Source organism: Bubalus kerabau, chromosome X (assembly GCF_029407905.1).
Source record: "Bubalus kerabau isolate K-KA32 ecotype Philippines breed swamp buffalo chromosome X, PCC_UOA_SB_1v2, whole genome shotgun sequence".
In the NCBI taxonomy this organism is placed as follows: Eukaryota; Metazoa; Chordata; class Mammalia; order Artiodactyla; family Bovidae; genus Bubalus; species Bubalus kerabau.
In genome coordinates this window covers 151,170,716-151,747,431 of record NC_073647.1, presented here as the reverse complement: position 1 = coordinate 151,747,431, position 576,716 = coordinate 151,170,716, and the positions used below count along the sequence as shown (strand labels likewise).

The 576,716-nt window shown below is 42.2% G+C and overlaps 8 protein-coding genes, 2 long non-coding RNA genes and 1 other non-coding gene across 35 annotated transcripts in view; 5 read left to right on the top strand and 6 right to left on the bottom strand.

Annotated features, from left to right (window-relative positions):
• Positions 1-137,069: 137,069 nt before the first annotated feature.
• Positions 137,070-139,160, bottom strand: LOC129639870 (uncharacterized). Its single transcript, XR_008708640.1, has 2 exons — positions 139,056-139,160; positions 137,070-137,554 (listed from the first exon to the last, which is right to left on the bottom strand). It is a non-coding gene; the product is annotated as an uncharacterized LOC129639870 (long non-coding RNA).
• A 28,404-nt stretch (positions 139,161-167,564) lies between these two features.
• Positions 167,565-186,083, top strand: GEMIN8 (gem nuclear organelle associated protein 8). Of its 5 annotated transcripts, none has more exons than XM_055563670.1 (7): positions 167,565-167,751; positions 174,494-174,539; positions 175,422-175,567; positions 175,658-175,854; positions 184,541-184,769; positions 185,338-185,357; positions 185,512-186,083. In XM_055563670.1, exons 2-7 carry the CDS (start codon positions 174,528-174,530, stop codon positions 185,589-185,591), a joined length of 684 nt encoding a protein of 227 aa, XP_055419645.1. In that variant the 5' UTR covers positions 167,565-167,751; positions 174,494-174,527; the 3' UTR covers positions 185,592-186,083. The 5 variants fall into 5 exon arrangements, with proteins under 5 accessions (XP_055419645.1, XP_055419641.1, XP_055419642.1 ...); XM_055563671.1 differs by having other exon boundaries at positions 167,568-167,751; positions 175,422-175,474; XM_055563666.1 differs by having other exon boundaries at positions 175,422-175,854.
• Positions 186,084-193,338: 7,255 nt separating this feature from the next.
• Positions 193,339-207,248, top strand: LOC129639213 (uncharacterized). 3 transcript variants are annotated; one of them, XR_008708265.1, is made up of 3 exons: positions 193,339-193,721; positions 194,501-195,392; positions 207,234-207,248. It is a non-coding gene; the product is annotated as an uncharacterized LOC129639213 (long non-coding RNA). The 3 variants fall into 3 exon arrangements; XR_008708264.1 differs by lacking the exon at positions 207,234-207,248 and adding an exon at positions 202,283-203,200; XR_008708263.1 differs by lacking the exon at positions 207,234-207,248 and adding an exon at positions 197,762-199,330.
• Positions 207,249-244,942: 37,694 nt separating this feature from the next.
• On the top strand, positions 244,943-403,619 carry GPM6B (glycoprotein M6B). Of its 5 annotated transcripts, none has more exons than XM_055565661.1 (8): positions 356,770-356,830; positions 365,460-365,579; positions 391,669-391,855; positions 393,522-393,678; positions 394,742-394,913; positions 397,533-397,606; positions 398,468-398,533; positions 401,113-403,619. In XM_055565661.1, exons 1-8 carry the CDS (start codon positions 356,770-356,772, stop codon positions 401,260-401,262), a joined length of 987 nt encoding a protein of 328 aa, XP_055421636.1. In that variant the 3' UTR covers positions 401,263-403,619. The 5 variants fall into 5 exon arrangements, with proteins under 5 accessions (XP_055421635.1, XP_055421633.1, XP_055421634.1 ...); XM_055565662.1 differs by having other exon boundaries at positions 399,545-401,254; XM_055565660.1 differs by lacking the exons at positions 356,770-356,830; positions 365,460-365,579 and adding an exon at positions 244,943-245,093 and having other exon boundaries at positions 401,113-403,618.
• Positions 403,620-411,169: 7,550 nt separating this feature from the next.
• OFD1 (OFD1 centriole and centriolar satellite protein) lies at positions 411,170-470,625 on the bottom strand. 12 transcript variants are annotated; one of them, XM_055565724.1, is made up of 26 exons: positions 470,494-470,625; positions 470,105-470,230; positions 460,792-460,992; positions 457,702-457,809; positions 457,389-457,457; positions 457,270-457,300; positions 456,595-456,723; positions 449,798-449,905; positions 448,137-448,273; positions 447,650-447,823; positions 441,511-441,617; positions 439,594-439,713; positions 437,857-437,930; positions 436,528-436,619; positions 436,246-436,344; positions 435,330-435,519; positions 432,527-432,657; positions 431,885-431,996; positions 422,446-423,048; positions 421,862-421,979; positions 420,304-420,404; positions 415,274-415,393; positions 412,835-412,992; positions 412,191-412,349; positions 411,586-411,656; positions 411,170-411,312 (listed from the first exon to the last, which is right to left on the bottom strand). In XM_055565724.1, exons 2-26 carry the CDS (start codon positions 470,195-470,197, stop codon positions 411,270-411,272), a joined length of 3,348 nt encoding a protein of 1,115 aa, XP_055421699.1. In that variant the 5' UTR covers positions 470,198-470,230; positions 470,494-470,625; the 3' UTR covers positions 411,170-411,269. The 12 variants fall into 12 exon arrangements, with proteins under 12 accessions (XP_055421699.1, XP_055421697.1, XP_055421701.1 ...); XM_055565722.1 differs by having other exon boundaries at positions 470,429-470,560; XM_055565726.1 differs by having other exon boundaries at positions 456,595-456,651; positions 470,429-470,560.
• On the top strand, positions 444,196-444,302 carry LOC129640454 (U6 spliceosomal RNA). The gene has a single exon (XR_008708824.1). It is a non-coding gene; the product is annotated as a U6 spliceosomal RNA (small nuclear RNA).
• A 121-nt stretch (positions 470,626-470,746) lies between the features above and the next one.
• On the top strand, positions 470,747-483,787 carry TRAPPC2 (trafficking protein particle complex subunit 2). The gene is made up of 5 exons (XM_055565736.1): positions 470,747-470,884; positions 477,984-478,093; positions 480,502-480,650; positions 481,343-481,424; positions 482,662-483,787. The coding sequence occupies exons 2-5, from the start codon at positions 478,001-478,003 to the stop codon at positions 482,758-482,760; spliced, it is 423 nt and encodes a 140-aa protein (XP_055421711.1). The 5' UTR covers positions 470,747-470,884; positions 477,984-478,000; the 3' UTR covers positions 482,761-483,787.
• Positions 483,788-487,444: 3,657 nt separating this feature from the next.
• Positions 487,445-507,345, bottom strand: RAB9A (RAB9A, member RAS oncogene family). Of its 2 annotated transcripts, XM_055563745.1 has the most exons (4): positions 507,154-507,344; positions 492,957-493,047; positions 492,096-492,126; positions 487,445-488,527 (listed from the first exon to the last, which is right to left on the bottom strand). In XM_055563745.1, the coding sequence occupies exon 4, from the start codon at positions 488,494-488,496 to the stop codon at positions 487,885-487,887; it is 612 nt and encodes a 203-aa protein (XP_055419720.1). In that variant the 5' UTR covers positions 488,497-488,527; positions 492,096-492,126; positions 492,957-493,047; positions 507,154-507,344; the 3' UTR covers positions 487,445-487,884. The 2 variants fall into 2 exon arrangements, with proteins under 2 accessions (XP_055419720.1, XP_055419721.1); XM_055563746.1 differs by lacking the exon at positions 492,957-493,047 and having other exon boundaries at positions 507,154-507,345.
• Positions 507,346-530,207: 22,862 nt separating this feature from the next.
• Positions 530,208-541,402, bottom strand: TCEANC (transcription elongation factor A N-terminal and central domain containing). 3 transcript variants are annotated; one of them, XM_055563753.1, is made up of 4 exons: positions 541,272-541,338; positions 539,696-539,917; positions 538,263-538,368; positions 530,208-531,414 (listed from the first exon to the last, which is right to left on the bottom strand). In XM_055563753.1, exons 3-4 carry the CDS (start codon positions 538,285-538,287, stop codon positions 530,255-530,257), a joined length of 1,185 nt encoding a protein of 394 aa, XP_055419728.1. In that variant the 5' UTR covers positions 538,288-538,368; positions 539,696-539,917; positions 541,272-541,338; the 3' UTR covers positions 530,208-530,254. The 3 variants fall into 3 exon arrangements, with proteins under 3 accessions (XP_055419728.1, XP_055419727.1, XP_055419729.1); XM_055563752.1 differs by lacking the exon at positions 539,696-539,917 and having other exon boundaries at positions 541,272-541,402; XM_055563754.1 differs by lacking the exons at positions 539,696-539,917; positions 541,272-541,338 and adding an exon at positions 533,325-533,431 and having other exon boundaries at positions 538,263-538,349.
• Positions 541,403-553,064: 11,662 nt separating this feature from the next.
• EGFL6 (EGF like domain multiple 6) overlaps positions 553,065-576,716 on the bottom strand; it is a 393,771-nt gene continuing 370,119 nt past the window's right edge. The window contains exons 6-10 of the mRNA XM_055563751.1: positions 565,933-566,244; positions 563,892-563,972; positions 562,122-562,223; positions 559,311-559,576; positions 553,065-553,175 (exon numbers count right to left, since the gene is read on the bottom strand). Coding sequence (XP_055419726.1) covers positions 553,065-553,175; positions 559,311-559,576; positions 562,122-562,223; positions 563,892-563,972; positions 565,933-566,244 — 872 coding nt within the window. The remainder of the gene's footprint in view (positions 553,176-559,310; positions 559,577-562,121; positions 562,224-563,891; positions 563,973-565,932; positions 566,245-576,716) is intronic.
• The window catches only part of LOC129639459 (ADP-ribosylation factor-like protein 13A), a 293,826-nt gene continuing 287,992 nt past the window's right edge, over positions 570,883-576,716 (bottom strand). Inside the window, exon 8 of the mRNA XM_055564621.1 lies at positions 570,883-571,033. Within this exon, the coding sequence (XP_055420596.1) occupies positions 570,883-571,033 (151 nt within the window). The remainder of the gene's footprint in view (positions 571,034-576,716) is intronic.

Genomic DNA, 576,716 nt, shown 5'->3' with positions numbered 1-576,716 from the left:
TAAATAATGGGATAATGCCAACACCAAAGAAATATTTTGCTTTGTTTGATAATTATTTTTAACAGCTAGATTGGCCTTCAAATGCAAGTCCTGTTACCCACACCTTTCTAGAATTTATTTACTACAAGCTGCAATCTGACCTTTAATGAAACACTGAGCTGAGAAGCAAACCAGGTTTCACTTACTGAAATAGAAGGTCAAGAATTGTAGAACATTAAAAGGGAGTCTTCATTTATATCTTGCCTCTTATCTTCTGTTTGAGGAAAATAAAATCAAAAGCTGTCAATCTAGCCATTTTCAGTTGCAAAATAAAGGAAAAACTAGCCTACGATTTTTATCACAGTAAATAAAGCCATGAAAATTTCAAACTAGCTGACGCATCAGATACACTTTCCTTGTATTAGACATAAATGTAAACGTGAACCTTTATGTCATTATGATATCACAGTGCCTTTGTCAACATAGAAAGTATTTCAGTTCAGTTCAGTTCAGTCGCTCAGTCGTGTCCGACTCTGCGACCCCATGAATCGCAGCACACCAGGCCTCCCTGTCCATCACCATCTCCCAGAGTTCACCCACTCTCACTTCCATCGAATCAGTGATGCCATCCAGCCATCTCATCCTCTGTCGTCCCCTTCTCCTCCTGCCCTCAATCCCTCCCAGCATCAGAGTCTTTTCCAATGAGTCAACTCTTCGCATGAGGTGGCCAAAGTACTGGAGTTTCAGCTTTAGCATCATTCCTTCCAAAGAACACCCATCATTCAAAAAGTTATGCAAAATAATTGATTTGAGTTTGAGGCAAGTTTTTAAAAATTTTGATATAGGAAACCTTTAAGCATCGACAAAAAAGAAAAAAAATGTAATAAACTCTTATATGCTCGTCACTCACATTCAACAAAGAGTAAGTATCTTGCTATCTTTGTTTCATTTTTTCACACACACACTATTTTTTTTTCTTTCTTTGGATCAAGCAGCCTGTGGAATCTTAGTTCCCCAACACCCACCCCATGCAGTGGACCTCCAGAGAACTCCCTTTTTTCTTTTTGTTGGAACATCTTAAACCAAATGATAAATATCATGTCATTTCACTGTAAATATTTCAGTTTGGACTCTTCTTCATAAGGGCATTATTTGTAACCTAATCACCATGCCATTAACACACCTAACAAAATTAACAATTCCTTAATATCTCACAAGGCAATGCCAAAGACTGTTGAAACTACCACACAATTGCCCTCATCTCACACACTAGCAAGTAATGCTCAAAATTCTCCAAGCCAGGCCTCAACAGTATGTGAACCTTGAACTTCCAGATGTTGAAGCTGGATTTAGGAAAGACAGAAGAGCCTGACTTCAGACTATACTACAAAGCTACAGTCATCAAGACAGTATGAAATTGGCACAAAGACAGAAATATAGATCAACAGAACAACATAGAAAGCCCAGAGATAAATCCATGCACCTATGGACACCCTAATTTTTGGCAAAGGAGGCAAGAATATACAATGGAGAAAAGACAATCTCTTTAACAAGTGGTGCTGGGAAAACAGTTCAACCACTTGTAAAAGAATGAAACTAGAACACTTTCTAACACCATATACAAAAATAAACTCAAAATGGATTAAAGATCTAAATTTAAGACCAGAAACTATAAAACTCCTAGAGGAAAACACAGGTAAAACACTCTCTGACATAAATCACAGCAGGATCCTCACCTCCCAGAATATTGGAAATAAAATAAAAAATAAACAAATGGGACCTATAAACTTAAAAGCTTTTGCACAACGAAGGAAACTATAGGCAGGGTGAAAAGACAGACTTCAGAATGGGAGAAAATAATAGCAAATGAAGCAACAGACAAAGAATTAGTCTCAAAAATATACAAGCAGCTCATGCAGCTCAATTCCAGAAAAATAAATGACCCAATCAAAAAATGGGCCAAAGAACTAAACAGACATTTCTCCAAAGAACACATACAGATGGCTAACAAACACATGAAAAGATGCTCAACACCACTCATTATCAGAGAAATGCAAATCAAAACCACAATGAGGTACCATCTCAGGCTGGTCATAATGGCTGCTATCAAAAAGTCTACAAACAATAAATGCTGGAGAGGGTGCAGAGAAAAGGGAACCCTCTTACACTGTTGGTGGGAATGCAAACTAGTACAGCCACTATGGAGAACAGTGTGGAGATTCCTTTAAAAATTGGAAATAGAACTGCCTTCAGATCAGATCAGATCAGATCAGTTGCTCAGTCATGTCCGACTCTTTGAAACCCCATGAATCACAGCACGCCAGGCCTCTCTGTCCATCACCAACTCCCGGAGTTCACCCAGACTCACGTCCATCGAGTCAGTGATGCCATCCAGCCATCTCATCCTCTGTCGTCCCCTTCTCCTCCTGCCCCCAATCCCTCCCAGCATCAGAGTCTTTTCCAATGAGTCAACTCTTCGCAGGAGGTGGCCAAAGGACTGGAGTTTCAGCTTTAGCATCATTCCTTCCAAAGAAATCCCAGGGCTGATCTCCTTCAGAATGGACTGGTTGGATCTCCTTGCAGTCCAAGGGACTCTCAAGAGTCTTCTCCAACACCACAGTTCAAAAGCATCAATACTTCGGCACTCAGCCTTCTTCACAGTCCAACTCTCACATCCATACATGACCACAGGAAAAACCATAGCCTTGACTAGATGAACCTTTGTGGGCAAAGTAATGTCTCTGCTTTTCAATATGCTATCTAGGTTGGTCATAACTTTCCTTCCAAGGAGTAAGCGTCTTTTAATTTCATGGCTGCAGTCACCATCTGCAATGATTTTGGAGCCCACCAAAATAAAGTCTGACACTGTTTCCACTGTTTCCCCATCTATTTCCCATGAAGTGGTGGGACCAGATGCCATGATCTTCGTTTTCTGAATGTTGAGCTTTAAGCCAATTTTTTCACTCTCCTCTTTCACTTTCATCAAGAGGCTTTTGAGTTCCTCTTCACTTTCTGCCATAAGGGTGGTGTCATCTGCATATCTGAGGTTATCGATATTTCTCCCGGCAATCTTGATTCCAGTTTGTGTTTCTTCCAGTCCAGCGTTTCTCATGATGTACTCTGCATAGAAGTTAAATAAACAGGGTGACAATATACAGCCTTGACATACTCCTTTCTCTATTTGGAACCAGTCTGTCGTTCCATGTCCAGTTCTAACTGTTGCTTCCTGACCTGCATACAAATTTCTCAAGAGGCAGATCAGGTATTCTGGTATTCCCATCTCTTTCAGAATTTTCCACAGTTTATTGTGATCCACACAGTCAAAGGCTTTGGCATAGTCAATAAAGCAGAAATAGATGTTTTTCTGGAACTCTCTTGCGTTTTCCGTGATCCAGCGGATTTTGACAATTTGATCTCTGGTTCCTCTGCCTTTTCTAAAACCAGCTTGAACATCAGGAAGTTCACGGTTCACATATTGCTGAAGCCTGGCTTGGAGAATTTTGAGCATGACTTTACTAGCGTGTGAGATGAGTGCAATTGTGTGGTAGTTTGAGAACTACCTTATGACCCAGCAATCCCACTGCTGGGCATACACACCAAGAAAACCAGAATTGAAAGAGACATGTGTACCCCAATGTTCATCACAGCACTGTTTACAATAGCTTGGACATGGAAGCAACCTAGATCCATTCGGCAGACAAATGGATAAGAAAGCTGTGGTACATATACACAATGGACTATTACTCAGCTATTAAAAAGAATGCATTTGAATCAACTCTAATGAGGTAGATGAAACTGGAGCCTATTATACAGAGTGAAGTAAGTCAGAAAGAAAAACACCAATACAGTATATTAATGCATATATATGGAATTTAGAAAGATGGTAAAGATGACCCTATATGTGAGACAGCAGAAGAGACACAGATGTAAAGAACAGACTTTTTGACTCTGTGGGAGAAGGCAAGGGTGGGATGACTTGAGAGAACAGCATTGAAACATGGATATTACCATATGTGAAATAGATCGCCAGTCCAGGTTCAATGCATGAGACAGGGTGCTCAAGGCTGGTGCACTGGGATGACCCTGAGGGATGGGATGGGGAGGGAGGTGGGAGGGGGTTCAGGATGGGGAACACATGTACACCCATGGCTGATTCATGTCAATGTATGGCAAAAACCACTACAATATTGTAAAGTAATTAGCCTCCCATTAAAATAAATAAATTAATTTTAAAAAAGAAAAGGCAGAGGAGCCAGAGATCAAATTGCCAACATCCACTGGATCATCGAAAAAGCAAGAGTTCCAGAAAAACATCTACTTCTGCTTTATTGACTATGCCAAAGCCTTTGACTGAGTGGATCACAACAAACTGTGGAAAAATCTGAAAGAGATGGGAATACCAGACCACCTGACCTGCCTCCTGAGAAATCTGTATGCAGATCAAGAGGCAACAGTTAGAACTGGACATGCAGATCAAGAAGCAACAGTTAGAACCAGACATGGAACAACAGACTGGTTCCAAATAGAGAAAGGAGTATGTCAAGGCTGTATATTGTCACCCTGCTTATTTAACTTATATGCAGAGTACATCATGCGAAATGCCGGGCTGGATGAAGCACAAGCTTGGAATCAAGATTTCCGGGAGAAATATCAAGATCCTCAGGTATGCAGATGACACCACCCTTATGGCAGAAAGCAAAGAAGAACTAAATAGCCTCTTGATGAAAATGAAAGAGAGTGAAAAAGCTGGCTTGTACTCAGCATTCAGAAAACTAAGATCATGGCATCCGGTCCCATCACTTCATGGCAAATAGATGGAGAAACAGTGAAAACAGTGACAGACTTTATTTTTCTGGGCTCCAAAATCACTGCAGATGATGACTGCAGCCATGAAATTAAAAGACAGTTGCTCCTTGGAAGAAAAGCTATGACCAACCTAGACAGCATATCAAAAAGCAGAGACATTACTTCACCAACAAAGGTCTGTCTAGTCAAAGCTATGGTTTTTCCAGTAGTCATGTATGGATGTGAGAGTTGAACTATAAAGAAAGCTGATTGCTGAAGAATTGATGCTTTTGAACTGTGGTGTTGGAGAAGACTCTTGAGAGTCCCTTGGTCTGCAAGGAGATCCAACAAGTCCATCCTAAGGAAATCAGTCCTGAATATTCATTGGAAGGACTGATGCTGAAGCTGAAGCTCCAATACTTTGGCCACCTGATGTGGAGAACTGACTCATTGGAAAAGACCTTGATGCTGGGAAAGATTGAAGATTGGAGAAGAAGGGGGTGACAAGGGATGAGGTGGTTGGATGGCATCACTGACTCAATGGACATGAGTTTGAGCAAGCTTCAGGAGGTGGTAATGGACAGGGAAGCCTGGCATACTGCAATCCATGGTGTTGCAAAGAGTCGGACACAACTGAGTGACTGAACTGAACTGAATATTTCACAATTAGTCTATATACGGGCTTCTCTGGTGGCTCAGACAGTGAGGAATCTGCCAGCAACCCCTGGAAAAGGGAATAACTACAGTTTATATACAAATTTCTCCATTTGTCTCAAGATGACATTTTTTGAGTTAATTTGTTTGAATCAAAATTCACAAGATTCTCTCATTACATTTGATTACGGCTCTTAAGCCTATTAATTCTACTTCTGAGCTTTCTCCTTTTTTATTTTTAGTTCTCATGATACAAATTTGTTGGACAAACTTAATGATTTGTCTTAAAGAGTTCAGCATGGTTGCGATTTTTGTGATTACTTTCTCACTGTATCATTCAAGTAGTTCCTCTCTTCCCCAATATTTTCCATAAACTGGTAGATAGACCTTGCAGCTCAATTCATTTCAGGTTCAGCTGTTTTCAGTGGAAATAATTCAAAGTTCTGTGAACATCCTCTTGTATCTCAAGATAAGGGAACCATTGTCTGATTGTTCCATTTTTAATAATATGAGAATAATCATTGGGTTTTGGGGCTCTCGGTCCAATCCATCCATTATGAAGTTATCAACTTTGCACCCAGTGGTTTGGTATTTATTGAGGGTCGTTGGCTGCATTCATTATTTCTTTAATGGTTGCCAAAATAATCATTTTCTAATTTTGTTCTGTATTTATTGTCTGGAACTAGTCTATGTTCCCTTCATGGTTTAAAAATAAACTGAACAACAAGGTACATTCACAGAATTCTTCCTTTATCTCTCTCGTCTCCATCCTGTCTCCCCCTGTTGGTAACCATTTTAAAAACTTAATTTATTCTTCTTTTTAAAATGTAAGTGGATATGAATCTACAGGTTTGTGTCCCCACCTTTATTACATAAAAGTTAGAACCCTAGCATCCTCTTCTGCATCTTGCTTTTTTCACTTAAGACTTCAGCCTGAAGATCATTCTGTTCCAGTGTGTAGAGTGTGTCCTCATTTCTTATGCAGGAGTGTAATGTTCCATTGAGTGGACTTACCCTGGTGTATTCATTTGGTCTTCTGATAGTGGGTGCTGGCATTGTTTCTAGCCTTTTGCTTCTAAAATAATACTGCAATAATTAGCTACATGCATGTATCATTTTGGATTTTTGTATGAAAGTGAAAGTGTTAGTTGCTCAGTCGTGTCCAACTCTTTGCGGCCCCATGGACTATAGCCCACCAGGCTCCTCTGTCCATGGGATTTTCCAGGCAAGAACACTGGAGTAGGTTGCCATTCCCTTCTCCAGGAGTTTTTCCCAACACAGGAATCGAACCCAGGTCTCCCGCATTGCAGACAGATTCTTTGCCTTCTGAGACACCAGGGAAAGAGACCATTTAAATGGATGGATTAACCAACTTCAAGCCAATCTAATACATTATATATAAATATAAATATATATAAATATATATATATATATATAGTTGTTGTTGTTGTTAAGGTGACTCCTCATCCCCCTCAAAATAACTGCATAATTATGATGATGGTTGTGGCTCATCATAAAAAATCATAATCATGTTTGTTAATTTCACAATCACAAACGTGCACTCATGGAAGTAAATATACACAGAGCATTGTAATGATAGTGAGTATAAGTGGTCACTGAATGTTCCTCTTTCTTTAGCTCTAAAGCCAAAGGTTGGTGGCATGCCACCAACTGCCTTAATAGATTGAGTCTAAGCATGAGCTTCATAGCAACCCTATTTGGACAATTGTATAGAGCCAGCACTTGGTTTTTTTACCATGATGTCCCACATGACAGCAGAGGTGATCCCAGGGTATAAAACTGTTCATCAAAATGACAGTAATGTCCTCAGATGGCAGGCAAACCACCAGAAGCTGGGAAGAGACAAAGTATTCTTCCCTATAGTTTTCAGAGAAAGGATGACTGTACTTACATCTTGATTCAGGCTTCTAGCCTCTAGAAGTGTGATAAAATAAATGTCTGTTGTTCTAAGCAAAATAAATAAAGAAAGAAATGACAATAGTTTCCTTGACAGCTGAGGAAGATGAGGTTTGGTCATTGTACAGTGGAGACAGTGTTGTCCTGAGTTCATGAACCCAGGTTCAAATCTTGGCTCTACCACTTAGGAGCTCTTAAATCCTGGGTAGAAGAGAATGTGAAAGCCAAAGATATTCTTAGAAGGGTAATGTCTCAGACCTCCCTTGCCATGCCTCAGATCTACTACCACTGGAGCTCTTTGTATAATAAATAAAACCTTTGCATGTGGCCCAGCCTAGGTGGAATACCTGGACTTCCCCTAAGTATAGTGAAAGGGCATGTATGACAGATACATGGTGAGGAGGGAAGAGAAATTTGGTCCTTCCTGTTTTCAAATGTAGCAGCTCCTTTCTAGGAGCTGAAATTTTATCTGCTTCAAGGTAGACATAGATTAAAGTCTGGTCACTAAGAATCCAGATGTCCCCCCATCATCTGTGAACTTCCTGCTTCTCAGGGTAGATGATTTAAGATTTATATTCCTTGAGGAGATGCCACAATTACCCAGCGCTTTGAAAAAGTTCACAACATTTATTCACACAAATAACATCCTAGATATTATGCTATCGTTTTGCTACAAACCATAGGTATAATTACTTGGGTACTAGTAATTTTGGAAGAAAGACACAGAAGTTACTGGAGGACAAATGATCCAGAATCTAGATTCAGTTATTAGAGAAGAATGAGTTTATGTGATAAACAAGTTGCTTTGGCTTTTTTTTTTTTCCTTCTGTCAGCTGGATCAGATTGCACCATCTCAAAAACCAGTTGCCAAGCAACAGATAAAGTTTCCATTGGACCATGAAAGATCCAGCTTAATAAATCTTTCAGCTAAAACCTCTTTCTTTTGGAAATTATACTCCCCAACATTCCCCAGGTATATAACCTGTAAGGGAGAAGGTTTTTAGCTCCACATTTTCTTGTCTCAAGTACAAATTCCAATTGGACACTGATATGATGTTATGATTGACATTTCATTAGCCTTTAAAATGAACTCAAAGCAGAGACTCAGCAGGAAGGTGGGTGAACTGGTTTCCCGGGTGTTTTCCATGATCAGATTCTGTTGGAGGAGGAGACTTTAGTGGTAACTCTGAATCAAAAGTAGCCTATGTCTTTTGGTTGGGGCATTCAACCCATTTACATTTAAAGTAATTATTGATAAGTATGATCCCATTGCCATTTACTTGATTGTTTTGGGTTTGTGTTTATACACCCTTTCTGTGTTTCCTGTCTAGAGAAGATCCTTTAGCATTTGTTGGAGAGCTGGTTTGGTGGTGCTAAATTCTCTCAGCTTTTGCTTGTCTGTAAAGCTTTTGATTTCTCCTTCATATTTGAATGAGATCCTTGCTGGGTACAGTAATCTGGGCTGTAGGTTATTTTCTTTCATCACTTTAAGTATGTCCTGCCATTCCCTTCTGGCCTGAAGAGTTTCTATTGAAAGATCAGCTGTTATCCTTATGGGAATCCCCTTGTGGGTTATTTGTTGTTTTTTCCTTGCTGCTTTTAATATTTGTTCTTTGTGTTTGGTCTTGGTTGATTTGATTAATATGTGTCTTGGGGTGTTTTGCCTTGGGTTTATCCTGTTTGGGACTCTCTGGGTTTCTTGGACTTGGGTGATTATTTCCTTCCCCATTTTAGGGAAGTTTTCAACTATTATCTCCTCAAGTATTTTCTCATGGTCTTTCCAAAATTGAACCAGGAAGAAATAGAAAATTTTAAAAGACCCATCACAAGCATGGAAATTGAAACTGTAATCAGAAATCTTCCAGCAAACAAAAGCCCAGGAACAGACGGCTTCACAATTGAATTCCACCAAAAATTTAGAGAAGAACTAACACCTATCCTACTCAAACTCTTCCAGAAAATTGCAGAGGAAGGTAAACTTCCAAACTCATTCTATGAGGCCACCATCACTCTAATACCAAAACCTGACAAAAATGCCACACAAAAAGAAAACTACAGGCCAATATCACTGATGAACATAGATGCAAAAATCCTTAACAAAATTCTAACAAACAGAATTCAACAACATATTAAAAAGATCATACATCATGACCAAGTGGGCTTTATCCCAAGGATGCAAGGATTCTTCAATATCCACAAATCAATCAATGTAATACACCACATTAACAAATTGAAAAATAAAAACCATATGATTATCTTAATAGATGCAGAGAAAGCCTTTGACAAAATTCAACATCCCCATTTATGATAAAAACCCTCCAGAAAGCAAGAATAGAAGGAACATACCTCAACATAATAAAAGCCATATTCAACAAACCCACAGCAAACATTATCCTCAATGGTGAAGAATTGAAAGCATTTCCCCTAAAGTCAGGAACAAGACAAGGGTGCCCACTCCCACCACTCTTACACTGTTGGTGGGAATGCAAACTAGTACAGCCACTATGGAGAACAGTGTGGAGATTCCTTAAAAAACTGGAAATAGAATTGCCATATGACCCAGCAATCCCACTGCTGGGCATACACACCAAGGAAACCAGAATGGAAAGAGACACGTGTACCCCAGTGTTCATCGCAGCACTGTTTATAATAGCCAGGACACGGAAGCAACCTAGATGTCCATCAGCAGACAAATGGATAAGAAAGCTGTGGTACATATACACAATGGAGTATTACTCAGCCATTAAAAAGAATACATTTGAATCAGTTCTAATGAGGTGAATGAAACTGGAGCCTATTATACAGAGTGAAGTAAGCCAGAAAGAAAAACATCAATACAGTCTACCAATGCATATATATAGAATTTAGAAAGATGGTAATGATAACCCTGTTTGTGAGATAGCAAAAGAGACACAGATGTATAGAACAGTCTTTTGGACTCTGTGGGAGAGGGCGAGGGTGGGATGATTTGGGAGAATGGCATTGAAACATGTATAATATCATATGTGAAATGAATCACCAGTCCAGGTTCAATGCATGATACAGGATGCTTGGGGCTGGTGCACTGGGATGACCCAGAAGGATGGGATAGGGAGGGAAGAGGGAGGGGGGTTCAGGATGGGGAACACATGTACACTCATGGTGGATTCAAGTCAATGTATGACAAAACCAATACAATATTGTAAAGTAAAATTAATTAATTAAAAAAATAAAAATGGGGGAAAAAAAGTAGCCTATGTATTAGTGAAGACAAAGATAAGCAAATTGGAATCCCAGCTCAGTTACTGACCAGCTCTGGACCTTAAGCGAGACTTTTTAATCTATCTGAGTCTCAGATTTCTCATCTGCAAAATAGCAAAGGTAATAACAGAATGCGCCCTACAAGGTTATTGGAAGAATTAAATGATAAAATGCATATAAAGTGGTTAGCAGGATGCCCAGAATACAAATAACCCTCCACAGGTTCAGGTATTATTTTTATAGTCCAGGCACTTTCCTCTCTTCTTTATCCCAGTCTATTGCCCCTACCCTGTGAGCCTTCTCCTCCTAAACTCCCAAACACAGGTCATTGTGCATCTGCCTTTTCCCAAGGTTTGATCAACTGTTTCATGTAGAGGAAAGAGCAAACCGTTTGGAATCATGAGACCTGAGTTCAAATCTTAGCTTCACCTCATAGTCACCCTATGACCTTGGAAGAGGGATGGAGCTAAACACATGCAGATGTGGCACTAATAATGAAGGCTGTGAATGGACCACAGAAACCCATGTGGATCCCGAAGAGAGGATACAGGGAAGAATTATTGTGGCTCTGAACCTGTATAGTAACAGTCAGATGGGTCAGGTGTCTGGTATCAGCTCAGTTCCTTATCAGTGGTCATGAGCATCTCTGGATTAATGGCAGTCTTTCAGCTGCAGCCAGATCCATACCCTTGGTAGTAAGGCATGCATCTTCCCTGCTGCTAGTCTCTTTACATAGTTATACCTACTTCCTCTGCTCATAGTTGAAGAAGAGAAACTTGCTTATACTTACTGACTTAGGACATTTAGGACATTGACTTGACATTTAGGACAAAGTACTTCGTTCTTCATATCAGAACACAGTTTTACTTGCTCTATCTTTCAATTGTATCTGTTCTTGGGAAAGCTCTCTGGCTCTTAGTTTCCCCATCTTTCAAACAGGTATCTTCACATTACCCTATTGTTTCCTGAAGTTGTTACCTCCATAATACCCTAAAGTACTCTTGTTATACTTTCAGTTACCTGGTTAATAACCTTCAATCTGTGATTTGCTATGTGATGATCAATTGTAGTAGCACATAAAAGTCATTTGGTAGATTCTAAAGTATGCTACAAGTATTAGATGTTTTCTGCAACAACCCCTGATTGACTTCCTATATCTTTCACTGTGTATAACTTTGACTTTTGCTCCACCACCACCTGCAATGGGCCATGCCCCTGCTCATCCACTCGTGACCCCATAATTCACACCACAGGAAATTTCAGCTCATCTCTTTGTATATCCGAGTTCTCTAGAACCTGGTCCCATTCTTACCATCAAATCTTGTAACCCATTGAGATAGCACACTGAGAGAGACATCTAGAAAAGCTGCAAACCACCCATTGTTCTATCTAGTACAAGAGCAACTCAAGCTCTGCTTACAAGCTTTTGGCTGTTAAAAAAATGTAATAACTTTTTAGCAGACCTCAGTTTTCCCGAGAGTTCTACTATGAGGGCTGAGGTCGATTACCAAGGATAAACCTATTTCTTTTGAGGGTTGGAAAGCTGTCATTTTTATGCTTCAAATATCCCCTGAGACTCACTTTCTCATACTTTCATCCTTATCTTATAAAATGGAAAAAAACAAATTTGGATCCAATCCACCACTTCTCTTGCTTACCCTTACTAGAGTCTTCACCGACAGTTTTGATAAATTCAAAATGATGCAGAAGTAAAATAGTCCTTATAGCCTAAATGCTAGTTATGTTTACAGTGTCATGCTTCTCATCATAGATAGGAAATGTCACTTTCCTTAAAATATAAAATCTTGATTTAAGCAAGCTGGCTAAAAACCTTTATTACTCTGGAAAGGAGGTAGATCAAGAATTTGTTCACCTATCCATAAGCATAAAAGTTGGCTTTTAAGCTTCTCCAAAAAGGAACTGCAATATTGTTTAGTGGTGCTCATATCACACCCTCCTCCCCTCAGCAAGTTTTTTTTCCCATTCAAATCCTTCATTTCTATATTAAGTAGCATCATTTGTGGCATTGAACAAGGTTGAGGGCCTGACATATCATCAACAGAGAACAGTTGGCAAACTACAGCTCACTAGATTTGAGCACAGAGAAGCCATTGGTGACCTTGGCTGAAGAGCAGTGTCAATGAGGTGGAGAAACAGGTAGAACCAAGCATGGGAAGCCAGGGGCTTAGATACTACTGGGGAAGGAAGAGAAAGATAGTGCTGGGTCATATAGCTTTTCAAGGTCTCATTTTTTTCTCAACTGAAAATGAGGCTAACAGTAAATCTCACCCTACTAGGTTGATAGTTAATGCGATAACAAATGTAAATGTGATTAGCAGACCCTTAGTAAAATACTTAGTATGAGTGAGTGGGTGAGTGAAGTTGCTCAGTCATGTCCAAATCTTTGCGATCCCATGGACTATAGTCTACCAGGCTTCTCCGTCCATGGGATTTTCCAGGCAAGAGTACTGGAGGGGGTTGCCATTTCCTTCTCCAGAGGGTCTTCCTGACCCAGGGATCGAACCCCGGTCTCCTGTATTGTAGGCAGATTCTTTACCATCTGAGCCTATGCCTTCAATTATTCCTCCTCTACCATTACCTCTCTCGTTCTGTCTGGAACTCTATTAGACATATGTTGGAACTTTTCTTCTTATATATGGGCCTTGATCTTTTCAAGATTTTTAGCTCTTTTTTAAAAATACATTTTTTAATGAGTGTACTAATGACTGCAATGGCCACACATACCCCCTTTTTTAAAAAGATTTAGTTTGTTAGTTAGACTGTGGTGTATCTTTGTTGCTGCATGTAGACTTTCTCTAGTTGCAGCGAGCAGAGGCTCCTCTCGAGTTGTGGTATTCAGGGTTTTCATTGCAGTGGCTTCTCTTATTGTGGAGCACAGGCTCTAGGCACGCAGGCTTCAGTAGTTGCAGCACGTGGGCTCAATAGTTCCCTGGTTCTAGAATGCAGGCTAGGTAGTTGTGGTGCATGGGCTTAGTTGTTCCATAGCATGTGGGATCTTCCTGGACCAGGGACGGACTCAGAGTCCCTTGCATTGCAAGGTGGATTCTTAACCACTGGACCACCAGTAGTCCTTAAGTTTTTTAATAGATTTTTTCTAATCTGTCTTTCAATTCACTAATTTCTTCTTCATTTGGGCCAAATTGACTGTTTAAAACCTTCAATGATTTTTTTAAAATTCAGTGATAGCTACTTATTTCTTAACATTCCATTTCATTCTTGTTCAAGGGTGTAAGCTTTTTTTTTTAATCTTATTCTTCTGAGCTTAGTTTTTATTCCTCTTTTTCCCTCTAAATTATTTTTAAATATGCTTTTTAAAAATAGGCTCTTCAGTTTGAGTCTTTATCTCAAGTTCTACTTGCAAATCCTTCGGTGCTTTGTGTTTTTTGACTGTTCCTCAGAGTGAATCATTTCTTCATGTGGTTTATGAAATTTTACTGTGAGGTCATCTTCAGGATTTTCGCCACTCTGATAAGTATTAAGGCCACCTTAAATTTTGGAAGAGTCTGTAAGTTGAGCTCAGCTGGGCAAGTTTTCTACTCCATGAGGTTATCAGGTGAGCTCCAGTCATCTGAGGGATTTCCTGAAGATGAAAACACTCAGGTTGGCTCACAAAGCACAAAACAGAAAGCTCACAATGCAAAGTACCTGGATTCCAAGAGGAGAAGGTAGAAGCTGTAGATCTCCTCAGTCATGGCTTTGAATATTACATAGCATTGTTTTGTATCATTTTATTGGTCAAAGCAATTAATAGGCCAGTGTAGGTACAATTGGAATTTTTTCTTCTTGATAAAAAGAGTGGTAAAGAATCTGTGACCGTCTTTAATCCACTTCTGACTCCATTCCACTAGGGCGTATATCTGATCCATTTCCTTCAAACCCCTCTGATTACCCACTCATAAAATACCATGTGAATTTACATTCCTTATTTGTTTTTGGCAACTGATGATTAGTATTGTTTTTCCTTCTGAACTCAACTGAATACTTAATTTTTTTTTTTTTTCATTTTAATTTAGTCCTCATTTCTGAATTTGTAGTTGGAGGGTAGTCTTGTCAGCTATCTGGCTAGAACTTCATATATCTTTTGTGTATTCTAACATTTAGGACACTAAGATATGTTTGTTAAACAAAGCCAACCTGCAGTTATTATTTTTCATAAAGCAACAAGATTTTTCTGCCATGCCAATTAGGAATTTCTGCCACAGAGAAAGGATATATAACATTTGTTCATGTGCCCTGTAGCACCATAGGCATACAGCTTGCTTGATCTCTCTCTCTTTTCTATCTAGGAAACATTGCTCCTAAGTTGTTCATTGTCTGCTAAGCAATAGAAAAGCTCTATTCAACAATGGTGCAGCAATTTGTCTCTCATTATTAGAGTTAATTATTAGAATTAGGTCAAAAAGCAGCTCATTTGAGCCCTGTGGTTGTGCAGAATCAGAAATCACCAGAGAAAGCCAACACAGTGAGTTTGGCCTTATAGCTGATGAGTGATAAAGCAATGAAATGGAACCAAGAATTCATCCCATTTCTGTTGCCATCCAAACTCTCATATTTCTTTTAACTGCTCAGACTTCTAAAAAAGATGCCTTTGGATCTGGAGTACTGCTTTAGCCCTTCTTTTAATTCCGGGGTTGTACCTATGTCCATTTAGTGTGGTTCGTTTCATTTCCAAATGAAATGAATTTGCATTTATATAGCCCCTAACATACCACATGGGATACTTTTAAAAAGCCCTTGTAGGAGAAACAGTTCACAAGCGTACAACTGAAGCTCTTATAGCAGACAGATCCATCTTCAAAGTCTTAGACCACCTAATGCTACCTGCTGTGAGTGCTTAATGGGTTAGGAATAAGGAGGCAGGGATACAAAGTTTTATTTCCTTTTTACCAGCTTTATTAAGATATAGTTGACATATAACATATGTAAGTTTAAGGCATACAACATGATGGTTCAATGCACATATATACTGCAAAATGATTTCAATAAGGTTAATTAACATCTCCATGTGTGCGTGGTAAGTCACTTAAGTTGTGTCTGACCCTGCGACCCTATCGACTGTAGCCTACCAGGCTCCTCTGTCCATGGGCTTCTCCAGGCAAGAGTATTGAAATGGGTTGCCATGCCCTCCTCCAGGGGATCTTCCCAACCCAGGGATCGAACCCGTGTCTCTTATGTCTCCTGCATTGGCAGGCAGGTTTTTTTTTACCACTAGCTCCTGTGGTCATGTATGGATGTGAGAGTTGGACTGTGAAGAAGGCTGAGCGCCGAAGAATTGATGCTTTTGAACTCTGGTGTTGGAGAAGACTCTTGAGAGTCCCTTGGACTGCAAGGAGATCCAACCAGTCCATTCTGAAGGAGATCAGCCCTGGGATTTCTTTGGAAGGAATGATGCTAAAGCTGAAACTCCAGTACTTTGGCCACCTCCTGCGAAGAGTTGACTCATTGGAAAAGACTCTGATGCTGGGAGGGATTGGGGGCAAGAGGAGAAGGGGACGACAGAAGTTGAGATGGCTGGATGGCATCACTGACTCGATGGACATGAGTCTCAGTGAACTCTGGGAGTTGATGATGGACAGGGAGGCCTGGCGTGCTGCGATTCATGGGGTCGCAAAGAGTCGGACATGACTGAGCGACTGATCTGATCTGATCTGATCTGAGCGCCACCTGAAAACCCAGTTAACATCTCCATCATCACTAAATTATCATTTTTACTGTGAAAACATTTAACATCTACTCTTAGTAACTTTGGACAGCATATTAAAAAGCAGAGACATTACTTAGCTGACAAAGGTCCATCTACTCAAAGCTATGGTTTTCCCAGTAGTCATGTATGAATGTGAGAGTTGAACTATAAAGAAAGCTGAGTGCGAAGAATTGATGCTATTGAACTGTGGTGTTGGAGAAGACTCTTGAGAGTCCCTTGGACTGCAAGGAGATGAAACCAGTCCATCCTAAAGGAAATCAGTCCTGAATATTCATTGGAAGGACTGATGCTGAAGCTGAAACTCCAATATTTTGGCCACCTGAGGTGAAGAACTGACTCATTGGAAAAGACCCTGATGCTGGGAAAGATTGAAGGCAGGAGGAGAAGGGGACACAGAGGATGAGATGGTTGGATGGTATCACCGACTCAACGGACATGAGTTTGAGCAAGCTTCAGGAGTTGGTGATGGACAGGGAAGCCTGGCATGCCAACTACATGGGGTCACAAAGAGTTGGACACAACTGAGCGACTGAACTGACTGACTGACTTAGTGACTTTCAAGTATATAACACAGAATATCTATAGTTACCATGCTATACATTAAACAGACTGCCCTGGTGGCTCAACTGGTAAAGAATCCACCTGTAATGCAGGAGGCCTGGGTTCGATCCCTGGGTTGGGAAGACCCCCTGGAGAAGGGAAAGGCTACCCACTCCAATATTCTGGACTGGAGAATTCCATAGACTGTATAGTCCATTGGGTCGTCAAGAGTCAGGCACAACTGAGAGACTTTCACTTTTTCACTCACATTAGACTCCCAAAACTTATTCATCTTATACCTGAAAGGTGTTCCACAAATATATAGAATCTTAAAAAGTCAAAATTATAAAAACAAAGAGTAGATTGTTGGTTATCAGGGGCTAGAGGAGTGGGAAAAAATGAGGAGATATTGGCCAAAGGATATAAGCTTCCATTTTATATATATTATATAATATTTTATTACCAAATTGCCCAAATGTTTTAGAAAGAATGACATGATGATAAGAAATTGGCTTCCCTAGATGTTAATAGTAAATGACACAATGTGTGTAGAAGGGCATTAATAATAGTAAAAAGATACACATATATATGTTTAATTATTAGTGTTGGTGGCAGATTCAGAGTTAGAATCAAGGTCTCCTGATTTAATCTGGTGCTTTTTCACTTTGCCTCACTATCTCTGTTTTGCATATTGATGATATTTACCAACAAGAAGATGAAACCATTTAAAGAATGGATCCCTCGGTGTAGCTGCTCCATTTAACTGACAGGTTGTTGGATTGATCTGGGTGACCTAAGAAAATGGTCATTCCATTAGGTTTATATACATACTCTGAAGTGCTCCCATAGCTTGACAATAATAGTTTGTCTTCAGTTACATTAAAATAAGACTGACAGTGATGCTTACTTCAGCTACCAGAATACATGGTTAATGTAGTTCTCAAATGTTGAACAGCACCTTTCAGACTCCAGCATGTAATTTACCACATAAAATCTGATCTTAGATTTTACTTATATGGGCTGCTGCTGCTGCTGCTGCTGCTAGAGTTGGACACAACTGAGCAACTTCACTTTTCACTTTCATGCACTGGAGAAGGAAATGGCAACCCACTCCAGTGTTCTTGCCTGGAGAATCCCAGGGACGGGGGAGCCTGGTGGGCTGCCGTCTATGGGGTCGCACAGGATCGGACATGACTGAAGCGACTTAGCAGCAGCAGCAGCCCATATAAGTAAAACCCTAAGATCAGATTTTATGTAAAGAATTGCTGCTGTATTTTTTTAATTCAGTTATTTGAATTTCCTAATTTTTGATAATAAATTGTATACACACACATATGTTACACATATACAGCCATACATATCCATACATAAATAAATTCTAGCACCATTCTACTTCCAGCATTTTGTCACCATTTCAACAACCACTTTCCATGCCCCCTGATCTGCTTTCTAACTATCTCTAGAGAAATTCCTAATTAACCTAAGAAGTTTTTTAAAACATGAATATTTGGGAATTGAAGCACCATATAACACAACTTTAAACCTGCCAAGTTATTGGGATGAAAAACAAAGAAACTTTTAAAATAGAGCTCAAGTGTGGTATATATGCAATGGAACACTACTCAACCATAAAAAGATGAAATATTGCTGTTTGCAACAAAGTGGATGGACCTTGAAGGTATTATGCTAAGTAAAATAAGTTGAGAAAAAAAAAATGTGAAGAAACCAAAACCAAAGAAAAGCAAACATGTAGATACAGAGAACAGAGTAGTGATTAACAGAGAGGAAGTGGGGGTGAAACAGGTAAAGGGGGTCAACTGTATGGCGGTGGGTGGAAACTGAAGTTTTTGGTGGTTAGCATGCTATATGTGTACAGAAGTAGAAATGTAATGTTGAACACATGAAACTTATATAATGTCATAAATCAGTGTTATCTTGTTTATTTTTTTTTTAAATAGAGCTTCGGTTCACCCAGAATTCAAGGACTTTTTAAACAATGAGATTAAGAAATGCAATTTTTTAAAAATAGCAACATATTTGTGGAACAGAAATCAAATGAATTAGTAAGAATATATAAAGGGAGGAGAAAACATTTCTCTAGCAGCATTTCATCCTTTGTTAGAATCTGGTACAGTGGAACAGTCATTATGGACAAAAATTGCCAGTAAATGTCACAAAAGCCATAGTCTATTTCTAAATTGCCCCTAGCATTGGTTCTACCTAGCTAAGGAAGAAAATATCTATTTTTGTGTAGATGGTACCCCCCAAAAAAAACCCAAAATTAAAACGCGTGCATCTGGAAGACCCACTGTAATGACAATTAAAAAGAGATGATATGTGTCCTTTTAAGCCCCCTTCTTTTTTTTTTTTTTTTTTTTGTAAGCAAACTTTATGTTCTCTTATGGAAGACTTTCAGAGTTATTTTCTTTTAATTATGCTCTGGAGACCAAAAAGCAGTCACCAGGTTTCCCTTCCATATATTGGAATGAGTCAACAAGATGCTTTTGCACAGAGCTGACATATGGGACAGAAAAATTAAATGTTTCTAAGAGAAAATTGTTATCAAAGCAATAATAAAAGTGAAACAAGATCTGCCACCAAGTTTACAAGTAGAAAAAATAAGCTTTTTAAGAACTCTGAAACTTCCCTGTTGGCCCAGTGATTAAGACTCCACACTTCCAATGCAGGGAGTGCAGGTTAGATCCCTGATTGAGAACATAAGATCCCACATGCTTCAGCAGGGCCAAAAATAAAGAAAGAAATAAAGTTATCTTTTAAAAAGAACAAAAAACAAAACTCTGTAGTTTCTAACCTAGAAAACCTCTCTAAGACTGGCAAGGCATATATTCAATAGTTTGGTCACAGAATTACATTGGTTGGTCATTTTTTCCTTTATCCAGATGTAGCAAATAACCTCTTAGATAATGGAAAAAACTTGCAAGCAGTTGTGTGTGCATGCAGATAGAGAAATAAATACTGAAATGGAAGTAGAAATACATAGTTTTTCACTGTAACGCAATTAGTTTAGTTTAAACTCCATGAAGTTTGGAGGTATGTCTTGAGCATACTTATTTCTCTCCAAATTACACTTCTCCTCAGCCAGCACCTTACATGACTCTTTGCCACTCAATAGGCATTCAAAAGATATTTGCAGGATAAATTTCATCTTGGATTAACTTGAACTACTGCTAGAGAACTACTTGTCTAAGAGGACCTTGACACACTGCTCAAGAGAGACACTCAGAGAAGCAGAGATGAAGTATCCATTTAAACAAGTGTCTCAAGGGTTTGCTTAAAAGCCCCAGCCATAAAGATCCAGGAGATTCAGATAAGGCTGCAGGTGTCTGTAGGTTGACGTCCCATGGCTCCTCACATAAGAAGATCATTTCTCTTACAAAGTGACTCATCCCAAGGAAACAAAGCTGAGCCTGGTACTCAAGTTTCACCCAAGGACAAAGAAGTATGTGCTGCTCAAGTTGGTGTCCAAGTACTACAGCACAATTTTAAGAATTCAGAACTTTGGGTGTGATCTCGAACTTTGCAATAAGTGACTCTGTGACACTGAACACTCTCCTTAGCTTCTCTTAGCCTCGGTTTCTTTGGTTGTAAAATTGGGTCATCACTACCATGGAATTCCTTTGGGTGAAAATTACCTAAGGGTAGCTTCTGGTTTCTGACAAGCTGACAAACCTCTTCCAACAAAAGTAAGAGAAAACAATGAGCTGAAGAAGTAAAACTATGAAAACCTTAATATGCCCTGACAGGCTGAGGGCAAGTCTGTCATAAATGAGTGAAATAATGAGAAGGCAGTTTCCTGGGGTGGAAGGCAGCAGCTGCAGCAATGGACCAATAGACGGTCGGTTGAAGGACAACTTTAAAGTCCTCCCATTGTTTTTTATTTCTTCCCGTTACTTTGAGGCTACCATTGCTTGTCCTACCACTAGAGAAATCCAAGTTGCCAGGGGTCTGTGAGAGTGATACCAAGAGAGCCAAGAAGTACTTCTGTGGTTAACAGCTAATGAAAACAGATATAGGTTGGAAAGGGAAAAATAGTAACTCTATGGTGGAGATTCCTGGCAGACACATCTTCAATGAAATGAGCAAGGTTAATATCATCAGTAATAAGTCACAGTTATTATATCATGTATCCCTGCTATGACAGAGTGAGCATGGAAATTTAACTCTGAGGTATTTCCCCCAAAACCCATAACCTCATCTAATTATGAGAAAACATCAGATGCACACAAAATTAAGGGACACTCTACTAAATATATGACCAGCATCCTTCAAAACCACCAATCATGAAAAGCAGCACAAACCTGAGAAAGTCTCACAGATCAGAGGATGTGAAGTGTGACATCCTGGATTGGAAAGTAGAACAGGAAAAAATGACATTAGTGAATAAACTGGTAAAATGTGAATAAAGTCTGTAGTTGATAGTATTGAAACCAAAGTTAATTTCTTAGATTCAACGAATGTACCATTGCTGTGTTAGATGATAACATTAGGGGAAGATGGATGGAGGTATACATGAATTCTTTGTGCTATCTTTGTGCTTTTCTCTAAATTGGAAATTCTTTCAAATTTTTAAAAATTGAAATCAAGCAGGTACAGGTGACTCTGCTATCCTTAATAGTCCCTTCTCCATAACCATAATATACAAACCCCCAAGGCTGGAGGAGATTGCCTTCTTCTTTTGCTTCTGCTTTCTAAGAGATTACTATTGAATTCTCAGCCAGAGGAGTTGCCTGGTGGGGTTCATCAAAAGTGGTTTGTCAAGTTCTGTTTCTAGCAGTAATAGACTAGGTTGTTTTGGGCCTGTCCTCCCACAAAAGACAACTGACATACTGGACAAGTATTTAAATGTTTTCTTTAAATCATTGGAGAGCTACAAATGAAGTGGAATGACAAGTCCAAGGGTCAAGAGAGAAGAAAAATTCATGAGAAATGAGCTTGGAGTTTGGATTTTATTTCTACTTGGGCCAGTGTTACATTCAAAAAGTAATGGCTGAAAGGCTGTGAAACTGAGCAGATATTTTTGAAAATACCCTTGGATATTAGCTAAACAAAAGTTGGAGTTCAAGGCCTGCCAAAAAAAGGGAAGATTCTAATGAATACTACAGGTTTTGCAGTTGTGACAATAAAGGGCTACACTCTATGAGTAAAAATAAACCAGAATTAAATCAACCCTCCTAAAATTATAAGCCCAGGGAAATATCTCCAAAGAAGACGTACAAATTGCCACCACATATATGAAGAGATGCTCAACAGAACTAGTCAGGGAAATGCAAATGAAAACCACCAAAGACATGTCACCTCACACTCACATATTAAAATGGTTATTATGAAAAAGATAAGAAATAGCAAGTAATGATGAGAATGTAGGGAAAAGGGAGCCCTTGTTCACTATTGGTGGAAATGTGCATTGATGCAGCCAGTATGGAAATCAGTATATGCTCAGTGGCAAAGTCATGTCTGACTCCTTGCAACCCCATGGGCTGTAACCCGCCAGGCTCCTCTGTCCATGGGATTCTCCAGGCAAGAATACTGGAGTGGGTTGTCATTTCCTTCTCCAGGGGATCTTCCTGACCCAGGGATTGAACCCATGTCTCTTGCATCTCCTGCATTGGCAAGTGGGTTCTTTACCACTAGCACCACCTAGGAAGCCCCCAGAGATCAGTATGGAAGTTCCTCAAAAAATTAAAAACAGTGCTACCATATGATCTAACAACCTCTCTTCTGGGTATATATATCTAAAGAAAATTAAATCAGTATCTTGAAGAGATATCTGCACTCCCATGTTCATTGCAGCATCATTCACAATAGCTGAGATATGGAGACAACCTAAGTGTCTGTCAGCAGGTGAATGAATAAAGAAGTATGATTCCATTATATATGACACACACACACACCCCCCAAAAGGTGAAACTTTCAGTTATGAGTAAGTCCTAGAGATCTAATGTACAGGCTGGTGACTATGGCTAGTAATAATATATTGTATACTTGAAATTTGCCAAGAAAATAGATTTTAAGCGTTCTCACTGGGGGCAGGGCAGGGGGGAAGCAACTATGTGAGGTGATGGATATGAAAATTAACTTGATTGTGGTAATCATTTAGGATTTAGGTAATCATATAAGGATACCTTGATATAAGGTATCCTTATATCAAGATACCATATTATACACCTTAAATGTATATGATTTTTATTTGTCAGTCACACCTGAATAAAGCTGTGGGGACAGTGAGATCTCAGCAAGACCACTAATTAAAGATCAATTTAGAAAAATCAATGATATTTTCCTCTAGCAGAAATAACTAACTAGAGGATATATAATAAAAATATGTCATTCATAATGGCAATAAAATATAAAAATGAATATATAAGACCTCAGCAGAGAAATTATTGAACTATATTACATGACATGAAAGACCTGAATTTATAGAGAGACATTTCATGTTCTGGGCTGAGTCATCTTAATATTGTTGAAGAATTCAATTCTTCCCAAACAAATCTATAAACTCAATATAATTTCTCTCTAAATTACAGCTGAAATTTTTTAGGAACTTGATAAAATTATTTCAAAATTTATGTGGAAGAATAAAAATGAGGGATAACTATTCAGCATAGCTACAAATAGCTATTGGACCTTGAAAAACAAGAGCAAAGAGGAAGACTTGGTCTAGATAAGATTTAAGGTATCCATAAATTCCATAGTAATAAGTACAGTAAGACACTGGCAAAAAGTGATACAAAACAAAAAGCAAAAACAAGCAGATAGACCAATGGAACCAAATAGAAACTCTAGAGACAGATCCACGAATGTGTGAAACCTTCATATCCGAAAGTGTAACACAAATTAATGGAGGAAAGAAAGACTTTATAAGACCTCAAGAATAAACAGAGAAATATGATGCAGTATTTCCACTATACATCATATGCAAAAGGAGGCTTAAGCTTAATGAAATATCCAAGTGTGAAAAATTAAAATTATCAAATAATAGAAAATGATGTAAGATTCTTGATGGTATATCTAGATGACATAAGAAGAGCTTCTTAAAATGACAACATGAGCTCTAATGCAAAAAAAATTAATTTGATTAATTTGACTATGTCAAAAGTTCTGCTTAACAAAGAACACCATGACTAAATTTGAGATGAAAGATGACTACAAACTTTTAAAAGGATCCTCAAAGGAAAACATGAGTAGAACTAAATTTCTTAGTTCAGATATCTTAAACCAGAATGGATTTCTCTACAACGACCCCAACTCCATTTATATACAAAGCTTGGACTCTTGTTAAAGACTTAAAAATGGCATCTGGGCTAAAGTCTTAATGTGAAATTCACTGACATTACGAGGAGATCCAACCAGTCCATTCTGAAGGACATCAGCCCTGGGATTTCTTTGGAAGGAATGATGCTAAAGCTGAAACTCCAGTACTTTGGCCACCTCATGCAAAGAGTTGACTCATTGGAAAAGACTCTGATGCTGGGAGGGATTGGAGGGCAGGAGGAGAAGGGGACGACAGAGGATGAGATGGCTGGATGGCATCACCGACTCAATGGACATGAGTCTGAATGAACTCCGGGAGTTGGTGATGGACAGGGAGGCCTGGCGTGCTGAGATTCATGGGGTCATAAAGAGTCGGACACGACTGAGCGACTGAACTGAACTGAACTGATGATTGTTTCTCTTTAATAGATTTTAAGAAGATCATCAGTAATTGAAAGTGGAAGAGAGGGAACTTTAAGAATAGAACAGTCTTTTGGACTCTGTGGGAGAGGGAGAGGGTGGGATGATTTGGGAGAATGGCATTGAAATATGTATAATATCATATAGGAAACGAGTCGCCAGTCCAGGTTCGATGCACGATACTGGATGCTTGGGGCTGGTGCACTGGGATGACCCAGAGGGACAGGATGGGGAGGGAGGAGGGAGGAGGGTTCAGGATGGGGAACATATGTATACCTGTGGCAGATCCATTTTGATATATGGCAAAACCAATACAATATTGTAAAGTTAAAAAATAAAATTAAATTAAAAAAAAACCAAAACATCTAAACCTATCTTATCAATTGCCAAAGAAAAATCAGCCCAAAGCCATCACATGACTTCCATAAAGTCACAGTCACAATTTGTCTTCTGATAGGAATTGTGAATGCAAAGGCAAAATCTGAAAGTCTGCATGTTCAGATTTTCATGTTAAAAAAAAAAACATTCTGCACGGGATTTTGTAAATTAGCACAGCCACTTGGCAATCTTTAAGCAACTAAGGACCTTTTAACACACCTTCACAATAAACAAGAAATAAAAAGAAAATGAGTTACCTCTTAATACCTCCCTGCACATTTTCCTCAATAAATAAACAAAATCATGTCTTACTTAAATTTTAAAAGCAGCAGAGATGAATACAACAATTACTGTAATCACACAGACCCGGGGCAAAAAGAGAATAGCAAACTGCATAGCACACCTTAGGTGAGCCTGAGGAGGCACTTTTTCTGTAAATTCAGTGCTATTTCTCCCTCCCAAGGGAGAATATTGCCTAAGAGACAACTTTTATAACACTGAGAGCCACTCTGCTGAAAGCCAAAAAAAATTGTTGAAATCCATTTCCAATCCTCAATAAATTTTCATCCAAATTTTGTATCTCAATTTCAGTGAGAATACTATTAATACTCCAGTGCTCACAGAAGAGAGAACCCTCTTAAGCTACATGCCCCCCAACTCCCTCACAATCACCACCATTTACAGACTGAGCTTAACCCCTAAAGACTCCATTTGAAGGTACCACTTGGGTCTTACTGTGAAATTATAGACCCAATGGATCTGTAATTGGTATCTGCCATCACATAAGCTGCCCTCTTATATAGCTTGTACTTTTCCACATGTGGTGGGTTGAACATGACAGAAATTCAACTATATGATCAACTCTAGACATAAATATTGCTCTAAAAGTAAAATTGCCTTATTATCTGACACCAGAAAAAAATGTTTTCTGGTAGTATTTTTTTTAATAAAAAGCATTTTTACTCTTCAAGAGAAAGTTTTAGAAATTAATGTGTGAAAGAATAGGAAAAGCTGTGAGATGGCAGTTGTGGCAGTGATATCATTTCAGAATGTTTTCAAATTCTCACATAAAAATGGCAATAATTAGAAAAATTTTTTAAACTCATAGACAATATTTTCAAACAAACTAGCAGATAAGGCATCCCTAGGAAGCCAAAAATACAAGTGAGTGGGGGAAAATAACTCTGGGATCTACATAATATCAGCTTATGGGAGAAAGTAGGAAGGGGGATTAGGGTCTGAAGGACTAAAGAATGTCAAAGTAGCCAAGGTGTTCCCCTGAGATAAGGACAGATGGAGTTGAGAACATCAGCTGAAACTTCAATAGGAAATGTCCTCAACAGGAAATGAGGAGAAGGACCACTGGTAATAACACAAAAAAGTCTAGAGAAGCTGAGACCCTATGGACTCTCAAACTTGAAATACCAGAGCTCTTTTCCAGGACAAGTTTCCACAATTTAGAAAAACTGCTAGGAATGAAATCAACATTGAACAGGATGGGGACCACAAAGATTCAGGAAAGACAGGGTCCAAATTAAAGGGGAGAGAGAAACAGAACCAAGAAATTGCATAAACCAACCTACCACACTCTTGAACACTTTGTGGAACCAGTACACAAGGGAGGTCTGTGACACTACAAAAGCTATACTGAACTCCACCTTCTCCTAAAAAGTTCAAGACAATTTTACATAAAAATAAGCAATCAAAAATTTTCAAAGCCACATGCTGTGGAAAAATAAATACCATGACAAATTAAGAAAACAAATAAGAAGCCTACAGAATAACATGCCTACAGAAAAAGTAATCATGGCAGAAAGACATCCCTACAGAACAGGCTAAAATTTTGAATTTTCTAATTCAAAAATGACATAAAAGACATTAAGGAAAAAGATAAAACACAGGAAAAGAACAGAAATAGAAAAACACAGAAATAATGTTACAATTAAACAGTCAACTAGTGCAATGGCACCCAATCGTAGTTGTGAAATATTTCCCAAAAAAGAAAACAGGGCAATCCGGAGACGTGGATGATTCTAGGTCTGGGGCTGGAAATGTGCAGAAGGATTTGGAAATATTTTATTAAACCAGATACTGAGATAGCTATCAAAGACTATAAGGATCAAGTCAAAAAAAAAAAACTTAGGAGCTATCTTGAGAGGCTCCCACAGTCAAAGATGGGGCAATTTGAGTTATAGAATCATAATTGCAACTAATTGAAACCCATCAGATATCTTTAAATCCATGACCATATAATATTTTAAATGTAATCTGTCTCCTCTTAATGATGAAGATGATAACCAGTTCATTGCCTTGAAATTGTGTATGTAAGGCACAAAAGAATATTTATCCTATGCTACCTATATGAACTTTACCACTATATAACCAAAGAGTGAGGCTTCCTAGTAAAGAGTCTGCCGGCAATACAGGAGATGCAGGAGACACCAGTTTGATACATGGGTCAGAAAGATTCCTTGGAGAAGAGCGGGCAACCCACTCCAGTATTCTTGCCTGGAGAATCCCATGGACAGAGGAGCCTGGTGGGCTATAGTCCACAGGGTCACAAAGAGTCGAACACGACTAAGCAAATCAGCACACATACACAAAGAGTAGATGATAATTATCTCTTTGTAAAAAATTCAGATTAATAAATGAAAGATAAATAACACATTAAAATAGCACCATTTTGCAACCTCACTGAAATTAATGGATCTAGCCATTGAGAAACAGTAGCTTTTCATATCATGAAAATGCATAAAGCCATGCATTCCTGAAGAAAAGATCACACCATCCTCTTTGTGTTTGTCAAAGAATTCAGCCTGAATTTGATCAAACAGCTGGATTCATATGCCAGTTTGTAGGAGATATAATGGACAGAAAAACATATTGATCCATACCAAAAGCATGCTATCAGCAAAACCCAAAATGTGTGAAATTCTATACGTCCAAAGAAGCAAATTGTAGGAAAAGAGGAAGAGGATTGAGGGGGGACCTGTAAAATAAAAGAGACCTTTAAATATATTATTTTAAATTTTTACTGAAGCATAGTTGATTTGGGTCAGTAAAGAACCTGCCTGCCAATGCAGGAGACATAAGAGGGACATTTGATCCCAGGGTCGGGCAGATCCCCTGGAAGAGGACATGGCAACCCACTCCAGTATTCTTGCCTGAAAAATCCCATGGAAAGAGGAACCTGGTGGGCTACAGTCCATGGGGTCACAAAGAGTTGGACACGACTGAAGTGACTTAGCGTGCAGCACATATAGTTGATTTACAGTATTAGTTTCAGGTGTACAGTGTAGTGATTCAACATTTTTACAGATTACACTCCATTTAGTTATTTTAAAATATTGGCTATATTCCTTGTGCTGTAAATATATCCTTATAGCTTATTTATTTTATACATAGTGGTTTGTACCTCGTATTCCCCTACCCCAATATTGCCCCTCCCCCTTCCCTCTCACCACTGGTAACCACTAGCTTGATCTCTATATATGAGTATGTTTCTTTTTTGTTATATTAATTTATTTGCTTTATTTTTAGATTCTACATATACATGATGACATACAGTATTTGTATTTCTCTATCTGACTTATTTCACTAAGCATAATACCCTCCAGGTCCATCTAGATTTTTGCAAATAGCAAAATTTCATTCCTTTTTTGTCTGACTAATATTCCTTTTAGTCATATACCATACCACATTTTCTGTTGATGGACATTAAGGTTGCTTCCATATTTTGGCTGTTGTAAATACTACTGCTCTGAATATTGGGGTGCATATATATTTTTGAATTAGTGTTTTTGTTTTCTTACGCTATATACCCAGGAGTAGAATTGCCAGATCATCTAATAGTTCTGGACTTCCCCAGTGGCTCAGCAGTAAAAAATTCACCTGTAATTGGGAGATGTGGCTTCGATCCCTGGGTCAGGAAGATCCCCTGGAGGAGGATACCCATTCGAGTATTCTTGCCTGGGAAATCCCATGGATGGAAGAGCCTGGCAGGCTGAAGTCCATAGGGTCGCAAAGAGTCAGACACGACTGAAGCAACTGAGCATGCACATGATGGTTCTATTTTTAGGTTATAGAGGGACCTACATACTGTTCTCCAGGGTGGCTGAACCAATTTACATTGCCACTAACAGTGTACTATGGCCCTGTTTTCTCCACATCCTTACCAACATTTGTTATTTGTAGACTTTTTGATAATAGCCATTCTGACAGGTATAAGGTGATATCTCACTGTGATTTTGATTTGCGTTTCCCTGATGATTACCAATGTTGAGCATCTTTTTATATGCCTGTTGTCCATCTGTATGATCTGTATGTCTTTGGAAGAATGCTTCTATACAGGTCTTCTGCCCATTTTATAATCAGGTTTTTGTTTGTTTGTTTGTTTGTTTTTGAGTTACATGAGTTGTTTATATATTTTGGATATTAACCCCTTATCAGTCATTTCATTGCCAAATTATTTTCTCCCACTCAGTAGGTTGTCTTTTTGTTTTGTCAATAGATCCCTTTGATGTGTAAAAGCTTTTCATTTTAATTAGGTCTTATTTATTTTTGCTTTTGTTTCCTTTGCCTAAGGAGACAGATTCAAAAAATATTGCTATAATTTATGTTAAAGAGTATTCTGCCTATATTCTTTTCTAGGAGTTTTATGCTTTCTGGTCTTACATTTAGATCTTTAATCCATTTGAGTTTATGTTCATATAAAGGTGTGAGAGGTGTGAGGTGTGAGAAAATGCATTAATTTCATTCTTTTATCCCAGTTGTTCAGTTTTCTCAACACCACTTATTGAAAAGACGGTCTTTTTTCCATTGTATATCCTCCTTTGTCACAGATTAATTGTCCATAAGTACATGGGTTTATTTCTGGGCTCTGTGTTCTTTCGTTGATTTATATGTCTGTTTTTGTGCCAATACCATACTGTTTTGATGACTGTAGCTTTATAGATAATCTGAAGCCAGGGAGTGTGATACCTCCGGCTTTGTTCTTTTTTAATCAAGATTGTTTTGGCTATTCAGGGTCTTTTGTGGCTCCATACACGTTTTAGGATTATTTGTTCTAGTTCTGTGAAAAATGTTAGGGTATTTTGATAGGGATTGCATTAAATCTTTAGACTGCTTTGGGTGGTATGGACATTTTAACAATATTAATTCTTCCAATGCATGGACACAAGATATCTTTCCATTTCTTTGTATAATCATCAACTTCCTTCATCAGTGTTTTATAGTTTCCAGAGTATAGGTCATTCTCCACCTTGATTAAGTTTACTCTCAGCTGTTTTATTCTTTTTGATGCAACCTTAAACAGGATTATCTTCTTACTTTCTGATAGTCCATTATTAGTACATAGAAAAGCAACAGATTTCTGTATATTAATCTTGTATCTTGAAACTTTACACATCAGTTTTTTTTTACATTTCTCAAGAGATAAATCTTGTAAAACATAAGTTTCCAATGTGGATGTGCACTTACTCATAAGATGGTGGCTCTATTGTTGTTTAGTTGCTAAACTGTATTTGACTCTTTTGCAACCCCATGCACTGTAGCCAGCCAGGCTCCTCTCTCCATGGGATTTCCCAGGCAAAAATACTGGAGTGGGTTGCCATTTCCTTGTCCATACACATCAACTTTTAATGGGAAATACTAAGCTGTTGTTTCTAGATACACCTAATTGTATAATAAAACCACATATACATGCAAAGAAGAATTATTATAAAAAGAAAAGGTGGTGGTTAATTTTAAGGGAAAAGAGAATGTTGAGGGAGAATTTCAGAGGATGACTGGCAAAGTTCTATATCTTAATCTGGTTAGTGATAGAATCATGTTTACCTTATAATAAGGCACCAAGATGCACATTTGGTTTTTTTGTGTGTGGTTTTCTGTATATGTATTTCATTTTGAAATAAAAAGATTTTAAAAGTAATATTTATACTCATATTGCTATCAATTTTGGCATACTTTCATTGTATTTCTTCTCACCTACCTCTACTCACCCCCGAACTTACATCTACATCACTCTGGGGGTCCAGTACCAACATAAAGAAAGTCCTTCTCAATTTCTGGATAGTAAAGTAGTTGAAACCTCAGGGTAGGATGTATAAGTCACTCTATATGAAATTTTTGTGGTGTTTATGGATCTAAAAGTTTGTTATAAACCATTTGCATCACAGAAATATAGGGACATTTTGAGAACAATGGCAGAAGGTTTCAGAATACTGGGAATTGGGAGGCATTACTTTGTGAACATTCTTGACAGGCTTTGGGTATCTAACACTGGTGCATATGACATGTTCCCTGGGTTCTTTTGAGACCAGATTACAGGAATTTTTTTTTCCCTTTTGCATTTGCCCCTACCTGGACTGAATCTGATTTTTCAGCTTTTGGTAAGAATAACAATAAAATCTGGAAAGCCTGTCTATGTTGAAGACAAGTCTAGACAAGTAATTAGGTTACATGCCCGAAACATTTCACAATAGTAATATAAGGTGACATGCTAGAGAGGCATAATGAATAATCCTATTATATTTACATGCAGATATTGCCCTTGGGGCTGGCCTAATTAGTCCCGTTAATCACTATGGCCCTTTCAGCGCTAAGCTGGTGAAAAGCTAAACCTAATTAATACTCTCTACGGCCAAGCAGAATTTCGGTTATAGTGGAGCCTAGGCTCACAGCTGTCAGAGAAATATTGCTGCATTATTTTTCCTTTCCTTCCCTCATCTTTGTGCAATTCTCCCCTTCCCAGGTTATGAGCATATAAGCAACTTGAAGGCAAAAACTGTCTCATCATCTTCATATTCTACCTACACTTAGCACCCTGAACTACACAAAGCAGAGACAAGGTGTTGTTACCCATTCAATTCCTTTGTTACAGAAAAAAAAATTATCTGCAAGGGAAGTAGGCAATTAAACTAGAATGGGCTTTAGCTTTGACTTTTGCTTCTTAATTTTCAACTTAGGTAGAATTTACATATGGTGAAATACATAGATTTTAGGACTATAGTTTGATGAATTGTAATAGGTGGATACAACTGTGTAACCCAAATACCTAGCACAATATAGAATATTAGCATGACCCCATAATATTGCCTTGTGCCCCTCCAGTCTGCACAGGCCCTCAGAAGCAACCTCGGTTGTAACATTGCCATAGATTATTTTGGCCAATTCTGGAACTTCAGATATGAATGGAATGATGCAACATGTTTTCTTTTGCATCTGGCTGTGTAACACAACATGACATTTTTTTTTATAGTCATCAGTGTTGTGTGTATAAGGAACTCATTCTTCTTTATGCTGAAGAAGCTGAAGTTGAACGGTTCTATGAAGACCATTCCCTGGTAGCTCAGAAGTTAAAGCGTCTTCCTGGAATGCAGGAGACCCAGGTTCAATCCCTGGGTCGGGAAGATTCCCTGGAGAAGGAAATGGCAACCCACTCCAGTACTCTTGCCTGGAGAATCCCATGGAGGGAGGAGCCTGGTAGGCTACAGTCCATGGGGTTGCAAAGAGTCGGACATGACTGAGCGACTTCACTTCACTTTATGAAGACCTACAAGACCTTTTAGAACTAACACCCCAAAAAGATGTCCTTTTCATTAAAGGGGAATGTAATGTAAAAGTAGGAAGTCAAGAAACACCTGGGGTAACAGGCAAATTTGGCCTTGGAATATGGAATGAAGCAGGGCAAAGTTTAATAGAGTTTTGCCAAGAGAACACACTGGTCATAGCAAACACCCTCTTCCAACGACACAAGAGAAGACTCTACACACAGACATCACCAGATGGTCAACATCAAAATCAGATTGATTATATTCTTTGCAGCCAAAGATGGAGAAGTTCCATACAGTCAGCAAAAATAAGACCCGGAGCTGACTGTGGCTCAGAACATGAACTCCTTATTGCCAAATTCAGACTTAAATTGAAGAAAGTAGGGAAAACCACTAGGCCATTCAGGTATGACCTAAATCAAATTCCTTATGATTATACAGTGGAAGTGAGAAGTAGATTTAAGGGACTAGATCTGATAGATAGAGTGCCTGATGAACTATGGACTGAGTTTCGTGACATTGTACAGGAGACAGGGATCAAGACCATCCCCATGGAAAAGAAATGCAAAAAAGCAAAATAGCTGTCTGGGGAGGCCTTACAAATAGCTGTGAAAAGAAGAGAAGCAAAAAGCAAAGGAGAAAAGGAAAGATATAAGCATCTGAATGCAGAGTTCCAAAGAATAGCAAGGAGAGATAAGAAAGCCTTCCTCAGCGATCAGTGCAAAGAAATAGAGGAAAACAACAGAATGGGAAAGACTAGAGATCTCTTCAAGAAAATTAGAGATGCCAAGGGGACATTTCATGCAAAGATGGGCTCGATAAAGGACAGAAATTGTATGGACCTAACAGAAGCAGAAGAGGTGGCAAGAATACACAGAAGAACTGTACAAAAAAGATCTTCACGGCCCAGATAATCATGATGATGTGATCACTCACCTATAGCCAGACATCCTGGAATGTGAAGTCAAGTGGGCCTTAGTAAGCATCAATACAAACAAAGCTAGTGGAGGTGATGGAATTCCAGTTGAGCTATTTCAAATCCTGAAAGATGATGCTGTGAAAGTGCTGCACTCAGTATGCCAGCAAATTTGGAAAACTCAACAGTGGCCACAGGACTGGAAAAGGTCAGTTTTCATTCCAATCCCAAAGAAAGGCAATGCCAAAGAATGCTCAAACTACCACACAATTGCACTCATCTCACACGCTAGTAAAGTCATGCTCAAAATTCTCCAAGCCAGGCTTCAGCAATACGTGAACTTCCAGATGTTCAAGCTGGTTGTAGAAAAGGCAGAGGAACCAGAGATCAAATTACCAACATCCGCTGGATCATGGAAAAAGCAAGAGAGTTCCAGAAAAACATCTATTTCTGCTTTATTGACTATGCCAAAGTCTTTGACTCTATGGATCACAATAAACTGAGGAAAATTCTGAAAGAGATGGGAATACCAGACCACCTGACCTGCCTCTTGAGAAACCTGTATGCAGGTCAGGAAGCAACAGTTAGAACTGGACATGGAACAACAGACTGGTTCCAAATAGGAAAAGAAGTACATCAAGGCTGTATATTGTCACCCTGCTTATTTAACTTCTATGCAGAGTACATCATAAGAAATGCTGGACTAGAAGAAGCACAAGCTGGAATCAAGATTTCTGGGAGAAATATCAATAACCTCAGATATGCAGATGACACCACCCTTATGGCAGAAAGTGAAGAGGAACTCAAAAGCCTCTTGATGAAAGTGAAAGAGGAGAGTGAAAAAGTTGGCTTAAAGCTCAACATTCAGAAAACTAAGATCATGGCATCTTGTCCCACCACTTCATGGGAAATAGATGGGGAAACAGTGGAAACAGTGTCAGACTTTATTTTGGGGGGCTCCAAAATCACTGCAGATGGTGATTGCAGCCATGAAATTAAAAGACGCTTACTCATGAACTGACAATTGTGTAAAGTTGTCATGTTCTTTTACTTTCCCACAAAACAATCTATGCAGCCTCAGTTACTCAGTGCCCTCTTTGAATGTTCATGAGTGTGCATAAAAGGAAAGTTATGACCAACCTAGATAGCATATTCAAAAGCAGAGACATTACTTTGCCAACAAAGGTCCATCTAGTCAAAGCTATGTTTTTTCCAGTGGTCATGTATGGATGTGAGAGTTGGACTGTGAAGAAAGCTGAGGACCAAAGAATTGGTGCTCTTGAACTGTGGTGTTGGAGAAGACTCTTGAGAGTCCCTTGGACTGCAAGGAGATCCAACCAGTCCATTCTAAAGGAGATCAGTCCTGGGCGTTCTTTGGAAGGACTGATGCTAAAGCTGAAACTCCAATACTTTGGCCACCTCCTGAGAAGAGTTGACTCATTGGAAAAGACTCTGATGCTGGGAGGGATTGGGGGCAGGAGGAGAAGGGGACGACAGAGGATGAGATGGCTGGATGGCATCACCGACTCGATGGACGTGAGTTTGAGTGAACTCCGGGAGTTGGTGATGGACAGGGAGGCCTGGCGTGCTGCAGTTCATGGGGTCGCAAAGAGTCAGACACAACTGAGCGACTGAACTGAACTGAACTGAGTAGTCTATTGTACAGATGTAAGACAATTTGTTTTATCCTTTCTTTTGTTGATGAACATTTGGCTGTTTTCAGTTTAAGGCTGTAATGAATAAACCTGCTATGAACATTCTTGAAAAAGTCATTCTGTGAATGTGTTTTCATTCCTCGAGTAGATACCTAGGAGTGGGATTACTGGGTCGTAGAGTAGGTGTAGGCAATGGCACCCCACTCCAGTACTCTTGCCTGGAAAAATCCCATGGACGGAGGAGCCTGCTAGACTGCAGTCCATGGGGTCGCTAAGAGTCAGACACGACTGAGAGACTTTCACTTTCACTTTTCGTTTTCATGCATTGGAGAAGGAGATGGCAACCCACTCCAGTGTTCTTGCCTGGAGAATCCCAGGGACGGGGGATCCTGGTGGGCTACCGTCTATGGGGTCGCACTGAGTCGGAAACGACTGAAGCGACTTAGCAGCAGCAGCAGCAGAGTAGGTGTATGTTTGACTTTGTAAAAAACTGCCAATTGTGTAAAGTTGTCATGTTCTTTTACTTTCCCACAAAACAGTCTATGCAGCCCCAGTTGCTCAATGCCCTCTTTGAATGTTCATGAGTGTGCAGTAGAATCTTAGCATGAATGTAATTTGTATTTTCCTCATAATGAAAGATGGTGATCAAGCTCTCATGTACATATTGGCCAACCGTATAGCCTCTTTTGTGAATTGTTTCATTTTTAAATTTATTTTTATTTCATTGTTTATTTTTGAGTTATGAGAGCTCATTCTAGATCTTGGATGTTAGTTTTCATCTGATATATATTTGCTAAATATGTCTTCCCCCTCTGTAGCTTGCCTATTCGTTTGCTAAATACTGTCTTTGAGAAGCAGCAGTTTTTACCTTTGATGAAGTTCCATTTATCAATTTTTTTTTCTTTTATGGTTAGTGTTGTCTGTGTCCTGTCTGAAAAATCTTTGTCTATCCCATCATCACAAAGACATTCTTCTATTTGTTCCTGTGTCTCTGTCATCTCCCACATTCCCAGCAGCTGTTCTCTGCTAGAGCTTGTAGTCTTGCCCTATGCCTGTGCAGCTTGTATTTGACTAAAGGGGTCACCTCTACAGATTTCTGCAACTCCTGCTCTGCTCAGGTCCCTCTATCCAGCAAAGTCCAGCCAATTTAGCAATTTTAATATCTGATCTCTGTTTCCTGAACCCCAACAAGACTGCTGTTCTCTGTCTGGGTTACTTCCCTGCTGTAGTTTGAAAAGTTTACTCAAGCAAAAAAGCAGAGCAAATATGAAGCTTACCTCATGCATCTCCTTCTCTCAAAGATCAAAACCCCCCTGTTTTGTCTACTGCTTCCAACCAGTTACTTCATGTATTTTGTGCCATGATCAAAACCAGTCTTTAATTTTTATGTTTTTATGTTGTTAAAGATTTCTTGGAGGATGCATGTAAAAGCCCTTGTGAATCAATTCTGATAGCTTTAATGTGGTTGCCCTCTGCCATGTATTTTGAGTCATACACACCTTTGAGAATCCAATGCAATATTTTTTTTCTTCTTTTTTTCCCAGTGCAATCTTAAGAAACTTTCTTCAGAAAAATACATGCATGGTCACATTTTACAGGCAGTTCCAGAGATTTCATTGATTCCCTGAAGCCCAGCTGTGAACGATTGCTATAAACAGACTGAGAATTAAGAATCTCTGTTCAATATTATTTCTATAGCTCACATGTGTGGTTGTTTTTGTTTTATTTCCAAAAATGAAAACAAGATGATAATAGCCAACATAGAAAGTTTGGATAAATTTTATAGGATGTAAATAGGTTTGGATATGGAGCAAATATATTTCTATGCACACCTCAACAGGTTTGTGATTCACTATCTGAGCTTAGGAAAAGGCTTAAAAGGCTTTTTCTAAGGGAACCTAAATTTTATACCCACCATACTATACCCTTTGCACTTGTGTCTGAAAAATGGATTCAATTGATTTTTGTACAGAAATCAATTGTTTTTATAGTTAAAATGATTGGTCATTATATAGTCAACCTATTCAGTTATGTGCTTATGAGTCTTCTTATGAATCATAAATGTAAATACAGCAATAAGATGCAATTCAAAACTGTACAACAGATTCCCACCCTTTTCACATCAGTTTCTCCAGAAGCCAATTCTGAGATAAGGCCTCAAATGCAAGAAGTATATTTGGGAGGTAATTTCAAGGACCATAGGGCTTCCCTGGTGGCTTAGATGATAAAAAATTCGCCTGCAGTGCAGGAGACGTGGGTTCAGTCCCTGGGTTGGGAGGATCCCCTGGAGAAGGGAATGGCTACCCATTCCACTATTCTTGCCTGAAGAATCCTATGGACAGAGGAACCTGGCGGGCTACAGTCCATGGGGTCACAAAGAGTCAGACACGGCTGAGTGGCTAACACTTTCACTTTCACTTCTTTCAAGGAACGTTGGAAGGAGAGAGGAAAGTAACATGGGATGGGGAGAAAGCCAAGAAAGGGATTATAGTGAAGCAAGTTACTGCTTTGGAAAGCTGGAGCTTAATCCCACTGGGGAGCTCTGGGAGCCAGTCTAAAACACACACCTCAGAAATAGCACATCTGAAGGGCAAGAGAGTTGGAATATCTATCTGCCAATTCCCATTAGATATTGGTTGAGGGCTGTACCCAGAGGATGTTAATTCTCCAGCATGCCTGGCCTACTGTATGTGGGTAGACAGAAGGGATTCGGTGGGCAGAGAGATCCATAAAAGATCACCAGTGCTGACAGTTGAAAGTCAAGCTGTCTTATACATCAGTGCCAAGGTGATGCAAGCAGGACTCTAAGAGCAGCTGCTATTTCCTTCAAGCCAAAACAATAGCCCTGGTGACACTTAGAGTAAATAGCAAGGTTTCCCCCCATTTTATAGTTTCATTTTGTTCTACAGGATGATGGATGCTTTTCCTGGAGTCCCCCAAATTTGATATCTGTCTAGTAACATGGGCTCCCTAATATGTTGTGCTTAGAAAATAGCATTCAAATTTGCTGATTTGCTTTGGTTTGTACATTACTTCCCTCAGGCTATGACAGCTAGAGCATCATCAGAATATGTTTTAATAATAAATGGAGTCTCTGCAAACATAATTAATTTTCTCTAATATAGTTTTTTTTTTCTTGTGTGATGTCAGCATAGGATTCTAAATGACAAAGATAAACATAATCTTGATGGAGACTGCTTTAGTTCATCCTCTAAATTGAAATCTAGAGTAACTTCAGGGGGAAAATGTTTGCCTAGAGTGCTTTGCTTCCTTTGAAATTGCTCTCTAATAATGGCGAATGTTCTTTGAGTGCCAGGCTCTGTTAGAAGCACTTTATGTGTATTAATTCATTTAAGATTCATACAGCCCAGGAGCTTTGTACTATCATCAGTCATATATTATAATTAAAGACAAAGAGGCAAATAAAAATTATTTTCCTTATATAGTAAAGCCACAGAAAAGATAAGTAGAAGTTTTATAATTGAATGCCTCCTAATAACCATAGCCCATTTTTTTCCATCTGCATGTCAACCAGCATGAGGTAACTATCATCCAGCAAAGTAAATCTAGAGATGACTTGCTCTTTCTTCTTAAACTTTTGCCAGACATAGATTCGAGCTGGGGTTTTTTTAATGAACTTCCAAAAAATCTTATAGATCATTTCAAAATCTTGATATACTTAATGATGGAGGCTGTTCCCACAGATATTTGGCAAACCAAAGTAATGTGCTCTAAACATAGGTCAACAAACTTTCTCTATAAAGGATCAGATCATAAATGTTTTCAACCTTACCAGCTCTATGTAGCCTGAAAATAATCATAGACCATACATAAACAAATTGGCATATCTGTGTGCCAATAAAGTTTTATTTACAAACACCAGCAGCACGCTGGATTTTGCCCACAGTCTAAGTTTGCCAACCCCTGCTCTAGAAACATAGAATACCAAGTGTATTCATCAATAACTGCCCATGAGTTCCACTTTCAGAACGCTTTGAATGTGTAAAACCATTATTACACAATTTGTAGGAAAGTTATGTGAAGTTAAAACTAGAGGGGACTTTGAGACTGAGACGTCCTAGTCCAATGAGGAAATTAATATGAAAGACATTCCCACTTGATTTTCTTTTCCTGTGTAAAAGCTTCTTTTAGTGCCCCTGAGCTTTGTTAATAAGTGTTAACTAGTAAAGGGAAGACTGTGAGACTTAGGAAGAGAATATTCAGGGGGAAATGAGTGCTTTCCTTGTTAAAATTAGGCATAACCTCAGAGTTCAATAAAGTTCTTCAGATTAATTAAATGGGAAAACCAATGATAAAGAATTAGGATCAAGTAAAGAATGTCAACCCTGAATACTCATTGGAAGGACTGATGCGGAAGCTGAAACTCCAGTATTTTGGTCATCTGATGTGAACAGCTGACTGTTTGGAAAAGTCCCTGATGCTGGGAAAGATTGAGGGCAGAAGGAGAAGAGGGTGTCAGAGGATAAGATGACTGGATGGCATCACCAATACAATGGACGTGAACTTGGGCAAACTTTGAGAGATGGTGAGGGATGGAGGCCTGGCATGCTGCAGTATATGGGGTCGCGGAGTCGGACACGACTGGTGACTGAACAACAACAAAGAATGCCAATAAAACAACCTTTACTTTCTTGTGCAGGAGAGAAAAGAAAAATCATACCATTTATAAATTTAACTTTTGTTCATTTTTCTTACAATAAAATCAGGTGAATATATTACTTTTTGGAGGTAACTAGATGACATATACGTCTACCTAATTTGAAAGATATTTTATTTTCTGGAAAAGAACTTAGATGTAAGAAAAATTGACTCAATTATATGTAAAAAGTTATAATGAAGGCATACTGAACTGAAAGAGACCCTAGACCTTAGTTATTGCAGTTATTAGTTATTTTACAAATGGAGACTTGAGGCTCAAGTTCACTGTGATGCCAAAGGTCAACCAGTTAGAATGAAGCTGGGATAGAAGGCGCATGCATTGGTGAGAGTCATGTTCCAATTTTAGAGCCAAGAGGGTTCAATCCCAGCTCTGCTACTTGTAACTTTCTAACTTTCAGGAAGTTACTTAAACTCTCTGAGTCTCCATTATATTATCTGCAAACTGGGGATGACTACTGAGCATTCAAGGTTTTGGAGTGATTAAATGAAATACCCAGTATAAAGTTCCAGGTCCCTAGTAGTGGCTTAATAAATGATAGCTATCATATTCCATTGGATAATTATGTATTGAGAAATAATATATGTAAGGTCTCCATCAAGGAATGGGGATGCAAAGATAAATAAGACAAAATCCTCATCCTAGACATGTTCATAGGAAACAGACCCATGAAGAGATGATTGGTAATATACGTAGTCTGTGATAAGGACTAAAACTGAGATATTCTTTAAGTGCTATGAGAATATAGGAGATGGAGCCTTTAGAACTATGCTATCCAATCCAATATCTATTAGCTGTATGTAGCTATTAAGTACTTGAAATGTGGCTAATTCAAACTGAGATGTGCTAGGAATGTAAAATACAGGATTTTGAAGACATAATACCCCCCATCCCCCACACACACAAAAAGCAAAATATCTGATAAATAACTTTCTAGGCAGAGTTCATGTTGAAATGAAATATTTAGATAATAAAGGCCAAATCCTGTCTCTCCACCATTCTAAGTCTGGTAAAGAAGACAGGCAAACAATTGATATAATGCAATATTAGAAGAGCAATAGGAGATGTATACACACGGGGGAAAGCTGTGGGCCTGTGTCACACATGATATGACATTTGAGCTAGCTCTGCAGGCTGCATAATTCCCCGGATAATTGAGGGAGGAAGAGCCCTCCAGCTAGCCAAACAGAAAAGGTGGGAGTGAAGACATGGAAAGAACAAGCAGTTGTTTCTTTTACCAGTTTTCTCAGATGTCCTTGAACCCACTGTGAAGAATGAAGTGCTGTTTGCAAGTCCCTTCCATAGTTTAGTTATTCAAGCAATATTTATTCAGCATCAAATAATATATTAGCTAGTATTTACTGAGATCTTATAATGTGCCAGACACAAAGTGCTTTTCATTTAATCCTCAAAGTAATTCAATGAGCTAGAAAACATCCCATTTATAGGTGAGGAAACTGAAGATTACAAAGATTAGTCACTTGCCCAAGATCATGCCATTAAAAAAGGCAGAGATGGAATTACAGTTCTGCCTGATACCAAATTCATGAGAATACAGCCTCCCTGCCTTGTCTATACCTCCCAGCAGGCCTTGAGCAGGAAAAAAGCAGAAAGGTCACAGTATAGCCAGAGGGGGAAACTCCAACTGTGGTCACCTGGGATGTGACAGCCAGTGTTCATCCTAAAAACAGCTCTATGTAAAGCACATTTTGAAAAAGCAGAGGACCCAACAGGGAATTTTCTGTGGAGATGCTTAGAGTTGCCAGAAATGGTCCTGGAGGGTAGAACTCTAGAGAGCAGCCAAGAGAAGCAGCTTGTGGCTGCCAGAGGGAAAGCTGCCCTTACCCAGAGCATCTCTGTTTCTGGAAGCTACTGTGAGCAGAGATGGCTGCTGAGGCTGCTACTAATAGAAGGGCAGGCTGGGGGGATATTGTAATCAAAGGTTTACTGACCTCTGCCATCTCGAGAGAAAACTGTCTTGACATCAATGTGAAAAACTGACTCCACTGATCTTTTAGTAGTCTGCTTCCTAAAGATATGAAACAAAGTTCCCTACCTGTAAGTCTGGTGAGATTGGTCCCCAGAACTTCTGAGTGGGGGTTTCTTAGACCAACAATATGGAAAAATAGAAGAGAATTGTGTCAGAGAAGGGGAGAGATGGACTATGAGCCAACTAGGAAAATACAGGGTTACATGTTTGTGGCATATAAGGGAATCATCTATCTATAGGCTTAACCCAAATAAATAGTTTTACTCCAATGACAGTTTTCACTTTTAAATATATATGACTTGTATATATATTCGATTAATATTTATACAAATATATGTGGAATTTGGGATTTCCCTGGTACCAGATAGTGACCAAAAAGATTTGAGTCACACTGGGAATAAGATTCTTTATTTTAAATTTTATGGAAGTATAGTTAATTAACAATGTTGTGGTAATTTTTACTCAACAGCAAAGTGATTCAGTTACACATATATCTACATTCTTGTTCATATTCTCTTTCATTATGATTTATCATAGGATATCAATTATAGTTCCCTGTGGTATACAGTAGAACCTTATCATTTATCCATTCAATATATAATAGTTTACATCTGCTAACACCAAACTCCCAATCCTTCCCTCTCCCATCCTCTTTCCCCTTTGGCAACCACAAGTCTGTTCCCTATGTCTATGAGTCTATTGCTGTTTCATAAAAGTTCCTTTGTGTCATATGTTAGATTCCACACATAAGTGATATCATATGGTATTTGTCTTTCTCTTTCTGACTCACTTCACTTAGTATGATAATCTCTAGGTCTATCCATGTTGTTGCAAATGGCATTATTTCATTCTTTTTTATGGCTGAATAGTATTCCTTTGTGTGTCTGTGTACGTGTGTGTATATATATATATACCAATCATCTATCAATGGACATTTAGGTTGTTTCCATGTTTTGGCTATTGTAAATAGTGCTGCTATAAACATTGGGGTGCATGTATCTTTTCAAATTATAGTTTTGTCCAATTATAAATATATGCCCAGGAGTGGGATTGCTGGATCATATGGAAATTCCGTTTTTAATTTTTTGAGATTGGGTCATTTATTTTTCTGGAGTTGAGCTGTAGGAGTTGCTTGTATATTCTCGAGATTAGTTGTTTGTCAGTTGCTTCATTTGCTATTATCTTCTCCCATTCTGAAGGCTGTCTTTTCACCTTGCTAATAGTTTCCTTTGATGTGCAGAAGCTTTTAAGGTTAATTCGGTCCCATTTGTTTATTTTTGCTTTTATTTCCAATATTCTGGGAGGTGGGTCATAGAGGATCCTGCTGTGATGTATGTCAGAGAGTGTTTTGCCTATGTTCTCCTCTAGGAGTTTTATAGTTTCTGGTCTTACGTTGAGATCTTTAATCCATTTTGAGTTTATTTTTGTGTATGGTGTTAGAAAGTGTTCTAGTTTCATTCTTTTACAAGTGGTTGACCAGAGTTCCCAGCACCACTTGTTAAAGAGATTGTCTTTAATCCATTGTATATTCTTGCCTCCTTTGTCAAAGATAAGGTGTCCATATGTGCGTGGATTTATCTCTGGGCTTTCTATTTTGTTCCATTGATCTATATTTCTGTCTTTGTGCCAGTACCATACTGTCTTGATAACTGTGGCTTTGTAGTAGAGCCTGAAGTCAGGTAGGTTGATTCCTCCAGTTCCATTCTTCTTTCTCAAGATCGCTTTTGCTATTCGAGGTTTTTTGTATTTCCATACAAATTGTGAAATTATTTGTTCTAGCTCTGTGAAGAATGCTGTTGGTAGCTTGATAGGGATCGCATTGAATCATAACCACCATACTGTTCTCCACTATGGCTGCACCGATTTACATTCCCACCAACAGTGTAGGAGGGTTCCCTTTTTCCCACACCCTCTCTAGCATTTATTATTTGTAGACTTTTTATAATTTAGTTTATTTATTTATTTTGGCTGTGCTGGGTCTTCATTGCTGTGCAGGCTTTTCTGCAGTTGCGATGAGCAGGGGGAGCTACTCTCTAGTTGCAGTGTGCGGGCTTCGCATTGTGGTGGCTTCTCTTGTTGTGGAGCACAGGTTCAAGGTGAGCAGGCTTCAGTAGTTGTGGCACATGGCCTCAGTAGTTGTGGCTGCCGGGGCCTAGAGCACAAACTCAATTCTTGTGGCCCACAGGCTCATTTGCTCCATGGTATGTGGAATCCTCCCAGATCAGGGATCAACCCCATGTCTCCTGCATTGGCAGGCAGACTCTTCACCACTGAGCCACAAGGGAAGCCCTATTTGTAGACTTTTTAATGATGGTGGGGGAATCAGATTCTTGAACAGAAGTTTACTACATTTGACTATACTTGTGCCAGGCTGTATAGAGAGTCTGAGAACCCAAGTCTCAAAGAAGACTGTCTGGCCTCAGTTCCAGGCTTTTCCATCCTATAGCCATTTGACCATTAATGATGACTCCTCACTTCACTGAGAGCAGAAATATTTGTCTGTTGTGTTCTCTATGGAATCTCCAATGCCCCGTATATGCCTAGCATGTTGTCATTACTCAATCAAAATCTGTTGAACTAAACTACACTGGAATAGTATCATCAGAATCATTCTTGTCAAATATTTATTAAGTATCCTGTATAGTATGGTGCACTTGATATTGGGAAATTCAGAATCAATGTAAAAGAATTCCAGAAGATGTTTATCCAGAACCTACAAATAACTCTTACAACTAAAGAATAAGACAATCCAATTAAAACATGGACAAAAGATTTGAATAGAAATTTTATCAAAGCAAATATACAGATACCAAACATATGAAAAAAAGCTCCCTATTATAAGTCATTAGGGAAATGCACGTTCAGCCCACAATGAAATACCATTTCCCACTTCTACAATGGCTAGAATGGTTGTATTCAATACAGCAGACACTAACAAGCGTGAAGAAACAGGAACTCTCATACACCGCTGGTAGGATGTAAAGTAACACTGCCATTTTGGAAAATAGTTTTGTAGTATCTTAAAAGGTTAAGCACAGGGCTTTCCTGGTGGTTCAGTGGTAAAGAAACCACCTGCCACTGCAGGAGACATGGGTTCGGTCCCCGATCTGGGAAGATCCCACATCCCGCAGAGCAGCTGAGCCCTATTGCGACAACTATTAATATTGAGCCTATGCTCTAGAGCTGGGAAACCACAACTACTGAAGCCAATTCGCCCAAGAGCCCATGCTCCACAATGAGAGAAGCCGCCTCAATGAGAACCCCGAGCACCACAACTATAGAAAAGTCCACACAGCAATGAAGACCCAGCACAGCCAAAAATACATCAATCAAATTATCTTTTGAAAAGGTTAGGCATAAATCTACCATATGCCCCAGCAGTTCTACTCCTAAGTATTTATCCAAAAGGAGTGAATATATATGTCCACACAAAGACTTGAATACTGTGAGGGTTGTAACATGAACCCCATGCATAGTTGAATCCACTGATGCTTCACTAAGTTCAGGAGTTTTTCCAAGGTCATAGAGTTAGTCAAGAGCAGAGCTAATGTTTTACCCTTGTCTGGTTCTTCTGTGGCTAAGTTGCTTCAGTCATGTCTGACTCTTTGCAACCCATGGACCATAGCCTTCCAGGCTCCTCTGTCCGTGGGATTCTCTAGGCAAGAATACTGGGGTGGGCTGCCATTTCCTCCTCCATGTCTGGTTTTAGGGAGTGTTTTTTCCCTCATTGTATCACACTGTTCCCCAGATATATACAGATTATTTTTAGATAAGCTATTCTTGGTGTTATTAAAAGCTAAACATTCAAAGCTAATGATAAGATGGACAAGAGATAAAATTCTATTTAAGTTTGTTCTTTTATTCCATAAAGTTCCGTAATAAGACAGTTTTGGTAACTTCTCAGTATTTCTTTCCATTTTCTTATCCACAAAATGGATATATTAATAGCAGCTAATTCCAAAATTATCTGAAGAATTAATGACAGAGGATGAGGTAGTTGGATGTCATCACCAACTCAATGGACGTGAGTTTGAGCAAACTCTGGGAGGTAGTAAAGGACAGGGAAGCCTGGCATGCTGCAGTCCGTGCAAGCATCCTAAGCCACTTCAGTCGTGTCCAACTCTTTGTGACCCTAGGTACCATAGCCCGCCAGGCTTCTCTGTCCATGGGATTCTCCAGGCATGAATACTGGAGTGAGTTGCCATGCCATCCTCCAGGAGATCTTCCCAAGCCCGGGATCGAACCCGCATTTCCTACATCTTCTGCATTGGTAGGTGGGTTCTTTACCCCTAGCGCCAGCTGCTGTGGTCCATAGGGTTGCAAAGAGTCAGACATGACTTAGCGACTGAACAACAAAGTGAATGAGGTAAAATAAGATTAAGTGCATAGCACAAAGCCTCACACATGGAAATGTTCAATAATGCTTATATGTCATTTTAAATGTTGTTTATAAGCCTTATTATTTTCAATTATTTTTCCATGGACATTGAGGAAAGGAAAACAAGTGTCAGCTAATATATGAGGAATCTTCTCAAGAAGATTTAGCTTTAGGAATTGTGGAAAAGTCATAACAGAGCCTTGATGATGTCATATTGGATAGAGGGTAACTGCAAACATGCTGAATATACTTGGGTTGAGAATGTACTCTTGAATAATTTGAGATTATGTCATATTTGTCAGTGTAATGGGGCCACAAAAATGATTTACTTTCCAGCCTTGCTAAAATTTGTCTTCTTAAACAAGATAAAGCAGTTAAGCAGCAGTAATTACCATCGTAGTTCTCTCAAGTGGATTTTACAGGAAGTGAACCAATAAGAAATAAGCTCTCAATTCTGATTGAAGAGTCATGGTGACAACCCAGCCCTGGGGGGAGGGTTGACAACCCAACCCTGTCCTCTGGACAGGACAAGGGGGCGGAGTTAGAAGAGGGGGACTGTTTACAGAGAGCTCAGCCCCTGTGGGAGGCTAAGACTGCTCTGAATATGACCTGTGGGCACACCTGAGTCCGGGCGGCCCAGATGATGGCCCAAAGAGTCATCCCCTTTATGTGCATCACCAGCTACATCCAGCCAGAAAGGGAAAGAACAAACCAGAATAGTACTGTACCTTGGGATCAGCACAGAGAGAAGGGAAGTATGCTAGTTCACTAGGGCTATCATAACAAAACTCCACAGACTCCATGGCTTCAGCTACAGGAATTTATTTTCACAGTTCTGGAGGCTGGAAATCCCATATCTAGGCGCTGTCAGAGTTGGTTTTTTCTGAGCCCTGTCTCCTTGGCCTGCAAGTGGCTGACCTCTTGCTGCCTCTTCACAGTGTCGTCCCTCTGGGGGGTGTGCATCCCTGCTGTGTCTCTCTGTGTGTCCTAATCTTTTTCTTCTTTTAAAGACATCGGTCAGATTGCATCAAGACCCACTTTAATAGCCCCATTTGAACTGAATCACTTCTCAAAAGGCCTTATCTCCAGCTACAATCACATTGGGAGGTGGTACTCCTGTGCCAAAATATCAAATGTATAAAATAATTTTGCATTCTTAATGAATTCAGTCAGGCATAGCCATTGGAAATTTGGTTTTTATGTTGAGAGGGAACCCAGAGGGATGGTGATTTCTGTCTGACCTGAAGATGACGCTGTACTCTCCATTTGGTAGAATAGGTGGTGGCCAAAGGGTTAATTCTCCCCTAGAGTCACATGAGAAATTTAAGAAAGATGTCATAAAATATATTTTCTGTGAATCAATATCATTTCTGAAGGAAATTACTTTAACAGAAATGTGTGGTATGTTCTCAGAGTCACCAGAGAAAAACAATTGATAGAGGGGGAACTATATATATATATATATATATATATATATATATATATATATATATATATATATATAAATCTTTAAACCTGAAATTGCCCCCAGCAGGACTGGAGGGAAGTGATGATATTTTAGGCCAAAGGCCCCAAGCCAACTGTGCTTAAATGATGCACTTGAGGCTTTTTTTTGAAAAGCTGAGTGCCATCATTGGTCATTCTCTAGTTGAATGGACAAGGTGCCCCAAGGCATCTCCCAGACACTTTTTCATTTATACTTTAAAGATAAAAGGCAGCAGCTTCCTCTAACACATTAGATCAAACAGAGAACAGAGGACAACAAGACTGCATTCATCTCCTTCTGTGCTAGGTGACTGGCTCCACTCACTCCATCAGCTCCCTGCTCCAGCAAAGCCTCCACCTCCCCTAGTAATAATAATAGTCATCATCATCATAAAAGAGCTAATGTTCCTTGGGAGCTTACTATGCATCAGGTATTGTTTTAGGCATCTTATGCATATTGTTGAATCATTGTGATAAACCTAGGTATCCAGATACCAGTAATAACAACATCATCCTGTTTTGCAGAGAGGAAAAAGGAGAACAAACAAGTGAAGTGCCTTGAACAAGATCATAAAACTTGTGACAGCTGGGAGCTAGACCCAGCCATCATGGCTGTGGGATCGGGTCATGTTCCTGCTGCTCTACACGGCCCTGTCAAAGCCTTTTGTTACCTACCAGGACATCAGGCCCAAGTTACAAATCTCAACCCCACCTCCTCCCACTTCTGCCCTCCTTCATAGCAAACAAATGATTCTCCAGGCAGCTTTCCTGTAGGTTTATTTTTAAAATAGTATATTTGGATGTTAGTCAGATCTGTTGAAAACATGAAAGTGGGCTACATCTTCCCTCGTTGTGATGCTTGTGTACTTGTCTTCCCCCAGTGGATTTTAAGAACATGGATCCATTTTAAGAATGTGGATCTATTCAACAAAGTCGGCAATTGTATATCGAAAGGAGCCTACTTGGACTGGCTTCTCTTTCTGGGTTTACACAACTCTAGTTGCCAGGCCCTGTGCTGGGCACTTAATGAAGAAGGATCCTTAAAGGGACAATTAAGCATACTGGTCTGCAAAGAGCCAACCTTCTCATCACAGTATTTTCTCAGCACTGGTTGCACATGCAAATCACTCGGGGGAGTTTCAGCATAAATATCAGTGCCCTTGCCCCACCCTAGACTTTTTGAATCAAAATCTCTGGGGGTGAGGCCAGGACAGTGGTAGTTTTTCTGGAGCTCACCAGGTGACCAAATAAGCAGCCCAAGTTTGCCTGTCCCTGCAGAGAGACACACATGTAAATGAGTAATTAGAAGACCCTGTGGTTAAGATAAGAGCAGAGTGTTATAAATAGCATGAAGACAGAGCCACTGCTTCTGACCAGAGACCCTGCCGAGAACTTTATAGAGGAGGAGATGCTGACCTGGTCTAATTGGATGAGAAAATGCTCACACGGTAGAAGGGAGTGGGGCCTGGATATTCCAGGCAGATTGAAGAGCAGGCATAAAGACAGAGTTATAGAAAAGGAAGATGCATTTTGAAAAGAAATAGGGTTCCCCCTGGCTAAACAGTAGGTGGGTGTCAATGGGGTAGAAGCCTAATCATTAATGGCCTTGGGTGCCCTGCTGGGTGCTGCACTTTAATCCTGCAAGTGAGGTTCCTGGCTGTTGTAACCCAAGTATGAACCGATACTCTACTTCCCTTAGGTCATGTGAAAGAGGACTCAATATTTTTCTATAGGAATTTTATTATAAAAATTTAGGGAGGAAAAAAACAGAAGTAAAACCAGAGAAAATCAAAAGCAGAAAGACTAAATAAATTTGCAATAATGGAACGCACCTTTGTCGTCTGTAAAGAATGCTCAAGTAGAAACCCTTATCAAACAACGATCATCTTCCCTTCTTTCCCATGAGTGTCTCTGAGTTCTTGTTACTTCCAGAAGCAAAAAGAAATGTCTTCATCTGCTTTAAATTCTCCTGTGAAGGAGGAGATAATGTCAGAGGCTCCTATTTGGAAAATATGGAATGTGCCTAAAACTCATATTTATCAAGGACAGAAGACAGCCAAAGCTTTCCATCTGGACATGGGACTCCCATTCTTCCCTGTACCCCAAGTGCTTTAATAAATCTCTTCATGGAAATGTGGGCCCTGCAAAATTGTAATTCTTAGATTTTAATAGTGTATTATTTTGTGCCAGCAGTAGTGGCAATAAGCTATAGTAAGGATGGCCGTTCACTGGTTGTATGACTTACTGCAAGCCATCTTCACCTCTCTGAGCCTCGTGTTTCTCAGTTGCATCTTGAGAGGTTATGCTTAGTTCTTACCAACTCTGAGATTCTGTGACTTCTATGGATTCTACATTTTTTCCAGCCTTAAGCGTGGTGATCAAAATCACTTCTGATGCTAACTCACTATGATTCCTCTGACAGCCCATGAAAACTATTTTACACCTTGGCGCCCCCCTCCCCAGAGAAATCAGCTTAAAATGTTTTTCTTTGACAAAAATGCGGGCTTAGTTCTTAAAAATGCTGTCAGGTTGCATGCAGTTTGATGGAGCTGCTTAAGAAATCTGTCAACAGCATCCTGGGTTAAATTGTTGAGCAAGCAAACCGATCCTGTACTAATGTAGTTGAATATTTTCTGACAGCCTGCGATAGCTTCTTTAGCTCTTTATGTTCTGTCAACTAGTGGAGATAGCTTCTTAAAGAGGGGTGAGTCTTTATGCATTAAAGAATGTCAAATGTAGTTCCATCACTTACATTTCAAGGGCATTCTATGCAAGGCTGTCCTAGGTCTCTGTTGTAATGCCCAGAAAAGTTCTGCTAGCCTCTGCTCCAAAGAAAACTATTTTGATTCTTCTTAGAAGATGAAGGTTCATTCTTGTCTGAGTATTTGAATTTCATCAAGAAGGTGAAAAGTCCTTGCTTTGGATACACAAAATTAAATCAAATTACTCAGTACTTTTTTGAGATGTCCTAGTCTCTTACCAAACAAACTGTGGAAAATTCCCAAAGAGATGGGAATACCAGACCATCTGACCTGCCTCCTGAGAAATCTGTATGCAGGTCAAGAAGCAACAGTTAGAACCACACATGGAACAACAGACTGGTTCCAAATAGGGAAAGGAGTATGTCAAGGCTGTATATTGTCACCCTGCTTATTTAACTTGTATGCAGATTACATCATGCAAAATGCCGGGCTGGATGAAGCACAAGCTGGAATCAAGATTGCCAGGAGAAATATCAATAACCTCAGATATGCAGATGACACCACCCTTATGGTAGAAAGCGAAGAAGAACTAAAGAGCCTCTTGATGAAAGTGAAAGAGGAGAGTGACAAAGTTGGCTTAAAACTTAACATTCAGAAAACTGATCATGGCATCTGGTCCCATCACTTCATGGCAAATAGATGGGGAAACAGTGGAAACAGTGAGAGACTTTGGGGGGAGCTCCAAAATCACTGCAGATGGTGACTGCAGCCATGAAATTAAAAGACACTTGCTCCTTGCAAGAAAAGCTATGACCAACCTAGACAGCATATTAAAAAGCAGAGACATTATTTTGCCAACAAAGGTCCATCTACTCAAAGTTATGGTTTTTCCAGTAGTCATGTATGGATGTGAGAGTTGAACTATAAAGAAAGCTGAGTGCTGAAGAATTGATGCTTTTTAACTGTGGTGTTGGAGAAGACTCTTGAGAGTCCCTTGAACAGCAAGAAGATCCAACCAGTCCATCCTAAGGGAGATCAGTCCTGAATATTCATTGGAAGGACTGATGCTGAAGCTGAAACTCCAATACTTTGGCCACCTGATGTGAAGAACTGACTCATTGGAAAAGGCCCTGATGCTGGCAAAGATTGAAGGTGGGAGGAGAAGGGGACAACAGAGGATGAGATGGTTGGAAGGCATCACTGACTCAATGGACACGAGTTTGAGTAAAATCTGGGAGTTGGTGATGGACAGGGAAGCCTGGCAGGCTGTAGTCCATGGGGTCGCAAAGAGTCGGACACAACTGAGCAACTCAACTGAACTGAACTGAACTGAGTCTCTTACCATTTCAGAGCTTCATAGCCTACCTCTTCCATTCCAAGAACCATTCCAACTGTTTCCATTACCAGTTTAGAATGGAGGCCCAAACACAGATAGCTACTGGTAATACTCTGTATGTATATGTATATTTTGTAGGTATGTATACTCTGCATGCATGTGTGCTAAGTTGCTTCAGTCATATCCGACTGTTTGTGACCCTATGGACTGTAGCCCACCTGGCTCCTCTGTCCATGGGATTCTCCAGGGAAGAATACTGGAGTGAGTTGCCATGCCCTCCTCCAGGGGATCGTCCCAACCCAGGGATTGAACCCACGTCTCTTGTCTCCTGCATTGGCAGATGGGTTCTTTACCACTAGCACCATCTGGGAAGCCCATATGTATACTTTACCCACACATTGTAAGTGTGAGACATACTGTTCAGCTGTTTCTGCTGCCAAAAAGTGGCATCATTACATTATTAAGTGTTATGATGACGATCATGTAAATGTTCCAGTTCCCTGTTGCTCAGAACACAGTTTGTGTACCAGCAATGTTAGCATCACCTGGAACCTTGTGAGAAATAATCTAAAGCCTCACCCTAGATGCACTAAATAAGGATCTGCATTTTAACAAGATATCCAGGTGATTTATAAGCCCATTAAAGTTTGAGAAGCACTGGCTTAGAGTATAGACTTTGGAGTCAGACTAGCTGTGTGACTAGGCAGTGAAAATAAAATGTGACATTTACTAAGGGCTTAGTGGCGCCATAACTGTGCCCAAGTCATCCTAATTAAATAACACCTCTGAGTCCCTGTTCTTTTTTCTATAGGAAAAAAACAAAGGTAAATATACTTAATTCATCCAGCAAATAGCACCACCAAACTGCTCCATCCTAAACCCCAGATGTCATCCTTGATCCCTCCTTTTCCCCTGCCTTCATCCAGTCCTAACTGCCCTGCTTGCAGTTGATTCCATCTACTTTTCCCTCTCTGCACAACCAACAGCTTAATTTTAATCATCATTTCCCTTGCCTGTACCACTGCAGTAGCCTCTTGATTGGTGTCCATCAACCATTCATCTCAACTCAATCCATTCCTCACATAACATTAAAATACATATAAAACTCAACCATAAAATGCCACAGAGACAACCTATGACAAAAGCTCATCTGTAAAGATGTAATAATTTCCATGGGTAAGCAAAGCAACCTGGGTGTGACCTCAGAGAGGCATATTTGATGTGGTTCTCATGGATTCTAGGGAAAGGAAGATCAAAATGGAAGAATATCGGTCTTCCTTTCCCTCCTCCCCCTTTCCATCCACCTCACCTCCTTTCTAAATCTATTATGCTATGAGAGTGGACATACATGCAGCAGTCTATCTTTGAGATCAAGCACTTGCCTCCCTCAGGCTGACTTTTTACTATCAAGTTTGCCTTCTGAGTATAATTTAAGTTCCCATGAAAATTCTCCTAAAGAAGAAAATGCACTGATAAGCATCTTGTCTACCTATCAGTCTTGCTTCTTAGCATGTTAATAAATTTGCATTGTCTTATTCATCTGTCCTTCACGTGAAAGTATTAGTCACTCAGTCGTGTCTGACTCTTTGTGACCTCATGGACTGGAGCCCACCAGGCTCCTGTGTCCATGGAATTCTCCAGGCAAGAATACTGGAGTGCGGAGCCATTCCCTTCTCCAGAGGATCTTTCTGACCCAGAGATCGAACCCAAGTCTCCCATGAGATCATGTGCCACCCAACCAACTAATTCTGAGTAGACTGACTAAATCACATTCTTGATACCTATATAGATTTGGTTGCAAAACAAACCATCCAAATACATAGTGGCTTTAGGCACAACTATTTATTGAGCTCGCGATTCTGTAGGTCAACAGTTTAGATTGGGCTAAACTGGCTGGTTCTGCTGATTTGAGCTCCCCTGGTTGACCTTGGTTGGGACTCACGCACATAGCTATAATCAGCTGCCAGCCTGACTGGAGGCTGGCTGACTGCCCATTCTCCTCCACATGGTGTCTAATCCTCCAGCAGGCTTTCCTAGGCTTGATGGCAAGATTTCAAGCACACCAAAAGGACAAGCCCCAATGTGCAGGCACTTTTCAGGTTTCTGCTCATGTTACATATGCTCTGGTCCCATTGGCCAAAGCAAGTCACAAGGCTAAGCCCAGAGTCAGTGTAGGAGGGAACTACTAAAGGATGTGGATATTGGAAGCCATGAACAAATTGAACCATCCTTGCAAGCAATTCACCAAGCATCTGAAGTGGATAGCCAGGACATAGTGAGGACATCAAGGAATCACCAATCATTAAACCCAGGCAGCTTCAGACATTATTAAGTCATTGTCTATTTTCAGTATATCCAATAACTGCAATATTTCATACCATTTTCTTAAAGCAAGGTCAACCTACATGTGTGAAATTAATTCAAACAAAAAAGCCCTTAATCCATGGGAGGCACTGCCACCACTCTCTTCTCTGTATTTGGGTGTCATCACTGTGAACACAAAGTGTTAACGTCGTGGCTCATATCCATGCTGTATTGTCAGGAATGGGAGCAGGCAATGAGAAGCCAATTCCCCCCCTTGACATATAAGGAATCACAAGTTTCAACATCCACAGCAGATGTCAGATTTCTCTGGCCTTGCATGTAATTTGACTTTCTATGTTATGCTCCTAGAACAAAAAGAGTGAAAAAAATGTGTTTCCAAATACAACTGGCGAAAAGAACTCCTCATAATAACAAAATTAAATTAAAAACTGTCTAAAGTGGTTAGGTCAGAACTCTAGGGCAGATTTCAAAAAGACAAACTCAATTAAACCTAGGTTATCTTCTGAAACATTCTGGAATATTCTATGGGTATTGTGTGCCTGTAGGGGTGCCTGGTGAGCTAGTTCCCCCAGAGTCCTAAATAGGAAGTAAGATATGAGCCCACTCTTTTTGGCATCACCCATCAAACTATGTGGAACTATTTTCCTAACGCATCTTCACCTCTTGAGATTTCAGCCATCAGCAGGGGATGAAGAAAGGACACTAATGTTTGATCTCTTAAACCTCTTTCTCTTTCCTTGGCTCTTTCTCCCAGAACCGTAAGAACTTCTTTTCCCAGTGGAATAGAAACATCTCTTCTTCATTTCCTCCTTCCTTGTGTATGATCTTTGATTTCTCCCGTTCACTTCCTAGTCATAAACCTTATGATTCACAAGATAGTGGAAAGGGAGTAACACCTAAAAGGAAATAAAAAAACATATTGAGTTACTATTTTCAAAATATCATCGCCATCTAATTGTTTTCAAAATTGTATTTTTGTTGCAGCAGAAGTAGAAACATTGTCCAAGTACAACATAAAAGAAATAGTGTCTATGTAATAGCAAGAATATCCCAAACCTTGGCATAAAGATAAGCCAGAAAGGGATTTGTGTTTGTTACAATAGCAGTCTTACATTTCTCTTGTCCTCTTTCCTTTTTGTCTATTAACCTCCCAGATATTAGGGGATGCAGAGCTGAATAGTGGCAAGAAGATGGTTGTGGTTAAGAAACATGGTTTAGAATCTTAGTTCTTCTACTTGGTAATTGTATGATCTGGACCAAATTCACCACATTTCCCTTGAGCCTCAGTTCAGTTCAGTTCAGTTGCTCAGTCGTGTCTGACTCTGCGACCCCATGGACTGCAGCACGCCAGGCCTCCCTGTCCATCACGAACTCCCAGAGTGTACTCAAACTTGTGTCCATTGAGTTGGTGATGCCATCCAGCCATCTCATCCTCTGTCGTCCCCTTCTCCTCCCGCCTTCAATCTTTCTCAGCATCAGGGACTTTTCCAATCAGTCAGTTCTTCACATCAGGTGGCCAAAGTATTGGAGTTTCAGCTTCAGCATCAGTCCTTCCAATGAATATTCAGGACTGATCTCCCTTAGGATGGACTGGTTGGATCTCCTTGCTGTCCAAGGGACTCTCAAGAGTCTTCTCCAACACCACAGTTCAAAAGCATCAACTCTTTGGCACTCAGCTTTCTTTATAGTCTAACTCTCACATCCACACATGACGACTGGAAAAACCATAACTTTGACTAGACAGACCTTTGTTGGCAAAGTAATGTGTCTGCTTTTTAATATGCTGTCTAGCTTGGGCATAGCTTTTCTACCAGGGAGCAACTGTCTTTTAATTTCATGGCTTCAGCCACCATCTGCAGTGATTTTGGAGCCCAAAAAAATAAAGTCTGTCACTGTTTCCACTGTTTCCTCATCTATTTGCCTTGAAGTTATGGGACCAGATGCCATGATCTTAGTTTTCTGAATGTTAAGTTTTAAGCCAACTTTTTCACTCTCCTCTTTCACTTTCATCAAGAGGCCCTTGAACCTCAGCTTCCCTTTTTGTGATATTGGGATAAAAATGCCTTTCCTCACAGCATTGTGATGAGAATCAAATAAGATATATAAGCAGACACCCAGTTCAGTACCTGACCTATAGTGGATGCTTGGTAAATGATAATATTATCATACCCTCAGTTAATAGATTTTTCTACTCAAAGCATTAACATCCAATATCCCAATCCATCTCATCCCATGACACACCCTCTAGCCTGCAGGTGTTACCAGCTTGTGTTATCAACTGCACACTTTTAATAGCTCAGCCTTTCTCTCTGCAAAGATTTCCCAGCAGATCTGCACTCAAATTCTCCCCAAGGCTGGGGCAGGTAGGAGGGGAGGAAAGGCGAATTCTCACCACCTGCCTGCAGTGTGGATGCCATTCTGTTTGCATAATCTCTTTATGCAATGCCTCAAGTCCAAATAGCTCATGAAGCACTTTATAAACTTCACTGACTCGACAAAGCATGTTACAAAGAGAAAAGTACTAGGCCCACCACTGGGATGATTCCCCTCCAGGGTACGGTGAAGATGTTGCAAAACCTGGCACAGTAGCTCTTCCCAGCAATTAGGAAGGCAAGTAAGGAGTAATGCTCTGACTTCACCTGAGGGCACAGGGGTGTTGGACTCTTAAGAGGAAATGACCCAAGCTGGAAGTGTAATAAGAAAAGAGAGATACCTGGCTTTCATAACCATGGGTAGCCAAGAAATTGGATTTGTGATGCATCTAGAGATTTAATTTGTTTTATTAAAGCCAGCATAATGCTCAGAAAATAATAGATCCAGGCTTCTCACAGCGTGGCTCGAGAGGACCACACTGGAATCATTTGAAGTGTGTTTAAATATGCAGGTTCGTGGGCTCACCCTGCCTCTCTGGCTGATCCAGGGGATCTAGACTGAGGCCTGGGAGTCTGTATTTTAAAAGCAACCTCCAAAAATAAATAAATAAATAAAAGCAACCTCCAGTGGTCATTTTTCCAGGAGGTTTGTCTCTTGTTTTATTTCCATCTCCTTATACTGCTCTCTGGGAAATGGTGGAGAAGCAGCAGAAGAACAAGAAAATCCCAGAGGGACCAAGTACCAATGCTAAGGCAATCAGCTTCCTGTGGGCCATGAAGATAAAGAAAACCTCTCCCTGCCCACCCTCCATCCTCAAGAGAAAGCGAATATTTAAAAGTACAGCCTTATGCCTTTTACAAGCAAAAGACTCCCATGAACTCCTACCATAGGTATCTCTGTTGGTCCCTTTCCAAATCTGTATTTTTAAGTCTCATAAACACTTAGTTTTTACTGAAATATCTTAGATTTACAATATTGTGTTGGTTTCAAGTGATTCAGTTCTATATATATATATGTATATATGTACACACACACACACACACACACACACACACACACATATTCTTGTCCAGATTCTTTTCCATCATAGATTATTACAAGATTCTGAGTATAGTTCCCTGTGCTATAAGTAGGTCCTTGTTGTTTATCTATTTTATATATAGTAGTATGTATATATTAATCCCAAACTCCTGATTTATCCCTTCCTTTATAAAGACTTCTTAACTCAGCTGATTATAACATAATTTCCTTTAAGGCAATGGTTCTTGATATTTTTTAAGTCCAAGACTGCTTGAGACTCGTGGGAACTATGAATCCTCTCCTCACAAAATATTTATCAGTTCAGTTCAGTTCAGTCGCTCAGCCATGTCCGACTCTTTGCGACCCCATGAATCATAGCAAGCCAGGCCTCCCTGTCTATCACCAACTCCCGGAGTTCACTCAGACTCACGTCCATTGAGTCAGTAATGCCATCCAGCCACCTCAGCCCCTGTCGTCCCCTTCTCCTCCTGCCCCCAAGCCCTCCCAGCATCAGAGTCTTTTCCAATGAGTCAACACTTCGCATGAGGTGGCCAAAGTATTGGAGTTTCAGCTTTAGCATCATTCCTTCCAAAGAAATCTCAGGGCTGATCTCCTTCAGAATGGGCTGGCTGGATCTCCTTGCAGTCCAAGGGACTCTCAAGAGTCTTCTCCAACACCACAGTTCAAAAGCATCAATCCTTTGGCACTCAGCCTTCTTCACAGTCCAACTCTCACATCCATACATGACCACAAGAAAAACCATAGCCTTGACTAGACGGACCTTTGTTGGCAAAGTAATGCATACACAATATTCAGGAGATAGCTCCAAGTCCTAGGACTTTAAGTGTGGTCCCCACACCAGTAGTATCAACCTCACCTAGGAGCTTGCTAGGAATGTAGATGCCGTGTGTGACAAAATGGATGAATCTTGAGGGTATTATGCTAAGTGAAATAAGGCAGACAGAAAAAGACAAATACTCCATGATCCCACTTATATGCGGAATCTAAAAAAAAAAAAAAAAAAACTCATAGAAACAGAACAGATTAGTGGTTGCCGGGGTGGGAGGTAGGGGTAAGGTAATGGGTAAAGGTAGTCAAAGGGTACAAACTTCCAGTTATAAGATTAATAAGTTCTGTAATAAGCAAAACATGATTTTATTGTTCAGTCTCTCAGTCATGTCCGACTGCTTGCAACCCCATGAACTGTAGAACGCCAGGCCTGCCTGTCCTTCACCATCTCCCAGAGTTTGCTCAAACTCATGTCCATTGAGTTGGTGATGCCATCCAACGATTTCATCCTCTGTCGCCCCCTTCTCCTGCCTTCAAAGCTTGGTGACTATAGTTAATAAAGCTGTGTTTTATATTTGAAAGTTGCTAAGAGAGTAGATTTTAAAAGTTTTCACCACACCCACACAAATTTGTAGCTATGAGGTGATGGATGTGTTAACTAATCTTATCGTGGTAACCATGTTGCAATGTACACAAATATAAAATCACTACTTGCACATCTTGGGCTTCCCTGGTAGCTTGGTCGGTAAAGAATCCACCTGCAATGCAGGAGACCCAGGTTCAGTCCCTGTGTTGGGAAGATCCTCTGGAGAAGGAAATAGCAACCCACTCCACTTTCTAGCCTGGGAAATCCCATTGACAGAGGAGCCTGGCAGGCTACAATCCATAAGGTCACAAGAGTCAGATACAACTTAGCGACTAAACTACCATGACCATTTGCACATCTTAAACCTACAAATATTACATGCCAATTATATCTCAATAAAGCCAGGGGGAAAAGGAATATAGATACTTGACAAAATTGAACATCCTTTCGCTGGTTAAAAACTTACAACAAATTGAATATAGAAGGAATGTACCTCAATGTAATAAAGGCCATATATGACAAACCCATATCTAACATCATACTCAAGGGGGAAAGGTTGAAAGCTTTCCACTAAGATCAAGAACAAGACGTGCCCACTCTTACAATTCCTATTCAACACAATTCAACAGAGTGTTTTAAAGTCCTAGCCAGAGCAACTAGGCAAGGCAAAGAAAAAAAAAAAAGATGTCCAAATAAGAAAAGAAGAAGATTGTCTCTGCAGATTTCATAATCACATACACGTATATAACACACACACATATTATACACACACACACATACACACACACACACATATATACATGCATATGTATATCTCCCTAAAGATTCCACCAAAAAACTGTTAAAACTAATAAACAAATTCAGTAAAGTCAGGATACAAAATCAACCTGTAAAAATCAGTTGCATATCTATACACTAGCAACAAACTATCTGAAAAAGAAAACAATCCAATTTAGAATAGCTTTAAAAAGATTAAAAAACTTAGGAATAAGTTTACCCAAAATGGGAAAGAGCTCTGCACTGAAAATTATAAAACATTGATGAAAGAAATTGAAGAAGACACAAATAAATGAAAAGATGTCTCATGTTCATGGATCAGAAGAATCAGTATAAGTAAAATGTCCATACTACCCAAAGCCATCTATAAATTCAGTGCAATCCCTATCAAATTTCCAATGGCACTTTTCACAAAAATAGGAAAAATGATCCTAAGTTTTGTATGGAATCATGTAAGACCCCTAACAGTCAAAGCAATCCTGAGAAAAGAACAAAGCTGGATGCATCACACTCCATAACTTCAAACTATATTACAAAGCTATGATAATCACAACATTATGTTATTGGCATAAAAACTGGCATGTAGACCGATAGAACCGAATCAACAGCCAAGAAGGAAACCCACACATACATGGTAAACTAATACTTGACAAGGAAGCCAAGAATACACAGTGGGGGAAACATAGTCTCTTCAATAAATGATGTTGGGAAAATTGGATATTCACATGCAAAGGAATGAAATTGGATCCCTATCTTACACCACTCAAAAACACTTAACTCAAAATGGATAAGACATAATAAACATAAGAATGAAACCTTAAAGTTCCTAGAAGGAAACACAGGATTTAAGAAGCTCCTTGACATTGGTCTTAGTAAAGATTTTTTGGATGTGGCAACAGAAGCTAAAATAAACAAATGAGACTATATCAAACTAAAAAGCTTCCACACAGCAAAAGAATCAGCAAAATGTAAAGGCATCCTGCTGCTGCTGCTGCTAAGTCGCTTCAGTCGTGTCCGACTCTGTGCCACCCCATAGACGGCAGCTCACCAGGCTCCCCCGGTCCTGGGATTCTCCAGGCAAGAACACTGGAGTGAGTTGCCATTTCCTTCTCCAAAATGCATGAAAGTGAAAAGTGAAAATGAAGTCGCTCAGTCGTGTCCAACTCTTAGCGACCCCATGGACTGCAGCCTACCAGGCTCCTCTGTCCATGGGATTTTCCAGGCAAGAGTACTGGAGTGGGGTGCCATTGCCTTCTCCAAAAGGCATCCTAGAGAATGGGAAAAATATTTGTAAACCACCGGTGTGATAAAGAGTTAATATCCAAAATATGTAAGGAACCCATACAATTCAACAGCAAAAATCAAATCATCCAACTAGAAAATAGGCAACGGACTTAAATAGACATTTCTCTAAAGACAACAAATGGCCAACAGGTACATGAAAAAATACTTAGCATCACTAATCATCAGGGAAATGCAAGTCAAAACCACAATGAGCCAAATGCCACACCTTTTAACTGTCTATTATCAAAAAGACAAGAGACAGCAAGTATATGCGAGGCTGTGGAGAAAAGGGAACCTTTGTGCACAATTGAATGGAAAACAGTATGGAGGTTCCTCAAAATTGTTTAAATACCACTACCATATGATCCTGAAATCCCACCTCTAGGTATATATCCAAAGGAAATGAAATTACAATCTCAGAGAAATATCTGCACCTTAATGTGCATTGTAGGATTATTTTACAATAGCCAAAGCGTGGAAATAATCTACGTTTCCATCAGTGGATGAATAGATAAAGAAAATGTATACAATGTAATATCATTTATCCATAAAGCAAGAAGGAAAGCATGCCTTTTGCAGCTACATTGATGGACTTTGAGGTCATTATGCTAAGTGAAATAAGTCAAGTAGAGAAAGACCTATATTGTATCTTTTCATTTATATGTGGAAGCTAAAAACAGCTGAACTTATAGAAACACAGAGTAGGATGGTGGCTACCATGGCCTAGGAGGTGGGGGAAAGAGGCAGATGTTGATCACAGAACACAAACTTTCAACTACAAGATGAGGAGCTAATGTATCTGGGGCTCTAGTATACAGCAGTATGGTAAATATAATTGATTGTAATGTATTCATACTTGAAAATTAAGAGAGTAAATTTTAAATATTACCACCACAGACAGAAAAGGTAATTATGGTAGGGGATAAAGGTTTCAACTAATCTTGTTGCTGAAGTGAAAGTGTTAGTTGCTCAGTCGTGTCTGACTCTTTGTGACCCCATGGACTGCAGCCCACTAGACTTGTTGTTAGTTAAATATATGTGTGTGGGTGTGTATTAGTTAAATATACATTTATAATGTATACATGTATCAAACATCACATCGTACACTTTAAACTTACATATATGTCAATAATATCTCTGTAAAGCTGGAGGAAAAAAGTAAATGTAGATGCTTGGTCCTCACCTCAGAACGACCAAGATAAGGACTTTCGTGGCAGTGCAGTGGTTATGATTTCACACTTACACTGCATGGGTCGTGGGTTCGATCCATGGTTGGTAAACTAAGATCTAAGATCCCACGTGCCATGTGGCCTAATGATAATAATAAAGTTTAGCTTAAAAAAAAAAGAACTACCAAGATATGATCTAAATTTTAACAAGAGTCCCAGGGAATCTGTATGCTCATTACATTTTGAAAAACTGTACTTAAGATACAGCTACGTATGCAGTACTCAACTTGGGGAAATGTACTGTTGAAAATGTCCCCCAGGTGATTCTAGCATACAATCAGTGTGGAGAGCTATAGCTTTAAACCAGTGCTTCTCAAACTTTAACAAGCTTGAAAAACCACCGATTGCAGGGCCATACTCCCAGAATGATTCAGTATGCCTGGGGTGGAGCCTGAGATTCTGTACTTCTAAAAAGTTTCTAGATCATGCTGCTGCTCTTGATAGGGAATGAAACCGTGAGACATTTTCTATCCCCACCATCCATGGCCCAAACTCCTAATTCAAAAACAAGTTGAAGAAGCAGAATGATTCTGAGCATAAAAAGAATCATTCTTCACAACTATTCCAGTTCTCCTCACCAATCTGTTTCCACAAGCTGAGGCCAAGGGTAAAGCACACTTGACTTGGAAATTAGGCAAGCTGGGATAATTTTATATTGAACAATTAGGATGCTGGGAATGCACCAGAAAACTTTACTTCCCCTCTTCCCAGCCAACACTGTGACTCTCCTCAAGACAGTTCTTTCCAGCTCCTTGAGTGAAATCTAGAACAGAACCCATAGGTCCTTATCATTCTTAGGTCTAAAAAAATCCTCTGGCAACTTTAGTTCTCCAAACAGTATGAGTTCAATCATTCATATGTCCAGCCTACTTTAATAAACAGAACTCCTATTTACAGCTTTGCTCTCCCACAACTACCAGCCTGCCTCCAGGTAAGAGGCTGAATTCACCCCTCTTGACTTTCCCACTTTCCCATCCCCAGTTCAGTGCTAGGTTTCCTTCTGGCTCCTCCAGATTTGGAGAAGTATAAGTAGATATTTTTATTTATTTATTTATTTATTGGCCCCACCCAGGGGCATGCAGGATCTTAATTCCCTGACCAGGGATCGAACCTGTGCCTACTGCATTGGAAGCGTAGAGTGTTAACCACTGGACCCCCAGAGAAGTCCCTGGAGAAGCATAGATAAAGATGAGGGTCAGGAAGGGTCTAACTTAATCCATACTGTCACTGGCAGACATTGAAAGGCTTTAGACTTGTCAGGCAACACTCCAGGTACCATTCCTATGGACTCCAGAGTGAATATCTGCCCCCACCCCTGGGAATTCTGGGCCTCTATTTCCCTGAGGCTGACTGTCTTCTCCAGATGACCTCTTGGGAAGCCTCCTTTGACTCTTGTCACCCCAGCTCCTATTCAATAACCTCTTACTACTGCTGCTGCTACTGCTAAGTCACTTCAGTCGTGTCCGACTCTATGCAACCCCATAGACGGCAGCTCACCAGGCTCCTCCGTCCCTGGGATTCTCCAGGCAAGAACAGTGGAGTGGGATGCCATTTCCTTCTCCAATGCATGAAAGTGAAAAGTGAAAGTGAAGTCGCTCAGTCATGTCCAACTCTTAGCGACCCCATGGACTGCAGCCTACCAGGCTCCTCTGTCCATGGGATTTTCCAGGCAAGAGTACTGGAGTGGGATGTCATTGCCTTCTCTGCCTCTTACTACTAGGAACCCTTAACCCTGGGAAGATGCCCTGTTGACCATTCTTTATAGGAAATGCCTGTCCTGTTCTCCATGTGAATTCTGACAATGCCAAGGGTTCTGGCCATACCATATGGTGGAATTGCGTTCTACTCCCATGGATGGCATAGCTCCCCACCTTCTCTTATGGGCATCTTGAGCCACCTGTATTTAATCTTCTTGATATGAATCAAAAACCTTGATATGAATCAAAAATTAAAAAATAATCAAAGAGTTTCTTTGCACCCTCATAATCCAGAGCATTTCATTATTGCTCCCCCTCTCAACATGGCTGCCGGTGTGGCATATAGAAGTATGGTTGGCTTCTCTCTTTTCTCTGTCAGTTCCCTACTCATCTCACTAATTTTGGACTTTGATCATCCTAGAAGGGAGAGCAGGGGCGAAGAGTGAAGTTAAGAGACAGGAAAGAACTTACTCTTTCTTTCATGAGGTGTTTCGAGGGAGACCTTGGAAATTCCCCACTGGGAAGCTACATGACCTTTCCCCTGTCTTGGACAATGCGTGTCTTCTGACTGATTGTTGACCCTCAACAGTTCTTACAGTGCTGATCCTCAGCCCCTGTGCTCCAGAAGTCCACATTTGAGCAGAGTTCTTTTTAAAACATTCCAGGCTGGTCAAGATCTGGTTCCCAGGAAACACTCATTTAATTTGTTCCCCTTTGGTGAAAATAACAATTTGTTTAAATGTATCTCTGTTCCTTTGCTTCCAAGAGCCATGTTATGGGTTAAATTGTGTCCCCCCCCAAAAAAAAGTCAAAGTCCTGTCTTAACCCCCAATACCTCAGAATGTGACCTAATTTGGAAATAGGATTATTAAAGATGTTATTAGTTAAGAGGAGGTCATACTGCAAGAGATGGGTCCTTAATCCAATATGTTTGGTGTCTCTATAAGACAATGTGAAGATAGAGACATGGAAGGAAAAGACAGAAGCAAAGATTGGGAATGAGCTGCCACAAGCCATGGAATGCCTGGGGACACCAAAAACTGGAAGAAGCAATGATGCTGCTAAACATCTTGATTCCTGACTTGTAGCCTCCATAACTGTGAAAGAATAGATTTCTAGTGTTTTATGCCACACAGTTCGGGGTACTTTGTTACAGCAGCCCTAGGAAACTAATAGTGGCTACTTCAGTCTTTCCCTTGCCAATTCCTTCTTTCATCATGAGTCTTGTACCAATCTCTGCATGCTCACTGAATCCAGAGGACACTTAGCTCTCTCTAAGAGGTGCCCATGAAGCTCCCCCTCGGTAACTTGAGGTGAGGGTGATGCAAAGACCTTCACATCCACCTCAGGATGAAGAAAGAGGAAATGTCACACAACTACAAAATCCCAGTACCCCCCCCCTTTCCTGGCCTCTCAAGCATCAATCTTCTTATATACTTCACTTGATGTTGAGCTCAGATTCCAAAATTCTGTGTGTGTTCATCACGTGCTTCTTGTTGGAACATTGGAATGTGAGAATATTTAACACTTTTTATTTTTTATTAACAACCTTTAAGACCTTAGCAAAAACTAAGACTGGTAGAATCCCATTTTAAACTCCTGATACACTGGAGGGCAAAACAGCTTAGTCTCCCATTACCTTGGAAACTTCTCTTATTTCATGAGAAACGTAAGGGAAACTATTATCTGATAAGCAGTTAAGGTCCTCTTGCTAATTGTCTAAGTCAAACAGAAAGGAAATGGCATTCTGAAAACATCAGAACTAGTGTTTCCTTGAGTCCCCATAAAAATCATTACAACCACTGAAATCGTAACTGTGTACTGTTTACAGAGTGATGCCCCCCCTTTTTTTCTTGGAAAATCCAAGGGATTAGGGGGAAAAAAAGAATTTTCCAGAATACGTACAGGTAGTTTCCAGATTTTGGATAGGTTTTGTTCCAAGAGTTTATTTATAAGGTCTTTGAAATTTAGAACATATTTGCTAACAAAATGGTGTCCAGGAAAGTAGGTTTTCTGATAACCCCCAAAACTTAGTGTAGTTTGATTTTGTTTAGGTTGGTGCAAGAGATCCTGAGACAACTTTGTGCTGGCACCGAGCAGGGTTGCAGTTCTAGCATCCACTGTTAACGCCCCGTCCCTGACACCCAACAGATGCTCAATAAATATTACTACACCAATGCATTAATGCATGAATAAATGAATCTTAGTTGAGGAGGGCATGGACTTGCAGTCTGACAGGCCTGGGTCCATCCTTTACTTGTCTTATGACACTGGGGAAATCACTTACTCTTCATGAGCCTCGTTTTCCTTATGTGTGATATGGAGATAATAAAATGCTGTAAGGACCAAATGAGATGTAGTATGTAGAGCAGCAGGTAGAATGCCTTGAACATGGGCATTTGATAATGTTAATATCATTATAATCCTCTTGAATGAATTAATAACCTGCCGAGTCAATATGTCAATCAAGAAGAGAACAGTCTCATCTCTCTAACTGCGAGTAACTGTGCCCTTCCCCCAAGGTTGCATTTGGCAGTATCTGGAGACATTTGGGGTCATCATAAATGGTGATGGAGGGATTGCTACGGGCTTCTATTGGGTAGGGGGCTTCCCTGGTGGCTCAAACGGTAAAGAGTCTGCCTGCAATGCAGGAGACCCGGATTTGATCCCTGGGTGAGGGAAGACCTCCTGGAGAAGGGAATGGCTACCCACTCCAGTATTCTTGCCTGGAGAATCTCATGGACAGAGCAGCCTGGCAGGGTCCATGGGGTCGCAAAGAATCAGACACAACTGAGTGACAACTTTCACTTTCTATTGGGTAGAGTCTAGTGATAATTGTTCAACTTCCTACAATACACAGCGCAGTCTCCCCAACAAAGACCCAAATGTCAGTTATGCGGAGATTAAGAAATCTTGCTACGTACTCACAGGACACACGGTTGGGTGATGTACTTTCTTCCTTCTGTCTGACTCCAGCTGTTCCCTTATTTTTCTCCACCTCCAGCATCTTTAGAGTTGAGGACTCCCAGCATTGAAAGAGACTATCTTACTTTGGTTTTCCTCAAAATCACACCCTGAGACAAGGTTCAAGTGAAAGATATTTGGGAGGTGAATGAAACAACATTGGGAGAGTGAAGAAGTGAGTCAGGGAGCAGAAGGCAGATAATAAAGGGTGCAGAGTCAGCTGCCACAGGGGGCACCTAAACCCAGGAGCCAGAGCCGAACTTTTCTCAAAGTTACCCCACTCCGGGACCGAGCTGGGGTATTTATCCGTGAACCCACAGCAATCCTTAGTCGAGGGCTGCTCCCAGGATGTTGATTGCCTGTCTTTGTTGGTCTTCCACATGAGTGGTGAAGGAGGATTCATAGGCCAAAGAGAAATGCAGCAAAATGCAGGTGCTGGGAGTTGGAAGTCAGGCCAGTGTGCCCTGGTGTAGTAAGAGTGATGGGCTATGAGCAGGGTAATGACAGCTTGTGTTGCATAGCTTTGTCCCCATGGCTTTGCTCTGGAGTCTCGGGGCTTGGATGGAAATTCTGGGTGCAACATTGACTTGCTCTGTGACCTTGAACAAGATACCAATCTAACCTTGGTCTCCTCCACTGTAGAGTACAGATGACAGTGGTGCCAACCTCATCAGGCTACTGCGAGGACGATACAAGAAAATGCAAGTGAAACAAGTCCCTCGCTCAGACAGCCTTAGCTATTATTGTGCTAAAGGTCATAATAATAGCTAAGCACAGTTGAGAATTGACTTCGTGCCAGGCACCCTTTTAAGTATGTGCTGTACACTGACTCATTTAATCTTCCCAATGCCTCTTGGAAGTAGAAGCCATCATTATCCCCGTGTTGTGGGTAAATACAAGGTACTGAGAGGTCAGCCACATCAAGTCGTGTGCCCTGAGACAAGATCTGAAGGTTAGAAGCATCCGTTATACAAAGGAGAAAAGGACATTCCAGAAGGAGGAATTATGCGATGTTCATGTATGCAAAATCAGAGTCCTCTTTAAACTCTTTCTCTCCTTGTGTGGTGACAAAGTCAGACACTGTGAAAAATGACCAAATATTTCCTGATGATCCAAGTGCCAGGTGCAATCACTCACCTGAATTGCATGGTGACATTTTGCCCAAGCCCTGTGCTCGCCAAACCAAGCGGTGGGCGGCTGCTCCGTCCTCAGGAATGCAGTCTTTCTCAGCAGAGCCTGCAATTACAATGAAACCTGACCTTTGCAGTTTCATCTTCAGGCTTTTGAAATGAAGATGTCGGGATTCAAAATTGGACAACGTTGTCAGCGGGGAGACGCCTGGAAGCAGAAGAATATTTATGGTAATAAAAAACTTGAGCTCTCAAAGGACCAGCTAAATTACAGTTGGCACAAGGCATATTAGAGCTTGTCCAGATTTACTGTCAGCCCTCTGAATTCATGGCCTTAAAAGGCAATAAATTGTGGGAGGAGTATACTGCTTAAGCAGATCAGAGGTAAAAACGAAAATGGAGAGCCTAGAAAATGTAAATTATTGAATTCCAAACTTTTCTCTTAAATTTTATCAAAATAGAAGGTTTCCTTACATGAACTGGAGTATTATTAAGGAAACTGAAATTCCTGTTGCCATCTTACTCCTCAATTCATTTTATTCCTGATTCTTCTCCCCCATAATGGTGAGCGAGGGCATCTCAGGATGTTTAAAGAAGAAAAAAGATCAAGCAAGAGCTAGCAAATGAGTTAATACCAGTTTGCTCATTTATTCTATTCTGTTTGCCCTCTTATGCTATAAAATTGTGAACACTAAATCTAGAAATTGAAAACATGTTAAAAGTGAAAACAAAGTTCACCATGAATATCCTGTAAGACTTTATGTATGGTATTAAGCATAGATGTTATTCCTTTCGTGACACACCCATCTATAATACAAATATCCTTAATTTACAAGTAAATCTAACACACTTATCAAGTTAGAAAGTACTATACCAGCTTTATGTGCAGTATAATAAAGGGATGATGATTAAACTTCATTCATACCATCCTTAATACACAAAATATTTCTCCCAAGAAAGCTGACAAGAAATTAAGCAAAAAAAAAAAAAAAAGTGTGAACACAAGAGAATGCAGAATGAGGTGTAATCGGTGGGGAAAATCTATACTTTAACCTTGTTTAATGAGATGACAACTTTGTGCTGCCTCTGCCCCGTATATCCACCTGGGTACCAGAATCAGCCAACCTGCCCTCTCTCACTCTCCCTATAACATACGCCATCTAGTTCTCCTAGTAATGATGTAAGCAACGATAAAAACCGCAAGATAAACAGGAAACACAAACAGTCTTTAAGTATGTTTCACCTAGAATAACCATGCCCACTAGAGTGAAAAGAGGAGAAATTCTATCCAACTTGCAAAATATAGCAATAAAATCCCTTCTTTCCTCAAACCAGCTCCTTAGAAATGAGATTCCACACCCCACCCTCCACCCCCATTATAACCCAGTTGAATTTTTAACAGGCAGGATCATGAAAAAGATCTTCCTTATGTCTAACTGAAATTCTTAATCCTGCACTTTAAAACACATTTCATTTTGATTGTCTTCACTCAATATAGGGAGACTTTCATTTACCTAATGTCTGTTTTCTTATTTCCTTTGATCTTCTCGGAATCATTCAATTTCACTGTCATTCTTACTTCCATACAATCTAGGAATTTTCTGAGCTATGCGTGAACTCTCTAAAGTTTTTTTTATTTTATTTTTGGCCATTCTGGGTCTTCGTTGCTGTGGGGGCTTTTCTTTAGTTGCAGCAAGCAGGGTCTGCTCTCTGGTTGCAGCATACAGGCTTCCCATTGTGGTGGCTTTTCTTGTTGTGGAGCATGGGTTCTAGGTCAGAGGCTTCAGTAGTTGCCACACGGGCTCAGTAGTTGCAGTTCCCGGGCTCTAGAGCACAGGCTCAATAGTTGTGGTGCACTGGCTTAGTTGCTCTGTGGCATGTGGGTTCTTCCCGGACCAGGGATCGAACCCATGTATCCTGCATTGGAAAGCAGATTCTTTACTACTGAGCCATCAGGGAAACCCTCTACGGTTCTTCTTCATGAGTTTTGTAATTCAGAATTACATAGTTTCTTTAAAAGAAGTGACAAAGACTATACATAAGCTATTTTATTTCAAAGTTATTTATTATAGATAAAAATACATTCCCTTTGTAAAAAAAATTAAACAGTATAAAAGCATGTGGATTAGAAAGTAAATGAAAGTCCTATTTAAATCCACTACCCTTTCTAAGAAAGTAACTACATTTAAAATTTTGATGTGTCCTCTTGGACTATTTATTGTCTTTACATTTGCAGACCTATGTATGTAAACATACTCAGTTGAACCTTGAACAATTTTGACTGCGTGGGTCATTAGGGGCATTGACCTCCCACCCCCATGTAGTCAAAAATTTCTGTACAACTTTTGCCTCCCCAAAACCTAACTATTAATGCCTACTGTGGACTGGAAGCCTTACTGATAACATAAACATCAAATTAACACATATTTTGTATGTTATAAGTATTAGATACTGTATTCTTATACTTTGTTGTTGTTCAGTCACTGAGTCATGTCTGACTCTTTGCGACCCCATGGACTGCAGCTCGCCAGGCTCCCCTGACCTTCACTATCTCCTGGATTTTGCACAGATTCACATCTGTTGAGTCAGTGATGCCATCCAACCATCTCATTCTCTGCTGCCCATGTCTCCTCTTGCCTTCAATCTTTTGCAGCATCAGGGTCTTTTTCAATGAGTCAGCTCTTTGCATCAGATGGCTGAAGTATTGAAGTTTCTGCATCAGTCCTTCCAATGGATATTCAGGACTGATTTCCTTTAGGATGGACTGGTTGGATCTCCTTATAGTCCAAGAAACTCTCAAGAGTCTTCTCCAGCACTACAATTAGAAAGCATCAATTGTTCACATCTCAACCTTCTTTATGGTCCAACTCTCCCATCCATACATGATTACTGGAAAAACCATAACTTTAATTATACAGACCTTTGTCAGCAAAGTGATGTCTCTGCTTTTCAATCCTCTGTCTAGGTTTGTCATAGCTTTCCATCCAAGGACTAAGCATCTTTTAATTTCATGGCTGCAGTCACCATCTGCAGTGATTTTGGAGCCCAAGAAAATTAAGTTTGTCACTGTTTCCATTGTTTCCCCATCTATTTGCCATGAAGTGATAGGACCAGATGCCATGATTTTAGTTTTCTGAATGCTGAGTTTTAAGCCAGCTTTTTCACCCTCCTTTTTCACTTTATTTAAAAAAAAATAATAATTTATTTATTTTAATTGGAGGCTAATTACTTTACAATATTGGAGTGGTTTTTGCCATACATTGACATGAATCAGCCATGGGTGTGCATGTGTTCCCCATCCTGAACCACCCTCCCACCTCCCTCCCCATCCCATCCCTCAGGTCCATCCCTGTGCACCGGCTGTGAGCACCCTCTCTCATGCATCAAACCTGGACTGGTGATCTGTTTCACATATGGTAATATACATGTTTCAATGCTATTCTCTCAAATCATCCCACCTTCGCCTTTTCCCACAGAGTCCAAGAGTCTGTTCTTTACATCTGTGTCTCTTTTGCTGTCTTGCATATAGGGTCATCATTACCATCTTTCTAAATTCCATATATATGTGTTAAAATACTGTATTGGTGTTTTTCTTTCTGACTTACTTCACTCTGTATAATAGGCTCCAGTTTCATCCACCTCATTAGAACTGATTTAAATGCATTCTTTTTAATAGCTGAGTAATATTCCATTGTGTATATGTACCACAGCTTTCTTATCCATTCGTCTGCTGATGGACATCTAGGTTGCTTCCATGTCCTGGCTATTATAAACAGTGCTGCAATGAACATTGGGGTACACGTGTCTCTTTCAATTCTGGTTTCCTCGGTGTGTATGCCCAGTGGGATTGCTGGGTCATATGGCAGTTCTATTTCCAGTTTTTTAAGAAATCTCCACACTGTTCTCCATAGTGGCTGTACTAGTTCACATTCCCACCAACAGTGTAAGAGGGTTCCCCTTTCTCCACACCCTCTCCAGCATTTATTGTTTGTAGATTTTTGGATAGCAGCCATCCTGACTGGCATGACGTGGTGCCTCATTGTGGTTTTGATTTGCATTTCTCTGATAATGAGTGATGTTGAGCATCTTTTCACGTGTTTGTTAGCCATTTGTATGTCTTCTTTGGAGAAACGTCTGTTTAGTTCCTTGGCCCATTTTTTGATTGAGTCACTTATTTTTCTGGAATTGAGTTCCATGAGCTATTTTTATATTTTTGAGATTAATTCTTTGTCAATTGCTTCATTTGCTATTATTTTCTCCCATTCTGAAAGCTGTCTTTTCACCATGCTTGTAGTTTCCTTCATTGTGCAAAAGCTTTTAATTTTAATTAGGTCCCATTTGTTTACTTTTGCTTTTATTTCCATTACTCCAGGAGGTGGGTCATAGAGGATCCTGCTGTGATTTATGTCAGAGAGTGTTTTGCATGTGTTTTCCTCTAGGAGTTTTATAGTTTCTGGTCTTATGTTTAGATCTTTAATCCATTTTGAGTTTATTTTTGTGTATGGTGTCAAAAAGTGTTCTAGTTTCCTTCTTCTGGGACCAGTTTTCTCAGCACCACTTGTTAAAGTGATTATCTTTTCTCCGTTGTATATTCTTGCCTCCTTTGTCAAAAATAAGGTGTCCATAGGTGTGTGGATTTATCTCTGGGCTTTCTATTTTGTTCCATTGATCTATATTTCTTCTTTGTGCCAGGACTATAATGTCTTGCTGACTGCAGCTTTGTAGTATAGTCTGAAGTCAGGCAGGTTGATCCCTCCAGTTCCATTCTTCTTTCTCAAGATTGCTTTGGCTACTCAAGGTTTTTGTATTTCCATACAAATTGTGAAATTATTTGTTCTAGTTTTCTGAAAAATACCGTTGTTAGCTTGATAGGGATTGCATTGAATCTATAAATTGCTTTGGGTAGTATACTCATTTTCACTATATTAATTCTTCTGATCCATGGACATGGTATATTTCTCCATCTATTTGTGTCATCTTTGATTTCTTTCATCAGTGTTTTATAGTTTTCTATATATAGGTCTTTTGTTTCTTTAGGTAGGTTTATTCCTAAGTATTTTATTCTTTTTATTGCAATGGTGAATAGAATCATTTCCTTAATTTCTTTCTGTTTTCTTATTGTTAGTGTATAGGAATGCAATGGATTTCTGTGTGTTAATTTTATATTCTGCAACTTTACTATATGCATTGATTAGCTCTAGTAATTTTCTGGTGGTGTCTTTAGGGTTTTCTATGTAGAGGATCATGACATCTGCAAACAGGAAGAGTTTTACTTCTTCTTTTCCAATCTGGATTCCTTTTATTTCTTTTTCTTCTCTGATTGCTGTGACTAAAACTTCCAAAACTATCTTGAATAGTAGTGGTGAGAGTGGGCACCCTTGTCTTGTTTCCGACTTTAGGGGAAATGCTTTTACTTTTTCACCACTGAGGATAATGTTTGCTGTGGGTTTATCATATATGGCTTTTATTATGTTGAGGTATGTTCCTTCTATGCCTACTTTCTGGAGGATTTTTATCATAAATGGATGTTGAATTTTGTCAAAGGCTTTCTCTGCATCTATGGAGATAATCCTAGGAGACTACTATGAGCAACTATATGCCAATAAAATGGACAACTTGGAAGAAATGGACAAATTCTTAGAAAAGTATAACCTTCCAAAACTGAACCAGGAAGAAATAGAAAATTTAACAGACCCATCACAAGCATGGAAACCGAAACTGTAATCAAAAATCTCCCAACAAACAAAAGCCCAGGACCAGATGGCTTCACAGGAGAATTCTACCAAAAATTTCGAGAAGAGCTAACACCTATCCTACTCAAACTCTTCCAGAAAATTGCAGAGGAAGGTAAACTTCCAAACTCATTCTATGAGGCCACCATTACCCTAATACCAAAACCAGACAAAGATGCCACAAAAAAAGAAAACTACAGGCCAATATCACTGATAAACATAGATGCAAAAATCCTTACCAAAATTCTAGCAAACAGAATCCAACAACATATTAAAAAGATCATACATCATAATCAAGTGGGCTTTATCTCAGGGATGCAAGGATTCTTCAATATTTGCAAATCAATCAATGTGATACACACATTAATGAATTGAAAGATAAAAACCATATGATTATCTCAATGGATGCAGAGAAAGCCTTAGACAAAACTCTTTCATCAAGAGGCTCTTTAGTTCTTCTTCGCTTTCTGCCATAAGGGTGGTGTCATCTGCATATCTGAGGTTCTTGATATTTCTCCTGGCAATCTTGACTCCAGCTTGTGCTTCATCCAGCCTGACATTTTGCATGATGTAATCTGCATATAAGTTAAATAATTAGGGTGACAACATACAGCCTTGACTGAATATACTCCTTTCCCGATTCGGAACCAGTCTGTTGTTCCATGTCCAGTTCTAATTATTGCTTCTTGACCTGCCTACAGATTTCTCAGGAGGCAGGTCAGGTGGTCTGGTATTCCCATCTCTTTCAGAATTTTCCACAGTTTGTTGTGATCCACACAGTCAAAGGCTTTAGCATAGTCAATGAAGCAGAGATAGATGTCTTTCTGGAACTCCCTTGCTTTCTCCATGATCCAACAATTGTTGGCAATTTGATCTTTGGTTCCTCTTCCTCTTTGAAACCCAGCTTGTCCGTCTGGAAGTTCTTGGTTCACATACTGCTGAAGCCTAGCTTGAAGGATTTTGAGTGTAACCTTGCTAGTATGTGAAATGAGCACAATTTTCTTTGGCATTCACTTACAGTAAAGTAAGTTAAAGAAAAAAAAGTATTAAGAAAATCATAAGGAACTATACTACAAAGCTAAAGTAATCAAAGCACTATGACACTCACACAAAAACAGATACTTAGATCTACGGACCAAGATACAGAACCCATAATAAACACATACAATGCAAGAGGCGCAAGAGATGTGGGTTGATCCCTGGGTCAGGAAGATCCCCAGGAGTAGGAAATGGGAAGTCACTCCAGTATTCATGCCTAGGGAATTCCATGGACTGAGAAGCCTAGCAGACTACAATCAATGGGGTTGCAAAGAGTTGGACACTAAACATGCACACATGTGCACATATGGTCAATTAATCTATGACAAAGGAGGCAACAGTATACAACGGAGAAAAGACAGTCACTTCAATGTGTACTGCTGTGAAAAGTGGACAGCTACAGGGAAAATTGAAATTAGGACATTCTCTAACATCATATACAAAAATAAACTCAAAATGGTTTAAAGGCATAAATATAAGACAGGAAATCATAAAACTCACAGAAGAAAACATAGTCAGAACACTCCTTAACATAAGTCCTGAGGATCTGTCTCTTCAGGTAAGAAAACAAAAGCAAAAATAAACAAATGGCAAATCTAATACAGTTATGTAAAGTTTAAAAAATAAAATAAAATAAAAAAAAATAAAAAAAAAAATAAACAAATGGGACCTAATTAAAATTAAAAGCTTTTGAACAGTACAGGAAACCATCAATAAAATGAGAAGACAACCACTGAATGGGAGAAGATATTTGCAAATGATATGTCTCATAAGGAGTTCAGATCCAAAATATAGAAAGAGCTCATAAAACTCAATATCAAAAAAAAAAAAAAAACAGACATACACAACCAGATTTTAAAATGGGCAGAATACCCGAATAGACATTTTTCCAAAGGAGACATACAGATGGCCAACAGGCACATGAAAAGATGCTCAACATCACTGATCATCAGGGAAATGCAAATTAAATAACTATCATAAAAAGATAACAAATGATAAATGTTGGCAAGAATGTAGAGAAAAAGGACCTCTAGTACACAACGGGTGGAAATAGCTTCCCTGGTGGCTCTGACAGTAAAGAATCTGCCTGCAATGCAGGAGACATGAGTTTGATCCTGGCTACCAACATTATACAGGAGGCAGTGATCAAGACCATCCTCAAGAAAAAGAAATGCAAACAGGCAAAATGGTTGTCTGAGGAGGCCTTAAAAATAGCTGAGAAAAGAAGTGAAAGGCAAAGGAGAAAAGGAACGATATACCCATTTCAATGCAGAGTACCAAAGAATAGCAACGAGAGATAAGAAAGCCTTCTTCAGTGATCAATGCAAAGAAATAGAGGAAAACAATAGAATGGGAAAGTCTAGAGGTCTCTTCAAGAAAATTAGAAATACCAAGGGAATACTTCATGCAAAGATGGGCACAATAAAGGACAGAAATGGTATGGACCTAACAGAAGCAGAAGATATTAAGAGGTGGCAAGAATACACAGAAGATCTGTAGAAAAAAGATCTTCATGACCCAGATAACCAAAATGGTGTGATCACTCACCAAAAGCCAGACATCCTGGAATGTGAAGTCAAGTGGGCCTTAGGAAGCATCACTATGAACAAAGACAGTGGAGGTGGTGGAATTCCAGTTGAGCTATTTCAGATCCTGAAAGATGATGCTGTGAAAGTGCTGCACTCAATATGCCAGCAAATTTGGAAAACTCAGCAGTGGCCACAGGACTGGAAAAGGTCAGTTTTCATTCCAATCCCAAAGAAAGGCAATGTCAAAGAATGTTCAAACTACTGCACACTTGCACTCATTTCACAAGCTAGCAAAGTAATGCTCAAAATTCTCCAAGCCAGGCTTCAACAGTATGTGAACTGTGAACTTCCAGATGTTCAAGCTGGGTTTAGAAAAGGCAGAGGAATCAGAGATCAAATTGCCAACATCTGTTGGATCATCAAAAAAGCATGAGAGTTCCAGAAAAACACCTACTCTGCTTTATTGACTTGCCAAAGCCTTAGACTGTTTGGATCACAACAAGCTGTGGAAAATTCTGAAAGAGATGGGAATACCAGACCACCTTACCTGCCTACTGAAAAATCTGTATGCAGGTCAAGAAGCAACAGTTAGAACCAGACATGGAACAACAGACTGGTTCCAAATAGGGAAAGGAGTACGTCAAGGCTGTATATTGTCACCCTGCTTATTTAACTTATATGCAGAGTACATCATGCAAAATGCCAGGCTGGATGAAGCACAAGCTGGAATCAAGATTGCCAGGAGAAATATCAAGAACCTCAGATATGCAGATAACACCACCCTTACGGCAGAAAGTGAAGAAGAACTAAAGAGCCTCTTGATGAAAGTGAAAGAGGAGAGTTAAAAAGTTGGCTTACCCAGCAATTCCACTGCTGGGCTTACACACCAAGGAAACCAGAATTGAAAGAGACACATGTACCCCAATGTTCATTGCAGCACTGTTTATAATAGCCAGGACATGGAAGCAACCTAGATGTCCATCAGCAGGCGAATGGATAAGAAAGCTGTGGTACATATACACAATGGAGTATTACTCAGACATTAAAAAGAATGCATTTGAATCAGTTCTAATGAGGTGGATGAAACTGGAGCCTATTATACAGAGTGAAGTAAGCCAGAAAGAAAAACACCAATACAGTATACTAACACATATATACAGAATTTAGAAAGATGGTAATGATAACCCTATATGCAAGACAGCAAAAGAGAGACAGATGTATAGAACAGTCTTTTGGACTCTGTGGGATGGTTTGGGAGAATGGCATTGAAACATGTATAATATCATATGTGAAATGAATTGCCAGTCCAGCTTTGATGCAGGATACAGGATGCTTGGGGCTGGTGCACTGGGATGACCCAGAGGGATGGTATGGGGAGGGAGGAGGGAGGAGGGTTCAGGATGGGGAACACATGTACACCCGTGGAGGATTCATGATGATATATGGCAAAACCAATACAATATTGTAAAGTAATTAGCCTCCAATTAAAATAAATAAATTTATATCAAAAAAAGAGAAAAAGTTGGCTTAAATCTCAACATTCAGAAAACTGATCATGTCATCTGGTCCCATCACTTCATGGCAAATAGATGGGGAAACAATGGAAACAGTGAGAGACTTTATTTTCTTGGGCTCCAAAATCACTGCAGATGGTGACTGAAACCATGAAATTAAAAGACACTTGCTCCTTGCAAGAAAAGCTATGACCAACCTAGACAGCATATTAAAAAGCAGAGACATTACTTTGCCAACAAAGGTCCGTCTAGTCAAAGCTATGATTTTTCCAGTAGTCATGTATGGATGTGAGAGTTGGACTATAAAGAAAGCTGAGTGCTGACGAATTGATGCTTTTGAGCTGTGGTGTTGGAGAAGACTCTTGAGAGTCCCTTGGACTGCAAGGAGATCAAACCAGTCCATCCTAAAGGAAATCAGTCCTGAATATTCATTGGAAGAACTGATGCTGAAGCTGAAACTCCAATACTTTGGTCACCTTATGTGAAGAACTGACTCATTGGAAAAGACCCTGATGCTGGGAAAGATTGAAGGCGGGAGGAGAAGGGGACGACAGAGGATTAGATGGGTGGATGTTATCACTGACTCGATGGACATGAGTTTGAACAAGCTCTGGGAGTTGGTGATGGACAGGGAAGCCTGGAGTGCTGCAGTCCATGGGGTCGAAAAGAGTCAGACCTGACTTAGTGACTTAACTGAACTGAACAGTCCCACAATTCCACTCCAGTAATTTCTACCCATAGAAAACAAAAACACGAAGTTGAAAAGACATATGTACTATAATACCTGGAAGGTACTATGCTTAGTGATGTAAGTCAAAAGGAGAAAGAAGAATACTGTATTCTGCTTAAATGCGAAATCTAAAAAATAAAACAAATGAATTAATATAACAAAACAGAAACCAACTCACAGATACAGAGAAGAAACTAGTGGTTATCAGTGGAGAGATTGGTGGGAGGAGAGACAAAATAAGGGAAGGGGATTAAGGAGTATAAACTCTTAGGTATAAAATAAATAAAATATAAGATAATGTACAGCACAGGAAATATAACCAATATTTGATAATAACTTTAAATGAAATATAATCTATGAAAAGGTGAAATCACTATCTTGTACACCTGAAACTAATATAATATTTGAAATAAACTATACTTCAATTTTTTAATTAAATTTTTAAAAAATCATATAGAAGATAAAATATATTTATAGTACATATATGCATTTATTGAAAACTAGCTGTGTATAAATGAAACCATGCAGTTCCAATTTGTATTGTTCAAGGGTCAACCTTAGTATGTTGAATTTTGTATAGGTTTTTTCTCTTTACATCATTTATTCTTATTTTTATATTTCTTGGAAATTTTACTATCCTGGTACATAACACATATCTGTTCAATACTAAAATTGATGTAACTACAATTAGGAACAGGCTAGAAATAACAATCACTTAAATTAGAAAACCATTCTCTCCGACCACAGCAGAAACTAGCTGGTTGTTCAAGCCATATTTCTTTTCCTCCTGGACACATGGTTAAACTACACTTTCCAGACTTCCTTATAGTTGGACACATCCATGTGGCTGTGGTTCACCAATGAGCTGAGTCCTTATAGCCTTGTGTGCCACTTCCAGGCTTGAGTGATGAAACCCTCCCACAGGTGATCGTCCACTCCCCATCTGAATGGACTGGACTCTAAGAGATACAGGATAGGGGAATCGCAAGCTGGAAGACCAGATCCCTATTTGCCACGTTGGAAGGATCTTCCCAGAGAGTCATTCAGCACAAACATCTAAGATGGATATTTTCATTTCCATGAATGAAAATGAACTTTCATTTTGTTAAGCCCCTAAAATTGAGGGTTGTTTGTTATAGCAATGAATCTACCCTGAACACCACATTTCCCAAAACTACATCTGAGTTGAGCAGTCCAGGCCTGGCAGGGTGGCTCAGCAGAATTAACAAAAATCTGAACTTTTATCTGCTGCTTCACCATCCTTAGCAAATATGATAGAGCTTGGTACCATCTTCTGTGCTTAGTCTCTGGATCTTGTGGGACACTGAATGTGTGAGTCTCCAGGCTATCATCCCTTCAGTGATTAAAATATATTACATGTCTGATGCCTAATCATTATTATGTAACCTGTGAACAATACATAGTAAGAGGACACTCATATCATAGTAAGAAAATGTAGCTAAGTCTTGTATAATGTCTTAAAAATGATACACAGTTCCCCAAAGCTCCAGAGCAATTTATTTGTTCACTACCTCATACACTAGGAGCCCCTCTTTTTTTTCTTTTTTATCTTGAAGTATAGTTGATTTAGAATGTTGTGTTAATTTCTGCTGTATAGCAAAATGATTCAGTTATACATATGTATATATATTCTTTTTCATATTATTTTCCATTATAGTTTACATCAGGATATTGAATATTTCACAACTTAAAATAGAGATAAAAATGTTACTTATCTCAGAGGTTAAATTAAATAACACATATAAAGTACTTAGAACAATGCCATGCACATGATGGCTCCTGGTTAAATGAACACTTTGTAACAAATACATTTACTGCTCTTTGAATATCCATGTACCCCTGCTCCATGTTTCTCAACCCCTTTAAAGTTAAACAAGACTGTGTACTTAGCTGTGTCCAATGACCTATGAGTGTGTGATGTGTGCCACTTCTGGGCCAAAGCCTTTAAGAACCAGTATAGGACTTTCTGGTCAGGGTTGCTAATGCAAGTTGGAGTTAAAGATGAAATGTTTCCACAACCCTTAATATCAATACATCCCCTTGCGTTTCCATACAAGAGAGGAGTTCCACACCTCTCCACCTGACTGTTCGGGTGACAACATCTCTCCCCAAAGGTTCCTCCCAACAGAAAGCATGAAAAACCCAACTGGTTAGAGTCGAGAGCTTTCATAAGGTGATACTTTTCTTAATCAGTAGTGTTACTGTGCCTTAATGACCACAGTCCAGTCGGCCCCCTTCTGTCTTTTCCCTTTGTAAGCTTAGGTGACATTTCAGGACAGAGTCCTCTACCTGCATATCTCACATCCGTGGGATGGGGCCTCCCGGACAGAGCTTCTCTAGGAAAAGGAAAATTTCTATTCCCTCTTTCTCAACATGTCTTACCAGCCACTCTGTATGTGAGGCAGGCCCGGCCCCGTGAAAGAGTATGGGTAGGTGGACATAAAGAGTGCCCTTCAGACTCCACTCTTCCAAGAGGCAGCACTCCAGAGAACTCTGAATTTGAGAGTTAACAGTCTCATCCTGCCATTAATAATGCGGACATCATTTGACTTTGGATACTTTATGTTCTCCATCACCCAAGGGCTTAGAAAGGAGGAAGAGGAAATGCAAAACTCACCTCAATCCCCAACACAAAGAAAGGCACAGTTTTCCTTGGAATGCTATGTGTTGCATGATTTCTGCATAAACTGCCTAGCTCCCTTCTTTAAAAAAAAAAAAAACAAACACATATATGCATTCTTTTTTATATTCTTTTCCATTATGATTTATCCCAGGATATTGAATATACCACGTGCTGTGCAGTAAGTAGGACCTCTTTGTTTATATATAGTCGTTCACATCTATTGTTGTTTGGTCAGTAAGTCATGTCTGATTCTTTGCGACACCATGGACTGTAGCCTGCCAGGCTCTTCTGTCCATGAGCTTTCCCAGGCAAGAATACTAGAGTGTGGTGACATTTCCTCCTCCAAGACTGAATTTGTCTCTACTGCATTGGCAGGTGGACTTTTTGCCTCTGAGCCACCAGGGAAGCCCAATAGTTGGTATCTGCTTACCCTAAACTCCCACTCTATCCCTTCCCCACCTCCCCACCTCTTGACAATCACAGGTCTGTTCTCTGTATCTGTGAGCCTGTTTTTGTTTTGTGGATAGGTTTGTTTCTGTCATATTCTAGGCTCCACATATGTGATATCATATGGTATTTGTCTTTCTCTTTCTGACTTCCTTCACTTAGTGTGGTAATCTCTAGTTGCATTCCTATCTCCCTTTCTTATCTTTTGTATATTTATAGGAGATATAACAAAAGACTCATCTGGAAATAAATTATGATAGCTACGTGGAAACATGATCTTTTTCCTAAGAATTGCTATAGCCCTTCATTCAGTCGTAGCTTGGGAAAGGGGGCCTCTTATGTAGTTCCATATTAAAGTACTGCATCACTTATAAAAGAAATAACATTGCTATATTATGATGCATTTCTTTTCTGCTCAATAGAACAAAATCTGTAAAATCTGATCTAGTCAGTGTGCACAAACCAAAACTGTTTGTTCCTGCTGGGTCTTATTATGAAAACAAGAAATGGGTGTTCATAAATTTCTGTTTATATTATGTACACAGAAAGATGTGTAAAGTATGAATAGATATGTGGAAAATATTTTAGTGAGCTAAAGCTTAAGATATCTAACGTCACAGAGTGAGCTAAAATGTTTGGATTTTTATAAATTACGCGGAGCTCACCTTCAAAGGAAATCATGATATGTAATTGTGGGATGAAGGCAGCTCAAGCCATGGCAGTCACAGAGATAGCCAACATATTTCAAGTGATTCGTTTTAAACCATAGCTCCATCATGCAAAAATACTGAACTCTGGCTCTCTAAAAGCTTCACTTTAAGGATAGTGTTGCTTCTGTATTTTCAGTCTCATGTTATATTAATAGAAGAAAAAGAAAACATACAAATACATATTTCATGAAAGTGACTTCATAAGCCTAATTAAGAAATTACAAGCTCTATGGTTTGTGTTCCATGCTCCAAACCTATGGGATTTGCTTTATAATGATGTAAATTGCTACCCTCTACAAATTTCTATTAAGATGATACATGTCAACTGATTCCTGCTCTTTCCCAAATATATCATTGATTGGGACAATTCACACACATCTTTTGATTTTGGGGTGTGGGGGGAAGGGCAGTTTCCATTTGTGACACACAACTTCATGTTACTTAATATTATGCTTTATCCAGTCAAATTTTTAAAACATGCTAGTTACTACTGATTGTGTTTATTGTATTATTATTATTGCATTGTGTTTATTGTATCTCACAATATTGAGATATTGTGTTATTGTATTGTACAATCCACTAACTTTAATTTCTTTGAAGAAAGGTTTTAAAATTGATTTTATTGATATATAAATTTACTATCTATAGTTGATTTACAATGTGTTAATTTCTGCTGTACAGCAAAGTGATTCAGTTATACACACGCACACACACACATACATTATTTTTCATATCCTTTTCTGCTATGGTTTAACACTGGATATTTAATGTAGTCCCCTGTGTTCTACAGTAAGACCTGGCTGTTTGTCCATTCTATATATGATAGTTTGCATCTGCTTGCCCCAAACTCCCACTCCATCCCTCCCTCCCCTCCCCCTTGGCAACAACTAGTCTGTTCTCTATGTCTATAAGTTCATTTGTGTCATAATTTAGAGTCTACATATAAATATTATATGGTATTTCTCTTTCTCTTTTTGACTTACTTTGCTTAGTATGATCATTGTATGTTTGCATTTCTCTAATTATTAATAATGTTGAGCATCTTTTCATGTGCCTATTGGCTATCTGTATCTCTTTGTTGGAGAAATGTCTATGTATGTTCTGCCCGTTTTTTTAGTAGGTTGTTTTTTTGATATTGAGCTGTATGAGCTGTTTGTACATATAGGAGATTAATTCATTGTCAGTCACATACTTTGCCAATATTTTCTCCCTGTCCAGAGGTTGTCTTTTTGTTTCGTTTATGGTTTCCCTTCCTGTGCAAAAGCTTATAAGTTTGATTAGGTCTTGTTTGTTTATTTTTCCTTTTATTTCTTTTGCTTTGGGAGACTGACCTAAGAGAACATTACTACGATTTATATCAGAGAATGTTTTGCCTATGTTCTCTTCTTGGAGTTTTATGGTATCGTGTCTTATATTTAACTCTTTAAGCCATTTTAAGCTTGTGTGTGACCTGTTGTTTAGTCAAAAAGTCATGTCTTTGCAACCCCATGGACTGTAACCCCCCACCTCCAGGCTCTTCTGTCCATGTGATTTTCCAGGCAAGAATACTAGAGTGGGTTATCATCTCCTCCTCCAATATGTGGTCTGTAATTTTCTTTATTTGGTAGTGTCTTTGGTTTGGGTATCAGGATGAAGGTGGCTTAGAATGACTTTGCAAGCTTTCCCCCCTTTATCCTACTTATTCTCTGTAACAGCAACTTCAAAACTTTCACACGGGGTGGTGTATAGCATCCTTTGAATGTGTCATATATTCAAGCTGGATTATACTGTCACCCTTTCTTCACAGTCCAACTTTCACATCCATACATGACCACTGGAAAAACCATAGCCTTGACTAGACAGACCTTTATTGGCAAAGTAATGTCTCTGCTTTTGAATATGCTATCTAGGTTGGTCATAACGTTCCTTCCAAGGAGTAAGCATCTTTTAATTTCATGGCTGCAATCACAATCTGCAGTGATTTTGGAGCCCAAAAAAATAAAGTCTAACACTGTTTCCCCATCTATTTCCCATGAAGTGATGGGACCAGATGCCATGATCTTAGTTTTTTGAATGTTGAGCTTTAAGCCAACTTTTTCACTCTCCACTTTCACTTTCATCAAGAGGCTTTTTAGTTCCTCTTCACTTTCTGCCATAAGGGTGGTGTCATCTGCATATCTGAGTATGGATGTGAAAGTTGGACTGTGAAGAAAGCTGAGCGCCGAAGAATTGATGCTTTTGAACTGTGGTGTTGGAGAAGACTCTTGAAAGTCCCTTGGACTGCAAGGAGATACAACCAGTCCATTTTAAAGGAGATCAGTCCTGGGTGTTCTTTGGAAGGACTGATGCTAAAGCTGAAACTCCAGTACTTTGGTCACCTCATACAAAGAGTTGACTCATTGGAAAAGACTCTGATGCTGGGAGGGATTGGGGGCAGGAGGAGAAGAGGACAACAGAGGATGAGATGGCTGGATGGCGTCACCGACTAGATGGACATGAATTTGAGTGAACTCCGGAAGTTGGTGATGGACAGGGAGGCCTGGAGTGCTGCAATTCATGGGGTTGCAAAGAGTCGGACACGACTGAGTGACTGAACTGACTGACCCTCAGCAAGGTGATTACCTCACTTGATTTAATTTTGCATTTCTTCAGCTTGTCAGATGTGTACATGTATTTTACCCAGATATATTCCTGCATTTTCCCTCTAACTAGAAAAACCTTTGAACTTGATTCTTCTCATGTAATTCTTGTCTCCCAAGCCCACATGACTCTTGCAGAAATTAAAAGCCCAACCAGATGATCTCTAATTTCTCTTGCGATTTTGTCTGACCATTTGATCGTAAACCTACAGAAACTGAATGACTGGAGACACCTGGCCAGCTGCTCTGCGCACATCTGTTGGGCTTCCCTGATGGGGGAGTATAGTGACCCGGGTCTTGAACATGGATTGATGAGGATTTCTAGACACACACTGCTGTAACTGCCCACACCCTGCCCTCTTCAAAGAAGGCATGAAAAAAGATTATGCTACTTGCCCAGAGCATTTCAGAAGGGCTTGCAGCTTTCCCTTAAATGGCCACACTTTCTTTGAGAGTCAGTTTTACAAAATGAGTTCACTTTCTCTGGCTAAGCAGCAGAATGAACACTGGCATCTGGGCGTGCAGGGAGTCATTTACTGAATGCTTCTCATGCACCCTTGATCTATGCTAAATGTGTTTTCCATGTATCACCTGAACTTCATGTTTATAATCACCCTATGGGGTGAAGACTGTTCCCCTTTTACAGATGAAGAAAACTGAGGCTAAAGAAGATGAGTCTGCTGATTCTCAGAATTGATGTCTGAAAATAAAACAGGTTTTATCTAAATAACACGTTTCTTTACATTGGGCAATTTTCAAGTTTGTCATTTTTCAAGTTGCCCTTTAAAAAAAGTGAACAAACTTTTCCTACAAGAGACCAAGCTGGTGAATATTTTTGGCTTTGTAGGCCATGAGTTTTCTATTGAAACCTACTGAACCCTGCTGCATTGTAGAGGGAAAGTGGCCCTAATAATACATGAATGAGTGTATGTGGCTGTGTTCCACTAAAACTTTATATATAAACTCAGATTGTAGTTTGCTGGTGATGGAAATGTTCTGCAATTGGATTGTTGGTTACCCAATTCTTTAAGTTTACTAAAAAGCATTGAATTGTACACCAAACATGAGTGGTATTATTGTATGTCAATTATACCTCAATAAAGCTATTAAAAACAAACAAAAAAAAAGAGTTGGCTTCTGGTTTTAGATAGCATGTATAGTCAAAGCTATGGTTTTTCCAATAGTCCTATACATCTGTGAGAGTTGGACCATAATGAAGGCTGAGCAGCAAAGAATCAGTGCTTTTGAACTGTTGGTGATGGACAGTGTTGGAGAAGACTCTTGGGAGACCCTTGAACAGCAAGGAGACCAAACCAGTCAATCCTAAAGGAAATCAACCCTGAATATTCATTGGAAGTACTGATGCTGAAGCTGAAGCTCCAGTACTTTGGCCACCTGATTTGAAAAAGAGCCAACTCATTGGAAAAGACCCTGATGCTGGGAAAGATTGAGGGCAGGAGGAGAAGGGGACAACAGAGGATGAGATGGTTGGATGGCATCACCAACTCAATGGATGTGAGTTTGAGCAAACTCCAGGAGATGATGAAGAATATTCACTAATCACAAACAGTTCTCACATAGAACAAATCACCTCTTGTCTTTTTTTTTTCTTTTCAAATTCCTCCTCAATTTTTATTTATGATATATTCCTCTCAGGATGATCAGGAAAAAACACCTGAAAACCCACTGATGGACTAGAAACTCTGCTCAAAAATGGATTGGCTCCATGGCTCCTTATTTGTATTTGCCTTCTTCTTAAATATACTTCTCCTCAGGCTGAACAGAGGCAGGCAGTGCTCTACTGTGAAACTGACAGTTCTGGAGAGTTCTTTATCAGCTCACATACAGGAGGGAAGATTCATGCTTCAGGTTTGATATCTATAACCTTAGCTCTAAATATCTGTTGCTCAAACACAGAGACACATTTGATCTTTCTGAAGCAGTTAAATATGCACTAATGCCTGTTTTCATTTATAAATGCCAACACATAATAACCAACTAAGAATCATGACATGGTGTTACTTTCTTTTTATTTTACCATCTCCTTAACTGTGTAACACATTTTTAAAAAGTATTTCAGGTACTTCTTTTATTTTCATAGAATTCTAAATGATACATAGAAAGGTTTTGGTCTCCTCAGGGTGTAGCTCAATTGGTGGCAATTAATGAGGACAGAACATCTTAGTGCTTCCTTCAAGGGTGTTACCAGCTGTGTGGAGTCATGTAAAAGCTCCTTGCAGTGTGAGTGCGGTTGGACCGTGGAAAATGCCAGAAGAAAAACATCAGGAAACCTCAAGAATATTTTAAGGCCCCTGGCCCCATCCTACAAGTTCACTCAGGATAAAGATGCAAAAGAAAAGGAACAGAGAAGCTCAAAAGTCATTGCTTGGTGGGTGGGGGAAAGCAGTGGTTTTCTGTCACATCAGATGCTGATGTGAGCCTTTATCAAAGCTGTCAAAACTAAATGAAAGAAAACAATCTCGTCTTCATAATTAATTTCCCTGTGTCTTTCCTTAATCTGCATTGCCCAGGCAATTAATCTTTGCTCAATATGCTTTTGTCACCCTACTTAATTATTAATAAAATCTCCTACGTGAGAAGGCAGAATGCTACATGCCAACTGGGAGAGTGAGCTTCAAGGCTGTGCGAGATGATAGAAAAGAGGACAGAAGGGCAAACAAGACATGGGAAGAGTTGGATGGACCTAGAAGGGATCATACTCAGTGAAGTAAGTCAGACAGTGAAAGACAAATATATGATATCACTTATATGTGGAATCTTTACAACTTATATAAATGAACTTACTTACAAAACAGAAATAAACTTATAGACTTAGAAAACAAACTTATGGTTACCAAAGGGGATAGTGAGAGGGTGGGAGAGGAATAAATCAGGAGTTTGAGATTGTTTGTTTGTTAATTACAGTACGGTTGATTTACAATATCCTGTTAGTTTCAGGTGTACAGCACATTGATTCTGTTATACATATATATTCTTTTTTTTTTTTACAATAATGGTGTCATTGATATACCTTTTTTTTTTCAGATTCTTTTCTCTTATGTGTTATTACAAAATACTTGAGTATTGTTCCCTTTGTTATATAGTAGATCCTGGTTGGTTATCTATTTTATATATAATAGTGTGTATCTGCTAACCCCAACCTCTTAATTTATACCTTCCCCCACCCTTGGGATTAAAATATACACACTACTATATATGAAATAGATAACTAACAAGGACCTACTGTATAGTACAGGGGACTGTATTCATTATCTTGTAATAACCTATAATGGAAAAGAATTTAGAAAATAATACACACACACACACACACACACACTGGAGGAGGGAATGGCAAACCACCCCAGTATACTTGCCGTGAGAACCTCATGAACTGTATAAAAGGAGAAAAAGATATGACACTGAAACATGAGTCCCCCAGGTCAGAAGGTGTCCAATATGCTCCTGGCGAAGAGCGGAGGACAACTACTAATACTAATAGCCCAGAAAGAACGAAGTAGCTGGGCCAAATGACACTCAGTTGTGGATGTGTCTTGTGATTAAAGTAAAATCTGATGCTGCAAAGAACAGTATTGTATAGGAACCTGGAATGTTAGGTCCACGAATCAAGGTAAATTGGACGTGGTCAAGCAGGAGATGGTAAGAATAAACATCAGAATCTTAGGAATCAGTGAACTAAAATGGATGGGAATGGGCAAACTTAATTCAGATGACCATTATATCTACTACTGTGGGCAAGAATCCCATAGAAGAATTGGAGTAGCCCTCATAATCAACAAAAGAGTCTGAAATGTAGTACTTGGGTGCAATCTCAAAAATGACTGAATGATCTCATTTTGTTTCCAAGGCAAGCCATTCAACATCACAGTAATCCAAGTCTATGCCCCTAACACCAGTGTTGAAGAAGGTGAAGATGATAGTTCTATGAAGACCTAGAAGACCTCCTAGAACTAATACCAAAAAAAAAAAAAGTTCTATTCATCATTGGGGACTGGAAAGTAAAAGTAGGAAGTTAAGAGATACCTGGAGTAACAGGCAAGTTTGGCCTTAGAGAACAAAATGAAGCAGAGCAAAGGCTAACTGAATTCTGCCAAGAGAATGCACTGGTCATAGCAAACACCCTTTTTCAACAACACAAGAGATGACTTTACACATGGACATCACCAAATGGTCGATACTGAAATGAAATTGATTACATCCTTTGTAGCTAAAGATGGAGAAGCCATATACAGTCAGCAAAAACAAGACCTGGATCTGACTGTGGCTCAGATCATCAACTTCTCATAGGAAAATTCAGGCTTAAAGAAAGTGGGGGTGGATATGCACTGGAGGTAACAAATAGATTCAAAGGGTTAGATCTAGTAAACAGTGTATCTGAAGATCTATGAATGGAGGTCTGTAATATTGTACAGGAGGCAGTGAAAAAAAATCCCAAAGAAAAAGAAAAGCAAGAAGGTAAAGTGGTTATCTGAGGGGGCTTTACAAATAGCTGAAGAGAGAAGAGAAGTGAAAAGCAAGAAAACAACAAAAGGGAAAAGACTAGAGATCTCTTCAGCAAAATTGGAAATTCCAAGAGAACATTTAGCCCAAGGATGGACGCAATAAAAGAAAGAAATGGTAGAGACCTAGTAGATGCTGAAGAGCTCAAGAAGAGATGGAAAGAATACATGGAAGAATACAAAAAAAGATCTTAATGAACAGGATTACTACAATGGTGTGGTCAGTCACCCAGAGCCAGATACTCTGGAGTGTGAAGTCAAGTGGGCCTTAGGAAGCACTGCTTTTAATAAAACTAGTGGATGTGATGGAATTCTAGTAGAGCGCTTCAAAACCCTAAAGGATGATGCCATCAAGGTGTTGCATTCAATATGTCAGTAAATCTGGAAAACTCAGCAGTGGCCACAGGACTGGAAAAGGGCAATCCTCATCCCAATTCCCAAGAAGGGTAGTACCAAAGAATGTTCTAACCATCAGACAGTTGCACTCATTTCCCATGCTAGTAAGGTCGTGCTTAAAATCTTGCATGCTAGGCTTCAGCATTATGCAAACCAAGAACTTCCAGATGTTCAAGCTGGGTTTAGAAAAGGCAGAGAATCCAGAGATCAAATTGCCAGCATTCATTGGATCTCAGAGAAAGCAAGAGAATTCCAGAAAAACATCTATCTCTGTTTCATTGATTATGCTACAACCTTTAACTGTGTGGATCATAACAAACTGTGGAATATTCTTAATGAGATGGGAATACCAGGCCACATTACCTGACTCCTGAGAAACCTGTTTGTGGGTCAGGAAACAACAGTTAGAACCCTGTATGGAACAATTGATTGGTTCAAGATTGAGATAGAAGTATGACAGGCATGTCTCCTCACATTCTGTTTGCTTAACCTGTATGCTGAGCACATCATGAGAAATGCTGGGCTGGATGAGTTACAAGCTGGAATCAAGATAGGTGGGAGAAACATCAACAACCTCAGATATGCAGATGATACAATTCTAATGGCAGAAAGTGAAGAGGAACTAAAGAGCCTCTTGATGAGGGTGAAGGAGGAGAGTGAAAGAGCCAGCTTAAAACTAAGTATTAAAAAAACTAAGATCATGGTATCTGGCGCCATTCCTTCATGGCAAATAGGAGGGGAAAAGGTGGAAGCAGTGACAGATTTCCTCTTCTTGGGCTCTAAAATCATTGCAGATGCTGACTGCAGCCATGAAATCAGAAGACGATTGCTTGTTGGCAGGAAAGTGATGACAAACCTAGACAGTGTGTTGAAAAGCAGAGACATTGCTCTGCCTACGAAGGTCCATATAGTCAAGGCTATGGTCTTCCCAATGGTCACGTATGGTTGTGAGAGCTGGACTATAAAGAAGTAGAGCACCAAAGAATTGATGCCTTCAAACTGTGGTGCTGGAGAAGACTCCTGAAAGTCCCTTAGCACGGAAATCAAACCAGTCAGTCTAAAGGAAAATCAACCCTGAATACTCGTTGGAAAGGACTGATGCTGAAGCTGAAGCTCCAGTATTTTGGTCACCTGATGTGAACAGCGGACTCATTGGTAAAGTCCCTGATGCTGGGAAAGACTGAGGGCAGACGGAGAAGAGGACATCAGAGGATGAGATGGCTGGATGGCATCCCTGATGCCATGGACATGAACTTGGGCAAACTTCGGGAGATGGTGAGGGACCCACAGGCCTGGTGTGTTGCAGCCCATGGGGTCACAAAGAGTTGGACACAACTGGGCGACTGAACAACAATAACACATATACAAACACACGTATATAACTTAATCACTATACCTGAAACTAACCCAACACTGTAAATCAGCTGTATTTCAATAAAAGTTAAAATGAAAAAGGGAAAGAGAGAAAAAGGGAAGGAAGGGATGATGAGGCTGAGTAAGGGAACAGAGTAAGGGAAGAAGAAAAGTTGGACTTTGAGAAAAGATAAAACATTCAAGTTCTCCCACAGCAATCATGTGTCTGAAGCCAACCCAGAAATTCTTTCTAGGAAAGCCTTGCCTGGCCTGTGGGTGACCCTGGGTAGGTCCACCTGCCACCATGTGGTATCTGAATGGATTTCTTTCCAGAAAAATATTCAAGTTCCATTCTGTAAGAATCAACCCTCCTGAGTTCCAAGCTTCTGGATCCAACTCTATTGACAGCATGGAATCTCAGCCTGCTGACTACTCGCCAAAGAAGAGAACCACCCACTTAGCAAAAGCTCAGTCCCAAGAAACAGTGTTTGTACATCATTGCCAGCCCACTCTGCTATCTTCTTGGTTCAACTGCACATACATTAAATGCTAACCTTGTACAGACCAGATCATCGGAGATGTGTGCTCTTTATCCATTTTATTTTGGCACTTCCTAGTCTTGCATTTACTGCCCTGAGCTTTGGTATTAGACCATCAGGCAATATAAGAGAGTTGATAAAAAGTAAGTCAAATTGCTTTCTTGGTGTTTGGGGGGGGGGGGGCGTTGTTTGGTTTTTAGCACAAAGCATATTGTTCTTTTTAGGATAAGCCAAAGAAGAAAATTCTTTCAAGACCCCAGGGCAGGGTCTATTACATATGCTCCTTCTGAACTACGAAGGGTCTTTAATTTGGCTCAAGTTGGGATATGGAGTGTCTCTGTCTCTCTAATAGAACTTATTTTTAAAGCACTTTTGCATTCTTAGAAATCTTGGCCTAAATTTTTTTCTAGTAGCTTTATCGTTATGCTTTTTTGCTCAGGTCAGCAATCCACTTTGAGAAAAGTTTGTGTAGGGTGTGAGGTTTGGGTTGAAGTTCATCTTTTTTTAAACGGATAGTCATTTGTTCCAGTGTCATCTGTTGAAAATACTTTTGTCACCATCAATGAAACTACATTAACACATTATAGTCACCCAGATTTCGTCGTTACATTAGGGTTCAATCTTTGTGTTCTACATTCTACATATAGAATAATTTCATTGCCCTAAAAATCCTCTGTGCTTCGTCTATTCATCCTTCCCTCCCTCCTAACCCCTGGCAACCACTGATCTTTTTATTTCTCTATATTTTTGCCTTTTTCAGGTGTGTTATATGGTTGCAATTATACAGTATACAGTCTTTTCAGATTGATTTCTCTTAGGAACATGCACTTACGTTTTCTCCGTGGCTTTTCATAGCTTGATAGCTCATTTCTTTTTAGCTCTGAATAATATTCTATTGTCTGGATGTACCACAGTGTATTTATCCATTCTCTTATTGAAGGACATCTTGGTTGCTTCCAAGGTTTGGCGATTATGAATCAAACTGCTACAACCATTCATATGCAGGTTTTTGTGTGGTCATGAATCTTCAGTTCATTTGAGTAAACACCAACAAGCATGCTTGCTGGATCATATGTTGATAGTATATTTAGTACTGTGAAATACTGCCAAACTGTCTTCTAAAGTGGCTATATAACATCATTCCTTACCAGCAATGAATGAGAGTTCCTGTTGCTCCACGTTGTCACCACCATTTGGTATTGTCGGTGTTTCTAATAGTGTGTAGCAATATCTCACTGTTGTTTTAATTTGCATTTCCCTGGTAGCTCAGATGGTAAGGAATCTGTGTGCAATGTGGGAGACCTGGGTTCAATCCCTGGGTTGGGAAGATCCCCTGGAGGAGGGCATGGCATCCCACTCCAATATTCTTGCCTGGAGAATCCTCATGGACAGAGGAGCCTGGCAGACTATAGCCTGTGGGATCGCAAAGAGTCAGACATGACTGAGTGAGTCAGACACGACTGAGCGACTAAGCATAATGACATATGATGTTGAGCATCTTGACATATGTTTACTTGCCATCTGTATATCTTCTTTGTGAAATACCTGTTTAGGTCTTTTGCCCATTTTTTAATTGGGTTGTTTGATTTCTTGTTTTTGAGCCATAAGAGTTCTTTGTGTATTTTGGACAGCAGTCCTTTATCAGATATGTCTTTTGCAAATATTGTCTCCCAGTCTGTGGCTCTTCTTCTCATTCTCTTGAGAGAACAGTACTTCTTAAATGCAAGGCTCATCTCTTTTAGTGTGCTGGATGTTGGGATATACACTTGATATATTAAATTTATCCTTACTTGCTTATCATTTTTCTACATTTAATTTCTTTGCCATATTTTTATGATTCTTAATGTTTAGTTTCTTGACACAAATGGAGTACATATGCACTATAGAAACTATAGAAAATAAAGAAACATTATCACCCTCCTTCTCTCTCCCTTCATTCCCCACCCCTCAATACTTTAGTTAATATTTTGAAGCAATTTTCTTTTTTAAATTTGTACAAATAGTTGAAGTTCTTTTATAACATGAAATTGTTTCATAATACTTTTCAGAAGCCACTTTTCAAACACTATTTCCTGTTATTAAGTATCTTCATGCAATGTTATGTTTAATAGTTGTACAGTATTTCATCATTTAATCAACCACATTTTGTCAGATATTAAAATTTTATTACCTTCCAAGTTTTCACAAAAGTTCAAGTGCAGACTCTAAAGGGATGAAAAATTTTAAAGATATTTATATTTATTGACAAAACATTTTCCAAAGGGGTTATACAAATTCATACATCTACAATCAGTATACAAAAATATCTCTTTCTTAGACTTTGGCCATTGTTGTTGTTCGGTCACTAAGTCATGTCTGACTCTTTGCGACCCCATGGACTGTAGCACACCAGGCTCCACTGTCCTCCACTATCTCCTGGAGTTTGCTCAAATTCATGTCCATTGAGTGATGTTATCTAACCATTTCATCCTCTGCCTCCCCCTTCTCCTTTTGCCTTCAATCCTTCCCAGCATCAGGGTCTTGTCCACTGAGTCATTTCTTGGCATCAGGTGGCCAAAATATTGGAGCTTCAGCATCAGCAACAGTCTTTATAATGAATATTCAGAGTTGAACTCTCACATCCCTACATGACTACTGGAAAAACCATAACTTTGACTATATGGACCTTGGTTGGCAAAGTGATATCTTTGCTTTTGAATACACTGTCTAGGTTTGTCATAGTTTTCCTTTCAAGGAGCAAGCATCATTTAATTTCATGGCTGCAGTCACTGTCATAATCAATCTGATTTCAGTATTGACCATCTAGTGATTTCCATGTGCAGAGTCATCTCTTGTATTGTTGGAAGAGAGTGTTTGCTACGACTAGCGTGTTCTCTTGATGAAACTCTGTTAGCCTTTGCCCTGCTTCATTTTGTACTCAAAAACCAAACTTGCCTGTTACTCTGGGTATCTCTTGACTACCTACTTTTGCATTCCAGTCTCCTATGATGAAAAGGACATCTTTTTTGCTGTTAACTTTAGAAGGTCTTGTAGGTCTTCATAGAACCCATCAACTTCAGCTTCTTTGTCATCAGTGGTTGGGGCATAGACTTGGATTACTGTGATGTTGAATGGCTTGCCTTGGAAACAAATGGAGATCATTCTGTTGTTTTTTAGATTGCACCCAAGTACTGCATTTCAGACTCTTTTGTTGACTATGAGGGCTACTCCATTTCTAAGGGATTCTTGCCCACAGTAGTAGATATAATGGTCATCTGAATTAAATTCACCCATCCCCATCCATTTTAGTTCACTGAATCATAAGATGTCAATGTTCATTCTTGCCATCTCCTGCTTGACCACATCCAATTTACCTTGATTCATGAACCCAACAGTCCAGGCTTCTATGCAATATTGTTCTTCACAGGATCAAACTTTACTTTTCCCACCAGACACATCCATACCTGACTGCTTTTTCCACTTTGGCCCAGCCACTTCATTCTTTCTGGAGCTCTTAGTAATTGCCTCTGCTCTTCCCCAGTAGCGTATTGGACACCTTCTAACCTGGGGGGCTTATTTTCCAGTGTCATAGCTTTTTGTCGTTTCATACTGTTCATGGGATTCTCCAGGCAAGAATACTGAAGTGGTTTGACATTTCCTTCTCCAGTGGATCACGTTTTGTCTGAACTCTGCACTATGACACGTCTGTCTTGGGAGGCCCTGCACGGAATGACTCATAGCTTCATAGAGTTATGCAAGCCACTTTGCCACTACAAGGCTGTGATCCATGAAACCTCTGGCCATACTAGATACTATTTTGGTTTAATCTTTGCTGTTGGTTAGACAAAAATGCATTTCAAATTTCATTTTTTATCTCTTTAGTGATTGGTAAGGTTGAATTATTTCTCATTTTCAATTTTATATTACAACCTCTTTATATTACTTGCCTGTTAGTATCTTTCATTTTATTTTTCTAATGGAAGGCTCCTCTTCTTTTAACTGGCTTGTAATAGCTTTTAGATGCTAAGAATCACAATCTTCATCTGGCATACACATCACAGATATTTTTTCAGTTCATCATTGTTAAAGTCAGGTTTTGACATATAGAACGTTAAAAACTTTTACTACAACCATTCATTATTTATTTTATTATTTTTTGCTTTTGCATGATGCTTATACAGTTGGAACTGGAGTAAGAGTTTTCCTTGTGGCTAGGAACTGGCACTAGAGCTAAAATGCTCCTTTTTTGTTGTTCTTTTTTTTTTTTTCAGTTGAAATATACTTGATTTACAGTGTGTGTTAATTTCTGCTGCACAGCAAAGTGACTCAGTCATACACATATACACATTCTTTTTATATTCTTCTCAATTATGGTTTATCCAAGGATATTGAATATAGTTCCCTGAGCTATACAATAGGACCTTGTTGTTTATCCATTCTAGATGTAATAGTTTGCATCTACTAATTGCAAACTCCCACTCCATCCCTCTCCCTCCCCCACTCCTTGGCAACAAGTCTGTTCTCTATGTCTGTGAGCCTATTTCTGTTTCATGGATAAGTTCATTTGTGTCATATTTTAGACTTCACATATAAGTGATGATATATGGTATTTGTCCTTTTCTTTTTTTTAATTTTAGTTAGTAGGATAATCTCTAGTTGCATCCCATGTTGGTGTAAATAGCATTATTTCATTCTTTTTATGCCTGAATAATATTCTATTAGGCTTCCCTGGTGGTTCAAAGGCTAAAGAATCCATCTGAAATGCCAGAGACCTGGGTTCGATCCCTGGGTTGGGAAGATCCCCTGGAGGAGGGCATGGCAACCCACTCCAGTATTCTTGCCTGGAGAATCCCCATGGACAGAGGAGCCCGGTGGGCTACAGTCCATGGGGTCACAAAGAGTCGGATGCATTGGGCTTCCCTGGCGGTTCAGATGGTAAAGAATCTGCCTGCAATGTGGGAGACCCGGGATGTGTGCCACATCTTCTTCATCCATTCATCTGTTGATGGGCATTTAGGTTGTCTCCATACCTCAGCTATTGTGAATAGCTGCTATGAACATAGAGGCGCATGTACCTTTTTGGATTATAGTTTTGTCCGGATATATACCCAGGAATGGGTTTGCTGGATCACATGGTAATGCTACTTTAGTTTTCTGAGGAATCTCCACACTGTTCTCCATAGTGGTTGTACCACCAGACATTCCCAACAGAGTAGGAGGGTCCTAAGGATGCCCTGTTTTAAAGAAAGTTATAAATACATGGGAACAAACACCTCCCCCCAGGGCTTCCTCGGAGGGAGGTGAACTTCAGTGACTGCCCTCTCCCACTTCTCCAGATGATGTTAGAAGACTGGGGCCAGAAGAGTCAATCAGTCAGGGGAGTCCAATGGCTTTTTCCTCACCTCCTCCATGAGCATCCTCACAATCCTGAATCCAAATGAGGGACAGGCACCAGAAGGACCACTAACTGCACGTGCCTGCAAGGAAGATGCTAGGAGAGACTGCTGTCTGGACACTGCTTGACATCTACTCTGGCAGAAGATGTGCTTCTCAGCCTCTGGGTTCTTTGAGCAAGGGAGAGGACAACAGGTGGGGGACGCCAGGCAGAAGGAGGAGAGGGACTGGCAAGCTTCCTCCATGCCCTTCCTTTTGGTGGTCAATGGCCATGAGCCATCTGACCGGCACCCAACCCAAGAAGGCTCCCATGAGAAGGGAGTCAGCCCTGCACTGCCGTGGAGAGCACCACCCATGGCAGTAGCTGAAGGGAAGACAGAGGAGACTGTGCTGGACTCAGATTGCAAAATCAGGGACATGCGTCATGAAGTAAACCTCGATCACACCCTTCTGGCACACCATGGACAGAGCCCACGATCGGGCTGCATGTCACAGAGATAACCCAGAAGATCAGCTAATATTACCAGAGAAACAGCAACACCGAGAGAAGGAACAAATGAGACCTGTTAGGGAAAGAGAGGTTTTTCTCTTTATCTCTCTATCATCATTGATGTAGCAGGGGGTCATGGAAAAGGGAGAGAAGGCATCCCACTGCAGAGAACCATCTTGACTTCACATCAACACCACTCTAAATACAAGGCATCCGTTATCTGGGAGGGACAGTTTTATTGATGGGCTGACTCATTAGAAAGGATTAATGTCTAGGTCATTGATACCTCATGGCACATTTTCTTGGGGACGGAGAGGATCCTGTGGAGATGGACACAAGCCAGGTGTGTTTTGATGAGGAAGAGAAATCCAACTCAGTCTGACAGCTTTCTGAAAAGAGGAGGCAGAGAGGAGCCTGAAGACAAATGTGGCCTGCCTCCCAATTCTGGCTACTGCCAACCCTGGCAAAAACTGTTCTCCACAGGATGCAAAAGTCAGGTTTGACTTGATGGGTTGTGAGACTGGACACCTGGTGCTTTTTGACCAAACTGATTATTCAGGGAATTTGCTTTAAAAGTAACCCGCAGAGCACCTGCAGTGGTCTGGGGTCTCTGTGTTAAGCTGGCTGACGATGTGTAACCCACGTCAGGAGGCAAAAGAGATGGTCCTTCAAACAAAACCAGATTTTAACAGAATGCAGTAAATTAAGGTGGACAGAAGTAGTGTTGATCTCCCCTGCAGAATCTGTTACCCCCAAGACAGCATAAGTGGTGAGATCCAAAGATAAAGCCACCGTATTCTGCCCCTTTCTGTAGCATCCCCAAGGGAACCTTCTCCCTACACCCCAACTCGTGCAAAGGGAAGACCACTGCCTGTCCCCCTAGAAGTTGTCATAGTACCTTCCTCATAGGCTGCTTCAGTTGGTTAAGTGAAATAAGGCATCTTAAACACTTGTTATAGCACTTGGGAAGATCTCCAGGAGGAGGGCATGGCAACCCACTCCAGTATTTCTTGCCTGGAGAATCCCATGGACAGAGAAGCCTGGTGGGCTACAGTCCATGGGGTTGCACAGAGTCAGACACGACCGAAGCAACTTAGCATGTCCATATAATACATGCTCAGTAAATATTACTATTACAGTATTATTCACTCTGCTCCTGTCCCTCTCAGAATGACTTCCCACCAGCGCAAACTCGAATAACTGATGACTCTCCAAGGCCTTCAAAAATAACACCCACCCTTGTTAGGAGGGCACGGTTAATGGTTCCTGACCTGATTCCATCCACATGTTGAACCTCATCTCTTGTCACTTCTTGTTTTGAACTCTAGTTCAACCCAGGTTGAATAACTTGTATTTTTAGTTCAATTTTTAATTTATATTGGAGTCTGGTTGATTTACAATGTTGTGTTAGTTTCAGGTGTGCAGCTACTCAATCAGTTAGCTGAATAACTAGAATTTAACTAAAGGGGCCCTGCCTCTGAGCACCAGTGAGTTGCCAGGTATTGTGCTCCCTCTGCACGCTCCACACGGGAACCCTTCCCTTTCCAAATTCCCATTCACTTGCCACCTCCCGGCCTCCCCGCTCACATTGCCTGCCGTCGGCAGCCAAGAGCCAGATGGTGTTCCAGTGCAAGCCCATAGCACTGTGTGATCACATCCACTCTGACACTTCACCTGTTGTCCTTGGCTTTTTAACTTGTCTGTGCTTTCTTACATTTTAATGGATATACAGATGACCTGGGCATCTGGTTGATGTGTGAGTCCTGATTTAGTCCATCTAGGTTGGTGCCCAGGATGTGACACTCCTGACAGGCTTCCAGGTGATGTGGGTGCAGCCATTCCTAGACCACACTTGAGGACCAAGATGTGAGACAGTGATCTCCTTAATATCAGGAAGCCTGTCTCCTTAAGTCTTCATATCCCCAGCACCCAGCCCATCTGTATACCTAACACTCAACCCATTCTTTGGGAAAGTTTTTTTTCCCTAAATGTTTGTTAAATGAATATATGATTGAATGAACAGATGGAGACACTCTGCCCCAAATTCTCACTTGTACAACAAGCTAACAGCATGTTTCCTGGTCAAGAAAAGTTTTCCCTCAACTTCCTGTTCTCTGTCCAGGAGGGTGTTATAAAACATTTACTCCTACTGCACAGCTCACTTCTCTTCTCTTTCTCCTGTTCCTACCTGTGTGTTTCCCCTTTGACAATTTCGATCAATGAGATGATGACAGAGTGTAAAGTGGTAAAGACAAGCCAAAGGATAATTCATAGAAAAAGATAAGAGGGGAAAAAAGGCAGAAAGGGGACATGTAGATAAAAGGAAAGGAATAGAGGACATCAGAGGAAGGACAAATGCCTAATTCTTCACCTCACATAATTTGAGTTCACACACCTATTATCCTTACATACCTGGACTTCCTCTCACATATTTCCCCCTTACAATGACCTTGATCTTCTTTATTTATTAATTTAACCATTCAACAAATCTACTTTGTGTCAGCCACTGAGCCAAGGATACATTCGTGAGTAAAAATGACCAGAAGCTTCGAGTTTATCATCCAGAGGGTGGGTAGAGAAAGAGATTAATTAATTAAGCACGCAGTGTAAACTTAACAACAATGCTAAGAGCAAAGACGTCTCTAGGAAATGAATGGTTGAGGGAACTGTGACCAGCAGTTAGCCAGGGGATAGAGGAGTGGAGGGTGTACAAGGCACTGTGGCTAGGGTGAGCATGGCACATTGGAGGAACCGAAGGGTCAGAGGTCCTGGCGCCCTGGAAAAGAGAGTTGGTGAAAGAAAGAGTGTGGTAACCAGCTCCGAGGTGGCCCCCTTGACCCCCGCCTCTTGCTGTTCGCACTTTTGTGTATTCCTCTCCCAGTGACACCAGGGTTTGTCTGTGTGACCAGTAGCACACAGCAGATTGAAGGGAGGGCATCTTCAAGATTAGGTTACAAAAGAGTGTGGCTTCTTTCTTGGGCACTTTCTTGTGGTCCTCTCTCCTGACTCACTCACTCTGAGGAAAGCAAGCTGCCATGTTTTGAGCAGCCCTATAGGAATGGCAAGCCACTCCAATATTCTTGCCTAGAGAATTCCATGGACAGAGGAGCCTGGCGAGTTACAGTCCATGGGGTCACAGAGAGTCATACATGACTGAGCAAATAACACACACACACACACACACACACACACACACAGAGTCATAAGTTCCCAACAGTCAGTAAGGAATTGCGACCTGGCAACAACCATACCCATAAGCACAGAAGCAGATTCTACAGCCCCAGTCAAACCCTGAGGTGAATGCAGCCCTGGCCAGCAGTTCAACTTCAATCTCATGAGAGATACTAAGCCAGATCCACTCAACTGAGCCACAACTGGATTCCTAACCTTCAGAAAGTATGTAAGCTAACACGTCTGCTGTTGGAAGCTGCTAACTTTCAGGGTACTCTGTTATGCAGCAATAGGGAACTAGTGTGAGCCTAGGTCAGACCACGCACTGTATCACTAGCACGTTAAGGTGTGTACGGCCTTGTAAACCCTCCCTAGTACCTTGAAGGAAAAAGATATGGTTTAACAGTATCACCTCAGAAAATAGAGGGATGCCCCTGAAAAGTTCGGGAATAGTGGCAAGCCTATCATGAACACAGAGCTAATAGCTGGGCTCCTCCATTTGTTCCCAGAGCTCATCGTAATCTGCTAATTCAGGTCAAGTCCAGGATACCATGAGCCCACATAAGTTAAAATGAAATACATCTTATAGAAGTTGAATATCTTTTCACTGGTATTTTATATTTTTCATAGTTAATCATAAGATCCTAAGTTAGAGTATTAAAACTGCAGCTAACAGAAGGGTAGCCTCTTACAGCTGTTCCACACTATGTAATGTATGGGACAGAGCTCCCATCTCGGAACAATGCCTGCGGGTCCCCCAAGGCAGAGAGAATACATCTATGACACCTGAAGGGAAGGTCTCCAGGGGACTCAGGAGAATTGCACCCCTCTCAGCTTACCAAGGATTGTCATCTGGGAAGCCTGGAGCTGAATGTCTGGATTCTAAGGACATCTTTAATAGCATGACATGATAGCTGCTGTGGATCCTTGAGGAATCTCCTTCTTACTGCAGTGATGTTGAGACCTTGAGGAGATAACTCACTTTCAAACTGAACCCTAAGGCATAAAGACAAGCCTGAGGTCCTGTGAGAAGACGTGGGCTGCTGAAGAACATTCTAGCATCTGATTTAATAAAAGGGGGGAAGTATGAATAGGAGAAAGCCAGCTAAAACTAAATCTGTCAGTAAATAAACCTGAATCAAGCTGTATCGTGTAGAAAGTAGACTCTCTCACATGTGACTAACCATAAAAATCCTTAATCACCAGTGAGCTTTAACAATATGCACCAGAATTTTGTAATAAGTGAAGAGTTTTCTATTAAATATTTCCTTATCTGTCTTGTTCTGGGGGAAAAAATTCCATTAGGGTCATAACCATCAAACTAAAAATTCCTTTCTTTTGGTTTAGAACTTGGAATCAAAGGACATCAAAAACAAATCTGCTTGGGAAAAAATTGTTTGAAGTTCTTTTCATCTTGGTAAAATTAGGATAGCATGCCATTTCGGCTTGGGTAGAGAGAAGAGGAATGTCTGTGTTTTTTTTTGTTTTTTTTTTTAAAACCACACTAAAACCTTGCTCTCCAGAGCATGGCAAGACATTGTAGCACCTCCATGAATTTTAAGAGTGGTTGGGCTTCTTTCACCTAGAACCTGGATCCTTTATAAAACTTCATGGCTATTTTTCCATAGGATCATTGCTTCAACATTCACCCACATGTGTTATTCAAATGCATCTTATTTGGGTGCATTAAAATGTCCATATGGGCTGAGTTCCTTCACTGTTCACCTGAAACTATCACAACATTAATAATGGACTATACAATGTATAGTCCTACAGCCTGCAATGTAGGAGACCTGGGTTCGAGCCCTGGCTCAGGGAGATCCCCTGGAGAAGGAAATGGCAACCCACTCCAGTTTTCTTGCCTGGAGAACTCCATGGAGAGAGGATCCTGGAGGGCTACAGTCCATGGGGTCACAAAGAGTCAGATATGACTGAGTGACTCACACACACACACACACACACATACACCAATACAAAATAAAAAGTTTAAAAAATAATAAAAAAATTAAATGTCCATATGATAATTTCCAGGTTCTACTAGAACCCAGAAATCTGCTTTCCAGATATTGGCACTTTCCTTGACACAGCACTCGGCTTATAGGAATGTTCCTTTCCCCAATGCTCGCAAATTTGTCAATAACAAAATTAATAAGAATTAAGAATTAAAATGTCAGTGACTGCAGTTAGATTCTGGATAAAGCCCACAACTTTCTCTGTACATGTTCACATTCCCACTGTGTTAGGATAAGGTGGGCAATGCTGCAGTACCCAAAAACAACCCCTGGAATTGTCAGTGACAATGCAGAAAGGTTTCTTTCTTAGTCATACTCAGTCCATCCTCCTCCATTTTGTAGCTATGCAAACTGGAACCCATGGCTACAGGTCAAAGGAGCAGGTGAAGAGGGAGCTGCAGGTGACACACAGACTCTTAATTGCCTTAGCTAGGATTGGCACGTGGCACTTCCAATCAGTTCCTTAGCCCCAAACAGTCACAGGTTCAAGCCTAGCTTCACGGGACTATGGGAAACGTAGGAGTGGACATGGTGATTTATTAAGATTACCATCTTCCAGACCCACAAAATAAAGTAAGCCTCTCTGAAAAATGGGCTTCCTTCATAGGTCGGTCGGTGAAGAATCTTCCTGCAATGCAGGAGACCTAGGTTCGATTCCTGGATCGGGAAGATTCCCCTGGAGAAGGAAATGGCAACCCACTCCAGTATTCTTCCCTGGAAAATCCCATGGACAGAGGAGCCTGGTAGGCTACAGTCCATGGGGTCGCAAGAGTCGGACACGACTGAGCGACTAAACCACCACCTCTGAAAAATAGAATTGCTTTTCAGTGGGGAGAAAGAACAGCATAGATGCACCCATACTCAGACTCACATGCTCCCCACCTTCCCCTGACCCTTGCACCTAAGGCTAGAACTCACATGGTCCGTGAAATGACAAGTTATGGGAGACGACTGCTGCTTCTAACACAGTGTCTCAGCAAGACCGGGCATCTTCTTGGCAGTCACGGCTTTGAGATGACAGGCAGCACATACCAGAACTGAGAATGAAAGAGAACCGGGCCAAACTCCTGCTTAAATGCTTGTGTTCCAACTCACCTTGTCATCAGAGGCACACGATTTTTAGTTTCTATAATTAAGCACAATGCTGACCTGCCCAGGGTGTGTAGTGTCGGCTGAGCGGGGTTCCCCACTGTCTTCGGTGGTACCTGCCTGCAGTCCTAACAAGACTGATGAAGCGAGGAGTCAACCGTATCCTACAGTGCCCCCTGATGGGCATTCGGGGTCATTGCACCTGCATTATTCGTGCGTACACAGAGCTTTCCCAAGGGAAGAAGCTTCCTGGGAAGATCTGGACCGCACAGGTGATCGAGTGTGAACTCCTCATTTTACAGAAGAGGAAAATCAAATTTTGCAGAATGGGGTGCTTGAGAGGCTAACGTTAAGCCTAAAATAACGTAGATCCCTCCAGCTCTTCAGGCGGCCAGTAGGTAGGCAGGTTCCTCCTTAGCAACTAACATATTTGCTGTAACCCTCATCACAGCCCTGCGAGGTGATTATTATTATTCCCCAAAGAAACTCATCCTAGGCCTCACAGCAAAGAGTAAGCATTCGTCTACCCTTTCCATCTCTTTTCCCTTTTTTCCTTTTATCTTCCCTCCATGCTTCCCAGGCATCCTAGAGGTTGTATGTGGGCTATGCCACCTCATCCAAGTGCCCAAAGATTGGAAAGTCATCATCACTGGGTTCTGCTTCCCTGTAATTAGACTTTTCTGACATGGCAGCACCAGACCCTCCTTCCACCACTTTAACCAGACCAGTGGAGAAGAGAACTTCTTTGTTGAATGATCGCCCAGAGTCCTGAACAGGCTCTCACGGGCCAGGCTTGGGCCATGGGTGACCACATCTGGACTCGCAGGGTGGGGTCAGCTCCATGTGGACCATGTGGTTCCATAATTATATACTAAGCAGGCCAAAAAAAAAAAAATTCCCTGCATCCTAAGAAGTAGAGAGGTGACTCCCATGCTCTGCTCCCCTGGGTATTTTTAGGTCAAGGTCCCTTTACCCTGTAGTTTAAAATTCCTTAGCTGTGGAGCTATACTGCCAGGGCAAATTTAGGGTGACACATAAGGGTGTGTGTGCCGTGTGCTGTCACTTGAGTCCTGTCTGACTCTTATGTGACCCTCTGGACTGTACCCTACCAGGCTCCTCTGTCCATGGGATTCTCCAGGCAAGAATACTGGAGTGGGTTGCCATGCCCTCCTCCAGAGGATCTTCCCCACCCAGGGATCAAACCCATGTCTCTTATATCTCCTGCATTGGCGGGCAGGTTCTTTACCACAAGCGCCACCTGGGAAGCCCCAAGATAAAGGATAGAAGGACCTATCTCTTCCTTGCCCCTAACTCAAAAGACTCATGTATTCCTTCTGTTCTGTGCTGTTCAGATAGTAGCACTGTGCACAGCTTTTGCTGAGAAAAGAAATACTTTCTAGACTTTGTATTGTCTGGAAGAGTCTATAACATTATTGAAAAGTATTTTGACCCATCAGTGTCTCCTCCATTCCACTATAGATGACATCATCTTGCAGAGGCTTGACTAAAATCTTTCTTTTATCAAGAAAAGGCTGCTTTGGCCAAAACACACAGCAGGAAGAATCACTGCTGTCTAATTCTTTCCTGCCCCCTACAGTTCAATTACACCAAGTTATCCATAGCTTCTAAAATTACATTTTAAAAAAGAGACTGACATTCGCATTTTTATCTAGTGGTTTCTTAAACAGTAAGTGGGCCATAAGAACTAGTTCTACGTTTTGAAACCCTAAAATGGGCAGATCAAGAACTCAAAGAACAAAAATCTTAAACAGTTTAGGCAACAAGGTCAAGAAAGCCAGGCAGTTATGTCAAGGAAGCTGTTTCTCTACCTGAAAAGCAGAGTGCACCCAAGCTCTCTGAAGCTAGGCTGAGCAATTTATCAAGTATCTTCACTTCATTTTAGAATAGGTGATAAATTATAAGCAGTCATCCTGAGGTCTTTGGAAAAGTCCATTTTTAAGGATGATAAATCATCTGATGATAATGGTTCTGTTGGAACCCACACTTCAGGGTCAGCAAGAAAACCACAGACTCTTCATGACTCCATTGGAAGATTTTTATAGTAAATTAGGCCAAGTATGGGATACGCTGACTTCATTCCCAACGCCTTCTACTTCTTGGGAAAAATAGATTCTAACACTTCACTCGGATGGGCAAGGAACTGGATGTGACAATTATACAATTTTGAAAAATAGGAGCTACTATAGGTAGCTTTTTAGACAGCCATTGAAACCACACCTAATTTGGGGGTCTCATTACTATTTTCAGCCTTTACTGGTCTCCTTTTCTTTTTTTTTTAATTTTATTGATGTATAGTTGATTTACAATGTTGTGGTAATTTCTGCTATACAAAGAGATTCGGTTATACATATATACATTGATATATATACTTTTTCATATTCTTTTCCATTATGGTTTATCACAGGATATTAATTATAGTTCCCTGTTCTCTACAGTAGGACCTTGTTGTTTATCCATCTAGTATATAATAGTTTGCATCTGCTAATCCCAAACTTCCAATCCTTCCCTCCCTCATCCCCACCCCCTTGGCAGCCCCAGTCTGTTCTCTATGTCTGTGCATCTGTTTCCGTTTCATAGGTAAGTTCATTTGTGTCATATTTTGCATTCCACATATGCTGCCGCTGCTGCTGCTAAGTCACTTCAGTCGTGTCCGACTCTGTGTGACCCCATAGTTGGCAGCCCACCAGGCTCCCCCGTCCCTGGGATTCTCCAGGCAAGAACACTGGAGTGGGTTGCCATTTCCTTCTCCAATGCATGAAAGTGAAAAGTGAAAGTGAAGTCGCTCAGTTGTGTCTGACTCTTCACGACCCCATGGACTGCAGCCTACCAGGCTCCTCCATCCATGGAATTTTCCAGGCAAGAGTACCAGAGTGGGGTGCCATTGCCTTCTCCGCATTCCACATATAAATGGTGTCATATGGTATTTGTCTTTCTCTTTCTTACTTAGTTCACTTAGTTTGATTCTCTGTAGGTACATCCATGTTACTGCAAATGGCATTCTTTAATTCTTTTTTGTGGCTGAGTAGTGTTCCATTGTATATATACCACATGTGTGTGTATATATATATATATATATATATCACGTCTTCTTCATTCATTCCTCTGTTGATGGACATTTAGTTTGTTTCCATGTTTTGGCTATTGTGAATAGTGCTGCTATGGACATAAAGGTGCATGTATGTTTTTTAATTATAGTTTTGTCTAGATACAGTGTAGGAGGGTTCCCTTTTCTCCACACCCTCTCCTGTTTATTGTTTGTAGACCTTTTAATGCTGGCCATTCTGACTGGCGTGAGGTGGTACCTCATTGTAGGTACCATTGATTTGCATTTCGCTAAGAATCAGCAGTCATACTTGTCTCCTTTTCAACTAAGAGTATGGGTTGAAGACATGGCTTGCATAGTTTGCTGGAAGCAAACTTGTAGTCTGTAAAGGAACCATGGAGGCCCATTCAGCCAGCATGCCTACCCACCAGCACCACCCCATCTTCTAAGGCATACTAGCTTTGGCTTTGAGCATTCCTGGAACCAGAAAGTTCTATGACACCCTGGAAAGCTCCAAGTCCACCAGGTATCTTGTTAACATTTGATTTCTCCATGTTTTGCTTTTTCATTGCTAAAAAAAATTTCATCTATGTTGTGATTAATTAACTATTTAGATTCATATTCCCACCTTTTAGGTCATCCTGAGTGCACTAAAAAACATCAGCAATTTATATTCCACAACACAGAGTTATAGTTTGTAAGAGTATTAACTACATATGAAGGGAAAATGTATCAGAACCATGGAGGGAACAAAATACTCATGAATGAAAACTTGTACTCCTGGCATCTGGGAGATACTCCTGTTATTCAATAACAGCTGAACAGATCATCTGTGGAAGAACTGAGAAGATAAAATGATGCAAGTGATATATGCACTTCCAGAAAATCCTACGCATTGAGTTTATTGGGTCATTACATTTGTCCTAAGATAATCAGCTTATAAAAACCAATTTTACAAGACCCATGGGCTATTTCACTATTTCAATTACATTCCAGTTTCATGGCTGAATTAATAATGAATGATGTTTATGGTTTGAGAAAGATTATAAATACTTGAAGTAATATTTTCAGGTGGTCACCAAATTTCTGCATAGGATTAGTCTCATATTTGCAGATGAAACGTGTTGTTTTTGTGTAGTCCCTAAGTCATGTCTGACTCTTTTGCAACCCCATAGACTGTGGTCTGCCAGGCCCCTCTGTCCATGGGATTTCCCAGACAAGAATACTGGAGGGTTGCCAATCCTGGGTTGCCATTTCCTTCTCCAAGGGATCTTCTCAACCACATGTCCTGCATTGACAGGCAGGTTCTTTACCACTGAGCCACCAGGGAAGCCAGATTAAACATGTGACCCACAAACTAGTAGCTCCAAATGAAAATAGTGTGCATGGAAAATAATTTTTTTTCACTTGAAAATGTGACCACCACTGTACTATTCAGTATATTCAGAAGTGGGCATCCCATGGGACATATCTTGGTCTCTGCCCAAAGGAATTTATTTCCACACAGATGATCTTCAAATGATCTTGTAAAAGAACATCTTATCTATAAATAGGTCCCTCAGAACACATAGCATCAATATATTAGCGTGGAACTTGAGTGGATTTTTTTAAAGCAGTGGTAACAATAAAACTTTCAGGGAGGTGAGCCTAAGAAAAAATAAGAGGATCTAACATGATATTTTTTCATTGGTTTGGAAAATTTTCCATCCATTTAAATGAACCTCTGATACACCAAGCACTGTCTAATAACTTTGTCATAAACTTTGGCCTTGTCAACTATCTCCATCTTCTGCTTATTCCCTAAAAATTATATACTTATTTCGCCTTGTCTTTTAGCATCATTTTCCTAACTTTATTGTTCTACTACATACCTCTTCCTTCCCTCCCACTATCTTCCACAAAGCCACCTCCACTACTCAAAGGTCTGTTTTGTAAATTAGTTCCCCCAGAGCTTCCCATTTTAACCCCAGTTGGTGTGACCAATGTCTTACTTCGAGGCCCTCTGAGAAATTCCTTTAATTTACATAATCTGACTTTACACTGGGTAAAATATTCTCTTCTCACAGAGGCCTCCCCTAACACCCATCAGTCTAATGACTGACTCTATCATAGCATTTTTATCATTTGCTTCGTTGTATGTTTCACAATTAATGGTTGTGTTTTTATGAACACAATATGCTTCTGTCTCATGAAGCTTGCAGTGTATACAATGTATACAAGAAAGAGAAGCGTGTTGTGTTCATCATTCTGTATCCAACACCTAACACGGTTCCTGCTATACAGTAGGTCCCTGAGAAAATGAATAAATGAAGCCATTGTCCCCAAATTTACTCCCTTTGTGGGTTTTTTGAATGCAAATTATTCAATCCCTAGTGTCTTCCTGAATGTTCTGTAAACCACTGCCCCCAATAACTATGTATAGGCAGTCATTCAAGAAACAATGAAGAAAACACCTATATTCAAACTATAGTAGAATTAACTGATACATGCCTATTCGGTACCAAGCAGAAAACCAGATGGTTAAAAACATTGTGTTTGAGGCTCTCCAAGTGGCATCTTAGGACCTCCACTGACATATTATTAAGGGTCTGCAAAGTCTGGAATGTTTTGTTCTTACTTTTATGTATTCATTTAAATAATAACCTAAAGTTTTAATATGCCACATTGTGGATCATCAGAGTGTCCTCTTTAAATCACAAACTGTCTTTTACTTTCAGATATGCCTCTTACTTTGTTTTTTTTTTACAATCACTTTGGCCTCCAAGCGATTTCCCGGAGTGACAGTGTTTAACTCACAATGTGTTGATAAGCATGTCTGGCTTCCTCTGGGTTGGCATTTCTTAATGTTCAAATGACAGCAATCAGCCCACATCTGCTTTTGAAGTCAGCCTGAATTCTTGTACTAGATACAAAGGGAAAACTTGATTTTTCAGTAATAATTTGTGTTTGAGAGACATGATCATAGAATAAGACTTCAGTTTCTAAAGTATTTTTCAGAAACCAAGACTTTCTTGAACATAATGAAAAATTCATGGTATAATGAAATGGAGTATTAGGTTAATTATCAAGGTTAATATGAAAACAGAAGAAAAAAAAAAAAGCCCAGATAGTTTTTTGTAGAAATTGAAAGCTAATTCTTAACTTCATATAGAAATGCAAAGGACTGCCCATGAGCTGCAACTACTGAGCTTATGTGCCACAACTACTGAGCCCGAGCGCCTAGAGCCTGTGCTCCACACCAGGAGAAGCCACCACAACGAGGAGCCCCTGCACAGAAACGAAGAGTAGACCCCTCTTGCCACAACTAAAGAAAGCCCGTACAGAGCAACAAAGACCCAGTGCAGCCTAGTTAATTAATTAAAAAAAAAAAAAAACTTCTACCAAAAAAAAGAAATGCAAGGAACTGAAATTCCTGAAAAAGAAAAACAAAACTAGAGGACTCACAGTCCTGCCTTCAAGACCTACTATAAAGTTACAGCAATCAGTACAGTGTGATATCAACATATGATCCCCATCTATGTCAACAAAGCACCATAGAGACAAGACAGATCCACAAACCTATGGCCAAATGATTGTACACAAAGATTCCACAACAGTTAAGTGAGGAAGGAAAGTATTTTCAACAGATGACACTGGAACAAATGACTATCCGTTTAAAAAAAGATGAACTTCAACCCAAACCTCACACCCTACACAAACTTTTCTCAAAGTGGATTGCCGACCTGAGCAAAAAAGCATAACGATAAAGCTACTAGAAAAAAATTTAGGCCAAGATTTCTAAGAATGCAGAAGTCTTTACCCTTAAAAAGTCTTTACCTTTACCTTTACCGGAGAAGGCAATGGCACCCCACTCCAGTACTCTTGCATGGAAAATCCCATGGACGGAGGAGCATGGTGGGCTGCAGTCCATGGGGTCGCTAAGAGTCAGACACGACTGAGAGACTTCTCTCTTTACCCTTAAAAGAAAAAAATTGAGAAATGGACTTCATAAAAATTTGAAACTTTTACTTATCAAAAGAGATCATTAAGAAAATAAAAATTCAAGCCACTGACTTGAGAAAAATTAAATATATATTTAATTAATATTATTTAATATATATTAAATACATATATATCCAACTTGTGTCCAAAATGCATAAAGAACTCCCACAAATCCATTACAAAAAGACAAACAATTAAATTAAAATTGGGTAATAGATTTGAACAGATATGTCAAAACAGTAGATATGTGAATGTCCTATGAAAGCATGAAACAATGCTTTGCACTGTTAGTTACCACATAAATGCAAATGGAAACAGTGAGATACCACTCCATATTCACTAGAATGGCTAAAATTTTAAATATGAAATTGTAATTTAAAAATTAAAAACTATCAATACTAAACAAATGTTGACAAGGATTTAGAGCAAAGGAAACTCTCATACATTGCTGGCAGGAATGTATATGCCAAATCCATATGGCAATTTGTTAATAAAGTTAAACATAAAACTACCTCATGATTCAGCAATTCCATTACCAGGGACTGTACAAAGAGAAAGAAAAACATGTTCTCAAAAACACTCTATCAAGTATATTCATCACTTTATTTACTATAACCCCAAACTACAAACACACATCAGTAGGAGAATGAAAACCAGATTGTGGTATATCTATCTATGAAATACAAATCAGCATTAAAGAAAAATTAATACTCATGCATGCAACAACATGGATGAATCTCAGAAGCACTAGTTTGGTTCTAAAAAACCAGACACCAAGAGTATATACCATACAATTCCAATTGTATGAAATTCCAGAACAGGCAAAACTAATCTATAGTGATAGAAATCAGAATACATGTTCCCTGGCGGAAAGGAGAATTAACAGGGAAAGTGTACAAAGGCTATTTCTCAAGTGATGGAAGATTCTATATCTTGATTGAAGTGTTGGTTACCTAAGTGTACATACTGTCAACACTCATCAAATTGCACACTAAAGATCAGAGCATTGTACTGTATGTAATTATACTTCACACGCACCCAAAGAGAAAACAGGGGGGTAGGCGGAACAGCTGGTGTAGCATTTTTTTATGACATTGTTCCATGTGTTTTTATTTTCCTTCAACTGCAGTAGCACTGTGAAATGCTATTTTTAGAATGTAAGTCATAGAGGTGGGAGCTACATCTGTTTAACTTGCTTAACATAATACCAATCCCATTGCCAGTTACTAGTGAGGTTGTTAGATGACGGAGGGTGAGGGAGGGGAGGGCAGGGGGTAGCTAATGTTTAAGTAACAAAAGCTTGCTTTTCGTGCAGAAAAAGAAATTAGCAGAAAGTGAAATAGTAAATATCTTAGCGCATTTCAATTTAAGGTGCATTACTTAGGAAGCAATCTGTGTCATCTGAGTGTGCAGGACATCAGTTAAATAGCTTCTAACTGTGCAAGTAGTTTGCATCCCATTTCTTCTCTACTTCTGTTGAGTTCAAACGGTACCATCTGTTACACGAGTTTAAAACAGGTGTCTTTACCACCACCAATGACTTACGTTCTCGATCAGGACAGAGGAAGGGAGCGTGGCAGGTAATATACTAGTGATATTTTGATGATGCTGGAGAAGTAATAAAACATGAGGTCCTATGACCCCTTTACCCTAAAAGCAAGGCTTGATTATATGGAAGTATCAGAGCTTCTAAATCATGACCAAGGAAGCTTAAGAATACAAAGTGTCTTGTCTGGGCTGGCTGAGATTGCTTAAAAAGAGGAGATAAAAACATGTCGTCTTATTAGATAGCCATGGTAGGAATTCTGTCTTGAGAGGGAGGACAAGAAGGTCAGAACCTATTTAATAAACCCCAAAGGTAGTGGAAAACAGTCAAGCAATGCACATCCATGACTCATGGGTATAGCTGAGTCATTTATAAGAGACAGAAAGAGCAGAGTAAGATACCTCAACCCTCATTCCCCCAGATGTAAATAGAGAAGAGAGGTGGCAGGGGGGAGGGGTGTCTTAAAGCCTACTGGTGTGTGTGAAATCTCCCTCTAAATACCCAAGAGAATCTACTGTACAGGGATACATCAAAAGCATGGGAAATGTGATTCATGGAAACATCAATGACCAGGGAAACAGAAGCCATAGTTCTCTCAGATTTCTACTAATAAGCTGTTGTAACTCAAAGAAGTGAAAACTGTTCCCTAAGTGATGTGTACGGAGATGGTAGCGAAGCAGCATAAAAAATTATGCATCAATCCATTATACTAAAAAAGAAAGTGAAGTCATCCAGTGGAGTAAGAGTATCAGATAGCTGCAAATTACTGCTATTATTTTCAATAATGCTGTCAAATTCTTCTTAAAAGATTCTTTCAGCTCTTAAGACATTTTGATATACATGTTTAAAATTTCTAGTTGTAATGAACAAGTGGTAATGTGTGCCCTTATGGTGGGGTAGCAGTAAAATGCAGGGAAAATCAGCGCTTGGCAAATTATTCTGTGATCTGCCTTCAGAAAGTTTGCCTACAGACAGAAAAAGATTACATTGAATCTGAATTCAAATATCTGATATAAAATATCATAGCTAAGACAGTGTGGAACAGGATTGACAAATATACCTATATAGTTTGTATAGTAATCAAGTATTATAAAACTATACCTATATAGTTTGTATAGTAATCATATATTAGAGAACGATTTTTTAAATTAATCAATGGAATAAAATAATAAGTATTAGCTGTTCATGCAGCAATAACCAACATAGCAGAAAACTGAAAATAACATACACCTACCCATGGCTCAGATGGTAAGAATTCACCTGCAATGCGGGAGTCCTGGGTTCAATCCCTAGGTCAGGAAGATCCCCTGGAGAAAGGAACAGCTACCCACTCCAGTATTCTGGCCTCAAAAAATCCATGGACAGAGGAGCCTGGCAGGCTACAGTCCATGGGGTTGCAAAGAGTTGGACATGACTGAGCGACTTTCATTGTCTTTCACACACCATTAGGGGAATAGTTAAGAAAATCATGATACTTTAATTAAATTAAATGCCATTCAGCCATGAAAAACTAAATACTTATAACCTGTAAGGGAAAAGAATCTTAAAAAGAATAGATATATATGTATGTGTAACTGAATCACTTTGCTGTACACTTGAAACTATAATATTGTAAACCAACCATACTTCAATTTTAAATAATTAATTTAAAGATAAATAAAGGCTATAAATCAGGCTAAAAAACTACTAAAAGTATACATATTACTGAAAATCATAAAATACCGTGGGAATTGCATAGTTAAGTCGCTAAAGCAAGATTCTAAACTATATGTATCTATGATGGCAATACATAAGATATAGATAGACACAGGGAGACAATTAGAAATGGACATAATCAATTTTTTCTCTTTTAAACAAATGGAAATTCTATTTTACATTGGTTTATAATTTTAAAAAAAGCATGTCTCACTCCATCTTTCACTATGTTGGTAAGTAAACACATGCATATGAGCAGTAGGGTCTATTTTTCTCTACTAAATTTACATCATACTCTATATTTTACCCTGAAGATTATTTCCCCACTCTTCCTTAGTAACATCACTGCACGTCACTAAGTCTCTCTCTCTCTCTCTCTCTCTCTCTCTCTCTCTCTCTCTCCCCCCCTATATATATATATATATATACATATATATATATAAAATTCATTTTTCTAGTATTCATTCATGGTAAGAATTTGCATGATTAATTCAACTGTTTTTCTACTGAGGAATATCAAAGTTTTTCCAGTTGCTGCACTACAAGAAAAAGCTGCCTGCATATTCCTGTATGGGCTTCCCTGTTGGCTTGGATGGTAAAGAATCTGCCTGCAATACGGGAGACCCAGGTTCAATCTCTGGGTTGGGAAGATCCCCTGGAGAAGGGAATGGCAATCCACTCCAGTATTCTTGCCTGGAGAATTCCATAGACAGAGGGGAGCCTGACAGGGTACAGTCCATGGGCTCACAAAGAGTCGGACATGACTGAGCGAGTACACTTTCATTTCATATTCCTGTAGTTCTACCTTATGTTATGGTGTGTTCAATCCTGTAGGACGGATTCCCATAGCTGGAGTTGCTGAGCCAAAGGCATATCCACTTTCTCATTTCTACAAATATTAAAAGATAGCTTTCCATAAGATTCTACATTCATCTTCCCACACCAATACACATATGTCTGTTTTCCCAAATTGCCATCAGTACTGAATGTTATCAACCTTTCCTTTTTGGCAATTGGACAGGGAAAAATTGTACATCAACTCTACAATCCTTTGAATGCTAACAAGATTAAATCTCCTTTTGTTTGTTTCTTCATTATTTGCATTTTAGTTTCTGTAAGTATGAACCTTCTTTTCTGTGTTGTTTTCCTAATCAATTTCTGGGAGTTCTTTGAAAATTGAAGGTATTGAGTTTTTGCCTGTCATATGTACTGTGTGTATTTGACTCAATCTAATTCTTGTCTTTTGGGGTTTTCATATACATTTTTTTCATTCAGAAATATTTTTTAAATGTGTATGACTTTTGACTATTTTCTTGATTGTCTCTGAGATTCCTTTCTTGATTCCTGCTGTCTGTTCACCCACAAGGTTATGGAAATATTTTCCTAAATTTTCTTCTAATATTCATAAAGATTTAATTTTACATTGAGATTTATTGATCCACTTGGCATATAATTTTATAAGTGGTATAAGGTCAGAATTTATAATAGTCTACCTCCAAATGGGTAGCAAAATAATACCAACATTGAATAATCTTCCTTTTTCTGCTGAATTGTAATGCCAGCTTTTCCAGTATTAACTTCTATATTCTTGCATATGTGTTGAGAGTCTTACTATTTTCCATTTTTCTGGTTAATATTTATCATGCCATTGACATTCTGTTTTGATTACTATAGATTTATTATGAGTTTTATATGGTAATACAAGACCCCTCCCCCCGATTATTCACCTGAAACATAAATTTTGTTAGCAAATCTCACTCATTTTTTCTTCCACCTAAGTTTTTAAAACAATTGTTTTAATTGGAATTTAAAATATCTTTCTTTTGGATTCTGATAGAAATTATTCTGCATTTGTTTATATGTTTGGGAAAAAATGACATTTGTATAATACTAAGCATTCTCAAACAGTGCATTGCATGTTTCTCCATTTATTCAGGTGTTGTTTCATGTCCTTCAATAAGATGTTAAGTTCCTTCTCCTTACTGATACAGACCTAGGTATTTTACAGCTTGAAGTAGCATTATAAATGAAATTTGTTATTCATTTCTTACAAGTTATAAACATGCTTTATACCTATCTTGTTGCCCGTTCCTACATATTTGTTCCTCCATGCAGAGGAAAGAGCAGGTCAGCGGGTGCACCACGCCAGTCATGTACAAGGGAGTACCTCTTCTGTCTCTGAGTTATATAATGTGCAGTTGGGTTACTGGGTGAAGAATACTACAAAATGCCAAGGCATGAACACAGACTCTGTGCATTAGGCCTGATGTCCCCAGACTGCCAGATCAGCCAGGTCTGAGTATTGTCCTGGATAGAGTTCTGTGCTACAAAAAAGGGAACGTTTTCCAGAAGCCCCTGAAATTTGGCTAACAAGCCCTAAACTGACTATGGCAAATGTTCACATTTGAAGAGTTTTTTCTCTGTTGGTTTTCAAAGCTATTAAGCGTGAGTGTGTGTGTGTGTGTGTTTCTAATATAAAGCCATTTTTTTTCCAGAATCTACCATAGGGAGAAAAAAGAGCAACCTGGTCAAAACTTGATTTAAAAAAGAACAGATGTATTCTTTTTAATGGCTGAGTAATACTCCATTGTGTATATGTACCACTGCTTTCTTATCCATTCATCTGCTGATGGACATCTAGGTTGCTTCCATGTCCTGGCTATTATGAACAGTGCTGCGATGAACATTGGGGTACACGTGTCTCTTTCAATTCTGGTTTCCTCAGTGTGTATGCCCAGCAGTGGGATTGCTGGATCATAAGGCAGTTCTATTTCCAGTTTTTTAAGGAATCTCCACACTGTTCTCCATAGTGGCTGTACTAGTTTGCATTCCCACCAACAGTGTAAGAGGGTTCCTTTTTCTCCACATCCTCTCCAGCATTTATTACTTGTAGACTTTTGGATCGCAGCCATTCTGACTGGCGTGAAATGGTACCTCATAGTGGTTTTGATTTGCATTTCTCTGATAATGAGTGATGCTGAGCATCTTTTCATGTGTTTGTTAGCCATCTGTATGTCTTCTTTGGAGAAATGTCTGTTTAGTTCTTTGGCCCATTTTTTGATTGGGTCATTTATTTTTCTGGAATTGAGCTGTAGGAGTTGCTTGCATATTTTTGAGATTACTTGTTTGTCAGTTGCTTCATTTGCTATTATTTTCTCCCATTCTGAAGGCTGTCTTTTCACCTTGCTTATAGTTTCCTTTGTTGTGCAGAAGCTTTTAAGTTTAATTAGGCCCCATTTGTTTATTTTTGCCTTTATTTCCAATATTCTGGGAGGTGGGTCATAGAGGATCCTGCTGTGATGTATGTCGGAGAGTGTTTTGCCTATGTTCTCCTCTAGGAGTTTTATAGTTTCTGGTCTTACGTTTAGATCTTTAATCCATTTTGAGTTTATTTTTGTGTATGGTGTTAGAAAGTGGTCTAGTTTCATTCTTTTACATGTGGTTGACCAGTTTTCCCAGCACCACTTGTTAAAGAGATTGTCTTTAATCCATTGTATATTCTTGCCTCCTTTGTCAAAGATACATTTGAATCAGTTCTAATGAGGTGGATGAAACTGGAGCCTATTATACAGAGTGAAGTAAGCCAGAAAGAAAAACATCAATACAGTATACTAACGCATATATATGGAATTTAGAAAGATGGTAACGATAACCCTGTATACGAGACAGCAAAAGAGACACTGATGTATAGAACAGTCTTTTGGACTCTGTAGGAGAGGGGGAGGGTGGGATGATTTGGGAGAATGGCATTGAAATATGTATAATATCATATATGAAATGAGTCGCCAGTCCAGACTCTATGCACGATACTGGATGCTTGGGGCTGGTGCACTGGGATGACCCAGAGGGATGGTATGGGGAGGGAGGAGGGAGGAGGGTTCAGGATGGGGAACACATGTATGCCTGTGACGGATTCATTTCGATATATGGCAGAACCAATACAATATTGTAAAGTTTAAAAATAAAATAAAATTTAAAAAAAAGGAAAGAACAGATGACCCAGAGGGATGGTACGGGGAGGGAGGAGGGAGGAGGGTTCAGGATGGGGAACACGTGTATACCTGTGGCGGATTCATGTTGATATATGGCAAAACCAATACAATATTTTAAAATTAAAAAATAAAATTAGATTAAAATAAAAAAAGAACAGACCAAAGGAATTTTACCTAAATATCTAAAAACATATAAATGTTTCTTAACATCTTTATGTTAAATATGCTATAGTGAGTGTATCCATATAGAGGCATCTGATACATCTATACAAAAGAATTTCACTCCGCCTATATAAAATATTTTTCTAAGAACATTTCCTGGACTTCCTTGGTGGCTCAGTGGTAAAGATTCTGCCTGCCAATGCAGGGGATGTAGGTTCAATCCCTGGGTCAGGAAGACCCCGTGGAGAAGGAAAGGGCAACCCACTGCAATATATATATTGCATATATACTAATATGTATAAAGGTCTCATAGTACTTTTATATGTGGAAAAGGATTATACTTCCTTTAAGATTAGGGCCCACTCTGTGACCTCACCTCAACTTGATCCCATCTGCAAAGACCTTATTTCCAAACAAGATCACATGCACAGATTTGGGGGCAAGGGGCAGTTAGGACTTGAGCATATCTTTAAGAGGGACACAATTAAACCATGACAGTCCACCCTCTGGCTCCCCAAAATTCATCTCCTTCCTACATGCAGAACACATTCACCCTGTCTTAACATCCCCGAAGTCTCCTTTCCCTTTCTCTCCCTGTCTCCCTCTCTTACATTCTTGTGGCTGATTCTATAAACTGAATGCAAGCATGACTGTGACACACCTCCAATGGACAACCAGTGCCTGTAAAACCAGACCTCTACGAGGCTAAAAGTAAAGGAGAATAGATCAATCCGAACCTCTGCTCCCAGACAAAACCAGCATTTCTGTCAGGGATATAAAGCCAGGGTGAAGTCCTCACTTGGTGAAGCCCTCATCTCTCTCAAAAACCACGAACAATTTTATCAAGTGCTTTCTGGGCCAATATATATAATGTAGATCAGCCTTCCAGGCCACTGAGCAGTATTTTGACTATTTGGCCACCAAACAGTGCTCCCTGATTTTAAAATCACGCTGCTTAGCCAAATGTTTCCCTGTCTGTAGAAAAATTAATATGTCCCCTTCAGGAGAGGAGTTATAATTCACAGTTCAGCCCTGACAACAGCATGAGCTAATTAACCAACCTTGGAAACAAAATAGAGCCATTTTTATTTTATTTTAAACCTGTTTAATAAAAATGATATGCGTAGCTACTCAGGCAGTAGCCACTGCCAGGAAATTATTATGAACATAAATTAGCAACATAGTTTGTCTAACTCAGAGGTAAGCAAGTTCTCTGATTGATTTGTTTTTTAAAACAGAAACCAAAGTCATCAAGGCAAAAATTGCATGCAAAAATGCTGAGACATTCATACAGAGGCAGAAAAGTAAAGTTTGGGGAAATTAAGGGAACAGACCGTGAGGTTGGGTTCAAGTCATAGGTCCCAAATTTGATGTAAATGAAGAGTAAATTCCACATTAGAAAACACTCAAACCTCCTCAGAGGCACCGATTCTATCTGCCCGTGTGTGTGAGCAAGGCAAGCACTCCCAGCAGGACTGCCTTCATCACTTCTGGGGCCCAGTACAAAGTGAAAATGCAGGGCCCCTGATTCATAACCTAAGACTTTCAAAACGGTTGCAACAGAGTATGAAACCAAACACAAGGCCCTTCTAAACACAAGACCCTGTGTGACCACATGGGTTTTACTGTCTCTAAGTTTCATTTTTTTTCATCAGTGAAATGGGAAAAAACAAAATGCCATTTGTCTTGCCTCCTTCATGGGCTGTTTGGGATGATGGATTGAGATATCTGTAAAAAAAAAAAATGCTTTGCAAATTTGAAAGAGGCCACAGAGAGTCTGGAAACACAAACAGGGGTTTCCTGGATACCTCCTGCCCTCTTCCAGGAATTTAATAAAGGATAGCCAAATACCTCACCTATATGGAGCGCTTTATAAATCACACAATTGAGATGGAGCCCGTTCTTTAAAAATTTCCACTGAATTCAAAGAAACCGGTTGACTAAATGCAGTGTGGTTTCTTGGATTGAATCCTGGAACAGAAAAGGAAGAGTAGTGGGGGAATTGGTGGAAACCCATAAAAGCTCTAGGGTTTAGTTACTAGTAGCATGCCACTGTTAATTTCTCCATTTTGACAAATGTGGGACGCTAACATTGGAGAAGGCAATGGCACCCCACTCCAGTACTCTTGCCTGGAAAATCCCATGGACGGAGGAGCCTGGTAGGCTGCAGTCCATGGGGTCGTGAAGAGTCAGAAACGACTGAGCGACTTCACTTTCACTTTTCACTTTCATGCATTGGAGAAGGAAATGGCAACCCACTCCAGTGTTCTTGCCTGGAGAATCCCAGGGACGGGGGAGCCTGGTGGGCTGCCATCTCTGGGGTCGCACAGAGTCGGACACGACTGAAGCGACTTAAAAAAAAAAAAAAAAACAACATTGGGGGAAGCTGGGTGAAGTCTGTGCAGGAACCCTCTGTGCTAGCTTTGCAACTCTTTTGTAAATCTAAAGTTATTCCAAACTAAGAAGTCTATGTAAAAAATGAAACTAGTCTAGTTTGACTGACTGGGAGGAAGTGATTCTTACATGAAGGCAAAAATAACAAAATTAGCTTCTGTATTAAAATGTGGAAACCTATCCTAAGTTCCCTAGACAATCATTTTAAGTTATATATACCTAAATAGATACATACATGTGTACATACATAGAAAGGAAAGGGGACAGGGGAGGAAAAAGACTGGAGAAATAAGAAAAACTTGAACATTTTGTGGCATGTACACAGTAGTCTACATATTTCTAGTTTATTCAGAGGTTCTACTTTCATACCAGAATCTTCTTCCTTGAGCAGACATTGCTCCATGTTCTTTTCATACTAACAATTTTTTTTTCTGGTTGCAAGATTAATTCATGCTTGCTCTAGAAAATACATAAAAATGCAACCCTCCCCTCCTAAAAAAAGTATCTATAATCCTATCACTGAGAGGTAAACATGATCAGTACTTTGCCTCATTTTTACCACTCTCTTGGTGTGTATGTGAACATAAGCTATATTTAGAATGATGGAAGCCATTGTATTTAAGCCAGCATTTCCAAGATTTTGTTCCAGGGAACATTGGGATCTATGAACAAAACACTGGGGAACACAGCAGACCACCTTCTCCCTCTGAGAGACCCACTCTGCAAAGTAGCATAGAGAAAGCTGTGAGGAGCCCTGCGTAACTTTGTAAACTCAGATTTCGCAATGTATGTATTCTATTATTAGCCCACAGAATACTCCTTGGGAAGCTCTGGTATAAATAGTTTGGTTCCAGGTTTTTTTCACTTAACAAGATGTTAGTATTTTCTCATGTTACTAAAAATTAATTGCAAATATTTAAGTTTTTAAATTTATTTTTATTGAAGTATAGTTGATTTACAACACTGTGTTAATTTCTGCTATACAGCAAAGTGATTCAGTTATACACATACATGTACATTCTTTTTTATATTCTTTCCCACTATGGGTTATCCCAGGATATCGAATATAGTTCCCTGTTATAGCTATTATATAGTAGGACCTTGCTGTTTATCCTTTCTATTAATAAATGTAATAGCTTGCTTCTACCAATCCCAAACCCCAAGTCCAACCCTCCCCCACCTCTTCCCCCTTGGTAACCACAAGTCTTTTCTCTATGTCTGTGAGTCTTTTTCTGTTTCATGCATGCTAAGTCGCTTCAGTCATGTCCAACTCTGTGCAACCCCATGGACTGTAGCCCACCAGGCTCCTCTGTCCATGGGATTCTCCAGGCAAGAATACTGGAGTGGGTTGCCATGCCCTCTTCCAGGGGATCTTCCCGACCCAGGGATCAAATCCATGTCTCTTATGTCCCCTGCATTGGCAGGTGGGTTCTTTACCACTAGCGCCACCTGGGAAGCCATAAGTTCATTTGTGTCATATTTTAGATTTCATATATAAGTGATATCATATGGTATTTGTCTTCTCTTTCTGGCTTACTTCACTTAGTACGATAATCTCTAGTTGCATCCAATAATTATCATTTTAACGGCTACAAATATTACATCATATGAGTGTATTATTGTTTATTATACCAGCAGTCATCAAAAAATTACCAAAAAAAGAACCAGATAGAAAATGTTTGAGACTTTGTAGGCCTTGCCAGCATCTGTCTGCTGATTCAAGTCTGCTACTAAAGCATGAAACCATCATAGACCCCACACAAACAGGTGGGCAGTGTTTCAATAAATCTTCCATATAATTTTCATATCACAAATATTATTCTTTGAATTTTTGTCAACCATTTAAAAATGGCAGACTCGTGGTTGCCAAAGGGAAGGGGGTGAAAAAGGGATGGATTAGGAGTTTGTGATTAGCAGATACAAGCTACTATATATAAAATAGATGGCAAGGTTCTACTGTATTGCACAGGGAACTATATTCAATATCCTGTAATAAACCATAATGGAAAATATGAACGAGAATATATATATATATATGTATAACTGAATGACTTTGCTGTACACCAGAAACTAACACAATATTGTTAATCAACTATATTTCAATTAAAAAGAATAAATTAAAAAGTCAAAAAATATTCTTAGCTCACAGACTGCACAAAAGCAGGTGATAGGCCATATTTTGCCCATAGCCCATAGTATGTCCACCCATGATTTTTCCCTAAAAATAAAAATACTATACTATGTATTTGGAGAAATAAATCACTGTCTGAACTTTTGATCAATTCCTTTGGATAGATTCCTAATAAATTCATAAACCTAAACAACTAAGCTGGGGAATATGAATATCAGGTTCCAAAACATTTTGCTAAGTTGTTCCATAGAAAAGAAGTACAGTGCTCAACAGCAGCGTTCAAAAGTGTTTTTGTCTCATCATAACCATGCTAGTTTTTACTATTATCATTTTTTACCTTCTGACAATTTGATAAATAAAAATTAGTATCATGTCTTATGATACATTTCTCTGATCACTAGTGAGGCTACACAATATTTCATGTTCACTGACCCTGTGTGTTTCCTCATTTGTGATGTATCTGCTGTGCATCCTTATCTCACTTGTTGCTTTGTATTCTTTGTCTATTGAGGTTGTTTGTTAAAGTCATAGGAATTCTTTATATTAACTTCTTATTCTTGGCAAATATTTTCCTAATTTATTGAGTTTTTGTTTTGATTTTGATGTTTTTGTTATAGAGATAATTTTACATTTTATAGATGAATTATAGATTGACTATAGATTGATATAGATTTATAACTCTGCTCATTTATCCACTTTGGTTTCTTTCTTTGCTTTTATGGATCAAAGTCATTTTCTACTTAGAGATCACTTGGAAATGAAATTTTCTTCTGAATTTTATTATACTTTCATGTCATATCATATCTTCATATCATATCATTCATAACTCTTCATGTAATCTGATACTTATTTTTAGTGTATAGTATGAGGTAAGGTCCTAAACTGTTTTCTTTCCAAAATTTTTTTTTCTGATTTGACCTTTCTACTATCATACCCACCCCTCTGTCATGTATTTGTGAATATTCTTTTCTCTTATATAAATACTGTGGTCTAAATAAGGTTAAAAATAAGATGTAATATGAGGTTAAATATAGGAGGTGGGGTGCATTTCTAAGCCATTCCTTTTATCTGGCTGTTCTTTCTTACACCAGCTCAACACTACCATGATTTTAGCAGACATTTGAGCATCTGTCACTATTAAAATGTATGATAAAATACCACTCCAAATTCTTTATTCTCAGAAGAAATTAAAGGGCATCTTGGGAGTATTTATATGAGGCAATATAAATATATGACTGAATAATCTCAGCAGAAACCACACACAGATACTTAACATCAAGTTTCAAAAAGATCCAAATGCAAACCAAAAAAAAAAAATTATATGAAAGTGAGAGTGACAGAAGCACGCTGTCTTGGAACAAATTGTCTTTCCATTTCCTTTGGGCCTATAGATAAGCTCAGCTAATTCTTAATTCTTCTGGTTGAATCTGCTACCAAAATGTGGCTAGAACTCATGGATCATCAATCTCTTATTAGCCATAATTTTAGCCTTGTGCCCAACCCCATGCATTAGCAGAATCTTAACAGAAAGTGTGCTTTGTGTAAACAGCATCTCTCACTTCCGTCTCTAGCCATCTTCCTTGGGTAAGTTGTTAACACTGAGATCCTCAGTGTGTCACAGAGGGAAGAAACACAGCAGCTACAGCTCAGATAACTTACCCAGAGTTAGACATCCTGGTGTGCGAAGTCAAGTGGGCCTTAGGAAGCATCACTACAAACAAAGCTAGTGGAGGTGATGGAATTCCAGTTGAGCTATTCCAAATTCTAAAAGATAATGCTGTGAAAGTGCTGCACTCAATATGCCAGCAAATTTGGAAAACTCAGCAGTGACCACAGGACTGGAAAAGGTCAGTTTTCATTCCAATCCCAAAGAAAGGCAATGCCAAAGAATGTTCAAACTACTGAACAATTGCACTCATCTCACACGTTAGCAAAATAATGCTCAAATTTCTCTAAGCTAGGCTTCTACAGTACATGAACTGAGAAATTCCAGATGTTCAAGCTGGATTTAGAAAAGGCAGAGGAACCAGAGATCAAATTGCCAACATCTGTTGGATCATCTAAAAAGCAAGAGAATTCCAGAAAAACATCTGCTTAATTGATTATGCCAAAGCCTTTGACTGTGTCGATCACAACAAACTGTGGAAAATTCTGAAGGAGATGGGAATACCAGAACTCCTTACCTGCCTCCTGAAAAATCTGTATGCAGGTTAAGAAGCAACAGTTAGAACCAGACATGGAGCAACAAACTGGTTCCAAGTTGGGATAGGAGTAGATCAAGGCTATATATTGTCACACTGCTTATTTAACTTATATGCAGAGTACATCATGCTAAATGCCAGGCTGGATGAAGCACAAGCTGGAATCAAGATTGCCAGGAGAAATATCATAACCTCAGATTTGCAGATGACACCACCCTTATGGCAGAAAGCAAAGAAGAACTAAAGAACCTCTTGATGAAGGAGAAAGAGGAGAGTGAAAAATCTGGCTTAAAACTCAACATTCAAAAAATGAAGATCATGGCATCCTGTCCCATCACTTCATGGCAAATAGATGGGGAAACAATGGAAACAGTGAAAGACTTTTCTTGGACTCCAAAATCACTGCAGATGGTGATTGCAGCCAGGAAATTAAAAGGCACTTGCTCCTTGGAAGAAAAGCTATGACCAACCTAGACAGCATATTAAAAAGCAGAGACATTACTTTGCTGACAATGGTCCATCTAGTCAAAGCTATGGTTTTTCCAGTAATCATGTATGGATGTGAGAGTTGGACCATAAAGAAGGCTGAGGCCGAAGAATTGATGCTTTGAATTGTGGAGAAGACTCTTCAGAGTCCCTTGCACTGCAAGGAGATCAAATCAGTCAATCCTGAGGGAAATCAATCCTGATTATTCATTGGAAGGACTGATGCTGAAGCTGAAGCTCCAATACTTTGGCCACCTGATGCAAAGAGCCAACTCCCTGGAAAAGACCCTGATGCTGGGAAAGATTGAAGGTGGGAGGAGAAGGGGTCAACAGAGGATGAGATGGTTGATGGCATCACTGAGTCGACGGACATGAGTTTGAGCAAGCTCTGGGAGTTGGTGATGGACAGGGAAGCCTGGAGTGCTGCCGTCCACGGGGTCACAAAGACTCAGACACGACTGAGCAACTGAACTGAACTGACTGAAAGTTCAGCTTAGCTGTATACAACCAAGGCCCACAGGCCAATCTAGCCCACAGCTTCTTTGTGTACATGTAAAGTTTTAAGAACCAAGCCCTGCTGGTTCTTTCTCTTACTGTCTATGCAATGGCAGAGTTAAACAGTGGCAACAGAGACTGTGTGGGCTACAAAGCTGAAAATATTCACTCTTGGTCCCTTTAGAGAAAAAGTTTGCTGATGGTGCTGTGGAACATCTACTTCAGTAGACAATTGCCTTGCTGATTGTCGAGACAGACTCTTATTTCTCTTTTACTTTCACCCCAGTAATTCCCATCTGCTTTTAATTAGAATCAAATCCAGACCTCAGCCATTCACATAGAAGACCAGAGGCTAATGCAGTCACAACTTTTAATTTCCCTCCACTAGGCTGCAGTCAGCAGTGAAATTCAGTCTGATTGTCAAGGTCTGAGACGTGTTCAAGCTAGGAGTAAGAAAAAAAAAATCAAGGTATGGAAATGGAGAAAAGGGCAAGGTGCCTCTTTCATTGTGCTATTTCTGATGTATAAGAGAAGCCTAGTCGAAGGTGAAAATAGCAGTGTGAAAATATCCAAGTTTCAGGATGTCTAAAATAGATGCATTATTTTTAAGTGCATTGCTTCTGTCAGTCTGAAACCTCTTTAGGTAAGAGCTGAGACATTTACAGGCCTTTGCCATCTGCAAGGTAATTTCTGGCTCTATCTAGCCCAAGAGGTTCATCCTGAGCCATAAATTGAGTGACACTTTGTACCAATAATCCTGTGTTTCCATAACAGTGAATGAGAAGAGCAAACCGAGTGGATGGTAATAATGTTCTGGGCTTACACCCTGTCTCAGACTTCCAAGTCCAAAGCATGCATATTGTTATTCAAATCATTTCCTACAAGCTCAGCCACAACCTTTGGTGAACAAAATATAGGAACACTTCATTTATTCTATTTTACCAGAAAATGAGGTGTTCCATATAGATAAAGTTTCCAAAGAAATAAATGTGGAGTTCAGAATTCTTTTAATTATAATCACTTTGGAAAATATTTTTTTTTCCAAAATGTACTACTTTACTTTGTACTAAATACAAAGCACTGGGTTTTTTGTGTGACCAAGGACCATCACTGGGAGTATTTATGGCTCTGTCAAGAACCATCCTTGCCCTTGGAGGAATTTATAGTCCAGGTGTCAGTAAATATTTTAGGCTTTGTGGGCCACATACAGTCTTTGTTGCACGTTCCTTTACTGTGAAGAAATTATAGTTCTAGCTGGGGACAGTATGCTTTTTGGAGGATCTGAGTTGACTCCTCAAAGGATGAGTGACACAGTTTGTTTTCAAAGGTAATTATGTATCCAGAATATATAAAGAACTCTTACAACACAACAGAAAGACTAACAACCCTAACTGAAAAGGGGACAAAGGTCTTAAACAGGTGTTTCTCTAAAGAAGATATACAAGCAGCCAACAAGCACCTGAAGAGATCCTCAATATCATTAGTCATCAGGGAAATATAAATTGTTTTGTTAGTGAGGTGACTTTTATACTACACCTAGGGACGAGGGCTGGTTTCCAGGAGAAACAGCCATGTGACTAGAGGGTTAGAACTTTCAAGTTCACCCCCTGACTTCCAGGGATGGGAGAGGGGCCGAGGATTGAGTTGAATCACCAACAGCCAGTGATTTAATCAAGCCTATCTAGATAATAAAGCCCCCACGAAAACCCAAAAGGTCAAGGTGCAGAGAGCTTCTGGGTTGTTGGTGAGCAGGTGGAGGTGCTGGGTGAGTGGGATGCTCAGAGAGATCATGGAAGCTTCAGGGCCTTTCCCCTTCCCTTGCCCTCTGCCTCTCATCCATCCGGCTGTTCTTGAGTTACAACCTTTTGTAATCAACCAGTAACCTAGTGAGTACAATGTTTCTCTGAGTTCTCAGAGCAGTTCTAGTACATTAACGGAACCCAAGGAGGGGTCATTGGAACCTCTGACATGTAGCCAGTCAGTCAGAAGCCGAGGTGACAGCTGGGTCTCAGGACTGGTATCTGAGAAAGAAGTGAGGGGGCGTTCCTGTGGGACTGAGCCTTAATTCGTGAGATCCAATACTGTCTTTAGGATCGAGAGAATCAGAATTGAGTTTAATTGTAGGTCACCCAACCGGTGTCTGAGAATTGCTTAGTGGTATTGGAAACCACCCACTGCCCCCCCCACAACACACACACATTGGAACTGGGTGTCAATTCATTTCCCTGTTTTTCTAGAAAGGTTTTGCTTTTCTTGTTTCCTAGTCCACCTGGAATTGATGTTTATGGGGAAAATTAGGGCTCTAATTTTAGAAATGAGGACAGCAGATAAGATTATCTCAGAATTTTGCATTTTGTTTGGTTAGTTGGTTAGTTTGGGTTTTGAAATTCAGTTTTCTTTTCAGGGGAGTGACTTTCGTTTTTTTAAAAAATTATTTTTTATTTATTTTAATTGAAGGATGATTGCTTTACAATATTGGTTTGATTTTTGCCATACTTTAACATGAATTACCCATAGATGTACATATGTCTCCCCCCCTTGAGAGTTCTTTGTTTTTTATTCTATATTTTTCAATTATCTTTGCACATATGTTGCTGTGGAAAATAGTTTTAACTGCAGATGCGCAACAGAATTGATTCGAGAGTAATGTTCAGAGCCTAACATTATGGCCCCTTTCCTTTCCATGGACATCTTTATGTTACCAGACTTGGTCCAATGGGGACTTGAACAAGAGTGTACAGCTAGTAAAAGTCACTCAGTCGTGTCCAACTCTTTGTGACCCCACAGACTATGCAGTCCACGAAATTCTCTAGACCAGGATACTGGAGTGGGTAGCCTTTCCCTTCTCCAGGGGATCTTCCCAACCCAGGGATCGAACCCAGGTCTCCCACACTGCAGTCAGATTCTTTACCAGCTGAGCCACAAGGGAAGCCCAAATAAAATGAAGCTCAAGTCAAAGAATAGGAAGGAAAAATGCCTGAGTGGTGACACCATGATGACATGAGCATTTATCAACATATCAACACTTATCAACAATCCAGATCTATGCCCACTTGACCAAGTCTCATAGAACTGAGATCTGGGACCAAGTTATTGGGGCCACCATAAAAATTGTTTTTGCATTATGGTGCATGTAGTGCAGATAAAATGTTGGATAACAAGTTCATCCTTGTCCATTGTGAGTCTTAATTCACAAGTTTCAACAAGGAGCAACGGAATGAGGGTGATGGATGCTCAGAGACCTCAGGAAGTACCCAAGTTCTTAGAGCTTTCAACTCCCTTGGACTACTTGCTGGAATCCCCATGTAGACTAGGAAGGTAAGGAAGGAGACAGAGAAACTGCCTGCAGTCCTTGCACACATCTGGCCTGGCAGGCTGACAGAGCCTTTGTGTCTCTCCTTTATCTCTTCAGCTTATGCCTCTTTATGTGAGATTTAGCTCCAGCCCACTTCATGCCCATCTTTTTTTTATTTTTTAATTTATTTTATTGAAATATAGTTGATTTACAATGTTATGTTGATTTCAGCTATACAGCAAGGTGATAGTTATATATATATAGGATTTCCTGATAGCTCATTTGGTTAAGAATCTGCCCGCAATGCAGGAGAGCCTGGTTCGATTCCTGGGTCAGGAAGATCCACTGGAGAAGGGATAGGCTACCCACTCCAGTATTCTTGGGCTTCCCTTGTGGCTCGGCTGGTAAAGAATCCGCCTGCAATGTGGGAGACCCCACATTGATCTCTGGCTTAGGAACATCCCCTGGAGAAGGGAAAGGCTACCCACTCCTGTATTCTGGCCTGGAGAATTCCATGGACTGTATAGTCCGTGGGGTTGCAAAGAGTTGGACATGACTGCATGACTTTCACTTTCATAATCACTCAGTTGTGTCCAACTCTTTGCGAGCCCATGGACTATAGCCCTCCAGGCTCCTCTGTCCATGGGATTCTCCAGGCAAGAATACCCAAATGGGTTGCCATTTCCTTTTCCAGGGGATCTTCCCAACCTAGGTATCAAACCCCGGTCTCCTGCATTGCAGGCAGATTCTTTACCATCTGAGCCACCAGGGAAGCCCATATATATGTATATATACATATATATATACACATTCTTTTTTATATATTCTTTTCCATTATGGCTTATCACAGGATATTAAATATAGTTTCCTGTGCTCTGTAGTAGGAGCTTGTTGTTTTATCTATTTCCTATCTAATAGTTTGCATCTGCTAACCCTAAACTCTCAATTCTTCCCTCCTCCACCTCCTTCCCACTTGGCAACCATAAATCTGTTCTCTATGTCTGTGAGTCCATTTCTGTCTCATAGATATGTTCATTTGTGTCATATTTTAGATTCCACATATAAGTGATATCACATGGTATTTGTTTTTCTCTTTCTGACTTATTTCACTTAGGATGACAAACTCGAGGTCCATCCATGTTGCTTCAAATAGCATAATATTGTTCTTTTTATGGCTGAGTAATATTCCATTGTGTGTGTGTGTGTGTGTGTGTGTGTACCACATCTTTTTTATCTGTTGATGGACATTTAGGTTGTTTCCATGTCTTGACTATTGTGAATAATGCTGCTATGAACATACGGGTGCATGTATCTTTTTGAATTATATTATGTCCAGGTATAGGCTTCCCTGATAGCTCAGTTGGTAAAGAATCCACCTGCAATGCAGGAGACCCTGGTCGGGTCTGGAAAAGACCCTAGACTTTCACTTTCACTTATGTCCAGGTATATGCTCAGGAGTAGCATTGCTGGATCATATGGTAATTCTGTTTTTACTTTTCTGAGGAAACTCCATACTGTTTTCCATAGTGGCTGTACCAACCTACCTATTCACCAACAGTGTAGGAGGGTTGCCTTTTCGCCATACCCTCTCCAGCATTTGTTATTTGTAGAATTTTTAATGATGGCCATTCTGACCTATGTGAGATGGTACTTCATTGTAGTTTTGACTTGCATTTCTCTAATAATTAGTGACATTGAGCATCTTTTTATGTGCCTGTCGACCATCTGTATGTCTTCTTTGGAGAAATGTCATTTAGGCCTTCCACCCATTTTTCAGTTGGGTTGCTTATTATACCCATCTTTATCCCACTGTCTTACTTTCTCTTCATTGAAGCACTTTTTGAAAATGTTACATTTTTTTACAAACAGATTTCCACATTGTTAGGGGTTGAATTGTGTCCCCTCAAAAGAAACATAGAAGTCTTAACCCCAGGTACCTGTGGATAGTACTGGAATGCAGTAGGCCCTAAATCCAACATGACTGGTGTCCTTGTAGGAAGAGGGAAATTTGGACACAGACACAGAGAAAGAACAGAGCTATGTGAAGACAGAGGCAGAGATTGGGGTTAAGCCACCCCACACCAGGAATACCTGAGGCTAAGAAACTTGGAAGAGTGAAGGAAGGATTCTTCACTAGAGCCTTGCTGCAGGCCATGGCCCTGCCTATGTGGTGATTTAGGACTTTTAGCCTCTGGAACTGTGAGGGATTGGATTTCTGCCATTTTAAGCCACCAAGTTTGTGGTATTTTGTTCCAGCAGTCACAGGAATTGAATCCACATGTTTACAGTCTATCTTCTACCAAGACCCTGGCTACATCCACCACAAACATGAAAACAAGGGCGAAGACAGGTCTTGTATGTCCGGCACTTAGAATAGCACCTAATGCATAGTTGGCTTTCATTTAATATTCCTTGGAAAGAGTGACAAAGAGTGCAACATGCTTTGCCAGCGCCCTCTTCCTCTACCTCTCTTCCCGTCCCTTGACTCTTGGCAAGTCTGACTCAAGACCCCACCGAGAAGCTTTCCCCAGTGACCTCTAACTGCTTATATGTAGCTTCAAGCTGTGCTGTCCAGTTCGGTGGTGCATTGGGTTGCCGAGCACTTGAAATACACCTTAAGCTCTGGAGGAACTGAATTTTCTATTTTCTATCACTCTAATTAATTTAAATTTAAATATAAAAAGAAATGCTTGATTCAGTTACTGGAAAATGTTTAAGTATGCTTGGAACATCTGGGGTATGTGGATCCACTTTTTTCAACTGTCATTTTCATGAAAACCACATGCTAAGTGGGGATGTCAGATAAAAATTTAGCATCCAAATTGAGATGTGCTTTGAGTGTAAAAGACACTGGATTTTGAAGATTTCAGATGAAAACAAGAATATGTGCTCTCATTGATAGTTTTATATTGATTGCATTTGGAAATGATAATATCTTGAATATATTGGGTTAAATTAAATAGATTATTAAAATTAGGCTCACTTGTTTATGTTTTAATGTGACTACTAGGATATTTAACATTATAGAAGTGGCTCACACTGTAATTCTGTTGGAGAGAGCTGGCTTAAGTTAACAGTTCTGCAATCAGATGGAGCCTGGTTGGAGCCTCCACTTACTAGGTCTGTGAACCGAGGCAACTATCACACTTTTCTGAGAGTGGCTTTTGTCATCTATGGCTTGCATGATCTTGTTACACTTAAAAGAGATAAATAAGGCAATTTGTACAATGAATGGCATAGAAGGACTAGATAAATGGCAATTCATTTTGAATTGTATTATAATTATTGCTTTTCCTGATGTGAGCATTACAATGTTTCCACCTGTTATGACCTGCAACAGGAACCTCCCTGTTAAAAATGATCTTAACTTGACCCTGGCTGGCTAGCTAATTTGCAGGACTCAGTACCAAATGAAGATGTGGGGGAAGAAAAAATAAAGTGCTCTTAAAGTCATTAACATATAGGAAGTTTTCTTTCCTTCACCAGTTTTCTCTCGGCCTGTGGCCGTGGTATTTGCTATTCCAAGCCTGGTTCCCCCCAGGGCATTCCACCAGCATCTGTGGGGTACTCGTGATTGAGTACAGACCCTCCCAGACAAGGGGGACCCTGGCCTTGTAAATTGGTGTGATCATGCACATTTGTGCACCACCCCTTGGCTGCCACGTTCCTGCTCCAGCCCTCCACTGGCCAATGTGACAGGCTAGGCCAGGAGGCGGGCAATCAGTCCATCTCCCCTTCCCAGGGGACTGTCACCACATCCACAGTGGCCAGGCATGCCCCCAAGGGTGAAAGGCTCCAAACAGGACACACTCAGAACCCGGATCGTGGAGTGTTGTGGGGAGTACCCTTCCTCCCGCACTCCTCTCCTTCCCTGGGTGATGACAGCCACCCACTCCCACCCCAAGATGGAGATGTCGTTTGGCGTGACTGGCTCCAAGGCTTCCTCCATCCTCCAGAGCTCGCAGGGATCAAGCCAATGCCGGGACTTTCTCATCCTGCACCCTCCCTTCCCACCTCTCCTGGGAGCACTTCTGTAGGAAATCACTTTCTCTCAGATTCTCACGTCAGGGTCTGCTTCTGGGGAACATGAGTTCTGACAGACCTTCCTTTTATGCTTTTAGATAATAATATCATTTTTGAGGACTGCCATGTACCAAGCATGGTGCAGGATGTTTTATCCTGTATCTCTCTTGGCATGGAACAGAGCAAGCAATGATGATTTGCTTGGAAAGAAAAGCACAAATGTGAAAGAGCAGTCATCATTTTGCAGAACAGAGCGCTTAGATTAAGGGAATAATGTGACACATCTTCAATTAGCAAGGCTGCCGAGCAGAATTGCCCCGTCATCAGCGTACAGTTTGCAGTGTTATTCAGGCAGTCAGATGGAGCTCCTTAGGATTTAAAGAAGCTGAAGACTTATTTGCTACCTTTAAGCCAAAATATTCTTAAGATAAACATACAGACTCACTTAGACATGACCATATGTGACACCAAGGAGCAGAATCGTTTATTTTACTCTAATGGAGTAAAGGAGAGAAATTCCACTGGAAAAAAATACACTACGTGTGAAGGCAGAGTGCAGTCTTTCTTTCTCTTAAAAGCCACATTTTATTCAGATGAATAGTACCAGTTATCCTAGGGAGAACAGAAGAGAAAAAAAATCCTCTCTTTTAAGTAGGCAATTGGATCATCAAAGAATTTCTTTGATCCCCGAGAGTCTACTTAAATTAGAGAATTATGTCTAATGCTCTTCTCCTGTCATCATCCAGAAAGTAATTTTTCTGCTTTAAAATGAAAGCACGATTTTTCCCTTTTCAATTTGAAAAGTGAGCAACTGTACCCAAAAGAAGGTGAAAATGCTGAACAAAATGTTTTTTTAAATTGGGCATAGGTATATTTTATGTAAATCCTGACAACTTACAAAAGTTCCATTATGTTCATTTAATAAGTCTATATTTTATAAAACTTGGAACATATAATCCTAAGCAAACAGTAGGATACAAGGTCAAGACAATTGAAAAGCCTATTTAATCCATAGCTAAGTAGAATATAATGTCATCATAATTTTTAACCAATTTCCATGTATTTTTATGGATGATTCATCCAGAATGTTTGTTTGATATGCCCAAAATCTGGCTTCTTTGCAATAGCATCCTGAAAAAGAAGGGCTATAAGGGGTGCATAAGATAGTCCAAGCAAAAAAATGTTTGTTCACTGTTTATATCTGCATAGGTATTACATAGATATTTTTAACTTTGTTTTTTGGATACATATTAAATTTTCAAGGTACAAAGTTCAAAGTCACAAAGGAATACACAGCAAAAAGTCACCATGTCCTCACCTACCCATTTCTTCCATGTTATTAGTTTCTTGTGTATCATCCAAAGGTTTTCTCTGCACACACAAGCAAATGGGAATCCATTCTTTCCTTCTCTTTTTATATCCATATCATACAGTGGAATGTCCCTTGCTTTTTTGCACTTAATAATAATAATGATCTTTTTAAGCAAAGGCTATTAATAAAGTCTTCAAGGGTTTCCCTGGTGGCTCAGTGGTAAAGAGTCCACTGGCCAATGCAGGAGACACAGGTTTGATCCCTGATCTGGGAAAATACCGCATGCCACAGAGCAACTAAGCCCATGCACCACGACTACTGAGCCTGTGCTCTAGAGCCCAAGAGCTGCAACTACTGAGCCCACGTGCTGCATCTGTTGAGCCCTCACGCCCTGGAGCCTGTGCTCCACAAGAGAAACCACCGCAATGAGAAGCCCACACACTGCAACTAGAGAGTAGCCCCCACCTGCTACAATTAGAGAAAAATCCTGCACAGCCACGAAGATCCAGCACAAGCAAAATAAGTAAATAAGTCTTTGAACCTCATATTTAATTCAGTACCATAACAGGAGATTCCCAAAGTGACAAGCCCTGGAGAACCAATATCTGAATCACCAAAAGCAGATGTCTCAGCCCAGCTTAGACCTAGAGACTCAGAAATGTGTGTGTGTGACCTGAAGTTATGAGCAAAAGAGCACTGGAGTCAAACAGATCTGAGTTAGATTCAAATCCAGTCTCTCTGAGTGTGCCTACCTCAGACAGGAGGGATAATGGTGTCTACCTCCGTGTTCCTGGAAGGGGTAGAGATAAGATGCATGTTCACAGTAGGACACTATATCAGAATCTGATGTGTCAGCCCATAGCATCCGGGGCTTCCCAGATAGCGCTAGTGGTAAGGAACCTGCCTGCCAATGCGAGAGACATAAGAGATGTGGATTTGATCCCTGAATCAGGAAGATCCCCTGGAGGAGGAAATGACAGCCCACTCCAGTATTCTTGCCTGCAGAATCCCATGAACAGAGGAGCCTGCAGGCTGCAGTCCATAAGGTTGCAAAGAGTTGGACATGACTGAAGCTATTTAGCACATGTAGGCACCCACACCAGCATCTTATAGCCGTCTCCCTGGAAGTTCTAGCAACTGCTCCCACCAGTCTCGCTTCTGGCCAAGCAGGGAGCTTCTTTGCTGTCCCTCCCTTTCTTGCCAACTTGTCACATTCCCTTGCTGCTGCTCAGTCACCCAGTCGTTTTCGACTCTGCAACCCATGGACTGTAGCCTGTCAGAGAATCCCTCTGTCCATGGGATTCTCCAGTCAAGAATACTGGGTGGGTTGCCATTTCCTACACACTCCCTTACCTTACCATTAACTGAAGAGATAGATCGTGAGTAAGAGGTTCATGGGTAGAATTCTTCCAGCACATTCATTCAGGGAGGTAACAGGCACAAACAAACAAAGTATATATTACTACACAAACTAAAAAGTAAACAAAGAAGATTTAAAGAAAGAGAACACTTGCAGGTGGTAGCTGAGAAAATCTCTGAGGAGTTGACATTTCAAGGTCACCAAAAAATTACCAGTTGATGTCAGACTAATGCTTGCGCTGAAAACAATTTTCAGTGTTGAACGTGGAACAGAAAACAACCATTTGAAGGCACCGCAGGGTATCTAAGACAAGCAGGGCTGGAAGCTTTGCGAAAAGAGGAGCCCTGGAAGTAAGTTCTACATTCACCTCAGCTTTTCCCTGAGAGCACTTCACACTCGTGGCCCCTGTGGACAGCAGCCATGTTTCTGAGCTGAGGAGATGGAGGTCACAGTCTGAAGCTGCCAGAATGACTGGAACTTGACAGGGGGAAAGTTTCAGAGAGACGTTGAGCCCCAAACTCTGCACAAAATTTCCCCTCAAGGGATTGGCTCTCTCTAGCCTGTCTATACGCAAGGTGAAACTCTAGGAAACCCATCAGCAAACAGGAACTGAGGGAATTCCCAGGATGCCCAGTGGTTAGGACTGAGTGTTTTCACTCCTAGGGCCCAGGTTCAGTCCCCAGTTGGGGACTAAGATCCCACAAGCCACGAGGTATAGTCAAAAAAAGAAAATAGCAACTGACAGGCTAATGAGGCAGGCAGGGGTAGCGGCAGCCACACAGTATTAGAAAGACAGAAGTTAAGTGGCAGCTGCAACTCTACCAAGGTAGAGGGGCCTTTAGAAATACCTCGCCCTGGTAAACACTCCTAGGCTATGAGCGAGCACATGCAAATATGCTCTAGGATTAAGGGAAAAACTCAAATAGACCATCCCTCACAAAACCTAAAAACTGAGACTTCATAAGACCTGAGTGAGCCACTAGCATTTTATTTGCCTGCCAACAGAAAAGTTCACCCTCTTTGGAAGAGGAGAATATCATTCAGAGCCTCTATAGTTTGTTGCCCACAATATCCAGCATCCACCAAAAAAATTACAGACCATGCTAAAAGTAAAAAAGCAGGAGCAATGACCAAAATCCAAGAGAAATAAAATAAGCAATTTAAACAGAATGGCGGGTGATTTATGATATTAAAATCTTAAAATAATTAAGATTAATAGAACCTTAAAATAATTAATATGAAGAAGATGAAGATTCAGCTGATGGGTTTAATATTAGTTTAGATACAATTGGACAGAGGATGACAAATGAGTTGTAGTTTTTTAGTCACTCAGTCATGTCCGACTCTTTGTGAGCCCATGGACTTCAGCCTGCCAGGCTTTCCTGTCCATCACCAACTCCTGGAGCTCACTCAAACTCATGTTCATTGAGTCAGTGATGCCATCCAACTATCTCATCCTCTGTTGTCCCCTTCTCCTCCTGCCTTCTATTTTTCCCAGCATCAGGGTCTTTTCCAATGAGTTGGCTCTTCGCATCGGGTGGCCAAAGTATTAGTTTCAGCTTCAGCCTCAGTCCTTCCAATGAATATTCAGGGTTGATTTCCTTTAGGATGGACTGGTTTAATCTCCTTGCTGTCCAAGGGACTCCCAAAAGTCTTCTCCAACACCACGGTTCAAAAGCATCAATTCTTCGGTGCTCAGCCTTCTTTATGATCCAACTCTCACATCCTTATATGACTACTGGAAAAACCATAGGTTTGACAATACAGACAAATGAGTAGACATATATAAATTGATGCACAGAATATAAAAAAATAGAAAACACAGAGAGAAGCTTAATAGCCATGTAGAACATAGAAAATAGGCCTACTGCAGGTGTAACTGTACTCCTAAAAAGAAAAGAAATAAAGAGAATGGAATACAACCAATGATCTAAGCAAAGTGGTAACAGCTAAGAATTTTTCCAATACTGATTAAACCAATGAAAGATGCCAACCCACAGAGTCAAGAAGCTCAGTGAACTCCAAACTGAACAAATACCAAAAACACATGTAGGCATATCTTAGTTTAACTGTTGAAATGGAGACTTCATGGTGTGTTTTCAATCTCTGGTTGGGACAAACATCTCCGTCAAGGGAAGAGGAGAGCTCATACAATGTTTGTGTATCAGATGAGAATATTTCCATAGAACAAGAAGATTAGTTTTACATGTGAGAGAGAAGTAGGGCAGGGGAAGGATGACTGAAGGAGTGAAGTGCTCCAAAAAGGTAGAAGAGGATGGGATCCAGAGCTCAAGCGCAAGGGTTGGAGGGAAGAGAACCATTGCAACCCAGCGGTAGGGCCTATGCATTTGTAAGTGTGTGTGTGTGTGTGTGTGGAGTGGGCTTGCAAAAAATGGAGTCATTCTGTACATCTTGTTTTGTATCCTACTTTTTTAACTTTATGCATTATCAAGGACTGTGTGAAGTGTTAGTTGCTCAGTTGTGTCTGACTTTTTGTGACCCCATGGACTACAGCCCACCAGGCTCCTCTGTCCATGGGATTCTCTAGGCAAGAATACTGGAGTGGGTTGCCACTCCCTTCTCCAGAGGATCTTCCTGACCCAGGAATCAAACCTAGGTCTCCTGCATTGTAGGTGGATTTTTTACCATCTGAGCCACCAGAGAAACCCACATAAATGCTATTAGGGCCTCTAGTCCTTAGCACTTCAATGCCTATAACCCAGCTTCCCGCATCATCTCCTGTATCTCCTTTCTCAGAAGGCTCTCTGTGGCATTGTAGTTGCTTTGACCACCCACTGGCAGACTAGAAATGCCAGGGAATTAATCCCTCCTGGGAGCAGCTCTCAACAAATGACTGAAGGGAGGTGGTAAGTAAAAATACCTCAGGTCCCTTGCCCCTGAGCTGAGGTAACTCTGAGATATGGTTTTACATTGGCTCCCCAAATCTCATCACTTCCCCATTCTTTACTACAGTTTCCTTCACCCCCCACCAAATAAACTACTTGCATCTGAATTCTTGTCTCAAGAGTCTTCTAAGGGAATCCAATGTAAGACATCTTTAGTGAATCCCCATAAATTGGAAAATTGCCAGATTGTAATTGGCGCTATATGTGTTTGCTATCATTATTACTATTATTATTGTTACTACTATCTCCATTTTTAATGGTTGGTAACCTCACCATTAATAGTCGTCCTAAAACGCCTCCTACCTTGTTCTGCTAAGAAATCGTTTTACTCACCAAGAAACTGAACTTGCCCCATCATTTCCATTTCCTAGGCTACAGCAGGCCTTCACCCGAGCAAAATTCCTAGAAATTGAATCGCCTGTACCTGAATTACATTTTTTTGTTGTTACAATCATTCTCCAAAGCCTTCACACTCTTCTCTCTCACTCACCTATAAGGCATGCATTATTAATTAAATGACAACGTTATTATAGCCAGTAATTGAATTACCCCATAGCTCCTGCCTGCAGTAATTAACATCTATCAAAATAAAAGAGGAGGAGTTGTGTTGCCCTTATTACAAATGGTTTGGCTTCATGGGGCTTTGACCAAATTAGATAGAATCAAACTAACAGGTGATTGAATTAAGTGAAAGGCATCATCCTTGCATTGCCCTTATTTGTTTCTAGACATGAACAAATATCAAAAGTCAGCTTTCAGATCAGATCAGATCAGTCACTCAGTCGTGTCCAACTCTTTGCGACCCCATGAATCGCAGCACGCCAGGCCTCCCTGTCCATCACCAACTCCCGGAGTTCACTCAGACTCACGTCCATCGAGTCAGTGATGCCATCCAGCCATCTCATCCTCTGTCGTCCCCTTCTCCTCCTGCCTCCAATCCCTCCCAGCATCAGAGTCTTTTCCAATGAGTCAACTCTTCGCAGGAGGTGGCCAAAGTACTGGAGTTTCAGCTTTAGCATCATTCCTTCCAAAGAAATCCCAGGGCTGATCTCCTTCAGAATGGACTGGTTGGATCTCCTTGCAGTCCAAGGGACCCTCAAGAGTCTTCTCCAACACCACAGTTCAAAAGCAACAATTCTTCGGCGCTCAGCCTTCTTCACAGTCCAACTCTCACATCCCTACATGATCACAGGAAAAACCATAGCCTTGACTAGACGGACCTTTGTTGGCAAAGTAATGTCTCTGCTTTTGAATATGCTATCTAGGTTGGTCATAACTTTCCTTCCAAAGAGTAAGTGTCTTTTAATTTCATGGCTGCAGTCACCATCTGCAGTGATTTTGGAGCCCAGAAAAATAAAGTCTGACACTGTTTCCACTGTTTCCCCATCTATTTCCCATGAAGTGATGGGACCAGATGCCATGATCTTCGTTTTCTGAATGTTGAGCTTTAAGCCAACTTTTTCACTCTCCACTTTCACTTTCATCAAGAGGCTTTTTAGTTCCTCTTCACTTTCTGCCATAAGGGTGGTGTCATCTGCATATCTGAGGTTATTGATATTTCTCCCAGCAATCTTGATTCCAGCTTATGTTTCTTCCAGTCCAGCGTTTCTCATGATGTACTCTGCATATAAATTAAATAAACAGGGTGACAATATACAGCCTTGACGAACTCCTTTTCCTATTTGGAACCAGTCTGTTGTTCCATGTCCAGTTCTAACTGTTGCTTCCTGGCCTGCATACAAATTTCTCAAGAGGCAGATCAGGTGGTCTGGTATTCCCATCTCTTCCAGAATTTTCCACAGTTTATTGTGATCCACACAGTCAAAGGCTTTGGCATAGTCAATAAAGCAGAAATAGATGTTTTTCTGGAACTCTCTTGCTTTTTCTATGATCCAGCGGATGTTGGCAATTTGATCTCTGGTTCCTCTGCATTTTCTAAAACCAGCTTGAACATCAGGAAGTTCACGGTTCACATATTGCTGAAGCCTGGCTTGGAGAATTTTGAGCATTACTTTACTAGTGTGTGAAATGAGTGCAATTGTGCAGTAGTTTGAGCATTCTTTGGCATTGCCTTTCTTTGGGATTGGAATGAAAACTGACCTTTTCCAGTCCTGTGGCCACTGCTGAGTTTTCCAAATTTGCTGGCATATTGAGTGCAGCACTTTCACAGCATCATCTTTCAGGATTTGGAATAGCTCCACTGGAATTCCATCACCTCCACTAGCTTTGTTCGTAGTGGTGCTTTCTAAGGCCCACTTGACTTCACATTCCAGGATGTCTGGCTCTAGGTCAGTGATCACACCATCGTGATTTTCTGGGTCGTGAAGATCTTTTTTGTACAGTTCTTCTGTGTATTCTTGCCATCTCTTCTTAATATCTTCTGCTTCTGTTAGGTCCATACCATTTCTGTCCTTTATCGAGCTCATCTTTGCATGTCAGCTTTAGAGTCCACTAATTTTTCCTTAAGAAACTTCTTCTGTCTAAGTGCAAACCCAGGAACAAGACTATGCTTTTAAACTGACAAATGGTGTTCTCATCAGACTATATTTAGGAGCTGTTCTACACCCAAGGAACTACTTAGAGATAAGTTAAGAATAACCAATTAAATCGAAAAACGATTCTGCAGCCACTGTACCGATTATGGGCATAACCAAGGAGCAGTTTGTATGCAAGAATACTTGTAATATCAGAATGGTGTCAGAGTCGGTCAATAGCTATCAATTTTGATTAGTGTAAAGCAAAACAGTAACACGAGGAAGTGCTGAGCAGGCCAAAAACTGAATCAAACGGAAGTTCTCTCATGAATAGGCAAACAGATGGTCTTCCAAACAGAGATGCTATTGTATAGAGAAAAATCAGTAAAAAAAAAAAAAAAATACAGACCACCCCCAAAATAAAAGAACTTTTCACCAAACCACTTCCCCGTCAGTATTCAGAGCCCCGTGAACCACAAAAATGTAATGAAATCTGTATTTGTAACAATATGCATGACAGCTGTAGACTTCAGCAGAAACAGACGACTTTCCTTCTCTACCTGAATTCACAATGACCAAACCTGCCTTAACTGGAACCTTCCTCTCTTTAGACACTGTTTCCTCACTCCAGTGCACAATCATGCACGCTGCTGTAGCCATCACTCACTGGTTAGCTAATGGCAGCTTAGCCGAACTTGTTCTAGCCTAGACTGCCTGGGATAGTTCAGGCTGTTGTGCTAGCTGAATGAGGACTAGTCCTATTTCCTCTCAAAAGTGTCCTGATTTGGAAGATAAATTAGGGGTCCTGTGGTGTCCACATCAAAGGATTCCAACATGTATTTTCATTCTCTTCTGATATGACATAATAAAGAGTTCCAAATCTCAGTTAGCATTCCTGAACATTTCCAAATTTCCTTTCAGATGTTCGCTCAGATGCTAGAGCATGGTAGGCTTATGGAATAGATTCAGGGGAGAAGAAATGAATTAGGGAATGAAAGAATATCTCCTGGTCCTCATACAAATTTGAGATAATTTATACAAGTTTCTTGATTAAGATATTCTTCTCTTAATATGTAAATAATGGTCTACTAGATTGAAGGCAGGGATAAGTAGTATGCCTTTATTCTGAACTCTCAGGTGGCTCAGTGGTAAAGAAGCCGCCTGCCAATGCAGGAGAAGTAAGAGATGCAGTTTGATCCGTGGATCAGGAAGATCGCCTGGAGGAGGGCATGGCAACCCACTCCAGTATTCTTGCCTGGAGAATCTCATGGACAGAGAAGCCTGACGGGCTTCAGTCCATGTAGTCACAAAGAGTCAGACACGACTGAAGCGACTTAGTATGCAAATGCAAAGCATTATCATGAAGCCAAGGTGCTTCCATGCTTAAAATTTCTTCAATAATAAAAGGGAGTTGTCCTTAAAGAAAAGTGAGTTTCACATGTACAAATAGCTCTTTAATTTCATCATAAATAATTTGAAAATCAAACTCTGTGACAACCTAGAGGGCTGGATGGGGTGGGGTGTGGGAGGGAGAGTCAAGAGGGAGAAAACATATGTGTCCTTATGGCTGATTCACTTTGTTGTATGGCAGAAACCAACACAAACTTGTAAAGCAATTATCCTCCAATTAAAATAAAAATAAAGCTGCATAAATATCAAATAAGATCAGGTAGATGTAAGAACATTCTAGAAGTCAATAACCTCACTTTTTCCTCAATGTAACAGTATTCTATCTGGCATTTACCTGTCTCAACAGGATCTTTTAAGCAATCATCCATCAAGATGATAAAGTATTGAAAGAGGCTGGCTACAAGAAGTAGTAGGCTCTTTGTACCTTGAGGCATACCAGAAGAAAATAAATAACCACCTCTCCTGAGTGCTATGGACATTCATCTTCTGAACCAGCTGATTTTTCAAGTTACTTTCCAGCCATACAAACTCTTTGATTTGTTGGAACTTTGAAATCTTCTGTAGGCAATAGGCTAACACAAATGATATAGCATTAAGTACATTCAAGGAAAATGCGACCTTGCATAGACATAAATTTGCAAATGCCCAAATTAGAAAAATTAAGCTCACGAGCTTAAACAATAAAACAATTTATTTCTAAAAAATAAATTATAGTTACTCACTGGAGAAAACTTGGAAGACACAGATATAGCAAATAAGAAAAATCACTCACTTTCAACATGGTTAACATTTTGGTTTATGTCTTATGTACAACTGGATGACTAATGTATATACCCATGTAACTTCCACCAGAATCCAGAAGTAGAATATTTGCACTTCCCCCCAAAAGCCCCTTTGTGGCTCCTTCCAATCAGTCCCACCCTCCATAGGCAAACACTGACCTGATTGCCATAACTGAAGAGTAGTTTTGCCGGCAAACTGCATAAAAATGGAATCCCACAACAAAATGCTCTTGAGATTCATTAACACTGCTGCATAGATAAGCAGTTAACTTTTTAAAAATTGCTTAGCCATTTCCCACCATATAAATATAATGGCATTCTGTTGTATACCCCATTTTGTTTCATCTATTTCATATTGATAGCCAAAGTGTAGACACGGTTGTAGAGGAGAGAACTGGAAAGTTCTCAAACCAGCCACAGAGATGAAAGCTATAGTCCTCACTCACTTTCCTCATAAAGGTTTTGGCAGGAAAGATCAACCAGACTTGCAAAGAAGCCGTTCCCAGAACTGATTATAAAATTCAAGGACATCCGAGTGGCACAAAGGATGATGCTCTGAGGCACCAGCAAGATTCCCTGTAAGGACTGAAGCACTCATTTCACCAACTGCCAGAAGTCCTAGTGGCTGATGACCCTCTTCTGAAGAATGCTTAGCTACCAAAGTTCTAGTCCCTCCCTGGGAGAAGCCAGCAGCCAGTGAGTGGTCAGAATGAGGTACCAAAGCCAGGCCTCCTTTACCTCAAGGCAGGGTAGTTCTAAAGGGCTCTCTCTCCATTGCAAGATTCCCTGACTGGTCGATTGAAGCAGCCCGTTGCAGCTCTTCAACTTTTCCCTCTGCTTATTCACACTTCTTTCACCACTCACGGGCCTTGTTCCTTTGAGCTCTCTCCCATCGAGCTTCTGCAAGCACATGTCACAGTCTCAGAACCACTTCCTTGTGGAATCTGAATCACAATGAGCAAGTTTTGAAGTGAGGTAAAGTCTTCCAATTTTGTTCTTCTTTTTCAAGATTGTTTTTATAATTCTAGGTCTGTTGCATTAACATGTAAATTTTAGAATGGGGTTATCTATTTCTACCAAAAAGTCTTCTGGCATTTGGATTGGAATGGTGTGGAGTCTGTGGATCAGTTTGGGGCTGAGGCTAATCTTTTTCCCATATGGATATCCAGCTGTTCCAGGAATTTTTTGAAAAGATTATCCTTGCCTTCATTGAATTACCTTGGCATGATCATGTCATCTGCAAATAAAAACAATACAATGTTAAATGCAAACTATTATATAGAGAATGGATAAACAACAAGGACCTACTGTATAGCACAGCAAACTATATCCAATACCCTGTGATAAACTATAGTGGAAAAAATATGAAAAAGAATGTGTGTATATATATGTGTGTGTGCACACGCATGTGTATAAGAGAGTCACTTTGCTGTATATCAGAAGTTAACACAATATTATAGATCAACTGTACTTCAGTAAAATAATTTTTAAAAAAATACAATGTGGAATAGAAGTTGTGAGAGCAGATATACTTGCCTTCTTTCCAGTTTTTGGAAGAAGCATTTGCTCTTTCATCAGTGAATATGTTAGCTGTAGGTTCCCCTACCATGACCACCAAGTTGAAATACCATTTTTATTAAATACCAAATTCCCCTATATTCATGGACCTGTTTCCAATTATCTGTCTTTTCCCACAATAGCATCACCATGTTTTCATCACTATAGTTTTATTGATCATTTTTATATCAGGTAGATCAAGTTTTTCTTTTTTTATTATTTTCTTGGTTATTCTCCACCTGTTTATTCTTCTAGATAACTTTTAGAATACTATTTATTTGTGCAATTTTTGTTGTTCCTGTTTTTGCTTTCTTGCTGTATGTGTTAGTCAAATGTTTTATTATTCCATTTTAATTCTTCTTTGACTTTTTATCTATAATTGTATTATTTTTATAGTTATTCTAAGCATTATTATATGCATCCTGAACTTATCAAAAACTATGTACATTTAACATTATACCACTACACATAAAATATAAGACATTGTAACACTTGAATTCTATTAACCCCCCATTGTTTTCATATATATTATTAATGCCACAGAAAAATATCACTTTTGCTTTAAAGAGTAAGTTGTATTTTAAAGAAATTAAAATTAAAAACAAAAAGAAAGAGTCTTTGCATTTATGCAAATATTGATCATTTCCAGTTTTATTTATTCTTTTGGATTTGAGGTAGCCTTTAATGACATTGACACTGAAAACTCAGCCTCTGTGCACTGGCCCCAAATCAAATCTTGAAGACAGAGTTTTGGGAGAAGTAGGGAAGAATAGCTTTATTGCTTTACCAGGAAAAGGGGGACACAGTGGACTCCTGCCCTGGAAAACTGTATGTCCCAACCCAGGAGGATTCGATGAAGAGCTTTTATAGTAATGGTTCAGCAATGCGATTGGTAAGATTAAGGTATGTGCAGGGCCTTCCTTAATCTGGTCTTCCATAATCTGGTGGGCTCTGGATAAGATTCTTTGGTTCCTTTTATCTGGCCTCACGTGGTCTTCTCTGAAATGAAGAATGCTACATCTTGCATTTGCTGGGGGTTTTTGGTCTGCAAGGGTTTCCCAGGTGCCCCTAGTGGTAAGGAACCTGCCTGCCAATGCAGAAGATGTAAGAGACGCAGGTTCGATCCTTGGGTCGGGAAGATCCCCTGGAGGAGGACATGGCAACCCACTCCAGTATTCTTGCCTGGAGAATCCCATGGACAGAGGAGCCTGGTGGGCTACAGTCCATGGGGTCGCAGAGTCGGACACGACTGAGCGACTGAGCACACAGCACTTTAGCTTTACAGAAGAGCTCAAAGATACCTTTCTGTGTATACCAGGACTCTGTCCCAAGGCTTCTTGGCTGCTCCTCCCTTGTCTCTGCATCCCTTCCCTTCCCTAATTAGCAACTGTTTGAGTCTGCCCTTTGGAACTTGGAGAAGGTCTTGGAGGCTGGAGTCTGTTCCTTACTAATAAGGAACAGGGCACCCACTCCAGTGTTCTTGCCTGGAGAATCCCAGGGACGGCAGAGCCTGGTGGGCTGCCGTCTATGGGGTCACACAGAGTCGGACACGACTGAAGCGACTTAGCAGCAGCAGCAGCAGTAGCAGCAGCAGCACACAGAAAGGCTTCTGTGCCCAGGAGCCCCACAAGGTCTTGCTCAGTTTCACCATTTCCCTTGGGCCTAAAGAAATTCCTTTTTCATTTCCTGCACTTCATTACTGCTTGGAACATATTCCTTCATCATTTGTTCTTCTCAAAATATATTTTTAATTTTTCCCTTTTATTTTTAAAAGACACTTTCTCTGGATATAGATTTGTGTTGGTTTTTTTTTTTTTCTGAATATAGAATTCTAGTTGAATTTTTTTTTTCTTTAGGCTCTTTAAAAATGTCATCCCACGGTCTCTGGGTAGCTCTTATATCTGATGAGAAATCAGACATAATTCATAGCTTTCTGATATGTCTCCCTCCCCCCAGGCTGCTTTTAGGATTTTCTCTTTACCTTTGGTTCTCCTCGTTTTGACTATAATGTGCCTAGATGTAGTTTTCTGTGTAGTTTTCCTTCTTAATGTCCACTGAGCCTTTTAGACCTATAAAGTAATGGTTTTCACCATTGGGAACTTTTCAGTCATTATTTCTTCAAGCATTTTTTTCCTGCTCCTTTCTCTCCAAACCTTCTCAGACACCAATTACACATATGTAAGATCATTTGATGTTGGCCCACCCGTCATTGAAGGCAGCTTATTTTTTTTCAATCTTCTTTTCATCTTATTCTTCAATTTGGATACTTTCTATTGATTTCTCTTTAAAATACATTTATCCTCTCTTCTGCCAATTCCAAGCTGCTGTTAAGCCCATCAGTGAATTTTTCATTTCTCTTATTGTATTTTACAGTTTTAGAATTTCATTTGGTTCTTTAGGTTTTATTTCTCTGCTTTAGTTTCCCAGCTGCTCAATCATCATAATAATTTTTTATTGAAATTCTTGGATGTGATTATAATAGCTCCTTCAAAGTTCCTGTCTGCAAATTTTCATCTGTTTCATTCACTGCTGCTTTTTCTGACCATAGGTCACACATTTCTGCTTTTTTTCATATCTTATAATTTTTATCATGTATTGGACATTGTAGATGACATGTGTTTGAGAATCTAGACTCTGTTATATCCTATGAAATATTGTTGATTTTTGTCTTACCAGGTAATTAAATTACTGACTGATAACCTCGAACTTCTGGAGGCTTGGTTTTACACTTTCATAGGAGTAGATCTGTTTTGATTTGTCCTTAGTCTTAGGATTAATTTCTTAGTCCTATGACAGTTTTAGCACCCTGGGCACGGCCTTTCTGGAGTTTCAGCAGAAATCCAATGTATTTGCCAAACCTATATAACTTGGCAGGACTCACACTCTAGACTGTCTCCCTGGTTATGAGCCAGAACTTAAATCTCTGACCACATTTTTGAGCTTTCCAGTTTTTGTTTTCCACCAGTATCCTTGGGTGCTCCCTCCTGATTCAGGAATCAGCCTAGGATGTCAGAGGAGGTTGTACGCACATTTGTATGAATATGAGAGATGAGGTTATAGGATTTAAGGAGAAATTACATGCAACCACCTCTGTGACTCCCTCCTTTCTAGAATTTTGCCACTCAAATTCCAGCCAGTCTTACATCTTCTAATTTGGTCTCCTGACAGCTCTAGCCAGTATGATGTCAGCTTTCTGTTTGAGTTTTAGCATAGACTAGAGATTGCCTTTTGAGGAAAATCTGTGTAAACTTGGATCTTACCCAGTGCAGTTCCCTTGTTTCAAGAGTCAAACCCAATTTCTATAGCCTTTTTGTCACTTCCTAGTATCCTCAAATAATTGCTTTGTTAATATTTTGTCAAACATTTGCAATTTATACATGTAGGAGGGTTAATCCAATCCAAGCTACTCTGTCATCAGTAAAACTGGAATGCCTCTAAATATACTGTTTGATAACTTGCTTTATTCACTTAACGATTTAGCTTGAACATTTTCATTTACAGTTAGAATTTTCTTCTACAATGTAGCTTTTCAGATTTTAGCATATTTTTTTTTCAAATGAACCTCACTGCATTTGTGTCTGAACCATGGAAACTGCTAAAATATATAACTTTAGTTTCCTCATAAGATTATGATGCCAGTCTGGTTTGAGGCATCATGGAGATGGTGAGAAAATATTAGTAATCTTTTGTGGAAATCCAGAAGTTCACAAGCTATTCTGCTGAGAGTTCAAATAACTGGTTGGTGATTTCTCTCTTCTGACTGATGAACCAACCTTAGGGATATTAAAAAACTGTGACTTGGGCTCTAAATGGAAACCTCCTCCAAAAAAAGTAAATGTTCCTTGCACCTCTCAGATATTTTCCATTTCTCATCATGTGCTCTCTTTCCCCACCAGTATTTTCCTCAGGGGAGCTCTAGGAAAAGGTGTAGGAAGAAAAAAATTGACACTAATGGCAACCCTTTACCACACATCATAGCCCATCGTTACTTTATATTTCAGACATGCTCCATGATTTACAAACACAGTAAAACAAGAGAGCTTGACAGGATGTACTGTCTGTGGGGAACTCTTCATACCTAATACTGACTTATAAAATCCTATCATTCAGAGACAAACTGGGGTGCTTCTCTTAATACAGTTTTGGCAGCTCTTAGCACTTAGAGTAGATAAAAGTTTCAAGTATTAGTTATCAGCTCTGACAAGATTTATTTTCAGGTTTTATTTTTTAAATTCCAAAGTTTTTAGGCAATTCCATCTCCTGAAAAAGAAAACATCTCTGTACAGTTTATGCCTGTGTTTATTATTCACCACGGAGAGTAAACTGCTGAAATGAACACTGCTTTTCCTGGATTATTATTCTGCTATTGGGCTTTTAGAAGTGGAGCTGTAGTGGTCTTTACTCAGGCCACCAGAGCCCTTGCCTTCAAAATCTAAGCATACCGGAAAAAAACAAGATTCCCCAGGCCTCAAATCATTAAATATTGAGCATCAGAATCTACAAGCATCCCGCTGTGGTTCTCTGTCTCTTGGATAGAAATACTGGTTAAAAATTCAGGTAATAAATTTGATGAATTATGCCATCCTACTTATACTAAGCTGTTCCTAAAAGATGTATATATTTTGAGGACAAAAGGCATGTTTGTCTTTATTTTGATCAACACACTTTCAGTTAGCCACATATGAGCGCGTGCATGCTAAGTCTCCCTGGACTATAGCCTGGAGAAAGCAGTGGCACCCCACTCCAGTACTCTTGCCTGGAAAATCCCATGGACGGAGGAGCCTGGTAGGCTGCAGTCCATGGGGTCGCGAAGAGTCAGACACGACTGAGCGACTTCCCTTTCACTTTTCACTTTCATGCATTGGAGAAGGCAATGGCAACCCACTCCAGTGTTCTTGCCTGGAGAATCCCAGGGACGGGGGAGCCTGGTGGGCTTCCGTCTATGGGGTTGCACAGAGTCAGACATGACTGAAGTGACTTAGCAGGAGCAGCAGGACTATAGCCTACCAGCCTCCTTTGTCCGTGGGATTCTCCAGGCAAGAATACTGGAGTGGGTTGCCATGCCCTCCTCCAGGGAATCTTCCCGACCCAGGGATCGAACCCACATCTCTTATGTCTCCTGCATTGGCCGGTGGGTTCTTTACCAGTAGCACCACCTGGGGAGCTGACGAGTGGCTTGGACCAAACGCATGACCACTTAGAGGTAAGACAGCTGAATCGAAGGTAAGGAGGTCATTTGTTTTGGTTTTGTTTATGGATGAATAAAACACTTTAATTTGAATCTTCAACTTTAAGTTACCCCTTTGCCCATGAGGAAAATCAGACATCTCTCTGCTGACCACTAAAGTGGCCTATACTCTATGAATTTTTCACCTGCATTTCTTTTCCAGACCCTCCTCTGAGGCCTATGTTTTCATACCCAAATGTTCCATCAGGGTATTTTCCCAAGTAAGGAGAGTTCTATCCCCAGGAGGAGTTCTGGCATCAGTTGACAAGAAATAGAGACAAGGGAACCAAGGCTCAAAGAAATTTAGAAATTTGCCCCAAGTTAAGCCACCACTTCATGGGAAATAGATGAGGAAACAGTGAAAACAGTGTCAGACTTTATTTTTCTGGGCTCCAAAATCACTGCAGATGGTGACTGCAGCCATGAAATTAAAAGACGCTTACTCCTTGGAAGGAAAGTTATGACCAACCTAGATAGCATATTCAAAAGCAGAGACATTACTTTGCCAACAAAGGTCCGTCTAGTCAAGGCTATGGTTTTTCCTGTGATCATGTATGGATGTGAGAGTTGGACTGTGAAGAAGGCTGAGCACTGAAGAATTGATGCTTTTGAACTGTGGTGTTGGAGAAGACTCTTGAGAGTCCATTGGACTGCAAGGAGATCCAACCAGTCCATTCTGAAGGAGATCAGCCCTGGGATTTCTTTGGAAGGAATGATGCCAAAGCTGAAACTCCAGTACTTTGGCCACCTCCTGCGAAGAGTTGACTCACTGGAAAAGACTCTGAGGCTGGGAGGGATTGGGGGCAGGAGGAGAAGGGGACGACAGAGGATGAGATGGCTGGATGGCATCACTGACTCGATGGACGTGAGTCTGAGTGAACTCCGGGAGTTGGTGATGGACAGGGAGGCCTGGTGTGCTGCGATTCATGGGGTCGCAAAGAGTTGGACACGACTGAGCGACTGATCTGATCTGAAGCAAGTAGTAAGTGACAGAATCAAGATTCATTCTCTAGGGGCTTCCCTGGTGGCTCAGTGGTAAAGAATCCACCTGCCAATGCAGGAGACACGGGTTCGATCCCTGGTCTTGGAAGATCCCACATGCCACTAAGCCTGTTTGCCACAACTACAACTGAGCCTATGCTCTAGAGCCTGGGAGCCACAACTGCTGAAGCCCAGGCACCCTAGAGCCTGTGCTCTGCAACAAAGAGAAGCCCACTCACTGCTATTAGAGAATAGCCCCCACTCACCACAACTGGAGAAAAGCCTGTGCAGCAACCAAGACCCAGCACAGCCAAAAATAAATAAGCAAATAAAACAAAATTAAAAAAAAAAAGATTCATTCTCTAGAGTTGCACTGTCCCGTACAGAAGCCACTAGCTTCATGTTGCTACTTCAATTTAAATGGCACTTAATTAAAATTAAATAGAATTACAATGTCAGTTCCTCACTCTCACTAGTCACATTTCAAGTACGCAAGAGCTCATGTGGCTGGTGGCTCTTGTACTGGACAGTCCAGATACAGCACAGTTCCATCATCCCAGGAAGTTCTCTGGGACAGTGCTTCCTCAGATGTTATATATACTTGCCAGACTCTGCCATCTCTTGCAGAGATGCCACCATTGGAGATGGTCTTGGATCCATCTTTTGATGTTGGACTGCCATCTGCTGTGCCATTTAGAAATGAGAAGAAGCACAGTGCAGAGTTACAAGTATGGAGTCTTTGGGAAAAAAATCAGCCTCGTTTCTCTGTTAAGTGTGTGTAAGGCATCTCTCACTCTGCACAGGTGCCCACCTTTAGGTGAGGAAATTGCCAGACCACACTCTCCAGTGTTTCTGCTGGCCCCTGGAAGACTGTTGAGACTGCCTGTCCCCCTTAAACAAAAGTTTCTGTTCATAATCAAGGCACTGGCCACTTTATGAACCTTACAGGTCTTTTGGACTCCCCAGGTGGCACTAGTGGTAAAGAACCTGCCTGCCAATGCAGGAGATGTCAGTTCAATCCCTGGGTCAGGAAGATCCCCTGGAGGAGGCCATATCAACCTACTCCGGTATTCTTGCCTGGAGAATCCCATGGACAGGGGAGCCTGGTGGGCTCCAATCCAGGGGGTTGCAAAGAGTCAGACACGACTAAAGCAACTTAGCATACACGTAGGTCCTTTAAGAGCAAATGTGTTTCCTGCTCCTGCTACCCCCTTAAAAGATCACGCAGAGCAGTCTGAGAGGAGGAGCTATGAATGGTGTCACATTGATTAAAATGTGCCTACTCCCTCCCTCTGTGACAGTCCACACTGAATTCTTTCTGCTTTCTCTCAACTCTTTTGAATTCTCTGATTGTTACTCAAACTGCCACCATTTCTCTCTTTGTGTGTGTGTCTTAATCAAGAGGGTGACATAATCAGATATGCTTTTTTAATTTTTTTTCACTTTTTTAAATGGCAATATACTTGATTTACAGTATCATGTTAGTTACAGGTGTCCAGCATAGTGATTCCATATTTTTATAGATATACCCCATCATACATGATGACAAAACAAGGGCTAGGATTCCCTGTGCTATACAATATATCCATGTTACTTATCTGTTTTGTATATAGTAGTTGATATCTCTTAATCTTCTACCCCTAACTTGCCCCTCCCTATCTCTTCATTTGAAGCTTTGAGAGCAGGAGGGATGATTCACTGGGATTGAATACCTTTAAACCAGTGGTTCTCAACTCCCCAGGGCAATCACCTGGGAGCTTGGAAAACCCCCGATGTGCAGGCCTTCTAAAAAGGGAAACTGGAATACAGCTGGCATCTAGAGAATCCTCAGAGAATCCCTATGCCAGTGAACACTATTCCATTCAGAATACAACTTTTCTGCCTCAAGGTCAGTCTTTCTCTCTAGCACCCAATCTGTTTTGTGATTGAGTCCATGGTCCCAGCATCTTGCCTTACACACAGGAGGTACTCAGTGAATGTTTGAATGTGAGTGACTAATATACAGAAGGATTCCTGTATTCATAACCTGACATGCAAAGATATTTTTAAAGGTCTACTTTTGACAGTCAAAAAAAGTCCCTTTTCTAACAATCAAATTAGTTCAATGCATATCTTTGCATTAAAAAAGTGGTAAAGTAGAACTTAGGGAAATTATTTAAGTTAGCAGAAGATGGACCCTGCAAGCTGTCTAATTAATGCTTTGGGAATTAATGTCATTCCAATTTTAAATAAATTCTCTGAAGTAAGTGCAAGAGCCCACTGAAACCACCTTCCACGTATTTGGATGAATTTTGCTCTCAAATGCGTATAAACTAACCAGAAAAGGAATGAAAATAGAAACAAATGTTACTTTTTTTTCAAGAGGATTTCCTTGAAGAACCCCTAGCAGTTTCAGAGTTCAGGTTGGGGAGGGGGATGGTCCCTGGCATTTATCAGAACTGCCTGTCAGTGGTTTTTCTCAAGCTTAACCATGGAAGTTTCAGGAACTCAGAACTGCTAATGATTCAAAGATGCTCATCCAGGGACCTTGTAGAAAGAGGCTATGGTTATTTCCATGGAGAGGGATCTTTCCTTCCTTCCCTTTGCTTATATTTCCTGTTTCTCATACAATAAAAATCTATTATTAGTTAATAATAAGTTTACATCTACCAGCTTAATAGTGAATGTTGGGCTTTCTGTTTTTATTCAAGTGTAAATAAGGACTTTTCATTTCTATTGGAAGATGGCTTAGGTGGTCAAACCAGTGCTCACTACTTGGTTGGAATCCATCTCTTTATCAGGAGCTTTCAGCAAGTTTAAACCTTTGATGATAAATATTAATCCATGATAGAATATTTTGTCCATCACACAAAATTTTCCAGTTGTGTATGCCTTTATTCATTCTTTGTAGATAAAGAAAGACTTCAAAATGGATCTTGAAAGTAGCTTAAGAAAATAATCCAAACATTGAAATTTGGTATGCCAGAAAATCTATCTGTAACGGTAAAAATTTGGAAACAAATGTTCCCAGATAGAAGATGGTCTAGCAAATTATACTGTAGCAATTAAAAGAATATTTTGAAGCCATTTTAAATATTGATTATGAAAGATAACAATCTGAAAAATGTAAATCAAATACCATTTTTAAAAAACAATATATCATCAACACCACACTGATATGCCACTTCATACCCACTAGAATGACTAAAATCAAAAAGACGTGTAATAACAAGTATTAAAGAGATGGGAATACCAGACCATCTGACCTGTCTCCTGAGAAATCTGTATGCCGGTCAAGAAGCAACAGTTAGAACTGGACATGGAAAACAGACTGGTTCCAAATCAGGAAAGGAGTACAACAAGGCTGTATATTGCCACCCTGCTTATTTAACTTATATGCAGAGTACATTATGCAAAATGCTGGACTGGATGAAGCACAAGCTGGAATCAAGATTGCCGGGAGAAATATCAATAACCTCAGATATGCTGATGACACCACACTTATGGCAGAAAGCGAAGAACTAAAGAGCCTCTTGATGAAAGTGAAAGAGGAGAGTGAAAATTTGGCTTAAAACTCAAGATTCAGAAACTAAGATCATGGCATCCGGACCCATGACTTCATGGCAACAATGGGGAAACAATGGAAACAGTGAGAGTCTTTATTTTGGGGGGCTCCAAAATCACTGCAGATGGTGACTGCAGCCATGAAATTAAAAGATGCTTGCTCCTTGGTAGAAAAGTTATGACCAACGTAGACAGCATATTAAAAAGCAGAGACATTACTGTGCCAAAAAAGGTCCATCTAGTCAAAGTTATGGTTTTTCCAGTAGTCATGTATGGATGTGAGAGTTGGACCATAAAGAAAGTTGATTGCTGAAGAATTGATGCTTTTGAAAGGTGGCGTTGGAGAAGACTCTTGAGAGTCCCTTGGACAGCAAAGAGATCCAATCAGTCTATCCTAGAGGAAATCAGTCCTGAATATTCATTGGAAAGACTGATGCTGAAGCTGAAGCTCCAATACTTTGGCCACCTGATGCAAAGAACTGACTCATTGGAGAAGACTCTGATACTGGGAAAGATTGAAGGATGGAGGAGAAGGCGATGACAGAGGATGAGATGGTTGGATGGCATCACCAACTCAATGGACATGAGTTTGAGTAAGCTCTGGGAGTTGGTGATGGACAGGGAAGCCTGGCGTACTGCAGTCCATGGAGTCGCAAAGAGTCAGATATGACTGAGTGACTGAACTGAACTGAACAAGTGTTGGTGAGAATGTGGAGAAATTTGAACACTCCTATATTGCTGATTACACAGCCACTTTGGAAAGCATTCTGGCACTTCCTCAAAAAGTGCCATATGACCCAGCAATTCCACTCCTAGATATATACCCAAAAGAATTGAAAACAAGTGTTCAAATACTTGTACACAAACATTCATAACAGCCCCATTCACAAGAGCCAAAAGGTGGGGAAAAAAACAAATCTCCATCATCTGATGAATGGATAAACAAAATGTGGTCTTTCCATACAATGTTAACTCCAATAGATATAGTAATAAATGTTATACAGCCATAAAAAGGATTGAAGTCCTGATACATGCTACAACCTTGAAAACTTTATGCTAAGTGAAAGAAGCCAGACACAAAAGACCACATATTGAATTAATCCATTTATATGAAATGCCCAGAATAGGCAGATCTAGAGAGACAGAAAATCTCTAGAGCAGGGAGGATTGAAGGGAAATAGGGAGTGACAGCTAATGGGTATAGGATGTCTTTTGGCGGTGATGAAAATGTTCTCAAATTGATTGTGGCAACAGTTACACAACTCTGTAGATAAACTAAAAACCACTGAACTGTATACTTTGAATGGGTGAACTGGATGCTAGGTGAGTTATATCTCAATAAGAAAGCTGTTATTAAAAACACACCTAGCTATATTTCACACTATGACTAGAGAAAAGTACATGTGTAGAGAAAAAAAAATTCAAATTTTAAAATGCTTTGTAATGTGATTATATAATTATAATGACAGAAGTTTTTAATGAACCCAATTAATGGAGAGCAATTAGCACAGGAATTTCCAAGTTAATTTTGTGAGCATTCCATATGGTCTTCAGTAAAGATTCATTTTATCAGTTTCAAGCCAGGCTTAGAACATCTGGAGATGGGGACTGAAGAAGTAGGAGACAACATTCCCTAAAAGTCAAATGTGGAAGACAGATTAGGAAGGTGACTGGCAAGCACACGGTAGGTCTGCATTCATATTAGCCAAGCAGAGATTTCTCGTGTTACATCTGAGCCCCTTCTCTCTTCTCCCGGGCAGTTTCATTCTCTCCTGTAACTTTGACTTCTTCTGAAGTCATGATCCCAAGGCTGTTTCCAGCATGAAGCTCTTTCCTGACTTTCAGACTCCTGTAGCCATCTGCTTCTTATAAATAATAAAGCTTATTAATAAACCGTGTTCATTGCTATTAACCCTCTTGTTTTAGAATCAGCACTACTAAGAATATCTTTGACCTTTTTTGGACCAAAGGCAAACTTATTTTTATTTGAACACTCCCCCTCAACACAGGGGCCATGCTAGTGGTAAGATGTGAGGGGAGTGTGAAAGGTGGGGGAAGGAATTTAAAGCAGTCTTCCATTTGGAATCCAAAACAGATACATTTCGAAGACAACCCCGCCCTGCAACCCCTTTCTCACTCCTGCCACCAAGTCACGAAATATTAACATTGAGGTTGTCCGCAAACAAATGCTGGAGAGGGTGTGGAGAGAAGAGAACCCTCCTATACTGTTAGTAGGAATGTAAACTGGTACAGCCACAATGGAAACAGTATGGATGTTCCTTAGAAAATGAAAAATAGAGTTACCATATGACCCTGCAATCCTGCTCCTGGGCATATATCTGGAGAAGAGCATGGTCTGAAAGGATACATGCACCCCATTGTTCATTGCGGCACTGTTTACAATAGCCAAGACATGGAAATAAACAATCTAAATGTTCATGGACAGATGAATGGATAAAAATGTGGTACATATATACAATGCAATATTACTCAGCCTTTAAAAAGAATGAAAAAATGCCATTTGTCTCAACATGGATGGACCTAGAGAGTGTCATACTGAGTGAAGTAAGTCAGACAGAGAAGGAGAAATATCGTATGACATCCCTTATATGCAAAATTTAGAAGACGTGATTCAAATGAACTTATTTACAAAAAAGAAATCGACTCACAGACTTAGAGAACAAACTTATGGTTACCAGGGGGGAAGGATGGGGGAAGAGATAGTTAGGAAGTTGGGGATGGACATGTACACACTGCTGTATTTAAGATGGATAACCAACAAGGACCTACTGTAGAGCACAGGGAACTCCACTCAATGTTATGTGGCAGCCTAGATGGGAGGGGGATTTGGGGAAGAATGGATACATGTATATGTATGATTGAGTCCCTTTGCTGTCCACCTGAAACTCACAACACTGTTAATCGGCTGTACTCCAATATAAAGTAAAAAATTTGAAAAAAAAAATTGAGATTGTCAAGGATAGGATCAAACAAATCATCTCACAGATACTGACAAGAAGCCACAAATGCCTCAAAATAGAAGGAGACATATTTTAGAGATAATTTGCCCCCTGCTTTGTGTTCATGTTCCACACGCATTAGCCCATTTAAACCTCACATCAACTGCAAAGCAGGTGCTAATAACATTCGTCTATTCAGATGGATCCAGGCTGGCATAGTAAGTTGCTCAAGATTACACAGCTAGGAAGTGAGAGAATGAGAATTCAGGTACAGACTCCACTACCTCACTCTGTAGATCAGAGTCCCTTCCCCTCTGCACGAGTGACATTTGGCGCCAGATAACACTGCGTCATGAAGGATGTCCTGTGTATTGTAGGGTGATTAGTTAGCAACACTGCTGGTCTCTACCCACTAGATGTCAAAACTCCAATGTTGTCAAATGTCTCCTGGGGGTAAAATTACCTCCAGTTGAGAACCACTGCTATAGCTGGGGAGAAAACAAACAAACCTAGCTTAGAGATTAAATAAAGTGCCAATCTGTCTTAACTAGTAAACAGCCCAACCTGTATTCAAATTTAGGATGACCTAATGGCATATGCTTGGAGAAGGCAATGGCACCCCACTCCAGTACTGTTGCCTGGAAAATCCCATGGATGGAGGAGCCTGGTAGGCTGTAGTCCATGGGATCGCACACAGTCGGACACGACTGAAGCGACTTAGCAGCAATGGCATATGCTATTATGCTACATTGATCAGTATGGCAGAAAAACCAAGAGCAGAGAAAAAGACAGGAGAGACAAAAGAAAATAAGAGTATTCTTTGGGAACGATTTGCTTTTATTTAAAGCAAAACAAACAGAGTGGTCCCTAAAGACTATTAAAGAAACAGACTGTTAAGAATTGTTCAAGAAGGAGCCCCTAACCTACTTAAGCTTAACTAAGAGTAAGCAGTGCTTCCTAAGCTCCGCTTTGTATTAAAATCACCTTGAGAGCTTTAAAAATACTGGTATCTGAGTCCCAGCCCCTAGAGATTGTTATTTAAACGTTCTGGAGTGTGGCCAGGGTTGGTGGTTTTTAAAAGCTCTCCACACTGCTAGTGTGAATCCAAAGCTAAGAACCACTGCTATAATAAATGATTCAGCTAGTACTTTATTCCTATGGGTCTTACCAGTTATGCATGTTAAATTGATTGCATTTGTTTAGCCTAAAAGAAAACCAAATGCTTACCTAATAAATTGAGTACATACATTATTCTCAACAATTATCGAGCTACTGATTGATCATCAAATTTGTAGATGTTCATAGCATCCTATAACCAGAAAGGAAAGTATTGTCTAGTTCCTAACCTTTTCTTGTCTCCTGTCACATTTCCAATAGAAAATGAGCCAAAAAAGATAGAAAGGATATCAATTATTTCATAAATTTTCACAACATTGTAAACATGTGATGGAAGAATTTTTTAATTATTGGGTAAAATGTAGTTTGGAATTGTTCAAGGGCCCTAAATAGTTTCTTTTGGATTATTCCAATATGTTTGGTGAAAATATTTTTAAAAAATTTAACCTTGTCCCTACCATCATGAACAATCCAGAATTCAATAGATGTTTCAGTTTCCAAAATGTGATTTATTCAGATAACAAAAGGACATCGTCATTTTCATTAATATAGCTTTCAAACTATGGAAAAAAGAACCATGTACTCAACTAACTTTCTATCAGACAGTATTTTCTAATCTAGACACAACACTGCTATTCACTCCAAATATATGGCCTTTCATTCCCTGGACAGTCTACACCGCCCAGAGTAAGCAGTAAAGCAGGATAGACCTTCCCATCATTTCTCCAGTACTAGCGATCATTTCTAACCATGGTGAACAAAAACTTATCTTTCAACCACAACTCTGAAGAATAAGGGGTGGGTTTGCTTTGTGTGTGTGTGTGTGGCTATTGACAATTTTTGTGTGTATTTTTTTTTAATAAAGAGAAAGTTTGGAAGTGTAATCAGTTTTCCCAGACCCTGAAAGTCCATAAATACCTTCAAGAGTGGGATGGAATTCAATAAATTATGATAGAAACTCTCTTCAGAAGGGTGTCTACACGCCCAATATGGCCACCATTGAGTTGAAGTCTTACTTTAGACACCAGAACTAAAAAAAAAAGTAGCACTGGCCCTGGGTAACAGAAATAACCAAATTTATGCAACACATATATTCGCTGAGAGTTAAGTGTTATTTAATTTAGTTGATTACATTTAATTCCATTTTAATTGAACAAATGGTCCACTCTGCTCCTACAGTTCTTTATTTTACAAAAAAAAAAAAAAAAAATTGGAGGGAGGAAGTATAAATGTGTAGTTCTTTTGAGTCTCCATGGCACCTAGCAAACTGCTTTGTATGTTAAAATATGCCTTATATGTTCAAAATCTATGCTATGTAGTAGTTGGCTGAGGGAAAAGATCCTTGAACCACATCATTTACTATTCTCTGATTTGTTTCGTGCAGTGTCTGCTTTGGACGCTTTCTTTTTCCGTTGTTCCTTTGTAAACTGGAGGTAAACTTGTACCAGGATGAAGCCTATGAATGGCAAGGATGAAGTGGTGCAGGGAAAGAATGGAGCAGATGCAAGCATGGGCTTTTCCTGACTATTGACTGAATGACTCTGCCTTCAGTTTCCATTGATCTGTTGGCACTGACTGGATTTACTACTACTGTGCTCTGTTTCTTTTTAAAAAAAAATTTTTTTTAGTGAAGTATAGTCGATATACAATGTTGTGTTAATTTCTGCTCTTACAACAGGGTGACTTGGTTATACACATATCTACCATGTTCTTTTTTCCATAGTTTGAAAGCCATGTTAATGAAAATGACAATGTCCTTTTGTTATCTGAATAAATCACATTTTGGAAACAGAAACATTTTAAAATATTCTTTTCCGTTATGTTTTATCCCAGGAGATTGGATATAGTTCCCTGTGCTCTGCAGTAGGACTGTGCTTGTTTCTGAGAGTCTATAGTTTATTTGCCCTGGAGCAGTATCTCCCTTGTGCATAGGTCATTTCCCTGAGACCTCCGTGTATCCAGGAAACAGCCGAGAGCTGAGAAGGAAGTCAAAATACTTCTGAGCAACTAAAATAGACGTGACTGTGTCTCCATTGCCCAAACATACAAAGCCAAAAGCTCTTTGGAGCTCTCTGTACATAATTCTAGCAAACCTGATTGTATGATTTTCTAACAGGGCATATTAGAAGCATCGAATTTGGTGGGAGATTAGGACAGAAAGGCTGCCAAAGACTGAGATGCTGGCAACCACAAAAATGACACCTGATGGGCGGCAAGAGAGAAAAAGACCACACAGCAAAAAAGAAAACCCGTCAAAATACATCAAGGAAATCAAAACTCAGCAGAGATTTGATCATTCCATGTAGAGGCAAATAACCCTATACTTCAACTATACACGAAAACATCATTGTATTCTAGCATGGGAAAGAAACTGACATTTATTACAGTTAGCATGAGATAGAAAGAAACGAATATGTTCAGGAAATTGTAGGAAATGGCAGGAGAGTATGCAATACGTTTTAGAAAGATTTCTAGCCAAAACGGTTTTGTTATTGTTTTTGTGTTAAGAGGAATAAGAATCAGTAAACAGAAAAAAATCAGATCCATAAGTCATTTACATATGCCACTTCTTCCCTAGCATACTGGATTCATTAGGCATTATTGTATTTTGAACAAAGCATGAAAATCTCTCTTAAAGTGTCAGGTTCTGCAAATATCACTATGACAGCAATAATGTGATTTAGGAAGGAGAGAGATACACACATAGACTGAGATACAGAAAGAAAGAGACTGCTAACTCTCTGCCATGGCAGAGGTTAGTACCATGCCGTTTCACAGCCACTATGCTGTCAATTTCAATTATGGCACATAACTCATTCTGCTTTTAAATAAAGTCATCATTATCACTCAACAGATCATCCACTTATGTAATATTCATAATGTTCATTCTGATGCCTGCCTAATATTCCATGTTCTTAAATTGCTTCCAATTTCACCAATTATCCATAAACAATACTGTAATAAACATCTACACATATATAGCTATTATGTCCTTTTATAGTTTTGAATTACTATCAAAAGAGAAAATTCCTCAAACTGGCATTCGAAATAGCTCTAAAATGAGAAACTTTCCTGGTGGTCCAACGGCTGAGACTCTGAGGGGGCCCTGGTTGGATCCCCGGTCAGGGAACTAGACCCCCACATGCCACAACTAAAGATTCTGCATGCCCCTTGAAGATCAAAGATCTCGAGGGCCGCACCTAAGACCTGGGGCAGCCAAATAGAGAAATCAAAAGAAAGGAAGAAAGAAACATTATCTGAAGAGTGACCTACTTTACAAGGTGGCAGTAAAAAAGAAAAGTCGTAGCACTATCAAAGCCCTCTTCCCAGATTAGCAGCGATCTGAACCTCTCACCTGGAGCCTGCTTCCTCCCACCGCCCTAAATTGTCCAAGAACCTGTGATTCATTCAGTCAACCGCTTCACAGATAGAAAACTGCAGGTTCTGGCTGCCATCTGGTGGACATTTCATGACAGTGCTGTTGAATTCAGATCCACGCATCTAAGGAGCTAATGGCTGTTACACATTAAGCACAGCCATAAAGAGGACCCGGTGGGCATCACTGTTCCTCTATTAACAGATGAAGACAGGCTCAAAGAAGCAGTGACTAGATCAAGGTCACACAAGTAATGGACAAAGTCAGATCTTCCATCCCCTAGAATAAGTCTTTGCCCATTTCATGAGCTGTTGTGTGTGAATACAATTATCCATGCCAAGCAAAATCTGAAAGGAGTGGGGGAAACATTATGAACCTGATTTTCTCTTAATCCATAAGAGGGATACTGCACAGTATCTGTAGGTAGGTGTGCTTTACTTCTGTGTCATGACCTGTAAGATATCTTGTGAGAACAGAAAAACACGCCATGTGTGAAATGAAGCTCTCAGAAACCCTGACACATTGTTGGGTACCAGTAATTTTAGCCGGGTGAAGTTAACAATATTATTTAGAGATTGTGTTGTTTAGTCGCTAAGTCTTATCAGGCTATTTGCAACCCCATGGACAGCAGCTTGCAAGGCTTCCTGTCCACAGTTTCCCAGAGTTTGTTCTGTTGAGTCAGTGATGTCATTCAACCATCTCTTCCTCTGTCGCCCCACTCTCCTTCTTTCCCAGCATCAGGGTCTCTTGCAATCAGTTGACTCTTTGCATCAGGTGGCCAAAGTATTGGAGCTTCAGCATCAGTCCTTCCATTGAATGTTCAGGGCTGATTTCCTTTAAGATTGACTGGTTTGATCTCCTTGCAGTCCAAGAGACTCTGAAGAGTCTTCTCCAGGACCACAGTTCGAAAGCATCATTTAGAGATGAACTTTTACCTAATCCTGAGGTTGTTGAAGATAAAATAACTTTAAAAAACAATGTGAAAGAAGAGAATTGGAAATTCACTTGGCAAAAAATATATTACGGAACTTTTGGTGTACAGTCACACTCATTTAAATGTGATGACATATGTCACTCTAGTGTTAGGGCTGTTAAGAATAAGGCACTTCCCTTTACATTTCTCCATCAATAACTGTGTACCATGTGCCCTCTGGTGGATGAAGATGGGTACTGTTTTGTGGATTTAATCCATAGACAAAACAATGCTTTATAATTATAGCTATTTAAACAAAATTTTTTATTACTTGAAACCAGGATAACCTTTCATAAATTAGTTGGTTCTATCCCACACCAATCCCCTAATCATCTTTTTAAATTACTGATAAAGAATTTCATCTACCAAAGATTCAAAACCATTAAAGATAAGCTCAGAAAAAAACTAAAGGAAGTTTCCCCCCTCAAAAAAAAAAGCTCAGAATGTTTGGTATGATCAGTTGACCAGGACCCTCGTTACTTCTCAAAAAAGTACTGATCGCTTAATATAATAATATAAACAGGGATTAATCTTTTGCCTGTTTTCCACATCTCAAGAAATTTCATAAGAAGCCCTTCATTATCCTATTTAAGTTTGCAGATATGCAAATAATCACAATTATTGTCCCATTTCATTTCTTTTTTAAAATTTTACTGAAGTATAGTTGATTTACACTGTTGTGTTAAATTTCTGCTGTACAGCAAAGTGAATCAATTACACATATATATATTCTTTTCCATTATCTTTTATCACAGGATATTGGGTATAGTTCTTTGTGCTATACAGTAAGACCTTATTGTTTATCCATTCTATATATTAATATAATAGTTTGCATCTCCTAATCCCAAATGCCCAATCCATCCCTCCCCAACCCTGTCCCATTTCATTTACCCTTGCACGTAACCAGTATTCATTCCTATGTAGTATGATGGGCTGTGATGACACAGAACCAAATGAGGCCAGGCCCCAGCTCTCAGGTGTTGTACCACTGAATGAAAGATGCTGAGAAGTAAATGTACAACTGTAGAATCACATGTGTCGCGAACACCACATGGCCCAATCTCCCTTTGATAAAGGACTTGTCCCAATGGCCGAGAGCCAACTCATCCAGTGCCATGCACCTTTCCGGGGGCTCAAGTCTACCGACTGTTCAGTGTGGGCAAATATAGGCCCGGCCATCTTGACCCTACTTCTGACCATTCAGAAGAATGCTGCTAAAAATCCTACAATGCCCAGGAGCCTCGGAGGTCAATCGCACCAAGGGTCAGAAACTCTGCTTTGATGAGTCCCTCCTCTTAAAAGACCCGTTAAAGCTTTGCTAAAATCCAGTTAAGGCTTTTTTATAATTTGAGTTTTAGGCCTGAGGCTAATGAAAGAAAATATCAGGCAAGAGGGTGACGAATGGTCGGATTTATTTCCACCAGATGGCGCCAAAGACAGGTTAAAAATATCAGGCACGAGGATGAGGAATTATAGGATTTTTTCCCACGAGATGGCGCCAAAAGACAAGTTAAAAATATCAGGCACTAGCTTGAGGACTGCTAGGATTTATTTCCACCAGATGGCGCCAAAATACAAGTTTTTAAAAAATCCAACCTTCAGAAGCCAGTTTCTCTGCAAGGTTAGATGTCTGGAGTAACAATGACCGTCTTTCCAAAACGGATTGTTACTTTTTAAGTGTTTAGTTGTCCTCACCATGGATATTTTCATGCATGTGAATGACAATGAATAATAATGAAAACTCTGCCTGGAAGATGATAAAAACAGGGCCACCTCCTCAGTCAGCTGTGGAATTTCCACTCCCTGTAGCAACCAGTGTGTAGGAGAATCAAGCTATCTTCTCACCTTCTTGATCTCACTTTTAGCTGGCTACCTGGCCAGCAGACAGTGCCAAGACTCCTTTACCCCTAGGATGGCTGAGTGATGACCTTCTGGCCATTAGTGGGATTGGAGCAGAAGTGTGGGAAACAGAGTAGTAGTTAAAGCAGTGATTCTCAACTGGGGAGACGCTGTCACTTTGCCCCGAGGGGACATTTGGCATGTCTGGGGACATTTTCTGTCAAAACTGGTGGGGTGGGAGGAGGTATGTACTGGCATCTAATGGGTAGAAGCCAGTGATGCTGTTAAACAAAGTACAACACACAAGAGAACTCTCAGAATACAGAATTGCTGCTGCTAAGTCGCTTCAGTCATGTCAGATCCTGTGAGACCCCATAGATGGCAGCCCACCAGGCTTCCCCGTCCCTGAGATTCTCCAGGCAAGAACACTGGAGTGGGTTGCCATTTCCTTCTCCACAAAATACAGAATTATCCAGCCTCAAATGTGAATTATGTTGAGGTGGGGAAAACATACCTTACCAGTGGTCCCCAACATTTTTAGTACCAGGGACTGGTTTTGTGAAAGACATTTTTGCCATGCACCTGGGCAGAGTGGGGATGGTTTGCGGATGGTTCAAGTATGTTACATTTATGGTGCACTTTATTTCTATTATTATTGCATCAGCTCCACCTCAGATCACCAGTCATTAGATCGAGGAGGTTGGGACCCTTGCCTCAGATGGAAGTGGCTTCACCTTTCTCCCTTCCCAATGGCTAGAAGAAAGATGCAATGGTGTACCATGTTGGACCACGTGTGCCAAGGTAGTAAACCAGGGAGTCTGAACCTACAAGGTAGGTGGAATTTGAGTCCCTGGCCTGGTGCGTCTCCCTTACAATTCTGAATACCTTACATCCAGACAGAGAGAATACATATGAGTGTGTATATACACATACTGACCGTACTACTGTATATAAGTCATAGAACTCCAGTAACTACACGACCTGAAACACATCCACTCCAGGTCTGCTTCGTTGTGCTTTTCCGATGTGGGCCCCCTGAGCTCCTTCTCCCTGGTACCTTCCCTTCTCTCTTTCCTTCCTCCCCTGATGTGGTTTCTTCCCTCCGGTAGAGATTCCTCCAGGACCCAATTGATTTATCAGACTCAATCCATACCTGGCTTTTCCCAGAAGACACCACATCCCTACTCTCCCCCCACCCTTCTATCCTTAGATATCTTAATTCCTCCCACATCCACCTTCTGGAGGACAAATCTTGTCTAAAATAACCACCCTCAATATAAACACACTTTCTGGCCCTTACCCAGCTAGATTTTCTGCACAGAACTTACCATTGTGTACAATGATGTTATTTATTGTCTGTGCTCTACTCAACAGAGTGTTCAAAATTTGAGGTAAAAAACTGTCTTGTTTACCACCATATATCCAGTAAATGGATTAACACTGTCCCATAGACATATGTAATATGCAATATGCATGCACTATGTCTTGCATGCCCCATATAGAATGCTGAATGTTCTGGTAGCCACCTTAATAGAGTAAAAAGATAAAGGTGAAATTAAATTTAGTCTTATTTAACCTAAATGGTCCTTCCCTAACATGTTGTCACTATTTCAAAGTGAGATATCTTCCATTCTTTTTCTCAAACGAATTCTGCAATAGCTACTGTGTGATTTACCCTTAAAGCCCACCTCAATACAGACTACATCTCAAGCTCTCAACAGCCACACAGGGTAAATGGCTGCAGTGGACTGTGCAGATATGGAATAATACCTGACCACAGTGGGCATCCATACAGATTTGTTACTTTTCTTCCACAGTATTTGATTCTTCTAGAGTATAAGAATAACATGGTAATAACGTTCACACCATTGATATAGCCTAATTGAACTAGCCATCCACTCTTATTAGGAATTTGTTTCCAATCTCCGGTTTTTGAAATAATTCTGCAGTGAGCATCCGGTTTATGTGTGTTTTTCTTTAGGATAAATTCTCAGAAGTGAACATTCTAGTACAAAAATATGCCCCCTCTCTGCTCTTGCTGCATTTTGCCAAATTACCCCGGGAAGGTACGCCACTTAGATTTCCAGTGATTTACGCTTGTTTATTATTGATCCTTTGCGACCCTAACAGCAGAGATATTGCTAATTATTGTGATGATAAAAATGCTAATTAATAGACACTAATTTTTGTCTGTTATCATATACCAGGCACTGTGCACTGGTATTAGTCACTTTTTCGGGACAAGAACCTGAGGCTTAGGGAGGCTAGACTCGGACTCAAACGCATCTCTGTATGACTATTTCAAAGTCGGGATGTTTCTTCCTGGGCCACAACCACGCTCTGTTTAAAAAAAAAAAAGGAAAAGGCTAACTAAACACAAGGGAACGAAGGTGAGAACGTTGAGAGAAGAGCGAAGAGTTAAACGCCAAGTGTTGTGGACACGGGAACCGCGCAGAGACGAGTACACTCCGCCCACTACCCGATCCCGCCCACTACCCGCTCCCACCCGAGTGCCGCGATCGGCTCACTATAACGGCCGTCCCCACGCTCCGCCTCAAGAGGAGGAGCCCCATTCCGCGCCACGCCCCTTGCGTGGTGCGGAACGTGGCGCTGATTTGACGTCACCGCGGGGAGGGCGGGAGTTCCGGCGCGTCGCAGCCACACGATCCGCGCCGGAAACCTTCTTCTAGTCAGCCCCGTAACGGTCGCCCACTAGTTTCAGCCAGTTTCCAAGCGGAAATAGGTCCCAGCTCGCCCACCGCCCAGGATTCGCAAGCTACGAGCCTTTGAGGTGACGCGTCCCCTCTGGGGACGGTTGGGTTTCATTTGGGGAGTGAAGGAAGAGCCTGGAGTCCCGTGAGCTTGACTTCCTCAGAGGCCAGGAGAGCTTAGAGCTTGGCTATCACATTGTCGTATTTATCACCATCCCGCGGCAAAAGATGGGCCAGAGGCCCATGAGACCCCCTAAATCACTGGTGGTGAATTGTGAGAGGGGACGGGTTCCAGAGCCTCTCAGCTCTGCCGTGCATTAGAATCACTGGGTGGCTTTAAAATGCCCGGGCCTCCATCCCAGACCAGTTAAGTTCAAATCTCTCGAAGTGGGGCCCAGGTATTGGTTATTTTTCTGAAAGCGCCCCCATGCGATTCTGATGTGCCAGGTAACACTTTAAGCTAGGTCTGAAAGGTGAACTCGCTTTACCCACCCAGCCCAGTATTGGAACAGAAGATAGCCTAGGTCAGCCTCGTTCTTAGAAGGATGTCTAGGATATTGGCCCGTCTACCCAAAAATTGGGATTTTCTCTTTTCCCTCGCATGTTGACCTCTATGGGAGATCTGAGGCTTTGATGGAAGTTATCTGGAGAATATTTGGCACCTACAGCCTTCTCTGCTCCTTACCTGAGGAGGTGGAGAAGGTCTTTTCCCTCTTTTCTTCCTCAGTAATTAAGTGAAGTCAAACCAGTGGCCAACGAAGTACCTTTTAGCTCTGAAATCTTGAGAGTTCCTTAGTATAGACCAGATGGTTCTGAAAAAAAAAATTTTTTTTCAGGAATGTTTTTCTTAAAAGTTGTTTCACAAGCTAGGTTCTGTATTCAGCTGTTTTTCACTTTAAGTCAGAACATTACTTGAAAGTCTAGAGTGAAGATTAATAACACAAATCACATTTCTGGCATTACTTTGAGAGTTCCCAGGCTCCTGTGTGGTGTGTCTGGCTGACCCGACTCGTGGTACCACCTCTGGTCTCTGGGCAACCCGAGGGTGGCCGGGCGAGGCGCCGTGGGTCTTCTACCCTGTGCGCTTCCCCGCTGCGGGCACACGGTGAAGGCTGTAACCTTTACAAGTACAGTTTATACTAATATAGTTTATAGGAGTAACAGTCCCTTTGGGATGGCATTGTGAACAAAAATACATTTTCAAAGACCATTAGCTAGTAGCTCTGGATTGGCATAACTGAAGGCAAGTTCACAGTAAGGCATACAGAACTCGGATTATTCATTGCTGTGCTAGGCAAGTATATAAACTAAAGCTCCAGAGAGAATTTTAATTCTAAAAGTGTTTTATAGATGGCAAAGGAGTATTTTGTTTTTTTAGGGTGCAACATTTAAGGATAGGGTGAGATGAGAAGGATAGGGAGAAAAATTGAACAAATAAGCATAGAGTAGAGGTTGGAGAATTCACAAAATAGATGCCGAACTCTTGGAACTTCATTCCAAGTAACTATTTCCAAGTGACTGGTTCCAAATAACTAGTCATGGTTAGACCTTTTTGGTTAATTTTCCATTGCCTGTTGTGTTCATCATTCAGGAGTTAGTTTTGTTTGGGGGTGTCCTTGTATTTCACACAGGGAATTGGTGAGTTAGTGACATGGGGATTGGTGAACTTGGGAATAAATACATTCACAAATCCCTCACCCTTGCTGACAAATGAAACAGTGCCATTCAGTGGGTGCAGTATGATTTGTATGAAACAGAAGAATTGTTAACTATCCTTTCAGCCTTTCTGCTTCCCCACCTGTGCCTTCTTTGTGATATAGCTTCTTTTAGCAACAACCAGAAGAGTAAACTGGGGTTTGGAATGGAGGGAATGAAGAGGAAATCAAACTCAGGTTTAGGGCTCCTTCACCCATCAGTTTGAACTGTTAGAGGCAGAGAGGGGCAGGCCTTCTGAACCCCAGCTCATGGGCTTGTAGGAGGCCTGTTCCTGGCAGAAATAGAGCTTGGCCTGCTGAGGGTGGGAAAAGGCCGTTCAGACTTGAGCCATCTCTGATGTCCAAATCACTGAGCAGGGACCATGCCAAGCCGCAGGAGGGAGCCTCTGAGGGCAGCAAGCCAGATGAATTTGCCAGCCTCAGATTGTAGCTAGGGGTGACAACAAGAAGCTCTGCTCCCCAAAAACCTCCTTTTCTCATTTATATTAGTTGAGGAAGTTGCTACCAGCATGTGTGTTATTGGGAGACATCTTTGATAGGGTTATTACCTCATATCCAGAGAGTCAGTAGAACCTCATGTGACTGTCTTTTGTAATTCACATTTCTGTACCATGCAGTCATTCATTTTGAGCAGTCTCCAGCAGACCCGGTTTTTTCAACCTTGAAACAATGTATACTGAAGGCCTAATTAGATCCCCCAAATTCTATGGTTGCCTCAAGAACCAAATTACTGAGAGCCTTATAGGAAACCTGCATAACTTATTTAATGACCAACACTAAATGTGTTTCTTTGCAAAACTCAAAGTAGAGGAGTCTTCATGTATTCAGTCTTCAGTATTCTAGTGGGAAAGCAGGATAGAGAGGAAAATCCAGTTATAGAATATCCATTATCATTTCAAAGGGAATTTGTGTTTCATCTATCTGGTTGCTATGAGGTGTCCTAGACCCTATATTTATAAGAATCTAAATAGGCAGTTAAAAGATTGTATACAGTGTGACTACCTCTCAACAAAGCCACATTGCTTATAGGTGGAAATTTTCAACTGCTTGGTGGAAATTTTTAAGGACTCAATGGAAATAGTCACGTTTTATTCATCAAAAACCACAAAGCTCTTGTCTGTTGTTGTTCGTGGATAGTTAGGCATTTTTAAATGTATCTCTCAGGATAAGCCGAGTCATTGAAGAATGAGTGCATTTTTTAAGAAGGGCTATATGGGAAAATGTATCATTCAAGACTCAGAGGCACTGTCTTTCGCCTGTGGGCCTCGGCAGTGTTTCGTGAATGACCTCAGTGCTGTTTTTTTCCTTCCTCCTCTGTTGGCTGAGGACAGACAATGAATTGGGCCTCTGTGCTCGCCTGGGCTCAGCTGGGCAGTGACTATTGTGCCATTGTCCTCCCTGGGGAGGGCTGCCCAGTTGGTAGGGCTGTGGGTCCCAGCCTCCCCTGACATCAACCCTCTCTCTTCTATCAGCTCCACCTCCCACTAGGAGAAGAGTGGCCACGAAGCCAGGCGCCATAAAAGAGTACGAGACGCTCCTGGGAAGGTGGGGAAGGGAAGATCGAATTAAAGACCACTGAAAGGGCATCTCCCATCTGCTGTTCCCATAAGCTTTCTTTTCTTTGAGATGGTAGTAATGTGTGAAAGTACTGTGGTAGTGTCAAGAATTCTTTTAATGTTGGCTTTTCAGAAGCCCCAGCAGTTTTATTAGGTCCTTAAGCTCTCTGTGTGGAAAGAGTACCCAGTTTAAAAAAGTTAACAGGGCCCATTCCTCAAGGAGGTTCTCACCTTCCTTTGGGTGCTGACAGATGCGGTCAGCTGGGGAGGATATGGGTTCCTTCTTCCAGGGAATAGACACTCGGAACTCTCTCCTGCTTCCTGTCCCTTGTTGAGTTCCTGCAAGGCCCGGGCAGCTTGTAGGATCTCCAGCAGAAATCAGGGCACTGCATGTGCTTTCTAAGCCCTGTTGATTGATCCTCTTTTCCAGGAGTTAGAATTTTGTTTTGTTTTGTTCTTAATTAAGTCTTTAAGGTCTGTGTAGCTTTAAGAAATAGTCCGATTTGCTTATTTAGTCACAGACAGGATTCTTTTGTCCCCAGTATTAGGAACTGGTCACCATGATTTCTATTGGTCATAATCAGTTTTCTTGTTTGCTCTGGTCTTATTCTGAGCCTGGTAACTTCTGAGCTGTGTGAGAATCTCAGTTCTTCCACTGATTTCTAAGTGCAAAGCGAGGAACATGTGGGATGCTTAGCGTACTGAGGGCAGGGTCTCTACAGCATCATAATGGATTAACATTAGGGAGAGGTGGGCAAGTGATGGCCCATGACTAAGAATGCTGTTTACATTGTTACTGGGTGGTCTTTTCAATTTAAAAAAAAAGAGAAAGGCTATGTAGCAGGATATGTGGCCCACAGGCCCAGAGTATTTGGCCCTTTAGAGAAAAAAATTTGCTGGTATAAAATACCAAGAGTAATACTGGAAATAGCCAGCTAACAGTAATTATAAAGGTCTCTGCAAGCTACTCTTTCTTTAGACATGTTTTTCTATACTTTATCGTATTTGATTTGAGAGAGAATTGATTAATTTGTCATTCATTCTCAGGAACTATTTTTTCAACCTAAAGAAAACTTTTTTACTTATTATTTTTATTGAAGTATAGTTGATTTACAGTGTTGTGTTACTTTCAGGTATACAGCAAAGTGATTCAGTCATATATTCTTTTTCAGATTCATTTCCTTTATAGGTTATTACAAAATATTGAGTAGAGTTCCCTGTGCTATACAGTATGTCCATGTTGGTTATCTGTTTTATATATAGTAATGTGTATATGTTAATCCCAAACTTGTAACTTATCCCCCCCCCCATTTCTCCTTTGATAACCATAAGCTTGTGTGGGTCTCTTTCTGTTTTGTATATAAGTTAATTTGTATTTTTTTTTTTAGATTCCACATATAATCAATACTCTTTTTAATTGAGTATCTATAGGATTTTAAGAACCTTAAAGATACTTAAGATGTAAAAGCATATGACACACATGTTTTGGAATATGAGGAGGGAAAATAATAAAGCCAAGGACAGAAGGAGCAGCATATTGAACGTAGAGCCTGAGGACTCTAAACATGTTGGAAGATGGCACTATAAGTGTCCCAGTGGCTAGACAATGAGGAAAGCATAATCAGTAAAATCGACAAAGTTGCCTGTATTCCATGATGGATGTAAATTCATCTTTCCTTCATGGCCTGGGTCTTAAAAGAGGCCAACCTCTTGGCAGTGAATTGATAATGCTTTATTGATAGTCGGCACCCAGGGCTGAATCTGAGTGACTTCTGATCCAAGTGCAGGAACTGGCTTTCTTCATCCCAGCCCCTTGTCCTGGCTGCTTTCTTGCCAAAGTGCTCAGAGCGCCTTTAGTGATTTCTGAGGCAGTGGAACATGGCAGTCCTTCTGTCAAATTATTTGTTGAATCAAATGCATACATAAGTAACCACTCCTCAAATTAGCACTCCCATCCCTTTTTAATCACAGCCATTGACATTTGAACTGCCTAGCAAACGTGATGAATTACACTCGAACCTCTAAACAGTTGTCTACTCTGTCACACGTGCCTGACTTCTCGCTCTGCAGAGGGGAGCCTTTCATAAGCCATTTTGTGTATTTGCAGAATATTGGTACTACTGCTTCTAAAGCCAGACTGGACTTTCCCAATTATAAGTAAAAACAGGGTTGTCTGGGATCTGCAGTAGTGTTCAATCACAGTAATATTTATTACATATTGGAAGCTGTCAGATCTCCCAGTTTGAGATAATTAATGTTTACATTGATCTGGTTCTAAGTATGGAGAAGGCGATGGCAACCCTCTCCAGTACCCTTGCCTGGCAAATCCCACGGATGGAGGAGCCTGGTAGGCTGCAGTATGTATTTTCTAAGGTGTAGAAGTCGGGATTCAAAACTCTTAATTTCCCCAAGATGCACAGATGTCTCCTAGGCTTTTCTAATTTAATTCCTATGCTAATTGTTAATTTCTGAAACAAATTTGATTAAGAATCACATGAAATTCACTTTAATGTCATTATGTGCTTCGGGCACTCAGAAAACTGTTCAGATTTCAGTGGTGGAGATAGAAAACCTGACTGGAGGGAATTAGCCACTTAAAGGCTACACCTTACCCTTTAGCACTCGAGTATTAATATACACTGATTTCTACTATAATTTCTCTTGTGTTCATTTTACCTCTATAGGTGGTTAGCTCCTTAATTGTATTGACTGTTTTTATATATATTTCTTCAGTAGCCTATAAAGCACATAGCAGTTAGCCACACTTTCAGATACTTGCTCATGTTTCAAGCCTTTATAGTTTCAAGCTAATGTGAACATTCATTTACACTTGTATTTTCACTGCATTTGTTCACTTTCCCCCAGTTTACATTTACTATGTGTGTGTGAATTTAGAACAGGTAACAAGAAGTGTGGGCTGTGTTTAAGATAAATTTACAGAAGACCATGTCAGTCCTCTTGGAAATACTCTATTTGAAAGCTGCTTATATTTAAAAAGAATGTGAATCATTCTCTTTAGTCTAAATCTTAAAAGATGTGGTCAATTTAACTTATCAGTTTTCCACATTAACCATAGCAAAACATCTGATGGAGGTTACAGAATAAGTCGAGTTTATTTCTTAAGGCTTGGAGGTTTTCAGATTCTACCCTATAATTAAGTGAAGTAGGAGAAATAGGATTCCTTCAGTATCTGATTTCCAGAGTTTCAAAACCCAAGTACCTGTTTGCTCAGCATCACGTTGTGTTAGGGGTTTCGTCTCATAGATGCTTAAATTCTCATGGGTTTTAGGCTATTGCTTTTGTTTAACTTTTTTCTTAGGTACCTTCTGGTACATGCTGGCACTTTGAGCATCTCTGAACCCTTGAACAGGAGGGGGAAATTTTAAGTCTGTTTTAAATAAGTTGTAAAAGATGCAGCTGCAAATTAAACTTTACCTTGAGATGTTTCCTGCCATATCAGTGAATCACAAGAGGTAGCTATTGGGGAAATGGCCACAAACCTCACACCACTGGACTGACCAGATGTCTGCCCTGGACTTGTTCTTTTCTAGTTTCAGGGCTCGGTTTGGACTTTCACAGTCAGAGATGGAGGCAAAGGTAAGATTTTTCATTTTAACTCATGAGAGAAAAAAAAAAGGTACATTTTCACTTTAAAAGTCTTAGTGTCTCATTGCATGATGGAGTAGAACAAAGGGATACATCAGAAAGCTATAAGTAAAGCACCATGGGATGCGTGGCTAGTCAGCTTCTGTCCCAGGCACTGAGGGCCCGCAGGTGTTTAGGGGCCAGAGAGGGAGGGACCAGAGAACATCATCCTCAGTAATCCCCATGCTTCTTGGCAGGCATTTCTAACTTGGAATTGGTCACTTCATTGCAGCAGGTTGAAAGGTCCAGGATGATAGGCAGTGGCTCCTCATTGCTCCCTGCATGTCATCTAAAAATGATTATTATTAGCCTCTGTCCCTAGTTTTATCAGGGAGAAGGAAATGGCAACCCACTCCAGTATTCTTGCCTGGAGAATCCTGTGGACAGAGGAGCCTGGTGGGCTGCTGTCCATGAGGTCATATAGAGTTGGACACGACTGAAGCGACTTAGCATGCATACATGCATTGGAGAAGGCAATGGCAACCCACTCCAGTATTCTTGCCTGGAGAATCCTGTGGACAGAGGAGCCTGGTGGGCTGCTGTCCATGGGGTCATATAGAGTCGGACGCGACTGAAGCGACTTAGCAGCAGCTAGTTTATCATGGGCTGCCACCTCAGTCATTGTTCAGTGCCTACGTCATGCGCAAGTACTTCAGAACAAGTGTGCACTCATGGGCGTGGACCTGTCTTATATCGTCTTTGGCCCCCAGGCATCCTAATGAGGAGGAGGTATTTAGTAGATACACAGTACAAAGGTAGTTGATTGACTGTTTGAAGGTTTCTTTTGAGGCTGAACCCATGTGGTGTCTAGCCTGCAGTCTCTGTGTTTTGCAGTCGGAATCCACACAGGCTCCCGAGTCTTGGTCCTCTCATCCAGTCTATGCAAGGTACTGGCAGCATTACCATCAAGCCATGGCATGGATGCGCAGCCACCAGAGTGCCTATCAGAAGGCGGTGGAATCAGTCGTCCCTTCCCCGTGGTACTACCCAGCCACTGATCTTGCCCAGAGTCCTGCCGCCAAGGGTGGCACAAGTCCTCAGTCCCATTCCAAGTCTCCTTCGGCTTCCAGGGATGCCTGCCGCAGGCGTTCACGTCCCGGCAAGCCGGGACCACAACGACGCAGCACAGAAAAGCCAGCCCGGTTCGCACAGGACAACGATAGCGAGTCCGATGACTGCGGCATAGTGTGCGACCTGAGCAACATGGTGATCACGGATGAGTTGCGCCAGTACTTCGCAGAGACCGAGCAGCACCAGGAGGAGCTCCGTAAGTACAGCCTGCCCCGCCTTGGGCCTGTCTTCCTGCCCTCATGTACAAACTTCTAACCCCTTACTTGGGTCCAGGTAATAGTCAAACCGAATCCTAAGCCTGGAAAAAGCACTTGTGATGTGGTACCTCACTTACATTAGTTTTCCAGAGTTGTTTCAATATAGGACTTTAAAAAAAAAAATCCTTGTTGTAGTGGTGGTGGTTGTTTAGTGGCTGGCTCAGTTGTGTCTGACTCGGCAAGCCCATGGACTGACTGTAGCCTGCCAGGCTCCTCTGTCCATGGGATTCTGCAGGCAAGAATACTGGAGTGGGTTGCCGTTCTCTTCTCCAGGGGATCTTCCCCACCCAGGGATCAAACCTGCATCTCCGGTGTCTTCTGGGTCAGCAGGCAGATTCTTTACCACTGACCCACTGGGGAAGCCCTTTTTAAATTCTAGAACAAAACTTATCCTAATAGCACCTCTATCACTGAATTTTAGGCAGTACACTGGGTGGAATATATTTGCATGCGTGTGTGTATGTATGCATTCCCTAACCTATACAACAGTCCTTCAGGGCTTTAAGCCCATTTCACACATGAGGAAACTGGACTTTTCTCACGTGTGAAACCTCAGTAGGTTTCTGGACTTGTTCTATGAGACCAACTAGTAATTTGCTATTAGGATTCAAACCAAGGTCTGTCCAATCTCTGCTTATTCATCTAGCACAAGCTTAGGAAGGAGATTTTGTCCCTGAGATCATTCGGTTCCTAAAGTACTGTTGCCAGCTCACTGGTACACAACTGAGAGACTGCCTTGGTGCTGCAAAGCCACCAAGTCTTAAATCTCAAGCTCCCTTCAGAATGGAGACCAGTGAGAACCTAAACAGAGCAACAAAATGCCTGGTACTTACCCTCTCTTGTTTGATCCTTCATTGTGGCTGTCTGTCCCTAGGGTTGGAGAATTGTGATAATGGTCTTATATCTTCAGTCAGAAAGTAGGAATTTTCTTTTTTTAATTCCTTAGTAACTTGCCACAAAAAACTAAAGTTGTTCTTTGTACTTTGCTTACTATTAAGAGTCACCGGCCCATTTGCATTTTAAGTGTCTCTAACAGATATACAAATGCTTTTCTCCCTATTACAACCTGTGTGTGTGCTTTGTTGCTTAGTTGTGTCAGACTCTCTCTGACCCCATGGACTGTAGCCTCCCAGGCACCTCTGTCCATGGGGATTCTCCAGGCAAGAACACTGGAGTGGGTTGCCGTGCCCTCCTCCAGGGGATCTTCCCAACCCAGGGATCGAACCCAGGTCTCCTGCATTGTATGCTGATACTTTACCATCTGAACCACCAGGGAAGCCCATTACAACCAGTTCAGTTCAGTTGAGTTCAGTCGCTCAGTCGTGTCCGACTCCTTGCGACCCCATGAATCTCAGCACGCCAGGCCTCCCTGTCCATCACCATCTCCCGGAGTTCACTCAAACTCATGTCCATCGAGTCGGTGATGCCATCCAGCCATCTCATCCTCTGTCATCCCCTTTTCCTCCTGCCCCCAATCCCTCCCAGCATCAGAGTCTTTTCCAATGAGTCAACTCTTCACATGAGGTGATCAAAGTACTGGAGTTTCAGCTTTAGTATCATTCCTTCCAAAGAACACCCAGGACTGATCTCCTTTAGAATGGACTGGTTGGATCTCCTTGCAGTCCAAGGGACTCTCAAGAGTCTTCTCCAACACCACAGTTCAAAAGCATCAATTCTTTGGTAGGCAGTCTCAATATTGTTTTTATTGCATTCTAATCATACATATTTTACTTAGAATTTTCTAGTAAACAGAGGCATAGAAACTGGGGGATGTGTGATTTCATTTACATCTTGATTGATCTGTATGTTCCTACTTATGGGTTGGTGAGCATTTATTGATGCCCCCTGAGTGCAAGGAGAGAAGGCAATGGCACCCCACTCCAATACTCTTGCCTGGAAAATCCCATGGATGGAGGAGCCTGGTGGGCTGCAGTCCATGGGGTCGCTAAGAGTCGGACACGACTGAGCAACTTCACTTTCACTTTTCACTTTCATTCACTGGAGAAGGAAATGGCAACCCACTCCGGTGTTCTTGCCTGGAGAATCCCAGGGACGGGGGAGCCTGGTGGGCTGCCGTTTATGGGGTCACACAGAGTCGGACACGACTGAAATGACTTAGCAGCAGCAGCAGAGTACAAGGAACTGAGCAGTGGGCTGTGTGTAAAGCCTCGTGGCCTTTAGTATCTACCTGTGGTTCTCACTACTCGTTCAGTTGTTCTACTTCCCTTCTTTTGATTAAACTGTTGGCTTCTTTTTTGCATATCAGAAAGTACATCCAAACAAGTCTTTTTAAAACTACTTTTTATTACACACAGAATACATGTCTTTCCATGATCTTCAGAAATAAATTTTACTTTTTTTCAAAATACATTGGGAATAACCATGGGTCTAATTTAAAAGTATATAAACGGATGAGGGAGGGTCGTCATTGGAGCATGTCCACTTGTGTTTGGAATGCTGTTACAAGCTTTTGGAAAATAAAATATGAGGAAGCCAGTGCTTATTTCTCTTGTCCTTACCCAAGGCAGAAGACCATGTTCTTCCTGCCAGAAAGAGCGCTACTTTTGCGACAGAAGTTGTAATTAAGGATGGGAGCAAACCCCAGCCATAAAAGGCCATTTTGAATGACCTGCTAATTTAAAATAAACCTGAAATATCATCTATACCCAAGTGAGGAGTTAGAAGTTTCTGAGTGAGTGTAGGAGACAAGGGCATCTGCCCTGGAAGCATTGTCAGGTTCCTGGGAGACATGAGAGTTGTCTGGCGAGGGTGAGAATAGGCTTTGGTGTCAGAATTGAATCTTCTCACTAAAGACATGGTCTCTCTGAGAAGCAGCTGCCGGGGCCTGATGCTGCCCCTCCAAAAATAACAGGCATGGCTTCACCAGCGCCAGGTTTTCCAGCAGCTCTTTCAGTGGTGTACAGGATCAATATGTGTTCCTCGGAGCAGTCATGAATGATGGCACTCAGATATAAGTAATTGGAATGCCCACAGTGCTTTCCAATCCATTACCTCTGCTAGAAATGCTCACGGAGGTTCGGCTACACACACAGCTGGGAGATGTTTGAATAAAGAAATGAGGGACCTGCATCGTGTGAATATTTGGTTGAAGTTGTTTTGCTCTTCGAGCCACTAGAAGCTATTTATTCAATCAGGGCAAACCCAGCCCATCACATGAATCATTTAGAGAACATAGATTGTATCAGATATTACTAGCAAGGGAAAACGTAGATAAACTTGAAAGATTTAGCTTTTTCCGGATTACTCACCTCCACAAGAACTTATACATTTTACAGTTTAGTGTCATCTGAGTCTTATTTAATGTTTTCTTGGGATAAAATCCTTTAGCGTGGACAGCGTGTTCTTGTTTGTGATTACTGTTCTAGAGAATCTCTAATTTCACATATTTCCATGATAAAATTTTTTTTTTAATTAACTATGATAAATAAAGAACTCCTCTTGTGCAGGGGTAACAGGCATGCTTTTGATGGTTCTATATCACATTTCCTTAATGGTTATTTCTGTTATTTAAAACTTCACTGGTAATATTACTTAAGGGAAATTAGATGGTTGTGAAGTTTTAAAAGGTTGACTGTGTTGTCAGGTATTTCTTAGGAAAAATAACTGTTAGGTTAATAAAGGCATCATTTTTAGTCATAAATAACAATGAACTGAGACTGTGAGGTCCTCATCCTAATACTTAAGAAGGAGGCCCCCTGAAACAAACACCACTGTTGTCTCACTGAGAACCAGTCCTATATTTTGGGGGTAGATGTCAGGTGCAAACAGGGACATTGTCTCAAAGAGCATAAACTGGTGTGGGAAGAGAAGACAAAAATCAGGTTTAAAAGGATACTAGAAGAGCTGTCTGGGGTGCAGGTCATGGGTAGCTTTGCAAGTGAGGGGAAGAGCCAGTGGGCTCAGCTGTCAGAGGAGTTCCACCAAGTGATTGTGGAGAAATGGAGTGTGCGCTCAGCTTTGAGGTACTGGATCTGTGTGCAATGAGAGGGAAAGGAAAGGGGTCAGTGCATGCCTGTGCAGCACTCAAAGCACTGTTCTTACTGAAGGGCCCAGATGTGGTTCGTGTGCGTGTGATGGGCGTGTCTGCTCCACTCTTTGGTACCCACACCCACTCCCCACCGCCTTCCCCGAGCAGGAAGGTGTAGACTCTAGGCTTCCTAGTGAGCTTTCAGTCAGTCTGCTGGAACCCCAGCCCATCCTCCCTGGAAAACCTGGAGGATATAGCAAAGTCTACGGCCCGGTGTCTAGTGAGCCATCCTGGTTTCGTCAGTGAGGTTCAAGTGTAGGAGCATGCTGGTGAAGCACAGTTCCACCGTGTGTGTGTCTCATCTAGTCCAGATGTTCAGATGGGCATCAACAAGTTTGTGAGAGGACACGTGTGAATGGCCCTAGAAAAATGGAAGGGAGGGCTGGAAATGCACTTTCATTCTAAAAGTAAGCTGCCCGGCTAGCTCAGTTGGTAGAGCGTGAGACTCTTATTCTAAAAGTAAACATGGAGATTGCCCATGGACTTGGGGACTACATTCGTCATGGAGTCAGGGATGCAGGCTGAGGAGAGGAGAAGACCCATCAGAAACGGCTCCAGCTCTTGGCAAGCACCTGTGTTCTGGGTGTGTTGCTGACGAGCCAGAAACAAGGCATTAGTGATATAAATCAAGTCTGTGCTTTCGCTCAGTTCTGCTGAGGTCATTAATCCTGGCAACACAGCAGAGAATATAACCAGACATGCTAATCCTAGAAAAATGGGGGGAAATCACATTCTTTAACACTCATTTGTCTTAATGCTTTGTCCTCCAAAATGTTCTGCCTTTGGGCTAATTATCTGTGGAATACTGAATAAATGTTTTCCTGCTATGTCAGGGTCTCTGAAGTCCAAGTCACTTCCCATGATAGTTTTTTTTTCCTTTATAGACTTGAAGTCTACATTGGTAGCATCATGTGAATGTGTAGATTGAGGTGAAAATATCAAGGTTATATAGCCTGAACCCAGCTGGAGTCGAGTAGAGTTTCTCCCTGATGGTCTAATGCTGTGTTTCCTATTTTAGCTCTATGTGCATGTTAACCCTGGAATTAGTTTCCTAGTACTGTTGTAACAAATTACACAAACTGTGTGATTTAAAACTACAGAAGTTTCTTCTCTCACAGTTCTGGAGGCCAGAAGGACAAAGGTAAGGTGTCACCAGCGCCACACCTTGAAAGGAGCTACGGCCTGCCTCCTCCAGCTCCTGGCAGCTCCTGGCTTTCAGTGGCTTGTGGCAACAAGGGCGCTGTCTCTGCTGCCATTTTCCTGTGGTTTCCCCCGTGTCTGTATATGCCCTGTTCTGTCTCACAGAAGGATACTCTCATTGGATTTGGGATGCACCCTAATCCAGAATCATCTCAATCTGTAGTTACATCCCCAAATTCCCTGAGCTTCTGAGGTTTTGGGTAGCTGGAAATTTGTAGGCGGTTTACCCCACTACAACCCTGTGTTAAAGGTGGAATCAACAAAGATACTCCGATTTGTTTTAAAGCAAGTTGCCTTGGGCAAATATCCTGTACGATAAAAGTGCTTAGTAACACTGAGTCCCACAGCTGTTTTCAGGAAAAATGACTGACGTCTGCGTGACAAGGGCCAGTTATATCTGAAGTGTGATGTTCAGCTCCTCTGCTTGTCAGCCATCTGGTTGGCTGAGCCCTCACCTTGTTTTGACAGAAAGAAAAATGGCCAGTGATTGACATTCCTTTCCTTCACTGGGACGGAGGAAGCAATAAATAGAACCCAAAATAAGTGGATGCCCTCAAATGAGTATTGATCTGAGGTTTTCTTGGATCCCTGGGTCAGTGTGCACTAAAGTACTTTCATGCGCCACCTGTAGCCTCCAGTCCAGCCAGTCTGAATGTGCTTGGTTTTAAGCTGACCAGGTTTCACGTCTGTATTAATAGTCTAATGTTAGAACTTGGGTGTGTGTATGTAAGTAAAGGTAAAGCAACTCAAATGTAAGGGAACAAAATCAGACTACAACTCAGTAGTGCCTCTCCCCAGGGAGATTCAGAGGCCCTCCGGGAGAGGCTCTGCCCAGTGCCTTTTGAGAGGTGAGCATCTGTTTCTCTATCACTGGGTTGTCATTTTTCTCCAACAGCATCTGGAAGGGACAGTTGTTTAAAAAGAATAATGTATGGCCTTTGCCCGAGCTTTCTGTTGACAACCACTTCTGACCACCTGCTTTGGGTCAGGCATTGCAGCCTCCCCAGGGCTGGGGAGATGGGGTGAGTAAAGGCCACAGTGCCCTCCCCAGGGTGGACTCCCACAGGTAGGCCGCTGGTGCCTGGGGCCCTGCTTCCTGTCTCTCTGATCTATGTTGGAGGGCAACTACCCGCTATGCAGGCTTCCTAGGTGACACTGGTGGTCAAGAATCCGCCTCCCAGTGCAGGAGACATAAGAGACGTGGGTTTGATCCCCGGGTCGGGAAGATCTCCCAGAGAAGGAAATGGCAACCCACTCCAGTATTCTTGCCTGGAGAATCCCATGGACAGAGGAGCCTGGTGGGTTACAGTTCCTAGGATCACAAAGAATCAGACATGAGTGAAGTGACTTAGCACGCACGATGTCCATGAGAGTCTTTGTCAGAAGGGCAGCAGAAAGAAGCATCATGATAATAGTCATGGTAAGTTACAAGGAAAACAAATAAAGATGCAGAAGTAAAAAGGTTAAATTCACATATTCTTACGGCAGAGAGCAACACTAAAGACAGAGAAGGTTCCAGTGTTTTTTAAAACTTGTAAACTCAGAGACTGATTTCAACAGGAAGTTCAACATCTGTTGCGTCACTAAACCTGTCAGTGAGAATGATGGTAGTCTTAGGACAGGCTTGAGAGTGAAAGGCCCACGGTCTGGGAACCACTGCCCTCCATGTGCACAGGCTCTGAGGGACCGTGTGAAACTGTTTCCTCAGGGCCTGAGGACTATCAACATGTCCTAGGCTGTCACAGGCAGCAGGGGGGCTCTGCTATCCCTGGCTTGGATGGAGATGCCAAGCCTTCAGAAGAGAAGTCCTTGGCCGTGGCGGTGGGGGTGGGGGGGCGGTTAGAATTGAAACACCCGTATACCCATATGAGAATTGAACATCTTAAATCCTGAAGTTTCAGATTTGCCAGAAAGACCAGAAATGAGAAACAAATGCTTGTTGACTTCCCATTCATTTGCATGTCAGGCCAATATTTTGGTTTAGTTCTGCCTTTTACACTAGGTCAATTCTGTCTTTTGTGTGGATAAGGTAACAGTTATATTGTATTTATTTTGCTTGACAGTCATTTGGATTATCCACATACTACCTCCTTATATAAAAAGAAGCTGCAGGTACGCTAAGACAGAAATGGCCACATGCATTTTTAATGTCTCCAAGCTTATAAAACTCCTCTCCAGCTCCACGATGTGATTTATAAGTGAATGAGATTTGTGAGTGTCTGTACCTAGCCACATCAATTAGCATAGGCACATAAATATCTTGCAGTTCACTTGTGCTCACTCTTGTGTTCCCTTGCATACTGAGCTTTCATTCTACTTTCTTTTTTTTAACCAAGGAAAAAATGATTTATATCATTGTTTTATTCCCTACAACCATCTTCAGTCCTTACTAAGTAGCATTTCTCTTGGTAGCAGCAGTGGCTACAAAGGTGTGCATTCTCTGTTCTTGACAGTCACTTACAAAAATCTGTAAGTTGGCTAAAATTTGACCTTAGGTTTTGTTGACATTTTTATGTTGTTTCTAGTTTACATAAGAATAAAAGTTATGCTACTAGGACTTATTACCGTAAAAACAGAGAGGGGAGGATAACCTGAGTAAATATGTGTTGCTTTGCAAGAATCCATTTAGGTGAGATGAGAGCATATAACCCACCATCACGAAGTTGAGCCTGAGCTGGCCTGGAGCGAAGGAAAAGCCCCATCCATCCAGAGGGAAGGCAGCCTGTGGGCTGCTGCAGGCAGCACAGAGGCCTTCCTGCAATCTGCAGAAGCATGCTTTCTCCGGCCTTTCCTACCTTTGGCCAGCCTTGAAACCCGTTCACCTTTCCTCACGTGTGATTTGTGTTGAGGAGGTGTGCGGGGATCGTTTCTCATCCTCAAGTTGTCTAGCTGCTAGCACTCACCCTTTTCCAGATGACCTCAAACCCATACCTCTTCCACAGAGGTGATTGTTTTTCCCCCACCAGCTCACCTGTGGTGGGAATTACTGCTACTTGCAGCCCTGGACTTGGCAGGAAGTGTTTCCTTTCCCAGCTGGCCAAGTCCAGTGTTTGAACCCACGGGAGTACCACTGGCTACGCCTCATGGGGCAGCTTGTGGGCAGCCGTGTGGATCCAGAGAAACCTGAGGGGCTGCATTATTCTCCTCTGTTTTTCAGGCCCATTGCTGAACGTGGATAGTTTGGGGTGCTGAGTGAGTGAGAGATGTGCTTCCTAAAGGAGATAGTGATCACGGCACATGGGTTACGCCTTCGAGTCTGAGAAGCTCCCAGCCAGCGGGTTAGGGCCAGGTGCCCTGACAGTTAGAAGGGGAAGGCAGAGGGAAGTGAGGGCCAGCTGAGATGACCTGGCTCACAGAGCATGTTGCTTGCTTCCCAGGGCGGCAGCATCAGCTGGATGCAGCACGCCTGAAAGACTACGTGAATGCTGACCACGGCCTGTACTGCGACAAGCGCGGCCGCTCCACACTGCCCCCAACCGAGCGGCCTGGAGAGCGGCGCCAGGCTGAGATGAAGCGCCTGTACGGGGCCAGCGCCGCCAAGATCCAGGCTATGGAGACGGCCATGCAGCTCAGCTTTGACAAGCACTGCGACCGCAAGCAGCCCAAGTACTGGCCCGTCATCCCACTCAAGTTCTGAGCCCCGCCCCCAGGGTCCCCCCGCCTGCCTCTGCCTCTGGTTGCCTTTCACGGTCGCCCTCTCCCCCTCTCCCATGGCTCTTCTCAGGGAAAGGGGGCTCGATGCCGACAACTTAGCATGTTCACCCAAGTCCCCTGGGGGTAGTGATAAGGCCAGCCACCTGGAAGTGGGCAGAACATGTCCTGTTGCAAGAGAGGTTTTCTTTCAATATAAAACGATAATTTCATATCCATCCTGTTGGTTTTGAATGTCAATAAGAGTGACCAGTTTATTCAAGTTCTTACTTGCAGATCCTGCCTAGTCGTTATGTTTCTCTTTTCTTCTTTCTTTAGCCCAGCTGAGCTAGGCAAAGGCTTTCAGGGGCTCAGATGTCCTCTCCCACCCCAAGTTCTCTAGCCCCGCTGCGGAGGATGCAAACCTGCTGGCCCAGCAGTACAGAGCTCACCAGAGTGCATGTGCTGTCAAGGGCCAGAGTTCCTAGTTCGGGCTTTCAGGCTGCATGGTCTGTGTCCCAACTCCTCATTTCTGCCCTTGCAGGAGGAAGACAGCCAGAGATGGTGAGTAAACGCCTGGGCATCGCCACATGCCAATAAAACTTTATTGATGAAAACAGGCCAGGTTTGGCCTGTGGGTGGTAGCTTGCCAGCTCCTGCTCTAAAGGAATGAGAATCCGTGTCTGATGTCCTTCTGGTTACCTGCTTTTCTCGACAGAGCTTGAAAGTCATCCAGAATTGAGAGCCGAGGACAGTGATTCCCAAACTTGCTCACCTCTGCAGTCTCCTTGGTGGTAGCAAAGGTGTCATTGAACTCTTACTACATATAGTGAATACTGTTTTGATAAGAGAATATATTTCAGGGAACAAAAACCTAAAAATGGATGTCTCAGTCCACTTATAAAAGCCAGCTGCCTTTTAAATAAGTTATTTTGGTGCGTTGCCAGGGTGAACCACGCTGACCTGCGAAGATTAGCACATCCATCAAAGGTTGGTGAAAAGATAAGAGTATTGACATGTTTCTCCCTTGAAACACTTAGCTGCGCATTTCAGCCCCTGCCCTGAGACAAATACATTACTTTTCCTCAGCCCCAGGTGCTTATTTTTCCAAGCTCGTGTTTTATTACTGGAGTACAGTTTGTGCTTGGGTATTGCAGACAAAAATCAGAATTAACTTCCCCTGTGGTGACACGTGACCAAAATTTCAAATCTTTAGTGGTTGTCTCTTTTTTTCTTTGAAACCTGTACGCCTAAATAGAAAATAAATGTGAGGCAGAAATACAAACTGAAGCCTCTAATTATGGCAGTTTTCTTGGCAATTTGAGAGTGAAGTGTTTATCCTCCCGAAAGAGACTGCTACCTTCCCCTAGAGAAACCCCCAGGTTGGCCCCACCCTTGCCGATGAGTGCCTTTCACCTCCCAGGCCTTGGTGTTCCTCACTCCTGACGTAGGACTTCATGATACCTTGAGGACCACCTGGAGTCAGTGCCTGGAAAACACACAGCGCTGGCCACGTGGTATATACACAATCAATGCTGATGCTTATCTATTGCCTATCTTTAAAAATTGCAAGAATGCCAACAGAAGTCCTGGCTGTGGAGCTTCTTCCAGATAAGGGGACATATCTCCCTGTCGGCATTTGGAACAGATGGACTGGCTCCTGACACCTCAGCCCCACCTGTCCTTCTACCCCGATGTCCTTTGTGTGATCACTTGTTCATTCATTCACACAGCAGATGTTTAGTCCTTTCCATCCCAATTAGCTGGACCATGGTCTTTTCCCTTGGGGACATGGTGGTGGGCACCGAGGGTGGGGGGCACTGCTGCAAGAGCTCGGGAGGGAGGTAAGGGCCGGGCTTCTTAATTAACCAAAGCGACGTCAACACTTGGAACTGGATCATTCTTTCTTCTAAAGAATCCATACCATGGACGCCTATTTATGAACTAAAACTGATTAACTTGGGAAATACTCACACACACCGGCTTCAGAATAAGAGTTTGGTTCTGGGCAGTGAGAGGATTGGAGTCCCCATCCAGGGGGGTTTCTCTGTCTCTCTGATGTTTCATTTCTTTATAACAAAAGTTATGGTAGAAGCCAGCTTTCCCCGTCCAGAGGGGTTTCTCTGTCTCTCTGATGTTTCATTTCTTTATAACAAAAGTTATTGTAGAACCCAGCTTTGATGGAAGCCCCCAAAATTCAGCAAACTTCTGACAAAATCATTTCTCTTTCAGTTCATTTCTAGGATTAACTATTACATGAAGTTTTTTATCAAACTCTTATATAGGGCTTTAAGTAATTGGTGGCTCAGACGGTTAAGCGTCTGTCTACAATGTGGGAGACCCAGGTTCGATCCCTGGGTCGGGAAGATCCCCTGGAGAAGGAAATGGCAATCCACTCCAGTACTATTGCCTGGAAAATCCCATGGACAGAGGAGCCTGGTAGACTACAGTCCATGGGGTTGCAAAGAGTCGGACATGACTTGACTTCATATAGGGCTTACCAGGGGCCACGTACTCTTCTAATCGCTCTACAAATACTGAATTTCTTGAGCAAGCAACCTATGACAAACCTGTGAAGTAGCTATTACAGGCATACAACCTGTTTTCCAAAACTCTTCAATCAGATGTGTTTCAGAATTCAGACATTGTGGTACTTTGGAAAAGTCAAATAGCATATTATGGAACTGGTCTCATTGGGCTGGGGCAGCAGCCTGTCATCAAAGTCAGTTGTTGCAGTAAAATGGAAGAATATTCTAAGCGGAATAACACCATAAATATTCCCAGTTCCATTCACCTCAGGTTTTGTCCTCATATCCTTATAAGTCAAGTTAGGTTTGGCTGCCAAACAAATTATTTGAAAACAATGAAATATGACTTCCAGTTTCCAGAGGTTCAGAGATTTCAGGAAAGTGGTGAAATATTATTTCCATTTTGCACATGAGGAAACCGAAGCACAGAAAATTAACCAGCTTAAGTTCATTCTCAGTTGGGGAAGAGAGGGTCAAACCTAAGTATTCTGACTCCTGAACTCCCTACTTTTAGGTGTTTCGCCCTGCTGAGTTCAGCCTCGACAGCTATATTCACAACCTGTGTAAAGCACAGTGTATCCAGAGCATGGTGAAGAATCTGGAGCTGATTACAATGCTCAGCAAGATTCCAGTATGTTCCATGCTGGAGCACAGTGTTAGACTCTAGTCCTGCTGGAGAATGTGTGACTCTGGATAATGCACTTGTTCTTTATCTGAATTTTAGAATTGAGCCTGTAACCTCGAGAAGAGGGGACACAGTTGAGCTATTAAGGAAACAGATGGTCTGTGGCTTGGCGATTTGGGGCAGGTGAGGAAAATTGTAGAATGGTTCAGGTTTCTGTCTTGGATGGTGGTTCTCATCACTGAGCTAAACAAAACATTGAGAAACAGATTTAGGAAGAAAGATAGTTAACTCCACTTGGGGTCACAGTGAGTTTGAAGAGCTCACAGGACATCCAGGGACATGGTGGCGGTCACCAGATACTTGGGCTTCAAACTCAGTGGAGAGAGTCGGCATCAAAAATACGAACTTCTGGGACTTCCCTGGTGGGGTCCAGTGGTTAAGAATCTGCCTTGCAATGCAGCAGACATGGGTTCAATCCCTGGTCCAGGAAGTAAGATCCCACATGCCACAGAGCAACTAAGCCTGTGTACCATAACTACTGAGCCCACACACCTAGAACCCATGCTCCGCAACAAGAGATGCCATGGCAATGAGAGGTCCTCACACCACAATGAAGAGTAGCCCCCACTCTCCACAACTAGAGGAAGCCCGTGTGCAGCAACGAAAGAAGCTGTGCACTGCAACAAGTGTAACCCCCAAATATAAATATTAAAATTAATTTAAACAAAACAGTAATATTCAAAAAAATACAGACTTCTGAGTCCTCAGCCTTAGGAATATGGAAAGGGAGACCACATATAGACTCTTAGGAATGGACCACTGACAGTGGGGCCCTGAAGACAATGACTTTAACCCACAGATACAGAAGAGTCTGAAGGGAACTGAGAGAAATGGCAAAGACAAAAAGGGAGAAAATCAGGAGCTAGAAGTGTCTCTAAAGAGAAAATTACAATTGGAAAAGCTGGACAATATGCCTTCTATTGTGATGCTTTAGGAAGTTGACTTCCCCACCAATGAAGTATTTTTAAAAATATATGTGTATATATATATAATTAAGATAAATATAGATAAATTGAGTTATGTATCAAACATACTGGAAATATTTTGCAAGTATGAAAACAATCTCATAAAGACTCTACATCTAATTTCCAATTTATAGGAAGTTCAAAGACTAGACTAACATAAGACTCTGTGAAGACAATGAACCAAATCCAGAATTGTGAAATTTAATAAGACAGAAAACCCAGTTTCTTCAGCAAATGGACTTTTATGAAGTGTGTGTTGGAGAAGGGGTCATGGTGCATAAGGAACTGTCAATAAAATATTTTTAAAGTTCTGATCTGTTGAAGACAAAACTCCACAGTTGAACTCATATGATGTCTGGGGTTTCCTTTAAAGAATGTGTCCCAATGGCAGAGCATGTGAGAGAGAACACAGTGGGCAAAATGCTGACAATTGTTGAAGTAGGGTGATGGATACATGGAAGTTCGTAATGCTTTTATCTGTAGCTTTATGTTTGAAAATTCCATAATAAATTTTTAGAAAATGAAATGGAATTTGGAGGAAAGAGATTAACAGTATTGTCACAGAAAGTTCTGGTAAATTAAGAATAGACTAGTAGAGTTTGGCTTAACAATCTAGAAACCACTGTAACCTAAAGGGCCTTAAAGCAATTTCAGTGGAAAGGTGGGGAAGAATACCAGTTTATATCAAAAGCTAAGATCTTGGGGTTGGGGGAAGACTGCAGCATGTCAAAGGGACGTGGGAGCCAATCTGAAAGATCTCCCAGTGGCCAAATGGAACAATTGAAGCAACAAAATCTATAACAGAGAATTGGATTATAACCCAAAGTATAAAAGAGATATATATGACTTCATACTGATAAGTGATTGTATAATAAAGGAGGAGAAGAGACAAATCTTCCAGAATTCTAAATAATGGCTGTAGATCCTGCCCCTTCTAGAGGTCTGACCTTACTCTTCCTCCCCTCCTCTTCCTGACCTTCTCCCTCCCCAAAGAACAGGGAAGAGAAAAGGGGAAATAACAACTTTCAGTGGAAAAGCTTCACCAACACCACATTATGCACATGCTCAAGGTCAGCATCGCTGGTGGTAAGTTCTTCGGGTACCGTGCTACCATGTGCTACTACCTGATGTCTCAGAACCTGTAACCCCAGTCTCACCATGAGAAAACATCAGATAAAGTGAAATTGGGGGACATTCTAGAAAATACCCAACTGGTCCTCTTCAAAACCCTCAAGGTCATGAAAAGCAAAGAAAGATGAAAACTGTCAGAGGAGACCAAAGAGACATGAAGACGAATTGCATCATGGGATTCTGGTTGGATCTTGGAGCAGAAAAGGGGCATTATGTGGGGAAGATGGTGAAATCCACATCAAGTATGCACCAGCGTTCATTTGACAAATGGCCCGTGGTTAACCCTAATTATGGAAGAAACTGGGTGAAAGTTTACAGGAACCATATTATCTTTACAACTTTTCTATAAATCTAAAATAATTCTGAAATAAAAAGGGGTTTAAAATAAAAATAGAAATTAAGTACAGGTTTTTCTAAAGAAAGAATTTACAAAGCCTCTTTCCTTACTTCTGAGTGCTGTAGAATCTGGCACTAGGACACCAGAATGACAAGGCCGAGGGCAAAGGTGAGGACCTGACCTTTTATTAGGTACCTGATGTATGTAGTGCTGGGCAATCTATACACATTACCTGCCTGTTTCTCCTAACAACCTGAAAAAGCAGCATCCCCAATTATCTAAAGAGCAAATTGATTCAAACTAAGAAGAAGTAACATGCCTAATGGCTGGGAGGTTGAATGGAAATGGTGAGGGGTGACTGCAAATGGGAGCAGGGTTTCCTTTTGAGGTGAGGGGACTATTTTGGAACTTGGAAGAGATGGTGATGATGCAATACTGCAAATGTACTAAATGCCACTGCATTGTTCACTTGAAAATGGTTACTTTTATGTGAATTTCAGCTCCGTGAAAAAAGGTGCAATACTTACTAAAAAGGTTGAGAAGCTGTGGTCTGGGGATGGTGAAAACACCTGGAGAGTGATGTGCAGAAATCACATGGTATGTAGTAGCTCTCAGTTTTCATTTTTTATTGCCAAAGAACACTCCCACAAATAAGTATTAGTATATGACTGAACACTACTAGTCCATAGAACAAACAGGGTTTGAGAAACACCTTTTCATTGAATGAGGCCTCATTTTAACAAAGAGAACAATGTTGGGGTCTTATTTGGCTACGAGTGCCATAGAAGCCACCCACGTGGCTTCAGGAAATAGAAGAGGACCCAAGACCTGTTTGAAGAGAAACTGTTTGGGGGCTCAGTCTATTCCTGGAATGGGTATATCAGACAGTATGTAAATGGAATGGCACACACTTCAGGTAGAGTAACCTACAGCAGCAAGAAGCAGAAAATTTGGCTGTGTATGGGACACAGAATGGAGATCAATCTGTCAGAGTCCTGAGGTTCTCAGACCTGGTGGTATACGGGGATCACTTGGATCCATTCCAGCCAGTTGAATCAGCATCACCAGCAGTGAGGCCCAGGCACTGCTGTTGGATTGAAAGCTCTCTCAGTGGTCCTGATGTGCAGCCAGGTTTGAGCCCTCTAGCCTAGATCAGCTGTTCCCAAATATGTCAGAACCTACTGATATTCAGTTTGCGGTGCGGTCTTATCCACTCTGTATCCAAGCTTAGCATGTGTAGGAATCACCTGGTGAGTTTGTTACAACCAATTTCTGGCTCCTGCCATCTGATTGTGATTTAGCGGTCTAGGGTGGGGCCCATGAACTTACATTGGTACTAAGTTCCCAAGTGACGCTGGTGCTGAGTGGCAGTGATGTAAGCACATCCATACACAATAAAGGCAAAGTCTGCAAACAGTTTGCTTTCTTCAAGGATATATAACAAAAGTAGATTCAAGTGTAAGGGGGACAGTGTGGTGGCTTAAGGGCAGCCACGCCAGGGATCGCAAGTATCCCACAGCTTTTCATCCTTCATAGTGTGTCCATCATGATGGTGAGGTCATGAATCCCTGGGTGAGAGTCAGGGGCTCATGAAGGTGAGTAATGACCCAGGGAAGAAGGGTCTTCCATGCTAGACTATGGACTCTGTAAACAACTGCAAGGTCTTTACAAAGGCCTGGACTTAACAAAGCCATTTCTCAAGAAGATGTTTGCAGTACCTGTTTGAAGGCAATTACAGTAATGGGAATGAATGGGGCTTGCCTAGAGAAGTGGCAGTGGTACTGGAGACAGAAGATGGATGCAAGAGACTGGCATAAATGGCAACTCCATCCTTCCAAGCACTCAAGTTACTTTTCTCTTTCGCTCCTCCAACCAATCCAGTAGCAATTCTGTTGGCATTGCCTACTTGTCACATTGCCCCTGGGGTCCAGGTCCCGCCACCACCATCTCTCACCTGGGTTCACTCAGTGGCTTTCTAATCACCCTTGCCCTCCTACAATCTGTGCTTAATACACTTCCTACAGAGATGCCTCTAAAATGTAAGCCAGGTCACAACACTTCCCTGCTCCCATCTCATTTACAATAACAATGCAAGTCCTCCCAGTGTACTCAAAGGCACGGCAAGATCTGGTCCCCGCTCATCTTTCTGAGGGCTTCCCTGGTAGCTCAGTTGGTAAAGAATCCGCCTGCAATGTAGGAGACCCCAGTTCGATTCCTGGGTCAGGAAGATCTGCTGGAGAACGGATAGGCTACCCACTCCAATATTCTTGGGCTTCCCTTGTGGCTCAGCTGGTAAAGAATCTGCCTGCAATGCATGAGACCTGGGTTCGATCCCTGGGTTGGAAAGATCCCCAGAGAAGGGAAAGGCTACCCACTCCAGTATTCTGGCCTGGAGAATTCCATGGACTGTATAGACCATGGGGTCACAAAGAGTCGGACACCACTTAGGGTCTTTCACTTCACTTCATCTTTCTGACTTGGGTTTGGTTTCCTTGCCCACCCTCTCATCTCCTAACTCTTTCTAGGACCTTGCAACTCAAACTGAGGTCTCTGGACCAGCAGCATCAGCATCATGTGGGAACTTAATAGAAATGCAGAGTTTCAGGTCCTGTCCAGACCTACTGAATCAAAATCTGCATTATAACAAGAGCCCTGGGGTATTCTACACATCACCATGGGAGGCAGGATCCAAATCAGCCTGACACACTGCTGTCCACAGGATTTTGCATTTGTCAGTCCTCTACCCAGATGGCTTACCCTGTAAGGATCAGTAAGCATCACAAGAGTCCTCCCCTCCCATTCATATGACACCCTCTCAATGTCCTATTTAAAGTTGCAACCGACTCCACCAGGAGGCACTTCTTAAGCCCTCTATGCTTTTTTTCCCCACCCCCAAGCACTTACCACCACCTGAAAGTTGTGGCCTCCAGGGAGTGGAATCAGGTGTGGCATGATGGGGGCTAGGTCTCTGACTTTCCTGAGTCTGTCTTGCAGAGTTCTTTGACGTTAAAACTCTGTGCGTATATACCTTTTGTTTGTGTGTTGAGGTTAAAAATTGCCAGAGAGTCTGATTCCACATGTAAGGAGGCTGGGAGTCAGGGCTCCATCTCAGGAACAAGTAAAAACTGAGCAGACTGAAAAATCAACTCCTGTTCTTGGGTCTTTAAGAGGGGAGGACACAGAGCAACTTCTGCCTGCAAGAATGGAGATAAGAGCAAATACAGGACTCACAGCTACCATGGCAGAGACTCGGAGCAGAAACCTTATGGGAACAAGTGTCGGGTAGGAAAACACAAACTGTAACTGACAAATTGGCGGAGGCTCAGTGTGGAAAAGTCTGAGGGTTAAGAACTCCAGGGGGTCCAGTGATAAGGGGGCCCCCCCACTACATGGTGGTATTTCTCTTCAGGAATTTGACCAGATTCCCACGGTAAATGCCGGAGAAAGGTCCCCTTGGGTTTTCAGCAGGGGGAAAAAAAACAGGTTTTTTTGGAAGATAATTGCCTTACAATGTTGTGTTAGTTTCTGCTGTACAACGAAGTGAATCAGCTGTATGTATACATACATCCCTTCTGTCTTGAACCTTCCACTCCATCCCATCCCTCTAGGTCACCACAGCCCACTGAGCTGAGCTCCCTATGCTATTCAGCAGCTAAAAGGAACCATTTTGAAATAAGCCAGGGCCCTTTTTTTTCTTTACGAGGCCTGCCCTGGGGAAAATTAGTTAACCAGAACTCCGGGAGTTGGTGATGGACAGGGAGGTCTGGCGTGCTGTGATTCATGGGGTCGCAAAGAGTCAGACACAACTGAGCGACTGAAATGAACCGAACCTATGGGGATATTATTATCAGGGCCTAACTGACCTGGGGATGGGAAATATCCAACTCCAGCCATCCTGTCCACCTAAGGGAGGGAAAAAAACTGAGAAGCATTTGTGAAGTTCACCATCCAGTGAGCTAGGGTTATGAAAAGGTCAAAACATAATCACCTGAGAATTCTTCCCCTCCCCCGACTTCTGACCACAGGACTGAAGGTCCACTTACAGCATTTCCTTTTACCAGGTATATCGTGTCCAACGATCAGGGAAAAATTACAGGGCACATCAAAAGGCAAAAAGCACAGTTTGAAGAGACAAAGCAACCATCAGAACCAGACGTAACAGGAACATAGGAATTATCAGCCCAGGAATTTAAAACAACTCTGATGCATATGCTAATAGCTCTAATGGATAAAATAGAAAACATTTAAGAACAGCTGGGCAATGGAAGCAGAGAGATGGTAATGCTAAAAAGAAATGCTAGAGATCAAAAAACACTGGAACAGAAATGAAGAATGCTTTGATGGGCTTATTAGTAGACTGGACACAACTGAGGAAAAACAACTCTGAGCAGGAGGAGAGATCAATAGAGTCCTCAAACACCAAAAAGCAAAGAGAAGACTGAAAAAAAGCAAGAACATAATATGCAAGGTCTGTGGGACAACTGAAAAAGGTGTACATGCATACTCAATCATGTCTGAGTCTTCACAATCCATGGACTGTAGCCCACCAGGCTTCTCTATCCATAGGTGTAACATACACGAAATTGGGAAAACTAAAACTTGGCATATCATCTTCAAATTACAGAAAATCAAAGATAAAATCCTGAAAGAAGCTAGAAGATAAAAACAGCTTTCCTATAAAGAAACAAAGAATTACATCCAAATTCTCTGCAGACACCATGCAAACAAGAAGAGAGTGAAATGAAATATTTAAAGGATTGAGAGAAACAAACTTACAGTTCCGTACCCAGAGAAATACATTCTCAGGCAAACAAAAATTGAGTGAAAAACCCTTGTTGCCAAGAGACCTGCCTTGCAAGAAATGTTAGAAGTTTTTTGGAGAGAAGGAAATACAGGTCAGAAACTCAGATCTACATGAAGAAAGGAAGAACATCAAAGAAGGAATAAATGATGGTAAGACAAAAACTTTTCTCTTTTATTTTTCCATTTGATAGTTGGGTTATTCTGATGCAATTTCATTGTTTAAGGAAGTATGGTTATACTAATTGGTTCATTTTCATCCTGAAGAAAACTAAGAGCCTCTATGTAACAGCCTCTGTCTTTTGTGATTTTGTCAAATTCAAACTTTGGCTGGTTAAAAAAAAAAAATATATATATATATACACACACACACACATATCTTGATAAGATTTTTTTCTGGAACATTTTTTAAGCCTTCAAGTAGTTTGAAAACATTTGCCTATTTGCATATTCTACTGGGGACAGCCTTTCAGAGCATTTACCCCACCTGTACTGAAAATCGCTTTTCTCCCAGCTGATGGTAGTGCAGCTTGATGGAGGTGATCAGGGAAAAATGAGGAGTGAGCAAGCTTTACAACCTACTTCTAATTCTCTTCATTAGTAGACTCTCAGCCACCCCAGCTCCTGCCTAGTCAGACCTGCAAATATGTGGCCAAAAAGCAGGTTTGTAACTAGTACCAAGTGTGTGTTAGTCGCTCAGTTGTGTCCTACTTTATGCGACACCATGGACTGTAGCCCACCAGGTTCCTCTGTCCATGTGATTTCCCAGGCAAGAATACTGGAGTGGGTTGCCATTTCCTTCCTCAGGAGATCTTTTCAACCCAGGGATCGAACCCACATCTCCTGCACCGCAGGAAGGTTCTTTACCGTCTGAGCCACCAGGGAAGCCCCAGCTAGTACCAAAATACATTATAAATAAAATAGAATGTCTGTCAGAAAGAGAATCAGGTTGTGCTTCCCATTCCCACTCTTGCTTAAAGATACCTGTATATTTAAGCTCACGGGGGACTTAGAAACCTGTTCTGCTTCAAGCAAAAATTCGGAATGTCTGAGTACATTCATTTTGCATGGTCACAGGGAAGTGTCTTTGGGAAATGGTGCAGCAAAATTAGCAATACAGTTGGTGTGTGAACAAGTAACGTGTGAAATGTGTAGGGCAGAGAGGATGAGCCTGATCATAGGCTAAAAAATAATTCTGAAATGTGATCACTGGAAAACTTGAACTAATTATAAAGGAGGAAACAAAACTCATTATTTAACAATGTCTTGTTAAGCCGGGCTTCCCTGGGGGCTCAGATGGTAAAGAATTTGCCTGCAATGCTGGTGACCTGGATTTCATCTCTGGGTGGGGAAGATTCCCCTGGAGAAGGAAATGGCAACCCACTCCAGTATTCTTGCCTGAAGAATCCCATGGACAGAGGAGCCTGGCAGGCTAGTAAAGAGTCAGACACAGCTGAGCAATGAACACTTTCACACTTGTTAAGCTATACAGGTGTCTCTTTTGGAAGCTGAATTCCAACATAGATCTAACTTAAAAGTTTCTTTTTACTTTTCATTTTACCTAAAATTTCTAAAAAATTTTAATTGTGATACAGTTGATGTATAACATTTGTTTCTGGCATCCAACATAATAATTTGATGTGGAAATGATGACCAGAATAAGTAGTTAACGTCCATCACCTCACAGTTACATTTTTATCTTCTGATAAAAATTTAAGACTGTCTTAGCAAATTTCAAATATACAATACAATATTATCAACATTAGAATTAATCAACTGTTAACTATAGTTACCATGCTGTACATTACATCCCCAGGACTTATTTATCTTACAACTGAAAAGTTTGCTCCTTTTGACCCCCTTCACCCATTTTGCCCAGCCTCCATTCCCTACTTCTGGCAATCACCAATCAGTACGTAACTATTTGTTCATGAGGTTTTTTAGATTCCACATGTAAGTGAGATCATATCTGTCTTTCTCTGTCTGACTTATTTCACTTAATACCCTCAAGGTCCACCCATGTTGTTGAAAGTGGCAGAATTTCCTTTTTTTTATGGCTGAATAATATCCCATTTTATATTTATACACTTTCTTATCCATTCATCTGTCATCACATAATTTGTTTCCACGTTTCAGCTATCATAAATAATGCTGCAGTGAACATTAGTGTACAGATGTCTACAAGATAATGATTTCCTTTGGATCTACCCCCCAAAGTAAGACTGAGCAACTGAACTGACTGAACTGACGGATGGTTAGTCATGTGGGGCACCTTTTCATGTTCCTGTTCGCCATTTGTAGGTCTTCTAATGAAAACAGCAATAGCAATGCAATATGCAAAATGAAATAGCAATCTACTGAAAGGGAGAAAATACTTGCAAATCACGTAAAAGGGGCTAATACCCAAAACATATTAGGAACTCATACAACTCAGAAAACAATCTGATTTAAAAATGGGCACAAGGGTTCCTTTTCTCCATCTCCTCATCAACACTTATTATTTCTTGTCTTTTTGATAACAGCCATCCTGACAAGTGTGAGGTGATCCCTCATTGTGGTTTTGATTTGCATTTCCCTGATGGTTTAAAGCTCAACATTCAGAAAACGAAGATCATGGCATCTGGTCCCATCACTTCATGGGAAATAGATGGGGAAACAGTGGAAACAGTGTCAGACTATTTTTTTGGGATCCAAAATCACTGCAGATGGTGATTGCAGCCATGAAATTAAAAGACGCTTACTCCTTGGAAGGAAAGTTATGACCAACCTAGATAGCATATTCAAAAGCAGAGACATTACTTTGCCAACAAAGGTCCGTCTAGTCAAGGCTATGGTTTTTCTTGTGGTCATGTATGGATGTGAGAGTTGGACTGTGAAGAAAGCTGAGCGCCAAAGAATTGATGCTTTTGAACTGTGGTGTTGGAGAAGACTCTTGAGAGTCCCTTGGACTGCAAGGAGATCCAACCAGTCCATTCTGAAGGAGATCAGCCCTGGGATTTCTTTGGAAGGAATGATGCTAAAGCTGAAACTCCAGTACTTTGGCCACCTCCTGCAAAGAGTTGACTCATTTGAAAAGACCCTGATGCTGGGAGGGATTGGGGGCAGGAGGAGAAGGGGACGACAGAGGATGAGATGGCAGGATGGCATCGCTGACTTGATGGACGTGAGCCTGAGTGAACTCCAGGAGTTGGCGATGGACAGGGAGGCCTGGCGTGCTGCGATTCATGGGGTTGCAAAGAGTCGGACACGACTGAGCAACTGAACTGACTGAACTGATGGATGGTTAGTCATGTGGGGCACCTTTTCATGTTCCTGTTCGCCATTTGTAGGTCTTCTCTGGAGAAAAGTCTATTCAGATCCTCTGCCCATTTTTAAATCAGATTGTTTTCTGAGTTGTATGAGTTCCTAATATGTTTTGGGTATTAGCCCCTTTTACGTGATTTGCAAGTATTTTCTCCCTTTCAGTAGATTGCTATTTCATTTTGCATATTGCATTGCTATTGCTGTTTTCATTAGTTTCCTTTGCTATACAGAAGCTTTCTAGGTGGATGTAGTCCCACTTGTTGATTGTTACTTTTGTTGTCTTTTCATCAAATCCAAAAAAAAAATCATTGCCAAGACCTCTGTCAGGAAGCTTGCCCCCTATGTTTTCTTCTACAAGTTTTATAGTTTCAGACTTTACATCCAAGTCTTTAATACATTTTCAGTTGATTTCTGTGTATGATGTAAGATTTTACCTTTTAGTTTATTTTTTACTTTTACTTTTTATTTTTCTTATTGCTAATTGATCTAACAGATAACAGTTCAAAATAATAGCACCTATCTATTTGATTGCATATAGGTATTTATATTGGAGAAGGCAATGGCACCCCACTCCAGTACTCTTGCCTGGAAAACCCCATGGATGGAGGAGCCTGGTGGGCTGCAGTCCATGGGGTCGTGAAGAGTCGGACACAACTGAGCGACTTCCCTTTCACTTTTCACTTTCCTGCATTGGAGAAGGAAATGGCAACCCACTCCAGTGTTCTTGCCTGGAGAACCCCAGGGATGGGGGAATCTGGTGGGCCTCTGTCTGTGGGGTCACACAGAGTTGGACGCGACTGAAGAGACTTAGCAGCAGCAGCAGCAGCAGCAGGTATTTATATATCTTGTGTGTGTGCCAAGATTGCTGGGGGAAATATCAATAACCTCAGATATGCAGATAACACCACCCTTATGGCAGAAAGTGAAGAACTAAAGAGCCTCTTGATGAAAGTGAAAGAGGAGAGTGAAAAAGTTGGCTTAAAGCTCAACATTCAGAAAACGAAGATCATGGCATCTGATCCCATCACTTCATGGCAAATAGAGGGGGAACAGTGGCTGACTTTATTTTTCTGGGCTCCAAAATCACTGCAGATGGTGACTGCAGCCATGAAATTAAAAGACACTTACACCTTGGAAGGAAAGTTATGACCAACCTAGACAGCATATTAAAAAACAGACATTACTTTGCCAACAAAGGTCCATCTAGTCAAGGCTATGGTTTTTCCTGTGGTCATGTATGGATGTGAGAGTTGGACTGTGAAGAAAGCTGAGCGCCAAAGAATTGATGCTTTTGAACTGTGGTGTTGGCGAAGTCTCTTGTGAGTCCCTTGGACTTCAAGGAGATCCAACCAGTCCATCCTAATGGAAATCAGTCCTGAATATTGATGGGAAGGACTGATACTGAAGCTGAAACTCCAATACTTTGGCCACCTGATGCAAAGAACTGACTCATTTGAAAAGACCTTGATGCTGGGAAAGATTGAGGGCAGGAGGAGAAGGGGAGGACAGAGGATGAGATGGCTGGATGGCATCACGGACTCAATGGACCTGAGTTTGGGTAAACTCCAGGAGTTGGTGATGGACAGGGATGCCTGGCGTGCTGAGGTTCATGGGGTCGTGAAGAGTTGGACACAACTGAGTGACTGAACTGAACTGTGTGTGTGCATGTGTATATGCTTACATATGCTCATGTATCAGTGAAATGAGTGAGAGCAATGATACAAGGGATGAAAGGGAGGAATTAGGATTATTTTGTTATTATAACGTCCTTACACTACCTGTAAAGTGGTATAGTGTTATTTTAAAATGGATTTGGAGTAGTTGTAAAGTATTATTATTATTGTAGACTCTAGGGAAACCACTAAAAAAGTAAAACACGAAAAGCGGTATAGCTGATATGATAGAGGAAACAAATTAGAATCCTAGAAAATGCTTCATTAAAATCACAAAAGACAGAAAAAGGGAGTAGAAGATAAAAATAGGAACAAAAACTCCAACCAGAAGAGAGGGGCACAAATTACTCGTATCAGTAACGAAAGAAGGCACAGCATTCTACCCACAAATATGATAATCTAGATAAAATGGACCAATTCCTTGAAAGACACAATCTTCCAAAAGTCTTATAAGAAGAAATAGGTGATCTGCATTGGCCTATGTCTCTTTAAAAATTGAATCAATAGTTAATAACCTTCCAAAATAGAAAGCACCACGCCCAGATGGGTTCACTGGTAAACTCTATCAAACATTTAAGGAAGAAATGACACCAAGTCTTTCAGTCTCTTTCAGAGGACAGAAGCACAGGGAATACTGGCTTCCCTCATAGCTGAGTTGGTAAAGAATCCACCCGCAATGTAGGAGACCTAGGTTCGATCGCTGGGTTGGGAAGATCCCCTGGAGAAGGGCAAAGCTACCCACTGCAGTATTCTGGCCTGGAGAATTCCATGGACTATTCAGACTAAACAGCAAAGAGTCGGACACAACTGAGTGACTTTCACTTTCATCCTGTGATTAGGCCAGCATTATCCTAAGGCCCAAACCAAAGACCCTACAAGAAAAGAGAAATACAGACCAATGTCTCTCATGAACATAGATGCCAAAATCCTCAACAGAGAAGATATACAGATGGTGAATAAGCATATGAAAAGATGCTCCACGTCATATGTCATCAGAGAAATATGCACATCAGAAAAATGCAAATTAGAATAGTAATGAGACACCACTCCACATCTGTTAGAGAATGGCCACTGACAAGACCACCTGCTAATGAGGATGCAGAGCAACAGGCACCCTCATTCATGGCTACTGGGGATGCAAAATCATCCAGCCACTTTGAAAACCAGTTTGGTAGTTTCTAACAAAACTCAATATACTCTTAGCATACATTTCAGCAATACACTGATATTTACCCAAAGGAGTTGAAAACTTACGTCCACACACACAAAAAAACTGCGTGTAGTTGTTTGTAGCAGCTTTATTAATAATTTCCCCAAATTGGAAGCAACCAATATGTCCTTCAGTAGGTGAATGGGTAAATAAACTTGGTACATCCAGAAAGTGGAATATCATTCAGCACTAAAAAGGAAATCAACTATCAAGCCATGAAAAGACACGGAGGAAATTCAAATGCATATTACTAAGTGAAAGAAGGCAATCTGAAAAGGCACATGCTGTGTGATTCCAATGATATGACATTTTGGAAAAGGCAAAACTATGGAGACAGTAGAAAGATCAGTGTTTGCTGCTGGAAGTGGTGGGGACGAGGGCTTGATAGAGCACAGAGAGGTTTTAGTGCAGTGAACATACTCTGTGATATTTCAGTGATGGATAGCTGTTATTATACATTTGTCCAAACTCACAGAATGCACAACACCAAGAGTGAACCCTGACATAAACTGTGGACTTTGGATGATGGTATGTGTCAATGTAGATTTATCCTTTGTAACAAGGTGCTTTTCTATTGTGGGCTGTTGATAATAGGGGAGGCCATGCATGTGTGCAGGCCGGGGCTGTGTGGGAAATCTCTGTACCTTCCTCTCACTTTTATTGCAAACCTAAAACTGCTCTAAAAAAGCTAAGTGCAAGTGACGTGAAAGTTGCTGAGTGGTGTCCAACTCTTTGCGACCCCATGGACTATACAGTTCATGGAATTCTTCAGGCCAGAATATGGGAGTGGGTAGCCTTTCCCTTCTCCAGAGGATCTTCCCAACCCGGGGATCAAACCCTGGTCTCTCACATTGCAGGTGGATTCTTTACCAGCTGAGCCACAAAGGAAGCCCCTAAAAAAGCTAAGTCTTTTGTAAAACTGCCAGAGAATGGACACCAAACTAAGGAGCCCTGGTTCCAGCAGAACCTGCAAAAGGGACAATTCCACCACTGTGACACTGCTCCAGCTATCATGAGCTCAGGCAGTGAGTGCCCTGGCAACAAGGAAGGAGAAACAGCCTGGAAGCTCAGTGAATATCAGTCTTCATGCTTACCAAGCTGAGATAAAGAGCTTTGCCGGCTGTGGGATGTCCATACCCATCGAACTGTAGACATGGAAGAAAGGAGTGGCCACAGTTGTTTGAATGTCTGAAGGAACGTGTGCCTCATGAGAGCTGTGTCCAGATATTTCCAACCCTCCTTCCAGCCAGCAGTAAGACAGCAAGGTCCCCAAGCCATGTGACTTGCTTTGGCCAATGAAATGCCAGCAGAAGCTTTTCAGCGCCTGCACACAGTGGTTCCTTTTTCCTGGGTGCCAGTGATGCCAACGCGTGGATGACATGAGGCCTTGGACAGTGAGCCCCATCAGTCCGCGGGAGTAAGGATGTGGTGGGCAGCCTCCAGCTGTCCACTTGGTAGTGCAGTCCCACAAGGGATATGCAGTGTGAGCAAGAAATAAACCATTGCTCTTTAAAGCCATGACACCTTTGAGTCATTCGCACAGCCCAAGCCCAAACTAACTTCTGACTGGTGTGGGAAGGGACCACTGAAGAGAAGGAGATGAAGCTTTCAAAAAGTTCAACAGAATAAGGCCCAGTAAACAGAGCAGTGCCATCTCCTCTACCCAGAAGTCGTAAGTCACATGTACAGGATGCACACTCTTGGTGAAGAGCTGCAAGTAGCCCACCAATATGCTTTGTTTGGCCATGATAGTATTAGTTTAAGGGTTTCAACCTGGAAGATTGGGTGTGAATGTGATTTATTTCCTTCTTAACTATAGTCCCCTGCTCCCTACTTACTCATGAACAGCAAACTCGCTTGACCTGGGTACTTGCCTACCTAGCCCCTGAAGGCACCAGATCCCTGGTGGTTTAGGCATCAACCCATTGAGAGAGGGTAGAGTAGGCATGACCAGGTTCACCTTGTTGTTGTTCAGTTGTTAAGTAGTGTCCGACTCTTTGCCACCCCATGAACTGCAGCACACCAGGCTTCCCTGTCCTTCACTGTTGCCCAGATTTTGCTCAAACGTATGTCCATTGTGTTGATGATGCCATCCAACCATCTCATCCTCTGTCGTCCCCTTCTCCTCCTGCCTTCAATCTTTCCCCGCATCAGGGTCTTTTCCAATGAGTCAGCTCTTTGCATCAGGTGGCCAAAGTATTGGAGCTTCAGCATCAGTCCTTCCAGTGAATATTCAGGATTGATTTCCCCAAGGATTGACTGGTTTGATCTCCTTGCTATTCAAGGGACTCTCAAAAGGGTGTTCTGCAGCACCACGGTTCAAAAGCATCAATTCTTTGGCACTCAGCCAGCTCTCATATCCATACATGACTACTGGAAAAACCATAGCTTTGACTACACGGGACCTTTGTCAGAAAAGAGATGTCTCTGCTTTTTAATATGCTGTCTAGGTTTGTCATAGCTTTTCTTCCAAGGATCAAGCATCTTTTAATTTCGTTGCTGCAGTCACCATCTGCAGTGATTTTGGAGCCCAAGAAAATAAAGTCTGTCACTTTCCACTTTCCCCCATCTATTTGCCATGCAGTGGCAAGTTCACCTAATAGATATGAAAACAGAGACTCTGAGAGGTCCGGAGGCTTCAGCGATGACACAGCAGAGCCTGAGCCTGGACCCTGGTGCCTCTGTGCAGGGCAGGCTGTGGATGCCCGAGCTGGAGACAGCTGTCTGCAGTCATCCCAGGAGGTTAATCCATTGATTGCATCCTCTATTGTCTCATCAGCCCACACACTGCCTGAGTTTATCACCAGGCAAATTCCCACTTGTTTTTAACAGGAAAATCATGCCATCCTGAAATGCCTTGAACCAAACTCTGCAGTCTCAACAAACAGCTTGCCTTCTAAATCCATAAGCTAAACACAAATCTCTCTGCATGGTTTCAGCCAAGCCATTACAGCTCTTTTTCTCTATAAGGCTGAACTTGTGCATGATGAAGAGAGCCAAGCAGAGGAAACTAAGGAAATGACTACAGTGAAATATCTCCAAGACATATTGTACTATTAAGTGCAAAAAGCAAAGTGCAGAAGAGTATGTATAGAATGGTCCCATTCATATAAATAAGACAAAATATTTACATACATTCTATGTATTTCTATTTACAGATGCAAAAAATGTCCTTAATGATATGTGTGAAATATTAGAGTTGTATCAGGAAAGCAGACAGGGGTCAGGAGTGGGAGGGGCAGGTAGTGTTCGTGCCCCAAAGTTCTGAGGCCTCACCAACTCCAACCACTGGCCTCTGTGACTTGGCCAGAAGGCTCCCTCTGGCTACAGAGCCCTCTGAGTCCACACTCGGGACAGCTGGAAGTGCTCAGGGATGAACACCCCTCAGTCAGTGACTGATGGGAACTGGTGGAGAAATACAGCTGTTTTACCTCTTGGGGCTTTGCAGGTGCCACAGTGGTAAAGAACCCACCTGCCAAGGCAGGAGCTGCAGGTTTAATCACCTGGAGAAGGGAATGGCTACCCACTCCAGTATTCTTGCCTGGAACATTCCTTGCACAGATGAGCCTGGTGGACTACAGTCCATGGAGTCACAAAGAGTTGGACACGAATGAGTGACTAAGCACCCATGCACTTTACCTCTTGAGCAGGGTGATTGTGAGAAAATTGGTGTGTGCTCCACACTGGCTTTCTTGGTGTTTCAGATGGTAAAGAATCCACCTGCAATGCAGGAGACCTGGGTTCAGTTCTTGGGTCAGGAAGATCCCCTGGAGAAGGGAATGTCAACCCACTCCAGTATTCTTGTCTGGAGAATCCCCTGGACAGAGGAGCCTGGTGGACACTCCATGGGGTCCCAAAGAGTCAGAGACCACTGAGCAACTAACACTTTCACACTTTGACTACGCTGACTCCCAGAGCGTGGACATGCTCTTTGCTGGCTGCCTTTTCCTCTCTAACTTCCTACTTCCCTGCTCTTCCAAATCAATGCTGAACCCTGTTTCAGTGCTGGTTTCTGAAGGAACGATGCCATCTAATAGAACTTTCTTGAATGGTGTGTGTCCGTTCAAGTGTTGGCCGTGTCCAGTCCAGCAGCCATAAGCCATGTGTGGCATCTAACTTTAAATTACTTAAACTTGAAAATGCAGCTCCTCGGTGGCACGAGCCCTAGCTCAGGTGCTCCACGGCCACGTGGACAGCACAGAATGGAACTCTTCCAGCATCACACGAGGTTCTGTTGAACAGTATTGGTTGGCAGTCGTTGTTGGAGGAAATGAGTGTAGATTTGTAACATATGCATGGAGAAGCAAACATGTTTTCAAAGGGGGCAAAGATGATTTCACCTCTGTGAGGCCGTCGATGTGTGGGGTCTTTTAGTGAAACCAGATTCTGACCCAAGCATTCTCCTGTGTACTGCCTAAACCTAAACCCTTTCCATTCTCAGCTAAGGGAAAGACTGCTGCCAGCCCATACGGCATCTTTGTGCCAATAAGACCAAAGCGCCCCTCCTTCCTGGTGGTTGCAGGCCCATGCCAGGGCATGCCAGACCTCAGCAGTGCCACTAAACAGGGCAGTGAACAGGGCACTCTGAAGGGTCTTCATGACTCTTCTTTCTGTGTTTCAAGCCTTCCCTTGGCAATAAGAACAGGTGGAATGACAGGGCTTGCATATACAAATGGGCAGGAAGGCCAAAGGATAAAATAAATACCAAGAACAGCAACTTTTAAAAAGCAACACTAATAATACTACAAGTAAAAAATATGATCTTGGGAAGTCCTTGGTGGTCCAGTGGTTAAGACTCTGTGCTTCCACTGCCAAGGGCCTGGGTTCAATCCCTGGTTGAGGAACTAAGATCCTACAAGCTGCATGGCACAGCCAAATAAGTAAATAAAAAATTTAAAAAATATATGATCTTCTTGTGTTACTATTAATTTTCAAATATTCTACTAAAGGAATTAATGGTTGTCCTGTTTTCATATATGCCTGGATCGTGTCCTGATTATGTGATCGTGCCCATTTAGTGACACATGTGGCTCTCTCTAGTCTGTTTAACTACTTAAGAGGATGAAGAAACTGATGACCACATACAGTATCTGACTGTTATATAATCCAGCTGTATGCAATGTCCAGAATAGGCAAGTCCATGGAGACAAAAAGTAGGCTGGTGTTTGCCAGGGATGGAGGAGATTGTGGGGAAAGGGAATGTTAGGAGTTTGGGTTTTTTTGGAGGGGTGATGAAAAAGTTCAAAAATTGATTGTGGGCACTGGTTACACAACTCTGAATATACTAAAATCCATTAAATGGTATATTTTAGATGACTGAATCCTACAGTATGTGAAGTATATCTCTATAAAGCTATTATAAAAATGCTTACAAATACAAAGAAGGTCTTATCTACAGAGGGAAACTTGACACTAAATCTCTATAACTCCAGTCTTTGAACATCTCAACATTTTTTCTAAGTTTCTACCAAATATATTCAACAGCTTCCTGATCCTCTGTGTTAAGAGCATGTTCTTAGTAAGTAAGCTTTACCTCTCAAGCTGCTCTTCACTCTAATGGTTAAGAGTCTAACTGTTAAGAGTCTAACTGCTGGCACAAATTCAAGGGGTTCTATAACCCAGTTCTGCCATCTTGCTGTTGGGCATCATAGCACTGGAGACGGTCCCTTTCATTTTGACCACTTTCTTTCCATGCCCTTCCTGTGAAACAGACATGACTTATTAATCCTGTAGTGACTCAAATAATACTCTGGTTATCTTGGCTTAAGCTGCACACTTCATCTTCCTGACCTAAATGTTCTCTTTCAGGAAAACCAGAAACTTCGAGAGACCTAAAAATGTCATCTCACTCAATTGGTGAATGCACAGGTTAGTATCCCCATGTATTGACGGATTTGACAGCTCCCTTTGCTGCCCCCGGGAGAGAGGTCCTTTATCCTTTTGGCCTGTATTGCTTGAGTGCTTACTGACTGCTGGGTACCACGGATACAAAGCCAGCTTCTGCCCCTAAGGAGCTGCAGGCCATCCTGGGGACATACATGAGTATGACGAGAGTATATTCTCCCCTGTCACCCTCTCTACCCAGAAATTCATTAGCTCAGGAAAGGGATGAAGACCAGAAATAGAGAAAATGAGCCACCTTTGGATTTTTGAGTTCTAAAAGCCTCACACTCAGAAGGGCTAAATGGAACTCACATGTGCAACTACCACTGATCCTGGAGTATGTGAGAGAAATTAAAGCAATGCTTTGTCACCCTCTCTCAGCCACTCCACCCCACTAGATAATTCCTGGGATGGAGGCACTTGTCAGAGGAGCAATTATATGTGCAGAGATCTGTTCTGGGTTTTACACCCCCTCCCCCTGAAGAGCCTGGAGCCAGAAAATGACAGATAGAAGCTGTGGCAGATGCCATCTTTTAATATTGTCCAGATATTAGGTGGCAAGGTGCTGAGGTCCAAGGAATGAATCAGGATGGTTCTAAACCAGTCAAGGTAATTCTTCTCTTTGCCAGTCAGTGGTTTCAGGGGTGCCCTGTGACCCGGTTGTGCCCAATGAGTTATTCAGCAACAGGGTCTAATGAGGTTTTGCCTCCTCAAGAGGAAGCAGAGGACTACTCCTTCCTGCTTTGGATGCAGGCATGGGAAAATGTGATAGTGCCGCAGCAAATGTTTGATGATGAGAAGAGGGAAGCCAAGAAATCTAGCCTGTCTACTTCCAGCCTTCTCCTCACGTGAGATGATTCAATCCATAATTTAGCCCCTTGACATACAGCCAATACTGACGCCATGCAGGGATCCTGGAGGAGGTGTGTGTCTTGCCTCCAGGGTAGGACCCTGTGGCAGGAACAAGACCCTAGAGAAAGTACAGCCCCCTGGTCTCTGTCTCAGGGGTCTCAGGCAGCCAGGCGTAGACCTGGGGAACAGGCTGTTCCCATATATCTGAGGGGGGCAGAAGTGGACAGAAGCGTCTCAGCGAGTTCCACAGAAGTTCCCATGGACAGTCCTTCTTTTAAAAAAAAAAAAAACTATTAAAAAATCACCACATTGAACAAATTTGTCTACAGTTCAACAGAGCCTAGTGAATAATTTGTTGTGGGTTGGCACTGGTTCTAAGAACGAGCATTTGGGAGCAACACATGGAGGACACGTTTCATTGATCAATTCCTGGCCCATTGTGGCAGAGACTGCCAGATGTGCCCCAATATCCAATGTCCTTTCTTCCATAGTAATAGAAACCCTGATTTTTAGCTGTATGCATGGGAAGACTACATTTCCCATCATCCCTTGTAGATGGGTGTGGCCATGTGACTCTGTCCTAGCTAATCAAGTCCCATGGTTGCTGACATGTATCTTCTTTAAAAGATAGCTGGCACATGTCATTGTGCAGTTTTCTTCTTTATCCCTTCACTCTCCTGCTGCCCAGAATTCTGATGTGATGGCTGGTGTGCTGAACTTCATCTTAGACCATGCGTGCTAAGTTGCTTCAGTCATGTGCAACTCTTTGCAACTCTATGGACCATAGACCACCAGGATCCTCTGTCCATGGGATTCTCCAGGCAAGAATACTGGAGTGAGTTGCCATGCCCTCCTCCAGGGGACCTTCCCGACCCCGGGGTTGAACTCACATCTCTTTTGTCTCCTGCATTGGCAGGCGGGTTCTTTACCACTATTGCCACCTGGGAAGCCCCAAGTGGAAGGTTACACCCTGGGGTTTGGGGAGCAATGAGATGAAAAGAGTCTGGCTCCTTGAGGACTTTGAGAAACATAACAGCCACACCAGCTCTGGACCATCCTGTCCTGACTTTTATGTAAGAAAAGTTCATTTCTATCTCCTTGAACTATTATGATTTAGAGTCTTTGCTACCTACAGTGAGACCCAATACTTACTGATACACGCACCCCACAGCCATACAATGAGAAAGCCCCATGTCTGGACAGTCAGAATCTGGGCTGTTCAAGATGGAGAGCAGCTATGGTGACTTCTTCCCCTCATCTGCTCATGTCCTCTGCCCACCTTAAGCATGGTTCTAATAACTTACTTTGTCTGACTTTTCTATTTCCTTACACATAGTTACTTTCCTTTCTATTTTCTTGTTACGACCATTTCGTGAGATGCTTCAAGCTGTTTTCTTTTTTTTAAGTACAGTAGAAATAGAAGTAGTTACCAAATAGAAACAGCACAAGTAGCAGAGAATCTCATTATAACCATGCATGAAGTGGAAAGCAAAGGCGTATAAAAATCAGGTTTCTAAAAAGAAACCAGAAAAGGCATTACTGTTCTCTCGTCTGTGCTTCCTTCTGCTTTCCCTGGGGTAAATGGCACTCCCTGTGCAAGTCTCTTTTGATGGTGAACGTGCACATCTGTTATTTCTGTTTTTGAATATGATATGTCTCTTTGGGTCACAAAAGGCCATTGTTGCCCAAGTGATGAAAAGAATATTAATCCACCATGAGTGTTTTCCAGCATATAGACCTTTCTGTCATCTTTCCAGCCAACTGTTTTGTGTACTAATTAGAAAAACAGATTTCTGATACACTATTCTATATTCTGTACTTAATCTTGTTTCATATAAGGAAACAAACGGCTGAACAAACATAGCCACAAGACACCCAAGACACCCATTCCACAAATTGGAGCATTGTTTGAGTCTTTCACAGTGATTTGTTAGGTTGTGTTAAGAACCTAAGGCAGTAAGTCAGTTCACAGAAATAATAATATCTGTGGTATTTAAGTGCCTGATCAATTGCAACCCTCTTTCCACCCAAGTTCAGAACCAGTTGAGACATAAATTTAGGAGTCCAGCCGATGTAGATGGAAATAACAACTGATGAGAAGATTGAAGCCTTAAATTCAGGGGCAAGTGGACTTCCCAGTATATTCCCACTGACTTGAACTGTGGGCTCCACTCTTTCTGGGGCAGCACCCACCCCATGATCTCCTCTCATAGTAGAAAACAGACCTACTCTCTAGACCTTCTATGGGCAAGCCAATCTGAAAGAGAAATAACTCAGGAAACCCTGAGCCAATCATGTTCCTCTTTTTCTTCCAAATGCACCACGTAGATGTGCCACTCCTCCTCCTCCGGGGAGAGGTGATGAGTGAGGCGGGGGCATGGAGAGAAGCTGGACCTGTCCACATGTCCTTGTACACCCTGCAGCAGGCCCTGCTCCTGCTCCTGCTCTGCCTCTAACCATCAGGATTTACCACCACTCAAGGCTGACTTCCCCGGAGAAGGCAATGGCACCCCACTCCAGTACTCTTGCCTGGAAAATCCCATGGACGGAGGAGCCTGGTAGGCTGCAGTCCATGGGGTCACTAGAGTTGGACACGACTGAGCGACTTCACTGTCACTCTTCACTTTCATGCATTGGAGAAGGAAATGGCAACCCACTCCAGTGTTCTTGCCTTGAGAATCCCAGGGATGGGGGAGCCTGATGGGCTGCCGTCTATGGGGTCGCACAGAGTCGGACACGACTGAAGCAACTTAGCAGCAAGGCTGACTTCCCACTGCCCGTATTGCTATCTTTTTGCCCAAGGGATTTCTCCAAAGCCAGGGAAGCAGCAGCCCATGGCGAATGACTGATGGAAGCTGATTACCCTTGCTCCCTTGCCCATCACATAGATAACTGAGGTACACGTTCTGTGCCGCTTCACGGAGCTTTCTGGTGGGATTAAACCCCAGTCATCCACAATGATAGCTGACCGACTCAATAACATACTCCATTTTTTAAGTTGAACTATAGGTGATTAACAATATTGTGTTAGTTTCAGGTGGACAGCAAAGTGATTCCTACATACGTGTGTGTGTGTGTGTATGTGAGAGAGAGAGAGAGAGAGAGAGAGAGATGGAGAACAGGGAACTATTTCCCTGTGCTATACAATAAATCCTTGTTTATCTGTATTAGATATAGTGGTATCTCTTAATCCCACACTCCTAATTTATCCCTCCCCACCCTTTCCCCTTTGGTAACCATAAATTAGTTTTCTATGAGTCTGTTTGTGTTCTATAAATAATTTCATTTGTATTATTTTTTAGATTCCACATAAAAATGGTATCATATGTTTGTCTTTATTGGTCTGAACTACTTCTCTTAGTCTGATAATGTCTAGGTCCATCCATGTTGCTGAAAATGTCAGTGTTTCATTTTTTATTATGGCTGAGTAATATTCCATTATGTATGTATATAAGCATTGATATATGCTTCTTTATCCATTAATCTATTGCTGGACACTTGGGTTGCATCCATGTCTTGGCTATTGTAAATAGTGCTGCTATGAACATTGGGGTGCATGTATCTTTTCAAATTGGAGTTTTTGTCTTTTCCGGATATATGCCCAGGAGTGGGATTGCTGGATCCTATGGTAGCAGTATTTTTAGTTTTTTAAGGAACCTCCATACTGTTTACCATATTGGCTATACCAGCTTATATTCCTACCAACAGTGTGCAGGGGTTCCTGTTTATCCACACTCTCTCCAACATTTATTATCTGTAGATTTTTTGATGATGGCCATTCTGACTGGTGTGAGGTGATACCTCTTTATAGTTGTGATTTACATTTTTCTAATAATTAGTGATGTGAAGCATCTTTGCATGTGTCTATTGACCAACCATCTATATGTCTTCTTTAAAGAAATGTCTATTAGGTCTTCTACCCATTTTTCAAAAAATTTGTTTTTATATTGAGTTGTATGGGATGTGTGTACATTTTGAAAATTAAGCCCTTGTTGGTTGCATAATTTGCAAATATTTTCTCCCAATCCATAGGTTGTCTTTTCATTTTCTTTATGGTTTTCTTTGCTGTGTAAAAACTTATGAGTTTGATTAGATCCCATTTGTTTATTTTTGCTTTTGCCCTAGGAGTCTGATCTAAGAAAACATTACTACAATTTATGTCAGAGAATGTTTTGCCTATGTTCGTTTCTAGGAGTTTTATGGGATCATGTCTTATATTTAAGTGTGTAAGCCAGTTTGAGTTTTGTTTTGTATATGGTGAGAAGGTGTCTTCTAACTTCATTGACTTACCTGTGGCTGTCCAGCTTTCCCCGTACCACTTGCTGAAGAGATTCTCTTCCCAATTATATAGTCTTGCCTCCTTTGTTAAAGATTAACATAATAGAGAACCTAGAGATAAACCCACACGACTCCTATATTCTGTTCCATGCAGCACATGCACACTGTAAGAAATGAAGACCAGAAAGGGGCTAGAAAATGAGAAACAAAGTTTTCCCTCCCACAACATAGACCCAAGTCCCACTACCAAGAAGTAACATTATGGATCTTTCCATAAAGTTTTTTATACACATGTAATAATATGTAAGGATATCCATTCTATCACAAATGGATACACTACACCATCATATCACTACACGTGTGTTTGCTTTTATTATATCTTATATCACATAATCACATATAAGGTCCCAAGTCATTTCTTAAAAGGCTAGTTGTTGTTCAGTTACTCAGTTGTGTCCAACTCTGTGACCCCATGGACTGCAGCACGCCAGGCTTCCTTGTCCTTCACCATAAACTCAGATCCATTGGGTTGGTGATGCCATCCAACCATCTCTAAATGGCTATGGAGTATTCCATTGTATGGCTGAAGAATATTTAATCAGTGTTATCAGTGTTTTCTTATTATTGGGCAATCAGATTTTATTTTTTAATGCCATCAGTGCTACAATGAATATCCTTGAATAGTCATCTTTTTTTTTTCTTGTCTCTATAATACAAATTCCTATATGTGAAAGTGCTGAGTCCAACAGTATGTTCAGCTTTAATTTTCACAGAAATTGCCAGAGTGCTCTACAAAGACAAGTTCACTTGAAATTACCCTCCCCAACAGTGGGTGAGAGTGCTGGTTTCTCTTCCTTGCCAGCAGGAACTATTAACAAATTGTTGGATCTTTGCCCATCTGATATTGTAAAAATATATTTTCTTGACATTTGAATTTGCATTTTTAAAGTTATAAATGAAAGTAATCATTTTGTCAGTATTTATTGGCCATTGGGATTTCTTGCTCTGAGAACTGCTGATTCATGTCCTGTCTCATTTTTATGTTAGCTTCTTTATCTTTTCTCATTGATTTATAAGAGCTTTTTGTAACTTTAGGAAATTACTCGTAAGTCATATAACATGCAAATTTTTCACTAGCATGTGTTGTCTTTTTACTCTGTTTATGGCAATTTTTCCTGCAGAGACTTTGTTATTTTTAGTGAAATACATTGATCCTTATTAATATATTTCATTATTAATTATATTATCTATTACATATATATTACTTATCTACTTAATTTTGTGTCCTGCATGGAAAGGCTGTCCCCATGATTAAAAATTAATTCCCCCAAATTTTAGTGTTGGATTTTTTTGTGATTTATTTTTTACATGTATATCTTTGGTCCATATGATGTTAGAGACATACAGATTTCATCTTATTTTCTCCAAGTGACCAGACAGGTACTTCAAAACCATTTTTTGAGTAGTCCATCTCTTTTCTCTTGTTTTGGTTGCATATGTGACTTTAATTATATTTTAAATTTTCATATGAATTTAGGTGTATTTCTGAACTCTGTTCTATTTTGCTCAATCTATTTTTCATCCAGAAACCAGACTGTTTTCATTATTGTTGCTTTATAATATGTTTTACTCTTTGGTAAAGCTAATAACCTTTTACTCATTAATCATTCCCCCCCACCAAAGTTCTAGCCACTCTCACATGTTTATTTAAACTAATAAATGTTGAATGAGTGTTTATTATGTGTCAGGTTGTGGTCTAAGCACTAGGGATGCAGTAGTGAGTAGAACAGGGAAAATCTCTGCCCACATGGTACTTCCATTCTAGTCATGTGAGAGACCAATTCTATTAGTCATTACAAACAGGATCAAAGGTTGGTAAATGGGATGGAGAAAGGCAAAACAAAGAAGTAAGATAGGAAGTGGGGAGAGTGTAAAACCAGGTGGTCAGGGATAAGTAGGAGTAACATGTACAAAGGCCCTGAAGTTGGAGGCCAGTACACCTGGAACAAAATGAATGAGAGAATGAGAAGGAGATGAGGCCAGAGGAGTAATAGGGAGCGCTCAAGGGGGGCCTTGAGGGCAAATGAAAAGATTTGGGTTGCTTCTCTGAGCAAGGTGGGGAGCCATCAGGGCAGATAGAGCAAAGTGGCATCATGAACTGCCTTCAAGTTCCAAAAATTGATTCTCTAGGTATTTTGGTTGGGCTCATTTTGAAATATTACATTAATTCATGGAGGACAATGTCTTTATAACCTGTATCCTCATATCCAAAAATAATGTATGTGGCAATATTATACGTGCACAGAGTGACAAATTGACGTGCTTCTGGGAATGTTATTCTACAGATTGCATACACAAAAGTTGCTATGTGCAAGCATGGTTTCCAATGGCAAAAGACTGGAAACAGTGCAGACATTCATCTATCTACCAGTATGGAACTGGCTAAGTACATTTTGATGCACGTACACAATGGAATAATATGCTACTCAGAAACGAATGGGAGAATTTTTGTGTACTGATTCAGAATGATCACCTAGATATATTGAGAATAATAGCAAGGTATGGAGTGATGTGTATAGTATGATACCATTTGGGTAAAAGGGGAAGTATATATTTTGTATGAATTTACTTTTCTAGTGATAAAATATCTTTACAAGAATACATAACAAACTGCTAGCAGTAGTTGTCACAAGGGAGGGCAGTAAATAATTGGGAGACAGGGATACAAATGAAATTTTTCTCTGTATCCCACTTTCTGTCTTTGGACTATTGAGCCACGTGAATATACTATTCTATTCAAAAAACAACTGTAAATTTTAATGAAACAAAATATATCTTTGTGTTAGGGCCATTTTGGTAATGTATTTGACACTGACAAACAGTTAGTAGGGACTGAAATCGTATACAATGATCTGTATGATGAACATACATGTCCAGTTGTAAAATATACAAATAGACAAATGTTAGGTCAGATACACAATGTAATCATTTCTCTTCTCCTATCCCCAAGTGTTTTGGAAGAAGAATAAAGCACAAAAGGCAATTTGCACATTATTGCAATACAGGTGAGCTAGAGAGTCCAATCTTCTGACCTGCCAATTACAGATTAAGGCCTGTGTTGAATCAGTGGGCTGTGTAGTGTGTTAAAAGATGATGTGTCCTTTTATTTTTAAAAATATTTATTTAGCTGTGCTGGACCATAGTTGTGGGATGTGGAATCTTAGTTGCACCATGTGGGATCTAGATCCCTGACCAGGGATTGAACCCGAGACCCCTGCATTGGGAGCACGGAGTCTTAGCCACTGGATCACCAGGGAAGTACCTGATTCTTTTTTAAAGAAAAACTAACATCTAGAAAGAGCGATCAGGAGTGTGGGGTAGATATCTGAGATGAGAATAGAGTGTACAGTTCTGAATTGGGTAGTTAGGAAGGCTCACTGAGAAGGTAACATTTAGGGCAAGATGTGAAGATGGGGAGGCAACTGGTGTCTGAGAGAAGAGCCTTCCAAGCAAAGAGAACAGCCAGTGCAAAGGCCTTGAGGCATGAGTTTTCCTGGCCTATTGAAAGTTCCGTGAGAGGGAGCCAGAGTGGCTGGAGTAGATAGACAGACGGAGCGTGGGAGGTGCAGAGGAGGCAGCAGCTGCCCCAGGGCATTGTGAGCTCTGCTAAAGACGGTGCCTTAAGGAGATGGGAAACCACTGGAGGATATAGAGTCAAGAAGTGAAATTTGCTCTTCGAATCTAAGAGCATCCCTCTGCCTGCTGGGTGGAGAACAGGCTGTAGAGAATCAAGAGCAGAAGCAGGAAGGCCAGGGCCAGAATGATTCTGTTACTTCTCATTTCACTCCCAGAAGCATTCTCAGAGCTGATATTCAAACCAGCTATTGGTGAAGAACTAACATTCAGCACAGAAACAGAGTTTGTAAAAGCTCATTTCTTTTACAAAGTCTGTAAAAGCTCAATTCTTATATGTAATATAAGAATTACATATACTCACTGCAGAATAGTTGAGAAAAACAGAAAAGTATATAAGGGAGAGAAAATTTACCAATGCTACCTCTCAGGTACAACTCCTATTGACATTTCGGGATGTTTCCCTCTCATCTTCGTGGTTTTATATAGTTAGTTGATAATATGCACGTGCATTGGTATTCCACCTGATCTCTTAACCTAATATAAGAAGCATTTTAACCACTAGAAGAATTATATATTCTAATGGAAGAATAGTATTCTATTTTATGGCCATCTAAAATTGAACTCAACCAGTCCAGTAAATAATGCATCAATGAAGATTTTTATGCAGAAATTTTTGTCTGCATTTTAGATTTGCTTTCCCTAAGACAGATTCAAGAGGCAGAACTAACAAGTCAAACAGAATGTGTTTTAGGTTTTTGATACTCATTATCAAACTGTTCTTCAAAAGGGTTATGTCTATATAAATTCCCATAGGTTTACTAAAGCCATAAAAAACCTTTAAGAAGAAAATCCTTCGTTAGCATCGACCTCTTAAAGAAAAATAAGTTTTAAAATGAGAAAGCGTCAGAATTTTACACATCATATGCATAGCAGAGAGGGTGAAAAATCAGATTCTGAGTATGAAATAATCATTAGTTTTTAGACCAAAGCCACAGTTAAATTATGATCCAGCTTGAGGAGTACATATGAAACCAAATGCATGTGGGGTGTGCTTTATAGGCAGAGAAGCAGTCATCACTAAATATATGTGGTTGCTAAGAGACTAAACTGGGAACTAGGAATTAAATTTAACACATTCTCCTCAAATTGAGTTATTCCAGGACAAGCCTTCTCTTCTTTCTAAATGGTATGACATGGAGATATTTGTGACAAATTGGTATTCAGCCAGAAGGAAAGAAATATGTAGAGATGAGATAGGGAGTCAGAAGATGTAGGTTCTAGAACAATTCAGTACTTCCTTACTCCAGATCCATCACTTGATCCTTTCAAGTGGGAATACTATGGCCTGTCTTGTCTACCTCACAAAGCTTTTATGTTAATAAATGGCAAAGTGACATACAACCATAGGGTGTTATTACCATGTTGAAGTCTCAGGCACTCTGCGTTGGAAACATATATAATGAGATGCTGTAAGTCCTCTTGCTGGATTTGTCTTATATTTCATTATAGCAGATTCGATGATCTCCTTTTGGGGGAAATCCATTCAAAAAGGAAGTATAGTAGTTCAGGTCATCATTCTGAGCTCCCAATGAAACTGAAATTTCCTGAAGGGCAAGGATTGTGTCTCATTCACTCTTGTGAATAAGTGCCCCAAACCCTGTGTGAGGAGGAAACATGATTATACATCCCTGTCTGAGCTCATTCTTAAAGGTATTAATAATATGTGAGAGATGAGGGCAAGATGGAGCCCACGGAGCACTTTCTTTCCTGCCTCTGATTCTACCCCACCTCCATCTCACTGTTCATTCTTCCCCCTCAGCTGCCAGATAAGCTATTGCTCAGCCCTCAAGTCTCAGGAAAGTCATCCTTCTAGTACTTTCTCTGATGCCATCATCTAATCCCAATCGTCCATTAGCACCCAGGACACTTCGTTACAACCCTGTCTCATTGGATGCCACTATGCCCTTCTCCTGCACTGCCTGGCCAGGCTCCTTGGGCTTTCCCTGCCAACTTATCTCCTGTGGATCTACTGAAGCACCCAGGATAGGCTCAACACAAGGTCTTTGAATAGTGGAAAGGATGAGTTTTCAAGGGCCCATGTCACAAAAGGAAGCAAATAGAAATGAAGAGAGAAATAAAGCCATTGTGTACTTTGGCTCCAGAAGCATAGTGATAAACCAATCTCTCTGCACAGATACATGACTATATACCATCTACTTAAAGGCATTCACGCATTCATAGGACCAGTATTCTCTTGGTAACACAAGAATGTTGAGAAGAGCAAGAAGTTGAGGTTGTTGAGCCTGATACTGATCATGCCAAGGTTTTAGAGCAGGGAGTCTTCCCTGGTGGCTCAGACAGTAAAGAATCCACCTGCAATGCAGAAGACCTGGGTTTGATCGCTGGGTCAGGAAGATTCCGTGGAGAAGGCCATGGCTACCCACTCTAGTATTTTTGCCTGGAGAATTCCATGGACAGAGGAGCCTGGCAGGCTGCAGTCCAGGGTTGCAAAGAGTCGGACACGACTGAGCAACTAACACACACACACACACACACACACACACACACATGCATGAGCACGTGCACACACACACACACACACACACACACACAGAAGAGCAGGGGCTTTTTCCATCTGGTCCGCCTAAATCCTCTACCAGAAATCGAAGTCGGTGGTTTTCAGTTGTCTGGTGATTCTGTAGCAGTGGGAAATCTAATAAATACTGCTTTCTGTGAAAACCAGCCTCAGAGATTCAGATTTCATTCCTCTGTGGTGGGACTTGGGCATCTGTACATTTTTAAAAAGCTCCCTGGGGGATTCTAATGTGCAGCCAGGCTGAGAACCGCTGCTCTGAAGTGTCTCTGGTTGAGATGACGGATCTGACTAATTAAACCTCAAGGCTGAACACACTGGGCTTCCTGGACATCTGCATAGAGTCTCTTGCTCTCTCCCACGCTCTCACTCTCTTGTTCCCTTGCTCTCTCGCTCTTTCTTCTATGTATGCAATAAATTGCTTTGGAGTGACTCTGCTGCTTTGCAGCCCGTCTGGTAAGAACTCAGATCCCAATGGTTCACATCGAAGCATCCTGGAATCTTTAAACCCAGGCTGTCGCGGGGTAAATCAGGGACTGTGAAAGAAGGACACAAGCCACTGGGTTCCCTTTCCTACTTCAGCTTGTGTTATACAAGTGTTCTCATTAATGGGAGGGGACAGAAGAAACCTAGAGAAGACATTTCCTTACCGGGATTTGCCAAACCTTCATACAGTTTCACTCTCAGAATGAGGTATGGACCCGGTACAATACCATCTGACGCCCAGATGCTGCAGAGCCGGTAAGCATCCTCAGATGCTCTGAACCAGGCAGTTCCTGCTTTTTTATTACAAGTCCCAGGAGCCTAAGGAGCCATGACTCTTGGACTGAGGTGTCTCAGTATCAGTGAGACAAAAGCACTTTCTACACAAGATCGTCCTTGCATGGGGTGAGTCAGCTGAGGTACTTCTTCAAAAGTCAACCTCTGTAAGTTCCCAGACACCTGTTTCTCAACCCTCACTGCCTCTCACAGAGGGATGGCCATCCAGCTGGTGCTCAGTGAGTACAGAAGACATGCCCTCCAGCTCCTCAATATTTCAGTAAACCACTGAAATCCCATGATTGCCTGATTGGCAGCATCAGAAATGGTTACTCTGAGACATACAAGCCCTGGGGTTTCTTCCACTGGCCCGCTTAGAGCTATAAGATATGAAGCACCAGGGACAGGAGTGAAATAACATGGATGCCTCCCTGGTGCCATGTTGCTCTGCTGGGGCATCTTGATGATCCAGGAGGTCACAGAAGACCTTGAACTGCTGGCCCCCAGTATCCCCACACCGATCATCTCCCTGACAACCAGCAGTGGCCACCTGACTCATGCATATTCGTTTGAAAGGTCTGAGCCCTACAATTTTCCCTGAGTTGCATTATCTTGGGAGCTGATTCAACTGGTACTCCACTCGACTTTGATTGCCACAATCAGGCCTCAACCATCATTAGGATGAAAAGAAGTAAAAAGCTGGTCACATCATGATACTTTTAGAAAATATCAAATAGAAAAATTCTGCCCAGCCTTTTATCTCCGTGTCTTGGGTCCATTTCCCTCCCCCACCCTGTATCATTGTGACATCACATAACCGAGATTTTTATGCTAAGGAAAAAAAAGTTCTAAGAGAATGCTCTTTCCACTCTATGAAAATGGAAGAAGCTAATCAGAAGGCTTTTTGCTGGAAGGAAGCCCTGTTTCTGTTTTCACTGGAAGATTCTCAAAGCAAGATAATGCGGATTTCTCAGGGCCATGATGTTCTTTCCCCAACTTGCCCTACCTAAAATCAACAAACTCTCACACAGATACATTTTGTGTAATTCCATGAAGTAGATACATTTGATGGAACCTTTTCCTATAGCATCATTTCCTGCTAATTTTGAGTTGTGCCATTGCCCTGCCAGGTAACACAGATAACACGACTGTTAATAACATTGGCCAGCCAGGACTCAGAGGTCTGTGGGCCAGGACTGAACCACAAGAGTGCCAATGGAGGAGGCTCTTGACGTCCACGCTCATTTCTGAATTTGATATCGTACTGGCATTATGGCTCCCAAATTCTGTTTTTGAGTTGATTTTGTTTTTCATCGTCTGCCAGAAATGAAGCCAGCATTTTTGCAGGTTAGGAGGCTGTAGAGTTTTAGGAAACTGCCCTGATAAGTTTTAGGAAAACTGTCAGAGCAGTGCCTTGGTTTCCTTCTGTCTGATACTGAATTTAATTCCAAGATTTTAGACTACTGAATCAGCCTAGATTAAATAGTGTGTGCACATGCTACGTTGCTTCAGTTGTGTCCAACTCTCTGCAACCCCATGGACTCTCTGCAACCCCATGGAGCTCACCAGGCTCCTCTGCCCATGGGATTCTCCTGGCAAGAATACTGGAGTGGGTTGCCATTTCCTTCTCCAGCAGATCTTCCCAATCCAGAGATCGAACCTACATCTCCTGCATTGGAAAACAGATTCTTTACCACTGAGCCACCAGGATTTGCAGATATTGCTAATTGTGATAATAATATTTCTTCGTTATGAACTAGGCACTCATATGCACAGAAATCCACCATCTACAGTTCTAAGTAGATACAAAATTTTCAGACCTCACTTGGCCAAATTTTACAAAATGAAAAAAGAAAAGACAAAAGTAAAGATGAAAAAGAACCAAATAAATAATCCGGGCCTTTTTCCCTTTTGCTAGTGTCTGAGTTCTGTGACTGTCACTTTTCTTTTCATCATTAAGTGGGAAGGATAGAAGATTAAAAAAAAAAAAAAAGACACAAATGGAAAGCAGAGGCGCAGGAAGGGAAGAGGCAGAAAGGAAGAGCCAAGTAGTGAGGCGACAGAAGCAGCGCCCCCGGGCCTGCTGTTCCCCTCGTTCGCCAGCAGCCCTGCCAAATGTGGCAACGTGCAGCCATATGAGATGCTGTAAGCTGACCCAGCAGCATTGCCCATCATCCAGGCCATAATGTAACTCACTCGAACAAACACAAACGCCCTTCTTTGTATATAAGGAACAACAGCCTCAGACCTTAGGAACTTTCTGGGAGATGGGGAAACAAGTGTTAACAGAGAAACAATCGGAGGAAGCAGAGAGTTAAGTGCAGTTGTGTGGGAGGCCAGGATGCTGTGGGGGCGGGAGGGTTAGGGGGAGAGTTAGAGCCAGGCGATGTGTGTGGGCTGATGGGGGTCTGGAGAGAATGCCTGAGAGTGGTGGGACTTGATCAGCCTTGAGGGTTGGGCAGCAGGGATGTGTGCAGACAGGGAAGAAGGGCAAACGCCTTCTAGATGCATCTTTCTCTTGACACTGCTCGGTTATGTGGCAGGGGCCTCTGGGGGACAGCATCTGCACTTTTCTTCAGGTGCTCAGCTATCATTTAAAATCAACCTGCTCACATGTGTCATTAGTGAAAGAATCAGCACTTTTTTTCAGAAAGGATTATTTGTCCAACACATGGAACATTCCTTTTTCCTGTCAATGTGCAGCTGATTTCCTGCCACATTTTATTCATTTATTTTTCCCATGAAGACTGTATTCTTTTTTTTTTTTTTAATTTTATTTTATTTTTAAACTTAACATAACTGTATTAGATTTGCCAAATATCAAAATGAATCCGCCACAGGTATACATGTGTTCCCCATCCTGAACCCTCCTCCCTCCTCCCTCCCCATTCCATCCCTCTGGGTCGTCCCAGTGCACCAGCCCCAAGCATCCAGTATCGTGCATCGAACCTGGACTGGCAACTCATTTCATACATGATATTTTACATGTTTCAATGCCATTCTCCCAAATCTTCCCACCCTCTCCCTCTCCCACAGAGTCCATAAGACTGTTCTATACATCAGTGTCTCTTTTGCTGTCTCGTACACAGGGTTATTGTTACCATCTTTCTAAATTCCATATATATGCGTTAGTATACTGTATTGGTGTTTTTCTTTCTGGCTTACTTCACTCTGTATAATAGGCTCCAGTTTCATCCACCTCATTAGAACTGAGTCAAATGTATTCTTTTTAATGGCTGAATAATACTCCATTGTGTATATGTACCACAGCTTTCTTATCCATTCATCTGCTGATGGACATCTAGGTTGCTTCCATGTCCTGGCTATTATAAACAGTGCTGCGATGAACATTGGGGTACTCGTGTCTCTTTCCCTTCTGGTTTTCTCAGTGTGTATGCCCAGCAGTGGGATTGCTGGATCATAAGGCATGTCTATTTCCAGTTTTTTAAGGAATCTCCACACTGTTCTCCATATTGGCTGTACTAGTTTGCATTCCCACCAACAGTGTAAGAGGGTTCCCTTTTCTCCACACCCTCTCCAGCATTTATTACTTGTAGACTTTTGGATTGCAGCCATTCTGACTGGTGTGAAATGGTACCTCATAGTGGTTTTGATTTGCATTTCTCTGATAATGAGTGATGTTGAGCATCTTTTTATGTGTTTGTTAGCCATCTGGATGTCTTCTTTGGAGAAATGTCTATTTAGTTCTTTGGCCCATTTTTTGATTGGGTCATTTATTTTTCTGGAGTTGAGCTGTAGGAGTTGCTTGTATATTCTCGAGATTAGTTGTTTGTCAGTTGCTTCATTTGCTATTATCTTCTCCCATTCTGAAGGCTGTCTTTTCACCTTGCTAATAGTTTCCTTTGATGTGCAGAAGCTTTTAAGGTTAATTAGGTCCCATTTGTTTATTTTTGCTTTTATTTCCAATATTCTGGGAGGTGGGTCATAGAGGATCCTGCTGTGATGTATGTCAGAGAGTGTTTTGCCTATGTTCTCCTCTAGGAGTTTTAGAGTTTCTGGTCTTACGTTGAGATCTTTAATCCATTTTGAGTTTATTTTTGTGTATGGTGTTAGAAAGTGTTCTAGTTTCATTCTTTTACAAGTGGTTGACCAGAGTTCCCAGCACCACTTGTTAAAGAGATTGTCTTTAATCCATTGTATATTCTTGCCTCCTTTGTCGAAGATAAGGTGTCCATATGTGCGTGGATTTATCTCTGGGCTTTCTATTTTGTTCCATTGATCTATATTTCTGTCTTTGTGCCAGTACCATACTGTGAAGACTGTATTCTGCAGTGGATTTCAGCAGCCTCCATTGATGGACTCATCCTCCCGTTTTGGGTGTTACATTGTTGTTTGCAAGGTGATCCTGCTAAAATGTGGACGGTTTATTACTTCTTTTTGCCACTCTTCCATCTCTGAGAGCTGTGGTTAAGTCAGAAGGCTAAGGGGGCACAAGAGAGAGAAAGTAAACTCCCATTTGTGATATTGGCTGCATTTCACTCACTATAAGAGTCAAACCTCCAAATCAGACAGGCATACAAATGGTCTGGGACTCCATTGTAAAATGCTGCTCAATGTCTGGATTTAACACACACATGCACAGACACACGCTCACACACACAGATGCACACACCAGAAATTTATGGTTGAAATAAAACCAAAAGCAGATGTCTAAATGCTATAGCTTTTTTTATGTGTAGACTAAAAAAGGTGTACCGGTGAAGACAACCCACAGAATAGGAGGAAGTATTTGCAAATAATTTATCTGATAAGAGACTTGGATCCAGGCTATATAGAACTCTCATAACTCAATAATAGAAAGATAAATAGCCCAACTAAAAAAATGGGCCAAGGATGTGAACAGACATTTCTTCAAAGAAGATAGACAAGTGGCTAATAAATAATGCAAGATGATTAGCACCATTAACCATGAGAGAAATGCAAATCAAAGCCACAGTCAGATGCCAGTTCATACCTGCTAGGATGGCTATAATATAAAAGATAGATAATAACAAGTGCTGGTAAAGTTGGGGAGACAATGGGACTCGCATACTTCCAGTGGGAATGGAAAATTTGTGCAGTTGCTTTGGAAAACAGTCTGGCAGTTCCTCAAAAAGATAACCAAAGAGTTACCATACCACCCAGCTGTTCTACTCCAAGGTATCTACCCAAGAGAAATGCAAACATATGTCTACACAGACATAGAAGCATTGCTCATAATAGCCAAAAACTGGAAACAGCCCAAATGCCCACCAACCACCTCATCCTCTGTCATTCCCTTCTCCTCCTGCCTTCAGCCTTTCCAAGCATCAGGGTCTTTTCCAGTGAGTCAGTTCTTCACATCAGGTGACCAAAGTATTGGAGCTTCAGCGTCAGTCCTTCCAATGAATATTCAGGGTTGATATCCTTTAGGATGGACTGGTTGGATCTCCTTGCAATCCAAGGGACTCTCAAGAGTCTTCTCCAACACCACAGTTCAAAGCGTCAATTCTTCGGCACTCAGCCTTCATTATGGTCCAACTTTCATATCCATACTACTGGAAAAACCATAGCTTTGAATATATGGACCTTTGTTGGCAAAGTGAGGGCTTCCCTGATAGCTCAGTTGGTAAAGAATCTGCCGGCAATGCAGGAGACCCCAGTTCGATTCCTGGGTCAGGAAGATCCACTAGAGAAGGGATAGGCTACCCACTCCAGTATTCTTGGGCTTCCCTTGTGGCTCAGTTGGTAAAGAATACGCCTGCAATATGGGAGACCTGGGTTTGATTCCTGGGTTGGGAAGATCCCCTGGAGAAGGGAAAGGCTACATACTCCAGTATTCTGGCCTGGAGAATACCATCGACTGTATAGTCCGGGGTTGCAAACAGTCAGACATGAATGAGGGACTTTGACTGTGTACACTATGTACTGGCAAAGCTTTTTCATCTGCTACCTAGATTTGTCATAGCTTTTCTTCCAAGGAGTGTCTTTTAATTTCATGGCTGCAGTCACCATCCACAGTGATTTTGGAGCCCAAGAAAATAAAATCTGTCACTGCTTCTACTTTTTCCTCTTCTATTTGCCATGAAGTGATGGGGTCATATGCCATGATCTTAGTTTTTTGAATGCTGAGTTTTAACCCAGCTATTTAACTCTTCTCTTTCACCTTTGCCAAGAGGCTCTTTAGTTCCTCTTCACTTTCTGCCATTTGAGTGGTATCATCTGCGTATCTGAGGTTGTTGATATTTCTCCCAGCAATCTTTATTCCAGCTTGTGCTTCATCCAGTCCAGCATTTCTCATGATGTACTCTTCATATAAGTTAAATAAGCAGGGTGACAATATACAGCCTTGATGTACTCTATTCCCAATTTTGAACCAGTCCGTTCCATGTCTGATTCTAACTGTTGCTTCTTGACCTGCATACAGGTTTCTCAGCAGGCAGGTAAGGAGCTCTGGTATTCCCATCTATTTAAGTATTTTCCACAGTTTGTTATGATCCACACAGTCAAAGGCTTTAGTGTAATCAATGAAGCAGAAGTAGACATTTTTCTGGAATTCCCTTGCATTTTCCATGATCAAATGAATGTTAACAGTTTGACCTCTGGTTTCTGTGCCTCTTCAAAACCCAACTTCTACATCTGGAAGTTCTTGGTTCACATATTACTTGAAGGATTTTGAGCAAAACCTTGGTAACATGTGAAATGAGCACAAATGTACACTAGCTCGAACATTTCTTGGCATTGACCTTATTTGGGATTGGAATGAAAACTGACCTTTTTCAGTCCTGTGGCCACTGCTGAGTTTTCCAAATTTGCTGACATGTTGAGTGTAGCACTTTAACAACATCACCTTCTAGGATTTGAAATAGCTCAGCTGGAATTCTGTCACCTCCACTAGCTTCATTTGTAGTAATGCTCCCTAAGGTGCACCTGACTTCACACTCCAGGATGTCCAGCTCTAGGTGAGTGGTCACACCATTGTGGTTGTCAACTATACTCCAATCGAAAGAACATGAAGGGACAAAAATCAAATGACTACTCAACCACTGTGATTTTCTAGTATCCATCAAAACAGTTTAAAATGGTGCCCATTTATTTCCACGAATCAGTCCTGTTGGCATAAACAATCAATGGGGTGAGCACACCTTATAATGCAGTTTGTTGGCTAATAATAATAATGCTGTCAGCGGAGGAAGCTGTCTTAGAAGATAAGAGTCCCAGGTTGGGAGCGAGTGGTGCCTCACTCAGTAAGAGCATCTCCTTGAGATAGAATCATTTTCATGGGTTGAAGCCAGTCTGAATTGTTCAAGAACAGAGATGAGACATCATCACTCTATCACATAGTCTAGATGACAAAGATTAGATTTCTGTGCTCCCCAAACAAGTTCACATTTTACACACACATATACACATCCTCCCTCTCAATGTACTACTGATTTCTTAAAATGCGCTTTTCTGAGTGTTTATTACCAAGGATCCAATAATTCCTCTTTTGAAAATCCATTCAGATGTTTATCACAGTATTCCTTAGATTGGTGAAAAATTGCCCCAAATTGGGGGATGGTGAAATAAATCATTCTACTCTCATAAAGCCATTGAAATGATGATGGTAAAATTGTGGTTTTCAGACTATGTTCAGTGAAAAAACCTTTTCCAAGGATGAAGAGTGTGATGTGGAGATTCAATGTCGGTGTGTGGAAATGTACACAAATAAAAATAGCAGTGACATTAAGGCATTGGGAGAGCAGGTGGTTTTTTTCCTTTCTTTTCCCCCATTTTTCCATAATGACTTTTTATTACTTTTAGGAGAAAACGATTCAAAAATTTTTAATCTTGTATCTTTACATATAAGATTTATATTATATTTAATATAAATCTTTAAATTTGTAAGAATTAAATGGCACTTTTTCCGTATAGAAAAGAATTATGACTGAACTTTTGCCTGTATCTTCTGGTTGCATGCAAATCACACGAGATCTTGTTTAAATATGGGATCTCAGCTAACAGGTCTGGGGTGGGCCTGAGACTCTGCATTTCTAACAAGGTCCCACATTATGCTGATGCAGCTGGTCCATGCACAACACTTTGTGTGGCAAAGGGTCTAAGAGTTTCTTGAGAGAAACTGGCTAAAAATCAAAACCTAAATCAGACAAAAACACTGATTGAAGACTATTAGGTTCAGGAAGTGGTTCCTATAAATTGGTACCATGGACAGCCAGGGAGCCAGACTTCCCCCTAGGGTTTTCTTTTACCCCAAAGATGCTTTTATTCAAGGACATAAGCTTGAGAATGTCAGTTTTCCATATCATTACATATTTCACCACATTTAAATTAAAAGAAAATTCTGGTGAGATTTGTTTGTGTTTCAGTTGCTCAGTCTTGTCTGACTCTTTGTGATGCCATGGACTGCAGCACACCAGGTTTCCCTGTCCGTTACCAAGCCCCAGAGCTGAGACTCTGCATTCCTAATCTGGTGAGATTACTTAGAGTGAATAGAAAAGTCATCGTTTTGTCCCTGTCAAGTGACTTGAGTTCAGTTCACATATCCCAGGAACCAATCCGTGATTCCTTCCCTTTCTACAAATTGTCACTTAGCTGTTGGTTTCCACAGAATGAAGCAATCAAGAGTCAGGAGCCCTTTTCTGTGAAATGTGCAATACTTTCTCCCTCTCTCCCAAGGGCAACAGCTCACCTGAGCTTTCTCTAGGCTGTCTCCAAAACTAAAATGTGGAGAAGCTTTTCTTCTCAGCTTCCCTCAGGTTGCTCACGGCCTTTGTATGCTGCCTGTGGAATTGCCACACTGTTCACATGGAATTTGTACTAGTTTTCTACCACTCCCATAGCAAAGTACCATAAATGCAGTGGCTTAAAAGTACACCAGTTTGTTCTCTTACAGTGTGGGGGCTGGAAGTCTGAAGTCAAGGCACTGTGTTCCTTCTGAAGGCTTCAGGGGAACATCGTCCCTCCCTGGTCTAGGAGCATCACTTGCACCTTTGTTTCTGTCCTCACATCTCCTTTGTCTGACTCCAACCCTCCTGTCAACATAGTCACAGGCTCTGGGAATGAGGTTGTGGACATCTTTGGGGGGAACATTATTCAGTTTATTACAGTGGTCTATGCACAGCCCATAGGAGAAGGCACTGGCACCCCACTCCAGTACTGTTGCCTGGAGAATCCCATGGACAGAGGAGCCTGGTAGGCTGCAGTCCATGAACTTGCAAAGAGTTGGACACGACTGAGTGACTTCACTTTCCCTTTTCACTTTCATGCATTGGACAAGGAAGTGGCAACCCACTCCAGTGTTCTTGCCTGGAGAATCCCAGGAACGGGGGAGCCTGGTGGGCTGCCGTCTATGGGGTCGCACAGAGTCGGACACGACTGAAGTGACTTAGCAGCAGCAGAAGCTGCAGCATGTTGTAATCAGCCTTCCAGGTGATTCTGATGTACACTACAATGTGAGAAGCACTGCTCTGATTGCAATTAAAAGGATTCATTGATGGATGACAGCAGAGTCATCCCCTGTGTGGCTTTAGTCAACATGGCTGCCTCTCATGTCTCTCCTCACATGCCAGCTGTGTGAGTATGGGCGAGTCACTAGTGTGCCCAGGGCCCTGGTTTCCTCATCTGACTGTGTAATGGGAATGATCTAACAACCCTTACAGCCCACAGGATTGCCTGGGGAATCAACAGGACAGTCTGTGGGAAGAGCCTAGAATAGTTCAGCGGGACCCTCAGTGAGTCCCCTCACTTTCCTTTGGAACTGTGTGGGTTAATAGGATGCATAAGCATGATGGAACCATAAACACTGGCCCACTGGCTTGCAGGTAACAGTTACACATTGACAAGGATCTTGTTAGATATTGCCTGTAGAAGGCTGAATAATACCCACCCCATATGTCCATGTCCTAATCCTTGGAAGCTATGAATGTTACCTTATATGGCAAAAGTGACTTTGCAGAAGCAATTAAATTAAAGGTCTTGAGCTGGGAAATTATCCTGGTAGGCAAGGAGGGCATGTAAACCCACTCCAGTATTCTTGCCTGGAGAATCCCATGGACAGAGGAACCTGATGGGCTACAGTCCATGGGGTCGCACAGAGTCGGACATGACTGAAGCAACTTAGCATGCACACATCCTGGTGGGCTCAGTGTAATCACAAGGGTTCTTATAAAAGGGAGTCAGGAAGGTGGGAGAGACTCACTGTCCTGAATCAGGTACCCCGAATGACTGTCAGATTGGTTGCTGGGACCACCAGGGCTTTGCCCACTGGCTCTGCAGATGAGATGCTCACAGAGCATGGACACATACCATCACCTGGACCCATCCCCCAGGAAAGCAGAAAGAGCTGGGAAGAATGCACCCGTGACAACTGCCACTGCCCGCTAGGCTGAGGGCTGCCCATCTCTGTCTACAGTGTCGGCCTGGTCGGCATAGAGGGAGCGGGGCAGGAGACGGGAAAACCTGCCAAGCAAAGGGTGTCATCAGCCTGAGACCCATGGGAATTAGAGGAGGAAATGGAAACAAGAAAAAAAAATTGAGGAGGTGGAGGAATAAGAAAAGGAAAATCAGAAAAGGACAGATTGAGAACAGTCAGTGATAATGAGTAAGATGTGGGAGCAGCAAAGCTGACAACTGCCGCGTGGTCTGAGCCAAGGACACGGTGGGCGCGGGGAGCCGGGGGCTTCTGTCAAAGCTCCTGGGCTGCGCCAGGGCACTCGGCCCCCACCTCTGATGCCCCTTTCTCCATGCAAGGACGTGCTTCCTCCCTTCCCCCACCATAAGCAGCTGGAAGCTGCTGGATGCCTTGACCTGGAAGAGAGACAAAGCTCTCCAGAAGAAAATTGAAATGAATGCTGGCTTTAGAACTTCACTCTAGAAATAAATCTCTGCTGCTTGGGATAAATAGCTTAAAGAAATGAGACAACCAAGAGAAACACCACCGGATGGTCATTCGGGTTACCTGATGCAGGACAGTGAGTCTCTCCCACCTTCTGGCCTCCCTTTTAGAAGAACACTTGTGATTACACAAAAGGGGAGCAAGGTTGATATATGTGTCAGTACATACACATGTACCCAGCCCTACGGCATCTCCATGGACACAGAGCAGAAGTGGGAAGGTGCCATCCAGCAGGATGGTGTTCTTGGGCCACACAAACACGCCCACACACACACACTAAAATGCACTAATAAACAAAGCCTTCGGAAGACCCCAGGCATGAGGAGTGATGAGGTAGGAGTCACCGGCACCCGGGTCCACCCAGGGCCACTCTGGCTGCTGTGGAAATGTAGACACTGTCTGTGGAGCCACTTAGCCAGAGCAAGCCTGTGTGCTGCACTCCGAGTGCGTTAAGTTACTGCCTCTTCACAACCCATCTTCTGGGAGAGGTATCATTCTGCAGAAGAGGAAAGCCACGCAAGGCCAGTCAAGTCACGCCTCTGCAGGCTCCGCAGCTTCTCTGAACTGGATTTGACTCTAAGTCTATTTGACTTCAAACCCACGCTGTTAGCTGAATCCCTGGCTCTCACCTCTCAGCTGTGCGGACTTTGCTGGGGCAGACAAAGTGCCACCCAGCAGTGCCCTTCGCCACTTGCCCTTCTTACTAGGCTGTGACACTTAACTTCTCCAAGGAGTGAGCCAGGTTTCCCTGAGCCAGTGGAGAGGTGAGACAACACAGCAGGCACCAGGGAGAGGTGGAGAGAGGCATCTCCAAGGACTGGCCCAGAGGACAGACCCAGGGGAGGCGAGGAGACCCTGTGCACAGCTGCTGCGAAGAGGAAAAGGAGCCTGGCTTTTTAAGACAGCCAATCTGCTCTCACCACCCACGCAAGAATCCTTAAGAGAGTGGAAACCAAACGCAGAGAGAGGATTAATGGTACCTCAACAGCCACACGCCTACATATTTTTTCCTGGCCCTTTGCTGTGGCACAAAGACATACACACTGAAAGGTCGATTAGCAAATTGGCTCCTAAATGGCATTTTCCTTGATAAGTTTAAATCACAAAACCACTGTTTTCAAATGCCAGCGTGGCAGGCAAACACAGGGAACTGTGAGGGGTAATGGGTGTGCTATTCAGTGGTGAAAAATAATGCAGTGTTTTATAATTGCTTCAGAATCAGTCGTTTGACTGTACAAAGAAAAAAATTAACTGAGATAAAATTCCCTTTCGGGGAGGTAATTATGATTATTCTAAAGCCATCATTATTCATTTTACATATTGGAAAATTGCTCCCCAAATATGACCTGTTTGGAGATAAAGAGAGATTTCAATGTAATTCTCTTAAAGGATTTTAATGCTTTATCTCCAATTCAATGGCATTTTAAGAAATCAAAAGAAATGTAACAGTTTTTAGAATTTGAATTAAGGTTTTTGATTGCCTTGTTTTAAAAAAAGGACATTATGTAGGTGGACTAATTCACTAATATTTTAGCCTGGTGTGTGCTGTGCTTTTATTTGTGACTCGCAAAGCTAAAAGGGTATTTTTCAACTCATGACTAGACAAAGAAGGGACAAAGCCTGGAGAGAAGTCTGGTTTGGGGCAGATCTGACTCAGAGTACCTACCTCCTAATTTGCTTCTGCCTTTAACAAAGAGAAAAAATTGAAAAGAAAGAATAAAATATAAAGCAGATACCATTATGGAAGGGGAAACTGAGGGTAAATTGAATGTGGAAAAGAGACAAATGCCAAGCAGCTGTTACTGAAATCCTCTTCCCAACCCTCCAAGGAGTGGATCGTCTTCAGTTTGCAGATTGAGAAACCGAGGGTCAGCTCATAAAGGCCCAAGGTGAGGTTTGATCTCAGGTCTGTCTGCTCTTTATATTCATTCATTCATTCATTCAGCAAACATCAGTGAAGGACTTAGGGCACAGAGGAGAAGAGGGGAAGAGTCCAGCTAGTCTTTAGAGCATCTCCTATTCCTTTATCATGAGTCTTGATTTCAAGCCTGTCAGTTTGCATCCCGGATCTCTTCAGGGCTTTGTAGACATGATCAGAGACCCTTTGGTGAAGATGCACCAGGAAACTGGATTGAAGCAGGGGTCTCCATCTTGAATAAAAGAAGTGAGAGAGAGATTGATTTGACCAATCATGACAAAAACAAGAAAAATATAAGCCTAGATAAAGCCAGGCTTTATCTTAAATCATGTGTTTTGAAATACTCTCTGATAAACCTCCTCAGGTTCCCACAAGGGCGCATGGGCCAATAGTATTCCTATCTGTTTCTCAAGCATGAGGAAGCAGGTTCAAAGGAGTGAGGTTACTCGTCCCAAAGAAACCAGCAGGTTGCTTAGTCACTGTGTCACATTTCTACCTGGATGTTGATAGTGGTGGGTAGGACAGGAAATTGACAAAGAGTCGTGGTGGGCTCTAGTCAACAAGTTCTAGTTCTCATCATCCATGAGTCTTAGAACCATGGCTGAGGCGCCCAAGCAGTCCCAGTCTCAATGACCTCTTCTGCAAAATTTTGATAGTGTTGACCCTATCTACCTCTGTGTCATGAATCCATTGGGGAGATACTTGGTGACATGGATGGAGCATCTACAAATGTAGAGTTGCACTTAATATGATAATGTCTAAGTCCATCCATGTCACTGCAAATGGCATTGTTTTGTTCTTTTTTATGGCTAAGTAATATTCCATTGTATATATGTATAACATCTTTATCCATTCCTTTGTCCATGAGTTGATGTACATTTAGGTTGCATCCATGTCTTAGTTATTGTAAATAATGCTGCAGTGAACGTTAAACTGCATGTATCTTTTCAAATTAGCATTTTATCTGGATATAGGCCCAGGAGTGGGATTGCTGGATCATATGGCAGCTCTATTTTTAGCTTGTTAAGGGACCTCCATACTGTTCTTCATAGTGGCTACACCAATTTACGTCATACCTACAGTGTAGGAGGCTTTCCTTTTCTCCATACCCTCTCCAGCATTTGTTGCTTATAGACCTTTTGGTAATGACTATTCTGACTGGTCAGAGAAGGCAGTGGCACCCCACTCCAGTACTCTTGCCTGGAAAATCCCAGGGACAGGGGAGCCTGGTGGGCTGCCATCTATGGGGTCACACAGAGTCGGACATGACTGAAGCGACTTAGCAGCAGCATTCTGACTGATGTGAGGTGATACGTCATTGTAGTTTTGATTTGCATTTCTCTAATAATGAGTGGTGTTGACCATCTTTTCATGTGCTTTTTGGCCATCTGTATGTCTTCTTTGGAGAAAAACATCTAGATCTCCCCATTTTTGGATCGGGTTGTTTGTTTTTTTGATATTGAACTGCATGAGCTATTTGTGTATTTTGAAGATTAATCTCTTGCCCATCACATCATTTGCAAATATTTTCTCTGATTTCTACAATTAGGATCCCTGATCATTTTTAAAAGAAAGAAATGGTCATAAGGAACCACCATATATTAAGGCACAACAGCTCCCCCCCCGCCCTTTCCCCTGCCACTTCCACCTTCATTGCTTTCCTGGATGAAGCTTCTAGATGAGAGAAGAGGGTCATGTTCCACACCGTCTCTGGATTTCAGCAAGAGCTGAAGCGGAGGGTTAGCCATTCCCAGGAGAGGAGAGAGGGGGAGCCCTGAAACCGTGCTGTATGGACTTGGGAAAGGAGCAGATATTGTTGCCCTGAAGTTGCTCCTTGACCTTGATTTCAGTGTGGCACAAGAGCTGGTTCCTTCCCCATGAGGCAGCTTCTGGGCCAAGAAATATGCAGGGGTTGCATAATTGCTACATCTGCTTCTCTTTCTGGGATTTAAATGGGCCTTGATTGCAGTTTGGAACTCACCCTATTAACAGGTGTCTGCCCCAGCTGAACAGCTGAATCAACCTCGAACTTTGTGTGTGCAAAACAGATGATGGCCTTTTTCCACAACAAAACTCATTTCCTTGTGGACAGGAACATTGAGCAATGTGTGCTGGGTGTCAGCACAACTGAGGATCACCCTACTGGCTGAAAACAATCACACCCAGAGAATGGTGATCAATGAGTCAAGGTCAACTTGAAGGAAGAAAGAATGTCAGAATCAATATTTTTATCCTCAGGATGGATGAAAATTGAGAAAGACTGTTGGGGTGGCTAATATGTTATATAGAAGAATCAAAACTCAGAACGAGTTTTGATGATGACCTAATTTTTTTATACAAACAAGAATTTTAAAGATCCTCAGGATCAAAATGATATGAGTTCCAATGGAGAAGATATTCATTTAATAAAGAGTTGAGTATCTGATACATTCTGTGCATGGAGGTTAAGTGGTGATCAAGATAAGCAAGGTTCCTGGCCACTTGGAGCATCCAGTCTACAGGGTGAAACTGACAATAAGAAATAAACATAGTCATGACAAGACAACTCTAAAGTAGTAGCACAGGAGACCAAAAAGTTGCATCTAGTGAAGGAGAAAGAAGACCAGAAATGTCTGGCTTCAGGAATGCTGAGATAAGAACATATTTCTAGAAGAATGGAGGCCTCCACTGCAAGAGCCCCATGTGGCCACATGGCAAGGATGATGGGCACACAAAGCTTATCAGAGCAGGCTTCAGACAGGGAGAAGTGACGAAGCACAGCAGGAGGGATGATGCTCTCAAGAGGTTTTGCTAAGAAGGGGAGCAAGGAAGTAACGCCATGGTAGAACACATGTGTGAGCCAGTGGGAATGATCCTGGTCAAAGGGAGATACCAATGATGCAGGAGAAATGTTGTTGGACTAGAGTCCTGGGAAGGAGGAGATGGGACATGAATTTGAAAACTTGACGTTCAAAAGATGTTCAGAATGAGGTAGCCACAAGTTCAAGTTCTCACAGGGTTCCTCAAAAAGTTTTTCATTGTTTAATCAGCAGTAAATTAATCAGAGTAAATTAATTTAATTTACTCCCACTGTAGTCATAGCCCAGCAGAGGAGAAAAATATATTCACATCATCTGAAGTAAATGGCCACTGTGGTAGGTCCTAGGAAGGGGAGCTGGATAGACCATGAGACTGTCAGTTGGGGCATTTGACCAGATCGGGAGATTGGAGGGCTTCCTTGAGGAAGTGATACTCAGGGTTTGAGGCGAATGATGAGTGGGCTGTAGCCAAGCAAAGAGGCAGTGGGAACTGCCTGTGCAAAGGCTGTACATATAGTGGGGGAGACCCTGTGAGTGCAGCCAGGCTGGAACACAGGGAATGGGGCTGCAGAGGCCATGGCAAGGAACTCTTAAAAATAGATTCCTTAGGATACCACTTCACTCCTATAGGACAGTTATAATGTTTTATAATTAAATTAAAAAATCTTTTTTAATGGAAAATAAATATTGGCAAGGAGGCAGAGAAATGGGAACCCTCAGATGCTGTTGTAGGGAATGCCAAATGATAACGGCCACTGTGGAAGACACTGTCACGGTTCCTCAGAAGTTAAACATAGAATTTCCACATGACCCAGAAATTTCATCGGTATATATACCCAGAAGGATTTAAAGCAAGGACTAGAACAGGTTCCTGTACACTGATGTGGATACATAGCCAAAAGGTGGAAGCAACTCCAGATGGATGAATGGATAAACAAATTGTGGTCCATCCAGATGATGGGTATTTTTGGATATTCCATTCTTGCAATGGACATCCTATCCATCCAATGGAAGATTAATCAGCTATTTAAAAAAGGAATGAAATACTGGTACATGCTATAGCCTCATGCTTAGTGAGAGAAGCCAAGATACAAAACCCACCGATTGTATGATTCCATTTATAATGAAATGCCCAGAATAGATAGATCCATAGAGACAGAAAGTAGGCGAATGGTTACCTAGGGGGATGAGGAGTGACTGCATAATGAGTGCACTTTTCCTTTGGGCTAGAGAAGGTATTTTAGAACTAGAGAGAGATGATATTTACAACATGTTGTCAGTGTACTAAATGCCATTGAGTTCTCCACTTAGAAAGATAAATATTGTATGATATTGCTTATATATGGAATCTAAAAAAGGGGTACAAGTGAACTTATCTACAAAACAGAAATAGAGTTACATATGAAGAAAACAAACTTATGGTTACCAGGGGTTAAGTAGGAGCAGTAGGAAAGGATAAAGTAGGAGATTGGGATTGACATATACACACTCCCATATATAAAATGAATAACTAATAAAGACCTACTGTGTAACACAGAAAATTCCACTCAATACCCTGTAATGAGCTGTGTGGGAAAAGAATATTTTAAAAAGTGTGGATATATGTATATATATTTGATTGATTCACTTTGCTGTACACCTGAAACTAACACAATATGGTAAATCAACTGCACATCAATAAAATTTTTTAGAAATAAAGAGATGCACAAAAAAAAAGGGTTAATTTGATGTCATGTGTATTTTACCGCAATAAAAACAAATAATACCTATTACTTAGAACATTTTCCACTCAAGAGAAGAGAGTTCCAAACAGCTAGACATTTTCATCTTACTCAGTGCTCACTCCTCAAAGAGGAACTTTGCAAAATTTGAGAATGTCACCCATAAGACAACCAGGATGCTGAGAGATTTTTTCAAACTTTCGTAATGAAGAACGGTCAAAGGAGCTGGACTCAGCTTGGAATGAAAGGCGCCTCCCTCAGGGACAGCTGATGGAGGCTGAGAGGCACACAGGAACTTGGAATGGAAAACACTGTAACAATTACGTTTGTTGAGAAGTAATAGTAGTGAGCTTCCTGTCCTGAGATGTAGTCAAATGTACTGAATGGTTGACAGCCATGGACAGGACATAAGGGATTCCTAAACCTGGAGGTCTAGGTTGATTGCCTTATAAATTTCCCTTTAACTCAGAGATTCTATGACACATTTATAAGAATCAGTCAGGAGGAGAGAGGAAAATTCTAGCCCAAAGCAGTATTATGTTTTCCAAGAGGCTACCCCAAATGGTGTTGCCAGGCAAGTGGGAAGTATGGGATGGTTAAGAGAAATTATTGTCAGCTAATGAAAGTGATGGGCTTGTTAAATAACTTTGAGCTGTGTACATGGTTGCATTTTCAATTTTGTCTGTGAAGGCAAGGACATGCCATCAGATTAGCTATATTCTTTGGTGTTCACTGATGCTCTGCTGTGAACTCAGCAGGGCATTCATATATGAGGGGATTCATATATGAGGGGAACTCAGCTACAGTGCAAAGGCAGAGTGTCCCATAAAAGACCGAAGCATCGGGGTGGACATAACCCAGGTTTATGGATTGAAACGCTCTGTATAAACCAAAGGAAAACCACTGGCCCTTCCCTGTGCTTTGTAAAGAGATAGGAGGAAGTGACCTGTGTTTTAAAGGCAGGGTCGACTTTCAGCCAGCTTTGAAATCCAGGGCCCCCTGGCAGGCTGCTATTTTATGTCTTACCTGCATTCTCCTCGCTTTTAGCTGCAATTCCATATGAGGCATATGGCAGGAATAGCCATTTCCCCTGATCTCTAAGTCACAGACTAACTGGAGACTGATTCTGAAAGAAGTCCCTACAATGAACCCTTGCTGGGGTCTTACGCTTGTTCCTTGTAGCCCAGACCAGAAATCTGATAATCTGAGCACATTTTCTATGGATGGTAACAAGGTGGAGGGGACAGATTTGCCATATACTCAGTGTGCGCCTATGACACATGATGTAATATGTCTTAAGACCCCATTTCTTCACCAAAGGAAACACTGAGGAAAGGTCAGGAGGCCATAGAGAACCAGGAGAGTGTGAGAGGGCATCTCAGGCCCTCAGGAAGAGGGCCTCAGGAGAGGACCAAGGGTGCAGAGAGCTGGGACCCCCTCCCTCTGTCACCTGCAGGAGACCAGAAGACCCACTCAAAGAGTCACGGAGGCTCTGTTTTGTCCTACCCCGAGGGTGATTAGCCCCTTAAACATCTGGCTGGCAAAAATCACATCTTTTCTTCCATCCCCAAGTTGAACCTGGGAAGATGGAGGAGGGGGAGGCAAAGTGGAACATCTTGATGGTGCTTTAATCTTTATCTCAGCCTCTCCAAGACCCGGCAGCTCTTCCTTGTGAGTCTTCCTTGAGGGCTGCAAAAGGTCCCCCAGCCCCACCTCTGTTGCCCCCAGGGTTGGCCCTGAGGGCCCCTGCCTTTAGGGTGCTATGCTTTTCGTTCCCCTCTGACTTGCCATCTGCCATTCTGCCTTTCAGCCTGCCAACTCTCAGCACGGCTGATCACATGTAGGCACTGAGAAGACCATTTAGAGTCACACTCAAGGTTCTGAGTGATCTTTAGTCTTTGGGGGCATTTGTAGTCTTAAGGGATGTGCATTTAAGTTCATTTTTTTTCCTAATTAAATGATGAACTGTCCAACTATATAGGAAAATTATTTTTTGTTAATTTCCTGTTGCTTCTTGCTACATGGGGTTACATTCTATATTTTCTTACTACTCAAGGTCACCTGACCTCCATCCCTCACCAAATAGTAAATAAACGTCCAAATAAAACAGTGTGATAGGAGAATGGAAATCAATCATCTCCCTCTACCCTCTGGTACAGCTGCTGCTGCTGCTGCTGCTGCCGCGAAGTCGCTTCAGTCATGTCCAACTCTGTGCAACCCCATAGACGGAAGCCCATCAGGCTCTCCTGTCCCTGGGATTCTCCAGGCAAGAACACTGGAGTGGGTTGTCATTTCCTTCTCCAATGCGTGAAAGTGAAAAGTGAAAGTGAAGTTGCTCAGTCGTGTCCGACTTTTAGCGACACCATGGACTGCAGCCCACCAGGCTCCTCCGTCCATGGGATTTTCCAGGCAAGAGTACTGGAGTGGGGTGCCATCGCCTTCTCGCCTCTGGTACAGATGCAGAGCCAAATGAGGGCTCCCTTACCTGCCTAAAAAAATAAGGAAGACATTGGGACCAACACTTCCATCCCTTTTGGCACCACACAATCTTGGAATGCCTTCTTCCTAAAGCTGCCTTCTGGGACCCCTCAGCCTCTCCAGGGGAAAAGGTAGAGATAGCAAAGATAACATCAACAACAATGTCAAATAGCTACCATTTATTGAGCCTCCAGTGCTAAGTGTCTTACTAACATTCCCTCCTTTAATTCCTACAACAACTATATGAGGTAGGGACCATGATAATACCCATTTTATCAATATACATGGGGTATGTCTGGAAGTAAGTTCTCAGGAGCCCAGAAGGTGTAGAACTAAACACCCACTGGGAACAGGTGCTTTACTTGAATATATACCTATATATCTGTCTATAAGTAATATATAATATACATGTGGTAACAGTTAAATTGAATAGTAGGGCTTGATGAAAAACAGTGTTGCATGGCCTTGCTCCAAGTTGTTCAGTTGCTCAGTCACGTCTGGCTCTTTGCGACCCCAAGGACTGCAGCACCAGCCTGCCCTGTCCTTCACTGTTTCCCAGAGTTTGTTGAGTCGATGATGCCATCCAACCTCTGTTACCTTGCTTTCATCACCTCTCATCATCTTGCTCCAAGAGATAATCTCTTATTAACTCTTCCTTGCTCGAGTTGCTAGAGAGATGCTTCCACAATCTAGACACAGGGAGGTGAGACAGTTTGGATATTGGTGTGGGCACTTGGGGCTGTCACCATGAGAGGGAGGGGGCACTATTGGCATTGAGTGGGTCCAGGATGGGTCTCAGACAATGTCCCCATTTCTTGATTGATTTGCTAATGTCCTCTGGACATTTATGTAGATTAAAAATCTGCTTCTAATTACCAGTAACTAAGAAATAAGTCCGTCTGACATATAAACACAAGATATTTGGGGGTGGTTTTCAGAAACAGATGTTTTTCAGGACTGCAATTGCCATGTCAGTTGAGGGAAAAACGTGCTTTGTCTCGTTTAAAACCTTACCAAGTTGTTCACCATTTTGGAACATCAGGGCACTGATGGCAGGATCGCCCTTGGTATTTGAATGGCCAACACACTACATCTCAGTAGGGTTAGCGTCTTAGCTGTCCCAGTCATGGCGATTCTGCAGCTCAGTTGCCCATCAGATGACTTCATTCCATCCTCCAGTGCCTGAATATTTACACATTGAGAAAATACAATTCATTTTAAATTACTTCTCTATACTGCAATCGAGGTGTTATATTGATATTTTTTTTTCATTTGGATTTCATTCATGGAGTGCCAAAGGGACAGTATACATGTTTGTTTATAAGTGATGTCAGATCTGATGGGCTTGGAAACAAGTGGCTTTGATCTTAATAATATGCTTAATTCTCTCTTTCTTTATTTATCAACTTTTGACAATATCTGCTGATTCCTTGACATGAATGATGAGGCTCTACGTCATCCCCCCTCAAAAAGCTCTATTTGTTTTTTCATCAGAGTTTGACTGTATCTTCTGATTCCTGCTTGAGCAGCTGAGGACATCAGTAGTGCTGCCTTTTCATTCATATTCTCCCATGTCCCCCTGTGTATCAGCTATGTTTTCATTGGCAGAGTCAAACATTGTCAAAGTTTACTAATATTTTCATTTAGTTCTGCAAACAGAACTCAGTCTTTTTTCTTTTTTTTGCTTTGTCATAAGGTGACTATAAAAATCGAAAACCAATTCATGGGCTTCCCGTTAGTTTGAGAAATCAGTCAGCATGCAGGATCTCAGTTCCCCCACCAGGGATTGAACCTGCAGTGGAAGCATGGAGCCCTAACCACTGGACTGCCAGGGAAGTCCCCAAAAAGCAGTCATCTTTCTGAGTGACAGAATAAAAGGTTATACAGGCTAGAAATTATGCCTGATGTGCTGAGAAAGTAACTAGAGAAGCAAGAAGCTGAGAGGAGATTTTAAGAGTCAAACATAAAGCAGGATTCTGCGTATTAAGACTTTTGCTGGAGAGATAAGCCTCATGTGTAATTATGGAGCAGTAAGCAATGATATGCACACATGTGGTTAAATGCCCCCCAAAAGATCAGGGCAGACAAAATGTGTCCTTATAGTTTATAATTAGTTGTACTCCTAGATGAGGCAATGAAGGTCAGTAAGATCTCAAATTGTATAAAATCCATTGGAAATAAGATTTCATTAATGGTCTAAAATTAAATTATTAGGAGAGTATCTCTACTGTGGAATAAGGTACAACTATATACTCCCCACCCCCATTATGAAAGTAATCTTGCTCTTTGTAGAAATCTGGGAAAACACAAAAGGGTATTAAAAAAACAACTAAAAACTCTATTAATCCTTAGAGATAAACCCTGTCAATATTATGGTATACATTAATATATTGATATATTAGTAAGGGTAGGGCCACTGCTAAAACTAATAAGCCCCTGAACACAGTGTTCAGCAGTTTCTTTCTGGTTCACATCAAAGTCAGTTCCAGGCTGTCAGTGTGTTGGGTGGGAGTGAGCCTCTGCTCCACAGAGTCATTCAGTCACCCAGGGTGGCAGGGGCCATTCCATCTTCAACATGTGGTTTCATAAGGCATGCTGGGTGTCAATGTCACATTCCAGCTGAGAGGAGGGGAAAGCGCCGAGAAGCACATGATGTGCTAGAGAATCTGTCCGGGATGCCTGGAAGTGGTGGACGTCACTTCTGACCTCATTGGCTAGAACTCAACATGTAGTCCCACCTAACTGCTAAGAAGTCTGGGAAATGTGGTTCAGCTGTGTGGCCAGGTAGCCGAGAGATGTTTGGTGAATACGTCTCTACCATAGTGTATTTTCTCTCAGCCTTTCCCAGTGTATGTATATGACTAGGGTTATATTGTACATTTAGCTTTTTATTCTGCTTTAAAAATAACAACAACAACAAAAATATCTGAGCACTTTCCTACCTAATTCTTTGCAAACATGGCTGTGTGTTATCTAGTTATATAGAGCAGGGTTTCTCGACCTCAGCACTAATTTTTTGGAAATCTGTATTGGATTACAGTTGATTTACAGTGTTGTGTTAGTTTCAGGTATATAGCACAGTGATTCAGTTATACACACATCCACTCTTTTTTAGATTCTTTTCCCATATAGGTCATTACAGATTATTGAGTAGCATTCCCTGTGCTGTACAGTAGGTTCTTATTAGTTATCTATTTTATACACAGTATTGTGTATATGTCTCTATTTTTTGACATTTGGGGCTGGATCTTTCTTTCATGTGGTAAGGCCTGTCCTGAGCACTGTAGGATGTTAGCAGCCTCCCTGGCCTCCATCGACTAGATGCCAGTAGCACCCTCTCCCCAGCTGTGACAACTAAAACTGTCTGCACATGTTGCCAGATGTCTCTTGAGGGACAAAGTCACCCACAGCTGAGAACCACGGGGCTAGATCAATAGTAATTTATGCAACCACACCCCTTTTATCAAACAGTTGTTGCTTCCGTTATTGTTTTTATTGTTTGACATGCTATTACATCTTGCTCTGTGCTAAATATCTTTTTACATTAATTTTGACTGAAACAGTCATGAGTTACTTAGGAGAGAGAGTCCGAGAAGCAGATTATTAGGCCAGAGGCTATGAATAGTTTTAAGTCTCTCGATACATCCTGCCAAATATCTTTTCCAGAAAGGATCTACCAGTTTACTCTTCCACTGGCAACATAGTCTTGCTTTATTTTTAAAGGTTTTAGTTATATGAGAAAAATGGTTTATTATTTTAAAAAAGCATTTCTTAGACTAATAGTCAAATGTGCATATTAGCTATCTTGTACACCCTGTCAGTAGCCTTGCTAATTTCCCAACTGCTGTTTTGTTTTTCTTAAGGGTTTTAGGGACAATTGCTTGTTGAAATCAGTCCATGACATTTCCAGAGTGAGTAAAAGTTTCTATGAAAATGTGGCTTTCCTTTGACATTGTGTACACAATGGCTATAACTTGGTTTTTAATCACAGCATCCCATTGTGACTGGCTCCAATATTTGGACAGCTGTTATTTCTTTTCTTTGGTTAAAAAAAAATCCAAGACTTCTAGGGAATGACAGAAAGTGAACCAAAGGGTTTACTTTTCATCTCAGCGCATACAGCCTTAGAGTTCTTGCTTCCAGAGTGGCTGAATGAGGTCATATCTTGCCAAAATACTATTTCAGACTGTGTGCCCAAGTCCCATTCTGTTGTGTTCCTGGTCTCCTAGGAGCCTCCCAAGATGTAGGAATCAACCAAATCAAATGCTCTTCCCTAAATCAGGACTTAAACCAACTGCTTGTTGCCCTTATCCCTTTGCAGGGGATCCCGCTTATTGTCAACTGCAGTTGGATTCCTGCATGCACGTGCTTTCAGCACTGGTTGAAATGGATTACTTTCCTGTAACAGGACAAAAAGTTAAACCTATGAGCTCCCTGCCATTTTATTACTGCATGAAGATTGGTTAGGCATGACTGTTCCCATGGGACTGTGAAAATGAGCCAGTGATTTGCCTAGCACAAATCTCTGTCCTTTTGGGCAAAATATTATTAGGCTTTCTAGAGCTTTGCCTTGATAAAATCTTTCCTAATCCAGTAAATTCAATAGATGAAATGTTTGTTTCCTCCACTCTTGCTCAGTCCTAAAGCCTCTTTCTTCAGGCTTAAATGTCCCTTAAGTGGACTATCTACTGTTACTGTTTATGTAACCCTCTGTTCAAGTAACACAATGTATTTTCAAAACAATGAAGAAACACAACATAAACTATCAGGGGGGAAGGTTAGGCTCAGAAATGTCTCACAAAGCGTTAGCCAGGGGAAAACTGCAGGGATCTCAGAGCTTTGCTAATACCTTTGGAGACAGGAGAATTCTTCTCTTAAGGAGACAGAAGGAATTTAAGATCTGGACACTGTTAAACCATTAATTCCCTTACAAGCTCAAGCAGGAGGCCTGAGCACTGGGAGAGGCCGTGTCTGGGGAGGGTGGGCAAAGCCTTCTGGAGCCTTCCAGGGTGGGCTTCCAGGGATCGGGCGGCTTATGGAAATCCCCAAATCGGTCACCACTCAGATGGGAGAGTGCCATCTGTGTCCTTCTAAGTCATTTGTTTTCCACAAGTAAGTCAGTGTGGCAATCTTGGACGCACATTGGAACCAGCTGGGGAGATTTTGAGGCATGGAGGCCTTGGTCCCACCCGCTGAGGCCCAGAAGAAACTGAGTTTCAAAAGCTCACCAGGTGATTCTAATGTGCAATCAGGGTGGAGACCCACGGAACGAACTAACTCCCGCCGCCCCCACGTGAGCCAAAGGTTCCAGGACTCTGGGCTGGGGCGAGGCCGCCAAACACCGGGGAGGTCCTCGAGTCAGCCTCTGGGGCCTCAGTTTCTTTATCTGCACAATGGGTGACGGCCAGGACTGCCAAGGCCCCCTCCGGCTGGAAGAGTTCTCTTCTGGGACGCAGATCTGCGCCTCCGAGATCCTCTAAGCCCGCTCCCCTCGGTCCCCATCCCCCCCGCTGGCTTTTCCGGTTTCCTCGCCCCTCGGAGCTCGCCCGGGGGGTCCCAGAGGAAGCTGCGCGCTTCGCCGCCACCCCGGCGCGCGCGCTGCCCGGTTGGGGCCCCGGCTGCGGGCGCACAAAGCCCCCGGCGCTGACGTCAGGGCCCCCTCTCGGCGCGGCCGGCCCCCAGTGCAGGCGGAGCCGCGCCGCGCTCCCACCCCGGCCGGGAGTGATCACCAGCCGCCAGCCCCGCAGCCCCGCAGCCCCACGCCGCCCGCCCGCGCACGTGCCCGCCGGACCTGCAAACTTGTGCCGCCGGCTGTGTCCGTCCCCCGGGAGCCCCAGCGCCCGCAGCCCGCGCCTCCCGCCCATCTCCAGCCATGGGTAAGCCGACGCGCTGGCCCCTCGCCCCGGCCACAGCCTCGCGCCCCCGCCCCCGCTCAGGTGGGGCCTCCTGGGGGCACCTTCCCGACCCGGGCCGGTTTTGGGGAGGCTGCAGGTGGGAGGGGCACGGCGCAGGTGTCCCGAACGCCCAGGTGCGCGTCCCCGCCCCATCCCGGGGGCGTCCCCACTCCGGCTGCGGCCCCCCCACCGGGCGTGCGACTCGCCGGAGGGGACGGGCGGGACCCCCCGGAGGGGAGCCGAGGGGGCTGACGGAGCGTCCCGGGCTGCGGGCTCCTGCTGTAATTTTCAAGGGGTGAGAGACAGTTGCTCCTGGTCCTTTCTCCGGAACGCTCTCCAGTCGCCCGATCTCCCGGCTGCGAGTCTGATTTGGTCCCACCCTGCCGGGGTCTTGTTCGCCTTAAGCCCACCTGAAATCAACGCCCAGTTCCCCAAGCCTGGGGTCTTCCGTGAGCTCGTTTGGGAACCGTGAGCCTTGAAACCAAGAAGGTGGAAGGGAAGAGGGACAGGACGGGACAGAGGGCGAGGCTCTTTGTCCCCCGTTTCCACTATCAGAAGGCGAACCTGGGGCGCAGGTGGAGCCTATGTGCCCCGCGGGGTCCGAGGCAGTTGGGGAATCGATTAGTCGGGGTGAAAAAAAGCCGAGCTCTGGAGATTACAAAATCTCCCACCTGGCCCGGGGCGGAGAGCAGGAGGCTGTAAGATTGTGTCTGTCACCTCCTGACACCTCCGAAATCCTGCAACATGTTTTACACGGGGACACCCCCGAAATCCTGCAACATGTTTTACACGGGGACGCTGTGTCTCTCGGAAAACTCGTTAAAGAGTGCAGTGGAAATCAACCTCGTTCCGCTGCACCCCCGAAAAAATGTGCCTGGGAAAGGGTTTCCCCTGCCTGCTCTGTTATCCTTCTCTCGTGGCTGATAGGCTCCAGCCGCAAAAGCCACAAAGACTGTCACAGGAGCCCCTCGGAATCCGCATTCCAATGAGGGAGTCAGTGAATTTAACCATTGCAGCCCCTGGGGAGACCTTGGGCATTCCCTACCGGGCCCCAGCCCCCGCCCCCTACCCCATCCTGCAGTCCCTGTGCTGTTGATGGCGTGGGTGGTAATTTTGTACCGAGCAAACGTTTGGTGAGGGTTTGTAAGGAGGGCACATGATTTTGCGTTTAAAAGGAAGCTCAAAGAATTTTAGAGTTAAACCTTTTTTTTTTTTTCTTTTTCATTTTTTGGTTTATTTTATAAATTGTCTAGGTGATCAAAATCTGAAAGGAAATAAGGTCCGTGAATCCACCAGGACAATTTCTTGCCAAAAAGTTAGGGGTGAGCTAGGATAAGATCCTTCTACAAAAGGACAGAATTGCATGACCTGTATCTCACGTTCCTACTTGTTCAGTTGCTCAGTCGTGTCCAACTCTTTGTGACCCCATGGACTGCAGCACACCAGGCTTCCCTATCCCAATTCACCATCTGCCAGAGTTGGCTCAAACTCATGTTCACTGAGTGGGTGATGCCATCCACCCATCTCATCCTCTGTCGTCCCCTTCTCCTGCCCTCAATGTTTCCCAACATCCAAGGTTCCAACTAGTCATGTCCTGTGACTATCAATATTTCAGCAATGCTTGGCTCAAAGACGTTGAAGTTGCACAAGTGCCGGCTTGAGGAAGGCATTAACTAATTTTCCTGAAATAAAGTTATTTCTGTTTTTTTGTTTTTTGATCCTAGGCATTCGGATTTGTTCCGGTTAGAAATTGAGCGTCGAATTACCACTTGGGGACCTTCTTGGGAATGGCTTTCACAATGCCCAGGGCCTAATTGGGGGCGGGCTTTATTTTTAGGTAGGTGTGGAAGTTCCCGGGATTCTCATGAAGCAAATGCCCAAACCAGAGGCCTGTTCTCAAGGAAGTACTTTGTGTCTTGGACAATTGTTGCTTCTACACTTCAATTGCCAATTTATGTTAATTTGTGCATACCTCACTGGTTCTGGCAGTTTCCTTGGTTTTAGTTTTTAGCTTTTACATTAAAAAAGAAAAAAAAAAGTCCCCCTCAGGCCAGAAAGGAAACATACTGATTTCCTTTGGTAGATTCTTAGTAAATACACCACAAGGCCGTGAACTGGTTTTATTTTTCCAGATGTATTTAATTACTGAACGTACCCCAATGAATGTTTTAATTGAAGTGATTTAATGCTGGGAAAACTCTGACCATTTGTCCATTGGCTGGAACTTTGATTCTTATATAAGTCACTTCCTTAATGTGGTATCAGTTCATTTACTGGTAAACTGGGTGAGGTTTGTGAAAATAAAAGTTCCTCTGGACTCAAATTTTAAGGTATTCAAAATCTTTACGTTGACAAAATAATGAGCAGTGTGTGTACAGCTTTATCTTTCAATGCATCTTAAAGCATGCTTTTCAAAAATTGTTGAGCCAATTGACTTTTTTAATGGCTTTGTTGATAGAATTCACATACCATGTAATGCACACATTTAAGTGCACAAAATCAGTGAGTTTTAGTATATTCAAAGTTGTACAACCACCACCACTAGCTAACATTGTCATCACCCCAAAAAGAAACCCTATACTCATTAGAAGTACCTCCCCAGGCTCCTAGCAAACACTGATCTACTTTCTGTCTATATAGATTTGCCTATTCTGGACATTTCATGTAAATGCATTGAGCCAATTGATGTTTGACGTGTGTTTAACTCTTCAGTACCTTGGATTCTTTTGCACAATGGGAAGATGTTATGATGTACTGTTTGTATGTAGTACACCAGCTAAATGAGGCAGTTGAAATTATTTCACTGGCTGAAGAGTTCCACATTTGGCCATTGTGCATGTGTATGCTCACTCTCTTTCTTTTCCTCTCATCTCATTCTCTCATTCAGTGTAACTCTGGTTTTCTCTGATAGCAACTCAGGTTGCCTAATAGAATTTTGAACCTGTTACTTTCTTTATAGACCGTAAGACATGGCAACTAAATGGATTCCCTGAAATAATCTCTTATGAGGCTTTTGTGGACTATCCACCCAGAGTGAATATCGATCATGTATCCAGAGAGAGGGCCTCCCAGGTGGTGCTAGTGATAAAGAATCTGTCTGCAATGCAGTAGACGTGGGTTCGATCCCTGTGTCGGGAAGATCCCCGGGAGGAGAAAATGGCAACTCACTCCAGTATTCTTGCCTGGAGAATCCCATGGACCAAGGAGACTGGTGGGTTACAGTCCATGGGGTTGCAAAGAGTCAGACACAACTGAAGTGACTTAGCATGCACACATCCGAGAAGTGCCACTTTTGTTTCATTAGTTGCTTGTAATTTTAAATGAAAATTATATGTGAAATGATCAGATATAGCAAAATAACGAAGTAGTTGTTTAGATCCGTTTTTGTGATAAGGAAGTTTTTATGAAGATTATGAATTTAAACACAGTCAATCATTTCACTAAACAGCATTAAAAACACGGGTTGAGAGCTGTTCTTTAATGTGCAGGCAAGTCATCTGGTGATCTTGTTCAAAATGCTGATTATGATTCTCTGGGTCTGGGTGGGGTCTGAGTTTCTGCGTTTCTAGCAAGCTCTTGGTGGTACTGGAGCTGGTAGTCCCCAAGGCCAGCAAATAGAGAAAGCAGAGCAAGTCTGAGGCCGGGATGCCTGCCTCAGGAATTCCACGAACTTGCCATGTGAGCTTGGGTAAATCATTTTCATTTCTTAAGTTCAGTTTACTATACAGTAAAAGGATTTGATAAAATCATTTCTTCAGGCCCTTACAGATCTAAAAGGATGTACTTGTTTTTCTGTTTTTAAAACTTCTTGTTTTATGTTGGAATATAGCCAATTAGGGCTTCCCTGGTGGCTCAGAGGTTAAAGCGTCTGTCTGCAATGCGGGAGACCTGGGTTCTATCCCTGGGTCAGGAAGATTCCCTAGAGAAGGAAGTGGCACCCCACTCCAGTATTCTTGCCTGGGAAATCCCATGGACAGAGGAGCCTGGTGGCCTACAGTCCACGGGATCTCAAAGAGTCAGACACGCCTGAGTGACTTCACTTTCACTTTCATAGCCAATTAACAGTATTGTGATAGTTTCAGGTGGCCGGCAAAGGGACTCAGGTATACATATACATGTATCCATTCTCCCCAAAACTGCCCTCTCAAAGGATGTAAGTTAGAAAAAAGAAATAAGAGGGTCACGTTAGGCTTGACAAACGTGACAGAACAGTTTCCTAATTGTTTAAACACCATGTGTTTCCTTGAAGCCAGCATCACAGGCATCATTGGTCGTTGCATTGAATGCTGGGATCTTGATGTGCCCGCCAACAGGACACCCAGCCATCCCCGAAAGACACTAGCGGAGGAAGCCGTAGTGTTCACCCACTTGAGGGCCTCCAGCTTTAGCTTCTCCTGCCCTCTTGTCTTTAGAGCTGGCTTCGACAGAGAGCCTTTCTTGATTCTACATGCAGGGCCCAGGCCACCTTCAGAGGCCAGAGTCAGAAGGAAGCATGCATGCCAAGGACCCACACACATAACGTTTGCTTCTGGCAGTTTGCTCAGGAATTCAGATGCAGCTGGAGACGAAGAATGCTACCCTGAAGATCAGCTGGGCAGGAAATAGTCCCAGGATGGTTCGCTTCCCTCTGTCTGAGTCTAAAGACCTAGGAACAGCCCACCCTCTGGTCTGGGAGAGAGTGCCCTTCAAGTCTTGGGGAAATTTTGCATAAAACTCTAGTCCAATAGCACAGAGTGTGGTTTGTGACAAACAGGAAGTAATTAATTATTGAGTATCTTTTTGCTCTAGCAAAACCTCTAGCCCAAACCACTTGATCCTTCCAAGGGGTTCTTAGAGGACATCCTTATTGGCCGAATCTGGGGTCAAGTAGTTGATGGTTTATTGAAAATGCCAAAGGGGTGAATCACTGTCAGTAACCATCTTACACATTTTGTTTAACTTTAAACATGAATTCACCAGTATTTTGTTGCAAAGTCAAGGTCTTTGAGCGTGGACCCTGATTGAAATTCTTGAAGACTTCCGTGTATATAAATCACAGCCAGAATTCAATGGCTTTTGATTTCCAGTTCGATCCTTTTAAAGTAGAGTGAGAACCAACCTGTGTACAGATTCCTTGTAGATCAACAATCCCACTCCTCTTAAACCTTTAAAATTTTCTAGCCCCTACTTACTCTGGCAACTGTTTTTCGAAGTGACTCATCTCTTAAGGCTTTTCAAAGCCAATCAACTTGGTTTTCAAAGAAATAAAATACTATTTTTGGAGCTCATTAGCTTGTGTAACACCTAATTAAATGTCATAATTCTAGTAACAAGTACAGCTGGCATAAACAGACTTGAGAATATAATAGACTTCTGAGGTACACAATTCAACTGGTGGGAGAAGCAGTATATACATAGATGTCTTGGAGAACAGCCTAGAAACCAAGTTCTGTGGGCAATGCCCAGTATTATTTACAAAAAGAATAGAGAATATTGGGTAATTGGGTGGACCCACTAGGTGAACATTGGTAAGAGGGCTCCTACTATATCTTTAAGCCAATATTATCCATTTAACATTTTAACATGATTTTTCTGGTTCCCATTAGCTGGGTTGTTAGTGTTTATGTCTCTTCTGTTCAAATGTCAAATTTTTCAAGAACAAAGATTGCTTTACTCATTGTTTTATCCCAATGTTCTTTCAAATAATTGACATAGGTACTCCACAAGTATTTGTTAAAAGGATAAGGGTTTTATATAAAATCAATTTTATTAAGGCCTGTCTGCATTATAAAAGTATAGATTTCAAGGCATATAAAATTATATATGACAAACTGTGATAAACTAGAACAAATTAGTGCAAATGACATTAATTATTATTCTTTAATAACTTTAATACATTGAGCACAGATTAGCCCAGAATAACAGAATTTCAGAGCTTGAAGTCACTTTCGAAGTAAATTGATTGCTACAGGCATATACAGACACAAAAACAATTTAAAGAACAGTGTGAATTTTATTTCATTACTTTTTTTTTGCCTTTAGCCTTTTCTTTTGATGTTATAAAATATTTTCCTCTCTGGTGAAAAGTACTTCCTTCTTGTCAGATTTTTGAAGTGCACAAAATTTTTGGAGTGAAACAGTTTGTTTCAGTGTAATTCATTATTGCCCTGAGGATTAAAAGGTAACAATGGTCTTGAGCTTCCACTCTCCACTTGTGTAACTGGGTTAAATGAATACCTACTGCCATGCCATGCAATAGGGCATGTGCCTGTTTCTAAGTGTTTGAGTTCCGGTTACATGGCCATCACCATGAAGGCTTTCAGGGAATATTAAGACAGCTGCTCACTCAACAAGCGTTCACAGAGTCCTGTTCAGATGAGCCAGGTACTGTGCTAAATCTTGAAGCAAAAATAAACAAGACCCAGTGCTGTCCTCAGATCACCAAAGTTATTTCAGAGATGCAGATAAATAGTTATAATAGAAGTACAAGGTCCTGTCGAATAATTTCCTCTGTTTCAGGGAGAAAAAAGGGTGGAGTGCTATTTCTTGGGATTTCCTGGGGAGGTGGTTTTCCTTGATCTGAGTCTTGAAGGATGAGCAGGATGACAGGAATGAGTGGCGGTGGGGGGCGAGGACATCTTGTAAATAAAGTGTGTACATAAAGTAACCTGCTTTAAGTGATCACACATAGCTGAATCTTGCAAGAATATTTTTGATCTTGTCTATTGCCTCCTGCCTTTTAAAAGATAAAGCAGAGAAGGAAGGAAGTGTGAGCCTTTTGGGGGAAGGAAAGGGTCTCTTTGGTGTGACTCCAGAGGGGTTAGGCATCAAAATGAAACCCAGTTCTTGTCTATTTATACATTTGATTATTTTGAAAGTGTCATTATTTCTTCCTTAAATATTTGAAAGAATTCACCAGTGAAGCTATTTGGGTGTTGAGTTCTCCTTGTGGAAATGTTTTAAATTATGAATTATGTTTCTTTAACAGAGTACTATTCAGATTTCCTATTTCTCTTTGTTTCAGGTTTGATAAGCTGTGTTTTTCCAGGACTTTTTCATCTTATCTAAGTTATTAACATTATTGACATAAAGTCGTTCATAATATTTTGTATTATAAATCTAATCCTGTTGTCTATAAGATCTGTAGTGATGTTCCTGCATTCATTCCTAGTAATGTAGGTAATTTAAGTATATCTGTTTATTTTTCTTGATCAATCTTGGGCATTTATTTTAAAATTTATTTTAGTAGGTTGATGCTTACATCTGATAGATGAGCTGATCACTTAATTAAAAAGGAGTACATTTTCTAGTAATCAGAAAATAGAATTTTAATGTCTAGAGGTAGAAGTTGCTTCCCTGATGGCTCAGACGGTAAAGAATCTGCCTGCAATGAGGAAGGATCAAACCTGGGTTGGAAAGATCCCTGGGAGGAAGGCATGGCAACCCGCTCCAGTATTCTTGCCTGGAGAATCCCATGGACAGAGGAGCCTGGTGATCTACAGTCTATTGGATCGAGAAGAGTCAGACACAGCTCAGCAGCTAAGCACAGAAGTTGTTTACTTGGTTAGAAACAGAATCTGCCAAAGGAAAAAGTATTAAACCTGATCTTTTGAATTTTACTCTTAATGGCTCTATAACTCGGGTATTTGAACTTGGTTCGCCAAGATCTGTTGTAAATGATCTCGCATTAGAGTTATTGCTTAGTATCTGCTTGTGTATTCATTTTCTGTAGGACTGTTGAATTCTGCTTTCCTCTTCAGAGCAACTGGAGACAGATACTGAAACAAAAGAAATCTTTCCTTCCCTTTCAAGTGTACTTTTAGATCAGGGTTTCTCAAGCTCAGCACTTTTTGACATTTGGGGCTGGATGATTCTTTGTTGTGAGGAGACCATTCTGTGCACTGTGGGTTGTTTAGCAGCAACCCTGGCTTCTACATGCCAATAACAATACCGTACTTGTGACAACCAAAAATGTCTCCAGAAATTGCCAAGTAAGAACTATTGGGAGACAAAATAATCCCATGTTGAGAACCACTGCTTTTGAGTAAGAGGGATTGAAAGCCTTTTGTGTTTCCCAATATTATAAAATCTGAATAATGGCATGATTGGAGACTCGGTTGAGCACACCTACAGGATCGCAAAATCTCCGGTTAAAACTGTTATCCTTCCAAAAGGGATACTTGACTTTTATAGCTAAAGAAAGTTTTAAACCTTTTTTCAGCGTCATCAGAGAACCTGGAGATATAGCGGGGAGCCTTGCACACCACGTAATTCACTCTTCGTTTCGAGTAAAATGGTACCTAAACCATCTCAACAGTGAGAGCAAACCTCGAGTGTCTGGCTTTCCTTGGTAAATTGTTCTGATCTTCAGGATGCTTTATCTCTGAAAGAACTGAATCTATATGAAGTTCATTCTGCTTACCAAAGTTGTTTTCATCATCCTTTGTTTTCTTCATTAAGTAGAGAGACCTCAAGGATCTAGTCCCCTTTCTTAACATCCTTAATTACCTTGCTGGCCTTTCCAAATTTAGAATTCATCCCCTTAGCTGTAATCAAATATACCCAGATTAAGCCTTAAAGGCAACCTCCTGAACACTCTGTTTCATCCTTAGGGTCTGTAGTAATGACTTCATTACATTTTCCCCATGGGTTTGAGAAATGCAGAAGTTGTAAGAGAGGGGACTTTTTCTCCCTTCCTGATCACAGAGAATCTTTTTGAACAGCCATTGATCTCCCTGCCCACTCCCCATCCCTCACTTCTTCCCTTGGATGGAGAGCTTAAATTGGTGTTCTCCAAGAGATCTGAGCACACTTGCAAAACAGTTCCAGAATAAAAAGAGCAGGAACCTTGGAAGTGAAAGTCAGAAGGAGCCTGTAAAATCTGCCATTTTGTGTGTGTATCAGGTCACCCTTTTAGGTTTAGGACTGCAGTGTTTCACAACTCACTGAAAAGATTGTTTAAATGGAGGATTTTCAAATGGCAGCTTCAATTCAGGCATCTGTTCCTTCACCCAAGGAGCAAAGAATGGAGATATAATTAACAAAGAAACTCACACCCTTAGGATGACCTTATTTGATGCAGCCCTCTATTGTGTATTTTCATTTTAGTTTTCTCCTGTGGCATATTCTGGCAATAATCATGATTAAGTAAAGCAGAATTCAGAACATTAAAGAGATGAATTTTTATTCCACGAATTACTGTCATGTTGCAAAGCCACTGTCCTGGATTACCAAAAACTGTTTTGAACTCTATTATATAATGATAGTTTGTCACAGGTATTTTTAGATGTTTTGCGAGAGGCACAAATATTATACAATCACTTTAAAATTTGATATTGAAGTATAACATACGTGTAAAAAGTGAGCAGATATTAAGCATACAGCTCGATAAATTTTTGCAAACTTAACCAGTATATAGATTAAGAAGCAGAATATTACCAGCTGCTCAGAAATCCCCTGCAAGCTCCCTTTTAGGCAGCCCTGACCAAGGGTAATCATTCCTAATTTCTGCCAACATAGTTTGGCCAGTTTGTGCACTTTATATAAATGGAATTATAGAGGATGAACTCTTAGGTCTGGAAGCTTTTGATCAACATGAATAACATTATGTTAAAACTCAGTAATATTTTCTGTCTGGAAGTAGACCTACTTCTAAATCATTATGGTTAAAAGCATTTATTAAATACCTTCATGTGTAGAGCTATGCTAAGGAGTGCATCAGCCACTGGTTCCTACCCTGTTTTAAGTAGAAAACATTGACATAGCAGGTATATGAAGGACTTTGAAAATAATTGGTGGGAGATGAGATGGGTAATTGAAAAACATGCATATACAGTGGAAGGGATTATAAAGATAAGGTAACCCCACTATCCACCTTGGAAATGGAAAAATATGTCAGGAGGATTTGAGAATAAAGAGGAAGTTGTTAATGTTGTGTATTCAGGATACAATCTGTAAGAATGTTTTCTGGCTTCAGGGTATAAGGATGTAACAGATGTTAAGACCTCCTCCCAATTAGTTGCCTGAAGAAGATAGAATTTTAGGAATTGTTTCAATTAACAGTAGTTAGAGAACTGATGGCCAAATGGGTGTTCCAAGCAATATGCAGGTTTAGAAAAAAGATTGAAGGCCTGGGATGATTTCCGGTTATCTTCCTGAAAATTCTTAGATGTAAAACGGTTTTTGCCAAATTAACTTTTCTTCTTGAGGTGTTGGGACTTAGACAGTAAGCTGCCTTCATTCCTTCAATGAGGTATTTTGTCATCTTACTGACTGAAGTGATGGTATAGTTGTTACCAAACCAAACTTGGATCCCTTTGCCTGCATGCAGTAAAGCCAATCTATTGATACCAAGTTGTGGTGAAGGAAAAGTGCAGCATTTATTGCTGGTGACAAGCAAGAAATCTGGGTCACTGGTGCTCACAAGACCAAAAGTCCCTGATGGCTTTCAGCAAGGCATTTTTAGAGGCTAGGTGAGGGAGGGGCATCCCATGGTGTGTGATCAGCTTGTGCTCAGTTCTCAGATTAGTTGAAGGTGAGGTAACAGGGCGGTGTCACAGGAGTTAATATTATTAGGCCTTAGGCTCCAGGAGGAGCCTGTAAGACAGCTTAGGACATGTGCATCAGATACAGTGATTTAAGTACTTCAGAGAGGAGCTAAAACAGAGAATATGGGGAAGGGGTCTGTCCAGGTAATGCCCCACGGGGTCCTCCTGGGTTTCAGAATCTGCAGAATGAATGCTTTGTCATCACGTGGAGCTGCCTTTCAACTGTATAGTGTCACCACTGTCCCCCAAGTCATGGTATCAATTTATACTGTCACCAGGAGCATCAGAACATTCTCGTTTCTCCAAATCTTCTCCAGCATTTGGTGTTCTCACTGTTTTAAATTTTTTTCAAGAATCTCATAGGTATGAAGTATTTCATTGGTTTTTTTTTTATATTGAATTTCCCTACAAAGGTTGAAACTTTGGGGTAGGTTATTGGCCATTTGGGTTTTCTCTTTCATTTATATACTTATTTTGTTCTATTGATTTGTAACAATTCTTTATACATTCTGGATACTAACCCTTAATTAAATGTATTGTCAATATCATCGTCCTTTTTGTGGCTTATCTTTTAACTTTGAGCACATTTTGTGTTGTGCTGAACATTTTTTATTATAATAAAGCCCTAATTATCAGTCTTTTCCTTTATTCTTCTATGATTTGTGCCTTTTAACCTTGTTCTAAAATTGTTCCTATCTCCGAGGTCATGCAGATGTTCTTCAATATTCTCTTTTAAAATGTGCTTTTCAAGGACCTATTGAAAAGCACAGGGAACTATAATATACTCAGTATTTTATAATAAACTGAAAGGGAAGAGAATCTGAAAAAAGAGTGTACACACACACATAACTGAATCACTGAAACTAACACAACTTTGTAAATCAACTACACTTCAATTTAAAAAACAATTGTGTTTCATAAAAAGTATGGTTTTCAGTTTTCAGTCTTCATTCTATTAGGATTTTAGTTTTTTGGGTATAGTATGAGGTAGAAATCTGTATTTTACATTTCTTATACATAAACCACTACATTCTTAATATTTCCTCCTTTCCCCACTGATTTTTATATAATCTCATGCATTACATTTCTCTGCTGTACCTGTGCATACATCTCTGGCCTCGGTTTGGTTCTCTTGGTCTATTTTGCCATCCATCTGCTAAGACTACACTGTCATAATTAGTATATATTTAAAGTAAGCCAGGATATCTCCTAGAAGTGTTCTCGTCTTATTCTTCTTTCAAAGTGTCTGAGGTGTACACTTCACTTTTTGCTGTTTTTGCAATCAGCCGTTGATGTTCCACCAACGTCCCTGTTAGGATTTTGAGTGGGATTACAGTGAGTTTATAGAATAATTTCCACCATAGTCACTGTGTTCACTGTATTGCACCTTCCATTTATATCCATGGTGTATGTTTTCACATAGTCAGATCTTCTCTTTCATTCCCCAGTAATGTTTTTGCACACCTTTAAAAAACTAGTGAAGGTCCCTCATAGAGTGAGAAAGTAAATCCATCGGAGTCAAAACTAATTCCACAGATGTCATGGTTTACTTCCACAGACCTGCAACGAATTGCAGCTGAATGTACAAAAAGTTCAGATTAATACACAAGCTGTAGGGAAAGCCGATTTTGAGTTACCACCTACCAGCCTGGTCATAAGAAGTGAAGTGAGGTATTCTTACTTCAACCGACCCTAGGTATATTCTAATAAGATAAGAAAATATAACCCTCAGTATGTTAAAAATGTGGATTTCTTTGAAAAGAAAAATATGGCCATATTTGCTGCATCATTACATTCAGGATGCAAATTCTCTGTGGAAAGAGAAAGAAAGGAAGCCAGTCTTCAGTCGGAGTGCACAGCCATGCAACCAAGGTAACCCTACTGCTACTGCTAAGTCGCTTCAGTCGTGTCCAACTCTGTGCGACCCCATAGATGGCAGCCCACCAGGCTCCCCCATCCCTGGGATTCTCCAGGCAAAGGTAACCCTAGAGCGGTAGAAACCTGCCTCTTGTGTGGGAGTGTTACTTCCGTGTTTGGCTGTGTCACTCATAAAAATGACCTTTTCTTGGTTGATTCAACATTACCTGGTTTCCCAAAGCGGTTTAATGGGAAACTTTACCTGGGATGTTTTTATATACTGCTCACCCCACTGAGAGGACACCAGCATCCGACTGGAGTGTGAGCTTGATTTATTCTGGAAAGCGATTTGTTCAGCTGTCAAATGAGATTACGTGTGTGGCTGTTACCCATCACTTCACAGAAATATTCTTAGTCCTCCACGTGGCCTCAGACTTTTATTTATTTATTTGATGGGAACAGAAATCACACATGTAACATCTCCTAGAACACATCTTTGGAAATGCAATTTTTAATAGAGCACGATTACCCCCTTACTGTTGAGGATGGTGATGCTGCTGCTGGCTAGAACGGAACTGGACTGCTAGACAATTTCCCGCTGTCCTGGGACACCATCCCCCACCCCCCAACATATGGACTTCCATATATTTAGATTTGAATAACCTGGAAAGGCCCGTCATCAGAATCCGTTCTTAAAATTCACTTTTTGTTGTTGTTGTTGTTACATGTCTTTGTCTTGGAGTGGTCACTCATTGTAGAAACTTATTTAAAATGGAAGTCTAATAGAAAACACACTTGTGCTTATGAAAAGGGAAAAGGGGTGAGGAAAGGATAAATTAGGAGTTTGGGATTAGCAGATACTAATTACTACATATAAAGTAAACAGTGAGTCCTACTGTATGGCACACAGAACTATATTTGGTATCCTGTAAGAAACCATAATGGAAAAGAATATTATAAAAAAGAATGTGTATATATGTATATAATCGAATCACCTTGCCGTACAGCAGAAATTAGCACAACATTGTAAGTCAACTATACTTCAAACAGTTATTTACGAATTGAAGTCTAAGTTGAGATATGAAAGTTAAGTTCTTTTTACTTCTTATCATCTTATTTTTGCCCTTGAAGATTTGAGCAAAAATGGTGGTATTTCTGCTTTGTGATTCAAGTTCTGTTTTCCTCAGCCTAACACAATGATGAGTGAGATATCATTTAAAAGAAAAAGAAAACTGACCAAAATAGCTATGTCACAGCGTGGATTGTTGACTGGAAACTTCTGCTTGGTTGGAGGCCTAAGAGGTGGGACGAGCCACCTGGGCAGGCTCTTGGCCCACGTGCTCGTTGGTGATGTTGGCAAAGTTAGGCACTTCTTCTTTCCAGGACTCATGAGAAACGGTGGCCTCACAGTTCTATCAGAAGTGACCATGAGTTCTTTTTTGTTTGAAGGAGAGTTTGTCGAACCACTGATTTTCCACTCGAATTGATTTTTACCCCCTAGGGGACGGTTGGCAATGTCTGGAGACATTTTTGGTTGTTAGCTGGGGTGAGGGGGAAGGTGCTACTGGTATCCAGTAGGTAGAGGGCAGGGCTGCTGCTAAATGTCCTATGAACCCAGAGCCCACCCTTCCCCAAACACAGTCTTATGGTTCTCACTTCAAGAGTGCCAAAGTTTAGACTAAACTTTGTGTGTGGGTGTTAATTTCTGCTGTACAGCAAAGTGGTTCAGTTATGCAAAATATATACTTCTTGTTTTCTTTTCATTTATGGTTTACCACCCAATATTGAATATAGTTCCCTGCGCTATACAGTAGAACTGTTGTTTAGCCATCATATATATATATATATATATATATATATATATATGTAATAGCTTGCATCTCCTCATCCCAAACTCCCAGTCCTTCTCTCTCCCACCCACCTCACCTTCTTGGCAACCACAGTCTGTTTTCTATGTCTGTGATTCTGTTTTGTGGTTAAGTTCATTTGTGCCTTGTTTTAGATTCCACATATCTTATGGTATTTGTCTTTCTCTTTCTGACTTACTTCAATCAGTATGATAACCTCTAGTTGCATCCATCTTAGTGTAAATGGCATTATTTCATTCTCTTTTATGGCTGAGTGAAAGTGAAGTCGCTCAGTTGTGTCTGACTCTTTGCAACCCCATAGACTGTAGCCTACCAGGCTCTTCTGTCCATGGGATTTTCCAGGCAATAGTACTGGAGTGGATTGCCATTTCCTTCTCCAGGGGATCTTCCCAACCCAGGGCTCGAACCCGGGTCTCCCTCATTGCAGACAGACGTTTTACCGTCTGAGCCACCAGGGAAGTATATGCCTTTGTGTATATGCACCACATCTTATTTATCCATTGCATCTGTTGGATTTTGAGGTCGTTTCCATGTCTTGACTATTGTGAATAGTGTTGCTGTGAACATAGGGATGCATGCACCTTTTTGAATTGTAGTTTTGTCCAGATATATACCCAGGAATGGGATTGCTGGATCATGTGGTAGTTCCATTTGTATTTTTTTTTTTGAGAAGCCGCCTTACTGTTCTCCATAGTGGCTGTACCAGTTTATATTCCCACCAATAGTGCAGGAGGGTTCCCTTTTCTCCACATGCTCTCTGGCATTTATTATTTGTAGACTTTGTGATGATGGCCGTTCTGACTTGTGTGAGGTGATGACCTCATTGTAGTTTTGATTTGCTTTTCTCTAGTAGCTAATGATGTTAGGCATCTTTGCATGTGCCTTTTGGGCATCTGTATATCTTCTTTGGAGAAATGTCTTTAGGTCTTCTGCCCATTTTTCGATTGAGTTCTCTGTTTTGTTGTTGTTGTTACTGAGTTGTAGACTTAACTTTTGAACACATGAAAGGCAATCTTTGCCAACCTTTAAACCACAGAACTCGTGGTAAGGTTTAGAATTTGGCCTGAAATAGAGCAAGGGATTCTAGACACCAGATAAAGGGATCCAGGCGTAGAAGAAGCTGCTGAGTTAATTAAGAAGGTGCCTTTCTGAATGGGAGCCTTCAGGACAAGCCTCTCTCTGCTGCTGGCAAACCTAGTCCTGGTTGTCACTAGTTACTGGTGCCGATCTGAACCTACTTGTTGAATCCAGTTGCAATCCATTGAACTCTTACCTTGCACAAGACCTTCTTTATGATAAGAAAAAGTCAAACTATGGTAGTGTGTATGATCTAAAACCGAATCATAATCAGCGTCAGAAAATTCTTTTGCCTGAGAAATTTCATTTATTATTTCAGCCTCTATCTAGGAAAGTCGCCAATAGTCCTATAACAAAAGAAGAGAGCACAGAATATTGTAGTGAAGCAATTATTTTTTCATTCACCATTTAGTTTCAAGCAATAGGTTTAACCTTTTTATTTTCTCCTAAGAGCTGCTAATGAATAGTACAGTAGGTGGGTTAAGTATCATATTTTCTCCATTTTTTTCCCAACCTTGGTGAAGATACTAAGTTGAGGCATGTAAAACAGACAATATTTGTCCATTTGGGGGCATACAATATGGTATTTTCATATAGTTCAGTCTAATCCAGCATAGTTGCCCAGCAAGCTAAAAAGAAGGTAGTGGCCTAAATATTCCTTCCCAAGGGCCTTTCCCAGCCTGAAATTGCCATGAGAAAAAAGAAATGCCCATTCATTTTTTCCTCTGAAGCTTTGCAGATGTAACTGAAACCTCATTCTGATGTGTCTTCAATGGACTCTGACTTTAAACCTGGGGTTTCCCTAAACCTGGGGTTTCCCTCATAGATATTTAAAAACCTAAGAATTCTGCCTTTCAACAGCTTTTCTGGCAAAGCAAAGAATTGTCCCCCAGTTTATCTACTGCTAAATGTGGATTTGGGTGTTGTATTCTCTTTAGGTATGTGATACACCTGTCTGGGCAATTGTTAAGCCAGAATTGTAGGAAGCTCTTAAGTTTGGTCTTTTTTTTTTTTTTTCCACTTGAATTTAGTGAATGCTTCTCAGTGGTTTAATTTTGGTGCAGAAAATTAATGATAGCTGATATTTGTAGGAATGTTTGTCCTCCATATTTTTAGTTGAAATCGATAAAAGTGTGGCCATTTCCAGGTAAGTGTCAAGGTTTTACGTCCATACAGCTGAGTTATTCCTGAATGTATTTATATCTCTATGTTACTGTGAATTTGCAATCTGTGCACCTTTGACATCTTCGTGAGAAAAATCCAACATAATTTCACAGGTTGTTGGAAAGTCTTATTGTCTTGTAATTTTACCCTGCTTAGCATTCCTGAACATTGTTGTTGTTCAGTTGCTAAGTCATGTCTGACTTAGTCATGCGACCCCATGGACTGTAGCACGCCAGGCTTCCCTGTCCTTCACCATCTTCCAGAGCTTGCTCAAACTCATGTCCATTGAGTGATGCCATCCAACCATCTCATCCTCTGTCACCCCCTTAGATGAAATAAATATAAAATTGCTCTTTGAGGATGAAATGAAGACTGGGGAAACCCCTATCTTAGTTTCCTAGCATTAAGAATTTATCCTAATATGAAACAGCAAGTCATCAGAACCTGGTTTATTTTAGCACTTACCCTGATGCTTGGAAGCAGGCGTTTTATCTTGAAAATGTTATCCAACAAAAACCCTAGAGCCACATATTGGCCCAATCAAAAAACTCTCTCCTTCCAGTTGTGATCCATTGGCAACCATGGATCCACCCCTGCCTCCAGTTCATTTGCCTGATCCTTCTTTGCACCGTCCACCATACTGGTGTACTGTTATTTGAAATCTCTGTGATAAAAGGTCTGGCTTCTCTTGACCCTTCCCCAGTTCAGGAAAGTTTGGGGGGCTTCCCCAAAGAAGTAAATCAAGGGTGTTGAGAAGTTAAGAAAGGACGTGACCATGAAGGTGAGATTTGCCCCACTGTAACTCATGTGCCCGGGTAACTGGGAGATGTCTATGCTTCCATCCCCAGAAAGAAGTGTGTTTGTAATGTTACAGAGAAGGGCTACCATTTGGTCATTGTCACAGTCAGCTGCCACCCGGCCTGGGAAGAAAGGACAGGTTCTGAACATCCATGGTAGTTCTTTGCTGTGATGTGGCTTTTTGTTGATCTCATCAGAGGCATCCTGAGAGACTTGGCTTCTTTGACCAGTCAGCTTCCCAGTTTTCACTGTGCACTTTCATCGCCCAAATGTGACTCTAAATGCAAGAACTATGGTGGTGAGTAAGAGGGCCCTTGACCTTGAGGAGGAGCCTGCATTCTGGTGGGAGAGATGTACCTGTGAGCAGAGAAATTATGATAAGATGAAAATAAAACAATAGCAATGTGCTCAAAATAGCATTTTTTTCTGATGATGTGTATGTGTGCTCTGCGTGCCTACCACATGTATTACCAGCTAGGGGACAAATCTCTGTTCTTTCGCCAAGTACTGGCTGTTGTAATGACAATATGAACAAATGCCAGAGTTCATTATATCTGAATGTTGCGGCTTTTGCAGGTGGACATCCAGCCAAAACATACTCAGTTGGGGAGACTCAGACCTTCGCCAAAGGACATTTTGTGAATGTAGCAAATCCTCGTCGATAGTTTAATGTAATTAGGGGTAAAATAGAAATGGTTGGTCAGAAAACTGATCAAAACCACAGATTGCATCACCAAATAAACCATCAGTGATGTCAGTAACTATAATGGCATAATGAGACATCGTCATTATATGATGTTTCTTTCTTTAGAAGCCCAGCGACACCATCACAGGAAACCGAACGTTAATTAAGGTGTTGTTTGAATGCCTGGTGAATTTTAATCTCTTATAGAGTTTAGTCTTGAATGCGTCATTCAATTATTTCTATAATTTTATTACCTATGAAAACTTATCTTGAGGTAAAGAAGACAGGGTCTGTGTTATCGTTGCCATGGTGACTTTGTACTTAAAATGGCAGGCTGTGCTTACGTGGTTTAAAAATATCTACTGTGTGATTGCTGTAAAAATCTCCACAAGTAGTTTGCTCATGTCCACACTGCCGTTTCACTGGCATTTCAGTGAACGACTTGATCACAGAAGTTGCTGTGAGAAATGCCAGAGATTATTACTCTCTAGCACTAAAAATATTTTCAATTTCCACCACTAAAATTTTTGAATATTGCAAAATAGCTTCTATGTGTCCTTCCCATGTTCCTCTGAGTGAAACAATCTTAACTGATCATGTTGAAGGACCACAGGGACTCGGGGATGAATTGTACTTGGGCAAGATACGGGGTGTCTACAGTCAGCCGCCATTGTTGAGGCCATGTGCCCACTTTCCGCTCATGGCTCTAAGACACTAGATTGGAATAATCCAGTTGATTGCTGTCTCCCCTCTGCTGTCAGAGAGGTCCCATGAGAGCCAATTGGCTGCCTGAATTTATTTCTTTTTTGAAGATGGAAACCCCTTAAAACACACACACACACAAATAAATAAACAAATACATGTTCTTTGTAAACTAGCTTAAACAGCACAGAAATCTGCATTGTATTGCAGGTGATAGCCTGGAGTGGGTGCCCAGGAACGTCGTGGCTCCTTTGTAGAGTGGGCTTTGTGACAGCTGTTGACCACTCAGAGTCTTTGTACTTGACTGTTTTGCAAATGTTTTGCTTCCAGAACATTTCAAGTCCTGGATAAGTGGGGAGTAACAGTGGATATAGATGCATCCATGCAGAAGTTGCATTCTGTATCCACATGGGGGATATAAACATGTCATTGTTCTTTTTATTTATTTATTTACTTATTTATTTTTGTAAATATCCACTCCCAAGCCTTGGAGGCAACGTGGGAAAGAGTGTTGCTTCACTTGTGAGCATCTCCTTCGTCCATTCCTGCCTGTCCCAGAACTCTCTCTTTGGCAGAGTGTGTTTGTCTTTCTGTATTAGCATCTTTTTTTTTTTCCCCCTCTGATGGCGGCTCAGATCAGTGCCCTTGGTCACTGAGAAAATAAAATGATAGTTCAGAGTCTTGTGAAGCAAGTCTAGAGATGGCTGCCTTGGATGCCTTGCCCTTCTGTATCCACAGCCTCCTCCCACCCTGAGGTTGGGCCACAGCAGTTGAAAACCCCGCTGGGCCATTTCAAGCCCTTTAGGGGACGTGTAAGTGGCAGATGCACTTAATTATTAGGTATATTACAAATGCAGGAGATTAAGCTCTGACAAGGTTTTGGACTCGGGACAGAAGGGCACTTCGTTTTTATGAGTCTACTTAGTTTACAAAGAAATCACAATATAGATGTCTGTCAGTCAAGAAATGGAGATACACAGATACACAATACATATAGACCACTCCCTGGTGGCTCAGATAGTAAAGAATCCATCTGCAATGCGGGAGGCTGGGGTTCGATCCCTGGGTTGGGAAGATCCCCTGGAGGAGGGCATGGCAACCCATTCTAGTATTCATGCCTGGAAAATCCCCATGGACAAAGGAACCTGGCGGGCTACAGTCCATGGGGTCACAAAAAGTCGGATACAACTGAGAGACTAAGCACACATGTATAATGAATATATATGTTAAATATAACATACATCTATGTGACAGACATGCATGTGTATATATAACATGCATATCTATTAGATACATATATCAGTACATGTGTGGTACATGTACATATACGTATAGATACATGTGTGCTGTGTGTGCTTAGTCACTTGGTCATGTCCGACTCTTTGCAACCCCTGGACTGTATCCCACCGTGCTTCTCTGTCCATGGGGATTCTCAAGGAAAGAATACTGGAGTGGGTTGCCATGCCCTCCAACGGGAGATCTTCCCGACCCAGTGATGGAACCTGTGTGCATACATATGTGATACATATACAAAACCTGTACTGACTGTGTGTGGGCAGTGCTCTAAGTGCTTTAGGTGGATCAACCAGTGTAATTCTCTCCATTTCACAGATGTGACCATTGAGGTCACAGAGTCAGGAAGTGGCAAGGCCAGTTTTGAACCCATGCGACTCTGGCTTCGTCTTCGCATTCCTCACCTCCTCTTGATGGAGGTGGTACAGTCGGTATCATTTAACGGTATGGTTAACTTGGTTTGTCGAGTGTTGGTGCTTATAACCACAGGGAGTTTTGAACTGGTGGTGGATGGTGGAGGTGGAGGGATGTGGGGAATGCTCTTTCTCCTACTTGTTTTCTTGTGCCAGCGCAGGAAAGGGAGAGGAAACCCGAGGCTCATTTGTTTTAACTGTTTCAGCGGTGACACACTTCTGAAGGTGGGTTAGATTTTGGGGAAGTGGTCACAGTTGACTGGGCCAGATCCAGTGAGTATGGGGAGTGGTCAACTTGAGGACTGCCACTTAGGGACCCAGTAAAATAATGTAAATTGTTTATCCCCTCTGGAGATCCTTCAGCACCATTAGGGGCCAGGTGACTTGGAAGAACCATTCTTTTTATGTACACTTTTGTAGTTATTATTACTTTTTAATTGTAGTATAGATGATGTACAGTATTAGATAAGTTGCTGCTAAGCTGCTAAGTCACTTCAGTTGTGTCCGACTCTGTGTGACCCCATAGTTGGCAGCCCACCAGGCTCCCCTGTCCCTGGGATTCTCCAGGCAAGAATACTGGAGTGGGTTGCCATTGCCTTCTCCAATGCATGAAAGTGAAAAGTGAAAGTGAAGTCGCTCCGTCGCTCAGACAGCAGCCCACCAAGCTCCTCCATCCATGGGATTTTCCAGGTAAGAATACTGGAGTGAGGTGCCATTGCCTTCTCTGATTAGATAAGTTACAGATGTATAATATACTGATTCACAATTTTTGGTTATACTCCATTTATAGTTACTATAAAATATTGGCTGTTGCATCCTTATAGCTTATTTTAAACACAATAGGTTGTACCTCTTAATCCCCCTCCACTATATTGCCCGTCCCTGCTTCCCTCTCCCCACTGGTAAGCACAAGTTTGTTCTCTACATGAGTCTGTTTCCTTTTTGTTATAGTCACTAGTTTGTTCTGTTCTTTAGATTCTAAATATAAATGATACACAGTATTTGTCCTTCTCTGTCTGACTTATTTAGCATGATACCCTCCACAAGTCCATCCATGTTGTTGTAAATGGCAAAATTTGACCCTTTTTTATGGCTGAGTAGTATTGCATTTTATATACGTATGTACATACATACACCACATCTTAATGCATTCATCTATTGATGGACACTTAGGTTGCTTCCATATCTTGGCAATTGTAAATGATGCTGGGTGGGTTTTTTTTTGATATATATCAAAAAAGTGGAATTGCTGGGTCATATGGTAGTTCTGTTTTTATATTTTTGAGAAACTTTTCACCACATCCTCACCAAATTTATTTGTGTTCTTTCTGACAGGTGTGAGGTGATACCTCATTGTAATTTTGATTTTGATTTGCATTTCCCTAATACTTAGTGACGTTGAATATCTTTGTCTTTTCATATGCCTGTTGGCCCTCTGCGTGTCCTCTTTGGAGAAATGTCTATTCAGGTCTTCTGTCCATTTTTTGATCAGGTTTGTTTTCTTAATGTTAACTTGTATGAGCTGTTTATATGTTTTGGAATATTAACCCTGTATTGGTCATATCATTTGTAAATGTTTTCTCCCATTCAGTAGGTTGCCCCTTTATTGGTCAATGATTTCCTTTGCTGTGTAAAAGCCTTTAAATTTCATTGGGTCCTATTTGTTTATTTTTGCTTTTATTTCCTTTGTTTCAGGAGACAGAACCAAAAAAATATTGTTAAGATTTATGCCAAAGAGTATTCTGCCTATGTTTTCCTCTGGGAGTTTTATGGTTTCTAGTCTAACATTTAGGTCTTTATTTTGAGTTTATTTTGTCTATACTATTAGAGAATGTTCTCATTTCATTTTTACATGTAGCTACTCACTTTTCCCAGCACCACTTACTGAAGAGATTGTCTTTGCTCCATTGTATATTCTTTCCTCCTTTGTCATAGATTAATTGACCGTAAGTGCATGGGTTTATTTCTGGGCTCTGTAATACTTATTTCTTAAGAGAACAAAACACAGATAATTTCATTACTTTGTCATCATGCTAATTAGCTTGGATATATGTTTACAATAATAGACCCTCCCCAAATTGTTAATAATAACTGGTTTGCCAAAATTTTCCACCCTTCTGATGTAAAAATGCCAAAATATTATGGTAACTCTCCTCTAAAACAAAAGTCAGAGACCAGGACTCTGTCTTATTCTGTCCTACTCATGACTGGCTTCCATTTCATGGTTCAAGACAGCTGCTGCAGCTCCTGCCATCACCGTCACATTCCTGCTAATAGGGAAAAGAAAAGGTTAGGCAGGCCCTTCTCTTAAAGGCCATTCTGTGAAAGTTGCACATGTCACTCCTCACATCCCAATGGCCAGAACCTGATGGCATAATCACACCTGCCTGCAAGTGATTCTAGGAAATGCAATCTTTAGCTGGGCAGCTAGCTAAAAGTATTATTAATATGGAAGAGGAGGGCAGAGATATTAGAAAAAAAGGAAGCAGTGTCATTTTAGAAAGAGAAATTGGTGAAAACATAAAAAGTAAACCTTCAGATTTTTAAAAATCGCACATGTTGAAATAATTTGGTTTTTCTTTCAGAATAATGAAATGCTTGCAACCCATAATCCATATTAACATTACAAATATAAAACTTGAAAGATCCATGTAGCTGATGTGTTACTAAATCTATGATGGAGAAAGGGAAGTTTTTGAAGTAGCTGATAGTGTTAACTTATTTTGAATATAAATTCCCTTGCTTTGCAAAATGTTCCTAAGTGAAGACTGTAAATAAGATGGCACAAGAAGATGGCTGAAGTGTTTATTAACATTTGAACAATAGATTCAGGGACCGGCTCACTTCTTCTTTCCAGTCATGTTTTTTGGCTGGCGTAAATTGAGGAATTTACCTACTTTTCACATGATTTTCAATCATGTACAATTTCAAGTGTAGTTGAAAGTTACATTCAATACTGAGGCAGAACCCTACGTCTACATCAGGTGTAGTGGTCTGACAAAAAGGGAAACATCTGGGATGTGATGAAATTGTCTTTCAGCCCTGCAAGCTTTTTATTCTAAATATTTAATACTTTTCACCTGAATAAAAAGAAAGTAAGATATATACAGTTGTCCCTTATATCCATGGAACACTGTTCAAGGATGCCCCAGGGATACAAAAAAATCTGTAGACTCTCAAGGCCCTTATATAAAAAGGCTAGTATTTGCATACAACCTAAGCAGATCCTCCCATATACTTTCAATTCGTCTCCAGATTACTTATAATAACTAATACAGTGGAAATGCTGTGTAAATAATGGCTCGCGGGCAGCTAATTCAAGTTTTGCTTTTTGAAACTTTCTAGAATTGTTTTTTTCTGAGTATTTTCAATCTGAGTGTGGTTGAATCCTCAGATGTGGAAGTGAAGGATGTGGAGAGCCGACTCTACTGAATTTTCCTCAATCTGATATTATAAAATGGATGCAGTGATTTTTTTCCCCATCCCATATGGAGTTTTATTCAGGCCAAGGTCCGGAAACAAATAGATTAAACTGGAAATTTAAGGTTTTCCTCTTCAAGTAACCATATGTGGAGTCATTTTGAAATAGCCAAAACTGGGTCAAGTATAGGAAGTATATGGGTCAAGTATATGATTATCTTAGTGGCATTTACAACCCAAAGTGAACATTTGTTAACAGTGACCCATCTTTCCACTGGTGAAAGCGGGAATTCTGGTTAAATTCCCTTAGCTAAATACCCCAGCTATTTCTTTCACTGGGTTACTTCTGTGTTTTTTCTTTTGCCTTCAAACTGTGCCCCCACGCCCAAGTTTAGATGGTCATTCTCCTTTTTCACCAAATTTGAAATAATACCGACCTTCTTCCAAATGCGTCCATCAAAAGATTGCAACAGAAGCATCTTGGTCCCTAGTCTTTTACTTAATTGTTCTCTGCACAAACTTCAAGTAAACATTCAAGTAGGTTTCTGCAATTGGATTTTAAGTGCTAATAAAGCATTCTGTGTACAAACCCATTTCCACAGTGACAACCATTACATCTTTTATTGGTTCAGCACTACTTTGCTCTCTGAACTAGAGGGATTTTTCAGCAGCGGAGCATATAGCAATAGAGAAACTGCAGAAAAAATTGTCCTGTTTGCTTTAATGGAAAGTAGTGCTTTCCACGGAGAAGGCAGTGGCACCCCACTCCAGTACTCTTGCCTGGAAAATCCCATGGACGGAGGAGCCTGGTGGGCTGCAGTCCATGTGGTCTCTGAGAGTCGGGCACGACTGAGTGACTTCACTTTCACTTTTCACTTTCATGCATTGGAGAAGGAAATGGCAACCCACGCCAGTGTTCTTGTCTGGAGGATCCCAGGGACAGGGGAGCCTAGTGGGTTGCTGTCTATGGGGTTGCACAGAGTCGGACACGACTGAAGCGACTTAGCAGCAGCAGCAGCAGCAGCAGGGCTTTCCAGAATTCAACTTTAGAAGTAAGAAGCCAGCATTTTAGGTTTTTATTCTTGGATTTACTCTCAGTTAAGCCTGTGATTATTTGGTAAGATTGTTCACCTTCATCTTGGCCTCGGTTTTCTAAGCTATGGAAATTAAATGGTGAGAGCATAGAGGAGATAACACCTTATGTGGTTGGCATCTGGAGAAGGACTTGGGGTAACAGTGTCTACAAGGCCACAGTTTGTGCCATTATTTCAGGCAGGCCAGGCGATTGGCTCCCAGTCAGTGGAGTTCATATTTGCCTTATCTTGAAACTTTTTCCAATCCTTTGTAAACAAACAACATCCTCAACATGCAAAGAAATGTACAATGGCATTTCTTCAGGAAATATTTTCCTTGACTCTACTCCATTTCATGAATCACATGTTCCAATTTATAGCCGAGCCTGCTGTGGTGGTTTTGCCAGGCAAATACCCAGTGAGATCATGGAGATCACACTTGTTTAAACCCCCTGGTGGTCTTTTATTTCAATAGAGCTTGCAGTGCACTGGTGAACTGTTAAATGAACGTGGAAACAGAACCTGGAAGTGCATTTGGTTTGTGAAGTAATTGGAAAAGGTGACAGTGATAGGCCTTTCATGGTCTGTCTAGCTGTGTGTCCAGTGTGATAGTCACTAGCTATTTCAGTTTGAACTAGCTGAAATTAAATCCACATCAGCCACATTTTAAATGTTCCGCAGTCACATGTGGCTAAAGGTGACCATATTGGATGACACAGATCTAGTAAATTTCCATTATCGTAGAAGATTCCCAGGCACTGCTACTCTTTAGATGGACACCTAGGAAAGGACTTTCTATGGTATAGAAAGGAAGAGGCTTGGAATGGAAGTCCAGAGTTGATTCTGTTCTAATGTGAGCCCTTAAATGCTATGTGATCTTATCTCTGAAACATTGTAGGCCTCAGTGGACAGGTCAGTATTGCAACCAGTACCTTTGTGTGCTTTGGTATGTTATGATGCTAAGGTGAACAGAGAGATAATTAGATGTAATAGTGCTGTTTTGTGGTTTAGAGAGTGGCCTATGGAGTCAAACTGCTGGATTGAAATACCAGTGACCCTTAGGTAGGCTTCTCTGGGCCTTGGTTTTCTAATCTGAGAAATGGGGACAGTGAAGCGCCTCCTTTGCATGATTGAGTGGTAAATGGTTTCATAGATATATATGAGGCATATATCTGGCCCATATTTAAGCTATCATTACTATTATTACAATGATTACTTATTTCATCTGTTGCAGAGTATAAGGTGCTATCAAAAGGTCCTGTTGCAAATAATATTTTCAGTTTGCTGGCGTTTTCTGATTTTTAAACTCTTTGCACCCTGTCCTGTATCGAATATAAGTGTGCCACGTTGTAGCTTCTTAATGTTTCTGTTGTCCTGCATAACTTAAGCCCCTTTGGGGAATAAATTACAACTTAGAGGGACAGGTTCAAGGTTTGTTCTTTGATATTTCAGCTCTATAATTGGTTCTTTGCAAAAGAAATTAATGAACTTGATGTCAACGCTGAGAAGCGCTAGAGCAGATAAACGGCTCCATAGATCGGGGAGTGAAGCAAATCACAAGGGCCAGTATTCTCTTGGGAAAGGTGTTGCCATGGTCCACAGGGAGCCACATCCTTTGTCAGTAGGTGGTAATCCCCAGTCTCCTTGCGGATAAATGGGGGATGAATGCTCCCAGCTGTTCTCACCCCAGCCACGTTCCGGTCACCCAAGGGCTTTCAAAATGCTGACACCTGGCTGCGCCGCTCCCCCGCCCCAGAGATTCTGCTGTGATTGATTGGGGTGCTGCTTGGGCATAGGGACTTTTTAAAATCCTCTGGTGATTTTAATGTGCCACCACGGCTGTGAGCCACCAAGCCCGCCTCTCCCTGGTTAGATGGAGGAGCTGCAGTCCAGTGCTTGAGACTTTGCCCTCCACTGCAGCAGATGCAGGTGTGACCCCCTAGTCAGGGAGCCAAGATCCTATAGGCCTCATGGCCGGAAAACCAAAACATCAAACAAAAGCAGTGCTGTAACAAATTCCGATACCATCTTAAAAGAACATGTTTGTTTTTAAAAGTTATGGCTTCAATACAACATCATAAATTAACTATACTTGAATAAAATCAGTTTGAGAAAAAATAACAAGTTATTGCTAAGGTAATACTGCCCTGTTAAGTGGGCATGGGATATTTATTCATTTTTCAACATATATTTGTGTGCCAACTCTGTTCAGTCAACAGGAAGTTGCCCCAGTTCACGAAGAACCAAAATGTTTTTGTTGTAAATATTTCTGGGGTGGAGATTTCTAAGATAGTTATTTCCATATGTGTGGAGAACCAAATTCAGTCAATTTAAACTTTGCATTTATTTTGAAATCATTTTGGATACAGTTGTAAGAATAGTGTACAGTTCGTGTCTATCCTTCCCTAGGCTTCCCCCAATGTTAAGTATGACTCAAAACCAGGCAATGGTCCTTGGTGCAGTACTGTTACATAAATTACAGCTTTTATTTGGGTTTCATCTGTTTCTCCTCTAATGTCATTTTTCTGTTCTGGGATTTAATGGAGGATCCCACACAGCATTTAGTTGTCACATCTCCTTCTTGTCTTCCAATCTGTGACAGTTCAGTCTTTCTTCCTCTGTTCTGCTCTGATGAAGAGTACTGGTCAGGTGTTTTGTTGCGTGTCCCTCAACTGGGACCTGTCTGATCTCTCATGATGAGATTGAGGTTATGAGTTTGGGGCAAGAATGCCACCAATCGTCTGACATTGTGCCCATGGTAGGGTATCGCTTCAGGGGATACGCAATGTCAGTAGGTTTCATTCCTAGTGATATTAACCCTGATCACCTGGTTAAGGGGGCATCTGTGGATATTGGTCTATTTTTGTAAGTAGCTTTGATAACGGATGCCACTCCTGTGCCATGCTTCAGTGTAAGAATAAGATGAGAGGAATTACGGCCAAGCATTAAATGGTTTCAAACTGCTGTGCTTTGAACGTCTTATATATAAGTCTTATCATGTTCTCCTTTTAATCTCATTTGTACTCTGAAGATGCCTTCTCACCATTTGCAGAGTTCTGCCCTGAGAGTGGATTGATAAAGCAGGTAATCAAGCTGTTATAAGTGTGTATAAAGTAAAAAATGAACAGGCTATAAATCGAGACTTGGGAGAGTCCTCTGGAAATCAAGTACGTGAACTTTAATAGGCGTTGTCTGAAGCAGTTTTTTTTTCCTGCTCTGAACAATCAAGTGCAATATTTGGCAGTCCATTCGGAAGTTAGACAAGCCCCAGTCTCCACTCCCATCAAGCCTCCTCTGGCTCGTTGTGAAGAGGAAGTGAAAAGATGTAAAGGGTGTGCTGGGCACCGCGTCTGGACACGGTAAATGGCCAGTAAACATCAATTGCTTTCTGTGATTTTATCCCACGCAGGGCTCAGGTGGCCTCTTAAGAGCTGACAGAGCACGAAAGGATAAACAGTTAGCTTTATGTTCTAATTAATCTGCAATTGGGTTGTAGAACGAATAGGAGACACAGAAGGAGAAAGAGCATACAACCTCTTTTGTGCGTTTATCCCCTCAAATTCAAATGCAGTTGGATCGTTCTCAAGTTAGTGATCTTGCTTTTTATGACCATTTTCCCAGAATCTTTCTGGGGATGGCTATAAAACACAAAAGAGCATTTTTGTCCATAATTACCACATCACTTCCTAGTAAAGGAATGATATCCTGAGATTAACTTATTAAAATTGTTCTCTGGAATCAGTTTGGGGAGTAATCTGACTGTTGACAAGATTTGATGAACTTGGGTGGTGAATTTCTTTCTCAGTAGTTACTCTGTTCTTTGAAGTACTAGCTATTTCTAGTGGATTTGACCCTAAAATGGGAAGGTCTTAACTGTGGTGTTGGAGAAGACTCTTGAGAGTCCCTTGGACTGCAAGGAGATCCAACCAGTCCATCCTAAAGGAGGTTAGTCCTGGGTGTTCATTGGAAGGACTGATGTTGAAGCTGGAACTCCAGTACTTTGGCCACCTGATGCTAAGAGCTGACTCATTGGAAAAGACCCTGATGCTGGGAAAGATTGAAGGCAGGAGGAGAAGGGGAACGACAGAGGATGAGATGGTTGGATGGCATCACTGACTCAATGGACATGAGTTTGGGTAAACTCTGGGAGTTGGTGATGGACAGGGAGGCCTGGTGTGCTGCGGTTCATGGGGTTGCAGAGTCAGACACGACTGAGCGACTAAACTGAACGTAGGCCGGGCATTTCTTTAAAAATGCTGAATTTGTTCTATTTCTAGGAAGGTAACATCTAGTTAGACGTAGTGTGGAAAAGATCAGAATTCTGTGTACAGCCACTGAGTTTAAATTTCACCTATGTCTGTGTCTCTATTTCTGCTTTGTAAATAGGTTCACCTGTACCATTTTTCTAGATTTCACATATATGCATTAATATACAGTATTTGTTTTCTCTTTCTGATTTAACTTCACTCTGTATAACAATCTCTAGGCCCATCTACATCTCTGCAGATAGCACAATTTCGTCCCTTTTTGTGGCTGAGTTATCTTCCATTGTATTTATGTGCTATGTCTTCTTCATCCATTCCTCAAATGTATGGACACCAAGGGGGAAAAGGTGGGTGGTGGTGGGATGAATTAGATCAGGATTGATGTATGTTACACTGCTGCTGCTGCTAAGTCGCTTCAGTCGTGTCCGACTCTGTGCAACCCCATAGACGGCAGCCCACCAGGCTCCCCCGTCCCTGGGATTCTCCAGGCAAGAACACTGGAGTAGGTTGCCATTTCCTTCTCCAATGCATGAAAGGGAAAAGGGAAAGTGACGCGACTCTTAGCGCACTAACGAGACCTACTATATAGCACAGGGACCTCGACTCAGTGCTCTATAGTAATCTAAATGGGAAGGAAGTCCAAAAAAGAGGGAATATATGTATACATACGTTTGACTCCCTTTGCTGTACAGCAGAAAATAACATGACATTGTTAAACAAATATACTCCAATAAATTTTTTTTAAATTTCATTTAGTCACAAGTTGTTAATTTAACTAAAAATCTCTTCATCGCTTAGCTCTATGAGAAGTGGTTTATTTTGTTTAAGAAGTGACATCAAATTTTTACCAAAAAAATTTTAATTGGAGGATAATTGCTTTACGATATTGTGCTGGTTTCTGCCGTACAACAGGAATCAGCCACAGGTATACATATGCCCCCTCCGTCTTGAACCCCACTCCCATTTCCTACCCCATCTTACCCCTCTAGGTTGTCACAGAATACCTGTTTTGAGCTCCCTGTGTCATACAGCAAATTCCCACTGGCTGGCTGTCTTACACATGGTGATATATGTTTCAATGTACTCATCCCACTTTCTCCTTCCCCCACTGTGTCCACAAATCTGTTTTCTATGTGTCTGTGTCTCCATTGCAGCCCTGCCAATAGGTTCATCAGTACCATTTTTCTAGATTCCATATATGTGTGTTAATATACAATACTTGTTTTTCTTTTTCTGACTTCACTCTGTACAATAGTTTCTAGTTCGTCTACCTCATTAGGACTGACTCAAGTGCGTTGTTTTTTTATAACTGAGTAATATTCCATTGTGTATATGTACCACAACTTCCTTATCCATTCATCTGTCAATGGACATCTAGGTTGCTTCCATGACCTGGCTATCGTAAACAGTGCTGTGATGAACATTGGGGTACATGTGTCTCTTTCACTTATGGTTTCCTCAGTGTGTATGGCCAGTAGTGGAATTATCGGGTCATATGGTAGTTCTGTTCCTAGATTTTTAAGGAATCTCCACACTGTTCTCCATAGTGGCTGTATCAATTTATATTCCCACCAACAGTGTAAGAGGGTTCCCTTTTCTCCACACCCTCTCCAGTATGTATTGTTTGTAGACTTTTTGATGATGGCCATTCTGACTGGCATGAGATGATACCTCATTGTAGTTTTGATTTGCATTTCTCAATAATGAGCAGTGTTGAGCATCTTTTCATGTGTTTGTTGGCCATCTGTATGTCATCTTTGGGGAAATGTAGTAGAAGTGGTTTATTTTTAATACATATCAAATCTTCCAAACATGGTGGCCAATAGAATCAAATGAATCTCTTACCTCCCCCCACCCCCTCCCCCACGATAGGAACATGGTGTCCTAGAAACGGCCAGACCTATACTAGGTCCCATTTTAGTCCTGAGCCTCCAAAATGGGTCTTTAGAATTAAATTTGGCTATTAGCCCAGATTTACTCAAATTTTTAACAAGCGCTGCTTTGTATTTCAGCATCCCCCCCCAGCCCCCTACTTTGTTACTGGTTAGGGGAGGGGAAGTAGGAGGGGGGCCCATGAACAAGAAACAAAAGCAGCTGCTGGAGAGAAACCCCAGTAAAAGGGAGTGAAGAAAAACAGTTCTGCTACAGCAGCTGCTCCAATTATCAAAAGAGGAAGCCCTTGCTTTACATTTGAGCACTCTCGAGTTTGGAAGGTATTTATCGCTCTTCTTTATTTGAGAAGCAATGAAATGAAGTCTGTACAGGAAGCCAGTCGATTGGTGCAGAAATAAAATTGGCACGAGACCAGTGACTCTTGAATCAACATGGCCCTTGGTTTTAAAATTCTGAGCCATTACTTAATATTCGACCTTGAGATGAATTTGGATGCTTGTGTTGTTCTGTCATATTCCCACTATTAGATGAATGGAGGACATGGCTGTCATTGGCCCAGTCTTCTCCTATCCGAGATCACATAGAGGTTTTGAAGCTTACAACAGGAGAGGAACAAGTCCACATGGTATATAGCAGTGAGAACTGGGAAGGCAGGTGGTAAGGTAGCACCTTGATCCATCTTATAGGGGTGCTCTTCTTATCGCAAAACACATATATGGCTGGTGTGCAAAAATGTAATGACCCAGAGCCACGTGAAAGAGGCAGAGTGGCTAGCCGGCCTAGAAAACTCTTTCTTGGAAACGCTCATTTCCATGTTTTCCAGATGGCTTATGCATATGCAGTACATTTATCATTGCGTTTCTCAGTCCCATGAGCGAGTTCTTGCATTTTGCAAGGGGGCCCACTTCAAAAGGTGGTTTTATCGTCATATTACTTAAGTAAGGAGCTGGAGCTCCTTGGTCTAAGAAACAGTAAAGGACGAATACAAACTCTGAATAGAGCCACAATTGCGTGCAGGACGAGGGGGTCTATGAAGGCCATGGCACGTCCTTGGAGGATCATCACAGAGTCTCAAAGGCAGAAGCAGGCCCGGTCGGCAGAAAGTCTGTTCTGGCCTTGCTCTTTCTCAGGCCCAGAGACAGACTTCCTGTGCAGTGAGTTTTGGCTCTCTCGAGGTTCAGAGAGTTCAGGAGGCTCGGAGGATGGGCGCAGCATCAGGCGCTCCACTGGCCAAGCTGTGAGCATCTGCTTGGGACCCGCTGCCCTCTCTGTCACTCCCAGCATCAGACCTGAGCCCTGGCTGGCCCCAGACTCGCTGAGTCTGTCTAACACTGGGCTCAGCTGACTCCTTCTGTAAAGAGCCAGGTAGTCAGGCTTGGTCACAATGACCCACCTGTGCCACTACAGTGGGGGTGGCCTTGTGCCAGTAAAACTGGATTAACATGAACAGGCAGCAGGTCAGCTTCGGCCTTCATGCCATAACTTGCTGCGCTCCGGTCTAGAGCAAGGGCTTCTCAAGGGCTCTGTGGGCTAGAACTCAGAGGGCACTGGGGTAGGAAAAAAATACGCCCCTGTATTCACTAACCTCCGACAGAAACTGAGCGCCTGCTCTTGTATGAGTGGGGGCAACGCTTTAGCAGGCCTGTGACTTTGCCGTGAATAGACATCATGGATAGACCTGCACACTCTGTTTTATTGCACTTCGTTTAATTGCACTTCCCAGGTATTGTGGTTGTGACAAAATGAAGGCTTGTGAGAGCCCTGTGTCAAGCAAGTCTGTTGGTGCCATTTTTTTCAACAGCAGGTTTTTTTTTTTTTTTTTTATAAATAAGGTATGTACTTTTGGAGGAGGGCATAATGCTATTATTGCACACTTAATAGGCTGGTATGATGTAAAACTTTTATATGCACTGGAAAATCAGAAACTTTGTGTAATGCTTTCTGGCAGTGTTTGCTTCATCACTGTGGTCTGGAACAAAATCTGCAGTATCTCCAAGGTTGGCCTGTATCCATTTCTCATTGCAGTTGTTTCAGGAATCTCCAAATATCATTATACTCATCATGACTTTGATATTGTGTACTGTATCCTCAACAGCATTAATAAAGAACATACATATTAATACATGTATATATAGTTGCATATTATATGATTACATATAAAGCTTTGACCCTGACATCCACGTCTGGTTGTGGTCATTTCTATGACCTACTGCCCTGCCCTGGAGAACCCTGGGATGGTTCCACAGTCTCTTGGTGGAGTTGACTATCGATGTAGCCCTTCATAGCCAACAGAGTACTCTTACTTGAGCCCTCTTCCATCTTGATGGAACCTGAACTTTAGTACCTTCTGTTTGGAACTGGGTCACACAGGCCTCCTGCAGTTCACCCCTTGGTACCACAGCTCAAGCACTTGGAGGGCACCAGTCACTGTCATTGGGATTGTCCAGGCCATTGGGACAAGAATAGACAGGCTTCTCTGTGATTGGACTGGCCTTTGGTTGTGAGTGTGAGTCATTAGTCCTGACTGGGGTGGGAGACAGAGGCCTGACCTCCTCCTCAGTGATTTTCTGCTGGCCTTTGGGCCGCTCCTTCGGTGGGGGCTGTTGTGGCTGAGTAGAAGGTGTTAGCAGAGGCCCGGGTGTCAGCTCAGTGACTTCCACTGTCTTATCTCATGATCTCGGCCAAGCTGCTTAACCTCTGTGTGCTTGCATGACCTTGTTGAAAAAGGAGTAATACCCTCCCCAAGGAGTAGATGAGATGGTGTAGAGAAATCACTTGATGGGCAAGCCATTGTCTGTGATCAAATGAGGGATGATCAAGTGAGGTAATCAACACAAATACCCAGTAAATTCAATCCACCTTTATGGAATCACCTTTAATAACAAATTAAGAGAGAGAGAACATTCCTGTGTTTGGGCCTGTAGTATTTCCCACTTGTTTTTGAGGGCACCTCTTGCCAGATAGGAATAAAGACCTTAGCAAACAGGATCCTATTTGTATTTCTACTGCCACAGAGATGTTAAAGGAGATTCTGCATAACTGATGGCGGACCAAATATGGAAACCATACCCATTACACAGTCTCCTAATTTTCTCTATCCACTAGTAGCCCAAAGATTGTATAGGAATTCTGAATTCAGACCAACAAATGATGAGTCTTGATACTAGAAGTTTACATTTCTCGGGTAACCTTATATTGTCACCTTTCCTCCTACGTGATGGTAAGCAATTCTTTTTTAAAAATAAAACTTAAAATTGGAGGTAATTTAATTAATGTGTAATGAAAAAGAAAATCAGCAGGCCAACTTCAGCCTTCAAAGCATCTCTTTCTTTGTTGGGAAAGTTCCCTAGGATCTAAGTTTCAGGACCAGGTTGAGCAGAGAGGAGTTGTTGTTCAGTCACTAATTCATGTCTGACCCCATGGACTATATAGCATGCTAGGCTCCTATGTCCTCCACTGTTTCCTGGAGTTTGCTGAAATTCATGTACATTCAGTCGATGATGCCATCCAACCAACTCATCCTCTGTCGCCCCCTTCTCCTCTTGCCCTCACTCTTTTCCAGCATCAGGGTCTTTTCCAATGAGTCCACTCTTTGCATAAGATGGGCAAAGTATTGGGGCTTCAGCTTCAGCATCAGTCCTTCCAATGAATCAGTCCTTCCAAAGGTTTGATTTCCTTTAGGATTTGACTGATTTGATCTCCTTGCAGTTCAAGGGACTCTCAAGAAACTTTTCCAGCACCACAGTTTGAAAGCATCCATTCTTCGGTCCTCAGCCTTGTATGGCCCAGCTCTTATATCTGTACATATGATGTGGAAAACTATAGCTTTGACTGTATGGACCTTTGACTCAGTGGTAGAGTTGTTTTTCTGCCAGTGCAGGAGATGCAGGAGACTTGGGTTCTATCCCTGGGTCAGAAAGATCCCCTGGAGGAGGAAACCCAATCCAGTATTCTTGTCTGGAGAATCCCATGGACAGAGAAGCCTGGTGGGCTAAAGTCCATGGGGTCACAAAGAGTCAGATGTAACTGAGCATGCACGCATTAAGAGCAGAGAGTAACAGGAAGGAAAATTCACCGAGTTCACAGCTCCATTCTTGCAGTCTATGTCCATCTTCAGGTTCACGTGTGTGTTCTCTGTTGAAGGAGATTTGAACGTGGAGTTCCTAAAACAAACAAGAGAACTCGTGGGATTTGGCAGCATGACCTTGTCTGGCTGGCTGGGCTTTGGGAACAAGAGCTCTTCATTCCTGGCAGGTCTTGGGGAAGAATGAAACCACATCACATGACTCTGAAGTTCCTTCCAACACTCCGACAGGAGGAATGGATTGAGCAAGAGTAATTTTTGTAGACTCAGGAGATTGAACCTTCTTTTTTAGACGAGGAAGTGGGACATTCCAGACTGTGAGACAAGAGACCAGGGAGACGAAAGCTAATAAAACCCTGAAGGAGGAAATGAAATTCTCTCTGGGTTGGTAGAGGTGACTGTTTTCCCCCACGTCTTCCTGTGTCTGTAAACTGCCTTAGTCTTTCACATGTTTATTTTCTATTTTATCTGCATTTTTATAGCCACCTCAATGACCGTTTTGTGCCAAGGCAGTAAAATAAAGAATGTTTTTGATATGGTGCTCCTTACTTTGTAGAGGGACAAAGTTAAACTTTCTTCATGATTATCAGTCAGTCCGTGTCCAGATTTACATTCAGCTGATATTTTTCAAGCACTGGCCCAGGTAATTTCAACATGTATTATCTCATCTCATCCTCAGAGCAACCTGAGTTGAGAGATTTGGTATCGAGGCTCAGAGAGGTGAAGGGACATTGCAAGGCAGACAGGGGTTTGCATGTAGACCCCTCTCTGTGAGTCTAGAATCCCCTCCACAGCTGCCTCTCATGTTCATCACGTTGTGTTACTTTTGTGAGTTCTTGAACTCTGCGGCAACTCAGGAATGGCATGAAATACTGTTCCTTGAAAGCATTGTTGTATGGCAACATGGGCTAGACATATCTCAAGACTTAAGACTACAGCTGATGGATTTGATTCTGAATTAAAACATCCATCAGAAAAAGGAGTCTTTCTTTTTTGCAGAACACCCAAGATGAAAAAATGAAGCCATCTGGCTTAACACAGTCAGTTTTGTCCTAGCTCCGTTCTGAAATCATACATGTGTTCCAATGGAATTGATACAGTAGGGAACTGCATGAGCTTAATGGGAATTTCACATTTCCTTACATGCCATTTTCTCCTCATGAAACATTTGGTGAAAGCAGAGCACTACACCCAACTGAGCTGAGCAGAGACAGAACACACCAGCTCTCACACCTCCTGCATCTCCGAGCTGACCCACATTAGGAGGTGCATCCCCCCAACTTGGGCTGCAATGCCCCTCGCCCCCCAGTTTGAGGTCTTCCTCTTCACAGTAACTCATAAGCTGTAGTACCTGTCAGCCACTCCAAAGCACCCTTCAGGTCTTCCTTCAAGGGAAAGGAAAATATTGATGGTTATATTTATATATTTCTTAATCGTTTCACTTATATAAAATGTTATCATTTTTATTAGGTTTCTTTTTTATAATGTGTGGCACTGATGAAGTTTTTGAGTATCGTGTCCTGAACCTCATTTTTCCCCATAAGACATATGCTTTTTTATTGTGCATTTTTGTAAAGAAGGATATTTTTAGGATCACCTGTGTGGCATTATAGCCCTAAACCTTACATCTAACTTCACCCTGTTGAATACAGTATTTGGGGAGTGAAAATGCTCAATAATAGGATGTACTAAAGTCCTGTTTATGATTTATTCAGAATCCAAACAAGGAATAGATTCATTTGCCAAAAAACCCTCAAAATTAATGACATTTTAAAAGTCCTTACATAAAATAAGCAAGGATTTACTGTATAGCATGTGGAATTATATTCAGTACCTTGTAATAGCCTATGATGGAAAATAATAATTTTATATATATATATGTATATATATATGATACTAGATAATAGATTCTAGCCTAGGGTATTAAAGAGTAGGGTTCCTAACCGAGTCACTTTGCTGTATATCTGCAACTTAACACAGCATTGTAGATCAGTTATATTTTTTTAAAAAGTTGCAAAATCATACGGCTAGAGAGGCTATTTAAGAGGAAAAGAGAAAGTTAACCTTGCCCTTGAACTTACCTTATGCCAGGTCATGTTGAATGCCTTCAGTAGTCCCTGCATCTCATCCTCCTGACAAGGTACATGGTGGTGAGGGTTTGAGGCTTGGAGGGGGAGGGGGACTCCTGTAGTGGGGAGGTGACCAGGTGGGACTCAGAGCTCCAGACGGTTCTCTCTCCCTGTCTGTGGGCTTTCCCATTCTTGCTTGTGTGTTTCTGTCTGCTGACACAAACACAGGATTCGTGAGCTTTACCCAAGGGTACATCGGGGTCTTAGAAGACTTTATCTTTCAAGAGACCATTTTTTCAAAAAATCATTGTTTCTCAACGTCTTATTTTATTATTGCTTTTTAGACATTTTCCACCCAAAGAAGACATTTTTCCCTCAAAAGAAGACATTCCTTCCACCCCAAGAGGACATTTTAGATATTTCAAATACACCATCTGTATGTTTATGGACTGGGTGTCTTTTTGTGCTTTTTATGTAAGAAGAGTAAGGTTTCCTTTTGCCCCTCAAGAACCCGTTTTCATCGTATTGGGGGTAATACTGCCCCTGTTGAAAATGCAGATCCTGGATCCTCAATTATCTTAAACTCATGTGCCTTTAAAATTACTGTCAGACTACCTGAGAATGGTATCCTTGAATTGGTGGGGGTTGACAACTTGTTGGGGCTGCGTTGAATGAGCCTGGCAGGAAGTACACTGGGTTGACTAACAGAGCACGGTCCCAGCAAGAAAGTGGGGCGTAAGAGCAGGTGCCCAATTCCCAGCACTCTGGGTGTCTCTGTATAGAGAACAATTTTTTTTTTAATTTGCTTAATTTTCTTTATTTTTTTTCATTTTTTAAAAAATATAAATTTATTTTAATTGGAGGTTAATTACTTTACAGTATTGAAAAAGCATGTATGGGGCCAAAAACAAAAGGGAAGAAATCAGCTGTTGAATAATAAATGATTCTGGCTCATCAGCCTATATTTAGCACCTTTAGTTAACGAGTCATCTTCTTTGAAGATACTAAATGATAGATTCCAACCTAAGATATTAAAGGGTAGGGCTTTCTCAGACTTTACTGTGCATCGCATCACCCGTGGGTCTTGTTAAAGTGCAGGTAGGGGGTGGGGCCTGAGTCTGCGTTGCCAACAGGTTTCCAGATGCTGCTGGTCCAAGAGCGCCACTTTGAGCTGCAAATTCCTAAGAGAACACAAAGGCAGTTATAAGGGCATCCTCAAATATCCTCAGAATTTTAGAAAGTCTGAAGCAATGCTTCTCTGGGGGGTGATTTGCTCTCAAGGGGCCCATTGTCAGTGTCTGCAGACATTTTTTGTTGCCCATCTGGATGGCACTACTGGCATCTAGTGGGTAGAGACCAGGGATGCTGCTAAACATCCTATAGAGCACAGGACAGTGCCCACTGCAAAGAATGATCCAGCCCCACATGTCCTTAGTGCCGAAATTAGAAATCCTTCCCTAGAGGAAATCGCACACTTGCCCCCTGTAAGGCAGCAGAGACTAAGACAAGTAGCTCCTTCTCCTCCTGGACAGCAGTGATTCTAACCCACTGTGGTAGCACCAACTAGTTTGTAGTGGCCACGCTCTGCAATTGACAGTAATACATACTGCTAATCAATTTCAATGGGAAAGTTAACTCATGGTAACATAAAGAAGAGCAGTTAAGTAGACTGCAAGGAAGACTTTCATAATCCTGAGATCTGCGGCAGTTGTGCATGTATGTGTCGCAGGGGCCCCTGCTGGAGGAAGGAGGAGCATGCCTGCCCCTTGTGGAGTGTGAACGTGGTGGGCTGATCAGGCTGTGTACGCCTGGCTGTCGGGGTTTTTTGGCGTGGTATGCGAGTGAGCCCATCTGGACATTTTTGGAACAAACTTAGGACATTCCTTTGGATTCTTGAATATGACTTGCAGCTGGGTAGGAAAGTGGTGCAATGTTCTGACCCACAGATTGAAGATACTTTTTAACAATAAAAATAATTCACTGTGGACGACTTTTCCCTCGAGAATCATAAATACAGATTGATGTGTTAAGTCTAGGTATGCTGATTTGCAAACCAGCCTTGTTGCATGGGATGTACATGTAGGAGCATTGGGATTTTTCAGTGTATTAATATCATCCGTTTGTATTTGAATCATTTAAAACAACAGCAGCAGGAGATAAAAGTAGCTCCTCAGAGGATGGGTTGTTTGAAAATTCTTTTCTGTCAAGTGTAATTTTCCATTTACATTAAAAGAATCTTAATATTAGGCAGTTTGCTCCTGAGAGATATTTGTAAATTTATACTGACTACAGTCTTTGTTGGAAGACAACATGATAGTCACCTCATGTCAACTGAGGCATGTTGATCCACTCAGCAGAAGGAAGAGAAGATTTGTTGGGTTATTTAAGATGACTTTAACCCTTGTTGACCCTGAAGGAGAGAAGATTCTAAAATATACAATTCTAACAAATCCTAAGACCAGTAGACTTTTATAGACTGAGCTCAGCTTTTGGTAAAAAATCACTGAGCCTGTGTGTTACATACCCTTAAGACAAAATCCAGACTTTTCCTACAAATAAAAACACGTCTGCTCAACAGTTGACTCCATCATCTGGAATAAATGTTCCTTATTTTTTGTTCCCACTGGTACAATCAGATTAATTAGCTGAATCATCACAGTTTCTCTGGTTTAATTTTTAAAATGCTAGACAACCATTATCTTTTACCTTTTTCCATGTAACTCCTTTGTTAGAGTGAACTACGTGAAATTGCCAACATGGGACCATTCCCTACCTACAAAACTGGTGATTTCATATGCTTCAATCTATTATTTAGTCATGTATTTTAATTGTGGTATTTAAAAAGCTTTGAGAAGCGTGAGGGGTAATGCCTAGGTCTGCTTTTTATTTTCCGATTAGCCAGTTCTGTTTGTTCTTTTCCTCTCTGTACTGGATATGGTTTCATACCAGTAACACCTTTCATTTAGGGGGTGGCACCTGAAACCTCACAGTACATGAGTCACGGTGATTGGTTCTGTCCTTTTCCAGTCATACAGAGGTCTCATTTTTCTTACTTATTTTTTAAAATGATGAACTACCTACCTTCTAGCTATATCTATTTTTAACTCTTGTTCATAATGCACCATATTTAAGATTTTAAAAAGAAAAAACACTCATTGTATCCCAACATTTCTATCCTATCAACCAGACACTAGTATCTCAAGATATTGACAGATGTTCCTTAGGGGAAAATGGAGATTTTGAGGTCCTAGAAATGTTTGGAACACTGAGCTTTTTACAAAAGATTGCTTTGTTGCTAATCTTCTGAGACTAATTTCCATGATGGAGATACATATAAATTGTTTTTCAGATATTGAACTGTGGAACACTTCATAACATCCCAGGGTACTAGAAATCTTCAGTGTACAGTCTGGGAAATCCTTTCCAGAAAGGTTGGTTCCTAGTGGGCTATGATTTTTCCCTCCAGATGATAGCTGTTCTTTTTTTTCCCCAGCTTTTGGTCCATTCCAAAATACACATGAGCTTGACCTAAGAATTTTGCCAAAGGAATATTATTCCCCTCCAGGGAAATGAAAACAGCATGTTTCAACACAAGTTGAGAAATCTTAAAACAAAGTGGAAAAAAAAAGGACTAGATTATTATTATGTTCGGTGGAAATTACACTTTCAGGTAAGTCACAGCCTTACTGTGGGGCAGGATCATAGCAAGGAGCTTATTGACCCTCCCACCTTGGGCTGTTGTGATTATGTGGGTATATTTAGAAGCTATAATGAAAGCAGAGCATCAGCCAAGATGCCCCAGTAGACACTCTCAAATGAAGATCTCTCCCATTATGAGAAAAACCCCCCAAAGAAAATATTTGCTTGGCAAGTAAAGAAGAGTGCTTTTCTCACCAAAATGATGATGTAACGTTTCAGGGAAAACAGTAACCACGACTCATTTATTGTTGTCATGTGTTTCTCCTAGAAGCTGAGCGGTTATCAGAGAGGATGAGACAGGGAGTGTGTGGGAGCCTGCTCTGGGTCTCCTTTGATCAAAAGCGCCATGTTTCAGCAAGTTGATATGGTGTTTCCTTCAAATGGATTGAAAGCAGCAGACCCTTTTGTTGCAGATGCAACCTATAAAATGGAAAGTGGTCCCGTAGCCAGTTTGCATCCAGGAAAGAACGCAACATGGCATTCCTAACCAACTCTTTGATCTGCTGTATAACTTCCTCTCATGTGGTTGTGTGAATTTTTGTTCAACATGAATAATCACTGGGGGAAATGAATGTATGAAGCTATGATTTAGTTTGTAACAAAGAGTTATCAAAAGAAGAAACACCCCCAGCATATGATTCTACCATATGAGTATGCTACCTAGGAATATTCCTCTAACCATAAGACAAATGAAATGCACTCTGAGATCTGTGGATGAAAAGAACCGCCTTATACAAACTCACACAGAGGGATCAAATTTGGGTGGTAATTGTGTGATAAACTTTTGCCATCTAGTTTGTTTGATTAGCCAGATTTCATAGCGTTTTGTCTAGTTTTACTATAGCAACACAGTGAGTGTTCCCTGAGCTGTCCTGGAGACAGAACCCTTTCCCCAGTGACACCCGCAGACCAAATCTGGCCTGCCACCAGTTTTTCAGTGGCTCACAGGTTAAGAAGGATTTTTGTATTTTGAAATGGTGTAAAGAAAAAGAATAATATTTCATGATAGGTACAAATTACATGAACTCCAAATTTGTGTCCATAAATAAAGGCTTATTGTAGCATGGCCATGCCCCTTCCTTTTTATATTATCCATGGCTGTTTTTGTACTACAGTGGCAAAGCTGAGTCATGGCAACTGACTGCACGTGGCCCACAAAGCCTAAAATATTTACTGTCTGGCTCTTTACCAAAAAGAGTTCACTGACCCCTGATCAAAATGTTCCAGAGTATGCTCATTGGAAGTTTCATTAGAGGACCTTCCAAGTGAAGTCACAAGAGTTAAAGTTGCTTGTGGCGGTCTGGTCGACCCCTGAGAATAAATTGGCTAAATGCCGACTGAGAGCAGGACTACAGGGAGGGCATGATCATCATGTCCAGCCTTGAGTTGTTCAAAGCCTCTGTCCTACAAGCAAAAGCTTGCAGTTACCCCATGCATCAGCTGCACTTACCTCCCCTGCAAAATTCTTGCCCAGACCTGCTAATGAAAAGAGAGACTCAAAATGGTGCCTCAGCTTTGGAAGCATCACAGGCAAGCCCTCTCTGCCCAACCCCCACCCCCAGTGTCTGCCAGGAGTTTAGCAATGGGAGATCACAGAGCCCTCCATGGCGCAGTGGTAAAGAATCTGCCTGCCAGTGCAGGAGATGTGGGTTCGATGCCTGGATTGGGAAGATCCCTTGGCGGGGGGCATGGCAACCCACTCCAGTTTTCTTGCCTGGGAATTCCTGTGGACAGAGGAGCCTGGCAGGCTACAGTCTGTGGGGTCAGACATAGCTGAGCACATGTGCACACACACACCAGCAGAAGACCACACCAGAGTTTAACTTGTGGTCACTAAAGGGAGAAATGATGTCTACAGTGTTCCCTCCCCCTTAGTCTGAGCCCACAGGGCCTTTTGGTTTCCTCTTATGGGGCTTACAGTGTTCAACCTTTAGTGATTTGGGTAACTATTTCATTCCCCTGGCTACCCTGGGAATTTTGTTAAAGGTCTCAAGAATGGATTTGATCAATGATACAGAGGATAGAAGATATATCTTTTACAAGTCTTTGTTGGCTTATATCTTTATTTCTGGCCACATTTCCTAATGTTGTTGTCAGTTGCTAAGTCCTTCTGGCCACATTTCCTAATGTTGTTGTCAGTTGCTAAGTTGTGTCTGACTTTTTGCGATCCCATGAACTGCAGCACACCAAGCTTCCCTGTTCTTCACTATCTCCTGGAGTTTGCTGAAACTTGTGTCCATTGAGTCATTGATGCCATCCAACCATCTAATCCTCTGTCATCCTCTTCTCCTGCCCTCAATCTTTCCCAACATGAGGGTCTTTTCCAATGAGTCAGATCTTCACATTAGGTGGCCAAAGTATTGGAGCTTCAGCTTCAGCATCAGTCCTTCCAACAAGTATTCAGGGTTGATTTCCTTTAGAATTGACTGGTTTGATCATCTTGCTGTCCAAGGGACTCTCAAGAGTCTTCTCCAGCACCATAGCTTGAAAGCATCAATTCTTCAGTGCTCAACCTTCTTATTCCCATATATGCTTTTTACCACCATCCTGCCAATTAATTCATGTCCCTTCAAACTTGCCACAGTCTTTCATAGTGTTCCACCTTTGCATATTCTGTTCCTACTCCCTTCCTCACCTTTTCTGCCTAACTAGCCCCTACTGTTGCTTCAGTGTTCCTCTCAAAGGCCTTTTCTTCTTCTCTGTGTAGACAGTTTCATTTTTCTCTCTTTTGTGGTATCGTCCTACATAGGTTCTGTCTCTCTTACCCATCAGATCACATGGTATTACATTGATTTGTTTACGTGTCTGTTTCCTTCATGATCTTGTAAGCATTTTAAGGGCAATGATTGTGACTTGTTAAATTTGACAACAAACCTTCTACATGACAAAGTGCTTAATAAATGGATACATGGTCACATGCACCTTCCCTGATTATTTCATTCTGTACTTAGGATGGAAGACTAAACGTATTTTCTGTTTGCCAAAGACCATTCCTTGGAACTCCCTTCTCCATAATTGGAAAAATTAGTGTATCTTTTTGAGCTCAGAGAAGTTCTATCCTTAAGCCTATCTGTGACTTTCTGCTTTAGCAGCGAGACCAAATGAAGTGATGTCACCCTTTAGTTTCATTTATTTGTTTGTTTATTTTTATTGAAATAACAGTTGATTTACAGTGTTGTGTTAGTTTCAGGTATACGGCAAAGTGATTCAGTTATACATATATATTCTTTTTCATATTCTTCTCCATTATAGGTTATTATAGTTCCCTGAATATAGTTCCCTCTGCTATACAGCAGGATCTTGTTATCTTCTTTATATACAGTAGTGTGTAGGTGCTAATCCTATATCCCCTTACCCCTTTGGTGACCATCACCAAACAAACATCACAGTTTGTTTTCTATGTCTGTATTTCTGTTTTGTAAATAAGTTCATTTGTATCATGTTTTAGATTCCACATATGAGTGATGTCATATGATATTTGTTTTTGACTTACTTCACTGAGTATGATCATCTCTAGGTCCATCCACATTGCTACAAATGGCATTATTCTTTTTTATGGCTGAGTAATATTCCATTGTATACATATATACATATGGTAGAGAAGATATGATACACACACATAAATACTGTATCTTCTTTATCCATTCATCTGTTGATGGAGACTTAGGTTGCTTCTGTATCCTGGCTATTGAGAATAGTGCCTCTGTGAACATTGGGGTGTGTGTATCTTTTTGAATTAGTTTTCTCCAGATGCTTAACCTTTTGTTAATAATTAGTTGCCACTCACTACAGACAAGTGCTATAAGGGAAATGAAACTGGAATTCCACACCAGGACATTTTACAAACGAGAGGAAACTCAGAAATGCATTTAAGGTTAAAACTAAATTGTCATGACACAAATCAGAGAATAGCACATTCATATTTCTCTTCCATTGCCTCAAATTATCTTTACCCAGTGGAACACCCTTGAGTAGAACATGCGAGCACAGAGCCATGTTTACCACAGAGGGGCATATAAGGTGCTTCACCAGGCACAGGAAAAAAATACTGACCCCTCTGCATTTATTTAAAAACAACGAAATTAACCTTGTATTTACTATCTATCTAGTGCTTTAACCTAAATTTACATGTATTGGGAATATATGAGCTTTTACTTTTAAGTAATAGAGGTATAGCAATGAAAAAATTGTGGAGTTCAAAATGTTGGCTTTTATATATGTATATTGTTCAAAGATAAAAGAATGGTATTTATGGTACAACCTGCTGCTGCTGCTAAGTTGCTTCAGTTGTGTCCGACTCTGTGCGACCCCATAGACGGCAGCCCACCAGAATCCCTGTCCCTGGGATTCTCCAGGCAAGAACGCTGGAGTGGGTTGCCATTTCCTTCTCCAGTGTATGAAAGTGAAAGTGAAGTCACTCAGTCGTGTTCGACTCTTCGCGACCCCCTGGGCTGCAGCCTACCAGGCTCCTCCATCCATGGGATTTTCCAGGCAAGAGTACCGGAGTGGGTTGCCATTGCCTTCTCTATGATACAATCTAGTTGTAAAAAAAAAATAAATAAAATGGGGGCTTACTTAAGGTGGTAGTGGGAGGAAGTGAAAAGTAGTCAGCTCTTAGATATTTTGATGGTAGAACAGATAAAGGACTTGTTAAACTGTATAGAGCTAAACAGAAAAACTGGATACAGAAGTTCATCTGTATGTTAACAGAAGTTATCTCTGGGTGATAAGATTAAACATGATGCTTCCTTTATTCTTGTTAACTTTTTTGGAGTAATTAAGCTAGCCTAACTTAATTCTAAAGACAAGAATAAATTCTTTATGTAAAAAATTTTTTTTTTTGAAAATGGGGGAGACTGTTGACTAAAGGGTCCATGTGATTACTTCCTAACCCTTGTGCACTGCATATGAGACCATTTATTTTGAATCGAAGCCTTGAAGCCTTGTCTGAAATAAGTCAGTATTCCTGGACTTCTCAAGCTGCTAGTTTAGGGACAACTCATGCAGGCCTCCTGGTGCCTAATCATCCACAGAAATGGATGGCATGACTTGTATTACCATGATCTTCTTTAGTACTTGCCAGAACTCATTTATGGGAGATACGGACATGACTCGTCAGGTTAACTGACAAATAATGACTGAAGATCCAAAGGCAGAATGATGACGGCCAAGCTGTGCCCACAAGGCAGTTTTGTGGGCAAGGAGATTCTCGAAACACTTTTGCTGTGTCCATATCCAGCTAACCAGACCACCATTGCCTTCTTGAGCCCTTGCTGCTACTTCAGAAAATGGTTTCCAGAAAAAGAAATCCTCTCGTCCCCAAGGACTCAGCAGGATAGACAGTTCAAATGTTCATTTGCCTGGCCCCCGAATGAAATGTTTCTTAGGTACACAATTCACTGCCCAGATCGAGAGCACAGCCCAGAAAGAAAAATGCCCCAGTGCATGGTAGGCAGAATTTTCTGCCCATGGACATTGACAAGGCTGCATTGTGGAAACAGAAGCCGCTCGGATTGTTCATTGTTCTTCGGCTCCTACTTTGGCAGCCAGAAGCGAATTCATTAGGCAGTGATTGGCATACTTCTCCTCTGTTTATTCCATGCCCTGAGTACAGTAAATACGTTCTGTGCCCCCCGCAGCCTCTTGCTTGGCCTCTTACTGTTCCAATCACCCACCTCCTTCCCGCTCTGCGCCTGTAGCCCTCCTGCTTCTCAAAGCCTATAGTCAAGCCGACTTGGGACTGCTCGCCCTAAATCACAAGAAATGGTTCGGTAGGTCCATCTCCCCCAACTCAGAGAGAGGCACACTTTGTTCTCACATCTGGGCTGGTCAGCCAGCCAGCCCATGTTGATCAGGCACCCACGGAACGCATAGCAGTGTGTCCAGCCCCCTCTGGGGGACTGCAGGCTCAGACAGAGGCAAACATGCCACACTTCTCCCTTGTTGTCTCCGCCCCCAAAGTGTGGCCTCTTGGGCTTGGAGGAGGGAACCTGAGAAGCAGCTCTTTCAAAATGACCATTTGCAACATTGGGTAGTGTTTTTTTGTTTTGTTTTGTTTTTTTTTTTTGTTTGTTTTTTTTAATCTGAATTGCTCTGTGCAGCTGGGGGAAGAAAGATGAGCGTGACTGCTCACAAGGCAAGGTGCTATGTTTCATGAAGTCCAGAGCAGCATTTCTCAAACTTGAGCATGCATTTGAGTTGCCAGGGGATAGTGATAATGTAGATTCGGATTCAGCAGGACTGCCAGGAGCCTGAGACTCTGCATCTCTCACAACTCCTGGGTGATGATCCACGCACTACCACGCTTGCGTAGCAAGTGCTAGGTTGGTGGTTCTCTACCTTGGGTGCATGCATGTTGGTGTTATCTGGAGAGCTTTTAAAACTAGTTATGTCAATAAAATAAATTTTTTTTTCCTTGTGGATTTTTATTTTTTATTTTTTTTTAATTTTATTTTATTTTTAAACTTTACATAACTGTATTAGTTTTGCCAAATATCAAAATGAATCCGCCACAGGTATACATGTGTTCCCCATCCTGAACCCTCCTCCCTCCTCCCTCCCCATTCCATCCCTCTGGGTCGTCCCAGTGAGTTATGTCAATAAAATAAATTTTAAAAATAGCTTATGGACACAGGGCGGGTGGGGGACAGGAGGAAGGAGAGGGTGAGATGTATGGAGAGAGTAACATGGAAACATGTACATTACTATATGTAAAATAGATAGCCAGTGGGGATTTGCTGTGTGACTCATGGAACTCAAACCAGGGCTCTGTGACCCAACCTAGATGGTTGGGATGGAGTGGGAGGTGGGAGTGAGGTTCAAGAGGGAGGGGACATATGTCCACCTATGGCTGATTCATGTTGATGTTTGGCAAAAACCAACACAATATTGTAAAGCAATTATCCTTCAATTAAAAATAAATGAAAAACCAACAGGGTCCTACTGTATAGCACAGGGAGCTATGTAAACTGTAATGGAAAAGAATATGAAAAAGAATTATATATATATATGTAATTCTTTTTCATATTCTTATATATTCATATATATATATATAACTGAATCAGTTTGCTGTACAGCAGAAATTAACACAACATTGTACTGGGTTGGCTGAAAAAGTTCGTTCGGGTTTTTTTGTAACACCTTAGGGAAAAACTCAAACAAGCCTTTTGACCAACCCAATAAATCAACTATACTTCAACAAAAGTAAAAAATTACTTATGCCCAAGCCCCATCCCCAGATATTCTGGCATAACTGATCTGAGCTTGGGCATTGGGAATTAAAAAAAAACTCTCCCCAAAGGCTTTTCATATGTGCAGTGGTGGGGCTGTCACAGCCTTGCACATGGAGTAAGTGGGTTTGCCCTCTTGGAAGGGAGGATATGTCTTCTTTTCGGGTCCCGAGTGAGACTGAGCCCAGTTCTTCAGCCCTTGAAAAGGTGGCACTTGAAGACAGCATCCTTCTGATGTACTGGTTCTCCACCAGGCCCTGGCGCTCCAGGAGACACATCTGTTGATGTCTGGAGATGTGCTTATTCACCACAGCTGGGGAGGGTGCTACCAGCATGGGGCGGGTAGAGGCCAGAGACATTGCTACACTTTCTGTGATGTGCCAGGACAGCACCCACACAAGAGTGATCCAGCCCAAATAGCGACGGTGCCCTAGGGGAGGAAAGTGCTCTAACTTACTTAACGCCCATCTTCAACAAGCCAGCAGGTTCAACCCTTCTCTCTCCAGTGACCACTGGGAGCCATTAACTCAGAGCAGGTGGCTAAGAGCTTTTCTTGGGGGTCTCATTTGGTTTTACAGCATAAGACTGTGGCAGATGTTCTGAACTGGAAAGTCAGTTTTCCTCCTCTAGAAAATCAGGCTGTAGAAGTACAAGCTTCCAAAAGCCCTTGCAGTTAAAAAAAAAAAAAAAGTCCTACAGTTGTTTGAATGGTTACAGAGATTCTGTTTCTGGTGATGAACAAGTTCTGAGAATGGATGCTGGTAATGGTTACTTAATCCTGTGGATGTATTTAAGGCCACTGAATTACAAAGTTCGTGTTATGTGTATATTAGCACAGTGTTTAAAATTCCATGATCAGTGATCAGACAATAAACAAACTCTATGTTTGCCCAGTTCTAATGTGAAGCCAGCACTCTGCTCCACTTCTTATTACCCTCAGTACTTTTCCCCCAGTGCTTATGGTGACTTAAAATCACAAGGATTGGCGTGGTTATTCGAGTAATGTCTTTGCCCACTAAGGTCAGCTTGATGAATGTAAAGACCACATCTATCTTGCTCTGCCAGGTATCCCAAATTCCCAGCAGGGTTTTCTTGGGATTTGTAGGCATGCTGCAAATATTGGGAATGATTGAGGGCAGGAGGTGAAGGGGGCAACCGAGGATGAGATGGTTGGATGGGATCACTGACATAACATGAGTTTGAGCAAAGTCCAGAAGATAGTGAATGACCAGGAAACCTGGCGTGCTGCAGTCTGTGGGGTTGCGAAGAGTTGGCCAGGACTGAGTGACTGAACAACAACAACCACAGATATTCATTAGATGGATGGATTTACTATGGTTTATATGTTCACCTCCCTGGGAATGGGAATTGGCCATTATCCATACATTCAGACTTAGTATCTTCTGTCTTCTAGCCTCGGCTACTGGACAGGTTGTAAGATGGAGAGTTGGTGCCTGAGCACTGTTTTTCTGATGGTCTCTAGAAATTGGCTTAGAATAGAATCCTGGTTCAACTCAATGTCGAGTCTTGCCCCAGGGGCTTAGGTTCCACTGGTGTGCCCCAGCATGCCCTGAACTTGAAAACCAACATCTAAGTCTTTACTTCTCAAAATGTGGTCCTGAGACCAGCAGCAAGACCAGCCCCTTGGGCGTCTGTTGGAATTCCAGATCCTCAGGCCCCAGCCCAGACCTGTAGAATAAGAAGCTACATGTTTTCAGACGGGGCTGTAAGTTCCTTTTTTCTTGCTTATGTCCCATTGTTCTAGTTGGCCTAGAGGGCTGTTGATTCCTGGGTGAAGGAAAGTGGTGTGTGGTTTTGGAGGCCAATGGAGAGAGGTCTAAAATGCAGAAACATTTTACCGAGAAGGAGGTGTCATTAACCACCAGCACCAGTTGTGCTTTTATTTGTCAATAATTGGCTCAGGAAACAAAAGGCTGAAAGCCTACTTCATTTCTTGTCTTGGTTTTTAAAAGCCATCCCCCCTACCAAAACAGGAAAAAAAAAAAAAGGACTGGGGGTGAAGGGGGCCATTGAGGAACCAAATGGGTAGACTTTTCAAATCATCTTGCCCCGCGCTGAAGAAAAATAAAGAGCAGAAAGTGCCATCTTTCTCTTCCAGAGAAAAGAATGCGTTTCCTATTTGCCCTCACTGAGGGCCGGAACATAATGCTTCAGTGTGTGCAGGGCCGCTGAACAAAGAATATAGAACAGAGAGTTGGCTCTGCTAGAAACCATGTGACAAGTGCAACTGCTGATTGCATGTACCAGGGCAAGAGACAGAAATGTGTGTGTGTTTCTAGCTTCTGAGGCTTGAAAGACAGTTGAGGAGAATGAATTTTACCTTCAAGAGTTTTGTATGTGCTTTGGAAGATCTGTTAATGATTGAAAACTCTTTTTTTTTTTAAATCAGGATGAGGCTTGTAACCAAATGGCTTTGTGCAGGAAAGCAGAGTTCCCAGTAACCCACAGCCACATGGAAAAATGTTGCAATACAGGGACATTCTCTGTTAGTAATTGGCTTGTTTCCTATAGGATGTGAGATGCTACTAGAATCATGGAAAAAGAGCCCTTGGTTGCTGAAAGAAGCCTTAGAAATGATCAAATTCAGCACATCTCAGTCTGTTTTTCTGTCCCCAACCCACCTGTAGAATCTAAACCTATGCCATTACGAGCATTGGCTCTGTAATGCATAAATGATAAGGGTGGAGATGTTGCTTGTTTGGGAACCAAAAAATCCTGAGTTCTCATATGCCCCAGGTACCAGTGGTTGTCAAACTTTGCTGTACACTGGAATCACCTGGGGAGCTTTATAAGGTACTGCTCTCTGGTCAAGGATTCAGATGTGATTGTTCAGGGGTGAGTGGGAGGGGACCATGTAAATCTCCCCAGTGATTCTGATGTTTAGTCCAGGTGGCGATCACTGCCTCAGCCCATTGTCCTTCTCTCCCCATGTTGCAAATCTCTGTTTCTCTACCCTGGGCTTCGAGAAGGGCAGGAAGACTCGTTGATTGTATTGATGGCAGCTTTGTGATGGAAACTGATGAGAGGACCTCTGAGCCCTCTGACTGCCCTGCCAGGGATTCTGGTGGACTCAGACTAGGATGGGGAAGTTCACACCATTCACTCCAATGCCCTTACCTGTGTCTCCCCCCAGGATGGCCCCAATGTGCTCCCGAAGGAGAAACTCAAAATGATGAACTTGATTAACTCTTTCCACTTAAATCATCATCCTCTGAGCTTGACTTCTCTGTTTGTTCCCAGCAGTAGAGACATAGAGCAGGTGTCAGTGGTCACAGTTGCATGGACAGGACTGCAGTTAATGCAGTTGGAAGACGAAGGCCACCATTAGAGGGGGTATGTGTGGCTCAGTACCTGAGTTCATGTGTCAACCATGGAGGATAAGGTCTGTTTTGCTATCACCTCTGATTGGGCTTCCCTGATGGCTCAGATGGTAAAGAATCTTCCTGCAGTGCAAGACCCGGGTTCGATCCCTGGGTCGGGAAGATGCCCTGGAGAAGGGAATGGCTTCCACTCTAGTATTCTTGCCTGGAGAATCCCATGGACAGAGGAGCTTGGCAGGCTAAAGTCCAGGGGGTTGCAGAATCAGACATGGCTGAGTGACTAACACTTCTTACTGATTCAACTGTGGCTTGAGATAGTCATGGGACCTCAGAAGTGGCATTCTCTCTCGTCGGGTGTTCCAGTTCCATCACGTTTGAGAGCTGGAAACGTGACATCAGCAGAAGGGTGGCTGTTCAGGGTGCAGTGGCCCCTCTCCATGTGGGCTAAGATCTGAGTCCAAAGCCCCAGATTCTATACCAGGCCCTGTAATGTCAGCAATGCTTGGAACTTATAAATACTGTCTGTGCGGAGGCACTTTTCACGTGCTCAAGTGAAACAGTGTTGTGATCCATACAGAACTATAAATGTGAAGATGAAGGAATGCTATATGTAGAGGGGAATGTTTGAAGACTTCACTGGAGGAAAATGTGCTGGCACCTACAAAGATAGCTCTTGAGTTCCTAAAGGCATTGGGTTAAATTAATCATTGATTAAACATGAAACTTCAGGATGAGATTTTGCTTCCTAGTTCATTAGCTTAAAATCTGAATAAATTTGCATCAGTGCACAAGTAGAATACTAATTTGGTGAAATCCTTTTGCAGCGCATATCCAGAAAAGCAGTGGGTTTTATGCTTATGAGTTGTAGACTCAGAAGAAAGGGGGTAAATAGCAAGGTCAAAGTTGCATTTCTGTTGCTGATTGAGCAAATGAACAGTGTATCGCCAAAGCATAGAGCCTAAGTTTTTGTGCTCTTTGGATATTTGTTCTTTTTTAAAAAGTGAAACTATGCACAACCAAGAGATGCCAGCTTTTCACTTGGGGCCCTGATGATGACAGGTGGAAGCCATGGGGGTGCAAAACAAAAACTTCTCAAAATTCAGACATAAACTATGTCATGACGTTCCCGTAGAAGGCAAACCTGGTCCTCCTCCTTTGCTCACTCACTGCTATTGGATGACTCCCTCCCTGCACTTGCACTGCTCTGTCCATCACGCTGGTCTGCTCCAGTGACTGACCCTGGCACTGGGGTTTGTTGACACAGATGTCGGGTGATAAGCACTTCATGAGGAGGGGAGCTGACGATGCCCTCATTCATGCATCCCTGGACATGCCTCTGAAAATCTTGCTGAGGAGGGGTCAAAAGTATCAAAGGACAAGATCTTTGGGTGTGGTGGGGGTCTGCTTCTAGAGTCCTTGCCTGTGAACTTCCCAACCAAAGCTTAATGGTACCCCCACTATTGGCAATACTATAGAGGATATTTTTGGAGGTGACCTCTATTTGCTGGGGTGACACTTACTTGGGACACATAAGTCCCAAATAAACTTGGGGGTACTTAGCTGCCCCTTAGTGGACATCCACTTGCATAGCTAAGAATTCCTCTTCGGGGGCAAGCAAGATGGCAGTTTAGTGCTTGTGTTAGCTAATATGTTGGTTCTGGATGAAATAAAGGCACAGAGACATTTTGTTTTCCATATGATGCCTATATACTTTATAATAGACCTGTCCTCCATGTATCTATACTTAATCGTTTACTTATGCATGTTTATAGAATTTACCAGAAGAGGGGTGCAGAATGCTTTTGTAAAAAATGCCCTTGGGACTTCCCTGGTGGCCCAGTGGTTAAGACTTTGCTTTCCAATGTAGGGGCTGCATGTTCAGTCCCTCGTCAGGAGCTAAAATCCCACATGCCTCACGGCCAACAAATTAGAACTTAAAACAGAAGCAATTTTGTAATGAATTCAATAAGACTTCCAAAAATTTTTTAAGAAAAAAAAAATGCCCTGGCCTCTAGTTTCCTCAGTTGGATATTGAAATAAACTGACCCAGTCAGGTCACTAGTGAGAAAGAACCACAGGGGACGTTCCCAATGTACTGTTCATTGTTGGAAATTGGGTTTGAAAAAATGCCTAAGGCAGCTACCGCTCACCTATCCAAACATTAAAGATGGCAGCAAAACTGGCCAAGGAGCAGCAATCAGTGAAGAGCAGATATTCCCATCACGTTCTTAGATGATTGTTTTTGTGATATAATTTGATATTTGTAGGAGTCCGATGAGAGGACAGGACTAACTTCTCTCATTTGGCCTTAAGGACAGAATTCAGTGGACATCCATTCTTTTGGTGTGTGTGTTTATTTACGTATCCAGTTCATTATTTTCCTTAGAGTGTATGGGATTTGTTTCATGGATTCATATGGATTAAAATGGGTTTTTTTTTAATTTAAAATACTAAAAATAAAAATGTCCTGGTCTGGGAATGCAGAGTTTAGGAACAAGACTTTTGTATTAACAGGTGACTGGATTTCTCCTAAAGCAAAATACATGTAGATACACAACAAATGTTTTTCTAGCTCTGCCCTTCCCTTCCCTTGGGTTCCTGTTCCCCCGCATATAAATTTGCGGACAGGACAAATCCCCTGGTGAGGCCTCTGCTGGGCCCATCCACTACATGGATCCTCGTCTGCTGTTTTAAATATTTGTGCAGGCCAGAGGTTGTGTATTTCCTTCTGTTACATTTCTTTGCCTGCCTTTGTCTCTTTGATTTGGATCCTTGCTCAGGAACCCAGGTTCAGTTAGCTAATGTCTCTGGGAAAACTCAGCCCACTTAATGACATGCTGCATAATTTTGTAGCTCTCGAGGGAAAATTGTGGCAAGAAAATGGAGAATGCTTGTTATTTCTTCTTACACCATGTTTCCAGAATCTTCTAATGCAAGTAGATAGAGAAAGGGTGAGATCTGCAGAATCCTTAGGGAGTTTTGCATTGCTGCTTGGAAGGAAATGGCAACCCACTCCAGTGTTCTTGCCTGGAGAATCCCAAGGATGGGGGAGCCTGGTAGGCTTCCGTTTCTGCGGTCACACAGAGTCGGACACGACTGAAGTGACTTAGCAGCAGCAGCAGGTCCTTACAAACATTTCCTTCTATTTCAGAACAAGGCAGAATTGCTTTATGGCCATTAAATTTACTACTTTTGAAATAGGAAAATAAAGTGTAGAACGTCAGATTAGTAGTTTTGTGCATTCTGCTAAATTGTGGGAGCCCTGATGAATCCATGTGACATTTAGAATCTAGAGGAATCTGCTATTTGTTTCTAGAAAAAGCCTGATTAAGAAAATATGCATTTCCAACATGGAAAACTATTCTAAAAAAAGACATATATAATCATACAGACAAATGAAAATAGATATAGTATCTTTCGCTCCAAAATTTTACCCATGAGTCAGTAAAACACAGTAATATAGAATCATCTGTTTATATATAAAAAAAGAAAATGTGTATTTCCAACATGGAAAACTATTCTAGATATTTTTTCCAGTAGGAACTATTGTAGAATATTCTAGACTAGCACTGTCCAAGAGAATTATAATATGAACCACATGTTATTTTTTTCACAGGCTATTACAAATTATTTGAAGGGATAAGCAGGTATAATTAATAGCAATTTTATTTAATCTGATATATCTGAAATATCATTTCAGGGTGTAACCAATATAAAAAGTTGAGATATTTTACATTATTTTTCAGAGTAGGTCTTTTTGAAGTCCAGTCTAAATTTTCAACCCTTCTTAATGGTGACATGCGGCCAGAGGCAACTGTTTTGGACAACACAGCTGTCCATCTGCATTGCTAAATCCAGATAGTGCGAGACTGAGAACTAACCAGGAGTCTGGCCCTGATTTAGAAGGATGACTTAAATGCTGAGAAAAGGTGCTCTTGGAGAAAAAAAAAAAGTGATAGAAAACTTAAACAGTTGACGTTAGGAAGTAAACCACTTTGCAAGAACTAAACAATCTTGGTTTTCATCTGAAGACCATGGTGGGAGACGACCAATCTCTTAAAATGTTTCTGTGTGAATCGGAAGGACATCTTTCAGTTTGCACTTGTGGAAAAAAACAAGATCCTAGGGACCTGGAAGGCAGATGGATTGTACCTGCGGGTTTAGGGCATGATCACTGTAGCTGCAGTGCCCGAGGTCACATCCCACTTGCTGGCTTTGTGATCTTGGGCAAATTCCTCTCCAGGCCTAGGCTTCTTTACCTGAAGGTTCAGGCTAGTAAAAAGTAACCAGCTTCTAGGTTTTTGAGAATTAAATAACTAACAGACCCAAAGGACTTATTATAACTAAGCAGTGAGCTATTGTATCATAGCATTAGCTCATTTTCAAAATTTTTTTTATTGATGTATAGTTGATTTACAATGTTGTGTTGATTTCTGCTATACAGCCAAGTAATTCGGCTATGCAGATATGTATTCTTTTTCATATTCTATTCCATTATGGTTTATCACAGAATGTGGAAAATTGTTCTCTGTGCTCTACAGTAGGACCTGTTATGTATCCATTCTGTATAAATAGTTTACGTCTGCTAATCCCAAACTCCCAATTGATCTCTCCTCCATCCACTCCCACTTGGTAGCCATAAGTCTCTTTTCCATGTGTATGAATCTGTTTCTGTTTCATAGATAGGTTCATTTCTGTCATATTTTAGATTCCACATATAAGCGATATCATATGGTATTTATCTTTCTCTTTGTGGTTTACTTCCCTTAGTATGATATCTATGTTGCTGCAAATGGCATTCTTTCATTCTTTTTTATGGCTGAGTAGTATTCCATTTGGAGAAGGGCATGGCAACCCACTCCAGCATTCTTGCCTGGAGAATCCCGTGGCGGGCTCACAAAGAGTCGGACACGACTGAAGTGACTTAGCATGCGTGAATGCGGTATTCCATTGTGTGTATGTACCACATGGTCTTTATCCGTTCATCTGGCAATGGACATTTAGGTTGGTTCCATGTCTTATTAGTTATTGTGTGTAGTGCTGTCATAGCATTAGCTCATAAATGATCATCCTTCTCATTGAAAAGTTGTTCCGTTGCCCCATGTCTCACTTTGGACTGGCTTACCTGTTCATTCATTAACTTTTGGCTGAGTGTTCTCTGTGTTCCAGTTAGAGGTTGTGTTGCTAGAAGCGTTAGTGGTGAATGAGGCGAAGGTGAAGCCTGCTCTCACATGCAGTTCCATGAAGGAACACGAGAGGTAAACAAGGAAATGAACAAGGAACAACAGGGAAATGAACAAGAGCACCTTGGAGGTCGGGCCCAGCTTTCCGTCTCTGACTATGCTCAAGCATAGCCCACTCCCTTGCCGCCATCTCCTCTGCCAGCCCTGGGTTTTGAAAAGTGTCATTTTCTGTCTGTAAAGCTGGGTGGTGCAGCCTTTATCCTAACGTGGTCTGCCCTTCAGACTTAGAGGTGACCAGGTGTGCACTGGCAGATGTCTCTAGGAGGATCAATGGGTGTGTCAGCAGAGATCATTTGTGTGCTTTGCAAAGGAGGAAAAAGAAACCCTCACAGAAGCTGCAAATTGCCACTAGCCACTGAAACAGCTGAACTCTGTTCTTGGTCAACAGAAGGCTGGCTCTGAGTTACCTCAAAGTCCGATGATGGATTTATACTAGTGGTTTTCAAAGTGTGGTTCCTGGACCAACAGCCTCATCATCACTGGGAAACTTGGTGGAAACAAAAAATGCCAGGCCCCCATCCTAGCAGATCTGTTGGGTCAGACACTCTGGAAGGGCCCAGCAATGTTTTTTTGTTTGTTTGTTCTTATCTTAAGGGATTTTATTTTATTTTATTGTTTTCAGTTTTATTTATTTATTTTTACTTTATAATATTGTATTGGTTTTGCCATACATTGACATGAATCCACCATGGGTGTACATGTGTTCCCCATCCTGAACCCCCCCTCCCACCTCCTTCCCCATCCCATCCCTCTGGATCATCCCAGTGCACCAGCCCCAAGCACCCTGTCTCATGCATCGAACCTGGACTGGTGATTTGTTTCACATGTGATAGTTTACATGTTTCAATGCCATTCTCCCAAATCATCCCACCCTCGCCCTCTCCCACAGAGTCCAAAAGACTGTTCTTTACATCTGTGTCTCTTTTGCTGTCTCGCATACTGGGTTATCATTACCATCTTTCTAAATTCCATATATATGCATTAATATACTGTATTGGTGTTTTTCTTTTTGGCTTACTTAGCTCTGTATAATAAGCTCCAGTTTCATCTACCTTATTAGAACTGATTCAAATGTATTATTTTAATGGCTGAGTAATACTCCATTGTGTATATGTACCACAGCTTTCTTATCCATTCGTCTGCTGATGGACATCTAGGTTGCTTCCATGTCCTGGCTGTTATAAACAGTGCTGCAATGAACATTGGGGTACACATGTCTCTTTCAATCAATGTTTTAACAAGCCCTCCAGGTGGCACAGTGGTAAGGAATCCGCCTGCCAGTACAGGAGACCCAGGTTCGATCCCTGGGTAGGGAAGATCCCCTGGAGAAGGAAATGGCAGTCCACTTCAGTATTCTTGCCCAGGAAATCCCATGGACAGAGGAGCCTGGCAGGCTACAGTCCATGGAGTCACAAGAGTCAGAGATGACTGAGCGACTAAAGAACAATACACTAGGTGACTCAGCCATCACAGTCGAGGGAACTGCTGGTTTTTGCTGATAGAAATGGTTGCCTGGAGTGAATAGTGCCGAGTGACTGAGGAGAGGGCTCCACTCCTTTCAGGGTAATCTTTTAAAGTCCATCTGGAGCATTGGGGAGCTTTTGGAATCAAGGGTTTGAATTCAGCTCTTTGTATTTGAGGCTATTCATGTTTTATTCAGGTTCTTCCTATCGGATGCTACTGTATGGGGTAATATTTACAAGGTTTCTGGGTTGGCTGCTTATCAGAATTTTCAGAGTTGTAGAACTGATGTAATTACGTCCTCTGTGAGCCGAATTGAACAGTGTAAATTGGTAGAAGCCTCTGGCTGTCCTGATAAAAAGTTCCTACTGGGAACAATCAGCAGCATTGTATTTGAATTTAAAAACCAGATTCTCAATTGCCTGCAGGTGGGCGGTCTACACTGCAGCTCCCCCCACCCCTTGAGTTTTTAATGCTTGGGTGGCTCATGCCACCAGCCAACTTGTTTGTACATGAATCCTCTACTTGGTTACAAATGATCTGCTTGTCTCGGTCCACTTGGGCATCTGGTACAGAATACCATAGACTGGGTGGCTTACAGATGACAGAAATTTATTTCTCATGGTTCTGAAAAGTCCAAGATCAAGGTTTGGTTTGTACAGGGCTGTCTTCTTGCTGTGTCCTTGCATGGTGGAATGGGGAGAGACCTCTCTGGAGCCTCTTTTATGAGGGCACTAATCTCATTCACATTCAAAAAACGAAGACCATGGCATCCGGTCCCATCACTTCATGGCAAATAGACGGGGAAACAATGGAAACAGTGACAGGCTTTGTTTTCTTGGGCTCCAAAATCACTGTGGATGGTGACTTCAGCCATGAAATTGAGAGACGCTTGCTCCTTGGAAGAAAAGCTATGACAAACCTAGACCGTGTATTAAAAAGCAGAGACATTACTTTGCCTACAAATGTCAAAGCTATTGTTTTCCTAGTAGCTATGCAGGGCTGTGTTCCTTTCTAGACGCTCTCAGGGCGGGGGATGGTGGGGGGAACCCATTTATTTGCCCTTTCCATTTTCTAGAAAGTCGCCCCCTGCCCAGCCCCATTCCTTGTCTTGTGACCATCTTCCATTTTCAAAGCCAGCAGTGGCTTTACTGGGATCTGGGAGTGACTTCTCCTGCTGCCCTCTTCCACATTTAAGGACCCTGTGATTACATGGAGCCCACCTGGATCATTTAAGCTACTCTCCCGATTTTCAGGTCAGCTGCTTGGCAACCTTAATTCTGTGACCCTAATCCCGCTTTACCTTGGAAAGGATTAGGATGGGGGCATCTTGGGTGGTGGTGGTATTGAGAACCATGATTCCTACACAGCAGGCCATGGAACTGCTTTACAACCTCAGTTTCTTTATATAATGAGGATAGTAAAAAAAAAAAATTTCTCATGGATCTCCTTGAGGATTAAATGGGACATATGTGAAAATATCTGGCACAGAGCTGCTCTAGGAAATGCTCGTGGCCTTTTGTGAGAATCTGAAATTCCCAGCGCGTTTATTTTTGGCCTCCCCAAATCTCTACATTGGTTTTTTACAAATTACTTAAATGCTTCCTTCTGGTCCCCCTTTGGTTTTTTTTACAAATTACTTAAATACTTCCTTCTGGTCCCCCCATTTGTTGTTGTTCAGTCACTAAGTCACATCGGACTCTTTGACCCCATGGACTGCAGCACCCTAGGCTTCCCCATCCTTCACTGTCTCCTGGAGTTTCCCCAAATTCATCTCTCTGGTTTTTGCCTCTGCTCAATTCTTCGACACCCTTAAGGGGCTGCTCCCCCACTGCTGTTAGGGAGACTGAGAGATAAAGTATTTGCAAGTGGAAGGTGGAGGAGGGAACAACCCTTCCTGCCCAAATAATCTGTGTCTGTTTTCCCCTCTACTTCAAACCCTGACTAGAAAAAAGTCCACAAAAGTGTGTGTGTTTCATTTGATTGTTTTTAAATCAGCTTTAGTAAGGTATAATTTTGATTTTTTTTTCCCTTTCTCTGCCTTTTAGATTTGCTTCTGTCTCATATCCAGGCCCTTGTCAAATCCTGGTCCAGTCAGACCAACTTGTGAATGACATTTGGGGAGGGGGCAGTTAGCAAAATTTCAGTGTGCACGGGTCTTGCATGATATTAAGCAGCTGTTGTGAACTTGTGTAGGGATAATAATAGTATTATTGTGGTTATGTTGGAAAATGTGCTTTGGGGGGATATACATACTGAAATATTCAGCTGTGAAATGTCTTTTAAAAAAAAGATAAAGCCAATATGCTGAAACGATTTTTGAAATGTTATCTACAGTCAAGTGACTCAAAGGACCCAAATGGCCAGAAATCTAGTTTCTGAAACAGTGATCTTTTTCTTAGTACCACACTGGAGAAATCCGTTGGATGCTCAGAGCTTTACCAGTAACCCCCTACCCCCACACACTCACAAACTCTTGTCTGTTGTTATAACTTGTGCTTTATCAGGAGCCTGAAGTGCTCTGCCTCAGCATCCCTTGTCACATTTACGTGTTCTGATTGCTCTTTGGTGGGACCTCAGTTACATCTTTTAAAAATTAAAAAAAAATTTTTTGGCCATGTGGTGCAGGATCTTAGTTCCCTGACCAGGGATTGAACCTGCGGCCCCAAAGTGGGAGTCTGTAGTACTAACCAGTGGACCACCAGGGAAGTCCCCTCATTTACAATTTTAAGAATGTCTGTCTTGTTACCTTTGTTCTGTTCCATACCACAATCCACCCTTCAGCTTCTAAAGGACACATCCTCTTCTAGATGGACAGAGAGCCAATACAATCATGTACAGGCCTAGCCATGATGCAGTCGCCAGTGGATCTTCAGCTATGCCACTGGGCCACGTGGTGGGAGGATATGGACAGGGAAGTGTCCTCTGCTGCTTCATGACCCAGCTCTTGCAGTGACCCTGAGACACGCAGCTGGGCATTGTGTGACCCAGAAAACAGTCTTGCCTTTGGACTCATGGGAACCCCAGACTTGCCGCCCCCAGCTTGGGAATTGAGGTGGTGATTGCAAATTACCCCAGTGGCTTGACCATTATTTCAGCAACTGGACGGGGGTGACACAGCATCATGGTATGTGCATGACCTCATCTCAGATGTTGCTGGACAACAGGCCCGCTCAAGTCGGCCCCGCGGCGCTCTGTAACAGAGGCTGGGCTCCACTGGGAAACAGCTGTTCTCTTGTCCACCATCCGCAGTGTGGATGTGCTGTGCTGGGCCTTGCACAGGCTTGCAGAAGATTCCTTACGCCTCCATAGCCAGCAGCAGGCCATCTTCACAAGTGGGAGATTGTTCCAGAGCACCCTTGACCGGCTGGCTGCGTCCGTCCCACCGTCTGGCCTGCAGGCCACTGCTATCCCATTCCCTCATGTTTCTGGTAAACAGCTTCAAGTTCCCTGTGACATGATCTACTTAGGGTTTTGGGTACCACTCCTGGGTGACTAGTTATGCTGGGAACGCAGGACCTCTGGGCATTCATCAGAGACCATCTCAGGTAGAAATTTTGAACAAGTGTGACTTAAAATTTCGAAGACAAAGATATAGACACCTTATATATTCACCTTGATGAATAACCCAATCAATAACAATTTATCAGTGACCGGCTGCTGCTGCTGCTAAGTCGCTTCCATCGTGTCCGACTCTGTGCAACCCCATAGACAGCAGCCCACCAAGCTCCCCCATCCCTGGGATTCTCCAGGCAAGAACACTGGAGTGGGTTGCCATTTCCTTCTCCAATGCATGAAAGTGAAAAGGGAAAGTAAAGTCTCTCAGTCGTGTCTGAGTCTTAGCGACCCCATGGACTGCAGCCTTCCAGGCTCCTCCATCCATGGGATTCTCCAGGCAAGAGTACTGGAGTGGGGTGCCATTGCCTTCTCCTTATCAGTGACCTAAAGACTTGTTAATATGTTTATTAGTGATCTGGAAGTAGGGTAGGGCCTAACCAGTAGGTTCAAACTATGTAGAGCTTTGAGAATGTTGCTTTTGGGTGTCCTTTTGACGTTGGATAAAAAAAGAATTGCCTTAGGTGCTGTACCAAGTTCATCCCATCCTGTTGACAAATGAATTACCACTAGTTCTCTTATTTCTACACAACATGTTACCCTGTCACACTCACCGTGGCTTTCTGTAGTTGTTCATCTTAAATCTTTCCTCCTTTTTATCCCTTTCATTGAATTTATTTTTATTTTATGGTTATGTATACAGGTATATATATGTAAAACAAATTTTTCCATCTAGCAATTTTAAAGTATATGATTCAGTGGCAAGTAATAGATTCATAATGTTGTGCAAACATCAGCACTATCTAGTTCTAGAACATTTTCATAACCTCCCCCCCTCCGCCAAAAACCCCTCTCCCTGCTCTCCTTTTCCTCTCCCCTGAGCTCCTGGCAACCACTAATCTGATTACTGTCTCTCTGAATTTGCCTGTTTTGGACATTTCATATAAAAGGACTCACACAACATGTGGCCTTTTGTATCTGGCTTCTTTCATTTAGCGTATTTTCAGTGTCCATGTGCTTTGTCGCATGTATGAGCACTTTGTTCCTTTTTATGAGTGAATGCTGTTCTGTTGTACGTTTTGTTTATTAATTGCTGGATGGGCATTTGGGTTATTTCCACCTTTTGGCAATTGTGAAGAGTGCTGCCATGAACATGTGTGTACAAGTTTTTGTTTGAACACCTGTTTTTAATTTGGAGGGCTGTATACCTAGGAGTGGAGTTCCTGGGTCGTACAGTAATTTGATGTTTAACGTATCGAGGAACTGCCCATGGTCTTCTGTGCATGCCAGTCCTCCTCCACCATATATGTCCATTCTTTTTCAAATCCATGTTGGGACTCGCCTCCACTGTGATTTCTTTGCCTGGTGGCTCCCTGCACTTTCTGTTGACTTGTGTGTGCCCCTCATTCAGCTCTGCCTCGAGAAACTTTACTTTTGCCCCTTTGTATCTTCATTTGCACCTGCACTCTTTCTTTTGGCTTCAAGGATATGTGTCCCTCTCCCGGCACCCAACTGCAGTCTCGCAAGGACAGAGACAGACCCTTGTTCTCTGTGCTCAAAGGCACTTGGTACTATTTTTGCCTTTCTATTGTTGGGCTATTCTAGTAACAACTGGAGATAACAAAAATAGACTTGATTCTGTTGTTCATGAAGCTCAGGTTTTCACTGAAATAGGGGTATCACAGATTCTACCATGTTTGAAACACTAAACTGTCAGAGGATTAAAAAGTAGGTCAAGGAGGGAAAGGGAATTGTTATGCATGCAGGGTAAAAAGTTTAAATTCCAGAATGACGATAATGGCATTCATGCCGCCTTCATGACTTTGATCTCATTTAATCTTCCTGATGGGCTTCCCTGGTGGGTCAGCTGGTAAAGAATCCGCCTGCAATGTGGGAGACCTGGGTTCGATCCCTGGAACAGCTGCCCACTCCAGTATTCTGGCCTGGGGAGTTCAAAGAGCCGGACATGACTGAGTGACTTTCACTTTCAATCTTCCTGACAACCATATGAGGTGGATCCTATTATTATCCACACTTGAAAACAGGGAAACTGAGGCACAAAGGGATATAGCCCTGGCTGAAGGCCTTGCCACTCTTGCATGGCAAGGCCAAAATATCTGACTATAGAGGCTTTGTCTTTGACTCATCTTCTATTCACCTTCTTAGGTCCTTGAAGAGGGCATGCCCAACGTGCCTCATAAATTTGTTTCCTAGGGCTGCCGTAGCAAAGCACACAAGCAGGATGGCTCAGTCAACAGAACTTTATTCTCTCACAGTTCCATGGGCTGGAAGTCTGAAACCCCAGCAGGGCTGGTTCCCACTGAAGGCTCTGAGGGAGAGCGTTTCATGCCGTCTCCTGCCTTCTGGTGCCGCCCACAATCCTTGGCATTGCTCGGCTTTTGGCAGCATCATTCCAGTCTCTGCCTCTACCTTCACCTTTTCCCTGTGTCTCTCCTGTCCAGATTTCCCACTGTTTAGAAGAATAGCAGTCTTCAGGTTAGGGCTCACCCTAATCAACTGTGGCCTCATCTTGACTTGATTTCATTTGCAAAGACCCTGTTTCTGAGTGAGGTCAGATGCACAGGTATTGGACGTTAGGGCCTGAGCATATATTTTTGTTGGGACACAATTCAACCTACAACAGTGTATAAAGTTAATTTTGCCTTCTGCCACACCTTGTCATTTCCAAGGTTGGACTGCCGTCATCACTCCCTATACTAGCCTTGCAGGAATTACCGATGAACCTCTAGCATTCCAAGCTGCTCCCCAGTTCTATACTCTGTGCTCAATGACTCGCTGTTGAATTTAATGACTAAGGGATAGGCCACTGATTGTATTAATTTTTCCTAACATACATTTTCTTTCTTTTGGTAATTTTTTCCCTCAAGTCCCAGAAAACTGTTAGCTTTTGTTTATGAGATTTTCCGATTTATTCTTAGATGAGAGAAGCTTCAATCTTTATTTGCATCTGTTTACAAACTGTTGAAACAAACCTTTTGACTGCCTCATAAAGTCTTTCTTAATCCCATTCTTTTTGGATAAAAATGGTATTAATATATCCATTGTAAATCACTGGCAACTCAATTTGAAATGTGTCTTTTTGCACAATAAGTACTATTAAATATTCTCTGGTGGTGTTTTTCAGGGTAAGAAAAGATGACACAGTGTTTTCTCTTATTTAAAGAAGCCCAGTGTTTTTTTTTAAATGCTGTATTTCATTTTTAAAAGACAAAATGCAGCTGAATGAAATGGGAGCTTGCTATTTAGATGATGGAAAGTGTGGAAGACAGGATACTTTGACACATTCTAAGAGGAAATGCATTTTTAAATATAAATGTTTGGTTTTTAATCACTCATTAGGGAAAAATTGAGACACTTGAGTGGTCTAGATCCCTTAAGCATGCTTTCATGGCACTTACATGGAATGAAGCAGCTGAATGATGACCTAATTGTGCTCAGTCTCATTGGAGCTTACGGCGTGTCAGACTGCGTTCTCATTGCATAATGTGGATTGCCTGACCCATTTAATCCCAGGACCACACTGTATGAGGTTGGTAGCCCTCTTAAAACAAATTGAGATGAGATTCACATAACATTAACCATTTTAAATTGAACCATTCAATGAACAACTACCAACTCTATCTAGTTCCAAAACATTTTCATCGCCCCAAAGGGAAACCCTGTTATCCACTTTTTAAGAACCAGGAAACAGAGGCATGGAGTAGATAAATCTGTGTCCTAAGGCGGCGGTGGTGGTTGTTTAGTCGCTAAGGCATGTCCGACTTTTTGTGACCTCATGGACTATAGCCCACCAGACTCCTCTGTCCATGGGATTCTCCAGGCAAGAATACTGGAGTGGGTTGCCATTTCCTTCTCCAGGGGATCTTCTCAGACCAAGGATCGAACCCGTGTCTCCTGCATTGGCAGGCGGATTCTTTACCCCTGAGCTACCAGGGAAGCCCCATGCTAAGGTTACCCAACTGGTAAGTGACGGAGCCCATGTTTGAACCCGAGCACTGGGACTCAGGCTACTTGCTACCACTGTGGGCAGCTCTCTACTGGTGTCTGAGCGCCACCTCGCTGCTGGGGGGGTCAAAGCACTTAGCTTCTTTAACTTTGTGATCTTCAGGGGAGATGCCTGCTGGTTACTGAGCCCTCACGACTACTCAGCGTTCCCTACACTATGCCCCTGAGGAATCAGGCCAGAGCTTTTTCTTCTGCCAATCTCTGAAACACTGGTTGCACAGAGCAGAGCATGTTGTATCTGTTTCTTGCTGCCCCACCTCCACGTTTCTAAACATCAATGCTCCCTGACACATCTCCTTCACCAGCCCTGGGACTCTAGGGTGTGAAGCAAGAGAGATGCCCAGGGTGCAATCAATAAGGTGGTGTTCACTCTGGGGGTCGTGTGCGCCCTGGGGCAGGGCTCTGTTGCCTCCCCTCGTTCAGGACTTGCCCTGCACCTCCTCCAAGATCATGTTCAATTATCACTGCCTCTCCTTCTTGCCTCGCCTTTGAACTTCTTCCCTCTACTGGCTTCTGGCTTCCTCCTCCCTCCTGAACCCTCGGTCCTGTTTCTGATCGTTGATTTCAACCCTCTCCAATGGGCTCTTGCTCCTCCCGCCCCCTTCCTGCTGGTGGTCTCTGTTTGTCTCTTTTCCTGGCTCTGCAGACCCAGCTGGCTCATCCATCCACTCGGACTTCCTCCAGCATGTGGTGGTGATGCTCCCACCTGCAGTTCTGGTCCTGTCGTCTCTCCCACCATCAGCCTCAGTGGCCATAAATCCCGCTTGACCTGCGAAGTCCGAGTGTGTGCCTGCAGTCTTGGAATCGGTGTTGGTAGTGCCTCCGTCCCTCTGTGCTCACACGGCCCTCAGTTTTGACCTTGTTAGGATGGCCATCATTGCTTTGTGACATGTCTATGCCCTCTTCTTCCTTCTAGACTGAGAGCTCCTCCAAGGTAGGCCCACCATCCTGTTTTCTCTCTGCCTTTCCATCCAGGCCATTGCCATGGTCTCCTCTCTCAGACTCATGGGCTCTGAATCTCGAGAGGCTGAGCCCAGGAATGTGTGTGTCGTTGAAGGCCTTGCAGGCCATCTTTCTTTGCAGGCAGGAGTGTTCATTGCTGCTTTGGAGCCCCACATTCTCCCTGGCACATGCAGATAGTGAAGGAATATTTTTCTGAGCCTGCAGAAATAAATTTGAAATTTAAAATGTCAGTGGAGAATCTTGGCAGACCCACCCTGGCCAAGGAATCAAGGTTAACATCTTGAGCAGTACATGGCAACACCACTCGCCCCCAATACGATGCATCGCAAAGGATATGGTTTCTCTGGTTGCCTTCCTAGTAGTGCCAAACCTCAGCCAAAGCCTGAGGGAATACCAGACAAATCAAACTGAGGGACTGTCTACAAAACACGTGACCAGTACTCTTTGAAAGAGTCAAGGGCATATGGAACAAAGACTGAGGAGCTGTCCCAGATGGAAGGTGACCAAGGAGACGTGACAACTAAATGCAGCGGGAGATCCTGGGTTGGATCCTGGAACAGAAAAAGAACATTGGTGGGAAGATTAGCAGAATCCCCCAAAGTTCTGTGCTTTCGTTCATCCCATTGTATCGAGCTTCATTTTCTTAGTTTTGATAAGTGTTCTGTAGTTACGTAAGTAAGCCACTAACGTAAGGATGAAGGATACGTGGAACCTCCCTGCAGCATTTTTTGCCTAAAGTTATCCCAATCTCCTGCCAAAAAGAGTGGTTAAAAAGAAATCATGAATAAAGGAATGGGAAATAATTGCAATGTCGCTGAACAGGGCGTTCTGGAAGGAGAGTAAAGGAGCCCAAAGGGAGACAATTACTTCAACATAGAAACCCAACTGGATAATCACAGATGACACAGTGATGGCCCCTCATTTTCATCATTTCTTTCCCTATAGGTCATTTTCCGTTCATGTCTTATTCTGGACATTTATTCTTTCAATTGTTTTAGAATTTTTCTTTATATTTAGCTATGCTGTGTCCTTGCTGCTTGGGCTTTTCTCTAGTTGAGGTGAGCAGGGGTTATTCTAGTTATGGTGCACGGGCTTCTCACTGTGGTGGCTTCTCTTGTTGCAAAGCATGGGCTCTAGAGCGAGTTCAGTTCAGTTCAGTTGCTCAGTCGTGTCCGACTCTTTGTGACCCCATGGACTGCAGCACACCAGGCTTCCCTGTCCATCACCAACTCCTGGAGCCTACTCAAACTCATGTCCATTGCATCGGTGATGCCATCCAACCATCTGATCCTCTGTCATCTGAGCGAGTGGGCTTCAGTAATTGGGGCTCAGGGGCTCAGTAGTTGCAGTTCCTGGGCTCTCAAGCAAAAGCTCAATAGTTGTGGGCTTAGTTGTTCCACGGCATGTGGGATCTCCCCAGACCAGAGATCAAACACCTGCCTCCTGCATTGTCAGATGGATTCTTTACCACTGAGCCACCAGGGAAGCCTCTGAACATTTATGTTAAATGGTATTGTATGTGATCTTTTGGGTATGGCTTCTTTCACTTAGCATAATGTTTTTGAGATTCACCCATGTTGTAGCCTATATCAATACTTCATTCCTTTTTATGGACCAGTAATACTCACTGCAGTAGGTGATTGCAGCCATGAAATTAAAAGACGCTTACTCCTTGGAAGAAAAGTTATGACCAACCTAGATAGCATATTGAAAAGCAAAGACATTACTTTGCCAACAAAGGTCCGTCTAGTCAAGGCTATGGTTTTTCCTGTGGTCATGTATGGATGTGAGAGAGGGACTGTGAAGAAGGCTGAGTGCCGAAGAATTGATGCTTTTTGAACTGTGGTGTTGGAGAAGACTCTTGAGAGTCCCTTGGACTGCAAGGAGATCCAACCAGTCCATTCTGAAGGAGATCAGCCCTGGGATTTCTTTGGAAGGAATGATGCTAAAGCTGAAACTCCAATACTTTGGCCACCTCATGTGAAGAGTTGACTCATTGGAAAAGACTCTGATTCTGGGAGGGATTGGGGGCAGGAGGAGAAGGGGATGACAGAGGATGAGATGGCTGGATGGCATCACCGACTCGATGGACGTGAGTCTGAGTGAAGTCCGGGAGTTGGTGATAGACAGGGAGGCCTGGCGTGCTGCAGTTCATGGGGTCGCAAAGAGTCAGACACGACTGAGCAACTGAACTGAACTGAATACTCCATTGTGTGGATATATATCACATTTCGTGTACCCCTTCATAAGTTGATGGACTGCAAATATTCTGGAGATTGCCCTGGTGGCTTTTGGTCAAATCCCAGAGAATTATAGAATTCCTCCAGATCCTCCTACATTCTGTGCATCTTGTTGCTCTAGGAGGTAACTCTTGAGTCGGACACGACTGAGTGACATAGCAGCAGCAGCAGCAGCAGCAGCAGCATCTCCAGAGTGTCCCATGCAGGATTGTTTGCTTATCTTAACCACTTGAGAATGTCTTTTGAATTAAGGCAAGCAGTGAACCCAGGATCCCAAAAAGAAAAAAAAGTGTGTGTTACATTATGTCCAAATCAATAGCCACCGCTTCAAGGGGCTTCTCAGTGAAACATTTTATTGAATAAGTGTGAGAAAAGAAAGATATTAGTTGTCCAAGAATGCTGTTGCCAAACTTTGTGGAAACAGAATCTTTTCTGTGAAAACAGCATACATTTTTTTCCTGTGCCATGGAATTTCCCCTCATTTGACCCAAGGGGTGAAGGAAAACTCTTATGCAACCATCTCATTTTAAAAGTTATTCTTTTATATGTAGGCTGGTTAATAACCAACAATAGACAATTTTATCTAAGAAGAGATGACTAAGATCCTGTATTTCACTTTTAGCGGGAGCTGATTTGCATATCTAATTCATGTTCCATTAGCCACAGTTAGGGTGAAAAAGGAAATGCAAGAAAAACCCAAGACCGGTTTTGCATCTGATTTCAATTCAGTTGTGAAGATTACCTTCCAAACTCAGAAACTGAGTAAACTGTCAACTTACTCTTTGCAGAGGTGTTGACTTTGACATTTTTACTTTTGAAATCCAACAGTTGTCAAGGGTTGCTCTCTAAAAGTTATTTTTAATACAAAGCATTTCCTCCCATCATTTAAATAACTTTTTTTAGGGGTACCTGTACACAGACACACACACACACACACACACACACACACACACACTCTCTCTCTCTCTCTCTCTCTCTCTCTCTCTCTATTTCAGTGTCTAGGAAAAACTTTTCACTGTCTGGAAAACTTTGTGCCCAACTTGAGTGTTCCTCAGTAATCTGATTTCATATCTAAATTTGAAATGGAGACATTTCACAGAATTTAAGAGTTCAAAATGAGGTTCTGTGCTTATTACTTGGGAGGATAATTTCTGTTCTTCCCACCAGCCGTTCCATCCACCCACTTACTGGACTACTTATAGTTACCCTAGAAGTACAGTATTCAGAACTGGACCCCAAGCAACAGATGTTGTTCTGCTGTCACATTTTTGGTCATTTAGCATAAGCCCTAATTGACCTTTTTGGGTGAACATGGCATTGGGCTCAAGTTGACGTTTATGTCTCCAAAGCCCTTCAGTCCCTTTTGATGTGCTGCTGATGAATGAGCCTGACCCCCGGCCACCCCTTCTCACCCACATCTTGAAATCATGGAATTGGTTCCTAAGACGTAAATTTAGGAGATGACATCTGTCCCCACAACATAGCGTTTTCAGATTCTTGTTTTGTCAAGTTCCTTTTGGCTTCTGATGATTTTTGTCATTGTGACAAAAGGGTGTGGGTTGGCCTCACTGCCTAGTTTCCTGTCACCTACTGACCTAACCCAGTGGGTGTCAGTAGGTTTGCTGAGCCTTGGAGGAGCAGGCTTTGGTAGCAAATGGGTCAGCCCCACACCATGCCAACCAGTGGAGGCTGCCGGGTAGCTGGTACTTCATCCCCATGGCTGGGCACAGCCTGAGGTCTGTTGAAACATCAGCATCACTAAAGATTGCTTCTTCCAAATCGATCGATCTTGTGAACACTGGCAGTCTGAAAGGCCTTTACCAAGTGCCTTGCCATATCCAGTGACTTTGTGCCTGGAAAATTCCTTCATACTAATAATCTAATTAACTGAAAAAAAACCAGGAAGACAGACTAATCTTCTTACATCTGATGATCCCTGCATCCTCTCTTAAGTGTGCACAGGACATTCTTTAATAATCTATTCTAGACTCTTGACTAGGATGTATATCAGATTCAGCAATCCATGGTTTTAAAGCCATATGTCTTCTTTTTCTCTTTGGAAAGTTACCACTACATTTCCTTGACTATTGGTATGACAGAGGTGTGTCCTAAGTTACTTCAGATGTGTCTGACTCTCACGACGCTATGGACTGTAGCCCGCCAGGCTCCTCTGTCTAGGGGGTTCTCCATGCAAGAATACTGGAATGGGTTGCCATGCCCTTCTCCAGGGGATCTTCCTAACCTAGGAATCAAACCCACATCTCTTATGTCTCCTGCATTGGCAGGCAGGTTCTTTACCACTAGTGCCACCTGGGAAACCCTATGACAGAGGAGGGTTTAGCTGTTTTTTTTCCCCAGGTCTCTTAAGAACCTGGCGTGTGATTTGTCTTCACTATAATGCTTAAATTCCTTTAGAAAATCTTCTAATTGATTTGGGTCCTCGGTTCTCTCTCCCTAGGAGTATCTCCTATTCTTTTCCTGGCTGAAGGTCATTGTTCTTGGCCAAGAAATCAGAAGCAAAATGAAGTTGAGGAGATAATCAGGTTTTTCTTGTACCTGTTGGAATTGAAACACCAGCCCACAAGTTTAGCACATGACCTCTTTGCTCTTTTTGATCATGGTGTCAGTACCCACTTCATCGTTTACATGGTGCCCTCATGCATATTTGATTTTTATAATCCCTGGTAACCTGGAGCCTTTACTAGCTGCCTTTGAGGAATTCTGATGAATTTCTTAGAATTCACTTGTGAGGAAATGGAACTGAACTTACGTGTGGTGACATGTAGGGTTGAGTGACTTTTCCCTTTTCTGCTCTTCATAGCAAAGTAGGCACCTCCTGGCCTGTACACCATATGGCCTTTGGTGTGTTTCATCACCCGTACTTCAACGCTCTGAGGCTCACCTTTCTGTCTTTCTCCTCCAAAGGCCTTGTTCATCCTTTCATCCAGACCCTTCTCTTTCATAGACATGGCCTGGGGAGGGAGATTCCCATAAACCATTTCAGCTCCTATGTTCCTGTTTCACATCTTTTGGGGCTGGTTGATGAGTATATGACCAGAATATCATTTCTGCGGTTGTCCCAATCCTCTAAAACCATCTTCCTATGAAAACTCTGGACTCTGGAATCAAATTGGCCATTTTCTGAACCTTTGGGAAACCAAAAGGCTGGAACCTCTCCCTTCCCTGGGCCCCCTAGGCCGCCCCCCGCATTGTGAGAAAATGTAGCCCCTTCCTCCCAAAATTCCCTTCACTTCACCCACTTAGCTCCCAAGGGGGTTGGCATCAGTCTAGTAGAGCAGCCCCCTGGTTGACTTTCTCTAGGAGGAAATTAGCAGCGTTGCTAAGGAAGGTGATCCAGAATTTATCAGCTCCTCTGCTTTTTTGCTGAATAAGGTGTGATGCAGATCTGGTTCAGTGATGTGTTTACATTACCCGGCATGTCCTTGGAGAGCTGGCGGAAGGTCAAGGGTCAACATCGATTTCTTTCAGATTTGTCAAGCCTCTTGCTGACTTGCTGTGTTCCTTGTACTCTGAGAGCTGGGCAACAGATGACCTTTTAAATATAACTTTATTGATACTGTGTTGGCAACTTTTTCTCTTGCCTCCACTAATCTCTCCCCACTTTCCAGAAATAAATGCTGCTGTCACTTGTTATCAAATCTGCATATAATGAAAGGCAGTCCCAGGAAGAATTGCTTGGGGGAAAATACTGATTTGGTTACCACATATGATCCTAAAGATAAAACTGCAACGTTGAGTCTTTCTTTCTGGTTTCTCTCACCACTTCCCAACAAACTTATGAAACGGGACAAGGATGGACCAAAGGGAAATTATTTCTGTGTTGTTCTGCCAAAGACTCTTCTCATTCCTTTTCAAAACACCACACATCCTGGCATTTTGAAAACCACTGTAATTATCACAAGGCAGCTCTTTCTCTGGGAAAAAACTGAGCAAGTTTCCCACTAGGAGATGACGATTAAAATAATCCGTTGGTGCTGGGACCAAACGTAACTAGCAAAGTCCGTTCAAAAGCTGCATTCATTGGGGAAAGAGAAAGAACAACCTTCTTCATAATGAGGCCTGGGAAGCGGCCAGCATGGAAAGAGGTCGCACAATTGACAGCTTGGCGTCTGAGTAACTACTACAAGCCTATTTTTGCTTGCAGTGTTACAGCTTCTGTGGTTTTCTCTGGGGCTGATGCCTGGTGTCTTTAAGCAAAGTTTCCACCGAGTCTGTCTTTTTTTTTTTGAAACCACCATGCATTGTGGGGTTGTAATCTACCACTTTTGTAGGAGGTGAAAGAAGTTACTGTGACATGAGCAAGCAGAGTGGGGTGCACTAAACTTTTATTTCAGATGGGTGTAGCATGGGGCCAGGACATTTGTTCTTATCCAGAAATGAGATGTTGTAAGATGGTGTAAACTTTTCTCAATCCTTTGCTGTTCACTTTTTGAAGATTGCCCCTGGAGGATGGTATGGTAAAACTCTTTATGTGATAGGTTTAAAATGTGCACAATCTTCTTGTCATCCCAGCAGAGCTGACAAGGATACTGTTTGTAAAGGTTCTGCTTGCTGCATATCCAACATGCAACACATTGGTGGGCTTGAGGGTGTGGGAGAGGGGAGATGGCTTCAAGGCTAAATGGCTTTCTGTGGTCCTACCAATTTTGAAACTTTACATTCATGATTGAAGTCAGAAGTGAGAAAGCTCTTTGGGATAACATTCTTGATACTTGGCTCATTGGGTATTTTCAAAAAGCTCTACAATGTGCTTTTATTTATTACTGTTGCTTCATATTATTTGTGTTGTACCTGCCTGCTATTGGCTGAGTGGTAAAGAATCCGCCTGCAAATGCAGGAGACCCGGGTTGGATCCCTGAAAGCTCCCCTGGAGAAGGGAATAGAATATGCCAGTATTCTTGCCTGGAAAATCCCATGGACAGAGGAGCCTGGTGGGCTACAGTCCAGGGGTCTCAGAGAGCCAGATACAACTTAGCGACTAAACCACCGCCTGCTGTGCTAAGTTAGTATTTAACGTTAGGAAAATGGTGTCGGGGACTGTAAGCAGAAACCAGGGGAGGGTTTTTCAGGAGTCCCAGAGGCTAAGATTGCTGCAGCCTCTGCTGTCTTCATCAGAAGCAACAGTCACTGACTCCAGAGGGTCCTGTGAGACCTTCTGTAATCTCTCCCATGATGGCATGTGACCTCAGTGGAGGAGGGACAAATGCCAGGGTTTCCCCCATTGTCTCCCTTTTCCTTCCTGGATCTTGACTACTCTGTCCCTAGGAAGGGGGAGCCACAGCCGAAGGCAAACAGAAGTTTCCTTTGAGCACTTCCAAGGACCAAAACCTACTTCACACACACATACATACACATATCCCTTCCCCTAGATTTGACCCTACTGAGCTGTACTAAGCAAGATGAAGCAGGCTCTTGGTTCTCACCATTTCTGGGTTGTAGACCACATAAGAATCAGTTGAAAACTTATAAATTCCCTCTCCCTTAAAAGTTTCTCTTGGAGAAGGGAATGACACCCCACTCCAGTATTCTTGCCTGGAGAATCCCCATGGACAGAGGAGCATGGTGGGTTGTAGTCCATGGGGTTGCAAAGAGTCAGACGTTACTGAGCAACTAAGCACAGCACAAGTTTCTTTACAAATGAATGTAGCGTTTGTCTATGGTTTCATAGGAATTCATGGCTTCCATGAAGCCCGTGCTGAAGGATTTACTTTTCCTGTATACCCTTATTTGTTTTGAGTTTTGTTACCATCTGCATGTATTACTTTTGTTAATTGAATCTGTTGAGATCACTTTTGCAGTTAACTAACTAGTTAATTAGACGACCAGGAGCCTAAAACTGGTTTTTCATATGTAAGTACAGCATTGAGTCCTGAGAATCAATTTGAAAGCCCAGTGTTCATTGTTGACTTTTTCAATACCAAAACATTGATATGTGACTGCCCCCCAAAAAGTGATGAGAATCAAAATAGTAAAAAAAAAAAAAATAATCAACAGTTGAATTTTTATCTGAATTATTTTAAATCAAAGAGTATGAAAAAAAAAGGCTCCTTATTTGAAAGCAGACATAAATATGTTCAGGGTTTGGCTATGTTAATCGCCTCATATTCACACGGGAAAAATCTTACAGTTGCCAAAATGGTTCTTTGACAGCATCGAAAGGATGAGAGTGGATAATTACCACATCAGGAGCAAAAATACTGGGAAAGCTCCCTGCAGGGTTTTCACCAGAGCTTATCTTATGTGACTATCTTTTTTTATTTAAAAAGCTTCTTCTGGAATGGTAACAAGTGCTTTGCCTTAGTTGGACTCCACATGGGAGCCATCTTTTATAGTAAATCTTTCACTATACCAGAGTGTTATAAGATTCTTGTATATTTCAAATGGCAGTCATATTTTACTCTTCCCACAAAAGTTTTATGTGACATTTTTGTACTCTGTTCTTAAAATCCATAAAACTGAAATAACTTAGGGGAGGGAAAAGAAAGAGGTAGGTGAGGGAAGAAAAAGTTCTAGTGAGGATTCTCTAGTCTTCTTATTCCTTCCTATGTAGAAGTCACCTGGCCCACTAACAGAGCTTTACTTTCAACTCACTGTGAATTATTTGTCTTAAGCACATGTTGGCATGGAATGAAGTTTCAGTTATTGCTGTGATGTGATGTCAGTTGCTCAGGTGATGAAACATGGATTTCTTTTTTACATCTGGGACCGAAATGGAGGATGGGGAAGCAAAGAGGGGTGAGCCGAGAACAAGGACAGTGCAACTGCCAGGCACACATTGGCGAGGCGTGTTTTCATTCATTTCAGTAGCTGCATGGCTTTAGTTTCAAGCACTATTGAATACTCTGCGTGGTGGGGCCATGTGTGGCAGAGTGTAGTCATGATAGCTAACAGTTATTGCATGGTTACTGTTCTAAGCACTTTATATGCATTATTGCTCTGTGAAAACTGTATGGGATAGCAGTGTTCAAATTCTGACTCCTTCACTTCCTAGCTGTGTGTGCACGTGTGCAACTTTACAATTTTGTTTTAGATGAACCCTTAAGTACCCATCCCTTGGGGTTGATATTACCATTAAATGAGGTGGTAGCCATAATACATTTATAATTATGCCTGATACATAAAAAACTCAAAAGAGGTAAATAAATTAGCAATGAAAAGAAAATGTTTATACAGAGACTTACAAGTGACTGTTCATAATGGCATTATTCACAGCAGCCCCAAACTGGAAACAGCTCAGATGTCCTTCAGGTGGTAATTGGATTAAGAAACAAACACACACACACTGTGTGTATCCCTGCCATGGAACAGTACTCAGCAACAAAAAGGACACACCTGTGGATGTGGATGTGCGCATGCTCAGTTGCTCAGTCGTGTCCAGCTCTTTGTGACTCTGTGGACTGTAATCCACCAGGCTCCTCTGTCCATGGGATTCTCCAGGCAAGAATACTGGAGTGGGTTGCCATTTCCTGCTCTAGGGGATCTTCCTGACCCAGGGATCCAATCTGAGTCTCCTGGATTGGTAGGTGGGATCTTTACTGCTGAGCCACGTGAGAAGCCCTATGGATATAACATGTCAATAGGGAAGAGTCTCAAGCATTATGTCCAGTGAAAAAAGACAAATGCAAACATACTGTATAATTTCGTTGACGTGACATTCTGGAAAAGCCAAACTATAGCAATAAAAAGTATATCTGTGACTCTGCTCAATGTTATATGTCAGCATGGATGGGAGAGGGTTTGGGGGAGAATGGATACATGTTTATGTATGGCTGAGTCCCTTTGCTGTTCACCTGGAACTACCCCAACATTGTTAATTGGCTATACCCCAATACAAAATGTTTTTGGTGTTTTTTTTAAAAAAAGGTATATCTGTGGCTGCCAGTGGTCAGAGAAGATCAGCTGCAGAAAGGTTCCAGGAAACTTTGCAAATCAGCATTCTGTGTCTTGATTGTGGTCATTATATGGCAGCCCACAGTTACTAAATTTCAGCAGACTGCACATGGAAAAAAATAGGTGAAATTGATATATGGAAGTTATACCTCAAAGCTAAAAAGCATACTTGCTGCAAATTGTAAGACTGTATGATATTAGAGGGCTTCCCGGGTGGCTCAGTGGGTAAAGAATCCACTTGCAATGTAGGAGATGCAGGTTTGATCCTGGATTGGGAACATCCCCTGGAGAAGGGAATGACAACCCACTCCAGTATTCTTGCCTGGAGAATTCCATGGAGAGAGGAGCCTGGTGGACTACAGTCCATGGGGCTGCAAAGAGTCAGGCATAGCTGAATAACTGAGCATGCACATACATGATACTAGATTGTCTTATATTTTAGAACCGGGATGAATGGGTTTTTAATACAGATCCAGTTTGGAGGACTATTTAGATTATTTCCAAGGAGAAATAAAGCAGGTGCCACTGGGTGGTTACCATACACCTGTCTGCCATGAAAGAGACCCAGGATGCCACCAAAGGGACCGATGCTAGTCTTTATTTTACAGAAATGGTAGGGAAGTTCCAGAAAGTTCATGTCCATGAAACCATCAAGAAATCCCATGAGCAAGAAGAATTCAAGGTGTGCAGTGCAGATAAGTAATGGGTTGGATCAGCAAGAGGGCAGAGAGTTTAGTGGAGACAGCAGTAGCCACAGAAACCCCCTGCCAGAGAGAAGACTTGAAAGGGTTGGATAGACTATGCTGGAAACAATTTGGAGAGAGGTATGGAGGTCACAATATATACTTGAAACTGGCCAGACTGGAGCATGTTGGGAAGACCCAGAGTGACTCTGAGTTCTGTCAGCTTCACAGCTATGATGCAGGGCAGGGGGCGGCAGTGAGGGTTCCTGACTACCCAGTGGTCTGGCTGCCTAGAGTGGCATGTACTGGTTCCTGCTCTGAGTATGAGTGCCCCCCCAACTCCAAGTTCAGCGACATCACATTGGTAGCTTACAGTTGGCCATGTATTTACACCAGGGACAAGGACAAATGCTCTACAGACCAGGTCTCCCCACCCCCAGTGATACCCCAGTGTCTGTGTGTATAGTATACCACTGATGGTGGAGATCCAGCCAGTCCATCCTAAAGGAGATCAGTCCTGAATGTTCACTGAAAGGACTGATGCTGAAGCTGAAACTCCAATACTTTGGCCACCTGACGTGAAGAACTATGTCATTGGAAAAGACCCTGATGCTGGGAAAGATTGAAGGTGGGAGGAGAAGGGGCCAACAGTGGATGAGATGGTTGGATGGCATCACCGACTCGATGCACATGAGTTTGAGCAAGCTCTGGGAGTTGGTGATGGACAGAGAGGCCTGGCATGCTGCGGTTCATGGGGTCGCAAAGAGTCGGACACGACTGAGCTACTGAACTGATGGTGGTAATCTTCAATAATCATGAACTCGAGAGAGGGGAGCAAACAGAAGAATCGAGAGGTGGATAGGAAGGTGTTGAAAGAACAACAAAAAAAGAATTCCTCTTGAGGGGGATGAAAAGTCACAAATACTTAAGCTGAAAGAGGAAAAGGTGGGTAATTTTCATGTATTTTCCGGGAGAGCTGAAGCAGTGGCAGGCATTTTCACAGCACAGATGTCATCATCTATTACACAAAATGGGGTGCTTTCAGACTTCAAGAAAGGGAGCTCCCTCTTGATTCAACAACTGTTTTGAGATAATGCACAGCACTGGAGCTGTCATTGTGTGTGGTGCCAGTTGGGTCCTCCATGTGCCAGGCCTGTGAAAGGCAGTCAAAGTGGTGGATGAACGAAATCATGAACTAATCCCTCTCATAGTATAGTTCTCCAATACTGTGTGCTTCCAACATAAAACCTGTCTTCCTTGTTTGTCTCCCCATTAGTGTGAGCTCTGGGAAGAGCCGGGAATTTTGACTCTTTGTGTATCCTAGAGCCTACCTCTACGCTGATTAAACTAGTGAATTTAGGCAATTTCCATTTTAGATACCATGCTGTTAGCAAAAGATCACTTAGGTTCTGGTCAATAACAGCTCAGCCTTTCTTAAAATATTAAAAAGAGAGAGCTTTGGGTCGTTTAAAACATGGTTCCCATCCTCATCTCTGGCTGGAGGGCAGTAGTTGGCCAATGCCTTGGTTTTCTTTGTACTGTACCAAAGTTGAAGCATTTTACTCTCAAGGATTCTCCCGAGTCTGAGGTGCTATGATTCTATGAGGGAGGAAAGTTCAGACTTTGTGGGCTTAAAACTGTGGGTCCTTGATGGCTGTATGTTGGAGATACAAAGTTATATGCTGCGAGGAAGTTTTCTCTTTTTGTTTGACTTCTTTGCAACAGATTCTTTTACCCGCATAAATGATCATTGATAAGTGATGCTGGCTAACAATCATTGCCTCATTCTGTCCCATTTCTCTTTCCCCTCATCTGCGATGTGCTGAATAATGCCCACCCCCAGTTCCCCACATCCAGGTCATAATCCCTGGAACCTGTGAATGTATTACCTTATATGACAAAAGAGATGGCAGATGTAATTGAGAATCTTGAGATGGAGGGGTTATTCAGGTGGCCCAATGGAATCACAGTGGTCCTTGTGATTCCATCTCTGGTCTGTGGCCAGAGATTCAACAGGAGATGTGAGGATGGCAGTCAAGATGAGAGGGACAGGACTGGAAGATGTTTTGTTACTCGCGTTGAAGATGAAGAGGTCACCACCCAAAAGAGTACAAATGGGCCCTGCAGGCTGAAGAAAACCAGGAAATTCTCTCCCTAGAGCCTTCAGAAGGAAGCAGCCCTTCCAACAGTTTGACTTAACCTGATAAAACTGATTTTGAACTTCTGGCCTCTAGAACTATAAGAGAAGAAATTTATATTGTTTTAAGCCCTGCAGTCTGTTCCTTGTGTGTTATAGCAGGGTTAAAAACCAGTAAATCATCTCTTCTCAAGATTAACTTTTTTTTTTGGCTAAGTTAAAAACCATTCAATTTTATTAATTAACATATTTTACATTCACAAATAGTCTAAATAAAGTCTTTCACACTGCACTGTGTGATTCTAAATCAAAATACACATTCTTGTACTCTTATAAGAATTCAGAGAACTTCTTGTTCTGATACACTGATCTGAGAATTGTGATTTCTATGGTTTATAAAATAGAGGCTAATTATTTAGTAAACATGGATGTACATTAATTTTATGACCTTTTAGGAAAGGGTTACCTATACTTTTATTGAATATCTGTGAAGATGTCTTTATTTGAACCATGTCAACTAATGTTCATAACTTCTATTGCTTTTATGAAGATGTATCTTGATGTTAACGGATTGCCTTCTTTTTATGCTTTAAAAGCAATTGGAAATTAAAAAACAAAAAGCAATTGGAACACTTCCCCACCTGTCCAGTGGTTAGGACTCATGCTTCCACTGCCAGGGGCATGGGTTCGAGCTCCAGTTGGAGAACTAAGATCCCGCATGCTGCAGAGCCAAAAAATAAATTTAAAAAAAAAAGTGAAAAAAAAAATAAATTTTAAAAAGTAAAAAAAAAAAAAAAAATCAGTTGAAACAACCATTTAAAATTTAGAGTGATCCTCGGCCTAACTTTGACACAAAGAATGATTCTCTGAACACTAAGCAAGTAAATCATGTCTGTTCAAGATTTACTTTTAAGTAGAGCACCCTTTGCTCTCCACACTTCAGTATCCATCGGGTCATCTTGGTATCTGGTGAAAATGTGATTGTGCTGAAGAGGTAGGCTCTAGAGGGTGGATTCATGATCCAGGCTTTGGTCTCCTCCATTGATCTGATCCATGTTCCTAAAATATTGTATCCTGTTGGGGCACTTTTGTTTCTGGAGGCATGTGGAGAATTAGAAAATGTTCCAAGGCGAGCCACAAAGACTTGGAGAAGAGCCAGTGTGGGCAGAATCAAAGAGCTGTAATTATTCAACACAAGGAGAAGGAGGCTGAAGCATGGTTTGATGATGATACATAAGAACCTATAGAGTTAATCAGTGGGAAATGGTGATTAACTGCTCCTTGTCCTCACGGAGCCAACTCTCAGATAAAAGAACAAAAAGAATTTGGGTTGAGAAACCAGGGACAGGCAGGGAAGGCTGTGGCTTTATTTGATGTGCAGACTTTTGCAGCTGTGTGGAGCCCTGGGGCCCCAACTCGTTCTATCTCCTCATTTTCATGTGATGAAACAGAAGCTGAGAGTGACTTTTGTAAGGTCACAGGCAAATGACAGAGCCTTGAGTCAAACCCGCGGCTTGATCCTATTCACTGTACTACCTCAGTGGAGCATGCGCAGTGGGTTTAAAGAGGGCTGGTAGCTTATCTCTTGGAAGTGATTTCAAATTGAAGCAGTCTCAGGCAGCCTTTGAGGTTGATGAAAGTATTCCATGTCTTCCCCTTGGGTTGTGTGTGTGTGTAAAATCCATCAAGTTATATACTTAGGATTTGTGTACCTGATATATGCCTATTATTGATCATTTTTTTAAAAAAAAATTATAAGCTTTTGGAAAATGAACATGCTGAACTCTTCATAATAGCCCCAAACTAGAAACACTCCAAATGTCCTTCACCAGTAGACAGGATGAATAAACTGTGGCATATTCACGCAGTGGATTTCGATACAGCAGTGAGAGTAAGTTAACTATATACCACAGTGCGCAGCAACATAGATGTATCTCACAAGCAAGCTATTAAATGAAAGAAGCCAATTAGGAGAGAACATTCCATGTGATCCCATTTATGTGAGAATCAAAGCTGAGCAAACGTATCAGTGGTGTTAAAAGTTGGGGTAGTGGCTAGCTTTGAGGGGCACAGGAAGGAGGGGATCTTGGGTGCTCATAGAGATATTTTTAAATATCTGGCATAGGGTTACATGGTTATATCCATTTTGTGAAAATGGAGTGAGATGTATGTGTCTCATTTGTGCATTTTATTTGTGTAGATTACATTTCAATTAAAGATTGACTTTAAAGATTAGAAGGTTTAGCAGGACCTCTTACAAGACTTTCTGCTGTTAAGCTCTAAAGAATTTAGTTTGGGGATTTCTTTTAAAGGTGCACAGGTAGCCTGCATTAGAAAATGTGTGCTTTCATAAAATCATTAGAAAATACCCACTACAGAGAGAAAGTTCCTGTTAAGGAATCTGTCTATTTCTATCTCAGCAGTTGTAAACCAAAAGAAATTCATTCCATAGAGTGCATGCTCCCTGAGCTAGTACAGTCTTTCTTTCATGAAAATCTATGAAGCCAGCACCAGCCCTCAGTTCCTTTTTAGCTCTTTGTAGTTCTATAGAATGAAAGAATGGGGTCATTTTTTCAAAGAAGCAGCTTGACATAAATAGTAAGTTTGTTAGGAGATGATTTTGTCATGCCAGGCACATTTTCCGGCAGCAGCGCCTGGAGTGCTCCATTGGGGTTCAAATCATGGGAGGTGGTTCAAGGCAAGCAGCCGACCAATCAGAACTCATCCTTCTGAGCCAGACTTCACTAGTAGCTACATCCACTTCTGGCCACTAGCCGGAAAGTTTCCAGCTAGCTGGTTAGCTTACCTGAGAGCATCTTATGAGTCCACAGAATGCCAGAAGAGGGTAAGGACAGGCAACATGGGGATCCCCACAGCTCTGTCTTCTCAGCCTCTTTTAATGAGCCTGCCACCTTCTTAATTTCATTTCTACCTGTCCAGGCCATGATCATCTCTGACCTGAATTGCTGTACCTGCTTCCTGACTATTTATTCCACATCTGTTTTTTTAAACAATTGGATTGCATAATTTACACACCATCGAGTTCACCAGTTTTAAAGACATTTAAGTACTCTTAGTACAGTAAATTTGCTGAGTTGTACATCTACCACCACAACCCAGTTTTAGAACATTTCTATCATCCCATAAAATCCATTCATCCCTTTTCCCATCTCCAGTCCCAGGTTCCCTGGGGAACCACTAGTCAACTTTCTGTTTCCCTTTTCTGAACATTTTCTATAAATGGACTTAATAATATGAATTCTTTTATGTCTGGCTTTTTCACTGAACATAATGTTTTTGAGGTTCATACACACTGAAGAATGTATCATTGCTTTGTTTTTATTGCCAAATAGTATTCATCCCTGTATGGACCACATTTTGTATACTTACCAGTCAATGGACACTTGGATTGTTTGTACTTTTTGGCGATTATGACTAATGCTCCTTTTTCATGTATGAGTTTTTCTTGGGTGTATACATAGGAGTGAAACTGTCGTGTAGATAACCCTGTCTAACTTGTCTAGAGATTTTTGTACTGTTTCCCAGAGTGGCTAAACTACTTATATTCTTGCCAGCAGGCCGTGTATGAGGGTTCTGGTTTCTCCTTATCCTCACCAACGCTTGTTATTATCATTTTGAGTATAGCCATTCTAGTTTATTGAAGTGAAGTGATATTTCATCCTTGCATTTAATTTTGTCAGGTGAGAAACATTCGTGATGTGGGGCAGTTGTTGGAGTAAACAGGAAAAAAGTGTTTGAAACTCTTAGTTCATCTTTTGGTAGGCCCTTGAATATCTTTGTAATGGCCATTGAATATTCATGTGGTTCCAGGCTTAGAATATAGAAAGAAAATGTAGGTGTTTATTCTCTGCTTCGCCATTGTCCATGTCTTGAAACAAATATGATTAAAGAAATAACAGAAAATTTTAAAAAACAATATTTAAATCACAGTATTCATACAATTGCTTGAAAAAGAACCTTTCTATTAAGCAAGTATTAAAGCTGTAATTTGGAGGGCCTTTTTGGCTTTATTATTAAGTCCAATATTGGAATCACTCACTTGATGTGATATATAGGAGCCATTTTCTAATGCACCAGTATTAATCCACTTATAGCTGAGTGGCTAATGGATTAGCAAACACTTTCATTTTCTATAAAGGAATGGATATTGTGAGGGCCTGAGAGATGGTGAAAAATGCGGCTGAAGAGAATCATACTTCATGTATTCAAACTGCAAAAGTTTAGGATTGATGGTGGGATTAATGTTGTGTTGGAGTTTAGATAAGATAATTATGCCTTGCATTTAGAAATAATACAGTGAATCCATAAAAAAAGCATCTTTGTTTAAAGTAGACTTGGAGAGAGAAACTCATTAGTACATGTTAAAATTTGACCTCTGAATACTTAATTATATTAAAAATTGTTTGGATTTTTTTTTATAATTGCCTTACTGCTCTCGTAACTGATTTTTCTGCCAAATTTCTCTGTTCAACACTCAGAAGTTGGACAGCAAGTCGTGTGTAAAAATGTTTGCAGACACATAAGGCTGTATTTTCTCTCATCTCAAATCATTTCATAAGTCTCATTTTTATATTATTACTGATTTAGGACTTTAAGTACCATGTTTATATATTTAACATATGGAAACACAACAAGTGCTGGGGGAAAACACTTGGTGCAAACAGACATATTGACACAACACCAAGGCCTCCTGCCTGTCTTTGTCCATTAGGAGTCATCTCGCTGGTGTAGTTCTGAGCAAGTGCTCATGCTTGCTGTACATGATTACTGTGTGCATTGGTGACCCACCACATTACTGACATTTGCCTAAAAAAGTCAGTGCTAGGAAAGATGGATAAAGAAGAAAAAGTTAGTTTATTAAAAAAGATAGAGTGATAAGTCAGGAATTTGGGAGTAACAGGTATACACAAATATATATATATATATATAAAATAGATAAACAACAAGATCTTGCTGTATAGCCCAGGGAACTGTACTCAATATCTTGTAATAAGCTATAATCGAAAGGAAACTGAAAAAGTATATATATGTGTGTGTGTGTGTGTATAACTGAGTCACTTTGCTGTACAACTGAAACTAACACAACACTGTAAATCAATTATACTTCAATTTAAAAGATTAATTTTTTTAGGAAAAAGGGTAGTGAGGAAAGGGAAGAAGTCAGGATTTGCTCTGGTTGGTCAGAGTCAGTTTCTTTACCTTTTACTATATGGAATAAGAAAACAGAAATATGGGCCTCCATAGTGTAAGACAGACTTCGGGAGTCGTGGATATTGGAAGAGTGTTTTTTTGGCTCAAGGTTCCTGAGAGTCATGTCTCGGAACACAGATCAGAATTAGATGAACAAAGTTAGAAATGCTGGGGGTGATTGGGAGATGCCACAGAGAGATGCATGAAAATTCTGAATTCTGTGGAGGAAATGCAAGTATGGAAAAGGAAAGGGGCTCAGATGGAAAACCCAGAGGTTTAGATACTAGGAGGAGGCAGACAACTGGTGATGGAAGGGAAAGATGAAAAGTGAGGAAGGGAGAAAGAGTGGAGGGTGGAGGGCAGGATTTTGGGTGTTCTTCTCTGGGGAGTAGGAGAGTAGGACTCCCCATCAATTCTCTCCAAAACAGAGAACCTACCACTTCAGACATGGTGCCCATTCATGGCTGGGAAGGAATCTTCAGAAGGACACAACCTCCTGCATGGACAGGGGCACATTTCTGAGAAAACCCATGATGAGAGCTGTTGATGTGAAGCTTGCCTGGGTTCTGTGTGGATGTGTCCCCCTTACAGAACAGGGAACTGAAAATTCAACACTGCTAAAGAAAGTTTCCTTGCAAGGTTGCTGATGGTCCTGAGGCTTTTTTTAAATCATCTAGTCTATAGACCTTTGTTAAATTTTATCAGTTTTCCCAAAAATGTCTCTAATAATTTCTTTTTCTCTAGTTAGGTCCTTAGTCTTAAGAAGCTGAAGCATTAGGAGTGGCGGAATGCTAAAGATTTAAGCAAAACCCTAAAACTCAATTTAGAAATACAGAACTATGGTAAGCTGAAAGCTAACTTTTAGTTGAATATAAATACAAAAAACACATATTGCAGGAGAGAGAATTTTTACTGGCAGTTTCCTCTCTAATGGAAAAAATCAAATCTATCTTCGTGTGTGTAAGAATGTTTGCAGACACATAAGGGAAGCCTTTTATTTTTGGAATAGGTTGTTGGAATAGGTGGGATTGAAGGCCATTTCATACAAATGCACAGAAATTCTGTGAGAGGGAAAATGGCAGTCTATCCTAAATAAATACTGAAGAAGCTGGAAGCTTTTCAACCACTTAAATTTGCACCGTAGAAAAGAAGGCATTCTGGCCAGTGTTAGAAGATACCTGAATAAGTAAGGCAAGATACAGCCCAGCTTCTTTGGTCTGACCTGATAATAAAGATAATGAGTTGTCTCTCCTGTTATCTGATTTTAGTTCAGACGATAGTCAGTGGTAAAGAATGGTTAGAGAGCTGTAAGCCCTAGAGAGCTCAGATACCATGTTGGAGTCTGTTGGTAGGTTCTGAGGGTGGGGGAAATCACCTGGAGCTGTAGACAACTGGAAAATGCTGTGGACCACACCAGGAAATATTTTGTCTTACCTAAGTTTGAAACTCCTTCCAGATTCCAGCATTGACCTGGAGAATGACATTCTCCAGTTCCTTGGACTCTGAGTCTCTTTGTGTTCAAGGTTTGGCAGTCATCATACAGTATCCAGCTGGAATAATAATGTTGATGCTGTTTGCTCAAATAATTCTGAATATACTAAGCTGATGAAATTGTTGGATGGAGTGTTTGACTTTCCTAGGATATATATATAATCAGAGTACCTTTTAACTGTCAGAAGATTAAGGCACTAAAAGTTTTTGCCATCTAATGAACATCAATCAGTCCAAAGGTGAGATGAGGTTTTTCCAGTCACTTTTCATATAACCAGCATTTGCATTTATTTACATTTTTAGCTTTTTGGAACCCCCAAATAGCCAAAACTGCACAGCTAAATCAAGGCGGTGTGAGACTGGCATAAGAATAGACATATAGATCAATAGAATAGAATTGAGAGTCCAAAAGTAATTCTTGCACTTGTAGTCAATTTATTTTTGACAAGGGTATTGCTGTAGGCTGAATGTTTGTGCTTGCCTCTCCTTGCATTCATATGTTGCAGCCTAATCCCCAAAGTGATGCTATTTGGAGGTGGGGCCTTTGGAAGGTGATTAGGTCATAAGGGTGGAGCCCTCATGAATGGAATTAGTGCTCTTATAAAAAAGAAGCCCCAGAGAGCTCCCTCACCCTTTCCACCTTATGGGGACACAGGGAGGAGTTGGTCATTCATGAACCAGGAAATGGAACCTCACCAGACATGGAATCTGCTTGCACCATGATGTTGGACTTCCAGCCTCTGAAACTGTGAGAAATAAATGCTTGTCTTTAAGCCAACCAGTTTATAGTAGTTGGTTATGGCAGCCTGGATCGACTATGGTACTAAAACATCTGTGGAAACATGGTATAGCACAACTGGATGTCCACTTGCAAAAGAGTGAAGTTTGACCCCTACTTGGCATCATTCACAAACACTAACTCAACATGTATCATAGGCTAAATATAAAAGCTAAAACAAACAAAAAAGCTAGAAAATGTGGGAGTAAATCTTATTGACTTTGATTTCTTAGGTGGAACACCTAAGTATGAGTAATAAAAGAAAAAAAAACAAAATTTAAAACGTTTGTACTGTGAAGAATCAAAAAAATGAAAAGATAACTGACCGACTGGAAGAAAATATTGGAAAATCATGTGTCTAAGGGACTTGTGTCCAGAATATATATTTTTTAAAGTCTTACAGCTCAATAATATAAAGAGAACCTGAAACAAGAGACAAAGGATTTAAGAGTTATTTCTCCAAAAAAGATAAACAGATGATACGCACATGAGAAGATGTTCAGTATCATTAGTCATTGTGGAAATGCAGATTGAAACCACAGTGAGGTACCACTTCACACCCACTAGGATGGCTGCAATGAAAAAAAGATAGACAATAGCAAGTATTGGTGAGGACAGGGAAACAATGGAACCCTCATACCTTGTTGGTAGAGATGTACAATGGTGCTGCTGCTTTGGAAAACAGTCTTGCAGTTCCTCAAATGCTTAAACATAGAGTTACCATATGACCCAGCAATTCCACGCTTAGATTTATACCCCAGAGCGATGAAAACTGAGATCCACAGAAAAACTTGTACATGAATGTTTATAGCAGTGTAAGTATAATAGCCAAAAAGTAGAAACAACCCAAATATTCATAAGTTGATGAATGGATAAACAAAATGTATATATAATATTGTTGAATATTACTCATCCATTAAAATAATGAAACACTGTTACATACTACAACATGGATGACCCCTGAAAACATTATGCTAAGTAAAAGAAGCCAGTTACAGTTTTCTCTGTATATATGCCCTATAATTTGAAAAGATGTTTGCACCCCAATGTTTGTTGCAGCACTATTCACAGTAGCCAAGACATGGAAGCAACCTAAATGTTCATTGACAGATGAGCAGATAAAGAAAATGTGGTGTACACACACACACACACACACACACACACACACACACACACACAGGAATATTACTCAGCCATAAAAAAGAATGAAATAATGCCATTTGCAGCAACATAGATAGACCTAGAGATTATCATACTAAGTGAAGTGAGTCAGAGAAAGACAAATATCATATGATATTGCTTATATGTGAAATCTTAAAAAATGACTTACTTACAAAACAGAAGCAGGCTCACATACATAGAAAACAAGCTTATGGTTACCATGGGGAAAGGTGAGGGAAGGGATAAATTAAGCATTTAGGATTAACATAAACAGTATTATATATAAAATAGATAACCAACAAGGACCTACTGTATAGCACAGGGAACTATACTCAATATTTTGTAGTAAACTATAAGAGAAAATAATCTGAAAAAGAATATATGTGTGTGTGTGTGTATATATATATGTGTGTGTATGTATTTGAATCACTTCGCTGTATACCTGAAACTAACAACATTGTAAATCTACTTTCTTCCAATAAAAAGAAAGGAAGAAGCGAGTTACCATATACCCTAAGTCCAGAACAGGCAAATTTATAGGTAGAAAAACTAGATTGGAGATTGCTTAGAGCCAGAGTTGGCAAGTGGGGTAGGGTTGGGAGGAAAGGGGACTGACTGCCAGTATGATCAGAGTTTATTTTAGGGGTGACCAGCATTTTCAAAACTAAATCGTGGTGACAGTTGCAGCCATAGAATTGAGGCAAGTGGAGGGAGAGAGAAACACAAATCTGTTGAATTGTGTACTTTTCGAATGGGTGAATTACATGGTATGGCAATACTATCTCAATTAAGCTGCTTTTTTTAAACATGGATTTCGGCCTAATCATACATTTTAACCAGTGAAAGAAATATGTTGAGTAAATGTTAGTAATCCGTCATTTTATGTTCTGCCCATTGACTCATATTTTAATTAGAGAAATATACATCTCTAATTACTGCCATTGTGTGCCTCAGGCTGATATGTTTGGCTGAATCTCTTTGACCATGGAAATAGTTGTTCTTTAATCAGGTCAATAAAACAGTTACTGCTGGCAGACGGATGTGCCTCCTGTTCAACATCGAGGTCATTCTGAGCCCCTGGGCCATACAAACTGTAGGTGGAAAATTAAAACCACTTGGTGTTTCTAGAGATTGAGCCCTACCAATATGATATATTCGATACGTAAATTTACACTTAAAAATATACTTTGCCAAGTATTCCCTCTCTGGCAGTGAAGAGCTGTTAACTTACTAATTTTTTAAAAGAGGGGTTCATTAGTGGTCCATTTTTATTTCTTTAAGACAGAAAAACTATACTGTTATTTTAAAAGCCACTGGACATAAGCATAGCCAGGATCCTAGTAATTATTCTTTGAAAAATCAGTGGGTTTTCATTGAATGTGACTGTATTTTTCTCAACGTAGGCTCTGTGCTTTGGCAAGGCACCAGAAAAGTAACTTGTGTGATCTCTCTCCCATCAGTGGTCAAAGCCTTTTTGTAAAATAGCAAATGGACACTTTCAGTTCAAGATAATTGTCATAATGTGGTCAATTCAGACACAGATGTGGTAAGAACCGAACCATTGGAGGGTTCCCCACAAACTGGAGCCTTTGAGTTACACCTTGAAGATGAGTAGAGTTAGGACAAGGATGAGGAGGGGGAAACAGGAGGAGGAAACTGGTCCAAGAAGCAGAGGCAAGAAGGTACGTGTGGGGAGCCGCGAGGAGCCTGGCAGGAAGCATGGATGACTTGGCTTGGAGGAGGGCGATCCACGTGGGTCCTTGAGACTCCTATTCTAGTAGGCAGGGGCCCCACTGTAGACTGTGGGGACAACTCAGTGAAAGTGTTCATTTTGAACGGAAGCCTTGATCTGGGGCTTGAGATGGGAGATTGTAGAGGTTGATAACCAGGTGGACAGCCATTGCTACTGTCCAAGTCTGAAGCCAGGAGAAATTGGATAAAGGGGTCAGGAAAGAGTTAAGTCACACACACACACACACACACAGACACACACACACACACACACACACACACACCACACACACACAGAAATACATACATTTATTCTCTTTTCGTTTCTGTTCCCAGGTAGGTTATTACAGAGTGTGAAGTAGAGCAACCTGTGCTAAACAGTAGGTCTTTATCTATATCTTAGTGTGTATATGTTAATGTAGACCTCCTAATTTATCCCTCCTTCCCCCATACCCATCCCCTTTGATCACCTTAAGTTTCTTTTCTAAGGCTGTGAGTCTGTTTCTCTTTTGTAAATGAATCTATTGGTATCATTGTAGACTCCAGCTCTTAATGGTATTATATGATATCTGTCTCTCTCTATCTGACTTACCTCTCTGACTTTGATCATGTCCAAGCCTCTTCATGTTGCTGCAAGTGGCATAATTTCATTCCTTATGATGGCTGAGTAGTATTCCATTGTATATGTACCACGTCTTCTTTGTCCATTCCACTGTTGATGGACATCTAGGTTGCTTCCATGTCTTGGCTCTTAAGAGTGTGGCGGATTCATTTTGATATTTGGCAAAACTAATACAGTTATGTAAAGTTTAAAAAAAAAAAAAAGAGTAGTGCTACCATGAACATTGGGTGCATGTGTCTTCTTGAATTATGGTTTTCTCTGGACATATGCCCAGGAGGGGGATTGCAGGATCATGTGGTAGCTCTATTTTTAGTTTTTTAAAGATCTTCCATACTGTTCTCCATTGGAGAAGGCAATGGCACCCCACTCCAGTACTCTTGCCTGGAAAATCCCATGGACGGAGGAGCCTGGTGGGCTACGGTCCATGGGGTCACTAAGATTTGGACGTGACTGAGCGACTTCACTTTCCCTTTTCACTTTCATGCATTGGAGAGGGAAATGGCAACCCACTCCAGTGTTCTTGCCTGGAGAATCCCAGGGACAGGGGAGCCTGGTGGGCTGCTGTCTCTGGGGTTGCACAGAGTCGGACATGACTGAAGTGACTTAGCAGCAGCAGCAGCAGCATACTGTTCTCCATAGTGGCTGTTGTTTGTCTGAATGTTTGTCAGTGTTGTGAGTTTAAAAAATATATATACTATGTGCCTAGTATCCCCCGGGCACCGAGTGAGGCCCTGGTGGAAGGGGGCCACTAGGAAATCTCAGACGTAGCCCCAACCCCTGGGGTCCTTGGCTGGGCGGGGAGATCATGCTGATAGCATTAGCGTGGCTCACAGTGGAAGAGGAAGTGCCAGGGCTTCAGAGATTCAGGCAGCTCACGTCATTGGGAGTCACAGAGGATACCCCGGCCATGTTTGTGGGGTGGGTGGTGTGATGCTTCAGCCACGTACTCCCCTCGGTGGTGTCCTTCAGGAAGAAGTCTTTTCCATAAACTCGTTCGCTCTGATGGAACAAACGTCTTTAAAAACGTTTAAACCAAGGAGAACCTGCTTTCTTAAGCTCTCATTTTGAAGTCTACCTTGACACTTTCTCATTTGTGGATTGTGCTTTTGGGTTCTATCCCTAAACACATATGCATGCTAAGTCATTTCAGTCCGACTCTTTGTGACCCTGTGGACTGTAGCCCACCAGGCTCCTCTGTCCATGGGATTTCTCCAGGCAAGAATACTGGAGTGGGTTGCCGAGCCCTCCTCCAGGGGATTTTCCCAATCCAGGGATCGAACCCAGGTCTCTTAAATCTCCTGCATTAGCAGGCAGGTTCTTTACCACTAGCGCCACCTGGGAAGCCCGTATCTCTACATCCCCCAAACCCCAGTCGTGCAGATTTTCTCCTATAGTTTCCTCTACAGGTATTATAATTTTACATTTTGTCCTGTAATCCATTTGGAGTTCATTTTTTGTTCAAGGCATGTGTCTACTTCCATGTTTTGGCCTCTGGACATCCAGTTGTTCCCACACCATATGTTAAAAAGAGTAACATTTCTGTCAAGTTACCTTTGGCGAAAGTCAGTTGACTATATTTGTGTGGCTCTGGCTCTCCATTCTGTTCCATTGAGCTGTGTGTTTGCCCTTTTGTCAAAAGCACTCAGCCTTGATTGATGTTGCTTTATAGTACGTCTCGAAATTGGGTAATGCGAGTCCTCTGACTGTTCTTGGTTTTCAGAATGATTTTGGCTGTCCTCATTTCTTTGCCTTTCCATAAGAGCTGGAACATTTGTTCATTGACAGCTACCAAAAGGCTTGCCAGGATTTTGACTCGACTGCATTCAGTCCATAGCTTGGACTACAGAGAATTAAGCTGTTGTTTTGAACACTGAGTTTTAAATTGGGTTTGGGGACCTGGTACTAGGAAAGAGCCAAAATGAGAAACCCCTAGGCCAGTGAAGCATCAGTTAGCAGAGAACAAGGGGCTGGGGCCTGTGCTGTAGATGAGACAGTGAGATGGAGGTAGGAGTTGAGGGTTTTGGGGGTCAGTTAGAGAAAACAGGCTGTCAGAATTAGTGACTGGAGGTATACTGAGGTCCCAGGGTTGGGGTGGGGTTTGGACCAGAAGTTGTGTTTAGGTATCTCGGAAAGGCAGGAGAGGACCGCAGCTCTGTGGGGCGTGGCGAGGAGGCAGAGCAGATGGCCTGATGTCATGTTTTTTGGCAGGAGGGCTGCCCTCCAGAGCCAGCTTAGCCCAAGCTGGTGCCTGGCTCCATCCTGACCCTGCGGAGAGCTCGAATGCTCCGAGTCTCCCCTTGGGAAGCCTTGAAAACCACCCACTTGGCCATAGGGAAGGAAGTGGAGCTTGCAGGGAGGAAGGGCATCCTTTCAAGTTATCCCTGATGGTGCTGGGTTACTATTAAAGCACTCTGAGCCCTTGCAGAGAATTCATTCTGAGCCAGAGAAATCTTCATTTCTCCCTGTTGAGTTGAGATGCTGTCTTTTGGAGAATGACTTTTTAGTGGCTGCTTAGAGATTTACTTGATTGATGCTTTTATGACCTTTCAAACGTCCTAGTCTGGTTGGCCAGCCAGTGCCTGTTGCAGCTTTAAGAGTCCCTGTTAGCCCAGACAAAGGTGATGGGGACTGCAATGGACAGCATCAAGTCTAGGGGAGTTGGAGAATCTGCGATGCCTTTCCATGTTTTTTCCTCCTTTTTGTTAATGGGGATTGGAAACATATAAATACACATGGCAAGGGTGTCCCTGCAGAGGACCCCCCCCCATAAGTATTTCCAATAACCTGATCTCTTCACATTGTCAGTTTCTCAAGGGAGATGCCATGCTCCATAGCCACATTGCAAGAAGAGTTTTGAGGGTTGATAAACTATTATTTTGTAATCAAGGAGTTGAATTGCAATTCAGTAAGAGGGTGAATGCAGATTACTCCATGGCCCAGTAGGTATTTTCTAACAAGTTTTGAGGCCCGTGGAGAGGAGGCTGGCTTTAAGAAGATGGAAAAACACGCTAGCCGCTTTGAGACAGGGCCATGACTACATTCAGACACTGTTGCTAAGAGCAGCCTGGCTTTTCCCCTCCTCCTCACTCCCCTGCTTTTAAAAAGCTGCAGCTTAAAAGCCTCTATTGTGTGGAGGGGAGAAATATGCTAATTTGAGGCACAGCTCCCCTCGGAGTCTTTTTTGAGCCTGTCATAGCTGAGATATGACTGATGATAAAGAGAAGAGAAGGCGGGAGGGCTCTTATTGTGCCCAGAGAAAGGGGCTGAACCAGCGGCCACTCCAGTCACCCGTGACGCCCCCTGGGTGAGTGGGTCCCACTGGGCCCGCTTGCCCTTGATCCTCCCTACCCCACATTGTACCCTGCAGGGAGTCTGTACGCTGAAAATTATGAAATGCAAGGGATTAGGGGGAGGGAGGACCTTCCACCTCCTAGACACACCATAGCCAAGAAAAAAAAAGAAAAGGAATGGGTATTTTGAAATGGCAGCAAAACCGTGATTATACCCAGGCCGTGATTGAAGAGTTGATCTAGATAACTTGGCGCTTTCCAAAGCTGGTCCGATCACGATTTACCACCATTTGGGTCAGGTCAATTTCTGTTGTGTCTTCCCGTAAACACTTGGCTTGCCTCTTGGATCAGTCAAGGTGTTCCTCAATTCTGAGGCCTTGAACTTTGATTTTTTAGGTGGCTCATTGAGCCACCATTGGGTCTCTGTACAATGAGATGCCGCTGCTGCTGCTGCTGCTGCTGCTGCTAAGTCGCTTCAGTCGTGTCGAACTGTTTTGGATATGCAATGTTTCCTTTCACAACAGGAAAAACACATCTTCCTTTCTGCTCTGACTGGCTGATTTTTATGCAGGGAAGTGCACTGATTTAATTCCTTGTGGACACATTTGAGCGCAGTTAGTTTTTTAAACGTGTGAAGTTTATAACTGAAGAATAATGCAGGCATTACCAAACAGCCATTAGGACTTGCGAAAGTGCTTCCAGATTGAAATTTCACACGACTCATTGGAGGCAGTTCATATACTTGTCACTTATACCTGTAGTATATCCTGTATATATATAGTTCTATGGTTTTTATACCATGTTTTGAAGTCAGAGAACAAATCTTAATTGAATTCTGTTTGTGTTGAGTGACTGGTAGATATGGATGGTTGTATCCTTTATGTGGGAAACAAAAATATAGGATGCCTTTACTGAAGTGGTTTCTAAATGTACTTTTTTTTTTTTTTAACACGTTAAGCGTTGGGACTTCCTGGCGGTCCAGTGGTTAAGACTCTCTGCTTCTACTGCAGGGGGCATGGGTTCGATCCCTGGTTGCAGAAGTAAGATCCCTCATGCTGTGCAGTGCGAGTTGGGGGTGTGGCAGGGGGTGGATTTCTTTTTTAAAAAATCAAGCGTTATGTCTTTGTTTCTCTTCCTTATAAATTCTGAAAAACTGAAACATGAGAAATCTTTGCACTGTAAAAATGAGAAGTTACTCATAGGAGCTTCACTGGATAGAAACTAGGGTCGGAATTCCTGCATTCATCCCTACAAAGAAATAGCTCATGTACCTGGATGCACAGACATATTAAATGAAGAAGACGTAGGTTTGCTTCTTCCTGAAATTAAGGTCGGGAGTCCTCCCTTTGGTGGGTTCTGTCTGCTGGTATGGTGAGTGTGCTTTACCATTAAAATCACAGCCTATAAACAGCTTCCATTCATCTTTTTTTCTGAGTTGAGTCATAGCTGGCTAAGGATCTTATAGTGAAAAAACAGATCAAGCACCTATCTTAGTGATTTACTGGTCACTAGTTCAGTAAATTCAAACACGTTCAGATCACAAAGCAATGGTTTACTGTGCTTCCTTTGAACATTTTTTAAAACTCAACAGGTGGCATAAAATCAGTGTTTAAGAGCCACATTATTCTGAGTAACATTTTGCATATGCTTCTAACTCAGCTTGGGCACGCCTGTGAGCCGCAGCTGGGTTTGCCTTCTTGGGAGCTGACACTAGTATGTGTCTTGCTGAGTGCTTTTCACCTCTAGCAATGATCTTGAACTTAGACATTTCACCATAAACATGTAAAGGTTGAAGGAAAGCGGGAGCTCAGCAAACCGCAAACGCCAGACTTTCTGCCTCCGATTTCAAACTTAGTAATTCGAGGAACCCTCCTGGAGTTCTCGATGATCTGCAGACTGCAGATCACAATGCTGTGACTTGGGAAGTGTCATGTGCTCATGGCTTAAAAAAAAAAGCATGTGTACATGGCTAGCGTCGATCTCCACTGACATCCATTTAACACTTAATACTGTAGCCAGGAGCTGGTCTCACCACTTGGCTGCATTCTCTTTCATCTTCCCAGTCCCTTTAAGGTGGCTCTACAGGTGGGGATCTGAGACCCAGAGGAGTTGAGTAAACTTGCTCCCAATGTTGAGCTGGAGAAACTCTTAAACTCCTAGTTTTCACCGTGGGCTCTAGGACTGTGACACAACTAAAAGTATCACAGGGAGAAAACACCTGCTTGTTACCCCTCAGGTTCCCAATCAGATGGGGGCCTTTTCTCTGAAGCCTGCCTTGCCCCCCACGCTCCTCCCCACGCTCCCAGCCCACCGAAATCAGCCTTCCTGCTTGTGGTTCCCCCACGTCCTCCCGTAAGCTCTGGGTCATGCAAGTTCAGGGCGGCCAGGTACCAGATCCCACCCGGTGATCAGTGAGCAACGTTCATAAATCAGTTGCCCTGGACCAGACAGTGGGCCTGCTCCTGGGAATGAATCAGAAGTGGAGCCTGTGCCCAGGCAGATAGCCTGTGATTCCAGCCGCCCTGACAGTGCTCCCACATGACTGGATGGGGTGCGGTGGGGAAGTGGTCAGTATTTGCTGAATCAGAAGTGACCGTGTGTTCCCATGTTCCCAAGAGCCCCGTCACTCCTGGAATGATTGTGCCTGGCACAATCCCAGGCACACGATACATGTGTTAAGTGAACAAATGAGTCACTGAGTGAAAAGTCTTAGAACTGGTTTTCGGTGTTGTTAGTGCTAAACTGCAAGTATTTACAAAGGAAAGAATGGACCGTCAATGCTGTCTGTGTATTTCCCACTGTGAGCCTTAATGTATTTTTAATCGAAATAGTGAGATGTCTCAAGATGTCTGGATTTTTGATGAGTGAGGAAGAGGAGGGCAAAGAGAAGGGAATGGAAACGTTCTGGCTGCAAACTTCAAAAGTTAGCACTTCACGTAAAATAGATAGCCAGTGGGCATTTGCTGTATGACTCCGGGAACTCAAACTGGGGCTCTGTAACAACCTAGAGGAATCAGATGGGGTAGGAGGTGGAAGGGAGGTTCAAGAGGGAGGATACATATGTACACCTATGGCTAATTCATGCTGAGGTATGGCAGAAATCAAACCGATACTGTAAAGCAATTATCCTTCAATTTAAAAAATTAATTAAAAAGCTACCACTTCAGGCAAAGGCTTACTGCTTCTTATTCACAATGATACAAAAATAATCATTTTTCATGATAACAATTTAAGCTCTGAAATCATTCCTCTCTTTCAGTTCAGTTCAGTCACTCAGTCGTGTCCGACTCTTTGTGACTCCATGAACCACAGGACACCAGCCCTTCCTGTCCATCACCAACTCCTAGAGTTTATTCAAACTCATGTTCATTGAGTTGGTGATGCCATCCAACCATCTCATCCTCTGTCGCCCCCTTCTCCTCCTGCCTTCAATCTTTCCCAGCATCAGGGTCTTTTCAAATGAGTCAGCTTCTCGCATCATGTGGCCAAAGTAGTGGAGTTTCAGCTTCAACATCAGTCCTTCCAATGAACATTCAGGATTGATTTCCTTTAGGATGGACTGGTTGGATCTCCTTGCAGTCCAAGGGACCCTCAAGAGTCTTCTCCAACACCACAGTTCAAAAGCATCAATCCTTCGGCACTCAGCTTTCTTCACAGTCCAACTCTCACATCCATACATGACCACTGGAAAAACCATAGCCTTGACTAGAAGGACCTTTGTTGGCCAAGTAATGTCTCTGCTTTTTAATATGCTGTCTAGGTTGGTCATAACTTCCTTCCAAGGAGTAAGCGTCTTTTAATTTCATGGCTGCAGTCACCATCTGCAGTGATTTTGGAGCCCCCCCCCCAAAAAAAAATAAATAAAGTCTGACACTGTTTCCACTGTTTCCCCATCTATTTGCCATGAAGTGATGGGACCAGATGCCATGATCTTCGTTTTCTGAATGTTGAGCTTTAAGCCAACTTTTTCACTCTCCACTTTCACTTTCATCAAGAGGCTTTTGAGTTCCTCTTCACTTTCTGTCATAAGGGTGGTATCATCTGCATATCTGAGGTTATTGGTATTTCTCCCAGCAATCTTGATTCCAGCTTGTGCTTCGTCCAGCCCAGCGTTTCTCATGATGTACTCTGCATATAAGTTAAATAAGCAGGGTAACAATATACAGCCTTGACATACTCCTTTTCCTATTTGGAACCAGTGTGTTGTTCCATGTCCAGTTCTAACTGTTGCTTCCTGACCTGTATATAGGTTTCTCAAGAGGCAGGTCAGGTGGTCTGGTATTCCCATCTCTTTCAGAATTTTCCACAGTTTATTGTGATCCACACAGTCAAAGGCTTTGGCATAGTCAATAAAGCAGAAATAGATGTTTTTATGGAACTCTCTTGCTGTTTTGATGATCCAGCAGATGTTGGCAATTTGATCTCTGGTTCCTCTGCCTGTTCTAAAACCAGCTTGAACATCTGTGGGAGTGGGTAATTACCCAGAATCCTAGGCTGGCCCCCTGGGAGTGGGTGGAAGGGATGACTGTTATCCATCCATTACACTTGGGCTGGGGCTGCTTGACAAACACCATCCTGGAGCTTTATTGCCATTGTGTGGAAGCATAAACTGCCTATTCATCATAACAGCTACTTCTTATTGAGTGCTCCGAGCTCTTGTGCAAAGCCTACAGCATGCATTAGATACTTAACCCAATGGCATGGTTTATCACTGGCTTTTCATTAAAAAGATAAATTGACATTAAGAAGCATGGATTTGCAAAGATTTATGTTGTCTCCTCCCTTATACTCTGTCTTGGCCCAATATGATTTACTCTTAAGAGGTGTTTTGTAAAATACACAAACATGTTTTTGTAAAGGTGTGATGTATATTTTAGGAATTACCTCCATCCAGTGTGCACATTGCAGATCTGGCATTTGGGCCTGGGCCTAACAGAATATTTACTTTGATAACTACCCATCTCTCAAAAACAAGAGCATGTTTGGCTAAGAGTCAAGAGACCTGAGTCTTTAGTCCAGTCTTTCCTGATTACACACTGGAAAAGCGAGTGATGGTTTTAAAATTTTCCTCCTGCTTAGAATTCTGTGTGCATGGAATGTTTATTTTGAGCAGGGCCAGAAAATCAGGTGAGGGTCGAACACATCTCTTCTCATTGTAGTTTCGTTGTTTGACTCCTGGGCCTCCACTTAAGTGGCCTCGGTGGTAAAGTGACATTGTCATGTCCACTGCCCCAGACCAAGGACAGAGTCCAGTGGGACAATCCTGGAAACCTTCCTCTGTGAATTGACATCCATCATTCAGTAACCACTTTGAAAGCACATTAGCCCATTCTGATTCCGCTTGAGTGTATGATTAAGTGACCTGAAATGTTGTTGATTAAAAGCGCAGGACGAGCACAGTGCACCATGTTGAAGTGCGCTGGCGTGTTGCCAGCCTTCCACCATCTTATCCCCCGAAACCCAGGAAGGGTTTTATCAAATGGCTTGTGAGGTCAGAGTAGATGATGACAGTCACCTGCCTTAGTCATTCTCTCTTTAAAAACAAAGATTCCTTTTAGCAATACAGAACGCCATTGGTGTAAAAATAGTGAAGCCTCCATTTAGAATAAACACTAACCACCTGACCCACCTGAAGAGGTGAATTCTGCCAGTTAGTGCTTGTCGTCTGCTGGGCAAATCTCAGCAGTAGCCACAGACTTTTCAGAAGTGCTGGGTGTCAGCTTGGAAGGAAACAGAGGTAACAGGCTCTGGGAAACCAGTCCGTGACTCCAGCTGGCACTGTCTTGGTGACCACGATGCTGATTGGGTGAATGAATAACGTTGAAGATGTAAGAATAGAGTTTGACTAAAATTGATTCACAGAATGTTCATGGGAGATGGCAGGCTTTTTCCTCAGTGACTGGCATTTAAACATGTCAAATCCACACATTAAATATTCAAATTACAAAAGAGCATAGGTTAGTTTTGTATCACTTGCACCTCAGGAAACCCGGGCTGCCTTCTGGACATTCCAGTTTCCTGTTAGGAATATTCCTGAGTCATCTGTTGAAGAATCTCAAGTTTTTCCAGTGATCAGAGAGAACTCTGTTCTGTCTGCTTTCGAAATTTAGGACAATTTTTGTCTCAATTTTCAGCATTTCTCTGGTTTCACAGTGATTTTCTGTAGCTGCTATGCAATCACCACCTTTCAGGACGCATACAGAGAGGTTGTTCCTCACATTTTCCCTTTGCCTCTGAGATGCTCTGAATCTTTTAGACTTCCCAATAAGAAGTAATTGCATCAGAAGTAATTCATGACATCAAATAGTTTGATAGATTTCAGTGCGATGGCTAAGATGTAATCTGTGTTGGCTGCCTTGTCAGTGCTCTAGGATAGTTTATGTCTGACCTGGCGGGGACGGCTATTTCAAGTCATCCCAGTGGTTTCCAACTTGCAAAGGCAAAGTGAAAGTGTTAGTCGCTCAGTCATGTCCAACTCTTTGCGACCCCATGGACTGCAGCCTGCCAGGGTCCTCTGTCCATGGGATTCTCCAGGCAAGAATACGAGAGTGGGTTGCCATTTCTTCCTCCAGGGGATCTTCCTGCCCAGGGATTGAGCCACCTGCAAAAGCAAAAAGCCCACAGATTATTTTAGTGCAGTACAGGGCCTTAAATGACTTCATCCTACTTCTCCTCATTTCCATCCCAGGAAAGAAACAGAAGAGGCAAAAGTGAATAAAAGATTGCATTTGAATAAATGTGGTATATTTTGAAGTTTGTGGTTTGGGTTCTCTTTTAGTGTAGGTTCTTAAGAGCAGTTGACTAAATGACATAGCTCACAGTTTTGTGCAATTTATATTTTATACCAGCCCTGGACCACCCATCTGCTGATCCACCAAGGGACTGATTTTTCTGTGGACTTTGATCTGAGGACACTTGAATTATGTATCAATGAATCCTGGGTGTTTCCCTGAACTAGCAGGAATAGGCATTCTAACAGCCCAAAGGAGATGTCATGTCCTCTGTCAGGCTAAGTGTTGGTAACGTGCAAATGTTCTGTCAAGCTACATGTTAGATAATCATGCTCTCCTGTAAATCAGTGGTTTCTAGCCTTTGGTTGTTTATCAGAATCACTCGGTGTGAGACTGCCTGTCCGCACTGCGCATTATCCTTCACCTGAGTCGGTGGTTTCAGGAAGGTCACGTTGACAGTAGGAGCAGATGACAGCCACATGCTCAGCCAGTCCACCTCAGTCCACACTGGGAGCTCATGGGCCAACAAATACTGTAGTCATTCCATCTTAGCCTCTCAGTAGCCTAATATTTAATTGTCAAAAGTAAGCAACTGTATATTTCATTTGTACCAAAAATTAAAATCCCTGACCCACGAAGAGATCTTAATCAAACCTCAATTGAAACTTTTCTTCTACCAGATTTCTGTGTGGAAAACCCCCAAACATTAGAATGTGACCTTCAGTGTTGGTATATTCTATTGGAAAGCACCATGTTTTATTCATTTTGCTTCAAAAACATATTTCCAAGTGGCTAGCAGGGTCTAAAATTTTCATTATGAAAAAGTTTTGTAATGGTTCTATTGGTTTCCATTGTCTTTGTTCTGTCAGCTTTTTCACTCTCCTCTTTAAGTTGCTTAAAGCTCAACATTCAGAAAACTAAGATCATGGCATCTGGTCCCATCACTTCATGGCAAATAGATGGGGAAACAGTGGAAACAGTGGCTGACTTTATTTTTATGGGCTCCAAAATCACTGCAGATGGTGACTGCAGCCATGAAATTAAAAGACACTTACTCCTTGGAAGAAAAGTTATGACCAACCTAGACAGCATATTAAAAAGCAGAGACATTACTTTGCCAACAAAGGTCCGTCTAATCAAGGCTATGGTTTTTCCAGTGGTCATGTATGAATGTGAGAGTTGGACTGTGAAGAAAGCTGAGTGCTGAAGAATTGATGCTTTTGAACTGTGGTGTTGGAGAAGACTCTTGAGAGTCCCTTGGACTGCAAGGAGATCCAACCAGTCCATCCTAAAGGAGATCAGTCCTGGGTGTTCATTGGAAGGACTGATGTTGAAGCTGAAACTCCAATACTTTGGCTACCTGATGCAAAGAATCGACTCACTGGAAAAGACCCTGATGCTGGGAAAGATTGAGGGCAGGAGGAGAAGAGGACGAAGGAGGATGAGATGGTTGGATGACATCACCGACTTGATGGACATGGGTTTGGGTGAACTCCGGGAGTTGGTGATGGACAGGGAGGCCTGGCGTGCTGCGATTCATGGGGTCGCAAAGAGTCAGACACGACTGAGCGACTGAACTGAACTGAACTGTGCTGCCAGCACTATGAAGATAAGTTTAGTGGAACTGCTTCAAGAAGCTCCAGGTTAGTCAGGGCAAAGCTGAGAAAAACTGAATTGCACCACATACTTCCAAAGGAAGAGGTGTTGGCATCTTGTTCCAGAGAATTCCAGGAGCCCAGCAGAATCCATCGCAGGGTGTTGACACGTCACTTAGAGCAGGTGAAACATGACCTGCACAGGAAGAGGATGACTTAGGTCCATGGGAACAGTGATGGAGGTGGGGGTGGTGGTGTGCAGAGCCTCTTACCTGATGTCTTTTATTGTTTGTAACCACGCTGCGAAACCGGTGATTTCAAGCTCAGTGGACCTTCGAGCCAGGACGGGCTTTGCAAAGCATCTTGTCCAGTCTTCTTATAGATGAGGGAGTGGAGGCTCAGGCGTGCATTGCCCAAGTTGCCATGACTGGCAAGGGACGGAGCCAGTGAGCACTCAGTGGTAGACAGAACATCCTCACTTTGTCCTGTCATTGACTCTTTCCCTGCCTCGTGGGCCCACTGGCTTTCTGTGCATGGGGCACTGTGAGTGCTGTATGCAAATAGGGGGCAAGGAGCCCATGGCTCCCCTGCTCACATGCATATGCCATTGTCCCATCAGATTTCACTTGCAGAACAAAAGTTCACAGATAAGTTATTAAGAATTTCAAGACATTAACATCAGTGTATGAAACCAATCTTGAGGCCCTTCTGACGGTGGGCTCTATGTGATTTTTTTAAAAACAAGCATCAGGGGCAAATCTAATTTGGTCTTGAGTACCCAGGTATTGGGGCTTCCCTGGTGGCTTAGATGGTAAGGAATCCTGCAATGCAGGAGACTCAGGTTCGATCCTGGATTGGCAAGTTCCCCTGGAGAAGGGAATGGCAACCCACTCCAGTATTCTTGCCTGGGAAATCCCATGAACAGAAGAGTCTGCTGGGCTACAGTCCATGAGGTTGCAAAGAGTCAGACACGACTGAGACACACACACACACACACACACACACAGGTATTAGCAACATCTTCTAGATTCTAGAAACCAATTTGGACACTACTAACAAGTGCCCTTGGAGGCACATCTCTTTTTAATCCCATTGCCTTGTTCAGTTCCAGGTCCATTGATTTGTTTATAGCTCATTCACAGAGGTCTCATCCAAGCTGTACCTCTGCAGGGAGGTTTGGGGTGGGTGTGGGACGCAGAGTGCCCTTCGAAGTTCATTCAGGCAAGATGGGCACAGAAGGGAACCCACATGGACAGGGAAAGTTCTGAAAGGATGCAGAATCACTATCTCTTCCTTCTTCCTCTCTCTCCGTCCTCCTTGGATCTGTATGATTGTGGTGTGAGCATGAGAACCCAGAAGACAGAAATCCTAGCCTTTCGTGAGTACCCTATAGGACGCTTTGTACGAGTCTCTAAGGGCAGGACTTCATCGCCCTCACAGTAGCCTGAGGAAGGCATGTTTCTACTAGCTATTTTAACAGATGAAAAAGCTGAGGTCACATGGCATCACCAAGGTTGGTACCTGGTGGAGCTGGCCTTGAAGGAGTGGTGGGCATCCGGAGTGCGTCTTGGGTGGTGACTCGGATTCTCCAAGGTGACACAGCTGGTCGGTCACCTAGTCACCATCATGGCTGCCTGACCCTTGAGGCCCCAGCTTTGGCATCCAATGGCCTGAGTCAATCAATGCTCAGCGTGGCCTCTGACTAGCTCTGTGACCTTGACTGAGTCCTGTTGGCTTCCTTTGATCTGGGTCCCTCTGTCCAGGCAAGGGGGTAATTATGCCCGCCTCCCAATGCCATCATGAAGGCCAGAATGAAAGAGCATGGGTTCAAGTTCCAGCAGCAATGTTAGTACAGAGGAGACCTCCCAATCCCTGAGTTCTGGCCACTCTCCACCCCTTTTGAGCTGGTGTCACATCTCTGGGAGAAGGGGGGGGTATGGCGGCCTTCTGGACACGATGCTACCTTGGTTCCACATCCACCCAGCTCTTTCACTGTAGCTTTTAAAGGGAACTGGCCAAGTGTCCCTGGTAACTGGTGCTTCCAGTCTTATATGATGACTTGCTGATCATTGCAGAGGAGTGTATACAATGACTGGGCAAGAATAAGGTCTTCATGCTCCCAGAGTTCTCAAGTTTAAAGGGTTCCCATCAGCTTTTTCCCTACCCTGACAGGCTCACCCCATAATTTGCCAAATTCTGCTGAGAATTTTTGAAGCTTCGATGTCTTCAGATTTCATTTTGAATTTGAAAATGTCCAGCTTCCTTCCCACCAGTGTGGGAGGTGGGTAAAGGGAGGTGATGTGTCTTTCCATTGGAAATCGCTGTCCTTCGGAGCAGCTGCATTTATAACTGAGAGAGGGATGGTTCGAGGGAAGAATGGGAGGAAGAGGAAATGGGTAGATTGAACCCAGGAGGCCTTTCTGGAGGAGGGGGGCTTTCAGCTGTGCCTTCCGGGAAAAGGGGAAGAGCTGGGGAGGCAGTGTGGGAGGGATTTTGGCAGATAATGCAGAGAAAAATCCCCCTCAGAGCACCCCCGGCCCACCCAGCTTTGAGGTTGAGCTACCACCTCCCCCTGGGTAGGAGGATATCCTTGCCCCAGGGGTCTCTAGCTAGCAGAGAAGGGATGGCTCCATTGATCCCACAAGTGCGATCTCAATAGTTGCAGGTCAGCAGTTACCAGAAGGGCTTGGGAGACCTGCCCGTGTTCATATTGGCTGGTCCATGCTTAGCAGATGAGTTAATTGGGGGCCCTCCCAGGGAGAGCCCATTGATGGTACGCCACTGTTAATGAGGAGACTCAGCTCCCCATGGGATGTGATAATTAATCAGGAAGCATATTGTTAGGGGATCAGCTGCCTTGTCTCCTCATGTATGCCTTGTGTACACAGGAAAAAGGAGAAACTTGCCTTTTTTTCACTGAAACTGGTTGAAAAGCTCATCATCTCATCCTTGTGTATGGTTTGGCTTTCAGCGTGGTTCCAGGGTGTTGGGGTCCATTTCTGTCCGGCATGATGAGAACCCCAGTGAGGGTATTGTTTATCTTCCTCGTTCAATTTCTGGTTGCGGATCTCCTGAAGTCTCAGCCCCATTCAGGACCCCACGCCATCTGCACTCAGAGCACACTGTTTTTCTGACTGAGACCAAACCCATCATACCTTCCCATTGTTATGGATGACATCCTAGAAGAAGGGGCCAATGATCCCTCCCTCCTAAGGCTGTGATGTGAACTATAAAAAGCAAGTAACAAATGGACCCTTCTCAGGGCCTTACGGGGGTGCCTTTGTAACCTCCCTGTCACCACTACCACCTCTTTTAAGATGAAATGCCTTCAATCTTATCCTCTTTGCTCACTCCCATGTCAGAGGGAGCAGTGTTCCATCCTCTGCCTCTCCTGTGACCTGCATCCGTTGTTTCTCCACCTTCACTTGATTCTCCTTAAGTCTCTTTCAACCCCCTATCTTCTTTTCAGCCTTCGGGGACTCTCTTCCTCAGGGTATTTCTCCCCCTTCATCTGCCTGCATCTTTCTCTCACCCTCCCCTCATGTTTCTTAAGAGAGCAGGCTGCCCCTGCTTCCTCTTCTTCATTCCACCGGATTGTTGTCTAAAGTGGGTCGGGGGTGGGGAGAGCCAGTGTCGGGGGAGCTGAACCCTTAACCTCTGGGATCTGGTGCTGGGTCCTGGGAGTGTCGTACTTGAGCTGAATTGTAGGTCACCCTGGTGGTGTCAGAGAATTCCTTGGTGGTGTGGGGAGGTCCACCCCCATCTCTCCCCCACCCCACACACACACACACAGATTGGTGACCAGAATGGTTAGAGACAAAGTAAGCCTGGGAAGACCATTCTTAACGGAATAGATCATAGAAGAAAAATCAAAATGGCCTTGACAAGTGGAATACTGAACCCAGAGAAATAAACCTGGGCACACAGCCCTATTACAAGATTATAATCTCAGCTGGACCACGAGAGCCTTGCATCTTGAATTATAGTTGTGCTCAGACTTGGGAATTGCCATCATCCCACCAAAACCCTTCTCATGGAAGTTTCTCTGTGTGGTGGTAAAGGGCCCACTCTGCTTGCCCCTTGGCTTCTTCCTTGCTCCTCCTGTACTATTCAACTCTGTCTGACACTGTTAGCTTGATGCCCTTCATGGGACCTTTTTCTCATCCCATCGTCCCACTTTGGCCTTATTCCCTGGCTTTTCTGATTTTTTCCTTCTTGGGCTCTTTGACTTCCCTTTCAAGTGTTTCCTTAACCTTTATATTTAAAAGTCAGTGTTCCTTAAAATTCAAATCTCAGTGTCGCTGGACTTTCTAGTCATTTGTTTGCTGTTCATTTAAAGTATGTTCTTTGAAGACCTACAGTTGAGGACTGTTCTAGGAGCCGGTGATACAACAGAGGACAAAGAGACAAAAATGTCTGTCCATAAAGGGCTTATATTCTAAGGGAAGAGAGGCAATAAATGGATGAGTGAACAGCTAGATCAGTGGTGGATTGTGGTTAAAGTCACAGTGAACAACCAAGGTTAAGAGACTGAGCCTGTCAGGGCTCCTCTTTGAGGCAAGAGAGTCAGGGAGGGTCCCCTGTGAAGGTACATTTGAGCACAGATGGACTTTGTGCATTCCCAAGGGTCCCTCTAGACCACAGCCTCCTAGATCCTCGTCTCTGGGAGCCCCCAGTCCACCAGAGCCATGTTCCCGATTGCCTCCTGGACAGCTTCTGCGGGCCATCTGGGGACCCCTGAAACCACACAGACTCAGCCCTCATACCAAACCTCTGCCGCCTCCTTCGTTTCCCCATTTGGTTCACAGCACTGCCAGCTCCTCACTCCCCCAAGCTAGAGACTCCAGACTTCCCTTCCCACCTTCTCCTTTTCTACTCCCCTGATCCAATCAGGTGTCATCAGGGTCCTTGCCTTCCTCCTCATGCCCTCATTCACACGCCCCTTCTCTCACCTGTACTCCATCAGGATACTCCAAATGAGTTTGGCAGCCTCTAGGTTTGCCCTGTGCCATGCTGTCTTTCCCATTACCAACAGGACGACCTTCGGAATTCATGAGTTAGATCTGCTCTCAAGACTTCCATCTCTACCTACCCACTGCCTCCAGGATTAGCAGGTGTTCAACCTCCCTGGATCCCACTCTGCTGGTTCAGCTGCCTCATTTCCCTCCCCACTCCCACACCCTATGCTCTGGCCCCTCTGTCAAGAAAATCATCTCCCCAACACTTTGAAAATACCCTTTCTCCTTTTGTATGCTTTTCAGCATTTCCTGGACTGATCTATCCCTGCCCCCGCCCCACCCCCTGCTTCCCTGCTCTTAGTCTTTTGCTCACCTACCTTGCAGGCTGGGAATCCCTGGTGGCTCATATGGTAAAGAATCCGCCTGCAATATAGGAGACCCAGGTTTGATCCCTTGGTCGGGATGATACCCTGGAGGAGGGCATGGCAACCCACTCCAGTAGTCTTGCCTGGAGAATCCCATGGACAGAGGAGCCTGGCAGGCTACAGTCCATGGGGTCGCAGAGTCGGACACGACTGAGCAACTAACACAACAACTCTGTAGGTTTTTAACCTTAGTGCAGTAGCCAACTCTGTTCTGTGAAGCTTTTCCCCATTCTCTTCCCCCACCTTGCCCTCCTCTCCTTTGTTGGGATACCATAGTGCTTGTATCAGATTGGATTCCCCTGGTTTAGAAGGGTTCTCTGAATTCCATTAGCCTACATTGTACCTGGTTGAACCATAAGAAACTCCTGTTCTTTTAGTCAATATCAGGAAGCTTGTATGGTTCAATCTACTGTATCCAGTTTATGTCAATACTTGTTATTCCTGTTTTGGCTTTGCTTTCAGAAATATTCGTACCTTCCACCAGAATGCTTTAAAACATGGGGCTCAGAATAATTTTCAGCTCTCGGAGATATTTTGCATCCTATTCATTCTACATAGTCCATTTTTCTGGCCAAAAATGGATGTGAACTTCAGAAAAGTTCTGTGTATACTCCGCTTTCTTTCTGGCTGTGAACAACTTTTCTGTCATGTTTCTTCTGATTCACAAAATTCTTCTGGTTTGTCACAAACACCAGTGAGGATTTGAGGATGCTTAGAAAGTGATGCAATGGTAACTTCTAGAATTGTCATACTCATTTTCTCATGAAAAGAAAATGACAAAGTTGTGAATAAGGCAAAAGCAACGCATAGTCTATTTATAGTTTTTCAAGGTGAAAAAGAGATCAGACTATCAACTGGAGAATTTGTAAATATTTTGTCCAATGGTTACGATTTCCGTGACTCTGATACAGAACTAGAGCGGCCCCTAAATTTAGAATGTCTTTTATATTCTGCCTGTCCACTTCCACCAACATTTTAAAATGCTCTTCTTAAGTAATAACCCCCCCAAATTATTCTGCCATTTCTATAATTGACTGATTTTGCTTTTGATTGAATGATTGCACTTTTTAAATAAAACCCAATAATGTGGCTAATCACAGTTGTGCCCTTTTGTGCTGAATTGAATTTTGTTTGGGTATTAATTCTCTCTCGAACTGCTGAGGGAGAACAAGCCTGTCATGAAAGAACATTCGGCATCTTCCCCTCTGAATACACCTAAGCCATCTTTAAAAAATGTTTGCAGACCATCCTATGTGGACACATCGTCACGTTTTCCTTTGTGGGTTAGTTACATCACATCCGTGTTTCTTTTTGCAAGTCTGAAATCTTAGGCTGCCATGCTTCTCAATCCTTCCACCATGAGACAATAAAGTTGTCTGGGGCCGGAATTCAAGGGGCTGGCTAGTTGACTGTAGGCATGGTCTCCTAAGACAAGGCTGAAAGTGGAAAATGAGATGTACAAAATGAAAAATGTTGAAACAAGCTAAACTGGTTTTTAAAATCTTTTCTGGTTCAACCGGGCCAGAGGCATTGAATGTAGAAGTCTTCAGGGATTATCTCACATGAATGCATTAAAAGCTCAGGTTGTTAGAGGATTTTGATTCAGGATCTTATACCTTTTTTTGTTTTCAAGTGTTGAGCAACAGACCTTCAAAACTTGGGAGAGGACTTTTTAGGAGATGGTGGCCTCCTACTTGTCTTTATGTCTGCTTCTGAGATGTGTTCACCCCCAAACAACTAGCAGACTGTCTGAATCAGGAAACCCATCACCCTGTCCTTATCAGTGGTCATGAATGTATTTGACTCAAGTTTCTAGAATTTTTTTTAATTGAGGTACAACTGACATACAATATTATGTTAATTTTAGGTATACAGCATAGTGATTCAGTGTTTGCATACATGGCAAAATGCTCACCATGATATGTCTAGTTGCTGTCTGTCACCTTACAAAGTTAATACAATATTATTGACTGTATTTCCCATACTGTACATTACATCCCCACAATTCACTCATTGTTATACAACATTTGGGCCTTTTCGAAATTGTATAACTGGAAATGTTTACATCTTAATCCCCTTTACCCGTTTCTCCCTCCTCCCCAAACCCTCTCTCCTCTGGAAGCCACCAGTCTTGTCTCTGTCTATGAGTCTGGATTTTGCTTATTTGGTTTGGTTTGTTTGTTGGATTCCACATATAAGGGAAATCAGATGGTACAGTATCTGTCTTTCTCAGTCTGACTCACTTCACTTAGCGTCCATGGATGGACCTTGAGGGTATTACACTGAATTTCTCTAAATCTTTTGAATAGGAGCAGTGAAGGTGAGCAGGTCAAACAAATGTTTAAAAATGGTGCCGAAATTAGTGATGTTTGGAACCATATAGCTTATAACTCTGATATATATGTTTAGATGGGTTGAGAACATTGGTTCAGTAGTATCTGAGGATGCAAGGAGACTTGTGAGAGCGGTAGTCACAATCATTGTTTTTAAAATAGCCTTTCTGCTGAACAATTAGAACGTTCTTGAAAACAGCCTTTTGACTCTGAATGTGGGATTCTAAGGACTAAGGCTCCATACAGAAATAACCAGATCAAGAAGAAAAACCACTCTAGTTTGATTTTTTAACCAAGGAGTCAGCAGACTGTCAGCTAGATATACTTGTAGCATATTATGCTCCTTTTAAAATAAAGATGGATACTTTTTTATGAAATAGGTTTCAGCTGAAGCCTCTCTTACTATCTCATATGTTAGTATAGATCAGGAAAAGGGGGTTCTGGGGCTGAATTGCTATACTGCTGTTGTTAAATCGGTGTTTAGGCCCTCCTCCTCCTTCTGTCCTTTTTCTCCCCTCTTTGATATGTTCAGGTCAATCTAGCTAGCTTGCTAGAGGTTGTGTGAAAGACACATTTAAAAAAATTGAAGTGTGGTTGATTTACAGTGTTGTTAATAGTTTCAGGTGTATAGGACAGGGATTCATAAGATATTCATATATGCATATCTGTCCTTTTTCTGATTCCTTTCCATTGTAGATTCTTACAAGATACTGAGTATAGTTCCATGTGCTAGCAAGTAAGGCCTTATTGTTCATCTATTTCATACATGGTAGTGTGTATAATCTCAAACTCCTAATTTACCCCTTCCCTCCCCTTTTGCCTTTGGTAACAGTAAGTTTGCTTTCTTCCGTCAGTCCGTGGGTCTCCTTTTGTACATGGTAACTGGTATCATTTTTGTTTGATTTTTACGTTCCACATATAAGTGATGTCATATGGCATTCTGTCTTTTTCTGGAAAAACACATATTAAAGGAAGAAAAAGAAAACGGAGACCCCGGGCAAGTCCTTTACCTGGATCCTAGGGTCTAGGGTCAAGGGTAAAGGAAATAAAACAAACTGATGCTCTGTCCAGGGGTCCCAGGGGAAGGTGAGAGTTCCCTTGTGGGAAGAAACGAGGCTTTCTGCAGAAACACACAGGGGCCGGCGGAGCGCCGAGTCACGTGGTGGGAGGGGGCTCTCTTCTCTCTCACAGCCCCTGCTCTGATGTCACAAATCTATTCTTTCCTGGGAGAATTAATTAGCATTCGTCGGGTGCAGTTGGCGAGGAGGAAGGAGGGAGCTGGAGCGCGCGTGTAGGCAGGCGAGCCAGAGGCGCAGCGTGGTCTGTGGGGCGCGGGAGGGGGGGCCCCCCTGGGAGCCGCATCGGGACTTGGGCAGCGGCGGGCAGGGGTGGCGGTGTTATAACCGGGATCCTCCGTGACGTATGGCTGCCGGCCCCTTGGCAGCTGTCTTTCTGGACCAGTAGGCGGAGGGGGATTGACGCCGCCGGAGACTTTTGCATCTTGGAAGAGACTGTAATCTTCTGGAGTGAAGAACCGAAGCTCTCCATCACCCGGGTGTAAATAAGAGCCGGAGGGGAGAGCAAAAGAAAAGGAAGAGGAGGGGGAGACGTGGGTGTCGGGGGCGGGGGAGCGGGCAAAGCATTTTTGGTGGATGGTATGAAGTCAGCCATGGAAACTGCAGCGGAGGAGAATACTGAACAGAGCCGAGAAAGAAAAGGTACCCTGGGCTCTGAGAAGAGCCCGTGTAAAGCTTTTCACTGCGGGGGGAGTGGCTAGAAAGGGGCAGCTGGATTTGTGTCTCTGAAACTATCCGGATGGCCTGGTCTGGCTCTTCGGGTGGTTTTCTCCTAGAGGCTGGTGTTAAATGAATAGAGAGCAGCCTCTTTTCAGTGCATCACTCGTCCAAATCTTTCTCCCAAACGTGGTATTGCACGGAAGGAGGTCCACAATCTGTCACCTTGGGAAGCTGGGTTGGGGAAACTGTCTGTTTTAATTACTATAATGAGCCCTAACTGAGATCCTAGGCTCGGCAAGTTATATTCCGGGGACATGGAATGCATTGTCTGTTAGTAATGCAGAGGGGAAACGGGAGGGACACGCGTATCAAAATACGCTTTGGTTCTGCTGATGCTGTACTGATTTTGGACATGCTCTAATTTTTGTATTTAATACGATTGCTGTTTCTGTGTATCAGACCCTAACTCTGATGTGTAATAACCATTTAACAGTTGGAGCTTGAGAGAGAAAACATCAGCTCTGTGGGCTAGTACTGATGGAAGACGGTTGCGGGGCAGTGGAGGGGGGGGGGCCGTGGGTGGGTGGGGAGGTTAGTCTTTTGCTGTTTCTGACTTGGAGATCTCCAATAGGAAAATCCACACAGGTCCTGTTCTTCAAAGGGCATCTGAGAACACATCCCGATCTTGACTTGTGCGAGAAGTCAGTGTTTTGCGGTAGGAAGATGGCAGAAAATAGAGGCTAACATTAATCTCTCTTTTCCTAGATAATGACTGGTTTAGGTTCACTACCTCACAGAATCAGCTCAGGCCCTGTGAGGTGAAGAGCATCTCACTGCATTGTAATTTACCTCCTTCACCCAAAGTTACTGTCCTAAAGGCACCAGAACACGTTCGGTACCTGCAGTGGCTCTTACAGCAAAAGCTCCCCATGCTAGGGTTATTTCTCCTGACCCTGACATCCACTAATAGTCACTAAACAATATCAGTCTCCCGGATAGAGATACAGGTACATTTTACATAAGACTATGTAGGTTGATCCGTCTGAAATTCCTGATAGTCAACCATTTTGCATCTGCAAAAACAGCAATTTCGAGAATTTCACTGTGCTAGCATGCTTGGGTAGAACAGTCCTTGAATAACATTCTCCCCTAAACTGAGCAATTTCACTTTTTAAATTAATTGCTTTTCAAAGTATGATAAAATATGCAGAGAACAAAATGTGCCTTTTGAACCATTTTTAGATGGATAATTCGGTGGAATTAAGTACATAGCATTTAGATTTCTGCAATTGATAGTTGAGCTTAATTGCTGCGGCAAACCTACTGCCCCCCCCCAAACAACAGCAAAAGCCAGCCTCCATATCCCCCTGCCTTTTCTTATATGTATACATTTGTTCATTTATATGAATGACCAAATAGCAATAAGAGAAGCTTGCAGGAATATTTGTAAAGCTGAGGAACTGAGATAAAAGTTGAAAGATTGATTTCCATGACAAATAGAGACAAAGCTTGGGAGATGTAATCACGCAATAACAGCATAGTTGTGAAGAAGCCAATCACAGTTGTAGCAATTTTCCCCAAAATAGATGCTTAGAACACACTTTGTATTAATATGCAGCTGAAACCACTTTTGGTCTCCACAGAAGCAAGAACAGGGCATAAAACCAATGTAGAATCCTTACTACCTAACTCTGGTTCTCACCATTGTTTATCTTCTGGAGTGCTATTAATTCATATCCATTAAATATTTATTATTTAATACCAAAAATCTACAGCTGCTACTCCATCCCTGGCAGTCTGTATATGAAAACTCATTAGTGAGGGTTCCAGAGACAAAATTAGAAGCAAAAGATAATTTCTGGAGGAACTTTAAAAATTACCCAAATGGATAAACACTAGCTGTTGAGTAGTCCAGATGTACCAAGTTACTGCAAGACATGGTCACACGTATAGCTTATACTCGAGTAAGAACATGGGCCTGGGATTGGATTTTGAGCACAGCAACAGGGGTCGCGCTTGCCCTTAACCCACCAGGAGTGTTGATCCGGACGGCAGCCTGCCTGCTGAGCTTGGTTTAAATGAACAAGTTCATCTGCCAGCCAGGCAGGGTCAAAGCTTCCACGAGTGTGTCTTTGTAGTGTGCCCAGTTTGCTCTCCCATCGTAGTCCAAGGCACATACAGAGGCATCAAATGATAAACATGTTTGGACATGCTCGCCACTCCAGGATTCCTTCAGACTTAATTTTAAATTTATAAAATCAATGTTCACTTGATTGAAATGAATATTTACAAGTCTGACACAGAGAATGCATTATATAATTCTTGAGCAGGTGGATCTGGGGGGATGGGGTGGTTTCCTTTAAGCCTGTCACCAAAGGATTTATTTTAGTAAATTGAATCCTCTACATTTTGTCACTTCCCACAGAGCGTTTTATGCACATGTATTTTCCCCCCTCTATTCTTCCTTTCCCAGTTGTTTTCATTGTCGGTGGTATGGGCGATACTTATCTCTGAATTTGGAGTATTATTGCCCAATGGCTAAAACCCAGTAGCTTGTGGATTAATGGCTTTAGATAATTATTAATAATGTTTACTAAGAATACAAGTTATTATAAACTGGCCTCAGCTTTTCCAGACAGTCTCACTTCTCAGAGTTTTAGCAGGACAAAGAAAGCTGTTTCTTTAAACTCAATCAGAATGACTTTGTTCCTATTGTAAACAAAGATAATCAAGTCCTTAAAAAAAAAAAAAAAAGCGTATGTGTTTTGAAACAGTCTCCTAGCTTTTGTCATGGAACCCTACTGGAAGCTTAAAATTCACAAGAAGTAATTTAGCCTTTATTCAGGAATTTTTACAGAAAGCAAGAGGTTTTCTCAGAAGGATGTAAACAAAAAAAGCCAAATTATTACCAATGACAGTTTTTAAATCGGAAGCATTAAATTAAATCAAAGTGTTGGGGATTCAGTAAGCAGATTCACTGAAATGGAATAAGTGGAGGAAATGAAGACAGAATAAAAGCAACTAGATCATGAGACTCGATAATAAAGAGATGAGAGTGAGGTTTCTATTTATTTCTGTGGAGTATTACTTGATGTCAATTCATTTGTGAAAAACCAATGCATCTAGACTCACTGGGAGGGTGTAGTCTAGGGGCAGAAAAAACAATTGAATCACTTGCTCTATTGGATGGGGAAAAAACCCTAAGTATCTGTTAGGAAAATTATTTTTATTACATGTAGGAAATTGGAGTCTACTGAAGTAATTGTAGTCAGGCTAGTTAAGCTCCTGTGAATCATTGCTCAACTACATTTCAGAACTCCAGGTGTCAAATTAAACTTCTAAGCACATAAAAAGAAAAATGTAGAAAATCAGGAATAATGTGTAATTTAAAATGAATTGCAGGCCGTAGTCAACATAAGAAATGAATGTGAATGGTTGATATAATTAGAAAATGAACACATCCATTTAAATCTTTTTAATCAAATAGGTATAATTTCTTAGGTTTTTATTTTTTTAAAAAAATTGAGTGAAAGATGTGCACTTTTGGCCAAAAAAAAATTTTATTTGTATTGTTTTTGTTTAGGAAGGAAAGCACTCCTCTAGAATACCTGACCCGTAGGCTAAAAACCCAGAGGGACACATTTAGCACATTACACTCATCCTGGTGATCTGGGGGTTATTTGATGTTGTGATTTTTATTGACGTTTTCTGACTTGATTACGTACATATTATACGGAGAAAGTTGTAGATGCAGTTTTTTCCTATAAGGATCTTCCAAGGAGGACATTTGAAGAGAGGGTATCTGGGGATGAGACTGTAGAGAAAAGCAGGGCCGGCCAGATGGTGCTGGACATATGTGGCAGGTATGATACAGCTTGCTTTTATTTATTTTTTTTAGAAAATTTAAATGTGGAGAAGATCTCAGCAAGCCAGTTGGTACCTCTCTTCCTTTGATACGATCATTTCCTTTCAAAGATTTGGCCTTGCTCATTCATTAGACAAAGAATTTGGACTCCTTTCTGGAGATGGAGATTTATCTTCCTTGGAAGTGAGCGGAAATCCTGAATTCCGATTGTAATGTTAAAAAACATCATCTCTCCCTGTTATTTGGGAGTACATGCCAATGTAAAGTAAACAATCTTCATAACATGACTTATTAGCTTCGCTATATCTGAGAACACATGACGTAACCAGTGTCCCCATGACATAAGTTTCCCCTCACTGGGACTGGTGATAAATTGGCCTGAGATACTCCCTTGCTTGTTTCTCCTTGAGACTCAGTGTCCATCCATGTGAGATGGTTGGCCAGGAATAAGGATGGCTGTGGGGTGGAGGAAGAAGGTGGCTTTTAAGAGAGGGAAGCCAGACTCCCACCTTCACAAATGTACCTGGTTGTGCATTTTTTGGTTCATGTCTTTATTCATTTAATAATGTTCATCTCTGAAGCATCACCCTTCTTCTGCCCTGTCAGCTCATGTCATAGGAGCAGAAGGTGCCAACTCATCATAGGAACCATTCTGTAGAGTATAATCTTGCTTTTTACAGTACTCTTGCTGATTGGTGGCAGATTAAATCTCAGATGATGATGTCCAAGAGGAGAATTTTGATCCTTGGCCAGCCCAGAGAAAGTATAATAGAGAAAATAAAATATTTTCCTATTTTGTAGACTCATTTGATTAATTGCATTAATTTTTTTTTTTTTTTTTTTTTTTTTGTAATTAACGCCTGACTGACTATCTTTGAGATCAGGGATCAAGATCTGTAATGGGTCTGAGAGTAAATATTTAGGCCCAGTGGGCCACATAGTGTTGTAACTACTCGACACTTCCAGGTACTGTGAAACAGCCACAGATAGTGGATAAGCGCATAGGTGTGGCTGTGTTGCAGTAAAACTTCACTTGCATAACCAGGTGGCCATCACTGGCTGACCCCTACTATATCCTATAGTGTTGTTATAGCGTCCTTTAATATTTTAAACTCTACTTGAGAATGGAGGATGACAGACATAGCTTTCAGAGACCTGGCCTTCTGAGTATGGTTTATTTATTTATTTTTATTTAGGAAGCTTAATCTTTGTTATTTAGTTGCTTCCAGTGATAATTTCCTAGATGGCAGAAAGCACACCAGCCTGCAGCTTAGTTATATAGCCTCATCCCTAAATCACAGCATCTGAGTCAATGGGGGGAAAGTGTCCACAGCATTATTTTTATTTTCTTTTGTCAACCCCCCCATCATTTGTGTCATGCCCGTCTTTGGCGATGACCACTCAGTTCTGTGTCTCACCTCAGCCTCAACCATAAATAGTATGCAGTTGGCCAAGAAGTTCATTGGGATTTTTCGGTTCCCTCTTATGGAAAAATGCAATCAAACTTCTTGACCAAGACCATTTCTGAGATGTCATAGTATTCTGTGCTTCCTTGAGAATATCCAGAGGTCTCCTGCCCATGTCTCCCTCCTACTCTCTAAGGGGAGCATTTGCAGTCTTCCCACTGAAGAGCAGAAGCTGAAATCTTCCTGCGTCTGAATGTTTTCCCCACTTCTTGGCAGTTGGCAGTCCAGAAAGGATGCCATTTTAAAACACTCCCCAAGCTGAGGTGTCCCCTCATGATCACGTGACTCCCTTTTAGGTTTTGGGCCCCTGTTCTTTTAAACAAAACATATCCTATGTTCTTTAAAATTTTATAATTTGATACTTACTGTCTTTAAGTTTGGCTCAGAGATACAAAATCGAGGGTTTTCTTTCCCTCCATATGGAAAGATGAATTGTTGTCCAGAGGCCTTGTCACGCACTTACTGACCCTGTCTCCACACCTACAGGAGGAGGAAGAATGCTGAACTGAGTGTCTTGGGCGTAGCCACCAGGCTTTACTCAGAAAACACGTTAGTGTTGGGCAGTGCATGGTTTTTCACTGTCATTGCCAAGCAGCTTGTGCCCATATGAGGGGATGAGGGCAGAGAAGGGATGGGCTGTTGACAGACATTTCCTGAATTGCCTACCCTGCCTTGGGTGAGGTTAGTGTGGTTGGGGGTGGGGGTGAGGGTGGGGACCTGGAGACCCGTTGCTTGATCCACAGGGTGCCAGGATATTCTCTTGCATTCAGCCAACTATTTATCTGGCAGGCATAGATTGGGCACCTGCTGTGTGTTGGACTTGGAGAGAGAAATTTTTTGAAAGGAGGATGAAAACTTTTCAGATAGAAGTGTTCGAGCTACTGGGAATCCTCATGCTTGAGGTTGACATAGAGGGCTTATAGCCACTTTAACCAGGAGTATGACTTGATCTCCTGGTTCTTTCCACTGGCCCCAGTGGGTTGCCCTGCTTTTGGAGAATATAGCACAACCCGTGGTGTGAGAGAAACTCCCCTGAAGAGTAAACCAAAACTCTAAATGCAGGAAAGGCTGAGAGTTCAGAACTTTTAAGAACCCTGAAATAGCATCAGGAGCTTGGGATCTGAAACACGTCCTGATGCACAGAAGCACAGTTTACCTCCAGACAGACCTCAGTAAAAGAGTAGAGACAGTGACAGCACAGGCCACAGTTGGATAACCTGCCTTCTGGAGTCATATCACCCACATTTATGCACAGGCTCCTCCCCTCAAGCTGTGTGGTCATGGGCAAATGACTTAACTCTCAGTTGCCCCTAGGTTCTTCATTTGTAAAGCTAGAGTAATAAGAGTACCTCCTTCATAGGATGGTTGTGACAAATACCTTGATCTCAAATTATTGAGGTCATGGTAACAGTGAGACTGTTTTTAATCTTACGTATTGGCATATCCCAAATGTTCTAAGCTGTGATCACTTAGGAAGGTATCTGATTTAAACCTAATACATGTGTAGAGGACATCTAAAATTCACAGCCAAGGCAGATCCATCTCCTCTGACCCTAAACAGGGTCCTGAAATAAATTGCTTGAGGAAATCAGATCCCTGTGATTCCAGGTGGGAAACTTTGAAGTGTGTCCAATACTCTATTGGAGATCAAAGAAGCCCAACTAAAGAAATTGTGGACTGACTGGCATAACAACCATGGACTGAGCAAAAATTCTTTTTGAAAGGACTGTCTTGAAACTAATGACTCAAACTTTGGAAAGACTAAAGTGATTGGCAGAATCAGAACATGTGACATTCCTTAAAAATGTATTGACTTAAATAGTTTTGCCTGTGTTACACATAGTTTTTTTAAAAAAAACTTTAACACTTGGCATTAAAAAATAAATTCCTGAGGGAACAGGTGTAACATGCTTTGTGTGGTGCCCAGCACGTTGTAGCACACATCTCCATTTAACAACAGAACCAGCGGCAGTAAAAATACTTCCATTGTGCAGTTCTGATCTTGTCCTCACATTCTTTTCCCCCCTCTCAAATGTCTTTAAAAGCCTTTAACTCTCTTTAATGTCTCTAAAGAACATTACTTTATCATGAAACCAAAGAAATTTGCCCTAAAACACCACCTAGAAACGTAGGTCTCCACTTCCCAAGTGGAAATACCACGAGAGTTTTCAGAGAGTGGAGAGCAGAGTCGGGTTTCATAATGGCTGGGGAGGTGTTCAGTGGATCTGCTCGGGGCATTTGCTCTTTTACCTTACCATGTGATGGTTTGCCTAGTCCTTATCCTCAGTGGTCTAAGATGCCCGATGGGGCATTATAATGTGCTCTTCTGATGGAATAATTCCCCCACATCAATGTCAGCACCATTTGTTTAATCCTTAAATATTTGTGGCACCCCAGAAGCCATAACCCATCATTAGGTTTGATAGGATTCTCAGCTAGAAACTGGCCACAGTGACCTTATGGTCTCTTGGGATTTCAGGGTTGTAATTCAGCTAACAGTTACCAGCATCTGATTCTGTGTCAGGCAAGTTGGTAGATAGTTTTCTGTCCAGTTCCCTAAGAAGTATGAGATATAGTCAGATTACCAGTTGGGACCTACTTGAGTCCCCAGGAGGCCACTTGTCACCTTGTGTATGAGGAAGCCCTGCTTCAAGCCCAATGCCCACAGCCCTTTCTCAGTCAAGACACTGGGAGATCATTGGAACAAGATTGAATGTGGAAAATTCTAGACTCTGATGTCCTGAGCTTAGATAAGATGAGATGACAGAGAATACTGCCGATGTCATTGGGAGAACAGGAGTGTCACCTAAGATTCAGCAGACCATGGGGTTATTGGCTGGAACTAGCTACCATTAGAGCAAGCCTGGGTTCACCTTCACTTATGTAGCTACAATGATGATTGTGCTCTGTGGGTCTGAAAGTGAACTGAACAGAAAGAAAAAATACAATGGTGAGAAGCCAGCTTTTCCTTATCAACAGCGTCTGCCCAAAATGAGCATTCGAAGGGGTAAGGAGGATTGGGAGGAGATGGAGAAAATAGAGAAGGAAAATATTGGTGATTTTTTTGTCAACTTAAATTCAAAAATGGAGGAGGAGATGCTAATGTTCTCAGCGTATCATGCCGAGTTGATAAGATGGTACTGCAAGGTTGCAGTTCAATAGTGTTTTTTGTGTATTCGTCGTTTCCTTTAATTATATGGTAAAAGAATACATTAAAATGCTGATGTAGAATCTTTGCTGGAGATAGAGACACTGACTCTTTGCCACCTGAAATTGGCAGTGAACAGCAGAGCTGAAATGGAAATTGGCAGGTACCACTGGATGTACCCAGGCTCAAAGAACCACCAGTACCGTCCTGTGCCAACCCTGGGGGACAGGGCTAACCCCTTGAGCAGTCCAGGTAAATACAGCCTTGGGGTGCATTCGCATAGCAACTCAACTGTTACCTTTAATATGATTTGTGATAGCTCTTTTGGTTTGGTGCTGTTTTCTGTTTTGCTTGATGCATTCATTTGTTCACAGGGGCTGGGGTGGAAGTGGCCCTTTAAACATTGTTTTCATCATCTTTCTTTTTCTCTCTTCCTCTCCATTCCACCCCATCTTTCCCCTCTTTCTTCTCCCTCCTCCCTATTTTTTTCCCCCTCACCTCTTCTTCTCAAAGGGAGCAAGGTGCAATGAGATGTGCCTTGGGGTTAAGCACGAAATGTCTAATATTTGAACCACCAGTGGGGTGGGGCAGTCACATGTGCCTATCATGGGACCAAGAACTGAACTGGGACATTTGAGGAGCCTGGGCTCTGAGAGTGCTGTCAGTGGCCCCACACATCTCTCTGGCCACATGGCTCTTCAGCCCTCTGATTTATTAACATCAGTCTGTTACCTTTGAGAAGGAAAACTCAAAGCCCATGAAATGAGGATCATATACTTGGGTACTTGACCCCATCAGGTAGGTCCATGGAGTCCGATCTCTAGTCTCCTTGCTCAGAGGAACACTGGCCTCTCAAAACATCTAAGTGCTGGGTCTGAGTGAACTGTGCATCAGCCCGTCTGGGGACCTGGAAGGGGAGAAACCTGAGTGATATGCACACCCACCCTCTACATCCCTGAAGTCCACACAGAGCTAAGATTCAGTGGTTTTAAGTTACTTAAAATGGGAATACAAAGGGATGGTGGTGGGTCAGAGAAACACACCAGGCTTCAAGTTATTGCTGGAATTCTGTGTGAACCCATAGCATTGTTCATCCGAAATGTCTTCTTACTTCTTCAAGAATAAATCAGAAATGACAGCATAGAACCGAAAAGTCCAGAAACAGCGATCTGGAGGTACAATGTAAGACCTACACTGAGTTACAAAGTCATAGCACCTGTCATTCACTTAATAATTAAAACTTTTTTCCTTTAAAACCTGAATTGTGGCTTCAGGTTAATTAACATGAAATCTGTCTTTGGATTTAGTTCTATGCTTTGAGTGACATATTCCTTCACTCCATCTCTGGCCACTAAGGCGCCAGCTCTGTGTGCCTGTGTAGTGCCGGCTCGAAGAGGTGAGCAAGAAATGCCACCAGACATTTGTTCTCTTGGAGCCTTTGAAGGATGGAAGATTCTAGAAGCTTGATTTTAAAAAATTGCCATTAGGCGTTATGTATCCATACAGTGGAATACTGTGTGGCCGTGAGAGGGAATGCAGGACGCATACTGCAACACAGATGGGTCTCAGAAACAGGATGCTGAGTCAAAGATGACACATGAGAACAAATACTGCAGGGTTCCACTGACATGAAATGTCCAGAAATGGCAAATCCAGAGAGACAGAAAATAGCTGAGTGAGTGCCGGAGGCTGGGGGAGGCAGCGTTGGGGAGTGACTGCTGAGGGTACAAGGATCCTTTATGGAGTGATGGAGCTGTTTTCAAATTAGATTGTGGTGATGGTTACACCATGCTGTAAATTGACTCAAAACCACATTGGACCGTACACTTAAAAAGGTGAATTTTCTATGTAAACTTAGCTCAAAAGCCTCCCCTGCTCCCCGCCCTGAAAAGGAAAATATGTACAGTTGAATGACAGAGAGGGAAAGAGAACGGGCAGTACTTGTTAACATGACAAGAAGGTCTCCACGTTATCTGTAACGGCTGGGGCTAAATTCTTAATTTAGTTAAGAATTCAGAAGAGTTGGGGCTTTTGAAAAGTGATGTGGTGCACATACCGTATGCACTTGCCGTGTCCCCAGCAAGGTCCGGGTGCACCCCTCAAGTCCAACACATGGATCTTTCTGGAGCGCTGGACTTAGGTCAATGACATCTGCGAACAGCATCTGGGCCATTCAAGGTCAGTTCTGGATATCAAGGGAATTCAGAGCAGAATGGGTTTCACTGCCAGATGAACTCCACTCCCACCCCACCCCCAAAAAGAAACCAACCTTAGTTTTCAGAGGTTCGAGAATTCTGGAGTGGTATGATGAGAAACTGTAAAACTCTAATAGTTAATCACATTGCTGGTGATGTTTCAGCTGAGAATTCCAGGATCAAGCAGATTCTTGTCAGAGGGGGAGAAAGTAAATCCCCAGAGGGAGGGACTGAACCTAGCCATGGTGTCGCCTTCCCAGTGGCCCAGAGATTTTGCTGTCTCCTCAGTCAGCGCAGTTGCCATTCTGTGCTTAGATCCCAAACCAGATGGTGTGAGGGAAAAAATAGACGATTCCATATGGCTCTTGTGTCTTTTATTTTCCCCCTTTGCAGAGTTCTCCGTTTCTTTCCAGTGGAGGACAGACAGTGGGAAGAGGTTTTGGTCCACGCCGACGGGGAGATCTTTACCAAAGGAAAATTCAGGCACTGTGGCAGAGACCTCCTCCCCCAAACTGCTTACTCCCCGTGAGGGACGTCAAGGTGCTCCCAGTTTCCTTTGCCTCAGTCGTTTCCCATCTTCCTTTTTGGGTGAAACTTCTCTGTGGAGTTACATTTTTAGCACTTGGATAGTGAATCCTTCACCATCTGTACTGCTTTCTTCTTTTTGAATTAACTTCTTTGACCAGGTGGCATCCACATCTTCTTTGGGCCTCCAGGAAATCAAGGGGTGGGTGGCCACAAGGGCCACCTCAGGTGACACTGCCTTGGGGACCTAGGCCTGAGGCAGTGGCACTTGGGAAATAAGGAGCCCTTTGGGCTTCAGTTGTGTTCAATGGAATGTTGTGCTTAGCGTGTAGGGTGTGGTTCAGGCTACTGCAGGTTGTCACAAGGGCTTCAGTCAGTGTCATCAGAGAGAATTCAGATCCTCTCTTCCACGTGTGGTCCATGGGCCAGCAGGATCAGCATCCCCTGGAAGCTTGTTACAAATGCAGAGTCTCAGGCCCCCCCGAGGCCTGCTGAATCCGAGTCTGCATTTTCAGAACTTTCCAGATGATTCCTGGGCATAATGCAGTTCGAGAAGCACTAATTGAGAGCAAGGTCCAAAAGCAAGAAGGGAGAAGACAGAAGAAGGAATTGAAGAGGGGGGTTTACCCTCAAAAGTTTGAGAAATCGCTGTGTTTTCCATTGTCCTTTCTGTCCCTCTTTATGGGGAGGCAGGTGTAAGAATTGCCAGTCGTTAATGCACTGAGTCCTGGTTAGTTTGAAAGGCTGGTGACCTTGGATTCTCTTAGCCACTTGTCTGAAAATGTGCCTCCTCTTATTTCTTTGTTTAAAATCATGGTGAATGAGAATGGGGGATGGGGCAGTGAAAATGGGTCCAGCTTGTCTCCTTCTGGAGAAAGCGAGGAGAAAGCAGTTGATGGGAGTTGGGAGAAGTTCTCAAATGCCCCTCATCATCTTCTTGAATATAATACAGTGACATGTAAGATGCTGTCACCTAATACAGCTGTAAGCTAAAAGACCAAGAATGACTATTCAGACAGTGGTAGATCTGTGTAGTTCTGCATTCAGTCTACCAGGTAAGGAGTACAAAAACCACTCCCTTCAGCAGTTGCCAGTTCCCCTCCTGTTGTTGTGGATGAGTCACTAAGTCATGTCCAAGTCTTTTGCGACCCTATGAACTATAGCCCTCCAGGCTCCTCTGTCCATGGAATTTCCCAGGCAAGAATACTGGAGTGGGTTGCCATGCCCTCCTTCAGGGGATCTTCCAGACCCAGGGATCGAACCCACGTCTCCTGCATTGGCAGGCCGGTTCTTTACCACTGAGCCAGCAGGGAAGCCCCTTCTGGCCAGCTCACAAATCCTAATGGCTCTGATGCTTGGACTCAGATGTTTTAGATAATTCCAGAAGTCCAAAGAGATCACCCTCTCACATATGGACTAGAACTAAAGGTGTGGGGAGAGCATGAGAAATGTTGGTATTTGGCCGAGTGTTGAGCAGGAAGCCCCCGTGTTGGGATTTCCATGGCCAAGATTCCCGGGCAGCCATGGAAATCCCAACACAGTGGAAATCCCAACACAGGGGCTTCCTGCTCAACACTTGGCCAAATGCTAACATTCCTGCTTGCTCAGTACTGTGCATCAGGTCACACTGCTGGGCTCCTCCTATCTGCCCAGGTGGGACCTGAGAAGGCAGGCCCCTTGAGATCCCTAGCCTTTCTCCCTCTGGCCCCCTAGCCTGGGACTTCTCTGCCATGGATCCACTCTATAGAGTGACACCTGAGATATGAGAGTCCTGGGAAATGCTATTGGATTTGGTGTTACACTGTCTTGTCACACTGTCCTAACCTATAGTTGTAAGGCAACTATGTTTGAGGCCTTTTCTGAAAACACTTGAACTGTATTTCAAGGTGGGGAACCTGTAATCTCTCTGTGTGCATCTTTGGTCTCTGTTGCTGGTCATGTGTGGACTATAGCCCGGGGTCTGATGGTGTCGTGTGAGTTTTCGGGCAGGGCAACTGATCCCCGGAGTCTGGCTGGAGAAGCATTCTCGGTTTACACAGCTATGGCCAGGGGAAGCACCCAGTGTGTGTGTCTGATGGCTGCCACTGATTGAAGGTGTTTCAGGTTACATGGAGGTGAACAATGGACACAGTACAAGCATGTTCTAGCCCGGGTTCATGCCATAATGTTTCTGAGTTTTTAAAGAGTTCTTTGCGTTTTGTTTTCTGCTGTGGATTATTTATTCCATTTTCAAATTACCTGCAGTTTTCACCCCAAAATGTGCCAGTATAGGGCAGGTAACTATTTTATAACTTATTTACCAAAGGCTATTATGTCAGTCATATACATAGAGTTTTTCATTTACAAATGTTCAACTTTTTATCAGCTATACTGTTGGTATATGCTTAGCCCTCAATTATGTAGCAGTGGCTGCCACTGTGTCTGTGACATACAGAACTCCCTTTGCCTTTCAGTCTTGTGTCTATTTCTCAGTTCAGAGCAGACAAAGAAAGAAGAGATGAAAAGCAGATCGGTCAGAACTGAGTGTCTATCTGGGGCTTTCTCTCAGGTACAGCATCTGGTTTTAGAGAAACTGACTTGGATTATTCAAAGCAGCAATTTATAGTCTCTTAGAAACAGTGACATCTGATCTTCATTACCTTTATAATACCACCCCCCCATGTTGTATGTTTTCAGTTTGAGTTAATTAAAATTAATTTTGTCTTGAACTCTTTTGCCTGCCCCCCTGCCCCAGAGAGCTAACTGGAGACATTGGGAAGCAGCTCAAGTCTGCTTTTAGAGGTTAGTCTTCCCACCTCCCCAAGCTGTGTCCTTTCGCGGGTCCCTGTTTACTCACAAATAGGCCACACATACACCCATACCCATGTGTTTCTAGATCTGTCAAAAGCTTTTGTGAAACGGCTTGTGCACCGGGAAGCAGAAAGCTCTGGAGGTCTGAGTCATCTAGGTAGGATGAGATTTTCTCTGAAGAGCAGCTTGCGTTTTCTCTAGTAACTTCCAGAGTCAGTGCTTTCACCCCAAGGAGTAACTCTAGTGGTGAAATGTCAGGCCAGTAGGAGCAAAACAAGTCTTTTCTGTGGTCTTAAGACAACCCTGTTCATGGTCATGTGCTCTTTCCCAGTGGTGATAGATGGAGATTCTGGAGATCTATGAGGACTTGGCTTAAACCAGGCTGATGATCACAACTGTGTTTCACCACACAAAAATCGCAGCTGAGTTTTTGTGAATAAAGTTTTATTAGAACCAGCTATGGTCATTCATTTACAGATTGTCTGTGGCTGCTTTCCTACAAAAACAGCAAAATTGAGTGGTTTCAGCCATATGCTCTGCAAAGCCAAAGAGAGTTATTATCTGGCCCTTTCCATTAAAAAAAAAAAAAAAGCCAACCCCTGACTTAGAGTGATTGTATTCTTAGCACTCGTTATAAATCCAGTCACTTATGGTAGGCAAGACCTAAATATTTTGCTACTCACTCAGTTTCCTAAAATCTCCACCCAAGATCCCTTACCTTCTTCTCTCCAGGCTCCAGAATCCTTGCTCCCTGGGGTACCGGTTGTTCACAGGCTTTAGGCTAAAGCTCAGTCTTTCTTCAGAGGGTCCCTTGAGTCTTTCTGGAAGCTCAGCCCCTTTGGCCTCTTACAAGCCCTTTTCTGAGTGTTCCCACAATAAACCAAGTCCTGTTAAATAGACACCATGGGCTGTTTTCATCTATTACTCCATTTGTTGTACTTTAGCGAGTTTTATTTTCTGTGTTAAGTAAAAGAACCACCAAGGATGCTGGTTAAACTTTCAGATTGCCAGATTCCCCCTTCGGGGTGGGTCCCAGGAATTTGATTTGTTTTAATAAGCTCCCCAGGCAATTCAGAGCCACACTGAAGTCTGACTATCACTACTATATATGTGGAGGATCAAAATCTTAATGGAGAAAATAGTTCCTCATGATAACATCTTTGGTAAAGTATTGTTTCAGGTCAAAATACCTTTCTGAAGGGCAACATAAACTTGAAATTGAAAGGCAACTTGTATACATGTTTTCTATCAAGATGCCCAAAGCCAAATCACCACATTCCTAGCAGAGAGTGAATTTGAAGCAAACTTCTCTTGATGTTTTAAGATTGTCATTGCATCTTTGTGTCATTGCATTTTTTTAAAAAATGCTTTAAAGATTCTATTGTAGAGCTGCAGGCATATACCAGAGCTGAAGCTGTGTATTAGTTATCTACTGTTGGATGACAGATTAATCTTACACTCGATAGTCAGAAACAACAACATATATCATCTCAATTTCTGTAGGTCAGGAGTCTGGACTCTGCTTAGCTGTCTCTGGGTCTCTAACAAGGCTGTGACTGAAAGCATTGGCCAGGGCTTCAGTCTCATCTGAAGGCTCAACCATAGAAGAATCCACTGCCTAGATCACTTTCTGTGGTTGTTGTCGGGACTCAGTTCCTCAAAGGCTGTGGAACTGAGGGCCTCGGCTACTCACTAGCTCTTGGCCCAAGACCTCCCTTGATTCTTTGCCATGTGGGCTTTCCCATATCTCCCTCATGATGTGGCAGCTGACTTCATCAGAGAGAATGGGTGATAGAGTGTGCCAGCAATAGAGAGAGTGCTAGGAATATGGAAGTCAGTTTTTTGAAACCTAATCAGGGAAGCTAGTCAGTAGGTTTAGCCCATACTCTGGGGGAGGGTATGAATATCAGGAGGTGAGGACGATTGGGGGTATCTTAGAAGGCTACCTGCTGCAAGCCATATAGATGTTTCAAAATGGAAATGCATCACGTGTCCCCTTAAAGCACTGGCTTCTCTCCTTAATGACAGTAGCCCCTACACTTTCCTGTCACCAACTAGCCCATAGGTTCTGTAGCTGTAGGATATCTCCCTCCACCCCCCACCAGCCCACCCCACCCAGGTCGCTGTGGCTGTTAAGGCTCCTGACTTTTGCTGCCAATCCTTAGTTTCCAAAAGGGATTTATAACCTTTTACCATTACTAGCATCTTTTGCAAAAATTGAACTTAAGAAGCATATCTTGAAAGGAAAAGGAAAAGAAAAAGGTCATTTTTAAAAACTTTTTTTGAGTTACAGTTGATATGCACAACGTGCATACATGTAAAGTGACCTGTTGGATCAGCTTTGACAAACATACGTGCCCAAGAAACGAGCAAGATGGTGACATGTCTGCCAATCCCCCAGGTCCCTTTGTAAGCCCTTTCTTTCCACACAACTACTGATTCGCCCTCTGTCTCTGGGTGAGTTGATATTTTCTGGAGTGGCCCCTAAGAAAATTCGTTCACATATATTCTCTCGTGTTTTCTCACCGAGCCATGCCTGTAAAATGCCGTGTGACTTTGCTTCACAGCTCCAAGCTTTGTCTGATTTTTACCCTTCCTGCCTTCATTGAATACACCCTGCGCCCTTTGAATAAAACTCAAAAAGACGAATTCTGCTACCACCCACAGTGGAAGAGTTTAGTTTGCACCCACTGCAGTTCAGCCTACACGCTAGCACCAGATTAATCTCTTAAAAGCACACCTCAGATCATGTCACTCGCCTGTTCACAAACCTTCCCTCTCTCCTTACTGCCTACAAAATGAAGCACCCAGGGCTGCAGGCTGGCTCAGAGACCTCCCCACAGGAGGGCCTTGCCTGCCTCTCCAGCTTGTCTCCTGACACTGTCCCAATGCCCTTGACAAACTCCACCACACATGCCCTCAACTTTCCCTACTGGCGCCTAACCACATCAGTGCTGTTCTTCTTCACTCATGCCTGTCAATCTGTCCTAACCACAGGATCCTTCTGTTCTTAAAGGCCTGTCTACACCACTGCCACCCACACGCCCCTTCCTAAGCTCCCCACACTAAGCCAAGGGGATGCCTATACCTCCTTCCCCATGTCCCTGAGTCACCTCGCTCTTCATTCTACTTGAATATTTCTGCTGTGTTCGTGTCCCTCACCCCACTCCAAACTGTCAAGACCAGGAGGGCAAACCAAACCCCTGCAGCTCCCAGTATGGTGCCTTGCACATAGCAGCAATTCAATAGACACTCACTGAACTCAGTGCAATCCAGCAACACATAGACACTGAAACCTAGATGGTCAAGGAGGTTGAGTGATGCTAAAGCTTAGTATTGCAGGGGCACCTCAAATTTCCTGAACACCGTACAGGAAATCTCCGTGCTCTTAAAACCTCTGTCATTTAGATTTAGAGCTAGCTTTCCAAAGAGTCTGACACAACTGAGCAAGCACACACACATCCCCAACTTGTCTAGATTTCCCTGGTTCTTTTCTCCCCACTTAACTAGGCTTAGAGCACACACATGGTCTTTAGGAAAACCTAAGCCAGTCCCCACAGAAGGTGAAGGACGGGACTAACAAGATCTCTTTATTTATTTATTTATTAATAAATAAATTTCTTTATTTATTAACTTTATTTGCTCTCACCAAGTGAACATAGCTTTCCTTTTCTGTGATATCTCCTACTCCAAGCCATATTGCAAATGTGAGAGGCTCATCAATTGTGAGATGTTGCACAACATGCCACAAAAATGAAAAGTTTTGATTTCACAGATTTTAGGACCAGGTTTGAGAAGGATATCCCCCCAAAAACAGTTCTCTTTATATCATTAAAAATAGTTTGTGTTCTTGGCATTATACAGTTGGACTTGTACATTAATGACTCTAAGAAGGTCTTAAGAGAACTAGGAAGCAAGCTATCGTTTGGGTGTTTTCTTAGGTCTTTAGCAGGAAGCTCCCATGTCCACTGACTTCATGATACCTTCTTAATGGTATATACCAGTGGTTTACAGACTTTGGGGTGTAAAGTACCTTTACTCTCTTAAAAATAATTGAAGGCCCTGAAAGCTTTTGCTCATGTGGGTTATATCTCTAGGTATTTTTGTATTAGAAATTATAACTAAGATATTACTTAATGTTTTCATCATAGAAGTTAAAAGTTATATAATTTATTTTTATATTGTCTTTATTAGTATTTGACCTCAGAAATAGATTATATTCTATCCTTTAAAAAATAATGAACTTATTTATTTAAAATGTTACTAATAAATCAATAACCTGGTAACAAAAATAATGTTTGAGAAAGATAACTCTTCCCAAACAAGGCAAAGCCTGAGTGAGAAGAGCAGCACTGTTTTACATTTTATCAGATCTCTGTAATATCTGGCCTAATATTCAACAGCTGTTATCTTTACATCTGCCTCTGCCCTCACTCACAGGCATCTTGGAGCATCTAGTTTTTGCTGAAGTGTATGAAGAAAACTCAGTCTCTCACAGATAGGTAGTTGGAGAAGGGAGGAATGTTTTAATGGCCTTTTCATGTTTTTGTGGAACTCTTCCTTGATAATGCACCAAAATCCAGCAAGTGGTTGATTGATAATGTGGAATAAAGATTATTGATAATGTGGAATCTGAAACTGTATTAGTGAACTTTTTCTACTCCGTTCCATTAAAATCTATTGCTCTTCCTTGCAGTCTGATCGGTCTGTATTAGAGAATGATTTTGTAACATCCTTCATTGGTCACTTGGAAAATACCGGTTCTCTGGCTGGTACAAATCTTCCAAGTATTGACACATTTTATTATACAATATCCCAAAAGTCACATTTCATTAACATCACCACTGATTTCATTAGGAAGTTTTCTAAGTACTGGGAAGCTGGGCCTTTCACAGGTGCAAGTTTTCCAAAATTGATTGGCAACAGATATTGTCGCTTATTTTCTTTGAAGTTGACAAGTTCATTTACATCATTTTTAAGAAAATTTGTGCCAGATAACCAAGTCTGTGTGTGTGTGTGTGTGTGTGTGTGTGTGTGTATCATGTTTCAGGTACAGTATTATAATTCAGCATCTGTATACAACATCTGTGTACACTGCAGAGTGGTCATCACCACAAAATCTAGTTACCGTCCATCACCAGACTAACAGCTGACCCCCTTCACCCATTTCACCCAACCCCCGACCCCCTTCCTCTCTGGTAACTACTAACCTGTTTTCTGTATCTATGAATTGTTTTTTGTTTTTGGTTTTTTTTAGATTCTACATATGAGTGAAATTATATGCTATTTGTCTTTCTCCACCTGACTTACCCTATGTAGCATAATGCCCTCAAGGTCCATCCATGTTGTTGCAAATGACAAGAATTTGTTCTTTTTTATAGCTGAGTAGTATTTCATTGTGTGTGTATGTGAGATGTACACATAAGATATATATCATCTTTTTTAAAAAATTATTGAAGTATAGTTGGTTTATAATGTGTTAGTTTCTGGTATACAGCAGAGTGATTCAGTTATACATATATTCGTTCTTTTTCAAATTTTTTTCCCGTATAGGTTATCACAGAATATTGAGTATAGTTCCCTATGCTGTGCAATAGGTCATTATTAGTTTCCCATTTTATATATAGTAGTGTGTATATCGGAGAAGGCAGTGGCACCCCACTCCAGTACTCTTGCCTGGAAAATCCCATGGATGGAGGAGCCTGGTGGGCCGCAGTCCATGGGGTCGCAAAGAGTCGGACACGACTGAGCGACTTCACTTTCACTTTTCACTTTCATGCATTGGAGAAGGAAATGGCAACCCACTCCAGTGTTCTTGCCTGGAGAATCCCAGGGACGGGGGAGCCTGGTGGGCTGCCGTCTATGGGGTCGCACAGAGTCGGACACGACTGAAGCGACTTAGCAGCAGCAGCAGTGTGTATATGTTAACCCCAAGCTCCTATTTTATCCTTCCCCCACGTATTTCCCCTTAGGTAATCATAAGTTTGTTTTTGAAATCTGTGAGTCTGTTTCTGTATTGTAAATAAGTTCGTTTGTATCATTTTTAAAAATTAGGTTCTGCTTATGTGATACATGATGTTTGTCCTTCTCTGACTTAACTCAGTATGATAATCTCTAGGTCCATCCATGTTGCTACAGATGGCATTATTTCATTCTTTTTAATGGCTGAGTAGTATTCCATTGTATATATGTACCACTAAGTGGACATGAATTTGCACAAACTCTGCAAGATAGTGAAGGACAGAGAAACCTGGTGTACTGCAGTCTATGGGGTCACAAACAGTCGGATGTGACTTAGCAACTGAACAATGACATCTTCTTTATCCATTCGTCTGTTGATGGACACTGAAGTTGCTTCCCTGTCTTGGTAAATAGTGCTGCAATGAACATTGGGTTGCATGTGTCTTTTCAGATTACAGTTTTCTTAGGATATATGCTCAGGCGTGGGATTGCTGGATCATATGGTAGTTCTTGAGCTTCCCAGGTGGCGCTCGTAGTAAAAAACCTGCCTGCCAAGGCAGGAGACATAAGAGATGTGGGTTCAGGATTGAACCAGAGGAAATGGCAAGCCACTCCAGTATCCTTGCCTGGAAAATCCCATGGACAGAGGAGCCTGGCGAGCTACAGTCCATTGGGTCACAAAGAGTTGGACATGACTGATGTGACTTAGCATGCACGCACGCACGCAGGCATGGTAGTTCTTATATCATCTTTATCCATTTATCCATCAGTGGGCATAGGTTGTTTCCATGTCTTGGCTATTATAAGTAATGTTGCAGTGAGCAGAGGTGCATATATCTTTTCAAATTAATGTGGAGATTCCTCAGAAATTAAGAACAGAATTACCAATATAACCAAAGCTATTTTACTTCTGAGTGTTTATCCAGAGAACAGGAAAACATTGTTGGTGGGAATGTATTGGTGCAGCCACTATGGAAAACAATGGCCCACAGGGGTTCCCTTTTCTCCACACCTTTGCCAACACTTGTTATTTGTTGTCTTTTGGATAGTATTCTGACAGGTATGAGGTGATATCTCATTGTGGTCTTAATTTGCATTTCCCTGATGTTTAGTGAGTGATGTTGAGCATTGTTTATCATATGCCTGTTGGCCATCTGTCTTCTTCCCGTCATAATAACTATACTGTGTTAGTCATTCTTTAAAGAAAAAAATAGCTGTCGGCCAGAAAACAAGATGCTAGTTCAGCTTGAAACTCAGTTGCGCTTGAACTTTGCATAGTGCTCTGGTATGCTACCGGAGAAGGCAATGGCACCCCACTCCAGTACTCTTGCCTGGAGAATCCCATGGATGGAGGAGCCTGGTGGGCTGCGGTCCATGGGGTCACTAAGAGTCGGACACGACTGAACGAGTTCACTTTCACTTTTCACTTTCATGCACTGGAGAAGGAAATGGCAACCCACTCCAGTGTTCTTGCCTGGAGAATTCCAGGGACAGGGGAGCCTGGTGGACTGCCGTCTATGGGGTTGTGCAGAGTTGAACATGACTGAAGCGACTTAGCAGCAGCAGCAGCAGCAGCAGCTGGTATGCTACAGAAGTCCTGGATGTGTCCTCATTTCATTGCACAGAATCTTCAAAAGGGTGTGTAGAGTTATCACAGTTGATAATTTTTTTCAACCACATCAAAGTGAAACTCTTGTTTTTTCCCTGTGAGTGTGTGGTGGTAAGGAATGAACTGCTGATTCATTCACTTTGGTGCCACTGCCTGATTTGTGCTATAGCCATCGGCAGTGTTCTGTGGAAACGTCAACAGTGGGAAAAAGTCAGTATTATCTAGTGCTATCATGAAGACAGTTTGGGCCTCCTGCACTTTCGGAGTCTTGGGGTCTCTCAAGGCTGCGCCGACCCCTCTTGGAGAGCCCCTCTTTTCTACCCTTGTGGTTCAGTGAGGAGGTTCAGTGAGGAGGTTCAGTGAGGAGCGATGGCCCAGACCTGCCTAAAGAGACCCTGCACTGTAAGGAGTTTCCCCGGGAATTGATGTGCACATGAAAGGTGGAGAACCAGTGCTCTTGAAGAGCAAGCTGCAAACTTTTCCTGTAAAAGGCCAGATGGTAAATACCTGGCAACTACTCAGCTCTGCCTTTGCAGCTTGAAAATACCCCCATACAGTACAGAAAGGATTGAGCTCGGCTGTGTTCCAGTAAAACTTTATTTCTGGACACAGAACTTTGAATTCCATATACTTGTGTCACGAAGCAGGATTATTCTTTGAGTTTGGTTTTTTTTCACAATCATTTCAAAATGTAAAAAAGCATGCTGAATTCACAGGCCCTGTGGAGAGCCCAGTTGGGCCCATGGGCCACAGTTGGCTGATGTCTGCTCTAGAACATGTGTTCTCCAACTTCAGATCACTTGTGGAGCTTTTTTTTTTTTTTAAAGCAAAAAAGCAAAACCTCTAATTCCTGAATCCCACCTCTAGAAATTGCGATTTAATTTGGTCTGGGGTAAAGTCTGGACGTCAGGGCTTTCCATGCGCTCCAGGGCAGCAAAATTTGTAAACTGTCTGTAATATTTTAGACAAAGTAAGGTTATTTTAAGCTCTTTTTCTTTTTTTTAATTGTGGAGTTTGGCAGTCATGCTGGTGTCTCAGACCAGGATGGTACATGGTAGCCTGAGAGTGGGGTTTCTCGTCCTTGACCCTTGGTGGCGCCCCATCCTTTATTGTGTTTGGGGTGGGGACCGTCCTATACACTGTGGAGTCCTGAGCATCACTGGCTTCTACCCACTACCTGCCAGTGGCACCTGCCCAGCTGTGATGACGCAGTGTCTGCATGCCTCGCCTGGGGGCAGAGTCGGCCCCAGGTGAAAACCAGGGATGCGAACATGGAGCACGTGTGTGCATGCACTGTCTCAGGACTCTTCCCCCTTGGTGCTGCAGACATTGGGGTTGTGTAATTGTTGCGGGGGGCTCTCCTGTGCCCTGTAAGATATTGAGCAGCATGCCTGGCTTCCACCCACTAGAGCCAGGAGTATCCCTTCCACCAGTCCTGACAACCCCAGGTATCTCCGGATGTCACCCCATGTCCCCGAGCGGGGCACAGTCACTCCTGGTGGAGAACTAAGTCAGGGAGACCTTGGTCCCCCACCATCCAATCTTACGTCTCTTAACTAACGATTCTCTCTGCTTACATTTTCCTGCTGGTTGTTTCAAAGTTGCAAACCTTGATTACTTCTTTTCTTTTTAATTTGATGGATTGTTAGGAGTTAGTAAAGTGGCAAGAAAGGTCGTGAGTTGAGGGTGTGTGTGTGAGACATTCATTCCCTGGGGAAGAATCTGAGCCCTTGTTGCTGCCAGCCCTCCTGGGAGCCAGCATGAGAGCTGCAGCCAGGATCACAGACAACTTGGGGCAAATGACTGGGCCGTTGTGAACTCCCAGCCATGGCAACGGGCATCCGCGAGCCCGAGGACAAAGCCAGTTTTCTTCTGTTGTTCTGCACAAAAGGTTCTAGAGATGCCGGAGACAAAATGGCCATTGAGAGGGAGAGGCATTGAGGCCTGTTTTTTTTCTCCCTACTGTGTGGTTTATATTTAAACCATCTTAGACTAATGCACACTGGAGTTTTTGTGCAAATCAAAACCGAAAAATCTCTTTAGCCGCAGAGACCAGCTAAATGAAGGTTGAAGATGTGACTAACCTAATGGAGGTTCAGGGGGCCAGGTGAGAGGCACTGAGAATTACTAGTAAAATGCACTAGAAAGCCTAGCAGTGATTTGTTTTTTCCATGAGTTGTTCACAGTCATCAAAAAAATGCTTTCCTTGCCCTTTTCTGGTTCATATTCATCAGAGTTGTCATTGCTGGTTTGAAGCTTGGGAAAACTCAGCATGTGGATTTATGAGAATATCCAAGAAAAGCATTGCTCTTGCTTAGCTGGCATCCACTTTGCACGGCGTGGTGCTCTGCTGATACTCGGCACCACCTAACTCTTTAAAAAAAAAATCAGCTTGGCCTTTGACTTCTCCTGCTGGGGACAGCCCAAAACCCAGGTGCTTGTATGAATGGGGGAGGTGGGGGGATAGGTCTGTGTTCTCAGACCCTGTCAGTGGTATGACACTAAAGCATCTTTGTTGTGAAAAATCTGAGCTTAACAGTGCTTGCTTGGCTCAGAAGAAATACTCTAGTGGCACTCTTTTCAAGGCGGCTGAACAGCTTGGAACACTGTGTTTTTCTTCGTTGTGGCCCCTGGAACTTGCCATTTGATTGGCAAGTGGCTGGAGGTAGGGCCAAGCCCAGTAGGCTTTGGAAAAAACACTAAACATGGTTACACACAAAAGCAGGCACTTCACAGGGACTTGGGGCTCCGCACCTGGGACTGGACAGATAGGACTGGTGACTGGCAGTGGGCTTCTCAGACTTCCACATTCACTCCTGGAGACTTGTTCTCATGCAGATTGCACTGACTCGACTGGTCTGGGGTGGGGCCTGAGACTCTGCATTTCCCCCAAACTCCCTGCTAAAGCTCTTGCTGCTTGTCTAAGGACCATGGCTGGCAAAAGAAAGGGTCTAAAGCACTTGGAACTGCTCAGTGCTCCCATGTCTTTCCTTGACCTCTAAAAGTTTTCACTGTGATCCTGAAGCTGACAGCATCCAGCATCAGCTCATCTGAGCTACAGACCCATGTGTCTGATCACCCCCTGGAATCTCTCCCTTCGGATGGCATCAGGACACCTCAAAGTCAGCACGTCTAAAACTGAACTCAACATCTTAAAAAAAATTTTTTTTTTTTAATTTAAGTATAGGGACTTCCCAGGTGGTGCTAGTGGTAAAGAACCCGTCGGCTAATGCAGGAGACATAAGAGATGCTGGTTCGATCCCTGGGTCGGGAAGATCCCCTGGATAAGGGCATGGCAACCCACTCCAGTATTCTTGCCTGGAGAATGCCATGGACAGAGAAGCCTGGTGGGCTACGGTCCCTGGGGTTGCAAAAGAGTCGGACATGACTGAAGTGACTTAGCATGCAAGCACACATAATTAAGAAGATTGGATAGTCATATAAGTGAATCCATATTTCATGGATTTCCATATTTCATGCAGGAAAATCTGCGCCCATTTAACTGCAAATGTGACTCAATTATATACATATAGACATTCTTTTTTTAAGATTCTTTTTCTTTATTATTTATCACAGGATGTTGAATATAGTTCCCTGTGCTATACAGTAGAGCCGTGTTGTTTACCCATCTTATACGTAAAAGTTTACATCTGCTAGTCCCTCACTCTATTAGCCTTTGCCCAGCTTCATTCTGTATTCCAAGGCCAAATTTGCCTGTTACCCCAGGTGTTTCTTGACTTCCTACTTTTGCATTCCAGTCCCCTATAATGAAAAGGACATCTTTTTTGGATGTTAGTTCTAAAAGGTCTTGTAGGTCTTCATAGAATCATTCAACTTCAGCTTCTTCAGCATTACTGGTTGGGGCATAGGCTTGGATTACCGTGATATTGAATGGTTTGCCTTGGAAACACACAGAGATCATTCTGTCGTTTTTGAGATTGCATCCAAGTACTGCATTTCAGACTCTTTTGTTGACCATGATGGCTACTCCATTTCTTCTAAGGGATTCCTGCCCGCAGTAGTAGATATAATGGTCATCCGAGTTAAATTCACCCATTCCAGTCCATTTTAGTTTGCTGATTCCTAGAATGTCGACATTCACTTTTGCCATCTCCTGTTTGACCACTTCCAATTTGCCTTGATTCATGGACCTGACATTCCAGGTTCCTATGCAATATTGCTCTTTACAGCATCGGACCTTGTTTCTATCACCAGTCACATCCACAACTGCATATTGTTTTTGCTTTGGCTCCATCCCTTCATTCTTTCTGGAGGTATTTTTCCACTGATCTCCTGTAGCATATTGGGTACCTACCGACCTGGGGAGTTCCTCTTTCAGTGTCCTATCATTTTGCCTTTTCATACTGTTCATGGGGTTCTCAAGGCAAGAATAGTGAAGTGGTTTGCCATTCCTTTCTCCAGTGGACCACATTCTGTCAGATCTTTCCACCATGACCTGTCTGTCCTGGGTGGCCCCACACGGCATGGCTTAGTTTCATTGAGTTAGACAAGGTTGTGGTCCATGTGATCAGATTGGCTAGTTTTCTGTGATTATGATTTCAGTGTATCTGCCTTCTGATGCCCTCTCGCAACACCTACTGTCTTACTTGGGTTTCTCTTACCTTGGACGTGGGGTATCTCTTCACGGCTGCTCCAGCAAAGTGCAGCCGCTGCTCCTTACCTTGGACGAGGGGTATCTCCTCACCGCCGCCCCTCCTGACCTTGAACATGGAGTAGCTCCTCTCGGCCCTCCTGCGCCGGTGCAGCCACCGCTCCTTGGACGTGGGGTTGTTCATCTCCGCCACCGCTCCTGACCTCGGGCATGGGGTAGCTCCTCTCGGCCGCTGCGCCTGACCTCGGGTACATGGACATCACCAGATGGTCAACACCAAAATCAGACTGATTATATTCTTTGCAGCCAAAGATGGAGAAGCTCTATACAGCCAGCAAAAACAAGACCAGGAGCTGACTGTGGCTCAGATCATGAACTCCTTATTGCCAAATTCAGACTTAAATTGAAGAAAGTAGGGAAAACCACTGTACCATTCAGGTATGACCTAAATCAAATCCCTTATGATTATACAGTGGAAGTGAGAAATAGATTTAAGGGACTAGATCTGATAGACAGAGTGCCTGATGAACTATGGACGGAGGTTCATGACATTGTACAGGTGACAGGGATCAAGATCATCCTCATGGAAAAGAAACGCAAAAAAGCAAAATGGCTGTCTGGGGAGGCCTTACAAATAGCTGTGAAAAGAAGAGAAGCGAAAAGCAAAGGAGAAAAGGAAAGATATACCCATTTGAATGCAGAGTTCCAAAGAATAGCAAGGAGAGATAAGAAAGCCTTCCTCAGCGATCAATGCAAAGAAATAGAGGAAAACAACAGAATGGGAAAGACTAGAGATCTCTTCAAGAAAATTAGATACCAAGGGAACGTTTCATGCAAAGATGGGCTCGATAAAGGACAGAAATGGTATAGACCTAACAGAAGCAGAGGATATTAAAGAAGAGGTGGCAAGAATACATAGAACTGTACAAAAAAGATCTTCACAACCCAGATAATCACGATGGTATGATCACTCATCTAGAGCCAGACATCCTGGAATGTGAAGTCAAGTGGGCCTTAGGAAGCATGAACTATGGCTTAGTACTTTGGCTTTGTTCATAGCTTTAGCACTATGAACAAAGCTAGTGGAGGTGATGGAATTCCAGTTGAGCTATTTCAAATCCTCAAAGATGATGCTGTGAAAGTGCTGCACTCAATATGCCAGCAAATTTGGAAAACTCAGCAGTGGCCACAGGACTGGAAAAGGTCAGTTTTCATTCCAATCCCAAAGAAAGGCAATGCCAAAGAATGCTCAAACTACTGCACAATTGCACTCATCTCACACGCTAGTAAAGCAATGCTCAAAATTCTCCAAGCCAGGCTTCAGCAATACATAAACCGTGAACTTCCAGATGTTCAAGCTGGTTTTAGAACAGGCAGAGGAACCAGAGATCAAATTGCCAACATCTGCTGGATCACTGAAAAAGCAAGAGAGTTCCAGGAAAAGCATCTATTTCTGCATTATTGACTATGCCAAAGCCTTTGACTGTGTGGATCACAATAAACTGTGGAAAATTCTGAAAGGGATGGGAATACCAGACCACCTGACCTGCCTCTTGAGAAACCTATATGCAGGTCAGGAAGCAACAGTTAGAACTGGACATGGAACAACAGACTGGTTCCAAATAGGAAAATGTGTATGTCAAGGCTGTATATTGTCACCCTGCTTATTTAACTTATATGTAGAGTACATCATGAGAAACGCTGGGCTGGAGGAAGCACAAGCTAGAATCAAGATTGCCGGGAGAAATATCAATAACCTCAGATATGCAGATGACACCACCCTTATGGCAGAAAGTGAAGAGGAACTAAAAAGCCTCTTGATCAAAGTGAAAGAGGAGAGTGAAAAAGTTGGCTTAAAGCTCAACATTCAGAAAACTAAGATCATGGCATCTGGTCCCATAACTTCATGGCAAATAGATGGGGAAACAGTGTGAGACTTTTTTGGGCTCCAAAATCACTGCAGATGGTGATTGCAGCCATGAAATTAAAAGACGCTTACTCCTTGGAAGGAAAGTTATGACCAACCTAGATAGCATATTCAAAAGCAGAGACATTACTTTGCCAACAAAGGTCCGTCTAGTCAAGGCTATGGTTTTTCCAGTAGTCATGTATGGATGTGAGAGTTGGACTGTGAAGAAAGGTGAGCACTGAAGAATTGATGCTCTTGAACTGTGGTGTTGGAGAAGACTCTTAAGAGTCCCTTGAACTGCAAGGAGGTCCAACCAGTCCATCCTAAAGGAGATCAGTCTTGGGTGTTCATTGGAAGGACTGATGCTGAAGCTGAAACTCCAATACTTTGGCCACCTCATGTGAAGGGTTGACTCACTGGAAAAGACCCTGATGCTGGGAGGGATTGGGGGCTGGAGGAGAAGGGGACGACAGGGTGAGAAGGCTGGATGGCATCACCAACTTGATGCACATGAGTCTGAGTGAACTCTAGGAGTTGGTGATGGACAGGGAGGCCTGGCGTGCTGCGATTCATGGGGTCACAAAGAGTCGGACACAACTGAGCAACTGAACTGAACTGAGTCCCTCACTTCCAGTCCTTCCTTTCCCCATGCCTCTTCCCCTTGGCAACCACAAGTCTGACCTCTGTGTTCATGAGTCTGTTTCTGTTTCATAGACAGGTTCATTTTGTGCCATATTTTAGGTTCCACATATAAGTAATATTGTATTTGTCTTTCTCTTTCAAACTCACTTCACTTAGTATGCATCCATGTTGCTTCAAATGGCATTATTTCATCCTTTTTCATGGTTGAGTAGTATTCCGTTGTATGTATTTACCATATCTTCTTTCTCCATTCCTCTGTCGATGGACATTGAGGTTGTTTCCATGTCTTGGCTGTTGTAAACATAGCTGCTGTGAACATAGAGAAGCATGTTATCTTTTTAGATTAGAGTTTTGTCTGGGTATATGTCCAGGAGTGGGATTGTTGGATCATATGGTAACTCTACTTTTGGTTTTTTGAGGAACTTCCACACTATTCTCCATAGTGGCTGCACCAATTTACTTTCCCACCAACAGTGTAGGAGGGTTAAACTCAAAATCTTTGTCCTCAAAGCCTAGCCCTCCTGTGTCAACCCCAGCTCAAGGAACAGCACAGCACCATGGGGTTCCATGTGCAGAAATGGAGGAGTTACTCTTGGTACTCAGCACCCATCCCCAACCCCTCCTTTGAGTTCATACCAAGTTGTGCCCACTTGCCATTTCAAACCTCTCTCCGACGCATCCCTTTCTTCCACTTCTGCTGCCTTTGCCCTGGTCCAAGCACCTGTCCTCTCTTGCCTGCACCATTGCAGCGAGCTCCTATTCACCTCCAGGGCCACTTTGTTCCTATCACATCCGTCAGAGGAATCTTCTGCAGCCCCGGGTCTGTTCCCCAGGGTCAGAAAGGCTTGGTGGTGTCCTGTGATTCTGAGGCTAAAGTCCAGATCTCTTTGGGTGGCCTGGAAAGCCTCCAGTGCATCCAGCTCCCCTAGACCCCTCCTGCCTTCCTTGCCCCACCCTCCTCTCGTACTCTCTCTGTTCTGGCATCATCTTCCATGCCCAGGAACGCACCCTGCCCTTTTCCCCCACAGAGCTTTTGTTCACGCAGTTCCTGTTTGCTGGAACACCCTCCCTAACCATCCCATCCTTCATGTCTAAGCTTCATGTCTAAGCTGTGGAGGCTGTCCCTGGTTACCCTCCAAAAGCCTGAGTAAGTCCCTACTGCTTCCTAGCACTTCTGATCCCCACGCTATTTGGATGTCTGTTTTCCCCCAGGCTATAAACTGCATTAGCATGTAGCTCGCCTGTCTTAGCTCGCTGTCGAGTCCCCAGTGTCCAGCCCAGTCCGTGGGACCTCAGACACTTGGGTGAGCATTGAATGTGCTAATGGAATGAGATGGAATAAATGGACAGCTGTGCCCTCCCTCCCAGTGCTCTTGTCCTCACCCATATCTGCTACTACCCTGCTTAATTGACAGCTTCCATTCAATTAGGCCTTTAAGAAACCCCAGTACCTGAGATGATGATAACAGCAAGGTTATGGGGAAAAGCTTCTCTTGTTCCAGTGAGAGCTGAGCTGCACCTTCAGGTGACCCCATACCAACTGCATCTTTGAAACGTGTCACAGGGCATTTCATGTGGCTTCTTTGGTTCTATTGAGAACTTATTTTAATCATTGACTCATTCGCCATGGGTGGTCCTTCACAGCCTGCTGTCTTAGTACCTTGAAGACCATCGTTGCATAGGTTTTGTTCAGTTTGGTTGTGGTTTCAGGCTGGAGGATAAACTAGCTCTCTGATACTCCATCTTGGCCAGAAGCCAGGAATCGTTTCATGGTGTTCGGTGTTTATTGTCACAGAGTTTGGCTGGTAATAAAAGAAAGCTGGTGGGGCAGCCACAGTGAAGAGCTGGTGTGACTCGTTAAGACTGTGGTTCTCAGATTTGCGCCTCTGTGGGAGTTATCTGAAAGCCCAGATGCCGGGCTACCCCACCACACCACTGATTTTCTGATTCAGCTGTTCCGGGGTGGGACCCGAGACTCTGCATCTTTCCCATATTCACAGGTGATGTTGGTGCTCCTTGTCCTCAGACCACAGTCTGCATGTCAGTGCCTCCAGATAGGGGTCTGCAAACTTTTCCTGGAAATAGTAACTGTTGCAGGCTTTGTAAGCCATGCACTCTCTGTTACAGCTACCCAGCTCTGCCTTGGTAGAGCAGAAATAGCTGCCAGCAATTTGTCAATGAAGGGGTGTAAGCTGTGTTCCAATAAAACTTTATTGACAAAACCACAGGCTCTAGTTTGCAGATCCCTGGTTTAGCAGAACCTGGAGTGTTGGCTCTGTTGGGAGTAGTACAGTGGGTGATTCCTACTCCCTCTCAGAGCAAAGGGGAAGCTAGTAATTCTCCCACATGCCAGGCATTTGACTTCATGGGACGGTTGCTGTGCTCAGGACAATGTGGTAGGTAGGCAAGGTGACATCTGCCTTTCTAGGCTGTACTTATATCTGACACTGAAATAAAACTGTGCCACAGTGGGCATATAAAGTAGGAAGAACCCCTCCCGTCTCCTCTCACCCAGGAGTAAGTATACCCAGGACTGGCTCCATAATTTGTAGGCCAAGTGCAAAATTGAAAATTCAGACACCCTTGTGCAGAAAGTAGTAAGAATGTCAAGATGGCAGTAGTGGAGCATTATAGTAAACCCAGGACCCAGTGGGGCTGTGCCAGTGTACTCCTGTGAGGCTAGCCTGAACGCACAGTGCCACCATGGCCTCCACCCCCTACCTCTGCCACACTCATACCCATAGGTCAGAAATGCTCTTAATGTGAGGACACTAACAGTATTGATATCATATTTTAGAAACATATTTAGCTTTTTCTTGCCAGCTTTTTGCAGCACTCTTGGTTCCTCTGGGATAAGTGTGTGGCATATGACCAAATTACCCAGTGTTCAAAGATATGTTACACAGTGTAGGGAGAGATGGCTTCTAGACTGACAGAAAATATACAGTGGGGAGCAATCCATCCACAGCTGGTTGGATATCCACCAGAAATGCGTTTTTAGCCTTGTGGGTAACTGGCCAACCATGTTAGAATAAGCTCTGTATCCAGTTCTCTTATTTCCTATAATTTTTTCCCAGGATGTATTTCACAGGCTTTGGCTCCTGGTGGCCAGCAGGGTCCATAAGAGTTTTAGGTGTGCACATGCAACAGCCCTGACCAATATGGAGACTTCTACAGGAGCCAGAGTTCTATGTTCATAAATAAAACCCACCAAAAACCTAAGAGCATTGGCTTTTGCTGAGAGAGTATGCTTCATTGAAGTGATCCTGAAAGTCTTGAGTCTCTGGTTTCCCCTGCTGTTCTAGAACTAGACATGAGGGTATATAGTCCATGAGAGAGACAAATTGGAGGAAAATGTTAGCCTTGATCTAGTGGTGAATTGGGGACTGAACAGCATGATTCTTCTGATCCCCCCTTGTCTTTTTTGAGCCATGGAACAGCTGTGGCATTTCCTTTGAAAGAAGCAGACAGCTCTAGCCCATGTGAAGGAAAGATTGTTTTGAAGTTGCAACCATGGATTTGGAAGGTTGAGTTCTCTTGTTAAAGGGTGAGTGCACTGCACTATAACACCTAACCGCAACCCCAAATGATGAGAAAGGATGTAGGCTTAGTAAGATAATGTACACCAGTAATATGCAGATTTCTTCAAATTGTATCAGTGTCCCCATGTCAGCTGTTCATGTATTTGGCATCCTAGGTTTTACTGTAGAAAGCCTTTCAGGATCCCTCTCCAATTTGAATTATATTTCCTCCTGTCCTTCTGTCTCTCTCTCCTCCACCTGACCATCCACTGGCCCTCCAGCAGCCTCTGTCTTGGTAGTCATCATGGTGTGCCATAGAAATTGTTACTCATCTAACTGATCTTGAAGGCAAGGAATGTGTCTTATTTTATGTTTGTATTCCCAGTGCCAACAACAGTGCTTATCACCCTCTAGATCTTCAAAAAGGACTGAATGAATGAAATCCAAAGTAAAACTCAGAACCTAGCTCATGTCACAAGAGAGTATGTGGCAGGTCAAAATTGATCTTCCACAATAGCAGTGTTCTCCAGTGAGAGAATCTCCTGTATCTGTTCTGTCCAAGATGGTAGCCAAAAGCCCATGTGGCTCTTGAGCATGTGAAATGTGACTTTCTACAAAGGAAGAGCTGAAGTTTTTATTTTGAGTAATTTAAACAGCCACATGTGCCCAGTGGCCATCATCTTGGCCAGCACAGTCTCAAGGCCACACATCTCTATCCAATAAGGACCAGAGATAACTTCATTAGCTATGGAAGCAGGCATTCATCTTGTGCCGAACTTCATCATGGAGCCTGAGAATGGGAAAAGTGGGGATGATACAACACAAGAAAAAAGAGGTCTATTTTCTCTCTTGTATGATGCAACACACATATCAAGGCCAAGAATTTTAGTTGCTGTTGGTTTGGGAGCCTGGAGAATTTGGACTTTTAGTTGTGTTCCTCTTACCTCACTTCAACCTGCTAGGAAGTCACGGGACAAAATGAGATTGACCTCCATCATCTGTGTTCACAAATCTCACACGTCCAAATCTCTTTAAGGTAACTGACTTGCTAGTGGACTTGAACTGTATTGTGTACTGGGTCCCATTTTGGGCTGTTTCATCAATCCATTTCAGGGAGGTTGGTCTTCTTGAAAATAGCTGGTCATCTTTTGAAATGAAAGGAAGAACATTTTCTTATGAGGGCCTGGCATTTTTACTTTCCAGTGAACTGAAGAGAGATATATGGGGTTATCTCCTAGGGTAGGTTTAAGCAAATGCTAGTTTAGCATGGAATGATCATCAAAATGGAAAGGCCTAGCTCCAGTGTTTCATGCTGGGTAGTCATTCCCTATCTACTGTAAAGGCCGTTTGGGGGAAAGAAATTTAGCCACCTTAATGTGCTTGCCCTGAAGTCATGAACTGCTCTTGATTGCTGTTAAACATCATAATGCATTCAGAGTTCGATTTCCCTGACAAGCCATTTAGTTAAGGGTCTGGATAGTATAAACAGGGACGTGAGGTCAGGAGAGGGACCGACATTACCCTGAGGCCTGCACTGCTCCACTGAAACATAAAATGTCTCCGAACTGAAAATGTCACCTGACTCAGTCCCCAGGGAGGTCTTTATGGACATCTCAAGTCAAAGTTGATTTGAAAAATGAATGAGTTTAATTTCTCTCAAGAATGAAGAGTGAACTGTGGCTCTCTCCTTCATTTCACTTCATGGGTGCTCATTTTGTCCCCTCCCACCCCAACCCTGTTCCTTTTCCCTCTTCAAGTACTTAAACGTCACCCACCGGTTCTGGGTTCTTGCTCTCAACATGTGCATTGGGCGGGGGCAGGTGGAAGCTGAGGAGGTGGGTTCGGGGGACAAGTGTGATTAAATTGCTTGTGCTGCCTGGCTCTGGGGGAACATTTTTATTTAAAAGCTGAGCTGATTTCTGGTATTGACATGAATGAAACCTGAGTAGGCCCATTTGAGCAGATCTGGGTGGCTTGGTACTTCTAGGGACCCATATGCCCACCCCCTTTCCAGACTGATTCCCTTGATATTTTTCTGATCACAGCAATAGTGTAATTACTGTATTTGACTCTTCTGGTTGCCCAGGAGGTCAGAGGCTGGGGAAAGCCATTGGCTGCTGTGAAAATAGAGAAATAGCTACCTGAAACCCCATAAGGGTGAGGCTGGGGGGAACTTGACGGTCACTTGTCTTCATAGACCGGCAGCCTCACTGCAGTTCTTCTGACATTGTTAGTGGGGTGATTGCTTCTCATTGTCACTTGAGCAGGGGTCCCCTAACCTCAACCCTGGGTCAATCAGGAAGTGGTAGAGTTGTGCCTTACTCCATAACCATTTGTCACTTAGCTGCTCTGCCACACACCCCGAGCAAATTAAGCTTCATTTCCCCTTGAAGCCCCCAGGTCCTCACCCACAGAAGGAGATGAGGACAGCTCCTCTTAGCCCCTGCGATGCTGAGCTGTTACCCAAAGAGCACGCGGGGCAGAGGGAAGAGTCGACCTTCTCTGTTAATGCACGGTCTTCATGAAGTCGTAGGCGTTTTACCCTTACCAGCCATGTTTTCTCTCCCCTGGGTCCAGGCTGCTTTGAATGCTGCATCAAGTGTCTGGGCGGAGTCCCCTACGCCTCCCTGGTGGCCACCATCCTCTGCTTCTCGGGTGTCGCCCTGTTCTGCGGCTGTGGGCATGTGGCTCTGGCAGGCACCGTGGCGATCCTGGAGCAGCACTTCTCCACCAACACCAGCGACCATGCCCTGCTGAGTGAGGTGTAAGTTGCCTCCTTCCTTTTAGAAGTGCATTTAAAGTGCCACCACCCCAGGAGGGTTGCAGAAACACTGCTGTGGGCGCCCCTGGGAGAAAATGGATGCCTTTCATTCACGCTCCCCAGGGGCAGACAGGAAAAGGGCCAGGAAGGAAGGGAAAAGAAAGGGCCAGGAGTGCAGTGGGTGTTGGGGACCTGGGATAGGACTGCGCCTGGGGAATGGGACGGTGCACACATAAGACACAAGGCACGGGTGGCCAAGGGGGATGGTGGAAACACTGCCCATCCTCTCACCGAGGGTTACCACGGTCCCCAAGTAACAGATGCCCTCCAGTGCTGTCAGAGAAAATGGCCAGCCCTGGCCTGGTAGGAGCCGGTCAAGGACTTAGCCCCACCCGAAGTGTACAGGAGCAGGACCTGGATGTTCATTCTTCAAGCAGAGGAAAAATCCCCAGGGATCCTCCAGTTCAGAAAAGGGGAAGTTTTAGGGGTATGGCCTCAGCCCTGCTGTCCTAGAATCCTCCTGAGTGTCCAATTCCCATGCATGGATTCTCATAAGCATGCCTGCCTGGCAGCAGTGTATTGATGATTATCTTCGTGTGTCTTCCCCTGCCCCTCACTGTTTGCTTTTTCCTTCCTTACTCCCAAAGTTTGACAGTCTTTAGGTGCCTTGTGATTGGGAGATACTTTTCTACCAGCCCTTTGAAAAAGGCAGGAATGAATTTTTATGAAATAATAAGGGAAGCATGTTGGAAGAGTCCTTAGGAAATTTTTTTATCTGTGAAATGATTCAAAGAAATCAGCAGTGGGGGAGGCCATGAGGAGGATCAATCAGGACAAGGGATTCAATGAGTGCAAACTGGGTACAAAAAAAGACCAAGAAATATTTACCATGACTGAGGCTCGGGAAAGCATGGTAGTTTAATTAGCTGGTGATGTTGGTAAGTGGCTCTCAAACTTGGAAGAATGTTTTTTTTTTTTAAAAATCCAAAGGTCTGTGTTTCACCCCAGACTGAGTCATAATCTCTGGGGATAGGACCCAGGTACCTGTAGTCTCTAACTCACCAGCTGGTTCCACTGGGCAGCCAAAGGTTGTCATCTGCATTTCTGTTGGCTTTCATAGGACAAAATTAGATGTGAATTAACTTTTTGTATCTTAAACCTGCTTGATACATTATCACTTGTGTTATGACAGTGTCTTGCGCAGAAAGCATTTGCCCAAGTTACTCCATAGAGAGGCCATGAATGCTTACTTAGGGGTTTTAGCAGAAAACCATTAAGAACAAAGCCTGGTTGGGAGACATTCTGATGTGGTGGAAGGAACAGGCCATCCACTGGACCCAAGTTGAAATGCTGGCTGTATGTGTGTCCTGGATGAGTGGCTGTAACTTGTCAATCTCTGCATTTACTTACATGCAAAGGAGTATCATCTACTAAGTACTAAAAGTCCATTGGGGCCCCGCCCAAAGGAAACATCTCCCTCATCTGGGAAGTTGCCCACCCCTTGGAAGAAGGGTCCAGGTTGCTGTGGTCTGGGCAGGGGTGCCTGTCTGCAGCACCCCCACCGAAGCCATCAGTGGGTCGGCTGTCACAGGATGTCACCTACCCTCACAGCCTCCCTCCAGAGGCCAAAATCAGGCTGCAAATGTAACCACTTGAGATCTTTTCACAGAATTCAGCTGATGCAGTATGTCATCTACGGAATTGCATCCTTTTTCTTCTTGTATGGGATCATTCTGCTGGCAGAAGGCTTCTACACCACGAGTGCAGTGAAAGAACTGCATGGGGAGTTTAAAACAACTGCCTGTGGCCGGTGCATCAGTGGGATGGTGAGTATGCATGAAATCATACGAAATTCAAGTTTTTTCTGTCTGGTATGGTTTTTGGCACCTGCTTCCCTTTGCTGACATGTGGTCTGTGACTGCATTCACTCAGCAAAGCTGAGGCGTATCTGTGACCCAGTGGAACCTGACCAGTTCCTTCTCTGGCCTTTCACGGGCAGTGTTTGCTGACCTCTGGCCTAGCGGAGGACAGGGCTTAAAAGGGGCTCGTTAAGAGAAAGGGTCAGAAAGTGCTCTATCACAAAAGGAGACTCAGGGGTGGAGGGAGAGGTGGGAAGGAGGCATTTTTGGAGTTGGAGTTGGGGGGGTTGTTGAAGTGGGGTTTATAATGGCCTATGCCAAGCAGCTGGATGTGTGGGTCTGGCATTTGAAAACTTGTCGGATGTGAAGAAAACAGCTGGGGAGTTGAGAAAGATGCACTCACATGGAGGCAGAAAGTCATGGAAGGAGGAAGATAAACACACAGGCTGCAGGGCTGAGGACACCAACTGAGCTCTCTGCTGTCCTGAGGTGAGGACTCTTAAAGATGTAAAACCAAGCAAGACTAGAGGGAAATGAGCGTTTGAGCAGGTTTACTGTGCACTAAGCTTGTGTTCATGGCTATTGTAAATGTAGTAAAGGCGCATCTAATGCTTTTTAGTAATTTCACAGGATCATGAAACTACCCAGGTTCTTTTCCACAAAGAGTTTCCTGTAGTGGTGGCTGTTCTACAGCCCATCTATTATGTAGAATAAAGGCAATTTGGAACAGAGTTCTAGTGCAGTGGCCTGTGAGAGCATCCACACACCTTGTTAAGTGTGGAACTGATATTTACAAGCCACGGCTGAAGGAGGCCCTGTCCCAGCTAGCTCAGTGACCTTGGACAAGGGACAGCCTGCCTTGGCTACTCATGTACTTACTAAATAGGGAACTGCAAAGTTCCAAAACTTCCCTTGTATCTGCTATGGTCCAGTGACTGCATCCAGCAAGTTCAGTATTAGGAGAAATATATTATTCTTCCTCCCAGGGATTGCACTGGTTGGTGAAGATTCTTTCTCCTTCTTGTCCTAGTTCGTCTTCCTCACCTATGTGTTGGGAGTGGCCTGGCTGGGTGTGTTTGGTTTCTCGGCAGTGCCAGTGTTTATGTTCTACAACATATGGTCCACCTGTGAAGTCATCAAGTCCCCCCAAACCAACGGGACAGCAGGAGTGGAGCAGATCTGTGTGGACATCCGGCAATATGGTACTTCCTGCGCAGTCCCGTGATTTGTTTGTGTTATATGTGCATATGCAGGTCTAAATTATTACAGGGTCGTAATAATAATAATTCTAATAATCATTAGGATGGAGAAGAGCAGAAGAAAGCAGAGAAGACTGAAGAAACGAGACTCTGGAGATCAGGGGATGAGACCCTAGAGACTCAGGAGAGGAACTCGGGAGACTTGGGAGACGAGACCCAAGACTGGAGACTTTGGAGATCTGGGACAGGAGACTCAGGAGAGGAGACACTGGACAGTAGACTCAGGAGAGGAGACTTAGGAGACTAAGGAGATGAGATGAGACTTAGGCTACTCAGGACAGGACAGTTAGGAGACTCGGGAGACAACACAGTGGAGACTCAGGAGATGAGACTCTGGAGACGAGACCCTGGATAGCAGACTCAGGAGACAAGACCTCGGAGTCTTAGGAGAAGAGATACTAGAGACTCAGGAGATGAGATCCTGGAGAGCAGACTCAGGAGAGGAGACTGAGAGGAGATGAGAGTTAGGAGACTCAGATGAGACCCGAGTGATTCAGGAGATGAGAGCCCGGGGTCTCAGGACAGGAGACTGTGAAAAGGAGACTCATGAAAGGAGATTTATGCTACTCATGAGTGGAGAGACAGGAGACTCAGGAGAGGAGATCTATAGCCACAGGAGATGAGACCCTGGACAGGAGAGTCAGGAGAAAGACCCTGGAGACTCAGGAGACGAGACTCTGGAGACTCAGCAAATGAGACTCAGGAGACAAGACCCTGGACAGGATACACTATCGACTCAGGATAGCACTCTCAGGAAAGGACACCTAGGATACTCAGCAGAGCAGACGAGGCTTAGGCTACTCAAGAGAGGAGAGTCATGAGACTTAGCAGACGAGACTCAGGAGATGAGACCCTGGTGTCTCAGGAGATCAAGAAAGGAGACTCAGGAGAGGAGAAGAGGGTTAGGAGACTCGGGGGAGGAGACTTAGGAGATGAGACTCTGGAGGTTAGACCCTGAAAACTCAGGAGACTCCGGAGATAAGACTTAGGACAGGAGAGAAGACCTAGGCTGGTCTTGAGAGGAGACTGTAGACAAGACTCTGGAGACTCAGGATATGAGTGGAGACTTTGAAGATTCAGGAGAGGAGATGCGGCTCTAGAGACTCAATGACAACATCAAATCCAGGCATATTTTAAAGTCATCCAAAGGGACTCTAACAAAGCTGAGCGCTGGATACCTATTCAAACATATTTTGCTGAGTGGGCACTTTGCCTAAGTTCAGTTCATCTTGAGAGGCCACAGAAAGGCCATGGCACCTCCTGTCCATCACTGCAAACCAGACATCCCTCCTGAATGAGAAAAGGCAGTTTCAGTAGTACTTCTATCCAGAATGGTGGAAATCCTGTTCTTGGCAGGATCAACTAGGGGGAAAAAGTTTTCCATTAGAATTGAAGAGGAAATAATGGTTCTTTCAGAGCTTTTCTAGAAGAGCTTTCTTCCTGTCTGGCTTATCCTCAGCATCTTACCTTGAACCATAATACAAAACTTAACCTAAAATGCCCCTTGCACTGAGCTCTTCTCATACAGCCAAAGGTTCAACTACACTGTTCTTCAGAATAGATGGAAAACAGAGACTCAAGTTGATTTTTTAAATATTTGTAAATGAATATCTAGGTGCATGTATCATTTCCCTACTCTTCAGCATTCACTACAAATGTCTGGTCATCAGTAATCATTTTTAAAAATCTTCTGTTCTTGAAATCAGTGGTTTCATCATTTCCCATTCTCCTGAAACAAAGACTTACTACTGGTCCATAACAAAGGTAGAAGGAATAGTTTTTAAGTATTTTCCTTTCTGACCTCCTGGGAGACAAGAGAACTTGAGGTGTGTTTCATATTTAAGGGCACATCGAGGCATTAATGACAGAAAAAGCAGCAGCCGCCATGTGGACGAGGTGGCCACAGAGGGGAGTTGGATACAGCAAGGACACCACAGGCTGAGCTGGCCTCACTCTGTGGGGAAGTACAGTGGTTTTCCAAGCTTCCAATTGGACTTTCAATCCAAAGTAGTTCTGAGATACTTGTAAAACACAACAAAAAGGAACAGAAAAGCAAAGGCATACAAAATGGAAGTGCAGATTACAGAATATAAACAAATTCCTCTGTCAAATTGCCATGAACCTTTCTGAACATAGCCTCTCCCTTTCAGAACGGAGTCAGGGCCAACCATGGTGAAAGAGCTTGGGGAGCAAGGCTGCAGACCATGAAGTTCAGGGCGAGATATGTTTGGCTTGAGGAGGAGGAAATGCCTTATAAGGGCGGGGGTGGGGGTTGTCCTGCAGCTGTTGAACATGAGTTCATGAATATCAGCTCAACTAACCAAAGCATAATTTGTCCAATTATCTCATGGACTAGTTGCCTTTGTTCTTGCCCTGTTGTCCAAATAGGACTTTTTATTATTCCAGAAAGTTTTTTCTGCAGAGGGCAGATACATCAATTGTTGATGAAGAGCACAGCACGTGATTGTGTTGTAATTGCCTCTGAAAGTGGAGGGGCCCAGTACAAGCAGGGATGCTGGCATCTGTGCTAATCACTAACCTTCTGCTGGGATTCACTTCTAGGAATCATCCCTTGGAATGCTTTCCCAGGAAGAATATGTGGCTCGGCCCTGGAAAACATCTGCAACACCAACGAGGTAGGCCCTGGCCCCTCAGCTGGTCTTAGATGACCACTGGGCACTTCAGGCTGAGGCAAAGGGTGCTCCTAGGGAGAAAGACCACGAGGGCTCTGAGCCACCATTTTCCACCTAGACAATGGCCCTGTCCCATGGCTGAATCCAGAGTGACGGTACTGCGCCACCAGACAGCTTTCTCTTTTAGTGATATTTGGAGAGTGATCCCAATCCTGCCCAGTCTGAATATATCTCGATTCTTCTCTTTCATCTTCAGATTGTTTTTCAAAGTAGAACATTTGTCACAGGACCAATGTAAATTTTCCCATAGAGGATTGCCCTTATTTTGTATACAACTGAATTTTTATACATTGGCAACTTAGTCTTTTGTTTAAAGACTGAGTTGCTGCTATTGCTTGTTCATCCTTACTTGGCAGTAAATCCTGACACACTATGGTTGAAAAATCTCTCTGCCCTAGAACAGTCTTCAGGCATTGGCTTATAACTGTATATAAAAGCAGATTCTCAAATGCGCTGCTGGCAGCTTGCATTTAAGATGATCCTGACATGGTTTAGGAAGGAACAACCACAATAATCAGGGCCCGCCTACCTGGCTGCTGGGTGTGTACATCCACGATCTGGGCTGCAGGTGGCAGGCATGCAGGAGCAGGATAATACCCTGTTCGTGGAGAGCAGCCCCAGCTACTCCCATGTAATTGGCTTGAGGTGCAGCCTCTTGCCAAGTTCTGAAAGCTCCCCAGGTAAGCCCAGCATGTGCCCGGCCTTCAGAAATCAGCCCTACAGAGGAAAAGGGAGCGCGCCCAGAATAGAGGAGGCCATCACTCCCCCACAGAATGCTCACCTCGGTGCCCGGTTCTCTCCTAGTTCTACATGTCCTATCACCTGTTCATCGTGGCCTGTGCCGGAGCTGGCGCCACCGTCATTGCCCTGGTGAGTGCTGGCCCCCTTCCCTGCAGGCACTGTCCTAACAGATTTCCCTTCCAGCCAACACACCTGGGACTCTGCCTCGGTTCAGGCGCCCCTATGTAAATGTACCCCATGTCTAGCTTGCAGGAAGGATGAGGTGCTGGTCTTGGCATTCATGGTAGGTGATGAGATTCAGATTCGGTGGGAAGAATCCTTTTGCCTCTGTTTAAAGGCATCTTGTGGGGTATAACTTGTGGGGTATATTGCTGATTTATGAACAGTGTACCCACGGCCGGCAGCAGTGTGCCCCGTCCTGAGTGGAGCTTGCTGAACACATGTATTTTCTCTGTCAGGCCCCCTGCAGTCTCCCTGTGCTTAGAAACACTAGATGGCCCTTTAGCACTCTCATGAGGGACCACAGAAAGAGTGAGGTCACAAAAATGCAAAATCCAGGGCACATGATGAAAAAGACGCTTGTTTACAGCTTGCCATAGCTTCCAAGGCTGCCACAGTTGCCTTGGGCATGTCAGCTTTTCCGCATTCTGTGCGTCTGCATGGCCGTGAGTGCTGACCTGAGAGTTAGGGAAATTTTAGCACAAGGACATATTCACAAATACGGAAGATGCCACCACACAGGCGTGCATCTGTGTGTATCCACATGGACCGAAAACTTGGGAGGGCTTGGCTTGTAGTGTCCAGAGTTCTAAGGTGGGTAGAGTGAGGGGGACCCTCAAGTGCTGAGAAATGAGGAAGTGAGTACTTCAGAATTTGTCCTATCTTTGATGTCATCCCTCCCCACGTGGAAGCAACCCTCTGTTCCCTCAGGGTGGGGACCTGTTCTCTGGGCTGATGACTTATATTGTATACGTGGGACTCCAGAAACTTGAGTGTGCGAGATACAATGGGCTTACAAATGGCAAAAAAGAAACACCCTAGGCTCTGAGCTGGCTCCCATCCCTGGCCGAGTTTAGAAGCATCGGGGCAGCAGCCCGCACTTCCTGTATCTTACTGTCCTGTTCTGTTCTCTTCCACCAGCTGATCTACATGATGGCTACCACATATAACTATGCGGTTTTGAAGTTTAAGAGTCGGGAAGATTGCTGCACTAAGTTCTAAGTTGCATAAGGCCAATAAGGAGCTTTAGAGAGCTATATTCCGTAGCGTGAAGTATCACTGACCCCCAGACTAAAGCAGAGCCTAGGCTTCTGCAGTTTTGTTACAGTAATTTGTAAATCGCTTTAGTCAACTCATTTTGCATGGTAGATTACTCAAATGACTTACCGTACATGAACTCCAAAATGATGATGAGATCTGGCTATTTCCACATTGTGGAAAGGATTCAGTTATTTACTGACATTGGTGAGCAGCCACTGAAAAACAATGTCTTTGTTTTTTAACAAAGTTCTTTGAACTTAAACTCTGAGCAGTATCTCTAAGTGAAGTATTAAAACTGGAATACCTGTGTTTTCCATTATTTTTGCTTGCTTGATAACCCATTTCAGTAATGAACACAAGTGCTGAAGATGAATTGGAAGAGAACTGTTTTCATCTGGATTTGGTCTTCTCAGACTCTGTCTGGAAAATATTTTATAAACATATTTAAAATCTGATTATAGTATTTTTAACGATTATAGGTCTCATTACCAAATAAATGCCCCTCAAATAAGCTGACGAAAATTTGAAGAAAAAGAGCTCACTTGTTATCTCTCAAGAAATATTTATATGTAGTTTTATTTTTACACAACACTATCAGTCCTTTCAGAGTCCACAGAATGGATAACCTCACAGTGTTGGATTGGGGTGAGTAGTAACTGATTCCTCATAGCCACTTCTCAAACTGCACGTAAGATTCTAATGGGGAAAGTAATTGTGCTTGGATCTGAAAGTCTCCAATATGTTGAGAAGGAAATATAAGGAACTTGATATATAGATTTTGCAGGAAAGATGAGGAAAATAAGCGGAAAAGAAGCATTTGCCACATCAAACTGTAAAGAATGATCATAACAATTTTGATGTTTTGTGAAATGAAATCACGGCAGTTATATACGAAAACTAGTTTCACTACTAAAAGTGTGTTAACACAGAGACTGCATGCTTTGCTGATAGTTCTTAATTTTGGTTTTGACATTCACTTAATTTTTCCATGTTAAATATGTAGTTTTATATTTACTCAAAATAAACACCATTCACACTTTCAGGCCTTTGGGGAAATTGATTTTTGTCCACAGATAGGAAAGATCTTTGCACAACACTCATTCTAAAATAACCACACAGCGTGTTTCTGAACTTTTGCCTTCGTTTTTAAAGTGACTCTTAAAATGGTAAAAAGCACCCTGTCGTATTTCATTTTTGCCTTTTCTTAACAGTAACTTGGGCCATTTTCTCTTGATTCATTATGTTTGTTTACTAACTTTTTTCACCCTTTTAATATGAAGCGTCCTAGCAGAGCTTGCACTCAGTCTCCGATGCCTCTGATAGCAGAATGAGTATTAATCCGGAATAACCCTCTCCATTTTTACAGCACAGAGCGTCTAATCTGCCTTCACAGCTCGCTTTGCCTTCTCACATGCTCACTAGCCATCATGCTCACCCTTCTTTTCCAGATCCACTTCCTCATGATACTGTCTTCTAACTGGGCTTACTTAAAGGATGCAAGCAAAATGCAGGCTTACCAGGATATCAAAGCAAAGGAAGAACAGGAACTGCAAGATATCCAGTCTCGGTCAAAAGAACAACTCAATTCTTACACATAAATGTTTGCCAGAGGGTCTCAGCCAACGAATTTACAGCTCTGACAAATCATCAGACAGCTGCTCTGCAGTACAGATGTGTACCCCACCAAACAAACTCACGTAGAAGTCCAAACACTTCACTGTCTGTCTCAAGCTGCTGGGATGTATTTCTAGGAAAACCTTCCAGTAGGTAACTCTTTTTCTTTACAACAGATATTGGAGGTTTCATGGGAGCCATTTTAAAAGGCAACACTTCAACAAAATGAATATTTATCCTTTTGAAATTTGTGGCATGTTCACAATCCTACCAAGACAGGCTGTGAGAACACGATACCCCTTGATAAGGACCATGCCATAACAGCATCAGGCGGTATGACCACACATTCACTTCTACCATCTGTCCTCAAACACATCTAAATAGGAACTAAAATGGAATTGATGTGACATTCTATTTCTGACAGCTGACATGTATGAAAAATTGTGGCTCAAAGATAAAGTGATTCTTAGAGTTGACCCTTGTAAGAAAAATATTAGCTGACCTCCTCACCCCTCTTAAGTCCAGGACATACTAATTTCCTGGTCCAATCTTCTTTTTCTCAAGAATGCTAAAATGAGCCCACTAAAATAGTTCTGCATTACCTACCATGGATGAAGCTAGATTCAGACTGACAAGCTATCCAAAATCAAATTTGTAATAGATTTCTTTTAAATAAATGTCAGCTTTGCCTTAATGAGTATTTGTTTTCAATTTCTAAGAACTTACAATAGGTAACCCCAAATCCTTCAAAGAATTTTGTTCCACAAATGTTTTTAATGAAGAAGTGTTACCTTATTAAAGTGACCACCACTCAAAACCATTTTTATGTGGTCTAAATAGCAAGTTTACAGTTTCATACCAACTACCCAAAACCTAATTACCAACAGACCACAGACCTCCTACTTTTATAGACTTGAATATTGAATTAATTTCAATTAGGTTTGATATTTATTTCATGTTTTCTTATCTAAAGTTTCCTGGAATAAAGTTCAATGTTCAGGAAAAGAAAAAAAAAACAAACCCAAATGCTTGAGTTTAAGCCATCTTCAAAAGAAACTTGCCTTCTAAATCATTGTGTTTCAGAACATTAAGTGACTATAGGTATTGGGTATTAGTGATGGTAAACTTTGTGTTGTTCTTTATGAAATGATACATATAACTGTTGGGTGCATCAGTGCTTTTAAAGGGGGCTGCATAATATAATAGGGTTAACTATGTATATTCATGTTAAGAATTAACTTGTGGTTTGGCTGTTTCCTGGATTTTAAACATATCCACGTGCAGAAATGTGTTAAAATGAAAGGAAGCATACCTTTATCAGATGCTTTTAAAATTGAACAGCAAGTATAATATTTCATTTGGATTCTTTTTGTTGGTGTTGTTGTTAATGCCTAAAAATGCCTATTTGGATCTTGACTATTTTTTCTTTTTCTAAATCGGGAGACGATCTCTTCTGTGTAGAACAGTTGTTCCAGAATAGCTTGGTGTTTTGTTTTCCTGTTGCATGACAGACCTAAATATTTTTTCCAGCAGTGGAGGTGCTGTTTGAGTCCAGTGTTCTAGAAGAGGCAGTGTCTAAAGCCTAATTTTACTTTTCTAATTCTGGTAGCTCTTACCAGGAATTTTTGAAAGTTTTGTTTAAGTAGTCTAATATTTTTTATGTAAAGAGCATTAAATTTTGCTATGTATAAATTTTTGTAACCTAACAGTGAATCAATATTTTCTATCAGTGCCAAGGGCTTCCTGTAGTTCTATTCAAGTGTTACAATAAATATTTGTAGATAATAGTCAATACCTGTGTATGCTTATTTTAAAGATCTATTTAGGTGGAAATAGCTGTGGCTGTATTAAGAGAAATGAAATAAAAATTATAGCTTCATTCACTTGCCTTTTTACCATACATATATACTCTCTCTCTGTCCTCGGTATGGTGTCATTTTTAAACAGTATGCATAATCAAGATTCTACATTTGTATGGGAATCAAGTTTCCAAGTGCTATGTCTTTCATTTCTGACAGACGCCTCTCTTAAAGCAAACAATTTGAGAAAACACTGTAACCCACTGGGCGGTATGTTACATCAATTGCCACTAACACTTAGGTATGAAGCTAGTCAGAAAAATGATATACTAATTTATGGGATTAATACAAAGCTTTCTGTTTGGAGACAGTGGGAACAGTGAGGAACCTTCATAAAAGTCCAAGTAACACTGGCTGTTTTACCAACTGAAGATACCACAGTCTATTCAACAACAGGGTCCTATTGTATAGAGCACAGGAACTATAATCACTATTTTGTAATAAACTATAAAGGGAAAGAAGAGTCTGAAAAAGTGTATATAAAAAACACATATATGTGTTTATACACACACACACACACACACACACACACACACATGCATAACTGAATCACTTTTGTATACATCACTAACACAACATTGTAAATCAACTATATTTCAATTTAAAAAACTAAGCCACAGAGCTAGATTTCTTACTTAGGACTTCATTTTATAATCTCTTTCAACTACTTACCTGTTGGCATGACTATACATGTGGACTGTCTCTGTCTGACCTTTCTGAGTAAGGACTGGCTTTTGGCACTATTGACGTTTCTAAAGGAGGCACTGCCTCTGGATTATCACCCTTCCCTCATGCACAGCAGGAGAACATCAGCAGTCCAATTATTATGCTGTTGGTCACACAGCTTAACACCTTCTGTTTATGGAGTGTTGTGTACAGTTATTTCTTAAGTTAATCAGATCACAGGTACTATCTAAAATACTGACAGAAATCCTGCCACAAAATGTAGGAACCTCTAGAGGTTTAAGAGTTTTCCCTTTTTCTAGTTACACATTGTGAAAATTAATTTCTAAGGAATGAAAATCAAGTCAAAATTATACGGGACTCACCTACTCATTTGATAACCAACAAGCAAAATATTCTACATTGAAACAATCCTTTTAGGGCTTTCTAACAGTTCCTAATCCAGGCAAACCTCAGAGACACTGCAGGTTTGGTTCCATACCACTGCAATACAGCAAATGGTACAATAAAGAGTAACATGAATTTTTGGACTTCCCAGTGCATACAGGTGTTCTACACCACAGTCTATTAACACGTGCAATAACATTATATCTTAAAAAATAAACAACATATATACCTTAATTAAAGGATACTTCACTGTCATCCTTCTGCTAGCAGATAGTTTGAAATACTGTTCAGTTCAGTTCCATTCAGTCGCTCAGTTGTGTCTGACTCTTTGCGAACCCATGAATCGCAGCATGCCAGGCCTCCCTGTCCATCACCATCTCCCGGAGTTCACTCAGACTCACCTCCATCTAGTCAGTGATGCCATCCAGCCATCTCATCCTCTGTCATCCCCTTCTCCTCCTGCCCCCAATCCCTCCCAGCATCAGAGTCTTTTCCAATGAGTCAACTCTTCGTGTGAGGTGGCCAAAGTACTGGAGTTTCATCTTCAGCATCATTCCTTCCAAAGAAATCCCAGGGCTGATCTCCTTGCAGTCCAAGGGACTCTCAAGAGTCTTCTCCAACACCACAGTTCAAAAGCATCAGTTCTTTGGTGCTCAGCCTTCTTCACAGTCCAACTCTCACATCCATACATGACCACTGGAAAAACCATAGCCTTGACTAGACGGACCTTTGTTGGCAAAGTAATGTCTCTGCTTTTGAATATGCTATCTAGGTTGGTCATAACTTTCCTTCCAAGGAGTAAGCGTCTTTTAAATACTGTTAGAATTACTAAAATGTGACACAGACACAAAGTGGGCAAATGCTGTTGGAAAAACAGCACCAACAGATTTGTTCGGGTTACCACAGACCTTTAAATTATAAAAATCTTAGTATCTGTGACATGCAATAAAGCAAAGCACAGTAGAAGGAGGTCTGCCTGTCTCAAGATTTAGAGGCGGCAGTGCGCTTTGTGAGTACTGTCTTGTCCTACATGGTGACAGCTGCTGCTAGCCAGTGCAGGGCTACTTTGTTCTTGGCAGTGTGCGAAAAATTACAGATTTGACTTAAGGTAACTTTTTCAAAGTGAGTGTTAGGATGAGTAAAACAACAGAAAGTTTTGAGGAAAAAAAATACAAAGAGTGGTCAGTCGTGTTTGGTAAAAAAAACACTTTTTCTCAACCGCCCCTCCATCTTCCTGTTTGCTATGTATATACTTACCCACCTGGGGAGGATTTGAACAGACTCCATTTGGGGGGTCTTGGGGAGGCAGGAGTAGGCAGCCTGCAGGGGAGCGTGTCACATTTTGCAGGCTGTATTCACACGCATGGGGGATGATGTGACCACCTGCTGTGCTGCATAAAGAGAAGACTTATTGCTCTTGAAACAGACCCTAACCTCATCTGGAGTAATAAGAATACTGTTTAGAATTTAAGTTGACTGACAGAGGGGAAAAAAAAAAGAAATGAAGCTAACAAACCCCAAGCTAGAAAACTGAAACAACACAATAAATGATTTAGACAAGGGCTTTGAAGATGGGGGGGTGGAGGGGAGTAATACTAGGAAGTGTTAAAAGTTATCTGAGGGTTTAGGACTAAGACCATGACATAGGAGGCTCCTGAACTCCCCCTCTTCCCATGGACACACGGCACAGGCCACTGCACACCGAGCAGGTTTTTCTAAAAGAAAAAACTAGCTGGGCTACTCTTACACATTGAGCAGAAAACACCCACATTGAAATGGACAGGAAAGGCTCAGACATAAGACTTACCAGAAACCCTAACTCTGGCACACCACCACACAATCTGGTGGGCACTCCCACCTCCACAATTCACCTTGAAGAGCAAAGGGTTCGGACCCCACATCTAGCACCTCCCCTTTTTATGACTCACCTACAGAAAAGACCATGCCCCAAACACCTTGTTTTAAGGTGTTTTGTGGTATCCAAGAAACCCACATGGCTGTCACAGCCAGTTCTTACCCAGCTCGAGAGGACTCACCAACTCCCGAGTCTTTCCCTGAAAAGGGTCTATTTACACATATTAAAAGGCTGCCTAAAGTCAGGCTTCTAATTTAGCACACAGGGCACTGCCATCCTCCCCAGGGACCAAGAAAGCCACTGCATCCATGCTCTGCGTCCTCCAATCACCCATGTCTCCAGGGAGGAGCTGGCACACTGATCTGCGTTCCAGCATCAGCACCTGCCACCCAGGGGACAGATGTGAAGACTATCCGGCTCTGACAGCCACCAGGACTGGCATTCACAAGGCCTACAGGATGTAGCAGCAGTTCTTACCAGGCACTGGAGTACGAGTACCCCTGCAGCTATGCACCCAGGCCAAGTGCACAGGGAGCAGGCAAAAACCACTAGCTCCCAGGATCGGACCTAACTGCTCACTTTCCCAGCTGCCATCTGAGAGGTCAGTTTCCCAATCAGCCTGCATCTATGTGCTGACTGTGATCTTCCCCACTGCCACACTGACCAGTCCTGACAACACCCTCAACCACTAAGAAGCACCAAGAACAAAGAAGGTAGCTTGGACTATCATGAAGGTTTGAGAAGCAACCAAAAGCTTGGGCTGGGCTGAATGATAAAGTTCATCTCCCACAGAGACCACTCTGTTGAGACTGGGAGAGGTGACTGTTTTATCCAATGTACAGAAACCAACACAGACAAAGAAAATGAAGAAAAAAATATACTATATTCCAAACGAATAAAACTCCAGAAATAGATTTTAATGAAATGGAAATAAGTGACTCACCTGAGAGTTCAAAGTAACAGTCATGCAGATGCTCACCGAGATTAGGATAACAATGCATGAACAAAGTGAGAATTTCAAATAGTATGTCTAAAAGCACCAAACAAATCACATAGTTGAAGAATAACTGAAAAATTCAACAGATGGGTTCAACAGCAGACTAAACAAATGGGTAAGCAAATTTGAAGACAGTCACTGGAATTTATCCAGTTAGAGGAGCAAGTAGGAAAAAAAAAAGAATTAAGATACTTTAAGGGACTTACAGGACACCATCAGGTAAACCAACTATATACATTATAGAGGTCAATGAAGGAGACAAGAAAGGGGCAGAAAATTTATTGAAACAAATAATGGCTGAAAACTTCCCTAATATGGGGAAAGAAATATTCAGATCCACAAAGTCCATAGCGCTCCAAAAAAAAAAAAAAAAGAATCCAAAGAGGTATACACACTGAAACATAATATTTTGTTTGTTTGTTTGGCTGACCAGGGACTGAACCTGCAGTGGAAGCATGAAGTCTTAACCTCTGGACTTCCAGAGAAGTCCCCGAGATACATTAATTTTGAATCATCAAAAGCTACAGACTAGGAAAGAATCTGAAAAACACCAAGAGAAAAACAAGTTGTTACATATAAGGGAATACCTGGAAGACTATCAGCAGAAACTGTGCAAGCCAGAGGATATTGAAATGATGTATTCAAACTGTTCAAAGAGAAAAACTTCCAAGCAAGGATACTATGCCCAGTTAAGCTGTGCCTCACAACTAAAGTTGAGAGAGATTTCCCAACAAGCAAAAGCTAAAGGGAGTTCATCAGCACCAGCAGTCTTACAAGAAATGTTAAAAAAAGTTCTTCAAGCTAAAATGAAAAGATGCTAATTAGTGACAGAAAACCTATCAAAGTACAAAACTCACTGGTAAATATAAAGTCAAAATACTCTAATGTTGTAATGGTGGTAGCTAAATCCCTTGAAACTCTAGCATAAGAATTAAAAGACAAAAGGATTGAAAATAACTATAATTTGTCAGTGGATACATGATGTAAAAAGATATAAATTGTGACATCAAATACAAAATGGGAAGAAGTAGTCTATAAATGTACAGCCTTTGTATATGTTCAAAATTAAGTTGTTATCAGGTTAAACTGTTATAAATATGTTTTATGTAATCCCCAGGGTAACAGCAAAGTGAAAAGCTATAGAAGATACACAAAAGATAAATCTACGCATAACACAACAGAAAACCATCAAATCACAAAGAACACAAGAAAAAAAAATGAATACAAAAGAACAAAAAAATTAACAAAATGTCAAAAGTTAACATACCTATCAAAAATTACTTTAAACGGACTCTGAAAAACAGAATGAATTGAATCACTTTTATGTACACTTGAAACTAACATAACATTGTACAATAACTTTACTTCAATTAAAAAAATAGACAAATGGATTAAAAAAAAAAACAACAAAAAAAGACCCATAAATAATGTTGCCCACAAGAGACTCATTTTAGCTTTAAGGACAAACCAGATTGAAAATGAAGGGAGAAGACAGCTGGCAACTCATAAGCAGGATGCATCTGGATGGCCGGGCAGATACTTGTTGCTGGTCCCGATCTTCCTGGTGCACATTTCTTCACTTGGGGGCTGACTGAGAAGCTGGCAAGATTATTTCTGAATGTCCCTGGATGGGGTATGACTGCCGGGTAGGGGACAGACTCCTCCCTCCCCAACACACCTCCTGACCCATGCTTGGCTGATTCCGGGGACTGGAGTTCACTTCCAAGTTGCACCGTAGGTCAGCCTCAGCCAGCCCCAAGGACGTTGAGCAATTGTCACCATCACCCTCGGTCAGTATCACACTTTGTGCACACATGAAGAAAGTTTCCCTTTATCCCCCACTCGCTGCTACCACAATAAAAGAACATCCATAAATGAGACAAATAAATACATAGTAATATTGAAAAAAAATTTTTTTAAAGCGAACAGAGGGAAAAATTCTATGCAAATAGAAGCCAAAAGAAAGCAGAGGTGCTATACTTTTATCATACAAAGTAAACTTTAAGCCAGAGACTGTAACAATACACAAAGGAGGTCATAATGTAATGATATAGAGGTCAGTTCAGCAAAACATGTAACATTTGTAAATATTTATGCAACCAATATAAAAGCACCTATATTACAAAGTACAGTAATCAAAACAGGACGGTACTGGCATAAAAACACACACATAGATCAACAGAACAGAATATGGAGCCCAGAAATAAACCTATGTATATATGGTCAACTGATTTCCAACAAAGGAGCCAAGACTATGTAAGAGGGAAAGAACAGTCTCATCAATAACTGGTGTTGGGAAAATTGTATAGGCATATGCAAAAGAATGAAACCTGACCCCTATCTCACATCACACACGAAAATCAACTCAAAATGGATTAAAGACTTGAAGACATAAGACCTGAAACCATAAAATTCCTAGAAGAAAACATACAGGGTAAACACTGGTTTTGATGAGGACTCTGATTTCACACCAAAAAGAAAAACAAGTGAGAAATCAAACACCTTTTGCACAGCAAAGAAAATAATCAACAAAATGAAATGGTAATCTATATAATGGAAGAAATATTTACAAACCATGTTTCTGATAAGGGGATAATATTCAAAATATATAAAAAACTCCAGTAACTCAATCCAACAACTCCAACTCTCACATCCATACATGACTACTGGAAAAACCATAGCTTTGACTAGATGGACCTTTGTTGGCAAAGTAATATCTCTGCTTTTTAATATGCTGTCTAGGTTAGTCATAGCTTTTCTTCCAAGGAACAAGTGTCTTTTAATTTCATGGCTGCAGTCACCATTTGCAGTGATTATGGAGCCCAAGAAAATAAAGTCTGTCACTGTTTCCATTATCTCCCCATCTATTTGCCATGAAGTGATGGGATTGGATGCCATGATCTTAGTCTTCTGAATGCTGAGTTTTCAGCCAGCTTTTCACTCTCCTCTTTTACCTTCATTATGAGTCTCTTTAGTTCCTCTTTGCTTTCTAAGCCATAAGAGTCGTATCATCTGCACATCAGAGGTTACTGATGTTTCTCCTTACAATCTTGATTCCATCTTGTGATTCATCCACCCTGGCATTTCACATCATGTACTCTGCATATAAGTTAAATAAGCTGGGTGCCAATATACAGCCTTGACGTGCTCCATTCCCTGATTCTGAAGCAGTCTGTTGTTCCATGTCTGGTTCTAACTGTTGCTTCTTGACCTGCATACAGAGTCTTCAGGAGGCATGTAAGGTATTCTGGTATTCCCATCTCCTTAAGAATTTTCCACAGTTTGCTGTGATCCACGCAGTCAAAGGCTGAAGTAGAAGCAGATGAAGCAGAAGTATTTCTGGAATTCTCTTGCTTTTTTTTTTTTTTTCAGAATGTTTTTCTGGAATTCTCTTGCTTTTTCTATGATCCAATGGATGCTGGGGCAATTTGATCTCTGATTCTTCTGCCTTTTCTAAATCCAGCTTGCACATCTGGAAGTTCTTGGTTCACGTACTGTTGAAGCCTAGCTTGGAGGATTTTGAGAATGACCTTGCTAGCATGTGAAATGAGTGCAATTGTGCAGTAGTTTGATCATTAGAAGCCTAAGGAATAATAAACACCCCCAAATCTCCTCCCCGTTTTAGTATGGAACTTAATGGCCAAATAAGCATCACCAGCAAAGACAACTAGCCCAATCTGAGTATGTAAAGGGGAAAGATCCTCTAGGGTTTCACTGGAAAGACAGAGTAGACAGACCCTGCCTGTGTTATGCTCTGGGTGACCACTGGTTAGCACTGAAACTCTAGAATAGAAAAACATGTGTTTGTATTTTCAGGGACAAACAATAAGGAGAATGCCAGGGAAGATGGCCTCCTATTTGACAGGAGGGAGCCCAACACTTAAGAGGAAGGGACACAACTGAAAGTTCGAAAAGGGAGGCCTAGAACTTGACCAATAAGATAAGTTCTCAAGAAGACATAACCTAAGACAAAAATGGAGAAAAAAATAGCTCATTTCAGTGTAATGAAAGGCCCAAGAATGAGAAACCCTGAGGAGGTGTCACTTGACTAGATTATTTTTCATTTATACACTATAGTAGCAAATAGAACCTAGGAAAAAAAATCACACTGGATTGCACATGATTTTTATTAAGCAGTCTGTCTCATTACAGAGAACTCACAGGCCGTTAGTTATGATATTGGAGTAAGAAGCTGGGCAGCCAACATGGTTACCAAATGTCATCTGGTTCCTCGTGAGAAAAGGCTGCAAAACTAAATTAGGGAAAGACAAAAATTTTTTTAATCTGTTATATTCTTGTCAAGTTTATTCTGTGATCTCTATCATGTTCTCATTCCTTTCCTGTGGGGTTTCTGCCCTTGCTCATGATTTTTATCAGTAATTTGACAGGTTAATAAAATGCAATAGATTTTTTTTTTTTTTTGAAGTCAGTCATTTTGACTGATTCAGTTACAGGCAGACTCAAATATCTGAACACTTCCCTGGCTGAGAATGAACCAGCAATATGATAAATGGGGACACCATACCTTTTGTCTTTGGTGTCACTAGACGGCAGCGTGTCCAACTGTGAGCTCTCTCGGACCACCTTTTTGGAACTCTGACACAACGAGGAGGTGGGGAGAGGAATTTTGCAATTAGATGTATATTCATTTTATTTAAAACTTTATGATTTCTCTAAGAACTGTTTTTGAAATATATAAGTAACTGAGTCTATAAAAGCAGTGACTTTTAAACATGACATTCAGCAAGCAAATCAGAATAAGCTACCTGGAAGGTATTCTCAACATAGTACATTAGACTTAGACAAAATGTTACTGTCTCAGGACTAACTCATTCATTATTCAATCATAGAGCTTTCATTTTATTTCTTGTTCTGAAAATAATAAGATATCCCAACTTTTACAAACTTTGACAAATCAAAACTTTCTCAATCTTTTACTTAAACAAAACCCATGATTTGTCAGGAGTGTCAGATATTGAGAAGGCTGGAGCTCTATGTAACCTTCAGATTTTCTATGCTTTTCCCTTTGTCTCCAGTAGAGACGGCAGATCTTTACCACAAGGTTTTCAAGTAAACCACAGAAGCCCTCAGCACTCCCCACCCACAGACGCCCATCCACAGGATCAGCACCTTATCCGTGGTGTCCTCGTCTGGATTCTGTTGCATGATTTTCATGTATTTCTCTAAAGGATTTTCACCACTAACAGATTTAGATTTGTCTTTCATTTCATGAACACTTGATTCGTATTCTTTTTCAATTTCCAACTTCAATGATTGTTCAATTAGCCTCTGAAACAGATGGGTACCAGAATAGGAACTATACATCTTTTAGAACTTCTAAGGGTTGAGAAACACACAGTAATGTAATCCCGATCCTTTACCTACAACCTGCATGCCAGAAAATTGTATTTTAATTGAAGTCACTGCTACCATCAAAGGGGCACAAGTGAAGTGGCCTGAGTAATCTGTCTGGGACCAGCCTAAGGGCCAGGAGCACATCAAAGAAAAGAGGACAGGGGAGCCCTGAAGCAAGAGGCTCTTTTTTCAACCTCATTTACGATGAGAAAATCAACCGCAAAACAAGGTCCTCCTCATTCATGAGCCTGTTGCGAGGCCCAGATGAGGATGCACAGGACTGGGCTGGCCCTGCTACCCTGAGCCAGAAGGCCTGTGTGCTCCACAGCTCTCCTCAGGCCGCCCAGGGCTGGTTCGCGTCCCTGCTCCTCCTAGGACTTGGAGACCCAGGGGGCTCCCTCTCCCACCAGCATCACTACCTTCTCCTGATCCAGCTTTTCGAGTTCTCGTTGCTCCCTCTGCAGAGTTTCCTGCCACTTGCTCTGCCTCTGCTCGTCTCCCTGCTTTCGTTCCCTGGCCTGCTGCTCTTGGAGTTTTTCTTCTTCCTTCTGTTCTCCAAGCGATTTCTGGTTGACACCTAATGGGACAGAAAATGACGAATAGCTTCCGGCAGCAGATTTTTCAGACAAACGCGGGATGGGTACGCAGGGGTCTTGCCAAGCCCCAGGGAGATGGTGCGATTGTCAGCTGATTCCAAGCCCTCAGCCCCAAACCTGGCAGCGCGCCCTGCCCACCTCTCAACTGTGTCCCCATCCCCTCCTTCCTCGCCGAGGGAGCCCTGTATTTCTGCCTCTGCATCTGGTTCTGAGCCCTCCAGATCCTTAGCATTCTGACCCAATCATTAGTCCCCATTTACTCCCACAGCATTCTGGTCACTACCCCCACCCTACTTCCACAGGGGTACAAGAGTCTCCTGCCCAGAGCAAGACAAAACCACCAACCACCCTCCCCTCCCCGCTCAGGCCACCTGGCCGTCACTCCATCCCCTCTAGGCGGATCCCTCCCTGGGGTTTGGGGTTGCCTCTGTCCCCATCATCCCCCATGTTTTCTCCTGTCCCTTTCTGGCCTCACACCGATGCTTCTACAGCGTGGTTCCCTGCCATCTGCACGTGGCAATCCCACAACACTGGCTTCCTTTGCTGAGCTCACTCTATGCTCTAACCACCAACCTCCAGGGCTTCGGGCTCCCACCTCTCCTCGTCCTGCTGCTGTAGTAAGGGTCCTGACCACCCTTCACCCAGAGTGCCAACACCACAGTCTCTGCACTCCCTGACACCAGTCTCTCAGCCTTCAAGCCAGTATGCTTCCTTAGCACCAGTCACCTCCCAAAGAGAAGGGAGGGACGCACTGAGTGCTGTCTCTGCTCCGGTAGAGTCCAGACCATGGCAGCTGAGGCCCCGACAAGCGGTCTTTTCCTATTGGACTGACTTCCTCCACCATCACCATCACTTGCACACCCAACCTCCACAAACCCCCTCCCAGCACGTTCATTGTCACCTGACTCCAGCTGCTCTTCTCGTCCTCGCCTTTGCTCCCACAGTCTCCCCAGCTGGGCGTGCTCCCTCCCCATCTCTCCCCGGAAACCCCCCTCCTACCAGGTGAGCCCCCAGCCTAGCGCCCCCAGTGCCCCCTCTCCAGTGCCCACCTTGTCCACAATGGTATGTGTCTACTTTCTGTTCCTTCTGGGCGTGGCCCAGGCTTCATTTGCTGACTCCTGAGAGCCCACAGCACAAGTCCCTGTGCCTCGTGGTTGAATTATCTTCCAATCCCACTGATGCTTACGCGGACTTTTCTCCTCCAGCCCTGGCTGAAAAACCTCATCTCTGAACCGCCCCCACCCCCCGCCCCCAACAGTGTGGAGAAACAGACAAATTCTCTAGTTCACCAGAGGACTCTGAATCTCTGTGCTGGGCCCTGGTTCCACATCACCCACAGGAGACAACACAGGCTTGTCTGGCCCTTGATCCTGACTACCAGAGGTAGCCAGTATTCACTTCCATGGGCAGAAAGGCAATCTTCTGCTTGTTCCTGGGGGAGGAGGGTCACTCCTGAATGGTGCAGCCACACTTTTGAATACTCATTTTAGAAGACCTTATTATACTATCTAGTACCTCTCAGAGGCAGAACACCCATCTCCTCAGTTGGTTTCTCTTACTCTGTTATTTCTATTACCATCTCCTCCAGATGGCTGCCACCATCCCTACTGAGTAGACTGGGGCTCCTTGGTGATGGCTTGCTGACCACCCCCTCCTCCACAACCCCCCCCCCTCAACTCTGAGATGCTCCACAAAGCAGGGGCTGACTGCAGGATGCCCAGCCCCCGGGAAGTGCCTGGCACAGAAAAAGCTCTTGATCAAGCCATCCTGAATGGATGTTTTCCAGTGATTTACACTGGACTCAGCAAAATCAACCCTCTCACAATCTTTCTTCTGTCAGCAATTCCTCCTGTTCCCGAGTACGGTGACTTCACACTGCCTACAAGAGGCTTTGCACAGCTTTGGGGGAGGATGGTTTTACTAGTAGGTGGTTTTACGTGAGAAAGGATGTGTACGAGGCTTCAACGCTTTGGTCCAAGGAGAGAAAAGGACCTGTCCACTGGCCAAGGCCAGAACCACTTCCACACACTGGTGAGGGAAGGGGGAGCCTGCAGAAGAGATGGGGAGAGAAAGTGGGCCGGACAGGACGGAGGAGTATAATGACCACTTTTCCTTCAATGTCATCACTGTTTTGAAGACTGAAATGTAACAGGTTAACCATCCTAATTTTTTAAGGTATGAAGGAAGCAAACAGATAGAAAGAAAACAATATTAAATGTTATTATCGACATACCTTGTTAGTTAGAACAGAGGAAAACTCACCTGGGTACTGAAAGGAGATGGGCCTGGTGGGCACAGGGGCTGCAGCGCCATCCACGTGAGGCATGTTGCCGGCATGATGGAGGCCCTCTCTCTCGAACTGCCTTGGCACACTCCATCCATCTATAACAAGTGCAAGTGAGTCTCCCCTAGCCCTCAGCAGCAGCAAGAGAAGAGAGAGTGGGGATAACCACTTGCTGAGCACTGAAGTTTCAGACAAAGCATCTGGGCCAGCCCTTTCCTTACAGGGTTCCAGGGGCTCACTGGAGCCACTCGCCAATGTATCTGCTTCTCCATGTGTTCTTAGGAGATTCATTTACAAATTTGACTTGTTACTCAGTAGGGAAATCAGTCTAGTGACAGCAGAATTCATCTGGCTTGGTGAAAAACATCTGAATTCTATTTCAATAGCAGTGATTTAACAAAGTTACTGAAGTTGGTTCAAAGATTTCATAAAATATACTAAGCCCTTTCATTTCCCTATTCAAAGTACTAGACATTCAGACTTGAGGATGAAGCTCTCAAGGCAAAACAATAGGTTAACACACAAATATAAAGACTTTCTGGGGGATGGGATCAAGATGGTGTAAGAGTAGGTCATGAAGCTCACCTTCTCCCACAAACACATCTGCATGTGGAATGATTCTCACTACTAAGAAAACATCAACTAAACACTGGCAGACCACCTCAGACTTAACAGAAGGGCAAGAAAAACTCTAAGTAACTGGGTAGGATGAAAGAAAAAAAAAAAAAAAGGAAGGAATTGGGAGGGGACCTGCACCCATGGGAGGGAGCTGTGAAAAAGGAAAGGTTTCCACACCCTGTGAGCTGAGGCTCAGCCTTCAGAGGTCAGAACCTGGGAGACAGCCTGAGGGGCTAGAGTGTGGTGTGCCACAACCAAGGGAGTACAGCAAGAAGCCTGGATCAGCCAGGTTGTTCATGTGGTCACAAAGACTTGCACATGACTTAGTGACTCAACAACAACAACTGATGGATACCTAGGTTGTTTTAAGTTTCTGGCTATTATGAATAAAGCTTCTACAGCCAAAAAAAAAAAAAAAAAAAAAAAAAAAACAACACTTGGTAAGTCAGAAAGAACTTCAGAGCTGGTTGACACTACATTCCTATTGTTTAGTGAAGTAGTAGGCTCCGAGGTAGAACAATCTAAGGCAGGACCAAAGCCAGGACAACAATTTCTAGTCTCTGAAGCTAATACTCTTTAATCTCCATTCTGTAACTAAGGAAGGTTTTTCTAAATCTGAGGCAATTGATGGAATCATTATAATTCAAAGTAAAGTCACCTAAACATGTTCACGTTCCATAAAGTGGGGGGGGGGGGGGCAAATTTTAAGAAGTCACTTATTTTAAATCTGAGGCAATCCTAACCTTCACAAAATAAGGATTTATTTATAGGCTTCATTTACCCCATGAACAGTATGAAAAGGCAAAAAGATATGACACTGAAAGATGAACTGCCCAGGTCAGTAGGTCATGGAGCCCAATATGCTACTGGAGAAGAATGGAGAAATAACTCTAGAAAGTGACAGGGTCAAAGCAAAAACACCACCCAATTGTGCACATGACTGGTGATGGAAGTAAAGTCTGATGTTGTAAAGAACAATATTGCATAGGAACCTGGAATGTTAGGTCCATGAATCAAGGTAAATTAGAAGTGATCAAACAGGAGATGGCAAGGGTGAACACTGACATTTTAGGAATCAGTGAACTAAAATGGACTGGAATGGGCAAATTTAACTCAGATGACCATTATATTTACTACTGTGGGCAAGAATCCCTTGGAAGAAATGGAGTAGCCATCACAGTCGACACGAGTCTGAAATGCTGTACTTGGGTGCAATCTCAAAAACGACAGAATGATCTCTGTTCGTTTCCAAGGCAAACCATCCAATATCAAGGTAATCCAAGTCTATGCCCCGACCAGTAATGCTGAAGAAGCTGAAGTCAAACGGTTCTATGAAGACATACAAGACCTTCTAGAATACCCAAAAAAGATGTCCTTTTCATTATAGGGGACTGGAATGCAAAAGTAGGAAGTTAAGAGATACCTGGAATAACAGGTAAATTTGGCCTTGGAGTATAAAATGAAGCAGGGCAAAGGCTAATAGAGATTTGCCAAGAGAACGCACTGGTCATAGCAAACACCCTCTTTCCAACAACACAAGAGAAGACTCTATACATGGACATCACCAGATGGTCAATACTGAAATCAGACTGATTATATTCTTTGCTGCCAAAGATGGAGAAGCTCTATACAGTCAGCAAAAACAAGACTGGGAGCTGACTGTGGCTCAGATCACGAACTCCTTATTGCCAAATTCAGACTTAAATTGAAGAAAGTAGGGAAAACCACTAGACCATTCAGGTATGACCTAAATCAAATCCCTTACAATTATACAGTGGAAATGACAAATAGATTCAAGGGCTTATATCTGATAGACAGAGTGCCTGAAGAACTATGGATGGAGGTTCGTGATATTGTACAGGAGGCCATGATCAAGACTATCCCCAAGAAAAAGAAATGCAAAATGGTTGTCTGAGGAAGCCTTACAAATAGCTGAGAAAAGAAGAGAAGCTAAAGGCAAAGGAGAAAAGTAAAGATATATCCATTTGAATGCAGAGTTCCAAAGAAGAGCAAGGAGAGAGAAGAAAGCCTTCCTCAGTGATCAATGCAAAGAAATAGAAGAAAACAATAGAATGGGAAAGACTAGAGATCTCTTCAAGAAAATTAGAGATACCACGGGAAAATTTAATGCAAAGATGGGAACAATAAAGGACAGAAATGCTATGGACCTAACAGCAGCAGAAGATATTAAGAAAAGGTGGCAAGAATACACAGAAGAACTATATAAAAAAGATCTTCATGACCCAGATAACCACAATGGTATGATCACTCACCTAGAGTCAGACATCCTGGAATGCAAAGTCAAGTGGGCCTTAGGAAACATCACTTTGAACAAAGCTAGTGGAGATGATGGTATTCCACTTGAGCTATTTCAAATCCTAAAAGATAATGCTGTGAAAGTGCTGCACTCAATATGCAAGCAAATTTGAAAAACTCAGCAGTGGCCACAAGACTGGAAAAGGTCAGTTTTCACTGCAATACCAAAGAAAGGCAATGCCAAAGAAAGGCAATGCCAATGAATGCTCAAACTACTGCACAATTGCACTCATTTCACACGCTAGCAAAGTAATGCTCAAAATTCTCCAAGCCAGGTTTCAACAGAATGTGAACTCTGAGCTTCCAGATGTTTAAGCTGGATTTAGAAAAGGCAGAGGAACCAGAGATCAAATTGCCAACATCCACTGGATCAGTGAAAAAGCAAGGGAATTCCAGAAAAACATATACTTCTGCTTTATTGACTATGCCAAAGCCTTTGACTGTGTGGATCACAACAAACTGTGGAAAATTCTGAAAGAGATGGGAATACCAGACCACTTTACCTGCATCCTGAGAAATCTGTATGCAGGTCAAGAAGCAACAATTAGAACTGGACATGGAACAATGGACCAGTTCCAAATTGGGAAAGGAGTATATCAAAGCTGTATATTATCACCCTGCTTATTTAACTTATATGCAGAGTACATCATGCAAAATGCCATGTTGGATGAAACACAAGCTGGAATCAAGATTCCTGGAAGAAATATCAATAACCTCAGATATGCAGATGACACCACCCTTATGGCAGAAAGCAAAGAGGAACTAAAGAGCCGCTTGATGAAAGTGAAAGAGGAGAGTAAAAAAGCTGGCTAAAACTCAACATTCAAAAAACTAAGATCATGGCATCTGGTCCCATCACTTCATGGCAAATACATGGGGAAACTATGGAAACAGTGACAGACTTTAACGACTGAGCGACTTCACTTTCACTTTTCCTTTCATGTATTGGAGAAGGAAATGGCAACCCACTCCAGTGTTCTTGCCTGGAGAACCCCATGGATGGAGGAGCCTGGTGGGCTGCCATCTATGGGGTCGCACAGAGTCGGACACGACTGAAGCAACTTAGCAGCAGTAGCAGCAAAATCACTGTAGATGGTGACTGTAGCCATGAAATTAAAAGACGCTTCCTCTTTGGAAGAAAAGTTATGAACAACCTAGACTGCATATTAAAAAGCAGAGACATTACTTTGCCAACAAAGGACCGTCTAGTCAAAGCTATGGTTTTTCCAGTAGTCACTTACACATATGAGAGTTGGACTATAAAGAAAGCTGAGTGCTGAAGAATTGATGCTTTTGAACTGTGGTATTGGAGAAGACTCTTGAGAGTCCCTTGGACTGCACGGAGATCAAACCAGTCAATCCTAAAGGAAATCAATCCCAATATTCACTGGATGAACTGATGCTGAAGCTGAAGCTCCAATACGTTGGCCACCTGATGCAAAGAACTGACTCATTTGAAAAGACCCTGATGCTGGGAAAGATTGAAGGCAGGAGGAGAAGGGGACAACAGAGGATGAGATGGTTGGATGGCATCAATGACTTGATGGACAAAGTTTGAGCAAGCTCCAGAACTTGGTGATGGACAGGGAAGCCTGGCATGCTGCAGTCCATGGGGTCACAAAGAGTTGCACACAACTGAGCGACTGAACTGATAGGCTTAGCTCTGATTTGCAATTGTTGTTGTTCAATCCCTAAGTCATGTCTGACTCTTTGTGACCCCATGGACTGCAGCACACCAGACTTCCCTGTCTTTCACTATCTCCTGGAGCGTGCTCAACTCATGTCCATCCAACCATCTCATCCTTTGTCTCACACTTCTCTTCCTGCCCTCAGTCTCTCCCTAACTTTGCAATTTAGTTACCCTGAAATTTTTTAAAAAGGGAACTGAGAACCTAAAAATCTTCATGATACAAAAACATGGCACTATATCTGTATCACTGATTTTATCAGAAAATAAAAATGTGTTACTTTGTAACTGTTTTGCATCTTGTAACAATCGGTATGTTTTGCCAAAACATTTTACATTTTGAAACAAGTTCTACATATAAAAGCAAGTATTAATATTTAAACTTACATTCAAAAGATGGTTCAAATCCCTTGTTATCCTTAAAAACTAGCTTGTCCGGATTTGAAAATTCACTTTTGTCTTGAAGTTCTGTATGTCTTTGATAAAGACTGGATGGGAAGAATAAAATTCAAGAATGTGAAGCTTTAATAATGTAAGACATAAGAGCAGAGGGTGATGAAAAGCCTTTTGTGATTTGAGAAAATACTTCAGAAAATTAATTTTTCGTGGACACGTAGTGACTAGGAGCTACTCTGCACTGGGTGCTCTCCATGCACCAGACATCATTCCAAACCATTAATATGCATTAACTCAGTCACTCTTCCACACTGCCTCATGCCATGAGTTGGGTACTACCATTGTTAATAAAGAATATCCTGGCACTCTCAAAGCTGTTCCGAGGAGGAATTTTTATTTGAAGAACTTGAACATTTTTTCAAAAAGCTCTTTACATCATTAGCATGAGCCAGCTGAAGATGCCACGCATCACAGTGCCCTAACTCAGCCCAATTGTGTCCTGCTTCTCTTCTTGGCTTTAATACAGAAAGACCGATAAGAGAAAAAATTACCTACTTTAGGACCAGACAAGCACCTGTGGTAGTTTTCAACTTTGTACAGTAGATGAGCATCAACACACAGATGCCCAGGCCTGAGCCTAGAGAGGAGGAGTCAGAATCTCCCACCATGGGGACTGGGCACAGGTAGAAGGCCTACCCTTGACTTGAATCTCAGCCTGCTGCCCACCCCCGCCCCCAAGCTTCTCGACACACCCACCCCATACTGCTTCAGCCCATGTATCCTAGGACTAACTACCACTTTTGAATTTGTTTCAGTGATTGACACTGTGGAACCTTATTTGTTTACATTTAAATGCCTAAATATTTGTAAGTGACTTTTTAATGATGTACAAAACTATTTAATGTTTACAGTGAATTGGTTTGCATTTGCAAATTTTTTATGTCTGTTTTATCTTTATAAACCAAGTCTATTCACAGAAGTATGAAGATGCTTATTAATACCCAAGTACATATACTATTGGTCTTCCCTGGTAGCTCAGTTGGTAAAGAATCTGCCCGCAATGCAGGAGACCCCGGTTTGATTCCTGGGTCAGGAAGATCCACTGGAGAAGGGATAGGCTACCCACTCCAGCATTCTTGGGCTTCCCTTGTGGCTCAGCTGGTAAAGAATCTGCCTGCAATGTGGGAGACCTGGGTTTGATCCCTGGGTTGGGAAGATCCCCTGGAGAAGGGAAAGGCTACCCTCTCCAGTATTCTGGCCTGGAGAATTCCATGGACTGTATAATCCATGAGGTCACAAAGAGTCAGACATGACTGAGTGACTTCCACGCATATACTATACATCAAGTTTAGCAAACAAGTAGAATCTTTTTTTCCTCCAGGCAATACTTCAAATGATTCTCAGAGATCATGCATCTTATAATCTGACTGCAAATTCTATCCTGCCACGTGGTCTTTAACATCACCTAAAAAAATGGAGCCAGTCCTGGCTAAGACCACAGGAAGCTAACCAGCCTCAGCAGAGGCCAGGCAGAGAATGAGGTACTTACCTGGCTTTCTGCTCCAGAAGGCTGGAGAGCGAGTGCACCGAAATGTGCCTGGACTCTGCAGGCGAAGGCTGTGGCTTTCTGTCAGGACAGGTGGTGGTGACAGTGGACCGGCCCAGACCTACGGGGCAGGAGGAACCAGGAAAAGCACGTTACAGACTGCATGGAGAAGATGGCAGTGCAGCTTCTAGAGATTTCTACCACTTTGAAAATGCATTCGATCATCTTTGCAGGCAGTGGGGTATGTGAAAATTATCCACAAAACTAACAATTCAGGTATGAAAATGAAACTTCAGTGATAACAGGAGAACACATGAAACTAACCAGCAGCCAAAGAAAAGCCACAGTCACTCTAAAAACCTCCACGTGCCAAGCAAAATGCTGGCACTTGACCCTCCATCCTACGGCCTGCACACCACCTGTAACCTGGGGTGGGGGAGTCAGGGTTCCCTAGGAGCCCACCGTTCAGAGGCTCCCATGACTCCCAGTTTATCAGCCTCCAGCTGCACTGTTACCCAGAGGAGAGGGGGGATGAGGAGCAACTGACCCCCAACCAGAGAATCCACAGGCCTGTGTCCATAGCTCACCTTCCAGGTACGTTTCACTATCGAGGCTTCTCGCTTTGGGGAGTGGCGTGGAGGAGAGTCGTCTGGAGGCTGTGCTCTTGTGTGACCCTGAGGCCATGCTGCTGGGCACCTCGGACACCTCGCTCTCATCCCCTCCGCGCGTGCTTACCGGAGGCTGCTGAGAGGTGACTCTGGCGTCCATAAAAACACACCTCTCGGGAACAGCTGCAGTGATGTTCTTGAGAGTCCCCGGCAGACACAGCGAGGGTGGGCTCCTGGCTGCCAAGCGGCTCTTGGCAGGGCACTGACTGACCCTTTGATGGTAGTTCTGGAAAGCTTTTTCCAGGCACTCTGCTTCCTGCTCCAGCTCTCTCACCCTTACCTTAGTACTGGCTACAAACTCGAGGTCGGAATCAGGGGAACTTCCCTCTGCGCTGGTATTTGGGTATCTGGGGATCTGCAGTGTAACTGGGCCTGCTGTTGCCTCCTCTTGTCTCAGAGGATTTTTCAAGAAATCCCCACTGATGTCGCCATCACGAGGTCCCACCCTGGTGCTCATTAACCCGCTGATGGAGCGATTCAGCAGAGAGTGCCTCGGGTTGTGGTACACTTCGTTCTCTAGTGCTGCAGGTCACAAACAGAGTGTGAGACAGGAAGGGAAGAGGTGGAGAACCAAACTGAAATGTTTCAGCAATTTTTTTGTTGAAAAATCAACTAGCACATTAAACAGTCTGTGGCGTGTGATCAAGATGGTGGAGTAGTAAGATGTGAAGCTCATCTCTGCCCACAATACATCAACAATACATCTACATGTAGAGTGATTTGCACAGAATATGTACTGAACACTGGCAGAAGACCTCAGACCTCTGAAAGGGCAAGAAAATCTCCATGGAACCAGGCAGGACAAAAGGGGGAGAAAAAGGCAAGGAAGAAGTTGGGACAGGATCTGTATCCTCAGGAGGGTGCTATAAAAGAGGCAAGGTTCCTGCACCCCATGAGATCAGCCAAGATGGAGGTGAGCTCCAGAGCCTCTGGAGGAGAACGCAGCCTCTGGAGTGCAGCAGCTGGGACGGAGAGACCTGCACAAAAGGTCAGCACCACTGCCCTGTACTCCCCAGCCTGAGACATGTGTCCTCCCATGCAGGCAGGAGCTGGGTGCTGAAGCTCACGCTTCAGAAATCAGACCCAGGGAGAGGGCTAGGGTGGGCTGTGTGGAAACAGCCTGAAGGGGCTGGAGTCTGGAGCAGTCGCTCCTGAGGGTGAACATGGAAGAAGCTTGGGCCACCTTAGAGGCCAGGTGCTATTGATGGTTGGAGTGTGTGAGGGGAGTGGTGGGATGCACCACTGCAGCCTCTTCCGCTGTTCACACTTTCAGGTGGCATGACACGGCTTACAGGAGCTTCAAGAGGGGTCACGAGCTGCAGCAACTGCCACGTACATGCCACAGGCTTCAGGATCGGTTCTGAGCCTCTGCTGTGACTTACTCCCCACACCTCAGGCTACAGAAGCAGTCTTGAATGGCCACCACTGCCGCCCTTCTGGGCTCCAGGAGTGGTCTCAAGCCGTCAACGATCCCATCGCATGCTCTGGGAGCGTGTGAGATCCTCCACCAATGCTGAGAACCTCAGGACTGGGCACCAGCCACTGCATCTGCACATCCCGATTATAAGGGGATAATGACCATGGCCAGCACACGCTGAGCAAAGAGGTCACAGGCATCCATACCAAAAACAGCCCTCATGCCAAACAAACACTAAACCCACAGAAGCTACACAGTGATGCTTCCGCATATAAATAGTCCCCCAAGACCACAACAGATATATTTCTCTTCTGTAAGTTTGAGAGAGAAAATTAAGTAAAATGAAGCAAAGGAACCACTCCCAGTTAAAAGACCAAGATAATTCCCCTGAAAGAACAAACAATGAAACAGACCTCTTCAGTTTAACAGACACTGATTTCAAAAAAGATAATGAAAATATTAAAGGGATTAAGGAAAAGTGTCAGTAAAAATGCAGAGCACTGTAAAAAAGGGACTAGAAACGATAAAGAGGAAGAGAATTACAAAACTCATTGCTGAGACGAAAACTGAACTAAAGGCAACGAATTATGTAGAAAAACAAGCAATTCCCTGGTGGTGCAGTGGTTAGGACTCCACACTTTCACTGCTGAGGGTGTGGGTTCAATCCCTGGTCAGGGTACTAAGATCCTGCAAGCCATGTGGCATGGCCAAAACAAAACAAAACCAGTAACGCCGAAGAATGAATAAGTGACCCAGAAGACAGAATCATGTAAATCACCCATTCAGGACAGCAGACAGAAAGCCAAATGAAAAAAAAAAAAGAAACCTAAACAAAAGACCTGAAAGTAGTGAAAGTGAAAGTCGCTCAGTCGTGTCCAACTCTTGGTGACCCCATGGACTATATAGTTCATGGAATTCTCCAGGCCAGAATACTGGAGAGGGGAGCCTTTATCTTCTCCAGTGGATCTTCCCAACCCAGGGATCAAACCCAAGTCTCCCACATTGTGGGCAGATTCTTTACCAGCTGAGCCACAAGGGAAGCCCAAGAATACTGGAGTGGGTAGCCTATCCCTTCTCCAGCGGATCTTCCCAACCCAGGAATCGAACTGGGGTCTCCTGCACTGCAGGTGGATTCTTTACCAATTGATCTAGAGACCTATGGGACAATAAAAAGCATGCCAATCTATACATAATAGGGATTCCAGAAGAGGAAGAAAGAGAAAAGATCAAAAATGTATTTGAAGAAATTACGGCTGAAAACTTCCCAAACTTGAAGATGTAAACAGATATCCGGTGCAGGAAGCAGACAGGGTTCCACATAAGGTAAACTCAAAGAGACCTACACCAAGGCATATTCTAGTTAAAAATATGGCAAAAGTTAAAGAGAGGATTCTAAAGACAGCAAGACAAAGAGAGTAAGAAAACATAGATTTTTTTCCCCCACTTCCTAGAATATTTTAGAGCCTATCTATATGGCTACCAGTCTAAGGCAAGTAGATAAAGGATGGAGTTAACATACTTGAAAAACAGGGTAACTACAAATCAAAAACATACAACAGATTCACAAAAACCAAAAAGAAGAGAACATAAGTATAATACAAAAGAAAATCATCAAACCACACAAAGGAAAACAAAAAGAAATGGACAAATATAAAATCAATGGGAAAACAAGCCTTAAAATGGCAATAAATGTATATCTAACAATAATCACTTTAAATGTAAATGGACTGAATGCACCAATCAAAAGACCCAGTGATTGACGGGATTAAAAAAAACAAGAGCTTAGCTTAGGGCAAAGGACACAGACTGAAAGTAAGGAGATATAAAAAGATATTTTAACCAAAGAGAAATGAAAAGAAAGCAGGGATCACAATACTTTAATCAGACAAAATAGACTTTAACACAAAGGTCATAAAAAAGATAATGAAGGACACTTTATAATGATAAAAGGATCAATACAAGAAGAAGATTTTACATGTGTTAACCTAAAATATATGTGCCTAACATAGAAGCACCCAAACACATAAAACAAACACAAACAGATATAAAGAGATAAATTCACAAGAATATGATAATGGTAGGAGACTTTAACACCCCACTCCCATCAATGGACAGATCTTCTATGCAAAATAATAATAAAACCACAGAGATCCTAAATGGTACAATAGAGCAGTTCGACCTAATTGGTATTTTCATGGCATTATATCCAAGAACAAAAAACCAATACACATTCCTTTCAACTGCGCATGGAACAGTCTCTACAACTGACCACATGCTGGAGCACAAAACAAGCCTCACATATCTAAGGGTACAGAAATTATCACACATCTTTTCTGACTATAAATGCATGAAACTAGAAATTAACCACAGAAAAAGAAATGGGGAAAGACTAAACAATATGCTACTGGAAAACCAATGGATCAATGAGGAAACCAAAGTGGAAATTTAAAAATACCTTAAAACAAATGACAGTGAAAACAGAACCATACAAAATCTAAGGGACATAGCAAAAGCAGTTCTTAGAAGTTCACAGTAATACAGGCCTTCCTCAAAAAAAAAAAACAGGAAAAATCTCAAATAAACAACGTAACATACCACCTAAAAGAATCAGAAAAAGAACAAACAAAACCTAAAGTCAGCAGAAAGAAGGAATAAAGATAGAAAATAAAGTAGCAATTAAAAAATGGAAAAAGTCAATAAAACCAAGAGCTGGGTCTTTGAAAGAGTAAATAAAACTGATAAACCTCTGGCCAGGCTCACCAAGAAAAGAGACAGAACCCAAATAAACAAAATAAGAAATTAAAAAAGAGATACAACAGCCAATACCACAGGAAAAAAAAAAAAAACTAAGGGAATACTAAGAACAATTATATGCCAATAAATTTGACAACTTAGATGAAATGGACAACCCTGTAGAAATATAGAGCTCACCAAAACTGAATCAAGAAGAAATAATTTGAACAGACTGATCACTAGAAGTGAAAGAGAATCTGTAATTAAAACAAACAAACAAAAAAATCCATACAAACAAAGTACAAGACCAGATGTCTTCACAGGTGAATTCTTCCAAACATACAAAGAAGAACTTATACAGATCCTTCTCAAACTCTTACAAAAACGTGAGGAGGTAGGAACACTCACAAAGATCTTCTATGAAACCATTGTCACTCTGATACCAAAACCAAAGATACCACCAAAAAAGAAAATTACAGATCAGTATCTTTGATGAATATAGATGAAAAATTCCTCAGCAAACTATTAGCAAACTGAATCCAACAATACGTACAAAAGATCATATACACAACCCACATGAGATTCATCCCAAGCTCACAAGAATGGTTCAACGTATACAAATCAATGTGAAACACCACATAAACAAAAGACAAAAACCACACGATCATCTCAATAGATGCAGAAAAACCATTTGAGAAAACTCAACATCCAGTCAAGACAAAACTCTTACTAAGGTGGGTACAGAGGGAACATGTCTGAACACAATAATAACGATTTATGAAAAACCCACAGCCAACGTAATACTCAATGGTGAAAAGCCAAAAGCCTTTCTAGTAAAATTTAGAACCAGACAAGGATGCCCACTCTAACCTCTTCTATTCAATACAGTACTGAAAGCTCTAGCCACAACAATTAGACAAGAAAAATAATAGGTATCCAAATTGGAAGGGAAGAGGTAAAATTGCCACTATATGCAGATGACATGAAACTACACATATAGAAAATCCTAAGGACTCTACACAAAAACTACTATTTCTAATAAATGAACTCAGCAAAGTAGCAGGATACAAGATCAACCTTCAGAAATCAGTTGCATTTCTTTACACTAACAATGAAATATTAGAAAGGGAATGTAAAAAAAAAAAACAGTACGTTTTAAAATTACTTCCCCCTCCAAAAAAAAGAAAAATAAACTTGACCGGGGTGAAAGATTTATACATTGAGAACTATAAAATAGGATTCTTTACCAGCTGAGCCACCAGAGACGCCCAAGATACAGGAGTGGGTAGCCTATCCCTTCTCCAGTGGATCTTCCAGACCCAGGAATTGAACTGGTGTCTCCTGCATTACAGGTGGAATCTTTACCAGCTGAGTTACTAGGGAAGCCCATCAAATATTAATAAAGGAAATTAAAGAGGATTCAAAGAAATGGAAAGATATCCCATGCTCTTGGACTGGAACAATACTGTTAAAATGGCAATACTACCCAAAGAAATCTATAGATTTAATGTGATCTCTATCAATTAACCCATTATATTTCTTCAAAGAACTAGAATAATCAATCCTAAAATTTATATGGAACCATAAAAGACCCAGAATTGCCAAAGTAATCCTGAGGAAAAAAAAAAACAAGCCAGAATGCATAACCCTTCCAGACTTCAGACAATACTACAAAGCTACTGCAATCAAAACATCATCGTACTGACACAAAAACAGACATATGCATTAATGGAATAGAATAGAGAGCCCATAAATAAACCCACACATCTACAGTCAATTAATCTTCAACAAAGGAGGCAATAATATACAATGGGAAAAACACAGTCTGTTCAACAAGTGGTGCTGGGAAAGCTGAAGAGCTGCATGTAAATCAATAAAATCAGAACACACCCTCTCATCATACACAAAAATAAACTCCAAATAGCTTAAAGACTTAAACATAAAACATGATACTATACAACTCCTAGAAGAGATCATAGGAAAATATTCTCTGACATAAATCACAGCAATGTTTTCTTAGGTCAGTCTCCCAAGGCAACAGAAATAAAAACAAAAATAAACAAATGAGACCTAATCAAACGTACAAGCCTTTGCACAGCAAAAGAAACCATAAACAAAACAAAAAGACAACCTACACAATGGGACAAAATATTGCTAACAATGCTACCAATGAGGGCTTAATTTCCAAAATACATACACTCAATGGCAAAACAAAGAAACAACTCAATTGAAAAATGGGAAAGAGTATGGAGGTTCCTCAGAAAAGTAAAAATAAATTACCATATGATCTAGTGATTCCACTCCTGGGCGTATATACAGACAAAACTCTAATCCAAAAAGACATATGCACCTATATGTTGACAGCAGCACTATTCACAAGAGCCGAGACATGGAAACAACCTAAACCTTCATCAACAGATGAGTGGATAAAGATGTGGTGTGTACACACACACACACACACACACACACACACAGGAATATTACCCAGTCATAAAAAAGAACAAAATAATGCCATTTGCAGCAACATGGATGCAACTAGAGAATACCATACTAGGTGAAGTGAGTCAGAAAGAGAAAAACAAATACCATGTGGTATCACTTCTATGTGGAATCTAACATATGACACAAATGAGCATATCTATGAAACAGAAACAGACTCTTAGACATTGAGAACAGACTTATGGTTGCCAAGGGGGAGGATGTTGGGGGAGGGATGGAGTGGGAGGCTGGGGTTAGCGGATATAAGCTACTATGTATGGAAGGGGTAAACATCAAAGTTCTACTGTAGAGCACAGAGAACTATATTCAGTATCCTGTGATAAACTGTAATGGAAAACAGTACCAAAAGCAATTTATATGTGTGTGTGTGTGTGTGTGTGTGTGTGTGTGTGTGCGTGCGCGCGCAAGTGAATCATTTTGCTGTACAGCTGAATCAACACAATAGAGTAAATCAACTATACTTCAATAAAAAAAAATTGTTTGTAAAACCAAAGTTATGCCTGGTAGCTCAGAGGGTAAAAGAATCTGCCTGCAATGCAGGTGACCTGGGTTCGATCCCTGGGTGGGGAAGCTCCCCTGGAGAAGGGAATGGCACTCCACTCTAGTACTCTTGCCTGGAGAATCCCATGGATGGAGGAGCCTGGTGAGCTACAGTCCTTGGGGTCGCACAAGAGTCGAACACAACTGAGTGACTATCACTTTCACTTTCACAGCAGAAATCAACACAATAGGGTAAATCAACTATACTTAAACAAAAAAAAAGTCTGTAAAACCACAGTCAAAACACTATTAACGTTTGAGAGCTTATATGTACCAACTATTGCTTCATATACCTTCTTTTGTAATGCATGCTATTATTTCACAATCCATTATGCACGACCTTGAAATCCATAAAGCTCTGAGAACTGAAAAGGCATTCACAATGTATTCGGGGACAAAGCCTAATCAGACTTGAACTCATGTCGTTGAAAAACCTGACCTGATCTGATCTAAGCCCATTTATAATCTTTATTTAATCAGCAGGAACATTCACACACTTGACTTCAAAATAATGAATGTGTCTCATTACAGGATGCCACCCCCAAACTCTCAGGGCTGCAGCAAAATCTACTGCATACAGCCTGAATCTCAGAGAGGGGAAGAGCGTGTGGTCAGGGCGCCACCGTGGGCCCAAAACTCTCACTGCTCCCACGTCACGGACAGGAGACTATAGCTGAATCACCCAATTGCAAAGCACCAAGTTGCTGGGTTGGCCTAATGCAAAGCCACCACATGTGACCGCTCCTCTCCTGCAAGGCCACCTTGATGATGTCAGGGATAGATGCTTGGCAGGCCCGTGCTCGTGAAGCTTCCATCCTCACTGAACTATTTCTAATGATCTGAGCTCAGGATAGTTTCAGCAGTGGGAAGTTTGGCAAATGCAGAGTTGTGGCGAGAAAATGAGCAACAGGAAAGAGTAGAGATGAGTGAAGAGACGGAAATAAAAGTAGGGTGGGGAGAAGGGGCCAAGGGCCCGAGGGCAAAGAAGTGCAAATAGGAACTGAGGATGGCTCAGAATCACAAAGTCTCATGAACTTCTGCTGGGCTTGAAAGCAGCTCAAGAAAGTGTCAAAATCGGCACTTGGTATGAAGGAGGGGCAGATGTCATGCATCCACAGGAAGACACAGTAATAAAATGACAGCAGTGGCCATTTCCCCAAGTGTTTTATGTGCCCCAGGCACTGCACTGGAGCCAACCACATATCCCCTTCATCCTCCACGGCACAGAAGGTATTATCCTCATTACAAAGAGGGGACTTGAGGCCCAAGGAAGTTAAAAGAAATGTACCCAAAACCAAACAACTTAACTGCAAAACTGGGGTACAAAACCAGTTTTCTGATTTCAGCAGCAGTGCTCTTTCAGCCAGGCCACACTGCCTCTCCCACTCACATAAACCTCTGTCAGGGAATGTATAAAACCACTCAACAGTCGATTGGTCTTATTATCAGGATGTGTGAGTGTCAGTTGCTCAGTCATGTCCGACTCTTTGCAACCCCATGGACTGTAGCCTGCCAGGCAGGAACACTGGAGTGGGTTGCCATTCCCTTCTCCAGGGGATCTTCCTAACCCAGGGATCAAACCCAGGTCTCCTGCACTGCAGGCGGATTCTTCGCTGTCTGAGCCATCAGACAGCAAATAAAAAAGGAAAGCCTAGGTCCAGGATGAATTTGGGGGCTTCTGTGTCACTATCACACCTATCTGTGGTATGAGGTTCCCCCAAGCATGGGGCACCTGTGAAAACAAATCACGTTGGCTGACCACCTGGTTGGTATCCCTGAAATGGACAGGGAGCGTGACTTCTGAGATGGCACATTTCTCTATGACTTTTCCCTATGAGGTGCTGTGTGTGCTCAGCTGTGTCCAACTCTGTGGCCCCATGGACTATAGGCCGCCAGGGCCCTCTGTCCATGGGATTCTCCAGGCAAGGATACTGGATTGGGTTGCCATTCCCTTCTCCAGGGGATCTTCCCCACCCAAGGATCAAACACATATTTCCCGCGTCTTCTGCACTTGCAGGAGGGTTCTTTACCACTGAGCCACCTGGGAAGCTTTCCCCTACTATGAGAATTACTAAGAATTCAATGAGTAACAATTACATTTTCACAAGTGTCAGAAGTTTTACACACACACACACAAACACACACACAGAGGTTAAAAATGTCTCTAACCTGTCTGCGTTTGTTTTAGTTGCAATTTTAAAATTGAAATCTGTGTAGTTAACCTCTTGACAGAAGCATCATATTCTAATACCTGGGCCTTCAGCTGGGCAGAGCGCTCAATCTGCAGAGAATTAGAGAAGAAAAGAAATGAACATAAAAGAAATCACAGCTCACTTCAAAGGGAGCTATTCTCTCATTAGGCTTATTCTCTTTTGCCCTTTTGCCAATTCTGAGCAGTGTTACACCCTTAACGCACAGGGTCCCTACAAGATGACGAAAGATAAAACAAGTTTCCACCTCTTGTCACATGCAAGTTAGAGCAGCTACTCCAGGGCAGACACAAGAGAGATGGCAGTAGTATTTCCAAGTCACACGGTGAGAATCAAGACACTGCCACTGTGGGCACCACCAGGACTTGAAAAATTGTGTATTTAAGTGAGTTTGCTTGCCTCTGGATTTTGTGACAATTATGAATATAAAGTCACATGATCACTGGAGAGTTCTCTCAGATGAGAAAGCACATACTTTAGCACCTTGGGGGAGCTCTGATGTTGAAGTAAACCCCATTTATGCTGGTATGGTGTGTGCCACATTCACATATCTATGCAGCAGACTGGCCCGACCCCTGGCTGCACAAGGAGCAGTACTCACCTCGCTTTGAAGCTGTTTTTGTAGAGCTTGCTTGTGGGTTTCAAAATCCTTATGCTCAAATGCAATAGCATGTTCTGCTTTCTTTAATTCTTTCTGAAAAATCAGCAGTTCGGGAGACGGCTGAGCTATGCCTAGGAAAGTAACAGAGAGTGATTGTTATCAACCTGAAGTTTTCTCATTGAGCTTTACTTTTAAAAGCAGCTAGAGAAGTTTCAAATTGTTCTTCCTTTTTGGGCATGCACACAACTTTCTAACAGCTCCATCAAATGGACAACAAGCAATTCTGCCACAGGAATTTGAAAACAATTTAATGCACATAAATGCAGATTTTACTATTCTTGAGTCCTTCTCAATCCTGACTATTCATTGGAAAAACTGATGCTGAAGCTGAAGCTCCAGTACTTTGCCACCTGATGTGAAGAGTCGACTCATTAGAAAACACCCTGATGCTGGGGAAGATTGAAGGCAGAGGGAGAAGGTGATGACAGAGAATGAGATGGTTGGATAGCATCACCAACTTGATGGACATGAGTTTGGGCAAGCTCTGGGTGATGGTGAAGGACAGAGGAGCCTGGCGTGCTGCAGTCCATGGGGTCACAAACAGACATGACTGAGCGACTGAACAACAACCCAAGGCAATCTACAGATACAGTGCAAACCCTATCAAATTACCAATGGCATTTTTCACAGAATTAGAACAAACAATTTCACTATTTGTATGGAGACACAAAAGACCTTGAACAGCCAAAGCAATCTTGAGAAAGAAGAATGAAGCTGGAGGAATCAGGGTCCCTGACTTCAGACTATACTACAAAGCTACAGTAATCAAGACAATATGGTACTGGCACAAAAACAGAAATATAGATCAATGGGACAGAACAAAAGGCCAGAAATAAACCCACGCACCTATGGTCAATTAATCTATGACAAAGAAGGCAAGAATATACAATGTTGAAAAGACAGTCTCTTCAAGTGGTGCTGGGAAAACTGGACAGCTACATGCAAAAGAATGAAATTAGAACATTCTCTAACACAATATACAAAAATAAACCCCAAATGGATTAAAGGGCCTAAATGTAAGCCCGTGCATATATGCTCAGTCGTGTCCAACTCTTTGCAACCCCATGGGCTGTAACCTGCCAGGCTCCTCTGTCCAAGGGATTCTCCAGGCAAGAGTACTGGAGTGGATTTCCATGCCCTCCTCCAGGGGATCTTCTCGACCCAGGGATCAAACCCAGGTCTCCTGCATTACCGGTGATTCTTTACCACTGAGCCACTGGGTAAGCTCAGATATTATAAAACACTTAGAGGAAAACACAGGCAGAACACTGATATAAGTTGCAGCAATATCTTTTTGGATCCACCTCCTAGAGTAATGAAAATAAAAATAAACAAATGGGACCTAATAAAACTTCAAAGCTTTTGCACAGCAAGGGAAACCATAAACAAAACAAAAAGACCACCCAACAGAATGGGAGAAAACATTTACAAATGAAGTAACCAACAAGGGATTAATCTCCAAAATATACAAACAGGTCATGCAGTTCAAATAACCCAATCAAAAAGTGGGCAAAAGATTTAAATAGACATTTCTCCAAAAAAGACATACAGATGGTTAAAAAGCACATGAAAAGATGCTCAACATGACTAATTATTAGAGGAATGCAAATCAAAACTACAATAAGATACAACCTCACACCAATCAGAATGTCCCTCATCAAAAAGTCTATATACAATAAATGCTGGAAAGGGCATGGAGAAAGGGGAATCCTCCTTCACTGATGGCGGAAATGTAAACTGGTACAACCACTATGGAGAACAGTATGGAGGTTTCTCAAAAAAATAAAAACAGAACTACCATGTGATCCAGCAATCCCACTGCTAGGCACATATCTGGAGAAAACCATAATTTGAAAAGATACACATACCCCATTGTTCACTGCAGTGCTATTTACAATAGCCAAGACATAGAAGCAACCAAATGTCCATGGACAAATGAATGGATAAAGAAGATATGGTACATATACACAGTGGAATACTGCTCAGCCACAAAAAAGAAATAATGCCATTTGCAGCAACAAGTATGCAACTAGAGAATACCATACTAAGTGAGGCCAAGTCACAGAAGAAGACAAATATCTTACAATATCACTTATACGTGGAATCTAAAAAGTCATACAAATGAACTTATTTACAAAACACAACAGACTACACAGACTTCGAAAACAAGTTTATGGTTAGCATAGGGGAAAGGCAGGGAGAAGGATAAAATTAGGAGCTTTGGGTTAACAGACACACAGTACCATATATGAAATAGATAATAAGGACCTACTGTACAGCACAGGGAACTTGACTCAATAACCTGTAATGACCTACATGGGAAAAGAAGCTGAGAAAGAATGGATGTTTGTATATGTATAACAGAATCCCTTTGCTCTACACCTGAAACACAACACTGTAAATCAACTATACTCTAACCTAAAATAAAAATTAAATTTAAAAATGTTTATTCTTACAGACACTATGAATTATGGAATAGCAAGCAAAAAAGAAGGAATTTCAATCTGGAATTTTAATTTTATAAAACCTTCCCAACTGAAGCCTCCCCTAGAGCAGTTTCCTAGGACTTCCCCGGTGGTCCAGTAGTTAGGGCTCTGCACTTTCACTGCAGGGGGCACAGGTTTGATCCCTGGTTGGGGAATTAAGATCCCACATTCTCATGATGTAGCCAAAAAGAAAAAAAAAGCAATTTCCTATTATGAGCCTAACATGAATTACAAATCATTTTTTAAAAAAGACTTACAGTTTAGGAGATGCATGTTTTCACTTTTCATGTCTTCCACTTGTTGTTTAAGTAGTTTATTTTGTGCCTGAAGCTCCAGTTTTCCTTCTTTCAGTAGAGAATAGTCACTCATCTCTTTAACCTTCTCGCTTAGCATGTGGTTTTGCTTTGTTAATGCCAAACATTGAGCTCTGACAGACTCCAATTCAAGCTGGAATTGGAAAAGGAAAACTCGTATTTGAACAGAGACTTTACAGGACTGAGTAGGTAAATGCTGGCAGTCTGTTCTCAGCTTTGTGGCATAATTTAATTATGGTCAGCTCGCTGGTCTGCTTCTCTGTAACAAGAAGACTCTAACTACAACAACTTCGGTCTTGGAGCTGGGGCAAGTTCATACAACTCAGTTTATGTAGAACCCTGTCCTACATAGCAAGTCCCTCAGATTCTCACCCAACTTTCCATATGCAACTAAGGACCCAAAAGCCATCACAGATTTAATAATGTGTCTGTTTTTTAATATGAAAAGGTGAGATAGATACTACTAAGGTGCTGGGAGGTGCTCTCCTTCCCTCGGTCTGATATATCCCATTTGAAGACAGGAGCCTATAAAGTTCTCAAGTAATTCATCACAGTTGCAAAAACAAATCTTATATACAGAATATATTTTAAGTATCTGAAGGTCCAGTTCTGGGCTTTGGATAGCAAGCACAGAAACGAACAGAAAAAAAGTAACAGTATCATGTGAAAAATGCCTCTCATTTTGCTTTAATCTGTGAGATCCCGATGTAGTGATAGGAACTTTCACCTGGTGCTGAGGGGAAGGGAAAAGAAGCTGAGTAGATACTAGTACATGCCAGCCACCTGCTATGGAAAGGCAAAGAAACCAGCTGAAGTCCCTCAACAAACCATGGGATGTGGACAATATTCCAGAGCTTACAGATAAGGGATCTGAGGTCACAGATCTTGCCCACAGGCACACAGTGAGGGATTCAAGGATGACTCTGGGCCCCAAAGGACATGCTCTTTCTATGCTTCTCTAGGAGACAAAGATTGAAATCAACAACTACTGAATTAAGTTCAGCCATCACCCTCTGAGTCATATAATCAACAGTCTAAACATACAAAGAGGATCACTTGAGATAAATTATGTGTGACTGAAGTTAAAATTTCCTGTGTTGTCTAACATCTATTTCAAAAAATCAGTATGATTAACAATTACCTCGAGTTCTTTCACACGGTTTACAGAATGATCAAGTTCTTCCTTTTTACAATTAAGAGCTGCAAGTTCCTCTTGCAAATGTATAGCTTTCTCTGAAAGACAGAGCCAAGCAACTAAATATCATAAAGGTTTCTCAGTGAATACAAGTCATTTAATCATTTATAGCCAGTATGTCAGACCTAATGACCATTATTTCATCATCTAAAATAGCAGAAGGGATTCCCTGGCGGCCCAGTTGTTAATATTCCATGCTTTCACTGCCCGGAGTGCAGGTTCGATCATTGATCAGGAAATTAAGATCTCATAAGCCCTGTGGCATGCCCCCCCCCCCAAAAAAAAAGATATAAAACAGCAGATATTGGGTCAAAAAAAAATTAACAGGCAAGTAAGTCCTGTTACTCATTAGGTGATGTGAAGTCAGTTGTAACGGTCATATATGTGGTGAACTTCCTGCTACACACAAGTCACCAGAGTTACACCACCTGTGTGGAATGTGGGGCCCTCATGCCAACAGCTCTGAATTTCCTTAAAGACAAAGACTGCTCTGGTAAGATTTTATAGTTATTATTTTGTCATTATCACTTCATCTAAAATAAGGCTATATAGATGTATCATCAAAAAGTCACATGCTAACTACATGGCAATACCAATTCCTACAGAAGTATTAATATTAGTCTGAGCACGACAGGTGCCAAGGAGCAGCCACACACACCTGGTGACCTTCTGATAAGGACCAAGTACCCAGCCCTGGCTGACTCCTTGCAATCCATTTGAAATATCCACCCAAAACTCTTGTCACAGGATAGTTCCTAGAGATACACTGCAATGTAAAATATCTGAAAGATCAATTACCTAACTTTCCTCGTCTCGGGGTAATATATACAAGAGTTTAGGAGGCTATATGTGAAAATAAAATATCATGAAGCATAAATATGTGTTAGAAGTTAAGAAAAATAAGAAACCAGGTCATAACACCTCGCATGGTTTAGAGTAGTATTAACCAACAGCAGTAAGTTGCTGCCACCTTCTTGACATCACAGATTTATTCATCAAGATATACTGAAATACAGTTGAATAAAATTCTACCAATAAATCACTGATCTTTGTGAATATACAAAAAGTTAAACAAGAAGGTTTACAAAAACATTGAAAGACAGTGATTATTTTTTTCACTCTGTAAAATTAAAAGGACAAAAACTGTATCAGTTAATAGTAACAATGAAATGGAAGGTATATATTTTTTGGATTAAAGAACAGACCCAACTTAAGAAGCTGATAACCTGTGTTGAAACTGAAAAATACAGCTTCCTGCCCTGCCCCCCAAATCACCTTTATTTTTCCTTTCATCTTCGATCAGTCTGTTGGTTCTAGTGATATAGTCCTCCTTCAGTTCAAGTTGATACCTGAGAATCAGAAGGATGGAAAATGAGTTTTGGTCACTTCCCTAAACAGACTGCTATCAACGATGACCTTATCTTATGGCATCAGGGCACTGAAGGGTACTAAACAGGACAACACATGAACTTCTGGAGCATTCAGTGCTAAGGCCAGGGGTCCAAATTCTGGCTATAAAAAGTCCACTAAAGTCTTCCTGCAGTTCTATAAACTGGGTCCCAAAACTCAAGCACAAAATGAAGGGTCATGTTACTGAGGCTATAGAGGGCACTGTTTCTCAGCTGGCATCCAGTGACACAAAAAAAGTAAATTTACTTACTTTATACTGTATACAGCAGACTCTAAATCCAAAAGGATAACAAGTCAGTCACTTCCAGTCCACCTGTCCCGCCTTCCCACCCTCAAGCAGGATAAGACCTTTCACCCTAAGGAACTGAACAGTAGTACCAAGAGCCACTGTCAACAGCAAATATATTTGGACTGGTGATACCAGAGTCACATTTTCATGGAATTTTACCATCTCCACCAGCTGTTAGCAGCTGCCTTTCTGGTTCAAAGATTAGAGAAAAGAAAGAAGTACTCCTGTGGTGAATATCCTCAGAACCTCAACACCTGCCAAAGTCATATGAGGACACCCACGGACAGACAAAGATACCTGACAGTCCACTCCATAGCTGTATCAAGCTAACATACACACTTTTATTCACTTATTCCTAAAACTTTAACAACTATAGATTCCTTATAGAGCTTATCTTTAAAATATGTAGATAAATCCATAAAATATGTGGATAAAAATCTACCACATCAAAACTGATCCACAGAAAACTGCTATGTTTTTTATTAGAATTATTTTAAAGAATCACCTCCAAAAACCTTTGAAGGTACTATATCATGGACTATCAATGACAAATTATGGACAAAGCAGTAGAGAGAGGCCAATGATGAAGAAACATCGAGAGCTGCTGTGTTGAGTCATCACTTCACTATGAATTCATTACATCAATAAACATTAAGTGAACACTTACTTTGTGCCAGACATTACACTGAACACTGGAGAGAAAACTTACCACATATGCACTTAATGCCTCTGCACTAAGATACTATCCACTAGAACGCAGCAAAATGCAGACTAGAGAAAAGCCATGGTACCAGAGCTGTACATACCTTCCTTTCCCTCTATCGTTTTTTGCTTCATACAGTTAATTCTAGTTTGTTCCTTTTGATTCTGGCTTTTCAGAATCTTGAAGGAATACAGATCAACAAATACTATAACGAATTAGCAGAATAATTTACAGATCATTAGCTATTCCATCTGAATGGCAGTATAAGTGGGGTAGAGGAAAACATAAAAAGTGACTATAATCCCCATTTCATAGCTTCTCAGCAAGGTACAAGGTGCCCTAAGAAACTCAAGCAAATCATAGGCCCTCAGTAAATACTCCAGAAGTGACAAGAACAAGCAGAGGATGCTATTTCCTGTACTGTATCTTTTTAAAACCATCCTAACTCGAGTATTCACAGGAAAGCTTGACTGTCAATGAACATGTATATTCTTTTTAAACACTGGATTTTGCCATAAAATACTAATCTTATCTACTTTATTAGTGTTGCTGTGTTTCCATCAACTTAATTCAAATACGATACTTTTTTTTTAAGATGCCAAACAATTACTTTAGAAGTTCGTTCTTGAGCTTTTGGTCATAGGTCTCCTCGATACTCTTTATAGTCAACTCCCGCCTCTGCAGTCCATCACTCACGCTTTTATTTTTTTCTTCTTGCAGCCTCTGGGCACTGAAATTAGCAAAAACAGATAAGGCAAAATTGAAAAATATTAATATTGGGGAAAAGACACCATGTGTTTTTAGCCCCACAGACTCAAACTGTTCTGTGACTGTCACGGCTAGGGAGTAAAAACAAAGGGCCAGAAGTGTCCCACTATTTTAGGAGCTGATCTAGTGATGATGGATCTGAACTACAGACAGAACTCAATAGTTCTCTGGCTGGGGTGAATGAGAAAATGCCAAAACCAAAGTGGTGTCTCACAGGAGATGGTTCACACTTAAAAAAAAATGGTCACAAGTGGTAAGCGGCCATAATCAATTCAGGGATAAAAGATTAATGTTTTAAGTTACAAAGCTACACACAAACTTCAGTTAGTATACTCAAGTGCTTGTTTCTTTTATAATACTGTTTCTAACTGACTAGCCCAGAGCTATTAAAGACATAAAATGTATTCTGGCCTTTCATAATCTACTAGTTCAATACCAGTGAACTACATCAATACTGAAGAGAAAATACTGAAAAGAGAGCAAAAGATAGATGGATCAATCAGAACGTCCCAACACTAAAGAAAGGAATGGTCTTAATAGTGAAACCTCAAGTCAAGCACAAAATCAATTCCAGAGCCGAGGAACTGGGTTCACAGGGATTCAGATCAAGCTAAAAACAGAAGCGCCAGTCAACAGAGACTATTCCAAGCAAAGGATAAAACGTCTCTGTGTTAGCGCCCTCTGCTGGTTAGTCTGTAAAGCAATGGAGCAGTATTTAGTTTATATGATATGCTTCCCTGATGGCTCAGATGGTAAACAATCTGCCTCTGATGCAGGAGACCTGGATTCGATCCCTGGTTGGGAAGATCCCTTGGAGAAGGAAATAGAAACTCACTCCAGTATCCTTGCCTGGAGAATTCCATGGAGAGAGAAGCCTGGTGGGCTACAGTCCATGGGGTCACAAAGAGTTGGACACGACTGATGACTTAATATGTTCCCTTTCAGTATGCTTAGAAAGGAGGAGGAGGGAAAATGGAGGTAAATAAGTGATTACATAATCATTAACTATCAATGCCCAAATTGGTTTCCTTTTCTCGCTTATGGTCCATTTACCTCTTCAGTACTGCCAAAAACAGTAAGGTTGGTAGAGAGAAGAAATCAAATGAACCTAGCCTACATAAATGAGAAAACAACATTCATGAAAATGAAGACAAATCTTTTAAGGAAAGAAGATTCCTGGAGTGTCTGTGAGTGCTGATTAATGGCAGATAAATGGGAAAGAAGGCTTATTCCATAAACTATACAATGCTTAGCTTGCTATGTATCCTAGGTAAGATGTGAAGAACCAAAGACTGGTAAACGTTTAGAAAAAAGCAACACACACACTACAAGCAACAATTTCTCCCAATACAGGTCAACTCAGAGCCACCGTGTTCCCCTTTTTTGCCAGCAGAGCAGGTCAATCTGGCAGGTCTGGCTGTCTGGAATTTAGTTACTACATGCACATGAAACTGTGAGACCTGAATGGTTGACAGAAATGGGAAACGTATGATCTCTTAAAGCATTATTTGCTTCTCCAAATTATTTGTCTGGTCCCACTGTAGCCTGATGATGGCATTTCCTTCTGCTTTCATCCCAGTGTCTAATATTTCAAAAAAATACTCATCCTCATTTCTCCTGAAGTGTGTCTTTGAAGCTAGGTGATATCACCTTTACAAACAAGAATTCTATTCTGTAGTATTAGAATATGTAGACATATTTAGTAGTTCTTTTTCATCTCGTTCATTCTGAAAGTCCAAAATGGACACATATTACTTACACTTCAAAGGCTTCAATTCTTTGCTTCAGCTCAGCTTCTCTGCCTCTCAGCAAATCTATGTCTTTTAGTAGAAGCTGCCTTTGAGCATAGATTTCTTTTGTTTCATTCTGTAGAAGAAAGCATTAATTTTTACCAAGCAAGCTAAAGAAGACAAAGGAGATTTGAACTAATACATTGCTTCCTAAATTCTAGAAAACAAAGGATGGACGTTAAAGAACAATTTTCAAGAGGTTCCAATGCAAGGTATATGTTTTGCCTTTTTATCCTCACAAAAATTTATTCTCCCCCTCCCTCAAGGACTGTTTAGTTACATTACCCTGTATTTCCAGCATCCCTTGTGTATAATTACTTTGTTACATCATTAACATCTCTCAGACACTTAAAAAAACTTCCTTAAGTTCTACAGCAAGAAAAAAATGAAACAAAATGTTCATTCAGCAATAAAATAAACTTAAAAGATGATGGCCCGAATGAATGGCCACACTTCATGTATGTGTTCCCTGAACACCTATCATGTATTCAAGGCCACACTGGGTGCTGGGTACAAAAAGATGGACAGATACAGGTCAGTCCCCACCTTAAAAAAAACGCAGTTTATTCAAGGAGAGAGAGACAAACCAAGAGTTACACCACAGCGTGATGATTTCACAAAATACATCAAGACTCCACGGGACGAGCAATGCCTAGAGGAGTCCATCAGTGGGGGGTCAGGAGAGGCATCACGAGGACCTGGCATTCCAGCTGGATTTTGAAGGACTGGATGGTTTTATCAGGCCAAGAAGGGGAGGGGCATTCCAGGTGGTGGAATAAAGGCATGGTACTCTTCACAAACGGCAACCTTCTCAAGAGCCTTCAGAGATCAGTTGAATAAACCAGGGTTTGAGTCTGTGAACTGGTTGATCTAGTCAGTCGTCTTTTTTTATTTAATGTTATTGAAGTGCAGTTGATTGACAATGCTATGTTATTTTCTGCTGTACAGCAGTAACTCAGTTATACAAATACATCTTTTTTATATTCTTTTCCATTATGGTTTATTACAGGATACTGAATATGGTTCTCTGTCCCATGCTGTAGGACCTTGTTTATCCATCCTATATATAATAGTTAGCATCTGCTAATCCCAAACTCCCAATCCATCCCTCCTCCACATCCTTCCCCCATGGCAACAACAAGTCTGTTCTCTGTGTCTTTGAGTGTTTCACAGATATGTCCATTTGTCTCATATTTAAGATTCCTCACTTAAGTGATATCATATGGTATATTTGTCTTTCTGAATTTGGACAACTCAGCAGTGGCCACAGGACTGGAAAAGATCAGTTTTCATTCCAATCCCAAAGAAAGGCAATGGCAAAGAATGCTCAAACTACTGCACAGTTGCACTCATCTCACACGCTAGTAAAGTAATGCTCAACATTCTCCAAGCCAGGCTTCAACAATATGTGAACCGTGAACTTCCAGATGTTCAAGCTGGTTTTAGAAAAGGCACAGGAACCAGAGATCAAATTGCCAACATCCGTCTGGATCATAGAAAAAGCAAGAGAGTTCCAAAAAAACAGCTACTTCTGCTTATTGATTACGCCAAAGACTTTGTGTGGATCACAACAAACTGTGGAAAAGTCTGAAAGAGATGGGAATACCAGACCACTTGACCTGCCTCTTGAGATATGTGTATACAGGTCAGGAAGCAACAGTTAGAACTGGACATGGAACAACAGACTGGTTCCAAATAGGAAAAGGAGTATGTCAAGGCTGTTTATTTAACTTATATGCAGAGTGCATCCTGAGAAACGCTGGGCTAGATGAAGCACAAGCTGGAATCAAGACTGCTGGAAGAAATATCAATAACCTCAGATATGCAGATGACACCACCCTTATGGCAGAAAGTGAAAAGGAACTAAAGAGCCTCTTGATGAAAGTGAAAGAGGAAAGTGAAAAAGTTGGCTTAAAGCTCAACATTCAGAAAACGAAGATCATGGCATCTGGTCCCATCACTTCATGGGAAATAGATGGGGAAACTATGGAAAGAGTGAGAGACTTTATTTTTGAGGGGCTCCAAAATCACTGCAGATGGTGATTGCAGCCATGAAATTAAAAGATGCTTGCTCCTTGGAAGAAAAGTTATGACCAAGCTAGACAGCATATTAAGAAGCAGAGACATTACTTTGCCAACAAAGGTCCATCTAGTCAAAAACTATAGTTTCTCCAGTAGTCATGTATGGATGTGAGAGCTGGACTATAAAGAAAGCTGAGCACCAAAGAATTGATGTGTTTGGACTGTGGTGTTGAAGAAGACTTTTGAGAGTCCCTTGGACAGCAAGGAGATCCAACCAGTCCATCCTAAAGATCAGTCCTGAATATTCATTGGAAGGACTGATGCTGAAGCTGAAGCTCCAGTACTTTGGGCACCTGATGCAAAGAACTGACTCACCAGAAAAGACCCTGATTCTGGGCAAGATTGAAGGCAGGAGGAGAAGGGGACGACAGAGGATGAGATGGTTGGATGGCATCACCAACTCGATGGACGTGAGTTTGAGTAAACTCCAGGAGTTGGTGATGAACAGGGAGGCCTGGCGTGCTGCAGCCCATGGGATCATAAAGAGTCGAACACGACTGAGTGCCTGAACTGAACTGAATGGTATATTTGTCTTTCTGACTTTGTCACCTGTCTTCAAGATGACAGTGTTAGCGCTCGCTTTGGCAGCACATATACTAAAAGTAGAATGACACAGAGAAGATTAGCATGGTCCCTGCACAAAGATGACAGGCAAATTCGTGCAGTGGTCCATATTCTTCCTAGAATAGTGCTTTGCCATTATTAATGAACTGTGAGAAGTAGCTCAAGGCAGTGTTCCTCACCAGTAACTCCAGGTGAGGTAAGTTGAAGATGACTGAAGAAAAGCCTGGCTGTTGTTTAAGAAAATAACTAAAACCATCAGTTACTAGTTTCAGCTGACAACAGAATGGTTTATTGCTGCCACTGTCCATGCCTACACATAATTTATTTTGTATTTTTGAATAAAGACATTTGTACGTTCTTGATAAATGAGCACAAGAGCCATGTACCAATATACTGCTTTCAACTTAAACCACTGAGGCATTTTTACTACAATGCTGTTAAAATCAGGATTTTAGTGTTTGCCATCACTCGATGAGAAGTTAAGCAGCAGCTTTTCTATGGAGAGTAAGAATAATTGTGTACAGAGTAGAGAAACATCCAATTGTGTGAAAACCTTTCTATAATAAAAATTGTTTAAAGTTAAGAAAAATAGATGATATTGTTAGTATAAACACAATCCAAGCCTCACAAACACCTGTGCCTCCAACATTTATTTTACAGCTTGTTGTTCAGTCACTACATCGTGTCCGAATCTTTGTGAATCCCATGGACTGCAGCACACCAGGCTTCACTGTCCTTTATTATCTCCCAGAGCTTGCTCAAACTCATGTCCATTGAATCAGTGATGACATCAAGCCACCTCATCCTCTGTTTCGCCCCTTACCTTCTGCCCTCAATCTTTCCCAGCATCAGGGTCTTTTCCAATGAGTCGGCTCTTCACATCAGGTGGCCAAAGTATTGGAGCTTCAGCTTCAGCATCAGTCCTTCCAATGAATATTCAGGGTTGATTTCCTGTACGAATGACTGGTTTGATCTCCTTGCTGTCCAAGGGACTCTCAAGAGACTTCTCCAACACCACAGTTCCAAAGCATCAATACTTCAGCACTCAGTCTTCTTTATGGTCCAATTCTCACATCCATACACAACTACTGGAAAAACATACCTTTGACTAAAGGGACTTTTGTCAACAAAGTGATGTTTCTGCTTTTTAATACACTGTCTAGGTTTGTCATAACTTTTCTTTCAAGGAGCAAGCATCTTTTAATTTCGTGGCTGCAGTCACCGTCCAGTGATTTTGGAGCCCAAGAAAATAGTTTCTGTCACTGCTTTCATTTTTCCCCCATCATTTGCCATGAAGTGATGAGACCAGATGCCATGATCTTCGTTTTCAGAATGTTAAGTTTTAAGTCAGCTTTTTCACTCCCCTCTGTCACTTTCATCAAGAGGCTCTTTAGTTCCTCTTCACTTTCTGCCATAAGGGTGGTGTCATCTGCATATCTGAGGTTATTGCTATTTCTCCCAGCAATCTTGATTCCAGTTTGTGATTCATCTAGTCCAACATTTCGCATGATGTACTTTGCACAGAAGCTAAATAATCAGAGTGACAATGTATAGCCTTGTTGTACTCCTTTCCCAATTTGCAACCAGTCCATTGTTCCATGTCCAGTTCTAACTGTTGCTTCTTGATCTGCATACACGCTTCTCAGGAGGCAGGTAAGGTGGTCTGGTATTCCATCCCATCTCTTGAAGAATCTTCCACAGTTTGTTGTGATCCACACAGTCAAAGGCTTTGGCATAGTCAGTGAAGCAGAAATAGATGTTTTTCTGGAATTCCCTTGCTTTTTCTATGATCCAACAGATGTTGGCAATTTGATCTCTGGTTGCTCTGCCTTTTCTAAATCCAGCTTGTCCATCTGAAAGTTCTCAGTTCACGTTCTGCTGAAGTCTAGCTTGAAGGATTTTGAGCATTAGTTGCTAGCACGTGAAAAGAGCACAAGTGTACAGTAGCTTAAACATTCTTTGGCACTGCCTTTCTTTGTGACTGGAATGAAGACTGACCTCTTCCAGCCCTGCGGCCATTGCTGAGTTTTCCAGATTTGCTGGCATATTGAGCGCAGTATTTTAACAGCATCATCTTTTAAGATTTGAAATAGCTCAGCTGGAATTCCATGACTTCCACTAGGATTGTTTGTAGTAATGCTTCCTAAGTCCCACTTGACTTCACACTCCAGGATATCTGGCTCTAGGTGAGTGATCACACTATCATGGGAATTCGGGTCATTAAGACCTTTTTTGTACAGTTCTTCTGTGTATTCTTGCCACCTCTTCTGCTTCTGTTAGGTCCTTGCTGTTTCTGTCTTTATTGTGCCCATCTCTGCATGAAATGTTCCCTTGGTATCTCCAATTTTTTTGAAGAGATCTCTAGTTTTTCCCATTCTAAGTGAGCCCAATTCTCAGAACTGTTTATACCAAACTTATAGAGGGGGTGCAATTACCATTTAATAACTGGGTCTTTTTGAGAAGCTCCAAGCAAGGGTGGATGCTGGGAGGAAGTCTTTTACTTTCAACACAACTTCCTGACAGAAGCCCTGGCTGTCCACAGGAAGCAAGGCCCCAAATCCAGTCTGGTCTAAGACACAACCTTAACAAGGCAATCTACTGTTCCTAAAGCAATGGATCCAATCTCTCCCCACACCCACTCCTGCCACCGGGCAACCCCTCTACCTCCCATCCAGCCACCATGCTGGTGGACAGGATCACACACCCATGTGGCAGCCCTGTATGCCTCCAACTCTGTTCCCATGGCAGCACGTTGCATTTTGTTTGCATTATTGACCTCAAACCCCTACCTGCAACTCTGTCCTCTTGACCCATCTTCTTCTTCCACCCGTCAGAATCTCAAGACCTGCTTCTCAGTGTCTTTCAGGCTGCCATGTCACTGTCCCTGTTGCTTTATATTAGCGGCCACCCACCATCTTGAGCTCCCTTCCCTACCCTGCCCAACCCCAGTGTCTTCCATGAAATGGGCTGCCTTTCTGAAGCCAAGGAGATTCAGCTCTCTCAAGCTCATCTCCCTGAGCAACTCCCTCCCTCCAACCTTGCTGACACTACACACCCTCCTGAGAGCTGCACTGGGGCCATCACCTGGAAACCCTGGACTTGGTCTACTGCTGGTCCAGGCTGCCCACCTCGGCTGAGCCCTTGACACAGCTCAGCAACCCTGTCTGCTTTCCAGGGCTTCGTTTCCTTTAGTGACGGCAGCTACTTCACACCTCTGATCCTCTCCTCCCTGCTGTTAACCAAACCTCACAGCTGCTGCTTCTTTGGTGCAAGTTTCTCCCACTCCCAGCATGGACCAGCCCGTTTGCAGTCCATTCCCTCCAGCCATCTCGGACAAAGGATGCCTGCACATTCTTTCCAAGTCCTGTGCTTTCCCTTGCGCTCTTGACCCCGGGCCCTACTCAAGAGATAGCCCAGAAATGGCCCCCCGCCCCCACCCAGTAAATGATTTTAGAATATTACCTCCTGGTGCTTTTGAATTCTCTCTATGGTTATCTTTTCCTGAGACATCAGGGCTTCAGATTTTGCTTGACAAGTTCTCTCAAATTCGTTCTGGAACTCAGCAAGCTCCTTCTCATACTTCCTTTTTTCTTCCATTTTAATTTTCACGATTTCAGTATCTTTAAAGTATTTCAACTGCCAATTGATGACAAAAAATTGTAAATACCAATAACTATAGTAAAGAAACAGTAACAAATTCTCTCTTCACTGTTAGCTTTAACATTAATGCTATCTAAATATATTTAGTTTAATTCATCTTCATGTTTCATCTCATTCACTACACTTACAGGGTGTATTCAAGTCATAAAGACTGACATCATCTGGCAAGAGAAACAGTATGCACAACATTCATTAGTAAAGATTGTAGTGATTTCCCCATATACCGAAGGTGAAGACATTAAAAGACAAGCAAAAACATCACTCTTAATGATAACAAGATAAATCTTACCTTCTGACTCATTTCTGCCCGTAGCTGCTGTTCTACTTCCCTCTTATATTCGTTTAACTTGATTTCTAAGGATTCTAACTTTGGCTGCTGAGGGCAAGCACCTGCAAACTCATTGTCAATAAGTTGAAGCTTCTCCGCTACCAAAAAATAACATGGAAAATGAGGTCAGAGAGACACGGGCAGGTGAGCAAACGGCCAGAGCTCTGTTCAAGCACAGCGTATACTTAGGAGAAAGTGTTAAGGATGTCTGCCATTTACTTATTAATACAAATGTGTCCAAAAAGTGAGAGAGCTTAATGGACAGGTAAGTGATTAACCAAGTATAACAAATTTCACGGCAGATTCGAGGTGTATAAGTGTTCGCCATAAAGCTTTCAACTGTTCTGAAAGTTTGAGAATCCAATATAAAATATCAGGTGAAAAGAAAACAAAAAGTATACTTTAAGTCAAATAACAGTGGCATCCCTTTCTAGTGTCTACGTGCCACAGGAGAAGGCTCTTTGACTGCACTTTAGTTAGAGCTGACTCACACTTTCAAAATACTGACCCTAAGAGGAATCAAAGATCACATGTTTCACTTCCTCCACTTCACAGAGGAGGAAACTGATGCCCATCCAGTTGAAGGGACTTCCAGAGGGCTAAACAGCTACATAATGGCATCAGTGGGGCTAAGGCCAGGTCTATGATTGTCTCACATTCCAGCAGTCTTTCCAGGAGACTCCCAGCCCTCAAACCAACTGTGGATTTGAAACCAACCATGAAGCACACTGCAAACCTGGCCCTCTCATACAGTCTTAATCATGTGTGACACCAATATCATCAAAAAGCAGGCAGAGGAAAAAACGGCTGGCAGAAGCAGACTAAAATATGTGTGCTCATTCGTATCCGACTCATGGACTGGGGCATGCCAGGCTCCTCTGTCCATGGGGCTTCTCCAGACAAGAATGCTGGAGTGGGTTGCCATTCCCTTCTCCAGGGGATCTTCCCGACCCAGGGATTGAACCCAGGTCTTCTGTACTGCAGGAGAATTCTTGACCGCTTGAGTCATCAGGGAGTAAAATATTGGCAGTGATGTCTCTGATTGGCAAAATGTCAGCCATGGTTTTCCATCTACTTTTCTGTATTCTACCAGAACCCTGTACAGCAGAAAAGGGTCCGGGTCATGGACCAGAAAACCTGGACTCTGGTATCAGTTCTAACCCAGACAGGACGTTGCCTAATTGTTCTTCCTCAAGTGACCTTAGCTTTGTCAACTGTAAAATGAAAGGATGGCCCACTGACTTCTCTAGTTCCCTGCAATGCAGGTAGTCTGAGATCCTCCCACTTTAGTGGCTATAACATAAAGTCAGATGAGACACAGGGAAGAACCTCCCAGTCAAGAGAGCTTTAACCCAACAAACAAGAAAGGAAGTGAGCCTCTGGATCCCCGTGAGAGGTGGAAAGCATAGCCCTGGTCGTCAAGAAGGAAGGAGCAGCCCTGGAGAGCAGTTCCTGGTCCTTCTGAGAAAAAATGAGCAACAATTCCAGAAAACATGCCACCAGCAGCCTGCATCCTGCTTAGTGAAGCAAAAAATACATAATACAGTAAGTACATCAGGCCATCACCTTCACTGAAAAAAGAAAATGGAAGAAGTGTAATTATGGAAGAGGATCACAATTACCAAGAGAGTCTTTGATGGGAAAGGTTGAACTTGTCTGAGTTTCCATATTGCAACTTTCTTTATTCTGATGATATTTTGCCAGTTCTTTCAGAAATTGTATAAGAAAACCTGAAAGACACAATGTATACAGTTTTGTTTCACACCTTTCTTTCATTCAACTATTGCTCAATCACTGTTTATGCAATCTTGGTTTTATAACATTATCTTTTTCACATCATGTATCTTTTAAGAATAATTTCTGAGGAAAGGCCTTTCCAAGTATGACATCAAACATGAAAATTAAGAACTTATATAAGGCATGAAATAACAAAGTCAAAAGACAAATGATACACTGGAAACAAGTATTTGCAATAATATGGAGACAGGACTAATTTTCATAGTATAAAGAGCTTTTCCACATCAGCAAGAAAACAGAAAAATAGGGCAAGACACGGACAAAGTTTACAGAAAAAATTTTCAGTGTTAAATAAACATGAGCAAAATAAAAATAAATGCAAATTAATACTACAAAAGAAAGACTATATTTTCTCAATACACATATTATCAAAGTTTTAATCTTTAGCACTCTAAGTGTTGGCAAGGGAGCAGGGAAGCAGGCGTGCTCTTTCACTTGGGAGGGAAATTGGTCAGTGTTTATGGATATTCAAAATCCAAGTGCCCTTTAACCCAGTCATTCTTCCTCTCTGAATTTATAGAACTACACTTTCTCAAAAGGGTGTAGCACTGCACACCACACGCTTCTAATGGCAAACGCCAAATAATAAAATCTTCATCAACATGGGGATAATTAAATACATTCTTTTAGTTTAAGTACAGTGATAAAAATATATTGCTGGACAAAGGAAGCGAATTGCACAATAGTATAATATAATCCCATTTATGAACATATGTGGTTTAATTACATATAGACTTTGACCCCCATAAACTAAATGCTGGTAGGATACACAAGACACTCTTCATTCTAGTTATCAGCAGAAAGTGAAATTAGAGAATATGAACAGAAGTTTCTATTTTTCTTTTACTTTATACCTTTATGAATAGTTTGAAACTTTTTTTTTCTTTTTGGCTGTGCCATGTGGCTTGTAGGATCTTAGGTTCCTAACCAGAAATCGAACGTAGGTCCCCAGCAATGGAAGGATGGAGTCCTGACCGATGGACCACCAAGGAATTCCCTGAAACTTGTTTTGGGTTTTTTTTTTTTTAAGTCATGAGTATAAGTTTTTAAGTTAGTATAAGTTTATAAGTTTTCACTTTCTTAGAACAGATGACTGGATTTCTGCATCAGCCAAGGGCCTTTTTTCCTTTACTACTGAAGATATTACAATATACTAGATCTTTTTAACTGTGGTTGATTGACAATGTTACTTTCCTCTGTACAGCAAAGTGATTCAGTTTTACATATATGTACTTTTTAAAGAATATTCTTTTCCACTGTGGTTTATCATAGGATACGGAATATGGTTCTCTGTGCTCTACAGTAGGACCTTGTTGTTTATCCATTCCCTATGTAAAGCTTACCTCTGCTAACCCCACCCTCCCCCACCTTGGCAATCACAAGTCTGCTCTCTCTGTCTGTGAGGCTATTTCTGTTCCACAAGAGCAAGTGCAAGTGAAGTTGCTCAGTTGTGTCCGACTTTTTGCGACCCCATGGACTGCAGCCTACGAGGCTCCTCCGTCCATGGGATTTTCCAGGCAAGAGTACTGGAGTGGGTCGCCATTGCCTTCTCCAAACTATGTATGCTAATGCTAAGCCGCTTCAGTCGTGTCCGACTCTGTGCGACCCCATAGACGGCAGCCCACCAGGCTCCGCCGTCCCTGGGATTCTCCAGGCAAGAATACTGGAGTGGGTTGCCATTTCCTTCTCCAAAACTATGTATACATACTTATTTATAAATATCTCTATGTCTCATCTGTATCTATGTTAAGCTAAACATGAGCTCATACAGATGTCTCCAATGCCACCAGTACCATATGAATCTTAGCCTCCTCCTGTTTATCTCTAAGTTCCCACCTGGCTCCCACCATCTATTATTCCATTACTGTATTGTTCAACTCCAGCCCACACATATAACGGTTTCAAAACTTTCAACCAGCACCCCCATGGGAAGTAACTCACCTTGACTACATAGCCTATGTAGGTTCTTCTGCCTTCAGTTGCAGTCTTCATCCCTCTCCAGAGTTAGACAGGTAGGCATATCTTTGCCCCACCCCTTTCAGTGAGGTTACTATGGTTACATTGTTTTGTCACAATCAGCATTTAAACCTGAGGTCACCTGACCTCTTACCCTTGCATACATGAAGGCTCACTCTTTGTAAAGCTCTACAGGATTTGACAAATGTCTAGCACCATGTATTCTACCATTACCGTAATTTAAGAACACTTTCACCACCCTAAAAAACATCCTATGCTTCCCCTCTTCAACCTGCTACCCCTTCCCTCCACATCCCTAGCAACCACCTAGCAACAAAGTGGTCAGGTGTGCTGACCACCTCTATAGCTTTGCCTTTCCCAGGATGTCACATATATGGAATCATAGACCATGTAGCCTTTTCAGAGGAGCTTCTTACATTAACAACACAGAGTTGCGATTCATTTCTCTCTAGCTATCAAGCTTCATGGCTTGATAGCTCATTCCTTTTAGCTGAATAGTATTTCCCTGTTGGGATGTACCACAGCCTGTTTATCCATTCACCCACCAAAAGACATCTTGTTTGTTCCCAATTTCTGGCAACTGTAAATAAAGTTGCTATAAACACTCACATACAGTTTAAGTCACTTGGGTAAATACCTAGGACCATGACTGGTGGATCATCCAGTAAGACTATGTTTAGTTTTACCACCAAACTACTCCCCCCCCCCCCCAAGTGGCTATACCATTTTGGATTTCCACCAGCAATGAGTGAGAGCATCTGTTACTCCACATCCTTCCAGCACTTAGTGCCATAAGTGAGCTGGATCTTAGCCATCCCAATACATGGGAAGTGTTATCTCATTTCTGTTTTAACTTCCATGTCTAATAACAAATAACATGGAGCATCTTTTGATATGCTTACTTGCCATCTGCCTATCTTCTTTGGAGAGCTACCTGTTCACACCCTTTGCTCATTTTTCAACTGATTTGTGTCTTTATTGTTGAGTTTTCAGAGTTTTTGGTATACTTTTGACACAAGTCCTTTATTGGATGTCTTTTGCCAAGACCCTCCCCCCGTCCGTAATTTGTCTTTTCACTCTCATAGAAAGGCGTTTTTAAATTTTAACAAAATCTAACTAGTCTATTTTTTTCTTTCATTTAATCATGCTTTTGATGTTTATATCTCATCACCAAAACCCAGGTGACAAAGATTTTCTCCTAATGTTTTCTTCCAGAAAACATTATCGTTTTGTGTTTTACATTTAGATATATGATTCATTTTCAGTTAATTTTTGTGTAAGGTGTAAGGTCTGTGTCCAAGTTCATTTTTGTGTATATGCATGTCCAATTGCTCCAGCATCACTTGTTGAAAAGTCTAAGTTTCCTCCACTAAATTGCTTTTTCCTTTGTAAAAAACTAGTCGACTATGTTTGTATAGACCTATTTTTGGGTTCTCTATTCTGTCCCACTGATCTATTCTTTTGTCAATCATAGGTAAGGATTTTAACTTCAAGAAAGAAGAGTCAGTGTCCAAATTTTCCACCCAGCTATTTTCTGGGTACCATTTATCTCTGAAAGGAAAAATTAGGTGTTGGAAGGATGCGTAGTGGAATCTAGGGGAAAGTACCAAAACCATCCAACAGATCAGCATCCTCAAAGTATAAACACAGTTAGATAAGACCAAAGATCTCTGTCAGGAAATACACAACTGTCAGGTCCAAAATATCTTCCTACAGGTTTTTTTGATGGTCTCAATTTCTTGATGCTGAAGCTCCAGTACTTTGGCCACCTGATGTGAAGAGCCGACTCACTGGAAAACACCCTGATGCTGGGAAAGATTAAAGGCAAAAGGAGAAGAGAGCGACAGAGGATGAGATGGTTGGATGGCATCACTGATTCAATAAACATGAATCTGAGCCAACTTTGGGAGACAGAAGACAGGGAAGCCTGGCGTGTTGGCAGTCCATGGGGTCTCAAAGCATTGGACACAACTTAGTGACTGAACAATAACAACAATTTCTTAATTGGAAGTCACTGATTTTAAAATCATTTCATTGTAACAGTAGCTGTTTTACCGTTAGCCAAGAGTTTTATCCAAATTATGCCACTAGGATACATGACGTGTCTGCAATTCAGTTTTTCTTACTTTCAGGGATTTTACTCGGAGGCTGGGTGAAGCTGGTATGAGATGTTGACCAGACGTCTTTCTGAACTAGAAAGGTTCAAAGAATGACTTTAAAAGCAAAAAGCTATTTTTAATAATATACATACCTAGAAATAAGTGGATTATTTAAAAACCCCTTACAGCCCCTAATTCCTTCCTGAAATAGTTACACTACAGACAGCAGCTATTTACTTAGACCTGTACTGTCCAATGGAGAAGGCAATGGCACCCCACTCCAGTACTCTTGCCTGGAAAATCCCATGGATGGAGGAGCCTGGAAGGCTGCAGTCCATGGGGTCACTGAGGGTCGGACACAACTGAGCGACTTCACTTTCACTTTTCACTTTCCTGCATTGGAGAAGGAAATGGCAACCCACTCCAGTGTTCTTGCCTGGAGAATCCCAAGGACGGGGGAGCCTGGTGGGCTGCCGTCTATGGGGTCGCACAGAGTCGGACATGACTGAAGCGACTTAGCAGCAGCAGGAGCAGTGCTGTCCAATATGACAACCAGTAGCCAAAAATCGTGTAGCTATTTAAATTATAATCTCAGTTCCTCACACCAACCACATTTGAAGTGCTCAGTAACCCCATGGTGGCTAGTGGCTACAATATTAGAAAACACAGATTCAGACATTTCCATCATCACAGAGTTACACTAGACACCATTGCCTTAGACTCTACAACCCCGGATCACCTATCATCCTCAGCTTCAGTAAGGATGAGCTACTCTGCAGGTGGTCTAGAGTATCTTGTGATCCAAATATTATATACAGCATGGATAAGCAACAAGATCCTACTGTACAGCACAGGAACTATGTTCAATATCCTATGATACTGGATATGAGGGAAAGAATAGGAAAAAGAATGTATATGTATGTATAACTGAATCACTTTTCTGTACAGCTGAAATCAATGCAATACTGTAAGTCACCTATACTCCAATAATACAATGAAGTGAAGTGAAGTGGAAGTCGCTCAGTTGTGTCTGACTCTTTGCGATCCCATGGACTATACAGTCCATGGAATTCTCCAGGCCAGAATAAGGGAGTGGGTAGCCGTTCCCTTCTCCAGGGGATCTTCCCAACCCAGATCTCCCACATTGCAGGTGGATTCTTTACCAGCTGAGCCACAAGGGAAGCCCAACAATACAATAAAACAGAACAAAAATAGAATGTCATGTGATTCACTTATCCTCTGCTAACATTACATCCAGGAGGCCAGGCAGTTAAGTGACAGACGAATGACTGGCAGAAACTAGGTACTCAAGTGTTTGCCGAATGGTAATTAATGAATGTCCCAATGAGGATGGTAGCAATGTTGGCAACAGACAAAATCCAGGAGCACACCAACATTAATAGGGCCATTACATCATGTTACAGATTTTTTGAAAAGCTCCAAATAACAGCTATGCAACACAGGCAGGGTACTGGCTTACGTTCATACTACCAAGTCCATCAAGTCCAGCCCGTGGCCTGGCACCCACAGCAGCTGTAAAGGGAGAAAGAACCTCAGCTTCCCTCCTTCTGTGTAGGCAAAAATCCACCTCTTTCACCTCTCCACTCCCTGTCAGCCTCCTCGGCTTTTACACAGAATAGGGCACCACACTTCACTCTTGGCACCCCTGCTCACCCAGTGTGGGGGTTTCTCCCCACACCAAGCCATACTCTTATGAGGCCAGCGGCGTGTCCTACAATTTAACTCAATTCTGACACTGTCCACCTGGAGCTAGGAACTGATCCCACCGGTGAAGGGCCTCATTACCACAACACTGATCCCCCACCTCTCACAGATATCTTAACACGTCCTTCAGATGCCAGCCCCAAGCCCAGGTTGTCACCTGTGCTTCTGAGCAATGGCTATTGATAGGAGATGCCATCCTCCTCCTTGCGCTTGTTGAATGTGTCCGACAGCTCACAGAACTCAGTGAAGCACTTAGACTTGGCAATTTATTAAAGGACATGATAATGGATACAGATGAACAGCTGAATAGGAGAACTGCACAGGAGCTGAGCAGGAGCCTGAGTTCCATGCCCTCTCCAGGCATGCCACTCCCCCAGCACCTCCACCTGTGCACTGACCTGGAAGATCTGTGAACCCTGTACTTTGGGGATTTATGAAGACTTCATCACACATGCGTGACTGATTATTAACACCATTTTTAGTCCTTCTCCCTTCAACAGAATGCGGGGGCAGGGCTGAAAACCCCAAGCTTCTAATCATGGCTTGGTCCTTCTGATGACCAGCCCCTATCCAGGAGCATACCCAGTGCTGGCTCGTTCAAACAAGAGACACCCAGAAACTGCAAGGGTTTCTGGAGCCCTGTGTCAAGAACTGAGGTCAAAGACCAACACCAGAACAAGAGATGCTCCATGTGTTCTTAGGAAATTACATGGGTTTGGGGAGCTGTGTGCTGGGACTTGGGGGTAGAGATCAATATATACTTTTTCTATTATCTCAGAGTAGTTGGGCTTCCCAGGTGGCGCTAGTGGTAAAGAACTCACCTGACAATGCAGGAGACTTAAAAGATGAGGGTTCAATCCCTGGGTCAGGAAGATTCCCTAGAGAAGGAAATGGCAACCCACTCCAGTATTCTTGCCCAGAAAATCCCATGGACAGAGGAGCCTGGAGGGCTACAGTCCATAGGGTAGCGAAGAGTGAGACATGACTGAAGCGACAGCATTAGACCTATATAAACACTTGATTACAAAAATAACATACAACATACAGTTCATTCTTCAAGCAAATACGAATACAATACTCGATATACTGTACTTGGGGGATATCTAGGATACAAAGACAGATGCCTAAACATTGTTCTCTTTGTTTTGGAGGTGTTTCATACAGTGGGTATCTTAAAAAAAAAAAAAAAAAAAAAACTAGCATTCAACCTATTTGTAGGGCTTTTGATGCTATCTCTAGCTTTCTTATTTGAGTAAGAGCTATCTTAAAAGGTTGAAAATTGGGGGAAAAGGATCCACATTTATCAAAACAAATGACTGGTTCTATTTTAAAATGAACTGCCAGCAAGGAAAAGCCAATGATTCAATTTAAATTCCCTTAAATGATTCAATTTAAATGCCCTATTCTTCCACCTAAAAATTATTAGTTTCATACTTTTATACAAAAAAACACATAACAAAAATGTTCCGATTCTCTACAAAGATGAAGTCTCCTACCTTTTTGGTTTTCTTTATCAAAGCCTGAAATCTGTTAAAAGAAAACAGTTTACTTTTATTCAACTATTCAGTTATTATTAACAAACCAAAGCAGATTATTAAAAACTAAACAATCCTACCAGTGATTTGTAGAGACTGGATTCAGGACTGATTTTAAAAAGATGCAATAGATTCTGCATAGTAAATACCTTAAAAAAGAAAAAGTACACATATTTCAACATCAACGATTAAGTGATGATTTAGGATGTTTCGGAATATAAGACTAAAAATCATGGTTCAGACTAAATAAGATTATAAATATATGCTAATAACGTAAAATGTAAGCTTTCTCATACTATTAAATAAATTACACTAAACTTTGAGGTCAAAAGGATAAAATTTCTCTTGATCATGTAACTAACCTCCAAATAATTCACATCAAAGATGATATACCTGGGGCTTCCCTGGTGACTCAGTGGTGAAGAATCTGCTTGCCAATATAGGAGACATGAGTTTGATCCCTGGTCCGGGAAGATCCCACATGCCATGGAGCAGGTAAGCCTGTGCACCACAATTATTTTATTTAAATTGTGGCTCTTCATTTAAATTACACTAAACTTTGACATCCCCACTCAACAGGGACCTCAGGGAACCTCTCGTGTTGCCTCAGGGAAGTCAGGCCTCCTTTTGAGTGAGGGGGGAACTCTCAATTGCTCTCGAGTTGCTGCAGGCGAATCGAGAGTCATCTCGCATAGAGTGGGGAATTGCGTGGTTTTTCTCGAGTTGCGGTGGAAAGCTTGGGGTTCCTCTCGAGTTGCAATGGGGACCTGAGGGAACCTCTCATGTTGCCTCAGGGGAGTCAGGCCTCCTTTCGAGTTGCAAGGGGGTACTTGGGATTGCTCTCGATTCGCTGCAGGGGAATTGGGCCTCATCTCGAGTTGCAGTGGGAAACTCTACAGCTCACCTGCTACAACTACTGAAGCCCACCGGCCAGAGAGCCCGTACTCCACAAGAGAAGCGCCGGCAAAGAGAAGCCTCATGCTGAAACAAAAACTAGCCCCGCTTGCCACAACTAGAGAAAAGCACATGCAGCAACGAAAACCCAGCACAGTCTAAAATAAATTCAAAAAAAAATTTTAATATCTTTAAAAAATGACATGCCTGACAGAATAACAGAAATGGTTAATGGCTTACAGCTGACACTCAAATATCTGAGTTCACCCATGAACATGTGAGTATATTCCAGGGTCTCTCAATGGCAATGAAGTTTTAAAATTACTATTGCTTCAAAATGGAAATAAACTAAGTTTTTACTCTCTTTGAAACTATAAATGTTTAAAGCTATTTTAGATACACCTGTGGTCAAACATTTTGCGTAATTTTTTAAATTTTATTTATCCTGGTTGCACTGGGTCTTCGTTGCTGTGCATGGGCTTTCTCTAGTTGTGGCCAGTGGGGGCTACTCTTCACTGCAGTGTGCAGGCTTCTCATTGCAGTGGCTTCTCTTATTACAGAGCAGAAGCTCTAGGGCTTGGGGGCTTATTTGCTCTGCAGCACGTGGGATCTTCCCAGGCCAGGGAATTGAATCTGTGTCCCCTGCATTGGCAGGCAGATTCTTAGCCACTCCACCACCAGGGATGTCCCTTGAGTGAATATTTTTAACATGTATTTCTACTATCATGTGTATTATTATGTCTACCCTGAGGACATTGATATAATCTTCTGTTGGTTTTCCTTTAAAGAAAATATTTTATAGTACAGAAATCTTTAAGAGTGTGAACTACATCAGTGCTATAACGATGTGATTGACTATTATTCGTTTGAGTGGCAAAATTGTGAAATATGAGAAACACAGGTGGAAGGATCAAAAAGGAATTTCTAAGGCTGGTAAAATTTGCTTGTTTAAATATAATGTATCTATTTATTATTTGTTTACTTAAGTATTTATTTATTTACTTGGCTGGGCTGGGTCTTAGCTGTGGTATGTGAGATCCAGTTCCCTAACTGAGGATTGAACCCAGAACCCCTGCACTGGGAGTGTGGAGTCTTAGGCAGAGCCACCAGGGAAGTCCCTACACAGGATATTTAAATTTTAAGTTTTTCCAATAACAACACTGTTGTTCTCTTACAACTTCTGAGTATCCCACTCTTGGGCAATTATGGCCAAGATAAACAGCAAAAACACAGGGACAACCCCAAGACTGAACCCTGATGTAAACTACAGACTTCAGGGGATAATGAAGTGCCAGTGTAGGTTCACTGAATGTAAAAATGTACACAGTAGAAAATGCTGGGGTTGTGGGGGAGGCTATGCTTGTGTGGGGTCAGGGAGCAGATGCACTGCTTTTTGCTATAAACATAGACTGCTCTAAAAAATTAAGTCTATTAAAAAAACCCAGAGAGTTGGCTATATCTATCTACCTTTAAAATAACACAGTGTAACTAGTATGTTCAATGGTTGGTGGAGAGACAGTTAAAATAATTAGGAAAAAGCTGTTTCGCTATTTAAGAACTCCACAGGTTTTTAAAAGGTACTTATTCTTCTCTTCGGAGAAGGCAATGGCATCCCACTCCAGTCCTCTTGCCTGGAAAATCCCATGGATGGAGGAGCCTGGTAGGCTGCAGTCCATGGGGTCGCTAAGAGTCAGACACGACTGAGCGACTTCACTTTCACTTTTCACTTTTCATGCACTGGAGAAGGAAATGGCAACCCAGTCCAGTGTTCTTGCCTGGAGAATCTCAGGGATTGTGGAGTCTATGGGGTCGCACAGAGTCGGACACGACTGAAGCGACTTAGCAGTAGCAGCAGCAGCAGTATTCTTCTCTTACTTAATCACAAACAGGACAAGTATCTGAAGAGACTGTAGCAGAGTTACGAAAGTACATTGTAGATGTAGATTAATGCCCTGGTTGCCACTTACAAATCATGTCCGTTTGAGTAAATCATCTCACCTCGCCAGAGGCTGGATCCTCACCTCTAATTCATCTACTATAATGGCAACCCACTCCAGTATTCTTGCCTGGAAAATCCCATGGACGGGGGGCCTGGTGGGCTGCAGTCCATGGGGTCCCTAGGAGTCGGACACGACTGAGCAACTTCACTTTATTTTTTTCACTTTCATGCATTGGAGAAGGAAATGGCAACCCACTCCAGTGTTCTTGCCTGGAGAATCCCACGGATGGGGGAGCCTGGTGGGCTGCCGTCTATGGGGTCGCACAGAGTCAGACACGACTGAAGCGACTTAGCAGCAGCAGCAGCAGCAGTCTCACAACAGATGTTCAAGATAAATGGCAGTTTAGGGTCTCAGACTACATGGAGTGTCAGGTCAATTCTAGCTCCAAAACATCACAATTTTATAAAGACAAAGCAAGCCGCAAAGGAACTGGTAACAATGTTAGATTTCATACTCCTTTGTCACATTAACAAATACATGATGTAATTTCAGAGACAAAAAAGAAACAGACCCAGCTATCCAGGGAGCACTTCGTTATTACCTGAGGAAGAAGCTACTAACACAAAGTTCAGAAAAGCAAAGATGTTACCTTTTCTTTTGCCAAGCCACTTTCCGGAAAGAAGACAGAAAGCGAATACTCATAGCCACATCTCTGTAAGTGATCGGCCACTAGAGAGTTGGAAGCTCCTATTAAGAGGGAGCTCTCTTCCACTGAGATGGATGGGGACTGCACTTTACCATTTAGAACAGGGTGCATCAGTTCGTGAATTAGCTGGTTTCTGAGTTGCGTCTAGAACAAATACAAAAATGAAACAAAAGAGAAAACAATTTCAGCAGGACTTTTTTCCACTGGAGGTACATGGATTTGTCACACGAATTAGAATCCTTCCTTTTATTTCCAGAATGGCTCAAGATTCATGGCCACAAGTTAAGAACCTTCTCCTCCACACTCTGTCTTACCCTGTGAGACAAACAGCCCAGTGGGTTCTGGAAAGAGCAGCTTGACTGGGGGTGAGCCACAATGTGATGAGACTCACTTCACTTTCCAGTTCAGGAACTTTTCATTGGGGTTTCAAATATAGGAGAAAATTCGGCTACTCCCTCAATTCTCTGCAGATTATTGGAGGAGATGAAAATATCTGGTTAAATATGTTAAAGTATATTAATCAAAGTAAAATAAGGTTCCCAAAAGGGAAATAATATATGCAAGAGAGAAATCAGTAAACCCAAAAACACTTACTAAGATTCACTTTCATCTGACCTATTTATAATCCTAGACACTGTAAAACGTAATAATTTTCCTCTATCTTACAAAGGAGAAAATTAAGGTTCAACGTGGCTAATTTTCTCAAGGTTATAACATGAGCATCATTATTCATTTGGGTTTTAAGAAAATCCCCTAAGTTATTTGAACTAATGGATATTTATTTTAACTATTTTGCACATAATCTGGAAACATACAACTGGGCCGAGTTTAAGAGTACACTGCCTAGATTCATGGCAGTTCAGCAGTAAATAACATCTAAGAAATTGTTATTAATAGAACACAAACAAGAAACAAATGGAGATCTTGTTCTATCTCTTTCTTCTATCCTTTAGCTAAAGAGTAGAAAGTATATACTTAGTAGTGTAGAACAGAACTTATTATATGTATTATATGTATATCTAAAATCCTATAGTAAATGACACTTTTACACTAAATGAATATACATGCTTTGTCTCATCTGATGCAGTTAAGTAACTGAAAAGAGAAAACTATAGCCTTCCCCACCAGTAAAATGTAATGGTTTAATTTAATTTGAAACATAGGGAAGAAGAAATACATTCAGGTCCAGCTTAACTAAAAGGATTTAAAGTGTCTGGCAAACAAGTACTGAAATGGGTAAGAATTAAATTAGGGATATAAGTAGGGTTAAATGAAAAGAAGAGTAGCAAACAGTGGAATGACATTACAGACGAATTTCCATCTAAACAAACACAAAAAGCACACCATCTAGCACTTGCTAGAAGGAATCCAAAAAGTGGCTGGGGGCTTTCCAGAAGCCAATGCAAAGCGGCAAATCTATTTTCAGAATTCAAGCCTGCAATGTCCCTAAGACAGAAATAAGGACAGAGCCCTCACCAGAAAATTTGCCTATTAAAAATTTCTCCCCCAAAAGCACTGGGGAGTTTGGGATTTTGAGCATGAGCCACCTGTTCTCCTTACTTGGCCCTACAATAAACCTTTCTCTGCTCAAAAAACAAAACAAAAAAACCCACAAATGTTGTGGGTGGTGGAGGAGAAGTGGGAGAGATGAAAATTATGGACCCTCAGCACATCTCTCAGAAATTGACAGAGTATAAAACCAACATTACTCTATCCAGTAAGGATCTCACTCAGATTTAACGGACAAATCAAAAACTTTACAGACAAGCAAAAGCTAGGAGAATTCAGCACCACCAAATCAGCTTTACAACAAATGTTAAAGGAACTTCTATAGGCAGGACACACAGGAGAAGAAAAAGGCCCACAAAAACAAACCCCCAAAAATTAAGAAAATGGTAACAGGATCATGAGTGAGTGAATGAGTGAAGTCACTCAGTCGTGTCCGACGCTTTGCGACCCCGTGGACTGTAGCCCACCAAGCTTCTCTGTCCATGGGATTCTCCAGGCAAGAATACTGGAGTGGGTTGCCATTTCCTTCTCCAGTGCATCTTCCCAACCCAGGGATCAAACCCAGGTCTCCTGCAATGCAGGCAGAAGCTTTAACCTCTGAGCCACCAGGGAAGCCCTTGAATGGAAATGGATTAAATGCTCCAACCAAAAGACACAGACTGGCTGAATGGATACAAAAACAAGACCCATGTATATGCTGTCTGCAAGAGACCCACTTCAGACATAAAGACACATACAGACTGAATATGAAGGGATGGAAAAAGATATGCCACGCAAATAGAAATGAGAAGAAAGCTGGAGTAGCAGTACTCATATCAGACAAACAGACTTTAAAATAAAGATCATTATAAGAGACAAGGAAGGACACTACATAATGATCAAGGGATCAATCCAAAAAAAATACAACAATTATAAATATATATGCACACAATACAGGAGCACCTCAATACATAAGGCAAATGGTAACAGCCATAAATGGGGAAATTGACAGTAACAATAATAGTGGTGGACTTTAACACCCCACTTATACCAATGGACAGATCATCCAGACAGAAAATAAGGAAACACAAGCTAGAAATGACACATTAGACCAGAGAGATAGACTTAATTGATATTTATAGGACATTCCATCTGAAAGCAGCAGAATACACTTTCTTCTTACACACATGGAACATTCTCCAGGAAGGATCACATCTTGAGTCACAAATCAAGTCTCGATAAATTTAACAAAATTTAAACTGTATCAAGCACCTTTTTCAACCACAATGCTATGAGATTAGATAGCAGTTACAGGAAAAAACTATTTTAAAAAACACATGGAAGCTAAACAATATACTAAATAACCAAGAGATCACTGAAGAAATCAAAGAGGAAATAAAAAAATACATAGAAGCAAATGAAAACAAAAACACAATGACCCAAAACTTACAGAGCACACAACAAAAAGCAGTTAAAGGAGGGAAGTTTATAGCAATTCAATATCACCTCAAGAAACAAGAAAAATCTCAACAATCTAACGTTACACCTAAAGCAACTAGAGAAAGAACAACAACAAAATCCTGTAGCAGAAGAAATCATAAATATCAGAGCAGATATACATGGAACAGCAACAAAGAAGACAACAGCAAAGATCAATTAAGCTAAAAGTTGGTTACTTGAGAAGATGAACAAAATTGATAAACCTTTAGCCAGACTCATCAAGAAAAAAAGGGAGAGGATTCAAATCAATAAATTAGAAATGAAAAAAAAGAAGTTACAGCTGACTCCACAGAAATACAAAGGATAAGAGACTACTACAAGCAACTATACACCAATAAACAGGACAATCTGGAGGAAATGAACAAATTCTTAGAAAGGTACAACCTTCTAAGACTGAACCAGGAAGAAATAAACAGGTGAATGATAAGTAATAAAATTGAAACTGTAATTTAAAATCTTCCAACAAACAAAAGGCCGGGACTAGATGGCTTCACAGACCAGTTCTAACAAACATTTAGAGAAGAGTTAATACCTATCCTTCTCAAACTCTTCCACAAAATTGCAGAGGGAGGAACGTCCCAAACTTGTTCTACAAGGCCACTATCATCCTGATACCACAACCAGCCAAAGATATCACAAGAAAATTACAGACCACTATAACTGACGAACACAGATTCAACAATCCTCAACAAAACACTAGCAAAGAGAATCAAGCAATGCATTAAAAGGATCATACACCATGATCAAGTGGGATTTATCCCAGGGATGCAAGGATTCTTCAATATACACAAATCACTGTGATATACCATATCAACAAGTTGAAGAATAAAAAGCATATGATCATCTCAATAGATGCTGAAAAAAATTGACAAATTTCAATATCCATTTATGATAAAAAAAAAGAAACTCTCCAGAAAGTGGGCATACAGGGAACCTACCCCAACAAAAGCCCATAATAAAGGCCGTATACAACAAACCCACAACTAATAACATCATTCTCAATGGTGAAAACCTGAAAGCATTTTCTCTAACATAAGGAACAAGACAAGGATGTGCACTCTCACCACTATTATGCAACATAGTTTTGGAAGTCCTAGCCATGGCAATCAGAGAAGAAAAAGAAATAAAAGGAATACAAATTTTAAAAGAAGTTAAACTCTGTTTTCAGATGTACTCTACATAGAAAAATCCTAAAGATGCCACCAGAAAAACTATTAGCACTAATCGATGCATTTGGCTTGCATTCCTATACACTAACAATGAAAGATCAGAAAGAGAAATTAAGGAAACAATCCCATTTACCAATGCAACAAAAAGAATAAAACACCTGGGAATAAATCTATCTAAGGAGGCAAAGTGAAAGAGGAGAGTGAAAAAGTTGGCTTAAAGCTCAACATTCAGAAAACTAAGATCATGGCATCTGGTCCCATCACTTCATGGGAAATAGATGGGGAAACAGTGGAAACAGTGTCAGACTTTATTTTTGGGGGTCTCCAAAATCACTGCAGATGGTGATTGCAGCCATGAAATTAAAAGACGCTTACTCCCTGGAAGGAAAGTTATGACCAACCTAGACTGCATATTCAAAAGTAGAGACATTACTTTGCCAACAAAGGTCCGTCTAGTCAAGGCTATGGTTTTTTCCAGTAGTCATGTATGGATGTGAGAGTTGGACTGTGAAGAAAGCTGAGCACCGAAGAATGGATGCTTTTGAACTGTGGTGTTGGAGAAGACTCTTGAGAGTCCCTTGGACTGCAAGGAGATCCAACCAGTCCTTTCTAAAGGAGATCAGTCCTGGGTGTTCTTTGGAAGGACTGATGCTAAAGCTGAAACTCCAGTACTTTGGCCACCTCATGAGAAGAGTTGACTCACTGGAAAAGACTCTGACGCTGGGAGGGATTGGGGGCAGGAGGAGAAGAGGACAACAGAGGGTGAGTTGGCTGGATGGCATCACCAACTCGATGGACGTGAGTTTGAATGAACTCCGGGAGTTGGTGATGGACAGGGAGGCCTGGCGTCCTGTTCATGGGGTCGCAAAGAGTCGGACACAACTGAGCGACTGAACTGAACTGAACTGAACTGAAGGAGGCAAAAGGCCTGTACTCAGAAAAGACTGATGAAAGAAATTAAAGATGATATAAACAGAAACAGATGTCTTAGATTGGAGGAATCAATATTGTGAAAATGACTATACTACACAAAGCAATCTACAGATTCAATGCAATCCCTATCAAATTACCAATGGCAGTTTTCACAGAATTAGAACAAAAATTTTTACAGTTTGTATGGATACACAAAACACTCTGAATAGCCAAAGCAATCTTGAGAAATAAAAACAGAATTGAAGGAATTAGGCTCCCTGACTTCAGACTATATTACACAGCTACAGTAATCGAGAAAGTATGATACTGGCAGCAAAACAGAAATACAGATCAGATCAATGGCACAGGATAAAAACCCATAGATAAACCCACACACCTACCATCACATAATCTGAAAAAGGAGACAAGAAAATACAATGAAGAGAAGACAATCTCTTCAATAAGTGGTGCTGGGAAAACTGGACAGCAACATGTAAAAGGATGAAACTATAACATTCTCTAACATGATACAGAAAAATAAACTCAAAATGGATCAAAGACATACATGTAACACTGGACACTGTAAACTCTTAGAGGAAAACATAGGCAGAACACTCTTTGACATAAATCACAGCAAGATCTTTTTTGACCTACCTCCTAGAGTAATAAAAATTTGTTAAAAATAAATAAATGGGACCTAAATAAACTTAAAAGCTTCTGCAGAGCAAAGGAAAACATAAACAAAACAAAAAGACAAGTCTCAGAATGAGAGAAAATATTTGCAAATGAAGCAACTGACAAAGGACTTATCTCCAACATATACAAACATCTCATGCAGCTCAATATCAAAACAACAAACAACCCAATCAAAAAATGGGCAAAGATCTAAACAGACATTTCTTCAAAGACATAAACACAGTCAAGAGGCACATGAAAAGATGCTCAACATCACTAATTATTAGAGAAATGCAAATCAAAACTACAGTGAGTAATCAGCTCACACTGGTCAGAATGACCATCATCAAAAAACCTATAAACAATAAATGCTGGAGGGAGTGTGGAGAAAAGGGAATCCTCTTGTACTGATGGTGGAAGTGTAAATTGATACAGCCACTATGGAGAACAGTATGGAGTGCCTTTAAAAAGCTAAAAGTAGTACTACCCTATGACCCAGCAATCCCACTACTGTGCATATATCCTGAGAAAACCATAATTCAAATAGACACATGTACCCCAACGTTCACTGCAGCACTGTTTACAACAGCCAGTACATAGAAGTAACCTAAATGTCCATCGATGGATGAATGGATAAAGAAGATGTGGTACATATATACAATGGAATATTATTCAGCCATAAAAGGAAATGAAATTGAGTCATTTTCAGAGATGTGGATGGACCCAGAGTCTGCCATACAAAGTAAAGTAAGTCAGCAAGAAAGAAACAAATATCATATATTAACTCATGACAAATATCATATATTAACCCATGTATGTGGAATCTAAAAAAAAATGGTACAGGTGAACCTATTTGCAGGGGAGGAATAGAGACATAGACATAGAGAAAGGACATGCAGACACAGGGCAGGTGGGGATCGAATTGGAAGATTAGGAATGACACATATACACTACCATGTGCAAATAGACAGCTAGTGGGAAGCTGCTGTGTAACACAGGGAGCTCAGCTCGGTGCTCTGTGATGACCTAGAGGGGTGGGATGGTGGGTTCAAGAGGAAGGGAGGAATATATAGGTGATTCACTTCATTGTACAGCAGAAACTAACACAACATTGTAAGGCAATTATACACCAATTTAAAAAAAGAAACTGACAGACTAGATTCAAAATAAGGAAAAAGATTTCATAAACTTCATTTAACAGATATTGATATAACTTTGGACTTAACCATTAAAACAAACTCTTTTCAAACACTCAAACAGAATGTGAATTAGACCACTAAACACTTCAGGGAATTTAAAAAATTAGAACTCACCCAGGCCAGTCCTTAAACTGAGAAAATAAATTAGCTCAGACTGAGAAAGTAAAAATTCTCCCTGTCATTGATGAAGCTAGTGCAACAGAAACAGAATGGTCAGCTGCAAAGAACAAAGAGTATTTCAGAGGGTAGGCTGCAGCTGTAAAGAGAACAAGGCTAGCATAAGCCTGATACTAAAGCCAAAAAAAGGATAATGATAGGTCACTATCAACTGTGACCACACACATGAAGTAGAATCCTACTAAACTAAATCCAAAGCACAGTAAAAGAACATACACCATGCCTAGATTCAAGAAAAATTCTGCATAAGAAAGTGGACTAATGCACGACATACTACAATTAATTCCAAGTAGGTTAAAGAGTTAACCACAAAAAAATGAAACCTTTTTAAAAACTTAAAAATGGAATATTCATTCTTAGTGGAAATGACTTACTGAGAATAATCAGCAGAAAATAGTAAACTAAAGATTTGACCACAGAAAAATGCAACTTCAGCCTTTTTAGAGCCAAAATAAAATTGAACACCAACTGTATTGTCACAAAATTGGAAAGATGACTAATTTTCCATAGAGCACATATCAATAAGAAATACATCAATAAGAAACACATCAAAAAGAAATTCATCAATAAGAAAACACTAGCACTCTAGGGGGAAAAAAACGGGCAAGGGGAACATGAACCACCAATCCATGGGAAACATACAGCCAGAAAATATGCACAACCTTCTTGATAATCAAAAGAAAGAATGTTAAAACAATAAGGGCTTCTCGATCTTAGATTGATTTAAAACATGTCATGATCATTATATTGGCGAGAGATAAGCATTTTCAAAATACTGGTGGAATATAAACTGAAGTTGACTCTCGAACCAGAGTTTAGGGGCCCCGTCTAGATCCCCAGATTTGATTACGTGGATTCAACCAACACAAACAGTGTAGTACCATAGTAGATATTTATTAAAAAAGTCCACGTATAAGTGGACCTGAGCTGTTCAAACATGTGTTGTTCAACGGTCAATAGATTACAATCTTTCTAGAAGAAGACACATAAACCAAGAGCCTTAAAATGGCTCACACCTTTTAATTCACTAATGCCACTTCATCTATCCAAAACAAAAAGTGAGAGGTGCAATTGCAGGAGTGTGTAAACCTCAATATAACTTAAATATTCAATAACACAGGAATGCTGCATAATTATGTATATGGCACCAGGCTCAGCTTTGGACAATGAAAATTAGAATTTCAAGAAACATTTAAAAACAAAGGAAGGGCTTCCCTAGTGGTGTAGTGGCTAAGAATCTGCCAGCCAATGCAGGAGACACAGGCTGGATCCCTGAAATGGGAAGATCCCACATGCTGCGGAGCAACTAAGCCTGTGCACAACTACCGAAGCTCGCACACCTCAAGCCTGCTGTGCTCTACAACAAAAGAAGCCACCGCAATGAGAAGCCAGAGCACCTCAAGGAAGAGTAGCCCGCACCCGCCACAACTAGAGAAAGCCCGCATGCAGCAAGGAAGATTCAGCGCAGCCATAAACAAATAAAATGTTCTTTTCAAAAACCACACACAGGAAAATGATCACCACGTATTAAAGCAGATACACAAATAAACAAAACAGTACGCCAACTAGTGGTTGTGTTAGAGATGACGTCTCTTCTGTATGTTTTTCTATATTTCAGTTGAGTTTGAAGTATTTTTAAGGTTACAAAAACAATGGAGCAGCCAGAAGAAAAAGTTTTCCCTCAATTTCCTACTTTAAGTGTAAAATACTTTTATGAAATATATATAGAAAACACATTTGAGCTAATCCTACTTCCTGCTGTTAATTCATACACGAAGTGTCCTAAGAAATATTTGCTGCTCAAGTATTTATACCTTTCAATATATTTTAAAGAAGAAATTTCTCATTTCCCAAACTTTTCTACAGTAAGTAGTCCCTTAATGTTTCCTATATGGTGTCAATACCCTCCATTCAAATACGAGTATTACACTTCATAACTCAGGAACATCTAAGATTTCTAAAACAAACGTTACTAAAATGTGTTTAACGATTAAAGAGTTACACGGGAAACAATGTAACTCACCAACACAATCTCTGTATCACGTGATACCCAAGACATGGCTGTATTTACATGCACCACCTGTCACAGGTTACACTTGCAAAATCTACGTTAACAGATATGCCTAAAATTGATACCTTGAGTGTGTCCAGTACACCCCGATCCTTAAACGTCTGGTACAGCTTTTTGCGCAGATCATCTTGACTCAACACATCAGATTTGGGGAACATGATGGACCAGGAGAGAAATCGGTTATGGTTTACCTGGCGGGCAGAGGAGATGTTAAATTCTGCACACAGACCAAGGAAGCCCTCACAAGCCCAGGGGAGAAAGGCGTTTTAACGGAACCAAAGGCTTCACTTCCGCCCGCCTCGAGGAGGCGGCAGGTGATGGCACGTGAGCCATCAGGTGTCGGCTTCCTCCCGAGCCCGCCCCACCGTGCCCCAAGTTTGAGTCCGAACCTGGGATGCGGGCCCTGGCCTAGGGGAACCCCTGCCTTCAGAGTCCTGCCTCAACCCCAGAGTACCAGGAGGAACAAGCTGAACCTTCCGCTTTGGATTGCAAACTAGGAACTTGGACAGACACGCGCACGCCTTGGAAGGTCTGATAGGGGGGCGTGGCTGTGGCCCACGCGCGACCCTCACGGGCGGAAACCGGAAGACTGAAGGCTAAAGAAAGTGCAGCATCGGCCGGAATTCGCGCCGCCCAAAGCCAATCCCAGCCCTCCCCGCAGTCCGGGCACTACGGCGCAAGCGCCAAGCTGCGTAGGGCTGCGGCCGGAAGCTCCGCCCACTACGCGAGGGCGGTACCGCGGAGTATCGCGAGGGCTGCTTCCGGCGTCCCTACGGAAGTTGAGGAACGCGGTTCCGTTCCGCGGCAATTGACTGGGCGTTTCGGTTGCTGGCGTCTTGCCGCAGGTAGGGGGATGGAGCGAGTGGACGGTTGGCGCTTGGGGACTCTGGGGGATGTGTCCTGTCCCGCGGGAGCCGGGTGTTGGCCCTTTCTCTCCCTTCTGTCCCTGGCCGGCTGAGCTCATCAACAGCCCAGCTGGCCATTCCACACCGAGATTCAATCTGCAAATGTCCGTCTGCTTAGGCGCTTTGCTTCTTGTAATATCTTTCATTGGGTTGGGTTATTCAGCCCACCCTGGCTCTCTTAACTGCGGCACTATTGCCGTTTGGAGTCGGAAAATGCTCCATTTTGGTGCTGTCCTGCGCACTGTAAGATGCTGAGCAGCATCCTTGGTTTCCACCCAATCGATGCCAGTAGCACCTCCCTCCCAGTTCTGACAGCCTCCTGGCATTGCCACATGTCCCTGGGAGGCAAAGTCGCCCCTGGTTAAAAACCAGTGAGCTACACTTGGTGCGTGCTGTGAAGAACATCGGTGAGCTGGGTGCCCAAGATGCTTAAATCTAATTAGAAAAGTCTCTCAAGAAGCAATGCTGAAAACATAGCTAGAGAATTGGCTAAGAACTAAGATGCATTGTGAAAGTGTTACCCGCTTAATTATGTCCGACTTTTTGCGATCCCATAGGCTGAATTGGGAGAAGGCAATGGCACCCCACTCCAGTACTCTTGCCTGGAAAATCCCATGGACAGAGGAGCCTGGTAGGCTGCAGTCCATGGGGTCACTAAGAGTCGGACACGACTGAGCGATTTCACTTTCACTTTTCACTTTCACACATTGGAGAAGGAAATGGCAACCCACTCCAGTGTTCTTGCCTGGAGAATCCCAGGGACGGTGGAGCCTGATGGGCTGCCGTCTATGGGGTCGCGCAGAGTCGGACACGACTTAAGCGACTTAGCAGCAGCAGCAGCAGGCTGAATGGCACCCCACTCCAGGACTCTTGCCTGGAAAATCCCATGGACGGAGGAGCCTGGTAGGCTGCAGTCCATGGGGTCGCTAGGAGTCAGACACGACTGAGCGACTTCACTTTCACTTTTCACTTTCACCACGCATTGGAGAAGGAAATGACAACCCACTCCAGTGTTCTTGCCTGGAGAATACTAGGGACGGCAGAGCCTGGTGGGCTGCTGTCTATGGGGTCGCACAGAGTCGGACATGACTGAAATGACTTAGCAGCAGCAGCAGACTGTAGCCTACCAGGCTCCTGTGTCCATGGAATTCTCCAAGCAAGAATACTGGGGTGGGTTGCCACTCCCTTCTCCAGGGGATCTTCCCAACCCAGGAATCGAACCAAGGTCTCCTACATTGCAGGTGGATTCTTTACCATCGGAGTCAGAGATGCATTGTAGACCAAGTAAAGATTTTAGAAAAAGTGGTTGGGGGTGGACATGAGTGGGCACATCTCTGAAAACTGACTTCATCAGGGCATTGTTAGGTAGTATTTGGATAGTGGACAAAAAGCAAAGGAGGAAGGGCAAAAATTCTGAAAGGAATAAAAAAATCAGGACCTTTTCAAGAGCAGTGAGGCATCTGGCCTGACTCCAGAGCCCCATGCTGTGGGTATAAGGTATCTAAGGCCTACCTACAAGGACAAAATTGGGCCAGTGTTAGCTTTGTGAGCAGCAATGAAGAGTACAGTGAATTTTCACCCCTAGCTATGAAAGGCTTAAACGATTTAATAGGCATCAAGAGTGACAGGACTTAAATAGGAGGTAGAGACCGTGTAGGTTGGGTTGGGAAATACTTGGAGAAGGAAGGATTTGGGTAGACTTTGAAAGATGGATAAGGTAAACATAGAATTAGAGTATTCCAGGCATGAAGAGAGAGATAAGTCTGGACTGGACACAATCAGCTGGAGAGGGAAAAAATAAGTATACCAATCCACTGTAGCTGAGGTAGAACAACGTGGTACTAGGTTTTGGATACTGGTACTTAGTTAGATGAGAAGCATTAAGGCTTTTGAGCAGAATAGTGAGCTGATGAAGAATGTTCTAAGATGTTAGTATGGAGTCATTTCACAAGGCAACCTGATAATTCTTGGTTACTAAGTTCTCAGTTATATTCACCCAAATGTCTTTCCAGGTAACTTCAAAGGAGCAGCCCTAGGCTTGGCCTCTGAAACAGTTTGGAATAAATCTGTCTAGTTCAGATTTAGCAAATACTTGGCACTCACATAGGCGCTGCCCTTTCCCACACCCATAGCAGACGTGGTAACTGATCACAGCAATCTTTCCCCCAACCACCCTTAGTCTCAGAATCTTTCTCAGCACTAGTTCCTGGCTATCACTACCAGCTGATAAGAACAAGCTCATGGGGGAAAACCAGTTGGCATCCCTAGTCAAATCCCTTCCCATAGACAGCATCATACTTATAAAGACTGCATCTATTCCACAAAAGGTCTTACCTGCCTCCATTTTAAACATCCTCAGCTCCTTCAGTAGCTTTTGCCTTGTTCCCAGGGCATTCCATAGTCTAAATGCTTCCCTCCTCCCAACACACACAGTTCAGAGTTAATGAATTTTAAAACTGTGATTCCCAGAACTGAGTATCTTCCCCAGAGATGGTATTATTAGTCATGAGGACATCATCTTTTCTTAATGCAGTCTGGAATTGCATTAGCTTTTCTGGCCAGTGTATTGGATTGCTGCCTCTGACTGAGCTGGCAGTAAATGAGAAGCGGTCCCCATAGATGAGCTACTCTAACACTAGGTTTCCCTCATCCCCTTGTGCTGTTGATTTTTTCAGCCCAAGTATAGAACTTTATTTCGAATTCTTTAAATTCTGTCCTCTTCATGTCACCTATTTCTTCTAGCCGTGGAGGTCTTTTGAATCCTAACTTTAGCCTTCTAATAAATTAGGTGCCTTTAGCATGTTATCTTTGGGTGTGAGAAGTTGGCTTCATCTCAGTTACTGATGCAAACCCCTTGAGCTGCACTAGGTGAAGGTCAACCTCCAAGGCTCCCTAGAGACCCCATGCTGGCCAGTGACATGGAGCATGTGAACGTTCCAGTCAGTCCCCTCCTGTCCCTCCCTCAGCAGAGAACGTGCACACCCTGGGTCCCCAGCACTGCTCTTGCTCTGGGGGTACCCCAGGCTGTCACCCAGGCTACTGGTCTCCCATGAGTTCTTAGGTGGAGAACCACATGACTTCAGAAGGTGACTCACCATCTCCCTAGTTCCCTTCCACAACAGGGAGTGCAGGTCTGGAATGACTTGTTTTTCTAGAACAAGGGAGTAGTAACCCACTCTTTCTAAGGATACACATTAAGGGACTTAGTTTATCATAGAAGTTCCCAGCATAGTTAGTGTCTGACCGAAGACAGGCATTTCATACCTGTTTCTGTTGGTGTTTTAATCTCTTCAGTGGTACTCTGACTTCAAGATAAGCCTCTTTGTTTTCTGAAAGTTGGCATAACAGTTACTAACCTCTGAAAGCCTGGCTCTTTCTATTCCTGTGATTTCTTAATGTCCCTGGTCAGTAGTCACACCATCAGAGTTGTTAACCCAAATGTTTTTTTAACATGCCCATCTTGGGGTTCATAGCCTGCCTAACCTCATGTCTCCCACACTTTCTGTGTGAAAACCATTCTTTGAGAAAACTCAAATTTGACACACCTGTGTCCCGTGTTGTTTACACACCAGGTGCCTCAAATCATTGACCATTCTCCCTTGCTTTTTCCTGATAGTAGCCTGCACGTCTCTTGTTTTTCTGAACATATAGCACACATTTCAGCTCGTGTGGGGCTTTTGCCCTTCTGACTCAAGCCTCCTGGCTTTCTGGTCCCACGTTATGGCCATTACTAGCTAGTGCCCTACTTCTCACATCTTGTACACGGTCTCTTCAAGAAGTCCGGAACTCCTTGTGTGTTGATTTCTTCAGTTCTCTCTCTCAAAAGCAGTTCAAGACATTTTAACCACCACAGACAGCTGTTCTCGGCACACACGGGAGTCCTGGCTCCCCTCTGTTCAGCCAACAAGTCCTGCCCTTGTATAGGAGGGTTTCTTTCATCCTATTTTAACAACTGTGGCAGCTTCTCACAAACGTGCTGTTCGTCACCTGACACAGGCTTCATCAGTCAAAGCCCTGGAGGGCCTCGGCACTAGAACTTTCAGAAGGTTCCCGTTCTTGTTGAGGCTAGTTAATCCTGCCTCCCCCCCGACCTCCTTCCTGCCTTCCCTTTCTTACATTCCAGCACTATGCCCTCCCCCTGGAGGAGGAAATGGCAACCCACTCCAGTATTCCTGCCTGGAGAATCCCATGGACAGAGAAGCCTGGCGGGCTACAGTCCATGGGGTCACACACAGTCGGACACGACTGAGCACACAACGGCATGCCTTCCCCCTGCTCCCTGCAGGTCCGTCCCGCTAGTACTGAGCAGTTTCCTGTTCGAGGCTGTGTTAGGGGTATGAGACCCTATCTGGAAAACCCAGCTGCTGTTCTCTTCCACTCTTGTCCCTGTACTGCTCCGAGTTGCTCTACCTTGATGCACTATTGGCCCCCCACCCCCCATTTGCACGGGGCTCTGAACCCTGTGACCCATGGAAAATAAGCTCACTCTGTCCTCAGTCTCTTCTCCCTCCCTTTTTCTTAAGCCTGCAGGTTTTTTCAGCTTTGACATGTTAGTTTCCTACTGCCCGCCATAACGCATTACCACAAATTTACTGGCTTAAAACTACACAAACTTATCATCTTACCATTTTGTAGGGTAGAAGGCCAACGCGGGTCTCACTGGGCGTAAATCCCTTCTGGAAGCTCTCTGGAAGAATCTGTTTCGTCATCCTTTCCAGCTTCTAGGGGCCACCCACATTCCTTGGTTCATGGCTGTTTCCTCCATCTTGAAACCCAGCAAGGTTTCATCTCTGTGGCGATCCACCCACTGCCACGTTTCCCCCCCCCCCCAAGAACCTCCAACTGTTTCCTGGGGTTCTACCCTCTTCCACTTTTAAAGACTGGTGATTACACTGGATCCACCTGAATAGCCAGGATCCTTGTCCTACCTGAAGATCAGCTGATGGACAGCCAGCCTTGGTTGCATCGTCTTAATGCCCTTTGCCACCTAGATTAATTTTCAGTTTCCCAAGCTTAGGATGTGGGCATCTTGGTGGGGGCCAGGGGAGCTTATACTGGCTGCAACCACACGTGTAGAATTGACCTGTTCATTTTCATCCCTCTTCCTTCCCTTTCTGATTTCCTTTGTAGTTTCATCACCTTGATATTCTGCTTGACCCCCTCAGCCAGACATTTGGCAACATCCTGAATTCTTCCTGCGGTTCCCCAGTTTCACCCACTGCCAAGCTCTGTAACACCCCCACACCTTAAGACCTTGCAGACACTCGAAGGGCCCCTATTTCAGGTGACAGAAAGACTGCGTAGATGGAGATCATTTCCCTCCTCGCAGAAAGTCCCATCCATCAGACAGCACAGAATTCTAGAGCAAGTCTCAGCTCTGCTTACCACCGAAGCTGAGGAGGCCCCGCGTATTAAATGGCTGTAGACATTGCCTTCCTGGGACAAGGTGGTTATGTGCTCTTGCTGCTTCCTTTTCTTCCACTGCACCGCTCAGCTTCTCTGCATCCTTTCTTCAAGCCTGTGTGAAATCACGTGACTAGCAGCTCACGTTCTATGTAGCTGACAGGTTTGTGACCACCCCTTTCTTTCTTGCAGTTTCTTGTTTATCCTCATGCTCTTCTTAGGATATACTTTTCTCCCCAACACGAGTTTCCACATGGGGCTGAGTGGGTTTGGGGGCCAGAGCAGAAGGATAATCTTCCTTATACATATAGTGTCTTCTGCTGCTGCTTAACATGTATGCAGAGGGAGAAGGATCTTCCTTGAGTATTTTTTTCCCTGCTGCTCCTTAAATGTTTGTGCTGAAGAAAGCAAGCCCTTCCCTTGGCAAACTCCACCTATAAAACCTTTTCCAGCAAGAAGGAATGATGTCATTGTTTGCTCTGTGAAAATTACAGGCTTCCACCCCCTTCCCCTCACTTGAGCTTGAGGATCATTGCCACTTCTTCTAGTTTTGCAGAGCTTTGGTATCATCCCTGCGTTTGTCTTCAGGTTTCATGGCATGGAAGTCCCGCTGAGGCTCGATGAGCCCTGGGTTCTGACACACCTTACTGTCAGCACCCGGTTAAGCAGGTTCCTGCTCCACAGGGTGCCCTTCCTCTGCACATCTCCATGTGCCTGTGCTCGTGTCGCTAGAGCTAGACATGAACCTAGCTTTGTCTGATTCAGAAGACCCTGTGCTAAAACAACATACACGAGTCCATCGCCTGTCTGCCCGTCCATCCATCCAGATTGTGATTGTGCTAAAAGTCACAGAATCATTGATTTCTCCCCCAGCACCCCTGTTTTCTCTTTTTATGCCTTTAGCAAACCTATCGACCCTTGTTCCAAGAGCTCTTTATGCCTCAGAATGTCTTCCTTTGGGATTATGATTTCTTCCATCTTTTCTAGAGTACAGCGCTGTTTCTTCCTCTCTTTCGAAAGACGTTTGAGGCGGCCTATCACAGGCTCCTTTCTGTGCAGAGTTACATCCATAGCACAGAGCCGTCAGGTGGGAAGAAGACAAGCGCCTCGCAGTCTGATGACGACAGCAGTGCTGCACAGCTGTACATTGTTTCCCACTCGGCGCCCAGGCTCACTGGCCCAGTCCACGGTGAAGACGGCTTACCCTCCATGGTCCACACTTTCCCATCAGGAGAATGTTGTTTTTATGATGTCATGTTAGAGGTCTTCTAATTTCCCTATGAAAATGTAGTAGTGGATTCTCCAGAACATATCACAAATACATAAATTGTATTAGTCACAAGCTATGTATCTATAGGAATGGAATGATGTCATTGTTTGCTCTGTGAAAATTGCAGGCTTCCACACCTTTCCCCTCACTTGAGCTTGAGGATTATTGCCACTTCCAGATTTGCAGCACTTTGGTATCATCTTGGTGTGGTACCTATCATTTGGTATCTATCAATCTTGGCATGGAAAGCATGCCACTTTAGGGGCCACCTCCTCTACAATTTAGGTTTAAGTTAAAAATGGAGTTCTTTACTTCCTGGGTTTTTGTATTGAGTACTAAAAATACACATTATTTTCATTTAATTAGGAGCTATATTGAAGACGATGTCTGGAAGCTTCTACTTTGTCATTGTTGGTCACCATGATAATCCAGTTTTTGAAATGGAGTTTTTGCCAGCTGGAAAAGCAGAATCCAAAGTGCGTATGAAACCTTAAAAAAGCCCGTAGCACTTGTTGTGTTGCTGTAATGGTACTGGTGTGATGTGACTGTGGAACTGGAAGGGGTCTGGACAGATGAGGTCACTGCGGACCCAGCACAACTACAGGTGGCTTGCTCTGCAGTCCTGCAGGTTGAGAGGAGCCAGCCGGGAGCATCCTCTGCATTGTGTGTGCGTGCTCTAGCTCAGCACACACTTGGCACAGGCTCACAGGATGCCCTGGGTCTCCTTTCCCTGGTTGCCAGTCCCTAGATCACCCGCCAAAGGCAGTGATCATACTGGGTCTGCAGGGGCAAGTGCTCCAGCCCTGAAATGCCAAGAAAGCCCCTTCTGTGCCCTCAAATCACCTTTTCCAGCAGGACAGACAGGCTAGAGGTTGAGATAGACCTCGACTCCCATGTCCTCCTGCCACCCCTGGGATGGCAGTTGTTGTCATCGACTTCCCACAGCATCCACTGGCCACGTGGGGCCCTCATGCTCTCCTCCATGGTGACGGCACCCAACTTTCTTGTTGTCAAGAGTGGTTCCGAAAAAACCAGCTTGCTTCAAGAACGTGGTGCCACTCAAGAGTAAACAGAGCTGTAGGGTCCTGGGATGAGGAGAGATGTCCCTCCATCTCCCTGTACAAAGCCATATTCCAAGTAAATTGCTGACCATTGCACTGTGTTTTTCTCAGCCTCCAAAAATAGGCTTTAACGTCCTTTAAGACAGGAACTGATGTTTGAAATTAGTCATGATGTGTAATGTCCAATGTAGGACGCTTTTCAACTGTTCAGACCTTGCCACTGAAATATGATAGAAATCCAAGGTATTATCTGAGCAGGTGTTGTTGCTCCGTCATTTGCCCACATTCCCAGGAGCACACTGCTCTTTGAAACCTGGATGGGAGGCATTGCTGCAGCAGTAGTTGCTTTGTGTGGTCTGCAGCTACTTATAGTTTTTCTCTCATTCCACTGGCCTCGTGGTAGGCAAAGCGGTGCCTATAAAACTGTCGCGTTACTTGATCTTAGTTCTTTCTTCTGCTACCACTCACCTTTGTAAACCACTCCTACAGTTTTCTCCTGATCTATCAAGTTTGCTCATAGGTGCAAAGGGAAAGACTGCCATGAGCCAGACACAAAACACATCCATTTCTCTGAGAAATAAATTAAGTTTTGTCCATGTGCTGGGACTGAAGTATAAACGTGCTTTACTTATGTGAGGGATTCCAGGGCACCTGACCACCTTCCTCCAGTCCAGGCACAGCCTCCTCAGCCAGGAAGCTCCATTCGTTTCCCAAGGCTGCAGTCATAGTACCAGACACTGGCCGCCTGAGAGGAGTAGAATCGGATTGTCTCACAGTTGGCAAGCCCAGAAGTCTTGAGATCAAGCCATCAGCAGGGCCAGCCCCGTCCAAAGGTGCTAGGGAAGGCCTGTTCCAGGCCTTCCTCCCAGCTGCTGGCAGTTCGTGCCTTGTGGCAGAACTGCAGTCCCTTGTGGCTTTCTCCCTGCATGTGAGCCTGTCTCCAAATTTCCCCCTTTTTATAAATACGTCAGTCACTGGATTAGGGACCCACTTGCTGCTAGCATGACCTCATGGTAACTAATGACGTCTTCAACAACCTTCTTTCCAAATACAGCCACATTCTGAGGGTTAGGACTGCAGCACAGGAAATGGGGGAACCTAAGGGTTCTTTGAAAAATGCACTTTGAAAGTAAGCATCTCATGTGCATGAGGCTGCATTCCAGGTTGTGAATTCCCTCTCCACATTCAGGGGGACAGCCCCGCCTTCTTCAGTTAGGCCTTTTAGGCCCACGAGAAGGACGTCTCTGGCTTGACAGGATCACCTTGCGCTGTCAGCACAGGTGACTGCACACAGCTGGTGCCGAGCCGGGTTGGCAGCCCTGGGATCTCCCTGCACCTCAGGGTAGCCAGTGCCAGGCTGTCTCCCCTGCTCACCAAGCCCTGGCCCCGCCCCGACCTGAGGCTGGTCCCCGCGGCTTTCCTTGCCACCTCCCTGGCCTACCTTGTATTTTCCTGTCTTCCTCAAAAGATGTGTACTTCTTGAAAGGAGGATCTGAGTGGAGGGGAGGGGAAGGGGAGAAAAATTGAAAGCAGGATCTATTTTTTTTTTTAAAGGAAGTTTCCTCCCCCCCCCCATGCTTAAATGCTCATGCAATCTGATAACTTCCTTCTTGCCAAATTTTTAAAAATCTTTATAGTTTCTTGAACACATTTCATAAGTAATTGGCTGTTTCTATTTGAGTTTTAGATACCAGATTAGAAAATAGTGTGAGAACACTGAAGACCTTTAATAGCAGAAAGCTTCCCCCCACTCCCCATGAGTAAGCTGTGTCTAGAATTCCCTGAATGGAAGTGTTAATCTGGTGTCACTCACTGTCACCTAGGACGATCACCGCCATCTGAACCAGTTCATAGCTCATGCTGCCCTCGACCTCGTAGATGAGAACATGTGGCTGTCGAACAATATGTACTTGAAGACGGTGGACAAATTCAATGAATGGTTTGTCTCAGCATTCGTCACTGCTGGTCATATCCTTACCTGTTTAATAAAGAGCTCTAACAAAGGGTTGGGGTGACAAACCAGACCAGCATGAGATCTGGATGCCAGGTTCTGAGTCTGTGGACTGCAAAGTGTTAGGTAAAAAATGGCCATTGATGGTGCTTTTTAATTTTTTTTTTAGGGGGAAAAAACATCTTTTATTTAACAGATAATTTTAAAGTCCAATCTCATAAAATTAAGGTTTATCTGAACCATATCAAGGGTGATTTTATTTTGTAGTTACTTTCTAACTTAAAAAAGATTATGTTCTCTTCAAGATAAAACTAATGGCACCCCACTCCAGTACTCTTGCCTGGAAAATCCCATGGATGGAGGAGCCTGGTGGGCTACAGTCCATGGGGTCGCTAAGAGTGGGACACGACTGAGCGACTTCACGTTCCCTTTTCATTTTCATGCATTGGAGAAGGAAATGGCAACCCACTCCAGTGTTCTTGCCTGGAGGATCCCAGGGACAGGGAGCCTGGTGGGCTGCCGTCTACAGGATCGCACAGAGTTGGACACGACTGAAGCGACTTAGCAGCAGCAGCAACCTAACTCTGAATCCAGTTTATGGGTTTATCTTTTCCATCGCACAATACACTGCATGTGACTCGAAGACTATTTTATCAACTGATCAGCTTTTCAGTTTTCATTTCTAAAGATTATACCTTAATTATTTCACATATGAGATTTATTATGCTGCATGATGTCAGGCAAGAAGATGGAATCAAGAACTTCTTTACTGATGTCTATGATTTATACATAAAGGTATGGTATGTTCTGTACCTTGTAAAATCTGATTATAAAAGACATGCCAACTATGGCAGGACACTGGCCTGTAGAGGGAACCCCCTTAGATGCCCAGTTCTCCTCCTTGCTTAGCTTCCCCCCAGCAGGACTGTTCCTCACAGCTCCCTCACCAGGCAGGTCTCTATCAGCAGCTTAACACACATGCAGGACAACTCGTAGTCATTTTTAGATCAGTTTCATTCTTTCCCTTTTGGTGCACATAGTTGATTTTATGAGGGAACCATAACTAGAGACACAGAAGCAGTCTCTATAAGGGAAGTTGCTTCATGATTTTATTTCAGACTGTTTCCCATCTGCTTATTAACAAGTAAGTTAGAGTGCAATGAATGTAGATCATAAACCGGTAGGAAGTGATTCATGTATTATCAAAGTCACTCAAGGAGAAAGGGGCCACTTGCATTTCTTGATACTTAATTAGGAAAACTGAAATAGTAATAAGATGTGAGTGGTTAAACTGCAGTGCTAACAGTATATTAATAATTTAAATGTTCTTTATTTGCACAAGATTTTTTGCATATCACATAGTTAACAATCAATATTCCTAGTCAGAAGTAGCAGAGAATATTTAGCCCTTTTATAAAGATGGACACCACCAATCGATTAAGGTATAAAAGTTGGTAACTCCTTTCCTCACTTGTGATTCCATCCAGTACTAATTTTCCCTCACATATATTATGGTTTACTCATTATATCATCTGAGAAACTGATCACTTGCCTTGTGTTAAAGCAGAGTATTAAAAATCTGATTGTTAAAAATTACCACACTTTTAAAAGTAGTGTGGTACTACTTTTTCCTTCAGTCAGAGCATATGGCAGATTTTTAGTGTGTTTTATATAGCCAGAGGCCTTCCACATGAATCAACATCTTGATAGTTGAACGTGAGTGTAATTGTATTTCACACACAGGGTGGATCCCAGGAGTTGGTTTTGCTTACACAGGTAGTGCTTAGATATGTGCTGCCGTGGGTTTTGCCACAGGTACTACCCTGGAACACCAAGACAGAAATTTCCTTAATGGGACATTAACATTTAAGAATGGAACATCTTCACTGAAACTTAAAAATGTGGTCTTTAGACTTTTGTTTTGAATGTCTTTAATTACTTAAAACTTTAAAATATCTTCCTTTTAGAGACCTATGATTTGTCAGCCTTTTTTACTTTGACAAGCTCACCTGAGTACTTTCTTCTCTCCTAGTTTGCAATGAATCCATTTTATGAACCCAATTCTCCTATTCGATCCAGCGCATTTGACAGAAAAGTTCAGTTTCTTGGGAAGAAACACCTTTTAAGCTGAATGCAAAAAAATTCAGAAGTACACAATGTCACTACAGTGGGGTATACTCAGGAATGTGTACATTGTAAGTAACGATTAAATAGCATGGTAAAGTTTTACTGGTAGTCTGTTTATCTAAGCCTAATGAAATTGCTTCTATATTTAAAAAATAGTACATTCAGTTTCTTACAGCTATGAACAGATTGCTATTTGCTTGTGAAAACTTATTTATAAAGAGCTCTTTATTGGTAATCTTGTAATGTCTTTATTTTAAAAAATTGAGAATAAGCTTTTGACTTTCCTCATTCAGATAGTTGATCTTGATGAAGCACTCCAGAACCAAATATCATTAAGATTTGGTAGGCAGATTTAAAACGAAAAGCTTCTGCAGTAGGGAATGAAGTTGATAGCACATACATGGGCTCATCTGTAGATCAAGAGATGTTATGAAAACACATAGGCAGTATACATAGCTCTGCCCAAGAAGCCGGAGCAGACTGTTGCAGTGCCAAATGCCACAGGCCTGCCCCATCAGACTAGAAACAGTGATCCTGCTGTAATTCGAGACTCCTGAGCCCAGGTTTGTATAGTGGGAGGCCAGGACCACAGTGACAAGTTATGTTTTTGTTTCCTTTCCCTCAGACAATAAACTAAGGATTAAGTGAACCTGTTGATAGATGTACTAGTAGAAGGTTGTAAGGCAGTTTTAGAATTGTAGACAAAGAAAAGCTTGTATCACATTAGCACTTGTACTCTAGGCTTTTCAGGCTGTATATCTGTATACCTGAGCGGGTGGGAGTGCTCTGTTTTTTTTACTATAACAGTGTGGGATCTTAATTGTAAACCAGTAAATGTCCATTGAAAAGCAAGTAAATGTTCATTGAAAACCAGGTATTTTCTGTGCTGTGAGCACTTGAAGAATTTTGTTCCATTCTGAATGACCTGAGCAAGGAATTCTCAGTTTGGTCTTGTGTCTTTGTGTGAAGCTGCTATCACAGTTTTTTACCCTATTTATTTGATTTCCTAAATAAAGATGTTTGTCCAAGATTATGGAAGCTTAGTATTGATTTTTTTTTTTTTTTAGCTGTGCTGTACAGCTTGTGATATCTTAGTTCCCTGACCAGGGATTGAACCCGGACCCTCAACAGTCAAAAGCACCAAGCCCTTGACCATTCAATCACCAGGGAATTCCCAATGTTGAATTTTTAGGTGCTGCTCTCCCCACCACCTCCACCATTTTAGTCCTATCTCCCCTAATGAAAGTCTGCAAACATACATTGTAACTCATTTTACAGAATCCAGATCTCCTCAAACCAGGTGCCAGAGCTTTGGGAGCAGAAAGATACTCAGAAATCCAGGAGTAACTCAGCCATGCTCACTGGAGAGACCCACACATGTACTTATCATATACAGTTTGCTCTACCCTCCCGGAGCATATAATGCAGAGGGGAGGCAGTGCCCCAGTCAGGAGCTGAGCCGCGTGGTGTTTGTTGGTTCCCATCCCTGCTTATCCACAGGACAGCAGTGCCCTGCAAATAGCCTTGTCACCAGGCTCTTGACAGTGAGATGGGAATGAGAACACAGGCCCTACGGCAGCAGATCCCTGTGGCTAAGGATCGGCTTTCATATATGCCTGCCTCTGTCAGAGCGTGAAGGCAGATCCAGTGATGGGCATAGGAGTGGGCAGGATCTCAGAGATGGGCTGTGCTGCAAAAGCCTGCTGAAATAGGACAGCTGAAAGGATGGAACCAGGACTCGTGTAAGGGGAAGATCAGGGACTGATCATTAGGAAAACAAAAGCAATAAATGCAAAAGAGCTTGCAAAAAAGAGTAAGTGATGTCACTGAAAGTTCTGGAACCCAAGATGAATTGGGGGACATCAGTAGCACCCTGGGCATCGGGCCCACCAAGCACACACAAGTCAGTGTTAAGCCTGTCATCTACGCTAGCACTCCCAGTGATCCAAATAAAATGCACAAGCCCGGTTCACTCCTCTTTCACTACCTAGGATGCTTCAGTGGTGCCCACGTTCTCCACATAAGTAGGGACCGTGGGGCTCTCCTCCGCCCTGCTACACCCACATCCATTCCCTCTATGGTCAGGACAGCACTTCCTGGTTGACAGTCCACAGTGGTAATTTCTCAGAATCCACGGACTACACCGAGCCTTCTTCCTACCTACTGCTTCCCTGTCCCACCACCCCAAGCCACTGGCACTGTGAAAGCTTATTATACAAGGTTTCACAGAAACATGAAATGCCAGGTTTTAACATGTGGACCATCTTCGATATTTTAACTTCAGTTGGGGAGTTTTTCCCAAGGGGGAAGAAAGAGACAAAAACAGTTAAGTATTCACTAACAAATATGCACTTTGCCATCTTCCATGCAGCACACTGTAACCGCTACATCAACTGTCAAATGTACATCTGTCCATCCTCCCAAGTTCAGTAGTTTGCCTTTTCCTTAACCTTGCCCTGTCTGAAAGGCTTTATATCCAAAGACAGCACAAAAGCCCCCATCGGACCTGTAACCCTGGGGTCCCTGGTCCAGACAGGGACAGCGTGCCCCACCTCCCTCCTGCCTGCTCCCTTGGGGCTCTGCAGCTGCTTGCACCCTTCCTGCCACTGCAGTCGCCTGCTTTGCTCCTCAACTCTTTTTCCGTTTCTCATCTTTGTGCAACACCAATCCGAGTGCCTTTTACTTTCTTAAAAGAATCAGACTTTCAGCTACCTTTTGCTGCAGCATGAAGAGCTCTTCCATCAGTGAGTTGTTGCTGTGACAGCCGAAGCTCTTAGTCGGGTCTTGTTCCTCCCCTTGTCCCATTTCAGGTACTGGCTTTGCTCAAGGAGCCTCTGTTCACCAGGTCTTTTAAGTTACACTGTGAAGCTAGATTACTCCCCCTTCCATCAGCCTGTCTTTACACACACAAAAATATGGTCCTTGGATAAAAACTTTTTGCTGCCCAGCTCTAGACCTCTGAAATGCCAACTAATCTTTAACTGGAAAAAAGTTACTGAAAAGATGCTTCAAAGTTTGGGGAAATCACTAAGCTATTAGTTAAACCTATACAAGTATCAAAATTACATTTTGTAAATACCTACACACACATTGTATGTAAGGGGCTGAATTGTGTCCCTCCAAAAATTCATATTCAACAAGCCTAACCCCCAGTCCCTCAGAATGTGACTATATTTGGAGACAGGGCCTTTTAAAAGGTAATTCAAGTTAAAATAAACTCCTTATATGTAAAATAAACAAGGTCCTACTGTATAATACAGGGAAATCCAATCTCACTAGTAGTATTCTAAGAGGAGGAAATCTGGACACAGAGAGATGGGGTTGAGGAGGTAGGGAAAGAGTTGTATGCAGAGGAAAGGTCCTCTACAAGCCATGATGAGAGGACTCAGGAAAAACTAAACCTGTCAACACCTTGATTGTGGACTTCTAGCCTCCGGAACTATAAAAGAAAGCCCCATTGTTTAAACCACCCAGTCCACATGTTATGGCAGCCCTGGCAAACACAATATGCTTTCCTCATGTACTAAAAATCTACATGGATATCCAAGAGACTGACACATGGCTGCCTGCACAAGCAGGAAATGGAGACATTGGTTCCTTATGCCTTCTACTTTTCAACCATGTGACTCTATCATCTATTCAAATAATAAACAACAAAAAATGTACTCCTAATATCCGTTGGTGACCAAGGTATAGGAAACGTTAATATCCTGCTGCCAGCTAGCTAGCAGTCAAGAAGGGCTTGACTGTGAGACATCCATGCGGCAAATAAATGAGGTGGGTCTACTATAATGGAAATACATCCAGACAGATTAAGCGAAAAGGGCACATCACCAAACAATGGGCACACTTGGTTTAAAATAACAAAGCAAGTCTCCTAGAGAAAAAAATAAAGGCAATATATAATATACACTAATTTGTTAGTAGTGGATGCCTATTTTTTGAGTGGAGGATTAGTTTGGAGAAGCAGAATTGATTATAAATAATAAAAACTAGAGCTCTCTCTTCATCAACCTGAGAACATAGAGATTTAATCTCCCCAAATTTAAAATGTGAAAATGTTTTGCTTACAGCCAAACTGTCTGCTGTGTTAGGAAGTTAAAGACTTTCAAAATCTTAGCTTACTCTAATGGTATTCTGTCAGTGGTTCCCAAGCTATGGGGCCAGGGAGGGAAGTATCTCAATCTAGCTGTTCCCAAAACATACTCCCCCGCCACAGGCCCACCCCCACAAAAGCATGTCCCTTGATCACCCACTGCTCTACAGGCCTGGGTGCTGTCCTCACTCACATGCAGCCCAGGCATCGGTGTGTCTCTGCAGGGCAGGATCAGCGTGAAGGGCACAGCACTCACAAAAGACCATGATTTGCTTTATCAATAAGTCTGGTCATTGAAGCAGAGTTGACAAAAGATCTCCTTGGGACCAAATCACCACACAGTTCAGTGACACTGGATAAATACATGCCCAAATAAAGAGGTCTTTGTTTACCCTCACACCAAGTACCAGCCAGAAGTAGGATTTCCTCCAAAAATGATAAAAGCTGGCTTCTGTGTTGAAGGGGGTGTGGCTCACGTGTGGCATTCACAAATGACAAGTGATTACTCGATAGATCAATTCTGATACGCAGAGTGAAAAAACGAACATAAAGAGAAAGAAGTAGTAATCAAATCAAATAACCACAGTGCAAATGCATTCAATTTTAATCTTTAATAGCTAACATTATTGCTTTAGGACATGCTTTCCCTGAACCAGGAACAGAATGCTAATTACATAAAAATATACACATAGAAAAAGTAGTTCTCCATATTCCCAGGGAAAAGACAGTAACTTCTAGGATACTTAAGTGTTTTAATTATAAAGTCTTGGTCATTTCACTTATTAGCTCTGTAACATACATATTTAAATTAAACATTATTAGATAGCCGTTACAATGGGTACGTGTCAGGCGCCATTACTGAGTAAATGGATTCTCCCGTGAGGGGATGTGTCGCTTCCCCCACCCACTGACAGGCAGCAGCACGGTTAATGGTTGAGTATGTGATGCGTTGCTGCACACGCGTACCCTCTTCTCCGCCCAGAGCCCATCTGTGCATGTGGGTGAGCTGGTCAGGTCACACTGGCTACCTCTCTAACTTCCACAGCAAGACGAGCTGGGCTTGGGCTTCCGGTGCAGACGGACCGTGTCTGTCTGAATCAAGGGATCCGACCTATCCTCGGTAGCGAGCACTCTTCGAACTGCTTCCTCAAAGGCTGCAGCGACATTCGTGGCATCTTTTGCACTCGTTTCAAAGTAGGGATAGTCGCCGTTGTCCCGGCACCAGGCTTGGGCTTCTTCTGCAGACACTTGCCGCTCGCTGATGTCAACCTTGTTGCCCAGAATCACAAAAGGAAAGCTTTCGGGCTCTTTCACATCTGCGTAATATATGAATTCTTTCTTCCAGTTACTCAAGTTCTGGAAGCTCTGAGAATCATCCACACTAAAGGTAAGCAGGCAACAGTCAGAACCTCTGTAGAACGGCGTCCTCAGGCTTCTGAAGCGCTCTTGACCAGCCGTGTCCCAGATCTGCATGGTGACAAAGTGTCCATCCACCTCCAAATCTTTATTTAAAAACTCCACACCTATTGTATGGAAGAGCTGGGCATCAAACTTATTAGTCACATATCTGTTCATTAGAGAACTCTTCCCAACACCACCATCTCCAAGGAGAATGACTTTGAAAAGCGATGATTTTCCTGCCATTATTAATCTCAAGATCTCTGACTGTGGAACCCTGTAAAACAGAAGAGTACCATTACATTCTGTTAGACCTGTACCTAGTTCCACGTGCCTCTCTGAACATCAGTGCTAAGGGAAAGAAAACGCAGGGAATGCATGACAGCAAGAGATGTCACCTATTGAGCTCTGCACCTCGCGCCAGGCACCATCCGACCGTCACTCCCAACAACCACTGCTGAGGGCTTGTTCTTCCCCTTCCTCCGGTCACCCTTGACTGAGGCTGGCACTCAAAGCTGAGTCTAACCCCCAAACCATCATCTCAGCTCACAACAAGCCCTGCCACCATTTGTTAGGCAGCAGGAGACTGAAGTGGGCACATTTCCAGAGCAACTACAAACCGCCCTCTGGTGGCATGGTGCCCGTGTTCACTGATGGCTTTCCTCTCAGGCCAGGGGGCTTCCAGACAATCCCCTCTGTCTCTCTCCCAACACTATCAGCATAGGAGCTGGCAAGCAGGGAACAGGAGACAGAGTTCACTGATCCGGCTGTGAACAGACCAAAGCCAACCACTTGAGTAAAGGACTCTGTTCTCTTCACTGGGGACACTTAGTTTGCTAACATTAACGTCAGCACCAATGGAATTTTTATCATAATATAGTAACCTACCACATTCTACCCATAAGATTCGTTTGGGCAGCTCCAACACTTTTGAACAAATGCGAGCCTGGGCTGTTTGTTACTTGTATTTCGAGGGGGGATGCAATGAACCTTAAACCAAAATGTGGTATGGTGCCCATGCTTTAAGGGGAAGCCCTGGGGAAGGACTAGACTGCCCCGTGCACCAGCCTGGGGAAGTGAGGAGGGCAAGGGTGGGGTGGCGTGGCATATGAAGATTCAGACACCTATTTACAGCCTGGTGGGAGTGTTGTTCTTATTTAAGGCTTCTATTTTAACTCTTTATTATGGAAAATGTCAAACATACACAATTTTGGAATAATGAGAATAATTAATGATACCGCACAGACCCTAAACCTAGTTTTGCCAATTATCAACTTACAGCAAATCCTGTGTGCTCCATAGTGTCCCATTTTCCCTTCTCCCAAATTATTCTGAATCAAATTATAGCATGTAGTCTGTAAATATTTCAGTATAAAATGGCTTTTAAGATATGAAAATTTGTAAAAGCAGACATTCTTTAGTACCATCTAACAGTACTTTCTGCAACAAAGGAGACACCCTCCATGTGGACTGTCTGATATGACAGCCACTAGCCACATGTGGCTATTGAGCACTGAACTTGTGCTCAAGTTCAACTTGGGAGAAAGGAAATGAATTTTAAATTTTCTATAGTCTTAACTAATTGGAATAGTCACATTTAAAGAGCAAACAGCTGTACTGGATAGCACAGCCCTATAGCAAAAATGGCAATTAACTTTCACATGCAAGTAGATAATGTGAATCCCTCAATGGGAAGGTAGCAAAGGCATGAACAATAATTGTTATATTGACTAGGATGATTCACTGCAGTAGGGACCTCCCTGGAGGTCCAGTGGTTAAGACTCCATGTTTTCACTGCAAGGGGCCCAGGTTCGATCCCTAGTTGGGGATCTAATAAGATTCCACATGCTGAGCCACGTCACCCAAAAGAAAAAATAAATCATTGCAGTAAACAAACATTATCTGGCAATCTCCTGGTATACACAAGCATGACCCAGTATAATGTAATTGAACATTCCCCATAACCAGCAAGAATTCATCTCCTACTACATGCTACCACACTATTCTTACAAACATGTAGCAACTTGCCCCTCGTATTGGCTCTCTGAAATTACTTACTACAGTAATTACTACTATAATCTAAACAATTTAAATTGGTGAGGCAATCAGGGAGCATACTACCTGGAGACTTTCCAACCTCAGCACATGGCTCTGCCCACCACCCAGGCTAAATTACTGTCAGAAAGGAAACTGAAACTATCTCAAACCCCTTCATTTCCTGACACAGTAACAGTGCACTAAATCGGTTCCTTTGTTTAATTCTTTGGAATCTTGCTTACATGACTTCAACCCAGAAAAAAAGAGTAGCAAAACCAAAAATGCACACCAACTATTCTTACATAGGGAAAGTGAAAGTACTAGTCACTCAGTCCTGTTCGACTGTTTGCGACCCCAAGGACCATATCCCGCCAGGCTCTTCTGTCTATGGGATTCTCCAGGCAAGAATACAGAAGTGGGTTGCCATTTCCTCCTCCATGGGATCTTCCCAGCCCAGAGATCAAACCTGCGTCTCCTGCCACTCCTGCATTTCAGGCGGATTCCAAACAGATTCTTTACCACTGAGCTACTGGGGAAGCATCTGCTAATGCCCCCTCCTTAACATTCTTCAGTGGTCTTCCAGACTCTGGTCTAAGTCCAACTTCTAAGGCAAGACACTTGGTCCTGTTCCCCATTCTCAGCATCAGCCATTCAGAAATGCACTGTCAAGTGGAAGTGAAATTCAGATCCACGGGCTCAGCCCACATACTCACCTTTATCCTGGCCCACGCTGCTCCCCCTGCTGGCGACCCCACCCACTACACCTAAGTAACCTGGCCCTCAGAACGCTCTGTCATCCCTAACACTGTAAACTTCCCCCAGCAGCCTCTCATTTGAGGACTGTTCCTTTCCCAGGGTTTTCAAGATACATAAACAGGGACGTTTCATGTTGTGTTGTAAGGGTGTAAAAGACGTGCTCAATTCTAGTCTACCATTTACCCTAGGACTCTAGTTAAGTCTCTAGTTAAGTGTCTAGTTTGCTAGACACAAACTTCCACTGCACAGCATTAACTTGTTGGTATCTTTACATCACATTATAAACCAGACTGTGCAATCTAACAACCTCCACCCAGACGAGAGGTTACATATCTACCGAATTAAGTCTTAGAAATTCCTTGAGATTTGTAATCATAACTTTTATCAGGATACTTCGATAGTTCTTTTCTTCTTGCATAATAATGTGGGATTTGGGATATGCTCGACTCACACACCAGGAAATAGGTACATTTTTTTACATTTCCCATATATAATTTGGGGCCTCCCAGCGGGGAAGTCTGGTGGGCTGCCGTCTCTGGGGTTGCACAGAGTCGGACATGACTGAAGCGACTTAGCAGCAGCAGCAGCAGATATCCTATTTGGGAGTATGTTGGCATTTGCTCAAACAACTAATATAGACATACACAACTCTCTCAGTCTAGCTGCAGCACTGAATATAGACACACATATGATAAAGATAATTATACAAACTATCTTATTTCCCACTGACATCTAACAAAAGTTAGCTTGATGCAATCTATCATTAACATAACATAATTAGCTTATGAACATTAAAATTTTTCCCCTTTTCTTCTCTAAAAACAGAAGAATCCTTTGAAACCTCTTTGGTATAAGCTGAATGAATAAAGGTATCCTGCTATGTTCTTTTCAAGACTTACCTTAAAATGTAATATGAAGCCTTTTATACTTCAGTTTAGGATTGCACAAAGGCAATAATTTTCACCCAAGCTAAAATATGACTTTCCCAATCAGCTAAACACTATAAAGAAATCTAAATAAGAAAAGCATAACACACAGGCCATAAATCTTACCTTAATTGTTCAGTTCAAACATCATCATTATCTGCAAAGAAAAAATGTGAAAGCTCACCTTAGCAATATACATTCAGTCTGTTTTCATAATTTTAAGAGTAAACACAATAATTAAAAAGTAAAAGAAATGTCTGACTTATATTAGTAGCTAGATTCTTAGTTTATAACTGATTCATGTTGAGGTTTGACAGAAAACAACAAAATTCTGTAAACCAATTATCCTTCAATTAAAAAATAAATTTAAAAAAAAGGAAAACTGCACCTGCAAGCTGTCTATGAACTTTCTCAGCCTAAAAGTAGCCCTAGAATCAAATACACTTTGTTTTTTCTAAGAAGTACATGTCCCCATCCACCCTACTTTTCTAAGTATCCCATTCAGACAAATATAAAATCTGGTTAAGATGAAATGTAAAACATTTCATTCGTTGTTCAAATTCTGCCCAAATTTTGAGTGATTTAGAATAATCATATTCCAGAGAATAAAATCAGGGCATCACCAACTCAATGGACATGAGTTTGAGCAATCTCCGGGAGATAGCGAAGGACAGAGAAACCTGGCATGCTGCAGCCCATGGGGTCGCAAAGTCAGCTGAGCAACTGAACAATACCAACAAGGATAAAAGAAGGACCACTCAAGGTACAGGCACTTAATGTGACACAGGAAAATCTGGGCTAAGGCAGCGCAGAATATCCTGAAGCTTCTTTCTGGGCAGCCAGAGCAGAGGGGAAACTTTGTGAGTTAACAAAAGCCACTGGCAGAAAGGAGAACTAGCTCCCTGTGCCAAAGCCCAAGAGCCCGTACCCACGGCCAAGCTCTTGGACACCCTGCAGCTTGGGGACTCTGGCGACAGCAGGACCTACCGGAGGGCTGAGGAAAGATTCACTGAGACACGGACACCAGGGAAAGCGGCTCACCACTGTGCCAGGCTCATGGCCTGAGCGCAGACAGCTTCTGTGGAACAAACACATGAAAAAGCCTTTACTGATAGTTTCATGGAAACCAGACAGGTTTCTTTCATGGCCATTTCTTCAGCCAAATTTCTAGAAGAGTCACAGGCAGAACAAATGAGAGGGCAATGCAGGCCGACATTAGGAAGCCAAAGGAGCCTAGTCCCACACACCAAATTCACTGTGGAGGTTTCCTGGGCCAACTAGGCTGTGCTAAAGCACTAGCCTCTTTCCATCTAAACCAACAGTTTCAAACTCCTCTCCCTCCCTTTTTTAAAAGCAAAGGGCATTTCTGTGGGACTTATATGAAGCAGCCTTCAACTTATAAATTCAATCAATGAAAAACACGAAACCCTTCAAAATCTTGACATTTGGGAGTTAAGGACAAAACCACCACCACCCTCACAATGACTGAGCCCTTCAGGCCACTGACTTTGCATTTCTGCATCCACTCGCCACCAGCTACCCTAGGGATGAGGACTCTGACTCAGAGAGGTCCCTTGCTGGCGGTCACACAGCTAGGAAAGGGGTGCAAGTGTCCACCCCAGAGGCCTCTGACCCTGACAAGTGGCTCTGACCACTGCACAGCTCCGGCTGGAGGAGGAAGGAACTGGGGCAGGGGGGGTATGACTGGAACCAGGACCGGGGTGCAAAGGCACCCACGTGGCCAGGGAGAGCCCAGGGCAGACCACCTGGAGCCAGCAGTGGGGGGCGCCGTGGGGGGGTGGAGCGAGGAACGAGCTGTGCGGCCACGGGACTTTAGGGGCAGGCCACCAAAAGACTTCTGCCAATGCCCTCAGAGTGAGCCTACCCACATCCCTGAGCAGATGCGGAGTCCAGAAAAGCATCTGTCTGCGATCACAAGAGCAGGCTATATGGGGAGGGCAGAAGGGAGGCCAGAGGCAGAGTGGTGGTGGCTCACTTACCATCCCTCTCCAACCACCGACGGTGTCAGCGGGCTCTGGGGTGGCTGGCCTCCTACTAGAGACTGCAGTAAGCTCCTCACCCCAAACCCCTCCTCCCGCTCACCCCTGGCCAGGCGGCTAGATCTCAGCTCCCCGGAAACCCTGCCCCTGCGCTCCTGGCACCCCCGCAGGCACCTCTGCATGCAGAGGCAATACTGAGATCAGCGTGCCTCCCAGGGCAACTTCACGTTTGTAAAGAGGCAAGATCTCGAAAAAGATTCAGTTAAGGGAAATGTCTTATACCACGATAAAAATGCCCAGATTTTTCCCTGAACCGTCCATTTTCTAAACTCTACACCAAAAATACATCCCCATACCATTCTAAAACTACTCGCCCTCAAAAAAAAGCAAGGAGAAAAAAAAAATTGCAAAAATGTTCCCAGTGGAGCAAATGGAAATGACCTAAATGCATAATTGGGGATGCTCTGCAGCCCTTGATTAGACTGGAGACACAGGTCTGTAGAAATGCATTAAGTAATAAATCCAAAGAATGTGTACACCGTGATGACACCATGTAAAAAGTTCATAGGTTAACATGAAAGTCTGCAAGAAAATCTCGAACAATCAACACCAAGTCTTTAAAGTCCTGACTTGATTTCACACTCATACTCCTTTTTCAAATATCAAAAGTATTCTTTTAAAGCAAGAACAATCATTTATTTTGCTCTTGAATCTGCAATTTGGGCAGGGGTTGGCAAACTCAGAAGCATTTTTTAAAACTTCATTTTCACTTAAAGCCTAGCTTGACTGAATGCTGTAATTGAAATAGAAATAATTTTCTTTTAAATTTTCTTCAAATACTGCTATCCACCAGACCTTAAGGACAACTGCTTCCTAAATTTTTCTATAACTCAGATTATATTAAAAATAATTCAACATGAAACCCAAAACACAAGCAACAGAAGAAAAAATAGGTCAAATGAACTTCATCAGAATCTAAAACTTGTGTGTTTCAAAGGGCACTATCAAGAAAGTGAAAAGACAATCCACAGGATGGGAGAAAATACTTGAAAATCATTTACCTGATAAAGGACCAGTATCCAGGAACTCTTAAAATAATAATTTAAAAAGCAATTTAAAAGTGGACAAAAATGGACAATATCATTAGCCAGGAATGAAATGCAAATGAAAACTATAATGAGATACCGCTTCACACCCAAAAGGCAGACAATAACAAGTGTTGCTGAGGATGTGAGAAAACTAGACCTGTCATACACTGCTGGTGGGAAGGCAGAATGGTGCAATGATAATGAAAACAATCTGCGGTTCCCCAAAACAGTAAACACAGAATTACCATCAGTTCAGTTCAGTTCAGCTGTTGTGTCAGACTCTTTGTGACCCCATGGACTGCAGTACTCTCCTACGTATGTACTCAAGAGAAATAAAAACACATCCACACAAAAACTTGTACATGAATAGTGTTAGTGTTAGTCGCTCAGTCGTGCCCGACTCTTTGCGACCCCATGGACTGCAGTCCACCAGGCTCCTCTGTCCATGAGATTTTCCAGGCAAGGATACTGGAGTGGGTTGCCATTTCCTTCTCCAGGGGATCTTCCCAACCCAGGGATTGAACCTGGGTCTCCTGCACTGCAGGCAGATTCTTTACCAACTGAGCTACAAGGGAAGCCATGTACATGAAGAGCATAGTATTAATCATAATAGCCAAATCATGGAAACAGCACAATGTGCATCAACTGATGAATAATAAAAATGTGGCCTTTCCATACAATGGAAGATTAATCAGTCACAGGAAAGAATGAAGTTCTGATACATGCAACTACATGGATGAACCTCAAAAACATGATAATTTAAGGAAGCCACACACAAAAGGCCATACATTATACCATTTACATGAAATGTTCAAAATAGGCAAATCCACAGAGACAGAAAGTAAATTTGTGTTCCAGGGAATGGGGAGTGACTGCTAATGGGTACAGGTTTCTTTGTGTGTGTGTGTGTGGGGAGAAGGTATATGACAAAAATACTCCAGAATTAGTGGTGATGATTGCATTATTTAGTGTCTATACTAAAAACAACTGAACTGTACACATTAAAAAGGTGAGCTTTATTGTATGTGAATTATAACTAATCTAGACATTTTTATTGATACACACACACACACACACACACTCAGCCTGAGAATTAGCAATAAGACCCTAATTTATATGTGCCACAAATGATCTCCTTGTCCCTTCAGCAGTAACCTTTTCAATAAGCCAGTTACACACACAATATATACTCCGTCACAATTACAAGATCATGTGCTGGCAACAATGAAGGTTAACTATGGTGCACACTCATCTGAATGGGAAGTTGGTTAAGTAGGTTACTGGCAGGAAAGAAAATGAACTATGTTTTCAACAGATACCTCAAAACTAAAGATAAAAAGAGAGCATTGAATGCCAGCCCTTTCCTTTTTATAACACTCTTTTCCAACTTTTCAATCGTGCACTTTTATCTTGCACTATCAACTGTTCGGATAGTGTAGAGGAGCCTTTTCTCTGGTCTCTATCTCCATGTTGGCTTCCAAAGCTGATTATAACAATAAACCAAGGGGGAGTCAAATTCAAGCATGGAGGATATATATCTCAAACAGAAATGTTTGTGTGGATTAAAGGTAGACCCTTTTTATTGGTCATGGACCTAACTGCCTCCATCCGTACACATAACAAAACCCATTTCTTTCTTTATTACTTTTATTATATAGGATTTTGAGCACGACATTCAAAGAGCTCTCCAACCTCACATACCTACCTGCTTGTCCCAATTATAACCCTACAGGTCACCACCCCCAAACCTATCAGGCGTTTACTGTCCAGCCTTTGCTCAGGCCCTTATCTTGCACTAGGAGTTCCCTCCCCACATCTTGACAGCTATGAAAATCCTAGTTATCTACAGGCCCACTTTTGCCACGTCCCTCACAACCTAATCTTTCTCTTCATTTTCATAATCATTCCACTTCTATTACAGCTCTCATTCACTTATAGTTTCCTAATTACACTGTCAACTCCCTGGAGGGACACACAACACCTAATGCCACCCGTTCACGGGCCCTTTTTTGGGTCTGCAACATCTAGTACACAGCTTTCCACATGCTGAGGTACCAAATGAATGCTAAATTGAGAACAATGAGTACACTACTTCCTCCTTCATTCTTGCTATTCTATTCTTATTTTTCTCTTTGTACTTTCCGTACTTAGTTTTTTGTTTCTCTATTCAATCAGTTCTTCCCCCATTCTGTTTTTGAGGTCTATTAAAATATGTGGGAGAAGACAAAAAAAAATTGATTCTTACTTGAAACTCAAATGAGAAAACCACTTTAAAATAAGTACTCTGGAATGCAACAGCAAACGCTGAAGACCCACATTCCTGTTAACAAGCTGCCGAAAGGATGCTAGGTTTATAAACGGCTTCCTCAAATTCTCAGGTTTTCAAATCTGAAACCCCTTGACTAACTCTCATTTCCAAAAATTTAAACTGAATTTATCACTCCTGACTTAAATTTAGGAACAGATCTTTTTTTTTCTTCTTTTCAAAATCACATGTTTCTTTTGCACTCACTCATCAATGTCCCAGTTAGAGGCACGCCACTTTATTTCATATCACAGCTTGAGACACTGAGGCTCAAAGAAACTAACCAAGGCCACAAAAGCATGATTAATCCCTCCATCGTTTCTATTTTCACCTAGGCTGTATTTATTTCCTTATCTCTCAATATAGGTGTGTCTCGCTTAAGAGCCACTTAGCTCCACTCTTATTTCCGGTCTTCCTGGGTGTCTTGCTGAACAAGGCATGTCAAGGAAGTCATTAAGTACAATAATGCGCACTATCTCTACAGCAAGAAGTGGAGCATAACAAAATGAATTAAGCAAATAGCACAGGCACAGACCAACTTGGGAGGCACAACTTGCCACATGAAAACACGTTATCTAGGTGACCACTGAGCATTGCCTCAGAGACAGCTAGAGAAGGAAAAAACTGTACAAATCAAACCACGCTATATCACGAAGTCAGAGCAGCTCATCCTACTTAAAGAAGTCGTTCCATGAGTGCTCTTTTATGAATATCAGGCATCTAGTAGAAATATAAACTCTTAGTTTTGCTTAAAACAAGGCACCTTTGTAGTTAGATATACTAACTAATCATTAACAGTGGTGGAGTGAATGGGTAGGGAGAAGAGAGGAGATAAAAACAGATTTGGTTAAGGAACTCAATTTTCTTAAATTATCCTGAAAATAGAGAGCAGTGTGCTCCAACACAACTTTCTGTGATGAAGGAAATGTTCTTATGTCCAATATAGTAGTCACAAACCACATGCAGCTACTGAGCACTTGAAATGTGGCTGGTCCAACTGAGGAAGTGAAGTGTTAATCTCATTTCAATTCGGTTACATTTAAGTTGCTACATGAGTACTGCATTGGAAAGTACAGGCATGGAGTGTGCTTAACTGAGAGTCCATGAAAGAGCTGCAGGGGGAAAATGCACCTTCTAGAATCATAGGTGAGACAAGGGTGAGTGAATGGATGGAACTGTGCTTGAGCCTTCCTCTGGAAAGAGTCAAAAATGTTTCATCAGATTCTTAATGGAGTATGCACCTCAAGAAATGATCAATTAAAGATTTTTTTTAAAAAAAGAAGCGATCAATAAGCGTCTGCAATATTTGTATATTTCGTGTGATTAATTTGTGTAGTTCATAAAACCCTCAAGACTTTTACCTTTACTTGCCATTACTGTTTCGAGGTTCTCTCCCTTACCCATAAGACTTCATTAATATTACACTTGGACCATGAACTGTGACAGTTCAATCAAGAGACTTATTCACAGGAAACTGCTAATCCTGTGAGGAAAACATTTTGTTCTTCGTTTTATTTAATGAAGTCCTCAAAAGGAACAAGCATAAATTTACCTGTAATGAAGACACCTGAAAAAGGCACTTGAAATGCTTGACAGAAAAGAGTGGGGATAGTTTTAAGGCTGCACTTTGGGGGACAAAATTAAAATGCAAAGACATGAATAAAAGTCATAAAATAGGAATACTACACTAGGAAGCAGAGCAGGGTATTTCAGGAAGAAGACTGCGTTGTGAAAGAAATGAATGTGAATGCGCATGTTAGAAAAATATATTAAGAGCAACGAAGCACAAACTGAACATGATCTGCGATGATCCGCTGTAACTTAAGGGAGCCCTGGTTCTGACTCGTCTCTTCAAGTTAGGTAAGAAACCTGCTTGCTATCTTTAATTTGAAGCAAAAAGGGGTGAGGGCTGGAGAAACTTCCATGTAAGCTCAGGGAAGAGTCAGTATAGCAACACTCCCCACAAGGCATGAGGCCACAGCAAGGTAGAACTTCTTGGCTGTTAGAGAAATTAAGTAAGAGGAGTGGAATTTCCCAAGAAAATCTATTTCAAGAGAACAGCTGTATATCCGGCATATAGGACTGAACTAGATTAGAGACTCCCATTCTGCTGGGAAACCGTCACCAGGTCAAAACGAGAAGAAACGTCAGAGTGCTGCAGGGAGCCTTCTAGAAAGTTCATCACACGTCTCCATCGCTGATGCTGTACTTTTCAGTACCCCACCAAGGTACTGAAGCTGACTTGGCTTACAAAAACCTTCCCGAGCCCAGACTTACTCCGTCATCATGACACATTTCGCTCTGTGCCTGATCAACTCTGCACCTGCTCACTGAATGGAGGTTCTCAACCTCTCTATCCCCCCGAGCGTCAGCAGAAGTCACGGGAGACTTCCCAAAGGCCAATCCAAGGGCTTCTCCTCAGTCCTCATCTAAAACCCCTAAAGTGCACGCAGCCCTAAAGCGATCGAAGAAAAAAGTGCCCCCTGAGCCAGGTTCGATGCACGATACTGGATGCTTGGGGCTGGTGCACTGGGACAACCCAGAGGGATGGTGTGGGGAGGGAGGAGGGTTCAGGATGGGGAGCACATGTATACCTGTGGCGGATTCGTTTTGATGTTTGGCAAAACTAATACAGTGTTTGAGGTTTAAAAATAAAATAAAATTAAAAAAAAAAACATGTATAATATAAGAAAAAAAAATTACCTGTCTCTTTATAGAAACACTATATCATTTTTAAAAAGTCAAAAAATAAAGAATATGGAATCATTGTATTCATTACTTTCATTCATATAATTTAATGAAATTTTGTGAGTTTACAAGTATATACCTCTAAAAGGGATTTCTGGATAAAAGGATACAGGATACATGCATTTAAAATTTTATCAACATGTCAAATTGTCCTGAAGACAGATTTTACCTATTTACATTCTTAATTGACATTAAATAAGAATGCCTTTTTCTCCACACCCTGACTGATAAGGTATATTACTAATATGTTTTTTCCAGTATGATAGGCTAATAAAATTTTTTATTGAGTATCTTTTCAAAAAAAAAAAAAAGAAAACATACATGATGACAGGGTCTAGTGAGGCAAATTGTGATCGAATTGAATCTGTATTTTCCTCTACTAGTCAAGGTTTTTGAATTGTGAGTAAATTAAATTTATGTTGGAGTTGTTCCTTGCTAAGAGGTAGTAACTGTAAGAGCATACCGATTCCTTCAGTAGTGAGTGTATCTTATAGTGCATCTTTATTTATATCTAGGACATTTTTGTGGCTGTATTTGACTGATATGTGCTTCTTCTGATTCTTGCTAATTTCAAAGAATATTGAATAAATGTTACCAAGTCGGAAAAAAAAAAAAAAAGTGCCCCCTGAGGACTTCCCCGTGTACGCTTCTACAAACACACCTCATGGTTGACCAGTGTCTTCACCAGAGGCCCACCCAGTGGACAGTGAATTCTAAGATGGAGCAATTTGTCTGAATGTATTACCTGGCATCAAAGCTCAAAGGAGTACCCTTCTGAGGGCATTTGTTTTAAAACAAGTAAGATAATGGAGGCCCAAATGGGAAAGGGTCTTGCAAATACCACACCTCTAACTAGAGGCATCAGTGGGACCTTCAAGTCTTAGCCAGGACTCAGTCACCAGTACTGTCTGTTAGGTCTAATGGCCTGGCAATGACCTTGAAAATGCTTCCTACTTCACTGTCCATAAAGCTACCCTGCCTTCTCTGCCCCTCACCCCATTAGCTTTCTGCAACCCAAATGGCTCCCTTTTCTAAGAGGCTCTTAGAGCATATATATCACCAGGTTGATGCCCTTGTTGTTGTTCAGTCACTAAGTCATGTCAGACTCTGTGACCCAAGGACTGCAGCCTGCCAGGCTTCCCTGTCCTTCCCTCTCTCTCAGAGTTTGCTCACTCATGTCTGTTGTGTCAATGATGCCTTTACCTCTTCCCAAACCATATCTTCCTGGGATATAAAAACCTAGTGATTCCTAAAGTCCACCTCCACCCTTCTGCCCCTTGGGCGCCAGGTAAGAATTCCAACCCCTTTTATAATACAGTCATCTGATGTATTCAGATGGCAATTCAAATTCAACAGATCTAAAAACCAAGCTAATTATTTTCCCCATTTTCAAAATCTCTTTCTTCTGTCTTACCCACTTCACCCACACAAGAAACGTGTCCAGTTCACTCCCTACTTACTGCCACCGTCTTGTTTGCTCAAATAACAAATGCTATGACTACAATAACATCAGCCGCCACTGTTCCCTGAGCATCTACTAGGTACCTGGCACAGAGCGCCTTGAAGTCACCTGCAACGCAGACGCTACCACCCATGCTTTATGGATCAATAAACCAAGTTCATAAAGATTGAATAACTTCCCCCTGGTACAACTGAACAGGGCAGGTCAGACACGTGTGACCTTGACTCCCATCAAAAGAAAAGAAAAGTCAAAAAAATATACAAAGCCAAAAAGGACAACAAGAGAACAACTGTAGTGAGAGACAGCAACAAAACCAGGAAGATGGAAAGTAAAGGGACAAACTGAAGAGCCAGGAAACCTACCTGGGGAGAAACAGCTGTCAAGGAGAAATCGGCCCCGAGGGCATGGGGCGCATCTCAGCAAAGACACAGACAGGCTGGCTGGGTAGAAAGCACAAGGGGAGACCCCATGACACCCCCTCGGCACCCAGGGGCCCCCTCCCTACCAGCAGACCTACTTCCTAATAAACTGTTCGCAGCAGGAGTTGGGGCTGGAACTCTCCAGATGATGAGGGAGGGGACAGCAAGTGACAGTGCGTGCAGGGAAATGGGCAGGGCAGGTTATATGACATTTCAGAGGGTGTCACAGAGGTGCTGGCAGTCCGCAGGATGCTTCACAACCGGCGCTCAAAAGGGAGTTCATGAGTTCACGGTAGACCACACCACATTCCTTTCTATGACATCTTATCTTTGGGAGGCGGGCTTCCCTGGGGCTAGTATGATAAAAATCAGGTGCTGCACAAATATTAATGCGGAACAGGGTAAGAGGGTAGCAGCTGTTTGTTCCCAAACATTCTGAAATGTTACTGAAGAGTACTGGAACTCATTCTAGAAATGCTTTGTATTTACCAACACGTGGCCTTCCAGCAGCTCTTCTGTTCTGACTTCCAATGAAACCACAGATGTATGTTCAGGTGCGTCCACCTAGTCACTGCTCTGATTACATACCCCAGCGCAAGACTGAGCCCACGAGAGTGGTCACCTAGCCGCATGCCGCACTCCAGGGAGTTCTGATATTTGCGAACCTGTTAAAGCAGTCAAACCCTCCATTATCTGTGATATGCTTCTACAGAGCAAGTGCCAGGAAGAGAAATCTGTAAGGCGCTTTTTCAGACTTCTCCAACACTGACAAATACAGCCCCTCTCACAAAAGCGAACCTTCTGGAGACGACCTTAGCCTCTGTTCCCCCAAAACCTAACCCAGTTCACAAGAACCTGGGATGAAAATGGTTCAGCCCACACAGACCCAGCAGTCAGTTCACTGGCTGCCATGCTCTGCTCTCCTTCACTCCTGGATAATGAATGTGGCCACAGGATGAATGTAGCAAGCTGTTCCATACTGTTTCTCCATCCCCCTCTAACAATAGCAGACATTGGGAAGGCATCAGGCCGTGGACACAAGTGGGGCCTGTGTTCTGAGTCCCTGCACTGCAACGAGCAGGTTGAGGGCAGCCAGTTTGGTGAACCTCCATGGCCTGCCTTGCTCCATTCTGTATTTCTTCCCAGACACAGGGCTGGCTCTCCCCAGCCCAGGCTGATCTAGCTGTGACCTCACCTACATTCGCTTACCGCTCGTAATCCTCTCTATGTTTGTGATAAGCACCAGCATGCCCTACTCTGCACCCGGCATGGTAAAAAATTAACAGAAGGTAATGGAAGAACCCAGGATGTGCAAACACCCGGAGCTCACCTTCACAACACGTGCAATGCCAAGAGTCACGCTGGGGAAGTTCTCTCCAGAGCAGAGGCACCCCCAGCCTCCCTGGCAAGCTCCAACCTCCCCTTCCCAACCCAGGGCAGCCAGGCCCCCCTCACCTGCACACCTGGCTCCCCCAGCTGTCCTCCCGAGGGAACCTTGACTTTTCATCTGCATCACAGCTCTCCAAACGCCTTGAGGCCTTTTGTGAGTTTACCACCCCCCTCAAAAAAAAAATTCTTAATACATGTTCTGTTGATGATCTACTTAGTCACAGGCTCTATTTTCTTTTCCTTGGTTTTGATTAACAAATTTATTACCAAGCTACCTTTCAAGTGAGACCTGTTTCTCACACACACAGACACACACACACTTTTCCATTTGGCTTATTTCCTTCTGTTGCTTCACCAGCGTGCCTGAGGCAGAACTCCAGGCAGCCCTCCTTTTACTGCGCTTCACAGTTATTAGGGGCTTTTTACAAACTGAAGGTTTCCGGCAAACTCTGCATGAAGCAAGTTTATGAGCGCCATTTTCCAACAGTATTTGCTCACTGCTTTCTCTGCATCACGTTTTCATAATTCTTGCGTTATTTTAAACTTGTTCATTATTATATTTGTTTCCGTGATCTGTGATCAGTGATATCAGCAGTGCAAAAAGATTACAACTCACTGAAGGCTCAGACGATGGCCAACAATTTTCAGCCACGAAGTATTTTTTAATTAAAGTGTGTATGTTGGTTTTTTTAGGCGTAACACACAGGTATGGTATAAACGTCTTGTAACTTTCATAAGCAGTGAAAAACCAAAACCTTTGGTCTGAAACCAAATCCAAAATATCTCCGAGGTATATCTGTACTTGGAAGCCAATAATTTGATGTCTTTACTTGGTGTCATAGATCCACACAGGCATTACAAAGTACAACCAGCTCAATGTTACAAAGAAAGAAATGTGGTGACCTAACTTGGCCAGAGCAGCAAACCAAGTGCACATGGAGCAAGACTCCCCAGAGCAGGGGGTGTTCCTCCTGCACCATTCTCTTGATACTCCCCAGGATAAAACCCCTGCAGTAGTAACAGAGCACACATCCCTTTGGTAGACTGCACTTGATAGCAATCATTTTTAGGTGTATAATTCAGCATCCCCTCTGCCCCACAGCAGACAACTCCTGATACAAGGCAGAGAAATCTATTCATTGGCAATGAACACACTCAGTGTCCATCAGCACAAGGCAAAAAGCAAAGCTCCTCACAAAAGATGCCATGTTGACCGAATGAATAACACTCTCACAGCAATTCCTAAATAGAACCAATCTTTTTTTTTTTTTTTCTGGCCACGCTGCAGAGCTTTCAGGATCTCAGTTTCCCCAACCAGCAACTGAACCCAGGCCACGGCAGTGAAGGCCCCAAGTCCTAATATGCCACCAGGGAACTTTCAGGGCCAAGCCTTTAGGACTCCTCTCACTCACAAAGTTCACCTAGGAGTTACATCTGCCACCAGAATGAAGCAGTACATGGACTGAAGGGGCTAGTTTTAGGCATGATGAAAACATGCTGGAAAAAGTCAGGAAAGAATGCAAAAATCAATTAAAAATTTTTATTGCTTATTTCTTGAATTCATTGATAAAATCCATGCAGAATTATTGTCCACTGAGGCTAATTTAAGGAAGAATTTTATGCTCAACAAGAATGGCTTCTCGATTTGTTTCTTGTAAATATTCACAAGTGTTCAACTTACAAATGACTGTGATCAGACTGTATGCTTCAGGGAGGGGGGGACTCCCCACTGCCCTTGATATCACTAGCACCTTTTTATCAGCAACCGAAGAGCTACTCAGAAAATGTTTGCTGACAATTCGAATAATACCGAAACCAAATTTCTTAAGTCAGCTTCAAAGGCCCCGAATGCCCCTCGAGTTCTTTCCAACACTTTTGCCAACGAAATAGAAAGGGGGAGCAGGGGGAGATTTCTGTTATCAGACAATTTTTGGTCACTCTTATTCTATCAAATGAATGAATATGTCTCTTAGTCAAGGGAAATCTCTTCAAGTCCCCAAGTCCAGGAAGTTTCCTAAACAGGAACCAACAGCACATTTGAAGGACTTAGAGAAGCACTGACCGTGAGCTCTGGAGTTACATGGACTGACGTCAAGCGGGATTTCTCAACCCCAGCACAAGCAACATTCTGAGCTGGGCAACTCTCTGTGAGGAGCTGTCCTGTGCATTGTAGGATGTTGAGCAGCACCCCTGGTCTATACTCAATAGATGCCTGCAGCACTCTCTCACATGTGTGAACCAAAAAGGCTGCAGAGGTTGTCAAATGCCACCCCTCACTAGCACTCTAAATTCACAGGGGCCTACTCGGAATCCTGGCTCTTATCTTCAGTCCTCCAGAGAACCACAGTCTAGATGGAAAAAGTGGCAGAGGAAGAAAAAATGGAAAGAGGAGAGCTTGGACAAGAGCAAACGGCACTGAAGTATTTCCTTAGTCTCCAAGAACTCGGCCAGGAGTCAAGGCCAACAGCGTTCTCCTTAGTTTTCCTCGGTCTACTCTAACCTTACAAATGACAAACCAAAAATCTCTCCAACTCACAAAACTCTCCAAAGTAAATAAGTCAACAAGCCAGAAGCTTTTTAGTATAAACTAGAGGAATTTACTATTAATACAATATCCACACAAAAAAAACCGAAGACACCAGACGGCCACACCAGATGCAGAGTTTGAGACAAGTAGTGAAGGTAACTTCAACCCAAGGTTCTAAAAGAGAAACGAAAAACAGTCTCCTTAAAGGTCCGTGGCAGAAGAGTACTGAGCTTCCTTCATGTCTTGAGTTTTGTTCCACAGAAAAGTTTCTGAGAGTACAGGCAATTTAGGGATTTTCCACTACAATTATGATGGCAGAGAAAGACAAGCACGAAAAATAATTTTTCATTAATTTTTTAAAAAGCAACCAAAATCTATTTTTATCAGGCCACCGAAATCCTACATAAAGAGCGTGTTCACGTGACGATTTGGAAACTACCCGAAGTCATTCCTCAAAAGAACTCTGGTCACGGGATGTATCATCACTTGAAAAAAAAAAAAAAAAAACACAACCCCAAACCCAACTGATACTCTTCGACTTAATTAAATCGGCACTTAAAATTTTCATCTTGTCTCTCTAACAAACGAAGTTGGAAGAACAAGAAGAACACCATTCGGAAACCTTGGCCAGAGTCTGCATCCGATAACGGCCCAAACCGCCTCCAGCCCCTAGGATTAGTTTTATATTTCCCCCCTCGTCTCCGGAGTGGTACTAACACCTCAGCAAACGTTCACCTGGGAAGCAGGTCAGAAGTCGCCAATATCAAATCGAGCGCGCCTCTGCTTTCTGTGAGTCACGTCAGAGTGGGTTGCTTTGGGGTGCCTGGGTGGATTTCTCCGTGTATGCGTGTTTCCCTGCGGGTAGCATATGCCCTCTCTCCCCCCTAGGGGTTTGTGTGGCTGTGTCCCTCTCCCTGATGCCAGCTGCTAATGGATCTCTTTCCCCGTGTGCGTCTCCAGGACTTTTAGGTGTATGTCTTGGGGCGTGTATCTCTCTCCCCGGGTGTGTAGGTGTGGGACCCCGTCTTTCCACCTGCGTCAGACACAGTAGGAGGCAAGGGGCTACAAGTCGTCCCTTCTCCCGGGGGGTGCGGAAAAATGACCCGCACTGGCCGCGCGCGCCCCCCGCCCCAGTGCCCGAAACCCAGGCCGCACTCGCCGTCGGCGGGCTCCGCTCAGACCCTGACGCCCGCGCAGCTGGCCCCAACCCCCGCCCAGCCCCGAGGGGAATCGGCGCCCCGCTCACCTCACGGCCACACGGAATAAGTTCGGCAGCTTCGGGCCGGTCCGTCCGGGGGCAGGGGAAAAAAGTGAAGAGGGTCGAGGAGCCAGCAGGCAGGAGACGTCGGCGGCACGGCGCGGGTCAGTCTGCGGTTGCCCCCGTCCTGCACGGAGGGAACAACATGGCGACGGGCCGGGGCGGGGCCCGGGAAAAGCGGGCGGGACCTAGTCGGCGGGGCGGGGCCCGGGGTGGCGGGAGCCCTGGGAAGGTGGGGCGGGGCCTGGTCGGCAGGAGCCCTGGGAAGTCGGGGCGGGGCCTGATTGGGGGGCCCGGGGCGCGGGGCCTCGAGGTCGCCTCCGCCCTGCCCTCACCCACTCCTTGCCGATCCCCTCTAGCTGAATCACGGGTTTTCTTCGGGTGCGCTATTTCTTTAGTCCTCCGGTTGCGTTCCCGGGAAAAGACAGCAAGGATACTAGTTACCTTTAAAAGCTGACGTAAAGTGGGAATAAACAGACCGCAAAAGCACTGTCACATGATGCTGTGACTACGCGGCGAAATGAATATGCAAATAGACAAGTGAATAGATTGAAAAATGAAAACATCTGTGATACTGTAAAATAACAGGATTTTTTGATTAATTTTTTTTAATTTCCTTGCTCTTAAAATTTTTACTGCCTCTCGCCTCTATAAAGCAGTAGTGGGAAAAGGTATAAAGAAGCAGTGGGAAAAGGCGGTATTGGAACTCTTAATTCCTCACTTGAAATACGGAGTTAAGTGCAGGTCGATACTGGAGACCAGAGAGTGATTTTTAGTCCCTCTATAAATATATTTTGTAGGGCAGATTTAGTTTACTTTCCAAGAAAAGGATCTCACCTTTATTGTTTCCTGGGCCCACAATCATTAACCTCTGGCTCTTTCAGTTCAGTTCAGTTCAATCGCTCAGTCCTGTCCGACTCTTTGCGACCCCATGAATAGCAGCATGCCAGGCCTCCCTGTCCATCACCAACTCCTGGAGTTTACTCAAACTCATGTCCATCGAGTTGGTGATGCCATCCAGCCATCTCATCCTCTGTCCTCCCCTTCTCCTCCTGCCTCCAATCCCTCCCAGCATCAGAGTCTTTTCCAATGAGTCAACTCTTCGCATGAGGTGGCCAAAGTATTGGAGTTTCAGCTTCAGCATCAGTCCTTCCAAAGAATACCCAGGACTGATCTCCTTTAAAATGGACTGGTTGGATCTCCTTGTAGTCCAAGGGACTCTCAAGAGTCTTCTCCAACACCACAGTTCAAAAGCATCAATTCTTCGGCACTCAGCTTTCTTCACAGTCCAACTCTCACATCCATACATGACCACTGGAAAAACCATAGCCTTCACTAGACGGACATTTGTTGGCAAAGTAATGTCTCTGCTTTTTAATATGCTGTCTAGGTTGGTCATAACTTTTCTTCCAAGGAGCAAGTACCTTTTAATTTCATGGCTGCAGTCACCATCTGCAGTGATTTTGGAGCCCCCCAAAATAAAGTCTGACACTGTTTCCCCATCTATTTCCCATGAAGTGATGGGACCAGATGCCATGATCTTAGTCTTCTGAATGTTGAGCTTTAGGCCAACTTTTTCACTCTCCTCTTTCACTTTCATCAAGAGGCTCTTTAGTTCCTCTTCACTTTCTGGCTCTTTAGGAAGTCAATTTTGGGTAAGGAACCTAAGGTAATTATTCAGTACTAGAACAGTTCCATTTGAGAGTGTTTGTCACAAGCATAAAAGGCAATTTTAGAATCCTTGTGAAAGTGAGGCATGTGACTGAATTCTAGTTTAAGCTTAAATGAATTTTTCTTTCATAGAAAAAAAATCATATCAATGCAGGGTATTTCCCCTAGCAAATATAAGTAAAGGTTTATAAAATGCAAATCTACTGATAATACGGAGGATGAAGAGATTCATTGGCTTATTTTAAAACACATAATTAAAACTACACAACAAAACATGTAAGAACTTTAATCTTTCAAAAGAACACCAAAATAGACAGTGTTAGATCCAGTGGACTAAATTGCAACAAGGAAGCCACGGGTCACTAAGGAAATGCTATCTGAAAAATTCTAGATCTATGTCATAATCATAGACAAGGAGTGATGCAGTAAGGGTTTATCATGGTAATCGCTAATACCAACCAGCTATTAATAGGTGCACTTATGAAATTAGTGTATCTTGACTTAAAGAAAGCCTTGAGAAATCTAAGAATTTTCAAGAAAGGGTCCTAAGAAGGTCCTACAAGTGATTCTTAGGCTGTTTCAAAATGTAAGTGAGCCATATAAACATATCTGGTTGTAGCCATAGTCAGCACCTGAAGACAGAACATGGTGGTGGTGGTTTAGTCGCTCAGTCGTGTCCAACTCTTGGGACCCCATGGACTGTAGCCCGCCAGGTTCCTGTCCATGGGATTCCCTAAGCAAGAGTACTAGGGTGGCTTGCCATTTCCTTCTCCAGGGGATCTTCCTGACCCAGGAATCAAACCCAGGTCTCCTGCATTGCAGGCAGATTCTTTACCAACTAAGCTATGAGGGAAGCCCCAAAGAAAGAATATGGAAAGGTACTTTTTCTGAAATAACTCTTACTTGGACGCTAGCCAACTGACACTTAAGAATACTTGTATATTCTGGTCTCTTCCACCATTCACTTCTTTACCTAATTGATATGACAATTCGAGAGTAGGCTGAGTGGAAAGATTCTTCCCTGAAGGGCAAGTTTGGGGATTTTTCCTGTAGATGTGTATAGTTGGCAAGCTGACACAAGTTAGATAAATATGGTCTCTATTGCTCTTGCTTCATGAACTTGTTTATTAATGAAAAACATTGAAGAACTGACCTAGTTTGGCTCCCTTCATCTAATTAGGGTTTTTGCCTTTATATTCTGTAAACATCTAGTGCATCACTCAAGGCGGAAAAAGAGGTCAAGATTGCTGGGCATTAATCATGCCTTTCCTTAAGTAACACCTACTTATTACTATGAGTGCTTTAATACTCCATTTAAAGCTGGAGTCTGAATGAGATCACCTCTGGGATCTCTGATGAAAATCTACAAGTAAGTAAATATTATAATATTTATTATAATCAATAAATATTATATTTATTATAATCAATAAGAAATATTGACCATAATTAAATTGATTGTGGACTTCCCTGGAGGTCCAGTGGTTAAGACCCTGTGCTGCCACTGCAAGGGGTGTGTGGGCTGGATCCCTGGTCAGGGAATGAAGATCCCACATGCCTCAAGGCACAGCCAAAAAAAATTAAATTGATTATACTTTTAACATATAAGGAAAAACACAGAACTCAATGGTAGGCAATTTGACCATTAAAAGACAAATCTGAATAATCAGACCCTGGTGGCTCAGTGGTATAGAATCTGCCTGCCAATGCAGGAGATGCAGGAGACCTGGGTTCCATCCCTGGGTGGGGAGGATCCCCTGGAGAAAGAAATGACAACCCACTTCAGGATTCTTGCTTGGGAAATCCCATGGACAGAGGAGCCTGGCGGGCTACAGTCCATGGGGTCACAAAAGCGTTGGACATAACTGAGTGACTCAACAAGAAAAATAATCAGAAATGTGGCCCCTCAAGTACTGAGACTACAGCAGGTAGACAAGACACTGGAGGAATTCAGGGGTGTCCCCAGACACTCCCCCACATTTTTGCTTCTATCCTCCAGCTGTGTTTATATTATATCACATGACCTGACCTTGCTGAATAAAATAGATTCAGTCTGTTTCCTAAGAGAGCTCAGAAGAGTAGAGGAGACATTCAGTAAGTAAGTACATGAATGTACAGTTATAAATTGGATGAAGGGCCTTGAAGGAAATAAACGAGGTGCAGCTGGTGGGAATACAGGGTGATGGGACCAGAGAATGTGTGAGTGAGGAGGTGATTCAAACTGAGTCCCAAAGATGGTAGTGGGTAGGGCTGGTGCAAGTTGAGGGGATGGCAGTTCACTAAGAACCTAGCACATTGCTGCAGTCAATAAAATTATAAATAAAGATGCAAACTTACAAAATCTTCAGAATTGGTGGAAAAGCTGAAATTATATTTGTTTCTCTAGTCATAACTAGATCCAATGTGCTATCTTAAAAATAACAAGTAGGTGTTGAATAGGGCTGCTCTTTCTTTACCACACTAAACATAGCATAACCCAGGTAATTACAGAGGGCAGAATAAAATAGGCATTAACCTTCAGGAATGAGGTGGGGAATTTGATCCCTTTGCTGATTTCCTGATGAATGTGAGTCATAAACTGAACTTCACCTTTAAGGGCAGCAGAAGGAAAATCCCAGGCATACCATGGTATGTAAAAATATGTTTGTGTGTCTTTGTGTGGGTCTTTGTACATATGAGTGTTTATTTTAAAAAAGAAGAAGAAGAACGGAAAGGAAGTAGGAAAATCAAAACAGCTGAATTGTTACGGGAGTAGAATTTTGGGTAATTTTTACTGAAATTTTGAATCCCACATTATAATATGCTTTTGAGCAATAGGTAGAAATAGGTGAAAATAGGTTGCAAAGAGTCGTACATGGATGAGTGACTGAACAACAACAACAACAATAGGTGGAAATTTTTTACTGAAGCAATACTTTAGAAATCTTTGCCTTAGGCTCCACTAGTAAGAACCAGACAAAAATCCAGTTATCTTAGCAACTTATTCCTTCAGATAGAAGTCCTTCCAAATCCCAGACACATCTAAAACTTTGAGCTGCTCCTAGAACTCAGGACAGTAACACGAAAGTGTGGTCCTCCTACCTCCCCACTGCCGAACGTCTGAGCACCTGATGCACATCAGCAGCTTTCTTGACCTTTTTGGTACAAGAGCTGAGACCACTATTGTGCTCACATAAGCAATTTCTTTCCTCTCATGTCACTGTCATCCACATAGGCGTATCCTCTCATGTCATCCACATGAACCCAATCTGGTTCAGGCTGCTGGCCACAGCTATAGTTAGACTCAGCCTGAACTCAATCCCTGACTGGATTAAAGTGATAAATCCCTCAGCCTATCTGCCTATTGGAGGACAGAGGGAACTCTCAGTGGTGGAAGATATTAACTAGAGCATTTATTTTTCATTTATCCACAATGCCCAGCACACAACAAAAAAATACTAGCCATACCAAGAAGCAGCAAAGAGTGACTCATAATCAAGAAAAACAAAAACAACAGGGGCTTCCATAGTGGTCCAGTGGTTAAGAGTCTGCCCTGCAATGCAGGGGACACTGGTTCGATCCCTGGTCCAGGAAGATCACACATGCCATGGAGCAACTAAGCTCACACGCCACAACTACTGAAACCTGCGAGCCCTAGAGCCTGTGCTCTGTAACATGGGAAGCCACCTCAATGAGAAGCCCTTGCACCGCTGCTAGAGAATAGCCTCTGCTCACCACAACTGGAGAAAGCCCAAGTGCGGCAACAAAAACCCAGCACAGTGAAAAATAACTAACTAAAGTTAGAACAGCAACAACAATAGAATTGAATAAATCATGACAATTTAAATGTATCTCAGGAATATATGCTTAGGGAAGCCTGGCATGCTGCAGTCCATGGGGTCACAGAGTCGGACACGACTGAGCAACTGAACTGAACTGAACAGGATGCAAGGGTGGTTTAACATTAACAGTTTAAAAGAAGGATAAAACATACAATCAATTCAATAGATGAAGAAAATAGTACATTCAATTAATAGCCATTTGTGATAATCTCAGCAAACCAGGAATAAAAGGCAAGTTTCTTAACCTCATGAAGAATATCTTTGAAAACCTATACTAAATATCATTGATTCTTAATAGTTAAAATCTGTAAGTATGCGCTGTAAAGCAGGAAAAAGGTAAGTATGTCTCTTTAATATTGCACTGGAGGTCCTAGCCCACAGTAGTAAAAGAAAGAACAATTATGACGACTGCAAAGGGAGAAACAAAACAGTATTAAACACAGATGATATGCTGACAAAATCCAAAGGAGACTATAGAAAATTTACCAAATAGTTTAACAAGTTGTCTTACTGTAGACTGAAAGTTTGTATCCCCTCAAAATGCATATGTTGAAATCCTAGCTGCCAATGTGATACTCTGGCCAATCACATACTCTCTTTGAAGGTCGGAGTCTCCGGGTATCCAGTGACCACAGATAATGCCAGTGGTGATGATACCAGTGGCAGAATCTAGTACCTCACAAAGACAGCATCTTAATTAAGTCATTTATGATCTGGATTCCTGTTTTTCTTGTGCATGTGTGTGCAACCCTATGGACTATAACCCACCGGGCTCCTCTGTCCATGGGATTCTCCAGGCAAGAGTACTGGAGTGGCTTGCCATTTCTTCCTCCAGCGGATCTTCCTGACCTAGGGATCCAACCTGCGTCTCCTGTGTCTCCTGCATTGGCAGGAGGATTCTTTATCACTGCACCACCTGGGACGGCCCCAGTGTCCAAACTCCATGCTCCATCCTTGCCTCTAAGAGCTACCCAGTATCTCCCCAAGAAATTCCTTTTCTAAGTTGATATCTTTATTTGCAACTAGGAACTCTGAATGGTACAGAGTTAGAATGTATCTTATAGATTATCTAGTGCCAACTTACTGTGATTCATCATATAAATGCAGCTAAATGGAATTATACCTTTCTTGATATTTTTGGATCGGCCTCACTTAGGCTTATCCACGGCAATGGTAGAAAAAGATGACCCCTCCCCAAATCTCCGTGGCTTACAAAAATGAAGATGTATTCCTCACCTTCACGTCCATTATGGGTCAGCTGGGGCTCCGCCCCATGTCATCCTGCTGGATCCAAACTGATGAACCTGAGCTAGCAGAGCAGCCTCTGTCTGATACATTGCAGGTCTCAGTGGTTGAAAGAAAAAGGACCAAACTAATATCCCTGCTAGCTCTTAGAGCTCCCACCCAGAAGTGACATTCATCGTTTCCACCCATGTGTATCACCCACTGGGATGCACATTCCTTCTAAAGGGAGGGGCACTGCACATCACGTGGCAAATCTGATCTGACTGGTGTGGTGTTCTACAACTGGCTCACTGGGAGGATCACCAAATATTTGAACAGTAACACAGTCTAACAGAGCTCTTACCACTCAGGGCTTTGTTTTATTAATTTGATAAGTTTTACAGTGCATAACAGCAATGAAATAAATTTATTTTGAAGAAGTTCTTTTTCTGGAGGTTGGGTTTGAAACCTAAACAATAGTAACATTTGATCTAGTTTATTAAAGTTGGATGCGGGCTTCCAAAGTGAGAGGTGGAATATGAAGAATATAAACACATAGGAACTCATACTGAAATTCCACTCGAAGTAAAAATCTATTTTACAAAGTCTCATTAAGCAGAGTTAGCCTCAGGGCTTTGAGAGAGATAAATACAACTAAGATGTGCACAGGGAACTTGATGGACAATTCAGGGGGAAAAAACATGTCCACAAAAAATATAAGGCAATGATAAAATAGAGATAGGATAGAGGACAATTCATAGGATTAGCTAAGTGTGAAATCCTCCAGCCTAGAGATATGATAAAATTGTATGAGGAAGGCACTACTTTGCAACAAACCATACAACTCAAATGCATAATAATTTTACACCACAGGGTATGTGTGTTTTAGACAGAGACACGGAGAGGACGGAAGATTGATCTAATATGTTGCTAAGAATTCCTAACTTTAGTCCTTACAACGGTTATAGTGATGACATTTGATTAAACTCATCTTTGCCAACTAAATTAAGAAACTAGGGGGAAATATCCAAATTTCCTTTTTCTTAAAGAAAACAAAATTTATGACCTTTATCTTATAGATAAAAGGGGGTTTTTGCTTTCAAAATGTCAAATTTGGCATGTGGTTAACCAAAAATAATTGCTGACACAAAAGTTTGAAGAAGTGTAATTGTGACAGATGTAAATATTAAATTATTTACGTAAATTCAGTTAGAGCTGCACTTTAAATAAAGGTCAGTAGAGTTCTTTTGGTTAGTAAAAGATGGCTTACTTCTTGAGTTTTCAAAAAACCACTCATGTGAAAGAAGCCAGACATCAACAGACCACATATTGCATGATTCCATTTATAGGAAATGCCCAGGACAGGCAAGTCCATAGAGATGGAAGATAGATGAATAGTTGCCAGGGGCTGGGGGGATGGGGGAATGAAGAGGGACTGCTAATGGGTACAGGGTTTCTTTTTAGGGATGAAAATGTTCTGATATTGGGTAATGGTGATGCATATACAACTTTGTGAATACACTAAAAACCACTGAATTGGAACAAAAAACAAATGCACAAAAGCTTAAAAAAAACTCTTAAGTTGCAAATAGGGTATATAAAAGACCCACTTTTAGAAGTACTGATCTATAGTCAAGTACAGTCTGTAATGCGTAAATAGTTAGGTCAAAACAACAAGAAAATCACCAAGCAGCTCTTTTAATTCTATTCCTTATCAAATATTTGTAGGGTCTTCTGGCAAGTAACACAGTGAACAAGTAGAATTTTATTTTTGATTTCCTTTTCCTTACTTATTTCTGGTGACAATGCTATTGAACATGAAAATGGAAAATGCAAAAGAAAGGGAAAGTTATAAGACAACTGGACAACTGTCTGTACGCTAGTTTGAGCATGTGGCATAATACTTGAAGGTGTATCTGATGCTCACTCAAAGACACTACATGGGGAAGAAAAGCTCAAAAATATTATGGAAAAAAATATATATGTTCTCTCTTTTCCAGTTCTCCATTCTCTCCACTCTGAAACTGTTTTGCCTGTTGTAAATTACAATCACTCCTTCTAAACTTGCTTTTAATCTTTCATATAAATGTATGTATGTATCGATAGGTCACATTCCTGGCTCTTCTGGTTTTCTTAAGTACAGAACTTCCACAAATATTTATTGAAGCTTTTCTATGGGCCAGGAACTGTCCTAGGGGCTGTGAACCAAAAAGGCAAACATCCCTGACCCTATGGAATTCACAATTTAGTTGGGGGAGGGAGGCAGCAGACAATAAACTATATAAGCAAGGCACTGAATTTAAGTAGCAAATAAGCTCCATAAAAAAAAAACAAAAACCAAAAAACAAAAAAACAGGGTGCTAGGAAATGTAATAAACAGCCAGAAAAGCTTCACTGCCCAAGATGACATTTGAGGTATGGCTTGAGAAAGGTAAGTTAAGTTGTTAGGAACCTGGGACAAGAGCATCCCAAGCAGAAGCAACAGCCCATGCAAAGGTCCTGGGGGCAGGCATGTGCCTGGCACAGTCAAGGACTAGCAGGAGGCCAGCGTGACTGAGTGCAGGACATAGTGAGGAGGGAAGTGGCGGTGAGTTGGGAAAGGCAGGAGAAAGTTGAGGAAAAGTAGCAGAGGGGCCAGACAGGTAAAGCTTTAAAGAAAGACCACTGTAAGAATTTCGCTTTTCCCATAGAGACAGAAACTAACAGAGAGTTTTGAATAGAGGGGTGACATGATTTGATGTGCATATTTCCGAGAATCCCTCTGGCTGTTGTGTTGGAAATACACCCAAGGCACAAGAGTGGAAGTCAGGCAACCACTTAGCAAGGTGTTGTGGTCACCCAGGTGGGGGATGATGCTGGCTGAGATACAGGATGGTGGCAGAGACCATGATGCAGTCAGATTCTGGATACTTTTACCAGCTTTACTGAAGTACAATTTACATATAATAAAAGTCACTATTTTAAGCACACAGTTGAATGAATGTTAGACTTTGTATAGCCATCACAATCCAATTGCAGAGCGGCTCCATCACCCTGGTTGGATCCCTTGTGCACAAAGGCAGTCACTTCCCAGTCCTACCCCCAACCCCAGGCTCATCTACTTTCTGTCTCTGGGTTTGCCTATTCTGGACATTTCCTGTAAAGGGACTCATAGGAAGTGTGGTCTTTGGTGACTGGCTTCTTTCACTTAGCTAATGTTTCCACAGTGGTGGTGGTGGTTTAGTCGCTAAGTAGTGTTTGACTCTTGCGACCCCATGCACTGTAGCCCTCCAGGCTCCTCTGTCCATAGGATTTCCCAGGCAAGAATACTGGAGTGGGTAGCCATTTCCTTCTCCAGGGGATTTTCCCAGCCCAGGGATCGAACCCAGGTCTCCTGCATTGCAGGCAGATTCTTTACTGACTGAGCTACCAGGGAAGCATTGCTAAAGCACATATCACTACTTCAGCCCTGTATGTTACTGAACCAATTGATGGACATTTGGATTGCTTCCACTTTTTTTATTATTATGAATTATACTGCTATGAACATGCACATACAAGTCTTTGTGTGTATGTCTGTTTTCATTTCTCTTCGATATGTACCAAGGGGAGGAAGTGCTGGGTTTTTTATGTAACTTCTTCTTTTTTTCAATATTTATTTTTATTTATTTGGCTGTACCGGGTCTTTGCTGTGGCATGGAAACTCTTAGTTGAGGCATGTGGATCTAGTTCCCTGACCAGGGATATAATTCGAGCCCCCTGCATTGGGAATGCAGAATCTTAGCCACTGAACCATAAGGGAAGTAGCTGCATAACTTGTTAACAAACGGCCGAACTATTTTCCAAAGTGACTGCACCATTTTACATTCCTACCAGCACTGTACGAGAGTTCCAATTTCTCCACGTCCTCTCCAACACTTGTTATTTTCCAAGTTTATGATTATAGCCACCCTAGTGGGTATGAAGTGGTATCTTGTGCGTGTTTTGATTTGCATTTCCCTAAAGACTAAGGATTTGGGGCATCTTTTCATATGCTCATTGGCAATCCCTGCATCTAATTTCATCTTCTTTGGTGAAGTGTCTGTTCAAATCTTTTGCCCATTTTTAAGTTGGGCTTCTGGATATGTATTTGGAATAGAGCCAATAGGATTTGTTGATTGCCTGCAAGTTTGATGTGAGAGAAATAGAGGTATTAATCATGTCTTCAAGGTTTTTTAGCTCAAGTTATGCGAAGGTGGGTGGAGAAGGAAATGGCAACCCACTCCAGTATTCTTGCCTAGAGAATTCCGTGGACAGAGGAGCCTGGTGGGCTGCTGTGCTTGGGACTGCACAGAGTCGGACATGACTGAAGTGACTTAGCATGCATGCATGCATTGGAGAAGGAAATGGCAACCCACTCCAGTATTCTTGCCTGGAGAATCCCAGGGACAGAAGAGCCTGGTGGGCTGCCGTCTATGGGGTCACACAGAGTCAGACATGACTGAAGCAACTTAGCAGCAGCAGCAGCAGCATGCAAGTGCGGAGTTGCCATTAAGTGGACAACGTGAGAGAGCCTTGATTTTAAGCATGTTAAGGGTGAGATGCTTATTAGACATCCAAGTAGACTTTTCAAGTAGGCTGTTAGACTTCTGGGTCTGGAATGCAGAGGAGAGATGCAAGCCTGAAGATAAGGAAGGGAAGTTATCAGCAGAAATGGTACAGAAAGCCATGGAACTAGATAAATCAACAAAGGAATATGTGCAGATATCCAAGGTGTCCAAAGACTGAATTCTAAACCCTCCAAAATTAAGAAGTTGGGAAAATAACAAGGAAGCAGCAAATAATATTGAAACAGGGTGGCCAGTAAGAGGGAAAGCCAAAGAAAGCACAGCCTACTGCAAGCCATCTGGGAAAAGGTGTCCTCAAGATGGAAGCTAGTGTGTCAACTGCTGCTGTTAGGGTTCCGGGCTGAGACTTATCCCTTCAGTTTAGCAACATGGAGGGTGCAGGGGGCTGGTAACCAAGACAGGTGGGGAGAGCACAGTGCTGGTTAGGAACTCAGGCATTTCATCCAAAAGTATATGTAGGAAGGCAGAGTTCATAGGCCCAGTTCCTGTGGACGAGTCAGCATCATGCAAGTGGTAACATACATAGGAACCGCTCAGAGTTTTGTAGAAAGACAGATTTGGATTCATTAGGCCCAGGATGGGGCCCCCATTTCTGAACTGGATCCCAGGTGATGCTGGAGCTGCCTACCCCCAGGCCACGCTGTGAGAAGCAGGAGTGTGGGGCGAACTTTATCTGCAGCTTTTTTCCATGTGCAGATCTAACCACAGACATCAATGTCAGCCCGCTCTGGGTTGATTCTGTATGATTTTCTGTGTTCCAGGGGCTTGATGTCATCGATGGTGTAGCTCAAATGTGTGGCTTGAGAAATGGGGAAGAAACGGAAGGGACAGTGATCGTGGAGGGAAGCTTTAGCCCTGTTTGTTGTGTGGCTGAAAGAGGGAGGGGCCTTCTACACAGAATGCAGAGGCCAGAGCCCAGCACATGGCCTCGAGACAGGCCAGGGTTGCCTGCTGGAAAGCTCCTCTTTGTCAGTGAGCTGGTGGGGTGCCTCCCAGAAGGCCCCTTTGAGGAAGACTGCCAGTATTTCTCCATGATATGTGTGAGTAATTGGGATCCTAAAGGTTCAGAATGACTCACTGAGATAAATATCCGATAGAGCTTCTGTCTTTGCTTTCCTTCCTCACTCCACCCTCATTTGACTTTTTTAAATAATACCTTTATTGAGGTATAATTCACAGACCATAGAATTCACCCATTTAAAGGGTATAATTCAGGGGACTTTCCTAGTGGTCCAGTGGTTAAGACTCTGCGCTTCCAACTCAAGGGGTGGGGGTTCGATCACTGGTCAGGGAACTAAGATCCTACATGCCACACAGCATGACCAAAAAACAAATATAAATGAAATAAATGGTACAATCCAATGGTGTTCAGCATATTGGTGTGCAGAGTTGTGCAACCATCACCACATTCAATTTTTGAACATTTTCATCACCCCTGAAAGAAACCCCCAAGTCCTTGAGTCACTGGTTCATGTAAAAATGATATCAAAATCCACTATGATGTTTGGGAACTTTTTGCTCAGTCATTTGTGAGATTTCACAAAGCTGGGCACAGGGGAGGTTAAAAGTCCATCTGCTGCATGAAAACACTCTGCAGAGATGGAAGTCCTCAGTCTAAGAAGACACTAAAGACCAGATCACATGGCCTGGTAGACTCAGAGATGCCAACACATGATCCACTAGGAGCTCTTTCCTGTTGGACATGGGTGAATGTCACTTGGGCTGACTCACACCATCCCAAGAACCCTTGGAAATGTCTGAAGTTTTTGTTTCCACCCACAAAGGTGAAAGTAGCCAATTATGATCCTATTTTGATTATTTAAAAGCAACCACTGGGAGTTCTCTCTGTTTATATACTGAATATATTCCAAAAAAATATGAAGTTTTGAAACAGGCCCTGTTTTTATTTGCTTATTAATTAGAGCTGTAACTTTTCTATGGCTGTTTTATATTTTTTTTAAATGCACGTCATCATATGAAAAAGATTAATGACTACTTAGAACCTACTCCTATTTGTACCTTGTTTGCATTTTAAAAGAAAGCAAGACTATGTAAGACAAATGTATTTTAATTCTATTTATTTTCAATGTCTAGCATGCACATCTGTAGTAATTTAACAAAGGATGAAAAACAGCTTGCCTCTCTTGTCATAACTGATTATCTGCATCATATATTAATAGTTTCCCTAGGTCATAAAGAAAGAGAATGAAAATGTAAAGGCCACTATATTTTATAGGAAATGGTATTTGCAACTGCATTTATACAGTCTTCAAACTCATAAAAGACATATACATGTCCCTTTAAAGTGTTAGTCGCTTAGTCATGTCCAACTCTTTGCAACTGCATGGACTGTAGCCCACCAGGCTCCTCTGTCCCTGGGATTCTCCAGGCAAGAATACTGGAATGAGTTGTCATTCCCTTCTCCAGGGGATCTTCCCAACCTAGGGATCAAACCCAGAGCTCCCGCATTGCTGGCAGATTCTCTATTGTCTGAGCCACCTAAAACTACATGTTTTTGTATGTTATTACTAAAATGTAAGTATTTTATACATAACTAGTGAGAACCTACGATTTAGCACAGGGAACTCTACTCACTGCTCTGTGGTGACCTAAATGGGAAGGAAATTCAAAAAAGAGGGGAGGCATATATATATCTATTTGTTGCTCAGTTGCTCAGTTGTGTCCAACTCTTTGTGACTCTGTGGACTGCAGCATTCAAGGCTTCCCTGTCCTTCACCATCACCCGGAGCTTGCTCAAACTCATGTCCATTGAGTCAGTGATGTCAAATATGTACACGTATAACTTATTGACTCTGCTGTACAGCAGAAACTAACACAACATTATAAAGCAATGATACTTCAATAAAAATTCATTTTGAAAAGTTTAAGTATTTTAAAAATCACTTCCTTTTCAGAAAATCAGATTAAGGCACCTGGGTGTCACAAGAAGGTTCAAGAAGGTTCCCCTGTGTCAGGAGCACCAGCAACCACTGCCAAGCACTCCTGGGTGATCACTCCACAGAGGGACTCTCAGGACTGTGCTATGGTGATGGCTGCAAACTCCACACTCCTGTCATTGGGAAAACAAACCACAATTGAAAACCAGCTGTACCCTGCATGCCTGGATGTTTCTGGAAGCAAACTGATATGCAAAAATAAAATAAAAAAAAAAAAACCACCTGTTTTTTATGAATAGCCCTGGCTTTGTCTTTGTGTACCCTGGGCAAGTAATTTAATGTCTCTCAGCCTCAGTTTTCTCATCACTTAAGGTGCTGGCTGGCTAGTTGTGAGGCTTAAATGAGATGCTGTATATCAAGTGTCAGGATCTAGCAGGTCCAGTGATAGAACATCATCCTTGCTTCCTCTGCCTGGCTTACTTGCTCTCAAGATTTGCCCTAGGGGTCACAGCCTCTTAAAGCCTTCCCTGACTCACTGGGCCCCTTGCACCTGTGCCTCTCTTACAGTTCTTGAAATAGAAAATGACTGTGGCTACATCACCTGCACGTTGTGGGTCCTGAGGCTTAGGATGGTGTCTAGCTCATCTCTTCACCCCCAACACCTGGCAGAGTATAAAACAATGTGCAATCATCAGTTTATAGCATTTCTAGTAAAGCTTAGTAACATCTCTGGAAACCTAATTTTAAATAATAATGTAAATGAGACTATATGAAGTTATCATACTGTAAATGGGACTATATGACGTTTTCATCAGTGGGACAATAGGAAGTTATCAATAATGGAAATGGGACTATATGAAGTTGTCAGATTGTGGGTTCTTCTGAAAGCAAGAAGGCACCTTTTACAATCAAGGTATTTACAGTAAATACCTCTGAGGGATGAAAAAATATTTTAGGAAAATATTTACCATTTACTGGGAAGTTATAAATAACAAAGCAAATCTGACCTAAAAGATGAAGGCCCAGTTCTTTTAAAGGCGATGGAGCCCTGCTAGCTGCAGGCTTCCTGACTGGTGTTTAGAAATGGTAATCAGGAATGAAAGGAAACTCTCATCACAGGAAGTGCTCAGAGAAGAGACAGAGCTGCAATTGTATCCAATTTTTAATCTCAAAAAAAAGCAGCATGGACAAAAGGAGAGCGATGTGTGAAAACCCATGAAGACACCCTGCCACAGTCAAGTTAACACTGATGTATATGTCCTGTGTGGGTATTCCCCGTAACTAGGGCAAGCAGGAGCCAAGCTATACTTGTGCTGAATTTCTGTGCTGTTTGTTATGTTTTTAACTATAGATCATGGGTTGGGAATTCAGGGTTGTGGTATTTTATGAAACATCCATTTCCAAAACTGCCAATGTAGGAAAGGAAAAAATCGTTTTCTCTCCTAACCATCTAGTTCTTGGCTGGGGCTCTGAAACAAAACACAGATTAATAAAAACAAAGTACACACGGTTACTTTGTACATGTAACGTGTAATTTGATACATTCGATACATGTAAACGAATGACACTAGAACACTCCCTAACACCATACACAAAAGTAAACTCAAAATGGATTAAAGGCCTAAATGTAAGGCTGGATACTATAAAACTTATTAGAGGAAAACATCGGCAGAACACACTTTGCCATAAATAGCAGGAAGATTGTTTTTGATCCATCTTCTAGAGTAACGAAAATAAAAACAAAAAATAAACACATGGGATGTAATTAAACTCAAAAGCTTTTGCACAGTAAAGGAAACCATAAATAAAACGAAAAGAGAACTCTAAGAATGGGGGAAAATATTTGCAAGTGAAGCAACCAACAAGGGCTTAATCTCCAAAATATACAAACAGTTCATGCAGCTCAATATCAAAAATAAGGAAAACAACTCAATCAAAAAATGGGTGGAAGATCCACATAGACATTTCTCCAAAGAAGACATACAGATGGCCAAGAGGCACATGAAGATGCTCAATATCACTAATTATTACAAAAATGCAAATCAGAACTACAATGAGGTATCAATGCTGCTGCTGCTGCAGCTAAGTCACTTCAGTCGTGTCCAACTCTGTGCAACCCCATAGACGGCAGCCCACCAGGCTCCGCCATCCCTGGGATTCTCCAGGCAAGAACACTGGAGTGGGTTGCCATTTCCTTCTCCAATGCGTGAAAGTAAAAAGTGAAAGTGAAGTCGCTCAGTCGTGTCCGACTCGTAGCGACCCCGTGGACTGCAGCCTACCAGGCTCCTCCATCCATGAGATTTTCCAGGCAAGAGTACTGGAGTGGGGTGCCATTGCCTTCTCCGGACGTATCAATGGTCGTCATTAAAAAAATGTACAAACAATAAATGCTGGAGAGAATGTGGAGAAAAGGGAACCCTCCTACACTGTTACTGGGAATATAAACTGGTACAGACCACCACTATGGAAAACAGTGTGGAGGTTCCTTAAAAAACTAAAAACCAGAGCTAGCATATGATCCAGCAATCCTGGGCATATATCCAGAGAAAACCGTAATTTGAAAAGATACATGAACCACTATACTCATAGCACTATTTACAATAGCTGAGACATGGAAACAACCTAAATAGCCATCAGCAGAGGAAAGGATAAAGAAGATGTGCTACACATATACAAAGGAGTATTAGTCATAAAAAGAATGCAATAATGCCATTTGCAGCAACATGGATGGACCTGGAGATTGTCAGACTAAGTGAAGTTAGTCAGACAGGGAAAGACAAATATATGATATTGCTTTTATGTGGAATATTTTTTTTAAAAGGTTCAAATTTATCTACAAAACAGAAACTGAGTTACAGATGGAGAAAACAAACTTATGGTTACCAGGTGGTTAGGGGATGTGGGGGAGGATAAATTGGGACGTTGGAATGGACATACACACACCACAGTATATGAAATAGATAACCAACAAGCACCTACTGTGTACCACAGCGAACTCTACTCAATTGTCTGTAACAACCTATATGGAAAAGAATATAAAAAAAGAGTAGATATATGTGTATGTATAATCGATCCACTTTGCTGTACACCTGGAACTAACACAACATTGTAAATTGACTATACTCCAATAAAAATTAAAGGAAAAAAAAGAAGAAAGCACACACATTTCTGTAATATAAATTTTATCCAATCTGGGAGGCTTCATAAGGAAATGAAGACTCAAAGAAACGGTTACCCCTGAGTGTTTCTATACTAGGTCTGAAGAAGGGTGGAAAGTCGTGGGAAGTTTCAACTGGGGGTAACCCAGCAAGGACAGTTCCTTCAGATTCCCTCCAGCATCACTCCATCTGCAGAGAAAGGAATGCTCCTCTCCTCAGGTATGGGGGTGAGGGGCACCTCTAACCTGAGGGTCTTATGACCTGCCTCGGGGGAAGGGCAGAGACCTTCCTGCATCTGCCATTTCTCAGATTCCTTCAGCTTAAAATATTCACTATGCCAAATTGCCAGATGGGGTAGCATGTCCTCAATCCCATCATCGAGGACTCCATCAACTGTAAGGATGCAAGGAGTGCAGTCTTTGTGCACTCTTGCTAGAGACCAGTTAAATGACACTGGGGCCCCTGCCTCTGTCCTTGCTTCCCTCCTCATCTGCCTTCACACAGCAGCCAGAGAGATGCTTCCTGAGGTCATTCAAATTGCATCACTACCCACCCTCAGCTACCATGGCTTCCTATCAAGCTTGGCAAAAATTCCAAAGTCCTCATCATGACTCCCCAGGGCCCTCATGAGCCTGGCGTCTCCTGGATCCTTCATCCCCTTCCTCCTACTGTGCCTCAGCTCTGACGGACTCTGCCTGTACCCTGTCTGTGTCAGACACCCTCCCATCCTGGGGCCTTTGGACTTGCTGTCCTTGTAAAAATGATTTTAACAGAAATGAGAGCTCCTTTACCCCATGAGCACTTTAAAAGAAAACCCCTTTCTTTTCAGGAGATAAGCATAGGATGTATAAGAACCCTTATCTATACTTGGAAAATGTAATGCTCTCTCATTGACTAAAAGAAAACAAAAACCAGTTACTATTTTCCTATCTATAATTGCAACACTCACTGACAAAGTTGATACAAAATGAAAAAGACATGCATACATAACACATGTCAGTTGCTCCCTTGTGTCCGACTCTTTGTGACCCCATGGACTGTAGCCTGCTAGGCTCCTCTATCCCTCTATCCATGGAATTCTCCAGGCAAGAATACTGAAGTGGGTTGCCATTTCCTTCTCCAGGGGATCTTCCTGACCCAGGGATCAAACCTGGGTCTCCCACATTGCAGGCAGATTCTTTACCATCTGAGTCAACAGGGAAGGCCATAAACTTAGAAAATGTAATGCTCTCTCACTGACTAAAAGAAAAAAAAAACATTACTATTTTTCTATCTATAGTTGCAACTCACTGACAAAGTTGATACAAAATGAGGAACACAACTCAGATTTTAGACCTTGGAGAATAAAGGAATTTCCATTTCAAGTGCTTCCATTCATGTGCACATTCAGTTTGAAAAATTCTGGTACAAATAAAAAACACCAAAATAAAAACCAAACAAAATCCTACCCCCTAAAACACACCCACAAAGCCCCCAAACAAAAGATAAACCCTGACGTGAACTGATCACACGTGGGTTTCATGTGCTGTGCTCTTTTCTAACCACTGAATAGTTTTGAAGACCACTCCAAGCAAGTCACACGAAACCACACTTGGTGAACCTTGAAGTTCTAGTTGGCTGTGCAGAGTTCTTCTTTAAAAGACTTTACATCACAATAGGCAGTGCTCGGAAGCCTCCGGGAGAAAGATATCAAGACAGAATTCCTCCCAGAGGGCCTCAAGCTGCTTTCTTTAAAACCGTTTGAAAACACAAATATATTTGCTTTGTATGTTCTGCACATTTGGGGGAATACTGTCATGAGGCAGGTAAACTGTATAGTCCATGAAGACTTCAGAGCTCTGCCAAAGGGTCTTAGGAGAGTAAAGAAAGAAGATCTGGTGAAAATGTGTAGGTTTGGAGGTAACTTACACACTATAGTGAAAACGATAAAAAGTAAAATTCTATGAACTTCTAAAAAAAAATCAGCTGTAATCATACAGAAGGACTGTTGTATTTCAACATTATACAGGTTGGTTCGACACTGCTTACAAAAACCTCACAGAAGTGATTCCCTTTACCTTGAGGAGACAAACATTGGGAGATTCAAAGACCGAGGTAACGGACTTCCTCTGAGAGGTTAATGCCAGTTTTTACAAAAGCAGGGTTCAGAATTGGGAACACGTGTACACCCGTGGCGGATTCATGTTGATGTATGGCAAAACCAATACAATATTGTAAAGTAATTAGCCTCTAATTAAAAGAGAAAAAAAAGAAAAAAAAATACAAGGGCAAAGATCATTGGAACTGAAAGCACACGAAAAAGAGGAAACACGGCTGAGCTCTCTGCCCTCCCCCAACTGCCTGAAAGCAGACCCAAAATCCCCCTTGTGAATTCCCTACCAGGGGAGAAGCACCCGATCACTGGAGGTAGCATGGCACAGAGAGTAGTCTACACAAACCATACTAGACGACCCATATCGTCCATCAGTTCCCCAGCTAAAGGGCCTTCCCACAGCCTGCTGCCCCTAAAAGCCTTCAGCCATTTTCCTTGGTATTAGTTGGAATTTCACTGAAATTTGTTGTCTCTGCTCTCATGGCTCAGACGGTAAAGCGTCTGCCTACAATGCGGGAGACCAGGGTTCGATCCTTGAGCCAGGAAGATCCCCAGGAGAAGGAAATGGCAACTCACTCCAGTACTCTTGCCTGGAAAATCCCATGGACAACGGAGGAGCCTGGCAGGCTATAGTCCAAGGGGTCCCAAAGAGTGGGACATGACTGAGCGACTTCACTTTCTTTGTCCTTCTCTACAAATGGACTGTTCTTTCTTAAAATGTTGTCTAAGTCCAAGTTCTAACCATCCCTTTGAGTTACTCATCACTGAGTTTCTCCTACAGGTATAGGTGCTGCACATGTAAATAAACTTGACTTCTCTCTGGTTTCCTCTGTCTTTCCGCAGTTCTTATTTGCAGGGTCCCAGCTACAGAGTCTAGGGTTTTTTTTTTTTTTTTTACTCCCCTACAGATCTAAACACATGCCCTTGAGAACATGAAGACTCCCTAACATCAATAACCAAATGTCCTAAAGAGTTTATGTACTCTGGAGAAATTGTGTGGAGGAAAAACAATGTGTGACTCCTATGACTGAGCAAGAGGGCTAGAAACACAATTCTAACTGGAATTAATAGGGGAACTTTCAGGGCTCCAGGGAGACCTGTAAAGTGGAAAGAGAAAAGAGAATGGAAAACAACAAAGCTCCCATCCACCGATGTGGGAGCTTGAAGACACTATTCTTTTAGTCCCACATCTCCAGGGCTGTATTTCTCAGGAGTCAGTATGGAAGCCGTCTCAGACAGGGAACTGGAAGGAAGAAAATCTAGCCGCAGTTCAAGTGTGAGTATTTACGGTTGTGTTGCCGAGGTGAGCCACAGGACCTCTGTGGACGTTTCCTCAACTGTGAAGTCTACAAAATAACACTTTTCTTAAAGGTGACAAGAGGATCAAGTGCAAGCCTTTGAAACTCTGATTACAACTTCAAGTAACTTGAGGAAAGAAAACAGAAATGTTGATGCTGGGCTGCATCCCCATAGTAAAAAGTCAAAGTGTTAGTAGCTCAGTCATGTCCGACTCTTTGTGACCCCACAGACTGTAGCCCGCCAGGCTCCTCTGTCCATGGGATTCTCCAGGCGAGGATATTGGGGTGGGTTGCCATTTCCTCCTCCAGGCATTCCACAGATCCAGATGTAATTGTCCTGGGGTGGTGGGTGGTCAAACTATCCCCCAACAAAGCACAAAGAATTCTCAAACTACCGCATAATTGCACTCATCTCACACGCTAGCAAAAGGAAAGGAAAATGAGGTTGCTCAGTCATGTCTGACTCTTTGCGACCCCACGGACTGTAGCCTACCAGGCTCCTCTGTCCATGGGATTTTCCAGGCAATAGTACTGGAGTGCATTGCCATTTCCTTCTCCAGGGGATCTTCCCAACCCAGGGATCAAACCCAGGTCTCCTGCATTGTAGACAGACGCTTTACTGTGTGAGCCACAAGGGAAGTCCACGCTAGCAAAGTAATGCTCAAAATTCTCCAAGCCACGCTTTAACAATACGTGAACTGTGAACTTCCAGATGTTCAAGCTGGTTTTAGAAAAGGCAGCAGAAACAGAGATCAAATTGCTAACATCCGCTGGATCATCGAAAAAGCAAGAGAGTTCCAGGAAAACATCTATTTCTGCTTTATTGACTATGCCAAAACCTTTGCTGCTGCTGCTGCATTGCTCCAGCCATGTCCGACTCTGTGTGACCCCATAGAAGGCAGCCCACTAGGCTCCTCTGTCCCTGGGATTCTCCAGGCAAGAATACTGGAGTGGGTTGCCATTTCCTTCTCCAATGCATGAAAGTGAAAAGTGAATGTGAAGTCGCTCAGTCATGCCCGACTCTTAGAGACCCCATGGAATGCAGCCTACCAGGCTCCTCCGTCCATGGCATTTTCCAGGCAAGAGTACTGGAGTGGGTTCCCATTGCCTTCTCCGAAAACCTTTGACTGTGTAGATTACAATAAACTCTGGAAATTTTTGAAAGAGATGGGAATACCAGACCACCTGACCTGCCTCTTGAGAAATCTGTATGCAGGTCAGGAGGCAACAGTTAGAACTGGACAACAGACTGGTTCCAAATGGGAAAGGAACAACAGACTGGTTCCAAATTGGGAAAGGAGTACATCAAGGCTGTGTATTGTCACCCTGCTTATTTAACTTATATGGAGAGTACATCATGAGAAATGTTGGGCTGGATGAAGCACAAGCTGGAATCAAGATTGCCAGGAGAAATATCAATAACCTCAGATACGCAGATGACACCACCCTTATGGTAGAAAGCGAAGAAGAACTAAAGAGCCTCTTGATGAAAGTGAAAGAGGAGAATGAAAAAGTTGGCTTAAAACTCAACATTCAGAAAACTAAGATCATGGCATCCGGTCCCATCACTTCATGGCAAATAGATGGGGAAACAGTGGGAACAGTGGCATATTTTATTTTGGGAGTTCCAAAATCACTGCAGATGGTGACTGCAGCCATGAAATTAAAAGATGCATACTCCTTGGAAAAAGCAGAGACATTACTTTGCCAACAAAGGTCCGTCTAGACAAGGCTATGGTTTTTCCAGTAGTCATGTATGGATGTGAGAGTTGGACTATAAAGAAAGCTGAGCACCAAAGAATTGATGCTTTTGAACTGTGGTGTTGGAGAAGACTCTTGAGAGTCCCTTGGACTGCAAGGAGATCCAACCAGTCCATCCTAAAGGAGATCAGTCTTGAGTGTTCATTGGAAGGACTGATGCTGAAGCTGAAACTCCAATACTTTGGCCACCTGATGGGAAGAGGTGACTCATTTGAAAAGACCCTGATGCTGGGAAAGATTGAGGGCAGGAGGAGAAGGGGACAACAGAGGATGAGATGGTTGGATGGCATCACTGACTCAATGGACACGAGTTTGAGTAAACTCCAGGAGTTGGTGATGGACAGGGAAGCCTGGCATGCTGCAGTCCATGGGGTCACAAAGAGTCAGACATGACTGAGTGACTGAACTGAACTGAATCACTTTGCCATACGTATACTTGAGACTAGTAAAACATTATAAATTAACTATACCTCAATTAAGAAAAAGAATAGTATGTATAAGATTTAAAAGACAAGCATAAAAAGGTGGTACAAATAAAAGACATCACTTCAGTTATCTGCTGTTAAAAGAACATTTATTTATAATCACAAGCACACCCACTTGCTATGATACCACTGCTCCCCACATTCATTGCAGATGACATAGGTCATCATTTCTTCATCTGGGCCTGGATTCCTCACCCAACTTGGAAGGAAGAGTGTCCCTCTGGGGATGACAGTGACCTGGCAGTTGAATTTCTCACAGCGCTCGCATTTTATTTTCCTCGTCAGCGTGCCCTCCACCACTTGGGGCAGGTAATGTTCCCGTAAGGCAGATTTCGTGTAGGAGGCTCTCAACTGCTTCAGTTCTTGGCTGGCCATCTCCATGGCGGTCATTTCAGCAAATTCTCTCGGAGACATGGTCCCAGAGAGCAAGTTCTGCTGTAAGTGAGAATTGCGGGGGTTCTTTAGATTGGCCACTTTGCTGCGGATGCATGTTTTGTATTTTTGGAGGTTCTTGGGGTGAAGGGCAAAAACGTGTGCTTCGATTTCTTGTGCCAAGTTGGGCCACACGTGGGCTCTGGGCTGGCACGGGGAGGAAGCAGTTAGAGCTTCGTACAGCAGCTCTGTGCATCTGGCTCTCACGGGCACTATGGGGTCCGGCTGCCCACTCTCTGCCAGGTCGGTGGACTGAGAGTCCCAGGCGCTCAGAGGCACTGCCTTAGGCTCCACTCCGCCGCAGCTGTCTTCCTGCACGATCGTTTCAACAGCTCCCGCCACATCTTGGGATGTGAACAGACAATTATACCTGGAGCCACCCCGTACCTCCTCCTCCTGATTTGGGTCAGGAGGAAGTCCTCGATTTTCTTCTTGACTTCCACCCGGAGGAAATTGTTTAGGGCTGCCCTCTGGCTTGCAGAGAGTATCCTTATACAGCACTTTCCATTCTGACAGCAAACGCTTGGCTTTCTGCTTCAAAGCCACTGTGGGGCAGTTTTTGAGGACTCTGTACACCGCCCTGACCACCCCCGTCTCCTGAAGGTGCTCTGGAGTCACATGCAGAGTTTCCAGCACAGTGAGGTGATGGCCGAGATCCTCAAAATTCCTTTGAGACATCAGCTGCTCGATAAGGGAAACTCTGGCCGCTATCTGGTTCTTGTCAGACATCGTTAGAGCTGCCAAGAAAAAAGGGCTTTCCATGTTCTCAAGCTTGTGTTTGCTGGGCACAGCTCCGTCATACATGCACCGTGCTCTCTGCCAGTTACCTAGGCAGAGAAAAAGAAGAAGAAAGTCGCTCAGTCTTGTCTGACTCTTTGTGACCCCAGAGACTACACAGTCCATGGAATTCTCCAGGCCCGAATACTGGAGTGGGTAGCCTTTCCCTTCTCCAGGGGATCTATCCAAGCCAGGGATAGAACTCAGGTCTTCCGCATTGCAGGTGGATTCTTTACCATCTGAGCCAGGCAGAGAAAGAGTTAGGTAATAAAAGTGGGTGTGACATGTTAGAAAATGGAATCTGCAATGCAGTATGGTTCAGTCTCAAAAGTCTGAGTCTCAGTAGTTAAAACAACAACAACAACAAAAAAAAACAGCAGCCCTGTAAACAGCCTCTGCATTAACAATCGCTTAAAGGAGGCTTGCTAAAAGAGCTGCTGTAACTTTCCCATCTCTACTTTTACAAATGAATGCCCTTTCCAGATCAAGAGTAGTCAACTCCTTTGTGTGGAATTTGGTGGTTATGTTGGGAATGAAAACATGCCAATGTCAGCATCCATGGGGAAAGGCTGAGGAGGCCAGACTATTTTCCCCCGTGTTCAGCTATTTAAACTGAAGTCCTTGCTGATTTTATAGTTTTACTTTTTTTTAATATGTAGCTTTTATTGGCTGTACTGTGGCTTGTGGGATCTTAGTTCTCCAATCAGGGGCTGAACCTAAATTCTTAAAAAGATGGTAATACCAGACCACCCGACCTGCATCCTGAGAAATCTGTATGCAGGTCAAGAAGCAACGTACAGAACTGGACATGGAAAAACAGACTGGTTCCAAATCAGGAAAGGAGTATGTCAAGGCTGTATATTGTCACCCTGCTTATTTAACTTATATGCAGTGTACATCATGAGAAAGGCTGGGCTGGAGAAAGCACAAGCTGGAATCAAGATTGCCAGGAGAAATATCAATAACCTCAGATATGCAGGTGACACCACCCTTATGGCAGAAAGTGAAGAGGAACTAAAGAGCCTCTTGATGAAAGTGAAAGAGGAGAGTGAAAAAGTTGGCTTAAAACTCAACATTCAGAAAACTAAGATCATGGCATCTGGTCCCATCACTTCACGGCAAATAGATGGGGAAACAGTGGAAACAGTGGCAGACTTTTATTTTTTGGGGTTCCAAAATCACTGCAGATGGTGACTGCAGCCATGAAATTAAAAGGTACTTGCTCCTTGGAAGAAAAGTTATGACCAACCTAGACAGCATATTAAAAAGCAGAGACATTACTTTGCCAACAAATGTCCGTCTAGTCAAGGCTATGGTTTTTCCAGTAGTCATATATGGATTTGAGAACTGGACTATAAAGAAAGCTGAGCACCGAAGAATTTATGCTTTTGAACTGTGGTGTTGGAGAATACTCTTGAGGGTCCCTTGGACTGCAAGGAGATCCAACCAGTCCATCCTGAAGGAGATCAGTCCTGAATATTTATTGGAAGGACTGATGCTGAAGCTGAAACTCCAACTTTGGCCACCTGATGCGAAGAATCGACTTACTGGAAAAGACCCTGATGCTGGGAAAGACTGAAGGCGGAAGGAGAAGGGGACAGCAGAGGATGAGATGGTTGGATGGCATCATTGACTCAATGGACATGAGTTTGAGTAAACTCCAGGAGGTGGTCATGGACAGGGAGCACTGGCATGCTGCAGTCTATGGGGTCACAGAGTCGGACACGACTGAGCGACTGAACTGACTGACTGTGGCTTGTGGGATCTTAGTTCTCCGATCAGGGGCTGAACCCGGGTTCCCTGGAGTGTAAGCATGGAGTTCCAACTGCTGGACTGCCAGGGAATTCCCTGATTTTATAGTCTTGAAGTAAGACTTTTCTGAATCTACAAGCATGAAAAACAGAGCCAAAATCAGATGCTGTTCAGAAGTCCCAAGGAATCTACAGAAATGATGAAATACCACAGGTTGGGAGGCAGCTGGACGCAGGTCAGATGGGCCCCAACAGTCACCAGGCCACACGGTGCTGACGTCTAAGTCTTCTGAACATCGGGGTCAAGGTTCTGACTCTGCAATCCAGAGGATTTAGGACTTTGGACTAACGGGTCCCTCGGCCAGAGTTTCCTTCCATTTCCTTTCTCCGCCCCCACCCCCCCACCACTTTTAGGTGTAAAAAGCTGGTTAATGTCTGTGTGAACCTCATCCCGAGGAGGCAAAAGTTCACTTTATCTAACCCGTCTCTTTGTCTCTCCACCTAATGCACACAACCTTGCCTACAAAATACCCTTGGATCTGTATCTGCCTGTTTGGTCTAAATGTGAACAAAAGCATTTTGATGGCAGGCATATCATCTTTTCAAGACTCCATGGACTCTTGTATTATAGCACGTGATATTAAATAACAATCACCAAAGACACACAGGTTCACAACACTGAAGTGATTATAGAGATAGTTCATGCAGTCTTCCTAGACAGCATCTGACAAGTGCTGTAAAGCTTAAGGTCCTTTTAGTCAGCAATTCTATTTCTAAAAATTTACTTTAAGGAAATGAGAGATGTGGAGGCTGTTTTTTGTAAGAATTTTCTGCAAACTTAGAAGAAATGATGAGGTTCCCAATGGTTAGGCTTGCACACGAACATTCATAGCAGCATGGCTCGTAACAGACAAAAAGTGGAAACAATCCAAATGTCTATCAACTGAGGAATCGAGAAACAAACCCTGATATATCCATACAATGGGATGTTGTCAATAAAATGAAATTCTGATACAGACAACATGGATGAGCCTTCAGAGCTTTATGCTAAATTGAAGACACAGAAGACCACATATTGTATGATTTCATTTACATGAGATGTCCAGAATACACAAATCTAGAGACAGAATGTAAATTCATGGTGGATGAGGGCTGGGATGGAGGGAATCGGGGAACCAGTGGGGTGGAATGAAGAGGCGGTGGCTATTAATGGGTACACAGCTTTTCTTGGGGGAGGTACAAATTCTTCTCTCAAATTGACTGTGGTAACCATTGCACAGCTGTGAATATGATTTAAAAAAACCCACTAAACTGTACACTTAAACTAGGTGAACTTATGGTATAAAAAGTGTGTCTGAACAAAGCTGTTATTTAAAAACAACATCGAGGGAATGCCTTTGCAGTCCAGTGGTTAGGACTCAGTAGTCTCTCTGCTGAGGGCCTGGGTTCAGTCCCTGTTCGGGGGACCAAGATCCCATAAGCTGTGCAGTGTGACCAAAAAAAAAAAAAAAGCTAAAAATTAATAAAAATAAAAACAACATCTAAAGTCTATTTATTTTTATCTTTACTATTTTTTTCTGGTCATGCTGCACAGCTTGTGGGATCTAAAGTCTGATCCAAATTTTATTTAAAAATCACATGTGAAGAAAAAAGACTGAAAATAGATACAAAAAATTCCTGACAGTGTTACTTTCTGAATGGCAAGATCTTAAGTGATTTTTGTTTGTTCTTTTACTCTTCTTTTTATATTTTCTATTGATGTATACACATGCACTGATTTCCTAACCAGAAAAGCTATGGGTCTATTACAATTTCATGATAAACCCTATATGTTCCAGAGATCTGCTTACTGAAAAATGCCATGGTTCATGGATCATCCCAGTGCTACTGCCCCTTGGAATCAGGACACCAGAAGGGAAGCACCTCACCTCACCTGTGACTGCATTCATATCAGCTCTCACCTTCCTCAGAAGCCCACTGCTGCACTGCAAACAGTTCCGTCTTCCCTCAAACCTGATCCCCAAATAGGAACAGGTGATCACCCACAGCTACAACTCTGAGGTTCCTACTGGTTTTCCCCATTGCATAGTGCACATGATCAGGGTTCTGGGTCTTGTATTTTTACCACCTGGTGGTCTTTTTTATTTATTATTCTTTTTTAAAGTCAGTTAACAAGAACTCAATGGGCCACTGATTCTGGATTGTAAGTGGTATTCTCTAATTATCAAGAACTGGTACTTCAAGATCCTTGTTTTTCCTTTTTGAATTCCATTTCTTTTTCTGAATGATCAGAATGAAGATTTCTGTATTGATTAATTTTTTTGTACATAAAGTTTTATTGGAACACAATCCTACCCATTTACTTATATATTGTTCCTTTAAAATTTTATTGTAGTTGATTTATAATGTTGTGTTAATTTCTGCTGTATAACAAAGTGCTTCAGTTATACATGAATATTCTTTTTCATATTCTTTTCCATGATGGCTTATCACAGGATGTTGAATATAGTTTTTTGCGCTCTACAGTAAGACCTTGTTGTTTATCCATTTGTATACAGCAGTTTGCATCTGCTAATCCCAAACTCCCAATCCTTCCCGCCCTCACCCTGTCCTCCTGGCAACCCCAGTCTGTTCTCTATGTCTGTGAGTCTGTTTCTCTTTCATAGATAGGTTCATTTGTGTCATATTTTAGATTCCATAGATAAGTGATATCATACAGTATTTGCGTTTCTCTTTCTGACTTATTCACTTAGTATGATAATCTCTAGGTCCATCCATGTTGCTGTAAATGTCATTATTTCATTGAAATCCACTGCAACAGTAAAAAGGGTCTTCCTAAGAATCAAAGGCCCAGTCAACAAAGAACAGGCAAGACAGCGCAGAAAAATTAAAAATACACATCCTCACTTGCTGACTACCGCTCTCAGCACTGTCTGCTTGAGATCTCGGGACCTGGAGGAAGTCAAGCAAGGGAGTCACGACGGTCCGGTCACAAGGAGCTTCAGGGTACTTGAACCCTCCCCCATGTGTGGGAATGTTTCCTAGCAAGGACTCAGTCTCCTCACGTTCTACACTCATTCTCTACGCATCGTTACCTGAGAAAGCAGGATTGAACTGGGCTGGATGTCAGCAAGGGGGTTAATAAGACACTGGTCTAGAGTTCCCCCAAGGAGGTTAGACAATCTTTAACTCAGGTTGAATTTCTCAATGAAAGGTCAGAGCTTTAAGGAGATTCTGAAGGCAAGTTAATAGTAGCTTCAGGGCTTCAGGGAGATGGAAGCATTGTTTGTTGAAACTTTTTCTTTACTCATGGAAATCTACAGAACTTAAAGGTTTCATATATATAAGCACTCTGCTCTTCATTTCATAACCCTTTTATTTACTGTTCCTCTACATTAAAAAAATTTTAATTGTGGTAAAAACGCACATATAATTTATCATCTTAACCATTTTGACATGGATGGTTCATTAAGTACATTGACACTGTTGTGCAACCAGCTTTTGGAATGCTAGTTGTCTTGCAAAACAAATTTTGCACCTATTCAAAAGCTCTCCACTTCTTTCTACCCTGCATTCCCTAGTAGCCATCATTCTACTGTCTGAGTTTGACTGCTTTAGATACCTCATATAAGTGGAATCATACAGTATCTGCTTTTTTGTGTCGGGCTTATTTCGCACAGCATAATGCTCTCAAGGTTCATCCACATCGGAGTGTCAGAATTTCCCTCCTTTCAAGGCTAGATAATATTCCACTGGGTGGGTAGACCACACTGTGTTTATCCATCCACCTGCTGATGGACACTTGAATTGCTTCCACCTTTGGGCTCTTGTCAAGAATGCTGCCATGAACATGAATGCATAAATATCTTTCTGCTTTCAATTCTGTCGGCTATTTACCCAAAAGTGGGGTTGCTGGATCATATAGGCATTCTATTTTTAATTTTTTGAGAAACTGCCATATATATTTTTATAAAGCCAGGCTTTATTACTTTGCCAGGCAAACAGGGAACACAGTAGGCTAGTACCTCAAGAACTGTGCACCTCTCTTCCACATTTTCTGCAACATTTCAATGATGTCAAACTTTCTATTCTCCCTGTAGGACAGTCATGTTGATAGAAAGCAATTTATTGCCTTAGGAGGCTGTAGTACATAAGCAACTGGGATATAAAATTTTGAGAACTGCCATAAAAAGAGGAAGTAGGCTGTGTGTCCAGTTTAGAGTTCTACACAGTTCACTGAATAAATATCTGTTATGTATCTCGTACACAATAGATGCTGAACCTATCGAGATACTCTCTGCCATAAAGGAGCTGACAGCCCAGCAGAACACAGACAAGAAACTGGCAAATACAAGGACAGACACCGCTGCTAAGGAGCACACATAGGAGGGATACACAAACCAAACCTCTACTTCCTGCTATCTGGCCGGCTCCAGTTCTTCACTGCTTTCACTCTATGCACGACATTTTGTTAGAGGGATCATCTTCTAGTAGAGATTTCAGCAAAAGTCCCCTCCTTTTCTTGCTTAAGGCCCTTCAGAGGTTCCCCTCTGCTTTCAGGATGGAGCCCAAGGTCCCTGGCTAGTAGTGAAAAGCCCCTTTCCAGCCTCCTTTGTGATCTGACTGAATCACTGGCAGGCACTTGCATCCCCCAGCTCAATGCCTTTGCTCCACTGTCTCTCTGAGCCTGTGTGTGGTTCTCACTCCTGCCTGCCAATCCGTGTCATCTGGAGAACTTACACAGCCAAAACAAAAACAATGCTAGGGCCTCACCCCAGACACAATGAATTGGAATCTCTGTGGGCAGGCCTGGGCACGTTGCAGCTCTCCAGGTGACTGTGATCTAAACCAGAGCCATCACCATGGCCCTGAGCACACAGGCACAACTCCTCTCCCGCAGCAGGACTGACCCAGCTCGTGGGCCTCCACCCAAAGGCAGTTCCCGACCTGCTCCAGGGCTGAATGCACACCACCTCTCTGACTTCACATTCTGCTGGAGGGAGCCTCATTAAATTGTGAAATGTTTAAAACAAAAAACCTGCTGTGCACAACTCGCCTGAAAACCTTCTCTACAAATTCCAACCAGAGACTGCAATGTTTTCAGTGTCACTGTGTACCCAGTCCCCTGCATTCATTCCTGCACTTACCTCCTAACAGCAGAAAGCACTGCATGTGGAGAAAGTCTGTGTGCTATAGACGCTCATCTCCATCTTCACAGGTACAGGGCTACCACCATCTTACAGAGGAGGAAACCTGTTAAGAACATCAAATATTTGTACATTTTTCCCCCATGGTGCATATCACACTAAAGAGGAGAGTGAAAAAGCTGGCTTAAAACTCAACATTCAAAAAATGAAGATCACGGCATCTGGTCCCATCACTTCATGGCAAATAGATGGGGAAAGAATGGAAACAGTAAGAGATTTTATTTTCTTGGGCTCCAAAATCACTGCAGATGGTGACTGCAGTCATGAAATTAAAAGACGCTTGCTCCTTGGAAGAAAAGCTATGACAAGCCTAGATAGCATATTAAAAAGCACAGACATTACTTTGCCAACAAAGGTCCATCTCATCAAAGCTATGGTTTTTCCAGTAGTCACGTATGGATGTGAGAGTTGGACCATACAGAAAGCTGAGCGCCGAAGAACTAATGCTTCTGAACTGGGGCACTGGAGAAGATTCTTTAGAGTCCCTTGGACTGCAAGGAGATAAAACCAGTCCACCCTAAAGGAAATCAATCCTGAATATTCATTGGAAGGACTGATGCTGAAGCTGAAGCTCCAATACTTTGGCTACCTGATTCAAAGAATTGACTCATTGGAAAAGACCCTGATGCTAGGAGAGACTGAAGGCAGGAGAAGGGGACGACAAAGGAGGAGATGGCTGGATGGCAGCATCGATTCGATGGACATGAGTTTGATCAAGCTCTGGGAGTTAGTGATGGACAAGGAAACCTGGTGTGCTGCAGTCCATGGGGTCGCAAAGAGTCAGACACAACTGAGTGACTGAACTGAACTGTATCACACTAAATCATTTTTTTCTTGTCAGCTTTCCCTACAAGACCACAGAAGAATGATGTCTGTTTTACTCACTGATACACACCTGGCAAACATCTGGCCAGGGCTCACTATTACTCAACAAATTCTCCCCTCTCTGCTTGTGAGCATCATCCTTTGCACCACAGACTGGCTTGCTTGTACCCACTGCGCCTAAGCCCCTCAGCTTCTTCCATGGGAAACCAACCTTATCACAATTTTAGTTTAGAAAATCATTTTAAAATATTCTAGTTAAAAAACAAAAGCAGCACAGTGCCTCCTGTGGGCTAATCAGGTCTCCAGGAGTCAAGTCATTTGGGGACAAGGAAGGACTAGAAGGTACAGTTCCCAGAAGTATGATGAGTATGTTGGGGGTGGAGGGAGAATGCAACATCATAGGATTAATATGAGAATTAAAAGGGATAGTCCTTACAAAGTCCTTGGAACTATGTCACACACTAAGCCCAACTGAGGATTATACAGCAAGAGGAATAATATATATTCATTATATATACAATGAAGAGGTTTACACGTATCTACCATACCTGACATTGTTCTAGAACAGAGGTTCAGCAAACTTTTTCTATAAAAGGCCAGATGGTAAATACTTTAGGCTTTGTAGTCCATTCAGAAGGCAATGGCACCCCACTCCAGTACTCTTGCCTGGAAAATCCCATGGACGGACGACGCTGGTGGGCTGCAGTCCATGAGGTCGCTAAGAGTTGGACACGACTGAGTACTTCACTTTCACTTTTCACTTCCATGCACTGGAGAAAGAAATGGCAACCCACTCCAGTGTTCTTGCCTGGAGAATCCCAGGGACGGGGGAGCCTGGTGGGCTGCCATCTATGGGGTCACACAGAGTCAGACACGACTGAGGTGACTTAGCAGCAGCAGCAGCAGTCCATCCAGCTTCTGTATGGACTACTCAGCTCCACTGTTCTTGTAGCAGGAACAGCAGCCACAGACAATAAATATTGTGTTAGTGGGTACTTCAGATCGAAAAGAATCTGCCTGCAATGCGGGAGACCCAGGTTGAATCCATAGGTCGGGAAGATCCCCTGGAGATGGAAATGGCAACCCACTCCAGTATTCTTGCCTAGAGAATTCCATGGACAGAAGAGCCTGGTGGGCTACAGTCCATGGGGTCCCAAAGAGTCAGACACACCAGCCACAGACAATATATAAATGAACGGATATGGCTTTGCTACAATAAATCTTTTTCAAAGACAGAAAGGCTGGATTTGGTTGCAGGCAGTGCTGTCCAACAGCAGTATAACAGCAAGCCAGACAAAGAATTTAAAACTCTCTAGTGGCCACAGAAAAAAATATAAACAGGTGAAATCAGTAATAAAGTGAGGTGAAGTCGCTCAGTCCTGTCCGACTCTTTGCGAACCCATGGACTGTAGCCTACCAGGCTCCTCCCTCCATGGGATTTTCCCTCCATGGGATTCTCCAGGCAAGAGTACTGGAGTGGGTTGCCATTTCCTTCTCCATGGGATCTTCCCAATCCAGGGATTAAACCGGGGTCTCCCACATTCCAGGCAAACACTTTAACCTCTGAGCCACCAGGGAAGCCCAAAAGCTGGTAACAAATCAGCAATAACCTAGACGGGTTTAGACCTAAGATCTAAAGAGAAAAATTAAATTTCTAGTCACAACCCAGGTACACCTCTCTGGCTATACAGGCACCTTCTTCCTCTATGGCGGGAAATTACGCTGTCAGGAGCGTCAGTTTCTGAAGTGGCACAATACTGCGCTAGCGCCCTTCTGCTTTATGACGACCAATAGCAAATAGCCAGCGGAAGGGACGAGGGGAAGGGACTGGCACAAGGGCCCACTCTGGCCTGGGTTCGGGTTCCAGTGGGTGGGGTGGAGCCAGAAGCAAAGTCGGCTGCAAGACTTCCAAGGGTGACAGCCTGGCACCCAGCACGCAGGGAGCGGCGGCCCCGAGGGATCTACCCACGCTCAGCTGGAACAGAGGCGAAGGCGAAAGCACGTCGGGGTCACCGGCCCCGGCAACACTGAGAGCCTCCCCGAGCGGGGTGGGCTTCCACTGGGAACAACTGGGTCGCCTGTGTGCAGCCAAACAGACATTGGCGAAACATGAACACCGCTCACCGAGAAGCACGAACGAAACCCGGAAGTCCTCGGTGTCCTCGGTGCCCGAGAGGGCTTCCGGTCCCAGGGCGGGACCACGGAAACTCAACCAATCATCCCTCAGACTGGGGAACCAGGCCCGGGACTCAACGCATGCGTTCTAGGAAAGTGGCGTCTGCGCAGGGCGATCTGCCGGCCAGAGGCTGGCCCCACCCCCCCACCCCACGCAGCTTCCAAATTCCGGTCCTGGTCTGGAGCCAGCAATCTGGAGCCGGCAATCTGCAGCCAGCCACAAATTGAAAAACATAAAAAGAAATAAACAAGTAGCCCCACTGTTGCTCTTGAGCATCGAAGTTTGTTGAACTACCCTTTCTGTTTCCCATCAAGACAGCGCTTGGCTAAATGTGGACAACACTTAGGACGAAAATGAGTTTACTTAACGCGGTAATTAATTCAACAAGTACTTATTGCACCCCTCGCATGCATCAGTTGATATGAAAGCAGAGGACATTCATTAAGGAGCCTTGTGCATGCTGCGTGTCCCACCTGTACACATTCTTTCCCTGCCAGGATGCGGTAAAGACACCCTGATGGTAGGACTAGAGAAAGTGGCAGCCTTCTTTGCTGATCCTTTACTCTAGGGTAACTTGGGGGACGGTTCAAGGAAGCAGCGTGACTGTATGATTGAGCCACGTGATAAACGTTACCTAGAAGGAGGGGAGCGGAGAAGGCGATGGCACTCCACTCCAGTACTCTTGCCTGGCAAATCCCATGGACTGAGGAGCCTGGTAGGCTGCAGTCCATGGGGTCGCGAAGAGTTGGACACGACTGAGGAACTTCCCTTTCACTTTTCACTTTCATGCATTGGAGAAGGAAATGAAAACCCACTCCAGTGTTCTTGCCTGGAGAATCCCAGGGACGGGGGAGCCTGGTGGGCTGCCGTCTATGTGGTCACACAGAGTCGGACACGACCGAAGTGACTTAGCCACTTAGCCAGAAGGAGGGGAGACAGGACCAGGACTAACGCTGTAATTAGTAATGCAGGAGCAGCGACTCCATCTTAAAAACTTGAAGCACTGCAGATTTATCCGAGATGTAATCTAAGAGACTAGTTTCAAAAGGCTATTGCTTTGAAATTGTTTCCAGCACAAGAACAAAGTGAGACACCTATTAATCTAATTTATTGAACCGCCCCAGCTCTGTAGGGTATAAGTAAGGAGAAACGTTAAATTTTTTCTCACCACTGCCTTGAAAGACACTGTTGGATGTCTTCCTGCATCTTGGCTGCTCTAGGGCTGGAGCTTGACGCTTGAGCAAATCCAACAGCTTTTCTTTTCCTTCCAGTTTTATTGACATATAATTGACATGCAACACTGTATAAGTTTGGGCTTCCCATGTGGCTCAGTTGGTAAAGAATCTGCCTGCAATGCAGGAGACCTGGGTCCGATCCCTGGGTTGGGAAGATCTCCTAGAGAAGGGAAAGGCAATCCACTGCAGTATTCTGGCCTGGAGAATTCCATGGACTGTATAGTCCATGCAGTCACAAAGTGTTGGACACGACTGAGCAACTTTCACTGTATAAAAGGTACAGCATAATGATTTGATTTATATACATCATGAAATGATGACCACAGTATGTTTAGTGAACATCCATCATCTCATATAAAAATAAAATAAAATTGTTTTCCTTGTGATGAAAGCTCGCAGGATTTACTCTGAACAACTTTCATATTCAACATACAGTGATTGTTAATAATCTTCATTACGGTGTACATTATAGCCCTACTGCTAACTTGTAATTGGAGAAGGAAATGGCAGCCCACTCCAGTGTTCTTGCCTGGAGTATCCCAGGGGCGGGGGAGCCTGGTGGGCTGCTGTCTATGGGGTCGCACAGAGTCGGACACGACTAAAGCGACTTACAGCAGCAGCAGCAGCTAACTTGTAACTGGAGGTTTGTGTGTTTTGACTACCTCCATCCAATTCCCCTACCCCTTGCCTCCCCATAGATTTTTCTCGTCACTTTCAGTACAAAGAAACAATCTTAAGTTGTTAAAAAGTCCATTCTAATCAGATCTTCTATTACTTAACCAATTCAAACACCAATGCTCCCTCAGTTCATGTGTGATCTGTAACTCTGTGGACAAGCAAAGGACACATGGATCTATTCCTTCACTATCCTTCTTGTACCCTTTCTCGGCTTCCTGCACTATTTTCTGGGCTCTCCAGGATAAGCACAGGAAGAAGGAGGGGTAAAAAGTTTTATCTGATTAGTATTGTGGATTGAATGGTGCACTGCCTCCCCAGAAAGATATATTCACTTCCTAATACTGGAACCTATGAATGTCACCTTATTTTTTTAAAAAAAACGAGCGGGGGGCGGGGGCTCTTTATAAATATAATTAAGTTAAAGATCCTGAGATAAGATCATCTCGGATGACCTGGGTGGACCCTAACCCCAGTGATGAGTATCTTTAGAAAAGACATAAGAGAAGACACAGAGGCAGAGGTGAAGCCATTGAAGATCAAGGTGGGCATCAGGGTGATGCAACCACAAGCCAAGAGACTCCTAGAGCCACAAGAAGCAAGGAAGGATTCTCCCCAGAGGTTTGTGGAGGAGCATGGTCCTGCCAACACTTTGAGGTTGAACTTGTAGCTCCAGAATTGAGAGAATAGATTTCCATTGTTTGAAGCCAGCCAGTTTTTTATGGCAGCGAAAGGAAACTAATTAACGATGGTGTTACCTGGCATCGGAGCACTCCGGATGCTGATTTTCAAAGGCTGCCTCTTTTGTGTGCTCACTTTGGGGATATTTTTTGGAGACCCCCCCTTGCTGGGGGGCCCCTACTCACCCATTCTCTGGTTCAGATGGTACAGTGGTTGACCACCAGCTCCTGCATTTAGTGGCATGTTGCACCCAGCCTTCTGTTGAGTCAGGCCACCTACAGACAGGCCTCTTAAGTGAGGTCCTTCCAGAACAACCCAGCTACTTGCTTGCTATGCACTTAGCCCTTGGGAAAGTCCTAGCAGCTCTGCCCCCCTCCCCACTCTGCCACAAGCCCTGGAAGCAGAGGCTGCTCCCTCTGCCATCAGAGGTAGACTTAAGCAGCCCCCACTAGCTCCTCACCTGTAGGGTTTTTCCAGGGAGTCAAGCACCTTGTACCCTTTCAATTCAGTTCAGGAGTGTCTGTCAGCCTGTCTTGAATGGTTCTCTCAAGTTCCTCTCCACTTGCCAGAAAGGCCAGAGGAAGTTTCTAGAATTCTAGCAACCATCTTCCAATTTTGCCTTCTCTTGTGCATCAGATGAAAAGGGATGACAAACCACGGTTGGCAGATGTAGTGTTGGGCTCCTCACATAGCCCCGTGTAGACTGTCTCTCTAGAACAGTGCCCAGCGGGCATTTAAACACTGAGCTCAGATCTAGGTGAAATCAAAGTCAGGAAATTCCCATTTAATATCCTCTTGCCCCAGGGGTGACCCGGAGGTCATTTCCATACCTCTTGTTCTCCACTCCCACACCTTCTGTCCATTCTGCCCTTTCTCTGGAAGGGAAGTTCTTCTACCACAGATTTGTGGCAACAGAGTAGGAGACAATGAAGGATCCACAAGCCAGGCTCCCATTACTTGGTGGTACATATCATTCAAGAGGCAGCGAAACAACATTGATACTACTTGGTCACTGTTGGTAGGGGAGGGCTTCACAATCCATGTAATCAGAAAAACAGAGAAAAAGTACAAAAAGAGATGGGATGAAAGGATACCAACTCAAATACCACCGCTACCAACTCAAATACTGCCGCCTGTCTATTCAGCTGACTCCCGCGTTGCTGTTAACAAGTTCGATCCGAAGCCCACCCCCTGGGACGTCACTCTGTCAGTGACTTGTTACCATGAGGAACGTATCTACATGTGACGTGGACTATTCTATGAGAGCCCCCACTGCATTTAGTTCTCAGGGTTTTCTTTCAAAAGAGCATTTCATCAGAGGAGCAGCATGCATCTGACTCTTTGTGACTATAGCCCACCAGGCTCCTCTGTCCATGGGGATTCTCCAGGCAGGAATACTGGAGTGGGTTGCCATGCCCTCCTTCAGGGGATCTTCCCAACCCAGGGATCGAACCCAGGTCTCCTGCATTGCAGGCAGATTCCTTACTATCTGAGCCACCAGGGAAGCACAAGATGTAAGCAGTGAACTAAAATCCATTGACGTATGCTGCTTCCTTGGTCTTTCGTGCTTGTACCTCACAGCCTGAAGGCTTACTGTACCAAATTCACCACCGTACATGGCATCCACAGACCCCCTTTTCCCACATACCAAGGGCGTGCTGCCAGAAGCAACCATTCATCAGGAACGAGAATATGAAGGAGAACCATGCTCATCCCAGGTCTTCTGAGTCTTCAGCAGGAGATGCATCTGCCCAGAAGTGTACCGTTTTGATTTATGGTGCCCGAGAGAAGCAGTTTTTCCATTTCAGCCTCACTTTCCCCCCATAACAACCTACCACACTGTAGTTGCTACATCATTTGGTGCATACAATAGTATTTCTGTTATTATTCATTTCAAACCTGACCCAAACACCACCTAGGTTTCTAGCTGCTGAAGGCGATGAAGGTGTTCAACTCCTTGTCATGACAAGAGTAAATCACTTAGCTTGCTATGTTGGCTGGGACAATTACATGTACTCAATACCAGCTTTTATGTGACGGCGTTCATGTGGTGGACTCGGACAGGTTTTGCAACCCAGCTTTCATCTCACCGTCTGAACAGCCCATCAGGTGCCCTGTTCTGCCCTAGCCAGGGGGCAGCTACATGATCCAAGGGGCCTGATCGCACACCCCTCCCTGGAAAGTGACTTTTGTGGAACAATGTGGAGAGTAACTTGGTAAGAGATTTTTCCAGCAGATGGTGGCTTCCTGATCGACAGTGGCTTTTTCCCATCCACTTCTAGCCCTGGAGCTTATTTCCAAGGCTAGGTTGCTGGGCTTTCCATCCTCACACACACTCGTCTTTCCTTACTGTAACTTCCCTTTGCTGTAGGTTAGCAGAGGTCTGTTTTCTGTCGCTGGCTACCAGCAAACACTGACTCAGCCTCCATCTTAATGCGGCTGTGTGATCTGAATCATCAGAGGAGAATCCCTGATCTTACACAGTGCTGAAAGTGCCTTCTTACCTGTTCCTTGGTATTAAGGCAGTGGAAGCTACTGTTACAAAAGAGTAAATATTATTTGGGCTTCTCTGGTGACTTGGTGGTAAAGAATCTGCCTGCCAATGCAGGACCCATAGGTTCGATCCCTGGGTCATCAGGAAGACCTCCTGGAGAAGGAAATGGCAACCTACTCCAGTATTCCTGCCTCAGAAATCCCATGGTCAGAGGAGCCTAGCGGCCTACTGTCCACGGGATGGCAAAAGAGTCAGACACGACTCAGTGACTAAACAACAACAACAACAATTACTTACTGTGGTTACAGTTCCAGTTCTTTATTCCTTAAGCCTGAGTTTTTTTATAAGGGCCGTTTCCTTTTCATTTGTCAGAGATCAACAGAATGGGACAGAGGACAAGTCAATGTTGACAGGGTGAACAGGGAGAGAATGAGAGTCCTGCAAGCTTGGATTTTCAAGAGCTCAAGGGTGAGTGACTGGAAGGTTCTGGGTACCCAGAAAGAAGCATGAGTTCACAAAACACTAGGGAGAGGAGAAATGGGATGAAGAGGAAGCAAGAGACGCTGAAGACAGTCCTCTTTGCCTTCTGCCTGCTAGCAGCCACGCACGTGCAGGGAAGCTGCCACGAGAGGGCACTGCGGGAACTCTGTGAGAGGAGCTGGAAACCAAGGGAGGCAAGGGCCAACTGTGCCTTTCAGCAGGGGAGCTGGGGGACTCCAGCTCAAATTCAGGAGGAAAAGCATTCTAAAAGGACAGTGACAGGGAGAACAAAGGGGGATGTGGAAACTTTTATCACTGTCGAGAAAGACCAACAAATGTGGCAGAGATGGGGGTCCCAGGCACCCGAACAGCAGGAAAGAAGATACTCAGGCCTGAACCCCTGGGCCTGTTGAACCCACTCCTCAAGATTCCAATGCTGGGATTTCCCTGGTGGCCCAGTGGTTAAGACTCCGTGCTTCCAACGCAAGGGACCCAGGTTCCATCCCTGATTAGGGAGCTAAGATCTCATATGCTGCGTAGCGTGGCCAAGAAGTGCTGGGGGCGGGTTCTAAAGCCATTTATGTCCAGGCCAAGGTCCCTGGGTATCCTGGATGGCAGGCTAGGGGACATCCCCAAGGTCAAAGTCATTAGTGGCTGGATTATGCATGAGTCTGTGGAACTGCAGTCACAACCTGCCTGTATTGAGAGATGAACTCATGTCCCAAGTCAGCAGGCCCCAAGTCACACTGAAGAGGTTCATCTTCAAGAGGGGTAACACTTTCACTTACATGAAGCAATGACCACCCCAAGAAGTCCCCCTGTGTTCCTTCCTGGCACCCTCTCCAAGGGTAAACACAATGTGAATTCGCCACCATAGATTCATTGCATCTGATCTCAAAACTTATATAAGGGTGTGTTGGGGGGAACTTATATATGGAACCATACAGTATGTACTTTGTTTTTTTTTGTTTTGTTTTTGTTTTTACTTTTCGAGTGTGCTGTGTGGCTTTTGGGATCATAGTTTCCCAACCAGGTTTGAACCCAGGCCCTCAGCAATGAGCATGGAGTCCAACCACTGGACCACCAGGGAATTCCCAGGCTTCTTTTGATCAGTGCCATATTTCAGAAATTCATCAGTGTTCCTGTGAGTAGTATTAGTTTGTTCATTCTCATTTTTGCTAATATTTCCCTGAATAAATATACCAGTTTATGTATCCTTTCTACTGAAAAGGGACACTATGGATATTTGAGTTGTGGAGGGATTGGGGGCAGGAGGAAAAGGGGACGACAGAGGATGAGATGGCTGGATGGCATCACTGACTCGATGGACGTGAGTTTGAGTGAACTCCGGGATTTGGTGATGGACAGGGAGGTCTGGCGTGCTGTGATTCATGGGGTCACAAAGAGTCGGACACGTCTGAGCAACTGAACTGAACTGAACTGAGTGTGACTATTATAAACAGTGCCATGATGCGTTCCTATGGAGTATATACTCAGAAGTGGAGTCCTGGGTTGGTAAGATGTGCTGTTTTTGGTCATAAATGACGCATGACCATAAATTAGCATATCAAGTCTTCTGTACGATTTTTGTACCCAAAAAAGGCACTTCCAAATGTGTTTTGAGCAACATTGCCAGTGAAATACATATATAGGCTCTCAAAGAAATTACTGAGAAGGAAAGAGTAATTGGTTCTCACCTAATTGCACTGAATCCGCCACCCATCATGGTCCAGAAAGTGGCACAGGGTGGGAGAAACCATAACAAACAAAACCATGACCTAGAAATGGAGAACAATTTCTATAACATTCCCAAACCGACTAGAGATATATACAGGACAAGTTTCGGTAAAAAATAGGCAGATGTAACCTTTCCATTCTAAACCCACTTTGGGGAGGGGGCTCTCACTGCCCCACAACTGCCTCTCAGATAAAAGTCAATTTGCAAACTGTGGTACAGAGTTTTTTCACATGTGTGCTAAGGATGAAATTTTTATGAAGCAGGCTAGCATATTTAAAGATGTAAGAGTTCCCCACAGGTCATAAATAACTACACCAATCTACAACTCCATTTTCCACAGGAAGAAAGAACCCCTATCTGTATACATTTACAGAAATCCCAAATTGCTAACTGCTTTGCTGTTCCCTGGCCACACAGAATGAAGCTGCCTCCATGTAGCACAGGATAAGGCTTTGAGTGGAGACCGAACACAGCTATCTGGCATTTGCAGTCACTGTTTCACTGACTTGAAAAAGAAAACGAAAAAGGTTGAAAGTACCCCACTTACATGTGGAATCTAAAAAGATGATACAAATGAACTTATTTACAAGACAGAAACAGACTCACAGACTTTGAAAACAAAATTATGCTTACCAAAGGAGAAAGGTGAGGGGGAGGATACATGAGGAGTTTGGGATTAACATATACACATTTCTATAAAATAGATAATCAACAAGGACCTACTGTATAGTGCCGGGAACTCTACTCAATATTCTGTAATCACTTATGTGGGAAAAGAATCTGGAAAAGAATGGATATATGTACATGTTTAACTAAACCACTGTGCTGTACATCTGAAATACAATATTGTAAATCAACTCTACCCCAATGTAAAATACAAATAAAATTACAAAAAATAAAAAAATTTGATAGTTCTCTCTCAGAACATAGAATGCTCTTACTTTATGTCTGTTTATTTTGCAGAAACTAATTCACCTGATTTCTTCCAGTCTGATTGGAAAAAGATTTAAACATTGGTCCTGGAAAAGTAAGTTCCAGAAAGCAGTAGTATCAAAGGTGAGAATGTTAGCTTCCAAGTTCTAAACTTCTCAGGAGTCCACACTGCTACCCAGCTTTTCGCACTGCCATCCCCTCACCCAACTGACTCCTGAAAGGTCCTAAGAGGCTGCTGTCAGGAGGCCATTCTCCGTGGGTCTCGTGTGTTTCTGCCCGTTTTCTGTACAAAGGCGTTGGCAGCTTTTGTTCTGTGCTGTCTTATTAAGGATGGTGGTGGGGCACACAGAGATAGTATCTTATTTCTCGAGAGCAGATTTGTTTCCTGACAAAGCCAAAAAAACAGTCTCCTTCTAGGGCAAAGTTTGGGCAGGTGGGTTAGTGGTCCCCTTATAAGTTTGGGGCTTTCCTTAACTCAGGACTCCTCAGCTGGGACACAAACTCACCCTGTACCTGGCATCCCTCTGGATGTGCCTCTTTGTTGGCCCACCCCCTGGGAGACTCGGGGTGGGGGGTAAGGGGCAGTAGACTGACCGAGGCCCATGCTACCTGTTGTCCCATGAGAAATAAAGTCTGTCTCTGACCCAGGAGGCTTGTCTTTTCTACTGATACCTAATAAAACTGTGACAGGTCAACTTATTAGCTTTGCCAGTAGGGCTACGGTTCTTGACATCTGAAAACATCTTCAGGTAAAAGTATTCCAGAGTCATCCCACAAGTATTCTGTGCCTGAGGAAAAAAGAAGTGCACCAAAAATATAGGCGACATCAGGCCACGCTAGAGATCAGTGCAGTCTTCAGGAGGCATCAAGTGCCCTACCGGAAGGGGCCATTCAGTATTCCTCCTTGCTTAAGAGAGGAGCAGGTGTGGTGGGGAAGGGGCAGAAATGAGTGGGAGTTAGTGTCCAGAGGAGGGAGCCCATAACAGCAATGGGGGGAGAGAGTGGGAGAGGATGAATGACAAGGGGAGTTCCATGTTGAGTAGTGGCCAGGGTCCACAGGTATGGGAGTCGTGGCTGAAATATTTGACCTTAGGTTCGCCAAAGGAATCCAATGGGATTCCGTGCTGCTGCAGGCTAGAGATCCATGATTATAGGCTGTGGACTGGAATTCGAAACAAGATATTGGTGTTTAAGGTCCAAGAAGTTAGTCCCAAAGACTGTGGTCTTGCAGTGGACATGGCAGGGCAGCCCTTTGGGGCTCGGGAAGAATGGTCACCTGACATCGGATTGTGTTTTGTTTGAAATCCGAGATAGGCCAAGAGAGGATTTCTTTTTGTCTCATGTAACGTCAAGCAGTGACCAGTGTGGGACAGGGTAGACATGCCACCATGTTATCAGGAACCCAGCTTTCCTCCAGCTGTGTACTCCACCACAGGCTGTGAGACTTGCCCTCATGGTCACAAGGCAGCTGCCAGAGCTCCTGCCTTCACAATTACATTGCAGGCAGGAAGGAGGGAGGGAAATGGCAAAAGGAGCTGCCAGCTGAGAGCCTTCTTTAATTATCCTTCCTGGAAGCCTCACCAGTGACTTCAGTGAGCCCCCCCCCCGCCCCCGTCTGTAGGAGAGGTTGGGAAACACAGCCTTTTAGTTGAACACATTGCAGTCCCTCCATATATATTTATACATGGTCATACTGGTAAGGAAAAAGGTGAGAAAGGCTATTGTGTAGGCAACTAGAAGTCTCTGCTACAGATACTAGAGAAACGTGCACTATTACTAAATTCAATTTAAATCAGCTTCATATTGATTTTCTCCCTATATGTAACATAATTGCAGGCCTCCCTATTTCATTTCAGTTTAACATCTCTTCCTATCACATGGGTTACTGGGGCACTGACTGGCCTTCACTGCACAGTCTCCTCTCTATCTTCCTTTACTCTAAGCCATGACTATGCTCTCAAATTTCCCTGGTCATTGAGGAGACACGGTGGGGGAGGTCTTCTTCAGGTTCTAGCACAGTCATATAATAGAAGTCACTTGTGTCGGTCAACTTTTGCCATGTAACAAACCACCCCACATTTTCATTTTCGTACCTTAAAACAACCATTTTACAATATTATTATCTCTTACAATTCTGTGGGCTGATTTCACTGAGCCAGGCAGTTCTTCATCTGGTCTCACTAGAAACACTGTTTTGGGGGTTTCTGTAACTAGTAGTTATCCTAACAGATCCCACAGTCCCGTGTTGACTTTCTATGGGAAAAGAACTTCACACTAAACGAAAACAATGTATTTTTTCCCACCATCTTAAATCGTCTATTTAAACCCTTTGTACTCCTTCTTCTTGTCTTTTTTTTCTTTTACATAATCCTTCTTATTTAAAAGAAAAAGACAAAGAAGAAGAAGGATACTATGAGTTTCAATATAAAAAATCTTTAAGAAAAAGGCTACAAATTTTAAGGATTAGTAGATAGACACATTCTTGCTTTCCTTCCTTTTACAGGTTAATGCCTTTGTCGCTTCCAGGGCTAACTGGCAAATATCTGGGGAATCTTCTGTTTGGGAGCTGTCCCAAACCACCTTCCAACCTAGTATCTTAAAACAAAATATACTTTCATCCGCAGGAATGTACACTTGGGATTCATTACCACACAAAGAAGTTCTGGAATTTGGAAGAAAAGAGAAATAGACAAGAGAAAAAGACAAAATAGTCTTTTTTGCAACCTGGCTACTAGCATAATTTTGATTTTAGATAATTCTCCGAGACCGTCAATTCAACAACTTAAGCTAGTTAGCATCATAGTTATGAGGCCTCAGAAAGCAGTCGTGTGTTTCCATAATAGCAAGTAATTTTAAGAATTTTCAAGAATATAAGTTAAAAATAATATAAGTGTTTTCACAGAAAAAAGAATATAAAACACATTTTCTAGCAAAGCAAATAACGATACACATAATTAAACATACAATCAACAACACATTTTCTTACTTAGAAAAACTTAAACCATGACACAAGGTGATTATTTGGATATTATTACAAAGGACTTAAATATTCAAACTTTGTTGTGAAAGATCTGGCTAAGCCAGTTACGTAAAAGTCTATCTGTGATGTTATAGTTTCCAAGAAGTGCCATAAAAGTCAAATAGTTAAACATTTCTCTGTGTTGCTTTTTTTTTTTTTTTTTTTTTTGTAATTCTAGAAATGTTACATAAAGTGGTTCACCAAATCATGTAGACACATCACATGTACTGGGGTGGGGAGGGCTGAACTGATACGTCCAAGTTTTATAGACTCAGAAATGAATGAGAAGACACAATGGTACTATATTTAAAGCAAATATCAGTATATCGTATAAAGAAAGGCATCTTACAATAATGAGTCTGTTTGAACACCACAATTTTCAGTTTGTATTTCTAAAATGGGGGGGGGGGATCTATGATATACTGTCAAAAAACAGAGAACTGACATAAAAGCCAAATATAAAGATATAAAAGATAACAGGAACATTCAACCATCCACAGGTAAAAGGCCATCTGGACATAAGCCTGAAACCAGCAAGACACCGTCCACTGCAATTTCTCCAGTCTTGCCCTTGCCACGTTCAGCTTCAAAAATGATCTAATACAGGAGAGGGAATAAAAAATTACTTGCAAATATTTAAAGCAATGATAAAGTCCCACTATTTAGTTGCTATTAAACTGAACTCAATTCATATGTCCCTATTCCATAGAAACAGGCTTTGACACTGAATATATGGTAATGTATTTTCCAGATGCCTGGTATCTACACTGAGTGAATTACAATCAGAGAAAACAGGGCTCCTGCAACACTTAAAAGAATCTGGAAAGCCCTAGAAAGCTGGGAAGAGTAAAGTTTAAGAGGAAATTTTGGAATTCCTTCGCATTAAGAAGAAAAAAAAAAGCAAAACTAAAGGAATAATATGATTTTCTTTTCAAAACCCAGGCTAGAAGAAATTTAATTATCGTTGTGAATCCTCCTCCTCCACTGGTGGGAATGCAAATTGGTACAGCCACTATGGAGATCTGTATGGTAGTTCCTTAAAAAACTAAACACAGAGCTAATGTATGATAGGCCAGTCCCACTCCTGGGTGCCAAGAAAACTGCAATTCGAAAAGACAGATGCATCCCAATGTTCATTGCAGAGCTGTTTACAATAGCCAAGATATGGAAGCAACCTATATGTCCATCAACAGATGAAGGGAAAAGAAGGTGTGGTATAATGGAATATTCAGTTCAGTTCAGTTCAGTTCAGTCGCTCAGCCGTGTCTGACTCTTTGTGACCCCAAGAATCGCAGCACGCCAGGCCTCCCTGTCCATCACCAAATCCCGGAGTTCACTCAAACTCACCTCCATCGAGTCGGGGATGCCATCCAGCCATCTCATCCTCTGTTGTCCCCTTCTCCTCCTGCCCTCAATCCCTCCCAGAATCAGAGTCTTTTCCAATGAGTCAACTCTTCACATGAGGTGGCCAAAGTACTGGAGTTTCAGGTTCAGCATCATTCCTTCCAAAGAACACCCAGGACTGATCTCCTTTAGAATAGACTGGTTGGATCTCCTTGCAGTCCAAGGGATTCTCAAGAGTCTTCTCCAACACCACAGTTCAAAAGCATCAATTCTTCAGCGCTCAGCTTTTTTCACAGTCCAACTCTCACATCCATGCATGACTACTGGAAAAACCATAGCCTTGACTAGACGAACCTTTGTTGGCAAAGTAATGTCTCTGCTTTTGAATATGCTATCTAGGTTGGTCATAACTTTCCTTCCAAGGAGTAAGCGTCTTTTAATTTCATGGCTGCAATCACCATCTGCAGTGATTTTGGAGCCCAGAAAAATAAAGTCTGACACTGATTCCACTGTTTCCCCATTTATTTCCCATGAAGAGATGAGACCGGATGCCATGATCTTAATTTTCTGAATGCTGAGCTTTAAGCTAACTTTTTCACTCTCCTTTTTCACTTTCATCAAGTGGCTTTTTAGTTCCTCTTCACTTCCTGCCTTAAGAGTGGTGTCATTTGCATATCTGAGGTTGTTGATATTTCTCCCAGCAATCTTGATTCCAGCTTGTGCTTCTTCCAGTCCAGCGTTTCTCATGATGTACTCTGCATATAAGTTAAATAAGCAGGGTGACAATATACAGCCTTGACGTACTTCTTTTCCTATTTGGAACCAGTCTGTTGTTCCATGTCCAGTTCTATCTGTTGTTTCCTGACCTGCATATAGGTTCCTCAAGAGGCAGGTCAGGTGGTCTGGTATTCCCATCTCCTTCAGAATTTTCCACAGTTTATTGTGATCCACATAGTCAAAGGTTTTGGCATAGTCAATAAAGCAGAAATAGATGTTTTTCTGGAACTCTTTTGCTTTTTCCATGATCCAGCAGATGTTGGCAATTTGATCTCTGGTTCCTCTGCCTTTTTTAAAACCAGCTTGAACATCTGGAAGTTCACGGTTCATGTATTGCTGAAGCCTGGCTTAGAGAATTTTGAGCATTACTTTACTAGCGTGTGAGATGAGTGCAATTGTGTGGTAGTTTGAGCATTCTTTGGCATTGCCTTTCTTTGGGATTGGAATGAGAACTGACCTTTTCCAGTCCTGTGGCCACTGCTGAGTTCTCCAAATTTGCTGGCATATTGAGTGCAGCACTTTCACAGCATCATCTTTCAGGATTTGGAATAGCTCAACTGGAATTCCATCACGTCCACTAGCTTTGTTCGTAGTGATGCTTTCTAAGGCCCACTTGATTTCACATTCCAGGATATCTGCCTCTAGGTGAGTGATCACACCATCGTGATTATCTTGGTCGTGAAGATCTTTTTTGTACAGTTCTTCTGTGTATTCTTGCCACCTCTTCTTGATATCTTCTGCTTCTGTTAGGTCCATAACATTTCTGTCCTTTATCAAGCCCATCTTTGCATGAAATATTCCCTTGGTATCTCTAATTTTCTTGAAGAGTCTTTCCCAATCTGTTGTTTTCCTGTATTTCTTTGCATTGATCGCTGAGAAAGGCTTTCTTATCTCTTCTTGCTTTTCTTTGGAACTCTGCATTCAGATGCTTATATCTTTCCTTGTCTTCTTTGCTTTTCGCTTCTCTTCTTTTCACAGCTATTTGTAAGGCCTCCTCAGACAACCATTTTGCTTTTTTGCATTTCTTTTCCATGGGGATGGTCTTGATCCCTGTCTCCAGTACAATGTCACGAACCTCTGTCCATAGTTCATCAGGCACTCTATTTATCAGATATAGTCCCTTAAATCTATTTCTCACTTCCACCGTATAATCATAAGGGATTTGATTTAGGTCATACCTGAATTGTCTAGTAGTTTTCCCTAGAGTCTTCTCTTGTGTTGTTGGAAGAGGGTGTTTGCTATGACCAGTGCGTTCTCTTGGCAAAACTCTAGTAGCCTTTGCCCTGCTTCATTCCGTATTCCAAGGCCAAATTTACCTGTTACCCCAGGTGTTTCTTGACTTCCTAATTTTGCATTCCAGTCCCCTATAATGAAAAGGACAGCTTTTTTGGGTGTTAGTTCTAAAAGGTCTTGTAGGTCTTCACAGAACCTTTCAACTTCAGCTTCTTCAGCATTACTGTTGGGGCATAGACTTGGATTACTGTGATATTGAATGGTTTGCCTTGGAAAGAACAGAGATCATTCTGTTGTTTTTGAGATTGCATCCAAGTACTGCATTTCGGACTCTTTTGTTGACCATGATGGCTACTCCATTTCTTCTAAGGGGTTCCTGCCCACAGTAGTAGATATAATGGTCATCTGAGTTAAATTCGCTGATTCCAGTCCATTTTAGTTCTCTGATTCATAGAATGTCGATGCTCACTCTTGCCATCTCTTGTTTGACCACTTCCAATTTGCCTTGATTCATAGAAGGCAATGGCACCCCACTCCAGTACTTTTGCCTGGAAAATCCCATGGATGGAGGAGCCTGGTAGGCTGCAGTCCATGGGGTCGATAAGAGTCGGACACGACTGAGCGACTTCACTTTCACTTTTCACTTTCATGCATTGGAGAAGGAAATGGCAACCCACTCCAGTGTTCTTGCCTTGAGAATCCCAGGGATGGGGGAGCCTGTTGGGCTGCCGTCTATGGGGTCGCACAGAGTCGGACACGACTGAAGTGACTTAGTAGTAGTATGGACCTAACATTCCAGGTTCCTATGCAATATTGCTCTTTACAGCATCAGACCTTGCTTCTATCACCAGTCACATCCACAACTGGGTATTGTTTTTGCCTTGACTCCATCCCTTCATTCTTTCTGGAGTTATTTCTCCACTGATCACCAGTAGCACCTACCGACTGGGAGTTCCTCTTTCAGTATCCAATCATTTTGCTTTTTCATACTGTTCATGGACTCCACGTTCAAGGTCAGGAGGGGCGGTGGTGAGGAGATACCCCTCATCCAAGATAAGGAGCAGTGGCTGCACTTTGCTGGAGCAGCCGTGAAGAGATACCACATGTTCAAGGTAAGAGAATCCCAAGTAAGACGGTAGGTGTTGCGAGAGGGCATCAGAGGGCAGACACACTAAAACCATAATCACAGAAAACTAGTCAGTCTAATCACACAGACCACAGCTTTGTCTAACTCAATGAAACTAAGCCATGCTGTGTGGGGCCACCCAAGATGGGTGGGTCATGGTGGAGAGGTCTGACAGTATGTGGTCCACTGGAGAAGGGAATGGCAAACCACTTCAGTATTCTTGCCTTGAGAACCCCATGAACAGTATGAAAAGGCAATGGAATATTACTCAGCCATAAAAAAGAATGAAATAATGCCATGTGCAACAATATGGATGGATCTAGTTGGTCCTACTGAATGATGTAAGACATAGAAAGACAAATGTGATATGATTTATATATGGAATCTAAAAAAATAGTGGGAAAAATAGTACATATAAACTTAGTTACAAAACAGAGCCACAGACATAGAAAATAAACATGGTTACCAAAGGGGACAAGGGTAGGGAGGGATAAATTGGGAGATTGGGATTAATATATATACACTATCATATATAACCCTGATGGTCTTTTGGTTAGGACATGGAGCTTGCACTGTCAGGGCCCAGGTTCAATCCCTGGACCAGGAACTAACATGGATGGACCTAGAGAATATCACATTAAGTGAAGTAAGTCAGACAAAGAAAGACCAACACCATATGATACCAGTCATATGTGGAATCTAAAATATGACACAAATGTGGACTTCCCTGGCAGTCCTGTGGTTAACACTCTAGCACTCCCAATGCAGGGGGCATGGGTTTGATCCCTAGTCAGGGAACTAAGATCCTATATGTGGCACATTGGGGCCAAAACATAAATAAAATAAAATATGAGACAAGTGAATCTATCTACAAAACAGAAACAGACTCACAGACATAGAGAGCAGACTTGCGGTTACCAAGGTGGGGTGGGGGAGGGGTAGATTGGGAATTTGGGGTTAGGAGAAGGCAGTGGCAGCCCACTCCAGTACTCTTGCCTGGAAAATCCCATGGACGGAGGAGCCTGGTAGGCTGCAGTCCATGGGGTCGCTAAGAGTCGGACACGACTGAGCGACTTCACTTTCACTTTTCACTTTCATGCATTGGAGAAGGAAATGGCAACCCACTCCAGTGTTCTTGCCTGGAGAATCCCAGGACGAGGGAGCCTGTTGGGCTGCCGTCTATGGGGTCGCACAGAGTCGGACACGACTGAAGCGATTTAGCAGCAGCAGCAGCAGCAACAGCAGCAGATGCAAACTATTAGAGAATGGATAAACAGCAGGGTCCTACTGTAGGGCACGGGGAACTCTATTCAGTATCTTGTGATAAACCATAATGGAAAAGATTAGGAAGAAGAATTACAGTTAGATCCCCTACATATGAGCCTTCAAGTTTCTAGCTTTCAGAGATGCGAACCTACGTTCCATTCATGTCAGGCGTGAGTGACATTCCAGCTCATCCTCTGTCTCCTATTGCTGATGATCCTTCAGCTCTACCATCTTCCACCTCCTCTCCCTCCTCCATCGGTAACTCTTCTTCCCTGTCCACTTGATGCCAGCCCCTGTGTGCCAGCTGTTGTACTGCACTACTGTGCTTTTTCAGGTACTGTACCGTAAGATTTAAAATGCTTTCTTTATTTTCCATGTTTTTAAAATGTATTATTTGTGTGAAAAATATTATAAACCTATTACAGTACAGTACTATATAGCCAATTGATTTAGATGGGTACCTTGGCTAAATTTGTCAGACTTACAAATGTGTTCTAGGAACAGAACTCATTCATATGCAGGGGACTTACTGTATATAGAGGTAGAACTGAATCACCTGTACAGCAGAAATGAACACAACATTATAAATTAACTATATTTGAATAAAATAAATATTTTGGAAAATGACCTTCTAGTTTCCATTCATTGTGATAAGTGCTGGGCACAAAATCAATGAGCAGGATGTGCTTTTATGTAGTAAGGAATTTAGAGCCTGGTTTGGAAGGAAGTTGGTGGGAGGAGCCTGACACATGAGCAGTTCATTTCCACAGAATATGATATGCCTGCATCTGACAAGTATTATCATTAGTTGTGCTGTTAAATACCTTGCCTATTTCACTCCAGAATATAAGCTCTTAAGTGGAGGGGAAAGTCTTATTCATTTCTGTAGCCCCAAGGCCTAGGTACTTCAGTAAGTGTTTTGCTTTGTTTGTTAAATCACTGAAAAAGAATGTAAATAATCTCATTTTATACAGTTTTCCACTTACGCTTTTGGGAGTATCAATTCCGTGATACAGCTGAGTTTTCCCCATCCTCCACCGTTCATCAGTGCTCCAGGTTTTCTCCCAGGCCAGGGCATTGTTCCTATTTTTTGCAAACACTCTAAGCTTCCCTACTTTGTTTGCAGCCAGCCGGTAATGAAAGAGCAAACAGAAGTTGCTGTGGGGTTGCAGGTTGGGGAGGAGAAGTTTCAAATGGCTTATGTCCTTCTTCTGACCTGTCAGGGCTGAAACAGCCATATAGTAGCCAACAGCTGGAAGAGAAGAAAAACCCCCAGTTAATGAGGCAATTGCAAAGGGTTGGCTACAGTGAATAAAATAGCTGTTAAAAAGTGAACCCTAGGTGCCTATAGGGAAAGCTCAAGTCCTTTTCATTTCAAATATTTAGGAACAAAATTTTCATGCTAACATGAATTTTAGAATCCTAGGGCTGAAATTCTTTGCTCTGTAGAGAAGGAAACTGAGAGTTAGAGAAACTGAGGAATCTGCTCACATTCACAAAGCTTGGTAGTAGTAGGTATGGGGTAAGAATCTAACTTAATGGTCTTTGAGCACTGTAGATAATTTTCAGCTAACAGAAAACAATGGAATATTACTCAGCCATTAAAAAGAATACATTTGAATCAGTTCTAATGAGGTGGATGAAACTGGAGCCTATTATACAGAGTGAAGTAAGCCAGAAAGAAAAACACCAATGCAGTATACTAACGCATATATATGGAATTTAGAAAGATGGCAACAATAACCCTGTATACGAGACAGCAAAAGAGACACTGATGTATAGAACAGTCTTTTGGACTCTGTGGGAGAGGGAGAGGGTGGGATGATTTGGGAGAATGGCATTGAAACATGTATAATATCATATATGAAATGAGTCGCCAGTCCAGGTTCGATGCACGATACTGGATGCTTGGGGCTTGTGCACTGGGACGACTCAGAGGGATGGTACAGGGAGGGAGGAGGGAGGAGGCTTCAGGATGGGGAACACGTGTATACCTGTGGAGGATTCATGTTGATGTAGGGCAAAACCAATACAATATTGTAAAGTTAAAAAATAAAATAAAATTAAAAAAGAAAAGAAACTAATAAAAAAAAAAAAAGAAAACTTGTGTTCCAGAACTTTCCACCTGCACTGAGTTGTATGTAAGATGGCTAGCTGGTTAGGTGGGTCCACAGTGTGATATTTAATTCACAACATACATGAATTTGTACTAATGGTATCATGGAGCTGAGCCACCATGTGCAACATATCACTCCAAGTTCTATTTGAAGATGGCGGAACACAGATCACCTTCTGTTTCTCAGATCCTTTTCCCAAGAATTTTGTAACCAGTGTAGTGGATGTTTGCTCATCTGCAGCCTTCTGGTCATGGCTTTGATGGACTTGGACAAAAACTCTCTTAGGGTGGGGTTTGAAGAAGTTGACAGAAAGAAGATATTCCTCTAGAAGCCAGGAGAAAGACACAGTGGGTGGGTGGAGTTTTCTGGTAGTCCAACTCCTAGAGACATTCTCAGGGCCCAGACTGACATTGCTCTAGTTTTCATTGGACCCAGAGACTGCCTGGTCTTCTTCCCCAGTTAGTAAGTTTGCCAGATTCAGAGAATAAAAGTACAGAATGCCCTGTGGAGTTTGCATTTCACATAAACAACATGTCTGAGATATACTAAAAAGCATGCGCTGATTATCTGAAATTGAGGCATCCTACATTTTATCTCGCAGCTCTACTAGCTACAGTCTTTTGTGACCCACTGTGGTAGGTTTCCCTTTTACTCCAGTTCAAACCCACTTTGCTCTTTCCTTGAGATTTCAGCCTTCTAAAAATGCTGATTCATCCCGTGTTGAGTGAACCTCAGGGTTATTTGCAAATCAGGTGTTTGTAAATAGGGAACTTCTATCCTCTCCCTTAATCCCACGTTCTAAAAGGAATTTTTGTTAGGAGATACCCAGGTTTCCTGATTGCATGTAAGGGCTTGCAAGGAAGGCTCTCAGGGAGGAATCAGTGTCAAGGAAGGATCTAGAAGGATCTTTTACCTGAAGGCTGGGCATATACCTCTCCAAAGAAACACTTTGATGGGTAAAGAACCAGATTTCCTGAAAGTATAACAGTTATTTCTAATTACAGAGTCAGCCTTAAACGACCAAAATTCTATTTATGCTCCAAATGGGATCTGCTGTCTAAATGCTCTGCCTCAAAGGAAGTTAGAGCCCATCAATAGTAGACAGTGGAAAGTAGGCAACTCAGAGCTTCAGCAGAGCAAAATTCAAGGTTAACTGGAAAGAAAGAAATCCTCCAACGATAGGTGGGCAAGTCCAGTCCAGGAGTTCAGAGTGCTGATCTGCTGCTCATTATGATTTCAGGGCTCTGAGGGGTGATCCTCCTAAAACTCCAGGTTTAGGGAGAGGTCATATTAATATTTCCTTTCCAGATTCCTTTCCCCCTCCTCCTAAACTCAAAAGACAACCACAGAGCACCATAGCTGGTAAACTGGGGAAAAGAAACAACTTCCTTCTACCTTTTCCCAAATACTCTTAATCCTTATACAAAGTCCTACATCTGTGTTTCATCAGCAGGGGAGTGAATATGGAAGAGGTTTGCTGGAGAATCCTTTACGGGGTAGGCGGGTGGGAAATGGACTAAGTCAATCATTTATCAGGGGAGACTTGGGAAGGTCTAAAAGCTTCCAAATGTGACAAACAACCCTGACTTCACAAGCAATGAGAACAGTTATGCTCGAATCATTGGATAGCTTTAATTCCAGGACCGGACCACAGGACATGGATCAGTGAAGACTACATACCACTATCTTGGTCCACAGGATTCCAGTTGAAATCATCTCCTATATCCTGTTTCCAGCCACAGACGCCATGGTCAATGGTGCAGTCAACTGAGATATTTAAATCTGCTAAGAAAAAGAGTGCATTTCAGCATCATTTAGCAGATTAGGAAATGTTTTACCATTGGGAGCTTTGGAAGGCGTGGCCATGTTTGCAGTTGCTGTCAAGAGTTTAGGGAATTTGGGACTAAAAGATGCAAACTATTATCTATAGGGTGGGTAAACAACAAAGTCCTACTGCATAGCACAGGGAACTATACTCAATATCCTATGACAAGCCATAATGGGAAAGAATGCAAACATAAATATATACCTATGAATGTATAACTGGATCACTCTGCTGTGCAGCAGAAACTAACACAACATAGTCAATCAAATATATTTCAATTAAAAAAAAAGTTTAGCTAAGTATGGCCATCTTGGTATCCATTTTGTTTGGCCCTGCAGTCTGCGAGGGCCTTAAACTGGCTTTAGCCCTCATGCAAGTGCAAGCCCTAGATAAGAGCCCATGGAGTCACCTGTAAAAGTGAGTTCCTCATATGACTTTCCCAATGTCCCCTGTGATTGACACCCTCCCCTGCTTCCCAGGGCCTTGTGTCTGCCTTAGATAAGACCCCCCTGAAGCTTACTAACACTCCAATTGTTTTCATTGGAATCCGTCAATGCAACCTTAGCCCAACAAGCCCAAAGCACTACATACACATGGACCCTCATAGAGGCGTGTGCCCCACGTTCTGCCTGGACTTCCCTCTAGGGCCCCTGGAGGCCATGCCATGTAGTTCCCCAAGACCTGGAGTAATAAACTTGGCTATTTCAATTTCTTTTGTGGTCTTTTGTTGAACCATCTGGCACCCAGGGGCTCCATCTAACAAATGTTCATTTAACAAATCCTCACAACTGCATGGGGTACAGGGTCAGCTAGCACAACCTTTGACCCAGTGCCTCCAGTTACTTTTATGTAGATTGGGGTCAGCAAACTAACATCCTGGCCCACTGCTTGTTCTTGCAAATAAAGTTTTATTGAAACACACCACATCTATTCATTTACATATTGACTGTGGCTGTTTTTGAGCTGCAGTGATAGAGCTGACAGATGCAACAGCGAGTGTATGGTTCACAAAGCCTGAAATATTCAGCCTCTGGCCCTTTACAGAAAAAAGTCCTGACCTCTGATGTAGGTGTCAGAAATTACCACTGGGAAAAAGAGGAAAGACTGAGAGGTTTCTGATTTGTAAAGAATATCAGACTCTGGCTTGGAATGGGGGGCTTTTGCAGTTTATACTAAGGAATAAAGGAAGGGCAAAGAAAGGGGAAAAGCTAAAGAGATAAGGGGCAGCAACTGGTTGTTGATGCATTAATGATTTGCAAAGCATTTTCACGTACATTACATCATTTCATGTGGCTGCCACAAAAATTCTACAATCATGCCCATTTTCAAGAAAGTAAAACTGGGAGTCATAAGTGATTTGACCAAGTCCTCCAAACACTGAGGGCTGGAACTAGACCTGACTCCTAAACTAGATTGGAATCCAGGCTGTCCATCTACATATATCTTAAGCCAGTACAAACACACAGCCTCTTTTCTCACTTTCCTTTCTTCTTAACCCAGAAAAGATATTTCAGTCTAACTTCTAAAATTAAAAGATGCCAGGTAATGCTTGCTTCCATTCTTCAATATTCTTTATGAGTGCTATTACACCTAAAATATACTCACTCCTAATATATGTTACTCACCTTTGTGTTTCAGATGGGATGATGTAGTTTTTCTTTGGACCAGAACCAGATCAACTTCACTTGCTTCATTCCCCTTAGGAGCTAACAATGAACACTTGATCAGTAAAAAGAAATCCCTAAAGCCCCACATACTAAGAAGGTACGAATCAATGAACAAAGAGGGTTTATCATATATGGCTTATCATACATAGCTGGCTATTCGTAACCATGGGCTCCACATTTACAGATTCAACCAATGACAGGTTGAATATATATTTTTTTTAAAAATCCAGAAAGTTCCAAAGAGCAAAACTTGAATTTGCCTTGCATACCGGGAAACCATTTACACAGCATTTACATTGTATTAGGTCTTTTAAGTAATCTAGACACTACTTAAAGTATAGGGTAGGATGTGTTTAGGTTATATATGAATATTGCACCATTTTATATAAAACTTGAGCATTCATGGATTTTTGTGTCTGCGGGGGTGCCTGGGACCAATCCCCCAGGGATACTAAGGGACAGCTGTGTTCTACTTACAGAGTATGTTACAGCAATGTTTCCCTAACATTTCCAAAGCATTCATATTGGTGCCAGTTTCCGCATCTAGAACATCTTTTTCAAAAGGTGCCCCAAGTGGACCCCATTAGGCATCACCTAACTAACCTAAACACAGCATATTAAAAATCTGAGACATGACTTTGCTGACAAAGATCCATATAGTCAAAACTATGGTTTTTCCAGTAGTTATATATAGATCTAAGAGTTGGACCATAAAGAAGGCTGAGCACTGAAGAACGGATGCTTTCCAGCTGTGGTATTGGAGCAGATTCTTGAGTCCCTTGGTCCACAATGAAATCAAACCAGTCAATCCTAAAGGAAATCAATCCTGAATAGTCATTGGAAGGATTGATGCTGAAGCTGAAGCTCCAATACTTTGGCCACCTGATGGGAAGAACTGCCTCCTTAGAAAAGACCTTGATGCTGGGAAAGATTGAAGGCAGGAGGAGAAGGGGACAACAGAGGATGAAACAGTTGGGTGGTATCACTGAGTCAATGGACATGAGTCTGAGTAGGCTCCAGGAGATGAAGGACAGGGAAGCCTGGCATGCTGCAGGCCATGGGGTCACAAAGAGTTGGACACTACTGAGCAAGTGAACAACAATAACAACAACAATGGGGCAAGCACAGACAAGGCAAAATAGGGAGCAACAGATGCCTGGTGAGAATGGAAGGGAAAGTCCCAGGCTGGGTCAACATGGAAATCCCCCTGCAGGGGCCGAGGCTGATGATGGCTCTGTACAGTCACCGGTGACAATGGTGATTCTGTGGCTCATGTAGAAAACTGAAGCTTAAGCTCTATATAGAATGTTCCTCTATTTTACCTTTTAAAATTATAACCACACAACTCTGACATTCTCCTTTCACTGAGTGTGCCTGTAAAAAGTGCCTTCAAGAAGGAAAAAGGTAGAGTTTAGCAGATCTACCTGGGTGGGCGGGATGTCTCTGGGGTTTAGGGGTGTGCTGCACCCAGAGCTGGGCAGCCAGATGACTGAGCTGGCAGGACAAGCAGGCTTCCTTGGTCAGGAGCAGAAGGAGGGTCTGCATCAAATAGGACATCTCCCGGGTAAGTGGAAAGGGCTGACCTTCTGTGCATCCCACAGCAGCAAATGTGATTTTGTATCTGCAGAAGATGTTAGTTTCCAGACCATGTAGAGAACCTTGCTTCTTCAGATTTAAAGCTGACCCCATCTTACATAGGCTTCTCTGGTGGCTCAGACAGTAAAGAATCTGCCTGCAACGCGGGAGACTGGGGTTCGATCCCTAGGTTGGGAAGATTCCCTGGAGTAGGGATTGGCTACTCATTCCATGGGCAGAGGAGCCTGGCGGACTGCAGTCCATGGGGTGGTAAAGAGCTGCACACGACTGAGCGACTAACTGTCACACTTCACTTCACCATCTTAGTTACGGCATCTTCCTCTTTCCTGTCATTTGCCAGGGAAAACTACAATTCACTTTTCATAAGATGCATAAATTAACAAAAGTCATACTTGATACTCACAAAACACATCTCCACGAAGGCTTTGTTCTTGCTCCACATGGTTCTCATCTCTTTTCTCATCCTCCAGCCTCTCTTTCTTTCTGTTTTCATTCCTCTTCTTTTCTCCGTGAGGGTTCCCATCTCTGGAAATGCTCTCTTCAGAGCTGAAGGGCTCCCAGTCAACCTTTGCGGTGGGTGTCCCTCTGGGTTCTGCGATGTTTTTCATTTTTACCTTCTGTCTCATGCTATTCTTATGAGCAAGCAATTTCTTAATTCTGTCCTTGATGGTACGAGGTGCTCTAAGGAGTTCTTTCACAGAATTCTCGGGGATAACTAAAACCAACAGTAAAAGAGAAGTTCCACATTGACCAATAATCAGATCTCTCACAAAAATGGAGCATTTAAAAAATGTCAAAGTGCAGTCAATGAATGCTTCCAGAATCAACACATATGAGGCTCAATCATCTGATATTTTAGAAAGAACTGCATTTGCATCTGTTTTAAGTGGTTCCAATGGTTACAGCGGAATCTTAACTACCTTAATCGTTCAAAGACAAACCTTCGTTTTGCTTCTTAAACTATGATGATGAAATACCTGCTCCTACCAAGCTGGGTTACAGATCACGACGTGATGAATTCTCCAGAATCCTCTAATATTTCCGTTTTCACATTGGTATTTGTCAAAGCTGCTGTTGCCCGGGGACCCCTGTAATTTGTTTAAATGTGATGTTAAAAAATTATAGCTAGCACTATGTTGAACCATACGTACATTGCCAATAAGGAGCAATTTGTGACCTACAAATTTTTGACTTTTGATTCAGTGTATACATATCTTTGAATTTCTTCACCTCAACCAACTAGTATCAAAAGCTAAATGATTTTCCTTATTGGTTATTTATAGAGAGGCATCTATATTTAGTTTTACATTCATTTCATATTTCTCACCACTAAATTAAATTCTTTTTTAAAATGCATCTTTGTAATAGACTGACAGACACAGAAAGCAAATTTATGATTACTAAAGGGAAAAGGGAGTGAGAGATAAAATAGGAGTTTGGGATTAACAGATACACACTACTACTATATATAAAATAATCAATAAGGACCCTACTATACAGCACAAATCCCTGGTCGGGGAACTAAGATTCCCACATGCTATGGAGCAACTAAGCCCACATGCCACAACTAGAGAATCCGTGTTCTGCAATGAAAGATTCTGTATGCTGCAACTAAGATCCGACACAGCCAAATAAACAAATAAATGACAAGTTGACTTTTAAAAAATGCTAGGATAAAAAGAGGGCATTTATAAGGTTAAAATGGGTGAATACATGTCAACTACTAAGATCAATGGCCAACATATATTGGGCCTGTGTCTACTATTATTTTTAGAATTCATCACCAGAATGTCGAAAATCTTCTACTAAGTTAAATTCTTTTCCAGATCATACCTCTTCTGCTTATGTTATTACTGAAGGAAAAAGTATTGGAATGGCCTCATTGTACTCACATCTATATTCTTGAATATGCTCTGTAAAATGTGAACTTCTAATGATTAAAGCATATGTTCAATGACTAAAGAAGCTGCTTTCCAATGGGAACCACCATTGAATTTTGGTAAAGAAGCCATTGTCACTATTACTCCTCCTATGAGTGCATGGTTGTAGAGCATTTAATACATTCTGGGCTGGAGTTAAGCCCTACACATGGATGCTTATTTATTATGTATGGATTATTTCATGTAATAGCCAAAACAGTATTAAGGGTCAGACACTATTATGGGCTTCCCAGGAGACATAAGAGACACAGGTTCAATCCCTGGGCTGGGAAGATCCCCTGGAGAAGAGCATGACAACCCACTCCAGTTGCTTGGAGAATCCCATGGACAGAAGAGCCTGGCAGGCTATAGTCCATATTGTCACAAAGAGTCGGATATGACTGAAGCAACTTAGCATGCACGCACACACTATTTTGAAGAGAGAAACTGAGATCCTGATAGGCTAGTTTGCTCTCAGACCATAGGCAGTAGGCTAGGGAGCCAGGAATCAAGCCAAGGCAATTTGATTCCAGAAGCCATGCTCTTGGTAACTAAATGACACAGTGTCCTTTCTTAAATTGACTGTTACTAACCAAGTTGGGTAGTATTAGAGTTTTGATTTCCTTAGAATGACGTATAGCTGCTGTCAAACTCAGACCAAATTATCTAATGGTGCATTATTAATACCCACATATTCCCTGGTGGCTCAGATGGTAAAGAATCTGCCTGCAATGCAGGAGACCCAGGTTTGATCCCTGGGTTGGGAAGATCCCCTAGAGAAGAGAATGGCTACCCACTCCAGTATTCTTGTCTAGAGAATTCCATGGACACAGGAGCCTGGTGGGCTACTGTCCATGGGGTTGCAAAGAGTCAGATATGACTGAGAGACTAATACATACACACACGTATAAGAACAGTAAAAGAATACACACATCCACATTTAGGTTGCATTATTCTTTGGATACAGATGGTGCATAAGGATAATTGACTAACTCCTCTTTTGTACTGCCATCTAGGGTCTGGACTTTTTCAAAAATAATACACTCATAATAAAAGCTACTTTATTATTATATACAAGCAGTTCACACAGATACAAATGTATTTTACAACACAGCATTTTATAATGCTGAACACTAATTAGATGTGATTCTCTCATTTTTCTATGACTTTTCTTTGCATATAAGGGTGGATTTTGGTCATCCTTTAAGCAATGTGTATTAAGACGTTAAGATCAATTTTCAAAAGAGACATGGCTGTTTATTTTACAGAGAATCAATCAAAACAGAATGGAAAGGACTGGGCAAATAACATAGTGAGTGACCTGAAGATAGTTTTCTTTTGTAAATAAACATTTTGGCAAAAGACTAGAGAAATGATTCTGCTGCAGAATGGACAGCAACAAAATTAATGATTTTTCAGATATCAAACAGAACATTGTGATAAGTTTGAGGTTTTGAAGAATCAAGAAAAATTTGTTTTAAACTGCTCCCCTAAATAAGCTTAGAGTTGGATGACCAAAGAAAAAAAAAGTTTTCTTAGCATAAGAAATGTTTAGGTTGACCAAAATAACAAACAGCTCATTAACAAACAGCTCATGCAACTCTATGCCAAAAAAAAAAAGAAAAAACAAGCCAACCAGAAAAATGGACATTTCTTCAAAGAAGACATGCAGATGGCCAAAAACCACATGAGAAGATGCTCAACATCACTAATTATCAGAGAAATGCAATCAAAACTACAACGAGGTATCACCTCATATCAGTCAGAATGTCCATCATCAAAAAGTCCACAAACAGTAAATGCTGGAGAGCATGTGGAGGGAAGGGAAGCCTCCTATACTGTTGGTGGCAATGTAAATTGATACAGCCACTGTGGAGAACAGTATGGAGAGTACTTTAAGAACTAAAAACAGAACTACCATATGATCCTGCAATCCCACTCCTGGGCATATATCCAGAGAAAACTGTAATTCAAAAATATACATGTACTGCTAAGCTCATAGCACTATTTACAACAGCCAAGACATGAAAACAACCTAAATGCCCATCAACAGAGGGATGCATAAAGAAGAGGTGGCACATATATACAATGGAAAACTACTCAGCCACAAAAAAGAACACAGCAATGCCATTTGCAGCAACATGGATGGACCGAGAGATGATCATACTAAGTGAAGTCAGTCAGGTAGGGGAAGACAAATTTCATATGATAGTACTTATACATGGAATCTAATTTTTAAAAGTGATACAAATGACCTTATTTACAAAATAGAAACAGACTCACATATTTCAAAAACAAATCTATGGTTATCAAAGGGGAAAGGTGGAGGGGTGGACAAATTAGGAGGCTGGGATTAACATATACTCACTACTATATATATATATATATATATATATAGACACATATATACCTGAGTCACTTTGGTGTACATCTGCAACGAACACAACATTGTACACAAACTATACTTCAGTAAAATTTAAAGACTGTTTGGGTTGATGGGGGATTTACAATCTCTAAACACTGGGCTACAATAACAAAAACATGGGTTGCAAACAGCTACCCACTTGCTCGCTTACAAACAGTGCCTTCATTTGGACGTTGGTGACACACTGTGGTTTCAAGAGGGGCCAGCGATTAAGAAGGAAGAGCACTCCAGGTCTGTTTTGGCCAGTTCTTCCTAATCTCTGTGATTCTTTGGTCTGGGGACAGGGATGAGTACGTGGAGGTGAGTTGAGTTGCTCCCTTACTGACACAAGTGTTTTTCCAGTGAACCTTTTTTCTCTATGCACAGCATTTTTCTGCATTTACTTTTACAGGATTTCAGAGTCAGGAGGAGCTAGACCTTAATGAATATGATTGAAACTGTGCTAATAACAGTCTGAGCCAGAGCTAACTTTATTGAGCATCTACTATGTGCCCGGCCGAACTAAGCTCTCTGTCTATACTACCTCATTCAAGTCTCAATGAACCTATGAGAGAAGTATTGGGAGGAATGTGGGGGCCCCCAAACATAACCCAAGATAAGGATTTGGGTGCAGGTGGTTTACTTAACAGGTGATTCCAGGAGGCGGAAGAGGGGTAAGAGGGACAGTGAGACAGGAAGGGAGGAGAGTCAAAAACGTTGCCTCGATGGACAGGTAATCACTGTGGGTGTCAAGGGACATCTGGGAGCCAGCACAGAACCCACCTCAGAGCTGTCCTGCTGCACAGGGGAGGCTGGGGGATTGAGGTGTAGATCCTTGGCCCCCACGGCTTGAGGACTGACTATCCCTGGGGGTGAGAACTTGGGGCTTTAGCTCTGGGAGGAAGGCACAAGGCCACGATGCAGGCAGAGTCCACTGCACTGGGGCTTGGGACATGCACAGAACTGTCCCCCACCTCACTGGAGTCAGGGGTCTCTGAGGGATGGTGGCCTGGCCCCTTCTGAGGACTCGCTAAAGGGCCACCACGGGGCCCATTTCAGATAGAAAGACACTGAGTTTAGAGAGGTGAAGCACCTGGCCAAAGACCAAAGGCAGTATGGGGTACAGCTTGGATTCAAATTCAGGCCTTCCTAGCCCTAAGCTGGGCTGTCGACCAGACGACCTGAGACCGGCGAGGCCAGAATTGACATGTGCAAAGTTGGTGGCGTGAGGGAGCCCTTGACCACTGATCGTGTGTGGAAGGTTTACTGATTCCGTCCCTTCTCTGCAGGTCTTTCAAAATTATGGCATCTTTCCTGCCATCCCACCTACCCATGCACATCCCTGCACAGGAAGCCAGTCTCTCAGCCTTTCTTTGAATAAAGTTCCAGAAGGACACCATGGGCACGTCTACACAGAGGGACAGAAACCACAGCAACAAGCTACTGGAGACCGAGGAGTCGCTGAATCCCATCTCTAACCAAAACGGGGGCCCTCCTGGAGGCCATGGTCCCCACTCCACAGGTTCTCTTCACTCTGAGATCCCTGATGGGGAAATTTGTCAGAGAGAATGCAGTCCCGCTCTTGGCCTACTTTGGCTATGGGAAAGCACTTTTACTTTTGTTGTTGTTCAGTCTCTCAGTCATGTCCGACTCTTTGTGACCCCATGGACTGCAGCATACCGGGCCTCGCTTCCATCACCAACTCCTGGAGTTTGCTCAAACTCATGTCCATTGAGTCGGGGATGTCATCTATCCACCGCATTCTCTGTCGTCCCCTTCTCCTCCTGCCTTTAATCTTTCCCAGCATCAGGGTCTTTTCCAGTGAGTTGGCTTTTTTACTTTACATTCCTCAAAATATTTACAGGTACTATGTCTGCTTTTCCACACCCTTTTTTTTTTTTCCCCTTCCAGGTTAAACGCTGCCCCGTTCTTTTGGCAGTTCTTCACAGAATGTGATTTCCACACTCATCTTCTTTGCTTATACTCTTGTGTACGTCATCTCATCCAGTGCCGCTGGGGTATGATGAATCTTTTATGAGTGTGGTGCTCAGAGTCCATCATGGTGTGTGGGCTGTTTATTTTTGCCATCACTGAGTTCAGCTCTGTTGTCATCAGGAGTATCAGCCAGGTGGGGGTACAGGATAGGATACAGGCCCAGGGACGACTTACAGCCATATTTATTGGAATATGTGGCTATGCTCCTAAGGCATCTATGAGAGAGTAGAGTCAGGGTGTCCAACAAGTCTTGGCACACAATGAGCCAATGCTAAAAGGGACATGATCAAAGGATAAGCCCAGGTGACTAAACAGAGTGGGACACGGTTGGTCAGGCACGTGACTGACCTGTAATCTTTGCTGGCTGGTCTTGGAAGATATTCCAGGTGCTCACCATGATTTCTAGTTTTCTTCTCTTTCAGGATGCATGACAGGATTAGATATATTTTCTCCCCTGCTTCCAAGCTTAATCATGATCGTCCACACTTCTTTAACTGCTGTGATGAATCCTCAGCCTTGGATTGACACCGTGATACCATAAGACAGTGGGACCTCTGTCAGCCTGCATTCCTAGAAAGAAATGCCCTGACAACTCTCTCTGGGTATAGCACAAGTGGCAAAAGAAACTGTGATTATTGTTGCAGCTTTTGACAGCAGTGATGTTTTCATTGAGTGTTTCAGAGTTTACCAGCTGAGCATTAAAGAATTCATCAGCAGAAACCATGAGACTTGACTCTACTTAAAAAAAAAAAAAAGTGAATAGAGGCTTGAGGAGGATTACAAAGGGAGGTTCGCTTCATTGTACATTTTTTTCAGTTATACGTTCTGAAAAAAGTCCTGACTCACATGGTTCAAAACCTTCTCCGGTTCTAAGCCACTGACTCTTCAGGACTGTTTGTTATTGCCCCATATTCGAGCCTCTCCTGACTGATACATTTGCTCAGTGTCATCGTCCTCAAATTTTATTTTCAGTATTTGAAAACATGTCCTGAGCAGAAGACCCTTCAGAATCCCTGCGGTGCTTTAAGTGTAGTGCCTACAACTTCTGTGAGAACAGGAGGTGTGGTCTGATTAGCTGAGAAGACCAGTCAGAGGCGGAGTTAAGTTTCCAAACACTGTATGCAGGCATCCTGCTCCCCTTCTGCTCCCAACACACCAGAGGGGAAGGAGCAGGGAGAAGGAAGGGAGGAAGGAGACAAGGAGCAAATGCTTTACAGGGAAGAGCCAAGATTCGGTGACCAAGAGCACTTACGGGCGCGCTGCAGTCCGCTGCCTTTATACCCCTGCTTGCACTTGCACTTGAAGGATCCTTGGGTATTGAGGCAATTGGCATGGAGGCTGCACGTGTGGGTATTTGCAGCACATTCATTTATATCTGAAAATGTGAACAGTCGCAAGAATCATCTTGTGGTAACAGCACTTGCTGAAAGACTATCCCCTGAACTTGAGTAACTCCAGGGCCAACCACTCCACCCAGCCAGCGAACCCTATGTGGCCAGGGAACTGAGAAGCGCTGAGGATGCCTGATGCCTTGGCCCAAATCCCTGGCTTTGCTTGCTGCTCGGTATGGTGGGAGGGTGTCTGCAGCTCACCTCCCCCACAGAAACCTCCTCTCCTGCTTATCAACACTCCTGACATCTCTAAGTTGTTTGGGCTTGATTGCATAACATTGTCGTCGGCCAAACTCTTCCACTGGGGGCCAAGCGGAGGCACGGAGATGGACACAGACAGCGTGGCCCCTCTTCCGTGTCTTTACAGCCGTACTGGCAGTTGGTCATGGCACACGTCCGAGAGTCTGTGAAAAGAGGCACAGGTTAGCCTTTTCCCCAGGAGATGATAAAGAAATGCTCACTGACCCCTGAGACATGAAATGTAACACGTGGGATGGCATCAGAGGATAAGCTTCATCATCTGAGTCCCAGATGGAGATCCAAATGGAATCTGTGCAGGGGTGGTGTCTTGTTGGCCCCATGGTTGATTCTGTTGGCCAATGCATTGCACCTGACTGTCTTTAGGCAGAGCATGCGCCCCTCAGTCACCAAAGACAGCATCTCTCTCTCTTCCTATACAAGATCCTTTACGTCACCTGACTGATCTCTACTACTGGCTGAAATGCACCCTCTGATAGAGATGATTCATTTGAATAAATAGGGTAAAAAAAATGCCAATTCTACCCATCTCTCCATTCATATCTAGCCTCCTTGAGAGTCACTCAAATCATTAAACCTTGTCTTTTAGGTGCGTGTATTAAAACACGCAGCAGATAAGGCTGATCAGCTACCCAAAAGCCATTCCCATTACTGAGGCTGAAAAGCCAGTTACACATCTTTTTCCTAGCTTCCCATGCAGCAACAAGGGAGTGGCCATATGATTCGGTTATAGCCAAAGAGATATTAAGATAAGCCTGCTGGAGTTTCTGGAAAAGATGCTGCTGCATGACAAAACGATGGACACAAAAGAGGCGTTTGTTTCCCGGCATCGCTCCTTTTCCCTTTGTCTTGCCTACCTTTGATGTGTGTGTGATATCTGGAGCTAGGGCAGCCATATTGTGACCACAAGGCCACAAGCATGAGGATGAAATCAATACCCTGAAGATGGCAGAGGCTGAGTCCTTGCTGACCTGTTCTGGAACTGCTTGCCTCCAGCTTTTAAAAGTAAAGATAATTTAGTTCGATTTTTCTGTCACGCATTGCTAAATAGGCTGTGTTTCACGAAAACACATATCCCGAGTAGGGTTCCAGTATATATGGATCAAAAGTGCCTATAACAGGGGAGCACAGTGAATGTCCTCTCTTTATACACCCGCATGTATAACATGCCAGTCAACCAGCTGGACGAAAGAGACTGCAAAGGGCTGGGTAAATAAAATCAGCATCCATGAGAGACATTCAGGGCCACCTGGCCACTGGAAGCTATAAACAGGGAAGCAGAGGCAACCCTCATATGTATAGTAATAGACAAAGAGGGTACCAGGACAGACACCCAGGCCACGGTAATGTAGCAAACACTGACCAATGGTTATATTTCTAGTTTATTCCTGTTCTCTTTAGTTGTCTACTTTCAAAATTAATCTTCAAAATTTACCTCATTTTATTCTTCCATTTGGAGAAACATTATCTTTTTTGGCACTAAAAAGGCTTTCGTGGAATGTTTCAGAAACATCCATTAGCATATATCTTTTTAAAAATGTTACGTGATGACTAGAAAACCCTGGACAGTTGTTCCCAAGGGGCTGGGGGGTGACGGGGGTAGTTCTGGCAAAGTTCTATTTGGTAGTGGTTACATGGATGCTGGCTTTATAAGGATTCATTAAGCTAAGTATTTGTTTCTTGGGGGTCTCTGTTTAATGTATAATAAATATTTTTTTTTAAAAAAACTCAAAAAAATTAAAAAAAAAAGACTCTCTGAATGCCTGCTTTATCTCTTAAACATGCTTGCTAATGGAGACTCTAGTGGTGTTGGGGCATTTTGCCAAGTGGAGCCAGCAGCTCAAGGGTGAGGCAGGGGTGGGGGAAGTGCAGGAGCCCGGATTTTACAACCAATGGAGGGAGAGCCCAGGATAGGCTGGGAGAGCCCAGGATAGGCTGGGGAGTCAGAGGACCCTGCAACCATGGGAAGCTGGCAGAAGGCACAAGCTGCAGGCTTGTTGGGGGTGGCAGGGCAGATGGATTTGCTTTTCAGCTGTGACATAAAACCTGAAAAACCTTCCTTCTCAATAAATGAACGGATATAGACATTTAGGCCCCACAGGACATGGGTTCTTTTTATTAGAGAAGGGCTTTTCTTTCCAGGAATGTGAACTGGAATGGACTTCCAACAAGAGACACTAATCTTTGAGCATGGGGCAAGGGGCGTGAGAAAGATAGCTGGTGGGAAGAACTGATGTCCTGAGATGGAACTTAGATTTATCACCTTCCTGAAACAATATGCTTATATTTTCAGTATGCTTATTTTTTCATGAAGAATTCTAATTCATCTGTGCATATATAGAGAGACTCAATGTATCTTTCCCCTCGGTTAGTCTTTTTATTTAAAAACGACGAGGCCAGAACAGGCAAATCCAGAGACACAGCATGCAGGCCTGAGGTGGAGGAGAAGATGAGTTGAAAGTGACTGCTAATGGGGACAGGGTTTCCTTTTGGAGTGATGGAGATATTCTGGAGAGTGGTGATGGTTTGCACAACACTGTGAATGTATAAAATGCCTGAAGTACACTTAAAATGGTCAAAATGGTGAATTGCACAATATACGTATTTTACTACAATTAAAAATAAGTCCTAGAGGAAGGGAATATATATATATATATATATATATATATATATATATATATATCTGATTCATGTTGATGTTTGGCAGAAATCAATACAATTCTGTAAAGCAATTATCCTTCAATTAAAAAATAAATAAATTGAAAAAATAAGTGCGCAGAGATGTTTTAGTCTAGGGTGATGTGAGAGTCTTTGGGGTGGGTGTTTCCCCTCCAATAACTTAATTTAACTTTGTCCCAAGCATTAAATGCCAAAAGTCAAGCCTCTGGATTGACTGAGAGCAGGTCAGCTGCTGAAACTTACTGGAACATGAGGCATTTGGCAGAAGCATGTGGCCGCTGAGGCAAAAGCACTTGTAGCTACCGTGTGTATTCACACATCTGTGTTGGCACGGCCGGGGTTTGAATCCACACTCCTTCACATCTGCAGGGGGCAGTCAGGAAATGGAGAAAGGTGAACTGAAGGAGGAAACACCCAGATGTGGAATGGGGTTGGCCTCTCTGGATGCCAGCTGTGGAGGTAGGTACAAAGGGTGGTGACTCGCCTCTTCTCCGACCATCATTAAAGCGTTGGTGAGAATGTGGACCAAACTGAATCATCT

Bases quoted from the DNA above. Each gene is read 5' to 3' on its own strand.
- GEMIN8 (XM_055563666.1), top strand. The intron at 184,770-185,337 runs GTACTGGCCCGT...CTGCCCTTGCAG, and splicing joins TGCGACCGCAAGCAGCCCAA to GAGGAAGACAGCCAGAGATG. The intron at 185,358-185,511 runs GTGAGTAAACGC...TTTTCTCGACAG, and splicing joins GAGGAAGACAGCCAGAGATG to AGCTTGAAAGTCATCCAGAA.
- GPM6B (XM_055565661.1), top strand. From the start codon at position 356,770: ATGAAGTCAGCCATGGAAACTGCAGCGGAGGAGAATACTGAACAGAGC. The intron at 356,831-365,459 runs GTACCCTGGGCT...TGAAATTGGCAG, and splicing joins ACAGAGCCGAGAAAGAAAAG to TGAACAGCAGAGCTGAAATG. The intron at 365,580-391,668 runs GTAAATACAGCC...CCCTGGGTCCAG, and splicing joins TAACCCCTTGAGCAGTCCAG to GCTGCTTTGAATGCTGCATC.
- OFD1 (XM_055565724.1), bottom strand. From the start codon at position 470,197: ATGTTCCCCAAATCTGATGTGTTGAGTCAAGATGATCTGCGCAAAAAG. The intron at 460,993-470,104 runs GTATCAATTTTA...TATTTGTTCTAG, and splicing joins GTGTACTGGACACACTCAAG to ACGCAACTCAGAAACCAGCT. The intron at 412,350-412,834 runs GTAGTGATGCTG...CATCTGTTTCAG, and splicing joins AAAAGCTGGATCAGGAGAAG to AGGCTAATTGAACAATCATT.
- TRAPPC2 (XM_055565736.1), top strand. From the start codon at position 478,001: ATGTCTGGAAGCTTCTACTTTGTCATTGTTGGTCACCATGATAATCCA. The intron at 480,651-481,342 runs CCTTACCTGTTT...TATTTCACATAT, and splicing joins TTCGTCACTGCTGGTCATAT to GAGATTTATTATGCTGCATG. The intron at 481,425-482,661 runs GTATGGTATGTT...CTTCTCTCCTAG, and splicing joins TCTATGATTTATACATAAAG to TTTGCAATGAATCCATTTTA.
- RAB9A (XM_055563746.1), bottom strand. From the start codon at position 488,496: ATGGCAGGAAAATCATCGCTTTTCAAAGTCATTCTCCTTGGAGATGGT.
- TCEANC (XM_055563752.1), bottom strand. From the start codon at position 538,287: ATGCAGTGCTTTCTGCTGTTAGGAG. The intron at 531,415-538,262 runs GTAAGTGCAGGA...TTCTCTGCCTAG, and splicing joins GTGCTTTCTGCTGTTAGGAG to GTAACTGGCAGAGAGCACGG.